Consider the following 513,595-nt stretch of genomic DNA (forward strand, 5'->3'; position numbering starts at 1 on the left):
ACTTTTCCGCGCACGTCTGTTCCGTTCAGAAATTACTACGATTATGAGCTATTTCGCCATACACGCACGAACAGTTCGCGCAAATGTTCGCCAAAAATCAAAATATTTTGATTTTTGGCGACCATTTGCGCGAACTGGCAAACACCACCATACACGACAGAAAAGGTCGCAGAAACGTGACATAACGGGAATGTTCGCGGAAATGTTCGCGTCGTGTATTTGACGCTTTAGATTCTTTTGGATTTTTAATTTTATATTTACTTTTATTCAAATAGCTCCCAACGTATCATGCAAAAATTTATCAACGATAGCTAGCGTAGAAAATTGAACAGCGGATGCGCTAGTTAGCCTATGACAATACCACGATAAATGATAAACGCTAGCGATCGGGTTTCACACGCTAGAATTTATTTCATAATACCGTATAACGGATTGCAAGCGTTTATCGTGTATCGTATGAGTTGGGGTGTCAAATATTTTTAGGTTATAGATATGGCGAGAAACCAAAAACCAATTGGTTGGCAATGATATGGTTATGGCTTTAGCGTTATGGTATGGCACCATTAACCGATTACATCAATTAGATTGGATTGTATTTTTAGCTCACAATAGATTTTCAACTGTCAAATTGGTTGCCAAAATATAGAAAATAAAGTAAATAACTGCGATGGATCAAATTTTATTGTTTTGTTTGAGCTCCAGTAATAGCGAAGGCGATGAAAAGATAGTACGAAGGCGGTTAAGAGATTGCAGTAACCTTTTGGACTTATCGAATAAACCGCAAGCATATCATTTATGTATTATATCTTTGTAACAAAAAATTATTGCATTTTCTTGAAGAGATTGCGCTTAGCTTAAGAAGCTTTTAGTTACTTTCTGGAGAAATTAAATTTGAAGCAAGCCGATACCAAAACGGGTGTCTCACCATGAATTCCGCGAATATTTCCTTTTGGCTTGGATTAGACTTGTTTGATTTCGATCTTTGTTAATAACAAAAGTCTTAAATTTGTTATTATATTTTACTTATTCATCTATTTTAACAATTTTTTTACATTTTCAATGAAATTTGTGTGTATACGATCGCCAATATGTGTTCGAATGAAAGTGAAACGGAACGTGTACGTTCAGTCACTCGTCACGTATGTTGCGATCCAAAATTACGATCAAAGTAGTACGTTCAAGTATGTCATAATCCGAATATCATCTTCTTACGTGGCGAATTATACGATTACGGTTATTACGATTTGGCCCCTGGTTATGGATAAGTCACCATTAATTGGCCCTTATGAAACCGTTGTCATATATGTAATTCAGGGTACATTGCAGCCTTATGCGGCAGTTACGAACGTGCGTACGAAAAACGTGTCAGCTGACACGACCTATCTTATGAGTGTGTAATGTAAACGAAAACTCACCGACGTGCAACGCCCGTACGTACGTAGCCCGGAACGTAGAAATCAAAACAATTTTGATTTTTTCCGTAAGAACGTGTCAGCTGATCGCTCTCTCGCTAGACAGAGTTGCATAGTAAACTTTTGTGCGCTAACTTTTGACCGTTTGCAGTTTTATGCAAAAACACCTAATTAAAGTTTGAAAAATTGTGAAAATAATTCGAAATAATTATGTAAAAGTGCAGATTATAAATATGTAAGTTATTTATATTTATTTAATATTAATTCCAGCCTTTTACAACATCAAAAATTAGATTGGAAAAAGTTGATGTTTCCTTAAGCATCCATGCAAAATGGTCAATGGCAACATTGCTTATCTGTAAACAATACACACACAAATATGTTATGTACATGTACACAGCCATACACATTGATTCCTACGGGCTTGAGGGTTCGGTCAAACGTGTTTCGTACGACAAATGTCCTTACGTACGGCACACGTCGGTCGGTAATTGCCGCTTTATTACCATCATTCTGATCTTGACGTCTCTCTTTGCTGTGTAATCATCTGGTATTTCACGTTTTTTTTTGCTGATAAACAACAAAATTTCCAAGAAATGTAAAAATCGCAAACAAAATGAATTGGAAGCAGTGAAAGACAAAAAGATTTTTCGCTCTTGGATTTGGGTGGTGGCAGAAAGTACTTGAAGTGTGGTATACATATAATCTTATCAAAACAAGTTCAAAAAGCGCGTTAAAATCATACTCTATTTCGAATAAATTACTAAAAATGTTGAATGTTCCCAATGAAGCTAAGGTAAGGAAATAACAAGACAAACTGGAATAAAAGTAAATAGTCAACATTTATGTTATCAAAAGTTGCATTCCTTATCTATTTTATCCATGGCTTAATTATTGAACCATGATTTTATCTATATTATATTGTAAATGGAACGATGACATGAATAATTGCCTACGACTGTGATATGTAAACTGGCGCCGCCACAACGACCTTTAATGTGACCTCTAAGTGGGCATGCTATCTTCAATAATAAGGCGGATAAAGCGTTGTTGTGATTTTGATGCGCGTCTAGTTTGCTCTTCTGTTCCGTTCCACCTCTCGCCCTAAATCGTGTATATTTTTAGCCTAGATAGCCGGTCAGTTGTTTTACGCTTTTGGAAATTCTTTTTTCAATGGCGATTTTTATCATTTTCCCACATTGTTTGGTTATCACAAGTGGATGTTAGATACAGTATTGCGCTATACAATGGCAACAAATATAGACACATTTGTACAATTACACTCGCTAATATTTTTAGAGGTCACTATTGCCAGAACCGTTAAGCTCTAAATATACTATAGTTAGCTAATTTGCAGAATTCGTTTGAAGAGCTCATCACCTACCCGTGGCGAATCCTGTTTCTTTAACAGCCGAGGCTCTGGCGACCCGAACACCTGATGGATATAGGGAGTGGGATGGCGGGATGGCCAGAGGGTTTCATGTTGTCATACCGAATCGTTCCCTAGATGGTTGGGCTAATCCCCAAGGCCTTCGGGAAGTGTCCTTATCGCTACAACAACAACAACAACAAAAACAGATTTTGGTTTAGGCCAAACTCGACATAATTTAAATAATGAATTAATAAAAAAATGTCTGCGATAAGACGCTCTTCAACCAAATTAAGAAGTAGCTCCCTTAGCATGGGGGTTTGAATGTGGGAATGCTCTGGCCATGGTGAGCTAAAAACTTAGCCCTACGTATTGAGATTGCGTCCCATTCTTAGAGTATATGTCCCGCCGTCTCCCCTGACTGATCACATAATAGACAGGTGACATTTGATTGTATACCCAATTTCTCCTTAGCAGAATTCGTTTGAAGAGATCATTACCTACCCGTGACAAATCCCGTTTCATTAACAGCCGAGGCTCTAGCGACCCCGAAATCCTGCAGAACTTAGGGAGTGGGAGGGCGGCATGGCCTAGAAAGTTTCATGTGGTCATACCAAATCGTTCCCGAGATGGTCGGCAAAGGAGCATCAACATCGATAATACCCAAGGCCTTCGCTACAACAACAACTACAACAACAATAGATTTTGGTTCATTAGGCCAAACTCAACATAAATTAAATAATGAATTTATGAAAAAAAAACCTGCGATAAGGTGCTCGACAATCATATTAAGAAGTAGCTCCCTTAGCATGAGGGTTTGAATGTGGGAATGCTCTGGCCATAGCGAGCTAAAAAACTTAGCCCTATGTATTGAGAATGCTTCGCATTCTATGAGTATATGTCCCGCCGTCTCCCCTGACTGATCACATACTAGGTAGGTGACATTTGATTGTATGCCCAATTTCTGCATCTGGCTGTTGAGTCTACAATGTCCAGTAAGAATAGCTGTTAGAATTCTTAGGTTATTTTTCGAAAAAACTACGATTGCCTATAACCGAAGAGGGAGAGAGAGGCCCTCCATCGGTGGAAGGTGCAGGTAGAAAACGATTTGAGTTCACTTTGTGCTGGCGCGATTTGTTGGACGGTTAAAATTGTTTGGAAGGTTGAATTAAATTAAAAAGAACAAGTAAGGAAGGTTAAGTTCGGGTGTAACCGAACATTACATACTCAGTTGAGAGCTATGGTGACAACATAAGGGAAAATAACCATGTAGGAAAATGAACCGAGGGAAACCCTGGAATGTGTTTGCATGACATGTGTATCAAATGAAAAGCATTAAAGAGTATTTTATGAGGGAGTGGGCCATAGTTCTATAGGTGGACGCCATTTAGGGATATAGTCATAAAGGTGGATCAGGTTGACTCTAGAATGCGTTTGTACGATATGGGTATCAAATGAAAGGTGTTAATGAGTATTTTAAAAGGGAGTAATCCTTAGTTCCACAGGTAGACGCCGTTTCGAGATATCGCCACAAAGGTGGACCAGGTGTGACCCTAGAATTTGTTTGTACAATATTGGTATCAACAGAAAGGTGTTAATGAGTATTTTAAAAGGGAGTGATGCTTAGTTCCACAGGTGGACGCCGTTTCGAGATATCGCCATAAAGGTGGACAAGGTGTGACCCTAGAATGCGTTTGTACGATATGGGTATCAAATTAAAGGTATTAATGAGGGTTTTAAAAGGGAGTGGTGGTTGTTGTATAGGTGGTCGCCTTTTCGAGATATCACCATAAAGGTGGACCAGGGGTGACTCTAGAATGCGTTTGTACGATATGGGTATCAAATGAAAGGTGTTAAAGAGTATTTTATGAGGGAGTGGGCCATAGTTCTATAGGTGGACGCCATTTAGGGACATAGCCATAAAGGTGGATCAGGGTTGACTCTAGAATGCGTTTGTACGATATGGGTATCAAATGAAAGGTGTTAATGAGTATTTTAAAAGGGAGTAATCCTTAGTTCCATAGGTGGACGCCGTTTCGAGATACCGCCATAAAGGTGGACCAGGGGTGACCCTAGAATTTGTTTGTACAATATGGGTATCAAAAGAAAGGTGTTAATGAGTATTTTAAAAGGGAGTGGGCCTTAGTTCTATAGGTGGACGCCGTTTCGAAATATCGCCATAAAGGTGGACCAGGGTGACTCTAGAATGTGTTTGTACGATATGGGTATCAAATTAAAGGTATTAATGAGAGTTTTAAAAGGGAGTGGTGGTAGTTGTATATGTGAAGGCGTTTTCCAGATTGCGACCAAAATGTGGACCAGGGTGACACAGAACATCATCTGTTGGATACCGCTAATTTATTTATATATGTAATACCTGCCAAGATTTTAAGGGTTTTTTATTTCGCCCTGCGGAACTTTTTCATTTTCTTCTACTTAATATGGTAGGTGTCACAACCATTTTATAAAGTTTTTTCTAAAGTTATATTTCGTGTCAATAAACCAATCCAATTACCTCACCATGTTTCATCCCTTTTTTCGTATTTGGTATAGAATTATGGCATTTTTTTCATTTTTCGTAATTTTCGATATCGAAAAAGTGGGCGTGGTCATTGTCGGATTTCGTTCATTTTTCATACCAAGATAAAGTGAGTTCAAGTAAGCACGTGAACTAAGTTCATTAAAGATATGTCGATTTTTGCTCAAGTTATCGTGTTAACGGCCATGCGGAAGGACAGACGAACGACTGTGTATAAAAACTGGGCGTGGCATAAACCGATTTCGCCCGTTTTCACAAAAAATAGTTAACATCATAAAATCTATGCCACTACCAAATTTCAAAAGGATTGGTTAATTTTTGTTCGACTTATGGCGTTAAAAGTATCCTAGACAAATTAAATGAAAAAGGGCGGAACCACGCCCATTTTGAAATTTTCTTTTATTTTTGTATTTTGTTGCACCATGTCATTACTGGAGTTGAATGTTGACATAATTTACTTATATACTGTAAAGATATTAAATTTTTTGTTAAAATTTTACTTTAAAAAACTTTTTTTTTAAAGTGGGCGTGGTCCTTCTCCGATTTTGCTAATTTTTATTAGGCGTACATATAGTAATAGGAGTAACGTCCCTGCCAAATTTCATCATGATATCTTCAACGACTGACAAATTACAGCTTGCAAAATTTTTAAATTACCTTCTTTTAAAAGTGGGCGGTGCCACGCCCATTGTCCAAAATTTTACTAATTTTCTATTCTGCGTCATAAATTCAACTCATCTACCAAGTTTCGTCGCTTTATCTGACTTTGGTATGGTATGTAGTACCAAATTTCATCAAGTTACCTTAAAATTTACTCAAGTTATCGTGTTAACGGCCATGCGGAAGGACAGACGGACGACTGTGTATAAAAACTGGGCGTGGCATCAACCGATTTCGCCCGTTTTCATAGAGAACAGTTAGCATCATAAAATCTATGCCCGTACCAAATTTCAAAAGGATTGGTTAATTTTTGTTCGACTTATGGCGTTAAAAGTATCCTAGACAAATTAAATGAAAAAGGGCGGAGCCACGCCCATTTTGAAATTTTCTTTTATTTCTGTATTTTGTTGCACCATGTCATTACTGGAGTTGAATGTTGACATAATTTACTTATATACTGTAAAGATATTAAATTTTTTGTTAAAATTTTACTTAAAAAAAAATTTTTTTTTAAAAGTGGGCGTGGTCCTTCTCCGATTTTGCTAATTTTTATTAGGCGTACATATAGTAATAGGAGTAACGTCCCTGCCAAATTTCATCATGATATCTTCAACGACTGACAAATTACAGCTTGCAAAAGTTATAAATTACCTTCTTTTAAAAGTGGGCGGTGCCACGCCCATTGTCCAAAATTTTACTAATTTTCTATTCTGCGTCATAAATTCAACTCATCTACCAAGTTTCGTCGCTTTATCTGTCTTTGGTAATGAATTATCGCACTTTTTCGGTTTTACGAAATTTTCGATATCGAAAAAGTGGGCGTGGTTATAGTCCGATATCGTTCATTTTAAATAGCGATCTGAGATGAGTGCTCAGGAACCTACGTACCAAATTTCATCAAGTTACCTCAAAATTTACTCAAGTTATCGTGTTAACGGACGGACGGACGGACGGACGGACGGACGGACATGGCTCAATCAAATTTTTTTTCGATCCTGATTATTTTGATATATGGAAGTCTATATCTATCTCGATTCCTTTATATATGTACAACCAACCGTTATCCAATCAAACTTAATATACTCTGTGAGCTCTGCTCAACTGAGTATAAAAATGTTCTGGTACGTTTACAAATTTAACATTGGGCTCTGGTAGACTTGATAGCTGTAACACATGCTATATACCCGAAACCCTTCTTGTAAAGTAACAAGTCTCAATTGAGCATTGATAAGAACGCAATGAACGCAAGGACTTCTAAAATGAACATTCATATGGCAGAGGGTAACCGAGCATACATGTTACTTGAACATTTTTTTTTTGGGAAACGACTTGCTCGACAAGACACGAGAAAACAATAGCACTCTTCACTCACATCACATATTATTCATAGGAACTATTCATATATGGGTATAACCAGGGCCCCGGAGAGGGGGGGGGGCAATTGCCCTGGAGCCCGGAAGGTTTTTGGGGGCCCGGCACGGCAAAGCAGTATTGACAGTACTCGAACTAGGATTTCATAGATACATACATATTTTGTTGCTACAAAAAATTGTTTTAAAATTGAAAATCACTAAACTAAAATCATAAGCATCCAATCAAATACTATGGGGCATAGTCATAGTCGAAATAAAATGTGATTTTAAGTTAGATAAACTTTAAATATTTTGCACACTTCCAGTCAGTGTGGCTGAAGGGGAGCGTTCTTTTAGTCTATTGTCTCGCGTGAAAAATTTTTTACGTTCTACTATGAGCCAAAATCGATTGACAAGCCTTGGAACATTGACGTTGGAGTCCAGCCTTGCTCCCAGCATTCGTTTTGAATCGGTAATTTCCATATTCGCAGACCAAAAAGCACGGAAGGTTTTCCTTGGCTGATTCAAGCTCTTCAAATGTACATATTTAGAAAAAGTTAATGTAAGCAAATCAAACAATGAAATCTAACATTTCATTTATGTAAGTGCTCCAGTAAATCTTATTTTATATGAAATAAAACTGACAATGTGAATTGAAAAATTTATGTTTGTTATGTTATTTTGTTTACTGGATTGAGTTTATCTTTTAGGGGGGCCCGTAAACTCGAACTGTCCCAGGGGCCCGGCTCGGCTCTCTGCGGCCCTGGGTATAACGCTCTTCACGTTATCTTATCGCACAGCATTGATGGTGTCAAACATTCAAATAAGTAAATACTTACATACATGTTAGGGTAGGACCTTCTCGTAAAGTTCAACCAAATAGCAGCTTTAATTCGCCTGTTGTTGTTGTTGTATTAACCATAAAGACACTTCCCAAAGGCCCTGGGGAGTATTATCGATGTTGATTGTCGTTTGCCGGATATAGATCCGGTAAGATATATATTTTGCTGGCAACCCATTGAGAGGGTTGCGCTACACAACCCCTTGAATCCCGTAATTTTCATGTCGAGAGGATTTTCGTCGGGACATTATATTGCAGTATTCTGGCTAAGGGTTAACACCTGGAATATAAAAGTAGCCCAGCTGTGTGGACGTTGGTTGAGGTTGAACTAGAAGATGAGTTTTACTAGAAGTTTGCTCAACGCCCAAACTGAAAAACCCTATCAACCAGGACTTATGTTATAAATAGCTCCGTACTCTCGTCAAATACAAGAAGCTTTCCCCTAACGGATTAGGGGGCTTAGAATATACCCGTGGCAGGTATGTCTGTCGTAAAAGGCGCCTAAAATACTAAATTGATTCAAGGGCATATGATGCTAAATGTTGCATACTTTCCTGCGCACTTGATACTGTTTTAAATATTTTCGGAGATGGAGTTTTAGCGTTAGCGAATGCTGGAATTTGGGGGCTGATTACTTTTCGGTATCGAATACTTTTTTCAAAATCTGTTACTTTTTCGGTTCGGTGATTAGTTTTAGAAATCTAGTTTGTTTTCAGAAAATTGTGCGTCCGAAACTGTTTGCTTTTCCTGGGCCTTCAGAATAAGACCGTTTCGATTGGAAATGCGATTAGAAAGCTGCAAATTACATACATATTTTTTTTCAAATGCGAAGACATTTTTATCGAATTCAGTTACATAATAAGGCCCCTGAAATGAGTCTAAAAATAGTTCCGAAATGGTCTCGTGGACCAATAGTTTCAAAATGATACTGAAATGGTTTAAAAATCAGCCATAATCCTGAAATGGTTTGGAAGCTATCGCCAAAAGGCTCGAAAATGACTCCCAAATACATACATAGTTCCAAATAATGCCGAAATGGTTTCAAAATTAAACAGCAATAGCTCCCTAATGCTTTCCAAACTATGCCGCAAATAGTTTGAAAAAGTCACGACTACAGTCCACAAAGGGTCCCGAAACGGACCTGAACGGAAACCCTAAGGACCCAAATAAACTTAATTTTGTTATGCAATTATCCCAAACAGGGGCCCCGAATCGCCTTGCTGCTGAGCTCCAATTTGCCTTAGGATATTACTCAAATTTAAAATTACTACAGATACATAATGTACCTCGACAAGTCAATACTTCGGAAGTATCTCTCTCAACTAAACTCAAAATGTTTGAGCCATTTTGTATACTTCTGATTTTCTCAGTTAGACCGCACAATTAAGTACTAAAAGCCCCGTCACATAAGCAGTGTTTCATATAGATGCGTTCAACTCAATCTTATACATTATGAGTAGATTGATTGCACGTATTTTTATGGAGAAGGGTTGAGCGATAATGGCGCCGTCTGACATGAAAAAGTAGCCAACTTGCAACTTTTGTTGCAAGCAAAGCATAAGAAGAAGAATTTGACATTTGCTTTTGCTAAGGGTGCTGGCACACTTTTTCAGTGAAATTATTTTTCCCACTCGTTGGTAACTTTTCTAATATTTTTCGTAGTTTAACAGATGATTAGGACACAAAATATGTTACAAAGTTTATTTCTTGTATAGAGTAAGAATGTTTATAACAGTGATTCGCAAAATTTTGTATGTGAATGCCCAAGGCGAAATAAAGTTCAATTGCCAAGTCTGAAGTTCCTTCATATTTACAAACGCAACATCTTGCGTGATTGTGGCGATGTTACTGGAATGCATATAAGATTGCGTTGAGTGCATCTATAAGAAAAACTTCATTGTGTCACGACCATAAGTAGAAGAGCTGTGAATAGGTCGCTGATATTAATAATAATGTGATAAGAATACCACCCAAAACATTTATTTATTCTTAAACACACTCATCATCATACATAACCTCACAATTGTCAGCACGCGCTATAGAGCGCACGTTATCCACATTGACGCGCTAAAATCAGTTATACAGTGGCAACATAATATTTTTATGGTAACCGAAGCTCAGTTCTGATATAGACCACAGAAGGAGTAGAGCGAGCTGCTCGCTATATAATCCAGTAGCCAGGGTTGTGCGCTGCTTTTTGGAGCCCGCCTCGTAAAGAAGAAACTAGAATCAAAATTTGGAAACCATTTTACGCTTAGATAGGAGGTTTTTTGGTGGCGATGCCGTTAAGTTCAGAGTTCGAGTGGAGTAGTCTTCCACGCCATATTTTGAAATGTATAACTCGTCCAGGTAAAAATCTGAAATATGCTAGTCTACGACAAAATTCGAATTGTGCTGATCTTTCACATATGAATCTCTAAAATGGTAGTCATCCACATTAGTTTAAAAGGAAAGGTTGACCTGAATTGAAAGGCAGGGTTAGTGGAAGAAGGAACAGGGTGGAACCAAAGTATAAAGCCAAAAGCGAAAGGAATCAAACCAGGATATATGGAACGGAAACGCGGAGGGGGGAAATGAAAAGAAATGGAGAGAAGTGCAAAAAGAAGCTGCGGATAAAATCAGAAAAGGATAAATAGAGGGAACAGAAGTAGAGAAAAAAGATGATTCGATACAATTACGTCCCTTAAAAATTTGATAGAAGTCCGTCAATATGTCACGCATGGACAAAGGTGGCACTTAACGCCATATACGTTAACAGGCATGCCCAGAACCCCCCTTTATTGTACGTTTGCACTCTTAATTGAATAATCTGGTAGATGTTCTTCATATTTAAAACGATGAATCGATGTTTTCCCATTTTAAAGGAAACAACCGATAGGTCTCTTTTTTACTGCTGAACGTTCGTATGAAAGTCGAAAGCTATTAGGTACATGGTTGAGTCTAAATTTAAAACCATTTACCGCTTTAAGCAATTTTTCAACCTCTTATACCAAATTGCAATCTTCTCAGTTTACTACTGCGTTCCTTAATTTTATTCGGCTAAACTCTTCATTTCATCATATATATTATTTCTAATTGCTGTTTTTATGTGTGTCCCTTTTTCGCTCTTATTTGGAATCCAAATCTATAAATAAAGTTTTGGTTGTAAAGAGTGAGCTTTGGGCAATTTTGTTCGTAGTGCTTTTGTTTAGCTATATTTTATTAAAATAATTTGTTTAAAATAAACGATTGTGAGCACACAAAGAAATCGATTTTTACTATGGCACTATTGTGAATTTTTGCACTGCATTACCGGAAGTTGCTACCATACGCCAGATGGCAGCGGAAGTTGTAAGTTTTAATTGATTGATAGAACAGCTGATTTCTGTTGATATTTGACAAGAGACTTTTATATTGGTTGCGCAAGATGCCCACGGGCGCGGCACGTTTCATTTATTAATAAATGCATTAGTACAATAAGAAAAGTAATGATTTTTTAGTACAAAAATAGTAATTTAAATATTGTAACGAATTTATGGAAACTCCACTTATTTTACACCTTCTACTAAAGTTCGTATCGCTAAATTGTTGAATAAATAACTCCAATATTCAATAATGCAAAATGGTCTTTATTAGGCCACTTTGAAAATACTTCACAATAACACTTCTACTTCGCAACTGATAGCGTGCTTAAATCAAACTGATTGCTGCTTACTCAGCTTTCGCTACTTTTATACTCTCTGCTGTCTCGTTCGCATACTTCTAGGCGTTTCTTCTTCTAGAATTTACTACTTAGCTACCAGCTATAAACTACAGATGCAGGTTTATAGCCTCTCGCATAGCCATATGCGCGTGTATATGTGAGTAATACTTCCACCGATGATTGCATACTTTTGTGAGTATCTCAGATATATGCATGTGTTTGTGCGTATCTCTCCGCTGCTTGTATGTACATATGTGTAGACATAATGATTGATTTATTTATGTACATACAAATGACTGCTTAGTATCGGCTTAGGGATGATAGTATCCCTTAGTGTTGCTAATATTCGTCACAATATTTTAACACATATCAAGGAACATTATTAGAGAAAAAGTAAATAAAAATAAAAATGTAAATAGAACAATCTAACAAGAAAATACATAAGGTCTTAGAAAGCACATCTCAGGGTAAAAAGAAGAACTTAACTGAATTTCAACTTAACTGAAAAAAAGTCTAAAACCTCAAAATTGATTAAAAAAACCCCAAAAGTTTAAAAATCGAAATATAGAAGCATTTGGAGAGCACTGCTTCTTAAACAGAACTAAAAAGTTTAAAAAGTCTAAAGCTTCAAACTTGTGGACACTTCTGAAAAAAAAAAAAAAACAAAACCAAAAAGATTAAACTTACTACTTATTTTCAAGAACACCGCTATAACCGCTACAACCTAAATTTTAAATTAAATAGCATTGCATACATCCCGATTACTCTACGCTGGCACTAGGAAGCTTTCCCACGTATGAAAAAGTAGCCGAAGCTCATACTGTAACGCATCACTCATCCTGGTAAGTGTATCGCCGTTCAGATGGTGCCTTCGCACTTTAAATACGTTAACAGTGTCAGATACAACTGGCAAAATCCTTGCATTGGTGTCATTCGTCTGCTACCCATCTCTCACTCCATTTGTGCAGTCAATAGATGCAGATAAATTAATTTAATTAGATTATATATTAATTACTATATATAGGTATAAGCTAGGCTTAGTATAAGCTGTAAGAAATAAATAAATTAAATTAAATTAAACCAAATTTGCTTGGGTCATATATGTAGTACAAAAAAGTCTCAGATTAAGACTCAAACTTTTAACCATGTAAGCATGTACGTGGATTAAATACAAAGTTAACTCTCCTTTTATTAAATTTTAACTTAATGTTAGTTACTATTCGCCCTCACTGCGTACTGAAAAGAGCGAATCGTTAAATAATGCCAATATAATTTGTGTTGTAGTACGATTGCGTTAGTCCAATACAGTTTTTCATAATCAAAATGGGACAGTCAATTTTAACAGTACTAAAGGCTGAAAGCTTGGTATAGAAATAAAAGAAGAAAGGCCAAGTATATATACTTAATTGAAAAATTAATCTGAAATATTGAAATTGTTCTTAAACAAAGCCAACAAATTTAAAAAATCTAATATTAGAAACATGCAGACGCTTCTGGTTTTAAAACAAAACTAACAATTTTAAACCTACTTAAAACCGAACGAGAGACTGTATAATTTTTCTTTTTTAACAGCTTGTGTATTAGACTGGGTCGAATTATTAATCGATATCGCGCCATCGATTTTTCGATAGGATTTGGGCTCAGGAAACAAAGTTCTACTACGCATACCCAAAAAAATAATTTTCGAGCTTGCGAAATTTCATTTTTTTGACTTTTTTTCGACTTTGACTTTTAAGGTTTTTTCATAACCTACTAAAAAAATTTCCATTTGATTGTAAAATTTTCATGTATACCCTGTCCGACCCAAAAAGTCCGCTAAAAAAGTTGTCGATAACAGTTTTTTGAAAAAAAATTTTTTTTTTAACCTTAAAAATCAAAGTGGAAAATTATTTTTTTTGGGTATGCGTAGTGGAAATTTTTTTCCTGAGCCGAAATCCTATCGAAAAATCGATGGCGCGATATCGGTTAACTTTCGTCCATACAAATCGACCCACCCTATTGTGTATACTTATATGGTTTAAAATCGACGCCAAGCTCTTCGTACTCATACTTAGATTTGGTGTTGTTGTTGTTGTATTAACGATAAAAACACTCTCCGAAGGCTTTGGGGTGTGTTATTAATGGTGATGGTCCTTTGCCGAATATAGATCGTGTACGTTCCGGTAACAAAGCATCATTAATCTAATAGCTCGCCCATCTCGGGAACGATTTATATGACCACATTAAACCTTCTTGGCCAACCCGCCCTCCCCACCCCCTAGTTCCATGAGGAACTTGGGGTCGCCAGAGCCTCGGCTGTTAATGAAACAGGATTCGCCACGGATAGGTGAGGTTGACAATAGGGTTCGAGAAGCTATATAATACGCTGGAAACCCCTTGAGAGGGTTCCGTTACACAACCCCTTGAATCAATTCAGTATTTTAGTCGCCTCTTACGACAGGCATACCTACCGCGGGTATATTCTAAGCCCTCTAACCCGCTGGGGGTACTTATATTTGGTCATTTATGTATATAGTACAAAAAAGTTCCCAACAAGGAAGCAGGTCGATCCATAGCCATCAAATTGACGTAAGTGAAAAAAATTTGCAAATTTAAGTTTTTTATAGAAGTCGATAGCGGATCATCATATGCATGAGCTGCCAAGGTTTTAAAGCTCTCCGGTTAGCCCATAAAAAAATAATTAGGCTAATTTGGGCGTAAGTGGGAGTGCATTTCAAAGCGTTTACAGATAGGAAATACTTGTCTTCTATAAAATTTTATTTTTGTCGCTTACGGCAAATTTACGATTACGGTTCGATGTCCTAAACGATGTTGATACGTAACCTCAACCTCCAACTACGTACCGAACTACAACACATTCCATACAAAACTATTAGAGGGAACCATCTTATTCTCTTGTGAACTGCATTGAACTCGATTAGTTCTATAATTGTAATAGGAAGTTTATCGATGTACTGGGTGATAAGAAATATCAGAAAGTACAAGATGCTGTGCACTTTCTCGTGATGAGTCGTAGATTTTGTGGGGATTTAACTTACATATAACTTGCATATATTCGATATGCTCCAACAAACCCGAGTTGTTTAGAATATTTGGTACTCTTATTTCCGATAATCAATCCAAAAAACCCAAACCGGGGCTGCCGAAGGATCTTAGACGTGCTTTAGCGAAAATTTCGAGTTTTCCCCCTTGGCTGCTCCCTTGGTATGCCTACTTCGATGTTGGTTATTCTCACTCAGCTCATCAACCATCACATTTTTTTCGAGTCCCTAAAAATAATCTTACTTTCTCACTTACCAAGTTTTATCAAAGTTCTTTACCAACATGAGTATTCATATACCAGTGATTTTGCCACAGTGACTTAATAAAATTAAAAACCTTGGCGAGATTTACCTCCGAGGAGATTAAGAACGAGTTTCTCTTAAATTTGCGACGTAATTTTTTCAATTTTTCCCACAATGGGCTGGACGAGACCTGCATGTTTTATGTCGACTCCGAACGACAGCTGCAAAGCAGATAAATTTTCCCTGAGAAATTTTTCGTGGCATAAATTCGGAAAATTTGCCAAACCACTGCCGGTGGGCCCCCACGCTTTGAAAAACTCGTTTCTAGTTGAAAAAACTTTTCTCTAAATTATTGATGTTGCTTTGTCTGGGACTTCAAGCCAGGACCTTCGGTATGGTATGCTACCACCACATCACAGTGACGTAATGATTACTGTACGTAGCGACAGCTTCAAAAGAAAACCATTTTTGACTGACTAATTCTAACGTTATTGGTTTCTAGCTGAAAATCATTCTTGGCAATAATGGCAAACCGACCCAATAACAGCCCATAGCAGAAAAAATAACTGTCACAATATATATGAGTTGTTCCGTGATTTGTGTTGCTATATCTGCAAGACGTCGAAGTAAACTACTGTTGAGATATATTCGTATTCTGTTACATTGTCGGCTATGCAAGCGCTCTCGCTTGTAGCTTATGGCGACAATACAAATCACGGATTTATTGATCTAAAAGTCGCAGTTAAGTGTTCTGTTGTGACAAGGACCGCGATTTTGTGATTGAATTGCGACTACTATTATTGTTGAGGGTGATTGTGAACTGCAATTTAGATGCTTTTTAAGGGCCAAGTCACGGATATAAGTCGCTGCGACGGTCACAGTTCCCCCAGCGGGTTAGGGGGCTTAGAATATACCCGCGGCAGGTATGCCAAAAAAATACCAGTATGATACAAGGGTTTGTGTAGCACAACCCTTCAACCCTTTGAAGGGGTTGCCAGCGCAATTTATAGCTTCACAGTCACAGATAAAAAACGAAACTTCATCTCATATCATAATTTTTATTATAAATTATTAAACAAGTAAGGATCGGACTGTCTTCGGCTGTGCCGAAGACTTCATACCTTTCATGAATGGGGCTGAACAACAATCTTATCCCATTCGTAATATCCAATTAATCGGCTGTATAAGATGAGAAATATATAGTGAACAGATGTAACCTAAGCAATTTATAAGAAAAATAAAAAATATGTAGGTATTTCGTGTTGGGATGCAAAGTTTCACGTTTTTCGTGGTCTGCATGAAAAAACTGTGCCCATGAATCACTTATTTCAACAATATATGACGTAAGCGTAAGTATTTGATGAAATTTGAAGCTTCTTAACGGCTAGAAAGGGGGCAGAAATTACAGTTTATATATGTATACCACCGATCTCTATGATTTTTTTCAGACAACAATATATGCTATATACGTAAGCATTTGAAGCTTCTAGCTGTTAAAATGGTGTAGAAATTGCGAAAAGTTTCTTATCTGAACAATCGGTTGTATGGGATATATACTATATGTGCCACCGATCTGTACAATTTTTTCAGTTTACAATGACTGCCCTATACGTAAGAATTCGGTGAAATTTGAAGCCTCTAGCTGTTAAAATGGGGCAGTAATTACGAAAATCTTCTTAGCTGAACAATCGGTTGTAGGGGACATATGCTATATATACGACCGATCTCTTCGAAATTTGAAGGTCCTAGCTGTTAAAATGGGGCAGAAATTACGAAAAGTTTCTTATCTGAAGAATCGGTTGTTAGGGATATATACTATATATACCACCGATCAGTATAATTTTTTCAGACAACAATGACTGCTCTATACGTAAGCATTCGGTGAAATGTGAAGCATCTAGCTGTTAAAATCGGGCAATAATTACGAAAAGCTTCTTATCTGAACAATCGGTTGTGGGGGTTATATACTACATATACGACCGATCTCACTAATTTTTTCAGACATCAATATGTACAATATACGAAAGTATATGGTGAACTTTGAAGCTTGAATCTGATAAATTTAGGAAGATATGACAAAAATCCTCTTTTCTGAAAAATCGGTAGTATGGGGGATATATGCGATAGTGGTCCGATCCGGCCGGTACCGGCAAATGTCTACTAAATATACCCGCTCATCAAATTTTATCAAAATATCTCAAAATTTGAGGGACTAGTTTGCATACAAACAGACAGAAGGACATGACTAAATTAATTCAGCTCTTCATTCTGATCATTTCGGTATGCTTATTGGTGGGTCTATCTATTTTCCTTTAAGGACTTACAATTTTGAGATTCGTGACGAAGTTAATATACCATTCCATTTTCATGAAAGGTATAAAAATAGGTAGGTAGTTTGTGTGAGAAAGCAAAGTTTCACGTGTTTTGTGGTCTGAATGAAATAGCTATGACAATGAATACTTATCTTAACAATATATAACTTAAACGTAATGATTTGATTAAATGTGAAGCTTCTAGCTGTTAAAATGGTGTAGAAATGGCGAAAAGTTTCTTATTGGAACAATTGGTTGTAGGGGATATATGCTATATATACGACTGATCTCATTCATTTTTTCAGACAACAATATGTACAATATACGAAAGAATATGGTGAAGTTTGAAGCTTCAATCTGATTGAATTGAAGAATATATGACAAAAATCCTCTTTTCAAAAAAAATCGGTTGTATGAGGGATATATGCTATAGTGGTCCGATCATGCCGGTTCCGACAGATGTCTAATCGGACACCTAAATATACCCACTCACCCCATTTTATCAAGATATCTAAAAAAATTGAGGAACTAGTTTGCATACAAACAGACAGACGGACAGACGGACATGTCTAAATCAACTCAGCTCTTTGTCCTAATCATTTCGGTATACTTATTGGTGGGGCTATCTATTTTCCGTTAAGGACTTACAATTTTGAGATTCGTGAAAATGTTAATATACCATTTCATTTTCATGAAAGGTATAAAAAACGAAGCTAAAACAAGTAAGGAAGGTTAAGTTCGGGTGTAACCGAACATTACATACTCAGTTGAGAGCTATGGTGACAACATAAGGGAAAATAACCATGTAGGAAAATGAACCGAGGGAAACCCTGTAATGTGTTTGTATGACATGTGTATCAAATGAAAGGCATTAAAGAGTATTTTATGAGGGAGTGGGCCATAGTTCTATAGGTTGACGCCATTTAGGGATATAGCCATAAAGGTGGATCAGGGTTGACTCTTGAATGCGTTTGTACGATATGGGTATCAAATGAAAGGTATTAATGAGTATTTTAAAAGGGCGTGGACCTAAGTTCTATAGATGGACGCCTTTTCGAGATATCGCCGTAAAGATGGACCAGGGGTGACTCTAGAATGCGTTTGTACGATATGGGTATCAAATGAAAGGTGTTAATGAGCATTTTAAAAGGGAGTAATCCTTAGTTCCATAGGTGGACGCCGTTTCGAGATATCGCCATAAAGGTGGACCAGGGGTGACCCTAGAATTTGTTTGCACAATATGGGCATCAAACGAAAGGTGTTAATGAGTATTTTAAAAGGGAGTGAGCCTTAGTTCTATAGGTGGACGCCGTTTCGAGATATCGCCATAAAGGTGGGCCAGGGGTGACCCTAGAATTCGTTTGTGCAATATGGGTATCAAACGAAAGGAGTTAATGAATATTTTAAGAGGGAGTGGGCCTTAGTTCTATAGGTGGACGCATTTTCGAGGTATCGCAATAAAGGTGGACCAGGGGTGACTCTAGACTTTGTTTGTACGATATGGGTATCAAATGAAAGTTGTTAATGAGTATTTTTAAAAGGGAGTGGCCCTTGGTTTTATAGGTGTTCGCCTTTTCGAGATATCGCCATAAAGGTGGACCAGGGGTGACTTTAGAATTTGTTTGTATGATATGGGTATCAAATGAAAGGTGTTAATGATTATTTTAAAAGGGCGTGGGGCTTAGTTCTATAGGTGGACGCCTTTTCGAGATATCGCCATAAAGATGGACGAGGTGTGACTCTAGAATGCGTTTGTACGATATGGGTATTAAATGAAAGGTGTTAATGAGTATTTTAAAAGGGAGTAATCCTTAGTTCCACATGTGGACGCCGTTTCGAGATATCGCCATAAAGGTGGGCCAGGGGTGACTCTAGAATTTGTTTGTGCAATATGGGTATCAAACGAAAGGAGTTAATGAGTATTTTCAGAGGGAGTGGGCCTTTCTAGACCAGGGGTGACTCTAGACTTTGTTTGTACGATATGGGTATCAAATGAAAGGTGTTAATGAGTATTTTTAAAAGGGAGTGGGCCTTCGTTCTATAGGTGTTCGCCTTTTCGAGATATCGCCATAAAGGTGGACCAGGGGTGACTCTAGAATGAGTTTGTACGATATGGGTATCAAATTAAAGGTATTAATGAGAGTTTTAAAAGGGAGTGGTGGTAGTTGTATATGTGAAGGCGTTTTTCAGATATCGACCAAAATGTGGACCAGCGTGACCCAGAACATCATCTGTTGGATACCGCTAATTTATTTATATATATAATACCTGCCAAGATTTTAAGGGTTTTTTATTTCGCCCTGCAGAACTTTTTCATTTTCTTCTACTTAATATGGTAGGTGTCACAACCATTTTATAAAGTTTTTTCTAAAGTTATATTTCGCGTCAATAAAACAATCCAATTACCTTAACATATTTCATCCCTTTTTTCGTATTTGGTATAGAATTATGGCATTTTTTTCATTTCTCGTAATTTTCGATATCGAAAAAGTGGGCGTGGTCATAGTCGGATTTCGTTCATTTTTCATACCAAGATAAAGTGAGTTCAGATAAGTACGTGAACTGAGTTTAGTAAAGATATATCGATTTTTGCTCAAGTTATCGTGTTAACGGCCATGCGGAAGGACAGACGGACGACTGTGTATAAAAACTGGGCGTGACATCAACCGATTTCGCCCATTTTCACAGAAAACAGTTAGCGCCATAAAATCTATGCCCCTACCAAATTTCAAAGGGATTGGTTAATTTTTGTTCGACTTATGGCGTTAAAAGTATCCTAGACAAATTAAATGAAAAAGGGCGGAGCCACGCCCATTTTTAAATTTTCTTTTATTTTTGTATTTTGTTGCACCATATCATTACTGGAGTTGAATCTTGACATAATTTACTTATATACTGTAAAGATATTAAATTTTTTGTTACAATTTTATTTAAAAAAAAATTTTTTTTTAAAAGTGGGCGTGGTCCCTCTCCGATTTTGCTAATTTTTATTAAGCGTACATACAGTAATAAGAGTAACGTTCCTGCCAAATTTCATCATGATATCTCCAACGACTGCCAAATTACAGCTTGCAAAACTTTTAAATTACCTTCTTTTAAAAGTGGGCGGTGCCACGCCCATTGTCCAAAATTTTACTAATTTTCTATTTTGCGTCATAAGTTCAACTCATCTACCAAGTTTCGTCGCTTTATCGGTCTTTTGTAATGAATTATCGCACTTTTTCCGTTTATCGAAATTTTCGATATCGAAAAAGTGGGCGTGGTTATAGTCCGATATCGTTCATTTTAAATAGCGATCTGAGATGAGTGCTCAGGAACCTACATACCAAATTTCATCAAGATACATCAAAATTTACTCAAGTTATCGTGTTAACGGACGGACGGACGGACGGACGGACGGACGGACGGACGGACGGACGGACGGACGGACGGACATGGCTCAATCAAATTTTTTTTCGATCCTGATTATTTTGATATATGGAAGTCTATATCTATCTCGATTCCTTTATATATGTACAACCAACCGTTATCCAATCAAACTTAATATACTCTGTGAGCTCTGCTCAACTGAGTATAAAAATTGCATAAAAAAATATTTACATTATTTCAGCTTATCCCATTTTAATCGTAAGCAACTGTAAGCAAAACATATTATACATACTTATATCACTATCTCTGCAATAGATGCTCAGCTTACTCTCAACGCAAAACCTTATAGAGATAATTTAATATAATATTTTAAAAAGTTGGTTGTTTCAATTGAACAGTCTCGCCGCGATCGTTCATCAACGCGTTTGCCACCAAAAAATAGGAACCGAAATATTTACGCTTATTAATAATTACTGTTAATGATTATTATTGTTTAAGAATTTGACGAGTGTTAGCAACTACAAAGTCCAAATGAATTAATTAGTGAAATTAAAAAACTGTAAAAAGTGATTAATTAACAAAAAAAATTATTTCTTGCCATTTAAAATTAAAATTTAAATAAATCAACAAAAAATTGTTAAAAATATAAAATAGGAAAAACATATAATTCGAATATACAAAAAAAAATATTTTTTTAAAATATACCAAAAGAAAATTGATAAAAAAATATTAAAAAAAAACTTAAGCTATAGAAAAATACCTTAAATATACCAAATATGAATGCCATCGATATTCTATTGGATCGCGTAAGTTTTTTACCATTCAAACGAAACAAGTTTATTCATATTTGTATTTAATATTTACGCACATATGTACATCTACGTGTGAAAAAATAGCAGCCATTTTTTAATATGTAATTAGTTTTTCTTTTATTTTTTTTTATTTTCGTTAAGTTAAAGAAAAATTCAGAACACACCATTAAAAAAAAGAAACAAACAAACATAAATATGTAATACTGAGCCCGAGTTTACAGAGCTTCTCATTCGCAACAAAAAAGAATCTTTACAAAAACAAAATCTACACAACACGCAAATTAATAGAGCCAGAATGTCTCAATTGTGTTGTTAGTGTAGAAATGAGATAAACTGAATTAAGCTAGGAAACAAATACAAGTAGGATAGCCTAGTGGCTAAGGCAACTAGAGTTTCACCGTGTGATTCGCGGTTCGAATCTGGTGAAACCTTTGATAACATTACGAAATTGCCTGATGATGATTACGTGGCGGTTTCCGAAATGGTACCATCGCAATATGCCAGTAAATTTTTCTTTTCTTCTTTTCAGTTTCTCTTAGAAAACCATAATAATTGAATATTCAATTATTATAAGCCGGTGTTAAGCTCATGAATTCTTAATAATCAGTATAAACTGAACACACCATTAAAAAAAAAAAGCAAAAAAGCATAAATTAAAGAAAAATCTATATTAATTGAGTGCGAGGAGTTTCAGATGCTGGCTAATAGAAATAATGCCCGAAAACGCTACCAAAAAATCCGGCATATGACGGACGGTTTCAAGACCGGGGCAGATTCCTACAGGAACCATAATGCCGACCTGGTAACTGTCAAAGTACAAATTTTTTTCAATTAGAAAAAAGTTTTACTAAGCGGCTTCGCCTCCGGAGTGATTTGGCAAACACTCCGATTGTATTTCTGCTAAGACAAGCTTCTTAGTGAAAACTCATCTGCCTTGCAGATGCCGTTCGGAGTCGGCGTAAAACATCTAGGTCCCGTCACGCCGATTTGTAGCAAAAATTTAAAAGGAGCAAGTTGCAAATTGAAAGAACAGCTCTGCCTAAAATTCTCGTCGGATGTATAGCGCGCCTTGTATTTTTTTATTTATAAATGGAAGTAGTGCCCGCGGAATTAACGCCTGAAAAGTGGAAGTTGTACCCGCGGGCCTTATTTTATACACAAAAAGTAAATAATACCCGACCACAAGAGGAAATACAAATTTTCCTGTGCGGCATTTTTTTTACTCGCAGCTGTATACACTTAAGTACATACATAATAGATATATTGTTTACTATTTGTTTATCTATCCACATAGTTTACGTATATCTCGATTAGTATTAAGTATAAAGTGCGTGTGTTTTTGTTTTTTTTTTTGCTAAGTCTAAAATGTTGATAAAACACAGTTTTCTTTATGGCAATGGTGGTATCAACAATTTGCGGTCAAGTCATTGTGAATCTCAATAGCATCCAAAACGTAAAACAAAATGTGTTTGCTGATAAAGTTGTTCACAAATACTATGCATGTTTGTATGCACATTAGACTGGGTCAGCAAAAGAAATTTCTACATATCAAAGCTATCTTCCCCACGAGGAGGAGTTACTATCTTTTCCTATGCCGACAACTGCACGATAATGGTAACACGACTGGTCCTTCAATAGAAAAATTAGCTCCTAAAATAAATAGCTATAACCCCAGTCTTTATGGTATCTTCACCTTGCAACACCTGGTACTATCAACAACCAAATCCACTGTTACTCTGTTTACGACGTGGAAGGCACAGATGTCGCAAATATTGGACGTTCACGACTGTCAGTGGCCCAAAGATCTTAAAGGTAACGTCCGATAACATTCATACCACCAAGGCACATGCCTCCGAAATTGTATCTAAAGTACAAAAAAATAAATAAAATAAATCTAAGGTGCGATAACCACCGGAGAGATTTGGGCCGAGCTTCTCTTCCAACTTGCGTCGCGCTCCTCTTAATTTTTCCTACAAATTGGCGGGACGGGACCCACTATTTATTTAAATATACTCGGAGTGCTTGCCAAACACTGCCGAGGAGCGACCCCGTTTTGAAAAATATTCTTCTAATGGAAAAACCTTGTTTCTAAAATGTTGATGTTGCTTTTGCCGGGGGCGTGAACCCAGGATCCATCACACCACGGCGTCCGTCTAAAGTACAAAGCCGTAACAAAATCCTAAAGTCGCTTTCCGGTAGCACTTAGGTTAAAGATAAAGAAACGGTGCTAACCACGTACAAAGCAATTAACCGCCCGCTAATGTGCTACGAGTCACCAGTTTGGTCGCCTGGTCTTAAAAACACACACAGGAAAAGGCTCCAGGCCATTCAAAATGCTGCACTCAGAACTGCCATGAGATTTCTTCTTATGATCCTGAACAACATCTACATAGTGAGGCTAAAGAGCTCAACATTTATGTTCCTTTAGGAACATAATGGAATGCTGGAAAAACAGTTTTTGCTGAAAAGAGATAAAGAAACATCTCCGTAAGCACTATGATGAGATTCGACACCTGCATACGCAGCTGTTTGATCCAGATAAGTGTAAGAAGGCTCTGTGACGAATCAAGTCAGAATCGGTAAACATCTTTGCTAGATCGCGCCCGGTGAACCCCGTTATCAATATACACTATCTAACCCTTGCAGTCGAAGGAAGCACACTACCGAGGGAGACATGAGACACTCTGACCCAACTTCCTTCTAGATACTGTAACAAGTTAAACTCTTACTTGTCAAGAATCAACGTAATGTATGTCCTGCATGAGATGTGTCCCCACATGACACCAACCATCTCATAAATTGTAATGTGGAATCTACGCTTCTTAGAGCAACATTCCTATGGTCCAACTCTGGTGAAACTGGTAGTTTCCTTGGACTCCCGTTAGAGGGCTTTGATGACAATTTGACAGTGCTCGCAGCTGTTGAATAAGGCGAAGCACTGTTAACATAAAAAGAACAATTCGTTTTCACATCGCTCTTTCCTACTAGGCGGGTTGGAGTCCCTAACAGCATGCCTCTCGTTTCACTGTACTATGACCAAAAATGATTATGTGAAAGAGACAGCAGATCTGAAAAAATATCAAAAATAATTAAAGCGCTTCTTAATACCTAAATTATTACATCAGTTTTTAAAAAGTCCAAAAGCTAAACTTGGCGATTAACCCAGTCTAATGTATGTAAATAGGAAAGAGATTTTGAAACGCCGGCGAAATGGTGAAGAAGTTTAAACGCAGTTTTTGTTCTTAAAGCGCCGTCATATAAGCAGTTGCTTTAATGAACATCTTGAGCTTGAAAAAAAAAAAAACCTTCGCTCACTTTATAAAACAAATATAAATATTATTTGCAAATATGCTGTGTGTCGGCAAAAACTCCTCAACTTGCCGCAATTGTTCTTTTTAACTCAAGTCTGGCTAAGGAAGGTGTATTTTGCCCAACAACAAAAAGTGTGATGGAACCATCGTATCGATCTGCACTTCAATGTTTAGCCCTATAATCCGTTATATCGCTAAAATATTAGAAAGCAGACAATCAATAGCTTGGTGAATACTGGCTTAATCGCAACTCTAACGACTCCCAAATCAAGTCTCGCTGGGATCTGGGGTATTTGTTGAAAACAATTAGAAAAAAAATCACTTTCCACTTATACAGTATGCTTCGGACTATCAACCTGAGTTATATACCATCCTCAGACCCTTGAACTGTGTTGTGTAGAATATTTAACATCTTCAAGGTAGTTGAATTTCTGTTGAGAAGTTTTACGCCAAATCACTGTCGAGGGTAGCCTCGTTTTATAAAGGTTTTCTAAAGTATTTCGGTATAAGTTACAGCAGCACTTGAGTCGCCCTTCAGGTAAGTATCCTAGAAAACTATCTCTATACCATTGCAGCTGCCAAATAACTTGTGGGATTACAAACAGTTAAATTTCCATGGAATAAAAGTTACGTAGTCGAGCTAAGAGACATTTATCTGATTGACTTTGACTTTTATTTTTTAAATACAAAATAGCTATACAAATTTGAAATTTATTTTTATACATCAAAAAATTTCTATTTAAATTTGACTCTTTTTATTTTAAATCCAAAACATATATAATTGAACTTTTTTTTAATTAAAAAATTAGTTAATACGATTTGACTTTATGTTTTAAATCGTTAAACAGTTGTTACAATTCTACTTTTATTCCATCAATAAAAAATATTACTTTTATGATTTGACTTTTTAAATCAATAAATAAGTTGTTTTTTATTTTTATTTAAAACAAGTAAGGAAGGCTAAGTTCGGGTGTAACCGAACATTACATACTCAGCTGAGAGCTTTGGAGACAAAATAAACGAAAACCACCATGTAAGAAAATGAACCTAGGGTAACTCTGGAATGTGTTTGTATGACATGGGTATCAAATGGAAGGTATTAAAGAGTATTTTAAAAGGGAGTGGGCCATAGTTCTATAGGTGGACGACATTTCGGGATATCGCCATAAAGGTGGACCAGGGGTGACTCTAGAACGTATTTGTACGATATGGGTATCAAATGAAAGGTAGTAATGAGTGACCTTAGTTCTATAGGTGGACACTTTTTCAAGATATCGCCATAAAGGTGGACGATATGGGTATCAAATTAAAGGTATTAATGAGAGGTTTAAAAGGGAGTGACCCTTAGTTGTATATGTGAAGGCGTTTTCGAGATATCGACCAAAATGTGGACCAGGGTGACACAGAACACGATCTATCGGGTACCGCTAATTTATTTATATATGTAATACCACGAACAGTATTCCTGCCATAATTCCAAGGGCTTTTGATTTCGCCCTGCAGAACTTTTTCATTTTCTTCTACTTAATATGGTACCCATTTTACAAAGTTTTTTGCAAAGTTATATTTTGGGTCAAAAAACCAATCCAATCGCAATGTTTCACCCCTTTTTTCGTATAGATTTATGGTAATTCTTTCATTTTTTGAAATTTTCGATATCGAAAAAGTGCGTCATAGTCGGATTTTGCCCATTTTTTACACCAATACAAAGTGAGTTCAGATAAGTACGTGAACTGAGTTTAGTAAAGATATATCGATTTTTGCTAAAGTCATTGTGTTAACGGCCGAGCGGAAGGATCGACGGTCGACTGTGTATAAAAACTGGGCTTGGCTTCAACCGATTTCACCCATTTTCAGAGAAAATAGTTATCGTCATAGAAGCTATGCCCTTACCAAATTTCACAAGGATTGTTGAATTTTTGTTCGACTTATGGCATGAAAAGTATTCTAGACAAATTAAATGAAAAAGGGCGGAGCCACGCCCATTTAAAAATTTTCTTTTATTTTTGTTGCAACATATCATTACTGGAGTTTAATCTTGACATAATTTACTTATATACTGTAAAGGTATTAAATTTTTTGTTAAAATTTGACTTTCAAAGTTTTTTTTTTAATTGGGCGTATTCGTCATCAGATTTTGTTAATTTTTATTTAGAACACATATAGTAATAGGAGTAACGATCCTGCCAAATTTCATCATGATATCTTCAACTACTGCCAAATTACAGCTTGCAAAACTTGTAAATTACCTCCTATTAAAAGGGGGCGGTGCCACGCCCATTCTCCATAATTTTACTAATTTTCTATTCTGCGTCCTAAGTTCAACCCACCTGCCAATTTGCATCGCTTTATCCGTCTTTGGTAATGAATTATCGCACTTTTTCGTTTGTTCGAAATTTTTGATATCGAAAAAGTGGGCGTGGTTATAGTCCGATTTCGTTCATTTTAAATAGGGATCTGAGATGAGTGTCCAGGATCTTACATACCAAATTTCATTAAGATACCTCAAAATTTACTCAAGTTATCGTGTTTACGGACGGACGGACATGGCTAAATGCATTTCTTTTTTCGCCCAGATCATTTTCATATATAGAAGTCTATATCTATCTCGATTAGTTTATGCCGTTACGGGGTACCGTTATGCGAACAAAGTTAATATACACTGTGAGCTCTGCTCAGCTAAGTATAAAAATTTAATTTGGCTTGAATTCTTCAAAATGAAAAAAAATTTTTTATTTAAAAAAATAATTATAAAAATTTTACTTCTATTTTGACATTTCAATAATATCTATAAAAAAAATTGTTAGAAAAAGTTTAACTCTATAAATATAAAAATAACCTGTATTTAATTAGCGAAACGTGCTCATACTGCTTTATACAGTTGTTTTTGTTATCGATATTAGAGAAAAATTGCAAATTTTACAAACGGCGATGGTTGCTAGAACATGTTTCTGAATTTCACTTCTTCATCAGCTAGCTTTTCGGGAGCTGAGTACTGAACTCGAAATCTCCAACATTCATACTTTATATTAGTGTAAAGGCAGATGCCTTTAACAGCGGGGCATTCATATGGCTGAGTGGTTAAAGGCATCTGCTCTGACTATAATATTAAGGTTGTGCTAGGGTTCATATGTCTTAACTAAGCTGTCTTATAAAAATTCTTTGAAGGCGTACTTTCAGTCTTCCGTTTGCGCTATACCTTCAAATCTGTTCACTTAAATCTTAATATTCTTTCGTTATACTAATTTAAGGGAGTCGTAAAATATACCAAACATTATGAAACCAATGGAAATGCCGTACAAGTTTTGAGAAACTCTAATATTTATATAAAGCCATCTGTTGAAACATAACTAACAAATGCTAACATTTTCGGCAGTAAGGCCGATCTGAAAAAGTTTCTACAAACACTGAATATTCGTTTAATTCTTTTTTGCTCTGAGTCAGTCATAAGTTCGTATGTAGTATTACGTATGTTTGCACCTAATGGCCAGTGTTGCCATTTTAGCTTTTTTCAAGCTAGATTTAGCTTATTTTTCTCCGTTTAGCTTGAAAAGTTGCGATTTAGCTTTAAGATTTTTTCAGCTTTTTGAGAAATTTTTTAGCTGTTTTTAACTTTTTCAAAATTTTAGAAAATCTAGATAAACAGTTTTATGTAGATTCAATTTTAAGAACATTGAATAAATTTGGGCTAGATTTAAAAAAATTGAGGGGCTATGGAATAGATAATTTTGGCAGTATGGTAGTCAGAAATCGGGCGTAGTACACTGAAAGAAATGGTGCTAGTAAAATCAACAAATCGGTTCTGTTGTTCTTGACTTAACGGAGTTTCGGTGAAATTGATCGAATTATGGTTAATTCGACCGAGTTCTTTGTCAAGCGAACAAATTAGTTTAGTCATTTCAACAGAAGAGAAATTGTCGCTCTTAAGTAACAAAATTCTGTAAATCCTAATCAATCTAACTGATTGTTTTGTTAACACAACTGATCGCACTGGTCATTTCAACAGCGATCAACAGTCAATACATGAGCAAATTTCAAAGAGAATTTTACGCTCACTGGGCTCTCTACTTTGTACTTATGCATGCTGTGTACTATATGTATGCATATATTTACGTACATATGTATATGGCGGCCGCCGTGGTGCGATGGTAGCGTGCTCCGCCTACCACACCGAAGACCCTGGGTTCACACCCCGGGCAAAGCAACATAAAAATTTTATAAATAAGGTTTTTTAATTAGAAGAAAATTTTCCTAAGCGGGGTCGCCCTTCGGCACTGTTCGGCAAGCACTCCGCGTGTATTTCTGCCATGAAAAGATCTCAGTGAAAACTCATCTGCCTTGCAAATGCCGCAACATAGGTACTTTTGTACAAAGCTGTCGCAACAACTTTTTTTTGTTCATTTGACTACTAAAACGGTCAATTACGAATCAACGATTTGTGCGCAGTTGATTCAACATCTTGTTGCGATGGATAAAAATTGACAGAAATTTCGGTTGAATTGACCCGTATTTCAGTTGATTTTACCAGTCTTTTTCTTTCAGTGTAACTTTATTAAGGCAACATCAACCTAATATCATTTTCATTCCGTGTGTTTGCAACGGATTCTATGAAATTGAATTTTTGATTTCAGAAACATTTAACTGGGTTTCTGAGTCCACATGTGCTGCGTAAAACGACGGGCTCGACCCGTTGCAAATCTCATCCACACGAATGGGATAACTCCTTGTTTTTCTGTACTTATGTCAACAGGCGTAATATTTACATATTTGAAAGTTACCGTTGTGTATAAGGCTTATAACTCATATAAAGTAAAACTTACGTAAGGAATTATTATAAGCCATAAGGTAGGATATAACAACTTTATGATATGGCTTATGGACCAACAAAAATAAGGCTTACTTATATAGGGTTTTATTAAAAGAAACTACTTGCTGTAGGACCTTTTATATAAGGCTTGTATATAGCCCACTCAAAATCAGGCTTACATAAGCTGTTATAATAACGAGGTTGAATATGGACTGGTGTACCCTATTATAACCTTGTTATAAGTTTTATTGCACATATAAGGTTGCTTGGACTTATAATAAGACACCATCTGACTTCAAATTCCTTTTTTCATATTCATAATAACCTATTTCAAAACTTTATTTAACCGGGGGTCACTCATCGGCAGTGGTTCGGCCAGCCCAGATAGTGTAATGAAAATATTTCCTTCGAAAATTTATTTGCCAGATATCGTCTGGAGTCTATGTAAAACACATTCCAAAAATCTTGAAAACGAGGTTCGCAGGCTGTGTGGAACGTAGAGTTTACATCTTTCATAGGTTCTTTAAAATGAAAATAGTTTTATTCATTCTTATTTTGCAAATAAAAAACCATTTACCTCAAACATATTACGAAAACTTATAGACTATAGTGGAGTTTTATTTATCATGTATCCCTTTTAAATTAAAACACACTTAGCATCTTATGAAATTTGAGTAAAAATTAATTTAAATTTTTATTCTGTTATGTCTGTTATGAAAAAATTTATAAAATGCTTAGAAAGCTGCCTTAAACTTTTAGATTTTTTCTTAGCGTTTTATTAGCCTTTTATAGCATTTTATTTTTTTCAATCTAGCCTTTTTTCTGAAAATCTCTGGCAACACTGCTAATGACAAACGTGCCCTAAGCTCACCTATTTCGTGTTATCAAATCCAAATATTGGTTTTCCATTTTACTGTGTTTATTTATGTGGTTTTATTTGCCGGCATTTGAATGCCAAAATGTATTGCTAATATATTTGAAATGCTATTAATGCCAATAAGTATTTACATAAGCGCAGACGTGTTTTTATAGCACGCCAATTGTACTTACATGGCGCATTGAAGTAGAACTAATTTTTGTGGTATATAAAAACAATATTTTATTGAAATAAAATTATGGGAACGTATGTATGTATGTGTCATTAAATAGTGAAAGTAAAATATTAATCTGCTTTAGTTGTTAATTAAAATATGGCCAACGGGAGTAGAAAGCGAAGGTTTTTCCTAATTCGCCCTTATGGGAAAGTTTAAGGTGGGTTCGACATGTCGTATGAGTAACTTTTTATCCTCAACAATGATTTTGATTGAGTATTCCAGTATGGATCCGGTTCATTTTTAGCGCCTAATCTGGTTACAATCTATTTTTAACTGTATCCCTTTTTAAATTGAATAAAGGTTAGGTTACTTAATTTTCGTTGCAAATTTTTTTTTTCGGAAGCAAAGTTACTTTACATGCTGTCAAAATATTACATTCTATTACCAATTACCAATTGATTATGTAACTGAATGGTGGCATGACAAACATGAATGCATATTTAAAAATGTATATGCATGTAAATATTTATTAAAATGCCGGTATTTATTGTTGCTATAGAAAAGTATTTAAGGCTGATAGGTTCAATTTAATAAGAACTAGAGCTTACGATTTCTCGAACTTGTTCGAGAAGAGATTTCTCGTGAGATTCTCGACTCGTAAGGCTCGCGAGCTTCTCGACATTGAATTTAATCGATTTATTGGCTGTTTTATATAGAGCTTACGATTTCTTTTGGTGCACAAGCGAAAATTTCCACAAAACCACAACTAAAAAATACCGAAATGTATAGAATACTGTCAATGCAGCGACTGAATTGAAAGTCGAGAAGCTCGGGAGTATTACGAGTATTTCGAGATTCGAAAATCTCGTGAGAATTTAAAGTCGAGAAGCTCGCGAGTATTAGGAGTATTTCGAGATTCGAGAATCTCGCGAGAAGCCATATTCTCGATGTTTCGTTTAAAAAATGAAATATTGTGAACAAAATTATATGCATGTAGTATAATAAAAATGTTTTGAGTTAAATGTTCAAAATTCACAACTTAAAAAAATCAAGTATATAAATACTGTCCATACAGCAATTAAGTTTATGTCGAGAAGCTCGCGAGATTTACGAGTACTTCGAGACACGAGAATCTCGTGAGAAGCCGATTTCTAGATTTCTCAGGTCTCGAAAATCTCGCTTGTGTTCGAGAAGAAATCGTAAGCTCTAATAAGAATGACGTATTAAACCTGGCGTGCTCACCCAATCGAGTGGCTTGCGCTTGCTCTGAGAGGTAGATGACGATTGCTTTTGTAAAAAAGCACCACAGGCAAGGAATTTAACTTTGGTGCTGTAGCCAATGGGAAGAGATTGATTAGTTTCGTCGTGACCAGCAATATGCTATATGTAGTGTCCACCAAGCTACCTGTCTCTCCCCACACTACAATCACATCTGTGCTCTGTCGTACAGCTTAATAAAGCATTTTCTGACGTGTTAAAATGTTTGCTCAGGATATGGGGAATCCGGAAGCGTAATGTAAGAGGGTAGGCTTAGTGTAAAGGATTATTATGCTGTATGGGGCAATGCAGAATGTAGTCACTACAATGTAGTATAGTTGATATGAGCAAAGCATACAGCAAATCAAGACAAGGAAAGGATAGGAAAGGAAGGAATGGGAAGGGTAGGGACGGGAAGGGGAAAGGGGAAGAAAGTTTTGTAATAGAGGTGTTATCGACGACGTTACGAGTTATCGATTTGTTATCGGAGTGTTATCCATTTTCTATCGATTACCAAGTTTATCAGATTTGTTATCGAAAAGTTATAGATTATTTATAGAAAAGTTGTCAATATCTTATCATATGATGATGGAGTTATCGATTTACTATCGAAAATGTATCGACTATTCATCAAAACGTCACCTTTTCTTTATCAAAAAGATGTCGAAGGTAATCGATTTGTTATTTATAGAAAAGTTATCCATTATTTATCGAAAAGTTATCGATGTTTTACAAAATGTATCGATTTTTTATCTAAAAGTTACCTAATCGTCATTGAGTTATCATCGAAAAGAAATCAGAAACAAGATTTGTTATATTTGTTATCGAAAGTTATCGTTATGTTATCAAAAAATTCTCAATTTATTATCGAAAAATTATTCATTATTAACGAAAAGTTATTGATATGTTATCAAAAAGCTATCGATTTGATATCGACAAGCTATCGATTCGTTGTCAATTTGCTATCGAAAAGTTAAAGGGATTCTTATCGAAGCGCTATCAATTTGTGTTTGGCGCGTTATCCATTTGTTAATGGCGACTCGTCGGTTTTAAATAAAACAGATAGCGATAAAAGTTCATAATAAAATCGATGACACCGTCGATGAGAAGCCACTAAGAAACAAATGAAAAGCGATTACTCGGCGATGACAAGCCGATAACGAACCGGTAACTCGACGATCATAATTCACCAGGCGATAGTAAAACAAAAACTTATTGGTATCGGTTGTTACAGATAAGAACCTGACGAAGCTCTTCATAGAAAGTTCGAAAGTATTTGTTTCTGGTAAAGTTAGCTTAAGCTTTAATTCCTGAGTGTGCTCTAGATAATTTAAAAACATAAGTTTTCTAAACGTACAGCTGTATGTTTACACATCGAAGTACCGAGTACTTGGTACCCTCGACGGAATTTATGGAAAATTTTTTAGCACAGTTTTTTTGCTAATAAAGAATCTGATCAGGAATACGCGATACCTGCTCCCAATCGCTTTGTATAATTTGTCATAAAAGCTATATTTTTAATTGAACCGTCTCACACGCTCCAATCAAATCGAATGACAAGCACTGTTGTTCTATATAGCACCCTACGCACATGCCTACATACAGATTAGACCAACTCAAAAAACCACTTTTTCTTCATTTCAAAAGCGGATGAAATAATGCTGTGCAAATTCGACTGGGAATCAGAACAAAACAAATTTTTTTAGAGATTGATCTTTTAGGAAAAATAGTGTTCATCCTTTTTCGAAGCTACCCATCCAAATATATTTTATTTTCTGCTACATAAAAGAAATTGGTGCATCTGGTAATGCGATACATACAAATACTCCCATGAATTTGGGTGCGCTTAGTCGGAATCCGCCATAAGGCACTATTGGTTTTTAGGAAATTAATTTAAAAGTAAGGCTAAGAAAGGTTTGTAATATTTGAGACGATTAGTTGAAAAAAACTCAAGATGAAATTTTTCCTCTACGCATTTATTCATTTCCCCTAAGTTGTATAAAAAACTTCAAGGTTTTTCTCAATCTATGCTAAATTTGCCTCATTTAAAGAGAACAATCACAATAAAGAGATCTTTTAGATAGAGATATTTTAATAAACAGTTTTCTTTGCTTTCTGAAACAGTCTAATGAAAATGTTTGTAGACGGTATCCCTAATTGCTTCTATCTCCACTCAAGCATTACATCATAGGAGACATTGATAAGTCAATTGATAATTGCGCTGCTTTAAATAAAAATAAATACTGTATAAGTACAAAGTTATATACTATTTTTTTTTAATGAAACAAAGAGTGGAATATTAATATGAAAATGATAAGATTTTTATCAAAAAGAAACTTTAACCTATCTTTTTAATAAGCGTGGACTGGAACAGAATGGCTGTTTAGTGTGTTTCCACTTAAACCGACTTCCTCCATACAGATGAATCTAAGCTAAATACAAGGCCCCGCTTTAAGTGATGCCAGGCATTACTGCATGATCGATCCGTCAATGGATATCTTAAAAGACTTGACGAAATTTATCAAACCGTCTGACAGGTTCGATAAGCGTCATACCTAGTTCCTTTATCGTTATCTTAATATTTCCGTTAAATTCTTGCCAGCAAAATTAATTTGTTTCTTTGCCATATCATCATAACACATCACATTACCCCATATCACGCGGCCCAAAGTGATATGGTTTCTACCACAGATCCAAGATTAAACCCATTGTGAAAATCTATTACATAGTAGACTTACTTAGTATTGAAGCAACTCTGATAAGGTCCAATTAGCTCGTTGACTGTGAGCTTCAGTACTGAGCGCGCTAGAATAGAATATAATCTCTTATGGGATGTTAAGATGGCCCATGAAACGATTGTGAGGATTCGGAAGAGCACATCTAAACTCTCAATCAACATATATGCAAGTCCTCATGGAGCTGATTGTAACGAACATGGTCATAAAATGACTAATCTTTTGAAACCACTGCGTCTTCAAAAAGGTCGAGGGGCGAGGTATATCTGCACTGAGATACAAATCTAACATCTGGACTCCGGTGAAAGTCATCCAATAGTCGGCGAAAATCGAAAATTTAGATCAATATACTTGGAAACAATCCAAAGAAACTCCCCTATACAGGAATAAATCATGAACAAGTAAAACCACGGAATCTGCAATAAGTACTCTTACAGTAAAAATTTAAAAGGTTTAACGAACCTGAATACCGTATATATGATATCCAAAATATTCCGCTGTAGAACAAGTTATTATTAGCAAGGCGATATCAATGTTAAAGAGAAGATAAATCAGTTTGGAGCTAGGAAGAGCAACTGACTCAATAATGGCTGATAGGGGATGACATTTAGAGTTTGTACTATTTCCGCTTTTGTGAATTCTATAGATAAAAGCGAACTTCTTCATATGTTGAAACATGGTGGCATAGGTGACCGCCGGAAATCAGCTGATTGGTAGTTTTTTAATATGATTTGACACTTCAACTTCATGCGCCGTACGACTTTGTTATTAGACCATCGTTTTACAAAAACAAAATACATGGCATTTTTCTTTATGTTTGTGACCCTGCTGCCAACTTGTATGGTTCCGCCATGTGTTGAAAATAATCATCTTGGCGCAGAAGGTTATCAAGATGACTCAGCTATATGCGTCACAGGGATGCAAAAAACTAGCTTTTCATCGTAAAATAATAATGTGCGGATGAAGATTTGTGTATATTAACTCTAATGAAACTACTCATACATTTTATCTGTAGTTGAAAGCTAGAACAATCTCCCAGCGGCATCCTGCATTTCAGCAGGTACTTGCTCAGGCGCCAGATCCGTTGAATTGCATTTGATGAGTTATAAATAAGGTAACCCGAGCCTCACAAGCTATCTGATAAGTTGAGTGTGGTCCTTACTACCTCTAAAAGATACAATCATGTGTAACTCATTTCTCCACTTATTTCTAATTACCTATAGTTTGCTCTAAGATTATGTGACTTGCGTGATTTTCTCAATAATGATTTAATGAATAACACAAAAATTCCATCAATCGCAATAACGATATTTCGACTACATCTGTAGTGTCTGTAGTATCTAGAGCGTTCTAAATTTGATTATGAATCTTATCAGTATTTGCTGGGACTTGGAAATTTTTGATTATATTTATTTTTAGTTACGTAAATAAATTGTGGCGCTATAAAAATAAATATGTAGTGACCTAAGCAAGGTTAAGTGAAAATAAAACTAGTAAGGAAGGTTAAGTTCGGGTGTAACCGAACATTACATACTCAGTTGAGAGCTATGGTGACAACATAAGGGAAAATAACCATGTAGGAAAATGAACCGAGGGAAACCCTGGAATGTGTTTGTATGACATGTGTATCAAATGAAAGGCATTAAAGAGTATTTTATGAGGGAGTGGGCCATAGTTCTATAGGTGGACGCCATTTAGGGATATAGAAATAAAGGTGGATCAGGGTTGACTCTAGAATGCGTTTGTACGATATGGGAATCAAATGAAAGGTGTTAATGAGTATTTTAAAAGGGAGTAATCCTTAGTTCCATAGGTGGACGCCGTTTCGAGATATCGCCATAAAGGTGGACCAGGGGTGACCCTAGAATTTCTTTGTACAATATGGGTATCAAAAGAAAGGTGTTAATGAGTATTTTAAAAGGGAGTAATCCTTAGTTCCATAGGTGGACGCCGTTTCGAGATATCGCCATAAAGCTGGACCAGGGGTGACCCTAGAATTTGTTTGTACAATATGGGTATCAAAAGAAAGGTGTTAATGAGTATTTTAAAAGGGAGTAATCCTTAGTTCCATAGGTGGACGCCGTTTCGAGATATCGCCAAAAAGGTGGACCAGGGGTGACCCTAGAATTTGTTTGTACAATATGGGTATCAAAAGAAAGGTGTTAATGAGTATTTTAAAAGGGAGTAATCCTTAGTTCCATAGGTGGACGCCGTTTCGAGATATCGCCAAAAAGGTGGACCAGGGGTGACCCTAGAATTTGTTTGAACAATATGGGCATCTAACGAGAGGTGTTAATGAGTATTTTAAAGGGAGTGGGCCTTAGTTCTATAGGTGGACGCCGTTTCGAAATATCGCCATAAAGGTGGACCAGGGGTGACTCTAGAATGTGTTTGTATGATATGGGTATCAAATTAAAGGTATTAATGAGGGTTTTAAAAGGGAGTGGTGGTTGTTGTATAGGTGGTCGCCTTTTCGATATATCGCCATAAAGGCGATGAAAGGTGTTAATGAGTATTTTAAAAGCGAGTAATCCTTAGTTCCATAGGTGGACGCCGTTTCGAGATATCGCCATAAAGGTGGACCAGGGGTGACCCTAGAATTTGTTTGTACAATATGGGTATCAAAAGAAAGGTGTTAATGAGTATTTTAAAAGGGAGTAATCCTTAGTTCCATAGGTGGACGCCGTTTCGAGATATCGCCAAAAAGGTGGACCAGGGGTGACCCTAGAATTTGTTTGAACAATATGGGCATCTAACGAGAGGTGTTAATGAGTATTTTAAAGGGAGTGGGCCTTAGTTCTATAGGTGGACGCCGTTTCGAAATATCGCCATAAAGGTGGACCAGGGGTGACTCTAGAATGTGTTTGTATGATATGGGTATCAAATTAAAGGTATTAATTAGGGTTTTAAAAGGGAGTGGTGGTTGTTGTATAGGTGGTCGCATTTTCGAGATATCGCCACAAAGGTGGAGCAGGGGTGACCCTAGAATTTGTTTGTACAATATGGGTATCAAAAGAAAGGTGTTAATGAGTATTTTAAAAGGGAGTAATCATTAGTTCCATAGGTGGACGCCGTTTCGAGATATCGCCATAAAGGTGGAGCAGGGGTGACCCTAGAATTTGTTTGTACAATATGGGTATCAAAAGAAAGTTGTTAATGAGTATTTTAAAAGGGAGTAATCCTTAGTTCCATAGGTGGACGCCGTTTCGAGATACCGCCATAAAGGTGGACTAGGGGTGACTCTAGAATTCGTTTGTGCAATATGGGTATCAAACGAAAGGTGTTAATGAGTATTTTAAAAGGGAGGGGGCCTTAGTTCTATAGGTGGACGCCTTTTCGAGGTATCGCAATAAAGGTGGACCAGGGGTGACTCTAGACTTTGTTTGTACGATATGGGTATCAAATGAAAGGTGTTAATGAGTATTTTAAAAGGGCGTGAGGCTTAGTTCTATAGGTGGACGCCTTTTCGAGATATCGCCATAAAGGTGAACCAAGGGTGACTCTAGAATGTGTTTGTACGATATGGGTATCAAATTAAAGATACTAATGAGAGTTTTAAAAGGGAGTGGTGGTAGTTGTATATGTGAAGGCGTTTTCCAGATATCGACCAAAATGTGGACCAGGGTGACCCAGAACATCATCTGTTGGATAGCGCTAATTTATTTATATATGTAATACCTGCCAAGATTTTAAGGGTTTTTTATTTCGCCCTGCAGAACTTTTTCATTTTCTTCTACTTAATATGGTAGGTGTCACAACCATTTTATAAAGTTTTTTCTAAAGTTATATTTCGCGTCAATAAACCAATCCAATTACCATGTTTCATCCCTTTTTTCGTATTTGGTATAGAATTATGGCATTTTTTCATTTTTCGTAATTTTCGATATCGAAAAAGTGGGCGTGGTCATTGTCGGATTTCGTTCATTTTTAATACCAAGATAAAGTGAGTTCAAGTAAGTACGTGAACTAAGTTCATTAAAGATATGTCGATTTTTGCTCAAGTTTTCGTGTTAACGGCCATGCGGAAGGACAGACGAACGACTGAGTATAAAAACTGGGCGTGGCATCAACCGATTTCGCCCGTTTTCACAGAAAACAGTTAACATCATAAAATCTATGCCCCTACCAAATTTCAAAAGGATTGGTTAATTTTTGTTTGACTTATGGCGTTAAAAGTATCCTAGACGAATTAAATGAAAAAGGGCGGAGCCACGCCCATTTTGAAATTTTCTTTTATTTTTGTATTTTGTTGCACCATATCATTACTGGAGTTGAATGTTGACATAATTTACTTATATACTGTAAAGATATTAAATTTTTTGTTAAAATTTTACTTAAAAAAAAATTTTTTTTAAAGTGGGCGTGGTCCTTCTCCGATTTTGCTAATTTTTATTAGGCGTACATATAGTAATAGGAGTAACGTCCCTGCCAAATTTCATCATGATATCTTCAACGACTGACAAATCACGGCTTGCAAAAGTTTTAAATTACCTTCTTTTAAAAGTGGGCGGTGCCACGCCCATTGTCCAAAATTTTACTAATTTTCTATTCTGCGTCATAAATTCAACTCATCTACCAAGTTTCGTCGCTTTATCTGACGGACATGGCTCAATCAATTTTTTTTTCGATCCTGATTATTTTGATATATGGAAGGCTATATCTATCTCGATTCCTTTATATATGTACAACCAACCGTTATCCAATCAAACTTAATATACTCTGTGAGCTCTGCTCAACTGTGCAGGGTGCAAGGGTGCAAACTTTTTTTTATACTCAGTTGAGCAGAGCTCACAGAGTATATTAAGTTTGATTGGATAACGGTTGGTTGTACATATATAAAGGAATCGAGATAGATATAGACTTCCATATATCAAAATAATCAGGATCGAAAAAAAATTTGATTGAGCCATGTCCGTCCGTCCGTCCGTTAACACGATAACTTGAGTAAATTTTGAGGTATCTTGATGAAATTTGGTATGTAGGTTCCTGAGCACTCATCTCAGATCGCTATTTAAAATGAACGATATCGGACTATAACCACGCCCACTTTTTCGATATCGAAAATTTCGAAAAACCGAAAAAGTGCGATAATTCATTACAAAAGACAGATAAAGCGACGAAACTTGGTAGATGAGTTGAACTTATGACGCAGAATAGAAAATTAGTAAAATTTTGGACAATGGGCGTGGCACCGCCCACTTTTAAAAGAAGGTAATTTAAAAATTTTGCAAGCTGTAATTTGGCAGTCGTTGAAGATATCATGATGAAATTTGGCAGGAACGTTACTCCTATTACTATATGTACGCTTAATAAAAATTAGCAAAATCGGAGAAGGACCACGCCCACTTTAAAAAAAAATTTTTTTTAAAGTAAAATTTTAACAAAAAATGTAATATCTTTACAGTATATAAGTAAATTATGTCAACATTCAACTCCAGTAATGATGTGGTGCAACAAAATACAAAAATAAAAGAAATTTTCAAAATGGGGGTGGCTCCGCCCTTTTTCATTTAATTTGTCTAGGATACTTTTAACGCCATAAGTCGAACAAAAATTAACCAATCCTTTTGAAATTTGGTAGGGGCATAGATTTTATGACGTTAACTGTTTTCTGTGAAAATGGGTGGAATCGGTTGATGCCACGCCCAGTTTTTATACACAGTCGTCCGTCTGTCCTTCCGCATGGCCGTTAACACGATAACTTGAGCAAAAATCGACATATCTTTAATGAACTTAGTTCACGTGCTTACTTGAACTCACTTTATTTTGGTATGAAAAATGAACGATATCCGACTATGACCACGCCCACTTTTTCGATTTCGAAAATTACGAAAAATGAAAAAAATGTCATAATTCTATACCAAATACGAAAAAAGGGATGAAACATGGTAAGGTAATTGGATTGTTTTATTGACGCGAAATATAACTTCAGAAAAAACTTTATAAAATGGTTGTGACACCTACCATATTAAGTAGAAGAAAATGAAAAAGTTCTGCGGGGCGAAATAAAAAACCCTTAAAGTCTTTGAAGGTATTACATATATAAATAAATTAGCGGTATCCAACAGATAATGTTCTGGGTCACCCTGGTCCACATTTTGGTCGATATCTGGAAAACGCCTTCACATATACAACTACCACCACTCGCGTTTAAAACTCTCATTAATGCCTTTAATTTGATACCCATATCGTACAAACTCATTCTAGAGTCACCCCTGGTCCACCTTTATGGCGATATCTCGAAAAGGCGTCCACCTATAGAACTAAGCCCCACGCCCTTTTAAAATACTCATTAACACCTTTCATTTGATACCCATATCGTACACACATATTCTAAAGTCACCCCTGGTCCACCTTTATGGCGATATCTCGAAAAGGCGAACACCAAAGAACGAAGGCCCACTCCCTTTTAAAAATACTCATTAACACCTTTCATTTGATACCTATATCGCACAAACAAAGTCTAGAGTCACCCCTGGTCCACCTTTATTGCGATACCTCGAAAAGGCGTCCACCTATAGAACTAAGACCCACTCCCTTTTAAAATACTCATTAACTCCTTTCGTTTGATACCCATATTTTACAAACGAATTCTAGAGTCACCCCTGGCCCACCTTTGTGGCGATATCTCGAAACGGCGTCCACCTATGGAACTAAGGATTACTCCCTTTTAAAATACTCATTAACACCTTTCTTTTGATACCCATATTGTACAAACAAATTCTAGGGTCACCCCTGGTCCACCTTTATGGCGATATCTCGAAACGGCGTCCACCTATGGAACTTAGTATTACTCCCTTTTCAAATACTCATTAACACCTTTCATTTGATACCCATATCGTACAAACTCATTCTAGAGTCACCCCTGATCCACCTTTATGGCGATATCTCGAAAAGGTGACCACCTATACAACAACCATCACTCCCTTTTAAAACCCTCATTAATACCTTAAAATTTGATACCCATATCGTACAAACATATTCTAGAGTCACCCCTGGTCCACTCTTATGGCGATATTTCGAAACGGCATCCACCTATAGAACTAAGGCCCACTCCCTTTTAAAATACTCATTAACACCATTCGTTTGATGCCCATATTGTACAAACAAATTCTAGGGTCACCCCTGGTCCACCTTTATGGCGATATCTCGAAACGGCGTCCACCTATGGAACTAAGGATTACTCCCTTTTAAAATACTCATTAACACCTTTCATTTGATAACAATATTGTACAAACGCATTCTAGAGTCAACCCTGATCCACCTTTATGGCTATATCCCTAAATGGCGTCCACCTATAGAACTATGGCCCACTCCCTCATAAAATACTCTTTAATGCCTTTCATTTGATATGCATGTCATACAAACACATTCCAGGTTTTCCCTCGGTTCATTTTCCTACATGGTTATTTTCCCTTATGTTGTCACCATAGCTCTCAACTGAGTATGTAATGTTCGGTTACACCCGAACTTAACCTTCCTTACTTGTTTAAATAACAACTTGGTTCAAGTAGGTAATGAGTAAATAATGTAATGTAAACAAGAAAATGTAACATTTTATTATCTTTCATTGACGTGTATTGTGTTTTACAAGTGAGCTATGGGCATTATACTAGGTTCAAACACACACCAAATTGGCAATTTATACTATTTGGGCAATTTATTACGCAATTTGTCATATAATAAATTGTAATAATAAATTGCCAATTTAAAAAAAATTGCGTAATAAATTGCTTCAAACTGCAAATGTAACATTGTAAAGTGTGTTTATTGAGTATATTAAAAGTCAGTTTCGCATGGTTGAACTATATGGTTGGCTCATCTCATCAGCTGATTTTATGTCTTTCATTTCACTGGAGTAGGGACTGTCAAAAGAAGATGGCAAAATCAAAATGAAGCCAAAACATTGAACACATTTTCTTACAACACACATACATTTCAAAGTTTTATGTTTTCATTTCATTCCATGCACCTAATACCAACACGCACATTTTGACAGTCTCAACAAAGATATGTTCTTACTGTAGAGATGAGCCAACCAGCTATCAAATTACTATTGTGTAAGCTAAATAGAGTTGTATGAACACCACTCAAGTTAAATCGAAATAGCCTCAATTTATTTTTCTGTTTGAACATAGTATTACGAGTCTTTTGCAATTGAGCTGAACGGTCTATATGATTTGGCGAGCAAATATCGTAAGCCACAAAAGCTTATCAATGATAACTTCTGTCAAGTGTAGACAACTTGGACAAACCAATTTTATTTGCGTTAGGTTATAGAATTTGTAACTTTTCAAGGTGTTCGCTTGTAAGTTCTAGAGTCGGCAAATATTCATGTTCCTGTTTTTTTTTGTCACTGCGACAACTTCGAAGAAATCGCGGTGGCTGACTGATTGTGAAGCTATCCGCAGGTATTTGCGGGGGGGGGGGGGGGGGGGGGGGAGATGGATTCCACTTTTCTTGTTTAGGCTAGAGACAATCATATATTCGCACATTTAGGTATCAATTTTGGTTTTTTTTGGGATGACTATAGATATATCTGTATTACTTCGTGAATATTCCGGAACGATGACTGCGGTACTATCCCGGATCATACCGACATTTTTTCAGAAGTATTTTAGAATAAATTTTGGGATATTTCGGAATATGTGCTGGATAGTTTCGGAAATGTTTTTCGGACAATCATCAATCACTTCGACGACGCTTCGAAGTTTTTTTTACTGATTCGTGATATTTTCGGGAATACATTCCAATCATTTCAGAATAGATCATTTCAAAACCACCTAAAGATTGTTTTCGATATATTCTCTGAATTTATTCGCGACTGTTTCGGCTTTGTATTCGAGACTGCTTTGTTGCAGGACTATTTCGCTACTGGTCCCATACCAAAAATGCTTTCGCTTGGGACTTTTTCAGGATTATTTAAGGATCATTTTGGGATTGATCTGGATCTGTATCGGAACAGTTTTGGGCCTATTTTCGTTATCATTTCAGGGCGACTTCCGGATAGGTTTCGACCATCTATGAATCATTTAGTAATTAACTCTTCCCAGGAGGGGCGAAAATAGTCAGTAGATCCTTCCAGACTATTAGCTATTTTTGCCTAATTTCATAAATTTTTTTTTTGGCTCAAACGCACCACAAAGGAAAATATTTGAACATCCAGAGATCCGAGCTTTCATATTTATATGGTTCATATAGATTTTTGCTCTAGATAATTTAGGAAAAGTATACGGTTTCCGTATAGTTACAGGATAATTTCGAGATACTTTCGGAACAAAGGCTTGAAATGTTATCTTATATTTAATTCGTAAACGTCTTAAATAACTAAAAATTTATTTCTATTCTCCTTTCTTTCCTGCATTCCTACTATCATCGGTGTTTTCTTTCTCCGTACGTTTATTCGTGCCCTTCTCTTCGGCACCATTAGCACCAGCACCCACATTACATTGTTTGCCAAAACGCTCATCACATACATCGCCATGTTTACGAAACTCATCCATTGTCGGAAAATAGGCAAACAATCCTTCAGCGGAAAATAGTTTTTTCTGCGACTTCGCTTTCTTCTCCTTTTCCTGCTCTTCACTCGCATTCTCATTGGTTATGTTCGATGATCTACCAGTTACACGCTCACTCACCGCTCTTTGCATGCCCCAAATAATCGGTGAACTCTTGCACATCAACAACTTTATACAACCAGCTTGTCCACCTTGCTTCTCTTCAACACGTTCAATCATTTCCGTAATACGCTCGGTTAGTTGTGAATCTAAAGCATCATTCAATAACCGACTCATTCTTTCATTTGGATTTTCTAAATACCAATCGATTGGTGTACCTTCACGTAACTTGCGCGGCTGATGGGTTTCTCGATTACCACGAGATAAAGCTTCCGGTACGCCTTCATCATCGTTGTCGTAAGCTGCTGAAGGTGGATAACCATCACTGGCACGTGTTGCTGGTGGCATAAACACACTGCCGATCTAAATTATTGTGGTATATGGAACGGAAAGAATATGAGAAAGTCAGTTATAAGAGTAAGATTGTTATTTACAGTGGCTCAAAACCATGTTATATTTTATTTCAAGTATGCGTTTCTTCTGTTAATTTAACACATTCAAGCTTTCCACATATAGCCGGCTGAGTGGAAGATCACCTAAACTCATCTTGCGCCCTGTTGTCGTTTTAAAACTTCAATTAAAGAAATCGACCCAGTAGCTCGGATATTTTGCTCTAACAATTCCAGTTGTTTTTAATTTTACATAGAGTAAAAAAAGAAATCCATGCATACTTGAGCCTCATAAAGTAGCTCGTTTCTCATCTACACGTAGAGTGCCAGTGGAGAACTGGGTTTAAGCTGGCACCGCCCATCCGTCCGAACGAAATCGGACGATAACCACGCCCATTTCATGTATATATACAATTTTGGGAAACACCTAAAACTTGATTGTTCGGTAAATACTGCGGCTCCAATAAAGAAATAGTTTGAAATATCAACCTCCAATTTAAATTTACAAAAAGCGGTCTGGTCATATGGGCGTGGCACAGCCCACTTCTGACCCAGCATTTTCGTACGTACATATCAGGAACCATAACTCGAATACCACTTGGCACATTTTGCTTATAACCCTAAATAATATTGCAAAAAATTTAAGAAATCGGATAAGCGCCACGCCCACTTTAATATAAAAGAGGTTTGGAAGCACCGAAGACGGTTATACTTTTATATTATTATACCTTTGCGAAAATACCTTTACTGCAGTGTTATTTTAGGGCCAGATTATGTATGACGCCGTGACACTTTGCATCGCAGTCGCTCACATTCAGCCTTACTTACTTACATAATTGGCGCTTAACATTCAGCCACCACTAGATAATACCTAAAATTTCATAAAGACATTCAGGGTTACTGTCACTCACTAAAGTGAATGAATACTCTATATGATTGTTATTTTGATTTACACGAGAAAATATGACCCTTCAAAAACCGTTAAACCTATTGTGACGAATATTAATACAAGCAGCAGAGAGATACTCACAAACGCATGTCATCATCAGCTACTACTTCGCTCACATATACACACGCATATGGATACACTCTACAAAAACACGCACGTATGGCTGGTGACCAGGTAAAGGATTCTAGAAGAAGAAACGTCTAGACATTTAGGCAGAGAGTATAAAAGCAGCAGAAGCTGAGTAGTCCGTAATCAGTTTGATTTAAGAACGCTATCAGTTGTGAAGTTAAGTGTTATTGTGAAGTACTTTCAAAGTAGCCTAATAAATACCATTTTTGCATTATTGAATATTGAAGTTATTTATCCAACAGTTTAGCGATACGAACGTTAGCAGAAGGTAAAATAAGTTGAGTTTCCCTAAATTCCTTACACTATCATAACATAATTCAGCAGAGAGCCTGCCTTTACTTTTACGAATGCTTCGAAGAAAAACTAAAGAAATCGGTTAACGACCAGGCCCATTTTTATATAAAAAATTTTTAAAGGGGTCGTGGACGAATCAAATAAGCTTTATATTTGCAAAAAAGAGCTGTATATCAACTATATTTCTTTTCCCCAGTGGAATTATAACAAGAATTAGGAAAAAATTAAAATTTTTGAAAATGGCCGTGGCACCTAAGTAATTTTCTATATTTCGGGAGCCATAACTCGAAGAAAAATTACCGGATGGTGATAAGATTGGGTACACATATGTTCTGAATAGCAGGAAATATTTCTAGAAAAAATGGACGAGATCGGTTGAGGACAACTCACATTTATATAAAATACTTTTAAAAGGGTCGTAGACGAATATAATAAGCGAAAAAGATCTTAATATTAATGGTATTTTACTTTCTAAATGGAATTATAAGAATAAGTTAGAAAATAATAAAAAAAATGTAAAATGGGCGTGACACTGTCCCTTTTTTTACTAAGCAATTTTCTATGTTTCGGGAGCCATGACTCGAAGAAAAATTAACTTATCGCAATAAAATTGGGTACACATATTTTCCTTATAGCAGAAAATATTTCTAGTAAAAATGGACGGGATCGATTAAAGGCCACGCCTGCTTTTATATATATAGAAGTTTTAAAAGGCCGTAGACTAGAAAAATAAGCTATATCTTGGCGAAAAATAGTTGAGAAATTGAGAGACATTTTTTTAAATGAAATGAACTGTACAATTGAAGCTCACGCTGAGTATCTAATGTTCGGTTACATCCGAAATTAGACACCCTTGTTCTTCCTACAAATTGGCGGGTTCGGAATTGCATGTTTTACGCCGAATACGAGCGGCATCTGCAAGGCAGATGAGTTTTCACTGAAACGCTTTTCATGGCAGAAATACACTCGGAGTATTTGCCAAATCACTGCCGACCACTCTTTAAAAAGACGTTTTTTTTTACCTGAAAAAACGTGTTTCTAAATATTTTTATGTTGGTTTGTCCGGGCGTTGAATGCAGGATCTTCGGAGTGGTAGGCGAAACACGCTACCACACTACGGCGGTCGTCAAACCGTACGATAATTCGGGAAGTTTTTTAAAATTTGAATAAAATTTTCAAAATTTGTACTTCAAAAAAAAAGTTGTAATATTTTTATGGAAGAAAATCTGAAAGACACTCAGGAAATGAGCCACAGTGTACGTGTGTTGTTATATTTTCATGCCACTTACCGCCTCTGCAATCATTACAATTGCATTCAATGCCAATGCACCCAATTTGCTGGCATCAAAGCCAATCATACGTAATACACCTGCCACAAAACGAGTTGGGCTAAATTCTTGCTTAGTTGACGGTTGTCTGGGCTCTTCATCACTTTCGTTCTGCTCTTGTGATTGTTGTTGGTGATATTGTTTTTGACGATGCTCATTTTTCATCGACGCTTGTTTTTCCTGTGAACTATTTTCCTGCTGGGATGCTTCAGCTTCACTATCATCATTGCTTGGTTGTTTTTGTTTTGTTTGAAACATTGACATAAAGTTTGGTTTGGTTTTGGAAAATGCCATTGCTACTAAATTTGCTACATCAGCAGCGGTGTTGATGCCTGTGGACGATATTTTTATCGAAATAATATTAAAAATGAAAAAAAAAAATAAAAAAAAAGTCGGATTTGAAAAGACAAATTATCGTAATTGAAAATCGTACTGAACAAACTAAACTTAATAAATAACTAAAAAAATTACTTAATTAATAAAAAATCACATATAAACAAAGTGCCATCATTTGGTAATTTTTTTAAAACAAAACAAACACAGGCATCAAATACTTCCAAGAAGATTAAGGGCGAACCTCTTTTCCAATTTGCGTGATGCTCCTAATGGCTTCTGAAAGGCAGATCAATTTTCGCTGAGAAGCTTTTAATGGTAGAAATACACTCAGAGTGTTTGCCAAACCACTAGCTCCTCGGTAGACTACGCTTAGGCAAACCTTTTCTAAAAGATGTTGGGGCTTTCCCTGAATCCAGAAGCTTCGGTGTGGTAGGTGAGCTCGCCGATACTACGACTTGCGCTTCCCTCCTTATCACCACTGTAGTGGACATCGCAAGGCGCCTTTCGCTTTTTCTGTATGGTGATGATGCCATCATTTGCCTTTACAAGAACATCAACCAGCCGCACGTTGGTACCTTTCCCTCAAATCAAAGCACTTGAAACGTTAAGCATGGGCATCATTATAAAAGAAAATCCTATCCGAGGTTTATTAAATTGTTTATGTAAAGGCTCACCTGGATATGAGATTCGCATTTTAGTTGCCTTTTCCGACAAGCATGCCTTAAATCCCACTAACGCCGCGCTGGAGCATAATTTCGCATTCACTTCGTACCACCGCTGAGGCTACAGTGAAATTCGAGTGGCCCCGACAGGGGTGAGGTTAGGTTGAACTCGCTGATCCGTAAGAACCTCACACAGACTCAACGAGTCCATAGTGGTATCATAAGTTTATTCAACGACCAAACTGAAAACCCCTATCAGAAACCAGGACCTGTGTTACAAAAAACCTCCCACCTCTTGGCAAATACTAGAAGCTTACTAGTACCTATGCTACTTGTTGCTTCTAAATCTGATAGTTGTGCCAATCCTAATAGCTATAGTCTAAGCCTCGCGAGCGCAGAGCACGAGCACAAAACATGCGCAATCGCTTCCTCTCCCAACCCGCAGTTCCTACATCTGCTACCGCTGACAATACCTGATATAAAAGCATTTGATACCAGAAGACAGTGTCCAGTTAGAATACCCATCATGAACCTAAAGTCCTCTTTTTTTTCAATGATAAAAGTAAATTTGTTAGTCTAAGTTTGTAAAACCTGCGCATGATCTTCTACACTTTGCAGCCCCGCGCTTGGTTCCAAGCCTTTCCTGCTCGGTCAATCATAAGCAGCGCTCACCTTTTTTTAGTCGGCTCATCCGCTTTTTCATTTCCATCAATAAGCCCTAGAATTAAATAACGATGTACATACATATATTTCTCCCGTTTTTGATCCCTTCCAGGGATTTTTTTATGTTGTGCCTGGCTGCCACAAATTTACGCGACTGCAGTTTAAGCTATCTTCCTTTAATGTTTCTATTCCTTTAGTCACGGCTAGTACTTCCGCATGAAATTCCTACAGTGATCTGTGCAGTACACCGTAGACCCTACTCCTTCCATTACTTTGGAACCATCGGTATACACGTGTATCGCTTCGTCTGCCATTTGATTGCCCTTGCTCCAACCTTCCACTTCTTTCGGGTCATTAAGAGACCCATCGAAGCGCAAGTAGAAAACTGGTATTCTATGACCGTATGGTCTGCACTCAAGCTGCCCCGAGACATAGAATCTTGTTGCAGTTGTTAACGCTATGTTGTTCGCCCCAGGTCTACAGTTGGAATGTGCAGAATGGCATACAGTGCAGCGGTCGGGGATATTTTTCAGTGCTCCAGTTATGCTAAGCATTGGTAGCCTATATACCTTATCTCCATAGTATAGGATGGGTTTACAATCGCTGCAAATATCCAATGAGAGTGAGAGGGCGATAGACCGCATGTATACCCCAGCACTCTTTTACATGCATAAAGTGTCGACGAGGCCTTCCTCATTCTCCCCTTCATGTTGAGCTTCCAATATAACTTGCTATCTTGAATGATTCCTAGATATGTATTTGGTATAAGATTTCTCCTGCAGTCACTCTCCTAGCTTAGGCTTAGACCAAGTGGGGATCTAATATCTCCTAATAAACAAGACTATATCCAACCAAGTTGGTATCTAATACCTCCTAATAAACAAGACTATATCCAACCAAGTTGGGATCTAATACCTCCTAGTAAACGTCTTCTTTGTGGGCGCTCAACCCGAGGCTAGATTGTTGGAAAGTACTTTCCATTTAAGACAACTGCAACATCATCTGCGTACACCGTAAGTTTGACGGGTCCCACGGGTCCCACGAACGGCCTGAGCAGCTGCTTGATGATCAGTGTCCACAGCAGAGGTGGTGATACCCCGCTCTGCGGAGTGCCCCTGTCCACCGATTTTGTGACCTCCTATAGTCCTCACTACGAAATAATCTTCCTGCAATTAAGCATGTAGTTGATGAATCTGGTTAGTGTTAGATTTACTTCAATGTACTTAAAACCCTGCATGGTTTCCTGTTTAGAGACATTGTTGAAAGACCGGCATTGTCTTATAAAACTCAAGACTCCTTAGAAGTACTCCTTGTATTCCAAGCCTTTTTTACAAGTTTATAATCAACCTATGCAGTGTCATGTCTACCGACTTGCCTTTGGTGTACGCGTGTTGTGTTTCGGAGAACAATTTTCCATATATGCTGTACTTTATATACACATCTCTACACACACACCTCAGACTCTCAAAGGTTTTGAACAGAAATCATGTTAAGCTAATGGGCGTGTAGTCTTTGGGATACATAGGACCGATCGTGCCCCCTAGGACAGCGACACGGGTAGCTCTTCAAGAGTTGGTTGCACGATTCAGTCTTATGCACCCGTCGCATTTACATTAAAGCAATGCTGTTGCATATTTTTTTTTTAACAATTCTCACTTTGTTTTAAAAATGCGCAAATGACTATTGACCCAAGTTTAGCTTTCCTTGCTTTATTTAAAAATTTGGAAATATATATTATTTTGACATACCAAACATTTGTCCCGCAAACTTCAATCCTTCACCAATATTTTCCACTACACCGCGTTTTTCAACACTTTTCGTAATGATCTGCTCCTCGTTGGGCTCCGCATCAGTAAGCAGCAACATAAGGCAAAGGATTTGCAAAATTCCAATTTTTCGCATATAACACATTTTGTTTTTTTTTTTTTTCTAATATTTTCCTGCTACGCCAAATCTTAAAATAACTACATTCCAATCGTCCTCAACCCACATTTAAGACTAAATTTCTTTTTGATATTTCGGTTATGTGGACTTCAGTCAATGAAAATTACTTTTGCTACGCAAAGTTGCACTTCTTAATGGTATGATTGTTGTAATTGTTGTGATTGTTGCAAATCTTTGCGATTATGATTTCGTCACATAGTTTTTCTTCGGCTTCAAATGTGTGCATTTGCTACTTCTATGTTTGCTGTTGTTGTTGAAGTTGTAAATGACTTGTTACATGAGTGCATTTCGTCGCTTCTTTCGCTCTTTCTTTAGTCTTTTAAAGTAATTTAATTAAGTTTTAGAGGTTTTAGGCACACATTGCGGAGTGTTTGTTATTGTTGTTTCAATGCGTTGTATAATTACGTGCAAAGCCATGGCAGTTGTATATAAGGGTGGAAAGGTGGGCCGCTGTCTCAATCTGGATTCCACAAATGCTTGCTTTATATCTATTGAAACTCAATAATGCATTGACGATTTCCGTTGGATAGTAAGTGTGACTGGGTTGCCCAGTAAAGAAGTGCGGAGCTTACCCTGGATGGTAGTCAAACCGGCTCTGCACTATAGGTTTCTTTTTGTACCTTAATTAGTATTAGCTTAGCTAAAATTGTTGTTTTGTGACACTTTATTGTTGTTGATGTAAATAATTTCAAAAATTTTGACCAAAAAACTAATGTAATTATTTCTTATGTTTTATTGTTGAAAAGAAATAGACTTCGCCCCTGAAGAAGCTAGGATGGCTAGCGAAACGTAGGGCTGCAACAGTGGAATAATTACCATCTTTTTATTTCTTACTGGAACCCACAATAGGTCAAATAGCCTAAAAACAAAATACTATAGGTTTCTAGTTCTGCCAATTTCGATCATATCCCAGACACGACAGACTTTTCTATAGCGACTACTGTCCCCTGGGCAAACTTCACCTAAGTCATTCCCTCGAGAGAGAACTGGAGAGCGAGACTTATCTGAGGTAACTTATTAGCTGGTTCAGTTTCCAAGTTGGACGAGAAGGTTAGTGCTTGAAGTAAACCACAAGCCCACAAGCTTAAGCTGCACTGTACCGTCTTCCAAGCTAAATACGCCGCAGTTAAGAATGCTTTCTATAGGATGATATTCAGTGCTACCACGGTTTGAAAATTTAACATCTACTCAGACATCCAAGTGGGTGTTAAAGACTTGATTTCAACTGAGGGGCAATCGTGTGTTACCTTAGAGGACCTGACCTCTTCACGATTGCATTGAACTAATTTAAAATTAAGATCATTTCGGTCCTGAGTCAGAGCACTATACCGGTCGACTATCCTTCCGTATATCTTAGCCCGCATAAGTAACTTTACAATGCTATGTGCTACGGTCGGATCAGCTACTCTAGCTTAAACTCAAACCTGCTTAGAATTGCTATGTATTAGGCCTAGAGCTGCACGCTTTCAGAGAAAATGAGTGACCATATCTTTACAGTTTTCTGGGGTGCAACTCTTGCACCTCTCATTCATCTCCGTTCTATCCTCTTGTTTATTCAACGGCGTAGTTGCAGCTGTGATTCTAACGAATTTATTTCCAAGGTATGCCTAGTTGGTCCTCAGAATAAGAATAAAGTATTGTAATCGCATTATGCTTGCTTGCTGATCTTAGATATAGCCGAAATATGTCAATTGCTTATGACTTTTGTCTCTTTAAATTTACTTTCTCATTTCCTTCAGCATTCCTGTGAGCAGAAAGCCAAAAAGTTTTGCTTGATTTTAGAGTTTTCGAACAGGAGACTGACCCTCTCTACACAACTACTTCCGCTGGCAAGATACTGGCTGCGTTTGGGATACGTGCGTGTGGATTGATGTTACACCTTTTTTTATAACCTATTTCGTTTCTCCAGTTTCAAGACAAGAGAAGTCTGATGTTACTCCGTCCGCACCGTGAAGCGCGGTCAGGCCACCAACCACTACAACCCTCCTGATTCTCTCTCTCTCTCTCTTCGCATAAGTTTACTAGTTTAATGTCCACAAGAACCTTTAGAAAAAAAATTATAATATCCGTTCGTAACTTGCCTTTGCCGAAGACTTTTCGACTTCACTGTATACTAATGCTTAAGGTACTATGATTAAATAACTGCAATTAAAACAAAAAGTCTTCAGACGTGAACATAATAATTAATAGTACTTACTCTGTCAGTGGCGGCGTCCTGATATATTTAAAGCCGAATTTATATCCCCAAGTTGTGATATACTAAACTTGTTTTGCTACCAACTGGAAGGACTCGAAGTCTCTGCATTTTTAGGCTTACATTTACTTAAGGGAATCGTCAATCTTTGCTTAGGGGTAATCGTTTGTTTAGCTTCAAATACATTTTCAGCCAGGCTATTTAGTCTAGGGAGACTTAATTGGCGCTTAACTGTTTAAACGGTTATGGCCGTTCAACAAGGCCTTGTTTGTTTTTTATCTGGTTATCGCTATTCTTAATCGGTCGTAGTCGGGTGGGGAAACATTTATTCCATCATCATCTCTATTTCGGAGTACAGAGAATTACTCCCTCCATAAATTAAGCAGGATTAAATCAGAACTATTTCGGCATTGTTCTCATTTTTTTCTCCCTCAGGGACCGTTACCATAAAACTTCATATAGGGATTAATCAGCAATTCTAACTACCTAAACAGCATTCCCCAGCGGGTTAGGTGCTTAGAATATACCCCCGGCAGGTATGCCTGTCGTAAACAGCGACAAAACTACCAAATTGATTCAAGAGGCTTTCAAGGGGTTGCCAGCGCAATATATAGCTTCTCCAACCCAATTGTTAACGAATCCTGTTTCTTTAGCAGCCAAGTCCTTGGCGACCCAAAGTTCCCAAGGATCTAGGACGTGGCAGGGCGGGATGGCACAGAAGGTTCCTTAATGGCGCTTGTTACCGGAACGTACCGGATCTGTATCCGGTAAGGAACCATCCACATCGATAACACTAAAAGGCCTTCGCTGCAACAACAACAACAGTTTAAACAGCATAACTTGATCAAATTTTATAAGTCCATAAATCTAGTAAACAATCGATTGAATAATATTTTTAATCTAATATCTTTCTTTTTCTTTCTTTCCATTGAAGGTTCGCCGCCACCAAAGAGCGCCATCCGATTCGAAAGAATTTCACGAGGTGACCAAACGTGATGCACTGCAATCGCTTGAAAAGGAGTTGGATCGTCTGCTGCATACTGGTCCAGCGGAAAAGCGCCCAGAACTGCAAAAGGAGATGGTACGATTCGCCGATTTATTTGGACGTTTTTTGCAAGAAGGTAAACGGCCAGGGTTTCTTATACGATCAATTCATGCTAATAATTTTCTTACGCTTTTGCGCTTTGCAAATTTCAAGAGGGTCCTTCTATCGATTGGGATAAAATTCAAAAATTACCTGCCAATGCTGTTATGGATTACTCAAAGTTGAGCTCACCGAAAAATGAAGAGGTAAGAAGTAAATTGTAGTAATTTGTTTTTTTTTTTTAAATAATATTTTTAATTCCATATTTTAATTTAAAAACTATGCTTTATACTATATTTGTATGTATAATATTACTTTTCTATTATAACTCTCGTTTTTTATATGTGAATTGGTGAACCATTTTGATTGAAGTAACAAGAACAAAAAAAATATAAAGCTAAAAATTTTTTCATCTATTACAAGATTTTTTTTAAAGAATATGTTATCATAAGCGCCTACTTTCGGTCAGCTTCTAGGAAATGCTTTTATCTAACTTACAGTCAATCACACCAAAAATGGGACTATTAATTTTCACATTTGTCAGAATTTTATTTGTGATAATTTTACTTTTTATTAAAAAAACGAAGGATCATGCGTTTCTATAATGGATCCAACAAGTATCGAATTTTTTTCATAATTATGAATGTTGGTTAACAATTAACATTTTTGCTGGAACCACATGATAATAGCTATTAACAGGCCAACCTTTCAAAAATGTCTCATGCACATTCAAATTACATGAGAGAAACCGAAATTGAATTAATTGTGGATAAGACAAGTGTGATAACTTCAGCATAAACGTCAAAATTACAAATAGAATGGATCACCTGATTTTTTATTGACTATCGCTGTCTCATTCTGTATCTCTTTCTATCAACCATTGACGATAGCCGGCCCTATGCGCCGCCATATTGAACACCCTGTCAATACGCTGCCAATGCCTTTTTATTGCTGTAAGGTCCGGTTTTTCAGTACAAGTTCAACTCCGTTTGTCAGTTAAAGTACGCTTAAATTTATTCTTCAGTTTTTCAGTCTAATTTAAATGAAGTTAAAGCTGAGCCTAAGCCGCCGATCCGACAGTGTTAAACTCAAGTTAACCTATCAGTTATTTGCGTTCGTTCGAAATGGCGTGGAATATACCCAACCAGCATTTGGGCTTGAGTACCATTAGAGCTCATGTTGATAACTAGACATACTTCTAAAATCTCAAGAGTTGTCTCGAAACAGTGGCGCAACTCGAGAATCAGAGCGTACTCAGCAAAGGAGGGAATTTTTCATGATGCAAAAAAATGCAATTACTTAAGTTGAAAAAATTTAATTTCCAAATTGTGGTTCTCTAACTGGACTCAAATGTAAGATTCCACACTACAGTATTTTCACGAAAATAAAATATTTATTTACTATTTTTGATTAACTACGCTTCATTACTGCTATCCACCAGGTGTTTATTTCTCACAATAAACAGCTGCTGGTTTTGGTGGTACCACCTTTGAGATTTTTTTTCAACTTCACCTCAACTCGATATGCAATGTAGGAAATCAACTGGAGAAGTGTGTTGAATATTCATTTGAGAACATTTCTCAAGATCTCTCAAAGGTTGGATAATAGTTTGATAATGATAATAACATTGGAGATCAACTTGAGAACTCTAAATTTTACAAAATTTCTCAAAGGTTGGATGGTGATTGGAGAATGAATTTGGATATCAACTCGAGAACTAACTGGTTTAAGAATAACAAGATAATGATGTTGGATATCACCTCCGAAACTCGATATATATTTTGCTGGGAAATATCTTTCAAATGTTTGTTGGGTATACAAAATCCAGCTGTTGTCGTATCTACAAATTATCTATGCAGATAATAAAAAAAAACAATGTTGCCGCGCAAAACAGCCTACCCCAAAGGCGGCCTTAAACTGTGACTGAAAAACTGCTCAGTAGTTTAACTGGAGTTTAAATTTGACTAGAGTTTAAGCAAACTTAGTTTAAGCTTAGCTTAACGAACTACTGAAAAACCGGGCCTAAGTGTACCAATGAAATATTTGGTGCATGCTCTGTCTGCAAACAACTGAAAGTATAAACCGGGATACGCATACAAGCTGTGCCTGAAAGTATTCTTTGCATCTTTCGAAATTGTGGTAATGATATATATTTTTGAGTGTGCGGTGTGCGTGGGTGCACAACTTTTAAACCTTTTTTTTTATCTAAATGGTCTGTTCTGTTTTTTAAAAATTTCTCCAAATTTATATATTTTGGTATAAATTCAACACATGTATCAAGTTCTATAACTTAATCGGTCTTTGGTAATGCATTATCGCATTTATTTCCTTCTTAGACATTTTTTATCAAAGTTATGCATACAGTGGATGGTAAAAGAATGTGTCCACACGTCTAATGTAACAATATTGGCTACTTAAGAGGTTTTCGGGTGACACAATGGAACAATTAAAATTTTTTGAAAATGATATGTTATTCTGTCCTATTTAATGGGAAAACAAAAACAAAACTCTCACAACAAACAGGCAATGTACGAATAGTCGGAAATTTAGATTTTTGTCTATATTGGCAGACGAACATTTTTCGCAATGAAATCTTGGCATTTGGGTGATGTTGGTTAATTGGTTTTTTTAAGAAACTTCCATGAATAAATTAAACTATCTTAACATTTTAAAGAATAAGTTGAGTACAAGTGCCGAAAAATTGAGTTTTGATAAATCATAGGTGTTTCAGCAGGACAATGATCCTAAACACGCTGCGAAATTTGTCAAAAGACGGCTGCTTTATCACGCCCCCAGCAGTTGGATCACAATCCGAAAAGGGACTATTAGTAGTAAGATATGCTCAAAGTCGCTATTCAGATGGAAAGGAAGAAAATCGTACCGGAGGTTACAGCAATGCTTGTTAGCTCCATGCCACGTCGTTAACTATCCGTAATAAAAGCAAATGGAAAGCATACAAAGTACTGGAAATTGACAACCTGTTATTTTGTACACTTTCTTTTGACACCAAAAATATAAAGTATTTCCGGTATTTCGTCCATATCTTTTTTTATTGTAAGTTTTGTTTTGGTTTTTTTTTATTAAATTGAAATAGTAATTCATAAAAAAAAATATAAAATGTTCCCTTGTGTCACACTGCCGTTAAAAAACGAGCAATGATCGGCTGATGGTGGTCCGCCAACGCATTGCAAAGGAGTATTGTTAGAGTACTCCAACATGAAGAAAATGGAACACGTAATCCAACAATTTTTGCAGGGAATATCTACTACTGAATTCGCCTCGGGTGTACATCCAAAGCAAGGCGAATTTATGCAACGTGATGGCAAAACGAATTCAACCAACTTACCGTGCAGACAAATTTCAAGCCAGGGCCCGTATTACGTGTTACGATCCGTGATCGAAACTCATTTTTTATAACACAATAGCTAAGGAATGGTGCAAGGCGAATCTATACCAGGTGATGGCGAAGCGAATTCAATCAATTCGCCGTGCGGAAGAATGTCAAGTCAAAAGAAAATTTTCATAGATTTCGATTAACTGACATATTATTGTACAAGGCTTTGTATGGAAAATTATCAAGAAGAAGCAATCAGCTGATGGGATAACATCACCTTGTACTAAATTCGCCTTGGGAATGGTGGATCGGATTAATGTCATATGCGAACTAGCGACAAATAGTATCCGTTAGATCCATAACTTATTTTAATTTTAAGAAATAGTTTGACAGGGGCATATTTATCGCTTGAGTGAAAATGGTTTTCAGTCACTAATTGTAACACGTAATACGGGCCCAGGCGAATTCAATACCAGGTGTTGTTATCCCAACAGCTGATTGCTTCTTCTTGATCCTTTTCCATATAAAGCCTTGTACAGCAATATGCCAGTTAGTCGAAATCAATGAAAATGGTAGGGATTGTCAAAGGAGATGACAAACTCAAAATGAAACCAACACATTGACAACATTTTCTTACAATACACAAAAACTGCAAAGTTTTATGTTTTCATTCCATTTCATTCGCCTAACACCAACACGCCCTTGACAAACTGAACAAAGGTATGTTGTTGCTGTAGAGGTGAGCCAACCATATATGTATGTACATAGCTGAGCCATGCTTTGTTCAGTACACTTTGTGTAGATCTTTTTTTTGTGAATTCTTGAAAATAATTCATTTTGGACTGTCGTTTGTTACATTGATAATAAAATCCGAACCACCAAGCGAAACCGACTATATTTTTGACTCCATTAGGTATTCAGAAAAACAATAATGAGTTTATTAAGATTTTTTATTTCGTATGAAAGATTGAGTTTATTAAGAGCTTTAGTGTAGAAAACTTTACTAGTTATTACATTGAAATTCTGTATGAAATTGGTATCAAACAGGATTTGCCCTAACAGTTAGGTCAGGAACGCAGCCGTCCAGGCCCCATGCAAAAATTTGGAAGATAATATCTTTCACTCAATAAAATATAAAAGCACATAAAAACGTTATCAAATAATTTTTTGGGTAATTCCTTGCCCCCTCCTTACGACTGTTTTAAATTTCGTTCGAGCCTCCAAGAATATAATCCAATACATCTTGCATTTTTACTACAGTCAATTTGAGGCCAAATATTTACATAGTTCAGTATATTATTTCGTCTGTCATTTAGTTCTTTACCCTTTTCATCTAATTATATAATTTTAGCGTTTTTTACCTTAACGCATTTTTGTTAGTTGTTTACATTAAATTAGCACACTCAAAGAATATTTTGTTTTGCAAATTTATTAAAATAATTTATTTTCATATCTTTAACACAGATTCGCAAAATGTTGGATAAATTGGTTGTCGTGAAGCTGAATGGTGGTCTGGGTACTTCAATGGGTTGTCATGGCCCCAAAAGTGTTATACCCGTACGCTCCGATCTAACGTTCCTCGATCTGACAGTACAACAAATTGAGGTATTTATTAAATTATATATTTACATACTTATACTGAGTTGCTACCCATTGTCTTAGTAATAAATAAAAAAAAAAAAATAAATGTAAGGCGTGATAACCTCCGAAGAGATTTTAGGCCGAGATTCTCTTCTAATTTGCGTCGTGCTCCTTTTAATTTTTCCTACAAATTGGTGGAACGGGGATCTACATGTTTTATGCCGACCCCGAAAGGCATCTGCAAGGCAGATGAGTTTTCACTGAGAAGCTTTTCACGGCAGAAATACACTCGGAGTGCTTGCCAAATCATTGTCACGTTTCTAATTGAAAAAAATGTGTTTCTTAAATTTTGATGTTGCTGTGCTGTAAAATTTTGAAACGGTTTTATTTAGCTTGACTCTGTGTAGCAAGCGTTGTTTACGAACTTTGTAATTGAAATTACAACTTCCCTGCAAGCTTGAATCTTGGAATGTAGTTCCGAACCCGATGACAATTCAATAAAAAGAAGAAAAAACTCCGCTAGCTGGCGCATGGATCGTGATATTCAAAAGAATCGTACCTGCGGTCCGATTTGGCTCATATTTAGAACAAATGCTTCATACAGTCCTGTAGAAGTGACTTCAAAATATTTTGGAGTTGGAGAAGGGACAAGCATACGTGGCGCAAAGTCGAGTAAAGTCTTTGTAAGGATTATGTATGGAGGCCTTAGATTGGAACAAATTGTCAGGAAAGAGTCCTTGTAATAATGAGTCACTAAATGAACTAAATAAAGACTAAAAACTTGAAAATAAAATAATTAAACAAAAATTTTTAAGTTAAACGATTTTATTGAAAACAATATTTACATTAAGTAATAATAATACTAAAAGCTAGAAAATAATTAGGTAAGTCCTAGGTACAAGTCATCACACTCCTCATCAATCTAGGGCGTCGATCAGACAGATAAATAACAGCGTTGGGCGCGTGAAATTTCTAAAAACGTGAGGCGTATCATAACCTTGTTAAGGTTCAGTTGGTCTTACTTATACATATATGAAAATATTGTTTGCAAAGATATGAGCAGTTGACTATCAATAGAAATTTGCCGCGACCCACGCTTTTATTGATTTGTCTGATGAATGTGATGACTAGTACCTAGGACTTACCTAATTATTTTCTATCTTTTAGTATTATTATTACTCAATGTAAGTATTGTTTTCAATAAAACCGTTTAACCTAAAATTTTTTTAATTATTTTATTTAATCAAAAACAAGTAAGGAAGGCTAAGTTCGGGTGTAACCGAACATTACATACTCAGCTGAGAGCTTTGGAGACAAAATAAGGGAAAATCACCGTTTACGAAAATGAACCTAGGGTAAACCTGGAATGTGTTTGTATCACATGGGTATCAAATGGAAGGTATTAAAGAGTATTATAAAAGGGAGTGGGCCTTAGCTCTGTAGGTGGACCCTTTTCGAGATAAAGGTGGGCCAGGGGTGACTCTGTAATGTTTTTGTACGATATGGGTATCGAATGAAAAGTGTTAATGAGTATTTTAAAAGGGAGTAGCCCTAGGATGTATATGTGAGGGTTTTTCGAGATATCGACCAAAATGTGGACCACGGTAACCCACAACATCATCTGTTGGGTACCGCTAATTTATTTATATATGTAATACCACGAACGAAAAGAGAAGCTCGGCCTAAAATCTCTTCGGAGGTTATCGCACCTTACATTTATTTATTTATAATACCACGAACAGTATTCCTGCCATGATTCCAAGGGCTTTTGATTTCGCCCTGCAGAACTTTTTCATTTTCTTCTACTTAATATGGTAGGTGTCACACCCATTTTACAGTCTTTTCTAAAGTTATATTTTGCGTCAAAAAACCAATCCAATCAGCATGTTTCATCCCTTTTTTCGTATTTGGTATAGAATTATGGCATTTCTTTCATTTTTCGAAATTTTCGATATCGAAAAAGTGGGCGTGGTCATAGTCGGATTTCGCCCATTTTTAATACCAAGATAAAGTGAGTTCAGATAAGTACGTGAACTAAGTTTAGTAAAGATATATCGATTTTTGCTCAAGTTATCGTGTTAAGGGCCGTGCGACGGAAGGACAGACGGTCGACTGTGTATAAAAACTGTGCGAGGCTTCAACCGATTTCGCTCATTTTCACAGAAAACAGTTATCGTCATAGAAGCTATGCGCTTACCCAATTTCACAAGGATTGGTAAATTTTTGTTCGACTTATGGCATTAAAAGTACCATATCATTACTGGCGTTGAATGTTGACATAATTTACTTATATACTGTAAAGATATTAAATGTTTGCTAAAATTTGACTTAATATTTTTTTTAAGTGGACGTGTTCGTCATCCGATTTTGCTGATTTTTATTTAGCACATATATAGTAATAGCAGCAACGTCCCTGCCAAATTTCATCATGATATCTTCAACGACTGTCAAATTACAGCTTGCAAAAGTTTTAAATTACCTTCTTTTAAAAGTGGGCGGTGCCACGCTCATTGTCCAAAATTTTACTAATTTTCTATTCTGCGTCATAAAATCAACCCACCTACCAAGTTTCATCGCTTTATCCGTCTTTGGTAATGAATTATCGCACTTTTTCGGTTTTTCGATATCGAAAAAGTGGGCGTGGTTAAATAGCGATCTGAGATGAGTGCCCAGAAAAGTACATACCAAATTTCATTAAGATACCTCAAAATTTACTCACGTTATCGTGTTTACGGACGGACGGACATGGCGAAATGAGGAATCTTTTTTCGCCCAGATCATTTTGATATATAGAAGTGTATATCTATCTCGATTAGTTTATGCCGTTACGGATTACCGTTATGCGTTATGAGCTCTGCTCATCTGAGTATAAAAATCGGGCAGGTGACGGATGAATGCTAGACCGGGTGTCGAAATCGTTAAAATTTTGGGTTAACAAACAAAAAGTTATAAATATTAATGCGATATTGTAAGTTCACAAATCTGTTATAAATTTCAGTTCGTATTCAGTGAAAATATACAAAACAAAACAAAAAATATAATTATAATAACAATTGATATTTGTGTTTGCAATTCATTTGGTACACCTTGTACTTATCACTCTAAACTCTTACCGTAATTAATATTTTCTTTTATTCTGCTCAACAGCATTTAAATAAAACCTATGATGCCAATGTGCCGATAGTTCTTATGAATTCATTCAATACCGACGAAGATACACAAAAAATCATACGCAAATACATGGGCTTTCGTGTTCAAATTCATACATTCAATCAGAGTTGCTTTCCGCGCATAAGTCGTGAATCATTTTTACCAGTTGCCAAAGATTTCGATGTTGAGAAAGATATTGATGCGTACGTTATTTGGAAATGTTCTAATATTTTGAAATTTTGCTATTAAACACATTTCTCTATTTTTCTTGCAGTTGGTATCCACCCGGTCACGGTGACTTTTATGATACGTTCCGCAATTCTGGTTTACTAAAGAAATTCATCGATGAAGGACGTGAATATTGTTTCCTTTCAAATATTGATAATTTGGGTGCTACTGTGGATTTGGCTATACTCAATAAATTGGTGGGCGAGGAGCGTTCTGCAGATCCCATCGAATTTGTGATGGAAGTTACAGACAAAACACGTGCTGATGTTAAGGTGTGTTATGTTTAATTACCATTTCTGCTAGCGTTCGTTTATATACTCTTTTCCCCACACAGGGTGGTACTCTTATTAACTTCGAAAATAAATTACGTTTACTGGAAATTGCACAAGTACCAAAAGAACATGTTGATGAATTCAAATCTGTGAAAACATTCAAATTTTTCAATACAAATAATATTTGGGCGAATTTGAATGGTAAGTTCTGAAAAAAACGAAATATTTACTTCTTGATTTCTTTGACAAGTGTATATTGAGTTTAATTAGCTTCAATTGTATGGACAGCAGAAGAAATATTTTGTACGGGGGAGGAAATATTTTTTTAAAATAAACCTTGTTGGTTAGGGAAAAATGAGGGGAACGAGGCCAACACGAACTAGGCTACTGTCATCAAAGAAAGAACCGGCCACTCACTTTTAACCATATCAATTCGAAACTTTCAATTACTTTGTCTAATTGGTAATCAGTCTTAACGGCGAAAACAATGCCTGCTTGGAAATGCTGAATGAAAGGTCACTCTTGCCAACAAGTGCTACTTTGGACTGAGTAGGAACATAATAAAGTCCTGTGAGAACAAATATCACGCTCTATAGGTCTCTCATCATACCTGTCCAAATGGTCGTTTCAGCTTCATGGACTGTGTCGAGAGACCTTGGTTTGATAAAGACGTTCTCTGGAAAGTTTATCGTTCTTTCCGTGATGCCAAAATCGTGTACCCAATGGTATTTCATGATGAGTATCCTGCAGATATGAACATAATGCAACAAACAAAAGAACAAAGGCTAAGCTGGCTAAGTTTTGTTGTGCGAATTGATGAAGACACTGCGGCTCACAAGGTATTTCTATCGACATCCGTGTTTGATAGCAGATACCTCCACGAAGTTGGGAGAGAGAGAGTTGATCTCCATTGATGCTCCCAATTGGCTTCACGTTACGTCGTTGGTGCCTTCTCCTCAATATCAGTCTATAGAGAGAGTAGCCATATACCCTGGAATCAGCTTGGTAGATTACCCGCTATGGACCAACAAGCCATGAGCCTCTTCAATTCAGGGAAAGGGACGGTGATCTATGCATTCAGCAGACTTAGCACTGGTCAACCGCTCTTATTTACTTAAGGGAAGCATGGTGTGGAAAATTAATATGGGCTGGTAGTTTAGAAGTATTTGGTCAGGGGTGCTTTGGTAGACGGTAATTGATACTGAAGCGTATTCCAGGTGGTGTAATGGTAGCGTGCTCCACCATCCACACCGAAGATCCTGGGTTCACGCCCCGGGCAAAGCAACATAAAAAAATTTTAGAAACAAGTCTTTTCAATTAGAAGAAAATTTTTCTAAGCGGGGTCGCCCCTCGGCAGTGTTTAGCGAGCACTCCGAGTGTATTTCTGCCAAACAGAGTGAAAACTCATCTGCCTTGCCGATGCCGTTCGGAGACGTGTAGGTCCCGTCCCTCCAATTTGTAGGACGCAAATTGGAAGAGAAGCTCGGTCTAAAATCTCTTCGGAGGTTATCGCGCCTTGCATTTATTTATTTAGTCTTCCAAGGGTAGGTCGCCACTAGTAAGCATACGGTGTATGGGATGCTATCCACCGCTTTAACTGGACATCAAAGCGCTAAGTTCTGCCCCCTAGTGGTCGTCTATTGATCCAAGTTGGTCCTTCCGAACTAAACATATCTGTCGGCTGAGACTTAAGAATTCGGCTTGGCACTTGCTTTCTCTGCTCCTGTACAGAAGGGCTTCGCATCAGCTAAGCTAGCGACGAAATTTCAAGGTTTTACTGAAGTAAATCTATCCCGAACAGTGCTACATATATGAGCTGTATCAATGATATCAAGATAGAATTCTCCAGGCGCTTCATGCTCAGCTGTTTGGCCTTTGCGGGGACGAGGTGTAAACATCTCCGGTTAATCGTATTCCCGTTTCGTCCAATACCGAGGTCTGCCTTATGCGTAACTTTTTGGTTGAATGCCGGTATCACCATTAGATAATTTCGTAACACAACGGACCATTACATGGCCAAGGTGAAGTTTCCATGGACTGGGCAGTCTTTCTCTGGTTGTTACTGCTTCTCCTTATACGACAACAGTTCAATCACTCTGCCCAAGCGGCTTAAGGGACTGAGAATATTTCCGCAAGAAACGACGAAAAAAATCTATCCTGCGGCATTCTGGCTAGTACCACAGCGTGCCGGTTTATATCCCATATCCGTTATTCCCTCAGGCAACCACTTGAAAGAGTTGCGTTACATCTCCCAGCGGGTTATTTGGTCAGAATATACCCGCGGTAGGTATGCCTGTCGTAAGAGGCGACTAATATACCAGATTCAAGGGGCTGTGTATCACAACCCTTCACAATATATAGCTTCTCCAAACCCAATTGTCAACCTCACCTATCCGCGGCGAATCCTGTTTCACTAACAAACGAGACTCTGGCGACCCCAAGCTCCTCACGGAACTTGGGGTGGGGAGGGAGGTATGGCCTGAAGGTTTAATTTGGCCATATAAATCGTTCCCGAGATGAACGGGCTAGCACCTTAATGGTGTTGTGTTACCGGAGCGTACCGGATCTGTATCCGGCAAAGGACCATCACATCGATAACACTCCCCCAAAGCTTTCGGGGAGTGACCTTATCGCTACAACAACAACAGTTGCGTTACATAATGCCTTGAACCCCTCCTATAAATCTTTGGAGAGTGCTGTTAAATTTTCCATTTGCCATCAGGACTCTTTCGTTAGCCGCTGGCAGGGAATGAAAAAAAAACCCCTTCAATGACTAACATTTTTTTCGCATCTTTTTCCAGCTATTGATCGTGTACTCCGCGAACGCACACTCGATATGGAAATCATTGTGAACAACAAAACAATGGAGAATGGCGTAAGGGTGGTACAATTAGAGACCGCCGTTGGTGCAGCTATGAAATGTTTTGATGGTGCGATTGGTATTAATGTGCCACGTTCACGTTTCTTGCCAGTGAAAAAGACATCCGATTTGTTTTTGGTTATGTCAAATTTGTATAATTTGAAAAATGGTAGCCTCGTTATGTCACCACAACGTATGTTTCCCACCACACCACTGGTTAAGTTGGGTGAAAATCATTTTTCAAAAGTGAAAGAATTTCTGGGACGTTTCGCCAATATACCAGACATCATTGAATTAGATCATTTGACGGTATCTGGAGATGTGACTTTTGGGCGTGGCGTATCGCTAAGAGTGAGTGCATGTGGTACATTTTTGAAATTGAAATTTTTAACAGTTTTTTTTCTCAACTCTTTTTAGGGTACTGTTATCATTATTGCTAATCATGGTGATCGTATTGATATACCAGCTGGCGCTATTCTAGACAATAAAATTGTTTCTGGAAATATGCGCATTTTGGATCATTAAACAAATGTGCAGATTAAGGTCGCCTTAGCTGTTCAAAACAACAAAAAGAAAGAGAATTACAGCCATAAGAAAACAACAACGCAAATACTTCCTTATGCGCAAATATCAGGAAATAATGTAGATTTAGGCAATTTGCATATTTTTATAAAAAATAGTTTCCAGCTTAACTGCAAAAAAAATGTTTTTAAAGATGTCATGCAGCGAAATTTTATACGCATACACATACAGTTACTCACAAAAGGAAGTACATACTTGGTTTATGCTGAAAAAAACTCAAATGCAGTGGCTCACAGCTTAATTCATAATTTTCATCTAAAATATCGCAAATTTCCTAACAGAAACCACATTCAAAAAAATGTCAAAGCTTATACAAAGGTAAGGAGAATTAATCAAAATTTTAAAATTTTTTTCAGAATTTCTAGACAATTTTTGAGTATACACTTTTGTGGCCCAATAAATTTTAGTATAATAATGTGCAAGTTAGAAATAGCTCAAATTTTTTCCTGAATTTTCAGAGGTGAGGGTTTTGAGCAATTTCAAATGCATTTTTCTCCATGCGATGTATGTGGGAAATTGCTCAACACCCTCCACGACTCGAAGAGCCTAGCTTATACAATTGAAAAAAATTATTGCATTAATTAACAATAGGTACAGTAGTTTAACAAAAAAAAAATTTTTTTAATTTTGATAGTCATTTTTGAAATTTTAATTAATTCTCCTTACCTTTGAATAACCTTTGACATTTTTTTGAATACGGTTTCTGTTAGGGAATTTGCGATATTTTAGATGAAAATTATCAATTAAGCTGTGAGCCACTGCATTTGAGTTTTTTCAGCATAAACCAAGTGTGTACTTACTTTTGTAAGTAACCGTACATTCTAAACCCATATGAATTCTAGAGTTACGCTTTAAAGTTGTCCCCTAAATATTTATACAGATATTGGTTTTAAAATTGTTCAAATCTTTATTAGTGTGTTAAGCATTACATTTTTGAAATTATAATATATATTTTTTTTAATTATAAGTGCAATTAAGAATTTAAATTCCTAAAATGTTATTGTTTGTAAATATGTAATAGTACCACTATTATGCACATTCTGTATGTGTTATACATTTACAATCCCAAGATATAGATTATGTTGCTTTTTTTCCAAATGCGCTTTTGCTTGCCCTTTTGCTTGTTGCTCAGATTTTTGCCTCAGTCATTACTTAACTTATTTTCTTACATATATATATTTTTAGTAAACGTAAGTTTTTTTTGTCTCGGAATGCACAAAACATAATTGCGGTGTGCACATAAGCTTGATTATCGGTATATATGGTTATGGAGTTATATTTATTAGGTTAAAACAGAAGCGCACCAGAGAGAAGTCATTCGTAACCAGATAACATAATAAACAAGCCTACGTGAATATTCTAAGTGTATCCAAATTGTTGAGCAATTTTTAGAAAAATAATAAAGGAACAATATTTTTTGATAATAAAATAAAAAATATTTATTAGTTCTAAATTTTGCTATAGTGAGTTGAAGCTTGTTCGACGACCATACTGAAAAACTGTTTCAGAAACCAGTAGTGGAACTCACTATAAACAATATTTTATAAGATTCAATGTTCGAAACGAGCTCAAGGCCAGAACCATGGTACAATTACCAGAAGCATTTCCGAAAATGCAACCCTCCCGTGTATTTTGTTGTTGCCGATTGTACATATGCCCCTATTACCGTTTACAACTCAACTCTGATTGGGTTGAAATTTCGCAATTTGGTATTACGGATTACAACTCAACCTGTAAAAAAAAATGTCGGTTGAGTTGTCTAGTCTAACAACTTTTTGTGGCATTACCGTTTACAACCTTATGTTGGTGTAGTTGTCAAAGGCTTCAAAATCTTACAACTGATTACTAGCAGTTGTCTCATACAATTTTGCAGTTGTTTTGAAAAAATGTTGAGTTTTAAAAGACGGTTCACCACCTAATTTCTGGGCAAAAAAACTGTGCATCGGACCTCATATTTCGGAGCTTCTCGGGCCATTTTGTGAGTTTTTGTAAATATCTTTCGACAGAAATATAATTTTTAATTTCGGCTTTCGAATCCTAAAAACGGAGATCGAAACACGTCTTTTGGCACCACCTTTGATAAGAGTTAAATGGTGTACGGTCTCATAAAACGTTACCTAATAAAAACAAAAAATTGAAAGCCGGTAGTTAAACATCTTTTAATCAAACAATAAACAACAATTTTGTATGGAAAAAACAACGTTTAAACGAAGGATTACATTGAATAATTTGTTGACTCTATGGAGAGACATTCCGAAGTTGGACGAGGCTGGCCGCAGTTCGGATGCAGCCCAAATAGGTGAAATAATGCGAACATGAGTCCCATTGATACTAATTACTACTCCTGGGAATCCTGTTTTAGTGCAAAATAACTTCATGAGAAGCTGATCATTTGTCACTTAAACATTTTCTTACTTGGTGCTTGGTAGTTCCAAGGAATTGGAATGATCACGCGAATGTTTTCCGCATTCGCGACATGTCAATCACCAACATTTTCGCCATTATAAAATAGATTTTCATATACAGGGCTGTCATGGAATCCAAGTCGGTTTTGCGTTTTGTCGGAATTACAAACCAATATTGATTTCAATTGGTGTCATAAAACCGCATTGGTTTTGCTCTTTTCGAATGTAAATAAAAGCGATGTTCGAATCAGCTGTTTTGCGATGCACCGGCAATTTTGATGTTAATTTTTTTGGCAAAATTTTATAAAATAGTTGTTTTGTGCAATTAAACAGAAATATATCTAGAAATATATATATATAGAAATAAAAAAATTTATTGACATCAAAATGGCATCAGCAGTTGTAGCAGTTATATTATAGAATTTAAATTTGGAAGAAGCAAGTTGCGAGAGGGTCAAAAGGAAAATTTTGAGAGATCGCAGCAATCCGTTTGAGTTGCCAGAGACAGCGTAATTAAAAAAATGTCTTAATGTGGGTTTCTAAATATTTATAGTGTATTTGCAGTTACATTGAATAATATTGCATAAACAAAGAGGCTTTCCGAATGGTATTGGACACCATTGAAAGATGCTTAACCCGCTCGAAAGTTCTGCCAGTGCTGCAACTAGCAGCTACATTACGATTTTTAGCTGAAGGATCCTATCAAAGATCAGTTAGCAAAGATTCTAGCATGAGTGTAGGTAGAAGCACGTTGTCAACGATTTTAGATGATGTGCTTCGTGAAGCCCTTCGCAATATCTGGATGTTTCTCCATAAATTCAGTCAAAATACTGTTTGGCATTGAAATTTTATGTTTTCCCCTATTAAGAATGAAAATATATGTAAATTTACATTTATTTTTATAAAATAAACCTTTATTTACTTACATTTTTAGAAAATACTCAACTGCAAGAGAAATACAACTAGGAAAAAATTAAATCCAACAGCATTTAACTGATTGGATTGTTTCCGATAGCAAAACCGATATTATCGGATTCTGTGACACCTAAAACCGACACTAATTCCAATTCGAACAATAAACCGATAACATTGGATTTCATGACACCAAAGTAATTATTTTGTCGTTTTTAAATCCGATTCCGACAACAATTGGATTCCATGACAGCCCTGATAATGTCCGTTTTGCTTTTATTTTGTAAATGCTTAAATTTCCTCCACAAATTGATCAGCTGTTCATTTATCTGTCAAATCATCACTTTCTGAAGTTGGCAACTCAATTCAACTTCAACTGAAATAAGTTGTAATTCGTAACACCAAACAGGAGTTGAGTTGTCTAAAAGTTGAGTTGTTTTAATTACAACCCAACTAAGTTGAGTTGTTCACCGTATTAGGGGCAATAAACTGCCAATCGTTCTTTCAATTTCTTCTGCCAAAAGTGATGGAAGAAGAAAAATGTCACATGTAATTTTCGTCAACAAATCCAAAACAAAAAAAGAAAAAAGTTGGTTTGCTGATGAAGCTGGAGAAAAAGGGCATTTTTAATGGAAAATAAAGGTAATTAGCTGATTTTTAAATGATATATATTTAATTTATTGTTATTATTTATTTACATATAGGAGCTGAATCACTTCTTCAACGTTTCCAGCGCATCAACTCTTGGTAATTCTATACGACAGCATGACACTGATAATATGCGTCCATAAATATCGAGAGAGGTGTTAAAAGACGCGCATTGACCTCGACAACAATAATCAGAAGGCGGAGGTAAAATATTTTGTGTTGGACAAGAGATATTTGCAAAAGAAGTTGAAAATTTTCAATTGAAGTTTTCATGTGCGCGTTGTAATGTTGATGATATTTGTACCCACAAAGAAAATTGTGGACATAAGTGTTTTGCGCAGATATAGTTTTGGTCTCCAAACCGGTGTTGGACCCACCCAGATTAATTTTTTATAAGCGCGGTCGAAGGCCGCCAGCGCAAAAATACTATGGATCCCACCCCGGTCTCGAAGCACTCCGGGGTCATTTTTCGGTTTTTTGGGAATATCTTTTGAACGAGCTAAAATTTTTCTTTTCCGCCTTCGGATTATTGCTATTGGATTTGGTGCTGCATGTTATCTTGCACTCAAAGAAATGGAATATGATAAGAAATTTATAGATTTTCTGTCGAAACGTTTATATGATCGCATCACTTCAAGATTATCACATGGAATATGTAATGGTGATCCAGAGCAAAGGTATAGTGGTTTATTAAATTTATCATTACTTATGGCCTTAAAAGATGTGGCTTTGTCTAGTGCCTCAGCATGTACTTCTGCATCACTGGAATCTACGTGCGATTGGAACTGATGAGGATTTGGCACATAGTTGAATAAGGTATAAGAGTTTACCGTACTGAATTGTTTAGTTAATTTGAAAGTAATTTATTGTTAAATTTTTATAGATTTGGTATTGGTTGTTTTACCACCATTGAAGAGGTTGATTATATTGCCGATACCTGCATCAAACATGTCGAACGTTTACGTGAAATGTCTCCATTATGGGAGATGGTGCTAGAAGCAATTGATTTGAAAAATATCCAATGGTCGCAACATTAATTTTGTTTATGATATATAAATAAGGGACCGTTTTGTATTGTATGCATCTTTTAGTGTATATATTTATATTCCAAAGCAGTTTAATGTAAAGTGAGATACAACTTTTTAGGAATTATATTGTTCCTACTTTATCTGCCTAAGGTCGTTATTTTATAGTATTAAAATTATATTGGGAAATGCTATTGCTAAATGTTTTTTGTAGTCGACCTTATTTTCAATACATGTATGTATAAGTGCTAACGTTACTGTCTTCAAGAGATGTTGAAAATTTTTCATATTTCATATTTCTTTATTTCAGTCTATGGCATTTAAAGCCCTTACAGACTAGATAACAATGTTGAATTAAAATTAGATAATTATTTAATAGTATAGTACATAAGTTGAGTATAGACACAATAAAACTTACATGCTATAACGAGATTGACCAGCACATTTATCTGTTTGAAAAGATATCAGTAAGTATAGTTTTAAAAGTAAACTTAGAAAGAGCAAAATCAATAGCTGAAGAATCAGAGATGCGATTAAAGTCGGTCATAGCTCTAAGCAAAGGTGCGTTTGAGGCATAGAGGGTTCGGACACAATCCGTATAGAAAATCGGTATATTGCGAAGAGGCCTTATAGGGATATGGAATTGGAGACTCCTGAGGAGACAAGGTGCATCAACTACACCATTAATGATGTCATAAACAAACGTGAGCGATAAGACAGTTCTTCTGCATTCCAGGGACTCTAATTTGATAAGTGAGCACCTGGATTCATAAGATGGAATCGGATCAGAAAAGTTCATCGAGCGCAGCGCGAACCGAACAAACGCTTTCTGCACACATTCAAGCCTAACAATATGGCATTCCAAATAAAACAGGCATATTCCAGCTTCGAACGAACTAGTGCAGTAAACAATAACTTGAGGGTGTAGGGATCCGTGAAGTCTGTGCAGGAACGCCTAATAAAAGCCAGAAGTGAATACGCCTTAGCAATAGTAGAATTTATATGAGTCGTGAAAGAAAATTTCGAATCGAAGACAACCCCCAAGTCCTTTATCTCGTTAAGAGTTGAGAGGTGGGTGCCATCGAGAGAGTAGGAAGTGGGAATGAGGCCACGTGATTTAGAAAAGCTTACAAGAAAGCATTTGCTAACATTTAGTGGCAAGTTATTGGCACGACACCAAACAGCAACGTTATCTAAATCAGATTGCATTTACGTCGTCTGAGTTTGCGATGGTATTGAAAATCTTTAGGTCATCAGCGTATAATAGAAAATTAGAGTGCTGGAAGCAGGAGGAAATATCGTTTATAAAACTTACAAAAAGTAATGGGCCAAGTATGCTACCTTGAGGCACCCCGGAGGTGGCTGTGAATGTGTTTGAAGAGTTATTGTCTATAACCACAACACAGCTACGCTGGTGGAGGTATGATTTAATCCATGATAAAAACATCGAGTGGAAGCCCACGCGAGTCAATTTAGAAATTAGGATAGAATGACTAACTTTATCAAATGCTTTTGAGAAGTCGGTGTACACAGTATCAACTTGACAACGGTCATTAAAAGAAGATATGCAAAAATCAGAGAAGATAGAAAGGTTTGTTACAGTGGATCTACCGGCCATAAAACCATGCTTATTTTCATTGATTAGAGGTTTAACAGCAAAGTACATTTTTTGTTTCACAATGTACGCGAATAATTTTGAAACCGATGATAATTTTGCAATGGGCCTATAATTCGCGACATTGTTCTTGCTACCACACTTGAAAATAGGGCTGATGAAGGTTATCTTCCACGCATCAATAAATTCGCCGCACTCTAAAGATTTGTTGAAAATTAAAAGGAGGGGAAATGCCAGAGCCAAACAATTTTTCAAAAGATAAGACGATAAGCCGTCAATATCAGTATGGGTAGATGATTTAATATTCTGGATTCCATCGACCATATCTTCAATTGATAGTCAGCGCACCAAAGTTAATGGGACTGTCAACCACAGTGGGCAACTCCTGCGGGTCTTCCGGTGGCGTCAGGAAATTGGAGCAGAAGAAGGCTGCAAAAAGGTTGGCCGCTTCAGTTGTTGATGAAGCATGCTCAGAATTATAGATGACTGAGGCAGGGATATTGAGCATCGTTTTTTGGACTTTACATAAGTCCAGAATGCCCTAGGGTTTTCCTTAATGTCGGATTCAAAATTACGAACATAGTTACCATGGAGCCTCTTGCCTAACGCTTTGAACGATTTGGAATAACGCAGGTATTTTTCTTTATACGCCATTAGCTTAGTGGCCTTGAACTTTTTGTAAAACCTATTCCTCTGATTCTTAAGCCTCTTTAGTTTTCTAGTATACCATGGTATTCTGTAACACCGTTTCATTTTCTGAGGTAAATTGTTTATGCAGATTTGATTTACAACGTTTTTAAATAAGCTGAAGCATCGAGCAAGATCATATCCCCAAAACAGGGCTTCCCAATCAACGGAAGAAACTTCCTGATATATACAGTCATAATTTCCACGTCTAAATGAAAAAGTAGGATCCTCATTCAGAGTTCCAATACTTTCGAAGTTGTAGAATTCTACTTCGAGGATAAGCGGAATGTGGTGCAAACCAGAGCACGACAACGGTTCCAGGCATTCGGTGACCGTACAGCTAAAATTATCATTAAGAAAGACAAGATCAAGAATTCTCGACAGTTGATTGGTGAAGCCGTTGATCTGAGAAAGACTAACACTTGAGAAACTGTCAATAAGATAAATCTCAGAAGTGGTGTTTACATTGTTCGGAACTAATGAGTAGTTATTATCGACGTAAGACCATTCAATATTAGGTAAATTAAAGTCACCCAATATGCAAAAGTTACCACTATCACAAGAACGAACTAAATCAGTAATATTATCTATATGAGACTTATAAAGTGAGTCTAGACTAGGCAGTGGAATGTATGACACACAGATAAAAATTTCAGAGATACCGCGAACTGAGACACACAGTTGGTCCAAAAGCGAGTCTTGATCCTTCAGCTCCACAAGCGACGAGTTGATGTGCCGGCGTATGGCAATTAAAACTCCACCGCCTCTAGAGAGTCCAGTTTTGGAAAAATCGCGATCCTTGCGATAGACAGTGTAAAGATTAGAGTCAAAAAACTCAGCATCAAGGAACTCAGGATTTAGCCAACTTTCAATAAGAACGAACACGTCATAGTCCACAAGCGAACTCATATTGTACATTACGTTAGACTTAGTTCGCATTCCGGAGACATTTTGAAAGTAGACACTCAATTGCTTTTGGGTGCCATTTATGGAAATATTATCAACTCCTTGACCTTTTGAACAGGACGGTAGACAGCTATCAAGGTATGTGCTGCTCTCACAGCACAGGTCTCTTAGTTTTTTGACGTATTGCCATGCTTTTTAGAGTATACATGAACCACAGAATGAGTCGGCCAAAAGGAAGTATCCAGTACCTTATCAAAATATTTATCAGGAACCGATATTTTGAAGGAAGATATATCTCTCGCATATTTAAATTTGGAATGAGATTGTATATAAAATGCTGAGTTTTTTTCTTGTCATCATATGGATGATATAAATAATCCAAAAGTAAATCTAAAACATAATTGTCTAGCAATATTTTCTCTTCGCAAACTGTTTGTGGCCCTGATAGGGGCCGAATTTCGTATATATAATTGTTTAGCATTTTTTTTCTCTTTGTAAACTAATGGTGGCCATGAAACTAGGGGAGGTTACTGCGTCTGGGTTTCACGGCTTATTCTTGGTACATCATGCATATCCGTTTGTGTGCTGCAGCTGTTCCGTGCGAAGTATTGACCTTTCGCACCAACGGTGTCACTTAAAAAAAAAGCGAACATGTAGAAGGGACTTTCTCCTTTGTCCTTCCTTCACGTTGTAGCGGCGAAAGTATTGTCCGATATTTTGGTAGATAACTGTAGGAATGACCGTTGGGGACGATGAGACAACTTCCGCTTTTTACAAACTCTTGATTAGCACTGCTAAGTCATACATAAAATTATATTATATTTTTTATCTTACTACATTCGGGAAACAATATTTACATCAAAGACGGTAAATATAGCGATGGAGTGGAGTTGGGCATCAAATTTACTCTCTGAGATCCCACAATAAGGCACAGGCCTGAAAATGGTGCGAAAAAATTAAGCCATTTTAAGGAAGCTAACGCCACAAGCTTTTTCCCAATTTTTCCTCTTCCTTGATCTTGCGGGGTAATCCTTTACTTTAGCTCACAACTGCAAAAACTCGTGCAAAAATATCGGGAGGTGTCAAAAAAATGCGTTTTGGACTCAGGACGACGAATCCGAAAGCGAAAATTAAAAATTTTTGTTCTGTCAAAAAATATTCTATATTATATATTATATATATTATTCAAAAAACTGAAAAATGGCGACGGAGCGCTCCGAAACCGGGGGTGGATTCCATAGTATTTTTGCGAAGGTAATAGTCTAGTTGACGGGTCGACTGCTAATACGCTACCAAAAATATCGAGAGAGGTGTCAAACGACGCGTCTTGACATCAGTATTAATCCGGCGGATTATAAAAATTTTAATTCGTCCAAAAGATATTAACGAAAAACCGAAAAAAGACCCGCGGGTACCTCCGAAACCGGGGTGGGATCCATAGTAATTTTGCGCAGAACACCTTTCTGCGTTGGCGGCCTTCGGCCGCGCTTATAAAAAATTACCATGGGAGAACAAATCTATATCCGCGCAAAACACTTTTACCTACAGTTTGTTTTGTGGGTACACAACACCATCAAAATTACAACAGCCACATGAAAATTTTCAACTTTGTAAATATATCTGGAAAGAAATAAAATTTTCAATTTCCGTTTTCGGATTCGTGGTCCTGGGTCCAAAGCGCGTCTTTTGACACCTCTCCCGATATTTTTGGACGAGTTTTAGTAGTTGTGAGCTAAAGTAAAGAATTACCTAATAAATATTCACATCAAAAGTAAATAAACAAAAAATGTAAACATAAACAAAGTTTGACATTTTATGACCACCTTCGAATGAAAAAACATGTAAAATGCAACTCTGATGCTTTTACCTGGTTATTGTACCATGGCCAGAACAATAAATTTTTGTAATGATTTTTGTTTTTTTAATTTAATTGAGCTCGTTTCGATCCATGAATCCTTTATCAATAGGCCGATAAAACAAAACCTATTGCTCTGCGAGGAATAGTGTAACGTTCCACGTATCTATATCGATCCGTTTCATTCAGGACGTACGTAGCAATCAGACCTTGCTGATGGAATCCCAACCTAGCCGATTTCTCACATAAGCTGGCAAGTCAAAGAATCCCTGGACGGGAGCTTTCGTAGTATTGAGTTGCTTCCACCACATGCAAAAGAATCGTTCCGACATCAGCGCATGGCTCCATCAATCGGCAAATATTCTGTTGTTGTTGTTGTTGTAGCGATAAGGTTACTCCCCGAAGGCTTTGGGGAGTGTTATCGATGTGATGGTCCTTTGTCGGATACAGATCCGGTAACACAGCACCATTAAGGTGCTAGCCCGACCATCTCGGGAACGATTTATATGGCCACATTAAACCTTCAGGCCATCCATCCCTACCCAACCCCAAGTTCCATGAGGAGCTTGGGGTCCTCAGAGCCTCGTCTGTTAGTGAAACAGGATTCGCCACGGATAGGTGAGGTTGACAATTGGGTTTGTAGCAGCTATATATTGCGCTGGCAACTTGAAAGGGTTGCGCTACACAGCCCCTTGAATCTGGTATTTTAGTCGCCTCTTACGACAGGCATACCTACGGCGGGTATATTCTGACCCCCTAACCCGCTGGGGTCACAGCAAAGTCCTTAAGTTAAATGTTTTCGCAACTTGGAATGGATGGATGATGATTTCGCATCATCAGTATGTTTGGAGCAAGTAGAACCAAATGTGTAAATGGTCAGACCATGCGAAAACGCCATACACAAACGTTTAACGGAATCTCCGTTCAAGATTTCCAAACAACTGCTTCATAGCAAGACATAGCTGCTTAGAGTTGAAGAGACAACCATAAACATTTGTAAGTCTTTGACCGTACAGTCTACGGCAGGTGAGGTAGGTAGGACCTTGTTTATTTTCCGTATCTCCTAATGCGCATTTCACTTGAGAGCTTTTTCGAGTATGACCTCCAAATCTTTTATTCCTCACTCGGGGCAATATTTTTTATACTCAGCTGAGCAGAGCTCACAGAATAAGAAATTCATTTAGCCATGTCCCTCCGTCCGTCCGTCCGTCTGTCCGTAAACACGATAACTTGAGTAAATTTTGAGGTATCTTAATGAAATTTGGTATGTAAGTTCCTGGGCACTCATCTCAGATCGCTATTTCAAATGAACGAAATCGGGATATAACCACGCCCACTTGACGGATAAAGCGATGAAATTTGGTAGGTGGGTTGACCTAATGACGCAGAATAGAAAATTAGTAAAATTTTGGACAATGGGCGTGGCACCGCCTACCTTTAAAATAAGGTAATTTAAAAGTTTCGCAAGCTATAATTTGGCAGCTGAGTATGTAATGTTCGGTTACATCCAAACTTAGCCTTCCTTACTTGTTCTATTTGTAGTTTTTCGGCCGCTAAATATAAGGCAAACATATTATGAAAAATGTATCTTACGCGTTGCGACGACACAGGAAGATTCATTTTTATTGGCCTTTAATGTGGTCATATTAATCGTTCCCGAGATGATCGGGCTAGCACCTTAATGGTGCTTTGTTACCGGAACGTACCGGATCTATATCCGGCAAAGGACCATCAACATCGATAACACTTTACAAAACCTTCGTGGAATGTCTTCATTGTTAATACAACAACAACAACATCAGATCCAGAACTTTTGTTTCCATGGAAAACCTGATACGATGCCAACGCAGAGATATTACGTTAGTCATATGTACTATATACTTGCCTTTATTTTGTATAATAAATTTTTTATAATATTTTTAGTGACACATACCAGAGCAGATCAATGTAAATTAATACAACGAAGTACCCCAATAAATCACTCCACATCCAATAGCGTTCGACCCGAACTACAATCATCCATATATTCTTCCTCCTCGCTGAATAATGGCTCAGCAAATGGACCAAACTCCATATGTTGCGATTTCGAGCAACCCCATTTCATTGCCTCCTTACAAGCGATATCCAAATTGACAGTAAATTGATCGCGAGGCCATTTCGAAGGCCATATAAAATCATTTGATTCCTCTTCAAGACAAGAACGAAATAATGAACAAATCTTCTTTGAACCATGTACAGTGAAGGTGAAAAGAGTTTTTGGTACGCGTTTACAATTGCTCGTATCATTGCCGAAAACATAAATTTCATTGAGACATTCCCAAACGCGTCTAATATTATGAAAGCAAGAGAGATAACTTTTTAGAGGTAACCCATTTTGTAATTACTTACTTAAAAGATTTTCCTGTTATATTAGCCATAAACATTTCCGAGAGTATGATAAGAAGATTACAGCGTTTCTCTGGTTGATCCCTTGAGCGCGTCTTCGATGTCCACAACATACCGAGCCATGGTCCTTTTAGCTCAACGACAATGCGACTATGTAATGGCATTGTTGTTGATGAGATCACTGCTGATTTGTCGAATTTCTGTGTACGAAAGCAAAGAAAAATATTTGCTCAATTTCTGTATGTGCTCTAAGCCAGAAGATCAAATGAATAATAGAACACTCTGAAGAGGATATGGATATTATGCATTGGGAACGTTCGAGCGACATCATTTAGATGATGTTCTGAAGTTTGGGTAGACGAAATGTGAGGTTCAATAAGGATATTAGTTGAGAAATATATCAGTGCAAGGTTACATATTGTGCCTTGATGGTAGGCCGAGGAGCTCTCATTGCGTATGCGAAATGGCAATCTCTACCAATTTTTGGACACCCGTGGCCTAAGGAAAATATCTAATATTAGTCTGGATATGTGACCCGGTCTATGAAAAGGTGGCTTATGACTAAAAAAAAAACAGCTGTTAACAGCTGTTTCTCGCAATTTCTATTTTGAGTCTAAAGCCACCTTTTCATAGACCGGGTCACATATGTTGACAGCCAGTTACACAGATCGGTCTATGGTTCATCGACTCAGCGAATTATCCCTTCCTAGGCTGATCTGGCCAAAGTTTTGGGACATGGTCATTCCACAGGAGCGTAGAAGCTCTCACGACACATCCAAATTTGAATTCTAACTAAACTCAGATCCAGATACGGATGCTGACTTTTAATGCGAAGACTTTTAAGAAAATAAGGGGGTGCAGTACTCGGGTCACTGTGAGGCTTCAAAAGCCCGACAGCTTACCCCGATGAACCCCTTCAAGGTGAAATAGAGTCTTAGTTATATTCGGAGAGCTCCGCAGTGAGGCTTCAAAAGCCCGATCAGTGTATAAATCATTTCCTCCTTTCACGAAATCCCAAAAGAACTTAAGTCCTGCAGGAGATGAGATCTTGAACAAATATGCCTTAATTCGGACACATGATATTAGAGGTTCAATGTGGGACGCAGCTGCAGTATGCTAAGACAGGGTAAATGGGAACGGCTACTTACACTACAACATCGATTACCATTTGCTTACCTTAAAAAATCGCATCAAAGTCAAATTGTATAGCAATCGTGCATGTTGCGAACGCCGATCCCCAATTAACTCATCTACCATATCATAAAAATGTAGTAGAAATGTATTAATCTGCAAAACTTGTGGACAAAATGGGTCCTTATATGAACTACGTAGCATTGGCAGAATACAGCCGCAAAATGTTGATTCATAACCGGACTTTACATAAACTTCTGTCGCTTGCTCGATTGTTTGTAATGCGGCGCATTCGTAACTTGTCGGATCTTTAACGGTTGATTTATGCAAAGCTTTCTTGAACTCGTGCATAACAAATGCATCGTTGGCGTCACGCAAACGTTTCGATGTGCCACGTATGCGATTGTGATGCCAAATATTTATATAGCCAATTATTTTGTCGAGTAGTTCGAGTGGTAAATCGCAAAGATTGAGCGGTGGATTTTGGGGTTCCTCACGTTGGCGGGATCTCAGCTGACGACGTGGCACCTTTACAATTGGTTCATCGCTAAGATCCGTTTGGGTTGTGCACTTAAATTTTGGCATACCAAAGTTGTGGTAGATGGGGATGGGGCGAGAGGGATTAATGATATGATTTTAAAGTAACTTTAAACTTTTGATTGTTTGGAATTTTTAGATGCACGCGATGAGGATCCGCTTTTAGCACGTCAACATGCACACAGGCATACACAAACACAAACACGCACACTCCTAAAGCGGACAAATAAACACACACACGAAAATTTCAATACGAAAATAATTAATTAATTAAAAATGCAAACAAAATAAAACGAGTGGTTTTTATAAAATTTTGAAACAAATTAATTTTTCAAAACTCTTTTCATAATTGAAATGTAAAATTGTCAAATAATAAAAATACTCATTCAATTTTTTGTTCCATCCAAGGTAAGGTCATTTGTGTACGATAAACTCCAATTTTTGTCTTGAAGGGTTAATGATGAAGTTTTATAGATTAATCCACAATTTGTCTCAAGGTTCTATCATTAACGTTTCAATTTCTACGTGCGATTTATCGGTTTATCGATGAGTTCTGACTACTAACGGTTTTTTGTGTATATCTCTTGAACAAAGCAAAATTTCCAAATTTTTTTTATTGCATTATGTATCCACCTACTTGTAGATTGAGGCACAACTTCATTCCAGGTTCCACCGTTAACGGTTAATGCGCTACGTGGTTTTATCGGTTTTTCGATAACTGCTGTCTATTCGTGTATATCTCTTGAATCATGGCAATCGACACAGTTTTAGGTTTTGCAAAATATAGCTATTTACTTGTATTTAACTTAGTTCAAGAGATATACATAATAGTTAGTAGTTATCGGTAAACCGTTTAACCCACGTAGCACCTTAACCATAAGCGATAGAACTTTGAATCAAATTGTGGGCTAATCTGGGTACCTATATATTGCAAAAACAAAAGCTTTGTCATTTGGATTGGTTCAAGAGACACACACGAATTGCCAGTAGTTATCGAAAAACCGATAAACCCACGTAGCGCCTTAACCATTAACGATATAACCCTGAGTCAAATTGTGGATTAATCTACATAAGGTAACTGCTTGAATGCCAAAACAAAAACTTTTGAATTGGGTTTTGTTCAAGAGATATACAGCTGTTAGTAGTCAGCACTCAACGATCAACCGAAAAATCGAACATGGGTTAGTCGGTCTATCGATAACTACTGAAACTTTGTGTATATCTCTTTAACCAAAGCAAATGTCAAAGTTTTTGTTTTTGTCACATATAGGTAATTACTTGGAGATCAATTCACAATTTGATATAAAGTTCCATCCTTAACACTTCAATGCATAAATTCGAATTTATCGGTACACAAATTACCGAGCACCGACATTGCCCAATATCCCTTAAACCAAGCAAGACTTTTTCAACTTTTTTTTTTTGTATTATATAGCCATCTACCTGTAGATTAATCACCAATGTGATATAAACTTCCGTAATTAACCCTTCGAGGCAAAAATGAGAACTTTTCGGTACTCATATGACCCAGCTCCTCATTTTCCTTATATCTCTTAAACCAAGCAATATTTTCTAAACTCTTGTCTTTCAATATATAGCCATCTTTTTGTAGATTAATCCACAATTTGTTTCAAGGTTCTATCATTAACGTTTCAATTTCTACGTGCGATGTATCGGTTAATCGATCAGTGCTGATTACTAACAGTTTTTTCTGTATATCTCTTTAACCAAGCAAATTTTCAAAACCTTTTTTGTTGCTTTATGTAGCCACCTGCTTTTAGATTGAGGCACAACTTCACTCAAGGTTCTACCATTAACGGTTTAGGCACTAAGTGCATTAATCGGTTTTTCGATTAATACTGTCCCTCGCTCTCTCTTGAGCCAAGCAAGTTTTTGTTTTCGCAATGATTACGCACTCACTTGTAGATTAATTCACACTTTGATATGAAGTTCCATCATTAACCCTTCAATGCAAAAATTGGAATTCATTGGTGCACAAATTACCGAGCACCGAAATTGCTCATTATCCCTTGAACCAAGCAATATTTTTTCAACTCTTTTTTTTTGTATTATATAGCCGTCTACTTGTAGAGTAATTCACAATTTGATATGAAGCTCAACCATTAACCCTTCAAGGAAAATATCTGAATTTATCGGTATACAAATGACCCAATACCTCAATTCTCATATATCTCTTGAACCGAGCAAGATTTTCAAAATTCTTGTTGTGCATTAGGTAGTCATCTACTTGTAGATAAATTTTGATATAGAATTTCATCATTAACCCTTAATGTCAAAAATGGGAATGTATTGGTACACAAATGACCCAGCGCCTATCTTGCTCTCTTGAACCGAGCAATATTTTAGAAGTTCTCCCTATATCCACCTACTTGTAGATTGATCCACATTTGATTCAAGGTTCTATCATTAAAAAAAAATTTGAACTTTTCGGTACACAAACGACCCAGCTCCTCATTTTCCTTATATCTCTTAAACCAAGCAATATTTTCTAAACTCTTGTCTTTAAATATATAGCCATCTTTTTGTAGATTAATCCACAATTTGTTTCAAGGTTCTATCATTAACGGTTCAATTTCTACGTGCAATTTATCGGTTGATCGATCAGTGCTGACTACTAACTGTTTTTTGTGTATATCTGTTTAACCAAGCAAATTTTCAAAATATTTTTTGTTGCATTATGTAGCTACCTACTTGTAGATTGAGGCACAACTTCATTCAAGATTGTACCGTTAACGGTTAAGGCGCTCAGTGAATTAATCAGTTTTTCGATAACTACTGTCCCTTGGGTATATCTTGTGAACCAAGAAAGTTTTTGTTTTTGTAATGTTTACGTACTGACTTGCAGATTAATTCACACTTTGATATAAAGTTCCATCATTAACCCTTCAAGGCAAAACTGGGAATTTATCGGTACATAAATGACCCAGCACTTAATTGCGCTACATCTCTTGAACCGAGCAATATTTTTCAAACTCTTGTTTTGCATCTACTTGTAGGTTACGACACAATTTGACTCAGGGGCTTCATTTGTCTTGGTTCAAGAGATATACACTAAATGAAGTTGTGCTTCAATCTACAAGTAGGTAGCTACATAATGCAACACATTTTTTTGGAAATTTTGCTTGGGTCAAGAGATATATCCAAAAATCGGTTTAGTCGTCAGTAATTGTTGATAAACCGGATATCGCACGTAGCGCTTGAACCGTTAATGATGGAACCTTGAGTAAAATTGTGGATTAATCTCCAAGTAGGTGGCTATATAATGCAAGAGAAGAGTTTCGAAAATATTGCTCGGTTCAAGAGATTTATCACAAGTTAGGTGCTGGGTCTTTGTGTACCAATACATTCCCAGTTTTGTCTTGAAGGCTTAATGATGGAACTTTATATCAACTTGTGGATTAATCTACAGGTGGGTATCTATATATTGCAAAAACAAAAGTTTTGTAATCTGGTTTGGTTCAAGATATATACACAAATTTATAGTAGTTATCGATAAACCGATTAACCCACGTAGCGCCTTAAGCGCCAAATACACGACACGAACATTTCCGCGAACATTCCCGTTATGTCATGTTTCTGCGACCTTTTCTGTCGTGTATTGTGGTGTTTGCCAGTTCGCGCAAATGTTCGCCAAAAATCAAAATATTTTAATTTTTGGCGAACATTTGCGCGAACTCTTCGTGCGTGTATAGCGAAAAAGCTCATAATCGTAGTAATTTCTGAACGGAACAGACGTGCGCGGAAAAGTAAAATGGACAATAAAAAATTTCTGAGTGAATTTATTGAATTGTATAAATCTTTGCCATCATTGTGGAAAGTAAAAAGCAAAGATTATTGATTAAAAAGAATAATGATTCTCTCTTTTTTTTACGCTTAATTGGCACAGCGAGCAATATTGCACAATTGTTGTCCGTATTCATCGCTGTCTGAAAGAGAATCAATGTTCGGCCAAAAGTTCGTATGGTGTATGGCCAAAACTGCGAAGAAGATTGCGGAATGTTCGCGGAAATGTTGGTGTCGTGTATTTGGCGCTTTAACCGTTAGTGGTGGCTCCTTGAATCAAATTGTGGATCAATCTACATTTAGTTGCTAAATTAAAACACAAAAAAAAAATTAACTTAGCTTTCTTCAGTATTATTTCGATTTCTTTAGATTTCGATCTTCGTGCGCTTCTCACATTATTTCTATTTCTTGCGGTAGTCGTGCGTTCCCTAAATTATTTCCTTTTGAAAAAATTGTTAAACGTACTTTGTTTTTTTTTTAACATTTTCGATTTACGTTTATGTTTCGCTTTCCCCGTTGGTTTCGTTTTTCAAAATTACTTCGATTTTTTTCCGATTTCGGTGTTTGTTTCCTTTCGGTTTTACGAGCTCTTACAAATTATTAAATTCGATAAATTTTCGGTTTCGGCCTTGACTTCGTTTTTCTAGCTTTTTTTGGTTTTGAAATTTGGGTTTCGTTGAATTTTCAAATTAGTGGTCGGTTCAGCTACGATGTCAACTTTCCGGCTCGGCTTCCGTTTTCGTTTCATTCTTCATAACTAATATTATCTTGATTGCTTTCGTTCTTTAAGCGTATATGAGTTTCAAATCTTCAAAATTTGTTCGTGCTAGTGCAGGTCCGTACCTCAAAATTATTTCCATTTTTCCTGGTTTTAGTTTTGGTTTCGATCTCCGAAGTTATTTCACTTTTATATCGATTTTTGGTTTCGTTTTTGATACAATTTCGTTTTCGTTCCGTATTCGGTTTTGATTATAGCCCTAAAAACTAAAAGGATGCAGAATGTCGTTCTGTGATCAGAGTTCAGTTTCGTTTTCCAATATCCGATTCAAAATAATGTTTGGTTTATTTCCTTAAAATTTCGGTTTTCTATAAGTTTGTATACTTATTTCATTTTCATTATTAATTTCGTTCCATATTTCTTTCTTCAAAAGTACTTTGGGTTAAAATTTTCGGTTTAGTTTTTTTAAATTCTTATGGGTTCCATTCACCTTTGGTTTTGGTTTAGGTCTGGTTGGATGGTTTTGTTTTTAAAATATATTTTTTTTATTGTTTTACATCTTCAAGACTTTTTGTATCTTCATTCTTTAAATGTTTTTCTCGTTTTGCTTCTGGTTATGGTTTTGTTTTTTTTTTAATTATTTCGGCTTGGGTTCTTCTATTTCGTTTATAACTTCGACTTTGGTCCGGTTGCGATTTTCGAAATAGGAGAGCGCTCTCTTCCGCTTTAAGTTCAATTTTCTTTCTTCAAATAATTTCGCATTCTTCCGATTTAAATTTTGCTTTAATTCTTAAATATAATTTCGATTTTGTTCTGACTCTGTATTGGTTTGGTTTTCCAAATTATTTCTATTTCGTTCTGGCCAAGGTTTTAAATTTTCGAACTCTCGTGTCAACTCATTTGCAAGGGATTTTGTTGCATCTTAGGAAAGCTGACATGTGGGCAAGGCGAAATTGCTAGCCGCCTATAACTTTCTATTGGTCTGTTCCTGCATATGACCACGTTTGCACATGCACTAATCTACAATAAATTCACAATACTTAATCGACGCGTTTACAAATGTCCCGGACCAAGATTATAAGCTGTAAATTTTTTACGTTTCCAGTTTGCGATGAAACCCTTTGTCTATGAAAAAGAATCGACATCTCTAAAATTTGTTCATAATTACCGTTTATCAAAGTGAAAATTTATATTGGAAATAAATAACTAATAAACGACTAAGAGTTAAGGGCGAAAATGAAGATAATCTCGTTATGTTACGATGATGATTAATCGCACATCCCTATCAATCTCTCGATTTTTTGAAAATATATTCACAATTAGGCAAATCGCACGGTCTCCTATTCGTCGTATGTGCTATGTTTTAATAAAATTTTATATTGGAAACTTTGGAAACAACTAAAACATTAAGACTTTATAACGGATACATAACTTTTTTAAGTGAAATATTTATTAATTAGAAAACTATACATATATATGTGTTGAAATTCAAAATATTTAGCACATTAATATTTTATATTTAAATTTAAACAATTCAAAAGTTTGGTTATGTCAACATTAAATACAATTTTTTGTTTATAAAACGAATTTGTTTTCTATAAGTATTTAGTCAAAGACTATAACAAATTTTTTATTAAAGCTTTCAAGAGGTTAATTTTTTATTAAAGCTTTCAAGTTGTGGAGTATGGAAAAGGAGTCTCTATATTTATGTTTGTATAGGTTTTTTTTTAAATATATATCTTTCAAAAATACATATTAAGTTATATACATACATCTTTTACTTCGCTTTTGAAGAAAAGAATAGTTATTCTGTGTTTTTTTTAAGTATTTTTATGATTTTCTAATGAATTTAAAAAAATGGAAAGGTTAGATAGCAATAGGTATATTTGGATAAATAATAAAACGGTGACGTCACTTTCGGATATGGAGTATTGCCAACAGATGTCGGAAGACCTTAACCCTTACATAAACGTTGTTAAGGCTCGACACCATTTAATTTTAGGAAAAGCGGGAAATGGAACGAATGGAAGAAAATGAGCTCGCGCTGCAGTTGCTGTAGCAGTGTTTCTTTTTTATGACAGAGCATCACGTTTTTCTGCAAAGTTTGGGCAAATATGGCAACGTCGCGTGTTCCTTAAGTAAAATGTTATATTGATCATACCAAGCAAATCAAACACCACATAGCAATTTTCAATGCCCTATTGCAGCGATGTATGGCAAAGTTCCATACCACGTTCTTTGCACAAAGTTTTGTGATTGAAAGAAGTAAAATCTTCCGGTGAATACTTTTTCGGAAGTTTTTTGTCGTCTTTCAACCTCCCAAATACCATTTTGTTAACACTCTTCCAAAAAAAAAAAAAAAAACGACCAAAGGACCCTTTATAGGTTAAAATGTTCGAAAAGTTATTCCAACTAACTGTTGCCCTTTGCAAAACTGTTTTTCGGTTTCTCTCAGTATGGAGCTTTATTTCAACAACAGTTGCTCTCGGAGAGAACGTTAAGTGGTAGTGGAAAGTTATTGCCACCTATTTTTTCACTCAAATTTAGTAAAGCCTATGGGAGATTTCCAAAGTGACGGGTGGGTCATTTTGATTAAAACTTTAAGTGATTTTTCTTTAACTAGTAACTATAGAAGTGTTATAACTTTATAATTTAGGTCTGGTTTTTCAGTGAAAAGTTCAAACTACAGTTAAAGTTTACTAGAATTTAACTCTGCCATTTTTTATGCGTAGACCATTTTTTTAGTGTGATTTCAAAGCTGTTGTTAAAGCTAATCTAAATCTAACACTGCCACTAACGCCATTTACATAAAATTTTGACCTTCGTCGCAGTTCAATGGGTAGGTTTAAACTCTAGTTAGCTTAACACGCACTGAAAAACCGGAAAAGGGTGCGCAATAAAGAAACGAATATGCAGTACAGAGAACTGAATGATAACTGAACCAAAGTGAATGAGAAATGTGATCCGACTGGTCATTTATATCGTCTGGTGGAAAATTGCTTTCACTGATCAGGTGCGTGAGCCGAGTGGAGTAATGATTAGTTGTCTGCTTCGGGAGCAGCTTTCCAATGGCAAGCTTTTCTTGAGTCATTGCGGGCATTGCTTTTTTCTGTTATTAACTACACCATCCTACTAGTGGAGAGAGCCTCACTAACCTAACATGCACCCCAACAATTACTCCCCAACAACTTGGTCCTCGTTGAGTCAGTACTTTTAGGACACTGGTGCCACTCCTGTAGTCAATAACGACATGACCGATTTGGTGTAGTGTTTTTCACTCAGAAGATAGCCAAGCGACTCGATGCGCCTTACATCAAACCAGGCCATATTTCGATCAACGGCTAAGTCAGTCAATCTCGAGGCGTTGGAAGATGGTAAGTTTTCCAACTGAAGGGCAAAATAGCTCTACCGATACCTAAAACAAACGTAATAATAATATGAGAATACAGAGCTGTTATCGACAGTGTAGAAGGCATAGCAATGCTCGGGCGCCATGTACTTCTTAACATGAGAGCGAAAAACTCAAATACAAATAAAAACGAAAGCAACCGTTAAAAAAAATATTTTTTATTAAAGAAAAATTAGCATCAGTTTAAAATAACAATAAATTTTCAGTTTTAATTTTCAATGTAAAATAAAATGAGCGAGAAAATTATTTAAATGCTTTTGCGTCGTCTTTCATGAAAATGTTTAACAAAAAACAAATTTTTAGATCATCATGATATATTAGAATACATTCTTAATTACATAATTGATGCTTACGCATTTCGTTTATTTTTTTTTTATTTAACAGACGTTTTTTTTTTTTTTGTTGAAGTGTCTTGCTTCACTGATTTAATTTAAGCAGTAGAAGATAGTTTTACATTCAATTAATAACTTGTTAATTGCTTTGACTTAAATTAAGATTTTAGATGTGTAAATATGTGTGTATATATTTTATATGATTTGCATTTACATCTAAGTATGTATGTAAATGCAAGGCTAGAAAGATACAAGTAAAATTATTTTATTTTTTTATTTTTTTGTATTTTATTTTTACATCTAAGATGTTATTTACTAAAGTAGTGTCCTGCATATATTTACTATATAAGCTTAATATTTGTGTATGTATATATGTATGCATGTGTAAGTACAGTTTTAGAGTATATATTTATGTTAACATCTTTGTACAAATAGTCTATATTATAGAGTAGGGATGAAACGGTGCTACGATTCAAATGCGGAAAAGTCGGAAGAACCGATTTCATTGAATCGATCGGTAAAAATTTGAAAGTTTCGAGAGCTGAGATATTAAAAATGAACTCAAGTTTTACCCTACCTCTGCTGCCGTTTTAAAAAGTTTGATCACTTTTCGAAACCTCCTACATCTATCGGCATTTCTTGGAAGAATTTCCCAATTCAGAGCTTTTTTTTTTTTAATTCGTTACCTCAAAATTTTACTAAATAGCGCGCCATATTTCAAAATTTGGTTGAAGAATGATTTATATCTCAGAATTTGTTTCAAAGCGCCTTATCTGCCCATACAACATTTGAAAAAATATTTCTCTATCCTTTGAAAAATGTATAGTTATGCAAATCAATTCCAAAAACAACTTCGAAAATTCTTAAAAATTTTAAGAAAATTTCGAACTTTTTATTTGGAGTGCTCTAAATTTTGTTGAGTACAAGTTATAGGGCTCTCAAAATTCGAGTTGATTTTTGGCAGTTTTTCGGCGAATTTCGAGAGACCTTAACTTTGTTTTTTTTTTGTTTATATTCATTTATAATTTATTTGGTCGATATTTCGACTTCAATCTGAAGTCATCATCAGGAACATATGGATATGTATGATCGACTGAGAATGGTTTACCGTTTGATTTAAAAACCCACACAAGGTTTTTCTAAAAACATCGGAAGTAAAGAAATGAGAATTTAATTGACGAAGTTTTACAAAAATTTCTGTGCGTAACTGTAGAATGTACATATATCATTATATCCATGGTGTTATAGATTAAAAAACATAGATACAGATTTTATTTTCAAAATTGCAATCTTAAATTGCGGTGCATTTAGTAAAACACGTTTAAGAACAAGTTGAGAACTATCCTTTTCTCAACTCAAAGGTTCCGATTGACAGTCTAACATCCCTAATATTGAGCCATAAACGCATATTTGGTGTAACAAACAAAATTATAAATTTTCGGTTTTTAACAAAGTTTTATAAATTGAATTTTCTTACAAAGTGTTGTAAATAAAATATGTTCCGTTAATTAGCCGGTCAGTGGTAAAAACGGAATTTATATTAGGAGCGAATAAAAAAAAAATGTAAGGCGCGATAACCTCCGAAGAGATTTTAGGCCGAGCTTCTCTTCCAATTTGCGTCGTGCTCCTTTTTTTTTAATTTTTCCTACAAATTGGCGGGACGGGACCTACTTGTTTTATGCCGACTCCGAACGGCATCTGCGAGGCAGATGAGTTTTCACTGAGAGCTTTTCATGGCAGAAATACACTCGGAGTGCTTGCCAAACACTGCCGAATAAAAGCAAAATTTATAAACATATCTGTAAGAGTGCGATAAAAGAAAAATGGTAATTTCACTTTCCACTCCCTCAACGAAAATAAACTTCCTGAGCTTAAACAAGTTCGGGAAGGGATGTGCCCGAAAATTATCAAAAACTACCAAAAATAATACCGAATTCAAGGTAAATCTGTTCAAAAATTGTCTGGAAATGATCCCGAAGCTGTCGCAAAGTGATACCTAAAATAATCTCGAAGTGATCTTGAAATTTTTTCAAAAGAAAACTTTAGGAAATATGTATTCGATAGACCTAGAAAAAATTGCATTACAGAATGTATGTTGGTTACACCAAAATTGTTGTTAATCCTTAATATGTTAGATCCCTTAGTTACTCAGTTTATAACTGTTTTTTCGTACTCTCTCGTTCTCTTTCTCTCTCTACACAAATGTTTGAGAATTTTGTTTCAAGTAGTGCATTATGAATGAGAGATATACTAAGTACATACATATAAACATTTACATACATTTAAATTATTTTAGAATTTATAATATAAAATACATTTATAATTGAGTCACTTGGCTCGCCTTCTTTCTCTCCCCCTTAAGTTCCCTTACCGAAACCCGGAAAATCCGACGCTTCCGACTCGTCATCATCCTTCTCCTCACCTATGCAATGTATGCCACTGCGCAACATTGGTGTTCCTTTGCCTTTGCCCAACACACGCGCTACCATCATTAACTTGAGCACCTCTTTTGAATTATTCGAGTTCACAATGTGTAACACTTCACGTAATAATTTCTCTTTGTAGGCAAAGAATTCAATTTTCATTTCATAAAAATCACGCTCGTCATCATGCTTCAAGCCGGAAAACTCTGTTATGCGGCAATGTAAGTTAGGAACTGTTGTGATGTCTGGTACAAATTGTCCACCAGGTTTTGTGCCAATATTTTCAAATAACGTTAAGGGGAATTTTAAATCGATCAAATATCGATGATTGATTTGCAGGAAACCCAAACTGATGATGATTGTATCACCGGAACGCTGGTAAGTTACACAGCTGTCCGATTCAAAATCGTCCTTCAAGTTGGCGGTGTCAAAGCGTACATGGTGATCTGAAAGGGAGAGTAGAGAAATAAGAAATATGTTTAGTAAAATTATGAAAATATTCATGATTCAAAATGCTATTCTACTCTTAAACGTTATAAAACAGAAGTGTTTGTACTATCGCATACTCAATGATAGCACAATTGATCCCTGATCAAGGCGAATTCACTACCAGGTGTAGTACCAACAGCTGATTTCTTCTTCTTGATTATTTTCCATAAAATGCCTTGTACAACAATATGTCAGTTAATCGAAATCATGAAAATTTTCTTTTGACTTGACATTCTTCTGCACGGCGAATTGGATGAATTCGCTTTGCCATCACCTTGTATGGATTCGCCTTGCCCCTGATTTAGAAAAATCATAATTTTTTAGCAGAGATTGAAAATAATTGTTAGCAAATATTATTTTTTTTTTGTATTTCTATATTTTGTTGGCCTTATTTGGTATGATTAAATATGTTTGGTTGATGAGCTTGAGGCCGTAAAGTAAATAAAACACGTTTATTTTCCTTTTTATTTTTAAAATATTTAATTGGTCGATATTTCGACTTCAACCTGAAGTCATCATCAGGAACGCAATGTCGATCAAGCACATCATTGCGTTCCTGATGATGACTTCAGGTTGAAGTCGAAATATCGACCAATTGAATATTTTAAAACGAAAAAGGAAAATAAACGTGTTTTATTTACTTTACGGCCTCAAGCTCATCAAACCAACATATTTAATTTTTTTTGTATTTCAATAAAAAAAACTATAATTTGTGAAACAAAAAACCATAAATCAACAAAAAAAGGTGATTTTTAAACTTTTTTTGTCTTGCAGCAACACAAAAATTTTATTTTTGAACATGAGCTTGAGTTAAGCTTTACAAGTAATAGCTTTTCAAGCGTTTCATCGCATAATTGTACCTCCTTTCATCCAAAATGAAATTCAAAGAAGAAAATAATCTTTCTACTGATACTTGCGTAGCAGGGACACCAAGAATAGCTAAGGCTAATTCAAACAGCTCAGGAGATGTAAAGCGAATATTTTGATAATAAGCAAAAATGTCTTCAAATACCGGCAAGCGTGTATGAAGGCCTTCAAAATTGTCAATTTCAGCAAATATATTAGTAAGTTCGGAAACTTCATGATGAGGAACTACAGCTACTATATTTTGAGCCATCTCACTCAAAAAGGTACTGAGTTTCGAGCTTTGGTGAGCGTTAATGAGCTCCTGGTCATCAGAGTGCTTCTGGTGTAATTGTTCTCTATTGTTGTATGTGGCAGCTTGATTGCTCTAGAGAAGAAACCGGATTTATTTTAAATAAAGAAATCGCAGTATAGTGAAACTGAACATAATACACTCAGTTATGCGTCTCGGCCAAACAGGGAGTAAGCACAACTGAGTATAATAATCTATATTAAAATTTTGCATCCTTTAAGTATTACCTGCTTGAGAATGAAAATTTGTTTGGCAGTAGCTTTTAAATTTGCCTTAGCTAATGATTTTTGCGGTTCGGATAGTAATAAATTTAGAAGAGGATCTAAATAAATAGCGCTAAGCAATGTGACGTTGCTAAGTAAAAAACTTTCTCTGTTTAATAGAGCGTTATATAAATTATGTTCAGTGCACGGACTTTTAAAAAGAGAATGTTGGTAGACGAAAAATTAAAATAGTGGTAGAAGTTGGTAGATTTGTTTTCCAAGAAAACAATAGCTACACTTTATATTTGTACAAAACAATTCATATTTTATTGTAAAACAAATAAAGCACATTTCACGGAAATAAACCTTAAAAAAACATGTAAACAAAACAAAAAAATGTATGTAAATTTGTATATATGTATATAGCTTATGCCTATATGATACTTGCTTTTTTTCTGTATTTTGAGCTTGAAATACTGACGAAAATTTACCGATACGTCTCATTACAACAACAATTTTCCAATGTACCAGTATTTTTCTGCCACACTGGCATGCTATCGTTTACTTAAAACTTTTTTATTTTCGTTCAAAATTATTCATTAATAACTGATGAAAATAACGCAGGAAAATATTTGCGAGTAGATGACTACTACTTTCTTTCATAAAAAAATGTATTTCTTGTATTGAATTTGTGCACAAATTTTTCAAAATAGAAGCCAAATTTTCGACAAAAAAAAAAATGTCAGAAAAAAACAAAATAAAAATTTAGTGGGTGTTATTACCCACTCAGCATTTTTTGAAATTATTAATCATATTAGAGTCTTTTTCGAGTCTCCAGCATGATCAAAATAAGCATATATGCGCTCATTTTCTGATCAGAAAAGACTCCCTCGTCGGGAGAAAATGGTACCATACGCGCGGCTACACTTGGTGAGCCTCTTTTAACCTATATTTCTAATCTGTATTTAGTCTTTTTCGAGTCATATTTACCATCATTTATGAGTCTTGTGGGAATAATTTTTAAGTGTGTTTTAAAGCTTTTGCGATTATTTCTCGAGCCATTTAAGAGTCTATTTGGAATCTTATTTTAATCATTTTTTGTGATCGCTTTACAATTTGTTGTTGCTTTTTTAATAAATCATAATTCACTCATAAGAGGGAGTCGATTTCGAGTCTTCTTTTGATCGCAGAATTGATTAAACAGTTTTTAGTCGTCAAAAGGAGTCGAAAATGTCTCATTGTGGTGATTTATACTTTAATCAATCTTCCATATGCTATGTGGGTAAATACAAGGAACAAAATCACCTTCTACAAATTAAAATTATTTATAAAATCTTATTAATTCAATTGGAGGCTGAAATAAAGTCCGTCCGACACAATACTCGTTTACTTATTAAAATTTGATTGGAAATGCTTGCAATTTTTAAATAAATTTTCTTCTAGAAGACTATTTTCAGTTCCCAATTTTATCCATCCTTTAAGAATATCGTCGGAAAATATCTTTTCCATTTTTTCCTTATCATATAACATCAATTATCGCCATTCGTTGTTAAGAATTTCCATGGAAGTCTTGTGAAATGGAAAAGCTTTAAAAGTAAGGGAACAATCGTTGTCATTTTACTAGATTGAATATTTTTTGCATCAAAATATTCCAAAAGGTGTAATTTTTCGTCTTTGAAATTGAATCGTTTCTTAATTTCCTTACAAAGGCAAATGTTGGTAGATTTTTGGGCTTTGGTGGTAGAAGTGGTAGAAAATGAAAATGGGTTAAAAAGTTGATAGATCTACCAATAAAGTGGTAAAGTCCGTGCACTGATTATGTTACATACTGCTTTGCTCCCGTTCTCTTAAATTTAGCGTTAGCTCCATACATATTTTGAAATTATCACAAATAGGTAATTGTACTTCCTGTAGTTTTTTGGTTGCAACGAAAAACGGTTCCAATGCCGATACATATTCATGAAGCCAGTCCTAGTCAATTATAATTGACAATGTTTCTTCTGCATCCACAAACACCCTCAATTCCAATACCTTTTTTGCCATAAATTAAGTGGAATTCCATCTGGTCGCAATGTCTATTAGCGGAACGGCCCTATTGCACGCATTCAACGATGTTCTGCACAAGCAAATTTTAGCATTTCAAATGTGCTTTATGGAATGGCATTATCATACAAATTACGACAACGGCCGCCCATCTTTTGTTACAACTTTTATTAAAGAATTCTTAAAGGACTCTGGTTGTATAGAGAATGAAAGTTTAATTTTCTTTTTTGATAGTTCGTTATTTTCCAAATTAGCCCTGAAACCGACTAGAATTCTTCCGTGCTTCGTTATTATGTGGCGTTTTAAATTTGTCAAATGTTCGTCCGCCAATTTACTTTTGCACATTTTACCAGGGACGGAAAATAATTATAATTTTTTTTTCGGAGTCGAAAAAATCCTGGTCAAAAAATTGTCCTAGGTGAAAATGTTTGAAGTTCCCAGGTATCCCTATAGCATTATCATGTCGAATCATTCATCCTTTTTATTTTTCGAAATTTTTCTATAAAAGACCACATATAAAAGTAAAATCTGTATTTATTTATTTATTTTTTGAGTCCGATAGAACTATTTAAACTTGAACTTTTAAAAATAAAAAAGTCCGGCTTGATAACAAAGAAACGGCTTATTTCTTTAATTCGGATAAGCCGTTTTTTTGTTATCAAGCCGGACTTTGATTTTTGCCTTAAAAAATAAAAGTCCGGATTTAACTTTTATTTCCGGACTTTTATTTTTAACTGGTTCTATCGGACTCAGGTAATAAAAATGCGAAAATAATTTTTATCTTGATCCAAATATATTAAAAGTCGAAGGAATTATTTATAAAAGGAATAATAGTTTACGCCCCTGCATTTTACATTGCGACTGTTTTTCTTCGTTATATTGGAGAACGTCTCTAATGGCTTTGTTTGCTGCAACCCTATTCCTGCCCATAGTGTATTTACACGATACGATATTTACCCAGCTTATACATATGTATACGCTTCAAATATTTTTCTCAGAAAAATTTTCTATAATATTATTTTCGTTTGAGTTCAAGTTTTTCAAAACAATAATCAGGGAAAGAACGAAAATTTCAAAATGTAAGGTTTTTTTCTGAGACAAATAAAAATTTTTTATTGTCTTTGAATTTCAGTTTTCAACGAATATCTGAATATTTGACTTAACTTTCATGCTATTTTGAAAACCTTTTAAATTGTTAATAGATATTTTCGATGTCTGTTTTTTAGGTATATTTCTTCTATGCTATGTATACTGTAGAAGATAGTTTTACATTCAATTAATAACTTGTTAATTGCTTTGACTTGGAGGGTAGAGCCGTGTGTAGAAGTCCACGAAAGTGGGGAAAGCTTCTGACCGCCATTCACGTGGGAATGGCCAGAGCGATTCTTTTGCATGCGGTTCAAGCAGCTCACTACTGCCGGTCGCTTGCGGCCAAGTATCCCCTGGGTAGCAGCTAAACATCCTGGCTAGGCCCCTCTGACATAATCGGTTTAAGGGCTACCCGGGGGAGATCTCATCGGCAGCGTCTGTACACCTCTAGGTGCGGCTGCAAGCGGGCGTCTGTCTTGGAGCAAGCGGCTCGCTATATAAACGTGCAAGTAATATTTTCACCCCCGCTGAGCGGGTTGTGCGCTGGGCTTGGGACCCGCCACGTAAAACCATACTCCAATGAAATATAACAACAAGCCTCGGATAAATACACTCTCTATTGATTACGACCATGGCAAACGTTTGAAGGACAATGAATTGACGGCATGCACCTGGAACGTCCGCTCTCTGAATGGGATTGGTGCAGATGCCCGGCTGGTTGATGTCCAAGAAATGCGTTGGACGAAGCAAGGAAGAAAGATGATCAAAAATTGTGACATCTATTGGAGTGGCCATACGAATAAGCGCAGTTTCGGCGTCGGGTTCGTGGTGGGAGAGAGACTTTGTCACCAAGTGCTGGCATTCACGCCTGTGGACGAGCGTCTCGCCGCTATCCGAATAAAAGCAAAATTTTTTAATAAATCATTCATCTGCGCCCATGCGCCGACAGAGGAGAAAGACGATGAGGTGGAAGACACTTTTTATGAACAATTAGAACGCACATACGAGCGCTGCCCCCGTCATGATATAAAAGTCGTGCTTGGCGACTTTAACGCCAGGGTGGGCAAAGAAGGTGTTTTTGGCCCTACAGTCGGAAAGTTCAGCCTACACAATGAAACTTCTCCTAACGGACTGAGGCTGATTGACTTTGCCGGTGCTCGAAACATGGTCATATCCAGCACGAGGTTCATGCATAAAAAGATACATCAAGCTACATGGCTGTCTCCTGATCGAAATACTCGCAATCAGATCGATCACGTTGTGATAGACGGACGGCATGCCTCCAGTGTTTTGGATGTGCGTACGATCCGAGGACCTAACATCGACTCGGACCATTATCTCGTTGCAGCCAAAAAACGCACCCGCCCCAACGCGGCTAAAACTAAGGAACAAAAAACACAAGGAAAGCTAGACGTCGGAAAGCTTCAATTACTACAGACTGCCAATGATTTCGCAACTCGACTCTCACACCTGCTCTCTGAGAGCACAACTCATCCTGAAGGAATACAGGAGCAGTGGGAGCATATTTCCAAAGCACTTCGTACTGCCGCCGAGGAAAAAATTGGTTACCGGCGACCACGAAAAAACAACTGGTACGATGAAGAATTCCGCGTTGAAACTGAAAGAAAAGACGCTGCCTACAGGGCTACGTTAAAAGCGAGCGCGACAAGAGGAATGTGTGAAAGCTATCGTGAGTTGAAAAAGGGAGCGAGCCGCCTTTTCAGGAAGAAAAAAGCAGAAGCACAAAGGCGTGAGTGCGAGGAGCTTGAGCTGCTAGCCACCAGGAATAACGCCCGAAAATTTTACCAAAAAATACGGCGACAGACGGAAGGTTTTAAGACCGGGGCAAACTCCTGTAGGAACGAAAACGGCGACCTTGTAACTGATGTCCAGAGAGTGCTTAGATTATGGAGGGAACACTTTCTCTGTTCTCCTAAATGGAGGCAGCAATTCACCGCGCAGAGATGAAGAACCCGATCCCGCAATCGATGATGATGGAATATATGTCCCCCCGCCCGATTATGACGAAGTTAGAATAGCAATAACCAAATTGAAAAACAACAAGGCCGTGGGCGCTGATGGATTGCCTGCGGAGGTATTCAAGTACGGCGGCGAGGAGTTGGTAAGGCGCATGCAGCAGCTTCTTAGCAAAATATCGGCGGAAGAGTGCATGCCCGACGGTTGGAATCTAAGTGTTCTTTACCCAGTCCACAAGAAGGGGGATACTGCAAAATGCACCAACTATCGTGGAATCAGCCTTCTCAATATCGCATATAAGGTCCTTTCAAGTGTATTGTGCGAAAGATTGAAGCCCACCGTGAACCGGCTGATTGGACCTTATCAGTGCGGCTTCAGACCTGGTAAATCTACCATCGACCAGATTTTCACAATGCGCCAAATCTTGGAAAAAACCCGTGAAAAAAGAGTCGACACACACCACCTCTTCGTCGACTTTAAAGCCGCTTTCGACAGCACGAAAAGGAGCTGCCTATATGCCGCTATGTCTGAATTTGGTTTCCCCGCAAAACTTATACGGCTGTGCAAAATGACGTTGAGCAACAACATCAGCTCAGTCAGAATTGGGAAGGACCTCTCCGAGCCGTTCGAAACTAAACGAGGTTTCAGACAGGGTGACCCCCTATCGTGCGATTTCTTTAATTTGATGCTGGAGAAAATTATACTAGCTGCAGAACTTAACCGCACTGGAACAATATACTATAAAAGCGTGCAATTACTGGCATATGCTGATGACATTGATATCATCGGCCTAAACACCCGCGCTGTTAGTTCTGCTTACTCCAATCTGGAAAAAGAAGCGGTAAAGATGGGTTTGATGGTGCATGAGGACAAAACGAAGTACCTGCTGTCATCGAGCAAAGAGTCAGCGCATACGCGCCTTGGCAACCACGCTACTGTTGGCAGCCATAATTTCGAAATAGTAAAAGACTTCGTTTATTTGGGAACCAGCATCAACACTAGCAACAACATCAGTACTGAAATCCAGCGAAGAATCAATCTTGCCAATAAATGCTACTTTGGACTAGGTAGGCAATTGAAGAGTAAAGTCCTCTCTTGGCGAACGAAAATCATACTCTACAAGGCACTTATCGTACCCGTCCTGCTATATGGGGCAGAAGCATGGACCATGACAACAGCAGATGAAGCGGCTTTAGGAGTGTTCGAGAGAAAAGTTCTTCGAAAGATTTATGAACCTCTACGCGTTGGCGATGGCGAGTACCGAAGAAGATTTAATGATGAGCTGTACGAACTATACGCAGACATCAACATACTTACTTACTTACTTAATTGGCGCTTAACCGTCTAAACGGTTATGGCCGTCCAACAAGGCGCGCCAGTCGTTCCTTCGCTCCGCCAACCGGCGCCAATTGGTCATACCAAGGGAGTTTAAATCGTTTTCCACCTGGTCCTTCCAACGGAGTGGGGCCGCCCTCTACTTCTGCTTCCATAGGCGGGTTCCGATAGAAACACTTTCTTGGCCGGAGCATTATCTTTCATTCGCATAACATAGCCTAGCCAGCGCAGCCACTGCGTTTTAATTCGCTGGACTATGTTGATGTCTGCGTATAGCTCGTACAGCTCATAATTAAATCTTCTTCGGTACTCACATCAACATAGTCCAGCGAATTAAAACGCAGCGGCTACGCTGGCTAGGCCATGTTATGCGAATGAAAGATAATGCTCCGGCCAAGAAAGTGTTTCTATCGGAACCCGCCTATGGAATCAGAGGTAGAGGGCGGCCCCCACTCCGTTGGAAGGACCAGGTGGAAAACGATTTAAACTCCATTGGTGTGACCAATTGGCACCGGTTGGCGGAGCGAAGGAGCGGCTGGCGCGCCTTGTTGGACGGCCATAACCGTTTAGACGGTTAAGCGCCAAAATATTCCCCAAAATACTTTAGCCATACCCTATCGTAGGGCTTATCGAAGAGTTTTGAAAATGTTTGGGCAGCTGATAAATATGATGGCTGGCTAACGATTTCAATAAAAATTGGACAATCCCAAATGTTGTCGCTTATTCAATTTGGCGGTTATGGCTATAGTAAGCTTTAATTTAAAGAAAAAAATCGAGACTTTTGTTTGGATTAAGGTGAATTGACATTCGCTATGATAGAGCCATAAGAAAACCAGGGACGGAAAATAATAATTTTTTTTTCGGAGTCGAAAAAGTTCTGGTCAAAAAATTGTCCCAGGTGAAAATGTTTGAGTTCCCAGGTATCCCTATAGCAATATCATGTCGAATCATGCATCCTTTTTATTTTTCGAACTTTTTCCATAAAAGTCCACATATAAAAGTAAAATATGTATTTTTATTTTTTGAGTTCGATAGAACTAGTTATTTTTAAAAGTCCGAGTTTAACTAGTTCTATCGGACTCAGGTAATAAAAATTCGAAAATAATTTTTTATCTTGATGCAAATATATTAAAAGTCCAAAATTAATAGTGTGACGAATATTAGCAACACTAAGGGATACTATTATCTCTAAGCCGATGCTAAGCAGTGACTTGTATGCAAATCAATAGACCAATCATTATGTCTACACATAATGGAGGCACAGGAAACAAAATTCTCATCGCAGCTGGAGGCTGTTAGTGAACGACAAGATAAAGTGGAGGCTGAGATGGATACTTTGAAAGATTGGATTCAGGAGTTACAATTGAACCGTTCAATCACTTCAACGTCTACTTTGAAGGTAAAATCCCCAACGTTTGATGGTTCTGTTCCATTCCAGGTATTTAAGTTTGAGAAGACGTCAGCAGCGAACAACTGGAATGCTGAAGATAAAGTTGCTGCATTGTTCGTGGCTTTAAAAGGACCATCTGCTGAGATATTACAGACCATCCCAGAGTACGAACGTAACAATTATGAAGCATTGATGGCTGCTGTAGAACGGCGATACGGAAGCGAACACAGAAAACAGATATACCAAATTGAGTTGAAAAACCGTTACCAAAAAGCAAATGAGACATTGCAGGAGTTCGCTTCGGATGTTGAAAGATTGGCTCATCTTGCAAATGCGGACGCACCCGTGGAATACACTGAAAGGGTAATGATTCAGAGCTTTATATACGGCATACGGCACGTCGAAACGAAGCGAGCCACATACACGAACCCAAAGCAAACATTCGCTGAAACGGTATCCCATGCACTGACTCAGGAAACTGCCTCACTTTTGAGTAAGCCAGCGTACAAAGCTCATCGTGTGGAAGTAGAAAGGCCAGATTGGGTGAACACAATTTTGGAAGCACTGAAGGGATCACAACAGAAAAACTCTGGAGTTATGAAATGTTTCAAGTGCGGCAACCCAGGCCACATTGCACGTCATTGCAGCACCGGTCCTAATAGTTCCAACAATCTGGGTGGCCGTAAGCGCAGAGCTGACGGAGATGAGCAAATCTCTAAGTCCACTCGATCGTTAAACTAAAGAGAGTCAGCCGCAAGGGGCGACAGCTGGCTCCCTCAATTGAATGCCCCATAATCTCTATCTCGCAAAAAGAAGGTCAAGCAATCTTACTGTCGGAGGACATGTGGATGTAAAGGAACGTTTACTGGCTGTAGATACGGGTGCATCCCATTCCATAATTCGATCAGATTTAGTCAACAAGAAGATAAGACCATTGCTTGGAGCAAGATTACGTACAGCCACGGGAGAGGAAACCCAGGTAATTGGAGAAGTAGCAATTGGGAACGTCACGGTACTACACAATTTTATAGTGGCAGAGATTGTTGATGAAATCATAATTGAAGTGGACTTCTTAATCGACCAAGGCATCAAGATCGATGTGCAAAGCAAGACGATGCGATATAAGAACATGGATGTGCCACTTAATTTCGGCTACGAGAGAGGCTACAGCAGTAAACGAGTGCTGGTGGAAGAGAGTCAGCAAATACCACCAAAATCCGTAGCAGTCATCTGGGCAAAGGTTGATGGAGATTGTGGGTTGTCGAAGCAGCAAACAAATGAGCACTGAACATAATTGTAGGAAAAACCCTGGCTATGACAAAACAAGATGGACGTATCCCGGTAAAAGTACTGAATGAGTTCAAGTCACCACTCAAACTGACTAAAGGAGCTATTTTGGGAAGATGCCAAGAGGCTGAAGTATTTATTAACTGTGAACAGCTCCAAGAACACGTTTCAGCTAGTAATACTGATCTTTCAAATAACATCACGGCATGGACGCAGGGGTTAGAGGAAGCATATCAGAGTAAGGCAAAACAAATGCTCCTAAAGTACGCGAACATATTTCACCACGATGGTTCCAAACCAGGCCGCACCAACGTTGTGAAACATCAAATTGACACTGGAGATGCGAGGCAGATCCGTCAAGCTCCACGTAGTGTTCCACTGGCGAAGCGGGATGGTGTGAGTCAAATCATACAAGAAATGAGCGACAGCGGCGTCATCGAACCATCAGCTAGTCCATGGAGCTCACCGGTAGTACTTGTAAAGAAGAAGGATGGAAAAATGAGGTTTTGCGTGGACTACCGGAAGTTGAATGACGTTACGAAAAAGGATAGCTACCCATTGCCAAGAATTGACGACACTCTGGACTCGATATCTGGTACGAAATGGTTTTCCACACTGGACTTGAAAAGCGGCTACTGGCAAGTTGAGGTGAAGGAGGAAGATAAAGAGAAAACAGCCTTCAGTGTCGGTGATTGTCTTTGGCAATTTACAGTGATGCCTTTTGGACTTTGTAATGCACCAGCTACTTTTGAGAGATTCCAGCAGCAACATTTATTCTAGATACAGGTGCGAGTGGATATGCTATAGGAGGCGTTTTATTACAACTGGTCGATGGACAGGAGAAGGTAGTTGCATATTACAGCCGTTCGATTGGAAAACCAGAGAGGAACTACTGCGTTACGCGGAGAGAGCTGTTGGCATTGGTAGAGTGCATTAAACATTTTCACAAATACCTCTACGGCCAGCGATTCCGTGTCAGGACAGATCACGCAGCGTTGAAATGGCTTCTGCAGTTCCGTAATCCGGAATGACAATTGGCACGGTGGATCGAGCGACTACAAAGCTATGACTTTTCCATTGAGCATCGAAAAGGTAGTACCCATGGAAATGCTGATGCAATGTCACAAAGACCATGTAGTTTGGAATGCAAGCACTGTTCAAAGCCCGAGGCTAAAGAAGACATTATATATGTCCGGCTAATGACTATAACGTGTACGGATGAATTAGAGAAGGAACAACTAAGAAAGTGTCAGCTAGAAGATACAGATCTGTCACATGTTATGCAAGGGCTCGAACGAAACGAAAGAACAAACAGAGAAGAGATGTCAGCCCCATTGCGAAGTCATATTGGGCACAGTGGAACAGTTTATAATTGATATCCGGTTGCCTTCATCGAGTATGGGAGAGTGAAGATGGTCAATGCAAGAAGAAATTGATAGTTGTTCCCAGAAAGAGGATTCCTGACGTGCTCAGCGAGCTGCATAATGGTCCAAGTGGAGGTCATCTCGGAATCACGAAGACGATCGAGAAAATTAAGCAGAGATTTTATTGGGTTGGTTGCCGTCCGTCGGTCACCGAGTGGATTGCCAACTGCGAGGTTTGCCACAAAGCGAAAGGGCCCAAAATACGAAGTCATGGCCAGATGAAGCAGTATATTTCAGGTGCACCATTTGAAAGGATCGCCATGGATGTCGCAGGTTCATTTCCTACTAGCAACCGTGGACGGTCAGGTGGAGGGCAGTGTGACGAATATTAGCAACAATAAGGGATACTATCATCTCTAAGCCGATGCTAAGCAGTGACTTGTATGCACATCAATAGATAAATCATTATATCTTTATTTAATTATGAGTCTTTGGAATACAATCCTTACAGACTATGTACTTAACTAATTTATAGGTTACATACTAATTTTGTGTATAAATCGAACCACTTATAGGGCTGAGTTAAGCATCGCGAAAAAAGCATTAATTGGCATCGAAAAATCCAAAGTGATAGCATCACTTAGTGAATTAAACTCCCTTAAAGCATGATTTACGGGAACATTACGAACATATAGCGTTCTCGTATTAACCCCATAGAAAGGAGACACATTACGAAGAAACCGTTGAGGGACATTAAACCGAATCCTTTCTAATAAGTATGGACAGTCAATTAGGCCCTTGACAATTTTGAAAGTAACGGACAAGGAGAGTATAGATCTTCGACTCTCCACTTACACTTAACAGTGTAAGACGAGCAGTATAAGATGGTATGGGCTCCTCAAAATTAAACGTCCAAAGAGCATACTTAAGAAAGCGTTTTTGTATTCTCTCTAGTCTATTTATAGCTGTAATAGTACTAGGTCTCCAAATAAAGACAGCATATTCTAAATGAGACCTGACAAAAGAAGTATAGAGAACTTTAAAAGTATAAGGGTCACAGAACTTCCCGGAATTGCGCCTAACAAAACCCAGCATTGAGTAAGATTTAGAGGTAACGTGGCTAATATGATTATTGAAGGAAAACTTGCTATCAAATATAACCCCAAGGTCCTTAATCTCACTAAGCCATTGAAGTTCACAATTAGAAATACTATATTTTCAGCGAAGTATATTGGATGACTTAGAATAGGTCACATGAAAGCATTTAGATGCATTTAAGAACAGATGAGACTTGAGACTCCACAGATGTAGCTTGGTAATATCATTTTGCAATTTCAATGTATCATCAGGCGACTTAATAATTGTAAAGCAATTGCTAATGTCATTAATAAAAAGATTAAATAATAATGGACCTAGTATACTCCCCTGTGGTACCCCTGAAGAGGCAATAAAGGGAATAGAAGACTCCCCATCAACAGTCACAACACTCCGCCTGCTGGATAGATATGAACTTAACCATAACAGAAAGGAAGAATGAAAACCAACGCTTCCTAGTTTATTAATTAGGACTCTATGGGAGACCCTATCAAAGGCTTTTGAAAAGTCAGTATAGATACAATCCACCTGCGAGCCAGCTGAAAAAGACTCAATGCAATACTCACTGAAAACAGCAAGGTTAGAAATCGTCGACCTCTCCGCAACGAAACCATGCTGATAAGGAGAAATAAGGGACTTAACCGCAAAGTTCAACTTAGCGTAGACTGCATGCTCAAAAATTTTGGAAACAGTGGTCAGTTTTGATATGGGTCTGTAGTTACGCACATCATTTTCGTTGCCACTCTTGAAGATACACATATGTACGTCCACGCAGCGGAGAAGCGACGCACAAACACATGCATATATCTTATCTGAGATGCTCCCAAAAGTATGCAATTATAATTTTGGAAGTGTCGCTCACAAATACACACGCATATGAGAAGCAATACACGTGCATCTGTAGTTATAATTATATAGCAGTAACTAAGTAAATTCTGGAAAAGCCTATAAGTGTGTGCAAACGAGAAATCGCAGAGTATAAAAGGCCGCAACAGTAGAGGCACGACAATCAGTTTGATTTAAGACGCTATCTGGCGAGCAATAGTAGTGTTATTGTGAAGAACTTTAATAAAAGCCATTTTGCATTATTGAATAATGGAGTTATTTATTCAACAGTTTAGTGATTCGAACGTTAGGAGAAAATTGCAAATAAGAGGAATTGCAGTAAATTCGTTACAATAGTTTTGCAAGGAATTATATTATAAAAGGAAGAAGAAAGCAATGCTTTGAAGCGATCAAGACAATCTTATAAATCTACAGGTCTTTGGAAAATCGCAGATCAATACTCTGCTTGTCATTTATGTCTGATATTATTAATGGGTCCATTGACTGTCCATATTTATTGGGTAGGATTCGATTTAATATTCCTCAAAGGTGTCTTCGTAGTTTTTATCCATTTTATTGTCACAATTTTAAAACCCACTATTCTAGTAATGCTCCCATCTTGAGTATAACTCTATCAGTACTGTTGTAACTCTAGACTTTTCTGCTTCAAGCGCGAAACTGTTAAATATTTTAAACTCTGCTTTCTAAGTGCACTGTATTATTTTTCAAATATGTATTTCTTAATTTTAGTTTGTAACATAGTCTGTAAGGATTGAAGTCCAATGACTTACTACACAGGTCAACAAAAAAAAAATTTGTTTGTACATGGGTTTTGCCCTATATATTCCGATTCTATGTTCAATTCTATAAAAAAAATGCAATTACGAATCAAAAATATTTGGTTTTGTAGAAGTTATAGCGATTTGAAAATTTTGCATTTTTGCACCAGGCTAATGTAGGTCCTTTCGCGCTATTTCGGTCGATAGAGGGCGGCGGGTAGCTACCTGATGCAGCGATGCATCGAAAAAAGATCTGCTTTAAGCACAACATACCCATCAAAAAACCAAAAAAATGTGGCTGAGAAACAGTAGAAAGGAGATAAAAGGTCCCAAATACACATAATTTTAGGTAGATTTCGCAATTCGTTAAGTACATATTAAGAAACTCATCGAAACTTTTACTGGCGGATTGGCAGGCCTAGCAATAGAGCATGCCAGCTACCTGACAGCAGCGTTTTTGTAAGTAAATTTTTTTTTAAGAAGCTGTAGTTTCTTGGGACCAGGACCAGGTGGAAAACGATTTAAACTCCCTTGGTGTGACCAATTGGCGCAGGTTGGCGGATCCAAGGAGCGACTGGCGCGCCTTGTTGGACGGCCATAACCGTTTAGACGGTTAAGCGCCAATTAAGTAAGTAAGCAGTTTCAGGGGTCACTCGTTGTGGGCGACACTATGTTTTTGCATATCACAGAGGAATAATATCTTCGAGAAGTTGTAAACGAGCGGCTAATTCGTTTTGTGCGTATATGTGGCGAATGTATTAAAAGAAGACAAAAAAAAATTTGATTTAACTAAAAACACAAGGACTTGTGAGACCTACCTAGCCTACTTAGGTCTACCTGTTAAAAACCAGGACAAAAAATGGGTTCCACATGTTTCATGTAACTCTTGCAGAAGCATTCTGGAGCGTAAGTTTATTTTCTCTTTTTTATTGTACTAACTGTTTCATATATATACATACATATATCTACATATATATAATTGCATAATAACTGAAATTGTTATAAAATGCTTTACGTTTTATTATAGTTTGGTACCAGGGTGAGAAAAGTGCCATGAAGTTCGCAGTGCCGAGGATTTGGAGGGAACCGAGTATATATGACACTGATTGCTATTTTTGTGTAGTGAAACCACTGAAAGGGAAACGTTTAAGGAAAACAATATATCCGGAACTACCATCGACATCCGCTCCAGTACCACATTCGGAACAAAATCTTGCACCTGATCTACCTGTGTTGGAAAAGCAACTATTCCCTCAAGGCAGCTTTCAAACACCGAGTTCATCTGCATCCGTACATTCCGAATTTTATCCTCAATTTGAACCAGGAATACCACATCTGATCAACTCTGAAGATCTCAATGACTTAATAAGAGACTTAAATCTATCAAAAGACAAAGCAGAGTTATTAGCATCGCGGCTTAAACAACGAATTTTACTTACTTCTCATGTTCGAATATCTATAAATTTCCATCTATTCCACTTGCACATTCCATACATCTCAAAGAAAATTATGACAGTATTAAAATGCTATTAACTGCAATCAAATATACGGAATACAAGTGGGAAGTTATTGGAGACTCCAAGATGGTTTGTGTTTTTACTGGAATTCAAGGTGGATATACCAAACACTCCTGTTATCTTTTCCTATGGGATAGTAGAAATGATGCCGCCCACTATCGCCAAAAACATTGGCCTGAACGTACTGAGTATGGAGTGGGAAGATTTAATATTAAACATGAAGCAATTGTCGATCCTAAAAATATATTGATGCCGCCATTACATATTAAATTGGGCCTTATTAAACAATTTGTGAAGGCTCTTAATATTGAGTCTAAAGCTTTCAAATATTTGCAGACTTTTTTTCCAAAACTGTCAGAGGCGAAAATTGAAGCTGGCGGTTTTGTTGGCCCTCAAATAAAAAAAATTATGAACTGCGATATTTTCCCGGACCTACTTAGCAATGAGGAGAAACTAGCGTGGAACAGTTTTAAGGCAGTAGTTCATGGCTTTCTTGGAAATCATAGGGATGAAAATTATGATGAGCTGATAACTGGCATGATTACGAATTTTTCCGCCATCGGATGTAGAATGTCGCTAAAGATGCACATGTTACATTCACATCTGGATAAATTCAAAGATAATATGGGAGCTTATTCAGAAGAACACGGGGAGCGATTCCATCAAGATATAATGGAGTTTGAGAAACGCTACCAAGGCCAGTATACGGAAAGCATGATGGGGGACTATATTTGGACGTTAATAAGAGAAAATGGAAGGAAAAAGCATTTTTAAACATTTAAAGTGTATTCTGAAACTAAATTTATAAGAATAAATCTTAAATTGATTTTTACTATACTAGAATAAATCAAATCTATGTCAAATTTTGATGAATTTTCATGTTTTTCGTTTTTCTCATTTTTTTCGAACAAAACCAAATCAAAAACTTGTTTATGTTCATATTCTTATTTCTGGGTGCAAAAGCAATAAAAAAATATACGTACGACCCATGTAAAAAAATGTTGTTGACGAGTTTTATTGAAATAAATAAATATATATTTGATATACGTAGAAAAAATTGCATTACAGATTGTAATGATTGATTTGGTTACACCAAAATTGCCGTTAATCCTCAATATCTTAGATCCCTTAGTTACTCAGTAGATAACTGTTTTTTCGTACTCTCTATACACAAATTTTTGGGAATTTTGTTTCAACTAGTAGTGCATTAAGAATGAGAGATATACTAAGTACATACATATAAACATTTACATACATTTAAATTATTTTAGAATTTATTTTTACATAATACATTTATAATTGAGTCACTTGGCTCGCCTTCTTTCTCTCCCCCTTAAGTTCCCTTACCGAAACCCGGAAAATCCGACGCTTCCGACTCATCATCATCCTTCTCCACACCTATGCAATGTATGCCACTACGTAACATTGGTGTTCCTTTGCCTTTGCCCAACACACGCGCTACCATTATTAACTTGAGCACCTCTTTTGAATTATTCGAGTTCACAATGTGTAACACTTCACGTAATAATTTCTCTTTGTAGGCAAAGAATTCAATTTTCATTTCATAAAAATCATGCTCGTCATCATGTTTCAAGCCGGAAAATTCTGTTATGCGGCAATGTAAGTTAGGAACTGTTGTGATGTCTGGTACAAATTGTCCACCAGGTTTTGTGCCAATATTTTCAAATAACGTTAAGGGGAATTTTAAATCGATCAAATATCGATGATTGATTTGCAGGAAACCCAAACTGATGATGATTGTATCACCGGAACGCTGGTAAGTTACACAGCTGTCCGATTCAAAATCGTCCTTCAAGTTGGCGGTGTCAAAGCGTACATGGTGATCTGAAAGGGAGAGTAGAGAAATAAGAAATATGTTTAGTAAAATTATGAAAATATTCATGATTCAAAATGCTATTCTACTCTTAAACGTTATAAAACAGAAGTGTTTGTACTATCGCATACTCAATGATAGCACAATTGATCCCTGATCAAGGCGAATTCACTACCAGGTGTAGTACCAACAGCTGATTTCTTCTTCTTGATTATTTTCCATACAACGACTTGTACATTGTGAATTCATACAAGTGGCGAATGCTTGATAAAAACGTTCATAATAGTAAACAGCCTTGAATCACCTGTTCAATCGCTGTTCCATTAATTAAATTATTAGCTCAATAGCGTTTTTAAAAAATTTTTGTAGACGACTGGTGTATTGCATTATTTACATATTTTAAAATGTTTTCTTAATTGGCTCCTCAGATTTTATCTGTTAACTAAGAGTTTAGAAATTAATATGAATATGTAGTCTGATTTTCAGTATACACATTTAAAAGAAAAGCTGATTTGAGACACAAATGGGCAATTCATGGCAGTTCAATTTAATAACCGCGAGCCAAAAACAAACCTATCTTCCATTCTCTGGCCATTCGCGACAGCCATTCTCCCTGTCAGCTATTATTTAATCGAAATCATGAACCTCTCCTAAGCGACTGGAAATATTTTGATGAAATTTTGTAAGTGTGCTCAAAGGGATTTGAGAATTTGGTCAGTTGTCTTTCTTAACTTTCCGTCAAATATTTATGTTGCGATTTGCCTGAAATTTGATCAAGGGGTGTCTCCTTGTCTAGCTTATTATTTGAGAAACTTTCCTCTGCGGGATGTGGACCTGGGACCGATCTATTCAAAAAATCGTATTTATGCCGCGGATCACTTGAACTCGAGTACAGGGCTAACTCTTTGACAAAGTTAATATTGGAGAAACCTTTCTTTAAAGAAAGTGCACTAGGGGCCGAACTATTCTAAAAAGTCGTATTTATCTATGGTAAGACTGGCTAGAGATTTGGTTGAAGGTACGTTTTTACCTAGCTTAATATTTGAGAAATATTTCTTTCCGGAAAGTTCACCAGAACCCAACCTATTTTAATGAAATATTATTTATGGTGCGATTTTCTTGAGATTTGGTAAAAGTACACCTCTTTGCCTAGCTATAATATATGAGACATTTTTCTTTCTGGGAAATGGACAAGGCCGGCCTATTCGAAAAAATTGTATTTTTGGTGCGTTTCTTTTAAAAATTGTTAAGCGGTTCCTATTCAAAAAGCATAAAAGTTTGGACCATTTTTTTCGGAAATTCGATCAGGTTTCGAGCTGTTGTAGTCAATCCTATTTAAAGTACGATTTGTTTGAAAGTTACCAGGCAAGATCGGATGAACCGATTTCAAAATCTTTGTAATTCCGTTTCCGAGATGTAGAACAAAATGAGGACCAATGGGGACACCGGAATGTGTTTGTATGATATGGGTATCATATGGGATGTGTTAATGAAGGTTTTAAGAAGGGGTGGTGCTTGAAAAAAGCGAGAAGGAAAGGGAAAAGTCATAGGCAAAAGAGAGAGATAAGACAGATGTAGGTGTGGCATTTGTTTGAAAGTTACCAGCCAAGATCGGATGAACCGATTTCAAAATCTTTGTCATTCCGTTTCCGAGATGTAGAACAAAATGAGGACCAATGGGAACACCGGAATGTGTTTGTATGATATGGGTATCATATGGGATGTGTTAATGAAGGTTTTAAGAAGGGGTGGTGCTTTAAAAAATCGATAAGGAAAGGGAAAAGTCATAGGCAAAAGAGAGAGATAAGACAGATGTAGGTGTGGCAATTGCAGAGGGGGAAAGTGTGGATGAGTGAAAGGAAAGAAAATGGAAGTAGGAAATGGAGATAAAAAAATCGATTTAGTGATAGGAGGAGGATAGGAAGGAGAACGTAAGGTCATGGAGTAAAATCGAGTGAGAGGAAAGAAAGTGGTAACAGAAAAGGGCTCCTTAAAATTGAAACGGTGACTGTGTTAGTAAGAGTATTATGATCATAGTGGTAGTGGTTTAGTCGTTGATCAACGAGCAATGAAGCAAGACGGACGCACGCATTGTTTGCTAAAATTCAATAAATTTAATTAATAAGCTGTGAAACTATTATTTTATTACATGAAGTGCCAAAGAACTAAATAATAAATTGTGCTATCATTTAAAAGCTTATAATTAAGCACTTGAGCTTTTATTTGCAAAATATTTTATTTTGAAAGGCGTAAATAAACAATAGTCTCCTCCGATGGTGCTACTCTGCTTGATCAGCGATGACCAACTCATTCAATAAACGGAATAGCCAAGCAATCCGTGTTTATGGAATTTGTGCTATGAAATGACGACTCTTGATTTACATTGATATGTACATATTTGAAATTGAAAAAAAAAAAAGAAAACAAATAAAGGTGTCTAAGTTTGGAAGTAACCGAACATTATATACTCAGCGTGAGCTTCAATTGTACATTACATTTCATATAAATAACTTTTCTGCATAACACCCATTTAAAAGAAAAATGTCTCCCCATTTCCTCTTACAATAAAACTTGATAAGTGAAATATCACTGATTCAAAACTATTTTTTGCTAAGTTATAGCTTATTATTATAGTCTACGGCCTTTTTAAAATTGTTTTATATCTAAGTTGTCGTGGTCTTTAACCGATCCCGTCCATTTTTACTAGAAATATTTTCTGCTGTAAGGAAAATATGTGTACACAATTTCATTACGATATGTTAATTTTTCTTTGAGTTATGGCTCCAGAAACATAGAAAATTGCTTGGTCATAAAAGGGGCGGTGCCACACTCATTTTCAAAAATTTTAGTGTTTTCCAATTTAATGTTATAATTCAATTTAGAAAGTAAAATTCTATTGATACAAAGCTCTTTTTCACTAAGATATAGCTATTATTTTCGTCTACGACCCTTTTAAAAATCTTTTATATAAAAGTGGGCGTGGTCTTTAACCGCTCTCGTCCATTTTTTCTAGAAATATTTCCTGCTATAGGGAAAATTTGTGTACCAAGTTTTATTACGATCCGTTAATTTTTCTTCGAGCTATGGCTCCCGAAACATAGAAAAGTTCATAGTCATAAAAGGGGCGGTGCCACGCCCATTTTTTAAAATTTGAAGTTTTTCCTATTTACTGTTATAAATCCACTTAGGAAATGAAATACCATTGATATAAAGCTCTTTTTCGCTAAGATACAGCTTATTTTATTCGTCCACGACCCTTTTAAAAATCTTTTATATAAAAGTGGGCGTGGTGCTTAACCGATTTCGTTAATTTTTCTTCAAAGCATTCCTTATAGTAAAGGCAACCTCTCTGCCGAATTTTGTTACGATAGGTTTAACGATTTTTGATTTATGATTAATAATATTTGTAAAATTGATTTCATCACAAGTGGGCGGTGCCACGCCCATTTAAAAAATTTTTTTTCAAATTTGTATCAAGAGTCTCAATATCAGTCCACACTTCAAATTTCAACATTCTAGGTGTATTATTTACTAAATAATCAGGTTTTTTGTGTTTTCCAAAATGTTATATATATAAAAAGTGGGCGTGGTTATCATCCGATTTCGCTCATTTTCAATACCAATCTATTCTGGGTCAGATAAGCTCGTGTACCAAATTTGGTGAAGATATCTTAATATTTACTCAAGTTATAGTGTTAACGGACAGACGGACGGGCGGACGGACGTACGGACATGGCTCAATCAAATTTTTTTTCGATACTGATGATTTTGATATATAGAAGTCTATATCTATCTCGATTCCTTTATACCTGTACAACGAACCGTTATCCAATCAAAGTTAATATACTCTGTGTGCAAAGCACTCTGAATATAAATGTGATAATCCTCTTAAAAAATTTGTTAAAAATCGTACAAAGCAGCGGGAAGCAATCCCTTTAAATTTTATGTTTTTATTGCGGCTTTGTTTTTTGCAAAGAAAACAATGGAAGGAGCACAGCACCCCCCTTTTATCTGTCTAAAGATAAAGCATGATAAAAACACTAACAAGGTTAAACCGTTCTCCCTTTTGGTCGCCCACGATTTATTTTTTGAAGTGTTTGCGCAATTTAATATTTAAAAATCAATCTCCAAACAAAAGGAAATAAAAAAATAAACAAAATAAATACAAAAAATTTCAAATTTGTTTTTGTTTGAGAAAAAACATAAATATGTATGTAAGCATGATGGAATAACCAGGTGAAGTAAGCCGTCAATTGTCTTGCTCTAAATTTTTCTTTGTTCTGTCATTCGGCTATCTGAAAATGTTTCACCAATGTTGTCCCCTAAAAAGTGTTGCTTTTTGCATTTTTCAGGAGTAAAATATGCCACTTTTAGTACTGTTCTCACATAAACTATTAGGTGAATATCGATGGAACTTTACTGGATTTAATTACAGATTCATCATTTGGGTAACTTAAGTGTTGGCTTCCATAAGTAAGGCCGTGCTAAACCAATACGTCCATATTTTTGATGTTTTCTTTATATATGTTTAATTTGTTCCCAAAAAATTTAAGCAGGTCTTTGTTAAAACAAACTATTTGCATTCACGTCATATTTAATCAAGGATCTTCCCCTGTACTGTGCTACTGAAGACTTTCGAAGAATGATTTTCTCATTTCTACAAGAAAACTTCGCTAAAACAATGGTATTCTAAATATGCCAAAAATTCTAAATCACTGTTGCTGTTTTGCCTTAAAAATCAGACCACTAAGATGAGAGGAATGTTACACTTAAGGATTGTAATTTAGAATATATAATCCAGCTCGCTTCGCGCTTCTTTGGTTTTGCTACACAAATAAAATGACCAGCTTTTACTCAAAAACTCGAGCCCAAACAAATGCTCGCTTTTTATACTCAGCTGAGCAGAGCTCACAGAGTATATTAATTTTGTTCGCATAATGGCACCTTGTAACGGCATAAACTAATCGAGATAGATATAGACTTCTATATATCAAAATGATCTGGGCGAAAAAAGAAATTCATTTAGCCATGTCCGTCCGTCCGTCCGTTAACACGATAACTTGAGTAAATTTTGAGGTATCTTGATGAAATTTGGTATATAAGTTCCTGGGCATTCATCTCAGATCGCTATTTGAAATGAACGATATCGGACTATAACCACGCCGAAAATTTCGAAAAACCGAAAAAGTGCGATAATTTATTACTAAAGACGGATAAAGCGATGAAACTTGGTAGGTGGGTTGACCTTATATGACGCAGAATAGAAAATTAGCAAAATTTTGGACAATAGGCGTGGCAACGCCCACTTTTAAAAGAAGGTAATTTAAAAGTTTTGCAATCTGTAACGACTGCCAAGTTGAGGATATCATGATGAAATTTAGCAGGAACGTTACTCCTATTACTATCTGTGTTCTAAATAAGAATTAGCAAAATAGGAGGACGAACACGCCCACTCTTTAAAAAAAATGTTTTGAAGTAAAATTTAAAAAAAATTGAAGTAAAATTTAAAAAAAATTGAATATCTTTACAGTATATAAGTAAATTATGTCAACATTCAACGCCAGTAATATGGTGCAACAAAATACAAAAATAAAAGAAAATTTCAAAATAGGCGTGACTCCGCCCTTTTTCATTTAATTTGTCTAGAATACTTTTAATGCCATAAGTCGAACAAAAATTTACCAATCCTTGTGAAATTTGGTAAGGATACAGCTTCTATGACGATAACTGTTTTCTGTGAAAATGGCCGAAATCGGTTGAAGCCACGCCCAGTTTCTATACACAGTCGACCGTCTGTCCTTCCGCTCGGCCGTTAACACGATAACTTGAGCAAAAATCGATATATCTTTACTAAACTTAGTTCACGTACTGAACTCACTTTATCTTGGTATTAAAAATGGGCGAAATCCGACTATGACCATGCCCACTTTTTCGATATCGAAAATTTCGAAAAATTAAAAAATGCAATAATTCTATACCAAATACGAAAAAAGGGACGAAACATGGTAATTGGATTGGTTTTTTGACGCAAAATATAACTTTAGAAAAAAATTTTTAAAATATTAAAGTAAAAATAAAATTTAAGTAGAAATAAATATTAAGTAGAAGAAAATACAAAGTTCTGCAGGGCGAAATCAAGAGCCCTTGGAATCTTGGCAGGAATACTGTTCGTGGTATTACATATATAAATAAATTAGCGATACCCACATTTTGGTCGATATCTCGAAAACGCCTTCACATATACAACTGAGAGCCACCCCCCTTTTAAAACCCTCACCAATACCTTTAATTTGATACCCATATCGTACAAACACATTATAGTCACCCCTGGTCCACCTTTATGGCGATATCTCGAAAAGGGGTCCACCTACAGAGCTAAGGCCCACTCCCTTTTAAAATACTCATTAACACCTTTCATTTGATACCCATATCGTACAAACACATTCTAGAGTCACCCCCGGTCCACCTTTATGGCGATATCTCGGCCCACTCCCTTTTAAAATACTCTTTAATACCTTCCATGTGATACCCATTTCATACAAGCACATTCCAGGGTTACCCTAGGTTCATTTTCCTAAATGGTAATTTTCTCTTATTTTGTCTCCAAAGCTCTCAGCTGAGTATGTAATGTTCGGTTACACCCGAACTTAGCCTTCTTACTTGTTATGCATGCGGTTCATTGTTTTCAGTTTCGGGGAGCAGCGACGAGGTTTTGTAATCGCAGATAACTTTTTTAGGAGATAATGGATAATAATAATTTTGTGAGCTTATTTTAGAATTGAAATTTGTTTTTATTTATATGCCTATAGGGTAAACGCACTATAGTATCCGGATACTTAGGGTGCTCCTTAACTTTGACTTCACCCAATTTTCTTGCTATAAACGCTACTGCGCAGTAAAATTGCTTGTGAGGGAGGAAACATTTCTTATTACATATATACATTTTCAAAAAAGTGCGATTTGCATCACTATTTGGACAGTTAAATTTTGTCCCCGTACGCTAAGTTTTAAAGGTTGTCTGAAAAATTTTCTACTTACTATTCCAAAAACAAAATAAAATTTTTCAATTATAGAAAAATTAAAAAGCATTAATCATTACAAAAAATTATTGTTCTGGCCTTGAGCTCGTTTCGAACCTTGAATACTTTATCAATAGGCCGATAAAACAAAAACAATTGTTAGTTATAAAATAATTTTTTTTTTTTCATATCGATGTCCCACGCTACATCAGAATTATTTTCAAAAACTTTTTTTTTCCATTGCCATGAATTTACGTTCAAGTAGGGGTTTATTAAAACATGTTATTATATTGGGGATTTTTAAATGGAGCTGGGAGATAGAGCGCTCTTGAATAAAATTGTGGATTACACCCAGTCCCCCAGCGGGTTAGGGGGTTAGAATATACCCGTGGTAGGTATGCCTGTCGTAAGAGGCGACTAAAATACCGGATTCAAGGGGCTTGTGTAGCGCAACCTTTTCAGGTTGCCAGCGCAATAAATAGCTTATCCAAACCTAATTGTCAACCTCACCTATCAGTGGCGAATCTTGTTTCATTAACAGCCGAGGCTCTGGCGACCACGAACTCCTCATGCATTTAAGAGGTGGGAGGGCGGAATGGCCTAGAAGGTCGCATGTGGTCATAACAAATCATTCCCCAGATGGTCGGGCTTGGTACCGGAACGTACCGGATCTGCATCCGGCAAAGGACCATCAACTCGATAACACTCCCCAAGGCCTTCGGGGAGTGTCCTTATCGATACAACAATAACAACAACAACAACACCTTTTCCAGTATAAGTTCACAATTCAAGTTTAGAATATCACAATTCAAGTACAGAATTTCCAATTTAAATTCAGAAATTTACAATTCAAGTTCAGAAAGTTACAATTTAAGTTCAGAAATTAAGTTAAGTTCAAATTCAGAAAATTATAATTCAAGTTCAGTAAATTACTTTTCATGTTCAGAAAATTACGATTCAAATTCAGTTACTTACAATTCAAGCTCAGAAATTTTTTCAGGTATTTTTTCTTTCATCCAATGGAAATAAATGTATGTAAGATGGTAAATTTTATCGTTAATAATTTGATACAAGGATATGAAGGCCTACTATCTGTTAAGGAAGCATTGGACTTCTTAACTCATTTAAATCAATTTTGCTCGTGTGAAGGAGATAGGGAAGACCCTCTCTTCTCTCTCTTACGCTCATAAGAAGTCAGTTACAAGGCTATCCAGTTATATTCTCAGGGTCACAAGCATTGGTCTGCATTGAGTATGACAACAGTGATGTCGAAGATATGACCACTTACACAATCAACGGAGCGTCCACACCCCCACAAGTAACGTACAGGTACTGCGTACGTAGCTCTTCGCACACCATAGGCGCCATCATCATCATTCATCATGAATTGGCGCTTAACCGCCTAAGCTATTTTGGCCGTTTCGTAACAAATCACGCCAGCTTTACTTGTTTCGCTGTAACAGACGTGATTGGCAGCATCATGGAAGGACAAGTCTTCCTCCACCTGACTCTCGCAACTCTGTAGAGGTCTCTCCATTCCACTGCTTCCAAACTGCGGTGTCGACTGAAGTACTTTCTTAGCCGGAGCGTCTTCATGCACTTGTTGAAAAGAGTTATCCTCTGTTTTATTTTTAAGCTCGGAATGTATACATCTTGGAGAAAACTTGGGGTGCTGTATATCCAAGCCACTATTTTTGCAACATTTTCAACGAAGCATCGACACCTCCGCAAGTAACATATAAGTATTACATTATGTAGTATGAAATGGAACAAATTTTGAAAAATAACACCCTAAATTTCGGAATTTGAGTTGTAATTTTCTGAACTTGAATTGTTATTTTCTGAATTTGAATTGGACTTTCTGAACTTCAATTGGAATTTCCTGATGTTGAATTGGAAATTCTGAACTTGAAATTATAATTTTTTGAACTTGAAATTAAAGTGAGGAACTTGAATTGTAATCTTCTGATTTTGAATTGGAATTTTCTGAACTTGAAATGAAAGTTCGGAACTTGAATTTTAATTTTCTGAATGGAATTGCAATTTCTGAACTTGAATTGGAATTTTCTGATGTTGAATTGGAAATTCTGAACTTGAATTTTAATTTTTTGATTTATTTAATAATTTGGGAATAATTTTTTGAACTTGAAATTAAAGTGAGGTACTTGAATTGTAATCTTCTGAGTTTGAATTGGAATTTTCTGAACTTGAAATGAAAGTTCGGAATTTGAATTGTAATTTCTGAATGGAATTGCAATTTCTGAACTTGAATTGTAAATTTCTGAACTTAAACTGGAAAAGGTGTAGAATTGCCACTCTACTTTTTTCAGTTGAGAGAATATCCTTAATAATTTTTCAGAATTCCTACCACTTTATTGTCTGAGGGTTTTATAAATAAAAACAAAAATAAATCCGAAAACAAAAAAAGCCGAAATCATTGCGTGCTAAACGTTGATAAAATTTCCTTTTAATTATTTAATTTTATTTCTAATGCCCATATTTTCCTAACATGGCTGGGGCCACAGGTGGGTGGTAGTAATTTGTTGCGTTATAATTTCTGTGCTAATTTATATTTTTACACTTTTGTATATACAAATTTAAGAAAAATATGTTAGTAATTGATAGAGAATAAACATGCTATTAATAAATTTAGGCTGTGTATATTTCACATGACCATGCAAACAATAACCCGGGGCGGCTAGGTGATCTATAGTCTACCTCTTCGCAGAGCACAATGTCGTCCAAATAATGTATGAGTATATGTGATTAATGAATATTAAATATATATAATTGTTATTGTATGTCATCTGTAGAAATTAACAGAGGGGAAGGTTTCTGGAAAAAGAGCAGAGGCAGAAAGGCGTGAGTGCGAGGAGCTTGAGCTGCTTCGGCGACAGACGGAAGGTTTAAAGACCGGGGCAAACTCCTACAAGAACAAAAGTGGCGACTTCGCAACTGATGTCCAGAGAGTACTTAGATTATGGAGGGAACACTTCTCTGCTCTCTTAAATGGAGACAACGATTTACCGCACAGAGATGACGAACCCGATCCTGTAATCGATGATGATGGAATAAATGTCCCCCATCTGATTATGACGAAGTCAGAATAGCAATAACCAGATTGAAAAACAACAAGGCCGCAGGCGCTGATGGATTGCCTGCGGAGCTATTCAAATACGGCGGCGAGGAGTTGGTAAGGCGTATGCATCAGCTTATTCCCAAAATATGCGCGGACGAGTGCATGCCCGACGATTGGAATCTAAGTGTTCTTTGCCCAGTCCACAAGAAACTGCACCAACTATCGCGAACTCAGTCTTCTTAATATCGCATATAAGGTCCTGTCAAGTGTATTGTGTGAAAGATTGAAGCCCACCGTGAATCAACTGATTGGACCTTATCAGTGCGGCTTTAGACCTGGTAAATCTACCATCGACCAGATTTTCACAATGCGCCAAATCTTGGAAAAAACCCGCGAAAAAAGAATCGAAACACATCACCTCTTCGTCGATTTTAAAGCCGCTTCGACAGCAGGCAAAGGAGCTGCCTATATGCCGCTATGTCTGAATATGGTTTCCCCGCAAAACTTATACGGCTGTGCAAAATGACGTTGAGCAACACCATCAGCTCAGTCAGAATTGGGAAGGACCAGTCCGAGCCGTTCGAAACTAAACGAGGTTTCAGACAGGGTGCCCCCTATCGTGAGATTTCTTTAATTTGATGCGCATATGCGCCTTGGTAACCACGCCACTTTTAGCAGCCATAATTTCGAAATAGTGAAAGACATCCTTTATTTGGGAACCAGCATTAACACAAACAACAACATCAGCTTTTAAACCTAGCGAAAAATCACTCTTGCCAATAAATGATACTTTGAACTAGGTAGGCAATTGAAAGGTAAAGTCCTCCCACGCCAAACGAAGTTATGCTTTAAAGTCACTTATCGTACCCGTCCTGCTATATGGTGCAGAAGTATGGACCGTGACAACAGCAGATGAAGCGGCTCTGGGAGTGTTCGAGAGAAAACTTCTTCGAAATATTTATGAACCTCTACGCGTTGGCGATGGCAAGTACCGAAGAAGATTTAACGATGAGCTGTACGAGCTATACGCAGATATCAACATAGTCCAGCGAATTAAAACGCAGCGGCTGCGCTGGCTAGGCCATGTTATGCGAATGAAAGATGACGCTCCGGCCAAGAAAGTGTTTCTATCGGAACCCGCCTATGGAAGCAGAGGTAGAGGGCGGCACCCACTCCGTTGGAAGGACCAGGTGGAAAACGATTTAAACTCCTTTGGTGTGACCAATTGGCGCCGGTTGGCAGAGAGAAGGAGCGACTGGCGTGCCTTGTTGGATGGCCATAACCGTTTAAACGGCTAAGCGCCAATTAAGTGAAGTAAGTAGGTTTCTGGCTGAAAGTAAATGTTATTTGCTAAAACACTGTCCGATGAGCTGACACATTAGACACTTTCGAGATTTAAATCACTTCAGTTTATATTTAGTATTTAATTTGCCCATTATTCTAAAGCGTCTGGGTGATTATTATCAGCATTGGATTACGTTGTCATATAAAATGCTTTAACAATTTGGTACTTAAAGTATTGTGATTAGCCACACCGCACACACGAGAGTTTATTAATTTATGAAAGCTGGCAACAAAATAGCTAATCCCAAGTAATCTTCACATCTAAACACCAAACAAGTGTTGTCTGCACTAATTAAATAAAATGAAAATATTTACTTACATGAAACGTATTTAAACATTTAAATCTACAAATATTCATACCAACTCATCCTACCGATGAATTTCGCGTTATCGACTTAGCTGAAATTGGGGCTTCATTTATTACACTTGGAAAAGATTCTTTGATTTTTTGAAACTTTTTATTCGTGAGATATAAATTTGTGAAATTTTGATGTGTAACACTCTTTGCCCATGGATTGGGGGAATCCTGAATGTAATCGTAATATGTAAGTGTAAACGTAAGCGTAAACGTTTTTTTTTAAATGGTATGCTGTATAGGGGATACATATAGAATGTAAATACAGGAGTAATAAGTAATATTGATATACATATTGTTATGAATTTCAGGAAGTTCTTGATTATTCTCCACCTCCTGTTATCGTTCGAATCGCTGAACTGTCGAATAAATAACTCAAATTTTCAGTATAGCAAAATGTTCTTTATTTAAAACACTACTATGGTAGCAGTACTTTACAATTAAATTACTCGCGTACTTCACTTACAACGCTTTAAAATTAAGCTGATCGATTATCACTTGGACTGAGCTGCTTTTATACTCTCAGCTCGCCTCGTTCATCTATTTTTGGCAGGATCTAGACCTTCCGCGAACAGCCCTCTCGAATAGATGCTTATTTATTTCTCGCTTCTGTACTTCATAGTTGCTTATTTATTACTAGTTTCAATATCTCATACTGTCTTTGGCTAGATACATGTACATATATCTGTAGTAAGGTCATATACGCTTTTTATTGCTGTGTTCATGTGTGTGAAATATTCTCTGTTTCCCGCTATGTAGGTGTGCGTATATGCTTTGATGTTAATGTTGCACATCCTATTTTACCAGCTGCACAATGACGTATCGAAACTACTTATATTCGCCACTAACGGCCCGATTCTTAGCGTTACCAGTAAAATAGTACCCAGAACATTATGTAACCGAAAATCGTTACCAGTTGTTGTATTCGCGATTCTGGCGAAAGTGGTAACGCTGTCATCACCGAAAAACTCACCAGTGTCTGTGGTGAAATTTAAAAGTTGGTTTTCTTCGCTTTACCCATGGCGGAACGATACAAGGTGGCAGCATGGGACAGCTGAATATAAACTTTTTTTATTTAATTTGATACATCAACTTCCGGCGCAGTACGATTTTGACATTTGTCCATCGAATTTACAAAAACGAAGTACATGGAATTTTTATTTATGTTTGTAGGTATGTCACCATGCTGCCACCGTGTATGGTTCCGCCATGGCTTTACCGAAAATGTGTCACTCGTAGATACGATGATAACGAATAAACGCGACGATGTGTATATACATATGTGCATACATGCGTACGTTTTTACATAGCTATATTGTAATATATACTGTGAAAGTACATGGAAACAAATATGCATAGCAAGAGGCAACACTTTTTTACTAATATGTTTACATATTTGCGCTCACAATTCTTTATTTTTCAGTATTGCCTTTTTCTAAACAACAGCTTTTGTGTGGTTACATCGATGTTACCACCTATTTTAGTGGGTAAACAATTATCCGGCTACTTTCGTGGGAAGAATACCAAAAGGATACAAAAGTTACCACATGAAGAAAGTTGCCGTGGTGAAGAAAGTTGTTACCACATTAGAATCAGGTTGTAAGTGTACTGTATGGAGTACTACACCTTTTCCAGTTTAAGTTCAGAATTTCCAATTCAAGTTCAGAAAATTCCAATTAAAGTTCAGAAATTACATAGAATTTAAATTCAAAAAAATACAATTCAAGTTCAGAATTTTCATTTCAAGTTCAGAAAATTACATTTCAAGTTCAGAAAAGTACAATTCAAATTCAGAAAATTATAAGTAGGGTGTATTTTTCAAAAGTTATTCCAATTCATACTACGTAATGTAATATGTACTTACATGTTATTTGCGGAAGTGTTGATGCTTCGTTGACAATGGTGGCTTGGATATACTATACTTCAAGTTTCTCAAAGGCGTGTACATCCCGAGCTAAGAAATCAAACGGAGGATAACTCTTTGCAACAAGTGCATGAGGACGCTGCGGCCATAAAAGAACTTGGAAAGTAAGTGGAAGGGGGAGACCTCCACAAAGTAGCGAGAGGTAGGTGGAGGAAGACTTGATCTGTGCACACAGTACCTACATATACGTTACTTGCGGGATTGTGGACGCTCCGTTGATTTCGTCATTACTGCTGGCATACTTAATGCAGATCAATGCTTGTGACCTTTAGAATATAGCTGGATGTCCTTGTAACTGACCTCTTATGAGAGGAGGTGAGAGAAGAGAGGAAAGTGTTTTTTCTTAGCTATCCCCTTCTTGTGAGCAAAATTTATTTAAGTGAGTTAAGAAGTCCAATGCTTCCTTAACAGATAGTAGGCCGTCATATCCTTGTATAAAATTATTAGCGCTAACATTTACCATCTTACATACTTTAATTTCCATTGCATGAAAGAAAAAATTTCTAAACTTGAATTGTAATTTTCTGAACTTGAAATGTATTTTTCTGAACTTGAATTGTACTTAAATTGGAAAAGTTGTAGAGAATGTGTAATCATATCGCCGAATCATTGGCTTCTTATCTTTTTGTTATCGACAATAACAGATGTGTCATCGATTTTATATTGAAGTTTTATCGGTCGTTAACAAAGAGAAAGAAGAAGATAGCAAATTGGTAACACTACAACAGTAAATCGATATCTTTTTGAAGGAAAATCGTTAACTTTGATAACCAATTAATATTTTGTCTATAATAAACGTATAACTTTTTGACAGCGAATCTATAACACTCCGATAACAAACCAATAAATTTACAATAACAAGTCGATAACTTTTTGATAACTGCAAAAGAAAAATGCGATTAGTCTAGGAAGAATCCGGGATGAGTCGGGATGGAATATGCGTCTATAGCCAGTCTTGATCTCTTTATGTGGGTTGGAGTGATCCCTTTTGTTTCACCATATCCTATGGAAAGTCCAATTAAACTTGTTAATGCAAGTACGGGTAGTCTCGGACGGGTCCTCTTTGCACCCCTATGGTAACTGTTCCACACTTCGTCTTTGTACCCTTACGGGTAGTGTTGTACAAGTTTTCTTTGTATTGCTATGGGTACTGTCGGACAGATCATCTCCGTACCCCTTAGGGCAATGTCGGACAAGTCTCTTTTGTTCGCCTATGGGCACTGTCGGACAAGTCCTCTTTCTACCCGTGTTGGAATTCTCACGGATTTTATAATTTTAGTTCAGGATTTTGTGCAAATGGTCTAGCATCATTGCATTTGCAAACTGATGTTGTATATATTTACAAAATACATCAACAAAGTAGTATATTTCCTCAACATAGAATAGAAAAATAAAAATTTAACAAATACTTCTATAATGGTTCATCGTGGACAACAAAGATCAATTGCAGTACGCTCTATTTAGGGACTAAGCGCACAATTTTTTAGGGTTACTAATCGATAACAAACCGATAAATTTTTGATAACATATCGATAACTTTTCGATGACAATCTTTAATAATAAAATAATAAATATAATAAATTTATAACTTTTCTATAACAAACCGAAAATAACGTTGATAAAAAGCCTATAACGCTGCGTAACATCTCGACAGCTCGTCAATAGCACACACTCAGAGAAAAAATCGTTCTAAAACGAACGAAGTAAGTTGAAAATTAAGAACATCCGTTGACATAAGTCTTAAGTACGTTTTTTTTTTTACTGTGACCGATGGGCTTGTTTTAAGAACAGGTTTTCCAAGCACATCGTTCGTATTTTATGACCAGTTTGGTATTGATGTGTGAACCTTCTGTGCTCATTTCAAGCACTACTTGGGCTTGATTTAAGATTTTTCGTTCTCACGCTTCGAGAACGATTTGTGGTCGATTTAACATTTTCGGTCTCAATTCAGAACGGTTTATGCTTGATCTTTGGTGGGAGTGAGGGAGGTAATTTTTTCAAGTAGGACCCATTTATTAATTTTTTATTAACAAATAATTTTTTTGTCATTAATAAAAAATATTAATAACAAAAAAATTTATTATTAAAATTCCAAAAGATTAAAAAAACGCATAATATGCATTTTTTCAGATATTTCTCTTATTGAGAAATTCTTCTTATTTGATGATGCAATCGGAATATATATTTAAAACATTGCATAACAAGATTGAGAATTACCTGTGCATATGTGAATGGAACTCAACGAAAAATAAGAGTTAAAAAAATAGAATATAAAACAAGTAAAGGTGTCTAAGTTCGTAAGTAACCGAACATTCAATTGTAAATTTCACTTCAGATAAATTACTTTTCTACATAAGACGTGGCACCGCCCGTTTAAAAAAAAAATGTCTCCCCATTTCCTCTTACAATAAAACTTGATAAGTGAAATATCATTGATTCAAAACTATTTTTTGCCAATTTATAGCTTATTATTCTAGTCTACGGCCTTTTTAAACTTGTTTTATATCTAAGCTGCCGTGGTCTTTAACCGATCCCGTCCATTTTTACCAGAAATATTTTCTGCTATAAGGAAAATATGTGTACACAATTTCATTACGATATGTTAATTTTTCTTCGAGTTATGGTTGCCGAAACATAGAAAATTGATTAGTCATAAAAGTGGCGGTGCCCATTTTTTAAAATTTGAAGTTTTTCCTATTTTCTGTTATAAATCAGCTTGGGAAATGAAATACCATTGATATAAAGCTCTTTTTTGCAAAGATATAGCTTATTTTATTCGTCCACGACCCTTTTAAAAAACTTTTATATAAAAGTGGGTGTGGTCCTTAACCGATTTCGTTAATTTTTCTTCAAAGCATTCCTTATAGTAAAGGCAACCTCTCTGCCGAATTTTGGTACGATAGGTTTAACGATTTTTGATTTATGATTAATAATATTTGTAAAATTGATTTTATCACAAGTGGGCGGTGCCACGCCCATTTTAAAAATGTTTCCCAATTTTTATCAAGAGCCTCAATGTCAGTCCACATGTCACATTTCAACATTCTAGGTGTATTATTTACTAAATTTTAAGTTTTTTTGTGTTTTCCAAAATTATATATATATATATATATAAAGTGGGCGTGGCTATCATCCGATTTCGCTCATTTTTAATACCAATCTATTCTGGGTCAAGATAAACTAGTGTGCCAAATTTGGTGAAGATATCTCAATATTTACTCAAGTTATCGTGCTAACGGACGGACGAACGGACGGACATGGCTCAATCAAATTTTTTCCGATACTGATGATTTTTATATATGGAAGTCTATATCTATCTCGTTGTTAAATAATTTGTCAAAATTGTTGTGCTAGGAACAAATTTTCAAATAAATACATACATACATACATTCCTTTATACCTGTACAGCCAACCGTTATCCAATCAAAGTTAATATACTCTGTGTGCAAAGCACGCTGAGTATAAAAATTGTTTTAAAAAACTTCAGAGTTTGACGGTGATCGAACTCGCGCCACACGATCGCAACCGCAACATCACAGCCCCTGGGCCACTACAACTGTTTGATAGCTTTTGCCAAATGTTGTATTTAACATTGTGGTGCACACGAATTATTCCGTTTCTTTTTTCTTGAACTTAATTTAGGAACATTGTTCTTAATTTAAGAACATTGTTCTCATTAATATAACATTTGTTCATATTTTAAGGCCAGCCGTTCTCTTTTCAAGAAAATGGTTGTCAGTTCAAGAACAAGGTTGTTGTTTCAAGAACAGGTCTTTCGTTTTTCAAAAACAAAAAAGTAAGAACATGAAAAGCTTGAATTGAGTCCGGTGGTGCTGGATTTTAGAACGGCGTTTTTCTCTGAGTGCACTTATTTCAAAAATTTCACTTTGCTTAATATTCCTTTATTTTCTTTTTTGTCCTTTTGTTTCCTTTTATCTCCTTTCCTTTCCCTGCCTTTCCTCTCCTATCCTTCTTTTTTCTAACTTTCCCTACTCTTTCTTTCCTTTACTTCACTTTCACTCACTTGACTTACGTTCTATATTCCTCCATATAGCATATCACTTCTAAACACTACGCTTACGCTTAGTCGTCTTACGCTTTCATTCTGGATTCCCCATACCATAAGCAAAGACGTTTACACGTCAAAAGTATTCGTATATTAAATTAACCTTAATAATATTATAATAGCGTTTCGCTAACTTAAGTCTGATGAGTATCAGGTCTAGCTTTCTGTAAGCTTACAATTTGTATGCTTCATCTAACATTCTAATTTTAGATGTTACCTTGTCGCAACATAAACTCAGAATAATTGATATAAAAACCCCACACGCTACCCCCAAAATAGTAATCATTGTGTATAAAACAGTGGTGCACTCGAGAGCTTCGGCAAGTGTTCGCCGTTCACCTGTATTTCGTGTTATCACATCAACAGAGATTCAATAAAGCCAAAAATCAATCAGTTTTACCTTGTACTTCAAGCGGTAAACATCCCATGCATGAGTTCTATGCTCATACATTTTCCATGTAAACACATACTACTACAAAAAAAAAATTACGTTTGCATTCGAAACTTTGCTGGCATTGTGCATCACCGATATAAAAGTAAATTTGCATGCAAATAAATTATTAAATTAACGCGTTTTTGATGGGCAACTTCTAATACGAGCACAAACAAATCGCAATATTTATATGCATACAATTTCCTATGCAAATACCAGAAATTCGTTATATATGACACGCTTCACAATTCATTGAATGCGTTTATGAGCAGTGTTGCAAAATAACAAGGCGACAAAGTAGCACCAATCATTTAATGGGGGACTAATGGAATTAATACGGTATAAGTATAGTGTGCATGGTAAGTTGGTCGGTTCATATCATCCCCTAGTTTATTAATGCAAAAATTAAAATAATAAAACCAAGTATTAATTTCACACATTTCGCTACTCAGGGAGGGTAATTAATTCGAAAATGCTTGTATGACGTCATATGCACAAGTGATTAAAGAAATGGATGCAGCTAATTAACACATTTGATTTATATGGATGTTAATGCGTATGTGAACAGGGTGATTTCAAACTGTGGGCAGATATATTGCACACGTATTTCATGAAGCTCCAAATAGAGGGAGATAGCTCATTTCAACACAATTACGATTTGATGTATGTATGTACACTCGGTTAAGGCAAACATTAACCCTGTTCAACTAAAAATTTAACATGCATATACACATGTGAACAAATATTAGTAATATAATCCGTAGATATTTTTGAGAAGTAATATTGACACGTAAACTGATATTTCCAACAAACACATGTACATACATATATTTAGCAAACGATCACTTCGTTCACAACACATAAAAATTACAAATGTTTACATACATATACAAATATACCTAAATCATTTTACTGTCTGACATTTATAACCAAACACAAGATACGTTTCTTATCTTAGTTTTAAAATGTTTGCCTACTTGTAAATGCTAAAAATGCCCACTTCACGATTATAAAAATCAAGAGGCTAGCATTAATCAAATAATAAATGAATCTCTATCATCATACATATAAACAATCACACATACACATATAATTAGTTTTAGGAACATATTTTTAAGATTTTCTTTATAAGCTATTGTAAATAACTTTGCAAGTCAGAATTAAAAAATATTCTCAAACGACAACATTGCTTTTATTTACCCCTCAACAATTCCTCCCGGAAAAAAGAAATGACACACCTCTTCTCGTCGATTTAAAGCCGCCTTCGATAGCACGTAAAGAAGCTGCCTATATGCCGCTATGTATGAATTTGGCTTTCGCGCCAAAATGACGTTGAGCCAAAACGCCATCAGCTCAGTCAGAATTGGGAAGGACCTCTCTGAGCCGTTCGAAACTAAACGAGGTTTCAGATAGGATGACTCCCTATCGTGCGATTTCTATATATATTCTCAGAGCTGTTCAACCCCTATACACTTATAGCACTTTTGTTTTCGTTCTGCCCTGAAGAATAGGCACAGATACAAATTCACACTTTGAATATAAAAAAAAATTTCATAGCACTGTCATATGCCCTCACATATAAATTGGATTCATATTAAGGTGCCTGAATTTCATATGAAAGTGCAAAGAAAAAGCACTTCCATATGAAGCCAAGGCATTTTGGTATGATATTTAAATTTACACAAACAAATTGGCAACAAAAAATTTTTCGAAGCAATTGTAGCACTCAGAAAATTATGGGAACTCGAGGCAGTATGGCCACATTAGTATCCTCAGAAGGCTTCCCGGTATGGCTCCGTCATGTGCTTATCATACGCTTCCACTTCTAACAGGTGTTTAACGAACATCTTAAGGTGTAGCTGTCCGTCTACCTAATTTATCTTACAAGCGAAAGTGCTGGGTATGGAGGGGGCGTGTACGCTCCTGTCGGAGGACTCGGTGGGGGACGCAAGGTATGCATTTTCTCAGATATGGAACTTAACTCCCCATCACTTCGTCTAAGGCTGTCATCAGCTGCAAGAGATCGCTTCAAGCCGCAATTAACTTCGCATACATAACTCTTATATGGGTACCTGGTCACAGGAAGATAGAGGGCAGCGAGAAGGCAGACGAACTTGCAAGGGCAAGATCACTGTTGGAGGCTGTGGAGGCGGTCGAGATGCCCTTACATCATTCAAAAGAAACATACCTGCAAGACAACTAAGCAAACCCGAGCTTACCAAATAGTTCAAAGAATAAATTTTTATGATCACTGCCACCATGACGGGCCACTAGCCGCTTGGCCTTCACGCTGAGGGAATGGGAATCCCTTTTAACAGCATTTGCAGGAGCTGTGACGAGGATGGCAGCTAAGAAACAGTCGCGCACTACCTGTGTGAATGCCCAGCTCTAGCACACATTACGTTTCTAACTATGGGCAGCTATATACTACCGGACCTTAAGGTACTTCCTAAATACTCTGTAAATCATATCAGCAGGTTCATTGTACGCAAGAAATGAATGGAACGGATTACCAAATGGCCATACTAAATCAGCAGCAACTGGCTCCAGGAGAAATGTGCACCAAAATGGCGACCTGTGCGCTGGGCTATTTGCGCTCGGATCTGGGCAGCACAGCACCGTGCAAAATTAAAAACTGTAATATATCAATCGAATACGACATGTTAGCAAGTATTTTTGTTGTATAGGGAGAATGTTTCCAACAGTGCTTCGCGAAATTTTGTATGTGAATGGGCAAGGCGTAATAAACTTAAATTGCCAAGTCTGAAGTTCCTTCATATTTACAAACGCAACATCTTGGTTAATTGTGGCGATGTTATTGGAATGCATAAACTTATGTTAAACGCATCTATATGAAAAATGTCATTGTGTCACCGCCTTAACTCAAATACAAAAATCTTTCGCAAGTGATGCACAGGTCATCATAAACTTGCTGCTCAGACGTACAATACATATGTAACTCATATTTTAAGCGGTGGAATGGTTTACGAAAGAACATGCAAAGACTACAGCGCATAGTCATAGATTTTATGTTTAGCTGCAGCTTTTTTGACAGATAGCTCATAGAAAATTATATCAAAAAGCTGTAACTAAATTTAAAACCTATTTTATTTTGACTATAACTATGCGCCTATATATTTTTATAAAATATGCCACTTACCATACGGTGCACCATAAAAATAAAATTTTGTATTTTTTTCCGAATTTATAAAATATGGCGCTTATCTACGTCATATTTACGGCAAATTCACGTGCAAGAATTATTCTCCTAACTGGTCTCTATGGCGGTTTTCGAAAAGTGGCACGCTAACTTCATTGAAGTTGGCGGTGCACCATAAAAAAATTTGAAATATTTTTTTTTCAACAAATTCGTGTGCAATAATTATTTTCCTAGCTGATCGCTAAGGTGGTTTTCTGAGGGTGGCACGCTAACTTCACGTGAAGCTGGCGGTGCACCATAAAAAAATTTAAATATTTTTTTTTTTCGAATTCATAAAATATAACATGTTTTTATAACCAACCCAATTATAATTATCATCAGCATCATTAATTGGTGCTTTACCGCCTAAGGGATTTCGACCGTTTTATAACGAGTCATGTCAGCTATCCGTGTTGGGAGCACCGAGTGATGTTAAGTCTTCCACCACCTCAGTGAAGGTTTCCCCTTCCTCTGCTTCCAACCTGTTATGTCGATTGAAATACTTTCTTGGTCGTAGCGTCTTCATCCAATCGCATAACATGACCTAGCTAGTGAAGCCTTTACGTTTTTATTCGCTGCACTGTCTTTATATCTGCATACATTATATGTACCTCCTTCGATGCTCGCTAACGACATCACGGAAAAGTCTTCTCTCGACCACTCCAAGAGCCATCTCGTCTTCTCTTGACATCGTACAGGATTCCGAGACATACATCAGGCCGGTATGATGTGCGGCTAGCCGAAATAGCAAATTCGTTTGCGAGAATTATTTTCCTAGCTGGTCGCTAAGGTGGTTTTCTGAGGGTGGCACGCTGACTTCACGTGAAGTTGGCGTACCACCCTATATTTTCTAAAATATTGTTTCACGGAAAAATTACGGCAAATTCACCGCAATTTTCCCAATAGGTCATTTTTTTCTACGTAAAAGTTGTCTTGCCAAATTCAGAGAGGTGTGGTCGAATGGCTTTCCGCTAACCATAAGCCATGCATCGGATTTATCATGCTGGCAAACTATTCGACGCCTTAACCTTAATATATCAGTTGCCGTGTGTCACTGTTATAATGGTGTAACTGAGACAACTTGGACCCATAAGTTACCCAAGCAGGGATTTTAATGTTCATAAGACACGACACCAGAACTCTATTTTCACGAAAATACAGGAACTGGTTGCTTTTACACAGTAAAATGTTCGATCTACCGATGTTCTGGAATTTCGTGGCGTGGTTTTTCGATCCGAGCTGCAAATTATTTCATTCTACATATTATATAGATCATTATTGAACTTTGAGTGCCCAAACTTTCGCTTTCGAATCTACTGCTGACTGGAATATCACCCTATCTTTATTAATTCAATATGTTTTGAAATTAGAAAGGGCGTTGATAGCAAACATTTTGAGATAGGGCGTTTTTGAATAATATTTTGACAGCTATTGGGTGCTTTCACACTGACAGCGTCATATTCCACTCAGGCGTTAAATATTAAAAAATTTTATTCACTCGACTCCCTCTTCCTCTCCCCCTTATTCTCATGATCACAACCCATTGCTTATTCATTTTACTTTATTTTAATTGTTTACCTTTTCCACTGTTGTTGTTGTTGTAGCAGTGCTTCGCCCCATCCAATAGGTGCGACCACCGACAAATTGTCATCAATATCCTCTAACGGGGGGAAACTTGCAGTTTCAACAGGAAGGACCAGTTTGAGGGGTGTTTGAAGCGTTGGTTCCACAGTGCAATTAAGGAGATGGTTGGTGTCATGTGCGACACAGGACATACATTATGTATGTCGGGGTTGATTCTGGATAGGTAAGAGTTTAACCTGCTACAGTACCCAGTTCGGAGTTAAGCTAGAGGTTCGCGCGTTTCCCTAGGGAGAGTGCGTTCCTCTTCTGCGGTTCAGAGTATTTATGTTTAGGAAGTGGGTTCGTCAGACAATTCCTGGCATAGAGGTCCGACGCCACTTTCTGGATATCACTGAGGACCATGTTTGTGTTTTTTACTTCAAAACCTTCATCTACCTCATATTGTTTGCGGAGATGACTTCTTAAGCCCTTGGGAGGTGGGACCTCTTAAATCTGCTGTCTGTTGGGATGCCCAGGATTTTGAGTATTTAGCAGAAACTGTTTTTTCAGCATTTTATTTATCTCCCTGATGAGGAGCACTCTCGCCTCACTGTGTAGGTGGTGTTCTAGGGATATAAGAAGACTACCCGTATCGGTTCTGAGAGTTTGGGCTTGGCGACCATATCGGGGATGCGTAGCATGCAATCGGTCAGTCAATTGCTTTGTACGTGGTAGTGGGCGTTTCTTTGTAATTGCCCCAAGTGCTGCCGGCGAAAGATTTTAGGATTTTATTACGGCTCTGGATTTTAGGTACAATTGCGGTTGAACGCTCGCCAAAATGTAGATCCCAATCTAACGTCACGCCCAGTATTTTTGGGTGAAAGACAGTCGGTGGCGTAATGCCATCGACGCGGATGTCCAATGTGGTCGACATTTGCCGTGTACATGTTGTCAACAAGGTTGCCGCAGATTTGGTCGGTGACAATGTCAGGTTTCGCGAGGCGAAAAAACTGGAGAGATCAGGGAGATAGCTGTTTAATTTTTCACAAAGCTCATCGATGTGTGGGCCTGGACCTGTGGCCATTATTGTGCAGTCACTGGCATAGGATACTATGGTGACTCCTTCTGGAGGCGTTGGTAGCTTCGATATGAAAATGTTAAAGAAAAGCGGGGATAGGACGCCACCCTGTGGTACCTCTTGTTTTTATTTCTTCTGGGTTTAGATGTTACATTCCTGAATTGCACCGATCCTTTCCGACCAGTCAGATAATTTGCCATTCACCTTTTGAGACTTGGAGGAAGGACGGACCCTTCCAGGTCTTGCAGTAACATACCGTGGTTGACTGTATCAAAAGCTTTTGATAAGTTAATTTGTAGGGTCCCCCCACTCCCCGCCCCCACATTGACCCTTTTCCTTCTCTCTCCTTCGCGAGAATGCTGGCCGTGTTTATGCAAAAAGATGGCAGCCAAAATTTGACAACGGTTAGGAGAAATTTTTTTCAATCAAATTGCCATAATATTCCCAATCTTTCAATTAATTTTTGTATGTGCATGAACTTTTAAGACTTCCCAGTTATTGATTAATAACAAAACTAATTGTGAACATGATATTCCCCATATTCACAAGAGTATGCATGTACGTTAGACTGGGTCGATTTATTAACGATATCGCGCCATCGATTTTTCGATAGGATTTGGGCTAAGGAAAAAAAGTTCCACTACACATACCCAAAAAAATAATTTTCGAGCCTGCGAAATTTCATTTTTTTTTACTTTTTTCGACTTTGATTTTTAAGGTTTTTTTCATGAACTTCTAAAAAAAATTTCATTTGATTGTAAAATTATCATGTATAACCTGTCCGACCCAAAAATGCCCGTTTTTTGAAAAAAAAAAAAATATTTTTTATCAACATTTTCGATTATCGACAACATTTTAAGCGGACATTTTTGGGTCGGACAGGGTATAAATATGAACATTTTTTAGTAGGTCATGAAAAAAACCTTAAAAATCAAAGTCGAAAAAAAGTAAAAAAAATGAAATTTCGCAGACTCGAAAATTATTTTTATGGGTATGTGTAGTGGAATGCAAACAACTAGTCGATTACACTATTTTACTAAACAACTTTTGTTTATCGACTAATTGATTATTCGAATAGTCGATTATATCTAATACAGACATCAGCGAACAGAAAAATAGAAGTGGCTTTTTTTAAATTTCGTTAATAAAGTTCTTCGTTTTTTATTTTCGGCGTTTTAAGTAAAAACTTTTGTGAATTTTGTAACTCGAACTATGCAAACAAATCACAAAAACGTTTTCGAAAAAATTAGAAAACTATAATATTTTACGAAATTTCAGTTTTATTAGAAGTTTTCTGATTTTTCTTTTTAATAAACAACTTTAGTAAGAAAATGTTTTACACTTTCTTTGGAAAAAAATTTAAAACACCCTCCAGAAAAAAAAGTGTGAAAAATCAGAACGCATTTTGAGAGAGCTATAACTTGTATTTTTATTTTGTGGGACTAATATCAATCGATTTTTCGAAAACATTTTTGAGATTAGTTTGCATAGTTTCAGTTAAAAAATTCAGAGAACTATATAAAACAAGTAAGGAAGGTTAAGTTCGGGGGTAACCGAACATTACATACTCAGTTGAGAGCTATGGTGACAACATAAGGGAAAATAACCATGTAGGAAAATGAACCGAGGGTAACCCTGGAATGTGTTTATATGACATGTCTATCAAATGAAAGGCATTAAAGAGTATTTTATGAGGGAATGGGCCATAGTTCTATGGGTGGACGCCTTTTAGAGATATCGCCATAAAGGTGGACCAAGGGTGACTCTAGAATGCATTTGTACGATATGGATATCAAATTAAAGGTATTATGAGGGTTTTAAAAGGGAGCGGTGGTAGTTGTATATGTGAAGGCGTTTTCCAGATATCGACCAAAATGTGGACCAGGGGGACCCAGAACATCATCTGTTGAATACCGCTAATTTATTTATATATATAATACCACGAATTTCAAGGGTTTTTTATTTCGCCCTGCAGAACTTTTGTCATTTTCTTCTACTTAATATGGTAGGTGTCACACCCATTTACAAAGTTCTTTTCTAAAGTTATATTTTGCGTCAATAAACCAATCCAATGACCATGTTTCATCCCTTTTTTCGTATTTGGTATAGAATTATGGCATTTTTTTCATTTTTCGTAATTTTCGGTATCGAAAAAGTGGGCGTGGTCATAGTCGGATTTCGGCCATTTTTTATACCAATTCAAAGTGAGTTCGGATAAGTACGTGGACTGAGTTTAGTAAAGATATATCGATTTTTGCTCAAGTTATCGTGTTAACGGTTGAGCGGAAGGACAGACGGTCGACTGTGTATAAAAACTGGACGTGGCTTCAACCGATTTCGCCCTTTTTCACAGCAATAAGTTATCGTCCTAGAATCTAAGCCCCTACCAAATTTCACAAGGATTGGTAAATTTTTGTTCAACTTATGGCATTAAAAGTATCCTAGACAAATTAAATGAAAAAGGGCGGAGCCACGCCCATTTTGAAATTTTCTATTATTTTTGTATTTTGTTGCACCACATCAATACTGGAGTTGAATGTTGACATAATTTACTTATATACTGTAAAGATATTAAATTTTTTGTTAAAATTTTACATAAAAAAAATTTTTTTTAAGTGGGCGTGGTCATTCTCCGATTTTGCTAATTTTTATTAAGCATACATATAGTAATAGGAGTAACGTTCCTGCCAAATTTCATCATGATATCTTCAACGACTGCCAAATTACAGCTTGCAAAACTTTTAAATTACCTTCTTTTAAAAGTGGGCGGTGCCACGCCCATTGTCCAAAATTTTACTAATTTTCTATTCTGCGTCATAAGTTCAACTCACCTACCAATTTTCATCGCTTTATCCGTCTTTGGTAATGAATTATCACACTTTTTCGGTTTTTCGAAATTTTCGATATCGAAAAAGTGGGCGTGGTTATAGTCCGATATCGTCCATTTTAAATAGCGATATGAGATGAGTGCTCAGGAACCTACATACCAAATTTCATCAAGATACCTCAAAATTTACTCAAGTTATCGTGTTAACGGGCGGACGGACGGACGGACGGACGGACATGGCTCAATCAAATTTTTTTTTTATTTCTAATGATTTTTATATATGGAAGTCTATATCTATCTCGATTCCTTTATACCTGTACAACCAACCGTTATCCAATCAAAGTTAATATACCCTGTGAGCTCTGCTCAACTGAGTATAAATTAAAACTGGAGATTATAGACATAGTGTTCAAATAAATAATAAAATTGAAGCCAAATTTAATTTAAAAAACCCAGTAATAAATTCAGAATTTAACAAAATAGTAAACAAATGCTTGAAAACCGATGAATTATTTAAAATTTACGCTTACATTTTTAACCGTGTACATGAATTTTAATATATCAACAAAATATTTAAGTGTCAATTTAAATTTACTTGAATTAACTTCCATCTGTGAACATCATTTGTGCTTTTATTTCATAAAAATTTGGTACTAATTGCATCACTTTATTCATCTTTAAATGGGGTACGATATGAAAGCACCAATTCAATTTACACACAGCAAATTAAGGCATATCGGTACCAGTTGAACAAAAATATATTTTCATTTTTAAAATGTTGGAGAAACTGTACAGAAGAGAGCTGTAGATATATCGATAATATAGGCACAACTAAACATCGAAAAGAAATCACAAAAGACGGGATGCAGGAGCAGTGGGAGCATATCTCTAAAGCACTTCGTACCGCCGCCTAGGAAAAAATTGGTTACTGGCGACCACGGAACAACAACTGGTACGATCTAGAATGCCGCCTTGTAACCGAAAGAAGAGACACTACTTTCAGGGCTACGTTAAAAGCAAGCGCAGCAAGGCTAACGTCTGAGCACAACCTCGGGTTGTAAAGGGAAGCGATATCCCTTTACAGGAAGAAAAAAAGCGGAGGAACAAAGCTCGCATATTTTACTGCGACAGACAGAAGCTTTTAAGATCGGGGCAAACTACTGTAAAAACGAAAACCACGACCTGGTAACCGATGTCCAGAGAGTGCTTCGGTTATGTACGGTACATTTCTCTGTCTTCTTAAATGGAGAGAGCGATGCAACGCCCAGGGAAGCTGATGAAGCCGAGCCCGCAACCGATGATGAAGGATTTTCACTATGTACCAAATCTTGGAAAAATTTTCGAAAAGAGAATTTCCACATATCACCTTTGCGCCGATTTTCAAGCTGCCTTCGACAGCACGAAAAGGAGCTGCATATAGCCGTGCCGATGCTTCAGACAGGTTGAGCCCCTATCTCGTGCGATTTCTTAAATTTGATGATTAGGTTAGGTTAGGTTGAACTGGCCAGTCCATGAAGACCTCACATAGACTGAATGAGTCCGTAGTGTTACCAGAAATTTGTTTTAACGACCAAACTGAAAAACCCTATCAAAAAAATTTGATACTTACTAGCTGCAGAACTTAACCGCGCTGGAACAATATTCCTATAAAACGTGTAATTATTGGCGTATGCTGACGTCATTGATATCATCGGCCTGGGTTTGTTGGTGAATGATAACAAAACCAAGTACCTTCAGTCATCAAGCAAATGGTCAGCGCATTTGCGCTTTTACAACCACGCGGCCATAATTTCAATAGTATATAGTAAAAGACTTCGTTTATTTGGGAATCAGCATTAACACAAACAACAACATCAGCTTTGAAACCTAGCGAAAAATCACTATTACCAATAAATGCTACTTCGTACTAGGTAGGCAATTGAAAAGTAAAATCCTCCCTCGCCATACGAAATTGTTTTAAAAAACTTCAGAGTTTGACGGTGATCGAACTCGTGCCACACGATCACAATCGCAACATCATAGCCGCTGGGCCACTGCAACTGTTTGATAGCTTTTTGCCAAATGTTGTATTTAACATTGTGGTGCACACGAATTATACCGTTTCTTTTTTCTTGAACTTAATTTAGGAACATTGTTCTTAATTTAAGAACATTGTTCTCATTTTCAAGAAAATGGTTGTCAGTTCAAGAACAAGGTTGTTGTTTCAAGAACAGGTCTTTCGTTTTTCAAAAACAAAAAAGGGGGAACATGAAAAGTTTGAATTATGTCCGGTGGTGCTGGATTTTAGAACGGCGCTTTTCTCTGAGTGTAGTCATAAAAAGGGCGGTGCCACGCCTATTTTCAACAATTTGATTTTTTTTCCTATTTCTTGTTATAATTCCACTTGCGAAAAGAAATATAACTGATATAAAGCTCTTTTTTGCAAAGATATAGCTTATCTTTTGTATAAAAGTGGGCGTGGTCCTTAACCGATTTTGTTGATTTTTCTTCGAAGCATTCCTTATAGTAAATTTTGTTATAATGGGTTCAACGGTTTTTGATTTATGATTAATAATATTCGTAAAATTGATTTTATCACAAGTGGGCGGTGCCACGCCCATTTTCAAATATTGTTTCAGTTTTTATTTAGAGTTTCAATATCAGTCCACAAATCAAACTTCAATACTCCAGGTATGTTATACATATATAGTATAAAAAAGTGGGAGTGGTTATCATCCCGTTACGCTCATTTCAAATAGCGATGGAAGATGGGTGCCAAGGAACCCATATATCAAATTTCAATAAGTTATTTCAATATTTACTCAATTTATCGTGACCACAGACAGACGAACGGACAGACGGACATCATCTATTTCTCTTTCATCCTAAGCATTTTGATATAACCGCTATGTTACCAAAGTTACAAAGTTGCACACAGAGTATTAAAATAAACAATATTCGAACATAAAAAAATTGGCAAAGTGCGTCATTAATAACATCATTTCGTGACAATGTACATACACGTATGTATGTATATATACTAGTAGCAACGTGCTTGTTTAATTATAGTAAACAAATTTCCTTTTCAAATTTATTTAATAATTGCCGTTGACAATGATTAACTTGGCTCGCCGTCGGACACTTGACCGCTATTGTTCCAATAATAACATAATTTATTTAGTGAACTCAAAGTAGAACAGATTTACTTAACAAATTCTACATAAACTTTTATTGAATTTACTGTGTTTTTGCTTTATAAAATTTGCATAGTTGTTGCATATTTTCACAACAATATTTCATTTGTTACTTTAAAATACGAACGGATATTTATCACCGTCAACGTTTGGACAATTTTAATTAACAAATTGTGATACTTTATTACCGGGGACGATTGCTAAAACACGACCAAAATCGTCGGCGAAAGTATTAATAGACGCGTTTTTGCCTCGCTTCCAATAATTCGAATACTTCTTCGCCTTTGGACTTTTGATAACAGGACAAAACGCGTCTTTTCATTTCTCTTTCCCCATTTTTGGTCGGTTTATTGCAGTCGACCTCGGTTTCAAACTGTTTTTCGCGGAGAACTTTTGAACGGGTAGAAAAACTTAGCACCCGTGTTTGTATTTTTAATGCTGGAATAACTACGCGTCCTCAGATACCCCAATTCAAGACTTTTGTATAATTTTCTGGAGGACCAATATAGGTGCACTACATTTTCATACTAAATTCGTTCAAAAAAATTTGCCATCACAGTAACCCATATCTGATATTCCGCTCCTTTTTTTGTTTCCCTGCGTCGCTTTCCACGACAGCAACCCCGGTAATTTTGACACTTCGATCAGTGTCAAGCGCATGTTCCACTGGGTTCCACGCTAGTTTGACCCTGACCGAAGTGTCAAACTGCAGTGTGTTAGAAAGAGAAAGGAATTGCTTCCTTCTCATACATATCATACTTGTAAACCTGTACTATGACGATGACGACGACGACGATGACATGTTCGCTATATCAACGTCATTTACAAAAACAACAACTTTGAAATAAATATAAAATGAATGAAAATTGCAAATGCAAGTTATACACATCATTATCATATCAAAAAGGAAAAAAAAATGTATATATAAAATGTTGAGTTGTATTAGGGCTGTTAAGGATTTTTTATTTCGATTCCGAAAACGCTGAATATTCGCTTGATTTAAATCTTCTATTTAGACTTGTGTGAAAGTTAAACTAGAGAAAATGTTTGGAATAACTTTGCTAATGTACAGATAGAAAAGGTAGAAAGGTGAAGCCGCTTCAACGTTCGCTTTCAACTTCGATTACGTTTTCGACTCCAACATAAAACATTGAAAAAGAACAGATACTGAGTCCGGTACAGCCATTTTCGTAACGTCTCTAGTATGCACATAAGATCGGACTTCGTAACATCCATCGGTCCGACTTCGAATAGGTCAAGTCTCAGAAATGAGATCTGGGGAGCAATTAGTTCTTGAAAAAAATGTTATATAGAAATATTTTAAAATTTATGAATGAAAATTTGTTTTCACTTTATCACTTCTAGAATTGTCCCCTTTTATTAAGAAACGAGCCGGATCCGTGCGCATCTTGCGCAACCAATATAAAAGTCTCTTATCAAATATCAACCGAAATCAGCTGTTCTATCAATCAATTAAAACTTACAGCTTGCGGTGCCATCTGGCGTATGATAGCAACTGCCTGTAATGCAGTGCAAATATTCACAATAGTGCTATAGTACAATCGTTTATTTTTAACAAATTATTATTTTAATAAAATATAGCTATACAAAAGCACTGCGACCAAAATTGCGCAAAGCTAGCTAATAGCCCGAATCTCCATCTTCACTACCAAAAGTTCATTTATAGATTTGGATTCCAAATAACAGCGAAAAAGGGATCCGTACATAAAAACAGCAATTAGAAATAATATATATGATTGTTTCAGTCTGAAAAATAAGGGTCGAGTTACCTGTTCTAAAAGAGCAACCGGTTACAGACACTTAAGGGTTTAAAAATGTAAATAGTTATAGAAGCCTAACGGGTTTTAAAAAACAAACCAGTTAAAAAAAGTAACTGGCTCGCATAAGTAACTGCTACAAAAAAGAGCAAACAGTTCCAAAAAGTAACCGGTTTAAACAAGTTTCAAACCAGTTTCAAATAATACACGGTTTCAAAAAAAAGAGTAGCAGATCCAAAAGAAGTGGCCAGTTCCATAAACGAACCGATTCCAAAAGAAGTGACCAGTTCCATAAAAGAAACCGATTTCAAAAGTAACCGGTTCTATAAAAAACCGATTCCAAAAGTAACCGGTTCTATAAAAAACCGATTCCAAAAGTAACCGGTTGCAAAAGTACCCGATTCCACAATCATGCCATCGACGTGAATGTCCAATATTTGCGTTACTTGGTGTTGTACCAAGTCCGTTTGGAGGCCGCGGGCGCTGATGGATTGCCTGCGTAGTTATTCAAATACGGCGGCGAGAAGTTGGTACCGCACATGCATCAAAATATGGTCGAACGAGTGTATACTAGACGATCGGAATCTAAGTGTTTCTTGCCCAGTCCGCAAGAAGGGGATCTTGAAAACTGTGCCAACTATCGCGGAATCAACCTTCTTAGTATCGCATATAAGGTCCTGCAAAGCGTAATGTGCGAAAGATTGAGGCCCCACGTGAATCGGCTGATTGGACCTTATCAATGCGGCTGCAGACCTGGTAAATCTACCATAGACCAGATTTTCACCATTGTAACTTTTTAGTCGATAAATTAAAGCAAAACACCTCCTATGCGTTTCGATGAATTTTTTCAATCTTCCTCAGGAACAAAACAAGCATTCACATATTTAACTTTGAACAATTTACATAACGATGTGACACTCTTTTCACTTGCATTAAATGCTAACTTACAATTTATTCTAACAAACAAGCATTTACTCCAAATCTGTTGCTTTGGGCTTTCTTGCGTGATTAAGTCACAAACACGAACATATGAATATTCAGGTATCCAAACATTCACATTTCCTCACGAAAAAAATACAGTACAAAGTTATTGCGATATAGCCCCGATATGATTCGTAAAACAGTTCCGAAACAGTCCAAGAAATAATCTTGAATCGCTTCCGATATAATAACGCACGCAATAACGAAAAAATCTGGATATAAACCCAAAATGATCCATTGCATATTGATATGATCTCAAAAGAATCCAAAATAATCCAGAAACAGTCACACAATTTACCGTTGATAGTCCTGTAATCATTCCGAAATAATGCCGAAATTACCCCATAAATAGTTTTGTAATGACCCCGAAAAACATTGCCGAAAATATTTCGAAACAGTCCCGACACAAAAGTCCCGAAATTATGTCGAATAGCTACGGAATTGCCCGAACTAATCCAAAGAAACTTCTTAAACAATCTAAAGATAGTCATCTCAAAATAATATCGAAATAATCCTCCATTGAGTCGGGTTTACGCTATAATGTACAGATCCTACAATCCCTGGACGGGGAAAAGAATACAACTATATTGGGTCTCAGGGCATATGGGAATAGATGTGAATGAAAAAGCGGGTGAACTAGCTAAAAAGTGCGCATCCCGTGTAGATTGCTCCGTAGACGTCCCAATTAGATTAAGAGAAGGCGAGAGGTGCACATGATCGACCCAACGTGAAAGGAGTCGGTCCAAGCGCGGGGCTGTAAAGTCTCGAAGATTATGTGTGAGTTTACAACCTTTGAAAAGAGAGGACTGTACACTCATGACGGATATTCTGGCGGACACCGTCTTCTGGCGTCACATGCCTTTAAATTATTTAAAATTTACATAAAACTTGAGTTACTTTTAATGTGAACGTCTGGATGCTTGGATGTCGTGATGTCTTCAGTTAAATAAAAATTTACACAGGACAGTAAAAACTCTAGAAAAATCAAAGGTTTTTTACGTGGTGCTCAACAGCGAAAAGTATTCTAAATATGGCCGAGATGGTCTTGAAAAGTTTCGAAAACAGTCTCAAAATCATTCGGAGATCCGAAAGACATACGCGGAATTAGATTCTGTAAACCTTTCTAAATTCTAAATTACAAACAAAATGCCGTTCTCATATATTCCATGCTGAGCTCCTTATGTTTCGCTTAACTTTAATTTCTTTTTACTTCCTTTATATTAGGTGGGTTGAATGTTTGTCCGCTTTTCATACAAATCTTGAAATCGATTTTAAGTAACTTCTTATTGAGCTACAAACCGGAAACTTTACACATAGGTTAGAACACCGTGACTATGCAACAAAAGGGAAAAATCCGTTAGGTGGCGCACGGATCGAAATAATTAGATAAGAATTTGAAAATTTTCAAACCAGCTTTTAAGTATCTTCTCGATGAGCTAGATACTTGAAATTTCAAACTTAAACAGAGGTCGATGACAGCCGATGACACGATACAAAAAGATTCGCCAGGGGGCGCACAGGATGAGATATTTAGAAGATCGTACGAAACGGAGGGAATTTTGGGATTGATTTTTATGTAAGTTCTCATTGAGCTACAACTGTAAAACTTCACAGATAGGATAAGACGCCGAGAAAATTTAAGAAAAGGAGAAACAAATTCCGTTAGCTGGCGCACGGATCGAAATATTTAGATAAGAATTTGGAAATTTGGAGTTTTGAGATCGATTTTTAAGTAACTTCTCATTGAGCTACAAACATGAAAATGCACAGATAGGCTAAGACGCCGTGACAAATGAACAAACAAAAAAGGACGTGTGGCACTCGGGGACTGCCGCGGTAAAGCTATTGCATATTATCAATTTATGCAATTATAATATTTATGCAACATTTTATTTTCTTTGATATTAATTCAAGTTTTGTCTTTGATATTAATTCAAGTTAACCTTTTTAAGCGTGGTGACAGATAAGAAAACAAATTTTTTTCTTTTATTGAATAAATGAGAAGTTAATATTTAACTTTAACTTTAACTTTATTTTTAACTTTAACTTTAATATTCACTTTAACTTTAACTTTAACTTTAACTTTAACTGTAACTTTAAATTTAACTTTAACTTTAACCTTAACTTTGACTTTAACTTTAACTTTAGCCTTAACTTTAACTTTGACTTTAACTTTAACTTTCATTTTAACTTTAACTTTAGCCTTAACTTTAACTTTGACTTTAACTTTAACTTTCATTTTAACTTTAACTTTAACTTTATTATTAACTTTCGCTTTAACGTTAACATTCACTTTAACTTTAACTTTTTATGTTTGTTATATGAATTTAATCCATTGGCAACCCTTTCAGCTGGGTGTAAATTTTATCATTAAATTTGAAATATCGATTATCTTCGATGCAAAATTTTAACATTTCTATAAACATTTTCTTTGGTAGTTTCGTATGTTTCTCTATTGTCGTCCATTTTCTTATTATGATGTCCAGTGCTAGTTGGGTTGGTATACTGGGAAACAGGGAAATTACGTCAAATGATATTAGTCTTTCATCGTCATAGATATACGAGTTGTTTATTTTTTCTTTGAAGTCTAGTGTATTTTTTATGTTATAACTCCAGTTTACCGTAACGTTTTTTAAGATATCCGCTATATATTTGCACAGGTTGTGTGCTGGAGATCCGACGGCGGAACATATCGGCCTGAGTGGGGTTCCCTGCTTATGTGTTTTTGGGAGTCCATAAATCCGTGGAGGTAGTGCCGTGGTTGTGGTGAGTTTATTTTTCTCGACTTTTGTGATTACATTCATTCTGTACATTTTATCCACTATGTTATTATTTTTCCTTTGAAGCCTCGCTGTTGGGTCCTGTCTCTGAATTCTATACATTGTCAAGTCTTTTAATATATCATTCATTTTGTTTTCATAGTCATTTACATTCATTGCCACTATTTGGTTTCCCTTGTCCGATGATAAAACACGAATATTTTTATTTTTGTTCAGAAAATTCCGCGTCCGCTTCACTGTATCCGATATTGCACTATCTATTGCACTTTGTTTATTTGTTCTTACATGAGCTTTCACAAGTTCAGAGAATTTTGTTCGCGCCTCTTCTTGTATATCTTTCGTTGTATTTGTTTGTACCAAATCCTCACCATCCGCGATATATTGAAACAATGGAAAGCTCTTATTTTCAATTGGCAGCGCGAACTTTGGACCCTTTGCTAACAGACATTTTATGTCTGAGGGAAATTCAACATCAGTTGTGTTTCCAAACTCCTCATGTTTGTTGTTGTTCACCCACATATGGTTTCGTTTTTTCCTTAGATTTTCGTGTTTTGATTCTTGCTTTTTCTTTAGTGCTCCTGTAGCTTTGTTCGCAATCTCCTCTTCTTGTTTTATAAATTCTTCGAAGTCATCTTCGCTCAGCTTTTTCTTCAGCTTTGTTGTGATGTATTCCATGCGCTGTTTTTGTCTTTTGAGTATATTGTGCTTGTGTTTGATCAGAAGGTTTAGTATCTTTGTATGGTAGTTGTTTGTGTGTCTGTCTAGAGTCCTATCAATATCTGTGTGGGTGTCACGGTCATATACAAATAATTTGTTACATCTAGTAGAGCTTTAGATAAAATTAGGAATTAGTTTAGATTTTCTGCATGTTAAAAGAAATTTAATACTAGATTTAAGTTTCGTCAATTTTTTTGATGTAGTTTGAAATTTATTTATAACTGCCTTAGCATTGCAATAGTTCCTCCTTATTTCTGCATATCCCATTTCGTTGTTGTTTTGTGCTTACGGCGTGCCTTCCGTCTTTGTAATGAAATCCTTTGGCGACCTTTTTCTCTTAAAAAGGTATTTGTTTAACCGGCTTTAGGTCCAATTTTTAGTATTAAAACACCAAAAATTGTTTTTTCTTTACTTTACCAATATATTTCGGTTACACACGGTAACCGTCTTCAGGGCTTTGAACCATAAAATAAAAATACAATTGACATAAAAAATTGAACAAACATGAACATTTCTCTACATACATTATTTTACACGTCTTCGCTGTTTAACGTGTAGCTAGTCACTGTCCGCATATTGTTTATCAAGAGTTTGTAGTAGCTCGCGCAGTTATCAATGTCCGTTTTGTAATTCATTCGTATGTTAGTCGGTGTGTTGAAAATATGAAGTACTTCTAAAGTCAATCTCTTATTATATTGTTTCTCTTCCTGAAGTATTGTTGTTTGGTTAAAGTTCGGAGAGTGGTTTTCGTCGTACAGTGTGTCATAAGTGCTGTTTTTTGGTGAGTTGCTTCGTGGCAATGTTTAAAATCTGATTTATGCTGGGCTATTCGAGTTTTTAATTTAGCTTTGGTTGTGCCCACATATATATTATTGCATGATTCCATGTCATTTCCATTACATGGTATTTTATATATCACATTGCTTCTATCCGCCTGAGGTACCTTAGATTTTGTTCTGTTGAATAAATTTTTTAATGTGTTAATTGGCTTGTGCGCTATTCTAACTTTTTCTTTATTATAACAATTCGAGTTTGCTAAGCGCTCTGATAAATTTGGTACATAACATAATGACTTGAAAATTTCAGGTTTTTGTGATTCCCGTTGACTAGCTTGTGATGTGCATCCTTTAATTAGGGTATTTGTAATATTTTCTTGACTTTTTAATAATACTTTTGCTTCTTCTTTGATCTCTTCGTGGTAAGCGTCTTTAAATTTAACTTTAATTTTATTTTTAACTTTAACTTTCGCTTTAACTTTAACATTCACTTTAACTTTAACTTTTACTTTAACTTTAACTTTAACCTTAACTTTAACTTTAACTTTATTTTTAACTTTAATTTTCGCTTTAACTTTAAAATTCCCTTTAACTTTAACTTTATGATCCGGGGTGGGCGTGAGCTAAGCACCTGCTAACAAGCCAACCTAATATAAACGCACGCAAGTTATTTTCTGTCAAAAATGTCTCATGCACATACAACTTGTATGATAGCAACTCAAATTGAATTTGCTGCGGGAAAACCTAACTCGATTTCCAATTTTTGTTCTGCGTGACATTTAGATTTGACGTTTGCACACATGCTTTACATAGTCGCAACGCATGTTTATTTGGGATAGGGCAAAAAGCGCCGGTTGTTTGCGTGCGCTATAAAAACGCAGTGCGGTTTTATTAGGTTGGCTTGTAAGCGACCATATATGTATACGATAAGCGGTAGCACAATGGCTACTTCTTGAAAATCAACGACAGCTCTTTTAGTTTGATTTCGATGGTCGTACGGTGAGGAAGTGTCGCACGCGCGCTTAAAACAGAGTACCAAAGAGTGCGTGTGACACGTGTTCACCATTCAAGCATTGAAATCAAACCAAATAAATAATTGATTTTGCTTTCGTGCTCGCTACGCGTTCATGTTTACTAACACATTCTCAATTTGGTAACCGTGTAAATGTAGTGGTGCCCACCGCTGTTTATGATAGAGATCCAATTTTATGTATTTGGCCTGTTGCTAACACCGAACCTTTTCGAGCCTTTTCGAACCTTTTTTGACAAATATCCGTTACGGTTTTTTTTGATTTAGTCGCCAAGCCCGCGATAAAATCTATGCAATAGCTTAAAAATTCCGTAAGGTGGCGCGCGTATCGAAATAATTATATAATAAATATTAAATATGAATTTCGAAATTGGGAATTAAGAGATCCGTATTTAAGTAAGTTTCGGTGACCTAGAGACTTTAAATTTCAAGCGTAGTTTAGAGGCCGATGACAGTGAAAACATAATACAACAAGTTTCGATAGGGGGCGAAAAATCTTACCAAACGGGGGAATCTTGTGATCAAATTTAAAGAGACTTCACATTACGCTACAATCGTGAAAATTCGTACATAGTTAAGAAGTCGGTGGCAATAAATGAAAGGGGAGAAAAACTCCGGTAAGTAGTGCACGGATTTAGATATTTAAAAATCTTGTCCGAATTTGGAAGATTTTGCGGTTGAGTTTTAAGTAGCTATAGACCTGAAACTTTGAGCAAAGCTTAGAGGCATATATGCGATATCAGAGATATGATATCAGAGATTACAACAAAAAAATACGGAATCCAAACATTATACCCGAGTCTAACTTTGCGAATCACATGGTCGAGAATGAATATTCCCCAGCAAACATCAATAAAACAGTTAGGGATCTTCACATACAAGCAAAAGGCCGACGTCCCAACGTACTCGGAAACATCGAAATCTACAAACAGAAAACATTCGGCGGTAGAATAATAAACGAACAGATAAACACAATTTCTGACACAATATTCGAGCCTTTAAAACTTTTTTACACGAAACAAAGTAATCACACAGGTAGAACAGACAAACACACAACCAGAAATAAACACAAAACACCAAAACAACAAACCCACAAAGAAGGTCAAACGACAAAAATCAAGGATTTTTACCTACCCTAGTCAGCCACACAAATCGATTAGTAAACCACCCTCGGTTATGAATGAACACACAGCACATGCACATAACTAAATATACACAAGCATCAATCTTGACAATACCTGCTCATGTACCTACGAACTATAAATACAAGACAAACGACAACAACAGATCAGAACGAAAATCGACACTGATGATGGCACAACGCCGAAACCGGTTTGTCTCAAAACCAAATTTGACAAGGGATGACCGAAAATCGTTCCAATATACAGCATATATGAACAATTTGCAGGAGTTCAAGAATTAATGTAGCTTGACGTATTTCTTTAATATGCACTTTATTGTATATTGTGCGCATTCTGAATTAATAAAAGTAAGTTTATCAACTTGTAAATCATAAGACAGTACTCTTTTCCACCTAGAACTGAAAAGGAGAAAATAAAATAAAAATAATTTAGGCACTTCCTTTATATAAATGGACAAAAATTAGCGAAAAATGTCTCCTTATATAAAGACATATTCTGGCTAAACTTTGATTTGTATACCTTTCATGAAAATGAAATGGTATATTAATTTCGTCACGAAATCCAAAATTGTAAGTCCTTAAAGTATATTATAAGGTATTAAGTATACCGAAATAATCAGGTTGAAGAGCTGAGTTGATTTAGCCATGTCCGTCTGTCTGTTTGTATGCAAACTAGTCCCTCAATTTTTGAGATATCTTGATAAAATTTGGCGAGCGGGTGTATTTGGGTGTCCGATTAGACATTTGTCGGAACCGGCCGGATCGGACCCCTATAGCATATATCCTCCATACAACCGATTTTTCAGAAAAAGAGGATTCTTGTAATATCTTACTCAATTTAACAGAGTGAAGCTTCAAACTTCACCATATACTTTCGTATATTGCACATATTGTTGCCTGAAAAAATTGATGAGATCGGTCGTATATATAGTATCTATCCCCCACAACCGATTGTTCAGATAAGAAACTTTTCGTAATTACTGCCCTATTTTAAGAGCTAGAGGCTTCAAATTTCAACGAATGCTTACGTATATAGCATATATTGTTGTCTGAAAAAATCATTGAGATCGGTGGTATACATAGTATATATCTCATACAACCGATTGTTCAGATAAGAAACTTTGCGCAATTTCTGCCCCCGAAGCTTCAAATTTCACCAAATGCTTACGTATATAGCATATATTGTTGTCTGAAAAAATCATAGAGATCGGTGGTATATATATTATATACCCCATATAAACTGTATTTTTTTGCCCCTTTTTTACGGCTAGAAGCTTCAAAATTCATCAAATAGTTACGTTTACGTCATATATTGTTGAAATACGTGATTCGTAGTCATATTTTTTACACGCAGACCACAAAAAATCTGAAACAGCATAAGATTATTGTTCAACCTCATTCATGAAAGGTATGAAGTCTTCGGCACAGCCGAAGACAGTCCCGTCCTTACTTGTTAAATTTTGACATAGAAATTGGAAAAATTTTAATGAGAATTAAAAATATAAAGATGGATCGCAATTGATTGACAATAATATCTCCTTTCCTACCAGCTGTCCAATCCAAGTAATGTGTGCTCCACTTTTATTATTATATTTTTATTAAGAAATGTGACGGGTTAAATTTCCCAGAGCGAGTGCTGTCAGTACATACATTATAAATTTTTCTATGGAAATGCAACAACACTAGTAAGCTGATTTGCGGTTTTCCTTTTTTGAAACGTAAATGCCTTGCAACTTTTCCACATCCCACCTTGTTGCGATTTCTATTGCCAGTTCACTATGTAGCTTTGTCAAATGCTTCATGGGCTTATGTCAATTGATGTTAATAATAGCCGTAATACCCTCGTGTCATACTATATCATATTGGCCCTATCATTGTGAACGTAACTATACATACATAAATATAGACAATTAGATCTACCCTTTTTGCAATATATGTACATAAATTAAAAGTGAAAAGTTAATTGGCTTAGTATGGAAGCAACTTGTTCTCAGTATGAAGTTACGGTTATAAAACGATTTCAGCTAACCGAGATGTTTTAGGCCTATAGTTGTAACCCATTTTACCTTTATAAAATAAACTAGAATTTAATTAGAAAAGAAATGACACTGAAAGCTGAAAAAACATAGCCTCAGTGAGAACTGCACTAAAAGAAAATAGCTGGTAGAATTAATCGAATTACGTGTCAATTCAACCGAAATTTTCTGTAAATTTTTATCCATTGCCAATAGTTGTTGAGTCAACTTTTCGAACTAATTGTTGATTCTGAATTGACCTTATCAACAGTCAAATCAACAAAAAAATTGCATCATACATAAGCCATATCTCTGCTAATTTAGCAATTATTTCTGTCATCTTAAGTATCCCAATGAAAACTCCTTATATGACAGCTGTTGATATAACAGACATTTTTGTGGCCATGCTCATAATAGTAATGAACGCCATGACCGTAAGTTTCTCTAGATTGATTGATAATCTGTAATTTTTACACAATATTGTTAACTTGGGCGCCGTGATGTGATGGAAGCGTGCTCCGTCTACCACACCGAAGATCCTGGGTTCAACATCAAAAGGCAAAGCAACATCAAAATTTTAGAAACAAGTTTTTCCAATTATAAGAAAAATTTTCTAAGCGATGTCGACCCTCGGCAGTGTTTGGCAAGCACTCCGAGTGTATTTCTGTCATGAAAAGCTTCTCAGTGAAAACTCATCGGCCTTGCAGATGCCGTTCGGAGTCCCCTCCCGCCAATTTATAGGAAAAACTTAAAGTAGCATGACGCAGATTGCACGAGAAGCTCGGCCTAAAATTTCTTCGGAGGTTATCGCGCCTCACATTTATTTATTTTATTGTTAATTGAGACCAAAAATTTCTCTTCTGTTCTCTTGACAAAAATCGGTTGAAAGTATGCGAGTTATTTTTCTTTATTTAAGAACAACAAACGCTATTTATTCGCTTAAGCTGCGTCATTCTTTCGGTTCTGATGGTTGTTTTTTTTTTTTTTGTCTATGTCCTATTCTACTCCAGGTAGCTTTGTTTGGAAAATATTAGCTGAGTTTGGAAGACGGATGAAGAGTACGACTTCCACCTGCTCGGAGAAGACCCCTGCACCAGCACCGCAGTTGAAGAGTCAGCTGACCAATCCGTTCTCGGAACGATCCAAAAATAATAAGGAATAGGTGCAGATAGTCCCGAAATAGTCTTGATTCAAGAAACGTGCCGAAATTGTTTTGAAGTAATCCTGAAGTGGCCTTTAAACCATACAAAAATAGTCTTGAAGTGATCTCGAAACCGCCCCCGATAATGATCCTGAAAACAATCAAAAAATTGAATCGGTTCAGAAATGAAACATATCATGAGACTATTTCGAACTTGTGCCGAAGTAGTCCTGAAATTACCCTTAAACAATATCAAAATAGTCTTGAAATGATTTCGAAGAAGTCCCGAAATTTTCTCGAAAGTGATCCCGAAACTGATTCTCTAAGTTATTTAGCAAATAATCTCGAAAAGATTCGAATATAGTCCCATAACGAATGCTAAACACAACAGCCTATTCCGGCGCCAACGTGCTTATCCTCATAACAGATATTAAAAATCCTCATTCGATATTAGTACTCTACACGAAGCGATAAAACCACCAAAACAAATATGGCACGATTACGATAGGAACTGAACAGACAGTTTTTTTTTAAGTTTAATGAAAAATAGAACATTGACCAACACACTTAAAAGGGACTACATCCAGAGGGCGCGATGGCCCAGGCCTTCGGGGAGTGTCCTTATCGCAGCAATAACAACAACAACAGGACTACTTTTCCACCAACGGGTACGAGGATGTAGCAAAATGCGATGCCGATTCCACTAGCTAACATCAGGCACAAAAACTTTGGCAGATCCGTCCTTTCATTCAATAATTTTTCACTAAATAAGAAAAAACAATTGACTTTAAGATTGCCTATCATAAATCAAATTTTAATTGACTTTATCCCCCTGAAGTAAACATTTAATATTTCAAGTGTTGTTGTAATCTGCTTAAATTAACAATTTATCTTTCACGACTTCCATTAAGTGTGTCGGAATTTATGGCTCTTGACGCTTTTGTTGTTAACATTTCAATTTGTAACAATTTATTTATTATGACTTAAATCATTAGCTTCACAAGCACTTTGTGTAAATATATAGCAACAACAAAAAAGAGAAAGAAAAAGTGTGCGAAAAACTGTGCTAAACGAATGACCTGTGGGGATTGCAGTGAGTTGCAACAATAAACTGGGCTTTTATTTACTGTTAGAGGTTGCAATAAAAAAAAACAAATGTATGAATATGTATGTGTTTGTGAGGTCTGTGTCTGAGTTTCCGCCAAAGCAATGTCCTTTGAATTGTTGATGTTACAGTTAAGCATGAACACAGTCATGCTGCTACCACGGCAACAGAAAGAGCTATTGCAGGAACAACATTTTTGATATATGCATGTACAGGAACGGATTAGCATTGACGTAAAGTAGGAGAGACTGTTGTGTGACGATAACTGTTCCTTGCCCAAGCTTTAACGTTGTCGAGGAATGATTGCAGAGAGAGTGGCTGTTTTCGGGCAGTGGACTAGGTTATTGGTGTGGGGGTTTCAAATTCAAGCTGCTCCATCACTGTAGCGTCTGTGAAGCAGAAGTTGCCGAGAATTCACCATCTCCTGGTATAACCAATAGTCTTGAGTTCAACTGTGGTGCTATCGATTGAACTACATATTTTATGATTGGGAACATATGGGTTTCACTGAACCATACAATGAGGGCTGCAGGGGATCCAAAGGGTTGTGCTGCGCGGTCCTTCAAGGGGTGGCTAGGGCAACTCATAGCTTCTCTAACGCAATAGAAGTTACACTGGCCATTCATTAGTGCTCTGCTCCTGTGCAGACGGCCTTCAAGACACAGATGCAATCGGTGGGCGGCCACAACTTCTTTTTGGCCGGAAGTGGATGGCAACGGGTCTGCTGAGGTTGTTGAGTTCAAGAAGACTCATCTATCTATAGTGGTTGGGGTAATGACAGGTAACTGTCCAATGGGTCCGGTATGTACTTTTCAATACCCTTTTATATCAATACCCTTTTAAGACATTTTACGGTTTAAGGTTTAAATTTTGTAAACCTATTGGAACTTTATCTTTTACGGGACACAAAAAATGGAAAAATATTGAGTTTTGATTATTTTATAAAAAGGCCATAACTATTATGAGTTCTATTCAAATAAGCTAACGGGGTCCCAGAACCGACTCAGGCCCAAAAGCGGCTCTTAGAAAAGACAACAGACAAATTCTCCAATCGGCTATGGGCATTCGAGGAGGCGACTTCACCAACCAGTGGCATATTACGCACTCACTACGCACTGCAGCTGAGGGCACATAAAGGGCCAAGTTTGCGATTACATGAGAGAAGTGAGATGCCTAGTAAGAAGAATGGAGTGTGAGGCTCAACACTATGAATAGGATGAGTTTCAGATACTACCTGTGAAGAACTCTGCCAGAAAATCCCGTGAATTACAAAAAGGTTTAAAACGGAAGCAACGCTGGTCATTGCCAAATAGCTAGGGATATAATGAACCCAATACGAATATAACGAAGTGCGATAAGCAAAACATCGGCAAGTGACGGAATAGCCGACGAGCTGTTCAAACACGGAGGTGAACCGTTATCTAGAAGCATGCATCAACATGAGTCCCAAAGAATAATCCTACTGTAGGGCAAGTCTGTCGTATGAGGCAGCTAAAATCCCGGGATCCTAGGTTTGAGGGGTGAAAGCAATCGTTCCCGAAACCGTCGAGCTAGTACCGGAGCGCAACGTGCCCACTATCGCGGAAACAGTTGTCTTTTGAGAAGGACTGAAGAAAGTTGACATTGAACTGATTGAAAGTTATCAGTACAACTTCATACCCTGGTTAGTTCGGCTATTGATTTTCACGATACTAAGTCAGGATAAAGACCCACGTAAAATGTTATATATTGGCACAATCTTCCAATATCATTTGTCACAGTGAAGACAGCACAACAAAAAAACTGAATTGTCTTGCAACCAAATTTGACAAGGAGTGACGGAAACTCGTTTCAATGTACTGATGTCCACAGAATGATCCACAGAAAATCAACGAAACAAAATCTATCATGGTACTCTCTTTCGCTATTTTGGACAGCTCTAAAATGAGCTGCCTATAGTCTGTTAATACGAATGCCTTAAATGACGTTGGCTATTCCCAACAGTGAAGATTGGGAAGGGCCTCCCTGACACCTTCTAAACCAACAAAATCTTTAGACAAAGCGAGTCTATATATCAAGAAGAGTGTGTTACTATTGGATTTATTGTTAGTGTTGATATCAGCGGCCTTACCACACGCAGCGATTACTCCAAATTGGAAAAAGGAGCGAAAAAATGTCCTTCATTGTAAAAGATCTTAACTCTGCCTCCCTATACAGCAATCCCAATTATCTATCAGCGTCAAAAGTGGCGTAACTCACAATTTATGTTCGTTACGGTTCTGCCACCAACAAAAATAAAAGACCCAGCGGGTTAGGGGGTCAGAATATACCCGCGGTAGGTATGCCTGTCGTAAGATGCGACTAAAAGACCAGATTCAAGGGGCTGTGTAGCGCAACCCTTCAGGTTGCCAGCGCAATATACAGCTTCTCCAAACCCAATTGTCAACCTCACCTATCCGCGGCGAATCCTGTTTCACCAACAGACGAGGCTCTGGCGACCCCAAGCTCCTCATGGAAATTTGGGGTGGGCAAGGAGGGATGGCCTGAATGTTTAATGTGGCCATATAAATCGTTCCCGGCATGGTCGGGCTAGCACCTTAATGGTGCTGTGTTACCGGAGCGTACCGGATCTGTATCCGGCAAAGGACCATCACATCGATAACACTCCCCAAAGCCTTCGGGGAGCAACCTTATCGCTACAACAACAACAACAACTTGATCTGCGTAAAAGACTTTATCTCGTGATTCACAAACGAGCCACTTTAAACATTAAAAGATAAGGAATGAATCTACACGTTTTGACTTTGTCCGTGACACAAATCGCACATGCTAGTAATTTTATATAATTGAATAAAGTAATACGCAGAAAATAAAATTAACCAGGAAAAAAATTGTATAAAATACACTTTGATGAACATAAACGGTTGAACAGAACTGAAAGGAATGACTCACAGTCAAATTTTTTACCAAACAAAAAACAAAACATGTGATCGCGTTATTGTTTCCAAAAATTATGTAAATAAGCGTTTTGTCTGTCGTTGAGTACTTTCCTAAAAATATTGATAATAAGCCTTTCCCGGTAATAAAAACAAAACACTAATGCGTATTTATAGTCTAAACATTTGCGAGTAAAACAAAAGCAGTAATAATTATTTGCTTCACCGCCGAGAATTGAGCAGGCCAAGTAAAATTTCCCTTTCCCCTTACGCGTTTTGACACTTTTACGTCTTCTTCACGGAGTATTATTACATTAAAATAATTTTATCTTTTAGTTCCACTAAACCGAAAAGTATATTTGCATTTAACTTTATACTGTATGTAATCAATTACAGAGAAACCTCTCTTAACGGAGACTTCTATTAGGCCGACACCTCCTTCGGCGGAACAATTTTTCATGCGCCAAGTTTTAGGTACAATTTTTAGAACGAATTGCACTCCTTTAGGCGGGCACTATCTTAGCCGGACGCGGACAGTTATTTGCTATAAAATGGGATCAAAAACGTCTACGGACATGCACCTTCTACCGGCGGACCTTGACGGACGCGAACTCCCGGTAAGCGGACAAAGTCTAAGCGTATCAGTGTTGCCAGGTTAGCCTTTTCGAGGCTAGATTTAGCCTTTTTTTTGCCTTTAGCCTCGAAATTTTGTGTTTAGCTTCGTGACTTTTTTCTAGCCTTTTTTACTCCGAATGTAGTTTTAAAAATTTCTAAAATAAAATAATTTCAATAGTTCCTGTGAACACCTAATACCTAATAATATGAGTTCTCTACAAAAGATTAATTCTTTTTCTGCTGAAAATTCGTTGAAAATTTCAAAGCCAGATGTATTTTCTTACTGTGAAAAAGAGAAGTATAGTTATTCTTCAAGTCAAATAGCATTAATAGGGCTGCAGTGGCGAAAACTTATAACTATACAATGGAAAAATGTACACTCCACCATGGAATTTACATAAAAATGCATTAAACGCACCTCCTTTTTTAGAACTTGTCGAATTCATATTTAGTTTTTAGTATTACCACTCAGTAACGCGGAGGTTGAAAGAGTTTTTAGTGGCATGAAAATTCTAAAAACTAAATTAAGGAACAAACTAAAAATTAAAATGCTTAATGCGCTGCTTAATATTAGATGCTCGTTAAAACGATTATCTAAATGTTGTAATGACTTTGAAATTACCGATGATCTTATATCTATGGTAAATAGCCAAACTTTATACCCAGACTTAAGCTCTTCTGATTCTTCAGACGGGCAACATTTTATATAAATAATTAGTTTGTAATATTTTTTTTATGTATATAGACATATGCAATCATTTAAAGTAATTCCATGTGCTAGCCAAAGAAAATGTGCCTGATATGTTTTGAAACAGGAAGTTATGCTTAAGTTATGTTTATAAGTTTTTATTTACAAATGTGTAAACTAAAATATAAAAAAAATTTAATGCATTAACCAAAAAATTGCTGGCCTTTTTTAGCTTCTTTTTTTTTCTAAATTTAGCCTTTTCTAACCTTTTTTTTTTGCCAATCTAGCTTCCTTTTTTTTGCATCACCTGGCAACACTGAAGCGTATATGTCTGGTCGAGTACGTAGGTATTTGCTAAATGAAAAGAGGGGGCTCCTCGAATAAAACCAATTTTGCGTTAGGTAATTATGTAGTTAGGATGCACATATGTAGAACGAAATTTTCATTAGATAATTTTCAACTGTAAAAAGCTTACTACTCAGTATCACTCTAATGATAGTGAAAAATAAGGCTTCGGGATTGCCTGCAGTTAGGTTAAATTGAACTGGCCTGTCCGTAAGGAACTCACATAAACTGACAGCGTCCATACTGTTACCAGACGTTTATTCGACGACTAAACTAAAAACTTCCCTCAAGAACCATGGCCCTTAAATAACTACGTTCTGTTGGCAAAATCTATAGGTTTTCTGCGACCTACCTTTTTCTAGACCTGAAAATTTGATTTGACATGATTTAGTGATATGCCACTTTGTACGATCGTCTTATTACCGGATCTGCAGAGCATACAATACACCATCCCGGTTGAACTAATTTGGTTTCACAAACCTATTGGGGTGCTAAGATATCCACTGAAGCACATGCTTATATATGTACTTTTTAGAGCAGTTAATATAAGAATTTGTCTTTAAGACATAAGGTTGTAAGTACTAAACCTATCAAATAATTAAAAAAATTTAAATATTTAACCACTTCCTTTAGCGGACACCTCTCTTGGGTGGACAAAATTTGGCTAAAGGTGAGTGGCCCAAAGGAGGTTGGTTTCTCTGTATATAATATATTATTTTTTATTTTTTGTAAATTCTAAAAAGAACGTTAATGTATTGTTTAACGAAAACTCTATAAACCGATTTCCAAAACGCTTTCCGAAAAAACTCGAAAATGCAAAAAGCTTTCAAAAATATTCATGCCCGACATTTTATTTAATATTGGTAATGCACATGTTCGAAGTCTGTATATAAAATTTTATTTTTTATTTTTTGTAAATTCTAAAAAGAAGGTTAATGTATTGTTTAACGAAAACTATATAAACCGATTTCCAAAACGCTTTCCGAAAAAACTCGAAAATGCAAAAAGCTTTCAAAAATATTCATGCCCGACATTTTATTTAATATTGGTAATGCACATGTTCGACGTCTTTCAAAATTAGCAATGATTTTTAAACATTTTTTGGAGTTTTCTTCCAAGTTCAACGTTGTATGAAAAAAAGTTTTTAAAAACCAAATGCGTATTTGTCAGGCTTAATGCACTATAAAATTGTTTACTCAAAAATTATCTTATAATTCTAAAAACTAAAGAATTTTCATGGAAAATTTTAAAAACTTTTCAAATTTTTAAAAATTTTCCAAAACGTTTTACAAATTGGTTTACATTTTTTCGTTAATTTTTTTCGGTTAGCAAAAAAAACAAATAACGGTAAAATTTGCAAATAATTTTTGCTGCAACTTTTTTACTCGCAGGTGTATTTATTATACATATTTTCTTTACTGCATATTCCAAGAATTTAAACGTGAGTCCCCAAATTTGTATTGCCTATTTTTCTGAAGACTAATAAGGCCCTGTGTACGATGTATTTACGTACAGTGGTGGCAAAATAAATATACCCCTCTTATTTTTTGACAGCATTCTCAACTTTTTTATCTGTAACTATTTTTTTAAATTTTCAATTAAAATATAATGCTCATTCTATTTGACTTTAACGATAAGCAAGTTCCAAAATGCTATCGACTACCAGTTAGTTTTGTGAATTTGTTTCGTCGAGGATATGGCTTATTCTCACACACATTAAAATAGGGCCCGTATTATGTTTTACGATCAGTGATCGAAACTCATTTTTTTTAAATCATAATAGCTCTGAAATAATAGATCGGATTAATGACAAATTTGAACTAGCGAGAAATAATAATCGTTAGATTTATAAGGTGCTCATTTGGTTTTCGAGATAATCGCAAAAAAGTGTGGGTCTGCTAGCTTAACGTCAAGCTAGCAGACCCACAACTTAAATTTAATTTTTTTTTTTAATAAAAAAATTTATCAAAGTTAGGTGCAATTTAGGTGCTTTTTAGGGCCACAAAAGATAATTTGGGTGCTCATTTCGTTTTCGAGATATTCATGTTGTTAAGAATTTAACTGTTGTAAATGATGATTAAATAAAATTAAATAATTTTGGTCAATTTTACTAGAAATATTCATACTTAAAAAATAAGAATAAGTAATTTCTTCACAATATTTCAATTCTTCTTCCAGTAATGGCTGGCTATCGAAACACAGAATAATGAATTGTCGAAAAAGGTGGGGTGAAACACAAATTATAATGGTATTTTGAGAGTAAGTTGGTTTTTGATCCTTAAAAAAATTTTTATAAAATGGGCGTGGTCCTTAACCAATGTGGGAGATATATGTGACTTGACGTGGCTCTGAAACATTGGAAAATGCTTGATTGTTTTAGTTTTCATTTTCTTCTTATAAATACACTACAAGTAAAACCACATACTTAGAACTTTTAATAAGATTTTGTCGGGCATTATTTTCGAAAATTAAAAAAAAGGGTTTCGACATTTTCAATGGCAATGTGCCACCCCTTAAGCTGATGTAATCTGCCTAAGATTTGCGATATTGAATACTTACATGCAAAGGAATAATTTGAGGGGGCGGTTCAATCTTTTTGCGGAAATCAAAATTTTAAGACCACTCTAATGTACATACATATGAAAATTTTAATTTTATATTGCTCGAAAAAAAATTTTTTTAATTTTTATACTCAGTTGAGCAGAGCTCACAGAGTATATTAAGTTTGATTGGATAACGATTGGTTGTACATATATAAAGGAATCGAGATAGATATAGACTTCCATATATCAAAATAATCAGGATCGAAAAAAAATTTGAATGAGCCATATCCGTCCGTCCGTCCGTCCGTTAACACGATAACTTGAGTAAATTTTGAGGTATCTCGATGAAATTTGGTATGTAGGTTCCTGAGAACTCATCTCAGATCGCTATTTAAAATGAACGATATCGGACTATAACCACGCCCACTTTTTCGATATCGAAAATTTCGAAAAACCGAAAAATTGCGATAATTCATTACAAAAGAGAGATAAAGCGACGAAACTTGGTAGATGAGTTGAAATTATGACGCAGAATAGAAAATTAGTAAAATTTTGGACAATGGGCGTGGCACCGCCCACTTTTAAAAGAAGGTAATTTAGAAGTTTTGCAAGCTGTAATTTGGCAGTCGTTGAAGATATCATGATGAAATTTGGCAGGAACGTTACTTCTGTTACTATATGTATTCTTAATAAAAATTAGCAAAATCTGAGAAGGACTACGCCCACTTTAAAAAAAAAAAATTTTTTTTTAAAGTAAAATTTTAACAAAAAATTTAATATCTTTACAGTATATAAGTAAATTGTGTCAACATTCAACTCCAGTAATGATATAGTGCAACAAAAAACAAAAATAAAAGAAAATTTCAAAATGGGCGTGGCTCCGCCCTTTTTCATTTAATTTGTCTAGGATACTTTTAACGCCATAAGTCGAACAAAAATTAACCAACCCTTTTGAAATTTGGTAGGGGCATAGATTTTATGACGTTAACTCTTTTCTGTGAAAATGGGCGAAATCGGTTGATGCCACGCCCAGTTTTTATACACAGTCGTCCGTCTGTCCTTCTGCATGGCCGTTAACACGATAACTTGAGCAAAAATCGACATATCTTTAATGAACTTAGTTCACGTGCTTACTTGAACTCACTTTATCTTGGTATGAAAAATGAACGAAATCCGACTATGACCACGCCCACTTTTTCGATATAGAAAATTACGAAAAATGAAAAAAATGCCATAATTCTATACCAAATACGAAAAAAGGGATGAAACATGGTAAGGTAATTGGATTGATTTATTGAAGCGAAATATAACTTTAGAAAAAACTTTATAAAATGGTTGTGACACCTACCATATTAAGTAGAAGAAAATGAAAAAGTTATGCAGGGCGAAATAAAAAACCCTTAAATTATTGGCAGGTATTATATATATAAATAAAATAGCGGTATCCAACAGATGATGTTCTGGGTCACCCTGGTCCACATTTTGGTCGATATCTGGAAAACGCCTTCACATATACAACTACCACCACTCCCTTTTAAAACTCTCATTAATACCTTTAATTTGATACCCATATCGTACAAACTCATTCTAGAGTCACCCCTGGTCCACCTTTATGTCGATATCTCGAAAAGGCGTCCACCTATATAACTAAGGCCCACTCCCTTTAAAATACTCATTAACTCCTTTCGTTTGATACCCATATTGCACAAACGAATTCTAGAGTCACCCCTGGCCCACCTTTATGGCGATATCTCGAAACGGCGTCCACCTATGGAACTAAGGATTACTCCCTTTTAAAATACTCATTAACACCTTTCTTTTCATAGCCATATTGTACAAACAAATTGTAGAGTCACCCCTGGTCCACCTTTATGGCGATATTTCGAAAATGCGACCACCTATACAACAACCACCACTCCCTTTTAAAACCCTCATTAATACCTTTAATTTGATACCCATATCGTACAAACACATTCTAGAGTCACCCCTGGTCCACCTTTATGGCGATATTTCGAAACGGCGTCCACCTATAGAACTAAGGCCCACTCCCTTTTAAAATACTCATTAACACCTTTCATTTGACACCCATATCGTACAAACCTATTCTAAAGTCACCCCTGGTCCACCTTTATGGCGGTATCTCGAAAAGCCGAACAACTATAGAACGAAGGCCCACTCCCTTTTAAAAACACTCATTAACACTTTCATTTGATACCCATATCGTACTAACAAAGTCTAGTCACCCCTGGTCCTCCTTTATTGCGATACCTCGAAAAGGCGTCCACCTATAGAACTAAGGCCCACTCCCTTCTAAAATACTCATTAACTCCTTTCGTTTGATACCCATATTGCACAAACGAATTCTAGAGTCACCCCTGGCCCACCTTTATGGCGATATCTCGAAACGGCGTCCACCTATGGAACTAAGGATTACTCCCTTTTAAAATACTCATTAACACCTTTCTTTTGATACCCATATTGTACAAACAAATTCTAGAGTCACCCCTGGTCCACCTTTATGGCGATATTTCGAAAATTCGACTACCTATACAACAACCACCACTCCCTTTTAAAACCCTCATTAATACCTTTAATTTGATACCCATATCGTACAAACACATTCTAGAGTCACCCCTGGTCCACCTTTATGGCGATATTTCGAAACGGCGTCCACCTATAGAACTAAGGCCCAATCCCTTTTAAAATACTCATTAACACCTTTCGTTTGATGCCGATATTGTACAAACAAATTCTAGGGTCACCCCTGGTCCACCTTTATGGCGATGTCTCGAAACGGCGTCCACATATGGAATTAAGGATTACTCCCTTTTAAAATACTCATTAAAACCTTTAATTTGATACCCATATCGTACAAACGCATTCTGAGTCAACCCTGATCCACCTTTATGGCTATATCTCTAAATGGCGTCCACCTATAAAACTATGGCCCACTCCCTCATAAATACTCTTTAATGCCTTTCATTTGATACTCCCTTTTAAAATACTTATTAACACCTTTCTTTTGATACCCATATTGAACAAACAAATTCTAGGGTCACCCCTGGTCCACCTTTATGGCGATATCTCGAAACGGCGTCCACATATGGAACTAAGGATTACTCCCTTTTAAAATACTCATTAACACCTTTCATTTGATACCCATATCGTACTAACAAAGTCTAGTCACCCCTGGTCCTCCTTTATTGCGATACCTCGAAAAGGCGTCCACCTATAGAACTAAGGCCCACTCCCTTCTAAAATACTCATTAACTCCTTTCATTTGATACCCATATCGTACAAACGCATTCTAGAGTCACCCCTGGTCCACCTTTATGGCGATATCTCGAAAAGGCGACCACCTATACAACAACCACCACTCCCTTTTAAAACCCTCATTAATACCTTTAATTTGATACCATATCGTACAAACACATTCTAGAGTCAACCCTGGTCCACCTTTATGGCGATATCCCTAAATGGCGTCCATCCATAGAACTATGGTCCACTTCCTCTTAAAATACTCTTTAATACCTTCCATTTGATACACATGTCATACAAACACATTCCAGGGTTTCCCTCGGTTCATTTTCCTACATGGTTATTTTCCCTTATGTTGTCACCATAGCTCTCAACTGAGTATGTAATGTTCGGTTACACCCGAACTTAACCTTCCTTACTTGTTTTGGGTTGGGAGTAAAGATGAAACTATTTCCGAATTTAAACTCAATTTATTTCATTCAAGTCAGATGGAAAGAAGCTGTTGAGTTGTGATTTCAATATAGCAAAGTAATTATTTCAAGCAGGTAAAAATTTGTGTAAAATTTTGACTTTTGGTTTTTGAGACAAAAATAAATATACCATGTGCACTTGGGAATGTCAAAGAAAGTAATTGACAATAAACAAAAATCCAGCATTATCAGTGATTTGCACCAGATGGAGCAACACTGAATAAATATAGTTGGTAAAAAGGAATAGAAGTAGCAAATTTGCCAGTCAAACAAACCACCGCTGTATAGCTAAATGGTTAGCGCAGCATGCCTAAAGCGTACTGATGATGAAGGTTTAGCACCCTTCGAAATGGATCTATCTGCGCAGCTATGGCAGGTTGTCTGAAAAATTTTCTACTTACTATTCCAAAAACAAAATACAATTTTTCAAATTTAGAAAAATTAAAAAATAACAATAATTATCATTTGAAAAAAAAAATTATTGTTCTGGCCTTGAGCTCGAATCGAACCTTGAATCATTTATCAATAGGCCGATAAAAACAAAAACAATAATTATTAAAATTGTTTTTTAATTATTATATTAATTTGTTAATTAATCATTTACAGACCAGTAAAACCAAATATAACATTTTTTTAAGTTATTTTATTTTTTTCGGTCATTTCGGCATAATTTAGGGTTTTTTCGTGATTGTGTTAAAATTATTTCGAGACAATTTCAATTTTGGGAATATTTCGGAATAGTTTAAGAAGCATTTCGGGATTGTTTTAAAGTGATTGCGTTGAGAATTATTAAATTATGTCCGGATTGTGTTCAAAATCATTTAGGGACTGTTTTAAGACCATTTCGGTACTACTTCGAGATTTTTCCGTACTTCCGTACTTTCCGTACCTAGTGGTTAAGGCAACTGCAGTTTCGTGTGATTCGCGGTTCGAATCTCGGTGAAACCTTTGATAACATTATGAAATTGCCTGATGATGAATTCGTGGCAATATGCCAGTAAATGTTTCTTTCTTTCTTTTCAGTTTCTCTTAGAAAAACATAATAATTCAATATTCAATTATTATAAGCAGGTGTTAAGCTCATGAAGTCTTGATAATACGTACTATTTTTGGATAATTTTTTCGGAGCATTTTGTGGTAATTTGAATCAAGCCGAGGCTAAGTACTTCGTTATTGCTTTCGGTACCACTTCGGGAATAGTTCGGAACTGTTACAGGAACATTTCGAGATTGTTTTAGGAAGACTCTTTCGTGACTGTGTTCCGAATCACTTGCTTTAAGAACATTTTGGGACTTATTCGTATTAATTTTTAACTTTTGAATGATATTTTACCACCTCTGGTCTCTTAAATACGCTTCAAATTATAGGTCTTACCGGGAGGTAAAGAATTTAGAACATAAATTGCGTGCAAGCGAATGTGCCAAGGATAGAAGTCCATCACCCCCAGAAAAGCACCCGAGGAATAATTCGTACTCGACCAAGGAGAACAACGTGGTAAAACCCACTACTACACTAAAAGACGTCTTGCCAGGGCACGTGGGTGGTCACAAACGACGGCAAGAAACGCAAGAGAAGACGGAGCGGAAAGAGGAAACTGCAGCCCAAAAGACGGGAGAGTGGCAGTTAGCTAAAAAGAAGAGCAAGAAAAAAGCACTTAAGGCTAGGCCGGATGCAACCATCATTTCCAAGGCGGGGGATGCGACGTACGCCGACATATTGCGTAAAGTGAGAAGATGCGACGAATTAAAATCCCTGGGTGATGGCGTCAAAACGATTAGAAGAACGGCGAAAGGAGAGCTGTTACTAGAGCTGAAAAAATCGCAAGATGGGAAAACAAGCGCGTACCAAGCAGAAATTGAAGCGGTACTAAAGGACTCGGCTAAAGTTATAACAAAGTCCCAAATGGTCACACTACAGTGCAGAGATCTCGACGAGATTGCAACGCCCTCCACCAGCAATGCAACATCAAACTTCCAGATGTGGCTGCCATAAAAAGCATACGCACAGGGTACAGTGGCACGAAGTCGGAACTTATAAGCCTTACAGCGGTTGATGCCAAGGCGGTTCTTAATACGCAAAGAATCCGGGTAGGATGGGTTTCCTGCCGAATTAGAGAGCTCAAGCAAGAGAAACGCTGTTATAGGTGCTGGGGCTACGGGCATATAGCTGAGAAATGTAAGAAGAGTGTAGATAGGTCTAGCCTATGCAGGAAATGCGGCCAGGAAGGTCATAAGGCTGCAAGTTGCGAAAACGCACCGAAATGCGCGCTATGTGGGGGACAACATTCAGCAGGCAGTTTTAAATGCCCACAACGAGAGGGCAGCAAAATGACTGTCTCATGAGGGTATTGCAGCTCAATTTAAACCATTGCGAGGCAGCCCAAGAGCTATTATCCCAAACAGTATATGAAGGAGGATATGACATAGTGGTACTCTCTGAATACTACAAAAATCGCCAGGAGCAGGGTTGGCACTCAGATTCAGCAGGGAAAGCCTCAATTTGGGTACCAGGTAAATTTCTCCCACAGGAAAATATGACGCTAACGGTAGCAGGATTCACGTGGCCAAAAATCAACGGTATATACGTCTTCAGTTGCTATGCCCCTCCGAGCATGACCATCGCCGAGTTCGAAGACTTGATATACGGGATCACCATCGAAGCACGAGGTAAACACCCGCTTTTAGTGTGTGGAGACTTCAATGCATGGTCATCTGTGTGGGGAAGTAGACGAACCAACGAAAGAGGGAGAGTTCTTCTCGAAAGCCTTACTTCTTTGAGGCTAGAACTCCTAAATGAACCAGGGATATATACCTTCGATACAGGTACCAGACGATCCATTATAGATCTCACCTTCGCTAGCAGCGAAATAGCAAGACGCGCAAAATGGTCCATAAGCAACGCCTACACACACAGCGACCATAAAGCTATTAGCGTAGAGCTGCTCGAAACTCCACGAACGGTAGCAGCAAGACATCGACAAAGTAGGAAATGGAAACAGCACCTTTTCGACCCACAAATATTTGACATTATCTGGAAGGACGCCATAGTACGAGAATCGCATGCGGAAGACCAGTCGGTTCAAATCACTAAGTTGCTATGTATGGCATGTGATGCTGCCATGCCCAGAAGTCGCGGAAAAGCACAGCGCACTCCGGTATATTGGTGGAAAGACGAAATTGTGGAAGAGCGTAGAAAATGTCAAAAAGCACGAAGAATAGCGCAGAGGGCACGCTCATGACCACGATATGCGGAGTTACACAGCACCTATGTCGGACAAAGAAAGGCACTTAAAAATGCCATAAAAAAGAGCAAGATGTTATGCTTTAGGGAACTGCTGGATAATGTCGACCTAGATCCTTGGGGATCAGCCTACAGAACTGTGATGGCCAAAGTTAAAGGACCGATATCACAGCAACCTACGTGCCCGATACTGATGAATATTATTGTTGAAACACTTTTCCCGGCGCAAGACCGCTGGACTTATCCAAGCGAGGATCTAGAAAGTACGGAAATTCCGCAAATTACAGAGCAAGAGGTGCTGGACGCTGTAAAAAGAGTTGCTGATAACAAATCCCCAGGACCCGACGAAGTAGCAAACATAGCCCTTAAAGCCGCGATCACAACTAGGGCTACATTATTTACTGATCTTTTTAATGCCTGTATGCAAGAAGGCGTGCTCCCTCGCCCGTGGAAATGACAAAGACTTGTCCTATTGCTGAAACGTGGTAAACAGCCGGACCAACCATCCTCATATAGGCCACTTTGTATGCTGCATTCCCTAGGGAAGATTTTCGAGCGTATAATTAGTGAGCGCCTACAGCTGACTCTAGAAAGACCAGGTGGCTTATCGAATAGTCAATATGGATTTCGCAAATCAAGATCCGCCGTAGATGCAATACAAACAGTCGTCAATATAGCTAGAGAAGCTATCTCTGGAGGCCAAAATAAAAGGAAGTTCTGTGCACTGATTATGTTGGACATCAAGAATGCTTTTAACACTGCGAACTGGATGCAGATAATGGCAGCGCTGCATAGCTTCGGCACTCCAGCTTACTTACGCAGAATAATAGGTAGCTATCTTAAAGACAGAGTACTTCTTTTTGACACAGATCAAGGAGCAAAAGAGTACAAAATTACAGGAGGCGTCCCACAGGGATCTGTTCTCGGTCCAACGCTTTGGAATGTAATGTATGACGGGGTGCTAAAGATTGCTCTACCAGAAAACACGCAAATTATGGGATATGCCGATGATATTGCAGTGGTAGTAGTGGCCAAGAAACTGGACCTGCATCAAGCATTATGTAATGACGCCGTAGCAAGAATAAAGGAATGGCTGACCAATACGGGACTGGAGTTGGCTAGCCAAAAGACGGAAGTGGTATTAGTAAGCTCCAAACGGTCGGAGAACGAGTTAGTCTTAACTGTCGGGGATCATCAAATCACCTCAAAGGATTCCTTAAAATACTTAGGAGTGCACATTGACTCTAATTTAACTTTCAAAGAGCACTTCCGAGCGGTGGGGGAGAAAATTACCAAAGTGAATGGATCACTTATGCGAATAATGCCTAACATTGGTGGTCCGAGCGAAGCTACACGTCAGCAGCTCAATAAAACTATACGCAGCACCAGTGTGGTATGGATCTAAACAGACCCATCAAAAATATATATTAGCAGCGTACCGACTTCCTTCTTTAAGAATAGCAAGTGCTTATCGGACGGTGTCCGACGACGCGATCCTGGCTCAAACCCGGAAAATCCCAGCGGACTTACTGGCAAGCGAAATGGCCGATCTGTATAACACTAATATCGAGCGACCATCTGAAGAAGACAAAAAAAGAGCAAGGACACAAACAATAGCTAAGTGGCAAGAACGGTGGGAGGCCTCGAGTAAAGGGCGTTGGACTTTCAAACTAGTTTGGAACGTAGCTCAATGGAATGAGCGGAAGCACGGCGAACTGAACTATCATCTCACGCAGATAATGAGTGGACATGGCGGTTTCAAAGAGTATTTATCGAAGCGTAGGACAGAGGAAGATCCTCATTGCCCGATGTGTACTACGGAGTTAGAAAACGCAGAACACGTCATGTTCCACTGCCCCCGTTTCCACGAAGAAAGACTCACCTTGCATGGAGTCTTTGGGGAGGAACTTACCACGAGAAATTTAGTATCACATATGTGCAACAGGAAAGAGTGTTGGACTGCAGTGAGCAAAATGGCATTTATAGTAATGACACGCCTGATGGGTGCTGAGAGGGAGCGCAGAGAAATGCGCATGCGAAGCAGTGGCGATTAAATGGACACTCAGAGCAAATAGCGGGAACCTGGACGCAGGGACAACAGTAGGCTCTTAAAAAATATGGAACGCCACCCTGAAGTAATGCAAAAGTGGTACCGGGGTGGGCGACGGTTCCAGAACGGGGTTTTTTAGTCTACGGACACACGAGCAATTATGGTGCATTAGGCATTTTTCAGCCTCCCCGCAAAAAAAAAAAACAAAAAAAAAAGGTCTTACCGGGAAGATACCTAAAAATTGATTGATCCAAGTCTCGTCCTAATTTTCTAAGGTCGTCCGTTTTCCCACTTTTGTTGCATCGGCTCGATACCCTTAACACATATTAAGTTTCAAGTTACAGCTCAGGCACTTCACTCCTCAAGCCTCTAGACTCTTGGAAGTTAAATTAAAATATAACTAAAGATTTCAAGTCTCGTACGATTTTTTATTATTACGACCCGTGTGCCATCTAGTGGAATTTTTTCTCTCCTTGTTGCACTGCCTTGGCCCTCAGAACTGCGTATGTACGTGTGAAGTTGCAAGTATCTATATCAATGGGAGGTTAAATACAAAATTTGAACACAAAACACTTTTTAGTACCAAAATTATAAAAACTCCGCCCAAGGAGCCTCCTATCGTCCTTTTTCCACATATTACATGCATTGTCATTGCGTTTTCAAAAACGTGTGAGGTATTAAATTCGAATCTCAAAGGGGAGTCTTTCAAAATTTGATGGCAACATTCAGTCTGGGAACTTGAACCACTATTAATTTGCAGATCTCTAGCACATCGTGAAGCTACTTAAAAATACTTTTTCGGACTCTTTCGTAATTGATTTCTGGATCGTCTCTGGACTATTTCGGAATCATTCCCTACACAACGTAAGTCAACATCTAAATTATTACCATCTTGCAAAACTCGGTGGACTCACCCCCCTCCCCCCCCCCCCCCCCCCCCCCCCGACACCATTCACAACAAAAGATTGTTACCAGCAATGTAAAAGCTCTAAACCAACCCCTCTTCATCTTGCATTGAAATGTGTTGTATAAAATAGGCACGACTATTTATATACATATTATCAGGAAAGGGCAAACGTATCAGTGAAAGGAAAAAAACTTTAAATTATCTGTGATTGAATGTAAATTATCTACCCTGTCGTGACCGTGAATTGTTGGCGGTTAAACCGTTATAGTCACAGTCACAGTATGCAAATTTCTCATGTTGCATTTTGCGCTGCTGAATTTAGTTTATAATACGGAAACTCAATATATTTATTTATGAATATGTAAATGAATGCATGTACAGCAGCGAACAGAAAAATAGTAGTGGCATTTTTTTTTTAATTTTTGTCAGTTAAATTCATTTTTTTTATTTTAGAATTTGATAATTTTATACACTTTGTGTGTTAGACATTTTAAGAAAAAACTTCAATATATTATACATATATGTATGTATATTAGACTGGGTTGATTTATTAACCGATATCACGCCATCGATTTTTCGATAGGATTTGGGTTCAGGAAAAAAAGTTCCACTAAGCATACCCAAAAAAATAATTTTCGAGCCTACAAAATTTAATTTTTTTTTACTTTTTTTCGACTTTGATTTTTAAGGCTTTTTCATGACCTGCTAAAAAGATTTTCATTTGATTGTAAAATATTTTATTTCTTTTTTTTTTTTCAAAAAACCGTTATCGACACCGTTTTTAGCGGACATTTTTGGGTCGTACAGGGCATATATATGAAAATTTTTTTAGTAGGTCATGAAAAAAACCTTAAAAATCAAAGTCGAAAAAAGTCAAAAAAAATTAAATTTCGCAGGCTCGAAAATAATTTTTTTGGGTATGCGTAGTGGACGTTTTTCGAATGTTTCGAATCTTATATTCGGAGATTTCAAATTTTTCTGAGTAGGAAAATTTTCCGAAAATTTCGTAATTTTTATTTGGAGTTCTCTGAATTTTTTTGAGCATACAGTTTTATAAGACCAATATGGTCGACATTTGCCGTGTCCATGTTACAACATAAGGTCGCGCGCAGTCATCGACGTGGGATACAATGGTGACTCCTTCTGGTGGAGAAGGGAGCTTCGATATGTAGAAATAAAACAAAAGCGGGCATATGACATCACCTTGTGGTACCTCTTGTTTAATTCTTCTGCGTTTAGATGTTACGTTTCTGAATTGCATCGATGTTTGCCGACCAGAGAGATAGTTTACAGTTCACCTTTGGATGAAGGGAGGATCTTTCCAAATCTTGAAGTAACGTGCCGTGGTGGACTGTATTGAAAAAAAATTATAAAATTTAGGAAAATTTTACGAAAATTTCGTAACTTTTATTTGACGTTCTCTGAATTTTTTTTGAGCATGCATTTTTGTAGCCCAATCAGTTTTAGCCTAAGAAAGTCTAAGATATAGGTCCTTCAAAATCAGCAATGAATTTTTACAATTTTTTTCCCGAATGGTGTTTCAGATTTTTTTCACATAAAAAATAGTTTCACACTTTTTATGTAGTAAACTCTAAAACACCCTTCGGAAAAAATTGTCAAAAATCAATCAATTTTAAGAGACTATAACTTGTACTTTGTGGGACTAAAATTGATTTGGCTACAAAACTGCATGCTCAAAAAAATTCAGAGCTATCTAAATTAAAATTGCGAAATTTTCCTGAATTTTCGAATTTTTTCTTAAAAGTTTTGGAGATAAAAGTTTTTTCTTAAAATATCGCAAATAAAAAAGAAATTTGATAAAAAAGTTGTCTCTGCTATTTTTCTTGTGCCGGCTGTATACACACATATAGATTTTTATTAGCACTTTAAATGCGCATTTTTATTTATTTAATTCCAAACAATGAAGGGAATGTTTTGTTACATTTTATTAAAAATTCCTGTTGAATATTTTACCTGTTACTTACTAAATTTAGGGACGAACCCAATTCATCGCCGATGTACATATATATTTATATATATACAAATTTATATGCACATACAGAGACTGCCGCTCAAAATATTTACATTTAATATTTTCTAAGGCATTTCCTTATTGCTACCAGAAGAAGAAGCAAGAGCTGGCACATCTCTAATAAAAAATAAACTATGTCCATTCCTTGGCTTTTGTCGCGGTCTCTACATAACGGGACATAAATTCTTAAATCAGCGCTTTTTCGATTGCTTACCAGACCTTAGCTCAGTTCAGTTTCATGGGGCGTGGATGATAGAAATAGAAAAAATGTGAAATAGGCACTGGGGTCCATCTGTAGCTCTAACCAGCTGGCACAGCATTAAAAAAAAAACAAATTATGTCCCTTCCTTTGCGTTTGTCACGACCTCTATCAACGCCTTTTCAATTACCTATTAGATGTTGACTCTATCCCTGCAATTGTTTTTGTTGTTGTAGCAGTGCTTCGCCCCATACAATAGGCGCGAGCACTCACAAATTGTCATCAATATCCTCTAACGGGAGTCCAAGGAAACTTGCAGTTTCCACACTTCCGTCTCCCCTGGGATAGTGCTTTCTTCATCTGCGAGTTCAAGGTATTTATCTTTAAGCATGGGGTTCGCCGGGCAATTCAAGGTCCGACGCCTTTTTATGGATATCACTGAGGACCTGTTTATGTTTTTTTACGTCACGTGTGTTCTCAGGCTCCGTATTTCCTCATAATGCTTGCGGAGATGACTTCTTAAGCCCCTGGGAGGTGGGAACTCTTCAATCAGATGTCTGTTGGGATGCCCAGGTTTCTGGATAATGAACAGTAAAAGGTGTGTTCAGTATTTAATTTCTCTCCCTAATAGGGAGTACTCTCGCCTCACTGTGTAGGTGGTGTTCTGGGGACATAAAAAGACAGCCCTTAGCGGTTCTGAGAGCAGTGTTTTGGTAGGCGTTTTCATTTCTGTGAGTAACCTTTAGGGTTGGCACCCATATCGGGGAAGAGTAGTATGCAAGCGGCCGGCCAATTGCTTTGTAAGTGGTAATACGCGTCTCTTTACCCTAAGTGCTGCCGGCAAGAGATTTGAGGATTTATTATGGGTCTGGATTTTCCGTACTATTACGGTTGCCTGCTCGCTAAAATGTAGAACCTGATCGAACGTCACACCCGGTATTTTTGGGTGTAAGCGTAGCGTAATGCATTCGACGTGGATGTCCAGTATGGTCGACATTTGCTGTGTCCATGTTGTAAATAAGGCCGCCGCAGTCATCGGCGTCGGATACAATGGTTACTCCTTCTGATGGCGAGGCGAGCTTCGATATGTAGCAGTTACACAAAATCGGGAATAGATACCACTCTGTGGCCACCCTTTTTATATTCTTCTGGGTTTAGATGTTACGTTGCTGAATTGGACCGATTGCCGTGGTTGACTGTATCAAAAGCTTTTGATTGGTCTAGCGCTGTGAGTACTGTTCTTTGGTGGGGTTTTTGATTCAATCCGCAATTTCTCTGCGTATTGATGGCGTTTAGCGCGGTAGTAGTGCTATGAAGTTTTCAAAAGCCATGCTGATAATTGGGAACACGTAAGTTAGCAGTGAAATAGGGAAGTATAATGGCTTCAAATGTCTTGGCTACTGGCGATAGGAGAGATATCGGACGATACGATTCTCCTACGTTAGCTGTTTTCCCAGGCTTTAGTAGCGGTACCTGGCCATTTTCCATTTTTCGGGGATGGCGAAGGTAGACAAGGGTAGGTTGAAGACATTCGCTAGATATTTAAATCCCTCTTTGCCAATTTTTTTAAGCATAGACAGTTAAACCGACTAGTTGCCAATAACAAATTATTAACACTCTGGTAAAAAATCGATAACTTTTAAATAACATTCCGATAGCAAATCCTATAAATTTTCGCCTAAAGCCCGATAACGCGTCTGTAAAATAATAGTAATTAAGAATAGAGGATTCTTACCACTGCCGTCCTTATTTCCGAATTTCTTACCAACCTTTTAACCGAATAATATTGACGCCTAAGACCATTCCCTTTGGTTTCACCTGATACCGATTTTAGCTGTGGCCCAGTATAATAACAAACATTTCATAAGATTCGTGAAGCCAACTATACATACATATGTATTAGGGCGGATGGATTTAAAAATCGCTCATTGCTCTATGAAAATCGTATTCTAGGGATCAAGATAAGAAACTTTGCCGAAGGAACCATACCTCTAAAACGAATTCTGATGTTCCCCCCTAATATGTATATGGGGACCAGCGCATGAGAAAATTGATTTAGTAACACGAGCCGGACCCGTGCAAATCCTGCGCAACCAATCTAAACGTCTCTAAGCAAATATCAACAGAAATCAGCTGTTCTATCAATCAATTAAAACTTACAGCTTGCGCTGCCATCTGGCGTATGGGAGCAACTGCCAGTAATGCAGTGCAAATATTCACAATAGTGCCATAGTACAAATACATTTCTTTGTGTGCTCACAATCGTTTATTTTTAACAAATTATTTTAATAAAATATAGCTAAACAAATGCACTACGACCAAAATTACCCGAAGCTCGCTAATAGCCCGAATCTCCATCTTCACTACCAAAACTTTATTTATAGATTTGGATTCCAAATAAGAGCGAAAAAGGGACCCGTACATAGAAACAGCAATTAGAAATAATATATATGATTGTGCTGACAGACGGACTTGTTCTGTAGTTGTTGCCCAAACAAGCGGGCTGACTAGCTATAAATAATAAAAAATATAAATAGATAGTCAACATACTTATACTACATACTTATGTATGTACAATATTCTATTATTATATTGTATGTGAAAATGAAAGGGTTAGATGTGAAGTGCACTTATCTTTGATTGTATGTCAAGTGTATGCTTTGATAAGTAAATTAATTCAATGTGTCGCTTGTCACATATTGAATAAACAATATATAATTAAGGCCTTAAAGCATACAAGCTTATGTAATCCCATAAAAGAAAAGTTGTTTAAAAGTCAGTGTACGTACGTACATTACTTTGTGAGTTAGCTTGTGGAGAATTGATATTTTAATGCGGCACTAACGCTCTGCAAAAAAAGCAAAAGGAAAAGGACTACATTCCATAACGCAATTTTTACTGACGTTCGACTAGGAATTTCTCGTTAATTTTAATGTACGCATCATTATGAGAAACTATATCTTCTTCTGTAGTGATGAAGATATTCCAAAAAAGTTTTGCGGTATTTTCAAGTGTGGTAGCAAGAACAATGTCGCGAATTATAGGCCCATTGCAAAATTATCATCGGTTTCAAAATTATTCGAGTATATTGTGAAACAAAAAATGTACTTTGCTGTTAAACCTCTAATCACTGAAAATCAGCATGGTTTTATGGCCGGTAGATCCACTGTAACAAACCTTTCTATCTTCTCTGATTTTTGCATATCTTCTTTTAATGACCGTTGTCAAGTTGATACTGTGTACACGGACTTCTCAAAAGCATTTGATAAAGTTAGTCATTCTATCCTAATTTCTAAATTGACTCGCGTGGGCTTCCACTCGATGTTTTTATCATGGATTAAATCATACCTCCACCAGCGTAGCTGTGTTGTGGTTATAGACAATAACTCTTCAAACACATTCACAGCCACCTCCGGGGTGCCACAAGGTAGCATACTTGGCCCATTACTTTTTGTAATTTTTATAAACGATATTTCCACCTGCTTCCAGCACTCTAATTTTCTATTATACGCTGATGACCTAAAGATTTTTAATACCATCGTAAACTCAGACGACGTGATTAAAATGCAATCTGATTTAGATAAAGTTGCTGTTTGGTGTCGTGCCAATAACTTGCTACTAAATGTTAGCAAATGCTTTCTTGTAAGCTTTTCTAAATCACGTGGCCTCATTCCCACTTCCTACTCTCTCGATGGTACCCACCTCTCAACTCTTAACGAGATAAAGGACTTGGGTTTGTCTTCGATTCGAAATTTTCTTTCACGACTCATATAAATTCTACTATTGCTAAGGCGTATTCACTTCTGGCTTTTATTAGGCGTTCCTGCACAGACTTCACGGATCCCTACACCCTCAAGTTATTGTTCACTGCACTAGTTCGTTCGAAGCTGGAATATGCTTGTTTTATTTGGAGGCCGTATCATGAATGCCATATTGTTTTCTGAACCGATTCCATCTTATAAATCCAGGTGCTCACTTATCAAATTAGAGTCCCTGGAATGCAGAAGAACTGTCCTATCGCTCACGTTTGTTTATGACATCATTAATGGTGTAGTTGATGCACCTTGTCTCCTCAGGAGTCTCCGATTCCATATCCCTATAAGGCCTCTTCGTAATATACCTATTTTCTATACGGATTGTGTCCGAACCCTCTATGCCTCAAACGCACCTTTACTTAGAGCTATGACCGACTTTAATCGCATCTCTGATTCTTCAGCTATTGATTTTGCTCTTTCTTACTTTTAAAACAATACTTACTGATATCTTTTCAAACAGATAAATGTGCTGGTCAATCTCTTCATAGCATGTAAGTTTTATTGTGTCTATACTCAACTTATGTACTATACTATTAAATAATTATCTAATTTTAATTTAACATTGTTATCTAGTCTGTAAGGGCTGTAAATTCCATAGACTGAAATAAAGAAATATGAAATATGAAATATTATCGATGATGATGCTCGCTTAGTGATCCGGTACGTTCCTGAAATTAGCACCACTATGGTACTAACCCGACCATCTCGGAAAGTTTTGTTATGACCACAACGAACAATTAGGTTTAAGTCACCTCTTATGACAGGCATGTTTACAGCGGGAGTGAAACTACATACTAACAGATGATATCAGCAAGGATCACTGAATAGACATCTTTCAGTATAGGATGTGTTTTGAGGCCCATAAAACAAATTTGTAATTTTGATGCATGTAAAAACATTTCTTTAAAATCCATGGTTTATATGACGCCGTGAAATTTTTTACCTATGTCGCTCATATTGACTTCAGCACAACACATATAAACCGGGCTGCTCAAAAATTTTTATATTGAAGTGCAAATCACAATACATATACAAAATTATATGTACACGGGAATTTTTTAAAGTGAAAAAAAAAAAAATTATAAAAATTTATTTTAAATGTTCAAAGAATTTTGATGGTCCCCTTAATGAACAAATTTTGAATTACAATTTTTTACAGTGCAATATTTTGTTGTCAAATATGGAAGTGCTTTTTCTTTGCACGTTCATATGAAATTCAGCCACTTTCATATTATTCGAATTTATATGTGAGGGCATAAGGGGGTGCTATGAAAATTTTTCTTTATATTCAAAGTGTGAATTCGCGTCTGTGCCTATCTTCAGGGCAGAACAAAAACAAAAGTGCCTTAGGGTTGAGCAGTTCTGAATATAAGACACTCAGGTTTAATGTCACTCATTGGAGTGAGGGAACGTTCTGGCATTGTATGAACTTTGGTTCACACGAGAAAGGTGACTCGTTGCGTTATACATAATTTTCCCCTTATACTCAGCTGCGAAATTGCTAGCACGGTAAGGAAGAATCCAGAATATACGAGTAAGGTAAATGTAAGCGTAAGCATAATATTTGGAAGTAGTGTGCTCTCTTTGGGGTCCCCCAGAATGTAAGTGTAGGAGTGATATGTGGGAATGGTATTGGAAAGCGAAACCGAACGTTATTGATTTGTTATCGAAATTAAACGATTTGCTGTCGGCAAAACTCGTTATCAAAGAGCAATCGGATTATTATCGACGACTTACGGACGTGTTGTTGACGAGTTATCAGTGTGTTATCAATTTTCTACGCGTTTCCTTTGCTATCCGCATGTTATCGATGAGGTTGAGACGAGTTATCGATAAGTTATCTGTCTGTTTTCGTAAAGTTACGGATGTCATTTCGAAAAAATATAAATTTTTATCGAAAAAATATCGAAAAGTTATCGCTGTGCTCTCTTATTGCTACAGATTTTTATCGACGAGTTATCAGCGTGGGATAAATGTGGCCATAGTATTACCAGAACTTTGCTTGAACCATATAAAGTGCTTCAGCAAGAACTTGTTCCCCTGCGGTATTGACTGCCGGTTCGGCCGTAAAATTTTGCTGTAAAACCTGTATTGGCGATAATAAACTTCAGCTAAGTATGTCTATGGAATATTTCACAAGGCTGTTGCGAATTACGAGCTAATTTAAAGAAAAATGAAAGAAAGGAAAGAAAAATCTCCATAGCTTAAGAAGAAATGCATTCCTCACCGTACTCAATTTATCAGTAGGTTGGAGTGACGGAGTCCTACCAAAAACCTTACCATGTCCCTTAACGTAATCGTAACCAAACATTAGCCTTAATCGCAGCAGTATGTACATAGGATTAAGCTTTCCTTGTGGAATTTCTAAGAACACAAAATAGTTTTCAGAAGAGTAATGAGACACAGCCAGCTGAAAAAGGCAAGAGACAGAGCTGTACTGAAAGCATTTGTGGGTCAATCAGCGTGAGCAACATAATATAACATTTTTTCGACAGCCAGGCTACCTTAAAAAATGCCTTCCATAGGCGCCTCAATAGCCCTCCGGCACAATATTGAAGAGAATGAATTGGTTAACTACATGGCCAGAAAAAGTTTCGAATGAATACAAAACTAGGGTGTGATCCTCAGTATGACCATTATTAGGTTATCTACTGAGGAAAATCGAAGAATACACTAGTTTGGTAATGAACTTGCCGTTAACTAATCTGTGTAGTTTTAATGTCTCCAGATATTTTTGAATAGAAAAAGGATGTCCTTTTTCCTCAAACTAAACACATCTGCAGTCAGTGCAGTCGTCATAAGAGATCACTGTGCTATAGCACCAATACTTCGAAGACACCTCCTCCCGCTCACAACCAGGACTACGCACAAGATCACTAAAATTTTTGGGAGTTCAGTTTTCGACGATATAGTGGATGTAAAGGCGTTTGATTATATTTAAATTCGACCGAGAAAGCAAGTTGTTTAACTTATTGGGAAGTGACAGGATGGACCAATGTATCTGCTCCCGGCACCCATGAGAGCGTCCACAAACATGTCTACGAGCGGAAGTGTGCGATCTTCCCAAGCAAGCCCTCTCATATCAAGATAGATGCGAAGGGAATCTAATCCCTGAGTAACTCAATAAATTTAATCAGTGTCTTTTAATGTGAACATTGACGTTTACATCTTCTGGTGTACTAATAACTTTTAAACAGATCTCCTCAGCGCACATACATTTATAGCATTTTCGTTTTTGTTTTGCCCTAAAGAATAGGCACAGATACAAATTCACACTTTGAATATACAAAAAAAATGTTCATAGCACTCGCAAAAGCCCTCACATATAAATTCGATTAACATGAAAGTGCCTTAATTTCATATGAAAGTGCAAAGAAAAAGCACTTCCATATGAAAATAAAATTTTGCCTGATGATGATTACGTTGGCGGTTTTCGAAATGGGTCCATCACAATATGCCAGTAAATGTTTCTTTCTTTTCAGTTTCTCTTAGAAAACATAATAATTGAAATTCAATTATTAAAAGCCGGTGTTAAGCTCATGAATTCTTAAATAAATTTTTTTTTTTAAATATTGTTGTACTGAGAAAAATTTTTATTCAAAATTTATTCATTAAGAGGACCATCAAAATTCTTTAAACATTTAAAATAATTTTTTTTTCAATTTCAAAAAATGTCAGTGTACATATAACTTTGTATATGTAATATGATTTGCACTTCAATATAAAAATTTTTGAATAGCCCTACTTTTAAAAATTTATAATATTTTTTTATTATACCCATTTTAAATGCATTTAAAAAGTTTCCCTTTGTTGTGTTTGGTTTTGGTAATAAAATCTAAAAAAAATAATTATCTCAGCACTTAAAAGCTTCATTAATTTGGCAGAATTTAAGTAGCAGCCCATTATTTGTTTGGAAAATATGTCAATATTGCTACAAGGAAACATTTTGATACATGTATGTATGTTTGTATATTTGCGCTTTTGTGTTTACCTACCTTTTTGTACAAAGGCATGCAAAAACAAAGAAAGAGGAGAAAAATCAGCGACAATAAATATTTATTGATATTTTGCAAATTTTGTTGTTATATCGGCCTACTGATTTGTAAGATCGCGGGTTCGAATCGAGCTCAAGGCCTAACAATAATTTTTTATCATTATTATTGTTATGATAAATTTTTTTCTTAATCGAAAAAATTTTTAAATTAGAATAGAAGAAAGAAAAAATTTAGACAACTCGTTATATAGATCCATTTCGGGAACTGCTAAATTCCTTCATCGGCAACGTTTAGGCGCCGCTGCTATAACCATTCAGCCATCACAGCGGTTTTTTGTTTGTCTTCATTAATCCTACTTCTATTCTGGTTCGTGCCAATTGATATTCACAACACTGCGACATCTGTTGCAGAATGGATGTGAAAATTGGACTTGTTTGATGGCAATGCAAAGGCCAATGCAAAGGCCCGAAATGGATCTATACAACGAGCTTTGGCAGTTGTCTAAATTTTTTCTTTCTTCTATTCTAATTTAAAAATTTTTTCGATTAAGAAAAAAATTTATCATAACAATAATAATGATAAAAAATTATTGTTAGACCTTGACCTCGATTCGAACCCGCGATCTTATTTATATTTTCCTTTTTTTGAGAAAAATAAATGTGTCAAAATCGATTTAGTTGTTTAAGTGGCCTTCAAAGAAATTAGAAAAGGATTTTTGTGCGAAAATACATCACAAGGACGCTTACGTTTAGATGTATGTCTGTACGTACATATGTAAAAGCACTTCCTACCGTCGCCGAAGAAAAAACTTGTTACCGACGACCACGGAAAAACAACTGGTACGATGATGAATACCGCGTTGCAACCGAAAGAAAGAACGGTTTCTACAGGTCTACGTAAAATGCGAGTCCAACAAGAAGAATGTGTGAACGCTACCGCGAGTTGCAAAGGGAAGCAAAATGCCTTTAAGGAAGAAAAAACCTGAGATTTAAAGGCGTGAGTGCGAGGAGCTTGAGGTGCTAGCCACCTTTCGGCTACAGACGAAAGGTTTTAAGGCCGGGGACAAACTCCTCTAAGAACGAAAACGGCGACCTAGTAACCGATGTCCGGAGTTTAATTAGATTATGGCGGTAAAACTTCTCTGCTCTCCTAAGTGGGTACAGCAATGTACCGCACAGGGATGATGAACCCGATCCCGCAATCGATGATGATGTAATTAATGTCCCCCCTTCCAATTATGACGAAGTCAGAATAGCAATAACCAGATTAAAAAACAGGAGTTATACAAATATGGCGGCGAGGAGTCGGTAAGGTGCATGCATCAGCTTCGTTGTAATATATGGTTATGCCAGTGCATGCCTGACGATTGGAATCTAAGTGTTCTTTGCCTAGTCCACAAGAAAGGGGATCCTGTAAACTGCGCCAACTATCCCGGAATCAGCTTTCTTAATATCGCATATAAGGCCCTGTGAAGTCTATACGATTGAAGCCCACTGTGAATCGGCTGATTGGACCTTATCAGTGTGTGTATAACATCGACCAGATTCTCACAATGCGCTAAAGAGCTGCCTATGCGCCGCTATGTCTGAATTTGGTTTCCCCGCAAACCTTGTAAGTTTTGAGCATCACTATCAGCTCAGTTGTTGGGAGCGAGAGTGCGAGTTTGATAGTTGGAGTGGGAGTGAGAGTTATAGTGGGAGGGAGATAAATAGAATAAGGGCTGGACAAAAATGAGAGGGAAAATGGATGATGAAGTAGACGAGAATTGTATAGAGAGAAAAGAGGGAAAATTGGGTTTACTTTTTGAATATAGGCAAACCAATTTTAGGATGTGTGAAGAAAACTTTGTTTTTAAATTTTAAATAAAAAAAAAATTTAACAAAAATTCACGATTAATAACTTATTAAAATGTATATCTTATTTAAGAAACTTAGTTCGTCAATTTAAAAAAAAAAACTTTTTTTTGTGTAAGATTTTTAACAAATATTAAAAACTCAGAAAGTACATATTGTGGCGAATGTTGACATCACTAGGCTGTTAGTGAATAGTCACGCAACAACAAAAACATTAAATCGAGCCACACTGGTGTACATGAACACATAAATCATCATTTATACAGTTACATAGAATGCGCCGGAGAGCTATCACACAGATGTAGTCATAAGCCGAAGCTGTAACTCACACACACACACGCATATATTTAGCTCAATTACCAAGAGATACAGCAGTTCTATAAGGCGAAACGTCTAGACTTTAGTAGAGATATGCGAATGAAGCAACGGATAGTATAAAAGCAGCGCAAGCTGAGGCATGACTAATCAGTCTGATTTAAACACGCTGTCAGTTGCGAAGTGAAGTATAACTGTACTACTGCCAAAGCAGTCTAATAAAGGCCATTTTGCAATACAGAATATTGGAGTGATTTATTCAACAGTTTAGCGATTCGAACGCTAGCAGAAGGTTTTAAATAAGCGGAATTTCCCTTAATTCGTTACAATATTAAAAGTAATAAATAATAAAATTGATGTAGGCACAATAACCTCTGAAGAGATTTTAGGCCGCGCTTCTCTTACAATTTGCGTCGTGCTCCTTTTTAATTTTTCCTACAAATTGGTGGGACGGCATCTAATTGCACGCTACCATCACACCACGGCGGTCACTAATAAAAATAATAACCGAAACATTAAAAACTGCGTTAAAAAATTTTAAATTATTTGCCAAAATAAAAAAAAACAACTAAAAATGTTAAACTGATGTAAAAAACTCGAACAATGATCTTAAAAAACGTAACCATTAAAATTTTTAAAATAGAAGAAAAATAATAAAAATCTTAATCGAAAAAACAAGAGCTTATGAAGGAATTAAAAAAAAAATTAATTTGTTTTTGAAATAAATAGGCAAATTTTTTAATTTTTTTTTTTGATTTTGCTTAAGATAATTTCCGTTACCCAAATCATTCAAGTTATTTTTTCAAATCAAAAAAAATAAAAAAATGCATACAATTTGCAAATAACGTTTGCTGCTATTTTTTCAAGTGCCAGTGTAAAAACGCACATATAAACTTAAATCATTCATTTAAATTACATATTCATACATATATCTGTATGTAGCAATATGCGGTTAAATGCGGCTTTAAGTTCGTTACTCATGTCGTGTTAAATTTCTCATTGCTTTTCATAAGTGCATTTGTACTTATGGCATAACGAAACACACCATTGCGTATACGTAACCAACGGTTGTAAACTAAATTTTATGAGCGACAGGAAAAGCGTTTACCACGTCGATAAGGCATGGTAATGGGTAGCAAAGCCAATGTCGCATGTACCGCAGCTTATACCACACCAAGGTTGTGTGTGCGTGTATGTGTTGGTGGATGGCGCAACAACGCTTAGGTTAGCAAAATTACTTTTTAATGCCTTTGAAATGAGTTTCGCGCCTCTACGTAAACATGCAATAGCACCATGTGCTGTGATAATAAGAATAAAAAACCAAAAGAAAATATAAAACGCAAATTCTACAACATGAAGTTTTATATTTCTCATTTATTTCTTATTCGTTCGATCATGGTTTGCTCACGACTCAGCGCCTTGCAGCTTGCCTTTCATAACACAGGAAATCCCTTAAAGTGCTAGCCAATAGTCATGCCACTGCACATTCGTATGAGCCTTATGTAGATGGTTAAGAGATAACCACACAAACGTGCATAAGCTATGAATGTTAGCTTTGCGGGGAAAACACCGCGAGACGAAATAAGTGATTGCACCCAATGAGCAAAATGACGTGGTAAGAAAAATGATTTTGCTGACAGCTGGGTTTTTTGTCGAACTTTACTTCTAAATAAACTGCCACCTCTGCAATCTTGTCAGTTTCTTCATTAGGCGGAGCTTTATTTTCCACCAGCGACTACGTTCGCAGCCATCCTAAACGACTACAATAATATATTCTAGTATATTCAAGGTATTAGCAACTCAAAATTCTGGTAGTTAACTTCCAAATCTTTACCTAACTCTATGAGCATAGATCAGCGATTGCGATCACAGATAATAAGATCCTCGAAGCAATTACTGTTCCAAACTCTTTATAACTGTGTATTTTCCAGGATTTCATTTAAGGGCTCACGATTCACTGACCGAGCAGCGTTAAATCCTGTCACAACAACATCAAATATATATAGCAAGGGTGCTCATGCACTGGTTTTTTAGCTCCGCATGGCTCGCAAGAACATCACTTTAGCTCCGGCTGGTTACCAACAACTAAATTGATTTCGGTAGAAGAGCACGCAACACGGCAACAGCACGCTTCGAAAATCAAGGGATTTTCAAATTATGAATTGCGTTAGTGCCGGTATGCTACACAATCAAAAAAACGGCACTAAAATCGATCAGCATTCACACACCTCTGGCCGGCCTGCACCTGCCGCTATTTATATGGTTTCTTGTAGTTTTTGTTCATTGAATTTTCCTAGCTTTGCTTTGTTGTTTCATATTTCAGTATGAAACCAATTTTGTTCGAATTATTTTTTGTCATTGCGGGAAGGAAGTTGTTGAACTTTGTATTTTCGTTGTCGAATCCCTTGAGCACCCTTGAAGACAAAACCGCTCAGAAGTGGCGAATTGGGTATACATTCAATTTCATAGCATTTAAGCAATACCTCTCTCGACACTTATTTAAACACACATTTTTCTCTGTTGCATGGTCTCAGGTGATTTACACTTTTGTGTTCTTGTTTTTAATTACCTACTTTTCGAAATTGTTGCTGCCATACTTGACGAAACTTCTCATAGCTGTAGAAGCTTGAGTGGGTGTTATTTTCTTGTTTTCTAGCTATTTGTTCAGATGTGCGAAGCAAAACAAATCTTACTTTTTATCACAGTAAGTACAATGTCCCATTTCTTGGAGCAGTCTTTCAAATATTCCTTTGAATTCAGGCTTCGTTATCATTAGAGGATTTCCAGAAAACAAAGCAGAAGGGGAGTCTGAAACGTGTAGACACATTGCACCAATTAGAGGTGCGAGATGTTGCTGCTGCCAGCGTTCACTCCTCTGCTGAAGTGGATGCAGCCAGAAGCAGTTGTAAAGTGCCTGCTGTAGATGTAACGAACACACAGTCACTCAATTGGAGTATCTACTTTTTCTGCATCAACATAGACTTAGATCACGAATGCATAGGCAGCGGGATGACTGCAAGAAGAAGATGAGCTACGAACAGCCTCAAACTCGGGCGTGGTTTAATACCAAATGAAAGAGATCAAGAAGTAATCACCTCAAGGACACACTTAAAAAGTAATCAGTGGAAGAAAATCTAAAACACCACTCCGAAAAAATTGCCAAAAATTAAGACGAATTGGGCGAGACCTGTAGCTTGTCCATTTTGAACTAAAATTTATTGGGCTAAAAAAGCATTTTCAAAAACAATTCAGAGAGTTTTGAAGACATTTTCGTAAAACTTTCTCGATTTTTTTAATTTTTTTAAAAGTTTGAGATTGGTTTGAATACTTTCATTTATAGAATTCATTGAAGTTTTTTCTTAAAATATCGAAAGTAAAAAAGTGGATTAAGTTGACGAAATATGAATAAAAAAATTGCCACAGCTATTTTTCTGTACGCTACTGTACATGTTTTTTGTAAAAACACATATAAATGGAATGCTTTCAAAGTTTAGAACACTTGAATGGGTGCTTTTCTTTAAACTTAAGACTAACAAATGCTTATATACATACATGAATACATTATACAGCGCTGGCACACGAAATAGAGCCAGATGCACCTTTGTTTCGTTGATTTGCATCATGGCCACCAAAATTAGACGACATCACATCGTATTGCTAGCAAATTCTGTAAATTTTGTCAGTTCTTTTTCTTCTTGGTTTAAGGTTTAATTAATTGTCTAACGTAAATCAATTTCAAGAACCAAAAATACCCGGTCCTTACAAAGTATGCGGTTCTAAAAAGAACCCTATTCTGAAAAAGTACCCGGTTACAAAAAAAGTATCCGGTTATAAAAATGTACTCGGTCCTCATAAAATAGCCAATTTTAAAAATGTACCTGATTCAAATACTGGTTTAAAAAAGTACCCGGTTCATAAAAGTACCGTCACTAAAAAAGTAACTGGTTCTACAAAAGTAACAGGTTATGAAAAAGTATCAGACTTTACGTAAAAGTCCGGGTAAAATAAGTACCCGATTCAAAAAAGTACACGGTTCTGAAAAAAGTACCCGATTCTAAAACGTTCACGGTTCTGAAAAAGGACTTCGTTTTAAAAAGGTAGCCGGTTCTCAATGGTACAGGAATTTAAAAAGTAGCCGGTTCTGAAAGCATACAAGGCTCTAAAAAGTACTTGGTTTAAATAAAAAACCAGTTCAAAAAAGTATTCGGGTAAATAAGTACCAGTTTCTGAAAACGAGCCCGGTTGAAAAAAAGTTCCTGGTTCTAAAAATTACTGAGATTATAAAAAGTATTCGGTTTCTTAGGAGCACCAGATTTTAAAAAAAGTATCCGGTTCAAAAAAGTACCCGGTTTTAAAAAATAGAAGGTTCAATGTGGTCATATTAAATCGTTCCCGACATGGTCGGGGTCGTACCTTAAGGGTGCTTGTTACCGGAACGTAGGATCTATATCCGGCAAAGAAGCATCAACATCGATAACACTCCAAAACCTTCGGTTAGTGTCTTTATCGCTACAAAAACAACAACAGGAGAATGCTCCCTACACTTTGAAGCTACAAAGAGCTCACTTGTACAGGCACAATCAGTTTGGAAGATCTGTAAGTTTTCTCATCGTCCATTCCATGCATACACAACCAGCCATTTATTTTTGATGCCTTTGGTTTCTGTTTCCATGCGCATCACTTTGCTTGTGACAGGTAACTAACTCAATTCAATTCAATTCAATTTATTTAAAACAATATATTAGTGCAATAAGATCGATAAATGATCTTTTCTAGCACAACAGTTAGATATACAAGAAATATATAAGTTACTCATGAGCAAGCTTAAAACTAAATATTAATAGTAATGGTAAAACATTGAAATAAAATGTAAAAATTTAACATTTGCAACACAATAACAAAAATTATATATATGTGTGTAATCAAAGAATTTAATTAACTATATGATAATTATTATATAAATTAAAATATAGATAGCAAATCTCATCGTTGTACATATATAAATCAGTGAAAGTATAAATATAAAGTTTCCTTTATTTAGACCATTCTTAATAGAAGCTGGGATGGAATTGTAACAGCAGCCTTAACAAATTATAAAAATGTCACCCTGTTTCCAAATTGCTGCAACACCCGAACGAACGACAGGTGTTGGAACAACTTGGAAACAGAGCAATTCGGCTCGGCAGAAAAAAGACCGGCCATTATCATATAATTATAATTGTGACCGGCTTCAAGTGTGGCGTAAAATATTAAATTAAATCGCAGACGAAACTAAGCTATTTAATAAATAAAAAAAAAACATAAAAAAGTACAAACATTTATTGAGCTTCAAATTAAAAAGAACATAAATAAAACTTAAAAGCTAAGGCAATAAAGACGTGTTTGTTTTTATGTGGAGTGCGTTGCGACGTGCAAAGCGCACATCAATTTGGCAGAGGTTCCAAAAGGGAACCTCACATGGCGACCGTGAGGCTGGAGCCTCGGCAGGCAACCGGATTTTTTTGACGAAGGTAGGTGGTGGTGTTAATTTTTTTGCAGACCCACACTTTTTTGCGAATATCTCGAAAACGAAATGAAAACCTAAATTATCTTTTGTGGCCCTAAAAACACCTAAATAGCTCCTAATTTTGATATATTTTTTATTTAAAATAAAATGAAATTTAAGTTGTGGGTCTGCTAGCTTGACGTTAACCTAGCAGACCCACACCTTTTTGCGAATATCTCGAAAACGAAATGAAAACCTAAATTATCTTTTGTGGCCCTAAAAAGCACCTAAATAGCTCCTAATTTTGATATACTTTTTATTTAAAAAAAATTAAATTTAAATTTCGGTCTGCTAGCATGACGTTAACCTAGCAGACCCACACCTTTTTGCGAATATCTCGAAAACGAAATGAAAACCTAAATTATCTTTTGTGGCCATAAAAAGCACCTAAATAGCTCCTAATTTTGATATACTTTTTATTAAAAAAAAAAATTAAATTTAAATTGTGGGTCTTTGGCGAATATCTCGAAAACGAAATGAAAACCTAAATTATCTTTTGTGGCCCTAAAAAGCACCTAAATAGCTCCTAATTTTGATATACTTTTTATTTAAAAAAAATGAAATTTAAATTTTGGGTCTGCTAGCTTGACGTTAACCTAGCAGACCCACACCTTTTTGCGAATATCTCGAAAACGAAATGAAAACCTAAATTATCTTTTATGGCCCTAAAAAGCACCTAAATAGCTCCTAATTTTGATATACTTTTTATTTTAAAAAAATGAAATTTAAATTTTGGGTCTGCTAGCTTGACGTTAACCTAGCAGATCCACACCTTTTTGCGAATATCTCGAAAACGAAATGAAAACCTAAATTATCTTTTGTGGCCCTAAAAACACCTAAATAGCTCCTAATTTTGATATACTTCTTATTTAAAAAAAAAAAAATGAAATTTAAGTTGTGGGTCTGCTAGCTTGACGTTAACCTAGCAGACCCACACCTTTTTGCGAATATCTCGAAAACGAAATGAAAACCTAAATTATCTTTTGTGGCCATAAAAAGCACCTAAATAGCTCCTAATTTTGATATACTTTTTATTTAAAAAAAAAAATTTAATTTAAATTGTGGGTCTGCTAGCTTGACGTTAACCTAGCAGACCCACACCTTTTTGCGAATATCTCGAAAACGAAATGAAAACCTAAATTATCTTTTGTGGCCCTAAAAAGCACCTAAATAGCTCCTAATTTTGATATACTTTTTATTAAAAAAAAATGAAATTTAAATTGTGGGTCTGCTAGCTTGACGTTAACCTAGCAGACCCACACCTTTTTGCGAATATCTCGAAAACGAAATGAAAACCTAAATTATCTTTTGTGGCCCTAAAAAACACCTAAATAGCTCCTAATTTTGATATACTTTTATTTAAAAAAAATGAAATTTAAATTTTGGGTCTGCTAGCTTGACGTTAACCTAGCAGACCCACACCTTTTTGCGAATATCTCGAAAACGAAATGAAAACCTAAATTATCTTTTGTGGCCCTAAAAAGCACCTAAATAGCTCCTAATTTTGATATACTTTTTATTTAAAAAAAATGAAATTTAAATTTTGGGTCTGCTAGCTTGACGTTAACCTAGCAGACCCACACCTTTTTGCGAATATTTCGAAAACGAAATGAAAACCTAAATTATCTTTTGTGGCCCTAAAAACACCTAAATAGCTCCTAATTTTGATATATTTTTTATTTAAAATAAAATGAAATTTAAGTTGTGGGTCTGCTAGCTTGACGTTAACCTAGCAGACCCACACCTTTTTGCGAATATCTCGAAAACGAAATGAAAACCTAAATTATCTTTTGTGGCCCTAAAAAACACCTAAATAGCTCCTAATTTTGATATACTTTTTATTTAAAAAAAATGAAATTTAAATTTAGGGTCTGCTAGATTGACGTTAACCTAGCAGACCCACACCTTTTTGCGAATATCTCGAAAACGAAATGAAAACCTAAATTATCTTTTGTGGCCCTAAAAAGCACCTAAATAGCTCCTAATTTTGATATACTTTTTATTTAAAAAAAATTAAATTTAAATTGTGGGTCTGCTAGCTTGACGTTAACTTAGCAGACCCACACCTTTTTGCGAATATCTCGAAAACGAAATGAAAACCTAAATTATCTTTTGTGGCCCTAAAAAGCACCTAAATAGCTCCTAGTTTTGATATACTTTTTATTTAAAAAAAATGAAATTTAAATTTTGGGTCTGCTAGCATGACGTTAACCTAGCAGACCCACACCTTTTTGCGAATATCTCGAAAACGAAATGAAAACCTAAATTATCTTTTGTGGCCCTAAAAAGCACCTAAATAGCTCCTAATTTTGATATGCTTTTTATTTAAAAAAAAATGAAATTTAAATTTTGGGTCTGCTAGCTTGACGTTAACCTAGCAGACCCACACCTTTTTGCGAATATCTCGAAAACGAAATGAAAACCTAAATTATCTTTTGTGGCCCTAAAAAGCACCTAAATAGCTCCTAATTTTGATATATTTTTTATTTAAAATAAAATGAAATTTAAGTTGTGGGTCTGCTAGCTTGACGTTAACCTAGCAGACCCACACTTTTTTCCGAATATCTCGAAAACCAAATGAGCACCTAAAATGCACTTAATTCTCAAACCACTTAAACTTATTTTTGAGCACTTGGGTCTGCCAGCTTTACGCACGTAATTTTTCATCCGTCCTGGATTTTTTCCAAGCGGAATACAACTTGTTTCGCCTTTTGATCACATTAAAGACTACCCTGTTAAACCATGGACATGAAGCGGTTTTGCAGTCATTAGTGCGAATCGGGACATCTGATATAAAAGCCTGGTAGACACAATCATTAAGAAAGCTCAGCTTTTCATTAACAGAGCAAAGCCCCCAGCATGTAGCCCAGGGTACAGAGTTATTTTATATCATGGATCTTGATATAGTTTTCCAGTTTCTTTTTGCGTAATCCTTATCAAGTTAAAGGCCTTAAATTACTTATTTTTTTATAACGACGATAACTACTAAATCGCATTCCGAACAGACATCTGATTGATGAGCCAACACCGCCAAGGGGCTTAAGGAGTCATCTCCGAAAGCATTATGAGGAAATACGGCACCTGCGAACTCAGAAGTATGAAGCCTAAAAACACAAGCAGGTCCTCAGCGAAGTCCACAAACAGGCGTCGGACCTTTATTCCAGGAATTGCCCGGTGAATGCAGTACTCAAAGAAGAGTACCCAAAACTTGCGCAAGAGGAACGCACACTCCCCAGGGAAACGCGAGTCACTCTAGCTCAACTTCGATCTGGATACTGTAACAGGTTAAAATCTTTCCTATCCAGAATCAACCCCGACATACAAAATGTATGCCCTGCTTGCAATGTGTCCCCACATGACACGAACCATCTCTTTAATTGTAATGTGGAACCATCGCCTCTAACACTCCTCTCATTATGGTCCACCCCTGTTGAAACTGCAAGATGCCTTGGACTCCCGTTAGAGGACGTTGATGACAATTTGTGATTGGTCGCACCTATTATATGAGGCGAAGCACACAACTAAATTGCATTCGCTCTTATGTGAATGTTAATTTCGCCCCATCATTTTGTACTGAAAGTTTACCAACAGGAAACCAAATTAAACAAAATGCTACAATGAAGATTTAATTTAAAGTGCAATCAAGTTGCCCGAGCTGCTTGATTATCTGTATGCAGGGTTCGAGATTGCCCTCAACATGCAATTAATGCCTGCTCAACACTCTTTTCTTATACATTTTCAAGCAGTTTTCAATTGAATAAATGTTGAAGATTATTTTAAATTAAACATAAACTTAAAAGGACTTTACATATGTTCATATGAGGGGCCTAAAAATTTAAATTGATAACTTGTTAAGGGTGTTAGTGAAGAATAAATAGATTTTTTCAACACACACTGCACAGTCACCTTACAAAGAGACCCCAAGAGTCTGTAAAAAAATAACGACAAAATGACAGGTTTTTGGGAATTGCTTTGGGGACTATTTTGTTACGGGACTGTTCTCGGTATTATTGCATTTCGGGACTACACCGGAACTGTATGGGATAGTCGGGGAACTATTTTTGGGATCATTTAGAGGCTATATCGGTATTGTCTTAAGAAATACATCGGGACAATTTAAGGATAACTATGGGATGGGAATTTGAGAATTAAGGATCATAACAGAACTTTTTCAGAGCCATTGGGGATGTTGTTGTTGCAGCAATGCTTTGCTCCATCCAATAGGTGGGACCGATCACAAATTGTCATCAATATCCTCTAGTGGGAGTCCAAGGAAACTTGCAGTTTCAACAGGGGTGGACCATATTGAGAGCGCTGTTGGAGACGTTGGTTCCACATTACAATTGAAGAGATGGTTGGTGTCATGTGAGGACACATAGCAAACGGGACATACATTTTGTATGTCGGGGTTGATTCTGGATAGGTAAGAGTTTAACCTGTTACAGTATCCAGTTCGAAGTTGAGCTAGAGTGACTCGCGTTTCCCCGGGGAGTGTGCGTTTCTCTTCCTCAAGTTTTGGTACTGTTCTTTGAGTACTGGATTCACCGGGCAATTCCTGGCATAAAGGTCCGATGCCTGTAGAGTTCACTGAGGGCCTGCTTATGGGCTTCATACGGCTGGGGGGTCGCTACGAGAACTGTTCTATGGTGTGGGTTTTGATTTAAATCGCAATTTATCTGGGTGCTAATGGTATTTAGCGCGGTGGTATTGCTATGGAGTTTTCAAAAGCCATGCTGTGTAGGTGGCATTGTTTATTACAAAAATGTTTTGAGGAACTTACTTACTTACTTACTTAATTGGTGCTTAACCGTCTAAACGGTTATGGCCGTCCAACAAGGCGCGCCAGTCGCTTCTTCGCTCCGCCAACCGGCGCCAATTGGTCACACCAAGGGAGTTTATATCGTTTTCACCTGGTCCTTCCAACAAAGTGGGGGCCGCCCTCTACCTCTGCTTCCATAGGCGGGTTCCGATAGAAACACTTTCTTGGCCGGAGCATCACCTTTCATTCGCATAACATGGCCTAGCCAGCGCAGCCGCTGCGTCTTAATTCGCTGGACTATGTTGATGTCTGCGTATAGCTCGTATAGCTCATCATTAAATCTTCTTCGGTACTCGCCATCGCCGACGCGTAGAGGTCCATAAATCTTTCGAAGAACTTTTCTCTCGAACACTCCCAAAGCCTCTTCATCTGCTGTTGTCATGGTCCATGCTTCTGTCCCATATATCAGAACGGGTACGATAAGTGACTTGTAGAGTATGATTTTCGTTCGCCGAGAGAGGACTTTACTTTTCAATTGCCTACCTAGTCCAAAGTAGCATTTATTGGCAAGATTGATTCTTCGCTGGATTTCAGTGCTGATGTTGTTGCTAGTGTTGATGCTGGTTCCCAAATAAACGAAGTCTTTTACTATTTCGAAATTATGGCTGCCAACAGTAGCGTGGTTGCCAAGGCGCGTATGCGCTGACTCTTTGGTGGATGACAGCAGGTACTTCGTTTTGTGCTCATTCACCATCAAACCCATCTTTACCGCTTCTTTTTCCAGTTTGGAGTAAGCAGAACTAACAGCGCGGGTGTTTAGGCCGATGATATCAATGTCATCAGCATATGCCAGTAATTGCACCCTTTTATAGTACATTGTTCCAGTGCGGTTAAGTTCTGCAGCTAGTATAATTTTCTCCAGCATCAAATTAAAGAAATCGCACGATAGGGGGTCACCCTGTCTGAAACCTCGTTTAGTTTCGAACGGCTCGGAGAGGTCCTTCCCAATTCTGACTGAGCTGATGGTGTTGCTCAACGTCATTTTGCACAACCGTATAAGTTTTGCGGGGAAACCAATTTCAGACATAGCGGCATATAGGCAGCACTTTTTCGTGCTGTCGAAGGCGGCTTTAAAGTCGACGAAGAGGTGATGTGTGTCGATTCTCTTTTCACGGATTTTTTCCAAGATTTGGCGCATTGTGAAAATCTGGTCGATGGTGGATTTACCAGGTCTGAAGCCGCACTGATAAGGTCCAATCAGCCGGTTCACGGTGGGCTTCAATCTTTCGCACAATACACTTGAAAGGACCTTATATGCGATATTAAGAAGGCTGATTCCACGATAGTTGGTGCATTTGGCAGTATCCCCCTTCTTGTGGACTGGGCATAGAACACTTAGATTCCAACCGTCGGACATGCACTCGTCCGCCCATATTTTGCTAAGAAGCTGCTGCATGCGCCTTACCAACTCCACGCCGCCGTACTTGAATAGCTCCGCAGGCAATACATCAGCGCCCACGGCCTTGTTGTTTTTCAATCTGGTTATTGCTATTCTAACTTCGTCATAATCGAGGAACAGATAGGTAATTAAGAAAGGCCTACTGGAAGGTTAAAAGTGTCAAACAAATAACCCGTGGCGCTATCAGGATAGTATTGGATAGTTCGATGATCCCAAGGAAGGAAAGCCACTAAGAGTAGTGATGCGTTACGAGATTCTCAATAACCGATTCTGAAGTTTTCTTTAACGTTAGGAGGCATAAATAAACAAAGTGAGACAGATTCGACATTGTAAAATCAAATCGATTTCAGGTTAGTTCCCAACAGTCCAAAATAAGTCAGTCGAGAGCACACCACGTGAGCATGGATGTACCTTTTTAAAGATCCAGAAGTGACAAAAGTTTCTCTCTAGTTTGATATTGCCAAAAGATGCGCTTCCTTAAGTTACATGACAATTTATCAATCAATGTGGCAGCTTAAGAAAAAGTAATGTGATGTGATAACAGATCTCATTTTGCGCGCATTTGCTATTACAGCAATTAAGGCATAGAATACCATTCTTCCGTCACTAACTTGCATTTTAGTGGACTCCCTTTCTCCATCTTTTCTACTTCAAAAGTTCTATACAACAAGTAAGTAAGGCTAAGTTCGGATGTAACCGAACATTATATACTCAGCGTGAGCTTCAATTGTATATTTCATTTCAGATAAATTAGTTTTCTACATAACTCGTGGCACCACTCATTTAAAAAAAATGTCTCTCCATTTCCTCTTACAATAAAACTTTATAAGTGAAATATCATTGATTCAAAACTATTTTTTGCTAATTTATAGCTTATTATTTTAGTCTACGACCCTTTTAAACTTGTTTTATATCTAAGTTGCCGTGGTTTTTAACCGATCCCGTCGATTTTTACTAGAAATATTTTCTGTTATAAGGAAAATATGTGTACACAATTTCATTACGATATGTTAATTTCTTCGAGTTATGGCTCCCGATACATAGAAAATTGCTTAGTCATAAAAGGGGGCTACCACGACCATTTTTTTAAATTTGAAGTGTTGCTTATTTATTGTTATAAATCCACTTGGGAAATGAAATACCATTGATATGAAGCTCTTTTTTGCAAAGATATATCTTATTTTATTCGTCCACGACCCTTTTAAAAATCTTGTATATAATAGTGGGCGTGGTCCTTAACCGATTTCGTTAATGACTCGCATTCCGACAGCATTAATATAACAATAAAATTATATGATGTGTAATGAAAATAAGGCCAAACAAAAGTTGGAGCAGGGGGGATTGGAAACACGTCCTTTTCAACCTCCTATTATATGCTGAGCTGTGCTGATCGGAATCCTCTTGCATTCCGACAGCGTCTTTACTAAACAAAGTTGAGGGGTGATTGGATACACGTTATTTTAAATTTCCAACATCCAAAGACATGTTTAGCTGTGTTGATCGGAGGCTAATACATTCCGACAGCTTAAAATACATATATCTATATATAAAAAGATGTCTACATTTTGATTGTCACTCCATAACTCGAGAACGGATAGAAAGATTGCCATGAAATTTTTAGGAAAGATACAGGAAGGAGAGATGATGGTTAGTTGATTTTGAAATCCCAAATCGGTTTAGCCATATATCTATATATATAAAAATGAATGTTTGTATGTATGTCATCGATTAACTCAAAAACTACTGAACCGATTATTATGAAAATTGGTATATATATGTATTTTTCCACGGGGAAGGTTTATATAATGAGTACTTTGATACCGGGTGACTAGGGTCTCGAGATATAGGCCAAAATATGGACCCGGGTAACTCCAGGAAGTGTTTGTACAATATGGGTATCAAATGGAAGCTGTTTATGAGTACTTTGACACTGGGTATTTTTCGTACCCCTGGGTGACTAGGGTCTCGAGATATAGGCCAAAACATGGACCCTAGAATGTGTGTGTATTATGGATATCAAATGAAATCTGTCGCTGAGAGCTTTAAAGTAATTTTCATTGTGATATTCGATTTAGTCGCATCAACCTGGCAAAAGTGGTAGGTAGGAAAAAGTGTAGAGGTGCGAGGGCAGAATTGGACGGAAAAAGAGTATTAAAATGTATGCGGATTGACCAAATTTTGGGCAGAACAACGTCTGCCGGGTCTGCTAGTAATTCATAAATATAAGTTCCAAATTTTGTTGCCTTAAGCTGGGAGCACTGGAGGATTGGAAACGCGTCCTTTCCAACCTTCCTTAAACGAGTGGCTCCGAGACTCGTCCGTTTGTCACGCTAGTAAATATGCTTATCGGAATCACATGGCATTCCAACAGCATATTCAATAGAAATAAGTGATTATAACAATGAATTGTACTTAGTAGTTTAAGTTTTAGGCCTAAACAGTCGTGATAATAAATAAATTAAATTAAAAGTAATCGTGTTATTGGACAGACGGACGGCGGACATGGCTTAATCAAATTTTTTTTTCGATAATCATGATTTTGATATATGGAAGTCTATATCTATATCGATTCCTTTATACCTGTACAACCAGCCGCTATCCAATCAAAGTTAATATACTCTGTGTGCAAAGCACGCTGAGTATAAAAATCAGCAGACTATTATTAACCATATCAGTAGAAGGTGCTGAAGTAGTGTACATTATATGTATCAAACTTCACTTACGTTATCTAAAATTTTCTTTAAACTTAGTTGTACACTAATTGATAAATATTTGCTTTGTATTGTAAATAAATAAATAAAAAAGGTAATAGTCTAGTTGAGGGGTCGACTGCTAATACGCTACCAAAAATATCGAGGGAGGTGTCAAACGACGCGTATTGATTTCGAGAACAATAATCCGGTGGCGGAAAATCTCTGTCCGGAGATATTTGCATTTGAAGTTGGCGATTTTCATGTGGTTGTTGTTGTGGTTGTACCCCCAAAAAAAATTGTGCATCACCGTGGCGGTAGCCACGGTTATACCACACACCCGGACTTGGCATGGCGTAGCCCAGGGTTATTTTTTATAATCGCGGCCGAAGGCCGCCAATGCAGAAAGGTGCTCTGCGCAAAAATACTATGGATCCGACCCCCGGTTTCGGAGGTACCCGCGGGTTTTTTTTCGGTTTTTCGTTAATATCTTTTGAACGCGTTAAAACTTTTATTTTCCGCCTTCGGATTATTAATACTGATGTCAAGACGCGTTGTTTGACACCTCTCTCGATATTTTTGGTAGCGTATTAGCAGTCGACCCCTCAACTAGACTATTACCATAAAAAAAAATTAAAGATTGGTATATATTTATGTATCTTCCAGTAAAAATGATATTTATCTAGATAAAACCACTCACCGCTTTGATCCTCCACTTGCACTTGTGACATTTTTTTTGCCGCTTGCGGTTGCGTCGCCAGTTTTACTTTTGTTTTCAGTCTTTGTTTACTTATTTATTTTTATTGATAATTCTAATATTTGTGTTGCTGTAGTATCTAAGACTTTATGATTAGCTCTTCCTGTTTACACAAGTATTAAATTACGTTTTACTCTAGCAAACAAACAATACTGAATCAAAGGTGATCGAAGAATAAAGATGTTGCATGCGCGAACTTCAGTGGAAAGCAGTGGAGCTTCACAAAATTCTAGTAGGTCACTTCCACCACTCCAAAAATTTTAACACAATTTTTGACATAATTTAAGCACACAAAATACACTGATTGTAGTTTTAGAGTGTAAAAATGTAAATTCTGAACAAATTAGCTGAATAAAAAGTGTACAAACAATTATTGAATAACAAATACAGACAGTGGTAGTTTATCAAATTCTGCTGTGGTAAGTGGTGAATGTGACCTATTAGAGGTTTTGTGAAGCTGGCTCCACACCATTTTTCGTCCCTGCAATATCTTTATTCTTCGATAAGCCTTTGACTGAACACCGAATTCGGAAGCTTCGTTGTTGTTTTGCCGCCAGCAAGTTTTCTATGATAAACTGCTTTTTATGAAATTCAGAATACACAAATTGCGAAATTTTCAATGGAACATAAATTACGCACACCAACGCTGCTTCTAAACCCGCTTTCAAGGTCGTTGCACTTATATTTGGTCAATGCTCAGACAAATCTCCCGGTTTCCTGGTTAAGATGTAAAAATTTATGGGCCACCCACTTTTGCTTTTATGGTTTGCTCTCTATTTTCCTATATCTTTTCTTCACCTTTTCATGGCTAATTCTTTTCCTTTTTCTCAAAAATTAATTAATACAGGCGCTTGTATACACTTTTGTTAATGAGTAACGAGTAACACAAATCAACTGGAGCTGCTCGCATTAGTTTGGCTCCACTTCCCCAATCAATCGTTGCTTTTGTTTGACATTCACAATAAGAAAACAGGGTAAAATAAATAGTGGTTTTTAGGGTTGCATTTTAAAATTTTACACTTCGTCTTCACCTGCAGAGATTCAATCTTTTAGCTTATTGAAAGCGTTCACGGTCCGCAATATAAAAAATTTGCGCATAAATTTCCCATTTTCCGGAAAAATTCGTTGTTTGAAATTTCGGGAGGAATAACTGCTAATTATCCGGAAAATTTACGACATGTTTTTTTTGTAAATTTTCTTTATGATTGTTTAATTACGGTTTGTTTTGTTGTTGTAGATGAAAAAAGAATTGATTGGCGCTATGAAGAAATTTTTTAGAAGTTTTAAAAGTTCACCCTGTTTCCTACAACCGTGGTTACTTGGCGCCACGTATAAAAAATGGTAATTTTTTAGTTGACAAAAACTCTTACAATACCACAAAAATTGTGAAAAGAGTACATGAAAATGCGTTTTGATCATAATCCGTTGGCGGATAATTATTCAATTCTATTTAAAAGTTATTAGCAAACGTTTTGTAAAATTTCGCCGTTTTTTATCAAACCGTCAATTTAAAATTGAGTGCACAATCTTTTAATTGAACATGAACATACTTATTTAGAGATAATTTACTTAATTTCGTTATTAAAAAATTATTTAAATCCCGCAACATAAACGCATAAGTAAATATGCTGATCGGAATCACATTAAATTAAATAAGTAGTTAAAGCAAAGAGGATAGATATATCTATCCCCTTTGATGGCCCTGAAACAGATTGGTGTTCCCTAGAAATTCAAAATTAGGAGTTCACCACACGTTTTGTTATTCTGTCCGCACCAGGATGACATACCATTTTATTTCTTGCTTGCTTTATTCGTGACGTGTGATTAATTTTGACAGCTTCGTTTGTTTATGTTTTTATTTATGCAAAGAGAATAGATATTTAACATGCAAATGCAACAACAATGTGATCCATATGGTCAAAGATGATCCTTTTGATATGGTTCACGGGGTCGATTCCGGTTGTGCGTTATCGTAAAGTGAAAAGTATTACACCAATTCACCACGATTATTGATTCTCGTTTTGCGTTAAAACTTCAAATTGAAGTTAAGTGAAAGCAAAGTTAACGCCGATACAAATTTTGTGTTAACGTCTGAGTTTAAAAAAATTGTCAAACAAACAACATCAAACAAAAAGAAAACAAAAACAAAAGAAATCTGTCATAATTTTTCATTCAGCAAAGAAAACTTCACACATCGTAATTCAAATGTTATTCAGCTAACAGTTTTCACAGCAGTTATAAGAATCGCTTTTTCGAACTCAGTGAAGTGAAAAAATGAAAACATTAAGTGATAACCAATGTGATACATTTTTTTTCACTTCACTATAACGCTCAACCGGAATCGATCCCTTGGTTCATGTTTCATTGGAAAACGAGGAATAACAAACCACTTTTTTTGAGTCTGCCATATCCACAAATCACACAAGAAGATTACGCATTGTCAACTGTGACGTTGTTGCGCAGAACAAAGCAATTTTGAACTCCTGAATGCGCAATCTGGAATGTGATATCAGTATTTTTATCCACCAAGTCAATCTTACCATCTACCATGTCAATCAGGACACAAACGTAGCCAACTTCATATAGCGCTTCTGAACGAGTAGCTCAGTAACGAGTAAAGAAATTCAAAATGGTCGCCCTGTTTTGTTGAGTGCGCGAATAAACTTTTGTGCTCCTATTAAAAACTAATTATTTACATACAATAACTGATAAAAAATATCTAAACTTAGTGAAAAAACATACTTAATAATTGGCGTCGTCGTTTTCAACAAAAAGTTTACGCGTATATACAACAAAACAGTGCAAAAAAGCATTTTGAATATTGTGCTCATTTGGGTAATCGAGTGAGCAAAGTGTATGCAAAAAGAAAAAAGTAATCTCCCATCTGCCTTTTGGCATTTTTCGGTTCATTGAGACTGAACAGCAAACAAGCGAATAAAAATTTATATATTCAATGTACATATATGCGTTTATAGAGTGAGCAAATTGCAACGGGCGACGGACAAATAGCTTTAACAATCATAAAAATCTAAATGGCGTTAATAAAAAATTATACTTTTGTGTAAATTCTCGGAATGTACGCGTACCACGATTGATATCGACCGCCAATGTGAATTTTTCCTTTATTCTTATTAAGTATGAAGAGTGCAAAATTAAACAAAGAAATGAAATAAAAAAAGGCACTTCAATGAGGAGCACCACTTGTGAGTAGAGTAGAGAACAAAGAGGAAGTGGAAAAATATACTGCTTCCAAGACGAATGTGTATGTATGTTGTGTGAAAGGAGGGAAGTGGTCAAGCATAAAATAGCTCTTGGCACAACAGACACATCATCCCGCTAACGGTTTGGGTGATAATTTTAGAGCAACAATGGATGAGTAGCACATTAATTCTCCTTACAAATTGCTCCATTAGAAGCGGTCTAAGTACTAAAGTGAAAATAATGTTACCTATTTAATTGAATTTTAGAAAAATATTTAGTGAATGTTTAAATGCGCTAAACACGCTTATCAATGTTATAGTGCAATAGCCATATTTAGTGAAAATACGCTGAAGTCAACGAATTCTGAAGCCATTACCTCACTCAACTACTTTCCCTCATGTACAGATCGAGCCAGCATTAGTAAAGGGCATATGGAGCCCAAAGGCAGTTGATAGTTAAATATATTTCCATAAACGCAAATATTGCACAATTAGTTAAAATCAATGGTAAGTATTAACCGTAATTTGAAAAATATTACATTCATTAGCATAAAATCGCTAAATACTACTCAATTTGTTAATTTTTTATGCATTCATAAATGTATGTTTATCTTCTATGCCTGCATATTCTCCTTTATGATCTTTGAAATCTGTATTGTACAAGTGAGTCTGACTATATACACAACACAGGTTTCTGTTTTTTCATCATTCTTGCGCATCAACCTTTACTTGCTTTTGCCGAGAAGCGGCGGCCAGCCCACACGTAGGACAGCGATTGCTGTGAACTATGGCCAAGCTGACCGGTGATGTATGGGATGATGCCTTGTTCAGCACTATGTACAATTACTGCATTTTATGTGTGTATACGGTTGTATATTTTTCCTATAAAACGCGCAACAGAACATGGCTATCTTTATACTATGTATGTAGTTTGCAGAACGAGAGTAGAATGTACTACACAAATGTTAATGACAAGTTGATGAATTTTGGAGTTTTTTGTGTGTGTGCCCTTGTATTATGTAGCATAACTAATGTAGAAGCACTTAATTTGTGAACTTGTAATTGGCAGCAAGAAGTTGACTGTAGTTTTGAGTTTACTGTTATTAAAAAGTTCTTGCTAAATATTTTATAATCTACAAGTGCATACATATGTATATTTATTGAAGATGCGTTTACTATCACTTGTGATTTAATTTGTATATACCGTTATTTTAACCGAACTAAACTACAATGGAGAAAGTATCCTAATACATTTGCGCGCTTTGACATGGCAGCAATAATACACATTTTTAATAGTAAATTGTTACGTGGTAAGAGGCTAAGAACATGCCGCGATAAGGCAAGGCTGTCATGCGAAGTAAATATACCAATCTACCTATTGTCCCAAATTCGGTATTCGGGCTATCGGGCATATACCAGAAGGTGTTTGTACTGGTGTACCGGACTACGATGGACACCCCAGCGGGTTAGGGGGCTTAGAACATACCGGCGGCAGGTATGCCTGTCGTAAGAGGCGACTAAACTACCAAATTGATACAAGGGATTGTGTAGCGCAACCCTTTCAAGGGGTTTACAGCGCAGTATATACATATGTAGCTTCTCCATCCCATTGTCAATCTCACCTACACGTGGCAAATCCTGTTTCTTTAACAGCCGAGCTCTGGCGACCCCAAGTTCTTAATGGATCTGATGGATGGGAGGGCAGGATGGCCTAGAATGTTTTATGTCGTCGTAACAAATCGTTCCCGAGATGGTCGGGCTAGTACCTTAATGGTGCTTGTTACGGGAACGTACCGAATCTGCATCCTGCAAAGGACCATCAACATCGATAATACTCCCAAAGGCCTTCGGGGAGTGTCTTTATTGCTACAACTACAACAACTTCGCAGGCTATTGCCAAACGAAGTTTTCTAGCCATAACACCATTCCATGAGTTCAAAACGACATATTTTGATTATTAAACATATTTGATCCGATTGGGTAAGCTTTATAACGAAGCTTCTCCGTGAGTATCAATGCCTCACCATAAAATAAGCGATAAACACGAGTGGTATACATACTGGATCCGGCGAAATGAGCAAATCATGGAAAGTGCAATCGACTGTTATATGTATGTACCTCCCTAGAAGAATTTTTGAATTCAGTGTTAATGTTAAAATGTGGCAAAATTGTACGCGTTTAACACTTCATAAGAAAGTAACTAAGGCCCACTTTTAGAGCGGCTAGTTAACCTGACATGAGGGGTTGCACTCTTACATTTTTGACACATTTTTTAAATTACCTCTGAGCAAAAAAATAAATAACCGTTCTGCAAGTTGGCCTAACTTCTTAAATCATTCGTTGATGGTACATCGGAAAATGGTTAAGAACCGGACACCTATTCTACTATTACCAATACGATCACCTGAACTGAAACAACCATAGTCGAAGCAGTTGTAGCTGTTAGAACGTCTCTATCAGACTAGATGAATTCGTATGAAGCCAAAACAACACCTTTGTAGGGGTGAAAATGCAGGTCAAAAAACATGAAATGCTAAAGGTGCAGTTTCTTAAGGGAAAACTCAACATGCCACTGGAATCGGTACCCCAGAGAGGATAAGGTCTGGCAATACATTAAATAACAGTTGGATCCCTAACTTACAACAACTGCCTATATCTACATATGTCAATTGTCGTTAATCTGATACTGCATTGCATTCGTAAAGCTGGCTGATCAGGCAGTTCAAATAGCACCTTATGCCGTTATTTATTATTCACAGCTCAATATTATAATCATTTGATAAGTGTATTAATAAATGATTGTTGACTGCCATAAATTGTATCATCAAGATTCCCCGTGCAACATAAAAGGTGAAAATATATTCATATGAAGCACTAAAGAGATTGAATTTATGATCTAACTTAAAATAACAGATAAAATCAATTATGCGTATTACCTAAGAAATTGTTAATTTGTCTATAGGTACCCTAAGCACATACTTTCAGTAACCAAAGATAATTGCAGCATATCATAAGTAGTTAAGTATTTAAGAACAAACGCACGTACGTACATACTAACATAAACAAATACTCATATGACCTCTCTGAAGTTGGCAAGGCAACTTTTACGTGGAAACGAAAAAATTTGCCGTGGCCATATTTTAGAAAACACAGGGTGGCACGCCAACTTCACGTGAAGTTAGCGTGCCACTCTCAGAAAACCAACTTAGAGACCAGTTAGAAAAATAATTCTTGCACACGAATTTGCCGTAGATAAGTGGCATATTTTATAACTTCGAAAAAAAAATATATCAAATTTTTTTGTTATGTTGAACCGACAACTTCACGTGAAGTCAGCGTGCCACTTTTCGAAAACCACCTTAGACACCAGTTATTTGCCGTGAATTATCCGTGAAACAAAAATTTTGCCGCGGCCATGTTTTAGAAAATACAGGGTGGCACGCCAACTTCACGTGAAGTTAGCGTGCCACCCTCAGAAACCCACCTTTGAGGCCAGCTAGGAAAATAATTCTTGCACACGAATTTGCCGTAGATAATTGGCATATTTTATAAATTCGAAAAAAAAATTTCAAATTTTTTTTATGGTGCACCGCCAACTTCACGTGAAGTTAGCGTGCAACCCTCAGAAAACCACCTTAGAGGCCAGCTAGAAAAATAATTCTTGCACACGAATTTGCCGTAAGTTTGCCGTAGATAAGTGGCATATTTTATAACTTCAAAAAAAAATTTCAAATTTTTTTTATGGTGCACCGCCAACTTCACGTGAAGTTAGCGTGCCACCCTCAGAAACCCACCTTAGAGGGCAGCTAGGAAAATAATTCTTGCACACGATTTGCCGTAAATTTGCCGTAGATAAGTGGCATATTTTATAAATTCGAAAAAAAAAATTCAAATTTTTTATGGTGCACCGCCATCTTCACGTGAAGCTAGCGTGCCACCCTCAGAAAACCACCTTAGTGGCCAGCTAGGAAAATAATTCTTGCACACGAACTTGCCGTAGATAAGTGGCATATTTTATAAATTCGAAAAAAAAAAATTCAAATTTTTTTTATGGAAGTTGGCGTGGCACCCTGTATTTTCTAAAACATGGCCGCGGCAAATTTTTTTGTTTCACGGATAATTCACGGCAAATTCACGTGCAAGAATTATTTTCCTAACTGGTGTCTAAGGTGGTTTTCGAAAAGTGGCACGCTGACTTCACGTGAAGTTGTCGGTTCAACATAACAAAAAAATAAACAATTTTTTTTTTCGAAGTTATAAAATATGCCACTTATCTACGGCAAATTCGTGTGCAAGAATTATTTTTCTAACTGGCCTCTAAGGTGGTTTTCTGAGGGTGGCACTCTAACTTCACGTGAAGTTGGCGTGCCACCCTATATTTTTTAAAACATGGCCGCGGCAAATTTTTTTGTTTCACGGATAATTCACGGCAAATTCGTGTGCAAGGTGGTTTTCGAAAAGTGGCACGCTAACTTCACGTGAAGTTGGCGGTGCACCATAAAAAAAAGTTACATTTTTTTTTCGAAATTATATAATATGCCACTTATCTACGGCAAATTTACGGCAAATTCGTGTGCAAGAATTATTTTCCTAGCTGGTCTCTAAGGTGGTTTTCTGAGGGTGGCACGCTAACTTCACGTGAAGTTGGCGTGCCACCCTGTATTTTCTAAAATATGGCCACGTCAAATTTTTTTGTTTCACGGATAAATTACGACAAATTCACGGCAATTTTCCCAATAGGTAATTTTTTCCACGTAAAAGTTGTCTTGTCAACTTCAGAGAGGTACTCATATGTGTGTATAGAAACGCCTGTAACTATTAAAATCAGCAATCGCTGCTTCAGTACATATTTTTCAATAAGTAATAAAATTCAACCTAAATTGCCAAATACATGGTGCAAATTTAGTTAAGCTCTCACTGGTTTTATAAAAGCCTAATAAATAGAAATATTCCGAGAAGAGAAAAACAACAAACAAACATGCAAATAAGAGATTCAACAAGACTGAATAAAACTTAACGCAATAGACAAAAAAGGAAATAAAGAAACAAAAAACGATAAGAATACCAAGTATTCGTGAAGGTACTGTGCGTCTGGAAACGTATTCTTTAAGTTAATTAAAGATCGCCAATGGGTTGAAGCTACCCCACAACAGAGGTTACTTTACCAGAAACAAATACTTTCGTGTTTTTGAGAAGATCTTTGCCGGCTTCTTGTAGGTAACAACACATATGGTTATATAGTCAGCTTATAATCGATAACGATTAATTATCATCGACTTATCGGCTTCTTTGGGTTTCTTATCGACTTGTCATAAAAGCGTTACGTGTTTGTCATCGATTTTATGGTAAAATTTTATAGATATCAGTTACATAACAAACCGATCGGTGGTCGCTAACAAATCGATAACAACCTGGTAACACTCTGATTAGAAATCGATAACTTTTCTATAACAAATCGATATATATTTGATAACGAAATCGATAACTTCCATAACACGCCGACAGTAATTTGTTAACATTCCGATATCAAAACCAAAAGTTTCCTACAGCAAATTGATGTTCTTTTTATAATTTATCGATAACTTTGCGGTAAGTAATCAATAATTTTTTGATAAATCCAAAACTTTTCTATAACAAGCGGGAAACTCATCGATTAAATTTAACATAACACGGGGGCCGCCGTGATGTGGTGGTAGAGTGCTTCGCCTACCACTCCGATGATTCTGGGTTCAAGCCCTGGGCAAAAGCAACATCAAACATTTAGAAACAAGTTTTTAGCGAGTTCGTTTCTCGGCAGTGATTTGGCAAGCACCCGAGATTTTATTTCTGGCGTGAAGAGCTTCTGAGCTTGCAGCTGCCGTTCGGAGTCGGCGTAAAACATGTATATTTGTAGACCCTTTTCGCCAATTTGTAGGGAAATTTAAAAGGAGCACGATACAAATTGGAAGAGATACTCGTTCTAAAATAGCTTCGAACCAAATTCACAATATTAACAGCCCATTGCATTCACTATAACAACTTACTTATGCACATATGATAAGTATATTATAAATACTTCAATTTATATTTGCAAATGTGTAATTATTGAAAATTATATGACACTAGAAATACAACGATTTATTATCGCTTTAAAGCTGTTGTTAAAAATAATTGATGCACAACAACAATAACATTAGTACTTAACAACGTAATCATAAAATTGATTGATTTTTGAATTTTCAGAGTTAAACGAATTCTCAGGGCGATAAGTTTTTGGGTTATTTATTATCGTCATAATTATGGGAAATATCACACAAGCATTTCAGTATGAAGTACTTAAAATACTGATGTACTAACTTGTGTAATGTTGGGTATATTTGGTTGTTTAAACATACATATCAATTACTGGTATTTATGTTTGTTTATTCGTACAAAATTATTGTTAGCGTTTTGTTGAATTAGAATTTGTTCTCATATGTTGTGACATTTTCTTATGGTCAATCTATTATTTAGTTTTGCGCGCTTATACTGTTTATTTTACATATTTTGTACAGTTTATTTCAAAAGTATAAGGCTAGCCAGAGAGAATTATAGACGATCAAGTTATGAGCACAACCTAAGAGTCAAAATATTGACGCTTTCAAGTCATGATGAATTTAATATTCAGGTGTTCTCATCCCGTTGACGTTTTCGCTTATTCTGACAACTTCGGCATGCATAACTTAGAGGGTTGTCTATCATACATAACTGCCTTTAAATTCTACTACGATCGGACTAGATTTTACTATACTGTAACGAATTTAGGGAAATACCGATTATATGCAACCTTCTACTAACGTTCGTATCGCTAAACTGTTGAATAAATAACTATAATATTCAATAATTCAAAATGGTCTTTATTAATTAGACTACTTTGAAAATACTTCACAATAACACTTATACTTAGCAACTTATAGCGTGCTTAAATCAAACTGATTGCTCATGCCTCAGCTTGTGCTGCTTTTATACTCTTCGGTTTTCTCGTTCGCATATTTCTAGGCGTTTCTTTTTCTAGAATTTACTACTTAGTTACCAGCTATAAACTTACCAGCCATAAACTACAGATGCACGTTTATAGCTTCTAGCATAGCAATATGCGCGTGCATATGTGAGTAATACTTCCAGCGATGATTGTATACTTTTGTGAGTATCTCAGATATATGCATGTGTTTGTGCGTATCTCTCCGCTGCTTGTATGTGCATATGTGTAGACATAATGATTGATACCAGTGACTGCTTAGTAGTGTTGCTAATATTCGTCACAATACGTTTAGAAATATAATAACTATGTAAGCCGCTACCAGAATTTTTTAAACATAAACATATACATAACTTTGTATTCCACAAAAGATTATAGACAAACTTTTCCAGAAAACTTGATTTTTTGAGAATTTGTAGGAAAAATTTAGCACTAAAAATTTAGTACTTTTGCAGTAAAAGTAGGTACTGGCAAAGCTCTGTGAAGTTGGCACCTACTTGGTCGAATAATTAAAAAACCCATATCTCATTCGTTTGTCTACCGTTTGTCCAGGAAAAATTTTCGTTTGTCCACCTTTTGTTAAAAAGTTATTTCAAAAAACAAAATCGCGTGTGAAGTTGGCACCTCCATTTGCGAGTCTTTAAAAAAACTAAATGCCATTCGTTTGTCCATCGTTTGTCCACGTTTGTCCAGGAAAAATTTTCGTTTGTCCACCTTTTGTTAAAAAGTTATTTCAAAAAAAAAAAAAAATCCCGTGTGAAGTTGGCACCTCCATTTACGAGTAATTAAAAAAACCAAATGCCATTCGTTTGTCCATCGTTTGTCCACGTTTGCCCAGGAAAAATTTTCGTTTGTCCACCTTTTGTTAAAAAGTTATAACAAAAACATTTTTTTTCGAAAAAACCCAAACAATTTTTCGTTTCGCTTTATTATGCTAAATCGTATGTCCGTCGTTTGCCCATCGTTTGCCCATCGTTTGTCCATGTTTGTCCAGGAGAAATTTTCGTTTGTCCACCTTTTGTTAAAAATTTATTTCAAAAAAACAAAAATCGTGTGTGAAGTTGGCACCTCCATTTACGAGTAATTAAAAAAACCAAAAGCCATTCGTTTGTCCATCGTTTTTCCACGATTGTCCAGGAAAAATTTTCGTTTGTCCACCTTTTGTTAAGAAGTTATAACAAAAATATGCCTATAACAAAAATATTCTTTGCAGCGTAGGTAAATGCAAAACTCTAATTCCACGAATCTTCAAATGACTTGCGCGCAGGATTTCTGATCTATTGAGAGCTCACCAGATACAATCCGTCACGACGTACGCCATTTTCCACTGCCAGCACGTGCGTGGTGGAAATTGAGACACAAAACGACTCTTAAAGTATAAGGCCGGGAAAAACAGTTTGGTCTGAGCATATAACCATTAACATCTTTCAACTCAAAATCGCAAGCTTCGCCGCCGGTATACCCTGTGGATCCTACGCCGCCGCCAAAACAGTGATCAGCGTAAACCTCTAACTCATACTCATTAAAAGTATGTCATCAAAAATAAAAAAAAATTATTTTTATTTTAAAATGAAGTCATAAATATAATTCCTTTATATTTTAATTTTTTCAGAGTAAAAAATAGCTTAGAATATTCAAAGCGAAATATGACAGCGATATTTAAAAATTTTCAAATACATGACATCTGCAATTGTTACACATAAGGGTTTCTATACAAAGGCCATTAATTTTTTAAAATTGTTCAGAATTCAAAGTATTTTACATTCATGTTTTGCATTTACAGACAAATTGTTATCATTATTTATAACTAATTTGTTGTTAATTATTGTCCATGTCATGTATGTAACTCAAAATTTATTTTATTTTTTGAGAAAACGCAAACAAATTTAATTTTTTTCGTACTTTCGTTATGAAAATAATATTCAAATACACATCCACTCTCCAGAGTTTTAATTGATTTATTAACAATTTTCACTAATAAATACTTCAGCTAAATTTATGGCGATTTTTTCTATAACAATATGTGTCAATACGTGGTAAAACCAATGTAAATGAAGTTTGGAAATATGAAACATTATTCCATATAACATACATTTTGAGGTCCACATCAAAACGAAACATTTCCTAAATGCAACCAAGCCTTCGTGTTTTATGGTAAAGATCCCTATAAATTTGAAGAAAAGTGCTAACATCAAAAAAAAAAAAAAAAAAGAAACAAGATATACAATGTAAAGCTAGGCCAGTATCGTGTTGTATGATCCATGATTCAAATAAATTTTTTAAATCGCAATAGCACTGAATTGGTTAATCGGATTAGGAAACTATGTGAAATGGTGGCTACCTGTACTCATAAGATCTATAACTTATTATAATTTTTACGATTTTTTTTGGCAGATTTATATTTATCGTTTGAGTGAAATTGCTTTTCGATACGTGATCGTGCAAACGTTATTGGCTCATGCTAACACGGTAAATTTTATGTACAATTTAAAACTTTCCGTGTAGTTTAAAAAAATTGTATTTTCGTTGAACTGTAAAATTTTGTTTAATGGAGGTAGCACCACAATAATACCTACGCTCCTTTATGGATGTGAGGTTTACTCCAATTGTGACTATGTATGTAATAGGAAACTTAATGTTGTGTATAACAACATTGCTAGATACGTCTATGGGTTGAAAAGACTTGACCACGTCTCTCAACATGCTTACAGGTTGCTAAACATTTCTTTCGATAACCTTATTAAACTTAAAACGCTCACCACGCTACATGAATTAATATATACGAAGGAACCTGACTATCTGTATCGGAGGCTAAATTTTCTCCAGTCGTCTAGATCTGTTCTCCTTACCCACTTCAGACATCGTATGCTAATATCTGATCGCCAGTTCTTCATTAATTCCATACGTCTTTGGAACTCGCTCCCTTCTAGACTTAGGCTTATAAGCAATGCTCTGCTCTTCAATAAAGAATTAACAAGTTTCTATAATAACCTAGACAATTAAAATACTGATTCCTTCTAAGCAAATGTACTCTATCATTCCTTTATTTATCTATTTACTATTTATTAAATATATTATTTGTTGTAACCTTTTCTTAGCCATAGTCATTAGCTTTAAGTTTCAAGATTAGATTGTTCCTATTTTATGCCTTTTACCGACTAGCACTGTAAAATAATTTTTGTCAAATTGTTGTGCTGGGATGAATTGCCTAATAAATACAAAATACAAATACAAATACAACTTTCACTAGAGATCAATGGAAATATTCTTTGCCAAAATGACTTATGGCTGAAATGTTACGTTGTGATGTGGAAAATGGCGTACGTCGTGACGGATTGTATCTGGTGAGCTCTCAATAGATCAGAAATCCTGCGCGCAAGTCATTTGAAGATTCGTAGAATTAGAGTTTTGCATTTACCTACGCTGTAAAGAATATTTTTGTTATAGGCATATTTTTGTTATAACTTTTTAACAAAAGGTGGACAAACGAAAATTTTTCCTGGACAACGTGGACAAACGATGGACAAACGTATGGCATTTGGTTTTTTTAATTACTCGTAAATGGAGGTGCCAACTTCACACACGATTCTTGTTTTTTTGAAATAACTTTTTAACAAAAGGTGGGCAAACGAATATTTCTCCTGGACAAACATGGACAAACGATTGGCAAACGATGGGTAAACGACGGGCATACGATTTAGCACAATAAAGCGAAACAACAATTTTTTTGGGTTTTTTCGAAAAAAAATGTTTTTGTTAAAACTTTTTAACAAAAGGTGGACAAACGAAAATTTTTCCTGGACAAACGTGGACAAACGATGGACAAACGAATGGCATTTGGTTTTTTTAATTGCTCGTAAATGGAGGTGCCAACTTCACACATGATTTTTGTTTTTTTGAAATAACTTTTTAACAAAAGGTGGACAAACGAAAATTTCTCCTGGACAAACATGGACAAACGATGGGCAAACGACGGACATACGATTTAGCATAATAAAGCGAAACGAAAAATTGTTTGGGTTTTTTCGAAAAAAAATGTTTTTGTTATAACTTTTTAACAAAAGGTGGACAAACGAAAATTTTTCCTGGGCAAACGTGGACAAACGATGGACAAACGAATGGCATTTGGTTTTTTTAATTACTCGTAAATGGAGGTGCCAACTTCACACACGATTTTTGTTTTTTTGAAATAACTTTTTAACAAAAGGTGGACAAACGAAAATTTCTCCTGGACAAACATGGACAAACGATGGGCAAACGACGGACATACGATTTAGCATAATAAAGCGAAACGAAAAATTGTTTGGGTTTTTTCGAAAAAAAATGTTTTTGTTATAACTTTTTAACAAAAGGTGGACAAACGAAAATTTTTCCTGGGCAAACGTGGACAAACGATGGACAAACGAATGGCATTTGGTTTTTTTAATTACTCGTAAATGGAGGTGCCAACTTCACACGGGATTTTTTTTTTTTTTGAAATAACTTTTTAACAAAAGGTGGACAAACGAAAATTTCTCCTGGACAAACATGGACAAACGATGGGCAAACGACGGACATACGATTTAGCATAATAAAGCGAAACAAAAATTTTTTTGGGTTTTTTCGAAAAAAAATGTTTTTGTTCTAACTTTTTAACAAAAGGTGGACAAACCAAAATTTCTCCTGGACAAACAGGGACAAACGATGGGCAAACGACGGACATACGATTTAGCACAATAAAGCGAAACAAAAATTTTTTTGGGTTTTTTCAAAAAAAAAAATGTTTTTGTTATAACTTTTTAACAAAAGGTGGACAAACGAAAATTTTTCCTGGACAAACGTGGACAAACGATGGACAAACGAATGGCATTTGGTTTTTTTAATTACTCGTAAATGGAGGTGCCAACTTCACACACGATTTTTGTTTTTTTGAAATAACTTTTTAACAAAAGGTGGACAAACGAAAATTTCTCCTGGACAAACATGGACAAACGATGGGCAAACGACGGACATACGATTTAGCATAATAAAGCGAAACAAAAATTTTTTTGGGTTTTTTCGAAAAAAAATGTTTTTGTTCTAACTTTTTAACAAAAGGTGGACAAACGAAAATTTTTCCTGGACGAACGATGGACAAACGAATGACATTTGATCCTTTTAATTACTCGCATATAAAGGCGCCATTTTTTTTTTTTATTTTTCTTTGAAATAATAAAAAAAATTAAAATACAAATGTAGTATGTATGTATAATAATAAATCAAAAAGGGGGACAATAGTAGACTAAGGATGGAAAATTGCCTTATATAAGCCACATTTTTTATATTTTTTATTATTATTAGTTTACAGATTGTAAAAAATAGGTTAATAAGCAAAACTTGTTCTTAGACAAACAAAAATCGTACGCATTTTCAATTTTTTCCATAATACTTCTAACGCCATAGGTGGCAAATTAATAAATCCTGTGTAACATGTAGATCACAGCTGGCATATAATGTTCGGGTCCGTCCGAACTTAGCCTTCCTTACTTGTTTTAACACATGCAGAGTTAGTACAAAAAACCAGCACGACGCAATTTGAAGTTACCGGGAAAAATGATCTTCGAGAGTTAGAAGAGCGAGCCGAATTTTATAACACGTTATGTTAGCAAATGTTTGTCATATATTTCCACATAAAAAAATACTAAATGCCGCAAATAAATTTACACATAATTTCATGAGCAGCAATTGTTTAGATTTTTTTCGAAAAAAAATGATTTTGTTATAATTTTTTAACAAAAGGTGGACAATAGGAAATCTTTCGTAGACAAATATATTGACAAACGATAGGCAAACGACGGACACAAAAAGCGAAAAAAACTTTTGGGGTTTTTCGAAAAAAAAATATTTTTGTTATAACTTCACACACGAGTTTTGTTTTTTTTGAAATAACTTTTTAACAAAAGGTGGACAAACGAAAACTTCTCCTGGACAAACAGGGACAAACGATGCGCAAACGACGGACATACGATTTAGCACAATAAAACGAAACAAAAATTTTTTTGGGTTTTTTCAAAAAGAAAATGTTTTTGTTATAACTTTTTAACAGAAGGTGGACAAACGAAAATTTTTCCTGGACAAACGAATGGCATTTGGTTTTTTTAATTGCTCGTAAATGGAGGTGCCAACTTCACACATGATTTTTGTTTTTTTGAAATAACTTTTTAACAAAAGGTGGACAAACGAAAATTTCTCCTGGACAAACAGGGACAAACGATGGGAAAACGACGGACATACGATTTAGAACAATAAAGCGAAACAAAAATTTTTTGGGTTTTTTCGAAAAAAAATGTTTTTGAAATAACTTTTTAAAAAAAGGTGGACAAACAAAAATTTTTCCTGGACAATCGTGGACAAACGATGGACAAACGAATGGCATTTGGTTTTTTTAATTACTTGTAAATGGAGGTGCCAACTTCACACACGATTTTTGTTTTTTTGAAATAACTTTTTAACAAAAGGTGGACAAACGAAAACTTCTCCTGGACAAACAGGGACAAACGATGCGCAAACGACGGACATACGATTTAGCACAATAAAACGAAACAAAAATTTTTTTGGGTTTTTTCAAAAAGAAAATGTTTTTGTTATAACTTTTTAACAGAAGGTGGACAAACGAAAATTTTTCCTGGACAAACGAATGGCATTTGGTTTTTTTAATTGCTCGTAAATGGAGGTGCCAACTTCACACATGATTTTTGTTTTTTTGAAATAACTTTTTAACAAAAGGTGGACAAACGAAAATTTCTCCTGGACAAACAGGGACAAACGATGGGAAAACGACGGACATACGATTTAGAACAATAAAGCGAAACAAAAATTTTTTGGGTTTTTTCGAAAAAAAATGTTTTTGAAATAACTTTTTAAAAAAAGGTGGACAAACGAAAATTTTTCCTGGACAATCGTGGACAAACGATGGACAAACGAATGGCATTTGGTTTTTTTAATTACTTGTAAATGGAGGTGCCAACTTCACACACGATTTTTGTTTTTTTGAAATAACTTTTTAACAAAAGGTGGACAAACGAAAATGTTTCCTGGACAAACATGGACAAACGATGGCCAAACGATGGCCAAACGACGGACATACAATTTAGCACAATAAAGCGAAACAAAAAATTTTTTGGGTTTTTTCGAAAAAAAATGTTTTTGTTATAACTTTTTAACAAAAGGTGGACAAACGAAAATTTTTCCTGAACAAACGTGGACAAACGATGGACAAACGAATGGCATTTGGTTTTTTTAATTACTCGTAAATGGAGGTGCCAACTTCACACGGGATTTTTTTTTTTGAAATAACTTTTTAACAAAAGGTGGACAAACGAAAATTTTTCCTGGACAAACATGGACAAACGATGGACAAACGAATGGCATTTAGTTTTTTTTAAATACTCGCAAATGGAGGTGCCAACTTCACACACGATTTTTTTTTTTGAAATAACTTTTTAACAAAAGGTGGACAAACGAAAATTTTTCCTGGACAAACATGGACAAACGGTGGACAAACGAATGAGATATGGTTTTTTTAATTATTCGACCAAGTAGGTGCCAACTTCACAGAGCTTACTGGCAAATAGAGCTGCCGAAAAAGTGAGGTTATATTGTTGACATCACCTTTATTATTTCAACATGCCTTCAAGTCATCCATTCATATAACTACTTTTTGAAATTTTTATATTTTATTTTTAATTTATTTTACTTTCTACTTGTTTTAAATTATTTAGTCTTAATATATTTGTACCTAGTCTGTAAGATAGCTGATCATAGACCGAATAAACTAAACTAAACAACCCTCTCGTATATTGAACCACACTTAGTCCAAAAAGGCTGAAAATGCCTGTACATAACAACGGAAAATAGTATAATATATTCTGCTTGAATTAACCAAAAAAGGCGTGGGGCCAAGAACTCGCGAAGTTTGATGTGTAAACTAACGGATGAACTTCTAGGTTAAAACTATTACAATTGCCCACGTTACAGAGCCGCAGGGCCGCAGAGTCGATAAATATTCCATTTTTGCTTAGTGATATTAAGTTTAACGTTCCTATTAGGCCATCTAGACATTTTCATTCAATTTTTGTAGTTACATGCAGATCGAATTATGAAATACACGAACCACTTCGCTGTTTATGTCATGATTTTAACAAACACTGTACAAATTTAGACGTCTGTGACTCGTTTCTTGGTATTAAAAAATACCTTTTAACTACATTAATTTTGTAATTTGAAATGAAGCAAAGAACGCTAAACCGTGATAATACTGTTCAACCCTCTGTTTCAAATATGAAAGTACCAGTTACTTGAAATTTGTTTGCAAAATTGCGTTGTGATCATTATTTTTATATGTATGTATTTAAAATTATTCTGTATAAATTCTATTCTGTATAAATTTTGTCTACTATTAATTTGCTCTATTGTTGTCAATTTCATAAATTCACGTGTGCCCTCTACTAGGTAAATAGCTCCTTCATGAGTACGTTGTGTGAGGTCTTTTTGAGCTTCTTATAAGAATTCATTTACAAAATATTAACTTCTGCTTACTTCTAAGTTTTGAATTGAAATTGTCAAGCGTTTAATTAAATACTGTTTAAATATTATTTTAAAATTGATGACTGCACATGTTATTAAATCGTACATTATATCTTTAAATTAGTTGTCCGTATATTTGGTCTGTATAATTGTTTAATTTGTAGACTGATAAATAAATAAATAAAACCAAAGTTCGTCCAGTAGCTGAAACTCAACCACCATAGTTGTGACATACACACAATAATTTTACGGGCTGTAACATAGCCTGATCATCTTCGGCTCTAGGTTCGGTGGCCTTATCACTACAACAACAACAACAAAACTCGCCAAGCACTCCGGGTGTATTTCTGCCATGAAAAGCTTCTCAGCGAATATTTTTGGCAGTCGGTATAAAACATGTGTGCAGTCCCGCCAATTTGACCGCCAAGCAGCAATTAAGGCAATGATCTCGCATAGCACAGCATCTAAGTGAAATTCCTAGACCTATGTAGTGAAAACTCAAAATTATTTAACATTCCTTGATCAAAACTCTTTTCTATGACCACTTACGAATCGGTAGATTTGGTTCTATCTTAGAAAAGATCGCATATGATGGTTTTTAAAATTCGATAGTGTGTTTAGATCTTCTAGAATATTATTCGCCTCAAAATTTCATTGGGGGTCCTCTCAGACAAAATCTTTGTACAAAGCGAGGCTACAGAATCTTTATCTTCTAAAAAGTTTGAGGCATATATCTAATATTTGGTATGTGAAAAGATCATTTATATTATTATCCAATATTTGATCTACTGATATGAAAAAGGTGGAATGGGATCAGGAGCAGAAGAAGGAGAATGAGGACAACTGCTGAGGAAGAGAGGGAGACAGAGTATGAAGGAACGGAATTGAAGAGGAAGAGTGATGAAGATGACGACATTTTTGAAGTACATGAAAGCCGAAATTCAAGCATCACAAAGTGCAAACGAAGATTGCTCACTTTTTTTTATTAATTAAATTAAATAGATTGTGATAAATAAAATTGTAATTATTCAACTTTGTATATGTATGTATATGTATATTAGACTGGGTCGATTTATTAACCTATATCGCGCCATAGATTTTTCGATAGGATTTGGACTCAGGAAAAAAAAGTTCCTTTATGCATACCCAAAAAAATAATTTTCGAGCCTGCGAAATTTCATTTTTTTCGACTTTGATTTTTAAGGTTTTTTTCATGACCTACTAAAAAATTTTAATTTCATTGTAAAATTTTCATGTAAATATTAAAATATTTTTTTTAGCGAACATTTTTGGGTCGGACAAGGTATACATATGAACATTTTTTTAGTAGGTTTTTCATGGCTTTAAAAATCAAAGTCGAAAAAAAGTAAAAAAAAAATGAAATTTCGCAAATTTTCCTGAGCCCAAATCCTATCGAAAAATCGATAGCGCGATATCGGTTAACTTTCGTCCATACAAATCGTCCCTCCCTAATGTATATATAATAATAAATATAGTTTAAAAAAACTAAAAAACACGCAAATATTGTGCCGTTTTAGTATCTACAATCCACTTAGTTATTTAATGTTGATAGCACCGTAGCACAGAGGGTCGTGTGTCCGCTATTCAGCACAACTCGTTTTGTAGAGAGTTATTTAGCCAATGCCGCTAGTCTTCATTAATTGCCGCTAGATGGGTCTAACTCTCCTTTGCGCGCCTAGCCTAGAGAGTTACAAACAAGCATTGACCAATTTCGATATTTTTATACTCAGTTGAGCAGAGCTCACAGAGTATATTCAGTTTGATTGGATAACGGTTGGTTGTACAGGTATAAAGGAATCGAGATACAAACAAGCATTGACCAATTTCGATATTTTTATACTCAGTTGAGCAGAGCTCACAGAGTATATTCAGTTTGATTGGATAACGGTTGGTTGTACAGGTATAAAGGAATCGAGATAGATATAGACTTCCATATATCAAAATGATCAGGATCGAAAAAAATGTGATTGAGCCATGTCCGTCCGTCCGTCCGTCCGTTAACACGATAACTTGAGTAAATTTTGTGGTATCTTGATGGAATTTGGTATGTAGGTTCCTGAGCACTCATCTCAGATCGCTATTTAAAAGAGCGATATCGGACTATAACCACGCCCACTTTTTCGATATCGAAAATTTCGAAAAACCGAAAAAGTGCAATAATTCATTACCAAAGACAGATAAAGCGATGAAACTTGGTAGGTGAGTTTAACTTATGACGCAGAATAGAAAATTAGTAAAATTTTGGACAATGGGCGTGGCACCGCCCACTTTTGAAAGAAGGAAATTTAAAACTTTTACAAGCTGTAATTTGGCAGTCGTTGAAAATATCATGATGAAATTTTGCAAGAACGTTACTCCTGTTACTCTATGTACGCTTAAAAAAATTAGCAAAATCGGAGAAAGACCACGCCCACTTTTAAAAAAAATTTTTTTTTAAAGTAAAATTTTAACAAAAAATTTAATATCTTTACAGTATATAAGTAAATTATGTCAAAATTCAACTCCAGTAATGATATGGTGCAACAAAATACAAAAATAAAAGAAAATTTCAAAATGGGCGTGGCTCCGCCCTTTTTCATTTAATTTGTCTAGGATACTTTTAATGCCATAAGTCGAACAAAAATTTACCAATCCTTTTGAAATTTGGTAGGGGCATAGATTTTATGACGCTAACTGTTTTCTGTGAAAATGGGCGAAATCGGTTGAAGTCACGCTCAGTTTTTATACACAGTCGTCCATCTGCCGTTCCGCATGGCCGTTAACACGATAACTTGAGCAAAAATCTGCACTTAGTTCACGTACTTATCTGAACTCACTTTATCTTGGTATAAAAAATGAACGAAATCCGACTATGACCACGCCCATTTTTTCGATATCGAAAATTACGAAAAATTAAAAAAATGCCATAATTCTATATCAAATACGAAAAAGGGATGAAACATGGTAATTGGATTGGCTTATTGACGCGAAATATAACTTTAGAAAAAACTCTGTAAAATGGTTGTGACACTTACCATATTACGTAGAAGAAAATGAAAAAGTTCTGCAGGGCGAAATAAAAAACCCTTAAAATCTTGGCAGGTATTACATATATAAATAAATTAGCGGTATCCAACAGATGATGTTCTGGGTCACCCTGGTCCACATTTTGGTCGACATCTGGAAAAGGCGACCACCTATACAACTACCACCACTCCCTTTTAAAATACTCATCAACACCTTTCATTTGATACCCATATTGTACAAACATATTCTAGAGTCACCCCTGGTCCACCTTTATGGCGATATCTTGAAAAGGCGACCACCTATAGAACGAAGGCCCACTCCCTTTTAAAAATACTCATTAACACCTTTCATTTGATACCCATATCGTACAAACAAAGTCTAGAGTCACCCCTGGTCCACCTTTATGGCGTTATCTCGAAAAGCCGACCACCTATAAAACTACCACCACTCCCTTTTAAAACCCTCATTAATTAATACCTTTAATTTGATACCCATATCGTACAAGCACATTCTAGAGTCACCCCCGGTCCACTTTTATGGCGATATTTCGAAACGGCGTCCACCTATAGAACTAAGGCCCACTCCCTTTTAAAATACTCATTAACACCTTTCGTTTGATACCATATTGTACAAACGCATTATAGAGTCACCCCTGGTCCACCTTTATGGCGATATCTCTAAAAGGCGACCACCTATACAACTACCACCACTCCCTTTCAAAACCCTCATTAATACCTTTAATTTGATACCCATATCGTACAAACAAAGTCTAGAGTCACCCCTGGTCCACCTTTATTGCGATACCTCGAAAAGGCGTCCACCTATGGAACTAAGGCCCAATCCCTTTTAAAATACAGTAACACCTTTCGTTTGATACCCATATTGTACAAACAAATTCTAGGGTCACCCCTGGTCCACTTTTATGGCGATATCTCGAAACGGCGTCCACCTATGGAACTAAGGATCACTCCCTTTTAAAATACTCATTAACACCTTTCGTTTGATACCCATATTGTACAAACGCATTCTAGAGCACCCCTGGTCCACCTTTATGGCGATATCTCTAAAAGGCGACCACCTATAGAACTAAGGCCCACACCCTTTTAAAATACTCATTAACACCTTTCGTTTGATACCATATTGTACAAACGCATTATAGAGTCACCCCTGGTCCACCTTTATGGCGATATCTCTAAAAGGCGACCACCTATACAACTACCACCACTCCCTTTTAAAACCCTCATTAATACCTTTAATTTGATACCCATATCGTACAAACAAAGTCTAGAGTCACCCCTGGTCCACCTTTATTGCGATACCTCGAAAAGGCGTCCACCTATGGAACTAAGGCCCACTCCCTTTTAAAATACTCATTAACACCTTTCGTTTGATACCCATATTGTACAAACAAATTCTAGGATCACCCCTGGTCCACCTTTATGGTGATATCTCGAAACGGCGTCCACCTATGGAACTAAGGATCACTCCCTTTTAAAATACTCATTAACACCTTTCATTTGATACCCATATCGTACAAACAAAGTCTAGAGTCAACCCTGATCCACCTTTATGGCGATATCCCTAAATGGCGTCCACCTATAGAACTATGGCCCACTCCCTCATAAAATACTCTTTAATGCCTTTCATTTGATACACATGTCATACAAACACATTCCAGAGTTTCCCTCGGTTCATTTTCCTACATGGCTATTTTCCCTTATGTTGTCACCATAGCTCTCAACTGAGTATGTAATATTCGGTTACACCCGAACTTAACCTTCCTTACTTGTTTTATTTTGTTTCGTTCATTATGATTCAAGGTTGGTTTAGAAAAAAATGTTATGGAAAAGTAGGGGTGCTCCTATCAGGAACATTTTTAATTTGCTTAATCTCCACAATTATTTGGAAAAGGTATACAACATTTATTATAGAGAGAGAGTGATAGTCAGAGTGCGAGTGGGAGTAAGAGCGGGAGTTTGAGTTGTGACTGTAGTGGAAATTGGATTGGGAATAAAAGAGTTAGAAGAAAAATGGAGGATAAAGTAGACGAGAAAATGAGAAACGAGGCTCACTTTCGAAAATAATGTAACAATATTCGATAAATTATTATTCCCACATTTTTAAATTTCTAAATTCCACACTTCTTTAAACCACTGCACTGTGGGGTATTTGATTAATTTAGCTGGCCAAAAGTCGATTTTTCAAAATATTCCATTTTTTTTTAAATACATACTCTCCTTGGCGTTCCTAGATGTCCACTGAATAGTATACATACCCCAAAACCCATCTGCAACGTCAACGGAGCTAACCGCGCACATCTAAAGTTGTATAAAAATTGTGTGCAGTGCGATAAAAAAAAAAAAAATAAAAAAAAAAAATAAAAAATATACAGTTCTAACCTAAATACTTGTTCACTTGTTTAGCCTTAATCAAATCTAGTGAAATTTTCTTTTAGGACAGGTAAATGTGTTTTAATTCATATGCTAGATTTTTTATACCGCATGCTTTAAAAGAGTTATTCTACTTGTATTGCTACTACTTTTCAATATTAAATTTTTTAAAACCCTTGCAAACCAAAAGATATATCTTTTTTCATGGCATATCATGTCAGTAATTTTCCGGCCATACATTAGCTTATATTTGTTCCAAAGTTTAATAACAAAAACGGCTGCGCATACCCGCGATTTTTTGACTGGTGGTCAATTTTGTAAGAGACTGATACCCCTTTTGGCAAAAGGTGGCAACCTTCTGAAAACATCCTCAGTGGCAACACCTAGGTGAAAAGTCTTAAAATGCAATACTATATCGGTGTACCAAATTTGATTTAAATCAGTCAAGCCGTTTCCGAGATGGTAGTGGATATACAAAGAAATATAAAAAAGGAGGTGAGGTGGCAACCCTAAGTGGCAACCCTACTCAAAAGTGTCAATAGAAATGCGGAGTAAAATACCTTTTGTTTGATACCCATATTGATATACATATCTCATGTAATGCCCAAAAATCCCCGGGTCCCACCGAACCCGGGGGCTCTATCCAAGTAATTCTGCGTGGAACACCGTGAATTTACTGTCAGAAATTTCCTTTCATGACAATGAAGTGAGTCAACCACTTTTTAACAGAAATAACTGATTTTTTAGTTTTGGCCAGCTAGATTGATCAAATACCCCACCGTGCACTGTATGCAAAAGCAAATGTACTGTATTTAATATATTCGTTCATAAATTTTACATTAAAGCACATTGTTTATATAATACAATGGGTTGGGCCAAACGTAAATAACCATACGTAAAATGTACACATAATACAAAGTCAGGAGAAAAAAATTTAAATACTAAATACGAGTAGTAGAGCTATTTTATGGCAGTCTCATTCAATTATTAACATTATAAAATATTAAGTAGCAAATGTGATAAAGGCATTGTAATAATTGTGTACAAATTAGCACACTAAATTGTGTGAATTAACTAACTGAATGACTGAATGAATGAATGAGTAGCCGAACGAACAGAGTACTGAACGGGCAAAAAGCCAAGCAAGAGCCACATAAACGCAAAAAGCCTAAAGTGAGAAAGCAAAAACTTGCCTACGGAAGGTTGACAAGCCACAATTTGTTTTCATAAGTGTTGTAGTTTTACAACACGACGACCAATTTGAAATTCCATTTGGGAGTGCAACCACTAAAACATGGCATTTATTACAAACTAAATCTGCTTACAATGGCTTTTAACTGCTGCGTACGACGACCATTTCCGCGCCCCAGGCTCATGCAAAAAATCCCAACGTTCGTTTTATAGATGAGAGACGTCTGCGGGTATGTACATGAAACAGTCGAGCTTTCTTTGTTCGTTCACGTTATATGGTGAAGGGTATCGGTGTTACGGGAATACGCTTATTCACTTATTCGCTCATTTGTTCACGCGTTTAAATTGCAAATATGGTCAATTTGTGAGTTCATGCGCCCGATTTCACGCTTCTTATATCCCATCACCATCCTGCCTCCCTGTCATCCGCTACCGAACCAACCATATCAACAAAATTTTCCGTAAAACTGATTTTTTGTAAAACTTCTCATGTTTTTACACTTATTCATGTTAAACGAAAACCGAGCTTGCAGCCGATGAGTGTGATGGAGAGCGTGACAGTGTGACAGTGTAATGAAACGACTCATCGACCATGCGATTGACGACTTACGAACGTGGGTGTAAAGTAAATGAATGATGATGTGCTCGTCACAATAAAGTCATAACTACCGGCAACAAAAACGCTTACATTTATTTACAAGTAGTTCGTAGAAGCGTAAATGAGGGTAGATATTTATTACATTCAAGCATACTAAAGCAAATAATCGATAGCATAACAATATGGACACAAATTTGTGCTCATACATTTACGCTGAAGTGGAGTAGGTAATGTCTCTTGAACTCGCACTGAAACTGATATTATTGATTGCCTGTAGTTGCTGACTGGCTGGTTAACAGTTCAATTGAATACAAACCTTGTGTCAGAGAATTTGAGCGTATCCCCAGGGCATTTTCTATAATCAACAAAGCTTTAAAATATTACAGTATCGGTTTTTTTACTTACTCCCCTTTGCTTTAGGTTTTAATTATATCGTCATATTCGTGGAAAGCCTCAAAGATCCCATCTAAAAAATATCGTCTTTCCTTCTACCCGTTTAGGTGGTGTTTCATCCGTTCTTCAGGGAGTCTTCTATAGTTTTCAAAACATGGAACTGACCTACAAAACAGTATCAAATGCGTAACTCAAATGTGCAATTGTTATTACAATTGAAAATATTAATGCTTAAAAATGCATCAAATAAATAGTTTTAAAATTTAGAAGACTCCCTGCGGAAGGTGCAAAATAATACTGAAACGCGTAGGGGGAAGAAAGCGGGGTTATTTTTTGGTATGAAAGGTATAAAAAAAAATCACAAATATATTTAGAGTAGTAACCTAACAAAAATCAATTTAATAAAAACCGTTCTCAGCTATTCCTAAATATCGTCACGTCTACGGCTCGGACGTGCAGAGCAAACCTTGGTAGGACCTCTGATATATGTGAACAGCTGCATTTGAAAGTAAGACATTCACGTTTTTCCCCCACTCAGATATATGTGAATGAGTCATTAGTTATAATGGTTGCTTCAATGGATCTATTTGGTACGTTTTCTAATATCCCCAAAATTAAGATCGTATTGTTTAGATAAGAGTCAGAACAGCGCAAAGCACGCAGAGTATACAAAATTTATAAAAAAAACAAACAATTTAAAAATGAAAAAAAAAAAAAAAATTATAAAAAAAAATTGTAAATAAAAAATTTTAATAAAAAAAAACAATGAAATTAAAATTAAAAAATAAGAAAAAGAGTAAATAGAAAAAAATTAAAAAAAACATAAAAATATAAAATAAAATATGATTAAAACAACGTAAAATAAACAAAGCGGTGTTCTTACTAGAGCTTATTTTAGGTAAAGATAAATAAAAATAATAATTAACAATGACAAAATCAAAATAAATAATAATAAAAATATAAATAAATGAATAAAAAAAAAAAGATCAATAAAATATATTAAAGCATTGCAAAATATAAAGAACGTTCAATGACAAATCTAAAAAAAGTACCTTTCCTCCGACACGCTGTGAAGATAACTTTGTTTTTATACTCAGTTGAGCAGAGCTCACAGAGTATATTAACTTTGATTGGATAACTGTTGGTTGTACAGGTATAAAGGAATCGAGATAGATATAGACTTCCATATATCAAAATCATCAGTATCGAAAAAAAATTCTATTGAGCCATGTCCGTCCGTCCGTCCGTCTGTCCGTTAACACGATAACTTGAGTAAATTTTGAGGTATCTTGATGAAATTTGGTATGTAGGTTCCTGGGCACTCATCTCAGATCTCTATTTAAAATGAACGATATCGGACAATAACCACGCCCACTTTTTCGATATCGAAAATTTCGAAAAATCGAAAAAGTGCGATAATTCCTTACCAAATACGGATAAAGCGATGAAACTTGGTAGGTGAGTTGAACTTATGACGCAGAATAGAAAACTAGTAAAATTTTGGACAATGGGCGTGGCACCGCCCACTTTTAAAAGAAGGTAATTTAGAAGTTTTGCAAGCTGTAATTTGGCAGTCGTTGAAGATATCATGATTTGGCAGGAACGTTACACTTATTACTATATGCCTGTTTAATAAAAATTAGCAAAATCGGAGAACGACCACGCCCACTTTTAAAATTTTTTTTTTTTAAATTCAAATTTTAAAAGAAAAGTTAATATCTTTACAGTATATAAGTAAATTATGTCAACATTCAACTCCAGTAATGATATGGTGCAACAAAATACAAAAATAAAAGAAAATTTCAAAATGGGCGTGGCTCCGCCCTTTTTCATTTAATTTGTCTAGGATACTTTTAATGCCATAAGTCGAACAAAAATTTACCAATCCTTGTGAAATTTGGTAGAGGCTTAGATTCTAGGACGATAACTGTTTTCTGTGAAAAAGGGCGAAATCGGTTGAAGCCACGCCCAGTTTTTATACACAGTCGACCGTCTGTCCTTCCGCTCGGTCGTTAACACGATAACTTGAGCAAAAATCGATATATCTTTACTAAACTCAGTTGACGTACTTATCTGAACTCACTTTGTATTGGTGTAAAAAATGGCCGAAATCCGACTATGATCACGCCCACTTTTTCGATATCGAAAATTACGAAAAATGAAAAAAATGCCATAATTATATACCAAATACGAAAAAAGGGATGAAACATGGTAATTGTATTGGTCTATTGACGCAAAATATAACTTTAGAAAAAAACTTGGTAAAATGGGTGTGACACCTACCATATTAAGTAGAAGAAAATGAAAAAGTTTTGCAGGGCGAAATCAAAAGCCCTTGGAATCTTGGAAGGAATACTGTTCGTGGTATTACATATATAAATAAATTAGCGGTACCCGCCAGATGATGTTCTGGATCACCTGGGTCCACATTTTGGTCGATATCTCGAAAACGCCTTCACATATACAACTAAGGGCCACTCCATTTTAAAACTCTCATTAATACCTTTAATTTGATACTCATATCGTACAAACACATTCTAGAGTCACCCCTGGTCCACGTTTATGGCGATATCTCGAAAAGGCGTCCACCTATAGAACTAAGGAGCACGCCCTTTTAAAATACTCAATAACACCTTTCATTTGATACCCATATCGTACAAACAAATTCTAGAGTCACCCCTGGTCCACCTTTATCGCGATATCTCGAAAAGGCGTCCACCTATAGAACTAAGGCCCACGCCCTTTTAAAATACTCATTAACACCTTTCATTTGATACCCATATTATACAAACGCATTCTAGAGTCACCCCTGGTCCACTTTTATAACGATATTCCGAAAAGGCGTCCACCTATAGAACTATGGCCCACTCCCTTTTAAAACACTTATTAACACCTTTCGTTTGATACCCATATTGTACAAACGCATTCTAGAGTCAACCCTGGTCCACTTTTATAACGATATTCCGAAAAGGCGTCCACCTTTAGAACTAAGGCCCACTCCCTTTCAAAATACTCATTAACACCTTTCATTTGATACCCGTATAGTACAAACAAATTCTAGAGTCACCCCTGGTCCACCTTTATGGCGATATTTCGAAAAGGCGTCCACCTATAGAAATAAGGACCACGCCCTTTTAAAATACTCATTAACACCTTTCATTTGATACCCATATCGTACAAACAAATTCTAGAGTCACCCCTGGTCCACCTTTATGGCGATATCTCGAAAAGGCGTCCACCTATAGAACTAAGGCCCACGCCCTTTTAAAATACACATTAACACCTTTCATTTGATACCCATATTGTACAAACGCATTCTAGAGTCACCCCTGGTCCACTTTTATAACGATATTCCGAAAAGGCGTCCACCTATAGAACTAAGGCCCACTCCGTTTTAAAACACTTATTAACACCTTTCGTTTGATACCCACATTGTACAAACGCATTCTAAAGTCAACCCTGGTCCACTTTTATAACGATATTCCGAAAAGGCGTCCACCTATAGAACTTAGGCCCACTCCCTTTTAAAATTATCATTAACACATGTCATTTGATACCCATATCGTACAAACAAATTCTAGAGTCAGGCGATATCTCGAAAAGGCGTCCACCTATAGAACTTAGGCCCACTCCCTTTTAAAATTATCATTAACACATTTCATTTGATACCCATATCGTACAAACAAATTCTAGAGTCAGGCCTGGTCCACCTTTATGGCGATATCCCTAAATGGCGTCCATCCATAGAACTATGGTCCACTTCCTCTTAAAATACTCTTTAATACCTTCCATTTGATACACATGTCATACAAACACATTCCAGGGTTACCCTAGGTTCTTTTTACAACATGGTGATTTTCCCTTACTTTGTCTCCATAGCTCTCAACTGAGTATGTAATGTTCGGTTACACCCGAACTTAGCCTTTCTTACTTGTTAGTTTAAATTTTAACTTTCTTTTTCATTTAAATTTTCTTATCCATTTTAATTTTAGAACTAGTTTTAATTAACTTCAATGTTAATTTTAATTTCAATTTCATTTTAACTAATTTTTATATTATTTTATTGCATTTTATTTATTTACATTTTTTTCAATATTACTTAATTTATTTTATTTAGTTTATCATGAAGGAATTTACTTTAATTTGTATTTATTACATATTGTAACGAATTTAGGGAATTTATGATATTCATGCAAATTCAATTATACTTCACAACCAATAGCGTGTTTAAATCAAAACTGATTCGTTATTACTCAAATTGCGCTGCTTTTATACTCTCGGTTTCCTCGTTAACCCATTTCTCTTAAAGTCTAGTAATTTCCCGAAAAGTTGTAGCTCATGCTTGGTTAGTTACCAGCTATATAAGTACATGTATATTTGTAGTTTATAGCCATATGTGTGTTTATGTGTAAGTAATTACTTCGGCTGATGACTACATCTGTGTGTGTGAGATAGCTCTTCGTCGCCTTCTACATATGTGTTGATAGCTTTAATGTGTACACGTACATAAGAGTGGCTGGTTCATGTTTTTATTGTTGCGTGATTATTTAATAACAGCTTAGAGATGCTAATATTCGTCACAATATCAATATATACTATACTCGTATATTACATACATATGTACATATAATATTCTCATATCATACATATGTATAAAACAATTAAAAATTCTAATTTCATAAAAATAATGCGATACATTAATTTGATTAGATTTTATTCATTCCAAATATTGCTGCTCTTAATATTTGCTTATTAAATTACATTTACTCTGTGAAATCTAAATTTCTATTCAATTAACCCACAAGGTCTCTTAAGCTAGCCCAACGTTTTCAGCCCAACATGCACAACATTTATTACTAATTTAGTACCGATTAATTAAATTTATTACCCTTGTATTTTAAAAAATATCGAGGGTTGGGCTAGCTTAAGTTTAAGCCAGCCCAAACCATATGCACAATCAAAAAACGAGACCGTACTAAATTGCACAACATTTATTACTAATTTAGTACCGATTAATTAAATTGATTACCCTTGTATTTTAAAAAAATATCGATGGGCTAGCTTAAGTTTAAGCCAGCCCAACCCATATGCACAATCAAAAAACGAGACCGTACTAAATTGCACAACATTTATTACTAATTTAGTACCGATTAATTAAATTGATTACCCTTGTATTTTAAAAAAATATCGAGGGTTGGGCTAGCTTAAGTTTAAGCCAGCCCAACCCATATGCACAATCAAGAAACGAGACCGTACTAAACTGCAAAACATTTATTACTAATTTAGTACCGGTTAATTAAATTTATTACCCTTGTATTTTAAAAAATATCGAGGGTTGGGCTAGCTTAAGTTTAAGCCAGCCCAACCCATATGCACAATCAAAAAACGAGACCGTACTAAACTGCAAAACATTTATTACTAATTTAGTACCGGTTAATTAAATTTATTACCCTTGTATTTTAAAAAATATCGAGGGTTGGGCTAGCTTAAGTTTAAGCCAACCCAACCCATATGCACAATCAAAAAACGAGACCGTACTAAACTGCAAAACATTTATTACTAATTTAGTACCGGTTAATTAAATTTATTACCCTTGTATTTTAAAAAATATCGAGGGTTGGGCTAGCTTAAATTTAAGCCGACCCAACTCATATGCACAATCAAAAAACGAGACCGTACTAAACTGCAAAACATTTATTACTAATTTAGTACCGGTTAATTAAATTTATTACCTTTGTACTTTAAAAAATATCGAAGGTTGGGGATCACGTTTAATGCTAAATGCCGACCGGACAGTATTAAAGTTGTAAGCAAAACTTATGTATATGATTCGATCTACGGAAAGGGGGTTTGAATCAATCCAATTAAAGATGTATTCCTTAAAATGTTACATCAATTATTTAATATCCGCGAATAGGTTCAAGTCTAAAAATGAAAATTTTTTGTACTGCATATATAACTAAATCAATTTTTGTTCAAAATTTAGATTGTACAAGTCTTCGTGAAAGAGCGCGCACAAAACACATGCAGCTATCACAAAAAAAAACTGGTGGGCGGTGCCCAAAGGCCTCTTTAATGTATTTGACAGAGACGATTTTTTCTGACAGAATTTTGTCGCTACTCTGATTTACTGGGGGTGTGAACGCCGTGACAAAATACTAAATTTGATTTAGGATAGACAAATTGAGTCCTTCCCCGCGTTTTACATAATTTGGCACTAAATAGCTACATGATTAAGCAGCGCCATCTATCTTTGAAATAGTATTCATCATTGGTAGTGTCCAAACTAAGCAAGTTATCTTGCTCAAATTATCTCGCACAAATTATCTGGCTGAACGAAGGTGGGTCCGAACTAAAAATTAGAACTTTGTTGTGTGTCCAAGTTAAAAGTTGGAACCTAAAGAAATTATCTGCCCCGCAAATTTCACCATTTCAGGGCTCCCGGACGTTTAAAAATATTCGAAGCATTTACAATTTTTATTACGAACAACGTACTTAAATAATTGATTTGAGTTTTTTTTTAGCTTTTACGAATGTTATATATGTATATTCCATTAAAACAAAGGCTAAAAATTTTATTTTATAGAAAAATTGGATGTACATATACAATGTACACCTAGATAATTCGATATAAAACTTTGAAAACAAATACAAAACACCATTCATTGTATTATTTTATTACTGATATAAAAGAACTTATAAATAAAACTGTGACAAAATAAAAAAAGTTTAAGTATGCTTCTTGCGATCTATACATCAAGTTGTAGGTCTGCTCGAGTATACAAAAAGTGCATTTTTATAATTTCCAAAAAATCCCCAAAATTTGGAGTTAGGGACCAAAACCCCCTTTCCGTAGATCGAATCATATACATAAGTTTTGCTTATAACTTTATTACTGTCCGGTCGGCATTTAGCATTAAACGTGATCCCCAACCTTCGATATTTGTTAAAATACAAAGGTAATAAATTTAATTAACTGGTACTAAATTAGTAATAAATGTTTTGCAGTTTAGTACGGTCTCGTTTTTTGATTGTGCGTATGGGTTGGGTTGGCTTAAACTTAAGTTAGCCCAACCCTCGATATTTTTTAAAATACAAGGGTAATAAATTTAATTAACCGGTACTAAATTAGTAATAAATGTTGAGCAGTTTAGTACGGTCTCGTTTTTTGATTGTGCATATGGGTTGGGCTGGCTTAAACTTAAGCTAGCCCAACCCTCGATATTTTTTAAAATACAAGGGTAATAAATTTAATTAACCGGTACTAAATTAGTAATAAATGTTTTGCAGTTTAGTACGGTCTCGTTTTTTGATTGTGCATATGGGTTGGGTTGGCTTAAACTTAAACTAGCCCAACCCTCGATATTTTTTAAAATACAAGGGTAATAAATTTAACTAACCGGTACTAAATTAGTAATAAATGTTTTGCAGTTTAGTACGGTCTCGTTTTTTGATTATGCATCGATATTTTTTAAAATACAAGGGTAATAAATTTAATTAACCGGTACTAAATTAGTAATAAATGTTTTGCAGTTTAGTACGGTCTCGTTTTTTGATTGTGCATATGGGTTGGGTTGGCTTAAACTTAAGCTAGCCCAACCCTCGATATTTTTTAAAATACAAGGGTAATCAATTTAATTAATCGGTACTAAATTAGTAATAAATGTTCTGCAATTTAGTACGGTCTCGTTTTTTGATTGTGCATATGGGTTGGGCTGGCTTAAATTTAAGCTAGCCCAACCCTCGATATTTTTTAAAATACAAGGGTAATACATTTAATTAACCGGTACTAAATTAGTAATAAATGTTTTGCAGTTTAGTACGGCCTCGTTTTTTGATTGTGCATATGGGTTGGGTTGGCTTGTAATAAATTTCATTAACCGGTACTAAATTAGTAATAAATGTTGTGCAATTTAGTACGGTCTCGTTTTTTGATTGTGCATATGGGTTGGGCTGGCTTAAATTTAAGCTAGCCCAACCCTCGATATTTTTTAAAATACAAGGGTAATAAATTTAATTAACCGGTACTAAATTAGTAATAAATGTTTTGCAGTTTAGTACGGTCTCGTTTTTTGATTGTGCATATGGGTTGGGTTGGCTTAAACTTAAGCTAGCCCAACCCTCGATATATTTTAAAATACAAGGGTAATAAATTTAATTAACCGGTACTAAATTAGTAATAAATGTTTTGCAGTTTAGTACGGTCTCGTTTTTTTATTTGTGCATATGGGTGGGCTGGCTTAAACTTAAGCTAGCCCAGCCCTCGATATTTTTTAAAATACAAGGGTAATAAATTTAATTAATCGGTACTAAATTAGTAATAGATGTTGTGCAATTTAGTACGGTCTCGTTTTATGATTGTGCATATGGGTTGGGCTGGCTTAACTTTAAGCTAGCCCAACCCTCGATATTTTTTAAAATACAAGGGTAATAAATTTAATTAATCGGTACTAAATTAGTAATAAATGTTGTGCAATTTAGTACGGTCTCGTTTTTTGATTGGGCTGAAAAGGTTGGGCTAGCTTAAGAGACCTTAACCCACATCATCTCGAGTGCGGAGTTCCACACATTTTTGATTCTGGCATTTGAGCACAGTACTCACAAATAAGGCAAATTCTATTTCGAGCACACACCTTTTCATTTTGATGTTTATTTAATCCTCAAAGGAAGGTCAGTTTCCACAAAAAATAAAAAAAAGATTTGCTTAAAGCATGGGTGTGTCTGTGCGCAATTTTTGTGTTTGGCTTAATGCCAACTAAGCTAAAATATCGAGTCGTCGGATTTAAAAAAAATTCTTCGAAGTTAGGTCATAGAATGAGATTTGCTTGCTTCCAACACTGAATAAGTAAGAATTAAAAAGTATTTAAATTGAAAAAGCAATTCATATGTTAGCACAAAAATACGCACATTCCAATAATTTTCTCATGCTAATGTTTGTATGTATGTATCAGGTGATTTTGAATGGCGTGCCGGTTCTGTGCAGAGTTTTGTAGAACATGTTTATGCGGATTATTAAGGATTAACCGACTGAAAGCCACTTAAACAATGAATGAATAAATGACAGCCAGCAACAAATGCAACGACAAAAATATTTACGAATTTAAAATGCCGATGAAAGATGATTATACTGCGATTTGTTGATGTTGATTATTCATTTGTTAGTTTATTTTATTTGGATATCTAATTGAAAGCAATTGAAAGCACACAAATATCGAGCGGATTTACTATTGTATGTCGTTCGTAATAAGTTTAATGATTTGGAACCTCAGTATTAGGGTGGATCGATTTGTATGGACGAAAGTTAACCGATATCGCGCCATCGGTTTTTTGATAGGATTTCGGATCAGGAAAAAAAGTTCCACTGCGCATACCCAAAAAAATAATTTTCGAGCCTACGAAATTTTATTTTTTTGACTTTTTTCGACTTTGATTTTTAAGGTTTTTTTCATGACCTACTAAAAAATGTTCATATGTATACCCTGTCCGACCTAAAAAAGTCCGCTAAAAACGTTATCGATAACAGTTTTTTGAAAAGAAAAAAAAAAATTTACAATCATAAGAAATTTTTTTAGTAGGTCAATAAAAAAAACCCAAAAATCAAAGTCGAAAAAAAGTAAAAAAAAATGAAATTTCGCAGGCTCGAAAATTATTTTTTTGGGTATGCGTAGTGGAACTTTTTTCCCTGAGCCCAAATCCTATCTAAAAATCGATGGCGCGATATCGGTTAATAAATCGACCCAGTCTACTCAGTATAATATAAACAGTTCTTGCATTTCCCATCCTGCCACGTTTAAGGTAAAATTCTTCTGAAAACATTTGATGAATTGAAACCAGTTTAGTAAGAATTCAAAATAATTAAAAAATCCAAAATACTAAAACAATATTTGAACACAAAAAATTTTTTTTTGAATTAAAACGTAAAAAAACGCCAAAAAAAAATTTAAAACGTAACAAAAAACTTAACAATATACAAATAAAAAAAAAATTTAAATCCGTAAAAAAAAAACCTATGTGTAAAATTTAAACCGTAAAAAAGTTAATTAATTAACAACGTTAATTTTTTTAAAAATTAACGTAAAACAAGTAAGAAAGTTTAAGTAGGATGAAACCGAACATTACATACCCAGCTGTGCACTTGAAACGCTGTTATTGTTTGCTGCGCAAGGCTTTCAGGAGTGACTTCCAGGCGATTTCGCTCCTTTTCATAGCAAACAGCTCTAGATATGAAAAAAAATTTTATGCCAAATTTCGTTAGGATTGGGAGATTTTTGATTGACTTATGGCATTAAAAGTATTTTGGAAAAGGTAACAAAAAAAAAAAAAGGGGCAGGTCACGCCAATTTTGAAAATTTGTTTAAGTTTTGTTCTTAGCTCAACCATACCACTACTGTGGTATAATACCAGTCAAAAGTAGTTAAATACCATAGAGTTATTGCAAACTTTGTTAAGGTTAGAACCTTTAGGAAAGGTGGGCGTGGTCTTTAACGATTTAGATTATATGCTCTCAGTCTATATAATTTGGCAAGGATAGTGTCTTTGCCAAATTTCAATGTAATATCTTTAAATGCTTTTGATTTACGGCTTGTTAAACTGCCACGCCCATATTCCAAAATTTTGTTCTTATGTTTTGCGTCGTAAAACCAGTCACCTACCAAATTTCATTAGCTCAGCGGTATTCGTTTTTGAATTATCTAATTTTTTCCATTTTTCTTAATGTTCGATATCGAAAAAGTGGGCGTTTTTATAGTCCGATTTCGCTCTTTTTCAATAGCAATCTAATTTGGGTCCATATAAGCCCGTATATCGAATTTGGTGAAAATATCTCAGTATTTGCTAAGTGGCGGACAGACGAACGGACGGACATGGCTTAATTCTTTTTCGATACTGATGATTTTGATATATGTATGTAAGTATATATTTGATATATGTATGTAAGTATATATCTATATCGATTCCTTTATACCTGTACAACCAACCGCTATCCTATCAAAGTTATAATAAATGTCCTGTACATATACATCTGGGTATAAAAATAAAAAAAAAAAATTTAGTTGAAAAAAAAAAAAAACTAAAAAAAAGGAATAGAAGTAGAAATTAATAAAAGCGAAAGAAGTAAAAAAGCTGTAAAAAGTGAAAAAGGAAAAAATTAAAAAAATCCTTAAAAGTAAAAGAAGTTCTTAAGAAAATATAAAAGCTGTACTTAAAAAAGACTGAAAAAAAGGCTTCATCTCCTCAGGGTTTGATATGTATATTCTATATGTAGACTACCTGTTGTAATATATTTATAAAAAAATGATATATAACAAATAAAATACAGTAAATAAATTTTTTTTTTAAATAAAATGAATCAAAATAATCCAAATCAAGATAAAATTAAACAATAACACAACAAAAAAAAAAAAAAAAAAACAGAAATAACATATAGAAATTGTTTTGTTTAACGAAACCGAAAACAATAAAAAAAATAATATAAAAAATTTAAAAGTATAAAAAGACAATGAATTTTAGAAATAGAAATTATAAAAATAAGTAAAAAAAAAATTAAATAAATACAGGGAAACAAATAAATTCTCTATCACGAACAGCTGGTGTGAAAGCGAAAACTAAGTGTCAAAAATCAAAAAATTAAAACAAATTTGACAATTGCTATCGTGCAGTTGACGAGTAACGTAAAGCTAGACGATAAACGAAACCGTAAGCTTCAGAGTATCATTAACGGACGATATCGCTAAAGCACGTATTGTTCGTTAAGCGTCTCATTTGCCAAACAGAATGACGCTGGGCTCATTCCATTTCAAGACACCCGGTCCGCGTAGGACATGATTTTTGAGTTCGATGAAATTTAAATATGTTGTTCTTTGGTCAAAATAATGAAACCCGTGTTTTTTTTTTCGCCTCAAAAAAATTTTTTTTTTCGGATTGATTGGCAATTGAATTCGATAAAATGCAATCGATATTTTATTCACCTATTTTCTCAACTGTCAATAACTTTGTCAAAAATTAATCGATTCTCATTATTTTTTTTTTGATATGTTCGTTATTACATTAACTTTTATATAAATAGCAAAATAATAAGAAATGAACGTTTTCAATAATAAATGTGATATTTTAATTAATCTATATATTAATACGCTAACAAGATTTCCATACAATCAATTTACAGGCTGTTTCGCATAGTTAGCGTACGTAAAATCATATAAAAGTTATATGAATCGATTTGTATGGATCAGCCGCAGTACATAGGCCTATTTTTGTGAACAAATATTACTCTATTTTTTTTATAATTAATAGAAAAAGTTTTTTGTAAATTCGAACAATCTCTCCAAATATCGAAATTTACTGTCGTGCACAAAAGCGCGCCATCTGTAGGACCAAGTATGTAAGGGCTCTAAAACACACACCAACATATTATGTAACCCCACCGAATTAGAAATTCGAAAAGATACTACGCGTGTTGCTCAAATGTTTCACCTACATACATATGCGTACGTGCCAGTCGGTGAAAGAATAAAACATGGTTTCCCATTGTTGCCACTTACCTATAGTGGCCTCTACCAAAATCCTAAAAAAATTGTTCCAAAATAATTTGTAGCGTACAATAAAATCTTAAATAGAATTAATTTTTGACCGGCCCTTTTTTGTGGCAAATTTCACTTACACGTAAATACATAGGTCTTCAACAGATTCTTTGTTTTTTATTTTAGTTGCTTTCAAAAAAACATGAAATCACAAATATTGAGTTAATTTTTGTTGAAACTCACTAAATTTATTTATAACAATTAATGGCAAATTTGTCCGAAAATGTTTTTGCATTTGCAGATTTAATTCTCATTTTAGATAAAACGCGTCTTATACTGAACAAAAAAAAAATAAATTTGCTACAAAAATATAACATTAAACTTTTTATATTGTCTTTTATGCTAATTTATTTTATTTCTTATTTTATTTTATTTTATTATATATTCTTTTATTTCAACTTAGTTTATTATTATTTAAATGCAGCTCGAAAATTGAAAAAAAAAAAATACAAATTGGTCGAACTTCGACCATAGGCCCTTTATGCTGATATGTATTGGATTAATATATGGCGAAAAAAAGTTTAATATTCAAAAACTCACATTTCGAAAACAGCGAGTTTTGGCTAATAGATATTCACCCAAGTTAAAATATAAACTGTTCACTCGATATAGAAAAGTTTAAACAAAAAAAAAAAATTTACTTTTTTTGAAATATTAAGTTTTGAAAAAGTCATAAATTTTTACTAAATACTAAAAAAATGTTTTTTAACTATATGCTATATTTTATAAATTTATATAAAATTAAAAGTAATAACGAACATTTCAAAGAAAATATCATGAGAATCGGTTAATTTTTGACAAAGCACGTGAGGTATTGCATCAATATATGAGGGAAAAAATGTTTAATATTCAAAAATTCATATCTCGAAAACAACAAGTTTGGCTAATAGGCATTTGGCCAAGTTGAAATATGAACTGTTCGCTCGATGTAGAAAAACTTTAAACAAAAAAAGATAACCTTTTTTGAGAAATTAATATTTGAAAAAGTCATATATTTTGTTTTAAACTATATGCTATTGTTTATATATTTATATAAAAGTAAATGTAATAGCGAACATTTCAAAGAAAAATTCATGATAATCGGTTAATTTTTGACAAAGTTATTGACAGTTGAAAAAATAGGTGAATAAAATATCGATTGCATTTTATCGAATTCAATTGCCGATCAATCGGAAACAAAATTTTTTGAGGCAAAAAAAAATAAAGACGTGAAATGGAATGAGCCGCTGATAATGTCAAAAGCGTGCCCCAAATCGCAACCTCCATTTATTTGAGGATTCACGCGCAATTATCGAAATAGATTTCTAGGATAAAAAGCACAATAATGATGAAATATTCCATTTTCTATGGCCGGGAACGAAAAATATATGTCTAAAAATGTATTTATTATTGTAAAAAATTTAATGAGCTGATAGGCCTTAGTTAAATAAAACACAATATTTAAAGTTGTGTTTTAGTTTTACTTCGTCGATATTTCGATTTCAGTCTGAAATCATCTTCAGGACTGTCAAACACAAATAGAAAAAAGGACTATTAGAATAATATTATATTTTGCATATAGGTATATAATAAAGCAACTTACACATATGACTATGTTTGATCGACTGATCAGATGTTCAAAAATTAAGTATAATAAAGCATAACAACGAAAGTAAACAATAGAAAATACCGCAAGTGTAAACAAATTTTTGCAATAACAATAATACATAGGACAAAGAACAATAAGACAGATAAAATGCATGAGCCATAACTATGGTGTTTAGTTGTTGTCATTGGATAGATTTTGAGCGGGATGTTGGCTGGACGCTGTTTGAATTTGCTGAGCACCGTGAAGCTTGCACTGCATTTTGTTGTTGTTTCAGCAATAGATGTCGATATGCATATGCACATTGGTCGGTGTCGCTTTTAAAATTCATTCTCTTATCATTAGGTGTGCTCATAATATGGAGCATTTCCAAAGTAAAACGCTTATTATAATGTTTCTCAATATCCAAGATAGAAACATTTTTGAAGTCAGGATAGTGACCAGTATCCTTACAATGCGCTGTCAAGGCCGTCTTATTGTCCGAAGCAATGTTTCTAAGCTTTATATTGGACTTATGACCGGAAATCCTTGTCTTTAGCTTTAATTTGGTTGTCCCCACATATACCTTATCGCATAAGTGGGACCCGTCACCGTTGCATGGAATTTTATAAATGATGTTGGATTTCTCATCTTTCGAGATTCTGTCCTTAGTATTGCTGTAAACCTGTCGTAACGTATTGTTATATGTGAACGCTAGTGTAATTTTCTCTTTATCATATAATTGCGATGTCTTTATTCTCTCCGATATTCCTGGAACATATACTATAGACTTGTATATTTTACTTTTCGTTTCACGTGTTGCCTCATCATTAGAGGTTCTAATTTTGAAATTTCGTATGAGTTTGTTGATGAGATTACTGGGGAATTCATTTTCTTCTAGAGTTTTCTTTATAATCGCAATATTCTTTCCATGGTATATTCTGTCGCTAATAGTGAGTACCCTACTGATGAAGTTTTTGGCTGTATTTAAAATTGTTTTCCTTTCATGGTGTGAGTTGTAGTTGATTAATCTTCCCGAAGCTGTGGGTTTTTTGTACCAGTCAAAATATATTTTATTGTTGTGCGTGTTTATTAGCATGTCAAGGTATGGTAGTTGACCGTCTTTTTCGACCTCCACTGTAAATCTGATGTTCTTGTTGTAGCTGTTGAGTTCCTTCAGCATATTCTCTACTTCATCCGTTTTGACAATCGCAAATAAATCATCTACATATTTAGTTAGTAGGCGTGGTTTACATTTGGCTTCCATCTCAAATCTTGTTAGCAGCTCTTCCATGACGATGTCTGCTATGACCGGGGAGGCTGGGTCATAGCAGACATCGTCATGGAAGAGCTGCTAACAAGATTTGAGATGGAAGCCAAATGTAAACCACGCCTACTAACTAAATATGTAGATGATTTATTTGCGATTGTCAAAACGGATGAAGTAGAGAATATGCTGAAGGAACTCAACAGCTACAACAAGAACATCAGATTTACAGTGGAGGTCGAAAAAGACGGTCAACTACCATACCTTGACATGCTAATAAACACGCACAACAATAAAATATATTTTGACTGGTACAAAAAACCCACAGCTTCGGGAAGATTAATCAACTACAACTCACACCATGAAAGGAAAACAATTTTAAATACAGCCAAAAACTTCATCAGTAGGGTACTCACTATTAGCGACAGAATATACCATGGAAAGAATATTGCGATTATAAAGAAAACTCTAGAAGAAAATGAATTCCCCAGTAATCTCATCAACAAACTCATACGAAATTTCAAAATTAGAACCTCTAATGATGAGGCAACACGTGAAACGAAAAGTAAAATATACAAGTCTATAGTATATGTTCCAGGAATATCGGAGAGAATAAAGACATCGCAATTATATGATAAAGAGAAAATTACACTAGCGTTCACATATAACAATACGTTACGACAGGTTTACAGCAATACTAAGGACAGAATCTCGAAAGATGAGAAATCCAACATCATTTATAAAATTCCATGCAACGGTGACGGGTCCCACTTATGCGATAAGGTATATGTGGGGACAACCAAATTAAAGCTAAAGACAAGGATTTCCGGTCATAAGTCCAATATAAAGCTTAGAAACATTGCTTCGGACAATAAGACGGCCTTGACAGCGCATTGTAAGGATACTGGTCACTATCCTGACTTCAAAAATGTTTCTATCTTGGATATTGAGAAACATTATAATAAGCGTTTTACTTTGGAAATGCTCCATATTATGAGCACACCTAATGATAAGAGAATGAATTTTAAAAGCGACACCGACCAATGTGCATATGCATATCGACATCTATTGCTGAAACAACAACAAAATGCAGTGCAAGCTTCACGGTGCTCAGCAAATTCAAACAGCGTCCAGCCAACATCCCGCTCAAAATCTATCCAATGACAACAACTAAACACCATAGTTATGGCTCATGCATTTTATCTGTCTTATTGTTCTTTGTCCTATGTATTATTGTTATTGCAAAAATTTGTTTACACTTGCGGTATTTTCTATTGTTTACTTTCGTTGTTATGCTTTATTATACTTAATTTTTGAACATCTGATCAGTCGATCAAACATAGTCATATGTGTAAGTTGCTTTATTATATACCTATATGCAAAATATAATATTATTCTAATAGTCCTTTTTTCTATTTGTGTTTGACAGTCCTGAAGATGATTTCAGACTGAAATCGAAATATCGACGAAGTAAAACTAAAACACAACTTTAAATATTGTGTTTTATTTAACTAAGGCCTATCAGCTCATTAAATTTTTTACAATAATAAGTACTTACAAGGCTATCAAAAATCAGCAATATATAAAAATGTATTTTTTAATTTGCTACGTTGAAATTTGCCCTTCAAACTCGTTTCTAATTATAACAAGTGTATGTCAGTAACTATGGCATTCACGACCATTAAGTTTTGATGGAAATTGGTATTGTGATAAAAAGTTATAGTAAAATTATGTTTAACAAAATATCAAAAAAATTTGCGGTTGAATTTTTGCGGTAGCCTTTTTTATGGTGGTCAACAACACCTCATAAAACCCATGACTAATCAATTTGAGAATATTTATATGCGAGTACTCATAAATTTTAATAAATTTCATTATCACGCTATAAACACTCTTCGCGCAAATACTCAACGCCCAGCGCCCAAAGCAACCAAGACAAATTGATGGCGAGAGGGCGACGAACAATAAGGCAAATTGGAAAAATAAACAAAAACACAAAACACAAAACGATTTTCAAATGAAATACCACAGAGCATAAGTAAAAGCTACACAAATCCCTAAAATACTCTTGATAAAATTACATAAAACTAATCATACGAAAAATGATGAAGGTACAGAAGGACCAAACGCGTTGTCGTAGTCGTTACTCTGGCAAACAGCCATATAACAATAATGCACCCACAGACGGCGTGTGGAGGATGTAGAAGAGAGATGCGACAGGCAAGCAAAACCAAAAATCAAAAAAAAAAAAACAGTAAAGCTCTTAGCTTATGATTTTGCTGGGTGGTTTTTATGGTGGTTGGTGGATAGAGTAGATATCTACTTAAATATACTCTCCTATCATATACTGACTGCTACCAAATCCACTGTAAGGACGACCTACTATAGCTACTAGATATGAGGTAAGAGCAAAGCGAACGACAGTCGAGCATACATACGACCATACGAACGACCGAACGCGTGCTGTATCTACACCGACAATCTGTTTAACAACTTCATGAGCAAATCCAACAAATCGGATGCCAGTGGCATTTACTCGTTTTCGTAAGTGGCTTACAAACCAGCCGACATGAATACTTGTGCACACACAACATTGATATATATATATTAATAAATAAATATATTAATACTGTATTGTACTACATTTATGTTTGAAATATTAACAGTGGAAATTGGAACTCATGTTGAGAAAATTTCTGACATCCTCAGAAGGAGATATTTACGTTTCACCTTGGGTGAGCTTGAACTGGCTGTTCCTTGAGGACCTCACATAAACTAAATGAGTTTATAATGTTACCAGAAGTTTGCTCAACGACCAAAATGAAAAACTCTACCAGAAACAAGGATCTGTGTTATAAAATAACTCCGTCCTCCAGGCAAATATTAGAAGCTTTCTAGGACCTATGATTTTTGCTGCTTCTATATCTGATAGCTGTGCCCCTCCTAATATCATGGGTACACTTCACCTTAAAGACGTATAGTTTCACAACTCATTCGAATCATCACCAAATTCGGTGCGAATATAAGATTGGATCTAGAGTATTGTGGAGAAGACGGAAGCCCTTCGTCAACGCTTTGATAAACTGTCGTGGTAATTGAACTAAAGACCCATGTTGGTAAAAGTCCATGCAAAACGAAGCTTGCGTCTTGGAGCTGTACCTAAAAGTGGTTATTTCGTGGTGTGTCTCACATCAAGATCAAAACCAAGTAGTTACTTCTATCAAAGAGGAGGGGATTGGTGTACTGGCGCTTTATCAGTCACATCATTGTCGACAGCTATAAGATGGAAACTTTGAAGGTCTCCGCTTATTTGGGAACACCGAAAACAATGTCATATCTTAATAGATAATATAGCAAAGAAACGGCTTAGCGGTGTCAAGATTGACCCAACATGGACTTGTGTTTTCCTGTGAATTCCTGACTCATGCAATGCCTTCCAAACAGATGTTCATGCTAAGGATGGAAGTGCAATGACTGTAAATCTCGGGAACGAAAAAGTACACTGATGATGATGCAACGTCGCAACCGGTTTGTCTCCCAACCAAGTATATAAAATACATAAATTATCCACTCAGTCGGAAAATCATCAAAAAAACGAGTCAAAATGGGCAACATACATGACACTATGATTGAAAGGGGAGACATGGGCAAAGGATCTGAGCTCATATTGCTCCTAGCTATTTACATTTGCGTTGTTTCAAAACTTTTTAAGCATCCCCTCTCCCACTGTAGAGCGGCAGGATTTTGGGTGGCATTAATACCTACAGAACTTGGCAGCATATACACAACATAAATGAATCGGGCAAAGGCCGGAATTATGCTGTACAAAAGGCGTATGTTTTGCAATGGTGCACAAGACTGACCCAACACACGCATGTGGGACCAGAAGCTTCGGATTCTCTTGAAATATTTATACGTATGAGTTTAAGTGTGGAGAAATATAAACGATGGGCCTGTAAAGAGAGTCTACTCCTCTTCATATCCCCTGGCTATAGATGTGCTCCTACTGGTAGTACCAGTTGTATGAGTAGAGAGAGGCCTGATCCGTTGCGCATCTTATGGCTTGAAGGATGGTGTTCCAATGACTGCATCTGTGTAAAGCGGCCGTTGATCGAAAGGCGCCATTATATGCCAGCCTACGTTTGTGAGACTACATACATGGAACAATATACATATATTTTTTTTTTAATTTCTTATGGGTGCACCTCAATATCTCGAAAATTTTCAGAAATCCCTACAAGACTTAACTAAATCTGGACAAAACAATATCCGGATAACATGATATCTCGAATGCCGGAAAGGTGTTCTGCGCAGAAATACTTTGAATAGCTTAGACGGTGTTGGATCGGGAAGATGTGTATATTGTATGACATCATGTCGGGATTTTATTGCGGGTTTTCGTGTCGGTATTATGAATGGGCGGGACTTGGTCCTGTCGGGATTATGAATCATTGGAATTTGGTCGTGCTGGGATTATCAACTGTTGACATGCGGTCGTGTCGAAGATTATGTGTTTCGAGATTTTGTAAGTCGGGAATTTGTTCCATTTTTTATATTTTATTTTTTTTTTATTTTTCAAATTTCAAAAATTTTTGTTGACAATATTCGCTGTTCGGCACGGCGTTGCCATACTTAAAAGCGTTAATGCAACTTTTTCATGCTTTAGAACGTTCAAACAAAAGCTGCACCAATGAGGAGAAAGGGGACAATAGAAGTATAGGATAGAAGTGCGACTGAGATTATAGTGGGCCCGAACACTATGGACACATTTACTCTATGTGTGTTGGAGGTAGAACGAGCAGACCCTCCTAGTTCAGTAAATATCACTTTGGATGAATGTTCCCTATCCTGCCACTCATTGAGGGCATTCATAATAGACAACAATTTTGCCGAATGGAAATACGCGAAATCCCTTGTACGTCCTCTCAACCTAGCCCAATCTATGTTGCGTATCATCTCTTTACAGTGGAACAATGAAAGATGGCAGCATTAGACGAGTACACCCTTTTAATGATTTTATATCTGTCTCAGATTTCCTATGGCTGCCGTGAAACAAAATGACGTCCCTTATTTTAGCGGCGATAGGTTGGCGGAATAAGTTGAAAATTTTACATAATTAGTAGCTAATTAAATGCAAATTAACTTCGAGAAAAAAAAATTTATAGCTTTACAAATTTTTTTTTTATGACATTCTGCGCTAAAATAAGACTGAAGTTAGCGAAACCAATCGGCGAAAGGTTGGCGGAATAAATTGAAAATTTTACATAATGAGTACCTAATTTATTGGAAATTAACTGCGAGAAAAAAAATTGTATAGCTTTACAAAATTTTTTTTTATGACATTCTGCGCTAAAATAAGACTGAAGTTAGCGAAACCAATCGGCGAAAGGTTGGCGGAATAAGTTGAAAATTTTACATAATGAGTACCTAATTTAGTGCAAATTAACTGCGAGAAAAAAAAATTTATAGCTTTACAAAATTTTTTTTTATGACATTCTGCGCTAAAATAAGACTGAAGTTAGGGAAACCAATCGGCGAAAAGTTGGCGGAAGAAGTTGAAAATTTTACATAATGAGTACCTAATTTATTGCAAATTAACAGCGAGAAAAAATATTTATAGCATAAATGAATCGGGCAAAGGCCGGAATTATGCTGTACAAAAGGCGTATGTTTTGCAATGGTGCACAAGACTGACCCAACACACGCATGTGGGACCAGAAGCTTCGGATTCTCTTGAAATATTTATACGTATGAGTTTAAGTGTGGAGAAATATAAACGATGGGCCTGTAAAGAGAGTCTACTCCTCTTCATATCCCCTGGCTATAGATGTGCTCCTACTGGTAGTACCAGTTGTATGAGTAGAGAGAGGCCTGATCCGTTGCGCATCTTATGGCTTGAAGGATGGTGTTCCAATGACTGCATCTGTGTAAAGCGGCCGTTGATCGAAAGGCGCCATTATATGCCAGCCTACGTTTGTGAGACTACATACATGGAACAATATACATATATTTTTTTTTTAATTTCTTATGGGTGCACCTCAATATCTCGAAAATTTTCAGAAATCCCTACAAGACTTAACTAAATCTGGACAAAACAATATCCGGATAACATGATATCTCGAATGCCGGAAAGGTGTTCTGCGCAGAAATACTTTGAATAGCTTAGACGGTGTTGGATCGGGAAGATGTGTATATTGTATGACATCATGTCGGGATTTTATTGCGGGTTTTCGTGTCGGTATTATGAATGGGCGGGACTTGGTCCTGTCGGGATTATGAATCATTGGAATTTGGTCGTGCTGGGATTATCAACTGTTGACATGCGGTCGTGTCGAAGATTATGTGTTTCGAGATTTTGTAAGTCGGGAATTTGTTCCATTTTTTATATTTTATTTTTTTTTTATTTTTCAAATTTCAAAAATTTTTGTTGACAATATTCGCTGTTCGGCACGGCGTTGCCATACTTAAAAGCGTTAATGCAACTTTTTCATGCTTTAGAACGTTCAAACAAAAGCTGCACCAATGAGGAGAAAGGGGACAATAGAAGTATAGGATAGAAGTGCGACTGAGATTATAGTGGGCCCGAACACTATGGACACATTTACTCTATGTGTGTTGGAGGTAGAACGAGCAGACCCTCCTAGTTCAGTAAATATCACTTTGGATGAATGTTCCCTATCCTGCCACTCATTGAGGGCATTCATAATAGACAACAATTTTGCCGAATGGAAATACGCGAAATCCCTTGTACGTCCTCTCAACCTAGCCCAATCTATGTTGCGTATCATCTCTTTACAGTGGAACAATGAAAGATGGCAGCATTAGACGAGTACACCCTTTTAATGATTTTATATCTGTCTCAGATTTCCTATGGCTGCCGTGAAACAAAATGACGTCCCTTATTTTAGCGGCGATAGGTTGGCGGAATAAGTTGAAAATTTTACATAATTAGTAGCTAATTAAATGCAAATTAACTGCGAGAAAAAAAAATTTATAGCTTTACAAATTTTTTTTTTATGACATTCTGCGCTAAAATAAGACTGAAGTTAGCGAAACCAATCGGCGAAAGGTTGGCGGAATAAATTGAAAATTTTACATAATGAGTACCTAATTTATTGGAAATTAACTGCGAGAAAAAAAATTTTATAGCTTTACAAAATTTTTTTTTATGACATTCTGCGCTAAAATAAGACTGAAGTTAGCGAAACCAATCGGCGAAAGGTTGGCGGAATAAGTTGAAAATTTTACATAATGAGTACCTAATTTAGTGCAAATTAACTGCGAGAAAAAAAAATTTATAGCTTTACAAAATTTTTTTTTATGACATTCTGCGCTAAAATAAGACTGAAGTTAGGGAAACCAATCGGCGAAAAGTTGGCGGAAGAAGTTGAAAATTTTACATAATGAGTACCTAATTTATTGCAAATTAACAGCGAGAAAAAATATTTATAGCTTTACAAAAATTTTTTTTATGACATTCTGCGCTAAAATAAGACTGAAGTTAGCGAAACCAATCGGCGAAGGGTTGGCGGAATAAGTTGAAAACTTTACATAATGAGTACCTAATTTATTGCAAATTAACTGCGAGAAAAAAAATTTATAGCTTTACAAAATTTTTTTTTATGACATTCTGCGCTAAAATAAGACTGAAGTTAGCGAAACCAATCGGCGAAGGGTTGGCGGAATAAGTTGAAAAGTTTACATAATGAGTACCTAATTTATTGCAAATTAACAGCGAGAAAAAATATTTATAGCTTTACAAAATTTTTTTTTATGACATTCTGCGCTAAAATAAGAGTGAAGTTAGCGAAACCAATCGGCGAAAAGTTGGCGGAAGAAGTTGAAAATTTTACATAATGAGTACCTAATTTATTGCAAATTAACAGCGAGAAAAAATATTTATAGCTTTACAAAATTTTTTTTTTATGACATTCTGCGCTAAAATAAGACTGAAGTTAGCGAAACCAATCGGCGAAGGGTCGGCGGAATAAGTTGAAAACTTTACATAATGAGTACCTAATTTATTTCAAATTAACTGCGAGAAAAAAAAATTTTTTAGCTTTACAAAATTTTTTTTTATGACATTCTGCGCTAAAATAAGACTGAAGTTAGCGAAACCAATCGGCGAAAAGTTGGCGGAAGAAGTTGAAAATTTTACATAATGAGTACCTAATTTATTGCAAATTAACAGCGAGAAAAAATATTTATAGCTTTACAAAATTTTTTTTTTATGACATTCTGCGCTAAAATAAGACTGAAGTTAGCGAAACCAATCGGCGAAAGGTTGGCGGAAGAAGTTGAAAATTTGATATAATTAATAGCTAAGTAAGTGCAAATTAATCGGGACAATTTTGTCTCTGATGTAACGTGAGTTACCATGGAAGTGCCCATATGTATGTTCCAAGGCGCCGTCCGTGGAATTGATTGATTTAGATCTATGTATATGGTATAAACATACATATGTCATGGCGCCGCAGCGCAAATGACCAATTTCTTATGAATTACTGTGTGACATCCCAGTAAGCCGCTGAAGCTGCCAAGTATCAATACTTTCAACCTAACATTTCACCTGTGAGGCTATACAACTTCAAGGACTTTTCTCCATGACTAACGCACGGCGATGGCCGCCTACTCGTACCAAAGAGGATAAATATAATAAGAGCCGCCACTCGTTATTTTTTAGGCATTTACTCGATGTAAACTGTGAGGTAGTCGCTACTTTTGTTTTATGAGGGACATTTTTGAATTTCCTTCCATTTATCCATGCGGTGTTGTCACTTTATGCAAACGTGTTTTTTGGAAAGAGAATTAAATAATTAATTAAATACAGTCGGAAAAATAAACACAAATACCCCATGAAAATGTGTAGAAGACATTTATAAACATCTCGCCCAAAAAAAAGTAGCGACTACCTCACAGTTTACATAGAGTAAATGCCTCAAAAATAACGAGTGGCGGCTCTTATTATATTTATCCTCTTTGGTACGAGTAGGCGGCCATCGCCGTGCGTTAGTTATGGAGAAAAGTCCTTGAAGTTGTATAGCCTCACAGGTGAAATGTTAGGTTGAAAGTATTGATACTTGGCAGCTTCAGCGGCTTACTGGGATGTCACACAGTAATTCATAAGAAATTGGTCATTTGCGCTGCGGCGCCATGACATATGTATGTTTATACCATATACATAGATCTAAATCAATCAATTCCACGGACGGCGCCTTGGAACATACATATGGGCACTTCCATGGTAACTCACGTTACATCAGAGACAAAATTGTCCCCGATTAATTTGCACTTACTTAGCTATTAATTATATCAAATTTTCAACTTCTTCCGCCAACCTTTCGCCGATTGGTTTCGCTAACTTCAGTCTTATTTTAGCGCAGAATGTCATAAAAAAAAAATTTTGTAAAGCTATAAATATTTTTTCTCGCTGTTAATTTGCAATAAATTAGGTACTCATTATGTAAAATTTTCAACTTCTTCCGCCAACTTTTCGCCGATTGGTTTCGCTAACTTCAGTCTTATTTTAGCGCAGAATGTCATAAAAAAAAATTTTGTAAAGCTAAAAAATTTTTTTTTCTCGCAGTTAATTTGCAATAAATTAGGTACTCATTATGTAAAGTTTTCAACTTATTCCGCCAACCCTTCGCCGATTGGTTTCGCTAACTTCAGTCTTATTTTAGCGCAGAATGTCATAAAAAAAAAATTTTGTAAAGCTATAAATATTTTTTCTCGCTGTTAATTTGCAATAAATTAGGTACTCATTATGTAAAATTTTCAACTTCTTTCGCCAACTTTTCGCCGATTGGTTTCGCTAACTTCAGTCTTATTTTAGCGCAGAATGTCATAAAAAAAAAATTTTGTAAAGCTATAAATATTTTTTCTCGCTGTTAATTTGCAATAAATTAGGTACTCATTATGTAAACTTTTCAACTTATTCCGCCAACCCTTCGCCGATTGGTTTCGCTAACTTCAGTCTTATTTTAGCGCAGAATGTCATAAAAAAAAATTTTGTAAAGCTATAAATTTTTTTTCTCGCAGTTAATTTGCAATAAATTAGGTACTCATTATGTAAAGTTTTCAACTTATTCCGCCAACCCTTCGCCGATTGGTTTCGCTAACTTCAGTCTTATTTTAGCGCAGAATGTCATAAAAAAATTTTTTGTAAAGCTATAAATATTTTTTCTCGCTGTTAATCTGCAATAAATTAGGTACTCATTATGTAAAATTTTCAACTTCTTCCGCCAACTTTTCGCCGATTGGTTTCGCTAACTTCAGTCTTATTTTAGCGCAGAATGTCATAAAAAAAAAATTTTGTAAAGCTATAAATTTTTTTTTCTCGCAGTTAATTTGCACTAAATTAGGTACTCATTATGTAAAATTTTCAACTTATTCCGCCAACCTTTCGCCGATTGGTTTCGCTAACTTCAGTCTTATTTTAGCGCAGAATGTCATAAAAAAAAATTTTGTAAAGCTATAAATTTTTTTTTCTCGCAGTTAATTTGCAATAAATTAGGTACTCATTATGTAAAATTTTCAATTTATTCCGCCAACCTTTCGCCGATTGGTTTCGCTAACTTCAGTCTTATTTTAGCGCAGAATGTCATAAAAAAAAAATTTGTAAAGCTATACATTTTTTTTCTCGCACTTAATTTGCATTTAATTAGCTACTAATTATGTAAAATTTTCAACTTATTCCGCCAACCTATCGCCGCTAAAATAAGGGACGTAACAAAATGGTCCAAGGTGTTAGTGCCTTGTGCTGCTATTGTGTTGCACAGCACTGCAGGTATCTTCTCACGATAATGCCAAACTCTCATACATATAAATAAGTATGCATTCAATCTATAAGTGCCACCGTATGACAGCAGCCGCGAAAGGCAGTGGCAGCAATACAACGAAGAAACGATGAAATATTTAAAGTTCACAGCAACAGTATTCAACCAACAATCAGCCAAACAGCTAGACAGTCATAGCAAAGTATGCATTCTGGTTAGCAGTCATCTAGCCGTTCCGTCATTTAGCTAGACATTCAGTCAGCCAGTACACAGATGACTACCAGCTAGCTATACATCCTTATAGCCATTCCTCTGTCCGTTCATCTACAACCATCTGAACTGTAAAGTATTCCATGCTTAAAAATATGGCACGACAAAATGAAGTCCGACCATGATGATGACAAGAAGGATGGCGTTGGCGATGGTGATGACGCTGACTGACGCTGAGCATTGAGTTTGATGATGATGATGACGGTGACGACCATTGTATATACAAAATAGATACAAACAGAGCATATGAAGGCATGAAGAAGCGCCCGAGCGGCTCATGTTCGGTCCAACGGCTGTTTCAACTAAAAAAGGAAAAACCCAAAAATAAAAAATATAAAAAACAATGCAGAGAAGCACGTCAGCATCGACAAAAAGTGTATAGAAACTTTGGGAGGTGAAAAGTATTGTTGTATCGTAGTCGATAGCTTTATCCACAGGGTTGTAAGGTAACGCGGTGGGTAAAAAGACGTGCTGAAATAGAACTAAACGAAGCGTTGATAATAGTGGCGATGTGTGGATGTTTTTTCTCTTCAGGGACTGTCCAAAGTGCGCCTTTCATACTTAAAGGTTGATCGAAAGCGAGGGACGAAATGCAAAGCAAAATAGACAATATGGCTATCTATTGTTGTACTCTTTTAATTCTGATTGCTTTTAAGTGAGAAAAAATAGTACTTCACTTAGTCATGATTTTTGAATACTGAATTGTAGTCATTTTCATTTCGATACAAAACAAACGAAAAAAAGCAAACGTTTTCTACGCTGTTCAAAAGAACATGATATTTTTAACGAGTGCCCGTATTTAGCGTCATTCTACTTAGGATAAATGCTCACCACATTCATGCTGACTGACAGTTTAATTATTTGTTTAGATGTAACTTTGGCGTGCTTTGTGAAGGGAGGGCTTGACTTTGCTGCTTTAATACTGGGTGATTAGAACTTGAGGAAACAAAAAAATTCCTGGGTTATAATTTCTGTTTAGTTTCACAACTTCTATGTCTTTATAAAGAAAAGCAGAGGTCTGTAGGAAGTTTTGCAGGTCGAATTCTGAGTAAAGGTTGACCAACTCTGCGCATTGTTTGGTTGATGAAAGTTCTATGTAAATAAAATTAAAGAAAAAACTTTTTAAAAATAAGTTTTTATTATTGGTTAATAAAATTAACTAAAAAGTAAAAAATAAATTGACTATAAAGAAATATAACACTGTATAAGTTCATTATAATCTTTAACGATAATTAGGCTTTTTCGTCTGCGACAAAAAAATTTTGATGGTATAATTAAGAACATTTAGGACCTTCTTTTCTTGCTATCACAATGTAACACGTGACTGTGATATAAACTGTAAGATTTAATAATTTAGGTGTAAAGTTGTAATGTTAAAAATATATAATTATATACAATATGGAATTTTTTTTGTCGCAGACGAAAAAGCCTAATTATCGTTAAAGATTACAATGAACTTATAAAGTGTTATATTTCTTTACAGTCAATTTATTTTTTACTTTTTAGTTAATTTTATTAACCAATAATAAAATCTTATTTTTAAAAAAGTTTTTTTTTTAAATTTTATTTTTTATTTGTTACTTTTTAGTTCGTTTTATTAACAAGTAATAGAAGCTTGTTCTTAGCAAAGCTTTTTTCTTAAATTTAATTTAAATATGAATTTTTTTTTAATTTTTAGTAGGGTAAAATATTGTTTATGTTAGTTATGTAATCTTTACTTAGTTATTTGTAACGTTTCTGATCCTATCCATTTCTTTTAATGCAGCAACATTACAAGGTTTTTTCGAAGTCAACTTTGAACAGTCAAGTTCTTCTATTCGAGTATTAACTAACTTAAAATCATATTTTATTGTGACTTTGCCTATGTCGCGTTCAGTTTACAACTACTCCTTGCAGATCTCTGCTCTGTTCCATCGCCAAAAATCTATAAAACAAAATCAAGTGCGCAAAAAAGTATGCAACATTTAGCGATAACAGCCTAACTTCTACGTTTGTTGCATACACACACAAAGCGAAGTTACCTGCGTTCTTGAAGATTTAGGCTTTTATTCCCTTGTGAATGCAAATCTTTACCGATAATTCTGTTATCAATTAATTTATCGAATTCTCGCAAAGTAATATTGCATTGTCATCGGAGTTATGCATGTGTGCAAAATTTCAGCTCAATCGGACACGGGGAAGTGTATCAAATTTAACTTGCAAGATTTGATTACAGACAACAGCCAAGTGAAAGTAAATAAAAGCTTATAAAATTCGTTTGAAGAACACCCTTCCAAATAACAGCACAAGAATTCCTAAAATGCGAATAAAGTTTTACAACTGAACTTAATTTGCAGCAATGTTTCTAATTTAAACGATTTAAACGATTTCTCAAATTCTTCTCAAATATTTTTCAACTCGACTACAAGTTGATAAGCATTTGAGAAAAGCATTTTGATCCGAATACGTTTCTTTCACGCTTAATATTGTGTTAAGAATATAAAAATTCTCCATTTGGGAAAGAAAAGTGCTTTTGAGAATGCATCAACGGCTATTTGTAACGTTTTTGAGAACAATGTATGAAAATAAGACAAGTTTCTAAAGTGTGATCCCATTTGCTGGCGATCAACTGTACCATTCCGATCTGTAAGCTTTGCCTCTGATAGTTTGGATTGAACAGCCTCGCTTAGGTTGTGTAGAGACGCAAAATGCTGCCTTTGTGAGCATTTCTCTCCTTTGGAGGTGGGTTGTTCTTCTGAACTTTGTCGTTGTGATGGCTGAATGTGCTTTCGAATGACTACTGTGCTACTACCACAAACACTTAGAATCGCTTCCTGCTCAAAGGCGGCGTCTCCTTCTCGAACACCGTTTAATGAGGCGCTGAAGTCCTGTAGATAACGGTATTTATCACCATCAATATCATTTTAGTTCTTTGCCGAAGTTAACATTTCCTTGCCGGATACGGCATGGCTACCACAACACCTGTATTTTGGGTGGTTGTCGGATGTGAGCCCAGTTAGCTAGGATATTATCACATTCGGGCAGTAGCCCTACTGTGGTGTGCTTATTTGAGAGTGCGATGTCGCATTATCCTTATTTGTTCCTGAACTAGATGCTAACGGGTAACAATGCCGCCTAAAATCTATTGGATCCGTTGGCTTTATCCAGTTCTCGCTAATTGGAAAAAAATTTTTCAGCTTAGCTCTCTGACCATCAAATCTTAAGGTTCTCTTTACTGTTAAATGCGCAGGATAGAAATTTGATTTTCCGATAAGGAGAACGTAAGTTATCTTTGTAATTTTTACTTTATACGTCTTGAAAACACATGCCCGTACTTTGCCACTATCGCACCCAAACAGCTGAGATGGTCGTCCGTGTTCACTATTAGTGCTCGATGATTATTTGAGGAAGACGTGTCCAAATTCTTCTACACCACTTAAACGTGTAGAGTATCTCCGTCGACATTTTCCTTGCTCTTAGAAGTACTGGCATGACGGAATATGCTCCTTACTCGTCCTCAACGCTTGAAGTGTTACCAAGTGGTCAGCAGTCTCGTTTCAGCTTCTTTTAGAACAGGAATAGGAATTTTGGTTAACAGTTTGACATCAGACTTTGCTGCTAAAGGTGCCTTAAGTAGGGTGAGGTTAGTTTTCCGGTCATCTTTCACGTTTTCGCTTGTATAGGTATGAGGAATATGGTGCAATCGCAAGAATAGTACTGTTTTCTGCACGTTTTCTATGTTTTTAATGTCCCGTGGATGAAGACTATCCATCGGCTCAGCTGCTTTAATAACGGCAAAATATATTTCGGATGTAAACTCATTTTCAGTTGAAATCATTTTGGAATGACTATCTCTCATCCCATGTGAATTTTCTTATGAGGCGAAACTGGTTTCGTCGGTTGTTTCTTTTTTCGTTCTCTGTCATCATTAACTAATGCAGTTCCTCAACCAAAATTGTTAGTTAGTTTCCCTCCCTTTCATCCGGCCCCAAAACTTCACGTATGGATTACATTTATTTTGCGGGCGCTCGATCTCTTATAGACGCCTGCACGCCCCAGGAGTCATTACACTTTGTTTGCGGATATGCCAAAAAAATTCACGCATTTATAACATTCCATTTTCTAGCAGCGGCTTTTTCTTATAAAAATGAAATTTTTTGTCCTTATTTTATGAAAAATCACACAAATTTATTCTCTCAACAAAAGCGATACGCATATCAACAGAGCAAGCATGAAAACGCGGAAAAATATTTACCGATTCAGATTAATACGCTGACAAATTGCAGCGAGGGAGAAATGGAATTCGTTTTGATATTTCATTGCTGATTTGTTTTACTCAAAATATTTATTTATTTTTTTTACAAGTTATGTGGTTTCATCTTGATTGTCGCCATGGTTGTTTATCATTCAACAACAGCACTTTTAAAAAAGTGTTCAGTGAAAATTGTGCGCGCAAAAATGTATGTTTGTAGTAATATCGAAGTGTTAGTGATGTGCGCTTCTGAGCATTTAAGGAACCGGTGCTGTCGGGTGCAGTTCCATATTCCCAGAAACCTGGGTAACAGACATCTAATCAAAGAGACCCGGTGAACCACGTTCTAAAGAACAAATACTCGTTTAACTCACAGTTGAGGAAAGCAATCACGTCACACTAGCTCATCTTCGATCTGGACACTGTAAAAGGTTAGACTCTTACTTATTAAAAATCATACCTAATGTATGTTTCGCTTATAACGTCTACCCACATGACACCAACCATCTTTTCAATTGCAATGTGGAATCAACGCCTCTAACACCCTTATCTCTCCGGTCCACACCCCTTGAAACTATAAGTTTCCTCGAACTCCCGTTAAAGGATATTAATGACAATTTTTGAGTGATCCCATTTATTGGATGTACAGTTCCATAAGAAACCCGTCATACCCTTTAATATTAAGTTAATTCCTACGTAAAATTTTAAATGCGATATTTTACAGTTGGGCAAAATTTATAATTAACTTTTTTTTATTAACAATTCATGAGCTTAACACTGGCTTATAATAATTGAATATTCGATTATTATGTTTTTCTAAGAGAAACTGAAAAGAAAGAAAGAAACATTTACTGGCATATTGCGATGGTACCATATCGAAAACCGCCACGTAATCATCATCAGGCAATTTCGTAATGTTATCAAAGGTTTCACCGAGATTCGAACCGCGAATCACACGGTGAAACTGCAGTTGCCTTAACCACTAGACTATCCTGCTATCCTGTATTTGTTTCCTTGCTTAATTCAGTTTATCTTATTGCTACACTAACAACACAATTGAGACATTCTGTTTCTATTAATTTGCGTGTTATGTAGATTTGTTTTTGTAAAGTTTCGTTTTCGTTGCGAATGAGAAGCTTTGTAAACTCGGGCTCAGTTTTACATATTTATGTTTGTTTGTTTTAATTAATTTTTTTGTGGAGCGAATCTTTACTGTCAAAAAACGAATAGTCGAAGCTAAAGTTTTTCCCTATCTCTGAGGCGTTTCTATGCTTCCAAGTCTTCTTCAGGAAGTTTTCTTATATAAAATTTATTTTATTGTTCTGTAGTAAGTTGAAATCAGTATACAGTATCTATACGTAAATACTCTCTGAAGAGGTAGTGAAAGCGTGGAAACGTGTAGGAAGCGAAAAATAAAATTTAACTTTGCACGCCGTGTCTCCGTTTTCGGCCCGACACTCTTAAATCTGAGTTTCGCATCTTTACATGCATCCTTCTTCAATGCTTCCTAGATTCGATATATGTAGGTGTGCTGAGGATCATATTTAAGTACAGCCGTACGTCGGTACCTTTAGACTCGAATAAGTGTCCGAAGTAATGGTCCGAGAAATCCTTTTTGGGTACATTTTGAATCTTTTAAGCCGATATTTTGGTTCTAGTAAGAGTTTAATAGCATTTAGTCCCTGCCTTCGGATCCTTTAGACTAGAACTAGGTTCTCTTAGATATTTTAATACCCTAGAGCGCCAATTATTTAAAGCAACCGTCTTATCGGGTACGCCTCCACTCTTCTTTACATCACTTATAAGAATGTGAATGTTCAACAAGGTCTTTTATGTCGTCGTCAGCATTTTTTGGTTTTCATTCATTCTGATGCTGCAGTTTTCAATGTGCGTTTCTTACATTACACACCAGATTTAAAGACACGCATACCTACATGTGTGTATATACATATGTACATCGCTATTTGTGTATAAATTTCATTAAGCCAATACAGTCCGTTTGGGTTTATTTTGTCATTTTTATACCTTTCATGAACATGAAATGGTATATTAACTTTGGTCCGATGTTTGTAACGTTGAGAAATATAGAAGATAGACTCACCATTAAGTATACCGAATTGATCAGGGCGACGAACTGAGTTGATATAGCAATGTCCGTCTGTCCGTCCGTCCGTCTGTCTGTTTGAACGCACACTAGTCCCTCAAATTATGAGATATCTCCATGAAATTTGGCACAAGGATGTATTTTTGTATTACATTAAACATTTGTCGGATCCGGTAGGATCGGACCATTATAACATATATCTCCCATACAACCGATCGTTCAGATAAGACGATTTTGGTCATTCCTGCCGCATTTTAGAAAGTATAAACGTGAAACTCGGTGATATATATTCTAATATATCATAGAAGATATCCTGAAAAAATCACTTTGATCGGAGCTATATATAGTATATATCCCATACAACCGATCGTTCAGATAGAAAGATTTTTGGCAATTTCTCCCTTAATTTCCAATATAAAAACGTGAAACTTGGTGATATATATTCTAATATATCATAGATTTCCTGTAAAAATCATTTCGATCGGAGCTATATATAATATATATTCCATACAACCGATCGTTCAGATACGAGATTACACGAACGGGATAAGATTATTGTTCAGCCCCATTCATGAAAGGTATGAGTCCCGTCCTTACTTTTTTTTCTTCGTTTTTGATCTTTGTGCGTGCTCAGCAATAACAGATAAATATTTTCCCCAAAGAACTTATTCATAAGTCACTTAAGTGCCTTCATACTACACGGCCAATACGCAGTAATGATGAGTAAAGACCAGTAAATTGAAGACCGACCCACCAAACAACAAACCAACCGACCGACCAACAAACCAAGTAATGAAGTTGAGAGCTAAGAAAGAAGTGAATGGGAGGAAAGATCACAAGGCACAATGAGATTTTATGTAAACGCTTCAATTTGTATGCATATAAGTACTCATGGTTGTACATTTGTAAGTATGTATGTATATATGTATATTAATATGTATGAATGATTCAGCCAGTACATGGCTATAAGTTTTTTGCGGCTTTGTGAAATCGCCTCAAGTAGTGCGGTAAGCCCATAAAGATTTGACTTCGACACATAGGAATGTCTGTATGTATAACCCTTAAGTCGTATGCACAACTTTCAAACATGGAAATGTGTACTGTTGTACTTTTTGGTAGTCGAGAAGTTTTTATGTTAATCGGCAATTGCAGTTTTCATTGAAATAGGTACAAGATACTGTAAGTAACTTCACAGAATTTCTCCTCTGGACTCTGGTTTCTTTTTATATAAAGCCACAATATAGAAAGCTGGCGCGGATTCGAATAAGATAATAATTTGTATTTAATATGTAATACATTTTTTTTTTAAATTTGGATTTTGTGTAATTTACATTATTTCAAGTCAAGGTTTCTAACTGGTCTTATTTTCATTTGATGCATAAATATTTTGTTCAGTGTTGCAGTTTCATTCCTTCAGTCGATTTCAGTCGATTGTTTCTAGTTCTTTTTGATGAAATTTTTTTTTTCTTTTTTTATATTATTTCTTTATTTAAAAAAAAAATTTCTTTTTACGATTTCTTTACTTCAAAATTGTGTTTTTTGGTTGGCATAACCAACATTTGTAAGTGTCCTAAATAATTTGAATTGCATTAGTTTTTGTTTAATTTTAAAACTATTTAATTTTTTATAACTTATTTTGTTTTGTTGGTTTTCCGACAGGGTGGCTAAATGATGCATATCCAAATTTGACAAGGGATGACGGAAAATGGTTCCAATATACATACATCATTAATTTTTTATCTTATATTGTTCTTAATGTATTATTTTAGTTTCAAATATAGTTTTTTTTTTTTTTTTTTTTTTTTTTAAACATTTAAGTTTTTTCGTAATTTGAGATTTAGTTTTTATTGAGCCTTTTGAATTTTATATTTTTAAATGTCAAAATTTATTTGAATTTCCACATATAAATTGTTTATTTTTTTGACCTGTATTTTTTAAATAGAATCTTTTTTAATTTATTAAACACAATACTTAAAAGTTTCACAAACTAAATGATTTTATAATTTATTTAATAATTTGGGAAAAATTTAAACAACGTGACATCAGGACGGACAAGGCGACATCTGTTTCGATTATACCTTGTAAATCTCTTCAAAGCCTTTTCTCCCGGGAGTAGGAGTTGAACCCGCACTCCTACGATAGTTGAAATGGTTATAAACGCATTCAGCTACGTCATGCCTTAGTTGTTGTAAAGTTGTTTTGCCTTCTTCGCATATATTATCTTCCACACATTACATAATTCGTATGTAGTTATGTGTTGAAGTTATGCCTGTTTGTAAGGCGGTTTTCAGAGAAACTTGGTATTTGTTGTTGTTTTTTTTGTTCTATTTATAGAACTACAACGAATTAACCAAATGTTGTCTACTTATATGAGTTAACCAGGGATTGCCCGTATCGTGAAATAAATGTTTTCATACATTTAAAGCGATACGGGCAATCCCCGGTTAACTCATCTAAATTATTTTATTTTGAGGTAATCAAATTTTTAAAGTATGAGCTTAACACTTTTTAACATTTTCTTTTCAAGTCTAGATATTCACTTTTTAAATGTGTAACTAATATAGGTTTATTTAAAATGTTCAATTCCTTTTTTGCAGTGCGAGTTTAAACTCCAGTTAAAGTTTACTAGACTTTAACCTTGCCACTTTCTTCTGCAACATAAAATTTTGCTGCTCATCCCAGCTTAAGCGGCCGAAGTGGCAGGGTTGAACTCTAGTAAATTTTATCTGGAGTTTAAACTCGCACTGAAAAACCCGGCCTAAATTTCTTAAGTCAAAACTATTTTACATGCAATTTTCAAAACATATTTTTATTTTCCTAAATTTGGGAATTTTTAAGTTTCCAAGTGTAATATTTTCGAAATTTGAAATAATGAAATTATTAATTTGTTTTTTGTTATTTTGCAGAGTAAATGTACGAAAACTTTATATTTCTTTGAGATAAAACTTCTGCAATTTATGTTTATGTTTTTTAAGGCTACTTATTTAATGAGGTTTATAAGCTTGTTTGAAATAAACATTTTTTTTTATAAGTTTGTAAGAAATTAAAGTGTTTGTCCTTTTTTTAAAAAACTAAAAAAAATCTTTAATTTTTTACTTTTTAATTTTGGCATTTAAAATTTTTTTATTTGAAAATATTTTTTTTTCAAATCTATTATCTAAATTTCTTTTATTTTTAAGCCTTTTTGTTTAATAAGTTTTTTTTAGTTAATTTTAAGTTTAATCTTTTTTAACTTTTAAGATAAAAAAAAATCTATGGCACACATCGTTTGGAAATCTCAATCTTCCGAAAACGACCAAACATCCCCTATCTAAGTTTTTCTTCTCCTAATTTGTATAGATCTGTATATTAGCTACATATATAAATAAATATGTAAATATTCTGTTCAGAACTTTTGACCTTTTCATATGCGCAAACGCACAAAGTATGCACAAAAACTTTTCTTTGCAAACACTTCAATTACGAACAACTTATGAATAGGAAACTATGAATTTATATAAACCATTAGTCCGTGTCCTTTGGGTTGAAATTCGTTTGACACTTTCGACTTTGTAACACTTTAATGTTATGTATATTCAATACTTCACAGTTTCTCATGGACATCTTGGTAATTGAAATGTGTTTATACAATAAATATGTATGTAAACATCTTTCATGAAGTATGCACATACGTTTTTCCTTCACACTTCACACTTTCAAATTCATTTTGACTTGTGTGTTCATTCCTCGGCACTTTGGTATGCATGAACATTTTTCCATTATTTACACCTCGTGTGGCGCATGTGGCTATGAGCTGAAATATGTACTCTATATGAGTTGTTATTTTAATCGTTGTATGTCTAATATGTTTAGCCCAATATGTCAGTTTAACCTGTTATTATTACGATATACGCACCATACCATTAATGCCAACAGCTACAGCAATGCATTTTTGCGCTATCATCCAACCCATCGAGCCACAAAAAGGGAATTATTTAGCTATGTTTTTTTGATTCAAAGTGTTTAAAAATAAAGCAACTCATATCACGTAGGGCCGGTTTCTCATGTGAACTTTAAAATTTAGCTTCCCGGATTTATTACATTCGTAAGATTCCATAAGTTTTGAATGTTTTGCACATGCTAAAATTGTTTATTAAATTATTGTATTGTATTATGATGGAAAAACAGAAAAGAATTAAAAATACTGGTTGATAATATAGCTATTTCGACCCTTCCAAAGATCAAATGTTTTTGTTGTTATTTTTATTAGAAATTATATTCTCCTTATTTCGCAGGCCTTCCATTAGGCAGACTGTGTGCCGATTAATTCAGAAAAAAAAATTAAATAAATAATAAAAAAATTATAATTCAATAAATAAAAATATAATTACATAAATAAATAAAAATAGCTAAATAAATAAAAATTAATTAATAAAAAAAAAAATAATTAAATAAGAAGAAAACAAAAAATAAAAAATATTTGCTATCCATTTTCTTGCTGGATTTCTTAATTATGCTATTATAAACCGAGTATACAGTTCGGTAGGTATTGAATTGAGAAGCCCAAAGGTACCAATAATTTCGAAATTTCAAAAAAAATAAAAAAAAACATAATAAATAAAAAAATAAATAAAAATAATAAATAATAAATAAAAAATAAAAATAATAAAAAAAATTAAAATACAACAAAAAAAAAAGATAAAAAATTTTAAAATAAAGAAAATAAAACGGAAAATTAAACAAGGCAAAAAATAAAATAATGGCGGCCACCGTGGTGTGATGGTAGCGTGCTCCGCCTATCACACCGTATGCCCTGGGTTCAACTCCCGGGCAAAGCAACATCAAAATTTTAGAAATAAGGTTTTTCAATTAGAAGACAATTTTTCTAAGCGGGGTCGCCCCTCGGCAGTGTTTGGCAAGCGCTCCGGGTGTATTTCTGCCATGAAAAGCTCTCAGTGAAAACTCATCTGCCTTGCAGATGCCGTTCGGAGTCGGCATAAAGCATGTAGGTCCCGTCCGACCAATTTGTAGGGAAAATCAAGAGGAGCACGACGCAAATTGGAAGAGAAGCTCGGCCTTAGATCTCTTCGGAGGTTATCGCGCCTTACATTTATTTTTTTTTTTTAAATAAAATAGGTAAGACATAAAATAAGTTGGGTTTTTCTTAATTATACTTCATTCTGGATCATAAACCAATCTTTTCTTCTCCGGACGAAAAGCCACTTCTAAATAAAATAGTATAGATAAAAAAAATTAAAAATAAAGAAATGCAATCAAAGGAAACACATTTTGTGAAATAATACAAAAAAAGTAAAATCAAAAAACAAAACTAGTACACGAATAATTTAAAAATTAGTTTTTACCAAAATTCGAAAAAAAATTGTAAAAAACTGAAAAATCAGTAAAAAAAATTATAAAATTAGTAAAAAAAAAAATACTAAAAAAAGCATAAAAAATTAGTAAAAAACAAGTAAGAAAGTCTAAGTTCGGGTGAAACCGAACGTTACATACCCAGCTGTGCACTTGAAACGCTGTTGTTGGTAGAATATCAGTCAAATGTAGTTAAATACCATAGAGCTATTGTAAACTCTATTAAGGTTAGACCCTTAGAAAAAGTGGACGTGGTCTTTCTTTTTGCTAAGTTATAGCTTATTATTCTAGCCTACGACCCTTTTAAACTTGTTTTATATCTAAGTTGCCTTGGTCTTTAACCGATCCCATCTATTTTTACCGGACATATTTTCTGCTATAAGGAAAATATATGTACATAATTTCATTACGATATGTTAATTTTTTCGTCGAGTTATGGCTCCCGAAACATAGAAAATTGCTTAGTCATAAAAGGGGCGGTGCCACACCCATTTTCAAAAATTTTTGTGTTTTCCAATTTAATGCTATAATTCAATTTAGAAAATAAAATTATATTGATATAAAGCTCTTTTTCGCTAAGATATAGCTTATTGTTTTCGTCTACGACCCTTTTAAAAATCTTTTATATAAAAGTGTGCGTGTTCTTTAACCGATCTCGTCCATTTTTTCTAGAAATATTTCCTGCTATAGGGAAAATTTGTGTACCACATTTTATTACGATCCCTTAATTTTTCTTCGAGTTATGGCTCCCGAAACATAGAAAATTGCTTAGACATAAAAGGGGCGGTGCCACGCCCATTTTTTTTAAATTTGAAGTTTTCCTATTTATTGTTATAAATCCACTTGGGAAATGAAATACCATTGATATAAAGCACTTTTTTGCAAATATATAGCTTATTTTATTAGTCCATGACCCTTTTAAAAATCTTTTATATAAAAGTGGGCCTGGTCCTTAACTGATTTCGTTAATTCTTCTTCAAAGCATTCCTTATAGTAAAGGCAACCTCTCTGCCGAATTTTGTTACGATAGGTTTAACGATTTTTGATTTATGATTAATAATATTTGTAAAATTGATTTTATCACAAGTGGGCGGCGTCACGCCCATTTTAAAAGTTGTTTTAACATTTGTATCAAGAGTCTCAATATCAGTCCACACGTCAAATTTCAACATTCTAGCTCTATTATTTACTAAATAATCAGGTTTTTTGAGTTTTCCGAAATGTTATATATATAAAAAGTGGGCGGGGTTATCATCCGATTTCGCTAATTTTCAATAGCAATCTATTCTGGGTCCAGATACGCTCGTGTACCAAATTTGGTGAAGATGTCTCAATATTTACTCAAGTTATCGTGATAATGGACAGACGGACGGACGGACATGGCTCAATCAAATTTTTTTCCGATACTCATGATTTTGATATATGGAAGTCTATATCTATCTCGATTTCTTTATACCTGTACAACCAACCGCTTTCCAATTGAAGTTAATATACTCTGTGTGCAAAGCACGCTGAGTATAAAGAGATGACATGTTTTTAAATGTTGGAAAAATATTAAAAACATTTTTTAATAAAAAAATAACTAAGAGCTTTTAAGACAATAATAAAGATGGCTTAAAACCATAGAGTTCGGAAAAATAAAATATAAGTATTTAATCAACTTTTTGCATTGTGGGTTACTCGCACAACTTATTTGATTGACTCGTTGGGAGTTTTTCTTTTTTATCTCACAAATTGTTGGCGTCATGTTTTTATTTTTGTTAGTGTTGTTGGTGTCGTTGTTATGTGCGGCGTTTTTTTTTTATCTCTGCTAATGCTTTACAAATTACTTGTTAATTTGTATAATAACAATAATCGAATGCTTCGTTTAAAGTATTATTGGCGTTGAATGCAAAGAAATTTTCGTTTCCATACACGTATTGGGCGTTAATGTGAATAAAATCCTAAAAACAACAACAATCATACAACACTAGTAAGCCATTGTTGCCAGCAAACTGCTACAGCTCTTGCCATTCAATTTCCCTGCTTTAAGCAGCCGAAGACTCGCCGACCAGACCAGACCAAATAGTAACCAGCAGGCGGTAGTCAGACAAATAACGACAATATCGAGCTAACAGCAAAAGCAGCAGGCAGCTCGATAGGTAGTCAAAATATGTTTGTATGGATGGATGGTCGTGTCAGCCGTATTGTTTAAAAAAGAAAAAAACTCGCTGTTCTCATGCGATCTCTCCAACAGCTGTCATTCGCGACATAGACGTCGTCGTTTGCTCACGGAGTCCATTGCATGAATTTTATGGTTTCACCAAGCAACAAAAGCAAATTTAGCTACGAAGGTGGTTTATTAAGTGGATTGGGCGGTTAGCTTGGTTTGCCCGCCAGTTCGTCGGTTATTAGGTGAGTCGACAATTCATCAAGCTACCTACCATACAGTTAGCTGGGCAATCTACATATAATATTCGCTATATTTGTATGGGTGCTCTTGTGCTTAATAGTGGAAAACACTTGAGGGATTTATTAAATGTGTGTTTTGTTGCTATTCATTTTCAAACAGTAATTCACACAAACAACTTTTTTGTTTGTTGTTCGAGTAATTAATTTAAGTTTAAATGTGTCGGAATCGGTTTCCGTTCATTTAGGCGCACTGAATATTTGTTCGTGCGTATAAATGCTTAAAGAAAATATGCAGTACAGTTGTTAGCATAAAGCTAGAAGCGGAATAAATGGCTGGACGGTTAATTTTTTTCTTTAAGAATTAATTTTTTTATTCAAATATAGATAATAAATAATATATGTAAATAATCTATAACGGTATGGGCGGAGTTGCCCCACGGTGAAGTTTTGCATGCTGTTGATTTTCAATAATTTTTTTCTTGAGACTAGTCAATTTTTTCCAAAATAGAAAAGTGTAACTTCGCTCTGTGAAGAAAAACCTCAAAAAAAAAAAAAACTACAAATCAACACGGTTTAGGTTTTTGTCCACTGGTTTATTATATGGATTAACTACTATTAAGCTATGTATATGTTCATTGTCCCGATTTCAAAAAAAAAAAAAAAAAAACAAAAAAATAAATTCATAAATAAAAATTATAACCCATATTTAAATATATATTGTAACGAATTTACTTGCAATTTCCCTCTTATTTGCACTCTTCTGCTAAGTTCGAATCACTAAACTGGTGAATAAATAACTCCAATATTGAATAATGGAAAAATGACCTTTATTAAAGTACTTCACAATAAATAACTCTATAATGCAAAATGGCCTTTATTAAAGTACTTCACAATAAATAAATCTGCTATTGCCCGACAGATAGCGTGCTTAATCGAAACTGATTGATAGCTCAAATGAAACTGATCTATTGCCCGACAGATAGCGTGCTTAACTGAAACTGCTTCTAGCGCCTCTACCGCTGGATCTTTTATACTCTGTGATTTCCTTGTGGCATCTTCTAGGCGCTTCCAGAATTTACTTAGTTACCGCCATATAATTATAACTACAGATGCACCTATATAGCTTCTCATATGCGTGTATTTGTGAGCGACACTTCCACAATTACAATTGCATACTTTTAGGAGCATCTCAGATAAGACATCAGCATGTGTTTGTGCATCTCTTCTCTGCTGCATGTACGTACATATGTGTAGACATAATGATTTTGTATTACGTACATACTAGTGTAGCAGCTTGCTTCATTGTTGTTGTGGCTTTATTTACTTAGCATCAGACTAGGGATGTGAGTATCACTTAGTGTCACTCATGCTTGTCACAATATTTTCTTACTTTTTGTCTTTGAATTTTTGTATTTCTTTACATTTTTAATCTATTTTATTTCTTTTATGTTTTTTATAAACTTTTTTGTTTTTTAGTCTTTTTAATTTTCAGGTTTTTTATTCTTATTTTTTTAATTTTATTTTATTTTATTATTATTTTTTTTTTTTAATTTTATTTTATTTTATTATTAATTTTTTTTTCTATAATGTAGAAAAGTAAAACAAAAAAAAAATAAATAATAAAATGTGAAGAAAATAACGTGTAGGAAATACAAAACGTAAAAAATAAAACATTAAACAAAGTAAAGAAAAAACATCTTCCCATACGTTTAATAAAATGTTGGTTACAAAATTAAAAAATAAACAAGGATGTAATGAAAGAAAAATAAATATAATCCAATAACCAAGCCAAAGTTTTTTGAATTCATTGCAGAAATATTTATTAGTTTCTAATCCGATTCCGACGACAAGTGGATTGTTGAAACAATACAATTTGAAGGAAAAGATTAAAAAGTATCATATTAAATTAAAAAAACAAAAAAAAAATTAATTTTGGAACTTCAATTTTTTAAGAAATAATAAATAAAAAGTAAAACAAAAGAGATAAAAAATTAAAAAAAAACAAATAAAAAAAAAATAAAAAAAAAATAAATACTGCAAAACTAAATTCAAGAATTAAACTATATTTATGCTATTGTAATTATACTTGCCGTTTTCTTATATGATACGAAGCGGAAAACATACATACAAAATACTTATGTAGTGATTGTTTAAAGCACTGTGCAAGTTACTACGTAAGATCTAGAGCCTCCCTACACGATAAATTTGTTGGCATATTTTCTGACGTTTAACAAGCTGTTCCGGGCAAGTATTGAAACTAAAACCGACCCCAAAACATACATCTACTGAATTCCGAACTTGACACGCATGAGCCTTTGATAGGAGAGGCAGCTTGTCATTGGTGTGAAGGCTTCTCCTACTATGTGTTGGAGTGGCTTAAACGCGTGTATTCGCCTTGCGAATCAACGGTGACCTCGTCGCAGCAAAGGGCGATGCCTCTGAGATTCTAAAATAAGCAAAACACTGTGATTTCGGTTGTTCTTGTGTACAGTGCGACGTTGCATTTCCTGACTGTGGTACTAATAGATAACAGGAATTCCTTTATTTATTTTATTTATTTATTTATTTATTTATTATTTAAAGTCGACGACAAACTATGGTCGACTGCATAATATAAAAGATATATAAATATACAACTCAAAAGATAAAATTTAAGATATATCGAGATTTCAACAATGTTATATTACAAACAAAGAAATATTAATGAACATTACTATTTAATTTCAACATATAATAATAATGAGAAATATGAGTAGAAATAAGATCTTATGCCGAAATCTTATACTGGCGGAATGCATCAGATTCCGCTCAGCATGATATCGGAATGCAGTGGATTCCAATCTCCCTGTTGGAATGCAACAAGATTCCAATCAGCATGTCATGGGAATCCGGCAGTGCTAAGAGTAGTGTAATGAGGATGCGCCATCACAAGGCATAAAAAAGTAACATGACCTGTGTTGTTGGAATGCACCGGATTCCAATCAGCTCGATGCCTGACCCATAAGATTATACTGTCGGAATGCATACGATTCCGGTCAGTGACTCATGAAAAAGCATGTTTTTTACGTTGTTGGAATGCACCAGATTCCAATCAACACAGTACTGTCTTGTTCCTTCTTAATTATACATGTTGATAAATGTTCCTCCATCCTTAAGCGAAATAGTTCCCGTTTTTTATCGAAGGAATAAAATGCCGGCAAATTAAATTAGCTTGTATCTCTTAAATTAGATAGGCAAGTATTGCATTACGTATAGTGGCAAAAGTACATTCAAGACTGATGCAGCTATACAAGTCATTGTAGTGCGCGCACCAGATAAGAAGAGGATTATTTTTAGCAAAGTTTCGTCGACAAAGGGGTAAATAGAAAGGAACGTAGTGTCTGGATACTCTAGGGGGAACCGCAAAAAACAAGCGGCTGAGGAGGTCCGCGGAATCAATTTCTCCAATAATGAGCTTATGGATGAACAATACCCCCAGTAATATTCTCCGATTTTCCAGAGTGGGTAAGTTAATAAGAAGAAGTCTACTTCTGTATGGAGGAAGGTGGAGACTTGAGTCCCAATTAAGGCCGCGCAATGCAAATATCAAAAATTGCTTTTGAACTGACTCAAGACGCTTTATATGCTTTTGAGAAACAGGGGACCAAACGCATGAGCAATACTCGAGTATTGGACGAACCAGCGATGTGTACAGAACCTTAGTGAGGTACGGATCATCGAACTCTTTAGCCCATCTTTTAACAAATCCAAGTAAACCCAAAGCTTTGTTGGCTATAGATGAAATATGCATGTTAAAATTCAATTTCGGATCAAAAAGGACACCTAGATCATTTGCAATAGATATACGCTCCAAAGGCGTACCATCTATTACATAAGATTTCAATGCTGGCTTCACTCGGTGAAATGTCATATGCTTACATTTAGAGCAGTTTAAAGCTAGTAAATTTGTTGTGTACCAACATTGGAACGAATCCAAGTCGGCCTGAAGAAGATCTAAGGAACTCAAATCGGTAGGACAGTAAGTGTAGCAAAGTTTTACATCATCCGCATACATTATAGTATGGGAATATAATATTGTCTGTGGCAAGTCATTAATGAAAAGGGCAAAGAGCAAAGGGCCTAGATGACGTCCCTGGGGTACGCCGGAGGAAACTCCGAACGATTCCGACAGATTGCACTTGAACAGGACTTTTTGGGTCCGGTTAGAAAGATAGCTTTTCAGCCACATTAATAGGTGAAACGGAAAGCCCAGTAAATCAAGCTTATGAATAAGCAACTCATGGTTGACGGTATCAAATGCTGTGCTGAAGTCCGTGTAGATGACATCCGTTTGCTTGTTCGCTAAAAATCCTTCCATAACTATAGAGGTGAATACAAGCAAATTTGTAGTGGTTGACCTTTGACGAATAAAACCGTGTTGGCATGCAGATAAAAGACTAGAACACTGATATTGCAGTTGACTGGTGACAATATGTTCAAAGACTTTAGGAATGACTGAAAGTTTAGCAATACCCCTGTAGTTTTCAACTTTTGACCTACTACCTTTTTTATGCAGGGGTATAATAAAAGACTGTTTCCAAAGTGCCGGGAATGACGCAGATCCCAGAGATAGCTCAAATAATTTTAAAATAGGCTCATACATGTTTTCGGCGCAGTACCTAAGCACGCAACTAGGAACACCGTCCGGTCCCGGAGAAAAGGTGGGCTTCAAAGATTGAAGACTCTGAAGAACAATATTACCATCAATAGCAGGATTCCTAATGTAGTTTGAGCTATCTAAGTGATAGGGATATTGACCGGAATGAAAACCACTGGATGAATACGTGGACTTAAAGAACTCAGAAAATAGTTCAGCAGCGTCGTCATCAGTGCAAGCTTTTTTACCTCCAAAGGTTAATGAGGAAGGATACCCAGAAGTTTTCCGCTTTGAATTTACGAAACTGTAAAACTTTTTTGGATTTCTAAAAAATTGGGCTTTACAACAACTCAAGTAATTTTTATAACAAAGCTGATTAAGACGGTGAAATTTATAACGAGCTATTAGATATTTAGAGAGGTCTGCAGATGCTCCAGATTTCTTTAACCTCTTATAAAGCCTAGATTTAATGTTACTAAGTCTGATAAGTTGCCTTGAAAACCAAGGGGGCTTATTCGAACATAGGGTATAGCGAGTAGGAATGCAGGTATCAAAGAAGCCATCAAGCGTACTGTAAAATATAGAGATAGCCGAATCGACATCAGTGCAAGCATAGAGATCCGACCAATCATGGGAAGCCAACAGATCATTGAGCATAATGAAATTCGCTTTGTAGAAGCATCTAGATCGGGGACGAGACTGTACTTGAATCCTACGGGGTAGGCTGATATCAAGTGATATCTCTAGCGTAGGGTGAAGAGGGTCTTCTGGAAGGGATAAAGGTGGTATTCGCGTAAGGGCAGTACCCACCGAGCCATCCACAAATACTAAATCCAGCATTTTATTTCCACTATTTGGAACATTGTTAATCTGTAAAAGAGATGAGTCTAACAAGCAATTGAGAAACTCATGTTGAGCAGTGGGAGTTAAAAAGTTTGAATCACTTATATTAACCCAACTAACTGTTGGCAAGTTAAAGTCACCAACAACAACAAGTCGATCGTTATCTCCCAACTGCGAATGCAAATCACAGATGGCCGAGCTATGACTAGCATAAACATCCATATCCGAACGAGGTGGTATATACGAACAGCAAAAAATTACGCTATAGCTACCGAATGAAAGCCTAACTGCTATGAATTCGATATGAAAGATATTGTCCAGCGAAATCAACTCAGACGATAGGTTAGATTCAACAGCAATAAGGACACCTCCCGCTCTAGAGATGCGATCACGCCGATAAACAGCATATTTATTTGAAAAAAAACCTCAGAATTGTAATTATCAGGCTTTAGCCAGGTCTCCGTAAAAGCTACAACTTCTGCAGAAAAGTTGAAAGAATTAAGGAAGAATGGAACAAGTTTTGATCGTAAACCACGAACATTTTGGTAATTAATGAGAAGACGGGACAGATCAGCAATTACTTTTGTGTCGTTATTACTGTGTTCGTCATACCGTTTTTTGGCTGTAATAAAACAGGTTCGGCCCTCGGCTTTCTCGTGAACAAGTGAACCACAGTATGCTTGGGCCAAAAAGAGGAATCAAGTACCTTATCGAAATATTCATCTGAAAGGGATATTTTAAATGAGGAGATGTCTCTCTCATATTTAAAGTTAAATTTATACACATTGATGTTACTAGTGGGTGCAACACCAAGTTTAGAGCAAACGTAATGAGCAATGTCATTTTCGGTAAGCGAGGCGTGTAATCGGGACACAAATACAGCCCTACGAGGTGGCACGGCAGTCACCTGCAAAGGAGTAGCGGATAGCGCACCAGAGAGCTGGGAAGGTGCGGCCGTTATAGCGTTGGTTATCGAGCCCGTACTATTTTTTTCAGGTACACTTGTATCGTTAGCAACAACCCCAGTATCGGTAACTGTTATTGTTGGAGCTAAAGATACCGGTGGAGGTGTAGGATGAATTGGGGAGTCCAGCGAAATCAACATTGGTGACGTAGAACAAACAGCCGCAAAGGTACCACTATTAGTTCGTGCATCGTTTAATTTGCCAGAGATCGTCTCACTGGAAGTCTCGACACAACCTTGTGGAGATTCTTGTGGAGATTCCTGAGCTGCATTGTTCATAACGTCTTTGGTAAGCCTGTTCGTATCAGTCAACGCGGTTGAAGGGACATTCGTAGGAGGACAGCTTTGCCCCTGACTCGAAGACAAGTTGGAGTTATTGTTGGGCATACATTTCTTACGTTTTGGGGATTCAGATATCACTTTCAATTTTTTAAAGTGAGCCTCCATCGTTTTGAATCTTTCGTTAAGGTCACGAAACCCAATAAAAATGTTGTTGAACTCTTTCTGAGTTTGCCTCATAAAAGCTCGCATGTCATTTTCTACGGAACGACAATCATGACATGTCCAGTTCAGTCTAATTTTGCTGGATATTAGGTCAACCACCCGACCACCTATGTGAGAGAAACCGGCACAGATAACATGAGCCATATTATCACAGAGCCAACAACAAACATAAGTATCACCACGGGAAATTTTCTTTTGATTGGTGCACTTCTTGACACAGCAATCCAACATAATTGCAAAGTTAAATAAACCCAAAAGAAAAATAGGCAAAAGAAACTATGAGTATAGGATAAATTGAACAGCTGTTCAAAAATTATGGGCGAGAGTTATTTTGGAGCACTGGATGCAAATCGCAGCAAACACAACACAAAGCAAAAAGGGCACACAATGACTTGCTAATAGCAGCTACCAACAAAAAGGTATGCAGTTATCACAAATTTTTGTGAAAATCTATGATATATGAACACACAGACTGAATGTTTAAATTGCACAAAAAGCCACTATGTATATTGCACTGTGTAAAGATTTAATACCAAATTAAACTTATAAACTGTTTTCTATTATATGAATAAATATTTATAAATGATAAAACTTGTTTACAAAGTAAAAAGAATAACAATTCGAAGAGCGATCAAAAACACGTCCGCGCACGGCAAGGTTACCAGATTACTGATGGCAGATGTCTATCAAAACTTGTGGATCTGAAGAAAAGTAGTTTTTGCAAACTTCCACAGGCAGGGCATGAATTCCATGTGCGGTGCGGGCGCCTCAAAACTATTGCTTAATCAAACCCTAATATACCGACACGGTATTGAAAGGCACTCCGCATATATCGGTACTCCAAATAAGCAAAGAAAGGAAGTAGTCACAATAACCGACATTTTGGAGGGGGACAAACAAACTACATAGCAATGGTTTGCAGATTGTTTTTCGACTTAAGCTGTCAGAGTTTTCCAAGCACTACTCTCCTTGAATGAGTATACAGTGTAGGTTTTACTGTTTGGATGCAACATTTTTGTTGTATTTAAATCAGTTAACGTATGTGTTAATAGCTCTGTAAATGTTGACTTTCGAATAAAAATACCCCATGCAAAACTAAATATACCCAAAACATTATTTTGTTGAGGTGGCAATGCTTGTTAAGTATTTGACAATTTGTGTCTTTGACACCTAACACAATTTATGTCAAATACGTTAAAAGTGCAACTACCTTGTTTTCTTGTTTCATGAGTTATGTACATATATCTTGTTTTGAAGAACATTTCCTTGGTTTAAAGAAACACCCTGCAAAAATTGTTGGATTACGTGTTCCATTTTCTTCATGTTGGAGTACTCTAACAATACTCCTTTGCAATGCGTATGCGGACCACCATCAGCCGATCATTGCTCGTTTTTAACGACCGTGATCACGACACAATGACGATCGAACAGAGTTGCCAAAAGTAAAATATTGCATACAAATAACTGATAATAAAATTTTACTATGGCAACTCTGATAAAATGCAACCGCGCACTGGTTTTATGTACACATACTATATAATAGAGAAATATTAGTTTCTTTATTCACGCAAATGCTAAATAACATAAGAATATTCGTAGTATAAAATATAAAAGTTGTATTGCCCCTCTTCATTTACTTTCATTTTAAATTAAATTCACTCCGATAATTCTTTCCGACACAATTCCTCTTTAGTACTTTGGTATATGATCCTCTGTGGGTTCTCCATGGAGCACTACAGTGAAAGTACTTTGGAAAGTACTCTCACGTATGTACTCTATGGAATACTCACAAACAAAGCGAGAGTGGGATCACCTACTCCTCTCCTAGGACATCGCAACGTTAATTGGAGCACATTTTTTGTATGCATACAGATTAGTTTTGGAACACTCCCATACTCCTAAAGGAGTATTCCTTACACTATTTATGGAGTACTCGCGTTTTTTTAAGGGCAGTTTTTATTTTTTTTTATATTATATAATATATGTACTTATGTATGTCATGGTCTTATTACTTTGTCGAAAACTGTATACATTTATTAGAATTTGTATCTCTGTAAAAGCGTTTATGTGCTATCTACCTACTTTTAAATTCTTTGAAAAGAGTATTGTTTGGGATTAACTGATATCTACAAAAGATATTCATTTAGGATAAGGTCTTTTGTGGTAATTAGTGCTGGCCTTTGTACTAAATTTCTTACGCTTATCGTTGGAGCAATTGAAGTAGCTGTGAGGAGGGAAATACAAACAGCAGTCGATCACCGTTTGTTGGAATATCAACTATACACGCAAATGTACAAACGTATGTATATACATTTCTTTTATTTTCATAGAACTGTGCTAATGTTCCTGACTACCTGTGTCTTTGATGAATAACTGTCAGTTTGAATTTTATCTTTAAATAAATAAATTGCTTTATTTTATGTATTTCTTTCATTGTTTTGCTGTATATTTTCATAGAAGAAAGATTATGCCGAACTTGCGTATCGGGAATTTCGCTATTCATTTGAATGAGTGTTAAATATCTGATAATTTTTTTTTTTTACAAATATTTATTTCTTCGTTTGGTGGGTTGTAACCCGTGTCGATTTTCGATAAGATTCTTTTTATTTAATTTATTCTGTGTTGAGATCCCCAAAAGAGGTCACCTACCTAAGTGTATGCATTTAGAAAATTTTAAGTTTCCAATAATGCTTTACTTTGTGAGGATAGGACTATTTCGACTTCTTCACAAGAACGAAATAATGTAGCGTCACATTTCACAATCTCCTCCCAGCAAACAATTCAGCTTAAAGAAATGTACGAAACAACTGGACAGAGCTATATTTACCCAAAGCGGAGGGAGCAGCACTCAACGAATCGACGATAAAAATCCCGAAAGGCGACAGGTGTTGCATATGATCCATCAAGCAGGAAAGACGTGGACAGAAGCAAAAAAGCAGAAAATGTGCAAATTCTACGACGTAAGACTCACAAACGTGCTCATATCTCTAAAGAGAGAAGACCTAAGACTTGTAATGGGCCTACTAACTAGACACTGCCTGTTGGCGCTATATGCTTATAAGTAAGACCTCATCACTAACAGCTGATGTAGGAAGTGCGAGCTGCAGGAAAAAAAGGTTGAGAACGTTCTGTGTTCGTGCCCTGCGCTCGCGAGGTCAAGGCTCGCATTACTAGGGACGGCAGAGTTGCCAGATCACGAGACAGCAATTAAACTAGGTCCTAGAGAACTTCTAGTATTTGCCAAGAAAACGGAGTTATTCCATAACATAAGTCCTGATTCCTAATTGGGGTTTTCCGTTCGGTTGTCAAACAAATTCCGGTTATTTTATGGACACTTTCAATGTATGTGAGTTCTTTATTTACCGGCCAGTTCAACCCAACCTAACATATTTACGAAAAAGGGGAAGATACCGCCCGTTTGGTTCACTTCGATAGAAATAACAAGCACAGAAATAACAACAACAGCGACAAAAAATTTAGAACGTATGTTATCCAGAAACATTTCACTTTTTCACTTCTTACTAAACCTCAATTTAATCATACCCTGCACAGAAAGCTTAATGAGTGTCGGACAAGCCCTAAAAGTCCAAAACAAATCCACTCCGGTAGCCAACAAAAAATGTATTTCCTCTTGGAGCCATAATCTATATCTACTTCCTTCATGCTAAAAGTTCTCTTTAGATATCACCATAACACGGGAAGTAGGCTTAGACAACGGAAGGGGCATCACAATATACGCCGACGACTCGAAAATGGAAAAGGGAACTGGATCTGGGATGTACTCGACACATCTACAGCTAAGCCAATCATTCCTACTTCCTGACGCATGCAGTGTATTCCAAGCCGAGGAATCCATAGACAGAGCGGCAAGCTGCTCCAAGCCGCCTTAAGGGCATTAGAGTCCAACATGATAAAATCGAACATCGTGTGTAGGTGTAGAGCCTCTCTGGCTTCTATAAGTCATCTCAATGTCTCCCTTTGCTGGGCCCTGGACAGCGGCATTGATGGGAATGAACTCGCGAATGAAATGGCTAGGAAAGGTTCCGACATAGACATAAGTGAGGTGGACAGCTCCGTCCGACCGCCGCTGAGTTGTCTCCTAGGGAGAATCGACGAATATGAGAACAGGCCAACAGACTTGCTATGGGCCAATAGGGTTGAATGCGAAATCTCAAGGTCCTTATGGCCATGCTTGGATAGGAAGGTCACCATCTTCCTTCTCAAACTGAACAAATCTGTGGTGAGGGTACTTACGGGTGGCATCACAGGTCATTGTGCTATCGCACCAATTCTCCGACGGTGGCGAATACCAACAAGCTCCCTTTGCAGCAGCTGTCAGGATGAGGAGGAAGATGAGTTGATCTACCACTTTCTCTGCCGATGCCCGGCGCTTCAAAGAAGGCTCAGATTTCTGGGCTCACGCTTCTTCGACAGCCTGACAGAGGTTGGAAAGGTGGACGTCTCGCTTCTTCTTGGGTTCATCAGGGAAAGCAAGTGGTTCTTTGAGGACCGCTAGGAGTTAATTGGACTAAATGAATTTGCCGCCACCCTGTACTTACTGAGGGCACTCACAATGGACAAAAATGTCTCCGAGTGGAAGTGTGGGTATCACCCACGCACGCCCTCTTAACCTAACCTAATCTATATCACCATAACATTGGTCCCAACTGGACCCAAAGTGTCTACCACAACATGCGTACATGAAGGACAGTGAACTGAAACTGCCGTCCATATGCTCATAGGTACCATAGATATTGCCATCCACTACAAACAATATATTATTTAGGCATGAAAAGAGTTTTTCATAGAGATTACGGTGGTTGGCCTGTGATGGGTTATAAGAACACGTAATTTTACAAGACCCTGGTGGCAGACCTGTGATATGTCACCTTTAGGGGGAATCCAGGTATATCAACTGTGTGTACCTTGTAGATGGTTGAGTTCGAAATAATTACTTCTTTCTTTGGATATGTACAAAGCTTATTCCGGATCTTTTCGGAAACATTTGAGGTTTATTTCCGGAACTATTTAAGGGTACATTACAGGTACTTATTGGAAACATTTCAAGACTGTCTTAGGATCAATTTGGGCCTTTTCCGGGAACTGTTCTGAATTATTTTGGGACTATTTTATGGATCAATTGAATCGTTTCAGGGCTATTTCTGTATGTTATCGGGATTCTTTCGGGAACTTATTCCGGGATCAATTCGGAATTATTGTCACAATACTTCCAGTACTATTTCGGGATCCTTTCCCGTTTCGGATTATTTCTGGATCTTTCTGGGATCATATTATGAGTAGGGCTGTGAACTGCGTCCGCATTTTTCAACTATCCGGATAAACCGGATATTCGAATAACCGGATAGCTTGGCAAAAAATCCGGCTATCCGGATATCCGGGTTCACAAATAGGAAATCCGGATATCCGCTCTTCGGCTATCCGGATACGTAAACGCAAAATCCGGATATCCGTATGTCCGGATACTGGAATATAAAAGTTGAATATCTGCATATCAGAATTGAACGAAGCAAACATCGAAAAATTATTTACAAAATATGTTTGTAAATTATTAAATTAACGTCAAAAATTAAAAAGCTACAATTTTACAAGCAAGTGAAAATAAGAACAGTGCCATTTGTTTATATTGTCCGTCCGGATTTTATTCGTGTCAACGGATATCCGTATGGATATCCGGATATACGAATATGCGGTTAGTCCCAGCCCTAATTAAGAGTGTTTTGGGACTAGTTCGGAATTATCTTTGGAATAATTTTGTTTAATGTCTGGACTGTTTTGAAGATCATTTCGAGACTATTTTCGGGAACGATTACAGCACAATTCGGACTTATTCCGAGATAGCTTTTGGAATAATTTCGAGTATCGGTAAATTCAACCTTAGGCTTAACCGGCCGTTCGGCAAGGACGGTTGTAACCGTACTTTATAGCTTTATTTTGATAAGCTTAAGGAAAATACAGGAATGGAAAGCAAGGAGGACATTTTACTGAAGAATACGGAACTGCTACTAGTAGTTATTCGCACCTGTCTACTAGTGCGCCTGTTTGCACCAGTGCAGCTTCCTTTTTAAAGCAATGTTCGCCATTCGTCTGTAATGATCCATCGACTAACTTTGATGAGGGTTAAACTTGGCACTTATAGGAAACTAATTTTGTATTATCATTTTATATTGTTAAACACTATTTCGAATGTTTTCGTGTGTTTTTTTTTTTCAACACACATCTTTTCCTTTTAGTTTCCCATTTTTCCTAAGGGTTTGTGAATGGCAAAAGTGTGTTACTTCAAAGACACGCGACACTCTCCCTATCTGTTCTACTCGTATAAACGAATCCTTTTTGCCACGCTTCTATTTTATGCACAATTTTATTATTATGTATTCAATTATCTTCGATTAACCAAACGCAACCACACAATTTCCCATATCAACCCAAAACCACTTTACTTACTTACATAATGTAGTTGCATGCAATTAAACTGATTGTTTTTCATTATTTCCCCCTTTTTTTTTGTTTCGCTATTAATCAGTGACCTTAAAATTTTCTTGTTAAAATCATAAAAGTCAACCCTCGCGCTGCGTCCCTTGCGTGTGTGACCCTAATTTTCAACGGCAGCTTGTAGAAAATGCTCATAGTTTGCGACCTATTGCTTTCGTAACGGTCTATGTAGTACTACGAATGTTCGATGAGACTGTTCGGCTGATGATAGCGAATGTAGCTCACTCAGCGCTTTGATGACGCGCTAAATGCCTTCTGTTCTACGTTCATCATCAAATGTTCCTTCCTTCCTTCCGTTATGTATAACGCCTGTCTACTAATTTTACTCACCTCCCGCCGCAAATATCCTGCTCCCTTCGTTGTTTTTGTTTTTGCCTCTTTTTAGTTGTTAGGTTACGTTCACCACCCTGAAATTGTGCCACTGGGAGGGTTGTTGTAACTGATGATGGTGTTTTTAATGGCGCTGTTCCTTGGTGATGGTGGTGTCGGCATAACATGCGCTTATTGTCGTTCGGACTTTGGGTCGCTTAGTGTTGAAATCGTGATACTGCTAATACTTAAACCATCACTTTACTCTATGTAAATTCGTTTGGTTTTTTTACTGTTGTGTCTGTTGTTCATGTTTTAGTCAAATGCTTTGGATATGCTCACTCAATCGTTGCACATTGGCTCGCTAGTAACTGCCGTATTTAGCCGAATATGATCCACTAGGATTTCGTTTTCATTGCACTTAACCAAGTCATAGCATATTGTTGAGCGTCTCAGTGCGGATACTTTGCGCGCGCATATGTGCTCCCTTGCTCAGAACAAATGATACTTAGTATAAAGCAGAGCTTGACAAACTTTTGGATGATTTGTGAACGAATGTTCTCTCATGAGTTAAATGCTGAGATTTTATATATTCTAATTTATTTTCTCCTTAAGCTCTGAACTTGGTACGCTCCCTGCTCCCGAGGTCGCTGGAAAGTAAAAAATTTAAAGTATTATCCTACTCGATTGAGAGTTGGCTGGTCCCACGAATGACTTGTCATTGTAACTTATCAGACCCAGCGATTTTTATCTGTTAGTATGATTGACCATTTAAATGAGAGCAATATGATCTTAACGTAGTTGCAATCACTCTCCTATCACATCAAAATTATAAGCTCCAAAAACATGAAGTATATGTGACTTGTGCTGCGATTCAGTGTAGAGGTGCGTATGCATTGCCGACTAATAAGCTACTTAGTGGCAGCATAAATCATAAGTTCATAAGGCAACTTTGTCGCAACTACTTAATTTTTGTGCCGTGATTGAGTCTGCGATTGCGACTATTGATAACAGTGATTTCGGAAGAACTGAAAATTATGCCACAGTATGTCAGTCATAGTGATTTCTTGCAAACTATTGCTGCGATTTACTGTTATCTTTCAGGCGCTGTAAGTTTGCCAACTCAAAATCGCTCTCGATGTTTATTTCTTTTAGTGACTTCAGTTACCAACTATTTTGGTATGTCTGGACTAGGCGTAATCTTGCGGTTCGTTGCCAACACATCGCTCTGACCCAGGAAATGTTGCTTTCGACTCCCATATTTGAAAGCAGAGAGCCACTGAGTTTGAATGGACAGGTGAGGAAACATTGATTATCCTTCTTAGTTCTCCCAATTGACGTTAGTTATCGCGGAGCTGGGATGACTAGCGTGGCGTAACGTTAAAAATGAGAATGATGACCAATTGTTTCACCACTCAATTACTATATCGGCAACTTTAACATTTTTTATACTGAACCGCAGTTATTCATAAATTGTTCACCTCTTCAAGGGATTGTCGCACAATTCAATTCATAGCTTCTCTAACCCAATGTCAGCCTCACCTACCTGTAACGAATCCTGTTTACTTAGTAAGCGAGCAACATGGATGCAATTCCACAAAACCTTCGGGGAGTCCCCTTATTGCTATAAGAAGAGGAAAAAGATGCGTATGCATGACTGCCTCAAATAACACCAACAAATTAAGATCATTTAAAAGTGAAGCAAATGTGTCCACTACCCGGCTCAGGTTGGGTCGACTGGTACATCAGCTTCGTCGAAGCCCGCCATAAACTATAACGAGAGATGTTGCATTCATCCCAGCGGTTTAGGGGGTTAGAATATACTCCGAGATGGTCGGGCTTGGTACCGGAACGTACCGGATCTGCATCCGGCAAAGGATCATCAACATCGATAATACTCCCCAAGGCCTTCGGGGAGTGTCCTTATCGCTAAAAGAACAACAACAACAGAGATATTGCATTCTCCTCTCGTTAATCGAACCTGTTCAATGGGAGTAGTCTACACCCCAGCGATATATTTAAGTAACCGAGCAGTAGGATCATTTATATAACTCGCTCAGTCCGTAGCAAAGCTTTAACGAGAAAGACGCTGCCTACAATGTACCCTTGGATGATTTGATCTAATCAGTATTGCTTTAGACTTGCTAAGTCTGTTATCGACCAGATCGTCTTTATAAGCCAACTCCTGAAGAACACCCATTAAATGGAATCTACTTTCACCACCAATTTGTCGGTATCAAAGCAGCGTAGTACAGTTTCCTGTGTCGATGAACAAAGTCAAAATGAAGAATTATTTGCCGCAATAAAACAAAAAAGACGATACATACAGAATAAAGCTAGGATCCCAAAGAAGAGTGCCACATGCTGTGGATTGTCGACCGCTGGCCGAAATCGTACCTTGGCGGCGTGTAACGATATTTTCATTGTGTTTTCATACTTTCTGTTGGTAGAGGTGCTGGCAGTCGTGTTCTGTAATGGAAAACTCACAGTTACTAAATTGTTGACTGTCGGAGCAAGAAGAATAAGACGAAACCCATATTACCTGTAGTCTCGCTATTCTCCTTGTCAGCGTCATGGCGTTATTTTGTGTCATATATTTGCCATTTTTAGGGTACATACGAATTACGCTCGTGGCTGTAGTAATATGTTGTAATTTTTCTCTACCACGCGCCCACTTAAATTTATTCAGTGTGAAGTGCAAATCAGTTTAAAATATTTACTTGTACAATATTTTTCTGCTTTTTTGCTTTGCAACGCTTCGTTGACTTTGTTCGTTGTTGCTTGGTGGTTTGTTGCCTTCTTGACGGCGGCGTTCACATTTTGCCTCATGGGCTGGCCGTACACATTCTGACACAGTTGGCACTGCTGTTTTTTGTTTTTTTTTTTTTCTATATTACTACTACTAGGTTTATTATATTTGCACTGTGTAATATGAGTATGAATTTATGAGCAATAAACTGTTTGATGTTCAAATTTTATTTACTTTTTTATTATTAGACTAGTTTCCCTTATACGCACTTGACTGAGTGTCGTTTATAGCAAATTGGTCAAAGCCTATAAAAATTTTCCACGGGAAAAATCTATGCTTGAAAAGCAATTAATAAACTGTCTTTTATAACTTCGATTTTAATATTCACATAGACATTTAATACCCTAACCGTTATAATGAGAAGATAGAATTTGTGTAAAAAGTTTTAGAGCTTTGATACATGGTACCACTCAAATCCGATTTTCTAAGTACTTATTAAAGACAAGGCGCGATACACCGCCGCACAGTGTTTCGTGTAGAACAAGCTAGCTGGACAAAATTATTTTATGAGATTTTCCGTTTCATATGCAGTCATTTATTACAACTACGTCATTTTTTTCAGCCATATGTTCTTGTTTTTTTATTTTTTTCCAAAATTTTACTTCATATGCATACATTTGCTTATTTCATAAACAGTAACTCATGTGAATAATTGACATACATAGATCCAAAAAAATTTAAAGGACTTAAAAATATTACTTTATTGTACTTAAATTGAATGGAATACAAATCTCAATACTCTAGAAAATTCTAAAAATTCGGAAAAAAAAATTAAAATTTTTTATGAAAATTCGTCGAATTTTTTAAATATATGCCCCTATTACCGTTTACAACTCAACTCTGGTTGAGTTGAAATTTCGCAATTTGGTATTACAGATTACAACTCAACCTGTCAAAAAAAATTTCGGTTGAGTTGTCTAGTCTTACAACTTTTTGTGGCATTGTCGTTTACAACCTTGTGTTGGTGTAGTTGTCAAAGACGTCAAAATCTTACAACTGCTTACTAGCAGTTGTCTCATGCAATTTTGCAGTTGTTTTGAAAAAATGTTACGTTTTAGAAGACGGTTCACCACCTAATTTTTAACAAAGATGTTCAAAGTTGATATCAAAAGACACGTTTCGACCTCCGATTTAAGAATCCGAAAACAAAAATTGTAATTCTTTGCGACAGCATGGCACTGCTAATACGCGTCCAAAAATATCGAGACGCGTATTAATCTCGAGAACAATAATCCGAAGGCGGAAAAGAAACATTTTATCTCTTGTCCGGAGATATTTGTAGTTGAAGTTGGCGATTTTCATGTGGTTGTTGTAATGTTGTTGTCTTTTTTCGGTTTTTGTTTAATATCTTTTGAAGGAGTTAAAATTTTTATTTTCCGCCTTCGGATTATTAATACTGATGCCAAGACGCATCGTTTAATACCTCTCTCGATATTTTTGGACACGTATTAGCAGTGTCATGCTGTCGTAAAGAATTACCACAAAAATTAAAAATTGTATTTCTAATAAAATCTAATTTCATGTGGTTGTTGTATTTTGCCAGATTTTTTGTACACAGCTATGCAGAAAGGTGTTGGACCCAACCAGAGTTATTTTTACGAATCGCGGCCAAAGGCCGCCAACGCAGAAAGATGTTCTGTGCAAAAAAAACTGTGGAACGGGCCTCATATTTCGTACCCTCTCGGGCCATTTTGTGGGTCTTTGTAAATATCTTTCAAAAGAAATAAAATTTTTAATTTCCGCTCTCGAATCCTAAAAACGGAGATGGAAACCCGTCTTTTGATACCACCTTTGATAAGAGTTAGATGGTGCACGGGCTTATAAAACGTTACCAAAAAAAAGCAAAACATTTAAAGCCGGTAGTTAAACCTTTTTTAATCAAACAATAATCAACAATTTTGTACACATTTCTAGAAAAAACAACGTTTAAATGAATTACATTGAATAACTTTTTGACTTTAGTTAGACGAGGCTGGCCGCAGTTCGGATGCAGCCAAAATAGGTGAAATAAATATGCGATTCCCATTGATACTTATCACTACTCCTGGGAATCCCATTTGAGTAAAATACAGTTTTTTTCTGTTTGGGTTTTAATCTACTTCACACAAATATTCTCCTCAATAATATCTAAAACCAGTCCAACATCAAAATCATTTCCACATCATATTTGATAGCTGCCGTCAGCAAGGAATCGGAGTATGGCGCATAATTTTAAAATACGAACGCGTATGCGGGAATGGTCCTTAATTTTGTTTAGTACTTAGTAAAATGCTTCCTTTCAAATCTGCAAAATAACTTCATACGAAACTCATTATTTGTTTGTCACTTAAACATTTTCTTACTTGGTGCTTGGTAGTTCCAAGGGATTGGAATGATCACGCGAATGTTTTCCGTATTCGCGAAATGTCAATCACCAACATTTTTGTCATTATAAAATAGATTTCATATAATATTAATAAAAAAATCACATTTGAAAATGCTTAAATTTCTGCCACAAATTGATCAGCTGTTTATTTATCTGTCAAATCGTCACTTTCTGAAGTTGGCAACTCAATTCAATTTCAACTGAAATAAGTTGTAATTCGTAATACCAAACAGGAGTTGAGTTGTCTTAAAGTTGAGTTGTAAACGGTAATAGGGGCAATAATTGAGTTTTTGTTATAGATCGTGACAAATTTTCTTATGGGAAATTAGTTGAAATAAATTTACGAAAGCGAAAATTGTAAGAATTATCCAAAAAGGGGTGTCTACTTATTTATGTGAGTGACTGTATATATGTACATACATATTTTGTATTTATTTGAGTATTTATCCTGGCACAACAATTTTTACAGAATTATTTTATAGTACCAGTCAGGAATGTAAAAGTGAATTACAATAATAATAATAACAATGTAAATAATTAAATTAATTATGTGAAAATTACTTATTACAAAAACTTAAAAGTAAAGTATCATACAAAGTAGAAAAGACATTAGATTTAAATTGAATAAAACCTGATCCAACAAAAAGTTATAGGGTAGGTTATCTTTTATAATTATGTTATTATTCGCTATCATCACTTTCACTGGATGAGTCACTTGTGGAATAGTCATGAACATCAGCAACACTACTGTGAAAGCTTGAAACAACTGTGGTATTTATTGACTCATCAACATTATCGGGGGACAGTAAATTTAAGACTTCTGAAGTCAGACTTTTAAAATTTTTTCTTAGGTATCTCCCTAAAAATGTTAACTAAAGGATCCGATGTTATAAGCAACATATTCATAAGATCTCTATTCGTGGCTTCGCGCGACTGCTTTTGTGTGTTATCAGCCCTGAATCATCTAAAATCTTTGTTACGGGCTTCCTGTGCTTCCTCGGAAAGTTGACCAATAGGTAAAATTGCTGATTTTATAATATCAGTACTATGCACTAAGAATTTATGAACTGTAACAGGCATATTAAACCATGGATAGAGATTTATGTATAGTTTTTTAGTCTCGACCGCAAATTTTTCAAATTTTTGGATATTTATATTGTACCCAGATGCTAATGCGCGAAGGGAGAGTGTCGAATCTTTTGATGAGCGTTACATCCAATCCCGTAATCTCAGCACTAGCCTCAGAATTTTCGAAAAACCTACGAGCAGTGTTGCCGTCATTGGTATTGCCGAAACCTGGTTTTGGTTTATCTTCATCAATCCATTGTATGTACCTGTTTTTATGCCTTGGTGACTGGTGAGGTAGGTTGTGGCAGGTTGAAGTCAATGATCTTCGCCTTTTTGCTTTTGGTGTGATCTTGTTGACCTTGCGCGTTTATTTTTGTATGTTTTATGGCTACGTGTTTGTTCCCTGTACCAGGGAATTGGTTCTGCCGTTTGTAGATCAGCCTTAAAGGTTCAAATATCTCGTCGGAGCTGGTACGTACATACATCCTATTTCATATGTAGAGATAACTAAATCTACAAAAAAAAAAAAAATTAAAAATAGATGTGCAAAGAATTCGCAATGGTTTTTTCTTTCGACTATTAGAGAATACTTGCGACTATAACATATGTAAAATTAAGCCCGGATGTCCGCGGATGTATGTGCCCTTTTTGTCCCTAAAGTTAAAAATATAGGGAAAAAATACCTTTTCTTCTTAATAACGGAATGTTAAATATATTGAAAATACTCTAATTGTGAAAGAATTACTATTAAAAAATTTTACTTACCTTCGAGCTTAGAATCCATCAACAAAATTATGTAAAAGTGTTCACTTAAAAGAAATATGAATCTTAATATTCAACAAGAATTTTGCAAATTAATCAATGCATTTTACGGCCACTCCTGCCTTCTTACTTCAATTACTCAATATATATGAGCAAAAATATCAAAAAAAAAAAAGCAAAAATCCCGTTATTTTGTTTGTTTTCTTTCATTTCTCATTACACTTTTCTTGGAATAAGAACTTTGTTTTTGTCCAGCTAGCTTGTTCTACACGAAACACTGTGCGCCGAAGAGATTAAGGCCGAGCTTCTCTTCCGATTTTCGTCATAAAAATAAATAAGTGTAAGGCACGAAAGGAATTTTCCTTAGGGAAGCGGGTGTGAGATGGAGCAATCTCGAATCCTGCTACCACACTAAGCTCGTGTGTCCTGAATGGGACGCGAAACGTACAAAAAGTCTCCTTCTTCTTGGAAGTGGGGACATATCTCTGGTGGTTGGACTTATAACCGGCCACATAGCAATCGGGAAGCATGCACAACGGCTGGGTCCTCCTTACAATGATTACTGCTGGAGCTGCAAAGACGAAGAGGAGATAGAAACAGTCAAGCACTTTCTGTGCGACTGTCCTGCGCTTTGGTGGAAGAGAAAGAAATCTTTGAGATCTTCCTTCTTTGACGATCTTTGTGATCTGCCTAAGTTGGAACCTAAGAAATTCCTGACATTTGTTGAATCGACCTGTTGGTTTGAGTAGGGGAGATATCCACGTGGTATCACAATGGAACCTTTTGGGCATAAGTGCACTGGTGCTCGCACCGGTGGCCACTCTAACCTAATCTAACCACCTAACCTAAGGCGCGATAACCTCCGAAGTTATCTTCCGTCGTGTTTCTTGTATCGAAACCCTTAGGTATCCTTCTAAATCACGGAAGTCGACTGTGAGGATGTATTAGCCCCCTTAGTTCATAAAAATTTGCTGTAGGAGAACGCTTACAAGTTTCTAATCTAAGTTTACGAGTATATCACTTGGCGGCTATTGCACTATGTACTAACTACAAAAGAAAGTTTCCAAATTCGTGTTTCTCAGCAACGGTTAGGGGCCGCACTAAAAATGTTTTAAGTAAAACTGTGATTTTTAAAGCTTTCTTTTTAATTCTAGAAGGAAAACCATATTGTTTAATTTTTGAAATATCAATTATAGATTTTGATTTTTTTTTTTGCACATATTCCAAAAAACTTTACATGAAACCAATTCAAAGTTCAAGACATTGTAAACTTTGCACCTCTTTTAAGCCCAAACTGTAATCTTAAGATCGATAGTTCTTCTCAAAGAGCAGTGCAGACCATTAAAAAAATTTCAAGAAAGTTAAATATAGCGCTAAAATATCAATTTGGAAATGCCAAACACTTATTTAGAATGTCAATACAAAAGAAAAAAGCCTTGATTTTAGTTAACTGACATCTTGCTGTACCAAATTTTGCAAGGAAAATCGCAAAGAACAATCAGCTGATTGGATAACACCACTTGTACTGAACTCGTCTTGAGTAAATGTGTAATTTTCATTGCTGATATTTTAAGTGTTTACAAAAACAAATGCAAATATTCAAGTTGCGAGTGTTAATTCGTTTTGTTGGTTGCAACTCGCTTAATTTGGTTTTGTTTTCCTATTGAAATTGTTTTCTAAGCGAGCAGAACAAATTTTGAAGGTGAAATAAAACGCCCAATATAATTTAAAACAAAATGAAATAAAATAAAGGAAAGGAAAGATTTTAGGCCGAGCTTCTCTTCCAGTTTGCATCGTGCTCTTTTTAAATTTTTACTACAAATTGGCGGCATCTGCAAGGCTGAGAAAATTTTCAAATCAGAAATCACTGCCGAGGGGTGTCCCTGCCTAGAATAACTTTATTCTAATTTAAAAAACAAAAAAAAAAACCGTTGTCTTAATTTGGATGTTACTTTGCCCGGGAGTTGAACCCAGAACCTTCGCACCGAAAGCGGCACACGCTACCATCACACCACGGCGGCCGACGCGTAGAAAATCAGTCATAAGTTGAATCATTCACTGAAATTCGTTTAACCAGGGATGCACCTTAACGTTAAGCTAATCGTTTATCAAAAAATGTCCACCGTTTCCGTTGAAACACTTCGAAATATTATCGATAAAGAAATTATCAAGATAAATTGTATCTCGTTTTTAACCGAAACGAAAAGCTTTCGTTAACGTTAAAAACGGTAACAAAAACGTGATACTTTATGTTTGAATTGTGCTGGCAATGCTATAGCCATGGTGAAGCCGTAAGGTGGTAACAGCGAGCGGACATACACACACAAACTCCATGTAATTTGTTTGTGTAATTCGTTGGTGGTAATGTCAAAAATACTCTGAGAAATGTTCGTACTGTCAAAATTCATGAGAAAAGTTGCAATCAGCTTGGCTAATGCTTTCACCTTTAATGACTTCGCGATCAATCAGCTTTGCCAGCATAGTTTGAAATTAATAATCAACATAAACGATTTGATTTCGTTCTGATAGGGCAGAAAACGAAACAAAATCATATCGTTAATTTGACGTTCTTAACGTTAATAAACGAAACGAAATGACTTTGTTTCGTTTATTAACGTTAATTATCGTGACGAAATGATATCGGTTCGTTGGTTAAGCATGCCTGCGTTTAACCCATAAAAAAACTATTATTTTCTCTTCACAAGAGTCTCTTTATAAGAGAACTAATTGTTATTAGCCGTGATTTTTTTTACATGTATATACATCTACATTTCGGGGTAAAAAAAAAACAAAAAAAAAAAACGCGTATGATCACTTAGATAACGTTTAGGAGACCCATCTGGCGGCAGTGGTTAAATAACTAGCTATAGAACGGGTTGTACCGAATAGCGGATACACGCACCTCTGTTGGCCATAGTGTATAACCTATAGCTGAATCCGTTGCAGTGAATAGTGGAGACACACCATTTGTAGAGGTAAAACATAGACACACGTTTCAGTTGCATCTGAGTATAATTCGTGTTGACATTTTGGAGTACACATTATCTGCGCAGCAATTTCAGAAGTGTAGATAAATTTACGCACTTGGCAGTCCATATAAAGTTTAAGTGCATATGTATATAGATGTAAAAAAAAAAAAACGCTGGTATTATTTTTTTCCAATAATTTAGATTGTTCGCCCCACGGTGTAGTTGGTCGTTAAGTTTTTCTTTCTTAATTATTAAAAAAAAAAAAAAAAATGCATGCTAATGTTGTTGTGCTTGCGGTGGCCATTGTTTTTGTTATTGTTGTTGCCTCTTTTGGTTGTGCGGTTGCAGCTTTATGATAATTTACAATATTATTATATGCATTCGTGCCGCGCCATCACCTCAACGCCACATTCTCCACATCACCATCCCGCTGCTTTTGCACCACCCCTGCCATCATTGCTTCATATGCTCTAGCACATGTTTCGCCCATGCATCACCATAGTTACTTGGTTGGCTGGTCGAACGATGCTTTGGGCTGACTGGCTGATGTAATGGCGCATCGACTGACTAAACGACCGGTCCATCTGTCGGTTGTTGGAAATGCTAGCCTTTACTTATAAGTTTTTACTATTTATGCACTTCGTAGTTTTGTTGTTGGTTGCCGTTTGGCGGGTTGTCTCTACAATGTGTACGACACCGCCTTTTTATTATGTTGTACTTATAGTTTGTGTGTTGGTTGTGTGCAACTACTTACTTGTTTCAGTGTATTTTTAATTAATTGCATTTAATTGCGATAATTTGTGTGCACTTTAAATGCAAAATGCGAGTAGCAATTGAGTGAGGATTTTCATATGGTCATATGGCTTGGATGGTTGGTTGGATGAATAGAGGGAGGAGAGTAGGCTTGCGGTTGAATGTGCACGTGTAGTTGCCAAGTATAAAATTAACAGCAGCAACAACAACAGTCAAATAGCTGAAGTAAATCATGGCAGCAGCAATTGATGCCATAAACATAAGACAACAACAAATGTACCGTCAATCAGGCAACACATTACAGAGCGACAATGACACCACCAACACCAAATTGGACATTATCGCTGTCGACATCGACATCGTCATTGGCCAATTGAAAATTGTAATTGAGTGTTTCATTATTGATTTATTGAAGTTGATTTATTGCCCAAAATGTGTTTACTGCTGTTTATTTTGTCTTTGTTGTGATATTTATTGCATACCTTTGCTTTATTGAGTGCTGTGTACTTATGTACATATGTACAGTGTTGTGCAATACAATGATGATATGCATATTAGGGTGGGTCGATTTGTATGGACGAAAGTTAACCGATCTTTATGATTTTTTCAGACAACAATCTATCCCAATACGTAATCTTGTGGTAAAATTTGATGCAGAATGAGGCAGAAATGGGGCAGAAATGGCGAAAACCCTCTTATTGAACAATCGATTGTATGGGAGGTACATATATGCTATAGTGGTCCGATCCGGTCGATTCCGACAAATGTCAAATCCCCCATCAAAATATACCTGCTTACCAAATTTCATCAAGATATCTCAAAAATTGAGGGACTAGTTTGCGTTCAAACAAACGGACAGACGGACGGACAGACGGACATGGCTAAATCAACTTAGCTCGACCCCTGATCATTTTGGTATACTTATTGGTGGGTCTAACGGAAACACATTTGGAGCCTTGAAAATTAAAAAAATTGATTACGACCAAAACAAGTCCCAAAAAAAAAAAAAAATTTTTTTAAAAACTGTCAATGCCAACGTTTTTAACGCATAATTTTAAGTGGGATAGGATAGGTTAGGTGGTAGCTTCCCTGATAAGGATAGCTCACTTGGACAACACGAAGGTCCGTTGTGATACCACATACACCAAAAATAACGGTGACCTAGATCCAGCTACTTAGAGAATCGTTGGGTAGCAACGATAAAGCTCCGAATGATACCGATCTCAACTTTGGATATATCCTCGGGAGATCCAAGTGAGTCGCGACCGAAGTACTTTCGCCTAATTCTGGCAAAAGCTGGACAATCAAGCATAAAGTGATTTGGTGATTCCACCTCATCATCCTCCATACAGCTGCAGCAGGATGGAGTTTCCAGTATATTGAGACGTACCGCATGGATACCCATGGGACAGTGCCCTGTCAAAACCCCAATGACCATTGATAGGTGAGCCTTAGTGAACCCAATTATTTCAGCAGACCTCCTGCCATCCACTTTCGGCCAGAAAGATCTTGCTACCCTGCAAGACGTGGTATCCGCCCAACGTTTGCTGAGCTGATTCGAGGCCCAGCTATGGAGGAGCAATCCACAGGTGGCCAGCGGGATCTCGAAGTCCCTACAGCCATCTTCATCCGGTTCAGTTGTACCGATGCGGGCTAAGAGATCCGCTTGACAGTTACCCGGGATATCACTATGGCCCGGGACCCAGATAATCTTAATTGTAAAATAATTCGATGCAATCGCAAGCGAGGTCAGGCACTCCCAGACCACCCTCGATCGCACTGTAGTTGAGCTCAAGGCCTTGATAGCCGATTGGCTATCAGAGTAGATGTTAAATTCCCTAACCGTGGTAGCACTGGATAGCATTCCATCCACCGCATCCTTAATCGCAGCAATTTCCGCTTGGAATACACTGCAGTGATCAGCCAACTTAAACTTGCGGCTTAAATTTAGCTCTTGACAAAAGACCCCCCCACCAACCTTTCCATCCAGCTTTGACCCATCCGTGAACAAGTTAACCGGTCCCATGCCCCAGATAATTCCTCTTCCCCAATCCTCTCTCTCTGGAATAACTGGGGTGAAGGTTGTATAGGGAGCTGTTATCGGCATACAGTAGTCCGTTCTGTCCGGGATGAAGTCGAAACTGGTAAGAAGGCTAGAGTGTCCGCGGTCAGAAAGTCTATATCCCATATCACGAAGCCTGACCAACGACCTTGCCGCGGCCGCCTTTCCCGCAATATCTACTGGGTATATGTTCAGCATGACGTTCAGTGCCAAGGTAGGCGTTGTTCTGAGAGCGCCACTGATACCGATCAGCGCCGTCCGTTGCACTGACACTAACATTTTGGAGGTGCTCGCCGTGTCCAGTGCTTTCCACCAGACCAGCACCCCATATAGCAGAATCGGTTTGACCACCATCTCATAAAGCCAGTGTACTATTCTTGGCGAGAGTCCCCATCTCTTTCCGATAGCTCCTCTGCAGCAGTACAAGGCAATGGCGGCCTTCCTGGCCCGATCTTCCGCATTGGGTCTCCAGGACAGTTTCTTGTCCAAAACAATCGCCAAATATTTAACCCTATCAGAAAGTATCAACGGTACCCCTGCAATCGAGGGAGTTCTGAAATCGGGCACCTTATATCTTCTTGTGAAAAGGACCAATTCCGTTTTTCCCGGGTTGACCGCCAATCCACATGATTCAGCCCACCTAGCCACAGTATCCAGGTAGCCCTGAAGAACATCGCACAGGGCGCCCAGAAATTTGCCTCTGACTAGGATAGCGAGGTCATCTGCATAGGCAACCACCCGACAACCATTGGCTTCCAGCTCCACAAGAAGCTCGTTGACTACCACAACCCAGAGGAGAGGAGATAGGACACCCCCCTGTGGCGTGCCCCTGCACACCTTCCTCTTAATTATGGCCCCTCCCCACTCCGCTGCGACAATTCTGCCGCATAGAAGTTTGCTAATAAATTCAACCAGAGCCGCCTCGACTCCTAAACCCACCAGAGCTCTTTCGATTGACCCCGGTAAGACATTGTTAAAAGCTCCCTCGATGTCTAGAAAGGCACCCAGAGCATACTCTTTGTGTTCTAGGGACCCCTCTATTTGCTTTACAATCGAATGGAGAGCCGTTTCCGTCGATCTGCCCTTGCAGTACGCATGTTGTGAAGCCGACAGTAACCCCCGAGGTATCCTTTCCCGTAGGTACAGGTCAATCAACCGCTCAAACGTCTTAAGAAGAAACGACGAGAGACTGATTGGCCTGAAATCCTTAGGTGATACATGAGAGCTTCTGCCGGCCTTCGGAATGAAAATAACCCTAACCGTGTGCCAAGACTTCGGGATATAGTTAAGCCTGAGGCAGTTAGTATATATGATGGCCAACCAGCGGCAGGAAATCCCCAAAGACCTTTGAAGCTGCGCAGGAATGATTCCATCCGGGCCCGGATAGTGGGATAGGAACTATGAGACAAATTCGTTTTCATCGGCAACACTTTTGCACGTTTGTGAAGAAACCCTTAAAAAAAATGGCGAAAAAACAAATTTTTTCACCAAAACACTCCTCAAAACCCAAAAAATATTTTTTTAAAAAAAAACTGTTATCGCCAAAGTTGTTAGCGGACAATTTTGAGTCGCACAGGGTATACATGAAAATTTTAAAATCAAATGAAAAATTTTTAAGTAGGTCAAGAAAAAAACCTTAAAAATCAAAGAAAAAAGTCAAAAAACTCAAATTTTGCAGGCTCAAAAATTATAAAATTTCGAAAATGCTCACAGTTTGCTTCTTTCACTTGTTTTGTATGAGTGCTATCTGCTTATTCTAGCGATCTCGAGCTTTTTAGTCATTCATATTTGTTTTATTAACAAGTCGAGTTAAAAATAATCTTCGAAAAATTTTAGAACTGTTTTCGAAGTCTTGTTTGAAAATTGAAAATATTACCTAAATCCAATTAAAAAGAAGCTACAACATATGTATATAATAAAAATATTTTTAAGTTATAAAAAAAAATGTTTCCTACATGTTAACTAGACCTTTTCCAGTTTAAGTTCTGAACTTGAAATGCAATTTTCTGAACTTGAATTGTAATTTTCTGAACTTGAAATGAAAATTCTGAACTTGTATTGTAATTTTCTGAACTTGAATTGTAACTTTCTGAATTTAAATTGGAATTTCTGAACTTGAATTGGAATTTTCTGAACTCGAATTAGAAATTCTGAACATGAATTGTAATTTACTGAACATTAATTGTAATTTTCTGATCTTGAATTGGAAATTCTGAACTTGAATTGTAATTTTCTGAACTTGAATTGTAAATTTCTGAACTTAAACTGGAAAAGGTGTAGCTTAAATCCACAATTAATTTTCCTAAAGTTTTACTTTTCATAATTTCGAAATGGCAAACAAAGATTATCGCGTATTTTTCGGCGAGATTGGAGTTTATTTTTAAATGTAAAACAAATTTAAATGAAAATAAATAAATGGTCATACTATTGAAACTATTTATAATTTCGCAAAAACGTTTAAGTAGTACCACGGCGAATGTATGAAACGACTGGTATTTGTAAATGGGATACAATTTTGAAAAATCTTCGGGATCGTTTCTAGAGAAATATACAAATTTAAGCAATGAAAAAAGTTGTCTAATAATTTTGTGGAGCTATATTTTTGGTTTTGCTGGATTAAACAAAACAATATCGACCGTTTGGAAATCAGGATGTTAATAAAATTTTGTGTAGATCAATAATTTCGAGTTGAAGTTGACTCCTAAAACTGCGATAAATATATCAGTGGGTTTGATATAACTAATTGCGGCATTTTCACCTAGCCCAAATCTTGAATGTTATAACCTCGAAATTTTCGAAAACTGGAATATGTAAGTAATGCAGAGTTATTGAAACTAAAGTAACCATGCAGATTCGACTTATTAGCAGTGCCGAGATCGGAGCTGACCTCAAAAGTTCAAAAAAGTTTGAATTTAACGAAACTGATATTACTTAAATCCTAAGATCTGGTTGGACAACAGAGCAATATCTTTAAGTTGTGGTACATATGACAGGAAGAATTGCTGTTTCTTTTAAGTGCAAATATAAAATACTTCCAATGCTTTGAACTGTAACCGTGCTCAGCAAAAATTAAAGAAACATACCATAGTAACAATTTTTGTACTATGTTATTTGGACACCAGAAAAAGATGACACACGCACACGTAATGTTATTATATTGTACAATACTGCATTATTTAGATTTTCGAGATGTGGATTTAACACTTTATTGCGGCTTCTGCTCATTTCAATTTGTTCTTGATTTTGAAGCTGTTCATGTTGTTACTGTTATTGCTATTGCCACTAGTGAAAAATCCATTTACAGCTGCTGGCTGTTTCCTCTCCTAGAGGTGTGGCTAGATGGATTTATGCGTATCATTAGAATCCAAGTCAGTTAATCGTATCCACCTTTTATCCTACGCATGTTTGTGCTAATATGATTACAAATATGTATCTACGTACACAGATACACTGTACATACCTACCAGTTACGCCTCCGAATAGACGCTAGCGTGAGCAACCCTTAGACAGGGTGGCGTTTTGTTGTTGTGAATATCTTGGTTTATAGACTGTATTTTCACGTGAGTTTGTCCTGTGGCTATTTTTTGTTCTTCGTACCCTCGCTTCATTTTCCGATTCGTATCATATTTCTCTACCTGAGATTGTAGTTGAATCTGTGTGAGTGTGCACGAGACTTTCTATGAAATCCCTGTAGGAAAATTCGACGTTTCAAAGAAATTTGAAAAATTAAAATACGTAATAAAGGATTTAAATTCGCGAAGGTTGCAAAAAACTAATTTTAGTTCTCTCCTCGCGAGATATTGAAAAGGCGGCCCTACGACAAATGAAAATAGGAAATTGTATGAAAAAAAAAAAAAAATAAATAAATAAATGAAAGAAAAAATTAGAGAACTGAATTAAAAGAAACAAATCAAAGAAAAAACAAACAAAAAAAAATAAAATAAAAATTTAAATTAAATGGAATCGTGCAAGAAAAAAATTAAAAATAAAAACTAAAGAAAAGATAAAAAATATTAAAAAGTTCTCAAAAAAAAAAAAAAAAAAAGAAAAATAAAAATAGGAAAAAAATAAAACATAAACGAAGAAAAAATATATGTATGAAAATAAAAAATACAAAGAAATAAGTAAAAAAAAAAATTTAACAGCAAAAAAAACAAAGAAAATAAAAAAAGGAGAAATTTATAAAAAAATAAAACAAAGAGAAACATGTAAAGAAATAAAATAACATAAAGAGAAAAATGTAAAGAAATAGAATATATAGACAATTTTTTAATAAAAGAATTAAAAATAGAAAATAGTATTGCAATCAGAATTAAAAAAAGTGATAAAGATGTAAACAAAATTTAAAGAAATTAATAATTAGAAAGAATCAAAAATTCTAAGAAATGAAAAAAATTGATATTTTAAAAGTGGCCATTAGAAAAGGAAATATAAGTACATAAATAGGAAAAAAACTAGAAAAGGTTTTAAACGGGGATAAATAAGAATTAGTTTCTAAGAACCTAAAAAAACTAAAAAAGAAAGAAAGATGAAACTCTTAAAAGTTATAAAAAGAAAAAAAAACATTTAAATAAAAAAATATATAAAAAGAAAAATAAAAAAAACAATCCAAGGGAGTTTAAAGTTTAAATCGTTTTCCACCTGGTCCTTCCAAGGGAGGGGGGCCGCCCTCGACCCCTGCTTCCATAGGCGGCTTTCGATAGAAACACTTTCTTGGCCGGAGCATCATCTTTCATTCGCATAACATGGCCTAGCCAGCGCAGCCGCTGCGTTTTAATTCGCTGGACTATGTTGATGTCTGCGTATAGCTCGTACAGCTTATCATTAAGTCTTCTTCGGTACTCGCCATCGCCAACGCGTAGAAGTGCATACAATTTTCGAAGAACTTTTCCTCCGAACACTCCCAAAGCCGCTTCATCTGCTGTTGTCATGGTCCATGCTTCTGCCCCATATAGCAGGACGGGTACGATAAGTGTCTTGTAGAGTATGATTTTCGTTCGCCGAGAGAGGACTTTACTTTTCAATTGCCTACCTAGCCCAAAGTAGCATTTATTGGCAAGATTGATTCTTCGCTGGATTTCAATGCTGATGTTGCTAGTGTTGATGCTGGTTCCTAAATAAACGAAGTCTTTTACTATTTCGAAATTATGGCTGCCAACAGTAGCGTGGTTGCCAAGGCGCGTATTAGCTGACTCTTTGCTCGATGACAGCAGGTACTTCGTTTTGTCCTCATTCACCATCAAACCCATCTTTACCGCTTCTTTTTCCAGTTTGGAGTAAGTAGAACTAACAGCGCGGGTTTTTGTATTATAGTTGTATAATTTATTCTCGTCGATATTTCGGCCATATTCCAAAGCCATCTTCGGGACTAGGGCTATAAAAAAGAAACCATTAGAACGTATTCATCACAATATTTGCGTATATACATATAATAAGCGACTTATTCATATAAATATGTTCGATCGACTAAATTAACAATGGACAAAAATCTGTGCTGAAGGTACAAAAGAGCAAAAGCATGAAAAATAAACAAATGTACAAAATACCGCAAGTGTAAACAAATTTTCAAGAACAGTAAGTATAAACAAAAATTTTACAATAATAAAATACATGTAACAATAAGACAACTTAGTATGTATATTAGACTGGGTTGGTCCCCATACAAAAACAAAAAGTTGCTAATGACCGCCCCTAAATTTAAAGATTATGTTGAGAGGGTTTCGGAAATTTTATTTTGCATAGCTTAAAAGGACATTAAACGGAAATGTGAAGCTTCTCAAGGCCAAAATAATGACATATCAATTTTAAAAATCGGACGTGAAATAACCAAGTTACAACGAAAAAACCTTTTCGGCTGTATTTCGAAGGATCAAAAAAATTAAAAAAAATTTTTTCGAAACCCTCTCAACATAATCTTCAAATTTAGGGGCGGGCATTAGCAACTTTTTTTTCTACCCAGTCTAATGTATATCAACTGCCCTTTTGCTTAGTTGCTGTCTTGAAGTATGCTGGATGCTAAATATTCTTATTTAAGTGAGCGCGGTGTATGTTGTTGTTGTTTCAAAATCAAATTGCGATAAGCACTCGCACAGTGGGCAGTGTACCAAGCAGCCTTCGTTTTTATTTGGACTCTAGCTCAAATTTTGTCAGTAGCTCTTCCATAACTACCGGGATCCCGGTGAAACCTTTGATAACATTACAAAATTGCCTGATGATGATTACGTTGGCGGTTTTCGAAATGGGTCCATCGCAATATGCCAGTAAATGTTTCTTTCTTTTCAGTTTCTCTTAGAAAACATAATAATTGAAATTCAATTATTATAAGCCGGTGTTAAGCTCATGAATTCTTAAAAAAAAAATATTAAATTTTTCAAAAGGAATATAATGAATTAAAAGAAAAGTTTGAAAGCTAAGACTTGAAATAATAAAAGTAAAAAGTAAAGTTGTCTCCTTTGCGTGGATTTGTAAACCCGACTTACAATGTCCTGCATGGGATCTCAGTGATTTGGCTTTATTCCGACCCTATATATATGCACATTTTACTCAGCAGGGGGAATATATTTGTGATTTCTCTGTCAATTGCAGCGAATTTAATTGTTCAACCTTTGCATTGATGTTTATTTGGTTCCCTCTTTTACATTACGTTTCACAAGATCATATCTGCCTCTTCAGACTGCCACTGTAGTGAAAAGTTGAATATAAATTTTTATAACTAACCCTGCAGGAATAATTATTGGTTCTTGTATATGAGACGTTGATTTTCCACTGTTTACATCATGCTGTGATATAAATTTGCAACCCCAATCTTCTTATTAGGTTTATGAATCATAACATTTAGGATTATTCTGCTTTTTAACAACAAAACACGAATAATACGACGCGTTATGCATTTTGTATTAAATAATAAAAAAAGTTTGCCATCAAAAGAGGAAACAGCTACAACGTGCTTCATGAGAATAAGGCAATTATTTTGAGTTTGTTACATTCCTACAAGTCACTCACAAACAATGGTTTGGTGTACGTGACTTTTCTCTTAAATTGTTTTTTTATAGCTGCTGCCCTTTGTAACGTTGTCGTCGCTTTGTCAATTACCTTTGCCATTAAGCAAATTTGTGCTATCTTATAAATTTTCAATTTACTTTCTCCCCTAAAACAACGTAGTCATTGTACTATCATCTTTATTATGACTGTGTTAAAAATATATTTTTTGTTTTCTTTACAGTTTTGCATATTTTCATCATAGAGGGCAATAAAAAGCTTAACACTGGACCGGAAGCGTGTCTTTAAAGGGTAATGGCGGCCTCCACTCAGGGAGAAATTCGAGTGGGTCCCGGCCACCAGGTAAACGATGTCTATGTACGTACATAACTCACGAAAATCTCACGGTAACAAGTCTTATTTTTTCAAATTCAAAATTTTTTCATCATTAAAACAAAGTCAAATCAAATCAAATTGAAACCAATATTAAACCTAATCATAATCGTACAAAAATATAAAAAACGTTGCACTTATCATCATATTTTTTATTTTAATTTTACTTTATGAATATTTAGTAATATTTTGATTTAATCTTGTACAAAGTTTTCTTTTTTTTTGTTATTGTCTTGAGTAGTATAGATATAATAATTTACACATTTTCACATTTTAATTTGCTGTCTGTTGACTTGACAAGTTTTAGTGCCGCTACTTGTTCAGGTGCTACATACAGTCAATCGTAGAGAAAAGGGACTTTATTTATTAAATATATATTACAACCAGGAGGGAACAGAATTTTTTTTTTTAAATTTCGTCAATGAAATGCTGTTTTTTTGTAATTTTCTATATTTAAAACAATTACTATGGAACCAGTCTAAAAAAACTTCTCTTTTACAAACACATTCAGCCAAAGCCATACCTTTATTGTATAAATTTTGCCAATTGCTTTCTTTGCATAGTTTATTCTTTTTATTTCATGTTATGCTTTATTGTTGGCAGCCATTTTTAAGAACTGGACATTGGTTAATTCTTTGTTTTTCTATACATGGAAACACATAGTTTATTTTTTTAGAGTTAACTGAAAGTTAGTTACTTTCGCTATCACCACAAAATACGACTACTTAGCTAATTTTTAGTAATAGCCAGTTTTTTCTGCTGGGATCTGATTGGGCTCATATTAGTACCTTTTATAACCAAAAGAATATTAATTAGGTCCACAAAAACTATGGCTAGATGGAGCTATAAACAAACAAAACAAAATACAATTTTTCAAATTTAGAAAAATTAAAAAATAATAATTGTCATTAGAAAAAAATTATTGTTCTGGCCTTGAGCTCGAATCGAACCTTGAATCATTTTATCAATAGGCCGATAAAAACAAAAACAATTGCTAACAATTTGAGTTTATTTTGGCTTCACATATTTGAACAACTTTTTTTCAATAATTTGAAACTATATTTTTTGTACTTTAATAAATTTGTGAATAAGCTAATTTTTATTGGTTTGTAAAATTATGTGGTTTTTATTTTTTTTTTATACATTTTTTTTTATTTATTTTTTTTATTTATTTTTTTTTGTTTATTTTTTTTTTATTTATTTTTTTTTTTATTTATTTTTTTTTATTTATTTTTTTTATTTATTGTTTTTTATTTATTTTTTTTTATTTATTTTTTTTTTTATTTATTTATAAACAAATTTTGATTACTGTTCAACGTGATTTATTTTTGAAACATTTATATTTTTTGTTTTTTTCAATTTTATATACTATCTAATTCTATTCTATTTTGAACTCTAATATTTTTAATTGAATTTATTTATAATCAAATTTTTTTACTTACATGTTTTTATGTAATTGTTTTAAGTTAAATGTTGTTTTTTAAATTTAAAATATTTGAATATTTTGCCTTTGCTGTTTGCATTTTTTGCTCAAGTTTTACATTTTTAGAAAGACTTTGAATATAATCAAAATAAGATTAAGTTTTTGTTTACCTTTTTAACACTTTTTAGGTTTTAGTAAATTTTTTTTTTATTTTTATTTAGTTTTTATTTTTTTTATAATACTTATTTTTATTTAATTTTTACTGTTATTAATTTTTTGTTTTAGTTAAAATTTTTTTCTTTAATGACTGTTTATTCTAATTTGTATTTATTTATTTTTATACTCAGTTGAGCAGAGCTCACAGAGTATATTAAGTTTGATTGGATAACGGTTGGTTGTATATATATAAAGGAATCGAGATAGATATAGACTTCCATATATCAAAATAATCAGGATCGAAAAAAAATTTGATTGAGCCATGTCCGTCCGTCCGTCCGTCCGTCCGTTAACACGATAACTTGAGTAAATTTTGAGGTATCTTGATGAAATTTGATATGTAGGTTCCTGAGCACTCATCTCAGATCGCTATTTAAAATGAACGATATCGGACTATAACCACGCCCACTTTTTCGATGTCGAAAATTTCGAAAAACCGAAAAAGTGCGATAATTCATTACAAAAGACCGATAAAGCGACGAAACTTGGTAGATGAGTTGAACTTATGACGCAAAATAGAAAATTAGTAAAATTTTGGACAATGGGCGTGGCACCGCCCACTTTTAAAAGAAGGTAATTTAAAACTTTTGCAAGCTGTAATTTGGCAGTCGTTGAAGATATCATGATGAAATTTGGCAGGAACGTTACTCTTATTACTATATGTACGCTTAATAAAAATTAGCAAAATCGGAGAAGGACCACGCCGACTTTTTAAAAAAAATTTTTTTTAAAGTAAAATTTTAACAAAAAATTTAATATCTTTACAGTATATAAGTAAATTATGTCAAGATTCAACTCGAGTAATGATATGGTGCAACAAAATACAAAAATAAAAGAAAATTTAAAAATGGGCGTGGCTCCGCCCTTTTTCATTTAATTTGTCTAGGATACTTTTAACGCCATAGTCGAACAAAAATTAACCAATCATTTTGAAATTTGGTAGGGGCATAGATTTTATGGCGTTAACTGTTTTCTGTGAAAATGGGCGAAACCGGTTTGATGTCACGCCCAGTTTTTATACACAGTCGTCCGTCTGTCCTTCCGCATGGCCGTTAACACGATAACTTGAGCAAAAATCGATATATTTTTACTAAACTCAGTTCACGTACTTATCTGAACTCACTTTATCTTGGTATGAAAAATGAACGAAATCCGACTATGACCACGCCCACTTTTTCGATATCGAAAATTACGAAAAATGAAAAAAATGCCATAATTCTATACCAAATACGAAAAAAGGGATGAAATATGGTAAGGTAATTGGATTGTTTTATTGACGCGAAATATAATTTTAGAAAAAACTTTATAAAATGGTTGTGACACCTACGATATTAAGTAGAAGAAAATGAAAAAGTTCTGCAGGGCGAAATAAAAAACCCTTAAAATCTTGGCAGGTATTACATATATAAATAAATTAGCGGTATCCAACAGATGATGTTCTGGGTCACCCTGGTCCACATTTTGGTCGATATCTAGAAAACGCCTTCACATATACAACTACCACCACTCACTTTTAAAACTCTCATTAATACCTTTAATTTGATACCCATATCGTACAAACTCATTCTAGAGTCACCCCTGGTCCACCTTTATGGCGATATTTCGAAAAGGCGAACACCTATAGAACGAAGGCCCACTCCCTTTTAAAAATACTCATTAACACCTTTAATTTGATACCCATATCGTACAAACAAAGTCTAGAGTCACCCCTGGTCCAGAAAGGCCCACTCCCTCTTAAAATAATCATTAACTCCTTCCGTTTGATACCCATATTGCACAAACGAATTCTAGAGTCACCCATGGCCCACCTTTATGGCGATATCTCGAAACGGCGTCCACCTATGGAACTAAGGATTACTCCCTTTTAAAATACTCATTAACACCTTTCATTTGATACCCATATCGTACAAACGCATTCTAGAGTCACACCTGGTCGATCTTTATGGCGATATCTCGAAAAGGCGTCCACCTATAGAACTAAGGCCCACTCCCTCTTAAAATACTCATTAACTCCTTTCGTTTGATACCCATATTGCACAAACGAATTCTAGAGTCACCCCTGGTCCACCTTTATGGCGATATCTCGAAAAGGGGTCCACCTATAGAACTAAGCCCCACGCCCTTTTAAAATAATTATTAACACCTTTCATTTGATACCCATATCATACAAACAAATTCTAAAGTCACCCCTGGTCCACCTTTATGGCGATATCTCGAAAAGGCGAACACCTATAAAACGAAGGCCCACTCCCTTTTAAAAATACTCATTAACACCTTTCATTTGATACCCATATCGTACAAACAAAGTCTAGAGTCACCCCTGGTCCACCTTTATTGCGATACCTCGAAAATGCGTCCACCTATAGAACTAAGGCCCACTCCCTCTTAAAATACTCATTAACTCCTTTCGTTTGATACCCATATTGCACAAACGAATTCTAGAGTCACCCCTGGTCCACCTTTATGGCGATATCTCGAAAAGGCGTCCACCTATAGAACTAAGGCCCACTCCCTTTTAAAATACTCATTAACACCTTTCGTTTGATGCCCATATTGTGCAAACAAATTCTAGGGTCACCCCTGGTCCACCTTTAGGGCGATATCTCGAAACGGCGTCCACCTATGGAACTAAGGATTACTCCCTTTTAAAATGCTCATTAACACCTTTCATTTGATACCCATATCGTACAAACGCATTCTAGAGTCACCCCTGGTCCATCTTTACGGCGATATATCGAAAAGGCGTCCATCTATAGAACTTAGGTCCACGCCCTTTTAAAATACTCATTAATACCTTTCATTTGATACCCATATCGTACAAACGCATTCTAGAGTCACCCCTGGTCCATCTTTACGGCGATATATCGAAAAGGCGTCCATCTATAGAACTTAGGTCCACGCCCTTTTAAAATACTCATTAATACCTTTCATTTGATACCCATATCGTACAAACGCACTCTAGAGTCACCCCTGATCCACCTTTATGGCGATATCTCGAAAAGGCGACCACCTATAGAACTAAGGCCCACTCTCTTTTAAAATACTCATTAACATCATTCGTTTGATGCCCATATTGTACAAATAAATTCTAGGGTCACCCCTGGTCCACCTTTATGGCGATATCTCGAAACGGCGTCCACCTATGGAACTAAGGATTACTCCCTTTTAAAATACTCATTAACACCTTTCATTTGATACCCATATCGTACAAACGCACTCTAGAGTCAAGCCTGATCCACCTTTATGGCTATATCCCTAAAAAGCGTCCACCTATAGAACTATGGCCCACTCCCTCATAAAATACTCTTTAATGCCTTTCATTTGATACACATGTCATACAAACACATTCCAGGGTTTCCCTCGGTTCATTTTCCTACATGGTTATTTTCCCTTATGTTGTCACCATAGCTCTCAACTGAGTATGTAATGTTCGGTTACACCCGAACTTAACCTTCCTTACTTGTTTTTTTTAATTTTGTTGTTTTCATTAACATTTTTTTTTTTGTTTTCTTTAAATTTATTCGCATTTGTTTTAATTTTGTTTATTCTAACGTCTTCATATATGTAAATGTGTGTTTTTTTGTAATTTCATATTATTTTTTTTTTTGCTTAATATTTTTTATAATTGTTATTGGTATTACAGAAAAATACAAAATTTGCACACGGCGATAGCTATTAGAACATGTTTATGAATTTTACTTCTTAATCAGCTAGCTTTTCGGGAGCTCAGTTTTTAATTCGTAATTGTCTGATCAACGCCCTAGATTGATGAGGAGTGTGATTACTAGTACCTAGGACCTACCTAATTATTTTCTATCTTTTACTATTATTATTACTTAATGTAAGTATTGATTTCAATAAAACCGTTTAACTTAAACATTTTTTTAAAACTATTTTATTCAATTCAAATTGTGTGGAATAATTTTAGGATCGTTCAACGGAACTTAAACTTTTTATAAGTTTTGTATTCTTCTTTCCGGTCTTTTTGTTTAGTGCTATATATTTTTTTAATGTAATTGTTTTATATTAAGTTTTTTTTTTTATTTAATTTTTAAAATTCTACAAGTTTACAAAATCTGAAATTTTAGATACAATGTGTTCATTATAAAATACCTTTTTCTTTTATAAAAAATTACCCAACAAAATCGGTAAAATAAATTAACCTAGAAGTGTTTGTCTCATTCCTCTTGTGGTTGACTGTATGTACAAGTATTTTATTTATTTGTTGGTATTTGTGGTATTTTGTTGTTTGTGCATATACAGAGATTAGCTGTTTTGTGTCGAGTTTGCGCTTTCATAATTCATTTGTTTTACAATTATTATTGTAATGTTATTTGTGGTTTTCATTTTGTGATTTTGTTTTTATTTGTTATAATTAAATTAGCATTTTCTCGTGATTATGATACTGTAATTAGCTTTAAGCGTATAATCGCATTTAGATGCTTTTATAAGCATATATTTAAATAAATTCATTTGTAATTAAAAGCGCACATGTAAACATGTAAATATGTGGGCTTACATAGATCACGACAAATATGGGTTAATTGAAATTTAATTGTCGGTATTTTACTGGTTTTAGCGTTGTTGTATCTATTTAGACACAGAAGTTGAATAAGTGAACTATGTGGCCCAATAAGTTAATCGATAAGATTATTCAATTTAAAGTCAAAGTGTCAGTTGGTTACTTGTACTGTAGGTACATATATATTTTAGATATAAAACGTGCTGTTGAAATTCAGCTTAATCATGATTGATGTGCTAGAGATTTTAAATTGAGATAAAGGAATTAAATCTGAAAGTAATTGAAGTAGTTCCGATAGACACGCATAGTCGGCACTGAGACTCAGCGACTCCACTTAACGGGGTCATCTTCCCACGTTTTTTTTTAGAGATGTACCATGAATCTGGAGGCTCACGATAATCCTCTCGAGGGATCCTGCTCTATTTGAGGTACCTTAGAGATGTGAATGAAAAGTGGCCGATGAAAGGTGAGGATTCTAATGTACATTCATTTTTCGGAAATCGCACTAACCCAAGAAACTTCGTTTTGCCGTACTTTGGTCATGGTGAAAATTGTAAAACTTTGGACAGACTTGCCAAATGAGGACTTCTGCCTGAAACACACTAGAGTATGAAGGCAGTTTTAATGACGTAGATATATCTAGAGAATGCGTACATATTTCAGCACTCAAACCTGAAAACATTTCACAGCCGTCGGTGCAGATTTGTATACCGTTAGCTTGCACCGCTCTTCCAATCATTCCTACTTGTAATGATAGTATTAACGCTCCCCTAGAGCTGCAATTTAAGCGGATAATAATAATAATTGAATGTTCCCACCGGAAGTAAAGTAAGGATGCCCTCTCTGAGAATCCTTCCAGCTCCCAGATTCGCTGAGTATCAGTGCCGACTATGCATGTCTATCGGAAGCAGGTTTGTTCTAGAATTCACAAACAATTTTACTAACGTGGGAAGGATCCATCGAGAGGATTATCGTCATTCTCTAGATCCATGGTAGATCTCTGACATTCGTGGGAAGGTGACCCCGAAGCAAGTATTTATTTAATTACAGCGATTAAAGCTTCACTAGTGAGTTTCATTCAGCGTTCGTGGCTGCTATGTTGTTTTGAAAAACGGTGTTGGTTTTCTGGCAAAGCCAAGAGATACAATTAATTTCAGATAAATACTCGAAACACGTAGGAGTATAAATAAATATACCAGTCAACCAGTCAAAAATAGTAAAAAAAAAAAGGACGTGTGGCACTCGGGGACTGCCGCGGTAAAGCTATTGCATATTATCAAATTATGCAATTATAATATTTATGCAACATTTTGTTTTCTTTGATATTAATTCAAGTTTTGTCTTTGATATTAATTCAAGTTACACTTTTTAAGGGTGGTGACCGATAAGAAACTTTAACTTTAACTTTATTTTTAACTTTCACTTTAATTTTAACATTCACTTTAACTTTAACCTTATTTTTAACTTTAACTTTAACTTTGGCTTTAACTTTAACCTTAACTTTAACTTTAACTTTCACTTTAACTTTAACATTCACTTTAACTTTAACTTTAACATTCACTTTTACTTTAACTTCCACTTTAACTTTAACTTTATGATAGAGATCCAATTTTATGTATTTGGGTTGTTGCTAACACCGAACCTTTTTCGAACCTTTTTTGACAAATATCCGTTACGGTTTTTTTTGATTAAGTCGCCAAGCCCGCGATAAAATCTATGCAATAGCTTAAAAATAAATGCTTAACATTGCCGCAATGAAAACAATTATTTTTCCAGTAGTTTCTTAGTTGAAGTTTCTGGTTTCGAAAATATCCATCAGCTGGTGCTTCTCCTTGTGTCCGCCCTAGGCGAATCTTGTGGATCTACTACAGATGGGAAGCGCCTTTTCCAAGGTTTCTGCCATTCCACATATACGTTTTAAAATATATCGGTATTTAGTGGTAGTGGGGAAAGGTGATTGTGCTGTCACCATAGTGATAACAAATATAGTTTAGAAAAACTGAAAAACACGCAAATATGGTGCCGTTTTAGTATCTACAATCCACTTAGATATTTGATGTTGATAGCACCATATCACATAGGTTCGTGTATCCGCTATTAAGCACAACTCGTTTTGTAGCGAGTTATTTAGCCACTGCCGCAAGTCTTCATTAATTGCCGCTAGATGACTCTAACTCTCCTTTGCGCGCATAGCCTAAGAGAGTTTAATCATGCATACATATAAGTGAAGCTAATATAAGCGTGTTAAAAATAGTGCGCACTCAAATTTTTACAATATAGTGCCAATGAAGGTGTAATGCAATCAAAAGTCAGTGCACTACCCCCAACTATGGTGTCAACTTATATACATATATGCACAAGTGTTTAATTATTATTTGCTATATTTTCTAAAATATTAGCACGTTTGAGATGAAATTCTATAGATAATCATCAAGTAGAACAAAGCTTATAATCAGCATTGCTATATTATTTGTTGACTGACAGCATTTAAATTTATTATTATTTAGCTTTTGCTTTTGTAATTATATTTAATTTAATATTATTTGTTTATTTATCTTAAGTTAAGCATCTCATTAGTAATGTAGCACTTACAAACATACATACATACATACATTCATATACAATACATACAACAGCGAACAGAAAAATAGCAACAATTTCGGCAGTTGAAACTCTTTTTACTATCGATATTTTATCAAAAAATTCTACGACTTTTTTATTGGAACTATGCAAACCAATCTCAAGAACAATTTCTAAAAAATTCGAAAATCCGAGAAAGTTTTAGGAAAATTGTGTACATTTTTTTTAAGTTCCTTAACCTTTTTTGTGTATATATGTAGTTTTGTAGCCCACTCAAAAAAGTACAAGTTATAGGTCTCTCAAAATACGTCTTGATTTTTGACAATTTTTGTTTTTCTAAAGAAAATCAGAAACTCTCTTCGTAAAAAAAATGGTAAAAATCAATAAAGGCCAAACGAAATTTGTCAAAAATCAAGGCGTATTTTGACAGACCTATAACTTGTACTTTTTTAGACTAAAATTGCCTGGGTTACAAAACTGTAAACTCAAACAAGTAAGGAAGGCTATGTTCGGGTGAACATTACATACTCAGCTGCCAAATTACAGCTGGCAAAACTTTTAAATTACTTTCTTTTAAAAGTAGGCCGTGCCACGCCCATTGTACAAAATTTTACCAATTTTCTATTCTGCGTCATAAGGTTAACCCACCTACCGAGTTTCATCGCTTTATCCGCCTTTATTAATGAATTATCGCACTTTTTCGGCTTTTCGAAATTTTCGATATCGAAAAAGTGGGCGATTTCATTTCATTTTAAATAGCGATCTGAGATGAGTGCCCAGGAACTTACATACCAAATTTCATTAAGATACCTTAAAATTTACTCAAGTTATCGTGTTTACGGACAGACGGAAGGACGGACGGGCGGACGTACATGGATAAATTAATTTCTTTTTTCCGCCTAGATCCTTTTGATATATAAAATTCTATATCTATCTCGATTAGTTCATGCCGTTACGGGGTACCGTTATGCGAACAAAATTAATATACTCTGTGAACTCTGCTCAGCTGAGTATAAAAAGTTCACAGAACTCCAAAGAAAAGGTTCGAAATTTTCGTAAAATTTATTTCGAAAATTTTCTTGAAATTCGTTGGCATAGTTTCGGTTTCAAAATTTATGCAAGTTTTTCATAAGACATCGAAAATAAAAAAGAATGCATTTATTTGACGAATTTGATAAAAATTGAGACTGCTATTTTTCTTTTCGCAGCTGTACATACAAACATATACGCATACTATTATTTTCTCCCCGATAATTGGCTTAGAATAATTGACAATTAGTAACATAATAAAGTCATTTAACCTATCGTTCGGTTTGTTGTGCTAAGCTGACGTCGATTGATATTACCATTTACATACTAACATAAGAAACATGAGACGTGTCCGCTGGCTTAAGCTTGGCATGACAATGAATTTGGTTCGTACAAAATACGGGAATTCGTTTAGTCTTGATTGAAGAGAGCAATTATTTCTAAACGGTGAGGCTATCTCGAAAATACGACGTAGTCAAATCAAACCGTTTACAAAACTATGGAACAAATACCAGAACATGATGTGTGGCTCCAATGATAAGATGTTTCAGAAAAAAAATTTAAAGGGAACGGAATAACAAGAGCACATACATAGATCGAAAAGGTATACATAACCATTCATAATAAATGTGCGTTAACCATGGTTGTCGCCTAATAAAACACGTCAGCCGACCCTTATCAGTAGTAAAGGACAAAATTTTTAACCCAAACTCAAATTCTCTTCTCTGAAACCCCGACAAGAATATGAAACGTGTCGACTTGTCTATCGCGGTCTTGTTTCAGAATTTGACCTGTGTTTAAGAAGTCTGAAACCGCACTGACGGTAGGCTGTACTCCTTCGCACACAATCTAGATAAAAGGATACTGGTTCTGAGGAATTTGGCAGTTCAGGGGATCGTCTTATGTTTTGGACTTAGCACATTAAAGTTTTCATCCATCGTTGCGCATCACATGATAAACAGGAAGTGAAACCTAGTGTTCATTGTCATAAATATAGGTATTTCGTTTAATATCTCTTGATATTTATCCCCTATTTAAGTACTCGGCATACATTTTGTGCTCGCGCTTTTCGGTTGCATCTTGAGTTCCAAAATTATCTCAGGGCCAGTTTCATGAACAGCTTATCGATGAGTAAGGCACAGTTACAATAATACTACCTCCACAATAAATTCAACTCTGCAAGAAGCAGGGGTCAGCTGATCAACAACGAACCAGCATCAGCTGACTTCACTGAAATACCAATTAAGCATAGTATTTCGCTGCCGCGTCACAATGGTCGGCGTTGGTTCCAGCTGGAGTGCAAACGTTATTGTGTCGAACCTTCTCGCCGTTTACTGCGATCCTTGGCGGCCTGAGTTGTTCAGCAACTTCCGAGTTACTCGCAATATCGGTCTAAGCACATAAATACTGTGTTTTTGTTCACTGGGGGTTTTTGGAACATTTTACTTAACCTTTCATTAATTAAGTGCTCCCTCGGTCTTGGACAAAACCCACCTCATAGATGCTAAAATATCCGTGTGCTACTGTGTCTCTTAGCCGCTCAGATAGTCTATATTGGGACAGCAATTACCGCAACGTTTAGACTTGGCTTTGGGTTTTTCAGTCAGTTGACAACCAGGTAGATTAACGTATATTTTTATGTTGGGGTCGGGTACTGCTAATGTCTTTATTTGGAGCTACACCGAAATCCAACAACCACCACTCGTGGACACTGAGATAGCTTTTCTTGTTAAATTCATGAACACTTGGAAAACGGAGCGAATCCTCTTATTATGTTTCTTTTTCTTGATTTTCCACCCAAATACCATCCCAAACATTAATCACTCATTTCATTAACTACATAGACATGTATACGCGGGTATGTTATGTATGTATATGTGACATACATACATATGTACATATTATAAGTACGAGTATTAATAACTTTTAAAATGGTATTATTAAAAAGATTTTGTTATGGTAGAGTATTTTGCTGTTGTTGTGTAAATGAGATAGATACATATATAATTATGCATAATAAATAAAAATTAAAAAAAAAAATAGCGAAAATTCTTAATTAACTCAATTTAAAATCATAAAATTTTTGACTAATTTACAATATTATTTTATGGCAAAACAAAAGGCAAAATTGCCCGATTATAATCCAATTTCAAGCTTCCCTGTTGACAAAGAGTGCGACGAACGCGAATTAGAAGAAACAAGATGGAGTCCTGGCGTTGTGGCCGATGGGGATTTGTTAATGTTTTTGCGTGCAGCGCGCTCTATGGCTGCATTTCAAGGTAAATTACAAAAGTGACAAAGGGAAAGAGAGAGAGAGAGAGGGACGGATAACGTTTGACTGGTTCATGTGAAACAAAACATTCTTTTTTTGATTTCAGGAATGTGTGATGGAGGACTAGAAGACGGTTGTTTAGCTGCTAGTCGTGACGATACAACAATTAACGCTTTGGATATTGTAAGTAAAACTTCCGTGTTATTTTATTATTCTTAATGTTATAAATAACGAATAAGGAAGTCAGCTGTACACTTGAAATGCTGTTGTTGTTTGTTTTGTGTGCTTAATAATGTTACAAGGCAGCGCAATAATACATATACACATGGCTCTATTCTGAACTAATTTTTCTTCGAGTTACGGCTCCCGAAACATAGAAAATTGCTTATTCATAAAAGGCGCGGTACCACGCCCATTTTTTTAAATTTGAAGTTTTTCCTATTTATTGTTATAAATCTACTTGGAAAATGTAAGACCATTGATATAAAGCTCTTTTTTGCAAAGATATAGCTTATTTTATTCGTCCACGACCCTTTTAAAAATTTTTATATATACTATACTATATATATAAAAAGAAGTGTACATTTTGATTGTCACTCCATAACTCGAGAACGGATAGAAAGATTGCCATGAAATTTTTCGGAAAGATACATGAAGGAGAGATGATGGTTTTTTTTTTGAAATCACGAATCGGTTTAGCCATAAGAATATAAAAATCAAATTCTGTGTATGTGCGTATGTTCGCTATGAAAAAGGAATTTCCCACACTTCAATCATCACCAAATTTTCGTTATAGGTTCTTTCGATCAACGGGAAGGTTTTAGGCTAAAAATAAGTTCGATATATAAAAGGGGCGTGGCACCTCCCATACAAATGGTATCTTTGGTACTGCATAACTTTGAAGGTATACATGCCAGAACGTTGAAATTCAGTAAGGAGTTATATGAGGTCAATCCCTAACACCACCAAGAAAATGTGGGATTGGGAAAACGGGGCGTGGCACCTCTCATACAAATGGAATATATCATACTGCATATCTCTTGATGCAGTAATGGTAGGATAATGAAAAGTGGTAAGGAGCTATATGACGTTAAGTCCTAACACCTCCAGTAAAATGTGGAATGGAGAAAGGGGGCGTGGCAGCTTCCCTACAAATGGGATTTTTCAGAACTATGACTGCCGTACAAACTTAAGTTATTTTAACACTTAAAGTTTGACTGCATTGTTGAGTTTGGCTGTTATGCCTTTTGGACGTTTAGTAATCTGCCGCCGATAAAAAAATTTGTTAGCTCAGTCTATCTACATCTATCTATATATATAAAATCAAATTCTGTGTGTGTGTTCCCTATGAAAACGTGTTTCCCATACATCAATCATCACCAAATTTTGGCTGTAGGTTCCTTCGATCAACACGAAAGTTTTTCATATTTCAGAATTAAGAATTTTAAATTTAATTGTTTTTGTTTTTTGGCTATGCGAACGAACTATCTTCGCTCCCAAAAATGATCATGTTAACAAAATCAATGACCACATTCAAAACCAATTTCCTGGTGAAGCGACGAAATATAAATCGATCGACACAGTTACAGATGAAGATAAAATTGTGAATTATCCAATTGAATTTCTAAACTATTTAGAACCACCTGGAATGCCTGCGCATATATCAACTTTGAAAATTGGCTCACCAATCATGCTTCTTCGGAATTTAAACCCACCAAAATTGTACAAATGGACTTTGCGTTTAGAAATTAATACCGACTTTAATCGAAGCAACAATCATAAGCGGTAAAAGCAAAGGTGAATATGTGATCATACCACGGATCCCAATCATTCCTACAGATTTGCCATTCAATTTTAAGCGCTTACAGTTTCCTGTACGCCTTGCTTTTGCCAGCACAAGGACAATCGCTTACTATTGCATGCTTAAATTTAGAGAGTCCGTGCTATTCCCATGACCAGCTATATGTTGCTTGCTCTAGAGTTGGAAAACCAAAAAATTTGCTTATCTTTGCACCGAACGAAAAAACCAAAAATATTATGTATCCAGTTGCATTACAATAAGATACAATAATAAAATGTTTTAAACGAAAATGTCACCAAATATGCGTACAAAATTCAATTCAATTTACAGAACAATAAATTAAATTACCAGAAAACAAAACAGAAAAAATAACGCAACATTCATTCTATCTCGGGCGTTACAACGTCCCTGCAAAAATCGCGAGTACTCCATGCATGCATGTATGGAGTACTCGCTATGGACCAAGCGAGTGCTCCAAAATTAACCACAATTCATACAAAAAATATGGTCCAATTAACATTGCGATGTCCTAGGACTGGACCATATACTCCAGCTCCGCATTACATCAGAGTAAGCCATGGAGTACCCACAGTCCAATAAACATCGTGTAGTGATTACAATCGCTAAAAACGAGCAATGATCGGCTTACAATATGTTCGTGTAGAAACATGAGTTGGTCCATTGCTGAATTACTGTAGAGTATAAATGTAAGTACTCCAGTGGACCACATGATCCAACGATTTCTGCAGGGGTACGCCTGGTAAAGCTAGGCTTTATATAAAAGTGGATGTGGCCCTTAACCGATTTCGTTAATTTTTCTTCAAAGCATTCCTTATAGCAAAGGCAACCTCTCTGCCGAATTTTGTTACGATGGGTTTAACGATTTTTGATTTATGATTAATAATATTTGTACAATTGATTTTATAAGTGTGCGGTGCCACGCCCATTTTAAAAAAATGTTTTCAAATTTTTATCAAGAGTCTCAATATCAATCCACAAGTAAAATTTCAACATTCTAGGTGTTTTATTTACTAAATAATCAGTTTTTTGTGTTTTCCAAAATGTTATATATATAAAAAAGTGGGCGTGGTTATCATCCGATTTCGCTCATTTTCAATACCAATCTATTCTGGGTCCAGATAAGCTCGCTTACCAAATTTGTGAAGATATCTCAATATTTACTGAAGTTATCGTGTTAACGGACAGACGGACGGACGGACATGGCTCAATCAAATTTGTTTTCGAACACGATGATTTTGATATATGGAAGGCTATATCTATCTCGATTCCTTTATACCTGTACAACCAATCGTAATCCAATCAAAGTTATAATACCCTGTGTACAAGTACAGCTGGGTATAAACATTTTTGGACGGACGATTTGGCATATACTGTGGCGCATACATAGCCAATTATTTCATTATAACAACGGTTGCCCTAAAAACAACCCTGACGTGACGGCTGCACTGTTTACCATTCTGCACATGTCATTTTTGGTGGCGAAGATCATGGCGTTAACAACTGCGCCGATACTTAATGTCTCGGGACAGCTGGAGCGCAGACCATGCGACCAAATACTGGACAAACAGACTACTGATGATTTCAAAGTAATGAAAGAAGTAGGGTCTGAGGTATACTGCGCTGATCCAGAAACAAAAACATCCTACAAGCTGTGTTTTTTAAATGGAAGAAGTAGCATTAACCAAAGCAGTAAAAACCCTGAATGAAAATAGCTTTAACTGCAGCATCGTCAATTATCTTTCATTGAAAAATATTTAAAAGTGTGTTGGAGTGTTAACAATCCCTAGAAAGAATCGGGACAGCGAGAATTATACAACTATATTGGGTCTCTGGGCATATGAAAATGATAGAAATGAAAAAGCGGATAAGCTAGCTAAAAGGCCGCACCCTTCGAAGTTTGTACCGTAGACGTCCCAATCAGATTGGGCGAAATTGACACAGTGGCACATGATCGACCAAGCAGTGAAGGCGTGAGACCAGGCGTGGAGCTGCAAAGGCTCGAAGATCGTGTGCAGGTCATACAAACTTAAACCAACAAAGTAACTCTTAGCATTAGAAAGAAGACAGTAGGCTCAGGATGAGTATTCTGACTTGACACAGCCCTCTGGCGTCAAATATACTTTTAAATTATGGCAAGTCAGTGATAGCATGTATGTGAAATGCGGGTTAGAGGAGGAAACGATGGAGTGCTAATATCCTCATTCAATCTACGTGAGGTCCTCACGAATCGGTCAGCTCAAACTAACCTCACTTAATTGATCTAAATCATGTATATTGAGCTAGAGCGTTAATATTGCTTTTATGGAGCTTATATGGATCAGCTTTTAAGAAGTTTCGGTAAAGTGGACAGTGTCACCCGTCTCCTGTGAACATATTCGTTAGAAGTCTTTTTAATCTATTTTACCAAGAGTAATACATTTTCGTATGTGGGTCGTAAAGGTGACAGTTTTACTAGACAGTTTTGGGAAGTGAGTAGGGTATTTTGGAACAATGATGATACTATCTTTTTTGATTATTTGCGTAAAATGCCTGAATTGCTTTCAGATTATTTAGGGACTATATGGCATCATTTTTGGATTGATTTGAGATCATTTAAAACTATTTCAGAACAATCTTCAGACCATTTCGGGATTGTTTTAAGAATGATATCGGTACTATTAGGATATTATCTGGATCACTTCGGAATTGTTTTTTTAGTGATTTCGATTATTGGGATTGCCTTCAATATAATTTCGAAAACATTTCGCAACAACTTCGAATTGTTTCGGGACTATTCTGTCATAATTTTGTAACTATCTCTGGAACATTTCGAGATTGTGGTCATTATCGCTTCGCTACTATTTTGGAACTTTTTGGTGAGATACGGTGTTGTTTCGTATAATTTTGGGACTATATTCGGGATATTTGGGTCTTTTCGGGACTTTCTTCAGATTACTTCGGTACTACTTTAGGCATCATTTCGGACATATTTCGGAATGATTTTGGGACCATCTTGCGATCATTTTTTTTCGTGTTAATTTCGAGACCATCTTTTGTGATTCTTCTACGAATCATATCGGGATTATTTTGGAATTCTGAACTATTTTCGGAATCATCTCCAGTGAGTATTCTACCTAGGCCAATAATGTTTGATATTTGGGTCATGAAAAAGATCGAAATTTTTAGTTTAATGAAATGTTAAGTTTTAAATCCTGATGTATAACATTAAAAAACAATTTGCGCGATATACCGTCAAGAAAACTTAAAAATCGTAGGTCCTAGTTTTTATGCCAACTTCTAACGACATCTACCAGAGGAGATTTTTTTTTCGGAAAAGTTTTTCATTCCAACTCCGTCCGTGAAATTACTTTGGCTCCTTTCTTCTCCCAATAACAAATTAATCGTATCAGGCAGAATAAAACAGAATGTTTTGAGTTGTATTGGGTCCGCCACAGCGCGCGGTCCAAGCCAACGGTACAACATCACAATCACAACCTTCATTTGCTGCTGGCTGGCTTACTTCTGATAGAATGGCTCTTCAATCGATTGTTAAACAATTACGAAGTTCTCTGTAGCACAATTCGGTGTTTGGTGTTTCAAGATGCCCTGTCTGGGGTTATGGAATGAGCCTTGATAGGTATTTGAAACTGATATATGGTGACTTATAGCATTCCTGGTATGGGGAATATTTCTGATTACCAGCGTGCTGTTTTGAACGATTATCTGGAAATGAGCGCTAGGCGAGCAAAGTCTTGCAGAAGTTGTGAACCCTATCGAAAATGAACTCGTTTGTTTTAACATAATAGGCTTCAGCTTCCTCAAATCTGCAAAAGGGAACCAGGGTCAAGGCCAGTCTTAGAAAAGGGGATATGATTCATCCTATATGAAAAAAGGGAAAGATTTTCTAAACTGAAGAAACGAACTGGGAAAATTTCTGAATGCCTTTCGTTTTAGCCAAAGCCGATCCGAAATCGTTTGCAGGAATCGGTGAATATGGAGCCTCTGCAGATAAACTTAGCCAATGTATTTTGTGGTGACTTAGTTGCTTCCGAAGTTTTTTCGAATAACTCATATTTCCTCTTATAGCAAACACAAAAAGGTTTTAACAACAACAAACAGGTTTCGTTGTCTTGCCATCTTCAGTGCCTTTTTTCACTTGTTAACGAAATACTTATATTTGCTCTTATAATTTGAATAGTAAAAGGTATATATTGGAGCGACTTTCTTTAAATCTTCCTAAATTGAAGAAGAGCCGTTTTTGGCGTTGTGCCATCTTCAGTGAACGTTTGACTAAGGATTAGGAAAATCGTTCCAAAATACATCAGTTATCCAGCCTCTCAGAAAATAAACTTAATTATATAATTGTACTTTCTATATATTCTGCAGTTACACGATTCTGGTTACGATCCAGGCAAAGCACTTCAAGCACTCGTTAAGTGTCCAGTTTCTAAGGGCATTGATAAAAAGTGGACAGAGGACGAAACAAAAAAATTCATTAAGGGCTTACGGCAATTCGGAAAGAATTTCTTTCGTATACATAAAGATTTATTACCGCACAAAGAGACACCGGAATTGGTTGAATTTTATTATTTGTGGAAAAAGACACCAGGAGCCAATAATAATAGGCCGCATCGTCGACGCCGGCAAAGTGCTTTGCGTCGCAATCGTGTCACACGCGCTAGTAATACACCTCCGAAAAAGGAGGATACACCGGAACCACAAACGGCGACGACGGCGTCAGCGGCGGCAGATTCGACGCGCTCGTCGCCCATTGTCTCCAAGGAGGAGAATAGTTCTCTAACCGAGGACGATATCAGCGAGTGCGACAGCGATTCAAGCCTAACAAATAAAAGGGATGAATCACCATCGAGAATGAGGACACGTAATAAACAACAACAAAATAATAATACAAAAGATCAAACAACGCAACAACAGCAAGTATCGAATGGTAAACGACCTAAACGTGGAACAGAAACTCCAGATACTGTAACAGGTGTAGATAGTCCAAAGACACCAACAAAAGGTGCAAATATAAACGAAAACATTAATACCACAACGACGGTGGCGGCGAATAAGCGTAAAGGCGGTAAGCAGGATACGCCTAACAAGAGGAAGCGTACCGATGCAGATGGTAGCGCAGGTTCTGGCAGTGGCAGTGGTGGGGGTAGTGGTGATGTTACCGATGAAGGCAGTCTTAGTAAAGATAGTGCCAAACGTAAACGTCCCGATAGTCCCGCGGAGGAGAGTATGAACTCTGATAGTCGACCTGATTCAGTATTGGACGATGCAGAATCGAATACCACTGATACAGTTGAACAATCTTTGAAGGAGGGCAAAGACAGTAGCTCAGGTGGTGGCGTCGGTAAAGAGGATAGTGGTGCTGCAGATGGTGATTCAAAGGCGGATACAAATGAAAAATCGGAAAAGCCAGCTGAAGACACTAAAGAGACTATCAAGAACGATGATGAAGAAACGAATATACAAGCACCTGTAAGTGGGCCAAAGCCAATTGTACCACCAAATCCTGTGGAGAATACAAATGGTGGCACAAAAGATCAGCTGGTTGCTATAAAGGATGAAAGCTTGAATGTGATTAGCGCACTCCCACCCTTACCACCTACAGCATTACCAATGAAGGTACCAACCATAGCAACCGTCGAGGCACTAAATGCGTCCATCGGACGTGGTGGCGAATTGTTGGCTGCTGGAGGCAAAGATCCTTTGGAGAAGATGGAGCTGCCAGAAAACTCCAGCAAAGCCGATTTAGCAGCAAAGGAGCAACATCAGGAGATGATTAAGAAGATCGCTAATATGAAGCAAGAGTCAATGCAGCAACAACAGCAAATGCCGCCGAATAATAACACAAACACCACAAGTATGCAGGAAACTACTGTTTTCATAAAGAAGGAACCACTTGACGATTCCATGGATGCAACTTGCAATCAGAACAGTAATGAACCGCAAGATCTCAAAGTAAAAGTAGAGATTAAAAATGAAGAATGTAAAAGTGGTGGCAATATTGGAATGCCACCAACACCCATGGCTCCCAACGCAGCAAATGACGTAGTCGGGGGCACTGAAGTGCCACCTCCACAGCCGCAACATATGCATATGCATCTTGGTCCGCCTGGACCACCTCCTGGCTACATTTTAGATGGGCAGCTCAAGTATGGCCCACCACCGTCGCAGCAGCAATCGTCGATGTCGGGTAATGACAACAACAACGCGGGACCACCGCCATCTGGCATGCCATTATTAGGTGGACCACCCCCAACACACAAATATCCTGGTGATATGGAAATGAAGTACAATGACTCGGCTGCCGCAGTTGCTGCAGCCGCTGCTGGCATCAAATATGAGGGTGGTAAATTTGCAATGCAAGATATTAAATATCCACCGCCACCGCTGGAGCATGCCATGAAATATAGCACAGTACAAGAAATGCAAGCAGCAGCAGCAGCAGCAGCGGCAGCGGCCGCGGGTAAATATGATATGAAATTTGCGATGGAACAATCAGGTAAATATCCGGCCGAATTGCAACTGCATCAACAGCAGCCGCCTAAAGGTTTCCACGGTGAGCCGATAAAGTTGGCTGATATGAAAGGTGCAAATATTTACTCCCTACCCAATGCTGAGGGGAAATATGCGCCTCCTACCGGACAACCCAACGAGACGACTGCTTTAAAATATGTTGGTGGCACACCACCACCACCGCAACCACAATCAACACATGGTGTACCTCCTGGTGCTACACCGCCACCCGGAATTGCTATGCCCAAACCACATTATCAGCATGAGGTGCAACATCCATTGGCGCGTTCCGCTTTTGAGTCGAGCTTAATGCTGAAATATGGTGATCCTATGTTAGTCAAGTATGGACCACCGCAAGATTTGAAATATCCACCACCACCACAAGGTTCAAACGAAAGTGGTCCAATGAAACCTTCACCTTTTGCAGAGAATCTGGTTAAAGGTTCACCATATGGCGCACAAGAGCCGGGCGGCATGAAATATCCACCATCAGAGAGTCCAATTGATGCTTCTTCACGTTCCACGCCCGGACAAGATAGTCAAGGTAGCAATAGTAGTTCACAACCTTCGTCACAGCAGCAGCAATTTCATTCACCGCATCCATCACCTCATTTACCCTCACCAGCGGGTGGTGGCTTACCGCCAGGCATGCATTCCCAAAATCTGGTCTCAACACACGGACCACCGTCGCATACACAACTTAATTCTGGCCTGCCACCTGGCGCAAGCGGTCCGCCACAACCTAATTCTATGCATCATCCACATCTAACGCCTTCACCAAACAACTCCCATCACGTGCAAGGTTCACATCCTCAATCATCAGTTGCATCATCAATGCCGTCTACTTCAGTTGGTGCACCACCGCCATTATCGACAAACGCACCCTCAAATCTCCATCCCCAACATCTCCCGCCAAGTCATATGCAACAACTCCATCGTCAGCATCCCGACATGCCTGCTGGTATGCATCCAAATGCGCCTATACCGCTTACATTACAAGGTCATGATCCACGTGGTGGACCACCGCCGCCATCACACCAAATGCCACCACAGCCGCAGCAATCGAGCACAGTGCGCACTCCATCACCGGCGCAACAACCACAGCAACGTAACATGCATGAGGAGCGTTTGAGCGTTAATAGTGGTCCTTCGTCTGGCCCACAACGTGACCCTCCTACATCGCAGGCTTCCATGCCGCCGCAACAATCACCGCATGCGCATCGTAGTTCACCTTTGACTGCTATGCCAGGGAATCCACCACCAGGACTTATTGGGCATCCAATGCCCATACATCCACATTTGGCGCATCTACCACCCGGTCATCCAGCGCATGCTGCCGTCGCTGCTGGGGTTGGTCATCCCGGCCATCCAATGTTGTCACATTCAATGGCTGGGTTGGGTCCAGGCGCTGGTCCAATTGCTCTCTTAGCTGGACCACCATCATTGACTGGTATTCCAGAGTCTGCGTTGAGTAGACGTACTCCACCAACACATACACAGCCACCGCATTCATCATCTGCACCACCACACTCCTCTGTGGCCGTTAGTATGTCTTCGACAACGACGTCAGCCAGCAGCGCATCAAGTACGAATACTGTGCCATCGTCTGCCTTCAGTCGTGCCAGCCCTAGCATCCAAGGTTCAAATTCTAATACTTGTGGACCACAAAATGTCGGCTGTAACAGCGGCGGACCAGGCGGTAGCGGTACACCTGGTGCATCTGCTGCTCATCGCTCATCATCGCCTGCCTCTAGTGTGGGCAGCATGAGTCGCCAGAGTCCACTACATCCAGTACCGCAAAGTCCACTCAGCCATCATCCGTCATCGTCAGCACTTTCGGCGGCAGCTGCAGCCGTCGCGGAACGTGATCGTCATGCGCTTTTACGACAACAATCACCGCACATGACACCACCACCTGTATCCAGCGCTTCCACTCTAATGGTCAGCCCGTTGAGCAAAATGTATTGTCCACAACCGAATCAACGTGTGTTGGGTACCTCGCCGCCACCACATTTGCGACCTGGTGCCTCACCGCCTGTCATACGACATCCACAAATGCCACTGCCGTTGCCATTGATTCCACCAGGTGCTGGTATACCACAAATCGGTGTTCATCCCGGTCAATCGCCGTATCCCCATCCGCTTTTACATCCCTCAATGTTCTACTCCCCGCATCATCATAACCCATTCAATTATGGATATGGTCCGTATGGTCCTGGTTTTCCAGCAGCATATATGAAACCGCCACCACCTGGTGGTCCACTTGATCCTGCCTCCGTATTGGGTGCGCATCATCCTGGATTACCTGGACCACCACCAACACGGCCAGATGATCCAGCGTTGGCAGCGGCTGTCGCAGCTGAGAAGCAAGCAGTCGCGGCACATCAACTAAAACAGCAACAACAACAGCACCAACATCAACAACAACAGGCGGCAGCACAAGCGCATGCTCAAGCACATGCACAGGTGCAAGCGCAGGTACAAGCTCAAGCTCAAGCCCAGGCGCAAGCACAAGCACATCAACAAGCTCAAGCACATCATCAACAAGTACAGGCACAAGCGCAAGCCCAAGCACAGGCTCAAGCACAAGCCCAAGCACAAGCACAGGCACAAAACAAACCGTCAACACCAAAGACGCCGCAGGGCAACAACAATAATGGCGGACCGCCGGGTAGTTTACATTCGACACCCACTGGCCTTCCACCAGCCGGTTATCCGGGCGCGCATTTGGGCGGCTATCCACCACCGCAACATTCTTCACCTTTCCAAGATGGTCAACAAATGGGTCTTAAGCCAACATCGCATATGGATGCGTTACGCGCACATGCACATTCTGCTAATCTGGGTGGGCCACACCATCCAACGGAGCCATGTAAGTTGAAAGCATTGAAAATGAGGTCTAAATATATATTTAATATTTATTATTTTTATTTGTAGTACCAATCGATATTGAACCCGATCCAGAGCCAGAAATTCCCAGCCCAACGCAGAATATACCGCGTGGTCCTAGTCCTGAAGCCAAACCGGACGATACTGAATGTCATCGCTCGCAGTCAGCCATGTAAGAATTTCTGTTGTAACCTAGCCCCTAAATTCAGAGAAATATAAAAATTTTTTTTTTATAAAAATTGCATTTACAATTTTCGTTTCTCTTATTTTTTCACCTTTTTTAAATTGAAATTTAAAGAATGTTTGTTTTTAATTTATGTATTAATTGTTTTGTATATGGTTATATATTTTTAATCCCTTTTTTTTAAGTAAAATGCTTTTTCTTTAGCTTTTTTTTGCCTTTTTATATATATACATATATTTTTTTGTTTATGTTATTTTGTATATTTTTTTTTCGTTTTTTTTTGTTTTTTTTTTGTTTTTGGTTTTTTTTTTTTGTTTTTTTGTTTTTTTTTTTTTTTTTTTTTTTATTCTTGCTTATTTATATTATGTATTTTTTGGGTTTTTGGGTTCTTTGTGTTTTCATTTCATTTTCTTTTTTTTATGCTAATTAAATTTATTTATTGCTCATTTTAATACAATTTATTTTCTACCAAAATTATATCAAATCAATAAAAAAATTGTCTCATTTTTAATTTGTGTATTAAAATTTTATGTGTTTTATATATATATATATTTTTAAGCTTTTTTTGAGTAATGTTCCCTTTGTTTTGTTGTTTGGTTTTTATTATTTTTATTTGTTCTTGTTTAATTATTTTTATGAATTTTTTTTGTATTTTTCTGTTTGTGTTCCGTTTTTTGTTGTTTTTTTAATGCTTATAAAATTGCCATTCATTTATTTAATATTTTCCTTAAATATTTTTTTAAACTTTTTGATACTTAAATTTTTGTAGGAATTTTAAAATGTTTGTTGAATCGTATGAAAGGCACCACGGAATTTTTTATATTTTAATAAATAATAAAATCTATCATATTCAAGAAAACTATTTTTCTTAAAACTTTTTTTATATTTTTATACAGGTAACAACTTAATTTTTTTTTTTTTAAACATTTCAAAAATAATAATTCAATTATTTTTAAGTATTTTTAAAATTTGTTTGAAGAATTTTTTGTCTTAATTTTTTTAGTTTTATGTGTATTTTTATCAGTTTTTTTGCTTAATCTTTAATATTTATATATAAAAATCACGTGTCACATTGTTTGTCCGCGATGCACTCCTAAACTACTGAACCGATTTTGAATTTGTTTTGCACCCCGTGTGTAGTTTGATCTAACTTGAAATATAGGATAGGTTATATCTCAGTTTATAGTCGCAATATTACTTTATTGCAATTTTTTATACGCACCGGCACTCATATTGTCAGGTGGTGCGGATATACCTCCGTGTAATTGGTTGGTGTTTAATTAAACTACGTGCTTATCAATAAAAAATATTATAGCGAATTATATCAAGTATAGCACATCACCAGGCCCGTCGAGAGGAGGGGGGATGGGGGTATTACTCCCGCACCCAGGGTTTCTGAGGGGGCCCGCGATTTAGACATTTTTTTTAATTCAGAACAGTCTTTAGTTGCTCCATGTGCAATTTTTAAGCCGAATTTTAAAAGCAACGAATATCTGCATTTCGTTTTAATATTATAGTGAAGTGTGAAAAATAAAAATCTATATATATAAAAGGAAAGGCTAAAATGTGTGTTAGTTTGTCGCCGGTGTTTGAAGAGATGCGTCGGTCGATTTTGTTCAAACGTGGACCCGGATACCCATAGAATGTGGGGGTGATATGGATATCAAATGAAAGCTGTTGCTGGGAGCTAGCTATGTGGGTATTATTAATTCATGTGTCTATTTCTAAATCGAATATCACAATGAAAATTAAAGTAATATCACAATGAAATGTAAAGTAATAATGACATGAATTAATAATACCCACATACCTATTTACATATGTCCTATTCGATTTGCCTGAAATTTGGTATATAAATTTGCCTATATTAGTATTTATGATCCTTTTTTCCGAGAAATAGACCAGAGATGGACTGGGACTGAGGAGTGGATCAGGTAATCTTCATTGAATTATCGGAACTGTGATATCTTTTAACTGCGAGAGAAAAATTAAAGTTTTTTTATACTTTTAAATTTTACATTTTTTATAAACTCATAAACTCAATTTTTTAGTATTATAATTAAAAAAAAAAAACAAAGTTTTTAAAATATTAACATTTTTTTATTGCTTCTTCTCTCGTAACTTTTTATATCATTTGTTCTAAGTTGTGACAATTTTTTTTTTATTGAAAATGTCTTTTTAAATTGTCAATTTTTTCATATATCTCTTAATTATTAATAATTAATTAACATAATAATTAATTAATATAAATACAAAAGGACGATGAAGCCATCGTATTTAATTAGAGAAGATTTGACCAAAATCCGTTTCTCGTTTGTTAGTTTAGTTTGACATTTTATTTATGTCCACCTTTAGTTTGAGCGAAACAACTTCTTTTGGGTTTTAAATAACTCGTTCACACTTTTTATTTTTTATTTTTGTTTGCTTTGTTATCTTTTATGAAAATCCAAAATAATCTATATGGAACTAAAATTCACCGCTTAACAATTTTACAATTCTTATGAGACTGTTTTTTTTTTGTTTTATAGTTTCGTACGTCATATCGATCGTGGTGATTATAACTCATGCACACGAACGGATTTGATATTTAAACCCGTAGCAGATTCGAAATTGGCGAGAAAGCGCGAAGAACGTGACAGAAAAATGGCTGAAAAAGAGCGTGAGCGCCGTCAAGTAAGTGCTGATTTTTGTTTTTTTTATAAATGTAACACTTTCAAACATATTCAACTTATATTTCATAGCAACAACAACAACAGCAGCAACAGCAACAACAACAAGCAGTAGCCGCTCAACAAGCCGCACAACAGGCTAAATTGAAAGCTGAATTGAAACCGCCCTATGCAGATACACCAGCTTTACGTCAATTATCCGAATATGCTAGACCACATGTGGCATTTAGGTGGGTGTGACAAATGGAGATTTGATTAAGAGAATTTTAAGGACTCCTTTTATTTTTCTGTATATCCAGTGGTGCTGGCGAACATTTAGTATAAGATTTTCACTAAGCAAAATGTTTAAAATGAAGTAAATTATTTTGAACGGAATGAAGTGTGTATGTTGCTAAAACTCACCACTGAGTATAAATTGTTCGGTTTTATCCGAACATTTCCTTATATATATATATATATATTTTTTTATTTTACGCTGAGTTTCAAAATAAAACAAAAATGTGGATTTGGCAATAACTTTTTCAAAATTTAATAGTTTTCATGTTTTGGTTTTCTACAAAATTCGTTTGGCAAACACGTAAACATTTTAGTTACTACCACATATTTTAAACACATACATTTATATTTCATTTTTATCTTTATTGCTATTTAGATATTTCCTATATCATTTTTAAACATTTATTTACATACATTTTAAATTTTATTACATTTTCACTTACACTACTTATTTATTTAGTGTTCGAATATTGTTTGCACATGCTAGTATGTATGTATTTGACAATATTGATGAAATAATTGAACATTTATGCATATGTATCTTTTTTTGAAAATAATTTCAGCCCTGTTGAACAGATGGTACCATATCATCACCCAATGGGGCCAATGTATAGTAGAGAGAGGTACAGTTGCCTAAGCATCATTCTTATTATTGTACTAAAATAAAATCTCTTAAATTATCTTAATCGAGTAACTTCCATTTAACTGCTTACACATACACATTTCTACTTTATTTCATACCTCTTGCTTTGATATATTGTTTTTTATTTAAATTTCTTAAGATTTTTTTATGTTTCTCTGTTTAGAGCAGTATTTATAATTATTCTCACCAAATTTGCTTACGTTTATATTTACATTAAATATTTCATCAAACAAATCACATTAAATATTTATAAAAGAGGAATTAGATAAATTGAAATACGAAAAAATAGACGCAAAAAATAGAGAGAAAAAGAGAGGGGACACAGAGAGAGAAACGGGATAGATGGAGTCTCTTCTCTTTGAGGGGACGGAAGGGATAAAAATAGGGGAAAATATCGAAATAGAAAATAGGCAGAGAGAAAAGATGACAAGAGAAGAGATAAATAGAGAGCAAAAAAGGAATAGAAACTGGGATATAAAGAGGAGTAAAGGAAAAATAGAGCGACAGACACAGAAAGAAGAGTAGTGAAGACACAGCGAGAAAAAAAGAAAGGGAGGAGGTGTTGAGGGAGGGGGGTATATTGGAAGAGAAAAGATGGGGAGAGAAATATAGAGAAAAAGGGGGAGGGACAGGGACTAAAGGAGAAGTAAAGCGAAAATAGAGAGGCCCGCTTAGAGAGAAATGTGCTGAAGATACAACGAGAAAAAATAGAGGAAATACTAAATAAAATTTAGCAAGAATGTAACAAATAAAAAAATAAATAAAACGAAAATTAAATATTAAAATATAAAAAATATTAAAAAAGAAAATATTGAAACAAATTAAATTTAAATTTAATAAATTCAAACCAAAAAATGATTGGTCCTAAAAGACAAGTGAAAAATTAAAAATAAAAATTAAAAGAAAAACAAAATATTTGCTGGTCGTCCGGAAATTACGAACAACAAAAATAAAATCTACAAGAAAAACAACAAAATGCGGAGGAATTACAAAAAAAAATTTTTTTTTCATCCCGAATATTTTACTATATACTAGGGACACGTAGCGACAGCTAAAAAATATAAACACTTGGCCAATCTTACCTGGAACAGATTTAGGCAGAGCTTTTTTTCCTATTTGCGTCGTGCTCTATTTAATTTTTGCTACTAATTGGCGGAACGAGACCTGCATTGTTTTATGGCGAATCCGAACGGCATCTGCATAGCAAATAATTTTTTACTGAGAGGCTTTTCATGACAAAAATAGACTCGAGAGTGTTTGCCAAATCGTAAAAACAAATTTTAAAAAATTAAAAAGCAATAAAAAAATATAAGAAAAGAAAATTAAAGATAACATAAAAGAAAAACGGAAAAAAAAATTTATAAAAATAGAAAATGTGAGGAAAAGTATAAAAAATTTATAAAAATTAATAAAATAAAACAAAAAAAAAAAAAAAAGATTTTAAGTCACAATTCATGAAAAAATAGGAGAAAGATAAAAATATTACATTACGTTAAAATATCACTAAAATTTTTTTCAGCTGAAAATTTCAACTGTGCGAAAACACTTCGTTTTGTAACGTCGTCGCGTCAAGTTTGTTTTTCCCCACAATTCAACCGCGTGTTATAAAAGGACGCTATTCATGTGGTTGAGAATAAAATGGCACATAGTGCGGGAACCGATATGATAAAAATTAAATTTAAAATAAAATTATCGTACTTGGAAGTGATAACGTAATGTTTTAATAAGCTTACGCTTTAACCATGTGAACTAATAATCAAAAAAAAAAAAAAAAAAAATGCAACAACCTTCGTTATTTACGCTATTTGTGCAAAAATATATTAATGTAACCGGTCAAAATCTAGATCAATTAAAATCAAATAACATTAAAATGTTTAAAAATGTTGTCATCATAGAAATTTATTAAAAATAAAATCAAATAAAAGCATATAAGTAAAACTTTCGTTTTATACATATTCATAACTTTTATGATATCATCATCAAAGTGCAATAAACGGAACAGGTAACGGGGTAGAGATTACCTTATATATAAATTACAAAATATATATAACTCCACTAAATACGAAGGAAATGCTTTTGCAAAAATAAGAAAACCGAAAAATAATTACCATAATTTAATTGAAAATACGATTGAACCCAACCAACAAATTAATGGATAATTAATAACTAAAGACAAATTGAATATAACCTGGCGTGGTGCCATGAAAAAACCAAACCTAATTGAAAATAATTTGAAAATAACCTGGCGTGGTGCCATTTAAAATACCATTTTACAAATCACGGATAGTTAAACACAAATAGCAAGCTGCTACACATGGTTCTGGCCATTTGGTATTACTAGTACCAGTGGATCCAAAATTACATACATTCTTTGGAAAGTTAATCCAGAAATTAATCATTTTATGCATTGGACAATAACCTGGAACTGGGCCTTTCAACGATAAGAAGGTCCTCCTCCACGCAATCAAATCTCGAAAAAAAAAACTGCGAAGATTTGGTACGAATATTTTCTTACTCAATTGAAAATTAATTGAAAATAATTTGAAAATAACCTGGCGTGGTGCCATTTAAAATACCATTTTACAAATCAATGATAGTTAAACACAAATAGCAAGCTGCTACGCATGGTTCTGGCCATTTGGTATTACTAGTACCAGTGGATCCAAAATTACATACCTTCTTTGGAAAGTTAATCCAGAAATTAATCATTTTATGCATTGGACAATAACCTGGAACTGGGCCTTTCAACGATAAGAAGGTCCTCCTTCACGCAATCAAATCTCGAAAAAAAAACTGCGAAGATTTGGTACGAATATTTTCTTACTCACCCGGAAGATTTATTTAAATGTTATTTTTGTGCCTTTTTTGTTTCGTTTTTCTTGTGGTTTTTCTTGTGGTTTTTGTTTGTTTTATTACGTTTTTGCCGCTGGCTTTTTCGGCATTGATTTTTTTTGCGAAGAGTGTAACAAAAAAAAAAAAAAATTCGGACCAATAGTCACTCCCATAAAGAAAACTATTATACCGAGTAGTATATGAAAACCCAAATAAATGAACTTAAGGAACGCTATACGCAATAAATGATTAAAGAACAACCCGCTTTCGAATTTCAAAACAGCTTACCAATTCACTTGTCACCTTAAACATTTTAATTGCAATTAACATGTACTAATAATCATTATGAATACTTTTTTTTTAATGTTCATTACTAACCTTTAAAGCTCGTTTTAGTTATGTTTTTAATTTCCCTTGTAATGCATGTTGTATTAATTTATATTTTTCAAAAACTCTCGCTCAAACATTTGTAAAAATGCATTTTGCCATTTCCATTTCATTCATTCCCATGCGTAATTCCATTGTGCCAAAAATTCCCATTTTCGAAGCTTACCTACCAAAGCAAAAGGGATTTTTTGTTTTTAAATTTATTATGCTTTGCTTTATGCTACTCGATTTTGAGCATAATTTTCCATCGTTGCGAGAAAGTAAATAATTCCATGGTTAATTTTTTTTTAGAGAATTGGAGGAAATTAAGAACGCACAAGCTGCAGCCGCAAGTCAGTCGCGACTGGATCCACATTGGATGGAATATTATAGAAGGTAAGTAAATCGTTTTTTTACACATATATATAAGTATACATTGTCGAATTAACTTGTTGTATAAATGGCAATTGATAAAAAACCATTATATATATATTGTTTCATGTTTTCTGAAACTCAAATTAGATTTGGCTTCTTTAAAAATATATTGTTTGTTTCAGTTGTGATCTCAGCAATAATCGAATTCAATATAATACAACGTTTACCCAAATATCAAGCTTATTATGCTTCTTTATTTTATTTTCCAGGGGCATGCATCCATCACAGTTCCCACTCTACGCCAATCCCGCTGCCATATCTCAAATGGAGCGTGAACGACTGGGTATACCGCCGCCACATCATGTTGGCCTAGATCCTAGTGAACATATGGTAAATATCAGCAATTAGCATCCAGAAAAATACAATAAAATAATAAAAGCACCAACAGTATATGTATATCGTATTGTATACGTCCATAGTATTTATTGTATCATGTCGATTCATTGTTACCTCAAAATTTTTTAATTTCTATATTCATCATCTATTGCATTATAGTCAAAATCATATCATATCAACATAGAAACATTTATATAAAACTAAGCGATAGGAATTACATGATGGTCGACTGTGTCATAGTTGACGAAAGTTTTATTTAAATTATTTAAGATTTACACCAAGTTTACAATTCACAGTTTCTTGCATAACTGCTAAAGTATTGAAAATTAACTTGTTTTACAATTTTGATCTTTTGATCATTAAATTGTTACAATCCTAATTCAAGCTCACTAATTAACAATACAATCGCAATCATAGCTTATTCTGATTGCCGTAATCGTAATCATTTTGTAATCGTAATCATTATCGCTCTGTTACGTATGAATACATATTACATATCGTATACCAAAGCGTTTAAAATAAAAAAATCAACCACCTATTTTCAATCGTATTTGGAAGAGAATTTCAAAATTTGCGAATTAACAAAAAAAAGTTTAAAATTAAATCCAAAAGTGTGTATGTGTGCGTGTGTCTGATTGCTCAACTCATGCATTAATTTCTAACATTCGCTCACAATTTTTTTTTTGAAATTTGCATTTAAAAATTAACAATTAAAAGCAACAGCTTAAACAATCTTAACAAAAAAAAAAAAAAAAAAAAAAAATGCTTAACTAAATCGCGCTAAATCATTTCTGCTACGGTTTGCGTTATTTCCCATGGTGCTATTTTTCTTACCTGCAAATCAGTTCAAATAAACATTTTTGCCCCAAAATAAGTATAGCTTATAAAAATAAAACGTTGAGTATTAAAGGTTGTTATTATGTTTTCAAGTTTTTCTATTTTAATATTTTTGATTGCTTTATTATTTTTTGTTGTTTTATTATTTTTTTTGTTTTTTTTTATTTTTTTTGTATTAATTTTTTTTATTTATTTCTTTTTTTATCTTTGTTGTTTTTTTTTTATGTTTTTTGTGTTTAATTTATATTTTTATTCATTTTTTCTTACTTTTGTTCGTGGTTCTTGTGTTTCTTATTTTTTATATTTTTTTATTTTGTTTTTTTATTTTTTTGTTTAATGTTTTAGTTTTATTTTTTACTTTGTTCTATTGTTATATTTCATTTTTTATTATTTTATGTCTTTTTTTATTTTATGTAACCCCCCAACGAGTTAGGGGATTAGAATATACCCGCGGTAGGTATGCCTGTCTTTAGAGGCGACTAAAATACCAAATTGATTCGAGGGGTTGCCAGCGCAATATATAGCTTCGCCAACCCAATTGTCAACCTCACCTACCCGTGGCGGATCCTGTTTCATTAACAGCCGAGGCTCTGGCGACCCCAAGTTCCTCATAGAACTAGGGGGTGGGGAGGGTGGTATGGCCTAGAAGGTTTAATATGGTCATATAAATCGTTCCCGAAATGATAGGGCTAGTACTTTAATGGTGCTTTGTTACCGGAACGTACCGGATATATATCCGGCAAAGGACCATCAACATCGATAATACTCCTCAAAGCCCTCAGGGTGTGTCTTTATCGTTAATACAACAACAATATCAACAACATTTTTTTTTTAATTTTTTGCGGTTTTTTTGATTTTAAAATTCTTTATTTTTGTCGCTATTTATGTTTTTTTCGTCCTTAGTGGTTTGTTGCTTGGGTTGTTTACTTAATTATTTTTGTTTTTATGTTTTTTGTTTTATTTTTTGTTATTTTTTTGGCTTCTGTATTTTTTGTTTGTATTTTTTCTTATTTGTTTTTTGTTTCTTTCTTATTTTTATTTCTTCGGTTTTGTTTTTTGTAAATTTTAGTTTTTGATCTTGTTTTGTATTTTTTTTTTGTTTTTTATCAATTCAGTTGTTGGTTTTTTTGGTTTTTCAAAAAATACAAAAAAAATAAAATAAAATAAAAAAAACTGATTTCTTTTTCTGTCCGGCTTCGCAAATTGTTCAGTTGTGCTTTAAGTGAAATGTGCCGAAGCGTTGTTCGGCCAGCAGGAAATAACGCACATCCCTAATCTAAATGTGCTGTCTGTCTGTTAAACTTTTGTATGAATTTCTTTATTTTTGCGTCTCGCCATTTTGTCTCACTCACACAACTCACCTGAGTGTTTGAGCCATTAAGCTCGAAAGTTTTTATTGACTTGTAGAATCATTTTTATTTCATATAGATATCATTGTGAATACATACGATTCATTTAACATTTTTAGTCTACATTCAAAAAAGTGTAAGAACAAAAAATCTTTGGCTTGTGCACAACTTCGCTTGTCCATGTTTCCTCTTTTCAATTAACTACTAATCCAAAAGTACTTAACATTTTAAAAATTACATCCAGTAATCAAAAAATCATAATTCAAATCATTCAAAGCATTAAAATTATTTTTGTAAAATCAATTCAAAGCGTGAAATAATTCGAAAATCATAAAATTCCCGCCTAAAAATAAAACAAAAATGTTTTTGCTTGCAAAAAAAAAACACACTCAAAACAATTCGCTACGTTTTTGAAAATTTAAAATTTCAGATACGATTGACGAGAGAATATCATGCACACTCTCATACTCATTTACATTTGCCTTTGCCTTCACAGCCGCAGCCACCGGAGGCCGGATTTCAACTGCCACGTGAGTTTGTATATAAAAATACGTGCCAGCGATTCAATATCGCATTGGCTCGTTGGATTTTTTTTTATTAAAAATATGTTTTCTTTTTTTCTGCTTGAATATATATCTAGCGAATGTTGGTCAATATCCACGCCCAGGTATGCTTATGCCTCGTGAGCCAGATGTATTGTTGCGTATGTCCTATGCCGATCAACTTCAGGTATATATACTTTTTTTTATTTTTTTTATTTTTTTTTATTTTGCAAGGTAAATTATATTATTATTTTTTATATATATATTTACAGTATTTACAAGCTGCTGAATTCCAACGACAGTCATTGCACGAACAATATTTTAGGTGAGTATCAAAGGTTTTGTTGTGACTTTCTTTTACCGTAGCCCATGTTCGCATTGATGCATTTCATAGTTACGTCGACACTGATTGCAATATTAAAAATCTACTCAACTACAATTACAGTGATCGAAATGTTTAGTAATTAAAATGAAATCGTAACCTTCATTGCTTCTTAGGCTTAGTCAAAACAAATTCACTTGTATTACAAGGCTTGTATTTTTGTCAAATGGACCCCAGGTCTGAGAGAGTATTACTTCACTTAAAAGTATTTTGAGAGACAATCAGGGGGTTGCTCGTGCTTCAATAATTTAAATAGTCCTGTATTAGTAGTCGAGTAGCCTTTTCGACTCAAAAAATATATAAAATATAGGACTTTCTGTAATAAAAAGGCGTATAAGTAAAGATGTGATTCTACCGGGTATTTACCATTTTTATGGGTAAATACCAGGAATTGCCAGGAATATTCCTTTTTTGTATCTTTTTTTAGATATTTAAAAAAAATTTGATTCGAGGCTGCTTGGAATTACAGTTCACAAATTAAATTATTACGTCACTTGAAATTAAGAAATTTTCATTTCGATTTTAAACAAGCAACCCAGCAAACATTCGAAGTTAACAATTAGTCCGAACTCATTTACGAGAGTGAAGTAAATACGACATGCTCCTAGCAGGCGCATAAGCATCTAATTTAAAATTTACCGCTAATATGAATCCTACACGAGCCTCCTTCCGATATCATGTATGAGCCTTATTGGCCTCATAAACTGCTTAGTTTGAGTTCTATAATAGCCGTGTTTTTTTACACGCGTATACGTTTCGTTTGCGCGTGAAAAAAAAACGCCTATCCTCGCTTAGATAATGCTTAGGAGACCCATCTAGCGGCAGTGGTTAAACAACTAGCTACAGCACAGGGTGTACCGAAAAGCGGAGACACAACCCTCTGTTGTATTTCTGTGTATAACATACAGCTGACTCAATTGTGATAAATAGTGGACGTGCATAGAATACATAGAATTAATGCAGAGGGTGAAACATATACACATATTTCAGTTACATCAGTTACAGTATAATGCGTATTGAAATTCAGTAGTACTAATTTTATGCGTAGCAATTTCAGAGGTGTATTTAAAGTTTGTCGCTAAGCGGTCCATGTAAAGTTTAAGCGTAAACATATATAGCTGTGAAAAAAAAAACACAGCTAATGACACAATTTTAGGAAGAATTATTGACACATATCCGGAGAGGAAATTATAGGAAAACAATTTTTGTAATAAAACTTCCCTGAAATTATCCTGTTAATAGAAATGAAATAAATTTAAATTAAATTAAATTTGGTATAAATTGTCACAGAAAATTTTCTGAATTTTTATTCCGCAGCTGCCTATTTTACCAATTTTAATATTTTTCGTTTGTTCATAATTTCATCAAATTTGAGTCATAGCAGACTCTTAGGTGACTAAATTTCTCAGGCTCATGTTTTCACATATTATTAGACTTCAGAATTTTAGGGCTTTCGAGAATGTTTATAGGGTACACATATTTACGTAAACAAAGCTACCACCCCTCAAACATGCTCATGGCGCTCATAATCAGGGTTGCGCGTTTACAACAATTTTTGATTGTTTACACTTTCATTGTAAACAATTGTAAATAATTGTAAATAATGTAAACAATTGTAAACATTTACCAGCCTATGTCATTTCAACTTATATTGTAAACTGTCAAGTCAAACAGATCGATTTGAAAGGTCCAAAAAGTTACTTTTTATTTATTATAAAATGAAAATTGACCAAAACAATGAAGAATCGGACAGTGAAAATGAATAAAAAATATTAAAATACTATATATTAAAGCGTCTTTTTTATTATTTTTTACAAGATTGGAAAGCTGTTTGAAAAATATTGAAAATGCTTAATTAGTAGTAGATTCTTTCTGACTCAGCAAAAAAATGAACTGTTTACAATTGTTTACAAAAATGAATTGTTTACGTAAACAATTAGCTTGTAAACAATTACATTTTTTACATGTAAACAATTGCTGTAAACAATGTAATAATAATTTAAGAATTCCAATTGAGTGGTAAATTAAGGAAATAGAAAAATGATCATAAGGGAGCCTTTTATGACTCCGATATGATAACATGCCAAATATTTATATTTGTCAAAACAAGTGTGGAACAAATATTGATATTTATTAGGAAAATTATTCATAAAAAAAAAAAATGAATAACATTTCTACATTATTGCTACCCTTGACTTTCAATTTTTTGTAGTGGTATCGACGTTTTTCTGCTCGAGCGCTTCTCCACAGTCATCTACATCTTAAAAATGTACTTAAGTGTTTTGAACATTGTTTAATGCGACCACACAACTGTCGTTCTTTGTTCTGATGTGTCGCACCTGATATTTCCGCAACAAGCGCTGACGACGGTGGCCCTACTTTTTATGGTTTCCTCCTAAATATTTTGTTATTTAATGCCAAATTGTCATATGTCATTTATTTTTCAAATAGGCCAAATAGGTGTCATATAATAAGTGTTCATTAGAGTTATAATGGCGCTGGAAAGAGTTTCGGAAGAGGCTAAACATGAGGCAACATGACGCCCGATTTAGATATTTTTTCTGGCTCCTTTTTGACTTAAAATGTTTGCTGGGCAAATTAAAATTTTTGCAACGGCATGCATTATTGGGTAAAGATTTTTGGAAAACGCTGGATTACAGATTAAAATTAATTCAACCGATAGCAATGGATAACTACCCAACCATTTAGTACATTTTGGATTGAATTTCTGTGTTTCTTTTCCATATTTTCTAATAGATAATTTATACCCCTCTTTTGGGTAAATATTTGGGTATTTACCCATTTTTAGCATATATAACCAATTTACCGGGTATTTACCCCTTTCCCATCTCTACGTATAAGTAAAAATCAAGTAACTGTCACTGCATTAAGTTTTTGATTACCTTACTAAAATCAAAAAATTATATTTGTAATGTTTTATGAACTCAAGACCGTCCGAAATCCCAAGAAAAGGCTTTTGTCTAGTTGTAATTCAATCATACATTTCCATGTAATACGTATGTATGATTGTATGTATTATGTATATATAACAGACATTTTCTTTAATTATCCTAATCCTTTGTACACATGTCATTTCACAACTTTGTATATATTTTTGTTTTGTTTTGTATATTCTTTAACAGACAAAGGCCCAGGTAAATGGACCAGTATGGTAGAACGTTTTATAGTACGCGTTAACTTTATAAGAAATGCTGATATCCAAATGAATGATGAAAAAGCTAAAAAATGGAGGATGCACACAGAATTGAATGCTGCATCACACACGTATTGTAATATTTCAGCTTGAATTAATGTATCAATAAAAAATGTAAAAAGTTAATATACCGCGTACTGCTTGATCGTTCTACCACCAATAGCAGCAGTGACAACAACTATGACACCAAATCAATAGCAGAAACAACAAACCATTACTATTACCATTGACACAACGCTTTTCTGAACTTCAATTCATCATTTCCTTCATTCGTGACAACTTTCTTCAAATGTACATATATGCATATGTATGTATATGAAACTACGCTTTATTATTATATCGTTAGTTTTATTATACTAAGTTTTACTGAAGCTTGAAGAATATTGCTGTCAATCCAAAATGTACATTTCATTTGTGAAGTTATGGCAATTGTTGACAATTTCTCCTCATCAACTATGAAAAGTTAGTATATATGCTTATTAAATATTTATTATTTGCTTACTTATCATTTAAAGATATATCTTCAAATATTTATGTATTCCAATCGCTTTTAAGAATGCGCTTTTCGTCGCATATCATTTAAATTGAAAGCGTAGAGCAGTGTTGCGAAATAGCAAGGCTGCAAATTTCCTCCTGCACTTTGTTTTGATGTTGTCTGGCTGGACAAGGTCACTATGGAAAGTGTCTGGCAATGAGGAAAATTACTTCTAATATCTTATTTAATAATTTGGGAAAAATTTAAACAACGTGACATCAGGACGGACAAGACCCCCAACGGGTTAGGGGGTTAGAATATACCCGCGGTAGGTATGCCTGTCGTAGGAGGCGACTAAAATACCGGATTCAATGGGTTTGAGTAGCGCAGCACTTTTAGGTTGCCAGCGCAATACATAGCTTCTCCAAACCCAATTGTCAACCTGATTTATCCGTGGCGAAGCCTGTTTTATTAACAGCCGAGGCTCTGGCGAGACCGAACTCCTCATGGATATAGGCGGTGGGAGGGCAGGATGGCCTAGAAGGTCGCATGTGGTCATAACAAATCGTTCGCGAGATGGTCGGGCTTGGTACCGGAACGTACCGGATCTGCATCCGGCAAAGGACCATCAAATCGATAACACTCCCCAAGACCTTCGGTGAGTGTCCTTATCGCTACAACAACAAAAACAACAGGACGGACAAGGCGACAGCTGTTTCTATTATACCTTGTAAATCTCTTCAAAAACTTTTCTCCCGGGAGTGGGATTTGAACCCGCACTCCTACGATGGTTAAAGTGTTACAAACGCATTCAGCCACGTCATGCCTTAGTTGTTGTAAACCTCATCCCAATTGCCTTCTTAGCATATTTTCTTTATTCACAGTCCATACTTCGTATGTCATCATGTGGTAAAGTTATGCGTTGGTAAGGCGGTTTCAAAGAAACTTGGTGTTGTTGCTTTTTGTAACGTAAGGATCATTAAACTCTTGCCCATCTTTTCACAAATGCTAAAACTCCTCTCGCTTAATTGACAGTGGCATTAATATGAGGGTTGAAACTAAGTTTGCAATTCATTGTAACTCCCAAGTCGACAAAAACATCAACGCTTTCCATAGTTTGGCCATTAATTGTGTAAGAAGCTGGCTGTACGTTCCCACGTGCAAAACACATGAATTTACATTTTTCTATGTTGAGCGGCATAAAATTCGCATTACACCAAGTAACTAAACAATTTAAATCCGCTTGGAGTACAGAACATTCTTCAACCGACGCGTATGACTTATAAAGTTTTACGTCGTCGGCATACATTAAAATTTTAGAATATTTTATAGTTCTGGAAATATCGTTTATAAAGAGCAAAAACAGAATAGGACCGAGATGGCTGACCTGAGGAACACCGGAGGGAACATCGATGACATTCGAACAAATGTTTTTAAAAATGACTCTTTGAGTTCTACCGCAAAAATAGGAGGAGATCCAGCGAGTTAGGCCAGGTTGAAAACCAAGCAATTCGAGTTTATAAACAAGTAATGAGTGGTGTACTTTGTCGAACGCTTTGCTGAAATTAGTGTATATAACGTCGGTATGATGATTTTTTCTAAACCCATTAAAGATGTGAGTTGTAAATTCAAGCAAATTGGTTGTGGTTATTTGGCTTTACAAAAGCCATGCTGAGAACTATCTATCAATGTAGAAATCGAAAATGTAAGGTAATTAGTAACGATGGCTTCGAAAAGCCTAGGGATAGCGGAGAGCTTTGCTATCCCACGATAGTTTTCAATAGACGACTTACTTCCTTTTTTATGGAGTGGGATAAGAAAAGATTCCTTCAAAGCCGTCGGGAAAATGCCATTTTTTTAAGAGAGGTTAAACAGATCAGTAAGGGCTGGTAAATGTATTCCGCACATTTTTTAAGAAAACATGATGGGATCAAATTGGGACCGTATTTGAAGGATTCTTTTAGGGTCTTTAAATGTAATAGTACATCTTCAGGCAACAAATGTGGAGCATATATTGGGTTACTAGAATGGAGCTCATATGGATAATTTGTAGGTGATTAATCAACCACAGCAGAGTAATTAGAGTGAAAGAATTGAGCGAAGAAGTTTGCAATCTCTTGACTGTCGCTGGAAATGCTATTTCTAAACTTCATGGCAGAAGGAAACCCGTTAGTTCTGCGTTTAGAATTTACGAAATCATAAAAAGAGTTCGGGTTGCAAATAATGTTTCTTTTAATTTTACATATGTAAGCTTTATAATACTTTTTATTAAGTTCAAAATACTTATGACGGAAAATAGCGTACTGTGCATAATCAGAATGTAAACCAGTTCTCTTATATAATTTGAATAAACGCGATTTCTTATTTTTTAAAGCTTTTAGCTCTTTAGTAAACCAGGCTTGCACTGGTTCAGTGTACGAGCATGTGCGTTTGGCCACAAGTTTTTCAAATAAAGTATAAATGGTTTTATTAAAATGTAAAACGTTTTGCTCTACATCCTCTTTATATCGAGGCCACGTTATCTCAGAAAGCTCTTTATATAAATTGTTAAAATTAGTTTTGGAAAAATCAAAGCACCTGGTAAAGACACGTGTTTTGTTAGTGCAGCCGACTTCGTTGCTTATGATTTCGTAAGTTATCTCAAGAGAAGGACGATAAACGTCTTCTGGCAAAACAAAAGGTTCACACCGATTTGTAGAGAATTTAGATATGTCGTCAACAAAGGCTAAGTCCAAGAATTTTCTTTACTTATTCGGAAAGAAGTTGATCTGATTAAGGCAAAGATCAGTAATTCCATCCAAAAAGTCATTGTTATGCATCTTGGATGATACGGGGACAATAATGTGATCAACGCTATTCCAAGATATATGTGGCAGGTTACAGTCGCCTAATACAATCATTGAGTCCATGGGCTTTATCATCGAATTGACTGTTTGTAACAGTGAAATATGGTGCATATACACTGCTAGGTCAGAAGACGGTGGAATATAGCAAACGGCTAAAATCATGTAGGTCCCGTCCGTCCAATTTGTAGGGGAAATCAAGAGGAGCACGACGCAAATTGGAAGAGAAGCTCGGCCTTAGATCTCTTCGGAGGTTATCGCGCCTTATATTTATTTTTTTTTTTTATTGAAATCAATGTTGTGAACACAAACGTCTGCAAACTTTGGTCTACATTTTAAACATTGTATCCAGGGTCCTTGTAAAATTTTAATTATGTAGATGCACCGAGGATTATATGATTTTCACCCATGAGTTACGCAATGACATCCACTTAGACTGCTTATGATTTCGAGGTGGCATCCTTGGCCGAATAATTAGCCCCTAACGTTTCAAGGTGTTTCTCCGGTAGTGCTCGGCAGCATAGCGCGACAAAAACATCCGTTAGAGAGTCTTCGCAACTACACCTAGAGCTTCTAGGAAAGTGACGTCGACGAAGGTACAGATGAGTTCGAAGTCGCAGTCCTATAGCTTCTGTGCTGGCATATGGCGTGAGGGTCAGGAGGCGTGGTAGCGACTGGTGGTCGGGATTGCTACTTGTCGGACATCGGGAATTGTAGCTCCTAATCATCGAGAATTGTAGCTCGAAAAAACTGGACGCGCCCTGTACCACGAGTCATGAGTATTAATAGACCATAGTAACCGCCTTTGTGCGTGACCGCCAAGGAGTCACAAATGATTTAAAGAAATTGTGTTCGCGACGATTATTAGGAGTTAACCCCAGGTGAAACTACGCTTTGCACGAGATATACAGACATAAGTGTGTCCATTTTATGTATCTCTATTCCAAAGACCGGGGTTAGGTTTTAAGCCTCCCTGGAGTAAGTGAACGAGGGACAATCCCTCCGCAAAGAGCTACTACTGAGAATTTTTGAACGATCTGCGAGTTTTTGAGGCAAAAACCCCGGATCTTTCCGAAATGCCCAAAACTTTGATTTCCTTAAATACATACAAATAAAACCTTTCCTAAATACTTTTTTTTTTAAATAGAAAAATCAAGCTTTTTTTAAAGTAAGAACACCAGCGTATGCCGGCGCGCCGACCACCCCGCCGCCGCCGGTATATAATAGAGCCTACGCCGCCGCCGCCGATAAAGTGATCGGCGTAAACCTCTAGTACATATATTATATACTTTTACTTACCAATATTTGATTTCCTTAAATATAGATTTCAAAAACATATCAAACACTAACCGCGAAATGTACTGGAATGAAAAATTTGAAATGGGTAATTCCAGCCTATATAAGGGATTGTTATGACAATTAGTGAAATCGAGAACTAAGTTATTTAGGTCGAGTATCTTCATGCGCCGAATTATTAATTTGAAACATTTTTTTAGTTATACACTATGAAAGTCTCACAATTTTATTACATTCCAAAAACTTGTAAATTTCACGAATGACAACTATCAGTTAGTTTAATTAAATGTCAACTTACTTCCCTAAGCGCCATCTGTTGGTAAGTAGTTAAATGGTTAGATGTCGTTTTCAAATTGAACATATGCCTCTAGTGTTCAACGGTAGCAAATTACCATGGTGAGATATCTTTTTGCTATGGTGAGAAATCTTTCTAATAGTAATATGTGAGAAATTGCAATTATTCATTTCATAATTGCCACGGTGCCTTGATATTGCATTTCAATTTTATTATCGTGTGTGAAATTAAGAAAATTAAGTTGAATCATGTGTAAGATTTTTTTACGAAGATTTTTAACTTTAATGTTCTCCTTTAAAGCTTTAATAGAATATGAGTAAGTAGAGTACTATTTCGTCTAACTACTCCAACCCTAAATAGCAACCGAAACCAAAAATATCCCTATTGTAATGCGAGTGAAATACCTTTCGTTTGATACCCATATCGGCATATCTCATGCAATTTTTTTTTAATTTAGAATAGGTGGCAACCCTAAATAGCAACCCTACTCAAAAATTTCCCTATTGTAATGCGGAGTGAAATACCTTTCGTTTGATACCCATATCGGCATATCTCATAAAATTTTTTTAATTTCAAATAGGTGGCAACCCTAAATGACAACCCTACTCAAAAATATCCCTATTGTAATGCGGAGTGAAATACCTTTCGTTTGATACCCATATCGGCATAGCTCATGGAATTTTTTTAATTTCGAATAGGTGGCAACCCTACTCAAAAATGCCCCTATTGAAATACGGAGTGATATACCTTTGGTTTGATACCCATTCGGCATATCTCATGCATTTTTTTTTATTTCGAATAGGTGGCAACCCTAAATGGCAAACCTACTCAAAAATGTCCCTATTGTAATGCGGAGTGAAATACCTTCCGTTTGATACGCATATCGGCACAGCGCATGCAATTTTTTTTTAATTTCAAATAGGTGGCAACCTTGTGAAACATTCTGAGTGGCAGCACCTAGGTAGAAAGTCTTAGAAGGTGATACATTATCTCTGTGCCAAATTTAATTTAAATCGGTTGATCCGTTCCCGAGATCGTTCGAATATACGAATATACAAGAATTGCTCGTTAAAAGTTATAAGATTACTTAAAGTAAGGCGCTAGTGACTAATTCTACTGGTCAATTTATTAAATATTTAATTACTTACATATGTCACACTGTAACTAATATATATATATTTTTTTCAATTACTTACAGAAATCATCTGCGTTAATTGACATGAAACAAATAATAAATAAGAATGATTGGCTAACTAATCAAACTATTTACTACGAATCATACAACAACAAAAAGGAAATCAAGGAATAAGCTAATTTGTTATGAGCCGAATGTAGAAATTCTATTAAATCCATAAATATACATAAATATAGTCTGCAGAAATTTTTGGGGCATTTTCATGCTCGAAGCATCAAAATCTAAGAAACGACAAAGCATAACAACTAATAAAAAAAATAATAATGTTCAAGGAAATTGAAATTAGAGACAAAAGTGTTAAGCAATTATATAGGCATGTATATTTGTAAGTTACTTTATGTAAATTTTTACATTTTTTGTACAATAAGTATTAAACATAGTGCTAATCGGGTTTTGTACGCTGGGGCCGAATCGTTACATACGATCCGTGATCGAATGCCGTTTTTAAAATCACTATAGCTCCGAAATGTTGCATTGGATGAATGAAATATGTGAACTAGGGACAACGCGTACTCACTTAATCCATAATATATGATTATTTTTTTAAATAGTTGAATAGCCTATTTTTATCGCTTGTGTGAAAACCGTTTTCGATCCGTGATCGTATGTTACGATTCCATATCAGTTTTATTTAGCCAATTATTGGGTATATGTTCACACAAAACAGAAAGAATATTATAAACAAACAATTGATTACAGAGTATACTTAACTTGACAGGCGACCAGATAATCTAAGCATTAAAAACAAAAATCTTGCAGAAAAAGTTTCACATTATGTATTGTTTTCGAAAGAGTTATTCTTTGTTTTTTATGCATTTTTTTAACAGGGCTGCAAACCGCTTCGAAAATCGAAGCGGTTCGGTTCAGTGGTTCGAACCACTCAGTCAAAACTTGAACCGGTTCAGTTCAAGTGATTCAAAAGTTTAATACTAAGTTTTGATAGTATACAAAATTTGAAATTCGTCACTTGGGATCGGTGTGCAACCAACCATCGATATGTACCTACTAAGCATACAAATAAAATACAGTTATTGAGATCAAATCCATGTATGTATTTATTTATAAAACTTATCAAAAGCTGCTTTCAATATACGTATAAAACGTACCTACTAGAATTTAGATGCGAAATTACTACACAAACTAAAAGATATTCATGAAAATGTAAATGTCTTCCTCGCTTTTCTTAGGCATTAAGCTTTTCCATACACCGCATGAACAAAATTTGTTTTCTATATGGAGGATATAGGCAACCCCTCGGGGAAAAAAATTAAAAAAAAAATTAACGGTAGTTCTCATCTACTTGAAACTTGCACACTATTACATTAAAATTGAATGAGCTTCAAGACTGCGCATTCAGAAACTTTCTAAAAACTGTTAATAAAAAGTTTCCAAAATTGATAAAAATTTGATTAATTTAACTTTAAAATTTGTATAATTATACATATGTACATATGTATGTATGTGGTTTGTGTTATAGTTCGGACTATCTTATAAATGAAAAAATTCTATAAATGAAAAATGAAAAAGCTCTTTCATATACAAAGTTGTTATGTACGTGGTTTGAACTCATTTTGTAAATTTGCTTATTTTTTCACAAGCTTTTGACCACAGGCGCCAACAGTAGCAAAAGTAACAACTCACGGCGTTGCCATCGACAAAAAATTTATCCAATTTTTTCTTAGAGTTGTATTTTCAAGCAAAGTGGTGAATTAAATAAGTTAAGTGATTTTTGTTGAAACATTATTTTGAACCGAACCGAACCATTTTTTTGGGTGGTTTTCGGTTGATTTTTGGAGTTAAAAAAACGGTTCGGTTCGAGGTTCGGTTCAAAGCCCCAAAATAGCGGGCGGTTCGGTTCATGAACAGGTTTTCAGCCCTGGTTTTTAATGTCTAAAATAAGTTACGCTTATTACGATTGATTTCTATCTTGAGCATGAATAATATTTGATTAAGAACATTTATTGTCGAGTAGTTTCGCTGCAATTACAATGGTACAAACTGTAAATTTGTATATGGAATTTAATTTTCTGCCAGACATGCGTTGTTGGTTAACTAAAACACGCATAAAAGCTAAACTAACCACCCCCACTATGTATAAGACAAAAAAAAAAAAACTAATTAAAAAAGAAGAAAAAGTATAAATCAAAATTGCCATGACAGCATAGAGTTTGACAAGTTAATAATTTTGCTAATAATTATATACACATACATATGTATGTATTGTAGTGTAGTTGCACAGACTCGTATTTTATACACTTATATATGTATGTAAGAAGAGGAAAGTAAATTATGGAATTGTCAAATATATATATACATACATACAAAAATATACACATAATTGTGCTAGCATATTTTGCACACATACGTACATATATAAACATATACATTAATGTAAATAAATAACAATAAGTATAACTTTTAAGCAAATATCGTATATTAATTAACAAATTACGTATGCTTAAAACTTATATTTGCCAATTTTATTTTCTTTAGTGTTGTTTCTTTATAATATTTCTAATATATGTAAATCAATATTACGTGTATGTGCTTTCACATTGTATTCAATTTATATTTATTTAACATGGTATTAGTATTATTTGCATGTAAATTTTATTTTGATATTTTTAACTGTTGCTTAGTTGTGTTTGCGTATTTTAAGATATAGATTGACGAAAAAAAACTACATAGTTTTAAGATTTAACTGATATTAAAATCAGTGTGTAACTAAATGTTAGATTTATAAGCACAAAATTTATATATCATTTATTGAGACATTTAATTATGGTTATTGTCAGTCTTAAATGTCACGGTTTTTATTTTAATGTTCATTATATTTATGCGAATACAGTTCTTTCGGTATTATAATTTTTGTAATAACGAATGCACTAATAATTAAGCTTTAATTTTAGTATATAAGTAATATAATTCGAAAATATTATAAAATTTCAATTTCGAAAATCGGATTATTCCAAAATTTTAATTTTCCAAAAATTATAATTTCATGAACATTTTCGAAAATCTCGAAAGTTTGAATTTTGCAAATCGAATGCGTATCTCACGTCCAAGTGTCGAGTATATCCAAAAAAAAAAAATTAAGTCTGCTTAAGTGCTTAGCTGCTTTAGATTTTGAGCTATTGAGCATTTATAATAAAAATTGATCAGAGATTTTTAATATAATTTGCAAGAACAAAAATTAAAAATAAAAAAGATCCGATGTCTTTAAAGCCAGCAGTCGCTTAGGTTTTATTCATATAGTTTTTTTTTAACTGTAGTTAATTTTATGGTCAATTTTTTGTCATTAAACCAAAATTGCAACGCAATCGATTGTTAAAAAGTCGGCTCCTGTAAAAAGTATTTATCCAACTTAATATATGTCTTTCGGTAAATTCGTTGTATTAAAAGAATTACATATTCGAAATCTTAGATCTCTTTTCTAATTATAAATCGCTACATCTGTATAAAATAAAATGAAAAATTATTAATAATCGTGGAATTTGGACTGACAATGTTCCATATGCAGTATGCATTGAAATAAACGCACATAAAATGTCCAAAAAAGTATGCTATATGATATTTTAAATGCGGGTCAACATGAAACTCGTATATAAGTAACAATTAAAAAATACAGCAAAATGCATTGAACGGGTTTGTTGTGGGTTTTTCGTTACACAATCAGTATTTTATGCAGAAGCGCGTTTTATAATTATAAACACAGCAGTTATGTACAACTTATGACAATTTCCTTTATTTTATACTAAACTAGCGGACCCCGTTGCACTTCGTAGCAACCAACCAAAAAAGGAAATGAAAGATTATACATTTTTTTATGAAATGAATGCATTGTATTTCAAAATTATTAATGTCAATCCAAAACATTTGGATATACAATATTTTTAGTTTGCCCATTGGAAGCGAGCACAAACAAACAATTTGGAGTTCCAACTCTTGAGCAGGCCACGTATAGCTGTCCATGTGAAAAGCACGGCTCCTCCAAATTTAATCGGCATATTTGAAGCGTTTGTCCTTGTGCCTTATTGATGGACATGACAAATGATAGATGCACTGGGAATTGCAAACGCTTAAACTCAAATGGCATGTCTGTTGGAATCAGTGAAATACGTGGTATGAGTAAAATTTCATTTTTCGCTGTTCCGGTCAATATTGTCGCTTCAATTAAATTCGGCATCAATTTTTTTACTACTAATCTTGTCTGTCGAGCCGTTCTCAGGTTATGAAGTGACAATCAAAATGTATAATTCTTTATTTTTTTTTTTTTCAAATTCTGAATTTTTTCTAAAAAAAAATCATAACTCAAGAATGGCTAAACCGATTTGGGATTTCAAAATCAACTAACCATCATCTCTCCTTCCTGTATCTTTCCTAAAAATTTCATGGCAATCTTTCTATCCGTTCTCGAGTTATGGAGTGACAATCAAAATGTACACTTCTTTATATATATATAAATTTAAATCAAATTAAATCAAAATTTAAGAATTTTGCTCATCACATAAATGTGCGAAATGTTATTCGGAGCCTACTAAAGAGGCGCGAAAGTAGTATCAATGAATTCGCTTTTACTTGGGCCACCCGCCAAAAGGCAGTGTTCGTCCCGTCACAAAGCATTTTTACATTTCAAATATTTTAAGTCATTTTTCATTAAACTTTCCATACACATTTATTATGTTGGGAAAGTAGTCAGTCCGCTTTGGTACTGTAAAAAAGTTGTATTGTGGGCTACATCTCCTTGTCTAGAAATTTTTATGCTGAAGTTTTCAGATTTTTGTAAAGCTTTTTTTCTATTCCGTAGGAAAAATTATTTTTGCTATGTTTTTCTGTTATTTTCTACTCCGTAGAAAAAATAATTTTTTCCTTTCTATATGGGTTTTTATCAGGCATGCTTAACGAACGAAACGATATCATTTCGTTACGATAATTAACGTTAATAAACGAAACGAAGTCATTCGTTTCGTTTATTAACGTTAAGAACGCCAAATTAACGTTAATTTGACGATCGTCAAATTAACGTTAATTTGGCGTTCTTAACGTTAATAAACGAAACGAATGACTTCGTTTCGTTTATTAACGTTAATTATCGTAACGAAATGATATCGTTTCGTTCGTTAAGCATGCCTGGTTTTTATGTTGCGCTTTTTATTATTGAAGCAAAATTTACTTATAAAGACTAAGCCATCACATTTAAGTAGTTTGATTATGTTTCTACGTTTTGAAATAAAATTTTGCTGTTTTTTGTTGAAGATTATTCGAGTTCGAGGCCAAATACATATATACTATTAAAACACGATTGATTAATATATATCATTATTTTATTGGTGCCGATATTTCGAGTTCATTCTGAACTCATTATCAAGACTGTCTCTCCACTCTTCAGCAGTCGATCAGTGACACTGCTGATTGATTAACCAATCGTGTTTTAATAATATATATGTATTGGGCCTCGAACTCGAATAATCTTCAACAAAGTGCTATTTAAAGACCGATAGTAAGAATATTTTTATTTTTTTTTGAGATTTGATTTCTGTGGTAGTGATTTTCTTAGATCCTCATAAACCAGGTTATATTCCGAAAATATTAAGGTAATTGATTGTTGAGTTTTCAACAACTGTGATTATGATTATACACGCCAACGACGTGTGTGATGTTGCCATTGTATTCTTTTTGTTGTTAAACAAGTCCAAATTGAATTGGATACCAATTTTGTCATTTTTGTATGAGTTTTTTAAAAGCATTTGAAGTGGTCAATTGGTGAAATTGGTTTTATGTATTGAGTTTTTTATTTTTCTTTTTTCTCCATTGTAGTTGGATATTATTGTTAAAAAATACTACGTAGCAGCAACGTAATTTTATTTTGCAAATATGAGTGTATTGCATAGGCTTGGGCTTAGTAGTTTAGGTTTGATACACATAACATAAAAATTTGATACGTTGACAATAAAATATTTTTATGAATTTTTATTTTTTTTACATTAAAAATTCACGTTGGCTTTTTGTAGAAAATTTGATAGTTGAGTAATCTTGGCTATATTATTATCTTTGAAAATTTCTTCAAAGGTATTGTGATTTAGAAACAAAGAGAAATTGTTGCGAGTATTTATGAGCCCTCTACAGTGAAAGGTTTGATGCTCATAATCATCAATTTGACCACACATACAGCGGTTTGTATTATAAGCTTTTATTTTATAAAGATACGCTTTATCATACGTATGCCCAGTTAAAATCCTATTTAATCTTTTTATATTAGCAGGTGGCAGTGGGAGTTTTTTGAACCAGGTGTTATTTCTGCGGTATGGAAATATTGAGGCATATAAGTTGGGATGATTATTATAATATATACGAAATTCATTATACCATTTGTCATAAATGTCATTTTTAATTTGTCGGACGGCTTCATTGAGAGTGAGTTTGCAGCTCTTGCTGATGGAATTTACAGTAGCTTTTTTTAGCAATTTCACAGCTTTTTCATTACCGGGAACACCTTTATGGCTAGGAGTCCAAATTATGTCAACAACGATGTTCCTATTAACTACCTTTTTCCTGATTCTGTTTACAATGCTATTGGTTGTGCTATTTTTTTTTTAAAGGTTGCAGGCTCCTAGGCTGTCAGTAAAAATGGCTACTTTTCTATATTCCTTAGTTGTTGCAATTTCAATTGCTTCCTCAATGGCAAGGAGTTCACCAAAAACAGAGGAAGCTTTGAAAGGAATGTGGAATGAGTGTTCAGTTTTATCGGATAAATTGTAAATGCCACATCAAGTATTTTGGTCAGAAAGTGAAGTATCTGTGTACATAATATGAAAGTAGTCCCTGAGATAATTTTCCAGAAGAGCTGGCTCTTTGTTGCCAGGTGTAGTTTTTCCAATGACTTTTATGTTGGTAGTGTTGGGGAAAATGGTCAATCGTATCAAGACAGTCAAAAATTTCCTGGAATTGCCTGTATATTTTTGAGTAGTTTGAATTTACATTTGTATTTGAAGTTATAGATGCAGTAAAGGGATCGTTGTTAGCAAACATTTTGATAAGCTCTTTGGCAGTAAGCCATATGGCTCGCTCTTGTGGGGGTAATTCGTTTGCAAGAGCATACATAGTTGGCGTAGAGGGGGTCAAGCCAAGACATCTTCTGAAAATTTTATTTTGTAATACCGAAACTTTATTGAATGTAGTTTTAGATGTGTTTGCAGTAATGGTATAGGCATATTCAACTTTAAATCTAACTAGAGATTTGTAAATATTTAGAGCCTTATGAGGCTGAAGACCTGCTTTAATATTAGTAAGGTATTTAAAAAAATTCAAATTTGAGGAAGTAATTTGGATCGTATAATTATAGCGATCTTTGCTATTTAGTTTACTATTTAGGGTTAATCCAAGAACTTTCATTTCTGAAACTTGATTTAATTTGATATTATTTATGAAAATATCAAATATCAATAATCAAAATATCAACTGTTCCTTGTACCATTTTTGATGTGCATTATTTGAGTTTTGGTGGGATTGAGGTTTAAGTTAAGTTGGTTGCATTTCGAAATAAGGAGATTAAGTTTGGATTGCATATTGGAGGTTGCCTCTTCAAGATTGGATCCAGCAGAAAGAAATAGAAAGTCGTCAGCAAACTGGTAAATATATGTATTGAGATCATGAAGTTTGGAAGTGTAAATGTTAAAAAGAACAGGCGATAAGACACTACCCTGAGGTAGTCCATTATGGATATCAATGCTGCTGCTACCTAATTTTAAAATACGGTAAGAGAGAAAGTTGATTATCCAATCAATATAGAGATTGTCAATATGTAAATTTAATAAAATTTGTTTGAGAATGTTGATGTCAACGCAATTGTATGCATTGGAAATATCATACGAGCATAGTATGACTTCTTTTTTATCGCTCTTTAGACAGTGTACTTGATGAAGCATTTGATTTAAGCAAATTGATGTGGATTTGTTTTTCCTATATGCAAAGGTGTTGTGAGGAAGAATGTTGTTAGATTCAATTATTTCATTTAATCTGTTTTTTATGCAAGTGTTAATGATTTTAGGTATGACCGAAATCAATGAAATCGGCCGAAAATTTTGTTAAAGATTTAAGACTTTGTCCTTTTTGGGGATCAGAATGATTTTAATTATTCTCCAGTGTTGAGGAATTTGGTTGGTTAGAAAAACATCATTGATGGCCGTTTTAAAAGAGTTCAAAGTTTAATCTGAAAGAGCTTTAATCATACTATAGGTTATGCCATCAGAACCAGCAGCACTGTCTTTTTTCTTCCTTAAAACTTCTTGTATTTCCTCATATGATATTGCAAGATAATTGTTTGGTTCAGTAGATGGATTAGTTTCATAATTTATGGGTTGCGCAAAAACCTGCTCCTTGAGCATGTTAAGTATACATTATTGTTATCTTCATTCCAAGAATTTGCATGGTCCTGACTGTGATCACCCCTAAACGCCTTAACGAACTTTCATGATTTTTTACCCAAACTTTGATTCACTTCATCAATTTTATTATTAAAATTGACTTTTTTTTGCCAGTTTAACTACACTTTTCCATTGTCTTTCTTGTAGGATAACGTTGTCAAAATTAGCAGTATTTGGATATTGTCTTGCCTTTTTGTGAGCGATTCGAAGGAATCTATTAGCTTTGGACCGGTCATCGTTCCACCATGATTTTGGAATTCTATTATTTTTTATGATGTATGAAGAGCTAATTATTTCTTCTTGTATTTTGTTCTCAATTTCGTGTAGGTTTGGTTCACACTCTTTTTCTTTTAAGGAACTAAGCAGTTTTTTCTTGGAAGTGATTTTTTGATGTTTACAGTTATTGAGTTGGTTTCAATGGTTATGGGGAAGTGATGACTGCCTCCAATTCTAGTGAAATCAACAGAAAAGTTGCAATTTATAGACGAATTCGTAAAGGCAAGGTGTAAGACCGATCCATTGGCAGATCTCAAATCGTTTTTATAAGTGAGGATGCCATCATTGATACAATGAAAAACTGAGTTGAATGATATTAAACAAATGCTTGCCACGGTTCGAGTCAATGCTGTCACCCCACGCAAGAGCCCTAGCATTGAAATCACCAACAAGAAACACATTATTGAAGGGTTCTAAAAAGTTTAGAAGCCTCGTTACTTCAGAATTGAAATCGCTTATAGAGATATTTGGTGGAAAGTAAGTATTGCAGATAATGATGTTGTGACTCAAATTTTTAGTTTCTATGATTAAAATGTCATAGTTAGTGGCAAATTGAATTTTTTTTTAAAGTAATGTGTTTTTTTGGGCGATATTTTTTGAGTGATATTTTTTGACTAGATTGAAATTAATAAGTTTCCTGTGAGGAGTACGACTAGTTAAGTAGATTTCGCTAAAACATGCTATATTAAAATTGTATTTGTCTAAGTAAAATTCTATTGTATCTAGATTAGCACGCAAGGATTGGCAATTATATATCATCATCATATTGGAAAGTTGGTTTTGAAGATCCCGGGATCTCCAATTCATCTCTATGGTTTGTGATGATTTCAAATTGGTTTTTGAGGAGTTGTATTTCATTGAAAAGTTGGTTATCATTTGTTTGAAGTGAAACTTTTTGAGTGACTTTGATCATTTCAGTCAAAAGTCGCTCAAATTGACTTACCAGACCCTTCTGGTATTCAGGATAGTTGAAGACTGGTGTGATGTGTTTTTTTGGTGATTTTTGTCTAACTTGAATATTTAAAGAAGGTGAAGCTGAAATAGCTTGACCCCTTTTAGCTATTACGTTGTATGATTTTTTGATAAAACTTCTATTAATATTTTCATCTTTATTGATTATTTCTGTTTTTTGTGATGGTAGTGATAGGAAAGATTCATCATCTTCCAAAATACTGAATTTATTTTGCCTAGGAAAGTATTGATCTAACACTTCCTTTCTGGAAAGCTTTAACGTCCCGATACGATTCACCATAATTTCTTTTTCCCATTTTGGGTAAACTTCCTTATTTTTGGAGGTGTGACCTTTGTTGCCACAAATAATGCACGAAATTGCATTGCAAGATGATTCTTTACATTGAGGCTTGCCACATAACAGGCATCTCTCCTTGCTTTTACATGCCATCTTGGTGTGTCCAAAACGGCCACAGTTATGACACTGTCTAATAGGTGGTATATAGAATTCAACGTTAAGTCTTGTGTAGTTGTATATTATGAATTTGGGGAGACCATTACCCTCAAAGCCATTTTTTAAGGAAGTGGTTGGGACATATTCATTAGAAGTAATGTCTTTTCTGTTGAAGGGCATAACAGAGTTGATTGGAATTGGAGATATTGCTTCAATTTTTATATCTCGTTCCTTGCAAAAGGTCGGTATTCCTCGCCCAACACCATAAACTTCTAAGACCGATTTGGGAATGAAGGCTCTGAGGCCTCTTTTGGTTAAAAGTTTGTCAAGCGCAAAGTTATTTGCAGAAAGAGTATTTTTAAAAGTTATTTTGTAAAGTGATTTTCCAATAGCATTGATTAGTTTAATGTCTTTTGGCTTTAAGTCTTTTATTTGGGAGTATAAATTTAAACCTGAAGTGATTTTTTCATTAAGCATATTTGTATTGGCTGATGAGTCAACCAGTACAAATTTTATTCCATTAAAATTATGTGGGTATAATACTGGAGGCTCGACATTTCCAGAATCACTAACTTCAGATGCATTTTTTAGGTTGGCTGTACTGGCACCGTTACCACTACCGCTAAGTGTAATGCTGGTTGCAGCACCGCCATCTTGTTCAATGGCGTGAGCCCAATCACTACCCTCCCCTACATTCAAGGTATAATTTTCAGAGCCGTTATTTCGGTTGCTGGTATACATACCATCATTGCCGTTATCCTCAATTTTAGGTAGCTGAGAGCTATTGTCGCTTGCGCAAACACTTCCACTGCCACCTGTTAATTCCGAATCTATTTGCATATTCACATTTTCACCTTTTTCTTTGATTTTAATTAAACCCCAACTCGACGACAGCTCATAAAAATTGCTAACGTCTTTATTACTAATTATTTTGGGTTTTTTTAGCACTGGATTGGTGACGCTCATCCATATTTGACGCCACCGACCACGGAGTCGGCGACGCCATTTTAAAGCTCTTCACCTTTTGTGTCGTTTGACGCACTTCAGACTTCTTTTTAAATTTATAATAGAACTTATTCCTTTTTTTGTCAATTTTGTAAAAGGATTGTCACAATACACGAAAAATACGTCTTTTATACAAGGTAGCCAAGATTACTTACCTCAATATAAAATTTTATGAGATTTGTACAGTTTTAACACACGAACAAATATTAGCCAACTATAGAAAAAGGACAGTAAACTGAAACTAACTAATAAGAGACGCGCACTAACCACACACGCCCGCTGCTATGATAATAAGAATATAATAATTTTGTTGTTTTCATAAAATGAATACGTTGAGGGGAATTTTTATTTCACTTCTTTTCACGGAACAAGACCTTGGTTGAGTAAAAGTCGTTGATCTGATTTTCTTAGAGGACTGACTTGGGAACTTGACAATACTTCTTATATGACAAAGCAAGATTTTTTTTGAAAACTCATACAACTGTTGCCAAAGCAATCGACTGCGTTCGAATTTAAGGCTGGTGAAGCAGGGAGCGAAAATTAAATTTTTCACGCGTTTTGACGCGTTTGCGTCTTCTTCAGGGAGTTCGGTCCAGGAACCTTTGGTTTTTGGCTACTAGTTTACTGGCGTAAATCTTCAACCCAGTTTATTCCTTTTTAGTTTGCTGAAATTTAAAACAAAATCCGTGGGCAATTCACGTGTTGTAAATAAATCGCCTCCTGAGTGCAATATCACCCTATGCTTGCTGCCGTTTCGAAAACGCCCTATCTCAGTAAACTTATAATGCGGTTGAAGAATGCCCTATCTCAGAGTTTGTTTAAAAAACTCTTTACATAATACATTTTGACTTTAGCTGAGGTATTTAAAAAAAAAGTTCTGAGATAGAACGTTCTTAAACGAAATTCTGAGATAGCGCGTTTTCGAAACGGCAGCCGAGATAGGGTAAATATCCCCTCATCAGTTGAAATATTCAGTTTATTATTTGCATTCATGCATTGCCTCCTAAACCGTATAATTATAAAACGCACAAAATATGTTGGTATTGAAATTTTTGTAATTCATGTAAAATAAATTTTTATTTACCATACTTAGGCTGTGGACAGAGTGCTGGGTATAAGTTCTGTTTCATATTTTATACAAGCTAGAAACATTACTGGTAGTCTGAAAACTGTCAAAATTTTCCATCAAAAATAATTCTTAAAGCTTTTTATTTTTATGTTGTAGCTACGCTTCTGGCTTCCATTCTCTCTTTAGCATAAAAGCGCTTCAAGGTATTCATGAATGCTTTAATTTTAAATTTTATTTGGTGTGTTCAAGAATGGTTTTAAGTTTAGAAATGTTGCGGTAAGATATTAAAAACAAAAATAAAGTTAGAAAATTTCAAAACTTTTCGTTGTATCTCTAGTTTTGATCTAAACAATTACTGCTTTAGCTAACATTAGCTGATTCCTTATTTGAAATATTTTTGTTGCGATGAGAAAATATTTTTTTCTCACGCAATGGCGTAAGTATTTTCATTTAACTTAAAACATATTCAGCGTCTCTTACTATTAATTTAATAGCCTTCGTCGTATTTAAAAATGTTTAAAAAGTAAAACATCAATTTTAAGTATGGAATAAAGATCGTACTTTCGTAAAGTAACATAAAAAACAGAAAAACTTAATAAAACGAAAAAAACAAAATTGAAAATTACTTAAAAACAGCAGCAGCAGCAATTGAAAAAAAAAAATATATATATATATATCTATAAAATACATGCATACAACATTAGCTTATTAGTTTTTGAACCTAAGCACATAAGCAATTAGGCTAAAAACTGTATAGAGAAAAAAACTTAGTTGATAAGCAAGCAGTTATTACCATTATTGCAATAAATATTTAAGTATATACTACAATTAACAAATAATTACTATGTGCTAGTTATTATGAAACAAATCAATTCTAATTATATATAATAATAAACTTAAAAAAAACTAATACATGCAAAAAATATAAACATATTACTCATAAGAATTTTAGTTTTAAGCAACTAATAACAAAAAAAAAAATATATATATATATATAAATACAAAATGTAATAAATATTATAATAGAAATAAACATAAATATTTAAATTAACACAAAAAAAGAAACGAAAAAAAACTCAATTATCTTAAAAACGCAAATTGCATTCAAGCGCATAGCATTCAAGCCGGATTGAAAGTTCGCGCTCTAACGGCTGCTTATTTGAAAACGCATTCAGCAAATGAGTAAAGAATGATTTGTTATCAAATTTAGCTAAATAATTCAGTATTTCTGAGTTTGCTAAGAAACATGTTTTAGTACAAAGCTTTTGGCATAACCTAAGTAAGGAATGAAGTTTGCATTTGTAAAGAACTACAATCTGTCTAACCAAAGCAAGACTGGCAAAATTTTAGTTGAATTTCTAAATAAATAATTTTAAGAACTGCTTTGGAGGCGCAGCATTTTCGCAGTGCGTGTTGTGAAATTAGTTTTGCGAGGCATTTAGAAAACCAGCGTCGGTTTTACAAAATCAGCTTCGCCCATACATTGAAATGGACAAAAAAAATCTCGTGTCCGTCGCACATAGGTAGATTTTAGACATTTAGGCGGCCATAATTGAATTTCTGAAAGTTGCCACAATTACAAAAAAAGCGCTCCAACAGCTTAAGAAGAGAGAGGGGAACAATAATTCTACCCCTACCCATCCATCGCATACCTGGCGTTAGCTGTCAAGTAATCGGAATTTAGCTATTTCTGAAACGCGTGGTTTTTTTTAACCTATGTGAAATCGCATGTTTTAACGTGAATATTTTAAGTTTTAAGACAATTGAATTGAGTAATTGTAATGGATTCTGATATTTCAGGTACATGCTAACATTATTAATGGTGTTTGTGATTTTTAGAAGTTATAAATTGATAAGGAACCTATTTTATTTAGGATGTTAAACATTTTTTTTTTTTTTGGTTTTCAAAACCAGTTTAGTTCTGTTTCCATGTTCGTCCAAGTGAAAATTAGTTTTGAACTTGGTACTTAGCACAATTAGCTTGCCAACTGCATTAAATTTAGCTGCAGATACTTGCAGATAGGGGGTTAGATAGAGGGCTTGATATACCCTTGTTGCTGTACAACATGAAAAATAGCCTCACTGCGCAGGTATTTTTAGGTGTTACACAGTGTAATATCTATTCTAATATAACCGATTAGTTACACAAATTATTATAATTTTTCATAAAACCAATTAAAACTTTACCCTAGATAAAGACAGAACTAAGTTATTACACTTCTTGCTGTACAACAAGAAAAACAGCCTCACTACGCAGACATTTTTTTAGTGTTACACAGTGTAATATCTATTTTTTTAACATAACCGATTAATTACACAAATTATTATAATTTTTCATTTAATAAACAGTTTTAAGAAGATATAGACAATTAAATATTTTTGGCCGCCTTAAACTTGAAAATCTACCTATGTGCGTCGGTAGTAAAATATGTAAAAAGGCGTACAATAAGAGCAAATCATCAACGCAGGACGTGAAGATCGCTCATTCGTTTGTGGAAAATCATACTTACTTTTGCGTAGTGCTCAAGCAGTTTTGAAAGGAAGTCGTACTTCTTCAATGATCCGATTCGGAAAAAGTTTCGCGCAAAACTAAAATTTTGGAGATGTTTAAAAACGAAAAAAAAAAAAAACTGCATATCGAGAAAGACTTTTATGGGTTCACTCAGTTGCAAAGCGTAATTGGGGAAATGTAATATTTACAGAGCAGTCTTTCTCATAAGCTAGTATGGCGATCCTGGTACCACCTGTTGGGTCCATTCTTGGTGTGGTTTTTGAGCCAATTTTCACGAACAATTGGCCTCCAATTTGAATGCCGTTTTGATAAATAAAATTTAACATAGGCTTTATTACCATTTGCTTTTAAGATTTTTAAAGCATATTGTTAACCCTTAATTCTAGAAGAGGACGACGAACCGGAACATTTAACACTTTGCACTAGTGCGGTTCGAATCGCAAGAAAAAAATTTGCAGAGATTTATAAGGTATAATCGAAACAGCTGTCTGCTTGTCCGTCCTGATGTCGCATTGCTCAAACTTTCCCAAAATATTTCTGCACATTTAAAGTTGAAATGCAGCATTGGCATTTGGGCAATAGTAGAGCAAGAATTCAAAGTGAAGAACATTTAGATTTGATAGCTGTGGGTTGCGCAGAACGACTGATGTCTTTCTACAAGCAACTTGAAAGGTCATAGAAAAAAAAAAAAAAAATGAAAAAGGAAATTTCCGCGCCTTGCATACTTGATCTCTTTGGCCTTTCAGGTATTTTTTACTGCAAACTTAAACAAATTGACTGTATACAAATTTCCGCCTTCTTTTAGAGTTTGATTGAAGAAAACGCTCTATCTCAGTATACATTTAATAGATTTTAAGCTAAGTTAAGTCGTTTATGAATATAACTCAGAGATTGAGTGTTTTTCAGCCGAATTCTGATATTAAGCGTTTTTGAAAGAAGGGTGTTTTTCAAACCAAATCAAACAAAATCTAAGATATGTTGTTTTTCGCACAAATTCTACCGATATGAATTTTGAAAAAAGTTTTTCCATTTATTCTTCAACGTTTAGGTAAAAATATCCAAATTTCAAAAAGCAGAATTTGATACGAAATTGCAAAATTATTTTGAGACTTTATTTCATGTGTAGACATTGAATCGTACTCCAAACGACTAGTGTCAAAGCAAATGAAGAACAAACATTTTACTGAAGATGGCACAACGCCGAAACTTGGTTGTCCTTAAACCAAATTTAACAAGCGATTATTAAAAACCGATTAAATAATAAAAAGTCCCGAGCATGGCGGAACGATACAAGGTGGCAGCATGGTTACATACCTACAAACATATATAAAAATTCTATGTACTTTGTTTTTGTAAATTCGATGGACAAATGTCAAAATCGTACTGCGCCGGAAGTTAATGTATCAACACAAATAAAAAAAGTTTATAATCAGCTGTCCCATACTGCCACCTGTATCGTTCCGTTATGGTCCCGAGTTATGTTTATGTAGTGTAATAAAAGTAATTGAAGTTGACATTTATGTTTAAAGAAAGAATAGAAAATATAAATTCACGATTCAATCACAAGAGGTTTGCTCGGCTGAAATTTTTTTTGATAATTGCAGCCATTTTGCTCCCAAATCGAGTTGACATCCGTTAACTGTATTGTTTCTTTGCCATTTTTCGAAAAATATTAGTAGTAGAAATAGGAAACAATTAGTTTACAAATATCCGATAAGTACTTAACTGCATAATTCCTTAGAACATTTTTTTAAATTTTATGATGAATTTATCACACACTAAGGAATCGTGCATTTTCGTAAACCTATGAACATACGGAACCTGAACCAATTTAATATTCATCGTTGAACGTTAAAAACTCGACTAGTAAATCGATTCATTTTATATTTGGAATATTATGTATATACTTATTTGGAATATTCGGGCCTCGTGAGGTAGTATCAAACGAACGTGTTTCGAATATTCTAAATTAACGTTTTATCCGGAACGCTTCCAGCTAAATGGAAAAAGAGCTTTCGGAAATTTCAGAATAAAAAGCAGGACCGCACAAAAGCTTAACTTTTCTGTCAAAGTCAAGGCAGGAATATAAAGTTCTAAGACAATAAGTCAATTTCTTTTATTTGCTTGTCAGTTCATTGCAGCTGCTGAGTAGAGTATCACCCCATGTCGGCTGCCAGTTCGAAATAGTCCTATCTCAAAATATTTTTCAAAAATTTACCATTTCAGCATTTGTTACAAAAACGCCATATACCAGAATAAGGTTGAAGAACGCCTTATCTCAGAATGCTCTTATTTCAAAATGCATTGAACTTATGCTCAGATAGGGAGTTGTTTAACCAAATTTTGAAATAGTGTATTTTTTAATAAAATGTTGACGCACGGCATTCTTCAAACAAATTCTGAAAGAATGAACAAGCCGACATAACTCTATCAATTCACGAAATATTTAGTAGAAAATGAATTATTTCCCCAAAAACCTGTTGGCGTTTACAAATTTATTATCACTAGTAATATACTACTAAAGGTACTTTTCAACTAAAATTTTCGCTGATGGGGATTGAATTATTCCCCTTTTTCCTTACTTCGTAAAAGCAACCCGCCCAGATTTTTAAACTTGGGAGTGTCAAAGTTCTGTCATATTTGGAGAAAAAACCTGTAGTAATTGAATAATGATCATGATTCAATCACAAGAGGTTTACTCGACAAACAAAATTTTTGACAATTGCAGCCATTTTGCTCCCAAATCGAATTGGCATCCGTTAACTGTGTTGTTTCTTTGCGAATTTTCGAAAAATATTAGTAGTAGAAATAGGAAGCAATCAGTTTACAAATACCCGATAAGTACTTAACTGCATAATTCCTTAGAACATTTATTTTAATTTTATGATGAATTTATTAACTATGCCATGATCTATTAGTGTGGCTGAACATTGGTTTTATGAAAAGTACGGACACCAAGGAATCGTAAACCTATGAACATACGAAACCTAAACCCATTCAAAATTCATCGTTCAACGTAAAGCCTCGACTATTAAATCGGTTCACGTAAAAATGTCATTAGTAAATAATGGAGATGCCATAACGAAATGTACTCATTGGACATGTTAAATTATTCAGGTAAAAGTCTAGAACAGGAGTCTACTGCTAATACGCGTCCAAAAATATCGAGAGAGAGGTGACCTCGACAGCAATAATCCTATGACGGAAAAGAAAAATTGTATCTCTGTCCGGAGATATTTGCAGTTGAAGTTGGCAATTCCATGTGCCCATTTTCAAGGGTAATTTTTTATAAGCTCGGCTGGAGGCCGCCAACGCAACCCGGCGTAATTTTTCGGTTTTTCGTCAATATCTTTTGAACGAGCTAAAATTTTTATTTCCGCCTTCGAATTATTGTTATCGAGGTCAACACGCGTCTTTTGACACTTCTCTCGATATTTTTGGGCTCGTATTAAAAGTCGACCTTCTGTTCTATTAATTCCGTATGTTCGGAACATTCGTCTCCATTTAAGAATTTATAGTATCGGTTTATATTTGGAATATTATGCATATTCGGACCTCGTGAGGTAGTATCAAACGAACGTATTCCGAATATTCCAAATTAATTCCGGAACGCTTCCATGAATAGTTAACGGAAAAGAGCTTTCCGAAATTTCAGAATAAAAAGGTGAATACTCACTGTGTAGCAGGACCGCAGAAAGCTTAACTCTTCTGTCAAAGTCAAGGTAGGAATATAAAGTTCTAAGACAATAACCCATTTTATTTTATTTTTGTTTTTGTCAGTTAATTGCGGATGCTGAGTAGCGTATCACCACATCTCGGCTGCCTGTTCAAAATCATGCTATCTCAAAAAAAATTTTTTTAATTTCCCAATTCAGGATTTGTCACAAAACCGCCCTATATTAGAGTTGGATTGAAGAACGCTTCATCTCAGAATGCTTTTCATTAACTCCCTCTTATGAAAAAATGCATTGAAGTTATGCTCATGAAGGGAGTTTTGGAAACAAATTTTGAGATAGTGCATTTTTGAATAAAATTCTAATGTACAATTTCTGAAAAAATGACCAAACCAACATAACTTTATCAATTCACGAAATATTTAGTAGAAAATGAATTTTTTCCCCAAAAACTGTTGGCATTTACAAATTTATTATCACTACTAATATACTACCAAAGATACTTGTCTACTACAATTTCACTGAAGGGGATTGAATTATTTCCCGTTTTCCTTACTTCGTAAAAGCAACCCGTGCAGATTTTTCAATTTGGGAGTGTCAAAGATCTGTCATCAATGAAGAACAAACCTCTAGTAATTGAATCATGATAGAAATTCATATGCCGATTGTCGTGAGCTTATGCACGCTCGCACGTCTGCACTCTTCGAATGTTAACACGAAACTCCCTGTCTTTGACAGCTCGGCCTTTCCTGACATTCTTCCTTCTAGGACGTCTCATCCTCGGTACTTTCGTTTGCTTCATCATAGTCACGTTCGAGATCTGGACTTAAACGGCACCATGGTTTCATATCGTCGCTGGATACTACATTACAGTATCTTCGTTGTGTACGTGGTGCGTCGGGTAGATCTTCCACAACGTATCGATCATGAACCAGCTGTTTTGTGACAATATAAGGCCCCTTGAATTTCGAATCGAGTTTGTGTGTGTCACCTGTTGCGGTTGGTACATGGTCAATAACGACCAATTGTCCTTCGTTGTATACTGGTGGACTCTGATGCTTTTGATCGTATCTTAGCTTCCATGTTTGCCTCTCGTTGCTGATATTCTGTATGGCGTTCTGTAGCTTCTCCTGTTTGTCGTCGTATTTCGTCGCTTAGTGCTTGTATTAGTCGATTATAGCTGACGCATCGTAAATCGAAATTGAACACAAGTTCGTTGGGACTTGTCTTTGTTGTGCTATTGTTTTGCGAGTTAATGCACCACTGGATGTTGGAAAGGGTGCTGTCCCAATCTTTGGTGGTCTTTGTTGAGCATCGAATTGCTGATAATATGGTGCGGTTGACGCGCTCTGCCTGGCCGATTGCTCGGGGCATTCGTACAGCTGTTTTGACGTGCTGCATCCCAAAGCGTGTCATAAAGGATTCGAATTCCTTCGATGTAAAGGCAGTTCCTCGGTCAGTGGTAATCCGTAAAGGCTGCCCGAAAATTGCCATAACTTCTTGCAGCATTGATAGCACTGGTTTCGTCTTTGTGTTACGTACCACTTTCAATATCGTGTATTTGGTGAAACCACAAACTAAAACAATGACGTATTGGTTTCCTCGCTTGCTTGGTGAACGGTCCGAGATGATCCATATACACTGCTCGAAATGGAATTGGTAGAACTTCGGTGAGATGCATTTGACTTTCCAAGTTGCCTCCTTTAATCTTATTTAAACAGCATTCGGGACAAGCTGCGATATAAGACCTTACGTATCGCCTCATTTGCCTGAACCAAAAATACTTTTGCAGACGTTGTAATGTTTTCTCGACTCCAAAGTGGCCAGCGTCGTCATGATAAGATTTGGTGACACGCCACCTGATAGCCTGAGGAATAACTAGTCGTCGCTCACCTTTGACAATTCGATATAATCGACCGTTGTGAATGATGAAGTCATCCTGGAACTGAGATGCTCCATCGCCGTTTGTCTTCAAAGCTGTAACAATCGTTTTCACATGTTCATCCTGCATCTGCATTGTATACATCCAGTTGTCGCTGTTTTCACTGATTATAGCTAGAACTCTCAGTTACAGTCTCCGGCTCAGATGGAGGTAGGGTAGACGAACGGCTAAGCAGTCGACGTGCTGCATCTTCGAGCCTTGACGATGCCTACACTCAAATTCATATTCTTGTAGACGTAGCCACCATCTGGCTTTACGTGTTGGTAATTTCGACGTTGCCTTTGTCGTCACGATCGCATTGCAGTCCGTAACTACGGTGAACTTCGTGCCTAACAGATACATTCGGAATCTGTCTAGTGTTTCCACTATGGCTAGGACTTCTAATTCATGGCTTGCATAGCGTGACTCTGCATCATTGCACTGACGGCTATACAACGACACTGGTTTAAGCCCATCGGCTTCCTCCTGCAGCAATATGCCTGAGAAACCAAGGTGGCTGGCGTCCGTATGCACCTCATGTGATTTACTTGGATCGTACAAGACTAGTACTGGCTTAGACGTGATTGCTTGCTTTAGCTGGTCAAATGCTCTACCTTGTTCTTCTGACCAAATGAAGACTGCGTCTTTCTTTAACAGCTTTGTTAGTGGTGCTGCGATGCGGTTGTGCTTCTCTACAAACTTTCTGAAGAATCCGGTCAGTCTCAGAAACTGACGTACTTCTGCGACATTCGATGGTCTGGGAAAATCGCTGATGCATTTCGTCTTGCCCCTCACCTGGACTTATGCCGGTGTCACCTACATTGTGACCTAGAAATTTGACGGTCTCGCAAAGGAAGTTACATTTGGAAGGTCTGAGTGTGAGACCACATTGACGTATCGCCTCCAAGACTTCTTTTAGCACGATCTTACCTTCGTTCACTTTTGGTGTTGCTATTATCATCTCATCGACGTAGCTGATGACTCGGTCTCGATTAAATAATTTTGACGTTACTTTGGTGATCATTTCCTGGAAGTACATTGGCGCGTTGACTAAGCCGAACGGCATGACATTATATTCGAATAATCCATCATGAGTAAGGAAGGCAGTATATTTCTTGCTGCTTTCATCCATCGGAATCTGGTAATAGCCAGAAGTCATGTCCAATGTAGTGAAGAATTTCCCTCCAGCTAACTTAAAGAGTTGCTATTCGACCACAGGCATTGGGAAGTTCTTACGTTCAGTAACGGCGTTCAATGCCCTGTAATCGATGCATATTCGGCTCTCTCCGCTGGCTTTGCGTACTAAAAGTGCCGATGCAGCGTGTGGTGATGTACTTGGACGGATTATATCGTTGGCCAATAATTTGTTTAAAATTGTCGTTAATTCTCGTTGTTGCGATATTGGAACCTGATATCGTTTTCCGACTATTGGTCCCGACTGTGTCACTTTAATTTCCATAGTGGCAGTGTTACATCTTCCCAACGTTGACAAATCTTCCGCAAAGCAATCTTCATACTCATGTAACATAGAATTTATATCGTTACGTTGTGTATCATTCAGCTGATCGTTGATTTTAAACATGTTCGATTTGACTTGTAAATGTAAAGACCCATTGTCGATGACCAGCCGTTTGATGGCTCCGCACAAAATATCTCGTCCAAGTAGTAGGACATACCCAAGTGTATTGTCCGGTACTACGTATAAGTTTGCGTTGACATTTTCGTTATTGATCATTAACTTTACCTCGGCCTTTCGTGTAGATTCCACGGTTGAATCTCCAAAACCTTTAAAGCGCTTATATGCAGGGACGCATTGCATCGTTGGTATTACTTGTTCGCTTATTAGTGAGTGGTCGCTGCCTGTATCGACCAAGGCGTCGTAAGATTTACCATCAATTGTGACGTGTTGAATTATAGGTGGCACTTGCGAAGGTTTTTTTACTCCACGATTTCTGCTACGTTTGGCTTGGTGTTTACTCGACATTCCTTGCTGTCATGGCCCACTTTCGAGCACTTAGAACAGCGTTGTTTCTTTTGTGGTTGCGGACATTTAACAGCGATATGTCCATGTTCGTTGCAGTTGAAGCTGATCTTTGCGATTGTCCTGAGCCTCCACTGCGCATGTTAGTGCTAGATGTTGGCGTTGGGTTTGGCTGTATCGAATTTGTTGACTGTACCGTTTGTAAGTTTTCTAGTGACTGTAGCAGTTCATTGCTCCGCACAAAATATCTCGTCCAAGTAGTAAGTCATACCCAAGTGTATTGTCCGGTACTACGTATAAGTTTGCGTTGACATTTTCGTTATTGATCATTAACTTTACCTCGGCCTTTCGTGTAGATTCCACGGTTGAATCTGCGAAACCTTTAAAGCGCTTATATGCAGGGACGCACTGCATCGTTGGTATTACTTGTTCGCTTATTAGTGAGTGGTGGCTGCCTGTATCGACCAAGGCGTCGTAAGATTTACCATCAATTGTGACGTGTTGAATTATAGGCGGCACTTGCGAAGGTTTTTTCGACTCCACGATTTCTGCTACGTTTGGCTTGGTGTTTACTCGACATTCCTTGCTGTCATGGCCCACTTTCGAGCACTTAGAACAGCGTTGTTTCTTTTGTGGTTGCGGCCATTTAACAGCGATATGTCCATGTTCGTTGCAGTTGAAGCACTTCACTGATCTTTGCGATTGTCCTGAGCCTCCACTGCGCATGTTAGTGCTAGATGTTGGCGTTGGGTTTGGCTGTATCGAATTTGTTGACTGTACCGTTTGTAAGTTTTCTAGTGACTGTAGCAGTTCATTGCTGGTGTTTAGATTCATTGCTAATAGCGTACGTGTTGTTTGTGGATCGCTTATACCATTGATCGTATAAAAGTTTATGGATGCGTCATCTAAATTACCCCGTCTTCAGAGCGTTAACATCTCGTAGTAATATTCAATCAACGTCTCGCCAGATTTTCGCTTGCGTCGGCCAAGTTCCCTGTGAATTTCCGCAGAATTTACTACACACGGAACATTTTTCAATAGCATACTCACCAAATCAGTCCAAGACTGGAACACCGGTTGAGCATCCAGCCAGCTTTTTGCTACACCTACGAGCTTTTGTTGTGCCGCAAAAAGTAGCAAATTGTCACTCCATAAGTATGTTCGTTGCAGCTGCTCAGCCTTCGTTACAAATTGTTGTGCAGTGATTAATTTCTTCAACGGGTTAAACTCTGGTAAGATTCCAATGATGTCTTGTATTTTGTACGTGGATGCCTGCTGTGTGGTCGATTGTATATTGGATTCTCGTAATGTCTCTTGGGATGTCCCAGGTTCAACGGATGGTCGTGATGCATTTTTCGTTTGCAATGGTCTTGTTAATTACGTGATCATATGAACTCACTGATTGGTCTTTCCCAAGGCTCTTCCTGATCGATCTCATTGGCATCAATTTCATCAGAATCAAAATGTTGAATTAATGCCGAAACTTTGTGTGCTTTATTGCCTGTCGCTGAAATATTTGCGTTTCGCAATAATTTATTTATTTGTGCCACGGTTAAAGATTCTATTTTTATTTGCATGGTGACTTTTGCTTCAGTTTTTCCACTCCAGCATTTTTCCACTCGACCCCAAGCAAGCATGGCAACAACAACTTTCGTTTGTTTTCCCGTTAGGCAGGACAATTTTGCGTAGCGTCTGCTGCCGTTGTCACAATTCCTGTGAAGCTAGATCGCTGCGCCGTCTCTGCGTTAGCGTTGATTTGCGCCGTTTAAAAGCCTTCCGCGATTTACAACCAGATTGACTGAATTTTGTGTGTGTTAGTGCAGTCGGGTGGTTTCGTGACACACGTATTTGTTGTCGGCTACAAGTTGATGAAAATCAAAAATTTTTGATTTTTTCATTTGACGCTAGCTTATTTGATAGTCGCGGTGTGTGATTGACAAAACGCAGTGTTGTATTTAGTTTGTGTCGACATTGAACAAGTGCTCGGAAGAACAGCAATTCATATTAAAATTTATTGAAAATTATCAATGTTTACCAGCTTTATGGAATTTAAAGCTTTTATTATTATTTAATAAAATTTTTATTAATTTTTTTATTATTTAATAAAACTGCTGTAGTTGCAAGTAAAAAAAAGTCATCATCCGATGACGACATACTCACGTCCGAACGCTGCGGTTTCTCAATGCAAATGTTGATTGCTGGCTTTTTATTTGATAGTCGCGGGGTAAGCGTCAAATACCCAACACGCACACATACAAAAACTCGGTCAATCTGGTTGTAAATCGCGGAAGGCTTTAATACGTTGAGTAGTGTTTATGTGTATGTTCGCTTCGTTTGCACCCGTAACGTTGATTGTCGTTGGCTTGTACACACATATACACATATGACGTTGCTGCCTTGGCTTCAGCAGACTTAATTCGTTGAATTTTGCACTGTCTTTCGCTACAACAATAACGTTGCTGTTTGCTGTGAAAGACGAGCCGTTGCCAGTGTTGTTTGAAATATTTTCCGTTGAGCCAAGTACGTTGCTCCTTTTTGTTAAGCTTTTCGTTTTAAGTATATATTTCGTTTGAGCAGAGGACGTTGCTCTATTTTGGTACATACATATGTACGCGTTGAGGAGAAACTTCGTTGTGTACGTTCGATATGTAGACATATATGTACGTATGTCTAAAATATTTTGTAGGCCCGCGCGAATCCTACTTCTGAACTATTAAAAACCGATTAAATAATAAAACGTCCTGAGTTATGTTTATGTAGTTTAATAAAATTAATTGAAGTTGACATTTATGTTTAAAGAAAGAATAGAAAATAGAAATTCATATGCCGATTGTCGTGAGCTTATGCACGCTCGCACGTCTGCACTCTTCGAATGTTAACACGTAACTGCCTGTCTTTGACACGATGGCGAAAAGCCGTTAACATGGATTTCTGTGAGATGCTTTTCCATAGTACAAATACGAACGAAAAATGGCATGAAGATGACACAACGCTGGAATTAGTGGGAAACCAAATTTGAAAAATGATGATGGCAAGTCGCTATAATATATTTACATCAATGATCCACACAGTCGGAAAATCAACAAAACAAAATGAATCAGATAAACTAAGGATCATCTGGATCCCGGGTCACATGACGTGGCGTGCAGTAAGGCATTCGCAGTTCGACGAACCACACAATTATGCTTTTGAACTTCGGTTATTCTCCAAACTGAAAAAGCAATTGATTTTTTGTCTTAAAAACTTTTACTAACATTTTCGGGTTACATACAAATTTATTTAAAACGTCAAAAGTGTTCGGAAAAATTTATATTTTTATTTTTTCGGAGCGGTAGCTGAGATACAATCAGAGCTGTGTAGTAATGATTACTTTAGGTAATCAATAACGGGCAACTCCCCATTACATGGATTTGAGGAAAGTAATCAATTCCTTTCCTCCACAACAAAGGAATTGATTACATTTCAATTCCTCAAAAAAATATCAAAAATAATTTCGTTTTTTTGAGGATCAAGTACAAAAATTTTTTTGTTTGTAATTGATCAAATATAATTTCTGCCCCAGTACTTTCGAAAGGAATTGCAAATGTAATTGAAAATTTTCCAATTACATTACAAGGAATGCCAAATGTAATTAATAATTTCCTATTCCTCAAAGGAATTGCAAAAGTAATTGAAAAATTCTTAGTGTAAAAAATATTTTTGCGATTCAAGCACTGTCTTCTATAACTGGAAATTCATTTCTCCTCTTCATACTATATGAGGACGAGTATGGTAAGATTGTGTCATTGTAGTTTAGATTTGCTGTTAAGCGGCCGGCCAATTGCTTTGTACTTGTATTTTTTGAGTATGCTAGTCTGATCTAATATTTCCTGGTACAAATAAAGATTTATTTTACCTTTCGCCCGACGTTTCGCTGAATATTGCAGCCTCTTCACTATTTTTATTTTCAAATAAAGAAAGAAATAAAATGTCACAATACATAGAAGTTAATATGAAAACATTAAATTACACATACAACAATATAGGACAAATGAACATACATATAAAGGTAAAAAATCGGTACCATCCTGCGTGGTAGTCTTGTCATTACTAATTGAGAGTGTGACCGAATGTTACTTTTAAGATCTCTGAATGACTGAAAATCGTTAGCGCAACACCATCGACGTGAACGTCCAATATTCCACGTCGCAAAACAGAGTGGCAGTGGATTTGGTCGGCTAGGTTCAGATAATTTGCAGTATATCTTTTTATACAAAGGGGAAATGGTGAACCTTCCATATGATGGAGTAGAGTACCGTGGTTGACTGTATCAAAAGCTTTTGACAGCGCTGGTAGTGCAATGTATTTTGCGGAAATCATGCTGATAGTGGCTAGACGAAGATTCGCAGTAAAATGACGGAGCAGGAAGGTTTCCAATGTCTTCGCTACTGGAGAACGGAGTGATACCGTTCGTTGTGACTCACCTTCTTTAACCGGTTTCCCGGAGTAAGTTCCTATACACAGACTAACTTGTATTTTTTTAATTACTTTCGCAATTCCTTTGAGGAATGGAATGGGAAATTCGAAAATACTTTTTCAATTCCTTGTAATTTAATTGGAAAATTTTCAATTACATTAGCAATTCCTTTCGAAAGTACTGGGGCAGAAATTACATTTGAACAAAGTATTTTTTTTTTTTCAATTACAAACAGAAAGTTTTTTGTACTCGAGCCTCAAAAAACGAATTTACTTTTGGTATTTTGTTTTAGGAATTGAAATGTAATCAATTCCTTTGCTGTGGAGGAAAGGAATTGATTACTTTTTCCAATTACTGAGGAATGTAAATGGTAATGTAATGGAATTGAACTGATTGATACTTTTTTTAATCTGATTTGACATTTCAACTTCTGACGCAGTTCGATTTTGACATCAGGCTATCGAATTACAAAAACAAAGTAGATGGAATTTGTATATTTGTTTGTATATATGTATGTCAGCCTGTTACAACCTTGAATTGTTCCGCCACGGATACGATGATCTTTAACCAATAACATAAATCAGATATGCCCTCAGAAGCTTCGTAGAGCATCGGAAACTTATTTCACGTTCGGCTACGTATAGTGAGAGCGCACCAACTGAGATTCACCAAAGGAAGCAATGCATCAGTTTTCGCTTGTACTTGAAGCCGTATACCCCTGAGCGTAAATTCTACGCTCAAATTTGTTTTACCATTCTTCTTAAATACACATACCATTACACCAAATGTTGCGTCTATATTCAAAGCTCTGTTGGCTTTGTGCACCAATGATATAAAGATATTATGCTTTAAACATTTGTCGAAGTAGAACGTTTTCGAACGTTGGCCGATATAGAGCGATTTTCCATTCAGCCGAAGATGTACTTAGTTAAGAGCTATGCGTATATAATGAGCCACATAGTTAAATACGTGCAATATACAAATGTGTGCGTGTATATGTATGTATATAAATATATATACTTAACGATATACATTTATATGAATAAATAATAAATTAAAATCAGTTAATTTATTGTATGCAACATTTTTATGCCTAAGGAATACATAAATCATAAAAAAAACTAAACACTTACAGCAATAAATCTGAGAAATATCTTAAAAAATCCCAAAATAAACGTATTTTTATTCAATTGGGTTTATACCAAGGCGAATCCATACCAGGTGGTGGCAAAGCGAATTCAACCAATTGAAAAATGAGAAAAATGTCAAGGCAAAGGAAAATTTTGATTGATTTCGATTAACTGACATATTGCAGTACAAGGCGATGTATGGAAAATTATCAAGAAGAAGCAATCAGCTGTTGGGATAACAACACCTGGTACTGAATTCGCCTTGGGTTTATACATAGAATGAAAGGCCAAAGAACGAAACTAGTCCCTCATTAAGGTATGGTCATAAATGGTGTTGATAGGCAATGATTTCATACAACAGCCGCACAAAGTTAGAGAGAAAATGTTTTCCGAAGATTTAAGTTCTTATCCGTGATGCCGACGTCGAAGGAGGTATAATGCTAAGCTGTATGATATGAGCATAGCGCAACGAATATAATCCCAAAAACCTCCGCTTGCAAGGTCATGTTATGCGAATGAACGAAGACGCTACGGCTCAGAAAGTACTTCTACCGTATTTGAAAACAGGCGAAGGGCAGACATCCCCTGGGTTTAGAAAGACATGCGGAGGAAGACTCGTTATCGCTTGATACTCACAGTTTATAGCATAAACAAATTTCAGCAATTTTTTTCATTTTTTAGTTTTTCGATAAACGGTGAAAGGAACCTGAAAACACTACCTGACACTGCATGCAAGATCATCGAACGATTTCTGTCCAATAAAGTTTGCGTAACTGAGATTTGTTAAAACGGACTTATCCCTCTAAAACTTCCAGTATTCTGGATCATGAGGTTCGCAGTTTAAAAGCCTTACCGCTAAAGCCGCTACATGGGTTAGTCGGTCTATCGATAACTACAGTAAATTTGTGTATATCTCTTTAACAAAAGAAAATGGCAAAGTTTTTGTTTTTGCCATATATAGGTAACTACTTCTAGATGAATACACAATTTGGTATAAAGTTCCATCATTAACACTTCAATACAAAAGTTGGAATTTATCGGTATACAAATTACCGAGCACCGAAATTGCCCAATATCCCTTTAACCAAGCAAGATTTTTTCAACTTTTTTTTTGCTGACTACTAACTGTTTTATGTGTATATCTCTTTAACCAAGCAAAGTTTCAAAATTTTGTTTGGTGCATTATGTAGCTACGTACCTGTAGATTGAGGCACACCTTCCTTCAAGGTTCTACGGTTAACGGTTAAGGCACTAAGTGCATTAATCGGTTTTTCGATTAATACTGTCCCTTGTGTATATCTCTTGAACCAAGCAAGTTTTTGTTTCTGCAATGTTTACGTACTTACTGTAGATTAATTCACACTTTGATGTAAAGTTCAAGCATTAACCCTTCAAGGCAAAAAGGGGAATTTATCGGTACACAAATGACCGAGCACCTAAATTGCGCTCTATCTCTTGAACCAAGCAATATTTTTCAAACTCTTGTTTTGCACCTACTTGTAGATTAAGACACAATTCAACTCAGGGCTTCATTTAGCTTGGTTCAAGAGATATACACTTAAGGGACAGTAGTAATCGAAAAACCGATTAATGCACTTAGCGCCTTAACCGTTAACGGTACAATCTTGATTGAAGTTGTGCCTCGATCTACAAGTAGGTAGCTATATAATGCAACAACATTTTTTTGGGAAATTTTGCCTGTTTCAAGAGATATACCCAATAATCGGTTTAGTCGTCAGTAGTTGTTGATAAACAAGATATCGCACGTAGCGCATGAACCGTTAATGATAGGACCCTGGATCAAATTGTGGATTAAACTGCAAGTACTGGGTTATATAACGCAAAACAAGATTTTAGAAAATATTGCTTGGTTTAAGAGATATAAGGAAAATGAGGAGCTGGGTCATTTGTGTACCGAAAAGTTCTCATTTTTGCCTCCAAGGGTTAATTACGGAACTTTATATCACATTGGTGATTAATTTACAAGCAGATGGCTATATAATACAAAAAAAAAGGTGAAAAAATCTTGCTTGGTTCAAAGGATATAGAGCAATTTCGGTACTCGGTAATTTGTGTACCGATCAATTCCAATTTTTGCATTGAAGGGTTAATGATGGAACTTAAATTCAAATGGCGGATTCATCTAGAAGTAGTTACCTGTATATTGCAAAAACAAAAACTGCGAATTTGCATGGTTCAAGAGATATACACAAAGTTGCTGTAGTTATCGAAAACCCGATTAATTCACTTAGCGCCTTAACCGTTGTGGGTTTGAACCTTGAGTGAAGTTGTACTTCAATCTACAAGTAGGTAGCTACATAATGTAACAAAAAATTTTTTTTTTAAAATTTGCTTAGTTAAAAAGATATACACAAAAATCAGTTAGTAGTCAGCACTGATTGATCAACCGATAAATCGCACACAGAAATTAAACCGTAAATGATAGAACATTGGATCAAATTGTGGATTAGTGTACATGTAGTTGACTATATAGAGAAAAACAAGAGCTACGAAAATCTTGCTCGGTTCAAGAGAATATAGGGCAATTTAGGTGCTGGGTCGTCTGTGTACCGCTAAGTGCTTCGTTTCGCCCTGATGGGTTAATGGTGGAGCTTTATATCCAACTGTGGATTGATCTACAAGTAGGAACCTACATATTGCTAAAACAAAAACACCTTAACTGTTAATGATGGAACCCTGAATGAAAGGCCGATGAACGAAAATAACGTATTAGGCCCTGTTGTTGCTGTAGCGATAAGGTTACTTCCCCAAGGCTTTGGGAGTGTTATCGATGTGATAGTCCTTTGCCGGATACAGATCCGGTACGCTCCGGTAACACAGCACCATTAAGGTGCTGGCCCGACCATCTCGGGCCACATTAAACCTTCAGGCCATCCCTCCCTCCCCAGCCCAAATTCCATGAGGAGCTTGGGGTCGCCAGAGCCTCGTCGGTTAGTGAAACGGGATTCGCCGCTTGAAGGTGAGGTTGACAATTGGATTGGAGAAGCTATCTATATATTGCGCTGCACAACCCCTTGAATCCCCGTATTAGGCCCTCATAATACTTGTCTTGACGTATGATCAGAAACATGAACGGTATCGCAAGACAATGGAATAATGACCCTTGCAGTGTGAAAAAGAAAATTTCTTCCCAAGATTCATGTTCCTACCCGTGATGTCGACGACGAGTGTCGAAGGGAGTATAACGACGAGCTGATGATATGCGCAAAGTACAACGAATAAAATCCCGAACACTTCGCTTGCTGGTTCATGTTATGCGAAGTTACGAAGACGCTACGGCTCGGAAAGTATCTCTATCGTCACCAGCATTGAAAGCAGATGAAGGGGAGACTTCCCCTGAACTGAAGAAGACAGGTGGAGGAGCACTCGTTATTGCTTGGTGCTCCCCGTTTTTAACACAAACGAGTTTCACCAGTTTTGACACATAAGGCTCCATTAAATTTTCTTTGTTATACCATAATCGAGCGTCCCGATGGATCTCTGTTGCGTTTGACTTGTCACAACTGTTAATCTTGTACCCATACAAAAACTAGCACTTTCATTCTTAAATGCATACGGAGAATATAGAAAAAAATATTTTATTAATTTTCTATTAAATCACACAGCGTTTAATATATTTATGTAGATAAATTATTATTAGAACATATAACTAAGGTGGTAAGCGCGGTATCCATATCGCAAGAAATGAAATATTCTATACAAAAAAAATTTTTCATGATATATTTAAGAAAAATTTAGCGCTCTGCTACTTCTTTTTTAAAATTTTTTTAGCAAAGGTGCACAGGTAGAGAGCCCTGCCACCAAATTACAACCTTCGCTAATGCCAAAACTCCATAGCAAAAAAATGTCTAAAACAGCAGCTGTGTGTTTTTTTTTACATGTATATACATATGCTCTTAATTTATATGAACTGCTAAGTGCATAACTTTATCTCCACTTATGTGTTTGTTGCGCGAAAATTTCAGTATGCATTATACTCAGTTCCAACTGAAATGTGTCTCTCTATTTTATCCTTACACTATTCTCCACTTCTATAACCGAAAGGTGTGTGTGTGTCCACGATACACCGCAACCTATTCAGCTATAGGTTATACACTATTACCAACAGCGGTGCGTGTCTCTGCTATCGAGGACCACCCCTTTTTGTAGCGAGTTATTGAACCACTGCCGCGAATCTTCAATAATTGCCGCTAGATGTGTATCCTAACATCTAAGTAATGATAAGCGTTTTTTTAACCGCAAATGTAGATGTATATACATGTAAAAAAAACCCGGCTAGTGTCAAGCATTGTGGATATATCAAGTATCATATCTTATCCGTCAACTGCCTGACAGGATGCTGAAGATGGCTACTTTTTTGACGTTTGGCAGCGTTTTGACAGGATGTTCAATATCGCGGCGCGTACGGACGGCTATCTTCAGCGGGCGATAGAAAGAGATACAGGATGAGACCACGATTATTATTTGAAAAATCAGGTGATCGGTTCTATTTGTAATTTTGACGTCTATGCCGAAGATATCACACTTGTCTTATCCACAATGGTATAAAATGCGCAGAAAAGTATGCAACGAAATTTTTCTCGGCCGTTTTCTTATGATGTGGCTACCACGCTATAAACAGCTTAGATAATATTTGTGAATGTAACAAAAATATTAATTCTAGTTAGCACTAATTAAAATTAAGCTAAAACTTATACAATAGATAGGTACATACATACGTAAATATTTAAGTAAGAGAAAAAAGGAGCAAGCTTGAGATCGCTGATCATTCCTCTCTACATACTCAATATCGTGGCGAATTTTAACATCACTAAGCTGTTAGTAAATAAAGGCACAACAACAATAAAGAAAGCTGCCACTCTTGTGTACATGAACATATGAATTTAATCCATTTACACGCGTACATAAAAGGCGACGAAGAATAACTCACGCACCCACATGTAGTCATCAGCCGGAGTTGGTTCTCACACATACACACGCATATAGCTGGTAACAAAGCAGAAGATTCTAGAAGGTGAAACGTATAGACCTTTGGCGAAATATGCGAACAAAGCAACGGAGAGTTTAAAAGCAGCACAAGCTGAGTAATGACTAATCAGTTTGATTTAAGCACGCTATCAGTTGCGAAGTGAAGTATAATTGTGAAGTATAATTGTGCTACTCCCAAAGGGAGTGATTTATTCAACAGTTTAGTGATTCGAACGTTAGCAGAAGGTTTTAAATAAGCGGAATTTCTCAAAATTCGTTACAATATCTTGGTGACCAGTCAGCTAAAAGGGCTTAGCAAAGTTGACATAAGTAGTCATAATCATATCGGTTATTTGTGCCTTAACCCAAAAAATGTGACAACTTCATAAAAAAGTAGGGAATGCAAAAATTACGAACAAATTCCACAAATAATAACGCTCATTTGGCAAGGAAGTGTGTACGTCATGTGTTGAATTAACGATTTTCAGCAGATCCGTGTAGCTTTTAACTACATTACCCGCTGCAAAGTCTTTAGGAGTGCCTCCACATGCGGGAATCCACAGAGTTGTTTTGATTGCCTTTTTTCTTGTACGAAGTTTGCTATGGACCATACGTCTTGAGAGACGGCGGCTTCTTTCATTGCGTTTATTTCAGGGTTTAAGGTTTAATAAGAGTTTAAGCGATTTGGTTGCGATAGATTGTCGAAGGGAAGTAACAGAGCTTCCGACCTTTCGAATGATTTATATCCATTTTTGGTTCAGAATATTTAGAATCGGATGTTAACGGAAATCAATCAGGAGAAAGGTTTAATGAAACCCTTTCCGGCAGCTGCTTGGGTTATGCCACACCCAGGCTGGGAGTAAAGACCCTATATGATTTAAAGATCTTAGCTCAGCATCCGTTATATCTCGACCGGTCGTTGATGGGACCATGGTAATCGTTTTTATACTAAGCTGAGCAGAGCTCACAGAGTATATTAATTTTGTTCGCATAACGCTAATCCGTAACGGCATAAACTACTCGAGATAGAGATATACTTCTATATATCAAAATGATCTGGGGGAAAAAAGAAATTCATTTAGCCATGTCCGTCCGTCCGTAAACACGATAACTTGAGTAAATTTTGAGGTATCTTAATGAAATTTGGTATGTAAGTTCCTGGGCACTCATCTCAGATCGCTATTTATGAAACGCGATGAAACTTGGTAGGTGGGTTGACCTTATTACGCAAAATAGAAAATTAAAAAAATGTTGGACAATGGGCGTGGCACCGCCCACTTTTAAAAGAAGATAATTTAAAAGTTTTGCAATCTGTAATTTGGCAGTCGTTGAAGATATAATAATGGAATTTGGCAGGAACGTTACTTCTATTACTATATGAGTGCTGAATAAAAATTGGCAAAATCGGGTGACGAACACGTCCACTTAAAACAAAAAAATTTTTTTTAAGTAAAATTTTAACAAAAAAGTGAACAGCTTTACATTATATAAGTAAATTATGTGAACATTCAACTCAAGTAATGATATGGTGCAACAAAACACAAAAATAAAAGAAAATTTCAAAATGGGCGTGGTTCCGCTCTTTTTCATTTAGTTTGTCTAGAATACTTTTAATGCCATAAGTCGAACAAAAATTACCAATCCTTGTGAAATTTGGTAAGGGCATATCTTCTATGACGATAACTGTTTTCTGTGAAAATGGGCGAAATCGGTTGAAGCCACGCCTAGTTTTTATAAACAATCGACCGTCTTCCTCTTGGCCGTTAATACGATAACTTGAGCAAAAATCGATATATCTTTACTAAACTTAGTTCACGTACTTTTCTGAACATACTTTATCTTGGTATTAAAAATGGGCGAAATCCGACTATGACCACGCCCACTTTTTCAATATCGAAAATTCCGAAAAATGGAAAAAATGCCATAATTCTATACCAAATACGAAAAAGGGATGAAACATGGTGATTGGATTGGTTTTTTGACGCAAAATATAACTTTGGAAAAAACTTTGTAAAATGGGTGTGGCACTTACCATATTAAGTAGAAGAAAATGAAAAAGTTCTGCAGGGCGAAATCAAAAACCCTTGGAATCATGGCAGGAACACTGTTTGTGGTTTTACATATATAAATATATAAATAAATTAAAATGTTCTGGTCACCCTGGTCCACATTTTGGTCGATATCTCGAAAACGCCTTCACATATACAACTAAGGGCCACTTCCTTTTAAAACCCCCATTAATACCTTTAATTTGATACCCATATCGTACAAACACATTCTAGAGTCACCCTTGGTCCACCTTTATGGCGATATCCCCAAATGGCGTCCACCTATAGAACTATGGCCCACTCCCTTTTAGAATACTCTTTAACACCTTTCATTTGATACCCATGTCATACAAACACATTCCAGGGTTACCCTAGGTTCATTTTCCTAAATTGTGATTTTCCCTTATTTTGTCTCCAAAGTTCTCAGCTGACTATGTAATGTTCGGTTACACCTGAACTTAGCCTTCCTTACTTGTTTTTTTTCATTAAGGAAGATTCCCAACTCGTTTCAAAATTTAGTTGCGATGTTCCACGGACCATTCTTAGGAGTGAGCTCGCTGTAACCCTTTCTCCCGTGGGTATAAGGACCTATTTAGCACGCGTCCATGCTTTCGAAATAGCGACGAAATTTCGCTTAACTTTCCTGACTTCTTTTTTGTTTGGCATAACATATTTCTGCATACTATTTATAATAAGTCTTAATTTTTGTTCCCTACTGTACTGATAAATATAGGTAAATTTCATATAAATAAAAATAATTAATAATACTAAGCGATAAACTAAAAGACGTACTTTCTAATAGTATTTATGATCTATAATTTCTAATTTAGGCTAATAGTTGTTGCTAGTAAATTCAACAACAACATTACGATCATATTACTCAGATCAATTGTTTTTGTCACGACTGCTCCACCATATAAAATATCCACAAAAGGTTTGGCACTTCTACCTTTTATTATATCATTGTCATTGCCATCTTCTTCCCAAGTGAGTTCAATGGAAGAAAAAACGGTGCGATCGTTAAGCGGCTGGAGCGGCCGGAAATTGTGAGTCATTGGTGTGTTATCATAGGTGTTGAGATGACGAAAACGATCCATCTAAACATTGAACATAGGAAGGGAGAGAGAGAGAGAGAGAGTAAAACGTTATTAAAAAGTTATATAAAAAACTAGGTGCTAGGGAATCCGAATGAAAGATTGTTAGTTAGAAGATTGAAGCACTGCCCAGTGGCTACGATAACCTACTCTCCCGATGTCTGTTTGCAAACGAGTCACCATGAAGAAAAGGCGCGACGGACGTTTTAAAATTTCGTTTCGGAGTCAAAGACGCTCTTCACAACTACAAATTCACCCATGTTTCCTTGTTTGTATCCCTTAGCCTTATCTTCTCACGTTTCCAACTCATCTATGATGACCTGCCCAATAATTCCTGAAATTTGGTACAATCCGGTTGTTCTAGGGTTTCAAAAAGTCTTGACTCTCATTGATTTATTTAGGGGTATGTTAAAGCTGATATCAACGATCCTTTAATTATATTTTGGTAGAGAGATAGGTAATTAATTGAGGATCGCACTACAACCATTGGTCTATTGTGCTCTCAGCTACTTCACAGCACCTCATCCAAACCGACATCTCTGATGAACCCTAGTAGTTTACGTGGTTTAAGGGATTTAATGTGAGAATGCTTTGGCCACGATGAGCCCATAAACTTAGCCCACCGTCTAGAGATTGCGTCACACTCCAGGAGGATATGGTCCGCCGTCTCCGCTGATCGATCACAAAATCGGCATGTGTTGTTCGATATTATGCCCAGCTTCTGCATGTGGCTATTCAGTCTACAGTGTCCTGTAAGAATAGCTGCTAGGATTCTTATGTTATCTTTCGAGAGGCCTATGAATGTCCTATATCGAGTTGTGCTGTAACCCCCTAACAGTAAGTTAGATTGTATCAGGCCTGTCATATTGTGCCAGTGTTCTTCCCTCTTTTCCCTCTCTTCTACTAATAGATGCCCCTTAATTTCCTGCGGGCCTACTAGCAGGAACGGCTCGGGACGAATGGGTCGTGTCGTTGCTGCCTCACTGGCCAGGTTGTCCGCCTGCACATTACTCTCTATTTTGGTATATTATGATCAGAGCTCAGAGTGATAGCAAGCACATTTCTTGGTGTTGGATCATATATAGTTCGTTTCGCTCCTGAATTCCCTCCTTTCTCTGTAGTCTGAGATACGGGTAGTACCTTCCATTCGGTGTCGGTATATTCGGATTATGACGCTGCAGAAGAAGCAAAGATTTCAAGATTCATACATTGGCCTTTAGTATCGTGGGGACCAGCGCTCTATCCAGTCAATCAAATCTTCCGGAGAAGAATGGGAATTCTCTTTAACAAGAGGTGCGGGAGCTGTAGGGTGGACGATTGTAAGGAGACAGCCACTCAACAAAATGGTTTGAGTAAACACGCAGTGTACGTTTTGCAATTGGTCCCAGCAGAATGTGCATCAAACTGGCGCCTAGAACGCTATTTGGGTCCGGCCTCTTCGGCAGGGTAGCACTGCAACCAATCAACCGACCCTGACTTTGAAGGTATGGAACAATTTTCTTTAGCCATATCAAGGTGGCAATATTGTTGCACCACTGCAGTTTCACCGCATTGTACCACCGCGCTCAACCGAAGGATGGAAACGGCTTACCCTGTTCGACCCGCTCCATTCTATGAGCTCACCTTCTATAAAACTGCACCTTTCGGCAGGTAATTGCTAAGGGGATTCTTACGACCAATTAATGCAACAGGCAGGGAGTAATTCAGCGCCCCTTTCATCCTCTCCGAGAAAGCCGTAATCTTAACGTTATCTCCATTGGTCATATCAATCTCTCCGTCCTCTTGCAGCTTTCTAGCATTGCTTTGTTCTCCATCTTTAGACGAACATGTCATGTCGATGCCGGTTGTCTGCCTCACGTTTCTTTGGTTGGGTTATTTACGCCTCATAAAGTAGGTCAATTGCCTCCGGCCGATCGCTGTCCCTTCATTCCGCTAAACCGGCTGCAACATCGAGGATTTCTAGCAGAAAATTATTTATAGCGGTTGGCCTTTTTCTATTCGGTCGGGTTGACTACAGCTCCTAAGTGCTGGACGATTCTAAATGCTGCCCGTTATTTTGAAAAGATTCTCTCTCATTCAATCTCTGACTTTTACTCATTACCACTGTTCGTTTGATTAAGTTCCACTGGTAAAGTCCTTTAATGTTGGTACGCAGATGAGGGGCGTCCACGACTTGGGATTTAATGTAGTCCACGTACAAGTTCTGCTCCAGAAGCGGATTCAATATTGAACTTTCATCAGGAGATTTTTATAGGTAAAATTACATTATCCCCGGCCGTAATTAGGCCTCAACACACGGGCTATGAACCGGCGAGCTAAGCGCACTTCAACCTTCCCAAAAGCTTCGATTTTATCTCTGAAAACGAAAGTTAATGTGTACCCTAATTTTGGCTTATTTTTTTTAGATACAAAGGGAAGACCAGCAAAACCTTTATCTTTTTCTTGTAGCGACAAGCCGATTCCCCTAAGATTTTTGGGAGTTTTATCGATGTTGATGGTCCTTTGCCGTAGTTTATTCGGCACGCTCCGGAAAAAGCCACTTAAAAATGAAAAATTAGCATGCCAAAAGTTGTAAGGGAGCTCATCCTAGTTAAAAATAACTCCAAACTATACTACACCATTGCATAATACTTCCTTCTACCGGTTTCCCTCCAACTGTCTCTGCTTTTTCTATGTAGCCATTCTGTTGCTTTCTCAACCCTCTTTTTTCTCTACTCTTTTTCGGTCTTCCCCTCCCCTTTCCCTGGAAAGAATCGGGACGGGGAAAAGCATACATCTACATATATTGTGTCCCAAAGCATATGGGAATAGATGGGACTGAAAAATCGGATGAACTAGGTAAAAAGGGCGCATCCCTTAAAGCTTGCTCCGTAGACGTCCCAATTTAATTAGGCGAGATTAAGTGAAGGAGAGAAGTGCACATGATCGACCAAGCGGGAAAGGCGTGGGTCCAAGCGCGGGGCTGTAAAGTATCGAAGATTATGTGTAGGTGCTATAACCTCTGACTAACAAAGTTGCTTATATCATTAAAAAGAGAGGACTGTAGACTCATGGCGGGTATTCTGACTGTACACTGCCTTCTGGCGTCACATGCCTTTAATTTAGCCTTGGTCAGTGATATCAGATGTAGGAAGTGCGGGTTGGAGGAAGAAACGATCGAGCACGTTTTGTGCTCATGCCCTGCGATTGCCAGGCTAAGACTCCACCTATTAGGAGTTATACAGCTGGCAGATCTAGAAGCAGCAAGTGGCTTAAGTCCTAGAAGGCTTCTAGTATTTGCCAAGAGGACGGAGTTATTTTTTTGCATAGGTCATGGTTTTTGATAGGGTTTTTCAGTTTGGTTGTTAAGAAAACATCTGGTAATACTACGAACTCATTCAGTCATCATGGGCCGGCCAGTTCAACCTAACCTCTCCCCTTTCATTCATCCATCGCTTTCTTTATTTCTCTAGCTCTTTTACTGCATCTAATTTTTCACTTCTTTTTGCTCCTCCCTTTGAAAATTCCTTTCCCTTTCCAATTCCTCAACTTTTTTTGCTTTTTGCCTTTTCCGCTGCCTTCCCCTTACTTTTTACTTCCACTTCCTTTTCCCTTTACCTCGATTTCTTCCTTTTGGACTCTCTTCGACTTCTTTTACCTTTCAACTCATCTTCTTAATCTCCATATTCCTTTCCCTTCTTTTCGTTTTCCGTAGTCCCATCTCTTTTCGACAGCTGTCCCCCCTCTTGTCGTTTTCTTAATCCTTCTTTCCCTTTGGTCTCATTCTCACTTTTATCCTCTTCTTCTTACCATATGAATTTAAAATGGAGTGCGACTAATTACGATTAAGTAGTACACAAACCTGTTTAGCTGATATGGTTATCGGCGTTTTAAAATCAATCCAAGTCACATCCTCACTGCAGGGTGGTGTAGTCAACGATCCTGTATATGTGTAATACTGTGTAATGGAAATTTCCGTTAATTGAAAAAGTGTGGGCGGTTCTTGGAACTTAGCCTTCGTATCTGGTGTGACAATTTCTTCTAGAAGTTCAGTGAACTCATTATAGGATTCGTTATCATTTTCTCCAATCTGTGAATACCAATTTGTTGTTATACAAAATAAATTTATTTTAATCAAACTTGAAATTCGTCACTCTAACCTTATAAAAATAAGCCAAAACTGTTATGCCATTACTCTCTGCTGCGGCCTCCGCAAATGTTGAATATTTGTCATTTCGAAAAACCATATGCAATTCTGCTGGAAATGACACATTATTGATGCGGTCCTCACTACCGATCGTATCATTGTCGCCCCAATGAAAATGTAATTGCTCAAAAACGAATTTTCCATCAAGCGGTCCACCACTTACGGTTGGTCGATTTTCAGGGTATTCGAAGTGTACCACCACAGTGTGTCCATTATTAAGCATTTCACCACTTACTGGTTTAGTACCAAAATTATTAAATGTCATTATTTGATAGGTACGACTAATCACGTTGACCAAATCAATGTTGATTGGGCTTTGATGTTTGCCACTACACATACTGAAATGTTCACTCCAATGTTCGGGTCCTGTAGAGGGGAATAGAAAGTATTCAATAGTTATTTATATTTTCAATAAGTAACGAGAAAAGACCTAACCATTAGTGAACTCGTTGTTCTCAGGCAGACATTTTTATCATAGTTACTGACTTCAACTTCCGCTGACAAAAAAGGGGCCTCCTTCAACAATGTTCTACCAGCGCTGAAACGGCCCTATCAATACTGTGAGACGAATCAACTTTGGCGGAGTATGTGGGGGCGGGCTCAAAGAAAAGTAAATATAGGCACTCCTAAAGAGAGTGTACTTCCTTTCCTGCTTCGGACCGTAGTAATAAACGACCTGCTTCAGGACCTTGAGTGTGGGACTGTCAGTTGGACAATTCTGAATACACCAAGGAACGTTTTACAGGGTTACATGAATGTCGTGATAAGTGGTCTGATTTATATGGATAAGATGATAACCCTAGGAAAACTGAGAGCATTTTATACTACACGGGGGTACGAGGTTCTCGAATTTTTCTGACAGAGTTATGTACCTTGGTATTATTCTTGATAACATGGAGGACTAAGCTAGGAACGCTTCGGCTGCCTTGTACTGCTGTCGAGGGGAAATAAGAAAACACTGCGGGCTCTTTCCAAGGGCGGTATACCAGCTGTACGATACGCAAACTGATTTTATTCATTGGCGTTGTGGTCTGGTGAGACGGGCCTCTGGTGAATTTAGTCAGGGAGAATTGGTGGTGCAATATTCTGCTATAAGCTCTGTTTCATTTAGAAATTTGGTATTCCCGATCACTGAAGCGTCTTTCAGGCAGGGGAGGCTGATAGGATGTTATCCGTCACTGTAACTGTTAGGGAATTTAACATTTACTCTGGTAGTAAGGCGGCAATCAAACCGTTAAGCACTGCCGACGTGAAGTCGAGGGCTAAGAGAGACTGCTTGACCTCACTTGCGGTGGCATCTTACTACATATTGATACAAATTATCTGGGTGCCAGGGCATAAAGATATTCCTGGCAACTGTTCGGCTGATCTCTGATCTCGGACATGCTGTGGCGAATTTAACGTGTCTGTCAGTGCAGACTCCAAGCGCTCCGCGAAGCTATTAAGATTTACAAAAGCTCATACTCCCATGGTTATTGGAGCGCTAACAGGGCGCTTTCCAATGGGAGTACATGCGGTACACCCTTATGCAATGGACAGCCCCAGCTGTGTTAGCTGTATGAAAAGCGACGACATGGACTCTTTCAGTTGTCAGCCTTTGCGAGGACGATGCGTAAATATCGACACTCCGGACGAAATTTTCAAGATCAATTTGTGCCTTTCTCATAGCTTTATCGTTACCAAGCAGTTATTCGCTACAAAAAACGGGAGCCAGTTTCACCTTGAGAGTATGTGGGAACACAACGGGCCAACACAAAAATGCCTTAAGTGAATTTTTCTTTAATAGGACAGATGGCTCCCAACCTAAGCTAGAGAATTCCATGCAGGGGCATCGCAAGCTTAAAAGTGTCAGTGGAGAGCACTGCGAGGGAACATAACTAGAGCTAGTACTGCATCTTAATGAGATAGTTCTCCATTAGTTCGGAAACTGTGTGATAAGCTGCAGGATAATTGAGAAGTATAGTCCTCGCTTGGCGAAAAAACTAACTTTCACAAAAGTTTTTCCCGCTACAGTAGAACGATGATGGTGAATACCAGAAGGCGCTGACCTGTCACATTGTGAGCAGTGAGAGCATGCGGAGGGAACTAATGGCTTATATGTACCAAATGGTGATGAAGTTGTACTGTATGAATGACATGCTAGATGAAGTTGAACGAGCTGTCTGTGGTATCCATAAAGAGGCGATTAGAACTGGTCTCCGATAGATCTCTCGTTCAAGGAAAGGGGATTATATGATGGATTTAAGCTGCAGTAGTTGGAAGTCTGGAAAAGTCGTGCATATCGACTCCTATATAAAAAGCGGACTACAGGTGTCTTGAAGCGAACTACATAATTCTCCTATCTACTAAAGTAGGTTTTGCAAATGGGAACTCGATTAGAGTTTCAACATTTAAATTTTCACAGATCGATTCAAAATGGCCTGTGAGGAATAGGCGGTAGTTTTCGAAACAGTCTCTTCTTCGTTGATATCTATCTGCGTTTTACAAACCAGACCGCATTGCAAGGCATTAGTGGGTAAGACATTATGGTGACAATCTTCATTGATAGCTAGGAGGTTCTTCGGGTAAACTAATCAGCTACATTTGGTCAGCGAACATAAAGAGAGAGAGAGAGCCATGATAAAGAGACACGAGTTGGCCGATGAACTTGGTTGTAAAAGATGTTATATCTCAGCACTCTCTAATAATAGATAGAAGCGAGTGCGGGCTTTATAAATTTTTAGGCGCATGTGCTTCGTACAAGAAAATACGATTTTCAGCCATTCTCAAGATTAATAGAAGGAACATATTGTCACGGATATTAGCATCACTAAGTTATCCCATCACTAAGGCGATGCTAAGGCCATGCCAAGCAGTATTTACGTTAATAATCAAATCAAGTATACACATATATAAGGCAGCCCAGAGAGATGTCACACACAGATGCATTTACTTATACGCCTATGTGCGCGCGAGAGACTGTAAACTACAAACATTCACATCAATAATTCAATCTTTATGTATCTACATAAACGAATAAATAATTGCGTCTACACATATGTACCATGTACGAATACGAGCAGCGGAGAGTCAATGCGCAAACACATGCATATATCTGAGAAGTTTGAGAGCTACTGGACTAGTAGATTCTGGAAGCGCCTAAAAGATGTATAAAATTGTGCAATTTTAGTTATAGCTGAGAAGTTTGAGAGCTCATGGACAATGCTAGTACATTCTGGAAAAAATGCGAACGAGGAAACCAAAGGGTATAAAAGGCAACAGATGTAGAGGCGCGGTAATTCAGTTTGAATTGAGCTATCAATCAGTTTGATTAAGCACGCGATCTGGCGGCCAATAGTAGAGTTTCATTTGAGTTATCAGTCAGTTTGGTTATTAAGCCAGCGAGTAGCAAAGTATAAGTGTTATTGTGAAGTACTTTAATAAAGGCCATTTTTCCATTATTCAATATTGGAGTTATTTATTCAACAGTTTAGTGATTCGAACTTAGCAGAGGATTGCAAATAAGAGGATTTGCAGCAAATTCGTTACAATTGGTGTCAGAAGAGGAATTGTTGGATAAATTCCAGAGGACAACAAGGACATGGCAAAGTTCAGTGAATTGAAGATCCAGCAACTGAAGAAGGAGTTGGAGAGCCGTGGATTGAATACAAGCGGCGTTAAACTTGAACTTCAGGCACGGCTACGAGAGGCAATGGAAGCAGAAGGAATTGATGTGGAAGAGTATGTCTTTCATCTTGATGGCGAGGAGACAACGAAAATTGAAGAGAAAAACGAAACATCGCAGACGGTTAGCAGCACAGACTTGAACATGATATTGGCTGCAATATCTGCACAAACATCGACAGTAGCATCAATGTCGTCGCAATTGGCATCCCAACTGGAATCGCAAAAGACAGAAATAACATCTCAACTGTCAATACAACTGGAAGAACAGAAAACGTATACGCCATCACAGATGGAATCCCAAGAGACACATATAACAGCGAAGATTGAATCACAGGAGACACGTATCTCAGAAATGTCGTCAGAAATAACATCTAAAATTGAAGCACAAGAGGCACGTATATCAGAAATGTCGACACAAATTTCAGCACAGATATCATCGCAGATCTCTGCACAACTAGAATCGCGTATGGAAGAGAAACTAACGCAGTTTCAGGAAGGGTTCAGTGGGCGACAAAATAAAATGGAGGCCGAAATAGATGCTTTGAAGGATCGGATTCAGGAGTTACAATTGAACCGTCCAATCACTTCAATGTCTACTCTGAAGGTAAAATCCCCAACGTTTGATGGTTCTGTTCCATTCCAGGTATTTAAGCTCCAATTTGAGAAGACGTCGGCAGCGAACAGCTGGAATGCTGAAGATAAAGTTGCAGCTCTGTTCGTGGCATTGAAAGGGCCAGCAGCCGAAATCCTACAGACGATTCCCGAAGGAGAGCGGAACAACTATGAAGCATTGATGGCCGCTGTCGAGAGACGTTATGGAAGCGAGCATAGGAAACAGATATTCCAAATTGAGTTGCAAAACCGTCACCAAAGAGCGAATGAGACTTTGCAGGAGTTTGCCTCGGATGTTGAAAGGTTGGCTCATCTCGCGAATGCGGACGCACCCGTGGAATACACCGAGAGAGTAAAAATTTAGAGTTTTATAAATGGCATACGGGACGTGGAAACGAAGCGAGCTACATACGCAAATCCAAACTCACATTTGCTGAAACGGTATCACATGCATTGACACAGGAAACGGCCTCACTATTGAGTAAACCAGCATACAAAGCTCATCGTGTGGAAGTGGAAAGACCAGATTGGGTAGACACAATTTTGGAAGCACTAAAGGGATCACAACAGAAAAAAGCCGGAGTTATTAAATGTTTCAAGTGCGGCAACCCAGGTCATATTGCACGACATTGCAGCAGCGGTCCTAATAGCTCCAACATTGTGGGTGGCCGTAAACGCAGAGCTGAAGGAGATGAGCAAATCTCCAAGTCCACTCAATCGTTAAACTAAAGCGAGTCAGCCGCAAGGGGCGACAGCTGGCTCCCTCAATTGAATGCCCCATAATCTCTATCTCACAAATTGGAAGAAGGTCAAACAATCTTACTGTCGGGGGACATGTGGATGGAAGGGAACGTTTACTGACTGTAGATACGGGTGCATCTCATTCCATCATTCGAGCGGATTTAGTCAACAAGAAGATAAGACCATTGCATGGAGCAAGATTGCGTACAGCCACTGGAGAAGACAGCATGGTTCTAGGAGAAGTATCATGTGGAGTCGCAATTGGGAACATCACGGTAGTACACAATTTTATAGTGGCAGAGATTGTTGATGAAATCATAATTGGAGTGGACTTCTTAATCGACCAGGGCATCAAGATCGACATGCAAAGCAAGACGATGCGATATAAGAACATGGATGTACCACTTAATTTCGGCTACGAGAGAGGCTACAGCAGTAAACGAGTGCTGGTGGAAGAGAGTCAGCGAATACCACCAAAATCCGAAGCAGTCATCTGGGCAAAGGTTGATGGAGATTGTGGGACAAACAAATTGTGGGTTGTCGAAGCAGCAAACAAATCAGCACTGAACATACTTGTAGGAAAAACCCTGGCAATGACAAAACAAGATGGACGTATTCCGGGAAGAGTACTCAATGAGTTCAAGTCACCACTCAAACTGACTAAAGGAGCTATTTGGGGAAGATGCCAAGAGGCTGAAATAATTATTAACTGTGAACAGCTCCAGGAACACGTTTCATCTAGTAACACTGATCTTTCAAATGACATCACGGAATGGACGGAGGGGCTAGAGGAAGATTATCACAGTAAGGCAAAGCAACTGCTCCTAAAGTACGCAAACATATTTGACCAGGATGGTTCCAAACCAGGCCGCACCAATGTTGTGAAACATCAAATTGACACTGGAGACGCGAGGCCGGTACGTCAAGCTCCACGTAGTGTTCCACTGGCGAAGCGGGAAGTGGTGAGTCAAATTATACAAGAAATGAGCGACAGCGGCGTCATCGAACCATCAGCTAGTCCCTGGAGCTCACCGGTAGTACTTGTAAAGATGAAGGATGGAAAAATGAGGTTTTGCGTTGACTACCGGAAGTTGAATGACGTTACGAAAAAGGATAGCTACCCATTGCCAAGAATCGACGACACTCTGGACTCGCTCTCTGGTACGAAATGGTTTTCTACACTGGACTTGAAAAGCGGCTACTGGTAAGTTGAGGTGAAGGAGGAAGATAAAGATGTGAAGTGATGCCTTTTGGACTTTGTAATGCACCAGCTACTTTTGAGAGACTCATGGACCAGGTACTGAAAGGACTACATTGGAAAACATGCTTGGTGTACCTGGACGACATCATCGTATTGGGAAAGAGTTTTGATGAACATCTTAAGAACTTGGAGGAAGTTTTGCAGAGAATAGATGGCGCTGGTCTGAAGTTAAGTCCCAAAAAGTGTACGCTGTTTAAAAAGGAAGTAAATTATTTGGGCCACAAGGTAACTACAGAAGGTGTCTGTACAGCGAATGAAAAGATAGAGGCAGTAAAGGATTGGCCAAGACCACAGAACCTACATGAATTGAGAAGTTTTCTTGGGCTGTGCACATATTACCGCCGATTTGTACCAAATTTTTCCAGCGTAGCCCATAGCCTCCATGAGCTTACAAGAAAAAACAAACCTTTTGAATGGAAGAAGGAGCAAGAAGTGGCTTTCCAAACATTGAAGGAGCGTTTATGCACTGCCCCAATGTTAGCATATCCGATTCCAGGAGCAACATTTATTCTAGATACAGATGCGAGTGGATATGCTATAGGAGGCGTTTTATCACAACTGGTCGATGGACAGGAGAAGGTAGTTGCATATTACAGCCGTTCGATTGGAAAACCAGAGAGGAACTACTGTGTTACGCGGAGAGAGCTGTTGGCATTGGTAGAGTGCATTAAACATTTTCACAAATACCTCTACGGCCAGCGATTCCGTGTCAGGACAGATCACGCAGCGTTGAAATGGCTTCTGCAGTTCCGTAATCCGGAAGGACAATTGGCACGGTGGATCGAGCGATTACAAAGCTATGACTTTTCCATTGAGCATCGAAATGGTAGTACCCATGGAAATGCTGATGCAATGTCACGAAGACCATGTAGTTTGGAATGCAAGCACTGTTAAAAAGCCGAGGCTAAAGAAGACAGTATAGATGTCCGGCTAATGAATATAACATGTACAGATGAATGGGAAAAGGAACAGCTAAGAAAGTGCCAGCTAGAAGATGCAGATCTGTCACGTGTTATGCAAGGGCTCGAACGAACCGAACAGAGAAGAGATGTCAGCAGAGAGTCCCATTGCGAAGTCATATTGGGCACAGTGGAACAGTTTAGAATTGATATCCGGTTGCCTTCATCGAGTATGGGAGAGTGAGGATGGTAAATACAAGAATAAACTGATAGTTGTTCCCAGAAAGAGGATCCCTGATGTGCTCAGCGAGCTGCATAATGGTCCAAGCGGAGGTCATCTTGGAATCGCGAAGACGCTCGAGAAGATTAAACAGAGATTCTATTGGGTTGGTTGCCGTCAGTCGGTCACTGAGTGGATTGCGAACTGCGAGGTTTGCAGCAGAGCGGATGGGCCCAGAACACGAAGTCATGGCCAGATGAAGCAATATAACTCAGGTGCGCCATTTGAAAGGATCGCCATGGATGTCGCAGGTCCATTTCCTACTAGCAACCGCGGAAACAAATACGTACTGGTGGTTATGGATTATTTCAGTAAATGGCCAGAGGTATACCCAATCCCAAACCAAGAAGCAGAAACAGTAGCAGAAGTGGTTAAAAACGAATGGGTTGCAAGGTATGGTGTACCAATGGAGTAACATTCTGACCAAGGCAGGAATTTCGAATCGGCTGTGTTCCAGGAAATGTGTAAGTCATTGAGCATTCGAAAAACAAGGACAACTGCATTGCATCCTCAATCCGATGGTATGGTAGAACGATTCAATAGAACATTGGAGGAGCACTTAAGGAAAGTAGTAGACAAGTACCATAAAGAATGGGATACCCGAATACCATTATTCTTGATGGCTTACCGATCAGCAGTGCATGAGACAACAGGCCAAACCCCTGCAAAAGTAATTTTTGGCAATGACCTTAGACTGCCAGCTGATTTGAAGTTTGGGATAGATGCCAATGCGGAGAGAAATGTCAGGAAATCCACTAGTGATTTAGAAGAAGAGCTAAGAGAAATACATGATCTGATAAGGCAACGAACAAAGATTATGATAAAGCAATTAATTCAGAAGGTTTTCAGGAAGGAGATTTGGTGCTGTTACACAACCCACAACGTAAAAAAGGTTTGTCCCCGAAATTGCAGTGTAATTGGGAAGGCCCATACAAAGTTGTAAAACGGATCAACGATGTAGTGTACCGCATACAAACCATCGGTAAACCACGAACCAAAATGAAAGTGGTCCATTTGGAAAGGCTGGCAACGTTTAGATCGAGAGATTTAGGTGGAGGGCAGTGTCACGGATATTAGCATCACTAAGTTATCCCATCACTAAGGCGATGCTAAGGCCATGCCAAGCAGTATTTACGTTAATAATCAAATCAAGTATACACATATATAAGGCAGCCAAGAGAGATGTCACACACAGATGCATTTACTTATACGCCTATGTGCGCGCGAGAGACTGTAAACTACAAACATTCACATCAATAATTCAATCTTCATGTATATACATAAACGAATAAATAATTGCGTCTACACATATGTACCATGTATGAATACGAGCAGCGGAGAGTCAATGCGCAAACACATGCATATATCTGAGAAGTTTGAGAGCTACTGGACTAGTAGATTCTGGAAGCGCCTAAAAGATGTATAAAATTGTGAAATTTTAGTTATAGCTGAGAAGTTTGAGAGCTCATGGACAATGCTAGTACATTCTGGAAAAATGCGAACGAGGAAACCAAAGGGTATAAAAGGCAACAGATGTAGAGGCGCGGTAATTCAGTTTGAATTGAGCTATCAATCAGTTTGATTAAGCACGCGATCTGGCGGCCAATAGTAGAGTTTCATTTGAGTTATCAGTCAGTTTGGTTATTAAGCCAGCGAGTAGCAAAGTATAAGTCTTATTGTGAAGTACTTTAATAAAGGCCATTTTTCCATTATTCAATATTGGAGTTATTTATTCAACAGTTTAGTGATTCGAACTTAGCAGAGGATTGCAAATAAGAGGATTTGCAGCAAATTCGCTACAATATTCAGATTAGTTGCGGTACTCACCAACTACTAGATTATTGTGGCTCATGCAGAAATGACATCATTGGGGCGCAATATCTACTTTATGTGTTAGATACATTCTTCTGGAAGCGTGTACGCTTGTAAAATTAGCAAATTGGAGTTGTCGTACTTGAGTTAATAGACATTCAGTAAAATTTATCGCATTATGGTTAATCTAACCCGAGTTTTTGTCAAGAGAACAAAATTTGTTTAGTTTTTTAAACGGAAGAGAAACTTTTGACTGCAAGTTAACAATATTCGGTAAAAATTACAATTTCTCAATCAGTTCAACTGATTTCCTAGTTACACATGTCTACGCATATGTAGGTACACGCAGCTGAGAAGCAAGGCACAACCACATGCATATATCTGAGATACTCCTGAAAGTATGCAATGAGAGAAGCTATAAAATCGTGCAATTGTAGTTACAGCTGAGAAATTTGGGAGCTCATGGTCAACTAGTAGATTCTGGAAATGGAAGCGCCTAAAAGATGCGAACATTGAAATCAGAGAGTATGAAAGGCAGCAAATGTAGAGGCGCTGGAATTCAGTTTGATTTGAGCTATCAAGCAGTTTTGATTAAGCAAGCAATCTGTCGGGCAATAGAAGAGTTTCATTTGAGCTATCAATCAGTTTGGTTATTAAGCCAGCTAGTTGCAAAGTATAAGTGTTATTGTGAAGTACTTTAATAAAGGCCATTTTTCCATTATTCAATATTGGAGTTATTTATTCAACAGTTTAGCGATACGAACGTTGGCAGAAGATTGCAAATAAGGGGAATTGCAGTAAATTCGTTACAATATTTACAGGCTTCACTTTTACTCTAATGTTGACGAAAATCCGCTATTTTAACCGTTTTTATTGGTATTATTAAGGTGACATTAATAAAAATTTACAGAAATTTCGATCGAATTGTCCTGTAGTTTGATTGATTTAACAAGCTTTTTTCTTTCAGTGCAATACGTGCGGGATCTCCTAATGTACGCAGTGCGATGACTTTTGCGGACGATTCGTTTTCTCAGGCGTTCCCAGAACGGAAGGATATGAAAACTCATTTATTTAAACTTCACGTGATGGCTAATTGGCAACTCAGAAGATCGAATATTAGATTGCTTGAAATTAATGCACAGTTTGAGAGTCAATGAAATAATTGACAGATTTTCGTTAGCAATTTCTTCTCGGTAGTGTAGCTATAATTGAAAGGTAGCCCGGAACTAAAAGGCCAGTTAATGGTGACTTAACCATAACCAGATAAAACAGCTGATCGAACCAACCTTATGGAAATCAATGTAATCGATTAATGGTGCCATACCATAACGCTAAAGCCATAACCATACCATGGCCAACCAATTGGTTTTTGGTTTTCGCCATATCCATAACCTAAAAATATATGAGTTGGAAAATTTATTAACTTTTTGTAGATTTTATTTAATGTTTTTGATACGTTTTGACTAAGAGATTTATTTTTTGTTGTATATGTTTGTAGTTTTGTGCGTTTTCTTCATTTTTATGAAATTTTCACGATTTTTGGTTAAGGCACCAATAACTGATGCAAATTTGATATGGATAAGTAAAAGTATGGTTATGACTATGTCATCTTTAACTCGGGCTTAAATAAAGCAATGCATAGGCTCAAAAGCCAAGATTATTTACTAAGCTCGCTTTAGATCTGTGCAGGTGTTTCATATATTGAGATACGTTTTTTTCACTGAATTTACTTACCCATTTCTCCATTGTAGGCAAAATCTTCAGCAAATGTCGTTTTGAAATCTGAAAGACAAACAAATTGAAAAAAGTAAATATATACATACATATCATGACTATAATTCACAAAAAAAGAAGAAGCAGAACCATGTGCAGTTTTTGCTATTATAAATTTACAATAGTTTACTATTATTAACGAAAAGGTGTTAATTATTTTACGGTAGCCAGCAGATATTAGCTTGTATTAATGATATTGGCAATGAGTTGACTTTGTTGAAAAATACACTTAAATATGGAGGGATTGAAAAATGTTCGGTAGCAAGTTAGGCGAATTCAGTATTAGGTGGTGTTATCCCAACAGCAGATTGCTTCTTCTTGATAATTTTCCATACATCGCCTTGTACTGCAATATGTCAGTTAATCGAAATCAATGAAAATTTTCTTTTGACTTGACATTCTTATGCTCGGCGAATTGGTTGAATTCGCTTTGACACCACCTGGTATAGATTCGCCTTGGGTAGCAGACAAAGCGAATTTAACCATTTCGCCGTGAAGAAGAATGTCAAGTCAAAAGAAAATTTTCATTGATTCCGATTAACTGACATGTTGTAGTAGCAGGCGTTGTATGGAAAATAATCGAGAAGAAGCAATCAGCTGTTGGGATAACAACACCTGGCACTGAATTCGCCTTGAATCAGTAGTACAAAAACAAAATGTTGACGGCCCTCATAATACGGTAAGGAGTTTTAAAATAGCAGCGAAGAAAAATATTTGGTATCATTTTGCAAATTTTTGAGTACTTTGCAATGTGCGGAAAACAGCTAAACTCGATATATCTCTACATTATAAAGGGAAATCGAAAGGAAAGAATTAAGAAAAAAGGAAAAGTAGACGAAACTGAATAGAGAACTCGGAAACGTAAAGCGACCAAGAGCAAGAGTAAAAGTAAGAGTAGGGGTAATGGTTAAAGAAAAAGGAGAGTAAGTATAACATTAGTATAATATTAAGAGTTAGAAGACAGGTAAAAGAAATGTATAAGATGGCAAAGGTCGCTGAATGAAACGTGCAGGGACGAGTATAGGGGTTTTCTGTGAATATAAAAGCATGAAATTCACAAGGCGAAGGGAGTCTCAGGGAAAAATTTATCTGTGTTTCAGGAAAGTCCAAGCAAGGGGAAATATAGTCTAGGGACTAGTAAAGAAAGTGTAAAAGGGAATAGTCACGTAGTTGTGAAGAGTGCCTTTAAGCGCTTCTCGACACACCCGGAGCGGGTCTACTGGGCTTATATTACCATCGAATAGGCGGTGAAGGTATTTTATTCGTTAAAAATAATAATCTAGTAAGCCAATGGCTAAATCCATAAGTTATGTTTTTTTAGTCATCGTTGCTCTAAAACTTCTGCCGCTAGATATTTTTATGTTGTGGCGAATGTTGACATCACTAGGCTGTTAGTAAATAATCACGCAACAACAAAAACATGACGCCGCCACTCTTATGTGCATACATGTACACATTAAAGCTAACAACACTTATGTGCAAGGCAACGAAGAGATATCTCACTCATACACACAGATGTAGTCATCAACCGAAGTAGTAACTCACACATACACACGCATATGGCTATAATATAAACATAAACTGCAAATATACTGGTAACCAAGCATGGGATACAACTGTTCTGGAAACAACTAGATCTCAGGAGAAGTATGCGGACGAGGCAACAGAGAGCATAAAAGCAGCGTAAGCTGAGCAATGACTAGTCAGTTTGATTTAAACACGCATTAGTGAAGTAAGTGATATTGAAGTATAATTGTACAACTCCCAAAGTAGACTAAATAAAGACCATACTGCAATAAATTGCAGTTACTTATTCGACAGTTCAGCGATACGAACGTTAGCAGAATGTGCAAAACAACTGGAATTCCGCGAAATTCGTTACAATACCATTCACATCTTTCTGCTCTATGAGCCCAACTTTCAACGCTTTGTTTACAAAGATGTGTAAATATTAGGTCTTGGGACCGTATACCGTCAATCCCCAGTTTTCATCTCATTGACATCAACGGTCTACTTACATATTCCTTAGTTGTGAAAAATGTGCTACTCTGAAGATCCAGTCATTCAGTTCCCTTGACTAAAACTTTGAAATTTTCTGCCACGACTTCCATAATTGTGGTGCAATAAAGTAATTCTTGCGGAATTAACACCTTAAAAATGGAAGTAATACACGCGGGCGTAATTTTATACGCAAAAAGGGTATAACTTCCGTCCACATAAGAAATACAGATCGCGGGTCTTTTTTTCTTGAGAGTTACTTCATATTTCAGATTGGCTTGAGTGTAATCTTATAACTTTAAACGAGCAATTCTTGTATATTTGTATATTCGTATATTTGTATGTTTGTATAGCCGAACGATCTCGGGACGGCTCAACCGATTTAAATGAAATTTGGCACAGAGATAATGTATCACCTTCTAAGACTTTCTACCTAGGTGTTGCCACTCAGAATGTTTCACAAGGTTGCCACCTATTCGAAATTAAAAAACAATTGCATGAAATATGCCGATTTGGGTACCAAACGAAAGGTATTTCACTCCGCATTACAATAGGGACATTTTTGAGTGGGGTTGCAATTTGGGGTTGTGGTAGTTAGACGAAATATTACTCTACTTACTCGTATTCTATTAAAGCTTTAAAGGAGACCATTAAAGTTAAAAATCTTTGTAAAACAATCTTACACATGATTACATACGGTTAGTGTTTGAAATGTTTTTGAAATCTATGTTTAAGGAAATCAAATATTGGTAAGTAAAAATATAGAATATATGTACATATAAAAAAAGTAGAGTTTGATTAATGATGTCATGTAGAACAAAGTATGTTATGCGGCATACCCGAAGATTGCCGAGCAAAGCTCGGTCGCCCAGGTACTATTTTATTATGATACCTAAAAAAATCAATGTTGCAGGAAATATCATAAAAGCAACACTTTAAATTACTAGGGATTATATTGTCAAAAGCGACTATATTTTGCAGAATTGATTGCACCTGTTTGCTTTTATTGCATCATAAATAGGCCATTAAAAAGCTTCATTACTTCAAGAAACTTTCTATCAGGAAGTTGGCACTCCTGAACGAAATTTACATTTTTAAAAAATTAAAAAAATTTGGGAAAATTTCGAAAACAATTTTTATTTATGAATATGAAATGATACAAACCTTCTTTAAAGCCATATTCGTCAATTTTCTTGAAAAACTTTCGGTGGACCCCCATACACAAAACATACACAGACATATCCGCATCCATTACGCAAATGTCATTGCAAATTTCTGCGTAAAAAAATTTCTAAAAATAGCTTCACAATAAAAATTTTAAATATTTGATTAAATTATTTCATGCCTGATTTATTTATTAAGATATTTATGATATGTCTGATTGATGTGTTAATTAAATTTTGCAGATGTCGCATCCAAAAATACATCAAATTGAAATAAACTATTTTTTCTACAATTCAATTTTTATACCTAACTGTACTTGTATATAGGGTATTATAACTTCGATTGGATAACGGTTGGTTGTAAAGGTATAAAGGAATCGAGATAGATATAGAATTTCATGTATACGGACTTATCTGGACCCATAATATATTGGCATTGAAAATGAGCGAAATCGGACGACAACCACGCCCACTTTTTCGATAACAAAAACTTATAAAAATGGAAAAAATGATATACCTCAAAAAACCAATACCACTAAACTAATGAAATGGTGGGTGGACTGGTATTATGACGCAAAAGATAAAGTCCAAACAATTTTGGAATGTAGGCGTGGCACCACCCACAATCAGAAGAAGAAAATTTGGAAGTTAAACAAGCCGTAAATCAAAAGCCGTTAAAGATATTACATTGAAATTTTTCAGAGACACTATCCTTGCCAAATTGTATAGACTGAATGAAGATAATCAAAATCGATTAAAGACCATGCCCACTTTTCTTAGAGATCTAAAGCCCCCATTACTGATACTTAGCATAGACTTGACTTGACTTGGAGTAAACTTGGCAACTTAGCCACGATTATACTCCACTTGGCGCATACAATCTGGCATCATAATCAGCGTTGAAATTTATTTTTAAATAAATGTCAATTTGTATGACAAAATGTCAAAATGAATAAGAAACAAACAAATGGCATCTCAAAATGTAAACGTCACTTAGAACTTACATAGAAAATCAAAATTCAACAGACTTCTAAGTCAAGTTAAGTGTTGCTAATACTGTTTTCACACAGAAACTTAATGATCTCATTTCACCTGCTAATGAAATCGTAAATTTTTTGCTTTCACACAGAAGTAACTGTCTAAGTCTACATAAAATATTAAAAAAAAAAATTTTAAGTTAAACGGTTGTATTGAAAACAATACTTACATGAAGTAATAATAATGCTAAAAGCTAGAAAATAATTAGGTAGGTCCTAGGTACTAGTTATCACACTCCTCATCAATCTAGGGCGTTGATCAGGCAATTAAATAAAAGCGTTCGGCGCATAAAATTTCTAAAAATGTGAGGCGTACCGTAACCTGATTAAGGTTCAGTTGGTCTTACTTCGGACTATCAATAGAAATTTTATTTTATTTTCTAGCTTTTAGTATTATTATTACTTCATGTAAATATTGGTTTTCAATAAAACCGTTTAACTTAAACATCTTTTTTTAATTATTTTATTTTCAAGTTTTTAGTCTTTATTTAATTGCCTATTATTTCTCATTCTATTTAGTTCATTTAGTGACTTTCAAGGACTCTTTCCTGACAATTTGTTACAATCTAAGTCCTCAATACATAATCCTTCCAAAGACTTTACCCGACTCTGCGCCACGTATACTTGTCCCTCCGCCAACTCCAAACTGTTTTGATGTCGCTTCTACTGCCCTGTATTATTTGATTGATTTTTGTGAATATCTCGATCTTTGCGCCACCTAGTTGCGATTTTTTTTTCATAGTTCGGTTTATATTCTTATATGTATTATGTGTCATAGGTCGGTTTCTATTCTTGTATGTATTATGTGTCCCATGTATGTATTATGAGCCAAATCGGACCACAAATACGATTTTTGTGAATATATCGATCCTTGCGCCACCTAGCGGCGATTTTTTTCATAGGTCGCTTTCTTTTCAAATATGAGCCAAATCCGACCACAAATACGATTTTTGTGAATATCTCGATCCTTGCGCCAACTAGCGGCGATTTTTTTCTTATTATTGCATTGCCATCGGGTTCTGAACTACATTCCAAGTTTCAAGCTTGTAGCTTATCGGAAAGTTACTTAAATTTCAATTACAAGAAAAAGTGCTGTCCAACCAGCCTGTTAAGTCAACCTACATAAATAAAACCGTTTAAAAATGAAATTTCGCAGGCTCCAAAATTATTTGTTTGGGTATGCGTAGTGGAACTTCTTTTTCGGAGCCCAAATCCAATCGAAAAATCGATGGCGCGATATCGGTTAACTTTCGTCCATACAAATCGATGCACCCTAATATACATACATACATATGTAATCAAGTTGCGTGCGCTGTGATGTAACTTTAAACTTAAGGTCTAATGGCAGCTAATTAGGCACGGTAAACGTTGTGATCAGGTTTTACTCTGACTTAGAATCGCCCTTGGAAGCGTCACTCGCACCATCATAGCTGTCACTCACTCATGTTTAATGAACATTTTTAAGAAGGTTATTCCAAGCATTGGATATGTAAATCAAATTAACCAAAAGATCTTGTGCTTTATTCCTAAATGTGCATACCGTTTTTTTGGGAGTGATGTCAAAAAAAAAAAAAAAAATGATATTGAGTTTAAGAGGAGGAAGTTGCCTTCAGAGCCAACTTGCTTATGAGTGAGTGTCGTATATTATTGTTATCGTGACGTGAAGGGAAAGCTTGGTGAAAAAAATGAAACTTTAGGCCAAAAGGTTTGCATGCGAGAAACCTGAAATTATGACTGATAGCAATAATTCCCGAAAGCTCTATCAGAAAACCCTGCAACCTGATTATTTGGCAGGCAAAGAAGTTTAGCCTATTACTCGGAGAAGAGTGATGGCTTCACCAACTGAACCAATCGAACATTATAAGTTTGAGTTTTTATATAAATAAGTCTACTAAAAACACATTTTCACCGTACGCTTTTTCCAGGATAAGGCACGTGACAAAAAAGTAGCCTTTGACAATCTGAAAAGAAGTAAAGCTTATAATCTCGCATAGCCAATATCTAAATGGATCGGGATAGGGAGAAATATACATCATTAGGCACCTGGGCATATGGGCTAGCTTAAGGTGTTTATCCCCCAAAGCATGTTCCGTAGACGTCCCAATCAGATATGGCGGGATAAAAAGAGAGCAAAAGTTGCACAAGATCGACGAAGCAGGATCGACAATCAAGCGCTGGGCTGCAAAGTGTCGAAGATCATGTGCAACGATATTAGACCTATAAAGTTACTCTTATCACTAAAAAGAGAGGACTGTAGGCTCATGATGGTTTTTCTGACTGGACACTTTCTACTGGCTGCACACTGCCTTTTGGCGTCAGCTTCTAAATTAGGCCTCGTCAGTGATATCATATGTAGGATGTGAAAAGATCGATCACGTTCTGTGAAAGTGACCTTCGCTGACCGAGCTAATCTATTAGGAGTGAGACAACTATCAGATCTACATATTTTGTAACATAGTTCCTAGTTTTATGCTTCAGTTTGGTCGTCGTGCAAACTTCTTGCATCACCATAGAGCCATTTAGTTTATGCTCGGTGCTAGCGGAACGGATCAGCTCAATCTAAACTGTTCGTTTTACGTTCCTGGTGGAAATCTATGATGTCCGCAGTGGCAGAAGGCAGGGTGTGAGAAATGCGTTCCCACCGCACTTCTTTGAGGGCACAATGTTTTGTTTCGAGTATAACTATTTGGAATTGATGGCGTGCGCACATCCAGGACACTGTTGCTATGCCTGCTTCACCACGCGTTTAATTTGATCGCGTGTCATTATTGTCATCTAAAACGAATCCGAGGAAACTTGCAGGGTAGTATCAAGGAGATAAGGGTATTAAAGGCGTCGGTTCCACATTGCAATTGAAAAGATGGTTAGTCTCATGTGGAACACGATACAAGCGGAGCTTACGATGGGTTTGTCGGGTTTAATTCTGGATATGTAAAAGTTAATAGTGACGCTCGTCTCCCTGGGAATTTTCCTTTCAACAGCTTGTTTAGGATATTTGTCAGATGTCAACGAAAACTGTTTTTTCTGCATTTTATTTCTCCCTTTAATAAGGAGTATTCTCACTTCACTGTGTAGATGAGGTTCTAGAGACATAAGAAAACATGGGAGCTCTGAAGGATCGTGGCAGTTCTGAGTGCGGTGTTTTGACCCGTCGAAAGTCTCCTTCAGTGTATTTTTTAAGTGTATTGATGACGCGTCTTTATTTGATAGTCTTTAAAACCTTTGCCATTTTCGTTATGAAAAAGATGTTATCATCCCAGGCCTGGCAATCTTTATCAATGGAAGGGGTATTGTGATGGCGGATCACCTCATGGCGAGTAAGCCGTAGAGTCTCCTCCATTACGTTTTCTCTTTCTACCGCAACCTTGGATGTCACGCGGGTTCACTACCGCCTAAGGGATTTTTGCCGTTTTGTAACAAGACACGCAAGCGATCCATGTTTCGCCATAACTAATAACCAATTGTAAGCACCAAGGGAGATCAAGTTTTTCCCCACATCCACTCAATCCATGTCTCCCTCTTCTCTGCTTCCAAATATGGGTGTCGATAGAAAAACTTCCTTGCTCGGATCATCTTTGTCTATTCGCATAATATGACCTAGCCAGCGAAGCTTTTGGGCTTTTATGCACCGCTCTATCTTTATACCTGCGTAAAGCTACTACAGCTCATTATTATACCTCCTTCGGCATCACGGACAGGACCATAAATCTTCCGAAGAACGTTTCTTTCGAACATGTCATATTCTCTCGACTTCATACATTATGCCGTCGTACACATTGGGAAAGGTATGACGAGCTTCTTGAAGAGCGTAAGAGAGGATATTACGTTACAATTGCTTACTAAGTCCTTAGCATTACTTATTCTCCTTTTGATTTCTAAACTGACACTGTTATCGCTGTTAATGTTGGTTGCCAGAGCTTCCGTCTTGCATTGACATTGAGCATGGCAGGAGTGCTGGGGCTCGTAGACAGCCGTATAACCACATCCCATCCCACCATAGGTGGTTCATAAACGTAAAATTAAGGATAGTTTTTAGAAAAAGGTCAAGAACCAGCCGACTACTAGAACTCATTTGGTATCTTCCGGTAGTAGCTAAGTGCCCATTAGCTTAGTTTTTAATAGTTTGCATACATATATTTGCATACTATATTGCTTAAGTATTTATTTTAACACTGCATGTCAGTCTAACAGTAATTTTATTAACTCTTCGAGTGGTCCTATTCAAACAATTTTTAAATATGAAAAACAACTTAAATTAAATAGCTCGTAACATGCGATTGACAAAGGGTAATTGGGTTTTTTAAAGTTTAATCGCCGGCATTTAAAAGAGAAAATCAAATCTTGATAGGTCATAGAGCTGACAACGAAGGCCGGAAGTATTTCAAATAGATAACGAATGAACGTGCAACTGTTTTATGCAAAATAAAATTGAGCGTATATACACTCAAAGAAAAAAGCTGGTAAAAGCAACCGAATTACGTGCCAATTAACAGATTTCTTTCAACATTTGAAAATCAGTAAAGGCTGCTGATATGACACAGATTCTCCTGGTACCATGGTCATAAAGAGGGTGTACTCTCTCCTCTCTTGTGGACCCTAGTCATAGTCATAGTTGACCTTCTTCAGTTACTGAAATCCAATGGAAATGAATCACAAGTGTATGCATATGACTTGGTAATCTGCATCACACCGATGCAAGAAGAATCAATATCCAATCGCATATAACAAGCCCTGCGCATCATATTAAGGTCGTGTGATACCAAAGGACCATCTATCAATCCTAAGGAAACTGCCCTAAAGCCCTTTACCCAGAAAATAAAACTATACATGATAGAACTATCTCTGGATGGAACCAAAAATCACTTTTCAATGGAAGCAAAATATCTAGGGTTTGTGGCGAAACAAGGGAATCACTGTAGTAAAACCACTTCTGGTTTTTAAGTTTTGTCGCCGAAGATCATGCAGAGAACCGCAAAAACAAAACTAACTGCATCGACTTGTTTGTATTGACATAACGGGTGCGATGAGAACGTCGTCTTCTGACGCAGTTAGTGCCTAAGTGGGAATATCCTATCCTATCCTATCCAGGGCATATGAAATAATATGAAAATTCATGCGAAATCCCTTATCTAAACTAAGTTATACAATGACCCCTGCGCTCAGAATCTCACCGAATATTTATCCGTCCATAGTGAACAAAACTCTTTGGGAAACAAGGAATCTATATACTGACCCTGACCTAGAGGTCTGGTTCACTGACGTGTGAAAATTTGATGACGAAAAAACGTGAGAAGGCACCTATGGGCCGAACTTCAAGAAATCGATACCAATTGGATGTTACCGCACTATTTTCAAGCATGGTGTTATAGTAGAGCTCTATGGTCCAGAGCCATTCTGTGGACTCACAAAGGTGCACACTATGGAAACCATAAGTAACTGGGAAAAAAGGAGTTCACACTACACTGAATTGACTGCTCAGTGAAAAGACAGGCCAATTTGTATAAACTTCCAGCAACGAGTCTATCCGCCAAGCTCGTTAATCTAAGCAGAGAGCATCTAAGACCTCTCACAAGGGACTATACGGAACGCTGTAGTCTCCGATGTAGGACCGTTATCACCATCTTCAGTTCGTTAATTATATTGTGGCGAATGCTGACATCACTAGACTGTTAGTAAATAATCACGCAACAACAAAAACATTAAAGCAAGCCACACTTGTGTGCATGAACACTTCAATCATCATTTACACACATACATGGAAGGCGACGAGAAGTATATGCACACACAAAACCAGCAGCTCGAAGTGAGGAGATATCTCATACACACACATGTCATAAGCCGAAGTTCTTACTCACACATACACACGCATATAACTAAATTACCTAGCAGGAGATACAACAGCTCTAGAAGGTGAAACATCTAGACCTTTGGAAAAATATGCAGACGAGGCAACATAGAGTATAAAAGCACCGCAAGCTGAGTAATAACGAATCAGTTTTGATATAAACACGCTATTGGTTGTGAAGTATAATTGTGAAGTACTACTCCCAAAGTAATCTAAATAAAGTCCAGTTTGCAATACTGAATATTGGAGTGATTTATTCAACAGTTCAGCGATTCGAACCTTAGCAGAAGATGCATAAATATTAGAGATCCCCAGAATTGGTTACAATATGTAAGTGCAAACAAAAGTCAGTTGTTTGCTTAGTTTAAGTGTATTCATAGTCGATTTTTGCTATTTGTTCTACAAAATATTCATAATTAGTCACCTTGTGTTGGTAGAAACAGATTGCTATCCTCCAGGTAACATCTAACTTAACTGGAGATAGTAAAACGGCATCACATAAGTTAAATGTATCCTATACACAAATTTGTCGTTTTTATGAGTTCTAGAATGAAACGCCGGTTCACATTCTCTGCGAATGCGTAGCTTTGGCTAAGCAGAGGCTCTACCATCTAGGTAGCTTGACTCTTAATCCCTCCGTTATATGGAGTAAAAATTTGAAGAGGTACGTTAATGCATTAAAAGCCTCCACTTATAGCAACAGCCTGAAAGGTTAAGCAATAAATATATCTTAATCAAGGTCGCATTGTATCGTGGTCTAGTAATAACAATAATAACCGTGTTTTTTCTTCACTGTGATATACATCTACGTGTAAAAAACACTTATCATCACTTAGATAATGTTTAGGAGACTAATTTAGCGACAATTATTGAAGACTGGCGGCAGTGGTTAATAACTCGCTACAAAAGGGGTTGTACTGAATAGCGGTGACACGCACCTCCAGTGTATAACCTATAGCTGAAACGGTTGCGATAAATAGTGGACACACGCCCTTTTCGGTTATAGAAGTGGAGAATAGTGTAGAGACATATTTCAGTTGCAACTGAGTATAATGCACACTGAAATTTAGCAGTACTAATTTTCTGCGCAATAGTTCATAAGTGTATATAAGGTTTCACACTTGGCAGTCAATGCAAATTTTAAGTGCATATGCATATATGTGCATGTAAAGAAAAACATAGCTAGTACCTTTATAAACACTTCACCATCTTCAGATAGTCACTTATTCATAAGTTTTCTCCATTCAAACTGAACTGAATGTCATTTAAGTACAAGAAAAAATTGTAAACAAAAGTCAGCTGTTTTTTGTCTTCGGGTATTGACAATAGATTTTTGCGATTAGTTCTACAAAATATTCACAATTATCGGTTTAACTTGGAGTTGGTTACCTTGTGCTGGTGTAAACGTTAACATGAAGCTATCGTAAGGATTGCTATCCTCCAGTTAAATTCCAATTTAATGCAAATATCTACTGTGAATACATTAAAACCAGCATATCAGTTGACTTTTGTTTACACTTTTTGGTCGCACTTAACTGAAAGTCGATACTTCAGTTTGCATGGAGAAAACGAGGACTTCGAAAACTTTTAGAAAAGTAACTTACTGAAGATAGCGACCACTGCGCTTAATGTCGAAAGCCAGTTGCCACTTTAGCTGAGATGAGAAACAAAGTTTTATGTTATCGAGCAAAGTGGCAAGGTTAAAACTCTGCTCAACTTTAACTGAAGTTTAAACTCGCACTGAAAAACCGGGCATAAATCTGAACGAGATATTTCATTGCATTTTTGCAAGTTGGTAACAGAAAAATACTTCTTGTTTATGTCTATTAGATATCTATACAATTAAATCAAGACTATAGACATTAATATTCCACAGCTGCTATCAAACTAAGTACTAATCCTATTTATGCAAATGACTAATCCATACTTTAAGCCATATGGAAACTTTCAATAAGATAATATATATTAATCTTATCTATTTAGCAATAATAATTACTGAGCCAAACCCACTTTGTTTAAATTGAATTAAATTTTGCTCGCATTGTTAACTATTTGCTGGCGTAAGTTTTGAACTGAACATTTTAATAAATAGTAATTAGCTTGGCTATTTTTTTCTCTTATAATTTCATAGATACTTAATTAATCATTATTTATCGGATCAGTATGGTAATATATTGACAGATGATTTGATGTTGTGCTTAATGAGACAGATATACATATTAATGAAGTGATGCAGGGGGATTCGATAGTTTATATAGAAAGTAATAATAAAAAAAAATGTTTAAGTTAAACGGTTTTATTGAAAACAATACTTACATGAAGTAATAATAATGCTAAAAGCTAGAAAATAATTAGGTAGGTCCTAGGTACTAGTCATCACACTCCTCATCAATCTTGGGCGTTGATCAGACAATTAAATGAAAACGTTGGGCGCGTCAAAATCGTTCACAACGGCCGTGCGGCCGGCCGCCCTGTTAAGTCAAGCTAAATAAAACCGTTTAAAAAATTGAAAAATGTAAAGATTAGGAGCGTACTTTTAATTCCACTTAAAAGCGATATGAGGCGCTATTTCACATTAATAGCAAATTGGCTTCCCAACGGAACGAATCGTCAATCATTTAAAGGTGTCACATTATACCAAAATTACAACTCATTCTTATCAGATTCAGATGAAAATTTAGTCTAAAACACAACTGGCAAATACTTATGTTCCTGTGATTTGTCACAGCGACTTAATGTAACGTAGCTGCGTTCTGCTTACCAATAATATCAATCACAAATTCGTTCATAGCTCTCCCGTCACAGGAGCTATTAGCTGTGACTATATAAACCAAATGTGATTTGTGCTGCGACTGAATAACACAAAATTTTGTAGAACAATACTACAAAGGCGACATTGAAAAAGCTATTGCTAGAAGGTAAGCTGTGACAATGATATGTGATATGAATCAATGAATTCGCGATTCATCCACTTCTATGTCAGAGTAAGCTGTCACATCTGACGCATTTAGAGCTGTGATTTGTTGGTGTGATTGTAAACTCCGATATAGATCATATTGCTTTTCTATCACTGCTTAGTCACACTAACAGATCAAAATCGCTGCGAGAGGGAAGAAACAGTCAAAGATGACGTTTTTATAAAACTTGAACACGAAGAGTCTGTGTCAAGAGTATGTTTCGATGTGTTTGTGAAATTAGCCGAGGTTGATACTAACAGGGAGTCAACACGTATACAGATAACTCGCGAGTTAGACGCATCGTGTGTAGATCTATTAAGTTGATAAGCTCAACACAAGGATTTATAGCTTCAAAGCTTCCGCAAACCAACAATTGTCATCTTGACCTGCGCGAGGGGAATCCTGTTACAAATGTGAATATATCATACACATGCTTAGTAGGCGAGGCTCTGGCGACCCAAGATCCTCATGGCACTAGGGGGTGGGGGGGAAGGCGTAATGTCCTAGAATGTTTAATGTGGTCATATTAAGCGTTTCCGAGATGGTCGGGCTAGTACCTTAACGGCGCTATGTTACCGGACCATCAACGTCGATAACACTCCCCAAAACCTTCGGGGAGTGTATTTATCATTAATACAACAACAACAACAACAACAAAAACAACAACAACAGCAACAACAACTCTACTAAACATTGGTTTGGACATAAAAAATGTGAAAACACATGTGATAAACAACGTAAAAACAATGCAGCGGACGAAAGACATCAGTACTTCGCCCGTAAGTTGGGCTGTTCATTCTTCATCAGGTAACATTTCAAAATGGAAATAAGCCGCCCATGAGATATAGTCATCCGGAAGTATCAGGTTCCAGTATGAATCATCCGGCTGTATAGAGATGAAAAAACCCGAAATGTACTCACTAACAAAAAGATCCTAAAAGCAATACCGAATTTATATGGAAAAGTCGAGAAATATACTCGAAAACAATTCTGAAATGATCCCCAAAGAGTCGCGTAATGATATCAAAGCAGTCACGAAGTGATCTTAAAATTGTACCGGGGATATTATTACGTTCTGTGCTCAAAATAATACTTTTAATGTGTCTCAAAGGACCTCAGGCAGTCGCAAAAGGGGGTTTGCTTTTATAAAATTGTTTGGACCCTAATCTATATAAACCATATGTCAAATAGCCTTGCTACATGTCAAATAAACTACGAGTTATAGCGATTTAAAGAAAAAAGAAGTAAGGAAGGCTAAGTTCGGGTGTAACCGAACATTACATACTCAGCTGTCAAATTACAGCTTGCAAAACTTTTCAACTTTTGTTCAAAATTTTACTAATTTTCTATTCTGCGTCGTAAGGTCAACCCACTACCAAGTTTCATCGCTTTATCCGACTTTGGTAATGAATTATCGCACTTTTCCAGTTTTTCGAAATTTTCGATATCGAAAAAGTGGGCGTTGTTATAGTCCGATTTCATTCATTTTAAATAGCGATCTGAGATGAGTGCTCAGGAACTTATATACCAAATTTTATTAAGATACCTCAAAATTTACTCAAGTTATCGTGTTTAAGGACCGACGACGGACGGACGGACGGATTGACGGATATGACTAAATGAATTTTTTTTTGCGCCCAGATTATTTTGATATGTAGAAGTCTATATCTATCTCGATTAGTTTATGCCGGTACGGGGAACCGTTATGCGCACAAAATTAATATACTCTGTGAGCTCTGCTCAGCTGAGTATAAAAATATTTTCTAGGAGCAAAGAAGGGAGGAACGTGGGTGGGAGCCACGGCTCACATTTTCCAATTTGAAAAAGAAGTATCATCATCGTTATTTATTGGTGCTTAACCTCCTCAGTGATTTTGGCCGTTTCGTACCAAGCCACGCCAGCTATTCCTGCTTCGTAATAACTGACGCCAATTGGGAGCAGGTCTTCCTCCTACTGTGTCGCCCAACTTAGTGGAGGTCCCCCTTCCCCTGCTTCCGAGCTGCGGTGTTGCCTGAAATACTTGCTTGGCCGGAGCCACTTCGTCCATTCGCATAACATGATCTGGTCTATTCTCTGCGCTATCTTTATATCTACGTAAAGTTCATGCAAGTCATATTACACCTGCTACGATACTCGTCGGCGGCATCACGTACAGGACATGAATCTACCGAAGAACTTTTCACTCGAACAATTCAAGAGCTATCTTATCTTCTCCGTCCATGATTCCGAGCATACATCAGGTCAAGTGTGACGAGCGACTTGTAGAGTGTGAATTTTATTCGTCGAGAGAAGACTTTACTTTTCAACTGCCTACTCATTCCAAAGCAGCACTTAATGGCAAGAGTTATTCTCCGTTTGATTTCTAAGCTGACATTGTTTGTGCTGTTAATGTTGGTTCCCAAATAGACGAAGTCCTTCACAATCTCGAAATTATATCCGTCAACAGGTATGTGGCTGCCATGGCGCGAATGTGCTAATTCTTTCCTAGATGACTTCGTCTTGTCCTCATTTACCGCAAGACCTGCTCTTTTTGCTCTTATCGTGAATCTTTTCCAGGATCTGGAACATTGTAAAGATCTGGTACATAGTAGATTTATTTTAATCGAACGGTTTCTCATAGATAACAAGCGTTGTCGACAAGTTATGAGCGTTGCCGAGATGGTCGGGCTAGCACCTTAATGGTGCTGTGTTATCGGAGCGTATGGGATCTGTATCCGGAAAAGGACCATCACATCGATAACACTCCCCAAAGCCTTCGGGGAGTAACCTTATCGCTACAACAACGAATTATGGGATTGTTATTGACGGCGTTTAAGCGTGTTATGCATTTCGTTTCAACGAATAATCGGTTTGTTATCGGTACGTTATCGGGGTGTTGAACATGAGGCATAAACGAGTTATCGAGGTGTTAAAGGTTAATTATTTGTAACGAACGTTATCGATCAGTGAACAGCCTTTTATTGGGAAGTATTCGATATTTTTTCAATGAGTTATCGGTATGTTATAGAAAATTTATTAAAAACGTGCCGATGTGTATCAAAAAGTTAAAGATTTCTTGTCGAACAAATATCGATTTGGGCGCGAAAAGCTAACGATTTGATATTGGAATTGCTATGTGCGTGTTATCCATTTGGTATCGACGAGTTATCGCGACGAGTCATCCGACCTGCACCGATAACCGGTAACACTTCAAAAAGGATGTCTACATCATCCCCTAAAGGTCTAGACAACATTCTGAATACGAATCCCGAAGAAGATCAATAAATAATGCAGAAAACCTGAACTATTCTTAACACATCATAGACTCTACCATTCATATATTGTACGCTTTCTCACAAACGAAAAATTTGTTGGCGAAAATATTAAAAATACTTCTGCATAAATAGTTAGCACTTAATTAATAATCAATTATTTACTTTTTTTAACAGAAAACGATTTTATATTTTTTTTATTGATTACATTTGCTTTATCATAGTTGTGAGGCATTCCATACGAAAATATTTACATAGATATTCAAATAATTAGTAAAATATATCATATCAGTGAAAATATATTAATGTCAATATGTATTGTTTCTCTGTTGACTTCCATTTAAGTGTGAAAATAAACAACTCTCCGACGTCTGTCCGATCAAGTGACATGACTGGCATACATACGTACATACAGTGGTTAATATCATTCTACATAGTACGAGTACACATAATTTTTACAAAAATGACTTTGCATTGTTCTGGAATTTGTCGAGGGTGTGTGAAACGGATATGAAACATTCATAATCAGTAGCATTTTTCCATGGAAATATTTATGGAAGTGTTTAATGTTGACGTCAGTTAATGAAATTTAGCTTAGATTTTAAATAAATGTTTATACTAAGTATAGGGTGTTTATTTGGTGTTAAAAATTGTGTTGTTAGTAGCGGCTGCAAGCTTTTCTAAACTCAGAAAATCAGGATGTCTTCAAACCCAAGTCACTACAGGTATGCCTGTTTTGCGATAGATGACTCCAATTTGGAGTTTCTAGTGGAATCAGGTCTTCTAAGACCTCCCAAGCTTCAGCTTCTGGTGCCAAAAGGAATACCTTTCGAATGATATCTTCTATTATTATCATAATATGATTTAGCCAACGAAGCCTCTTGGGGTTTTTTTGCCCTGACCATAGACAGAACCATAAATCTTCCTAAAAAAATTCTCTCGAATACTCCAAAGGATACACCATCTTCTCTCGACACCGTCCATGAGTTCGAGACATGAATAGGGACAGTTATGATGAGAGACTTGAAGAAAATACTTGATAAAACCTTTTTATACTCAGCTGAGCAGAGCTCACAGACTTTATTAATTTTGTTCGTATAACGGTACCCCTTAATGGCATAAACTAATCGAGATAGATATATACTTCTATATATCAAAATGATCTGGGCGAAAAAAGAAATTAATTTAGCCATGTCCGTCCGTCCGTCCGTCCGTAAACACGATAACTAGAGTAAATTTTGAGGTATCTTAATAAAATTTGGTATGTAAGTTCCTGGGCACTCATCTCAGTTCGCAATTTAAAATGAACGAAATCGGACTATAACTACGCTCTGCTTAGGTTAATGAGCATGGCTGGGAGTATAAGCAAGGCCAAGGTCTTTGCCCAGGGCATTCAATCCGATGCTGTCTGATCTTCTTTCTTTCTCAGTTATTTATAATTTGTCTAGTGTATGCCTTTGAAAGAACACAGAGGGGCTTTCCACTATAGAATGCACCTATATAAACCTGCTGGACTAGGTAGTCTGCCCGTTCATTACCTGCATGTCTCTGATGCCCGGGAACCCATCTTAACCAAACCTTGTTTTCGGATTTCATATTATTTAGGACTCCAATGCAATCATTCACTAGCTTACAAGTAATTGTGTAGGGCTGCAAAGCACGAAAGACTACCTGACATAATACGGATACTCCTCTAGGTTAAGCCTCTCCGGAAACATTCTCTACCGCACGCGCCCACTGCATTGTTTTTTGTATGAAAAATAGTGGGCTAGCATCCAATTGGTATCGATTTTTTTAAGTACGGCCCATAGATACCAGCTCCCAAAACCTAACGGCAGAACGAGTTTTTTTAGTCAACCACCATTTATATTGTGCAATAAATAAACAAAATACAATCTAGCTCATTTGTCGAACTTTAGACCAATTCCAGCGTAGCAATTTAGTTGCATAGCCAATAAGTGTCGTTTGATTTGCAATTTTTGAATTTCTACGAAAAACATTTTTGATCACCACAAAACAACGCGCAATGCATGCAACACATAACAAAAAGAAGTAACAATTAGATGCCATCGTTCACCTCTTTAGTCCCATATAAATATCTAGACTTACATACTATGCCTTTGCTCTATGGACGTAGATACGCATGTGTGTTGCTTGGAATGCATCTCTAATTGCGAATATTGCACATACTGCAAATGCGAGTCTTATTGTAGCCACCCAAATAAGTTGGCCAACTTTCTGAGCCACTGCCTCTTGATGGTCACAGAGACAGTTGTTATGTGCTGTAACGTTGAATAAGGTCAAAATAAACGGCTGTGTTCTGATGAGTAGAAGTGCTACTGTGGGACTAACAAATGTTCGGTACTATATATGGAATAATATTTGCTTCAAGCACATCATTCGGTAACTCCAAAAAGCATTCAGTACGAATGAATTTAATTTATGTGTTTGCAGGAACCAGGAAGGAAAGGAAAGCATATGAAAGAAAAGGAGAGGGAGAGGGATAAAGATAGAGAAGAAAAGGGCTAACGTCGTTATAACCCCAAAATTACCAAAATTCAGCAGAGTAAGAACGCAATAAAGTTTCTCTCCTACTTATCTTTGGTCAATATACGTCCCACATGTGGAGTATCTCTGAGTGATACAAATCATCTTTTCTTGTTCTCACTGTTATTCAACCTTACGAAAAGAGCAAAACTTTTGCAAAGGGATAGGTTAGAGTTTCAAAAAATGGTATGGCGAATATTAGCATTTCGATACATTACTATGCTGCTTGTAAATAAATCTACGATAACAGCGAAGTAAGCAACCACACATTTGTGCATGTAAACATCAAAGCAAGCCACAATTACATGTAAACAGCGAAGAGACTGTTTCATACACACACATTAAGCCAGCAGCTAACAGCGAAGGTAATATTTCACACACACACACATTTAGCCAGAAGCTAACAGCGAAGAGAATACTCCACACACATGTATACGGTTATAAAGTGCGCATATGGCGGATATATATATGTATGTAACCAAAGTCATTAAGAGATACATAAACAAAAATAAATGAGCAACTATTCGAGCCGGCTGTTCGCGAAATGTCTAGGCCGTGAGAGGTGAACGAGGCGTTTTGCGAGTATAAAAGCAGCGCAGCCCAAGCGATGGAGTCAGTTTAATTTTAGCACGCTGTAAGTGAAGTAGGCGGGTAATTGTGAAGTACTACTACCAAAGCAGTGTTGTAAATAAAGCACCTTTTGCTATATTGAATATTTAAGTTATTTGCTCTACAGTTCAGCAATTCGAACTATAACAGAAGGTGCAGAGAAAACAGGAATTTTCCAAAATTCGTTAAAACATTCCTCTTTTTGAAACCAGGATTTTATTAAAATATGGATACAATCGGTTAAGGCCGAACAGAGTTAAGGGGCTTCGCATATTCGCGAGGTAAAGCTTCCTTGCTCCCGCAGCTAGAATGGCCCAAACAAATTCCATAAGATCGGCTCTAAAATCAAAGTATAAGTTAAGGGGGTCTCGGAATAAAAAATATTTGTGCAAATAGTCTCAATTTAGATCATTTGGGTTTTATTAGAAAGTAGATATACCGAAAGAAATTGCGTAAAATAAAAAAGTTCGGTTTGTTGCTCTTGAACTAACAGATATTTCGTAAAATTGAGCGCACTATAGTTAATTCAACCCAGTTTATTTGCCAAGAGAACACATTTGTTTGGCCATTCCATCAGAAGAGAAACTGTTGGTCTCGAGTTAAAAATATTGTGTAAATATGACAGATTTTCAATCTTGCTGATTTTTCTGTAAAAAAAACTGATTTCCTTAGTTATTTCAACAGCGAACGACTGTCAGTATTATGCAAATACATCAGTTAATTTTAAAGAGAAACGCTCACAGCGCTAACTACTTAAGCGCTCGAAGTGGCAGGGATAAACTCTAGTCAAATTTAACTGGAGTTTAAACCCGCACTGAAAAATCGGACCTAAGGGTGACAGAAATACTTAATTGTTTAGTTAACAGAGCTACATATATCTTACATATGATCAAATTTTTGTTGTTGAATTGACTGTGGAAACGCATGAAGTTTGCGAAACCCAAAATTATATCAAAACGTACAGCCTTTCATTCGCCCCCCCCCCCCCCCCCCCCACACTCATAAATATTCATGCAAACAATTTGACAACATTTGGATATTGGCCAATGTAAGTGTCATTGACTGTCAACAACAAATTGTAGTTTTGTGAATTGCTTTTGATATACGCATGGCAAATTCACATCTGACTTTAATATATTTACCAACAAGCTGACTGAGTATCAATATGTAGAGACAGGCGGAGCGAGGCTTCGGCCAAGAGTTTACGAGGCTGAAGACAAAAAAAAAAATGCATGTTTGATGGAATAGGTGGGATCACTCACCAATTGTTATTAACGTCCTGTAACGGAGGTCCGAGGAAAATTGCAGTTTCAACAGGGTTGGACCAGAGAGATAAGGGTGTTAGAGGCGCTGGTTCTACATTGCAATTGAAAAGATGATTGGTGTCAGGTGGGGACACATTGCAAGCCGCACATACATACATTGGGTATGTCGGAGTTGATTCTAGATAAGTAAGAGTTTTACCGATTAAAGTATCCAGATCGAAGATAAGCTACTGCGAATTAACGGTATTTGTCTTTAAGATTAATAAAAATATATGTGCCTAAGTGCATCACACTAGATTTAATGGACGAATATTTAAAATGAAAAAAACCCATCAGGCTTGAGATCACACTAATATTACATAATTTAATTTATCACATCAAACTGGCATCTTGTTTAATTCATTAATACCATTTGGGTTTAAGTTTTAATTAAATTTTTTTCAATTAACTTATATTTTGACATTGCGGTTTTCGTAAATTGAAAGAAATTAGCAATTTAGCTGTTCATTCTCTATAAATTATATTTGTACACGGTCATACATACAGCAGTGTTAATAATACTAGGAGATCTGAGGGGAATTCACTATCTCATTTAACGTCATTCTTCATCGCAATATTAACGAAGGGATACCTAACCATTTCGATATTCAGGAACCATTTTGTTATCTCTATTCGTTAACCTATGTTCAGTTATTGTCGCTAAATAGTTGAAGAATATTACCCCCAGCGGATAAGGGAGGGGAGACTTAGAATATAACCGCGGCAAATATGCCTGTCGTTAAAGGTCATCAACATTCCCTTTATTCAAGGGGCTTTGTAAAGCAATTTATAGCTTCTCTAGCCCAATTGTCAACCTCACCTATCCGTGGCGAGTCCTATTTTTTTAGCAGCTGAGGCTCTGGAGACCCCAAGTTCCTCATGGGATGGCCTAGAAGGTTCAACGTGGTCATATTAAATCGTTCTCGAGATGATCGGACTTGTACCTAGATGGTGCTTGTTACCAGAACGTACCGGATCTATATCCCACAATGGAGCATCAACACTGGATAACACTCCCAAAAACTTCGGCGTATGCTTGGGGTTCTTGTTAAGTTAACAGAATTATGACTTACCATGAGTTGGGCATTGTTCGTATAAAATTTGCCCAGCTCTAATAGACAATAATTTAATTACAGTTTTTGCCCGCAGTGTCCTTTGGACGGATTGATCCAGTAATACATTTAACGGATTCCAGTTTAGTACTAAAATGTTTGAAAAACTGCTTAAACCGATGCGTGGTTTAAAATCTAAGCTCAAGTCTTTAAACATGTTTTTATAAATATGTGGGCCTTAGATATTATTTCGGCATAATTTCGAGGTAATTTCGGATTCTTAGGGACTATTTTGGGACCATTTGAAAGTTATTTGGGAATACTATTTCGGAATGATTTTGATGACTCTTTCGGGCACCTCCGTGGTCATTTGAAGATAAATTTGTGGTAATTTCGAGATGATCTTTGGGTACTATTTCAGCATCCTTGAGGGGTCTTTTTGGGGTTATATGAGAGGCATTGGAAGTTCACTTCGTGGTGATTTTGAGATGATCTTCGGGGCCATTAAAAGGTTTATTTAGTTAACTTCCGGTTGATTTTGGAGCTTATTTCGGGATCACTTCGTGGTGAGTGTGAAGTAAAATGAAATGATTTCGAAGTCGATTTCGGGAATTTTGGGATCACTTCGGAGTCCTGCCAGTGATGATTTTGGGGACTATTTCAGGGTCCTACTATTCACATTCCAGAAGAAAATATGGGTTTACATTTGTTGTTTTCTTGAAATATCTTAAACTTCGTAATCAAAAATTTTATTTCCTCTGATTTTGCTTTTTACACTTACATAACTGGCTGTGGTTATTTGATATGAAAAATTATTTTCAATATTTGGGCTCTTAACTTTGATCCCTCCTCGCTATTTTTCCAATCGTTCTGAATTCCTTTTTGATATTACGGCAGCGATATCTTCCGGTATGATATGCAAGCTCTTTAGATATGTTAGCGCTGCCTGAGTGGGCGTAACCACGATCCTTTTCAAATTTTAAATCAAATTTTAAATTGGTTTACCAGCCCACACTTTCCAGATTGTTCCTCTTTTTCACTGACTTTCTCTCAGTAAACAAATTGTAAAAGGTGGCAGATACGACGTTCTCAAGCGTAAAATCGTCTGATTTTTTTTTTACTTTATTTGCAAAAAGTGTCCGTTTATAGATTTTTTTAACAATTTAGAGCAAAAGTAAAATTAAATTATCTGAAGGTATCCTCCAGCCTATTAGTTTTCCTCGTTATTGATGAAAAATCTTATATATGACATAAAGATAATTAATTGTGAATACTGAGAGTTGACAATACCAGAATAAAGAGTTCCAGTAAGTAAGCAATGAATTTGAGGATCCTAAACCATTAAAAATTACAATGAGGGTAATATCGCGAATATTTGACAAAGTAAATGTCGCTATGTATAGCTTCATTTGCTAAAATAACATCAAACCACAAGCAGTGGAAACAGATTTGCGGTTGTCGCATTTTATTTATTATTTACCTTTGAGTTTTGACAATATTGTTTACTTTTCAAAATTGGTTATGAATTTTGTGAACGGGCAAATATTTTTAAGCATATGACGGATACACACAAAAAAAAAAAAAACCGCATGAAAACCAAAAAAATATAAATTTCAACCCCAAGAAGTACTGAAAATTTAGTTTAAATTAAAAAATAAAATTAAAAAAAATTTTCAAGTTAAAGGGTTTCATTGAAAACAATACTTACATTAAGTAATAATAATACTAAAAGCTAGAAAATAATTAGGTAGGTCCTAGGTACTAGTCATCACACCAGGGGCGTAGCCACAAAATTGCCTTGGGGGAGGGGTTCAAAAGAAATTTCAGTTAAATAAATAAAAAAAATGTTGTCTTTAGCTTTAACATTAAAGTACGTGTATTTAGAATATGATATAAAAAAGGCTACATTAAAATCTCAAGCGCATGCGTCGGCTTTTATTTGCCATTTCATCTAAAACTTCATTAACGGTAACGATTTGATCACGATGGATGCTTAGTGATGCACAGCCATTCAATCGATTTTCACTCATCGTGTTTCTAAAATAGTTTTTAATCAGCCTAAGAGTTGAAAAAGATCTCTCATTCGTTGCCGTTCTTACCGGAAGCGTACACAAGATTTTCAACAACATGTGAACATTAGGAAAAGCCACAGAATCGCATTCCTGTGATATTAATCATAGATAAATTGATAAAAAAAAAACCGAAGTACCTCCTTCAGGAATAAGTAGAATTCATGCTTTTTGAGCCTATGCATGAGATCTAACGTATACCTATATAAAATTCATTAGAAAAAAACTGATCGAGTACAAAAAAATTTTATTTAAAAAGTCATATCTACACGGAAAAAACACTAATGTGTTTTTTACATTTTAAAATGTGAAAATCACATTATTTTTTCATTTATCAAATAATTTGAATTTTACATTTTTGAAATGTGTTTTTGATATGTAGATATTAAATTATAATAATGTGTTTTCCACATGGAAAATAATGTCAAATTTGCATTATATTTCAAAATAGGATGTGTATACTTCGAAAAAATGCTGTAAATTTAACATTATTGAAATGTGGAGAATAAAATCAAAGCACTAGAATTAGTATCGTTTAGTTCGGCAAACAAACAGAACCGTAAGCAATGTTTATATGTATGTTAATATGTAGCATGTCGCTGTGACGTAAGGGCTAAAGAATCATGCAAATATTCAAACGCATGGAGTCTTCATATTTGCCTTTTCATTCCGATGAATGTAATCGCGGTTCAGGCAAACGAGCAAACGCCTGAATTGATTATATTCACACATACAATAAGTTGGTTGATTTTAGACAGGGGCTGAAACTGTTATTCCTTTTATAATATAAGTCCTTGCAAAACTATTAACTTTGGACTTTAAATATATTTGGACCAAGATAAAAGTTAAATCTGTATTTTTATTTTTTTGGTCCGATAGAACTAGTTTAGTTAAACTCGGACTTTTAAAAATAAAAGTCCCGAAATAAAAGTTAAATCAAGACTTTTATTTTTTAAGGCCGAAATAAAAGTCCCGCTTGATAACAAAGAAACGGCTTATCCGAATTAAAAAAATTCGGTACCAATCGATTCTCCTGGATTCCTAAAATTTAAAACCTTATAGACCTTTGAAAATTTCTGTTAATAATACTAGAAATGTATCATAAACAAACTAGATCGAAAATCTCGTAGTATAAATGGTGAACTTGCAGTGGATTTTCGCAATAAATTTCGTTCCAATACAACTATTAGAGTGAAAATTGGTAAACCGCATTCTGCTTTCCAACAAAAGAAATGGTCGTAATCAGTCAGTAGCCACACCTCTTTCTGTATAAAGAAATTTCCGCACAGAACATGCAATATTTGAGTATCTAAAGAAGCCACGTTATTTAAATTTGGCACGTAAATTACTGCCATTGCATGTAGTTGATCCACATAATTTTTTTGGACAATGGGCGTGGCACCAACTACTTTCCAAATAAGATTTTTTGGACTTTAAAGTGCGATAACTCTAACATAATTAGAGCAATATTTTTGCAAATTGGTAAGCGAACTTCATATTTGTATTTGTACATGCCGACGGAAAAAGTTTAAAATCGAATTAAAGTCACACCCATTTGTATATAAAAATATTAAAACTGGCTACTTGAATTCATTGCTAAGTACGTGAATATGTCGGAGTAATTTCGGGACTATTGACGGGATCATTTGGGGATCCTTCCGGTACCAATCCTGGATGACTTTCGGGATCCCGTCAGGGTCATTTCGGGACTTTTTCGGGATCATTTGGGGATCCTTCCGGCATCATTTATGGATAGTTTTCGGGATCCGTCCGGGATCCGGCCGGGATTCCGTGAGGAATATTTCGGGACTTTTTCGGGAGTATTCCTGGATCATTTATGGATGGTTTTCGGGCTCGCGTCCGGTTTATTTCGGTATCATTTGGGGACTCTTCCGGTATAATTTCTGGATGGTTTTCGGGATCCCGTTAGGGTAATTTCGGGACTTTTTCGAGATGATTTTGGGGCCCTTCCCGCATAATTTCTGGATAGTTTTCGGGATTTGTCCGGGATCCCGTCGGGATCATTTCGGGACTATTTTGATATCATTTTGGGACCCTTCCGGAATCATTTAAGGACTCTTCGAAATCGGTAGTTCAGCACACATGATTTTTTAAATTATGGGCTTTTATGGCCATGGATTTGCTGCAAATGCCTAATGTTTGTTATTCGTAATTTTGTGTTTTTCTAGTCCTGAGGATGGTTTCAGATTGAAACCAAAATATGGACCAATTATATAAATTATAATACCACAAAATATATGGTGTTTTATTTATCTTTGCAGCCTTGACCAAGAAGTTAAAATTTTGTTTTTAAGTTAAATTAATTGATATAACAGGGGTGAAGGAATTACTATTCATAGAACAAAGGAGTAAAACTACAATTAGCTAAAACCAAAGAGAATTTTTTAGATGAAAATAGTGTTGCTTTTTCGTGTGTTTAGCTGGTTAAAATATTACAAAAAGGGTAGTTATAGCTATAACAGTTCGTTACAGGATTCATTTAAAATAGTCAAAAATGGAACGAAAAAGCTGTTAGATATTAAAAATAAAACATACCGAACTTTAATTATGAATAACTTGCAGCAAATCCATGGCCATACAAACTCTTAATTTAAAAAACTATGTGTGCTGAACTACCGATTTCGAAGAGTCCTTAAATGATTCGGAAAGGGTCCCAAAATGATATCAAAATAGTCCCGAAATGATCCCGACGGGATCCCGGACAAATCCCGAAAAATATCCAGAAATTATGCCGGAAGGGCCCCAAAATCATCTCGAAAAAGTCCCGGAAATGACTCTGACGGGATCCCGAAAGTTATCCAGGAATGATACCGGAAGGATCCCCAAATGATCCCGCAATAGTCCCGAAATAACTCCGACATATTCACGTACTTAGCAATGAATTCAAGTAGCCAGTTTTGATATCTTTATATACAAGTGGGTGTGACTTTAATTCGGTTTTAAAACCTTTTCCGTCGGCATGTACAAATACAAATATGAAGTTCGCTTACCAATTTGCAAAAATATTGCTCAAAGTATGTACGAGTTATCGCACTTGAAAGTCCAAAAAATCTTATTTGGAAATTAGTTGATGCCAGGCCCATTGTCCAAAAAAATTATGTGGATCAACTACAGGCAATGGCAGTAATTTACGTGCCAAATTTAAATAACGTGGCTTCTTTAGATACTCAAATATTGCATGTTCTGTGCGGAAATTTCTAATACAAAAAGAGGCGTGGCTACTGACCGATTACGACCATTTCTTTTCTTGGATAGCTTTCCTATCATAGCAGAATGCGGTTTACCAATTTTCACTCTAATAGTTGTATTGGAACGAAATTTATTGCAAAAATCCACTGCAAGTTCACCATTTATAGTACGAGATTTTCGATCTAGTTTGTTTATGATAAATTTCTAGTATTATTAACAGAAATTTTCAAAAGTCCATAGGTTTTAAATTTTAGGAATCTAGGAGAATCGATTGGTACCAAATTTTTTTAATTCGGATAAGCCGTTTCTTTGTTATCAAGCGGGACTTTTATTTCGGCCTTAAAAAGTAAAAGTCTTGATTTAACTTTTATTTCGGGACTTTTATTTTTAAAAGTCCGAGTTTAACTAGTTCTATCGGACTAAAAAAATAAAAATACAGATTTAACTTTTATATGTGGACTTTTATGGAAAAAGTTCGAAAAATAAAAAGGATGCATGGTTCGACATGATATTGCTATAGGGATACTTGGGAACTCAAACATTTTCACCTAGGACAATTTTTTGACCAGGACTTTTTCGACTCCGAAAAAAAAAAATAATTATTATTTTCCGTCCCTGATTTTAAATCAATGTCGATTATGTTCGTTTACGCAAGTTGGATCATTGAACACGATCATGTTGCCCAATGTAATCGAACGTTGTTGTGTTCGATTTCTGATATGTATGTAGATGGTCGTTAGGCAAATTTACAAGGAAACTTCTTTATGAAATTATAGTAAAAGTTAACATGTACATTTGTATATTTAATAAATTGCAGAATTATTATGAAACAGAATATGATTAAAGATAAGTGTTCACTTCGTACATACATATGCTTGTATATTAAAAATATAATATCACCAACAAACTAAATACGTAGCAGAATTATAAAGAAATGTGTAAAGAAAGTTCACGCGTCCAACGCTTTTATTTAATTGTCTGATCAACGCCCTAGATTGATGAGGAGTGTGATGACTAGTACCTAGGACCTACCTAATTATTTTCTAGCATTTAGTATTATTATTACTTGATGTAAATATTGTTTTCAATAAAACCGTTTAACTTAAAAATTTTTTTAAAATTATTTTATTATATAATACAAATTAAACGCAATGCTGCAACAACAAACAGCACGAACATTATCTGTATGCGCTAATAATTTTGGCTTTTCTCTTCTTCTTTTTACTTTTTGAAGTTTTTGCTTTTTTACTAACATTTCAATGACACTTTTCCAACTTACCATCAAAACAGATTAAAGTGAGCAGCAGCGCAACAATCAAAGGTCGCATGATGGCAAAGAAGTGAAGTGATATGACAGTGACTGTTGGTGTGGATATTTGTAACTGACTAATTTAAGTGTGTACTTCAACTTATTTTAAAGTCATATTAATAAAGCAAACTTTCACAATTGTTTTGTTGGTGTTTTTGTTTGTTTACGGTAACACAAATTACACATCGGTCTTTCACAATATTAAAGTAGTACAGCTTGAGATAACAATTTGTTGCACGTTTTTTTTTATTATTATTTTTTATTATTTATTTTATTTTAATTAATATTATTTTAATTTTTAGCACATCTGTTTAGTGTACTTTTTTTTTAAGCATGCAACAAAGCCAAAAATCTAATTAAATTTTATAATTTCAAAAATGGCTCGTCACAGGAACATTATTTGTAGATTGAAGTTATAATGGCACTGATTAGCTTGAAAATATATAAATATTGATTTAAAAATCTATACAAATGAATACATGCACATATTTACAAGTGTGTATATGGATGTGATCTTTATATTGCATTTTATTTATATTTGCAGTCGGTTAATGAGCGCAAAATCTAGTCAACCGACAGGCCTAAGCTGAATCAACATGCAAATTGTCAATGAGTTGCATGCATTTTTAGTATTTTTATTTTGATGTTAAACATAGTTGACGGAAAATTATAAACAACAACAACAACAACAGCCACAACAACAAAAATACGCATACAATACGAGACAGTAAATTTCCGTTTTGTTAAACTCCTTTGACGTAAATGAGTAGCAAAATTTGCTAACAAAATTCCCATACAATTTTTATAACCAGTTTCTTTAAGTTGAGCTTTTCATTCTTGGTAGCCTTAATGCGGTGAAGGGGCTAATGTTTCATATTGGAAACTTCGTTGAGATTCCAATATGAGAGAAACTAGAAGGAAAGTCTCGTATTTCTTATAGCCATGCCCGAAAACATTTATTAGATATTGAAATTCCGAGGAATTCTATTTATGGGAAATGTTTGGTATATAAAAAGTGGGCGTGGTCACAAGGCGATTACGCGCATTTTTTGTAGGAATTTCACTTTTGCTTAAAAGAAATAATATATCAAATTTCATAATAATACGTTTCTTCAAATGAAGGGTATTGCAAAAAGCATGCGAGGATGCGTCTACGGATGGATAGGCTGACGGATGGATGGAAGGAGGGATGAGAAATGTTAATTTACATTTCTTTTTTCGGTTAAGTCTACCGATTTTTCCGGTTGACCTAAATCAGTGTGTAGATACCATCCGTTGTTGCGCGAAATATAAGGATTATCGCAGCAATATCATCCTAAACCAAGTTGTAGATTTACCCGTGTAAACGGCTTGATGGGTGGCGAACAGTTATTGAATAGCTGCTCGGTCCACTCCTTTACCGTCCGAGCAAGGTGGGTTGTATTAAGGGCTTTACTGCGGTAAGCTGGCTACTGTGACGGACCCTCCCTTTAAGGTGTGCACCCTCTGCTAATCAATATTTCTACCAACATAAGGAGATGGTAAAAATGACGGATCTTCATCTGATACTCTATGATGTAGTAGGAGAGGGAGATGAATTCACCACAGAGAAATCCAAAACGAACACCTTGACCCTATTCGACAAGATTACCATTTAATCTACAGACAGTATGAGGGTCTTTAAAGAAAAGTTTGCATTTAGCGTGCACAATTTCTTGTCCATTACCTACGAGCACGAACGCGTTTCCTCCGTTATGCAAGGAGGGACTATGAGCGTTATATAGCCTCCCAGAGGGTATATAAAAATGCCATACGCATTACGATGACAAAACCTTAGCAAGGTTATTGCGCCTCGGCTGAGGCCACGAAGGACTCGGCACGGCTGGACAAAATTGATTCCAGGTATTGTAAAAACAAGACCTTTGTAAACCGCGGCGATGAAACACAGGCAAGATCACGGACTGCTGGATCTTTAGTCATCCTTTTATATGTCTAACCCAGGGATGTAGCACAAATATATATAATTCAAAATATAGAACCCAGGAATGAAATGAAATAAAAATTAAACTCATATTTTTAGATGCACTCCATGCGAATGAGCTCGTCTAGGGTGAAGTTTAAACTTAGTATGGACTTCTGAATGCTTTTGAGCCTAGTTTTCACCTAATAAGCCAGTGCACTTCAACGATTTGTCGACTTCGCTAATGTAGGGCATTTTCAAATGAAATATCGGAACAAGGTTAGTAACGGTCAAATTGTAAAAAACCAAATTTTAAATTATTCTGGCATTATTTAAAAATTTTATATTTTTTTAGTGTTTATGGTTGTAAACAAACAAGCACCTATTAACAATAAACAAAATTCGCCATAGAAAATTAAACAAAATTACTCGCTTCGTCAAAAGCTCGCTCAACCTAACTAAGCGGTAAATCACAAAACGTTTGATTTCATATGTAACGGTAATTTGCAAAAAATGTATATAAACGACACTAGTCGACAAGAATTTTTACATAGGACATTCGTTCTTCCCAATGATAGATAACAAAGGCAGGGGGAGCTAGTTGATGGAAGCTATAGTCTCCGTTGCCGCACTATATTTCGATAATAGATACTACTCCTCAGGATAGAGCTTCACGGCGGTTTTACAAAGTTTTCCGACTGGCTTATATCATCAGTACTAAAGTATTGATGACGTTTGAACATTTTTTGTTGTCCGTTTACAAATTATTATTCAGTTAAACTTTTAGTTCTCAGATTATGCTCAGACACTGCCATTTCAATACTCGGCCGCTCAGATGGTACACAACTTTTGCTGTCCCGATATTCTCTTTGCTTTTTACGACCCTAGACAGATCTTAGTTTCTCTGCTACTCTTGCGATCGTCTACCCAATTGTCGCCGACCACCGATCATCATACCGTTGAAGTAGTCCCCGACACTTTCCGCAATCAACTACTCTCTCCCTCGTATACTACTAAGCCAGGTCATCCTGGACCCTATTTCTTGGGACCGCTGTTCTTCTAACACCTCAAGCCTTATGCGCGTGCGTGGGGATTCGATAATCGCTCATACACGGCGCCCGAGCAGGGATGCGATCCCAGCTGAATTTATGAGAGCAACTATAAAATATGGCGAGAAGTATATAAAGCACTATCAGGTAAAAATAATACAACGGTTCATGATAATACGATGTTGAATAATGATAGAGGGATTCATTATTCAATGTCGTTGAATTATCGACTTAGGGGAAAGAGGCCAGAAGAGAGCAAGCAGCTTAAGATTTGCACTGGCGCCGATCTTTTTAACATACTTATAGTCTACGTGCACCCGAAAAGCATGTGAGGACCTTCTGAAGGGGTTGGAAAATAAAATCAAGGAACGAGTGGTAATCAGCTAAGCCACCAACGTGATAAGCAGTTCCACCCTGAACATATTTAGATAAGACTATGGAATCCACCAACCAAATTCCCAAGATACTTGCCAACAGTGCTTCGAGAAAAAAAAAAGAAGACGTTGTCGACTTTTAAGCCAATCTGGCAATCGATGACAAACGCAATATGGTTACCGTGACTACAGAAAACGAGGTCGTAGAATAACGCTTACAACACTACCACGAGAGGTACATAATATCTTTATACTTCAGACATAAAGATCATACTAAAATCCATAGACTTGGAAGGCTCGACCTGTTCACATAAAATCGTACCCAAGTTGGTCGGGCTAGTACGTGATTGATGTTACCTTCTGGAACATACTGGATCAATACCTGGCAAAGGACCATCATCAAAGATAACGCCCCCCGTTACGGAGTGTCTTTATTGCTACAAGAGGAAGAATACGAAGACAACTGTTTTACACTTTACACAGAGACGATTCTTGGATGCTTTGGTAGACCCTTCCAGCGAGTATGGCTGATTTTGTAAGTTCCTTTGTTAATTTTCGCCGTTAAAATAACAATATGGCCAAGTTACGGATGATGGCAATTGCTTGAAAGATGTTTAAGCTGAGCTTAGGACTTAAATAGCAGCTAGGCACGCCGGGTAAATGTTAAATTTTCTAATCGTAGCAGCGCAAGACAGCATCCCATCCATCGGATCCTTATTCCTGAACTCATTACTTTCGGTCGCTTGCGGTCTAGTATCGTCTGGGTAGCCAGCTAGCGGGAGATACTTCATCAGCAGCGTTTGATCTGCCTTGAGGTGCGACTGCAAGCGGGTATCTGTCTTGAATCACGCGGCTTGCTATATAAATGTGTACCATAAATGTTTTATCCCCGCTAAGTGGGTTATGCACTGGGCTTAAAATCAGACTCCAAACGAGTCTCGGATAAAGATGAACTCTTTTTTTTTATTGACTAGCTAGGCAAATGTTTAAAATTTACGATTTACGTTGATGTTAGGCTATAACCGTTTAAATGGTTAAGCGCCACTTAAGTATGTTAGGTTCGGTTGAACTGGCCGGTCGCAAGGACCTCACACAGACTGAATGTGTCCATAGTGTTACCAGAATTTGTTTGACGACCAAACGGAAGTACACAAATTAGATGTCAGGACTTATGTTACTGAATAACTCTGTCTTCTTGGCAAATACTAAAAATTTTCTAGGACCTAGCTTAATTGCAGTCTCGAGCGCTGCAACTCTGCCGCCCCTAATAGCTGGAGCATTGACCTGGCGAGCGCAGAAAACGGGCACAGGAAGAGCCAATTCAGTAAGTAATAATAAAAAATATGCAGCAAAAGGCAATTGGGAAAAAGTTGTACAACAACAAAAAGTGGCTTTGGTTGAGTATGTTTGTCAGCAGGTCGATTATAGCAGGTGTGTAGTTCGAATTCCACTCCCAGGAGAAATTTGTTGGAAGAGATTTCTATAAACTTAAGATTTTAATAAACTTAGGTGAAAAAATTGCTTTAAAATTGTTTTTAAATATTGAGCAATAACAACTAATATTCATGATTAGTTATTGTACCTCTAAAAATAGAAAATCTGCCTCTATCGGCTCTTTCTAACACTTGTTGAAGATAGTCGGCGGGTTCGTCATCTTGAAGTCCCACTTAATACACATTTTGCTTGCAGTCACCTAGTCTCTCCCGCCACCTCTAAAACTCTTCTCCATTGCTCTCCTCATCCCTCACCATCTATCTCTCATAACATAGATACGATTTTTTCTAAAAGATCCGTTTCTTTTACACTTCTTCTGGCATGCACTAAATTCCAATTGTGTCATGTGCCATGACTTGTAGTCTAAAGCACCAAGGTTATACGCTATTTCTGTATCAAATTTAAAGCAAAGCTGACGATTAGAGTTCATTGCGTACAACTTAGGGACTCGAGAATTTATATATACATTAGCAACTGGGTATATACAACTATAAGTTATTTATTTATAGTGATTTTTGTTGCTGTTGTTTGTTGCAGTTTTTGTCAATATTTATTTAAATATCTCCTTATGTGAGATATCACAACTGGACAATAATTTACGTTTGCCCAGCTGCTACCGGCACCGATTGATGGCAACAACAATGCTTGCAATTTTAGACGGTTTGCGTCTTCCACAACATTCAGACTGAGCTGGAGACAGGAAATACCATTACATGGTAAGTGCTGATTTTTCACAATGCTTTTTCTAATATTCGTTTCAAGCACTTTGTTGTTTTTTTCTCATCAACATTTTTGCACAGAAATCACACAAATAATTTTTTTTACAATTTATTAAGTTTTTGTTTGTGTACAAATTTTGAAATTGTTTTGTTTTGCAACTTTTTTTAATAACAGCACGTATTCCAAGCTAAACTATTAAAGCCAAATTTAAATGGTAAACTAACTGACCACAACCATCAGACCGACTGTTCACTAAGACGCGCACTTTAATAGTGAGCTCGAAAAAAATCGCAATGCGCACGACCAGCTTGGGCCAACTAGCTTAAGCTGTGTTAAAAAAAATATATATATATATATTTACAACAACAACAACACACATTCAAACTCTAAAAACTGAAATTGAAAGCATAACAACAATAATAGTAATGGGGCATACCATATTAATACATAGATACGTGCACCCATACATACATAAATACATGCATACATACACGTAAACCAAGTCAGCTGGGGTATTTATGACTTTGGAAGGCGTTGATGAACTTGTGAAACTGGTGGCTTATCGATGGCTCAAAGCAATGTTGCATGTGGGTAACTCCATGTCAAATCGATAAATATAGTAATTGAAAACTTTAGGTTTGAAAATAGTTTGGAGAAGATGATATCTCTTTAGGGCTTTTTAAAAGTGAATGTTTTGGATGTTGGGATGTCCAAATATGAAAATGTTCTTTTTTTTATTGTTGCTGTTGTTGTAGCGATATAAGCACTCCCCGAAGGTTTTGGAGAATGTTATCGATATTGATGGTCCTTTGCCAGTTATAGACCCGGTACGTTCTGGTAACAAGCACCATTAAGGTAAAAGCCCGACTATCTCGAGAACGATTTGGTACTTCGATAAGGAACTTAGGGTCGCCAGAGCCTCGGCTGCTAAAGAAACAGGATTCGCCAGGGGGAAGGTGCGGTTTGTTACTCAATTACGCTAGAAAAGATGGACGGCGCTGTATGAAGCTTGGCAGATAAATACCTAAAGCCTTAAATAATCTACTAGCTAAGTTTTTTTGACGTGTAAACATTCTTGCTCACGGTAGGGGAAATACAGCATACGAGCGTGGACTAAGTGTGGGCGCATGTTATAAGTGTTATAAATTTATTTTCGATAACAAAGGTCTTAGATGAGATATCGATTTTTATCGATATGAAGTTACTATTGATAACAGGGATTATGGATGAGATATCGATTTATGGAAATAATATTGATTTACTATCGAAAAGTCATCGATTACTTGTTAAAAAGTTATCGAGCAGTCGCATCCTCGTGTTATAAATGTGATATCGATTTTTTAATGACGACAAATCGGTTTTTTATCAGAAAGATATTGATTTATTATCGAAAAGTCATCGGTTACTTATTTAAAAGTTATCGATATGTAAGCGAAACGTTCTTGATTTGTTATCGATTACTTATTTAAAGGTTATCGGTAAGCTATCGAAAAGTAACCAATTTTTTCCGGAGTACTGTCAATTTTTATACACCAAAGTTATCGATTTATTATAAAAAAGTAACCTATTACTTATCGAAAAGTTACCAATACCAGAAAATTTATCGACTATTTATCGAAAAGCTATCTTACTTTTCATCGGCGTGCTACCGATGAGTTACCGATTGTTATCAAAAATTTATCGCTATGTTACTATATCATTATATTATTTTTCTAGCGGTATGTGCTTGTTTGATAGAAGTAGCAGCCACTAGGCTGTGCGTCTGATCTGGTTGGTTCCTGCGTGCTTCTTCTGTGTTTCAGGTTGTTTCTGATTTCAGATATTTTGAGATTGACAATCTTACCGAAGGTGACGTTCCGTTGATCAGGGCCAAACAATTTATTACTGTTCTATTTCACATGCGTCTTGGATAGCTCTAATAACGAGCTGTAGGTTGCTTGAGAACTCAGATCGCTGCTATAAGGCGGTCAGGTTTTTTGCCTACTTCACGCCTCTGAAAGCCTTATGCTGGCGGCAGAGTGATCGCTTTAAGCTATGCTGGGCAGGAGGCAGTTTTTATTTTCTAATATTATACAAGCTTTTAAACATTCCTGGCACGCTGACCACTTTTACAATTTTCCATAAGAAATAATTTCCATAGATTTCAATCTTTATATTATAGCAACGCTTTTCCCTTCAACTCTGTCGTCAGCCTCAGTGACGTCCTAAGTGGAGAGAAAGACAACCTGCAATTGTTATAAGCCTGCCTCCAGTCTTTTAGAAGCAGTGGTTAATACACAAATTCGAATTTTGAGATTCATCGTCAATATTATAGATAGACTTAAAAAAAGTACAATAGAAGTCGTCTCGTGTCTTTAGTAATGTCGTTTGATCCGGTGGTTTATCGAAGAACCATATAAGGTTTTTGTTAATAGTCTGTTTAATTCCTGTCTCTACATTCGTACATCGCATGTGCTGGCGCCTACTCTAAGTTGTGGAGACCCATTATGCTCTAACGCTACTTTAGACTGTCATGAAACCAATTCTTACCTATGTACATGGAATGACCCACATACACTACTATGAACACAGTGTGTGTAAGTAAGTCTATGTGTGCATGTTTATGCATAGGTAGGCCCCAGTAGGAATATTAATTATATAGGCTGCAGAGCATTTTATCTGTGCAACATCTTTTCATTGCGGAATGAAATTTCATGGTTAAGGGCCATTGTAGCCATGCTAGCTATCTTTTGAAGTTTTTTTGTTGCAATTCCACAAAGTAAGTTGGCCCAGCTTTTTGAAACTAAGTTGCTGATCCTGCAGAAGTGATTTCGCCTCAGCTTTTTCTTATAAAGTCGAAAGAAAACATTCTCAACTCGTATACTATTCAACATTATTACAAAACAACAATCTTGTAGACCATTTGAATCGTATGCTTGAAGACTCCTGTGATGTATAGGTATCTCCTCTTTGCCTTGTATGATGTATTTATGTTATAAGAATGGACTAGTCTAGAATTATAATGTACGGAAAGCGTGTCGCCTTTGAGAATACGTAAATTAGCCTTATGGTACGAAACACGGGAACGCCTCAATAATATTGGGCAGAGCTCGTAGTTGAAAGCAGCAAATTCATTACAATATTCATAACTCGATTTATATATGTATTACTTAATAACATATTTTCCAAATGGAGTATCTAAACTCCAGATCCTACCGAGCTGAAGGGAACAATATCTTCTCAATGCTCAATCTAGTCCCCAATGCTCCACTTTGCTTTCCAGGGAGCATACATCGATATCGTTACAGCAGATTATTTTCTGATTGACTTCAAAACTTTGCTTTTTGCACTGAAAACTGCTGCAGCTCCCACAGATTCTACTACGCCCATCAAATAATTATTCCACTTGGGTTTAGCCTCATATGTTGATGTTGTTTGAACCCGATACTAAGGGTATTTCGACTTTGATATAACTCATCATAGTAATTGGAAAAGTGCCGGATAAAACAAGTAGAATAACTGAAGGCCAGAAAAGTCTTTCGGTAAAATTTTGACCTGTCGACACAAAAGTAACTTATCCACACCCAAAGCCATACAAACTGGGGAATATGATACAACTAGCTTCAAATTCCATCTTTATATCAATAAAATTTTGGTATAAATCTATAAGCAACCAGTCAATCCTTGATTTAGTCGGAGCTCATAGAATGCTGAAACCGTTTATTGACCACAAGCATCCATAGCGCTACGTTACCTCAATTTTTCCTACTGGGTCAATGGCATTATGAGTTTAGCTTGAATGTGCCACACATTTAGGTAGATAGATATTGCAACATATGAGAATCAGCTGCAGCTAACAATAAGATAATGCCACACATAAAAGCAATTATACTGAAAGCAAAAGCGTGCAGCTCAATGCCTTTTGGGTGTTCATTTGTATGTTGGTATATATATTTGTATAAATAATACATATTTATACATATACTCGTATACTGATATTGTGAACAATTGATAGAATTTTTTTTATTTTGTATTCAACTTTGGGACTGCTTGGGAAAAAATAAACCAGCAAATGCCTTGCATGACTCAGCAACCATATGACTTGCGCGACTACTCAGAGGTTCAAGCAAACTGCTCATTCATAAGACATGAATTCGTAGCGTAACAAGACAAACATTTCCTAAAGGCGAATTTACTTATCACCAAAATATTGTTTTCACATTGTATATAAGATTTGGGATAGGGGTGGGAATATCGAGATCAGCAGTTTTAATCTCGAAAAGGTTTTTCGACAACCTAATAATATAGGTATAGAAACTTCCGAAACGCAATGCACGCGTTATACTCAGCAAAGCATTTTTGTTGTTATCGTGGAACACTCCTCACGGTGTTAGTAAGTGTTGCGCGCATCCCTTTGCGGATATTAATCAGGTACGCTCCTGTACTATCACCTTTAGACAGGCATGCCTTACTGCGGGAATATTCATTCCAGAAATTATTCTTGAGTTCCATAAACTTGATACTATTGTTGTTGTTGCAAAGCGGTAACGATTTTGGGGAAATTTCTGTCACATTTTGTTGAATACGAAACAATTTGGTTTAAGTAAATTTACGGTCATAGGCTCGACATTTACGGAACTTCAGCATAACTTCTTTGGTTGAACTTAAGTCTTTCCTTCTTTGTCCTTTTTTTCAGTTTAGGAAGCATATTCAAGCTCTGCAGTTGGTATCGATATTTTGGGTCTTTGTGATCGTATATAACGAATACCAAATACCTAGTCGATTGTGACTCTTTGAATGATTGTTTGAGTAGTTTGCTTCTTCCTCTTTTTACATTTTATGCAGAAAATACTGGGTTTAAGGCTTTATATCTTGTGAATACCCATTTTCTTAGCCAAATAGACTTTTCATGTAAATTCAGCTGTTCAGTTGTTTCATGGATACAAAATCACTTCGAAATGGAGCCCTAGTAATAGATTTGTCATTTAGAATGATTTTCTATCAGAATTTCTGACCCAAAACGCCGGTTACACTGTTCCACCGAAATCGCTTTCAACTATGCTGATAGCTCAGATAGGATACCACCAACGTATTCAATGCTGAAGTTCATAGTTTTTGGAGCTTGACATATGAAAGCTGTTGATGAGGATTTTGTTATAAAATAATTTTTATTGGGATTCCTCAACCCGTTTTCGAGATATTAAATAAAATGCCCAATAGGGGATGTTGTTGTTGTAGCGATAAGGACACCCCAGTAGGTTTTGGGTTGATGGTCCTTTGCCGGATATAGATCCAGTACGTTCCGGTCACGAGCACCATTAAGGTACTATCCCTATCATCTCGGGAACGATTTAGTATGACCACATGGAACCTTCTAGAGCATCCCGCCTCTAAGATCCATGACGACCTTGGGGTCGCCAGAGCTTCGGCTGCTAAAGTGGTTGACAATTGGGTTGGAGAAGCTTTAAATTGCACTGACAACCCCTTGAATGGGATGCGCTGCACAACCATATGAATCAATTTGGTATTTTAGTCGCCTTTAGGAAAGATATACCTGTCGCGGATATATCCAAAGCCCCCTAACCCTCTGGGAGTCGCAGTGGGGGATATTCTCGGTCTGTGAAGTGATGAAAGATATAATATTCAATAAATTTGTTTTCGCGAGATGGGTATTAATAATGTAGGCATGCCATGCCGTGTGGGAACTATGACACAACTGAAATCAGATGCCGTGAGTCGTTTAATTAAGCGTATTCACGAAACTACTTTTTGATAGAGAAAATATGTTATGTAGGCGGAATCGGGATTGTACATTATGTTCTATGCCCATCTCTAATTTGATACAAAGTTTATGGATGCGTGCTGTAATCGGAGAAGTTATTCTTTGTATTTTAGAAACCAGCCAAGGCGAGACTTATTGTTCTTTTGTCACGGCTTCTGCATCATCTTTCTCTCTGTTATTTACCTACTCATTGCATTCTAATAGGATTTTAGCGTCATCTAAGAAAGAATTCAAGATGCCTTCAGCAGTCAAACTAAATAAATTACATACATACCTATAATTTGTAGGTATACTCAATTGGGAAAATGTGCTTATTGGCACATGTTTGGAATTACAAAATATACAAAAAAAAAGACACCGCAAAAGAAATTTACAATAAAACAGATAACATTTAACTTCTTTTGGCGCCAAATTTTAATTACAAAAAATGGGAAAAATGTAATAGTAAGAAAGGCGTGAAATCAGTAAACTCACAAAACATCTGTTACTCTTAACAACAAACACATTGATCGAAAAAAACTAGTTGTTGCTCTTTTTCATATTTTACTTTGACTTAATTCAAATTTGAACTTTAATATTAGGGATATTAGGTGCAAATGGGATTTCATTGAGTTTGTGAAACAGTTATTAATCAATTATACTATGCTTAGCCAAATTTCCCGTTTTTATACTCCGCGTGCTTTGCGCACAGAGTAGATATATTAACTTTGGTAATATAACGGTTGATCGTAATGGCATAAACGAATAGAAGTAAATATAGACTTCCTTATATCAAAATGCTTAGGATGAAACAAGTAAAGAAAGCTAAGTTCGGGTGTAACCGAACATTACATACTTAGCTGCCAAATTACAGCTTGCAAAATTTTTAAATTACCTTCTTTTAAAAGTGGACCGTGCCACGCCCATTGTCCAAATTTTTACTAATTTTTTGTTCTGCGTCATAAGGTCAACCCACCTACCAAGTTTCATCGCTTTATCCGTCTCTGGTAATGAATTATCGCACTTTTTCCGTTATTCGAAAGTTTCGATATCGAAAAAGTGGGCATGGTTGTAGTCCGATTTCGTTCATTTTAAATAGCGATCTGAGATGAGTGCCCAGGAACATACATACCAAATTTCATTAAGATACCTCAAAATTTACTCAAGTATTTGTGTTTACGGGCAGACGGACGGACGGACATGGCTGAATGAATTTCTTTTTTCGCCCAGATCATTATACTCAGCTGAGCAGAGCTCACAGAGTATATTAACTTTGTTCGCATAACGGTAATCCGTAACGGCATAAACTAATCGAGATAGATATAGACTTCTATATATCAAAATGATCTGTGCGAAAAAAGAAATTCATTTAGCCATGTCCGTCCGTCCGTCCCTCCGTAAACACGATAACTTAAGTAAATTTTGAGGTATCTTGATAAAATTTGGTATGTAGGTTCCTGAGCACCCATCTAAGATCGCTATTTAAAATGAACGAAATCGGACCATAACTACGCCCACTTTTTCGATATCGAAAACTTCGAAAAACCGAAAAATTGCGATAATTCATTACCAAAGACGGCTGAAGCGACGAAACTTGGTAAGTGGGTTGACCTTGTGACAAAGAATATAAAATAAGTAAAATTTTGGACAATAGACGTGGCATCGCCCACTTTTAAAAGAAGGTAATTTCAAAGTTTTGCAAGCTGTAATTTGGCAGTCGTTGAAGATATCATGATGAAATTTGGCAGGAACGTTACTCCTGTTCCTATATGTGTTCTTAATAAAAATTAGCAAAATCGGATGATGAACACGCCCACTTTAAAAAAAATGTTTTTAAAAGTCAAATTTTAACAAAAAATTGGAATATCTTTACAGTATATAAGTAAATTATGTCAACATTCAACTCCAGTAATGATATGGTGCAATAAAATACAAAACTAAAAGAAAATTTCAAAATGGGAGTGGCTCTGACCTTTTTCATTTAATTCGTCTAGAATACTTTTAATGCCATAAATCGAACAAAAATTTACCAATCCTTTTGAAATTTGGTAGGGGCATAGATTTTATGACGTTAACTGTTTTTGTGAAAATGGGCGAAATCGGTTGAAGCCACGCCCCGTTTTTATACACAGTCGTCCGTCTGTCCTTCCGCTTGGCCGCTCACACCATAACTTGAGCAAAAATCGACATATCTTTACTAAACTTAGTTCACGTACTTATCTGAATTCACTTTATCTTGGTATAAAAAATTGCCGAAATCCGACTATGACCACGCCCACTTTTTCGATATCGAAAATTACGAAAAATGAAAAAAATGCCACAATTCTATACCAAATATGAAAAACGAGATGAAACATGGTAATTGGATTGGTTTATTGACGCAAATTATAACTTTAGAAAAAACTTTGTAAAATGGGTGTGACACCTATCATATTAGGTAGAAGAAAATGACAAAAGTTTTGCACGGCGAAATCAAACGCCATTGGAATCTTGGCAGGAATACTGTTCTTGGTATTACATATATAAATAAATTAGCGGTAGCCGTCAGATGATGTTCTGGGTCACTCTGGTCCACATTTTGGTCGATATCTCGAAAACGACTTCACATATACAACTAAGGGCTACTCTCTTTTAAAACCCTCATTAATACCTTTCGTTTGATACGCATATTGTACAAACGCATTCTAGAGTCACCCCTGGTCCACCTTTATGGCGATATCTCGAAAAGGCGTCCACCTATAGAACTAAGGCCCACTACGTTTTAAATAATCATTAACACCTTTCATTTGATACACATATCGTACAAACACTTTCTGGAGTCACCCCTGGTCCACCTTTATGGCGATATCTCGAAAAGGCGTCCACCTATAGAACTAAGGATTACTCCCTTTTAAGATACTCATTACCATCTTTCATTTGATACCCATATCATACAAACGCATTCTAGAGTCACCCCTGGTCCACCTTTATGGCGATATCTCGAAAAGGCGTCCACCTATAGAACTAAGGCCCACTACGTTTTAAATAATCATTAACACCTTTCATTTGATACACATATCGTACAAACACTTTCTGGAGTCACCCCTGGTCCACCTTTATGGCGATATCTCGAAAAGGCGTCCACCTACAGAACTATGGCCCACTCCTCTTTAAAATACTCTTTAATACCTTCCATTTGAAACCCATGTCATACAAACACATTCTAGGGTTACCCTAGGCTAATTTTGCTAAATGGTGATTTTCCCTTATTTTGTCTCCAAAGCTCTCAGCAGGGTACGTAATGTTCGGTTACACCCGAACTTAGCCTTCCTTATTTGTTTTGATATATAGAAGTCTATATCTATCTCGATTAGTTTATGCCGTTACGGGGTACCGTGATGCGAACAAAATGAATATGCTCTGTAAGCTCTGCTCAGCTGAGTATAAAAAGGAATTGACATTTGGATATAACATTTTGGAAAACACAAAAAACTTATTATTTAGTAAACAATACACCTAGAATTTGATGTGTGGACTGATATTGAGACCCTTCATAAAAAAAATTTAAAATGGGCGTGGCACCACCCACTTGGGATAAAACCAATTTTACAAATATTATTAATCATAAATCAAAAACCGTTAAACCTATCGTAACAAAATTCGGCAGAGAGGTTGCCTTTACTATAAGGAATATTACGCCGTAAAATTATTAAATCGGTTTAGGAACACGCCCACCTTAGCTATATCTTTGCAAAAAAGAGCTTTGTATCCATGGTATTTCTTTTCCCAAGTGAAATTATAACAAGAAATAGAAAAATATTAAATTTTTGAAAATAGGCGTGGTACCGCCCCTTTTCTTGCTAAGCAACTTTCTATGTTTCGGGAGCCATAACTCGAAGAAAAAGTAACGGATCGCAATTAGATTGCATAAATATATTTTCCTGAAGGCATGAAATATTTCTAGAAAATGGACGAGATCGGCTAAGGACCACGCCCACATTTATTTAAAATCTTTTAAAAGAGTTGTAGGCGAATATAGTAAGCTATATCTTTGCGAAAAAGAGCTTAATATCAATGGTGTTCTTTAAATATGAGTTTGTTTCGAGATTAAAGGCCACAGTATATATAACGCATTGCGACGCAAGAAGTATGCAACCACCTCAATTAGTCATAGTAACTCTGAATTAGTTTGTGAAATTATTGTAATTATATAGAAACAAATTTGAATGTGACTAACTGCGACGCAAATTGTCACGGCGTCATACAAAATCTGGTCCTATTGACTGATTGAATAACACTCAAAGTCTAGACGCTTTTGACAGTATTGCAACAACACCTGTATAAACACCATATTGGTCGTCGGTGATATGAAATGGCTCATTCATCTTCTGAAAAACTTTTCTTTAGCCAAATTCAAGAGTAATCTAATCTGATATTGTCAAAAGTGCATGACCTCTGGATAGTGATAGTAAGAGACTTGGGGAACAAGATTTTGGGGTTTTCCAGAGAATGCTTTTTCAAAATAAAAAAAAATTAATGAGAACATTAGTGGCGCTGCTGATTTCTTATAGGGAATCGAATTTCTGAAGCTGAGGCGAAAAACAATTAAGATAAAGCAGCTTGCGGTAGGTTCCTTTTCTATATCCTCTCTCATGCTGAGAGCTACCGCGTCATTCTCCTAGCACTTTGATTTAGTCTTAAGTCTTTGTTGTTTTTGTAGCAATAAGGACACTCACCGAAAGTTTTGGGAAGTGTTATCAATGCTGATGATCGCCGAATAAATATCCGATACGTTCCAGCAACAAGCACCATTAAGGTACTAGCCCGGCCATATCGGGTTCGAGCTTTTCGTATAATGCGCTAGATAAAGCATTTGCGATATCAGACATCGAAATTTATTCTTATAGATTTGAAGAGTACATTTGTGGTTTTCAGTTGTATCTTGTACCTTTGATTGCAGTTTTGGCGATATCTGTCTAGCGCTTCGATCCTCGTCTTGAAAGGTGTTGCAACCTATTCTTCCGTGTGCTTAAGTCACGCTAGTTATACCTGATTCGCGTTATTTTGCGCCAGTTGCCAAATCAAAATTTCCTCTACCATCACATCCGAACTGAGTGAGGGTCTTCTGCTTCCAGCCAGACTTGCCGATAGGAATACTTTTCGTTCTCGTAACATGACTTAGCCAGTGGAGTCTTTTGACTTTTATTCCCTGCACTATGGCTATTTCTGCGTAAAGCACAAACAGCTCATAATTAAACCTGCTTTGATGAACACCGTTGGCATCACGGAAAGGACTCGAAAACTTCTAGGGCGATCACATGTTATCTCGACACTAAAAATGATTTCCGGTAATACCTCAAGATAGGTAAGATGAAAACGTATGGTTTTCTTTTCGATTGTCTACTCAGCTCAAAGTAGAACTTGTTGACAAGGTTTATTCTCCATTTGGCTTCTAAGCTGACATTTGTTTCGCTGTTGATGCCAGTTCCAGATAGAAGTATTTCACAGTATATTCTTCTTCTTCAATAGGGTTGTACTACGGGGACGTGGGCGTTGGTTTGCAGTTGAAAAGATGGTTGGTGTCATGTGAAGAAGCATTACATCCCGAACAGACATTGCGTATATCGGTGTTGATTCTGTATAGGTACGAGTTTAACTTTTTGCAGTATACAGATCGAAGTTCTGCCACAGTGACGCCCGTCTCCCTGGGAAGGCTTTTTTTCTCAAATGTGAATTTCGAGCATTGTGCTATGAGAACGGGGTTCGCCGGGCATTTATCGTTGCGCACAGTCTCGAATTTATATCCATCTACAGGTGACATGGTAGCCAAGGTGCAAGTGAACCGATTCTTTTCGTGTATGACTGTAAGGACAAGGTCCTTTTCTAATCTAAATTGATATCATAGTCTATAATTTTCTTCCCTCTATTGCTTTCAGAGCAAAGGAGTTCCAACTAACTGGCCTAAAAAACTTCACAGCAGAGTAGTAAGTAGTTCTAGATCACCGTTAGGCTGTCTCTCATATTCTCCAGCAGATTTGTCCCTGCTGTAGAAGTACTTCTTAACTACCGTTCGTTTCCGTCGCAAATATCTCGTTTTTAAACGGTTTTATTTAGCTTGACTTGACAGGCAAGCCGCACGGCCGCATGCACGGCTGTTGTGAACGAATATTGTAATTGAAATTTAAGTAACTTCCCGATAAGCTAAAAGCCTGAAACTTGGAATATAGTTCAGAACCCGATGACAATGCAATAATAAGAAAAATCTCCGCTAGGTGGCGCAAGTATCGAGATATTCACAACAATCGTATTTGTGGTCCGATTTGGCTTATATTTGGATCGCATAATACATACAAGAATAGAAAGCGACCTATGAAAAAATCGCCGCTAGGTGGCGCAAGGATCGAGATATTCACAAAAATCGTATTTATGGTCCGATTTGGCTCATATTTGGGACACATAATACATACAAGAATAAAAAGCGACCTATGAAAAAAAATCGCCGCTAGGTGGCGCAAGGGTCGAGATATTCAAAAAAATCGTATTTGTGGTCCGATTTGGTCCATAATTGGAACACAATACGTACATGTATAGAAAGCGACCTATGATGTCCCATTTGGCTTATATTTGGAACGAATATTACATACAGTCCGGTAGAAGTGACAACAAAATATTTTGGAGTTGGAGGAGGGACAAGCATACGTGGCGCAGAGTCGAGTAAAGGCTTTGGAAGGATTATGTATTGATGACTTAGATTGTAACAAATTGTCAGGAAAGAGTCCTTGTAATAATGAGTCACTAAATGAACTAAATAGAATCAGAAATAATAGGCAATTAAATAAAGACTAAAAACATGAAAAAAAAAAATAATTTAAAAAAAATTTACAGTTAAACGGTTTTATCGAAAACAATACTTGCATGCAGTATTAATAATACTAAAAGCTAGAAAATAATTAGGTAGGTCCTAGGTACTAGTCATCACACTCCTCATCAATCTAGGGCGTCGATCAGACAATTAAATAAAAGCGTTGGACGCGTCAGATTTCTATTGATAGTCAACCGCTCATGTCTTTACAAATGATATTTTCATATATATACATATTGTAACGAATTTACTTGCAAATCCTCTTATTTGCAACCCTCTGCTAAGTTCGAATCACTAAACTGTTGAATAAATAACTCCAATATTTAATAATGCAAAAATGGCCTTTATTAAAGTACTTCACAATAACACTCAAACTTTGCAACGAATAGCTTATTAATAACCAAACTGATTGATAGCTCAAATGAAACTGAATTCCAGCGCCTTTACATTTGCTGCCTTTTATACTCTCTGATTTTGACGTTCGCATCTTCTAGGCGCTTCCATTTCCAGAATCTACTAGTTGGCCATCAGCTCTCAAATTTCTCAGCTGTAACTACAATTGCACGATTTTATAGCTTCTCTCATTGCATACTTTCAGGAGTATCTCAGATATATGCAAGTGGTTGTGCCTTGCTTCTCAGCTGCGTATACCTACATATGTGTAGACATAATGATTGATTCGTTTATGTAGATACAAGTGACTGTCTGCTTTATTGTTGTTGTGACTTTATTTACTTAGCATCAGACTAGGGATGTGAGTATCACTTAGTGTCACTCGTAATTGTAACAATATGTATAAGTAATACCAACTGAACCTTAGGTTATACCAACTGAATCAGGTTATGCTACGCCTCACATTTTTAGAAATTTCACACGCCGAACGCTTTTATTTAATTGTCTGATCAACGCCCTAGATTGATGAGGAGTGTGATGACTAGTACCTAGGACCTACCTAATTATTTTCTAGCTTTTAGTATTATTATTACTTGATGTAAATATTGTTTTCAATAAAACCGTTTAACTTACAAATTTCTTTAAATTATTTTTTAAGGACCTTTTTATGCGAGATTAAGATCGAAAAAAATATTTACATATTTATTTGTATTGCGAGAAGTATAAGCAAATATTTTTCCACTCCTAAACTTCATAAGTACGCTGTAAAAAATGAAACCCAACATCTATTGAATAATTGACCCAAAGCCACTGACAGCTTTTCACACATAAATCCACATCCCGCATAAAGTCGCCTAAATACATATATATTTACAATTATTTATTTTCATTCATTAGATTTATTCGTCCATAAAAATTTGCAGGTACCTACATACATATACATGTACGTAGATATATATTTCTAATTCATTTATGTTTAGTGTTTGCATGTACATAAATAAATCATTTAAAAAATTACAGCAAATACGTAAATCATGATCTGGTTTCTTAAATAAGTAAATAGTTCATCAGTAATTAAATTTTTTATGATAGTGAAAACTACAAACAGACTTTGTTGAATTCTGATTGCACAATTAACAAATTAAATTATTTAGTAACTTAATTATTAGTTATTTTTTTTTTTGCTGAGTATAATTTGGTGATGTTTCCAAATCTTAGGTAATTTGTCAGGCGAATACCGATATCTTAAATCTTACATCTTCGAATATAAATGCGTTGGCGAATGTTATTTAGTTTTAACATCTTAGCTCAATTAAGGCCCGAATTTCTGTAGTTGGTTAAGCTAAGTTTGCTTAAATTTTTGTCAAATTTGAGCTCCAGTTAAACTACAGCGCAGTTTTTCTGTCACAGTTTAAAGCCGCCTTTGGGCGTAAAATTTTTTTACGGCAACATTGATTTTTTGTTATCTAGATAATTTGTAGATACGGCTACAGCTGTATTTTATTTATCCAACAAAGATGGAAAAAATATTTCTCCGCTCTTAGAAAAACATACATCTAGCTCTGCAGCTGATATCAAATATCATTAACTAATTATTTTTAAGTTCTCTTAGTTCTCAAGGTGGTATCCAACATCATTCTCCAATCAATATCCAGCATTTGAGAAATCTTGTGAAATTTATAGTTCTCGAGTTGATCTCCCACGTCATTCTCAAACTATTGTAACGAATTTAGGGAAATTCCGCTTATTTGAAACTTTCTGCTAACGTTCGAATCGCTAAACTGTTCAATAAATCACTCCAATATTCAGTATTGTAAACTGGTCTTTATTTAGATTACTTTGGTAGTAGTACAATTACACTTGAATATCACGTACTTCACAATAGCGTGTTTTAATCAAACTGTTTACTTATTACTCGGCTTGCGCTGCTTTTATACTCTCTGTTGTCTCGGCCGCGTCTTTCTCCAATGGTCTAGACGTTTCACCTTCCAGAACTCTTGTAGCTCATGCTTGGTTACCAGCTTACGTGTATGTTTGTAGTTTATAGCCATATGCGTGCATATGCGTGAGTAACTACATCGGCAGATCACTACATGTGTGTGTGAGAGATATCTCTTCGTCGCCTTCTACATAAGTGTTGTAGCTTTAATGTGGACATGTATATAAGAGTGGCTGCTTAATGTTGTTGTTGTTGCGTGATTATTTACTAACAGCCTAGTGATGTCAACATTCGCCACACTATTCTCCAACCTTTGAGAGATTTTGAGATATATATAGTTTCAAATGTATATGTAGCACATTTCTTTAGTTTATATCCTACATTGTATATCGAGTTGAGGTGGAGTTGAAAACAAAATCTTCTCCAAGGTGGTAATGCCAACGTCAACAGCTGTTCATTGTGAGAAACATACACCTGGTTGGCAGCATAAATAAATCCTTATAAATTAGAAATAAATAGTTATACATGTTTTATTTTATTTTCGTGAAAATGCTATGATTCTTAAGTTGAGCCACAGTTTCGAAACAACTCTTGACATTTAAGAAGTATGCCTTTTATCAACATGAGCTCTTATGGTACTCAAGCCCAAATGCTTCCTACGTATATTCGACGCCATTGCGAACGATCGCAAACAACTGATAGGTTAAGTAGTGTTTAACCCTGCCTCATCGGCCTCTTAAGCTCAGCTTATACATCTGTTAAAGTGGGCTGAAAAACTGCAGAGCAAGTTTTAGCGTAGTTTAAATGACGAACTGAGTTTAACTTGTACTGAAAAATCATTTGATTTACAATAAATGATTAGATCTGTTTGTTTTTTTTTTCACATGTATATACATATGCACTTAAACTTTAAATGAACTGCTAAATGCGTCTCTCAATTTTATCTCTACACTATTCTCCGCTTCTGTGACCGAAAAGTGTGTGTTCACTATTCACCGCAACCGATTGAGCTATAGGTTATACAATATGACCTACAGAGGCGTGTCTCCGATATTCAGCACAACCCATTTTGTAGCGAGCTATTTACCACTGCCGCGAGTCTTCAGCAATTGCCGCTAGATGGGTCTACTAACCATTATCTAAGTGGTGATAAGCGTTTTTTCCCCCGAGAATGCGTATACTATACAACTACGTGTAAAAAAAAAACACAGCAAGTGCTCCCTTAATTGTAATCAAATTTGAATGCTCTTTTTATTAATTGTATATTGTAAATTGTACAATCACAAATATTGCAATCGGATTGATTTTTTGTGGTTGTAAAAATAGCAATCTACAATCAGCTTAACTGTAACCACTTCGTTTGCAATCAATTTAGAGAAGCATTCAAATACTGTGATTGTAATCAAAATATGCAATCTTAACACATTCGGCTTCAGTTAATTTCAGTGGAGGTTGCGAGAAAATCAATTAATTTTCCCATACAAAAATTAAGAGCGGTAATTCCCGATTTTTTCACTGAATAGTTTTTTTTTTTTAATGAACTTGAGCGAACCAGGTCTCGCTTGAAATTTAGTACAGGAACTCTTCCACGACAAGCTTAATATTTGGTACTGCTTTGCTCTGAGCAGCCTTTGGAATAGTTTAATTTCATATATAAAAGCGTGTACATAATCTGTTGGTAATTTTATAACTCAAGATCGGATGAACAGATTTTAAAAGACCATAATAGCTGCGTTAGTTCCGTACCTGGTTTGGTAGTGAGAATTGGAGACGGATGAGAATAGCCATCATATGGAATCATGTGGTGTTAGTTCTTGGATCACGTAATATCTCTTGCTCTGGGAGAATGCATTAAAAGTAGTTTTTGACAAAAATGTTACACTCTAAGCTATTTACACTCTAAGCCGACGAAATTATCTCTGATTACCTTACTGGTTTGGCATTGAAGCATTAATGAAAGGGCCCTCGTTTAGCTTGTAAAACTTGGCTTTCCAGACGCCGCCTTAAAGCACGCCCTATGAGTATATCATCATACCTGTCCTGAAATATGGCTCGGAATCATGGAAGGTTTAGGAGAAGATGGTATGGTTCTTGTAGTATTCCAAAGAAAAGTTCTCCTGAAGTTTTTGATCCTCTCCATGATAATAAGGATTTGTATCGAAGGAGGTTAAATTAAGTTGTATGAGCTTTGCGCACATATCAGCGTAATTGAAAGGCGTGTCTGACTTGGTTAGAGAATCAAAACCGCACCGGTTAAGAGAGTATTCTTAAATGCACCTTTTTTTCGGAAGCAGATTTAGATGGAGACCTCCATTGAGTTATGTGGGAGAAGTGGATGAAGACTTGGAGTCGCTGGGTGCACACAATCGGCGTAAGTTATTGCGGAACACAGATAGCTGACGTAGCGTGTTATGCAGCGGGTAAAATAGCCTACACATGCTGGCGCCAATTAATTATAATGATAAACACTAATTTACGAACGTACAAACTTTAGTCCTCATCTGTGGTACCTATTTGTGTCCCAGTTCATATAGATTTCAAACTAACGGTAATCTCTATAAATATTTTTTGTTATTTGTTTTGGACCGGTTATTTAATATTGGGCGAACTTACTACATGGTAAATAGCCTAACGTGACGGAAAAAATTCTTTGAGCCACAGTAGAGCCGGAAGGCTGGCGCAAATGTGCGGAAATGGCAAAACTTATGATACACGTGTATATCGATAGCTCCAAATTGGCGGCACGGGCCGGGCCTGCTGTACATTGTTTCGATCCAGAAATAAGTAGACCCTACAGGCTGCGATATCACTGTACTGCCTCTCAGGCGGTAGGCGTTTCAATATAAATGACAAAAAATATCAATAAAGCAGAAAAGCCGTGAATCGAAGCGTAGGACTGCAAAATGTATAAGATCGTGTGCAAATCTTACGATATTACACCCACATAGTTGTTCATATCTCTCAAGAGAGAAGGCTTAAGATTCATGTTGGGGATTCTAATGGGATAAAGGCTTCTGGCATTATATGCTTATGTCTTATCAGTAACAGCAGATGTAGGATATGACTGATTACGGCTTAAATTAGTATCGTAATGAATTTAGGGAAATTCTGCTTATTCTAAACCTTCCGCTAATATTCGAATCGCTAAATTGTCGAATAAATAACTCCAATATACAACAATGCAAAATGGTCTTTATTAGACTACTTTCAGAGTACTTCACAATAACACTTATACTTCACAACCAATAGTGTGCTTAAATCAAAACAGATCCATCATTGCTCAGCTTGCGCTGCTTTTGTACTCCCTGCTGCCTCGCCAGCATATTTCTCCAAAAGTCTAGACGTTTCGCTTTTTAGAATCTCTTGCTAGGTTACCAGCGAAACAAATGTATATTTGTAGTTTAGGCGTTTCCCATAGTCATATGCGGTTGGATGTGTGAGTTATCTCTTCGTTGCCTTGTATTTATGTGGGTAAATGATGATTGATTTGATGTACACAAGAGTGACAGCTTGCTTTATTGTTGTTGTGCCTTTATTTAATAACCTTAGTGATGTGAGTATCACTTATTGATGCAAATATTCGTCACAGTATTCTGTGCTCGATAGGTCAAGGTTTCAACTACAAGGGCCGGCAGAGTTGTCAGATCTGAAGACGGCAATTAACATAGGTTCTAATAAACTTCTAGTATTTGCCAAGAGGACGGAGTTATTTTATGTCATAAGTCTAGGCGCCTGATTGGATATTTCTCCTTGATCGTCAAACAAATTCCGGTAACACTATGGATACATTCAGTATGTGAGGTTTTCTTTGACTTTAACCTTGGATGGTTATATAGTTTAGAAGGATCACCGGCATTGCTCTTATGAGAGTTGTGTCTGCGGAAAACTAATGAGGTGAAGTACTTCTTTTCAAATTGGAACTTTTCAATTTATTAGAAAAACTTCGCGTTTGCAAATAGAATGTTCGCAGCATCCCTAATCCAAATGTTCACCAGTAACTCATAACAAGGCAGACGCATTCGTAACATTTGTTGTTATGACATGATTATTATCATTCAAATTTAAAATAATTAAATAATTACAACAAAAGTATATTGGTAAGTGGATTGACAATGCAATTACTTACTGATTGAGATCTATTACAATTTATAACTGTGACAAGCAATATTTGTTAACGGGATTTTGTTGTGATTTCATATGTCATTGTTATTATTTCTGTTATCAAGATAAATATTGCAAAATTTTAACAAATTACGAAAAAGCCTGGATAGTGTCATGCGCACTTACTTAGTTTTAAAAGATTTATTTAAAAAAATATTCGTAGAATATACCAAAACGTTCATTGATTTAAATACATTAGCAAAATCATTATTATACTCAGTTGAGCAGAGCTCACAGAGTATATTAAGTTTGATTGGATAACGGTTGGTTGTACATATATAAAGGAATCGAGATAGATATAGACTTCCATATATCAAAATAATCAGGATCGAAAAAAAATTTGATTGAGCCATGTCCGTCCGTCCGTCCGTCCGTCCGTCCGTCCGTTAACACGATAACTTGAGTAAATTTTGAGCTATCTTGATGAAATTTGGTATGTAGATTCCTGGGCACTCATCTCAGATCGCTATTTAAAATGAACGATATCGGACTATAACCACGCCCACTTTTTCGATATCGAAAATTTCGAAAAACCGAAAAAATGCGATAATTCATTGCCAAAGGCAATTAAAGCGATGAAACTTGGCAGATGGGTTGACGTTATGACGCAGAATAGAAAATTAGTAAGATTTTGGACAATGGGCGTAGCACCGCCCACTTTTACAAGAAGGTAATTTAAAAGTTTTGCAAGCTGTAATTTGGCAGTCGTTGAAGATATCATGATGAAATTTGGCAGGAACGCTGCTACTATTACTATATATGTGCTAAATAAAAATTAGCAAAATTGGATGAAGAACACGCCCACTTTTTAAAAAAAAAAATTTTTAAATTCAAATTTTAACAAAAAATTTAATATCTTTACTGTATATAAGTAAATTAAGTCAAAATTCAACTCCTGTAATGATATGATGCAACAAAATACAAAAATAAAAGAAAATTTCAAAATGGGAGTGGCTCCGCCCATTTTCATTTAGTTTGTCTAGAATACTTTTAATGCCATAAGTCGAACAAAAATTTACCAATCCTTCTCAAATTTGGTAGGTACATAGATTCTATGACGGTAACTGTTCTCTGTGAAAATGGCCGAAATCGGTGGAAGCCACGCCCAGTTTTTATACACAGTCCACCGTCTGTCCTTCCGCTCGGCTGTTAACACAATAACTTGAGCAAAAACCGATATATCTTTACTAAACTTAGCCCACCTACTTATCTGAACTCACTTTATCTCGGTATAAAAAATAGCCGAAATCCGACCATAACCACGCCCACTTTATCGATATCGAAAATTACGAAAAATGAAAAAAATGCCATAACTCTATACCAAATACGAAAAAAGGGATGAAACATGGTAACTGGATTGGTTTATTGACGCAAAATATAACTTTGGAAAAAATTTTGTAAAATGGGTGTGACACCTACCATATTAAGTAGAAGAAAATGAAAAAGTTCTACAAGGCAAAATCAACAGCCCTTGGAATCTTGGCAGGAATACTGTTAGTGGTATTGCATATATAAATAAATTAGCAGTACCCGACAGATGATTTTCTGGATCACCTGGTCCACATTTTGGTCGATATCGCGAGAACACCTTCACATATACATCTAAGGGCCACTCGCTTTTAAAACCCTCATTAATACCTTTAATTTGGTATCCATATCGTACAAACACATTCTAGAGTCACCCCTGGCCCACCCTAATGGCGATATCTCGAAAAGGCGTCCACCTATAGACCTAATGCCCACTCCCTCTTAAAATGCTCAGTAACACCTTTCGTTTGATACCCATATCGTACAAACATTCTAGAGTCACCTCTGGCCCACCCTAATGGCGATATCTCGAAAAGGCGTCCACGTATAGACCTAATGTCCACTCCCTCTTAAAATGCTCAGTAACACCTTTCGTTTGATACCCATATCGTACAAACATTCTAGAGTCACCCCTGGCCCACCCTATTGGCGATGTCTCGAAAAGGCCACCTATAGACCTAATGCCCACTCCCTCTTAAAATTCTCAGTAACACATTTCGTTTGATACCCATATCGTACAAACATTCTGGAGTCCCCCTGGCCCACCCTAATGGCGATATCTCGAAAAGGCGTCCACCTATAGACCCAATGCCCACTCCCTCTTAAAATGCTCAGTCACACCTTTCGTTTGATACCCATATCGTACAAACATTCTAGAGTCACCCTTGGTCCACCTTTATGGCGATATCTCGAAAAGGCGTCCACCTATAGACCTAATGCCCACTCCCTCTTAAAATGCTCAGTAACACCTTTCGTTTGATACCCATATCGTACAAACATTCTAGAGTCACCCTTGGTCCACCTTTATGGCGATATCTCGAAAAGGCGTCCACATATAGAACTAAGGATTACTCCCTTTTAAAATACTCATTACCACCTTTCATTTGATACCCATATCGTACAAACACATTCTAGAGTCACCCCTGGCCCACCCTAATGGCGATATCTCGAAAAGGCGTCCACCTATAGACCTAATGCCCACTCCCTCTTAAAATGCTCAGTAACACCTTTCGTTTGATACCCATATCGCACAAACATTATAGAGTCACCCCTGGCACACACTATTGGCGATGTCTCGAAAAGGCCACCTATAGACCTAATGCCCACTCCCTCTTAAAATTCTCAGTAACACATTTCGTTTGATACCCATATCGTACAAACATTCTGGAGTCCCCCTGGCCCACCCTAATGGCGATATCTCGAAAAGGCGTCCACCTATAGACCTAATGCCCACTCCCTCTTAAAATGCTCAGTCACACCTTTCGTTTGATACCCATATCGTACAAACATTCTAGAGTCACCCCTGGCCCACCCTAATGGCGATATCTCGAAAAGGCGTCCACCTACCCACTCCGCCCACTCCCTCTTAAAATGCTCAGTAACACCTTTCGTTTGATACCCATATCGTACAAACACATTCTAGAGTCACCCCTGGCCCACCCTAATGACGATATCTCGAAAAGGCGTCCACTTATAGACCTAATGCCCACTCCCTCTTAAAATGCTCAGTAACACCTTTCGTTTGATATCCATATCGTACAAACATTCTAGAGTCACCCTTGGTCCACCTTTATGGCGATATATCGAAAAGGCGTCCACCTATAGAACTAAGGATTACTCCCTTTTAGGATACTCATTACCATCTTTCATTTGATACCCATATCATACAAACACATTCTAGAGTCACCCCTGGCCCACCCTAATGGCGACATTTCGAAAAGGCGTCCACCTATAGACCTATTGCCCACTCCCTCTTAAAATGCTCAGTAACACTTTTCGTTTTATACCCATATCGTACAAACATTCTAGAGTCACCCCTGGCCCACCCTAATGGCAATATCTCGAAAAGGCGTCCACCTATAGACCTAATGCCCACTCCCTCTTAAAATGCTCAGTAACACCTTTCATTTGATTCCCATATCGTACAAACATATTGTAACGAATTTACTTGCAAATCCTCTTATTTGCTTTTTCTCTGCTAAGTTCGAATCACTAAACTGTTGAATAAATAACTCCAATTTGTAGTAATGCAAAATGGCCTTTATTAAAGTACTTCACAATAACACTCCAACTGTACAACGAATAGCTTAATAACCAAACTGATAGCTTAAAGGAAACTGACTTTCAAAATAATAGTGCTATTGCTCGCTAGATATCGTCTTACTCGTAACTGCTTGACAATTCAAATCAAACTGAATTCTTCTTACTCGCCTGCACTGCTTTTATAGTTTACGCTGCATACTTCTAGGCTCTTCGATTTCCAGAAGTTACTAGTTGTTTCGGCTACAAAATCGCCAGCCACAACTACGTGCACAAATTATTGCTCTCTCTTGTGACAACTCAGATAAGATATATGCATGTATTTGTGCATTGCCGCTCAGATGTTCGTATACGTACATATGTGTAGACGCAATTATTTATTCGTTTATGTAGATACATAATGATGAATTATTGATGTGCATTCACGTCACTGGTTAGCATCGGCTTAGAGACGATAGCATCGCTCAGTGCTGCTAACATTCGTTACACTGCCCTCCACCTAAGTCTGATCGTCCCGATCAGACAAATCTCTCGATCTAAACGCCGCTAGCATCTCCAAATGAACCACCTTTCTATTTCGTGGTTTCCCAATGGTTTGTATGCGGTAGATGGAATTACTGATCTTCTTCACAACCTTGTACGGGCCTTCCCAAATGCACCGAATTTTGGCTGGAACACCTTTCCGCCGGAGAGGGTTGTTTAACAGTACCAAATCTCCCTCCAAGAACCCTTCCGAATTATTGTTCTCATTGTACCTGCGTTTGATCTTACTACTCATTATCCTTAGTCGTTTCCTCACACTCTGTTGTTTGACCAATGAACTACTTCGCAGAGCTTGCGCTTGACGGATTGGCTTGACAGTATCGTTCCGCCGTTTCCCAACAGAAGTGCGCGATGGCTTGAAACCACCCTTGCATGCTTCCTGCAAAATTCTTGCAGTCGTTTTAGTGCGTCCATTAGGGTTTGTCAATGCCGGTGTTTTTGTCGCAGGTACTTTTGATTTCGCTTTGTTTGGCCCATTCGTTTCATCAACCTTTACCTTTGACTTTCGTGGCCTTTGTCGACTTTTCTCCACCAGTACTCGATTACTGCTGAAACCTTTTTTCAAACTGAAGTTAATTGGCACATCCTGGTTCTTATAAAGCATCACCCTTTTCTGCATATCGATCTTGATGCCATGGTCAACCAAGAAGTCCACTCCCAATATGACTTCATCAACGATCTTCGCCACAACGAATTTGTGTAAAACCATGACCTTCCCAATCAGTACTTCACATATCACTTCTCCCTGGACTTGGTTATACTCGCCTGTGACCGTACGCAACCTTGCTCCAGGTAACGGTTTAACTCTCCTGTTGACTAATTCAGATCGAATCAAGGAATGAGATGCCCCCGTATCTACAGTCAGTACACGCTCTTTACCATCCACATTCCCTCTGACGGTAAGACTGCTTGATTTCCTTCCAATTTGCGACACAGATATCACAGGACATTCAATAGCCGGGGCAAGTTTTCGTTCTTTACATTCGACACGCTCTTGCTCATTTCCGCCAGCTCTGCGTTTACGGCCACCCACATTGTTGGAACTATTAGCACCAAGATCGCAATGACGTGCAATGTGACCTGGGTTGCCGCACTTGAAACATTTAATAACTCCGGCATTCTTCTGTTGAGATCCCTTCAGTGCTTCCAAAATTGGGTCTACCCACTCTGGCCTTTCTACTTCCACACGGCGTGCTTTGAAAACTGGCTTACACAGAAGCGACGCTGTTTCCTGAATCAGAGCTTGTGACACCGTTTCTGCGAATGTTGGCTTTGGGTTTGCGTATGTAGCTCGCTTCGTTTCCACGTCCCGTATGCCATTTATGAAACTCTGGATTTTTACCCTTTCAGTGTATTCCACGGGTGCGTCCGCATTTGCAAGATGAGCCAATCTTTCAATATCTGAAGCAAACTCCTGCAATGTCTCATTTGCTTTTTGGCAGCGGTTTTGCAACTCAATTTGGAATATCTGTTTCCTATGCTCGCTTCCGTAACGTCTCTCTAAAGCGCTCATCAATGTTTCGTAATGGTTCCGCTCGTACTCTGGGATGGTCTGTAAGATTTCCGCGGCAGGCCCTTTCAGTGCCACGAACAGAGCTGCAACTTTATCTTCAGCATTCCATTGGTTCACTGCTGCGGTCTTATCAAACTGTAGCTTAAAGACCTGAAAAGGAACAGAACCGTCAAAGGATGGTGTCTTTACCTTTGGATTACTCGTTGAAACTGCTGGGCGATTTAGTTGCAACTGCTCGATACGTCCTCTCAAAGCATCCACCTCGGCCTCGATTTTATCCTGTCGACCACTGAAGCCTTCATGAAACTGGGTTAGTTTTTCTTCCATATGCGCTTCCAGTTTAGATGATATATGGACTTCCTGCTCTTCTAGTTGTGTGGAGATCTGAGATGATATCTGTGCTGAAATTTGTGAAATACGCGTTTCTTGTGCTTCAATTTTCGATGCTATTTCTGACGACATTTCTGCAATACGTGTCTTCTGTTCTTCCATCATGGATGTTATATCTGTCTTTTGCGATTGCAGTTGAGAAGCCACTGTCGATGTTTGAGCAGATATTGCAGCCAAAATCATGTTCAAGTCTGTGCTGGTAACCGTCTGCGATGTTTCGTTTTTCTCTTCAATTTTTGTTGTCTCCTCGCCATCAAGGTGAAAGGCATACTCTTCCACATTAATTCCTTCTGCTTCCATTGCCTCTCGTAGCCGTGCCTGAAGTTCGAGTTTAACGCCGCTTGTATTCAATCCACGGCTCTCCAACTCCTTCTTCAGTTGCTGGATCTTTAATTCACTGAGCTTTGCCATATCCTTGTTGTCTTCTGGAATTTATTCAACAATTCCTCTTCTGACACCAATTGTAACGAATTTGCTGCAAATCCTCTTATTTGCTTTTTCTCTGCTAAGTTCGAATCACTAAACTGTTGAATAAATAACTCCAATTTGTAGTAATGCAAAATGGCCTTTATTAAAGTACTTCACAATAACACTCCAACTGTACAACGAATAGCTTAATAACCAAACTGATAGCTTAAAGGAAACTGACTTTCAAAATAATAGTGCTATTGCTCGCTAGATATCGTCTTACTCGTAACTGCTTGACAATTCAAATCAAACTGAATTCTTCTTACTCGCCTGCACTGCTTTTATAGTTTACGCTGCATACTTCTAGGCTCTTCGATTTCCAGAAGTTACTAGTTGTTTCGGCTACAAAATCGCCAGCCACAACTACGTGCACAAATTATTGCTCTCTCTTGTGACAACTCAGATAAGATATATGCATGTATTTGTGCATTGCCGCTCAGATGTTCGTATACGTACATATGTGTAGACGCAATTATTTATTCGTTTATGTAGATACATAATGATGAATTATTGATGTGCATTCACGTCACTGGTTAGCATCGGCTTAGAGACGATAGCATCGCTCAGTGCTGCTAACATTCGTTACAATATTCTAGAGTCACCCCTGGTCCACCTTTATGGCGATTTCTCGAAAAGGCGTTCACCTATAGAACTAAAGCACATTCCCTTTTAAAATACTCATTACCACCTTTCATTTGATACCCATATCCTACAAACACATTCTAGAGTCACCCCTGGTCCACCTTAATGGCGATATCTCGAAAGGGCGTCCACCGATAGACCTAAGGCCCACTCCCTCTTAAAATGCTCAGTAACACCTTTCATTTGATACCCATATCGTACAAACAAATTCTAGAGTCAGCCCTGGTCCACCTTTATGGCGATATTCCTAAATGGCGTCCATCCATAGAACTATGGCCTACTCTCTCTTAAAATACTCTTTAATACCTTCCATTTGATACACATGTCATACAACCACATTCCAAGGTTACCCTAGGTTCATTTTCCTACATGGTGATTTTCCTTATTTTGTCTCCATAGCTCTCAACTGAGTATGTAATGTTCGGTTACACCCGAACTTAGCCTTCCTTACTTGTTTTTAATATACAAATGTATACTCTTTTTTTTTAATGTACTGAAAATTTGTTAGGCAATATTTTCCCAGCGGTAACAATAAGTGTCTGGCTCAATCGACTACGTATAATTAGCTTAGTAATGCCTGTGAGTTAAGTTACAATATCCACTGAAAGAAAAAAAATTATTACCAGACAGCCGGTATCATTTTAACTGTATGTATTTATAGGGTAAAGGCGTACGTATACGGACATTGTTCTAAACAAAAACAATACTGGGACAACCCAAAGAAGTTACCATTAAGCCTGCGTACAAACAGAGCTGTGCCCTAAGATAATGGTGGGACAAGGAGCTGAGCCTTTTTAGAGGACAAGCAAAAGAAATGTTTAAGCTGGCAAAGGTCATGGAAAGCGAAGCGTGTAGAGACGAGTATGAGAGAGATTCTCACCCACGCTAGGGGAATCTTATTACAAATATGAATGTATCACACACATATTTAGCAGGCGAGGCTCCGGCCCCAAGTTCTTCACGGAACTAGGAGGTGGGTGGGCGGTATGGCCTAGGAGGTTTAATGTGGTCATATTAATCGTTCCCGAGATGGTCAGGCTAGCACCTCGATGGTGCTTTGTTACCGGAACCTTCGGAGAGAGTCTTTATCCCTACAATAACAAGTATAGGGACATGTTAGGGATCTAAAAGCGCAAAATCCACAGGACGAAGAGAGCTAGTGAAAAAATTTCTGTGCGAATACGAATGGTTCAGCGAAACAGCGCGATTGAGGAAAGTCCTTTAAAGAAGAGATATAGCCTAGGAACTAAAAAAAAGGGAACAGGAAATGGTCAGATAGTAGTGAAAAGTCCTTGACGCGCTTTTCGACGCGCACTGCCCATCGGGCAATGATTCAAGAGAGCAAGCAGACAACACTTACACTTCGATCACAGAGCGGGTAGTGCTCTTGGAGAATTGCTCGTGTCGTTTTCCTACCAATGCGAGGAAGATCAGTCATGTGCATTCTAAAGACTATAGGCTCATTAACTTAACAAAATTTCTGCTCAAAACATTTGAGAGGCTGATAGATGTGTTTATAAATTCCAACTCTTCTTTAAAACACAACATCCGTACTCCAGCGGCAAGTCGGTAGATACGACAGTACAAATGGTTACAACATAGAGACAATCTTTACATATAAGGACTACGCTTTAGAAGTTTTCTAAGACGGGGATTTCAACAATCTACATTGGCGTACATCCAGAGCTAACCAAACGGGTCGGTTGCGTACTAAATTTCAGAAAGACCTCTTCGCATAGGGTGCTGTATGAGTCCCTAAAATCGATGGAAAGGGGCACGTCGCAGAGCGGACTATTATCACCTCCGCTGTAGAAGCTGGTCATCAACCACTGCTCAGCCGGTTCGATGAGGACCACGTCAAACTCAGGCGTACGCAGATGACGCTGCAGTTGTCGAATGTGCCTTCCAGCATTTCAATTAATTCATTGAGGGATCGAGCACTTCGGGATATACATACCTGTGCATCTAATGTCGAGTTGAGCGCAAACGTGGAGAAGACGAATATGAATTTGTTAACAAAGAGGTATAAGATCACGAGATGGACAAGGCCTAAGCTAGGAGGGGTGACCCTGCAGGAGAAACCTTGTACAAAATATCAAGGAATCATTCTAAATATTTAGTTTTCGTGGAATCTCAACGTGCAGGAGAAAATGAAGAAGACCTGGACAGCACTTTATGCATATAAAAGAAGGATGGGGCGTACGTGGAGTTTGTAAAGCATATCCTATATCATATAGTATTTGATTCGTGGACGGCCACACGAAAAAGAACATACCTCAAAAAATGAGAGCGGGTTTGCAAGCGTAACGGTGGCGAAGAACACAGCGTTGACAATTGCGACGAGACTGGATGCCTTCTTCGTTCCTACCGAAACGAAACTGTGGCCACAGGAGGGGAGCCGTACACCCAGCAAAGCTTATCTCCACTATAGCGAGCCGTGGATGAGCTGCTCCATTTGCAAGATGCAGCCTACACACGCTTCATTTGGTGTCAGCATGAAATTGACTCCCTACTTCCAGAGTCTGCATGACGGAACGGCGTTAGTAAATAAGGGCTAAGCGGGTATCCGGAATAACCTACAAATAACAGTTTTTTTTAGAAAGTTTATCACATTTTGTGTTGACGTAACAAACTTTAAGTACCTAAATAAATAGAATTATCGCCGCTTTGATGCATATTCTCCAAATAAGCTTTTAATGTACTATTATTCCACCCGAACGATTCGTGTGTAGAACCAGCATATCTAGCATCCACAAAAGGGATATTCATATCATGATCACAAGGCTGAAATATGCAGGTACATAGTAAACAACATATAAGTAATAGTCCTATATTGCTAATACAGGTTAGTAACACTCACAAACATCAGAGTGCCGATATATTGCTGTTTGAATGTTTGTGTTTATGTATTTAACAATCCAATGTACCCAAATTAAAATTTTTTCTTGTCACACTTATACTGCTACACAAAACTTTTGTAGGCTGTCTTGTTTTGATTTCGAATTCAAAACTCATTGCGAACATTTTGTATTAGCAATATAGGAGTATTACATATATGGTAAACAACGATATGTATTCTATGTATTCATTTCTTAAATACTTAGGTACAACCATCGCATTTATACTACAAAATCCTTTTAGCCAATTACGCTTGACCTGACCTGACCTGAAGAAAAAGCTGCTCCTTGACTGTTGCTTCTCTGCTTCTGCAGTTTCTGCCCTTATAGATTCACTGCTAATTTCTCTTTCTAAAACGGGAAGGATCTCCTTTAAAATGAGCGAAACTGTGTGTTGAGCAAGGCCTAAGTGAAACTCATTTCTTACAGCTTGCTGTTAACTGCCATATGCAAAAAATATCTTAGTGCACATCATAATTTTAGCATTGGCGTTACAGATGAGTATAGTCGGCAGTGAAAATTGTCTTTGATTTTGCCCAGCACATACATAAATGCGTCTTTGCTTAGCCGAAAATTCGCTATGAATCTATAAACACGTATGGATATGTACAAAAAGATCTTGTTTCATTAAATAACCAATCTGCACTGGATACACGGCAGCTCCATAGGATTTGAGTGATCTCTTATAAAAAGCCGCTGACGAGAAGGTTAACTTGCGGTTCCACATTCCGCGAATAAGAGATCTACGTTGTAAAACGTTACTTTTAAGCTATTGCATAGATTTTATCGCGGGCTTGGCGACTAAATCAAAAAAAAACCGTAACGTATATTTGTCTAAAAGGTTCGAAAAGGTTCGAAAAAGGTTCGGTGTTAGCAACAGGCCAAATACATAAAATTGGATCTTTATCATAAAGTTAAAGTTAAGGTTAAAGTTAAAGTGGATGTTAAAGTAAAATTGAAAGTTATAGTTAAAGTTAAAAATAAAGTTAAAGTTAAAGTTAAGGTTAAGGTTAAAGTTAAAGTTAAGGTTAAAGTTAAAGTTAAAGTTAAAGTTAAGGTTAGAGTTAAAAAGTTATAGTTAAAGTTAAAGTTAAAATTAAAGTGAAAGTTAAAGTTAAAAATAAAGTTAAAGTTGAAGTTAAAGTTAAGGTTAAAGTTAAAGTTAAGGTTAAAATTAAAGTGAATGTTAAAGTTAAATTGAAAGTTATAGTTAAAGTTAAAAATAAAGTTAAATGTAAAGTTAAAATTAAAGTTAAAGTTACAGTTAAAGTGAAAATTAAAGTTAAAGTTAAAGATAAAGTTAAAGTTAAAGTTAAAGTGAATGTTAAAGTTAAAGTGAAAGTTAAAGTTAAAAATAAAGTTAAAGTGAAAGTTAAAGTTAAAGTTAATGTTAAAGTTAAAGTTAAAGTTAAGGTTAAGGTTAAAGTTAAAGTTAAAGTTAAACTTAAGGTTAAAGTTAAAGTTAAGGTTAAAGTTAAAGTTAAAGTAAACGTTAAAGTTAAAGTTAAATTTAAAGTTAAAGTAAAAGTTAAAGTTAAAGTTAAATTTAAAATTAAAGTTAAAGTTAAAGTTAAAATTAAAGTTAAAGTTAAAGTTAAAATTAAAGTGAATGTTAAAGTTAAAGTGAAATTTAAAGTTAAAAATAAAGTTAAAGTTAAAGTTAAAAATAAAGTTAAAGTCAAAGTTAAAGTTAAAGTTAAAATTAAAGTTAAAGTTAAATTTAAAGTTAAAGGAAAAGTTAAAGTTAAAGTTAACGTTAAAGTTAAAGTTACAGTTAAAGTGAAAATTAAAGTTAAAGTTAAGTCGATTCGAACCTTGAATGATTTATCAATAGGCCGATAAAAACAAAAACAATTGTTAAAGTTAAAGTTTAAGACAAAACTTGAATTAATATCAAAGAAAACAAAATGTTGCATAAATATTATAATTGCATAAGTTGATAATATGCAATAGCTTTACCGCGGCAGTCCCCGAGTGCCACACGTCCTTTTTTTAAATTTAACAATTTATGTATGTAAATAAGCAACTGAAAAAACAAGTTACAGAAAAATGAAATAAAACGTCAAATGAAATTGAACTAGCATAATTTCTTTGAATAGCAACGACATATGGCCGGCGAAAAAGTTCATTCGCCACTCACATTGCAAGTTTTATGTGTGTTCGCCAATCAGTTTGATTCGCCTAATTTATTCGGTTCGCACGTAACAATATGCGTGTAAATCTAACAAGTTCACATTTAAAGTTAAAATGGACGCTACGTAATTAAAATTTATCTGTGATCATAAGCAATAATCGGCTTAGTCCTGTGTAAAAAGATAGGACTTAAGCGATTATTGCTTGTTACCACAGATATGTTCACCATTACAAGTAATATTACTATTCGCAGTAGTGTTTACAGAAACAAAATAAGGCGAAGTCAAAGTTAAGGAACTCGCTAAGGGTCCGGATACTAGTGCATTTGCCCTATGCACATGCATACATACATCTATATTAGTGTTAATTAAACTAAGCCTACGGTAGATTAATCTTATGAGTCGACTTTTTAATAGATATTAACAAATATTCAGTTGCTAAAAGTAATTAGTTAAAAGCGGTATTTAAGTGCATATATATGTTTATAAAAATGGTATAACCGGCATTTTTTCATTTCAGATGTACTTGCAAGATTTGGTGTGAAAAATATTGTTGAATATTTAGATAATCAAAGGAAAATTTATTAAGCGCGCGAATCATACAACAAAACGTGCAATTATCTAAAGTTAATAAAGTACATAATTACATATGTACATATTTATTTTGAATATTTATACATATATTATGCCTATTGTGGAATAGTCGTTAAGGCTGTCAATTTGAGTTCGAGTAAGGGGTAAGTTAATTTTGGCGTCCGCCGAGGAGTGATGGTAGCGTGCTCCGCTTACCACACCGAAGATCCTGGGTTTACGCCCCGGGAAAAGGAACATCAACATTTTAGAATTAAGGTTTTTTAATTAGAAGCAAATTTTTCTAAGCGTGGTCGCCTCCCGGCAGTGTATGTCAAGCACTCCGAGTGTATTTCTGCAATGAAAAGCTCTCAGTGAAAACTCATCTGCGTTGCAGATGCCGTTCGGAGTCGGCATAAGACAAGTAGGTCCCGTAGCGCCGATTTGTAGGAAAAATTAAAAAGGAGCACGACGCAAATTGGAAGAGAAGCTCGGCCTAAAATCTCTACGGAGGTTATCGCGCCTTACATTTATTTTTTTATTTCATGCGTGAAGGGAAGTTTTTTTTTTACTTTCAAAAGGGTGAAGGTTGAACTGGCTGGTCCGTGACAATCTCCCATAGACTGAAGAAAAAGATGGAAAATACGGTGCACTGGGATACATTTGACATAGGGCACATTTTGCGGCATCAGTCCATCAATTAAAAAACAATTGCAAACTACATTTCGTGGGAATAGTAAATTGTCAGTTATATCAAACTTATCAAGTTGGATAGTTATCGCATTGGTCAATGCGGTTCAAATGGTGAACGATTTGCCTTAATTATTGCTAAGAAAATACAACAACATCATATTTAATAGGCGCTTAACCGCCTAAGCGATTTTGGTCTTTCCGATTCAAGTCTTGCTAGCTTTCCGTGTTTTGCGATAACTAACGCCAATTAGGAGTACCAAGGGAGCCCAAATCTTCATCCACTTGTCTTTTCCCACTCATTTTCACTACCTCGCCAGCGAAGCCTACGTACACACCATATTTATCACGGACTGGAGCGTAAATTTTCATGAAAAATTTTCACTCGAATACACCTAGGTCTATTCTATCTTCTCTCGAATATTGCCTATGGTTCCGAGCGCTACATTAGGACAGGTATGATGAGAGACTTATAGAGAGTAATTTTTTTTCATCGGGCAAGGCATTTAATTTCCAATTGCTTACCCAGTTAAAAGCAGAAAGAATTATTCTTCGTTTGATTTTTAAGCTGATATTTTTTTTGTTGTTTATGGTGGTTCCCAGATACACACAAATCAGATATATTGGTACTAGTACGAAATCTTGCTTTCCCAATTTTGTTTGTTTTATGCAGCAAAGTATGAAACTTAAATTTTGTTGTACGGACCTGCTGAAGCTATTTTGACCCAAGACGACTAACGTAAGGAAATACAGTGATGCAAATTATTGGTTAGCTGATGAGAAGTTTGCTGATAAAATTGATATCATCGGCCTAAATACCCACGCCTTTAGTTCTGCTTACTCCAAGCTGGAAAAAGAAGCGGTAAAGATGGGGTTGATGGTGAATAAGGACCAAACGACATGCTGTCATCGAGCAGAGAGTCAGCGCATATGCGCCTTCGAAATAGTAAAAGACTTCGTATATTTGGGAACCAGCATTAACACTAAAAACAACAAGAATCAAACACTCTTGCCAATAAATGCTACTTTGGACTAGGTAGGTATTTGAAAAGTAAAGTCGTCTCTTGGAAAATGAAAGTCATACTCTACAAGTCACTTATCGTACCCGTCCTGCTATATGGTGCAGAAGCATGGACCATAACAACATCAGATGATGCGGCTCTGGGAGTGTTCGAGAGAAAAGTTCTTCGAAAGATTTATGGATGGCGTTGGCGATGGCGAGTACCGAAGAAGACCCCCAGCGGGTTAGGGGGATTAGAATATACACGCGGTAGGTATGCCTGTCGTAAGAAGCGACTAAAATACCAAATATATAGCTTCTCCAACCCAATTGTCAACCTCACCTAACCGTGGCGAATTCTGTTGCGTTAACAGCCGAGGCTCTGGCGGCCACAAGTTCCTCATGGAACAAGGAGGTGGGGTGGGCGGGATGGTCTAAAAGGTTTAATATTGTAACGAATTTAGGGAGATTCCGCTTATTTGAAACCTTCTGCTAACGTTCGAATCGCTAAACTGTTGAATAAATAACTCAAATATTCAGTAATGCAAAATGTTCTTTATTAGACTTCACAATAACACTTATACTTCACAACTAATTGCGTGTTTAAATCAAACTGATTAGTCATGCCTCAGCTTGCGCTGCTTTTATACTCTCTGTTTTCTCGTTCATCCATTTCTCCGAAGGTCTAGTCATTTCGCGAAACTCTATTCCAGAACAATTGTATCTATTGCTTGGTTATTAGCTATATACAAGTATATTTGTAGTTTATGTCTATCTTATAGCCATATGCGGGTGTATGCGTGAGTACTAATTCGGCTGATGACTACATCTGTGTGTGAATTATCTCTTCGTTGCCTTGTATGTATGTGGGTAAATGATGATTGATGTGCTTATGTAGCTTGCTTTAATGTTGTTGTTGTTGTTCATTTATTTAGTGATGTGCCACAATATGGTCATATAAATCGTTCCCGAGATGGTCGGGCTAGTACCTTAATGGTGCTTTTTTACCGGAACGTAGCGGATCTATATCCCTATGTAAGCTAAGAAAGAGAGCGGCTCCAATCCGCTGGAAGGACCAGGTGAAAAACGATTTAAACTCCCTCGGTGTGACCAATTGTCGCCAGTTGGCAGAGAGAAGAAGCGACTGGCGCACCTTGTTGGATGGCCATAACCGGATAAACGGTTAAGCGCCAATTATATAAGTAATATTGGAAGTTTGTTTGACTACATATAACAACCATCTACGGATGCAAACCACCTTTAGAGCACATTCGTTTGCACTGCACTGACTTACATAGCTAACGGTGGTAAAATAATTGAACTATAGTATTTGCTTTTGGTTTCTATGATCCGTGTGGACATCATATAAGTTAAAGTTAGCTCATCAGCAAACACAACTGTTGATCTGTGGCTAAGTGAACGCACAGTTGAGTATTTCTGATTTACTCATCGATAGGAATTTTATGTCAAACTACTGAGGAGAAATTTTGTTGGCCCAGCTCACCGATCATAAAACGAAATTTCTTTCTCTTAACTGGAGGGAACATGTTTAATAGTCATTACTCTCCTCATCAATCTGGGGCATTGAGCAGACAATTAAATAAAAGCGTTGGACGCGTCAAATTTCTATTGTAAGTAAGACAAACTGAACCTTAATAAGCCACACATTTTTTAAAATTTCACGCGCCCAACGCTTTTATTTAATTGTCTGATCAATGCTCTAGATTGATGAGGAGTGTGATGACTAGTAACTAGGACCTACCTAATTATTTTCTAGCTTTTAGTATTATTATTACTTAATGTAAGTATTGTTTTCAATAAAGAAGGTTTAACTTAAAAATTTTGTTTAATTATTTTATTTTAAATTTTTTATTCTTTATTTAATTGCCTATTACTTCTCATTCTGTTTAGTTCATTTAGTGACTCATAGGACTCAAGGACTCTTTCCTGACAATTTGTTACAATCTAAGTCCTCAATACAAAATCCTTCCAAAGACCTTATTAGAAGTATTTTGATGTCACTTCTACCGGACTGCATGTAATATTTGTTCCAAATATGAGCCAAATCGGACCACAAATACGATTTTTTGAAATACGAGGAGTGTTCAAAAAGTATCGCGACTTTTGTGTTTTTTTCAAAAAATATTTGTTTATTCATATATATATTTTGTCCCCTTCAAACTAATCCCCATGAGATATTATACACTTGTGCCTACGGTTTTTCTAATCTTCGAAGCATTTCCAAACATCATTTTTTATAGTTGTACAGTTTCTCCTTCGATGCCGTCTTTATCTCGTCAATCGTAGCGTAGGGTCGTTCTTTCATGGGCCTCTTCAGTTTAGGGAACAAGAAAAAGTCACAGAGGGCCAGATCTGGGGAATACGGTGGCTGCGGCATCATTAGTGTGTTGTTTTTTTTTTGCCAAAAAGGCGCATCGAAATTGAGCAATTTTGGTACGAATTTCGTGGCGACCCGTCTCATGCCCAAATCATTGATAAAAATTGAATGGCACGAGGCAATCGATATGTCTAGGTCCTCAGCAACTTCGCTAACGGTGATTCGACGATTGACCAATGCCATTTCCTTCACTTCATCAAGGTAGCTCCTCCGTATGCCACAGTCAACATTCGGTATGCATCCGCACACTTAATTTCGTTTTTCGCACGTTTTGAGATATATTCTTTGGTTCTTTTTTGAATAGATAAAAATCGAAGACGAGCCAAAACACCTGCAAGCAAAGCAGCTGTCAAGAATTAAGTGAACATTCAAAATGGCCGAGCTTGTCGGCATAAGTGAGAGATATGAGTACCAACATAGCGCCACAAAAAAATTTTAATTCAAATATACGTAACCCACGAAAATTAAAAATTCACGAATTTGAACACACCTCGTATTTCGATCCATGCGCCACATATCGGAGTTCTTTTTCTTATTATTGCATTGTTATCGGGTTCTGAACTATATTCTAAATTTCAAGCTTGTAGCTTATTGGGAAGTTACTTAAATTTTAATTACAAAATTCGTTCAAAAAGGCCGTGTGGCCGGCCGACCTGTCAAGTCAAGCTAAATGAAACCGTTTAAAAACAATTGTGTTCGCTGAAAGCGCCCAATAAATGCGTTCGGTTAGCGGGCACTGATGAATAGATATGAGACTTCTTCCTCTCTGAGAGCACGCGAAAGGGTTCAATATTTATAACATTGGCTGTTGATCTCATCATTGTTAAAGGTTGTCCGCGGAAGTCTGTTTCATTAGGACGTCGTCAGACGGTTTTCGCAGAAATTCTTTGTTTGAGAAACTGTGCTGGACCAAATAAACATTGTTTTTAAAAATCAATATACTTGGACGCCTTACTTGAATATTTCAGCCAAAATAAGTGTCATAAACTGAAAATTTGCTTTTCTAGATGGAACATTTTTACATGAGGTGATGACTGCTAAACTATGTCCAGAAATATCGGGATCGATATCGACACGTGTTTTGACCTCGGTATGATTAATAGAAAGTGGACATTAAAAATTTTGTTTCTGTCGAAAGGTATTGAAATAAAAACAATTAAAAAACTGGACCGATCAGAAAATTGATAAATCTCATAGCATTTCTGAGGGAGCACTGTGGTTGGTCTAACAGCAGATACGCGATAAAGTATTACTGTGCAGAAGTACATTGTGGATAGATGTGTCTGTGTACAATAAAATCGTGAAAAAAGCAACCGCATACAAATTTAAACCTGTTTTGGATCTGTTTTTACAAATCGGGTTATCGTATACAATTTCAAGAAAAGTATCCATCATTTACAACATTTTTGGTAAAACTTATAAGTCACAACGGCAAAAATAATCAACAACTGTAGTTTAAGGCTGTTGTTGTGGCAATAAATATACTCCCCGAATGATGTATATTGGAACGATTTTCCGTCGTCCCTTGTCAAATTTGGTTTCGAGACAAACTGGTTTCGGCGTTGTGCTATCATGAGTGTCGATTTTCGTTCTGATTTGTTGTTGTCGTTTCTCTTGTATTTATAGTTCGTAGGCACATGAGCAGGTCTTGTCAAAATTGATGCTTGTTTATATTTAGTTATGTGTACGTGCTGTGTGCTCATTCAGAACCGAGGGTGGTTTTTACTGATCGATTTGTGTGGCTGACAGGGGCAGGTAAAAGTCCGTAATTTTAGTCGTTTGACCTTCTTTGTGGGTTTGTTGTTTTGGTGCGTTAATTGTTTTGAATTTATTTGTTGTTGTGTGTTTGTCTGTTGTACCTGTGTGATTACTTTGTTTCTTGTATCCAAGATTTAAAGGCTCGAATATTGTGTCAGAAATTGTGTTTATCTGTTCGTTATAGAGCTGGATTCGATACGATTTTTTGGAGAATCGATTTTTTCGATTCGATTCTCAAAAAAAAAATCAATTTAGTCGATTAAATCGAGATGAAAATAGTTCATTGCTGCTGAATTGTTTACCAAGGTTGTACCGCAAAAAAAGCTCGCCAGTTTCTTTCTCGTTTCGTTGACTGGAGCACTTTGGCAACATCAAGAAGTACCACAAGGTTATTCGCGGGTTCCTCCCATCGGAGTGAGATTGACTGTGTACTCGATACCTAAATATCATGCTTCCTGTGTTTTTTTCTAAATATTCCAATTTTTTGCGCAGGCATTTCTTCAGTTAGTTCTGCCTTCTCTGAAATGTTAGCTTAGAAATCACAAGAGAACAACTTTTGTCTATGACCCTCTATTAATCTCTCATCATAGCTGCGGTTCGAGAGTCGATGGCATGGCCCTTTTCAAGAGAAAAGTCATGTCGATGAATTATAGTCATATCCGTCGAACCAGCCGATAGGTCTTGTTATGGGAATGCATGAAATGTTTGGGCAAAGCAAGTGTTCCTATCGGCATCGTTATTTGGAAACAGGCGAAGCGGAAGACCTGCACCAATAAGACTTTATCTCCCTTGGTGATCGCAATTGGTGTCAGTTATCTTGAAGCCGGGATAGCTAGGCTCATTTGCGCAACTGCAATACCAAAATGATGATAAAATTTCGTCATACTTCTTCTTTTACTCAAAGCCACCATCATAATGGCGTACAGTCATAGTTCATGGTTTTTAAAAAAGTCGAGTTTTTTGAAAATTTAAACACGATTTTATTTGGTCTGTGAATACGCGCCAATTAAGCTAAATTTATAAAAAATTACATAAGGTATATATTTTCTGCACGTTTTGAAAGATGATCAAAACTTTGAGAGCTAAAAAAATCGAACGATTCTAAAAGGAAAATAGATTCTTCATTTCCTAAAAAAAGATCGATTGAATCGATTAAAAATCGGATCGAAATCCAGCTCTAGTTCGCTTATTATTCTTATTTATTATTCTACCGAAGGCTTTGGAGGGTGTTATCCATGTTGATGGTGCTTGCGGGATATAGATCCGCTACGTTCCGGTAACAAACACTATTAATGTATAACTCGACCATCTCGGGAAACGATTTGATATGATAACATTGAACCTTCTAGGCTATCTTGCTCCACCACCTTCTAGGCCATCTTGATTTCCCATGGGTAGGCGAGGCTGACAATTGGGTTAGAGTAGTTATAAAATGCGCTGGCATCTCCTTGAAAGTGTTGCGATGCACAGAGCCCATTAACAATTATCTATTTTAGTGGCCTCTTACGACAGGCATACCTGTCGCGGATATATTCTAAGTCCTCCAATTTGCTGACGGTTTAGTTTAGGGCTCTTTCCTGGAGGCGTATGAGAATATAGTGAATAGTCAACGGTAGTGCGGGGTCATTTCATGGTAACGCATTGAGCAATAATGAATGGTATATATCTACTCATCTATGCTAGCGAATAGGTGAAATATATAGTGATAAGAAAACTGTCAAACACTTACGCAGTGTTGAGTAAAATACAATTTAATGTTTCCCTTTTCAAATTATTCTGTTTTATGCATCGACCACACATTTCACTTAACGAACTCGCATTTATCTCATAAAAGTAGATATTAAACGCAGAGAGGGTTGTGTGATTAGAACTTCTTAGAAACTTTCTTCATTCCACACTTAACTAACGCATAAGAATAAACGAACTGCACAATTCCGAGCAGACATACACATGTATGTCATTACTTACATATACATATGGATTAATAAAGGCATCTTAGATTTGACCTAATAATATAAAAAATTATGCACTTCCTAACTCGATGGTAATGAGCTAGAAATTAACCAAATATCGGATATGACACTTACATATTTATGTAAATATACTCAAGAACATATTGCATATATCACAAATACATAGGCAAATATTTTAATCCTGCAATGGAACACTAAGATAAATAATGAAAAGCATACAGCTAACTATAGGGCTGTGGCTCTATTCTCCCATATAAACATTTAAGCGTGATTGCACGTAGAATCATCATAAGCCAAACTCCCATTAAATTAGAAGTTTGTCACATCACTGGTCCATCAGTGGACGAAATAAGCATCACTCGCTCATTTACACAATCTAAGAGGCTCATATGTACACTGCATGTCATATAAATAGGAAGACATTTCATTTCGTAATTTTAATGGTTTATCTTTGGTCTGTTCGAAATGGCTGTTCACTAGGGCGGGTCGATTTAAAAATCGCTCATTGCTCTGTGAAAATCTTATTCTAGGGATCAAAATAAGAAACTTTGCCGAAGGAACCATAGCTCTAAAACGAATTCTGATGTCCCCCCCCCCCCCCCCCCCCCAGGTAGGGGTAAATTTAGAAAAATCCCACTCTGACCCATTTAGAGTGCTCCAGCCGAGTCCAAATGTATGACCAACCCCCACTAACTTTGGAGGCCCGACCCACCGATGCCAGTGGCACACCCCCTGGAACCCCCTGGGGGTAAAGTGCATGTAAAGTGCAAAACCGGCGATTTTTTGAAATGTTTGTATGGTGAACCCCCAGGGGGGTTCCAGGGGGTGTGCCACTGGCATCGGTGGGTTGGGCCTCCAAAGTTAGTGGGGGTCGGTCATACATTTGGACTCGATTGGAGCACTCAAAATGAGTCAAAGTGGTATTTTTCAAAGTTTACCCCTACCTGGGGGGGGGGGGGGGCATCAGAATTCGTTTTAGAGGTATGGTTCCTTCGACAAAGTTTCTTATTTTGATCCCTAGAATATGATTTTCACAGAGGAATGGGCGATTTTTTTGCTTCCCCAAAAATCGACCCGCCCGACTGTTCACTTTACATATTTTTTTAAAAATTCCATCACAAAGCTGCTTTTATAATTACTATGGAGCTAGATTAAGGTAGTACATTTCTATGTCAGGAAAAACCTCACACTCTAAGCCAAATGATTTAAGGATCATTGGTCTATCGTCCTTTATTTTAAGAACTTGAGAAGCATCACTCGGCTTGAAATAATCATAATGGTGTTGTGGATTGTGTTGCTGTTGTGTGGATAACCTCTTATAGCAGAAAAAGGTTTTAAGGAGCTCGAAGCTACGCTTAAACGAGACACCGATGTGTTTTTAAATGAATTGTGTGGTTGGTTGGTTGGTTGATGTTGTACCGTCCGGATATCAAAGATCCGATCCCAAGTAGCGCATAGATCGACATTTTTATGCGCATTTCTCCCGGAACCAACTGCTGCTGTTGTTGTTGTTGCAAAAGTGCTTCGCCCCATCCAATAGGTGTGACCGATCACAAATTGTCATCAATAGCGGGAGTCCAAGGAAACTTGTTGTTTCAACAGGGGTGTACCATAATGAGAGGGGTGTTAGTGTTCTCAGGAGCCATATTTCCTCATAATGCTTACGGAGATGACTCCTTAAGCCACTGGGCAGTGTTGGCTCATCAATCAGATGTCCGTTGGGATGCCCAGGTTTCTCGGTATTCAACAGGAACTGTTTGGTTAGCATCTCATTTGTCTCCCTGATGGGGAGTATTCTCGCCTCATTATGTAGATGGTGTTCTGAGGACATAAGAAGACAACCCGTAGCGGTTCTGAGGGCAGTATCTTGGCGGGCCTGTATCTTCTTCCAGTGATTAGTCTTTAGCTTGGCGACCATATCGGGGACTCGTAGCATGCAATCGGCTGGCCAATTGCTTTGTAAGTGGTAATGAGCATTTCCTTATCATTTCCCCAAGTACTGCCAGCAAGAGATTTGAGAATTTTATTACGGCTTAATGGATTTTCGGTACAATTGCGGCTGCATGCTCACCAAAATGTAGATCCTGATCGAACGTCACACCCAAGATTTTGGGGTGTAAGATAGTCAGTAGCGTAGTGCCATCGACATGGAGGTCCAATGTGGTCGACATTTGCCGTGTACATGTTTTAAATAAGGTTGCCACTGATTTGGTCGGTGACAAAGTCAGGTTTCGCGAGTTGAAGAACTGAAGAGATCAGGGAGGTAGCCGTTTATTTTGTTGCAAAGCTCATCGATCTGTGGGCCTGGGCCTGGGACTGTGGCCATTATTGCGCAGTCATCGGCATAGGAACGATAGTAACTCCTTCTGGTGGCGAAGGTAGCTTTGATATGAAGAAGTCAAACAAAAGTGGGGATAGGACACCACCATGTGGCACCCCTTGTTTTATTCTTCTACTACTCTGCGCTATAGGATGTGCTTATTTGTCGCTGACATAAGGCCAGTGGTATCTTGTCGGAAAATCAACAAAGCAAAATGAGCCAATGGTACCATTATCTAACAACTGAATGATCTTACAGATCTATCTAATCTAGAAATATATAGATCAAATATGGCATCACATTGGCTTCGCTTGTGGTCTAAGTGTCGGGCTGATTTCGGTTTATCCAATTCAATCTCATTTAACAGTTGCAAACAAAAGTAATACTTTCCATACAATTCCAAGGTATTCCTATTGAAGTGAAGTGGAGTGTATATAGTGATATAATTATAGTTCATAGTTAGCCTTAAGCTATGTTAGTTGTAAGCAAATGTTACTAACAGAAAATTGGTGTTATGTTACATACATTATAACATACATACATATGTGAAGTTACATAGTTAAGAGATCAAATTAAATAAGTAAATATAAAATAAGATTAGCGTTAAGTTTGAATGTAACGGTTGAAAAATAAAGTTTCGTTCTTGAGTTGACATCGAAGAATAATGTTTTACTTCTGATACTTGACTGGCGACGAGGAAAACAAATACATAATTTGGCAAGAGTCATTTATGTTAAAGCTAAAGTGCAAATAAAGTTAAATTTTTCATCGTGATACTTGTTTATTGTTTAAAGGAAAACAAATTTAACAAAAGACATTGAGAAAAAAATTTACAACGTCAGTTTGAACTATGAACTGAGTGCAAGTATTGAAACTATTAAAACATGATTATAAATAAGTCGCAAAAACTAAAACTTTACTCTATGTCAAGAAAAGTGAAATAAAAACGTTGAACCATTATTAACTATTTAAGTAAAAAGAATACAAATAAAACATAAAAATAAGTTAAATTAAAACTTTACCTAAAAGGAAAAAAATAATAAATTTTTTCACTATCCCGTTAGTTAATGGGTGCAAGTTACAAGAAAACATATGTATGTATTTGTAGACTCTACTCTTTTGAACTTTCTCAAGGTCAAAGAAAACAATTTTGTTCACATGAAGCAGCATTTCTTTGGAAATTGCAAAGCAAAGATGACTCGATACGAAACATTTGTACGCTCTCATTTTTTTTCGCTCTCACGAGGGATTTATCTCAAATTTGTGCTGGCAACAATCACAGATAAATCCCTCGCGCCAGCTGAAGTGGGTGCCAGAACAAAAAATGTGCCAGCTAAAACGAAAAACGACCCAAAAATTTCGGTAAAATTTAGTTTGACCTACAACTGTACAAATGTGTTCAAAAATTATAGGAAAAAAGATAAAAATACTTTTTTTTTGTGTAAATATTATTAGTTCGAAGGCGGAGGGTAGGTAGGTAGGTTGAACTGGCCGGTCCATGAGGACCTCACATAGACTGATTCAGTCCGTAGTGTTACCAGAAGTTTGTTTTAACGACCAAACTGAAAAACCCTATCAGAAACCAGGACCTATGTTATAAAATAACTCCGCCCTTTTGGCAAATACTAGAAGCTTCCTAGGACTTAAGCCACTTGCTGCTTCTAGATCTGACAGCTGTATCACTCCTAATAGCTGGAGTCTTAGCCTGGCAAGTGCAGGGCACGAGCACAGAACGTGCTCGATCGTTTCCTCCTCCAACCCGCACTTCCTACACCTGCTATCACTGACCAAGCCTAATTTAAAGGCATGTGACGCCAGAAGGCAGTGTCCAGTCAGAATACCCGTCATGAGTCTACAGTCCTCTCTTTTTAATGATAGAAGCAACTGTGTTAGTCTAAGGTTGTAAGACCTACACATAATTTTCGACACTTTACAGCCCCGCGCTTGAACCCACGCCTTTTCTGCTTGGTCGATCATGTGCACCTCTCGCCTTCGCTTAATCTCGCCCAATCTAATTGGGACGTCTACGGAGCAAGCTTCAAGGGATGCGCCCTTTTTAGCTAATTCGTCCGCTTTTTCATTCCCATCTATTCCCATATGCCCTGGGACCCAATATAGATGTATGCTTCTCCCTGTCCCGATTTTCTCCAGAGACTGCTTACACTCTAACACGCATTTAGATGCTGTGCTATGCGAGATTATTGCCTTAATTGCTGCTTGACTGTCAATATAAAAGTTAACACGGTTGCAGCTTAAGCTATTCTCTTCCAGGGTTTCTACTGCTTTGGTTACGGCTAATATTTCCGCTTGGAAAACGCTACAGTAATCCGCCTGCAGGATCTGCTTAATTCCGGATCAGCGCAGTATACCGCAGACCCTACTCCTTCCACTATTTTGGAACCATCGGTGTACACATGTATCGCCTCGTCCGCCATTTGCGCACCCTTGCGCCAACCGTTCACCTCTATTGTGGCCTTAAGATCTCCCTCAAAGTGCAGGTAGGGAATCATGTAGTCTGTTCGTCTTGTGACTGAGGACGCTATACTACTATGGCCATATGGTCGGCGCTCAAGCTGCCCCGAAGCATCGAGCCTGGTTGCGGTCGTTAACGCTTTGTTCTTTGCTACCAGGTCTACAGGTGGAATGTGCAGAATGGCATACAGTGCAGCCGTCGGGGTTGTTTTTAGGGCTCCCGTAATGCAAAGCATCGATAGTCTGCATACCCCCTCTAATTTTTTGAGGTATGTTGTTTTTTGTGTGGCTTTCCACCAAACAAGAACTCCATAGTATAGAATAGGGCTTACAATCGCTGTAAAAACCCAATGAGAAAGAGAGGGCGATAGGCCCCACGTACACCCCAGCATTCTTTTACATGCATAGAGTGCCGTTGAGGCCTTCTTGACCCTCTCCTCCACGTTGAGCTTCCATGACAGCTTACTGTCTAGGATGATTCCTAGATATTTTGTGCAAGGTTTCTCCTGTAAGGTCACCGCTCCTAACTTAGGCCTGGTCCAATTTGGGACCTTGTACCTCTTTGTAAACAAGACCATATCCGCCTTCTCCGCATTGACTTTCAGCCCGACATTAGATGCCCAGGTATGAATATCCCGAAGCGCCCGATCCATCAAAGAAGTAATCGTTGGAAGGCATTTTCCACTTATGACAATTGCAACGTCATCTGCGTAAGCCGTAAGTTTTACGGGTCCCTCATCGAATTGCCTGAGCAGTTGGTTGATGACCAGTGTCCACAGCAGATGTGATAGCACCCCTCCCTGCGGCGTGCCCCTGTCCACTGATTTCGTGGCCTCGTACAATCCCCATTGTGATGTAATCTTCCTGCAATTTAACATGCAGCCGATCCATCTGATTAAGGCAGGATGTACTTTAATGTAATTAAGACCATCCATAATCGCCCATTTTGCAACATTATTGAAAGCCCCGGCAATGTCCAAGAAGACTCCTAGAGCATACTCCTTATATTCCAGGGATTTCTCTATGCTTATTACCACCCTATGCAATGCGGTGTCTACCGACTTGCCTTTGGTGTACGCATGCTGTGTTGTGGAGAGCAGCTTTTCATCCACGTTGGACTTTATGTACACATCTATCAGCCTCTCAAAGGTTTTGAGCAGAAATGATGTTAAGCTAATGGGTCTATAGTCTTTGGGATACACGTGACCGATCTTCCCCGCCTTTGGTAGAAAAGCTGCACGAGCAGTTCTCCAAGAGTGCGGTACATGATTCAGTCTTATGCACCCATCGAATATTATTTGAAGCCATTCCACGACCGCCCTACTTGAGACTTGTAGCATGGCCGGGAATATACCATCTGGGCCCGGCGATTTAAACTTAGAAAACGTCTTCACTGCCCACTCGATCTTGGTATCGGTCACCAAGCCCGGCACCACTAGCTCCGTGATCGAAGTGTGAGTGATGTCTGCTGGTTCTTCTAAACCGTCTCCCGATGGGAAATGTGTATCAAGAAGCACCTCAAGGGATTCCTCACTATCACGTGACCATTCCCCGTTCTCTTTCTTTATTAGTCCCTGGACTATGTTTCCCTTTGCTAAGACTTTTTTCAACCGTGCTGTTTCACTGGAGCACTCTATGTCCGTACAGAAACTTTTCCATGAGTTTCTCTTCGCCCTGGTAATTTCACGCTTGTAGATCCTCAGTAGATCCCTGTACTCGTCCCGACACGCTTCGCTTTCCGCGGTCTTTGCGAGTTTAAACATTTCTTTTACCTGTCTTCTTAGAAGACTCAGCTCATTGCTCCACCATGGCGGCTTTGCTTTTCCTCTGAATCTTCTTAGAGGGCAAGCTTTGTTATACGCAGTCATAAGCGTCCTTGTTAGGAATTCATTCGACTCCTCCAGTTCCTCTACATTAGCAACCTCTTTGGGTTGTCCCAGTTTCGTTTCTACATGTTTCTGGAGTTTAGTCCAATTCGTTGCCCTAGGGTTTCTAAAGGTTCCTCCCTTCTCTACCCTCTTTAGTGGGATGCTGAAGCTTATATACGCATGGTCGGAGAAGGATGGTCTATCGAGAACCATCCAATCATACCTTGATATATCACGCTCGGAGCTCAATGTAATATCCAGAACATTGCTGGATGTTGGACCAATGTATGTAGGAACATTTCCCCTGTTGGCTATCTGCAAATTGGTTTGCAGGATGTAACAAAATAGAGATTCGCCTCTCTCGTTCGTATCTGCTCCTCCCCACGCATTGTGGTGCGCATTTGCATCTGCGCCTATGACCAACCGCCCTTTGCGCCCTTCCTCCTGTACTAGCCTTTTGCACTCCATCGGTGGAACCTCCGCAGCATGGGCCATGTAGCAGGACGCCAGGAAGGCGGAGGGTAAATATTATTTCCCATTCAAAAGTTATCACTAAAAACGGGTTTTGTAAATATGAAGTCCCGATGCAAACAGTCCATTTTGATTACAGAACCTGGAACATCAGACATGTAAGATAAGCCCTATCCACTAAATAATATTAAATATTACATCCTAGGTCCGATTTACTCAAATTTCAAAAGAATATTTGGTTTTCACTGTGAGTAAAATGCGTTAGAATATTTGACTAATTAATTTACTCAAACTGTAAATTTTACTTACATTTGTTTATATTTAACTTTAACTAGTCGTATTATTGTAAAAAAATTTTAAAGAAATGAATATTTTCGACTATCATTTTATTAAATGATTGAAACCATAAAAGAGCCGAAATGTATGTCAAAAAATCCCCATATTCAGATCTATTCAATTTTGTTTGGAGTGGCATCATTGACAAAAATGTGCATTTTGACAGCGCTCTCTCGAAACAAAGAGTGGCAAATCGATTCATCTATGGTTTCGAGTTCGAGCAAGCAGTGATTCAGTGAAGCACATCCATTTCCGTTTTGGCAACAGCATAAGCGGAAGCTCAGCATCGCGAAAAATCGGCAAATAACAGCGGAAGTATAAGAAGGCAGCTCTCCATACGTATTACAAAAGCAGAGAAGTTGAAGCAATTAGAGCGAATACATTTCTCATTTATTAAGCACAAGGTATAAATAAAACAATATACATATGTATATACATAAATATTTATTCGTTTCAATTTGCACAAATAAACACAATAACAATGCTCATACTTTGTTACTCATTCATTGTACATACTAGAGATATACGCCGCCGAATGACAAAAATATCAGCGCGGCGGCGACGGCGTTCGGCGCGTTACTATATTTTCTACTATTTTAAGACTGTCTAGGCCATTTATTGTTCATCTCGAAAATTGGTCCGATATTGTCGAAAGGGGTATCAAGAGATGCGCATCATTGCCAGTTATAACAAGTAAGGAAGGCTAAGTTCGGGTGTAACCGAACATTACATACTCAGCTGAGAGCTTTGGAGGCAAAATAAGGGAAAATCACCATTTAGCAAAATGAACCTAGGGTAACCCTGGAATGTGTTTGTATGACATGGGTTTCATATTTCATATTTCATATATATATATTATATATGTAATACCACGAACAGTATTCCTGCCAAGATTCCAAGGGCTTTTGATTTCGCCCTGCAGAACTTTTCCTTTTCTTCTACTTAATATGGTAGGTGTCACACCCATTTAACAAAGTTTTTTCTAAAGTTATATTTTGCGTCAATAAACCAATCCAATTACTATGTTTCATCCCTTCTTTCAGATTTGGTATAGAATTATGGCATTTTTTCATTTTTCGTAATTTTCGATATCGAAAAAGTGGGCGTGTCATAGTAGGATTGCGGCCATTTTTTATACCAAGATAAAGTGAGTTCAGATAAGTACGTGAACTAAGTTTAGTAAAGATAAATCGATTTTTGCACAAGCTATCGTGTTAACGGCCGACCGAAAGGACAGACGGCCGACTGTGTATAAAAACTGGGCGTGGCTTCAACCGATTTCACCCATTTTCACAGAAAACAGTTACAGTCATAAAATCTATGCCCCTACCAAATTTCACAAGGATTGGTAAATTTTTGTTCGACTTATGGCATTAAAAGTATTCTAGACAAATTAAATGAAAAAGGGTGGAGCCACACCCATTTTGAAATTTTCTTTTATTTTTGTATTTTGTTGCACAATATAATTACTGGAGTTGAATATTGACATAATTTACTTATATACTGTAAAGATATTAAATTTTTTGTTAAAATTTGACTTAAAAAAAATTTTTTCAGCAAGATACCTCAAAATTTACTCAAGTTATCGTGTTTACGGACGGACGGACGGACGGACATGGCTAAATGAATTTCTTTTTTCGCCCAGATCATTTTGATATATACAAGTCTATATCTTTCTCGATTAGTTTATCCCGTTACGGATTACCGTTATGCGAACAAAGCTAATATACTCTATGAGCTCTTAGCACTTTCTAACTGTTCAAAAGTTATTTGAGAAAACAGGCGATTTCAATGCCAGCTTAACACGGATTTCGTATCACCGAATTCACCAAGTTATTAAAACAAAACACTTAAAGAAAAGTTATATAATAAACTTAAATGCTCACTTCGCATAATTTGAAAAAATTAATAATGTACAATGAATTTAAATAAAATTATCCTCAAGTTGTTAAAAAAGCTAGTTACCCGAAAAAGGTGCCGAATTTTATATCCCGATTGGCTGAAAGAATAAGCGAAATCAGTGATGCAAAATCCTTTAGTAAGCTCCAGTGGTTTAAATTCTTCTTTGAGATGATCCTCAGCTCATACCTAAGTTGAATATACAATGTATATTATACATATCTTCAACACGTATGAGAAGGGTTTTGAAAAATCAGTTTATTTGCTTAACTATAAAATAGCTTCTGAAATCTTAATTTGGATTTTCACACTTCGTCATTCAACACCCAAGTCTCCCGGTTTAACATTTCCTAAAGTTGACGGCCCTATCCCCAACAATCCCTCGGAGTGAACCACATTGGAAGCAAAAGCTTTCTCAAGATAGTCGAACAAATTACCACGTGTTCTACTATACTAACGAAGGGGATAGTGGAACTTGTCTGAAAGCTGAAGGCGGTCATCCATAATGAGCTCTTACATCATAAGGCCGGAAATGAAGACTATTGAGGTCAATGTATCGAACACAACCATCTGCAAATTGTGGTCTACATTTTTAAACTTTTATCCACAGTCCTTGTAAAGTTTAAATTTTGTAGATGCGCCAACGATTATAAAATTTTCAGCCATGAGTTACGCAGTGATATCCACTTAGACCACTTATGATTTCGAAAGCGGCATCCTTGCCTGAATAGCTACTCCCTAACGTTTCAAGGCGTTTTTTGGTGTAGCTCGGAAGCATAGCACGACAAAAGCATCCGTCAGAAAGCCTTCGGAGCTACGCCTAGAGCTTCTAGGAAAGTGACGTCAACGAAGGTATGAGTTCGAAGTCGCAGTCCTATGGCTTCTGTGCTGGCATATGGTATAAGGGCCAGGATGTGTGATCGGGATTGATACTGTTCACATGTCGGGAATTGTAGCTCTTAAAAACAGTCAAAAAAAAACTGAAGGCGCCCTTTAGAGCGATCAACAATAAGCCAGCATTGCTGCTAATCTTTAAAACTGTGCCACGAGAGTCATGACTATTAGTAGATATTTGATAGCAACTGTAAGCCGCTTTTGTGCGTGACCAGCATGTAGCTACACATGATTTAAAGAAATCGTGGCGACGACAGGTATTCGAGTTAGCCCATAACATCTCCTTTAGTGAAACTACGCTGCAAAAGTGTGACCATTTTAAGTATTTGTTCCTCTCTCCGCAAGGAGCGACTCCCGAAATTTTTTGAACGATCCACAAGATGAGGCAAAAACCGCGGATCTTTCCGAAATGGCCGAAACGTCGACTTCCTTAAATACATATAAACAAAACCTTTCCAAATATTATTTTTTTTAATTTTCGCTTTACAAGAATCCCAGATACTCATCCGCAAGTTAATGATATTGTGACGAATATTAGTAGCACTAAGTGATACTCACATCACTAATCTGATACTAAGTAAATAAAGCCACAACAACAATAAAGCAAGCTGCTACACTTGTATGTACGGAAACAAATTAATCATCATGTGCACGCATACATACAAGCACCAGAGAGATTCTCACAAACGCATGTCATCATCAGCTACAACTTCGCTCACAAATACACACGCATATGATTACACACTACAAATACACGCGCGTATGGCTAGTGATCAGGTAGAGGAGCAGCAGAAGCTGAGTAGTCCGGAATCAATTTGATTTAAGCACGCTATTGGTTGTGAAGTGTTATTGTGAAGACTTTCAAGTAGTCTAATAAAGACCATTTTTGCATTATTGAATATTGGAGTTATTTATTCAACAGTTAATAGATCGAAAGTTAGCAGAAGATTTGGAATAAGTGGAATTTCAGTAAATTCGTTACAGTAATGTTCCAATCGTCAAAAATACCATTGACGTCAGCAGTGAGTTTCCATATTCATTAGTTGTGGAAAATGTGATACTCTGAATTCCAGCCATTCAATTCAGAGGTTTACGCCAACCACTTTGTCGGCGCGCCGGCCCCGCCCCCGCCGCCGGTATATAGTAGACCCTACGTCGCCGCCGCCGATTAAGTGACCGGCGTAAACCGCTAGTACATACATTTACATATATGTGTGAGTAGACATAATTTCATTTTATTCTTCAGTACTTTTAATATAAGCTTAAAAGCTCATTCAATTACATGTTACTTCATATTCTATTTGTTTCTCACAACAACAAACATTATGGACACTTTAACCATAAGTAGATTCACTTTAATATTGACATGTATTCAGAATATTGAACGCTTTGATGGTAATGATCCAAATCAATTGCCGGACTTTATAAAACAGATTGAAAATATTATACCGCTATATAATGATTTGAATAATAATGATAGGAATGTAATTTTCGGTTACATAAAAAACAAATGGATAATTAGAAAACGTACAGGCTACAGGGAACAATTGAAAACTATTACTTTGAAATAAATAAGCTAGCAAATAAAATACATAATCGAAACTTAACACATGGTGATAAAACGTATACAACAGAAGAAGTTAATAGAATTGCTCTCAAGACTTTTAGAGATCATTTACCCGAGCCAACGTGTACACTAATTTTTGCCAGAAATCCTAAAAATTTAGAAGAGGCATACAAAATAATACTTGATGCCAGGCATCAAAACTACAATTTGTACCACCACGAAATGGTAGTTTTAACACTGTAAAATCAAATTTTAGTAACGACCATAGAAATAGTAAACCATTTACTAAAAGCGAAAAAGAAAATTGCGAGCGTATATATCAATATCAAAATGATAATTTTAGCATCACTATGTTATTAGTAAATAAAGGTACAACAACAATAAAGCAAGCTGCCACTCTGGTGTACATGAATAAATCAATCATCATTCAAACACATACATACAAGAATACGAAGAGACACCTCACAAACAGATGTAGTCATCAGGCGAAGTTTTTACTCACACATACACACGCATATATGTAGCTCAATTACCACGCAGGAGATACAGCAGTTCTAGAAGGCGAAACGCCTAGGCTTTAGTTGAAATATGCGAATGAAGCAACGGAGAGTATAAAAGCAGCACAAGCTGAGTAGTCAGTAATCAGTTTGATTTAAACACGTTATCAGTTGCGAAGTATAAGTGTTATTGCGAAGTACTCTCAAAGTCTAATAAATACCATTTTGCATTATTGAATATTGGAGTTATTTATTCAACAGCTTAGGGATTCGAACGTTAGCAGAAGGTTTGCAATAAGCGGAGTTTCCCAAAATTCGTTACAATATCATTTAATAAAACACTTAAAACAAAGTGCAAAGATGATAATGATAAAGATTTCAAAGCTGCTTTTGACAAATTCAAAACGTTAATAAAAAATTATCATATACTTATCCACACAGACTTTAGTAAACCATTTACGCTGGTTACCGATGAAAGCAATTTTGCTTTGGGAGCAGCACGGAGATATAGTGGCTCCTTTTGCCAGTCGTACCTTAAATGGACACTGAAAAATTATAGTACGATTGAAAAAGAATTACTCGCGATAGTGTGGGCCACAAAATATTTCCGTCCATATCTTTTCGGTCGAAGATTCTCAATCAAGACGGATCACCGTCCATTAGTATGGCTGAATAACATAAAGGAATCTAATTCCAAATTACAGAGGTGGAAGATAAAGCTTAATGAATTCGATTTTGATACCAGCTATATAAAAGGTAAGGAAAATGTTATCGCAGATGGTTTAAGTAGGCTAAACGTCGTAGATTCAGAGAACGGAAAGGAAATAAATCTTAACGGGATATTTGATGAAGATTTAATAAATACAGATTACATTAAAATAACCGAACAGCCTGTAAAACGCAATTGATAATCTATCCTTCTGATAAAAATTCATGTAAAACGGAAATAATTTATAGAAATAAAATTCGTCATACCTTAAAAATAAAACAGATAAATAATATTTTAAATTTTATGAGGGAAAAACTACCAAATAAAGTATTAAGTATCAGCTGTTTATTGCCATATATGTAATACTTCTATATTGCTACAAAAAGCTAAGTACATTCCCCAACATCAGAGTGCCCACATATTGCTGTTTACATGTTTTTGTTTTTGTGTTCAATAATCGAATGTACCAAAATTTAAGTTTTCCCTTGTCACACTTATACTGCTACAATCACAAAAATTTTATAGGCTGTCTTGCTTTGATTTCGCATCCAAAACACATTGCGAGCATTTTCTATTAGCAATATAGGAGTATTACATTGTTACGTACGGGTTTTGGGTTGACGCGCCTACTGCCTATCTTCGCGAAGAACTCCTCGCCTTCAGCCCCTCAACTTTCCATGCCCGGTCTGCCACGGGGTACGCTTGCTTACGCGCGAGCTAGCTCGCCGGACCGTGGGTTCTTGTGGCACCACGGCATGACCGCACCATACAAAAATTCGTACCGCCCCTTGTTCCTTACCCATTCGATGGGCACAACACTCAGAACTCCCGTTTGCATGCATAACTTACCATGACTCCTCCGAAGTTTGCAGCTGCCGATGGTGTTATTTGGCCAGCCCTCTTATTCCCTCCCTTCCATGGTCGGCAGTGGCCTTATGGTTGCCGGCCCCAATGCTCAACCTACAATTGTCTATCCCCTCATGTCACCCGTCCTTCCCCTCCCTGTCCGTCCGTCTGACCACATCACATCCGAAATCAAATACCACCAACCTAAATTGATTAGCAATTCATTGTAAATTTATTGACAAATTAATTCACATGTTTGTATTCACACCAACGTGTGGTCCTTATTTACTATGTATTTATTACATACTATATGAGCCTTACGATCGGCCCTCGTAACCCTATAAAGCTACAGTGCTTTTGTTAATAAATTGTGAAAAGAAAGAATTATGCAAAATTCGAAGCTACTCAAACGTGTCGCCTAGTCTCATCTTTCTGGCCCAGTTCGGCCCGACGATTGAAATTATCAAGGCTTAAAAGAAGCTGCCCAACGCGGCCAAAGAGAAGCGGTTTGAGAAACCGCAGGGTACTGAGCGTGTAATCCACGCCTGGGTTTTGGCAGCCTACCTCCTACAAGACGTCTTGCTCCGGTGAGCGCTAAAACTACGGGTGTATCCCTACAATTTCCCCCCGCCCTCTCTTCCTTTTACTTTAGGGGTGCCCTTGCACACTTGTTCACACGCATGAAACCGTGCGACTCACAAACGTTACTATGATGAATTCAGTCAAACTATTATTAAAATTTCTCTCCTTGAGGAGGAGAGGGAAACAAAAGGCATGCGCACTCTGATGTGCAGATAAAATTGTATAATGAAAGTTCAATGTATTGGCAAACTACAAGCTGTTCGCGTTGATCTCGCAACTATTTATGCACTCCAATGTGTTGTGATGCTGCGGGAGCAACAGCTGTGGCAAAGATCTATGCAGCTCCCCGCCGATCTGTGATGGTTTCCATGCAAAAAAACTTCAAGACACTCTCACCTGGTATATTTGCTAGCAATCTGCCCCGGCCCTTCTCGTTTGTGCCGCGGGTACCGGGTAGTGACTTGCCTGTTGGCGACTTGTCTATCCAAAGGTGCGCTTTTTTTTTTTAGTAAGTAGCGGATTGGTTAGGTGTCCAGTGCACTGAATATGCTGGGTCCAAAAAAAAATTGCAGCTATTACAATTCGCTGCCGGCGGTGCCCACACTTGTTTGTGCCAATCAGCTTTACTAGCTTAATGCTGCCTGTCGTGTTGGCATACCAAAGTAGCCTCTCATTTAGAGCACGCGATGAAGCTTGCAAATTGACTTTGTTGCTTTTTCTTTTTTGTTAGTTTGTGATCTGATTTTTGATCACGTCTAACCTTCTTGAGTAATCACCGGAAAAAGGACAGAATTTTCGCGAAGCTCGTGGCAGCTATTGCCTTATTTGCAGAAATGTCAAAAACAGCTGAGTTGACTGCGTTCGCAACATGTAGTTCAAGGTTGTTGCATTTGCAGCCAGTGTTAGCAGAAAGGTCGTTGAAATAAACAGGGTGACCGCAACAGGGCGAGCGGTTTAGAGGCGTTTGCGGTGATGAAACGCTCGAAAAGCCGGTCTTTTTCGTCCGCTTGGGGCAGTGTTCCGATTATGTGCGGAGATCCTTCGCATGATACAAACCCACCGAACGGCCTTGTGCATCCCCGATCTCATACAGCGAATTGCCTCGCACCGCGAGAATCACTGACTTGAGGTACTTGGCAGCAAGCTTTGCGTTATAACCTTCCGCAGCGCTACTCAGTTTAAAATTCCTCCGGTAGACTGTTTGACCTACCCGGTATCTGATAGGACGCGATCTGGTGTTGTACGCTCGCTGTCCCTTCCTGTGCGCCTCTTCCAGTCCTTGAATTAGCCTGTTCCTTATCAACGAAAGTCGGTCCGATCCGGACAGCACCTCCACGCTGGCTTCGCCCACTGAATTTATTCTGCACAGCACTTCATAGGCATTCCCATGCTGGATCATGGTCTGTCCGAAGACGGCTTTGTAAGGCTCCACTCCAATGGTTTCGTGTGTGGCACTGCGCAGTGCGAAGGCAGCATGCGAGACGTGTCGATCCCACTCTCGTTGGTCTTCGCCCGATAGGTATGTCCGGATAATGGCAACTAATGACCGGTTCACGCGCTCTGAGGCATTGGCCTGCGGGGCATAAGGGGCAGTTTTGATGTGCCATTGTAGAAAGTTCGCGAAACGCTCTGAGATGAATTGTCTGCCGTTATCCGAATGTATAAACTCCGGGACGCCGAATACGTGGAATATATCAACCTCTAAGCATTTAATCACCTCCTGCGCCGTAGCGTGTCTCATTGGCTTGAGAAAGACGAACTTGGTGAGATGGTCTAATGCCACGAACACATACGCATTTCCGAAACTCGAACGTGGATACGGTCCGCAGAAATCAACATATAGTCTTTGGAATGCCCTCTCCGTTTGAAAACGATCCAATATCGGTGGCCGTGACGTCACGTTCGGTGACTTCGAACACTTGCAAAGCTCACATTTGGAGACGAACTTTCTAACATCTCCAACAATGCCTGGCCAGAAATACCATGTTCTCAGCCTATAAAGCGTCTTTGTAATCCCTCCGTGACCTGCCGTTCTGTCGGAGTGCATCCCCGTAAGAAGGGCTTGTCTGAGGCCTTCCGGGATCCAAATTTTCCATAGGGATTCCTCTACCTCCTCGGTTCACCTAGGAAGTACCCTTTTGTACACTACTCCGTCCGCTACTTTCATGTCCGGTAACCGGTCAGCGTTATCCTGGATGTTTTGCTTCAGAGACTCGTACTCTGCACTCGAAAATTCTGCCGAATTAAAGTCCAGTATATTGTGTACCGTGTTCTCCACGATCTCTTCCATATGCATGCGGCTAAGCGCATCGGGAACCACATTCTGCACACCCTTACGGTGCTCTATCCGAAAATCGAACGATTGTAGCTTCAAGCTCCATCGGGCGAGACGACCTGCGAGATCTTTCTGCCCCATTAGCCACTTGAGGCTCATATGGTCTGTGAGAATCGTGAATGGGAGGCCTTCCACATATGCGCGAAACTTCTGCACGCTAACGACTGCCGCAAGGCATTCCAACTCGGTAATGGTATAATTCCGTTGCGCGGAATTCAGCTTCTGGGACATGAAGGCGATGGGCCTTTCATTTCCCTCTTCGTCCTTCTGGAACAGTACGCCTCCGATGCCTTGAGTTGAGGCATCACACTGAATGAAGAACGGTTTGCTGAAGTCGGGGTTAACCAGAACATCTGTGGAGATCAGTGCTCGCTTCAGGTCTCCAAAGGCTTTTATGGCCTCGGCTGTCATCGCGAAAGCTCTCGCCTTCCGGAGGCAGTCTGTCATCGGCGCAGCGGTTGTGGCAAAATTAGGTATGAACCGCCTGTACCAGCCACACATACCAAGGAAGCGCCGGAGCTGCTTGATGGTGGTCGGTACAGGAAAGTCGATCATTGCTTGGATCTTCGCCGGGTCCGTCTTTAATTGACCTTGTCTCACAATGAAGCCTAGATACTTCAGCTCCTTCTGGGCAGAATTTGGACTTTTTTATCGTCAACCCCGCATTGGCAAGACACTCCGCAACCTCCGCCAAGTGTTCCAGGTGGGTATCCAAATCGGGCGAGCAGATGAGCAAGTCATCTATGTAGACAAACACATGCTCTCGCAACCGAGAGGGGATGACCTTATCCATCAGTCTACACAGTCTCTGGCTGGCGTTGCACAGACCGAAAGGCATAACCTTAAACTGGTACAGTGGCATGCCAGGGACTGTGAAAGCGGTTTTTTCCCGGGAAGACCGCTCTAGAGGGATTTGCCAAAAGGCATCTTTCAAGTCAATTCCGGAAATGAAAAATGTTTCTCGCAACCGTGACAAGATCCCTTCTACATGCTGGGTCGGGTACGCATCCTTTTTCGTACGCTCATTCAATTTTCGCATGTCCACACACAGGCGTTTCTTCCCCGGCTTCTCGACAAGTACGATGGGCGAACTCCAAGAGCTATCGCTCTCCTCTATCACATCGAGCTTCAACATTCGATCGATTTCATCATAGGCGTATTTCTGTTTCACCGGCGACATTGGGTAATGCCTCTGCTTTACCGGCACCGTATCGTCGAAAACTTCAATGACATGCTCCATAATGTGTGTTCTGCCCAGACCGAGATCTGCGAAAGATGGGAAGAGCTTTTTAACTCGCTCCAGTTTCCGGACCTCCGCCTCTGTGAGCTCGATTTGGTTGGCGTTTGTCACATCTAGCTCCGAGACTATTGTCGGGGCGACGCCAAACGCATCCCAAAAATCAATCCCCAGGTATAGTTCCTGTTGGAGACTTGGAACCAGATATAACACCATCTCTACTGTTTTGCCACGCCAGGTAATTAGAGCGTTAAATTTTCCCACTACTGCCTGAGGTCTTCCGTCCGCCGTACTCAAGCACCAGTTCAAGGATTGCATCTTGTGGTTTAATCGGGCTGCCCACGCATTCGAGCCTGATCCAAGACAACTTATCGAAGCCCCGCTGTCCAGCAAACCCTGTACCGGAATTCCCTCTATCTCTACATTTATGTATGGACGCTTGTCAATCGTATCGCGTATTACCGTCTCGGCAATAGCATTTCCTTCCCTTCTTAACTCCTTCCCTGACTTTCTAATTTTTAAAATTTTCTTCCAAGTCCTAGTATATGCCGCTCGGGGTGTATTTTCACCCGAACTATCGTCACGTCCGAAAATGCGTTTCCTGGCGATCTCATATCTGCGTTTTCTCTCCCCTAGCGAAAGTATAGGAGTCAATCTTGGCGCAGACTTCGACACGCCGGCACCGCTCAAAATCTTGTATTTTACGTCTCCGGGGTTAGACGACGCGGGTAGGGCCCCCCGGTCTTCCCACCCGTCTCGCGGTTTTCCTGTTTGTGTTCTTCGCGCCATGAGCATTGCATGCCGGGCCTGTTGCATTTGAAGCAGACCATCCGATGGAGTTTTCCATCACAGCTAGAGGTGCTCGTACCATTCTCTTCGACGACCGGCTTTTTGGACCCCGCGTCCTTCTGCTGACTCTGCCGAGAGAATTTATCTTTTGTCGGTCGATACAATGCCTCCACCATTTCATGTCCTTCTTCCGCAGGGTCGGTTTCCAACTCCTCCACGGTTTTCCTGCGAAAGGTTTTTTGCTCCACTTCCGAGAGATGTTTCTCGGCTCGACGGCATTCCGAACGCAGCTCCTCCAGCGTCTCTATCTTACATCCGAAAATAAGGTTTTTCATTCTGGGCATGAGATTCCTTCTAATCAGATTCACCAGGCTTCGCTCTGGCATTCTGGTTGTCATCGTCAGCTCCATCCCCCTTACGGCCGCGTAGAATTCTTCAAACTTCTCATTGTAGTCCTGCCTGCGATCGTTCATGGCTTGACGGATCTCCTCGTCGCAGTCCGCCTTCCGGAAATGTTCCACGATAGCCGATCGAAATGATTGGTAATCTCCTACGGTGCCTCCAGAATGCTCCTCCAGGTACAACCAGTACCATTCGCGAGCCGGGCCATCCAAGAGCATGTGAAAATTTGCATACAGGTCTTGTGGAGAAACGTTATGTTTTCTTCGAAGCGTCTCGATTCGAAACAAAAACCGTTCCACATAAATCGACTTTGGTCCCCCATCAAACTTGAGGTTCCAATCCCGAATAACCTTAGTCGCATTCCTCTCATGCCGGTAGCCATGTTCACGTCCACGTTCCATTGGAGTGAGCCCTCGATGAGCCTCCAATCCGGTTTCGGGTCTCATCAAGCTACCCTCATCTTCTCCCTGACCAATGCTCTCAGAAATCCCACTCGAGTCGGCCCTCCCATTCCCTGTGAGAGTGCGAGTGCCTGTATCCCCCCTTTCCAGACTGGACAACCTGTCTGCTAGACCGTTCATATCTTTGCGTAACGTTTTAATGACCTCTTTGATTGCATCCGTCGTTGACTGACTCACGTCCAATTGATGTTTGACGAACATGAGTTCAAATTTCCGCAGTAGCTCTTCGCCCACTGCACCCAACTGCATGGACTTCGGACTCGATGTACCTGCTTGACATTTATCGTCGCTCTCTTCGAGCGTCCCTGTTCCGTCCTCGTTCACGGAGTTGGGTCGCTGAGCGCCCTGTTCCGCTGGGACCTCATTCTCTTTCTTCTCTACGGCGCCATCGCTACGGAGTCCTTCTTTTGTTTTTTGAGGCTTCGTCATTGTGGAGTGATACGTTGTTTAAAGGTTTAATTCAGTTTAAAAGTTTAATTGCAAGTGGTTATGAAGTTTAACTATACGTAGTGATTTCAAAATCGAAGATGTGTGTTTTTGTATACATACATATGTAAGGTAATAATGCCTGTGTTATGGCTGTACGATGCGGTGTATGGGTGAAATATATGTGAAATTGTTATATGATTAAGTGGCTTGATTTCCGGATGTGACGTCTGTCCGCCTAACGTCGTTCGTCGATTGTCCTATCATAAAATAAGTGTCCATCTAAAATCTAAAACTCCCAGCATCGATACTACAGATTGATCAACTGTCTGTCTAGACTGGCTACCGATGAATATAGAAATTTAATTTATGTTGCTGTAGACACATTTAGTCTGCACTCCTACGTCAAACTAAGATACCTAAACAGCTCCCGCCCATCTACTTTGGTTCGCGACACTTTCGTCCGCTCTAATAAAGGCTAAACGAGCTACCTGCGAACCCCAAGGTAGTGTCTAAGACCTGACACAATTGCTCGGCTATGTATCAGCCAGGCAAGCTATTAGCTAACCGACGTTCTACCTTCCGTATCTTCCGATTGAGCATTGACACAATTGACGGACGATAACTCTTGCCCATCAAGCTATCAAATGCTGCTTAAAGTGTGTATAAATGGAGTTAATTGTGTAGTGTCCCCTCGATGTCCGTAGATTGTTTCTGTCTTCCAGGAGCACCGCTCGTCTTCGGGCCCCACACCTTGGGCGCCATTTTGTTACGTACGGGTTTTGGGTTGACGCGCCTACTGCCTATCTTCGCGAAGAACTCCTCGCCTTCAGCCCCTCAACTTTCCATGCCCGGTCTGCCACGGGGTATGCTTGCTTACGCGCGAGCTAGCTCGCCGGACCGTGGGTTCTTGTGGCACCACGGCATGACCGCACCATACAAAAATTCGTACCCCCCCTTGTTCCTTACCCATTCGATGGGCACAACACTCAGAACTCCCGTTTGCATGCATAACTTACCATGACTCCTCCGAAGTTTGCAGCTGCCGATGGTGTTATTTGGCCAGCCCTCTTATTCCCTCCCTTCCATGGTCGGCAGTGGCCTTATGGTTGCGGCCCCAATGCTCAACCTACAATTGTCTATCCCCTCATGTCACCCGTCCTTCCCCTCCCTGTCCGTCCGTCTGACCACATCACATCCGAAATCAAATACCACCAACCTAAATTGATTAGCAATTCATTGTAAATTTATTGACAAATTAATTCACATGTTTGTATTCACACCAACGTGTGGTCCTTATTTACTATGTATTTATTACATACTATATGAGCCTTACGATCGGCCCTCGTAACCCTATAAAGCTACAGTGCTTTTGTTAATAAATTGTGAAAAGAAAGAATTATGCAAAATTCGAAGCTACTCAAACGTGTCGCCTAGTCTCATCTTTCTGGCCCAGTTCGGCCCGACGATTGAAATTATCAAGGCTTAAAAGAAGCTGCCCAACGCGGCCAAAGAGAAGCGGTTTGAGAAACCGCAGGGTACTGAGCGTGTAATCCACGCCTGGGTTTTGGCAGCCTACCTCCTACAAGACGTCTTGCTCCGGTGAGCGCTAAAACTACGGGTGTATCCCTACAATTTCCCCCCGCCCTCTCTTCCTTTTACTTTAGGGGTGCCCCTGCACACTTGTTCACACGCATGAAACCGTGCGACTCACAAACGTTACTATGATGAATTCAGTCAAACTATTATTAAAATTTCTCTCCTTGAGGAGGAGAGGGAAACAAAAGGCATGCGCACTCTGATGTGCAGATAAAATTGTATAATGAAAGTTCAATGTATTGGCAAACTACAAGCTGTTCGCGTTGATCTCGCAACTATTTATGCACTCCAATGTGTTGTGATGCTGCGGGAGCAACAGCTGTGGCAAAGATCTATGCAGCTCCCCGCCGATCTGTGATGCTTTCCATGCAAAAAAACTTCAAGACACTCTCACCTGGTATATTTGCTAGCAATCTGCCCCGGCCCTTCTCGTTTGTGCCGCGGGTACCGGGTAGTGACTTGCCTGTTGGCGACTTGTCTATCCAAAGGTGCGCTTTTTTTTTTTTAGTAAGTAGCGGATTGGTTAGGTGTCCAGTGCACTGAATATGCTGGGTCCAAAAAAAATTGCAGCTATTACAATTCGCTGCCGGCGGTGCCCACACTTGTTTGTGCCAATCAGCTTTACTAGCTTAATGCTGCCTGTCGTGTTGGCATACCAAAGTAGCCTCTCATTTAGAGCACGCGATGAAGCTTGCAAATTGACTTTGTTGCTTTTTCTTTTTTGTTAGTTTGTGATCTGATTTTTGATCACGTCTAACCTTCTTGAGTAATCACCGGAAAAAGGACAGAATTTTCGCGAAGCTCGTGGCAGCTATTGCCTTATTTGCAGAAATGTCAAAAACAGCTGAGTTGACTGCGTTCGCAACATGTAGTTCAAGGTTGTTGCATAAGCTTTAACATGTTTGCAGCCAGTGTTAGCAGAAAGGTCGTTGAAATAAACAGGGTGACCGCAACAACATATATGTTTATTGCCCACAAATTGAATTATTTAAAGAATTCCGATTTAGATATGTAAATTATTTCGCGAAAATAAAAATCTTAAAATACTTAAATCTAAGTTAGTGGGTGAAGATGTTATTGATAGGCAAAAGCTTTTACAATTAATAGAGAAAGAACATTTAAAAAAGAATCATCGAGGCAAAACCGAAACATTTTCTGAACTAAAAAGGCAAAATATTGCCATGCATACTACAATTGCTTACTTGAAGACAGGGAATTCAGATGTAGAGCGATTCCATGGTACCCTTAATGAACACATTAGATTATTTAATGCTGATAAGGAAAACAAAGATGATATTTCCGAAAAAAATTTTAAAGCAATAGCGTCATATAATAAAACAATTCTTTCAACTATCACAAATCGTCCTGTTGATCTTATTAATAACTTAATTTCAAAAGAAGAGCTTGTGGTATTTAATATATAAATCACTATTTAATAATAAGCACTATTTATTTTTATAAAATATTTTTATTTAACTGCTCCTAAAAATATGTTACAAAATGTTTTTAAATATTTCAACCGAATGAAAATTTTTGAAAGACAATATTTTACAATTGAAAAATAAAAATTAACAAGAACAAAAAAATTCAATTTATTTAAAGTAGGTACATTTAAAGTTGAATATAAATATAACCCTACAATACTCCCCCTTCCGGAGATTTAATGTTAAATAAATTAAAAGTAACTTTCTTTTTTGTTTTTGTGTTAGGTATCTGTATTTTATCAATCATTGCTGGTTTTAAACGATCAATAGGAATAGATTTAATTTCATTCTTTATTTCAATTTTAAAGTTTTTAATATCTTTTTCAACAACTCTATAAGGACCTTCATACGGATGTTGCAAGGAATGTTTGTTTATTACACGTACAAAAACAAAATGACAATCTTTTAAATCTTTTGGAACAAAAATACCACTAGAATTTTGATGATGTTCCAAATTTGATTTAAAATTTTTAAAATGTTCACGCAAACTACTTAAAACATCCGTTGAAGTTATATTCTCTGTAGTTGAAACAAATAATTCACCAGGTAATCTTAAATTTTGTCCATAAACCATTTCAGCCGGTGTTGCTGAAATATCTTCTTTAAAAATCGATCGCAAACCCATAAGTACTATTGGTAACTCTTCATACCAATCGCTGGATCCATTCCTAGCCATTATTGACGATTTAAGCTGTCTATGAAAACGTTCTGTCATTCCATTAGCTTGGGGATGATAAGGAGAAGTTGTTATTTGATGACTTCCAAGAAGTTTCGTTAATTCTGAAAACAAGTTTGAAGTAAATTGAGATCCCTGATCTGTTGTTATTTCTAATGGAACTCCAAAACGTGAAATATATTCTTTAAAAAAATTTATTTACAACCGTAACTGCAGAAATATCTCTTAGTGCGAATGCCTCTGGCCAACGTGTAAATCTATCAATTATATTTAATATGTAACGATATCCTTTTGAAACAGGTAAGGGCCAACAATATCTAAGTGAATGTGTTCAAATCTAGATTTTGGAATTGGAATTTTCATAACTGGAGATTTTGTATGACGATGTACTTTCGATTTTTGACAACTTATACATTCTTTAGACCAAGTATTAATATCTTTATTCATTTTAGGCCAAAAATATTTCTTAACTATCAAACGACGTGTAGCTCTACTACCAGGATGTGAAATCTCATGTAACATATCAAATATTATTTTTCTTAAATTGTTTGGAATGAAAGGCCTAGGATTTTCTCCTGACACTTCGCACCATATATTAAAGTTAAGAACAGGAATTTTTATTAGTTTCAAATTTAAAAATGTTTGCCCTGAGGTAAGTTTGCTTAATTCACTGTCTTGTTGTTGTTCACTTTGTAAAATTTTTAAATTAATGTCCGAATTATTAATCGCTTCTACTTCAAACGCACGAGATAATGTATCAGCTACAACATTTTCTTGTCCTTTAATATACCTAATGTCATTCGTAAACTGAGCAATGAATTCCATATGTCTAGTCTGTCTTCGACTGCGTTCTGTTTTTGAATTTAAAGCAAATACAAGAGGCTTGTGATCTGTGAAAACTGTAAATTCACGTCCTTCTAGAAGGTAACGAAAATGTTTAATGTTCAAATAAATAGCTAATAGTTCCCTATCAAATGCGCTATATTTAATTTCGGATGGAGACAATTTCTTTGAAAATAATGCAAGTGGTTCTGACTTATTATTAAACGTTTGATGTATGACACCACCTATTGCCGTATTGGATGCATCTATATTTAAAAAAAGTTTTGCATCTTTGTTAAAATGATTTAACAATATCGCAGATGCAAACTTTTCTTTAATGCATTCGAAAGCTTTATTAGATGTATCGTGCCAAATTAAAATCTTGTCTCGCTTCTTATTTGTTCTATTAATTAAATCATAGATAACTGTCGTATACTCTGCTAATTTTGGTATATATCGATGGTAATAATTAACCATACCAATAAATTTTTGTGCCTGCTTAATAGATTTTGGACGATCAAAATTTCGAATGGCTAAAATTTTTTCTTCTGAGGGTCTAATTCCCGTTTCAGAAATATTATGTCCTAAAAAGTCAACATTGGTTACGCCAAAAGTACATTTACTTGGTTTTATATTTAAATTCAACCGAATGAAAATTTTTGAAAGACAATATTTTACAATTGAAAAATAAAAATTAACAAGAACAAAAAAATTCAATTTATTTAAAGTAGGTACATTTAAAGTTGAATATAAATATAACCCTACAGAGCTATCAAACCTTTCAAAATTAATACATGCCGATAAGATTAAAAAAGTTGAAATTTTAAACAAAAAATTGAAAAAAGTCTCTACTGAAAATTTTGCTAATGAAATTGTTAATTGTTGATTGCCCTCTCTCATGGAAAGGAATAATTTTAATGTTCCTAGGCGTAAACTCCGAGTCACTTACCCTTTTTACTGCAAAAAGGTTAAAACTAATTTCGCCAACAATGCTCCTCTTGCAAGATCTATGCGAGAATTTAATATTTTTTCTCAAATAATCGTCATTGATTTTTCAATGACCACTGAAGCTTTCGTAAATCTTTTTCGCTCGTTATCTATAAATCTTTAAACTTGTTTTAAATGCTTAGCATATTAACTTCTTAAGTTTAGTATGTAACATACTTGTATTTTTATATAAAAATGTATATACTTGTTGTTAGTGGTCTGTAAGAAACTTTGTTTCATTGACGGTATTACAATACATATAAATATAAATAATCGTGTGAGTAAATCAAAGCCAAAGTACAAAAAAGTTACGAACTATGTTCAAGAAGAAAACCGTTTAGTATCTAAAGATAAGAAATTTAAGAAAATATATAAAACGCAAGTGAAAAGAGAAAACATATTTGAAAATACTTGAGTTTTTATAAAAATACTAGAAGACCCCGCAGACGTTGTCCTGTCCTAAATTTGGCCGTCTGACTCTGCCCTCCCCCCCTCTCACTTTTTCCTAATCCTTTTATTCCCTCCTCCCTCCATCTTTTTCGCTTCATCTATCTCCATCTTCGCCTCATTCTATCTCTATCTCCTACTCTCTTTTCTCTTCTCTCAATTCCTTCTCATTCTTCTGCATCTCTTATTGCCTGTCACAGAGGGTGGTATTTATTTTATTCCAGTCCCAGTCCCAGTCCCACTCCGAGTCTCAGTCCCAGTCCTAGTCCTAATCCCAGTCCCAGTCCGTCTCTGGATAATATATTACTCTGTACTAAAGCACTTATCAACAGCTTTCATTTGATATCCACATTCTATGAACACATTCTAGGGGTACCCGGGTCCACGTTTTGGCCTATATCTTGAGACCCTACCTAGTCACCCAGGGGTATGAAAATTACCCTGTACAAAACTAAAGACTCTCCTGAATTAAAAAAAATGTCATAGTACCTCTAAATCGCGGGCCCAATCAAAACCCCTCCACCTACCCTCTCGGCGGGCCTGGTGATGTGCTATACTTGATATCATGAATATTTTTTTATAATATTTATCTTGAATATTTTTTATTGATAAGCAGGTTGTTTAATTAAACACCAACCAATTACACGGAAGTATATCCGCACCACCTGAAAATATGAGTGCCACTGCGTATACGTAACATTTTATTATTACGTATAAACATAAAAAAAATCGCAATAAATAATATTGCGACGACAAAAACAATTGATAATATTGCGATTATAAACTGAGATATAACTTATCCTATATTTCAAGTTAGATAAAACTACACACGGGGTGCAAAACAAATTCAAAATCGGTTCAGTAGTTTAGGAGTCCATTGGCCTCAAACGCAGTGACACGTGTTTATTATATATTAAGAAGAAGAAGATATATATGTTTTTTTTTGATTCAGCAGGGACTGCCTGCTCTGGCGGTGGAGGAGTGATATAGTTATAGTCAGGGAACCCAAAATAAAAAAAAAAAAAACATATTTTAGGCGTTTTTAATATATTAGAATCTGAATATTTGCTTAAAAATATGCATTTAAGGTCACTACAAGCCCCAAAATATGCTTTTGTATATCAAAAGTATACAGTACAAGGAATCTAATTAAGAAAGTGTTACATATAGGTACTAATGTTACAGTCTTCTTGTTTTTTGCGGTATTCACTTTTTTAATAAGTACTAGCAAATAAAGGTTAAAATGGACATTTTTCACGTAATATTCATGCATTAACTATAAACAAAAAACCCGTATTATAAGCTTTATTTAAATAGATTTAAAAATGAATAGCGGTTCAGCTTTTGTTAAAAATTCAGGTTCAGTTCAAGTTTCTGTTACAATAAATAACTAGGTATTGCGCAAGATTTTCAAAACAAAAGTTTTGTCTGTTGTCCCGAAACAAGTTTTTATACATTGAAAAACTCCGTTCTACATCAACCGAAGTAATCGGTGCATGCTTAAAAAGTTTCATCAACTGTATACTTTTCAATAACATAGTTTGAGTTATATACTTGATCTACAGCAAGTTGTTCCCCTATTTTCTGTAACACTGTAAAACCTTTATTTTTTGTAATACCTCAGTGAATTTGGTTTGCACTGTTGTAACACCAACGGCATCAATTAACTCCTTGGCACGTAGGACAATTTTTATTTGTTCTTAGGGTGACAAACCGGTCGTTTGGAGTTCTGTAATTGAACTGGGCAGTAATGCAAACTTTGATTGAATAAAAAATATTCGTTGTTGCACCGTAGCATCAGATAGCAATTCTTGGGCAACTTTAATGCACCGAGACTCCTCATAATTTAAAGCACTAACCACTCGTTTGATTTTTTCAAAGTTTTCTGCATAGTACTGAACAGCCTGCAGCCAAGTTCCCCATCCTGTAACGATAGGATTTGAAGGTAATGCCAAGTCGGGCTACATTTCTTTAAAAAGTGTTAAGCGTGAAAGCGCTTTTAGAAATATCTTTTCCACATTTGAAATTAACTTGTCAACTTCAGGGTACTGATCCCTAATTTTCTCACAAACGCGATGTAGTGCGTGGGCTAAACATGTTAAGTGCGTAAGCTTTGGGTAGAATACTGAGATAAACTTGCCTGCTTTAGTCATGTACGGTGTTGCATCGGTTACAAATAGCAAAATTTTGTCTTTGCTGGTGTATTCATCCAAGAACTTAACGGAATCATCGAACAGACATGCAATCGCAGCTTAACTGTGTTCAGCAAAATCTGTTTCGATGATTTTTCTTTATCCAAGATACCAATTAACACATTTGCTACGTAGCGGCCAACACTGTCAGTAGTTTCATGAATGGAAACGCATAAAAACTTATTTTTCATGTCATTCTTAATATTAGAAATTGTTGACTTATAAATACCATCAATATTACATCGTAATGTTGTTTCTGATGGTATAGTTTTCTCCATATATTTTTCAAAAAACATTCTTATACTATAATTTCTCATTTTGTGCAAGGGAATGTCAGCAAACAAAAAAGCTTCACACATATCCTTTGCGAACTGTTCACTTTCTGAAAAAGTTGTATTTTGTGTAAGCATTTGCTGAATTTGGTTCGTTTTCTTGGCCTGGAGAGTCTTATGTAGCTTCCCTTCCAAATGCTGTTTAAAAGAATATAATTTATCTGACGCAACAGCTTTGGTGCACACCTTACACAAGAGAGCTCGTCCATCAGTCTTAAAATCTTCGTTACATGTTTAACTTTGAGTCTTCCCATGTTCTAAAATATAAAAAATTTGATAAAAAATAAACTTTCATAACAAAAATTATGTACATACAGCCTCTGATGCTGCATTAATAACATCCAAAATGAAAGCACAACAACGGGATACACACATACATATGTATTTAACTTTATAAATACCCTCCCACTCAGCATTTAGGTAATTAAATTTTGTATTCCCCTACATATCAATACAATTTGATTACTCTTTCTGACTAAATAGTGAGTTATCATACAATTGAACAAACGAAATAATCAAATATGAATACTCTTGATGATCAAGACCGAAAATCATTTTTCCATCACTTTTTGGAATCATTTTTGAAGTCATTTGATGATTAAATTTTAATATTTCATAAAAACCAACAAAGAGAATAATCAAATATGCTTACTACCTTTAGATGAACAAAAACTGAATATAGTTTTTCAATCACATTTTGAAATCATATTTGAATCAAATGTGTTTACTTTAGGTGATCAAAAATTTATAATCATTTTTCATTCAGCTTTCTGAATCTTTTCTGACTATATTTGTTGACTAAATAATGAATTTTATACTTGTTGAAATTTTACTTTTCATTAAAAATCTTATTTTTTTCACATACACATATTATCATGAAGCTAAGAAAAAATATATAAAAATTTTATTATTTATGCAAAACATATTCTTCAAGACAAAAAATAATGTAATGTTGACCGAAGATTTCTCCACCTTCGGCTTCCCAGGAAATACATAATGATTGAACCGCAGGTAAGTGAAACTCTCTTGACATATGTACCTGGATACGTGTTCAGCATCCCGTATCGTATCCGTATTTTAAGATATGTATTGACGATCATAGCTGATGTTGGATGATGTAGTCGCAGGTGTATATCAGTCAAGTTTGTTTGCGAGTCACCTGTGGTTCGAATAGCTCACTTTCGAATGCTTTATTCCCCTGATGAAATAAGATTATTATGTAGTATCTTATTTTGAATGAGATATGAAGAATAAATGCATGATAATCACATTCAAAAATTATTCAAAAATCTCAACCAAAACGATTGAAATATGTTCACGAAAATGATAAGAAAATGACTGCGAAAGCAGTCAAATATTACTCTAAAACTATCAAAATTCAATTTTACAATGATATCAAATATGAACAGAGCGCGTTTCGAAATAGGAATCATAAATGATTATTCAAGAATAATCATATTTAAGGTACATTTTTCTCCCGACGATACTTAAATTTTCGAACAGAAAATGCTTTTAAATTTAAACTTTTTTGTACATCTTGGGGTATGATATTTGAATATTTTTTTATACCTTTATATTAAGTCGCTTTCATGTTTGTCCCCTCATTTCCATACGAATTTTTGACCCACGGAAAAGTCTTTTTCGGTAACTTCCCGTTGAGCTAAACACTTGATACTTAGAACATAGTTCAGATGTGAGAGACATTACAATGCAAGTGAAAAAATCCGCTAGGTGGCGCACGGATCGAGATATACAGAAAATGAATTTTAAAATGGAAATTTTGCGATCGACTTTTAACTAACTTCTCGGTGATCCAGAGACTTGAATCTTAGCACATAGTTTGCGAGTCGATGGCACAACAATTCGTTGAAAACAAAATGCCGCCAGGTGGCAGACGAATCTAGATAAACGAAAATCCCTGAAAAAACGCAGGGAATCTTGCAATCAATTTTTGAGTAACTTCCCGGTGAGCTGGAGATATGAAACTTGAGCCGTAAGTCAGAACCCGGTGACAATACAATATTTTATCAAAAAAATTCCGCTAGGTGGCGAATGGATCGAGATATTAGGAAAATTAATTTTAATTTGAGAATCTTTCAATCCATTTTTAACCAACTTCCCGGTTACCTAGAGACTTAGCACATAGTTCGAGACCCGGTGACAATACAATTTAGAGAAAACAAATTTTTACACTCCAAAACTAAAATCAGTGTACTTTGCGTGCTGAAATTATGTTAAAACTTGCGTTAAAGTTTGTGGTGTGGTGGAAGTGACCTACTAGAATTTTGTAAAGCTCCAATGCTTTCCACTGCAGTTCGCGCATGCAACGTCTTTACTCTTCGATCAACCTTTAGTTATAGTTCATGGTTAGCCTGAAGTAAGTAATGTTACTAAAATGTTACTAACGAAAATTGGTGTTTTGTTACATACAATATAACATACGTACATATATTAAGGTATATACATTGACAATTAAGATATTAAATTAAATAAGTAAATATAAAATAACATTAGCGTTAAGTTCAATTGTAACGGTTGAAAAATATAGTTTCGTTTCTTGAGTCGACATCGAGGAAGAATGTTTTACTTCTGATACTTGACTATATATGTTATGTATGTAACAAAGTAAGGTGGTTTACCTAATTAAGCGGCAAAAGCAACCCAAAGAGGCGGCATCGTTTAGACTAATTAAGCACCGAGCGCTCAAAAGTTCGTCTGGGCGGCGAAGTCTATTTGAGTCATTCACAACATATTTATGTATATATGTATGAACATTCATCAGTAACTAAGTCACCATAAAAAAGTAGGGTAAAGCAAAACTTAAGTAGTAAAAGTGGGCGCATTCAGTTCATATCTTTCTCATCAAAGCGATCTTGCTCATCCCGCCGTTGCTATGATATTCATCTCTTGGTGGGTGTAGTATCAACATCACCAGCCCACGTCAGTAGTTTAATGGTGTGAGCCGTTAACACCATATGATGAAAATCCAATTAAAGAAGTTAAGAATTGGAATCATCAGTTTTACATTTAGGGACGCTTTCATCATTTCGGGGTTGTTTCCGGCATAGTTTCGAATAATTTGGGTATCATTCTAGCATAATTTAGAATAAATTCCTGGCTCCTTCGAAATAGTCCTCGAAATTTTGTTTTTGTTAATTTTTGAACCGTTTCGGGATTATTATTAAAATTATTTCGAGATCATGTCGTGATTAAATCGGGATAATTTCAAGATCATATGGAGAAAGTTTTATAAATACTTGAGTATCATTTCGGAACTACTTTGGAGTATTTTCGAGAAAATTTCAGTATTATTTCAAAATAATTTTAGAACGGGATTGTTTGTAGTTTATTTTGAGACCTTTTCGATGTGATTACATTGCTTCGCCATTATTTCGGGATCAATAAGGAAATATGCAGGTTAATTTCGTGATCATTTTGGGGGCTACTTCAAATTGATTTCTGAATAAGCATTTCGTGACTCTTTCGCGATCATTTTTTTCATATTTATTTGTTTTTATATTCTTTTTGGAAATGGGATATGTAAGGCGCGATAACCTCTGAAGAGATTTTAGGCCTAGCTTCTCTTCCAATTTGCGTTGTGCTGCTTTTGATTTTTCCTACAAATTGGCGGAACGGGCCTACTTGTTTTACGCTGGCTCCGAAGGCAAAAGAGTTTTCCCTGTGAGCTTTTCATGATAGAAATACACTCGGAGTGCTTGCCAAACACTGCCGAGGGGCGAACCCGCTTAGAATAATTTTCTTGGATATAGAGTAAAGAAAATTTGTCTTGCGATAAATGAGGACAAGATTTGAGAGATCAACCAAAACAAACTCCCTTAATTTGCCTACTAGTAAGGAAAATCCACAGAGACTGCTGTTGATAACTTTACAGAATTGCAGTCTTTTGAGTCAAAAAATAAAGCCCTCTACGCTCAGCGTCTTTCAATAAAACTGCACATCCAACTATCAAACAAGCTATGATATAAACCCAATTATCATACGCTGAGTGCTATCTATGCTACGGAGAAGTAAAACCCAGGCTTGAGCTGGTAGGGAAAACTGAACCAATTGTGGACACTAGTATCAACGGGATGTACTCTCTTCTGTCTTGTAGACACTAGTCATAGATGACCTTCGCCAGTTACTGAAATCGAATGAATTTTATAAACGGAGGTATGCATATGCCTTGGTAATACGGATCACAGGAATGCACGAGCCCCGCTCGTCATAGAGAGATGTTGCGGTACTAAAGGACTGTCTATCAATTCTAACAAAACTGTCCTGGCGCCTTTTACCAGGTGAAGAAAACTATCCCTGCCATAACCATCCCTGGGTGTCACAAAAATCCGATCTTCAATGAAAGCAAAACCCTAGTTGTTATACTGGACAAAGTCCCAACGTGAAATGCTCATCTAGATGCCACCTAAAACCAAACAACAAGATCTTTCTTCGCCTGCCTCGACTCGATGCCAAAACGGAGGCTAAAACTAAGCAGGCTGGGTGCTATGAGCACGTATTGTCTCTGAATCCGAGGACTAGTTTACGGTATGACCAAATTTTGTCGACATGAAAATAGGAGCTTTTATGTTGAAGAAATCAATGCCCCACTATTTTTCAGGCAGGAGTGCATACAATGGAAGTTTACGGTAGATAATATCTACAGAGAGTATTTTCCTGGAGGAGTAACTTCATTATCTCAGACAGCCAGGTAGCCTTCAGTGCATTGCAGTCTTACACAGCTGCTTCTAAGCTAGTGGATGAATGCATTGGAGTTCTTAATGATCTGCGAGTCTAAAACAAGGTTTTTTTAGGATGGGTTCCCTGTCCATCAGAGACATGAAGGTTATGAACAGGTAGATTACCTAGCCATCATGACAAAGCAACGTTCTATGGCTCAAATCACATCTGTGGGCACAAAACGGCACACGCCAGGGGAATCATGAGTAATCGGGAACCAAAGCGGTTCAGACAACTATAGAATAAATGTCCAGCTCAAAGACAGCCCACTTTTTTATACTCCTAACTACGAGACTCTTAGCCAAACTCATTAGTCTAAGCAAAGAGGAGCTACGAACTGCCGCTAGGTACTATAAGGAGCACCGTAGTCTACGATATCACCTAAGTAAGTTAAATATTGTAACGAATTTTGGGAAATTCCGCTTATATGAAACCTTCTGCTAACATTCGAATCGCTAATCTGTTTAATAAATCACTCCAATATTCTGTATTGCAAAATGGTCTTTATTAGTCTACTTTAGGAGTAGTACAATTATACTTCACAATTATACTTCACTTCGCAATTGATAGCGTGTTTAAATCAAAATGATCACTGATTGCTCAGCTTGCGCTGCTTTTATACTCCCCGTTGCTTTGTTCGCATATTTCTCCAAAGGTCTAGACGTTTCACCTTCTAGAACTCTTGTATCTCCTGCTTGGTAATTAGTTATATGAGCTTTGTCAAGGCAGATACTTTCCCATCTGGGTGGCGTGACTTATAATGCCTTCATGCTATGGAGTAAAAAGCTTGAAGAAGTTCTTAAATTAATTACAGGCCTCCACATACAGTAAAAGACCAAGCAGAATAAATCTAAATATAGGTCGCAGTGCATTGAGGCCAAACAAAGGATTCCCGACCCATTAATAAGCACAATAATGAACACATGATATATATTGGCCTTTCTCTCTACCAGAGCTCAGATGATTCTCGTTGCCTGCCTCGACTGGATTCAATTGCGGCGTTACGGTACTTTTAAAACCCGGAATTGCTCGTTCCTTAAAATATCTAAATTTTCGGCATCACTACGACATATTGAAATATTTAAGTCTGCTAACTATGTAAAGTTTTGCCAAAGATTATATTATATACAAATTTTGATGACGAGGCAGAAGCAACCAGTTCAGCTTGTTTTAAATGTGGCCAAAAACTTTAAACTGCATGGCACAACAAAACTTTTTCTTATTTCGTCTGATTCTAACTTTGATTGACATTATTGGGTTTGTCCTTCCTAGAAAAGTTGACTTTATTGAAGTTTAGATATTGTTTATTAAATTTTTGTATTAATTTTGAAAGATCCAAGAATAAAATTTAAAAATTTAAATTTATATGTGGCGAAAGTGAATTTCCTACGGCAAAGTTTATTTGCATTTAAAGTAAAAACAAAGCGAAAGATGAGACTCAATGTCCTTCATAGTAACACCCGTGCAGTCTGCTTGAATGGTTGACTGAGTGACTGCTGGCGTACTCGTAAAAATGACGACGAGAAAATGAGGTTAACATACAATATTCATTCATCTCAGAGCCTGTCTGGATATGTAAGTCAGCGTTCACAATACACCTTAATACAGACGCACACATATATACGTACACTAGAGCGGGTCAAATTTTTTTCCATCAGGAGTATAGCGAAAACGTAATCTACAGATGATTCTAAGAAAAATTGCTGAAGACACCATAGATCTAAGTCCGATTTCGAGTCTCCCACTTTTGCAAAATAGATATTTTACCATATGAATGTAGGGTTTGGCCAAAAAATCTGCATAGCTTATGATAGAATTATAGGAAAAATATCATATTGTGCTTACTTTAAAGGTATTTTACGTGCATTTCACAATCTGTATTAATATCTATAATGATTTTGAATTTTAGTAGATATATCAGGCTTAAATTATGAGAAATCAGCATAAAATAGACTTTTAAATACTATATTATCATTTTTAACAAATTTCTTATAGAAATTTTTTTTTCTTTACAGCTAAAATAAGTTCAGAACATTTCCAACAACTTTCATTCAGACAGTTTTTCGTTTTTCGAATTCGTTTTAGTAGAAAAAAAAATTTTCAAAAAAACCTATATTTTCAAATAATAAGCAAAAACACAATTTTTATAATTTTAAAGTTATTTATTTAAAAAATTATTTTTTTTACTTAGAATTGACGATTTTAACGTATTTTTCAAAATAAAAGTAATGTTACGTTATTATTTTTTAAAATCTTATTATTAAGAATTCATGAGCTTAACACCGGCTTATAATAATTGAATATTTTGTAAATATATGAAAGTTGTTGGAATTGTTCGGAACTTATTTTAGCTGTAAAGAAAAAAAAATTTCCATAAGGAATTTGTTAAAAATGATAATATAGTAGTTAAAAGTTCATTTTAGGCTTATTTCTCATAATTTAAGCCTGATATCTCTACTAAAATTTAAAAACACTATAGATATTAATACAGATTCTGAAATGTACTTAAAATACCTTTAAAGTAAGCCCAATTTCATATATTTCCTATAATTCTATCATAAGCTATGCAGATTTTTTGGCCAAACCCTACATTCATATGGCAAAAAATATATTTTTGCAAAAGTGGGGGACTCGAAATCGGACTTAGAGCTATGGTGTCTTCAACAATTTTTCTTAGAATCATCTGTAGATTACGTTTTTGCTATACTCATACAATTTTATACATATACATATACAATTTGACCCGCTCTAACGTACACTCATACATACATACAAAGAAAAAGTTGGCCAGACGTAATAATATACAATGTCAGTGATGCCTTCATCGGGCTTTTGTCTTTGATTGTGCAAAGTTGCAATAAAGAAATTTAAAAGTGAAAGTAAAAAGCTCGAATGAGTTCGTTGGAACGGGAAAAAGTCTAAAAGGAAATGTGCAAACTGCGGAAGCTATGTCGTTAACATTGAAACAGTAATGAAATTTATGCTCAATATTTGAATTTTATTTTATATTAATTGGAACTTTGAAGGAGGCGTACGATTTTGATTTTGTGGGAAATTTTAGACATCTTGGAGGATGAGGGATGGTGTGGTGAGCGTAAAGCTTTAGAAATTCGTGGTAAAAAAAAAATTATGTAAATTAAATTAGGAAAAAAATTTGGTTCTTGGCAGATTAAATGATTTAAATAGGGCTCGCATGGTTGACAGCGCTCATTGTAATGCTGAGAAGTTGAAGTGATTAGAGCTGCGGTAAGAGCATTATTGTTTTATTGCAAATGACTTTGGCGATTTGCCTTGCGATGTGACTTACCTTGGTCGAATAAGTTAGATTTAAGTCGAATAAGTTAGGTTTTGTAGCTAGTTCCTAGCTAAGGCACAGATCACTTTTACTTTTTAATGGTCAAATACCAATTATTCAGCGAGCCGCTGCGTAGTAACGATAAAATTACGGATAGGGTAGCCATCGATCTTGGATATATCAATTGGAAAGTCTGAACAGGCTGGAGAGCTGAGTTTATAACAACGGAATTATTCTACCCCGCCGGCCTTCGTGAAGCTAAGACAACTGAAGCTATGCAGCCAATCCAGGTATATCCTTAAGCGCTGGCGTCCAGATCATTTTTGTCAAATAGTAGTTCAATGCCACTGCGTATGGGCTCAATCAATTGCGATTGGATGGGTTATGCAATTTATAACTTTTCGCACCCACTTGTCAACATCGCTTACCCGTGGCGATTCCTGTTTATTTAGCAGGCGAGACATTGGCGTCCCCAAGCTCCTCACGGAAAGAAAGGGTTGTATGACGTTGAAGGTTCAACATGATAATGTCAACATGTTCCCACGATGGTTGGGCTATTACATTAATGGTGCTATTTTCAGGTAGTCTTCTTATTGATACAAAAAAAGAACAAGAAAAAGGTCAAGGGTTTTCTAACATCCCTCGACTTCACTGTAGTAGGGTTTAGGGCTTTTATAACCACTAGACCATCTGAGTAGAAATTAAATTCCCAGCCATTAAAGAGGTACATATGAAACCCACCGCACACTTGTTTACTGTGATCTCCAGCTATGAGGCACTGCAGTCATCAAGTACTACTATTTCTGGCTGATGAGGAGCTCTTGTTATTCATAATTCCACCCAGCGGCCATTGCTTTACTGCTTCATTTTCTTGACCGTGGATGATGTTTCTAGAGACGCCCACCAGAACAGAACTCCAAAGCCGATAATCGGTTTGGCCCCATATCGTGCAAGGAATGTACCATTGTTGAGGAGAGTTTCTAGCATTTATCAGAAGCTCCTCCCTAGCAATACTAGGCAACCCAAATTTACTGGCCCTGTCTTCCTTATTAAGCTTCCTTGAGATTTTTGTATCAGAAGAATAATCTCGAGGTACTTAAATCTCTCAGACTGTATCAGGTACTCTATCCATTGAGGGTGGGCTGGATTTATATATCTTGTACCTCCTCGTGAACACAAACTATTTCTTTGGTAAAGATTGGCAGCTTATGACTTAGGAATATATAGGTTACGGCTGAACTATGCTGTCGGTTCTAGGATAAAGCCACGATCTGTGTTGACGGAACGTCATTATTAGACACCCCAAGATTCATTATTTAAAATCCAAAGAGCTTTGTGTAAGGTTGAAAAGATAACGATTACATCCCATTATCCTTTCAATTGGTACATCATCTGACTCTGTGGCAGCCCGCACACGTGCTTACTTTTATTTTATTAAGCATAAATGGGACACTTTTAACAAAAAACTCTACTGATACTTTTGCTACTCTATTCCAGTGCTCTTTCAATGAGATCACCACCGCTTGTGGATGTTTCGTCCTGGCTGGTGAGATCTTTCTTTTAAGGACACGCATGGTGTGTAGAGCAGAACTGTTTTATTCTCTCATCAAGTATTATGAACAAGGGAGTGGCTTGATAATTTAAATCGGTGACAGTGTGTCATCAGATCTGAATAGGTGCACAGACTTATTACATCAGAAGTTCATCTTGCTGCAATGCAGTGGACATGATCAGACGTAATATCACCCGCCTAGTCAGATAATAAAAGAAATTGAAAGTCAAGCTTAACGGTAAGCTTTTCAGTATGAAGCATTTCTAATTCACAGTGTTGTGATATACTGCCATCAGACATTTTTTCCTGACTATTTTATTAGTGGAATGTACACAGACCATCCTCTGCAATCTCCTTGCTAAGATTCCCATAAGTTATCTAATAGGTTGAGATCAGTAGCAATAAAGTTTTCGTTAGTTGATATGAGTGCCCCATTGCCTTCTGTATGTTGATAGGCATCTATCAGTTAGCCTTGTTAGTCTATTCTTCTTCGTACTTTTGGTAAATAGCGTATTAATGGACATACAAAGTCATGTTATTACGATGTGATATCACATAAATATTCGATACATCACATGATGGCGCGTTGTGATCACATAATGATGCGATTTAATATCATATAATGATGCAATATCATATGAGTTTTGATGGCAGAATGATTTGCAAGGCATGAAGTTTTTGCAAAAGATAAATTTATCTTTCGAATGGCACTGAAATTAATTAAAATTGTTTTTAAAACAACTAAACTTCGCACTGGGGTTGGAGTTAGACTGAGGCAAATTTACTTGTAACAAATAGTTTCTGGCTTTTTGAGATAAGCTTCTTCGGTTTATCGGATTCAACCGATAGCGACAAGCTTTTGTTTTATAATCGATTAACTATTAAAAGCGAATTATTATTGTAGAGCTATCGGTTTGCTATCATCGAGTGATCGGGTCTTATTGTTTTCTTGTTATATACGCGTTAAAGATGTTTTATGGAGTTCATATTGAAGATTAATCGGTATTTGGCTCATAAGAAACCTATGAGTCATCAATAACGACTCGATAACTAATTAAAGAGAAATCGAAACTTTTCGACATAAAATCGATATTTTTTTGATAAAAATGTATCATAAATTTTCGATAACAGATCGATAACAAATCGATAACTCGTCGGTAATACGCCGATAGAAAACAAGTAGCTCTTCGATAACTTTTTGATAACATGGCGGTAAGTTATGGATGAATAATCGATAATTCATAGAAATAAATCCATTAATTTTTGATAACAAATCGATAAACTACCGATAGCAGATCGATATATTTTCGATACCATGCCGATAACTCGTCAAAATGAAATCGGTAACTAATCGTAACCGCAGTTGTAACCGATTGTAAATATTATAATAATCACCATCTACTTGCTACAAAAATTCTTAAATGAGCTTCATTTAAAGTCCGGCTAAGTCGCTCTGCACTCCTTTCTAAGAAAATTCATAAATATTTTTGGAGAAAAATAAAACAAATTAAGATACTCGTCTGTGTGTGTGTGTGCGTTTGAGGGTATCTATAACAGCCCGTAATGGAATTGTTTCTAGTACTCGTAATCTCTTTGAACTTTTGCTAATGCGTCATTGACTAAATGTACTTAAGTAATTTTGCAGAGATTATATTTGAAGAAGATGCTATTAAAAACAAATATTGCTTCATAACATCATAACTGCAGTGCTAATAGAGAACTGAACTTTACAAATGCGTAGTAAGTACACACATATTAAAAAAAAGAGGATTTATAATTTAAGGCATACTTCCAATGAATGTAAGCACTAAATCACATATAATATTACCGTTCACTAGTATACTTTGTTTCTAAGTTTTTAATACAAGGAAATCGCAAACAAAATAGTCCATGTTCAGGCGAAATTGTTCTTCTTATACTCATTTGTGATTTTTCCGTTTCTTCTAGGTGGCAGCGTAAAAGAAGCCTGTAGACCTAATGGCTGAAATATCGGATTAGCAAATGCAACAAGCTTCGAAAGAGACCTTGGGACCACAATTGAGCTGGAGGGTTGGTTCCGGGGTGCAGAAATGGCAGAACTTACTAAACCGATGATTATAAATTAACGGAAGGAGCCGGATCTGCTGTTTACTGTGTCAATCCAGAAGAAAGTAGATCCCTCAGGCTGCCAGTTTACTGCAACGTCTTTCACGCGAAAATTATAGCTACGATCCCTGCCATCTGGTGTATGGTAGCAACTGCCGGTAATGCAGTGCAAATATTCACAATAGTGCCATAGTACAAATAGATTTCTTTGTGTGCTCACAATCGTTTATTTTTAACAAATTATTTTAATAAAATATAGCTAAACAAAAGCACTATGACCAAAATTTTCCGAAGCTCGCTAACAGCCCGAATCTCCAACCAAAACGTTATTTATAAATTTGGATTCCAAATATAAGCGAAAAAGGGGCCCGTACATAAAATCAGCAATTAGAAATAATATATATGATGATTGAGAAAGCAGCCGGAATTCTGAAGGAAACGTGCTTTAACTGCAGTCGCGTCAATATATATATTGCATGTCACGCGGCAATTAAGACAATAATCTCACAGAGAATTTCATCAATAAGTGTCTTCGAATGCAAGGAATCAATGAAAAAGCTTCGCTCAAGCCGATCCATACATCAATACTGGGTTCCCGGTCATAAAAATGTAGAAGGTAACGAAACGGCCAATGAGTTGGCAAAGGACGATGCAAAACTCGCTGAATCGACAGTAGATGTCCCAATCCGTTTGGGAAAAGTCAAAAGGAGACAGGAGTTGCATATAATCCATCAAGAAGGCAAAGCAGGGACAGAAGAGCAGGGCTACAAAATGTCTAAGATCATTTGCAAATCCTACGACATTAAACTCACAAAGTGGCTCATATCTGTGAAGAGAGAAAACTTAAGGCTCACGATGGGCATACTAACTGGACACTGCCTTCTAGCGTCACATGCTTATAAGTTAGGCCTCGTCACTAACATTAGATGTAGAAAGTGCGAGCTGCAGGAAGAAACGCCAGGTCAAGGCTGCAGTTATTAGGGGCAGCAAACTTGCTAGATCTGGATACAGCATTTAAGCTAGGCGCTTGTATTTGATATGTGAGGTCTTTATTGGCCCAGTTCAAATTATTTTTGGCGAGAGCTGTGATTGATATTGTTATTGCCGTTTTTGGTGTTGTATGGAGTATTGAGATTTATTCTTAAAACAAATTTATGCAAAAAACTGGGCGTGGTCGTCAACCGGTTTTATATATATATACCATGAACATACTTCTGCCAAGTTTCAAAATAATATCAGCGGCTCTTGATTTATGGCATTCAAAACTTTTTCTTCTGCGTTGCCTATTTCCCAAATTGTTATCTCTTTTCACCAAGTTTCACTAATAAATCAGCCTTGGGTTTTCGAATTTCTCGAATTTTCGATATCTGATCTCTATTATCTTCTATGTCAATGTATTATGACCTCAGATAAGCGAATATAGAAAATTTTGTAAAGATATCTCAATCGCAGTAGTGATTTCATTGTAGATTATCGACCTATCAAAATGAAGGGACCAGAGGCAGTGATATTTTCAAGATGCCTACAAGATGGTTATAGCCAAAGATCACAAGCGTCTCCTGCTTTATCCTTAAAACATTGTAGAGACCAATTATCTGCATATAAGAGACAACACCAATGGACGCAGCTTAACAAGCATACCGGAAACCCAGGCCGGTTGAAAACGCCATTCAAAAGTAGTCAACCTTATCGAAAAATTACAGGACTGCAACTAGCACATCCTCGTTGGCTTCGTCGACATTGTTGACAGGAAATGTCATGCAACGACGTTCAAACGAAAGTAATCTGCAGGATACTTATAGATTGATACTCAGGAGTAGGGTCGGCAACGCAACTTTGGGAACTGGCTCAGTATGTAAAATGGCTACTAGAGGCACCTCTCAGGGAGACGTGCTGCCCCCTCTTCTGTGGATACTGGTAGTTAATGAAATTCTGGAAATATTCAGGGCAGAAAAAACGAGAGAAAAACAGGTCTAGGGTAAATCCACCAAAAACGGAACTTGTCTTGTTCACAAGAAAAACTCCCTACTGCAGCTACTGCAATTAAACAGTAAATTTGTATCTTAAAGCCAAATATATTGGGATGATTTTCGACTCCAATTTGAGCTGGGAAAGGAACGTTTAGGAGAGGTAAGCGAAAGATTTGAAAGCATACTACACCTGCAAAACGGCTTTCGAGTGGAATTGGAAGCGCTAACCGAATACCATCCGTGGTACGTACTCGACCGATATTAACGTATGGAGCTCTTTTCTGGTGAAAGGCACTAGACAGAAAGGCCAATCAACAGAGAGCTCGGAGGGTGCATAGGTTGGCATGTATGGAAATGTAAGGCGCAGTGAGTAATGAAACTAAAAGGAAGGGTTAAATGGAATCTACATTCTACAAGTGTTCATGCAGGGGTTGGCCACGAAAAGAGCTCTACAACAAAGAAGAATTTATCATGGCAAAAGGCGGAGAAAAGCGATCAAAGCTGACCTTACCTCCGACACCGATCATATCACTGTGGTTGTTGACTTTCAGCTGCACAACATAAGATATACTTCCAGGGAAGAATGGGGGAAGGCCTGGAGAGTGGTAGAGAAAAGAGGTTTAGAGCTGGGCTGTACTCAAAGCATCTGCAAGTAAATTAGTCATGCAGTGTCTTCCAGGCGTAATTTAATAGAGAGAGCAGCTTAACTGCTATGGGTCAGTGCGGTCTCAGACACTAATGTAAAAATTTTTGTCCTCAGTAAGACCACCTAAAGCATTACAACCTAACGTACCAACGTGGGATATTGTGCAGAGGTTTCGAGCCGCGCTGGCTCATTGCAGCGAGCAAACAAAGATCACCGATTTTTCCCAATTTCTAGAACGAAGTTTCGTTTGTCATAAATCGTTAAAAAAAACTTGATTTCCTTTTTCTTTAGTTAAAGATCTTTTTCCGCGGAGTGTCACATATCTATCTTGACTCCTTCATACCTTTTCAATACACCGTTATAACACCCTTTCTACAAGTTCAGTCGGGTATAAAGAAATGTTATTTTTACGTTGTGGGAATTTAGGAGCTCAAAATTATATTTTCAGCGTGTTTGTAAAAGAATCTACAAAAACACCTACACTAATACACACAGACAAATAAGATAGTCAGCAGATGCGAAGATATGAAGCAGTGCATGGATGAAGGTACTAAGTCGCAGAATTGAAATTTCGACAATGTGGTGACTAAAGTTTTAAATTATCTTACGAATGTATTGGCGTTAATGACCACGCAAGTAGACAAAACCTAACGTTTTCTTCTTAGCGGTAAATTTATGGGCAACAACTTTTTGTTAGCACAGAAACTATGAACGGATTTGTTAAACAGTGAAATTTCAAAAGTGTGACATAACACCTTTATTTAGACATTTCGTAAAATATGTTTACTTATCACCAGCAAAATTTACTCTTGCAAGGATTTATGTTTGTGTATGAAAATGCGTTCATTCAAAAGAATATTATTGTATATACTAAACGAGTTAATAACAAAACCATTGTATGTTTATAATACATTGTATCTTAGAGATTAAGAAATTTTATTTATTTTAGAAAACGATGACCTCAAATAAGGAGAATGTTGGTGTTGTAGAGATACACAATTATTTTAATTAATACTTTTCTTTTACTTTTTTAAGTGACAAGCATCGCTTCTTTCAGAAAAGAAACATTGTTGATAATAAATCCAGGCGTTTTGCTTGGAATGGCTTTTATAACTAGGAGATCGATAGATTACTACAGCGCACAGTGGTCGGTTCCATAGGCAAAAAAAACAAAATCAAAGTGAAAAGTTTGTCACCAAATGTGTCGTTAGAGTCTCTTATTAGAACGGCATTTTAAAAGGTATATTTGTTTTTGTTACCTTCTAACTGTACTCTTTAAGAATAGCTTCAAAAGTGAGGTTATAGTATTAGTTGGTTCTTGCAGTGTGAGCAAGTTAAAACTAAGGTGCAAGTTTAAGTTATTTAAAAATACATAAGACATCATTGTATTGAAATAAATAGAAAATAATATTGAAGTCAAAGGTATTTACTTCATTTTGATATAATTCTAGTGTTTTTAGCTTGTTGTGTTTTTTGTTATTTAACATTTCACCAGTGCCTTTATTAGTGTTTATTTGCTCATATATTTAAATTTCAGCTAAAGGTTTAGTTGTGTTCCTCACAGATCCTCTCTTTGAGACTTATACCTTATTAGTAGTCAAAGTTTTAAGATTCTAAAGTGTTAATATCAGCTGCCACTTTCTGCCACTAACTATGTTTTGCGAGAGTTTTCTGATAGCGTCACCCATATAAATTATTGTCGTATGTTATATGTGCTCACAAGTAACATGCGGCATTATTTTATCCAGTCGACGATATGCAAATGTAAACTTGTGTGTGTGTGTGTTGTTTTGTTATTGTTATGTATGCAAGACCTTTTAATAACTTTAATTTCTTTATCTAATCCGTTTAAACATTGTATTTGCGATAGACACATCTTACCACTTTCCCCCCACATCTACTTACTTTTTGTATGCATGTGGTGAAAGAAAAAACATTAAATTTTTCTCAAAATTCAAAAACGTTTATTTATTTGGAAGGAATTATGTATAAAGAAAAGGTAGTACGATCTAAAATTTTGAATTGTCTGCAATAGCAAGAATCTAATTAATTAATTTTTTTCGCGTTTATCTTTTTCAAATGAATTTACAATTTTTGCTGTTATATCGGCCTACTGATTTGTAAGTTCGCGGGTTCGAATCGAGCCTAACAATAATTATTTTATCATTATTATTGTTATGATACATTTTTTCTTAATTGAAAAAATTTTAAATTAGAATAGAAGAAAGAAAAAAATTTAGAAAACTGCCAAAGCTCGTTGTATAGATCCAATTTGGGAACTGCTAAATTCCTTCATCGGCAAAGTTTAGGCGCCGCTGTTATTATTTCTACTTCTACCCTGTTTCTTGCCAATTGATATTCACAGCACTGCGACATCTGTTGCAGAATGGATGTGAAAATTGGACTTGTTTTATGGCAATGATGACATAGTGTCATATTTATAGACACTTTTTCCCCGGGCTCTGGGATGTATTAACAATTTTTGTTGTTTCAATTAAGAAAAAAATTTATCATAACAATAATAATGATAAAATAATTATTGTTGGGCCTTGAGGTTGATTCGAACCCCCGATTTTTTGAATTTACAGTATTAAAAACACGAAGTCTTTATATTTTTTCTTGCGTTTCCGATATGGCTCTCCTCCAGCTGAAAATTGCTGCAGTTTTGTTTCTATTATTCCCTGTTCGTTTTTTATTTTATTTATGCAATTAAATATGTTAGGGTGTGTCCCAAACGCAAGGCGGATGACGTTGTGCCACCTTTCGATGGAATTATTTGTACGGACTTCACCCAATTTCGTGATATTATACATATTCCATAATTCGATTGAATATAACGCCTTCTTTCGACGTTGCTGTGTTCCAGGCTGAAAAAAATTCAGAAGTAAAATTTCAGAAGTCAAAATTCAGAAAGTAATCAGGCAGCAAAAACCATTAAATTTTGCGCAAAATTTTATGTTTTTTCTGTCCGACTACTTTCTGAATTTTGACTTCTGAAATTTGATTTCTGAATTTTTGTTTCCGAGTTGACTTCTGAATTTTGGCTTTCTGAATTTATGGGGGAATGGAATCAACCCCTCTTAACATCACATATAAGGTATTGTCAAGCGTTTTGTACGAAAGATAAAGCCCGCTGTGAATCGTCTTATTGGACCTTATAAGTGCGGCTTCAGACTTCGTAACTCTTCAATCGCCCATATTTTCAATATGCGCCAAACCTTGGTAAAATTCGCCAAAAAATAACTGACACATATCACTTATTCGTTGATTTCAAAGCCGCCTTCGACCGCACGAAAAGGATCTGCCTTTTTATATGCCGCTATGTCTGAATTTGGTTCCCCCGCAAAATTTATACTGCTGGGAACCTAACGAGGTTTCAGACAAGGTGACCCTTATTGTTCGATTTCTTTAGCTTCATGAAATAATACAAGCCGCGGAACTTAATCGCTCTGAAAAAATATTCTATAAGAGCGTGCAATTACTGGCCATATGTTCTGCTTACTCTAAACTGCAAAAAGAAGTGGAATAGATGGGATTGATGGTGAATGAGGACAAGACTAAGTACTTGCTGCCATGGAGCAAAGAGTCAGTCTATTTGCGCATTGCGTGATTGCCAAAGGCCATGTTGGCAGCCATAAATTCGAGATAGTAAAAGACATTGTTTATTTGGGACCCAGCATTTACACCAACAACAACATCAGCTTTGATATCTAGCGAAGAATCACTCTTGCCGATAAATGCTACTTTTTACCAGGTAGGCAATTGAAAACTGAAGTCCTCTCTCGGCAAACAAAAATCGTGCTCTAAAAGTCACTTTTCGTACCCTTCCTGCTATATGGCGCTGAGGAAGATTTAGTGATGAGCTCTACGGGCTTTACGCAGACTTCAACATGATCCAGCGAATTAAAACATGGCGGCAACGCTGGCTAGACCATGTTATGCTAATAAAAGGTGATGATCCGGCTAAGAAAGTATTTTTATTGGAACCCGCCTATGGAAGCAAAAACAGAGGGCGACAGCACTCAGCTAAAAGGACCAGTTGGAAAACGATTTAAATTGCCTTGGTGTGACCAATTGGCCTCAGCTAACTCAACGAAGAAGCGACTGGCGCGCCTTGTTGAATGGCCATAACTGTTTAAACGGTTAAGCGCCAAT

At 36.5% G+C, this 513,595-nt stretch overlaps 8 protein-coding genes across 28 annotated transcripts; 3 read left to right on the forward strand and 5 right to left on the reverse strand.

Annotated features, from left to right (window-relative positions):
* Positions 1-1,997: 1,997 nt before the first annotated feature.
* Positions 1,998-67,810, forward strand: UGP (UDP-glucose pyrophosphorylase). Of its 2 annotated transcripts, none has more exons than XM_067787598.1 (9): positions 1,998-2,208; positions 54,216-54,402; positions 54,480-54,571; positions 59,164-59,304; positions 62,428-62,633; positions 62,705-62,930; positions 62,993-63,131; positions 65,732-66,141; positions 66,208-67,810. In XM_067787598.1, exons 1-9 carry the CDS (start codon positions 2,182-2,184, stop codon positions 66,313-66,315), a joined length of 1,536 nt encoding a protein of 511 aa, XP_067643699.1. In that variant the 5' UTR covers positions 1,998-2,181; the 3' UTR covers positions 66,316-67,810. The 2 variants fall into 2 exon arrangements, with proteins under 2 accessions (XP_067643699.1, XP_067643698.1); XM_067787597.1 differs by lacking the exon at positions 1,998-2,208 and adding an exon at positions 21,224-21,626.
* LOC137252971 (uncharacterized) lies at positions 44,118-51,133 on the reverse strand. The gene is made up of 3 exons (XM_067789149.1): positions 50,892-51,133; positions 47,444-47,814; positions 44,118-44,756 (listed from the first exon to the last, which is right to left on the reverse strand). The coding sequence occupies exons 1-3, from the start codon at positions 51,052-51,054 to the stop codon at positions 44,118-44,120; spliced, it is 1,173 nt and encodes a 390-aa protein (XP_067645250.1). The 5' UTR covers positions 51,055-51,133.
* Positions 67,811-78,403: 10,593 nt separating the features above from the next.
* Positions 78,404-80,702, reverse strand: LOC137254567 (uncharacterized). Its single transcript, XM_067792319.1, has 3 exons — positions 79,987-80,702; positions 78,814-79,010; positions 78,404-78,752 (listed from the first exon to the last, which is right to left on the reverse strand). The coding sequence occupies exons 1-3, from the start codon at positions 80,524-80,526 to the stop codon at positions 78,404-78,406; spliced, it is 1,086 nt and encodes a 361-aa protein (XP_067648420.1). The 5' UTR covers positions 80,527-80,702.
* Positions 80,703-89,734: 9,032 nt separating this feature from the next.
* Positions 89,735-198,445, reverse strand: LOC137252210 (uncharacterized). Of its 10 annotated transcripts, none has more exons than XM_067787607.1 (4): positions 198,320-198,445; positions 197,465-197,624; positions 109,061-109,558; positions 89,735-91,610 (listed from the first exon to the last, which is right to left on the reverse strand). In XM_067787607.1, exons 2-4 carry the CDS (start codon positions 197,493-197,495, stop codon positions 91,099-91,101), a joined length of 1,041 nt encoding a protein of 346 aa, XP_067643708.1. In that variant the 5' UTR covers positions 197,496-197,624; positions 198,320-198,445; the 3' UTR covers positions 89,735-91,098. The 10 variants fall into 10 exon arrangements, with proteins under 10 accessions (XP_067643708.1, XP_067643718.1, XP_067643709.1 ...); XM_067787617.1 differs by having other exon boundaries at positions 197,465-197,600; positions 198,320-198,438; XM_067787608.1 differs by having other exon boundaries at positions 198,273-198,423.
* A 1,717-nt stretch (positions 198,446-200,162) lies between these two features.
* On the forward strand, positions 200,163-342,792 carry Gug (Grunge). Of its 10 annotated transcripts, none has more exons than XR_010953471.1 (17): positions 200,163-201,228; positions 298,170-298,303; positions 310,211-310,367; positions 310,467-310,543; positions 316,548-321,564; positions 321,630-321,753; positions 324,294-324,438; positions 324,507-324,664; positions 325,274-325,333; positions 328,864-328,947; positions 329,196-329,316; positions 331,939-332,038; positions 332,149-332,237; positions 332,323-332,375; positions 335,576-335,953; positions 336,019-336,108; positions 341,754-342,792. XR_010953471.1 is itself a non-coding variant. In XM_067787629.1 (15 exons), exons 2-15 carry the CDS (start codon positions 298,241-298,243, stop codon positions 341,767-341,769), a joined length of 6,264 nt encoding a protein of 2,087 aa, XP_067643730.1. In that variant the 5' UTR covers positions 200,163-201,228; positions 298,170-298,240; the 3' UTR covers positions 341,770-342,792. The 10 variants fall into 10 exon arrangements, 1 of the variants encoding a protein (XP_067643730.1); XR_010953470.1 differs by having other exon boundaries at positions 200,163-200,724; positions 200,989-201,228; positions 335,576-336,108; XR_010953472.1 differs by lacking the exon at positions 200,163-201,228 and adding exons at positions 257,216-257,558; positions 258,313-264,396 and having other exon boundaries at positions 335,576-336,108.
* LOC137252213 (uncharacterized) lies at positions 237,857-239,289 on the reverse strand. Its single transcript, XM_067787619.1, has 2 exons — positions 238,022-239,289; positions 237,857-237,943 (listed from the first exon to the last, which is right to left on the reverse strand). Exon 1 carries the CDS (start codon positions 239,268-239,270, stop codon positions 238,209-238,211), a length of 1,062 nt encoding a protein of 353 aa, XP_067643720.1. The 5' UTR covers positions 239,271-239,289; the 3' UTR covers positions 237,857-237,943; positions 238,022-238,208.
* On the forward strand, positions 239,354-240,786 carry LOC137254575 (uncharacterized). Its single transcript, XM_067792355.1, has 2 exons — positions 239,354-240,621; positions 240,700-240,786. The coding sequence occupies exon 1, from the start codon at positions 239,373-239,375 to the stop codon at positions 240,432-240,434; it is 1,062 nt and encodes a 353-aa protein (XP_067648456.1). The 5' UTR covers positions 239,354-239,372; the 3' UTR covers positions 240,435-240,621; positions 240,700-240,786.
* Positions 342,793-373,182: 30,390 nt separating the features above from the next.
* Positions 373,183-427,136, reverse strand: CAH2 (Carbonic anhydrase 2). Of its 2 annotated transcripts, none has more exons than XM_067787651.1 (6): positions 426,884-427,136; positions 421,285-421,633; positions 392,925-392,972; positions 381,873-382,285; positions 381,575-381,802; positions 373,183-377,736 (listed from the first exon to the last, which is right to left on the reverse strand). In XM_067787651.1, exons 2-6 carry the CDS (start codon positions 421,331-421,333, stop codon positions 377,461-377,463), a joined length of 1,014 nt encoding a protein of 337 aa, XP_067643752.1. In that variant the 5' UTR covers positions 421,334-421,633; positions 426,884-427,136; the 3' UTR covers positions 373,183-377,460. The 2 variants fall into 2 exon arrangements, with proteins under 2 accessions (XP_067643752.1, XP_067643754.1); XM_067787653.1 differs by having other exon boundaries at positions 421,285-421,529; positions 426,771-427,136.
* Between the last annotated feature and the right edge of the window lie 86,459 nt (positions 427,137-513,595).

This window comes from Eurosta solidaginis, chromosome 5 (assembly GCF_040869045.1).
Source record: "Eurosta solidaginis isolate ZX-2024a chromosome 5, ASM4086904v1, whole genome shotgun sequence".
NCBI lineage: Eukaryota > Metazoa > Arthropoda > Insecta > Diptera > Tephritidae > Eurosta > Eurosta solidaginis.

Coding starts and splice junctions, on each gene's coding strand:
- UGP (XM_067787597.1), top strand. CDS start 21,597: ATGAATGCCATCGATATTCTATTGGATCGC. Junction 54,403..54,479: donor TGGACGTTTTTTGCAAGAAG/GTAAACGGCCAG, acceptor GCAAATTTCAAG/AGGGTCCTTCTATCGATTGG. Junction 62,931..62,992: donor AAACACGTGCTGATGTTAAG/GTGTGTTATGTT, acceptor TTCCCCACACAG/GGTGGTACTCTTATTAACTT.
- LOC137252971 (XM_067789149.1), bottom strand. CDS start 51,054: ATGTGTTATATGCGAAAAATTGGAATTTTGCAAATCCTTTGCCTTATG. Junction 47,815..50,891: donor GTTTGCGGGACAAATGTTTG/GTATGTCAAAAT, acceptor TATCGTCCACAG/GCATCAACACCGCTGCTGAT. Junction 44,757..47,443: donor TTGTAATGATTGCAGAGGCG/GTAAGTGGCATG, acceptor ACAATAATTTAG/ATCGGCAGTGTGTTTATGCC.
- LOC137254567 (XM_067792319.1), bottom strand. CDS start 80,526: ATGCCAAAATTTAAGTGCACAACCCAAACGGATCTTAGCGATGAACCA. Junction 79,011..79,986: donor CTTTGATGCGATTTTTTAAG/GTAAGCAAATGG, acceptor TTTCGTACACAG/AAATTCGACAAATCAGCAGT. Junction 78,753..78,813: donor ATAACAGGAAAATCTTTTAA/GTAAGTAATTAC, acceptor TCATAATATTAG/ACGCGTTTGGGAATGTCTCA.
- LOC137252210 (XM_067787607.1), bottom strand. CDS start 197,495: ATGTCACAAGTGCAAGTGGAGGATCAAAGCG. Junction 109,559..197,464: donor GCAAGTGGAGGATCAAAGCG/GTGAGTGGTTTT, acceptor TCTCCCTTTCAG/ATCACCATGTACGCTTTGAC. Junction 91,611..109,060: donor GTCGGATTTTCCGGGTTTCG/GTAAGGGAACTT, acceptor TCTCCCTTTCAG/ATCACCATGTACGCTTTGAC.
- LOC137252213 (XM_067787619.1), bottom strand. CDS start 239,270: ATGGAAGCCAAATGTAAACCACGCCTACTAACTAAATATGTAGATGAT.
- LOC137254575 (XM_067792355.1), top strand. CDS start 239,373: ATGGAAGCCAAATGTAAACCACGCCTACTAACTAAATATGTAGATGAT.
- Gug (XM_067787629.1), top strand. CDS start 298,241: ATGGCGGCCTCCACTCAGGGAGAAATTCGAGTGGGTCCCGGCCACCAG. Junction 321,754..324,293: donor CATCGCTCGCAGTCAGCCAT/GTAAGAATTTCT, acceptor TTTGTTTTATAG/TTTCGTACGTCATATCGATC. Junction 332,039..332,148: donor GGCCGGATTTCAACTGCCAC/GTGAGTTTGTAT, acceptor ATATATATCTAG/CGAATGTTGGTCAATATCCA.
- CAH2 (XM_067787651.1), bottom strand. CDS start 421,333: ATGCGACCTTTGATTGTTGCGCTGCTGCTCACTTTAATCTGTTTTGAT. Junction 392,973..421,284: donor CACTTTAATCTGTTTTGATG/GTAAGTTGGAAA, acceptor TTTGTCTTTCAG/ATTTCAAAACGACATTTGCT. Junction 377,737..381,574: donor TAACCATATCAGCTAAACAG/GTTTGTGTACTA, acceptor TTCAATGTTTAG/ATGGATCGTTTTCGTCATCT.